Below are 466,835 nucleotides of genomic sequence, written 5' to 3'. Positions count from 1 at the left end.
ATCTGTTTGGGTAAGTCAGGGAAGGTTTCTTGAAGGAAGTAGTACTTCATTTGAGCTGCACCATCAAGTTAATGAATGTGGATGCATATTCCAAACAAAGGGGACAATACAAGAAAAGTCTTGAAGATACACAAGTACATGGAAGACTAAAGTCATGGTTAAAAAACTCCAATTTAGCTGGAACTTAGCAGGGATGGGTAGGAGATGGGTCTGGAAAAATATATGGGGACAGATTGTAAAAACTCATATTGGAATCTAAGGAATTTGAACTTTAACTTGAAAGCTGTGGAGAACTATCTGGAGGAGAGTAAAATGATCAAAACAGCAGGAGTTCTACTTTGTTGGTTTTATAGATTTTGTTGAAGTATGACATAAATAGAATATAGAAGTAGTGTATAGCTTAGTGTATAACTTAATGAATCTCACAAACTCAACACAGCCATATAACACAGTATCAGTAACCACTAACCATCTAACCAAGGACCAGGTCAAGAAACATTACCAGCTCCCCAGAAGACTCTTCATGCTCCCTTCCTGTCATTGATGGCCCTCTGACCCTGCCACTAAAGGTAACCATTATCCTGACTTCCAATGCTATTGATTAGTTTTGTCTGGTTTTGAACTTCATATGAATGGAACACCATGCTATGTGTACTTTTGTGAGTATGTGTATTCAGTATTGTTGAGCATAGTAGAAGTGGATTTGTTGGGTCAAAGGTAAGCTGATGTTCAACTTTAGTGCATATGCTAAACATTCCTGTAGGACCTGTTCCAATCCACATCCCCACCAGCAGATTATGAAGTTTCAGTTACTCCACATCCTTGCCAACCTTGGTATTGTCTCCTTTATTTTAGCCCTTATCCAGGTATATGGTGTTTTAAGTCAGGTTTCAGAGAGTTGACAGGCCATGCAATTCATAGCACCATTTCTCACAGCAGGGTCTGTGGGGTATTAGGAAAGTAGTATGCCCTTGGGTTATACCCTGGGCTCTCAATCCAGAGAGAAGCAGCCCCCACCCCCATCCATTTAGCACTAACCCCTCCCTGTACCTTGAAAGCAAGTCCTGCTGAGGCAGCTCTCTTTACCACCCACATAACCACAATCCTGAGCAGATCTCTGAGACTAAGTGTCCTGCATGGTGGGCTTCTTTGGAAGGTCTCAGAACCTGGTGGGTTGGAATTGGAATTGTGAAGAAAGTTTATAAAAGAGGTCTTTCCTCACCAGACCATCTTACTGAACTAGAGGATGTTCCTTTCTTGATGCAAGAAAGCTCCCCCTCTTCCTCCCTGCCTTTTGTTGTTGTTGTTGTTGTTGTTAACTTCCTCTTTCAAATCTCAGCTCAACAGTGTTTTTAACCTCCCTTATGATTCCTAAGTAATTTGGATTCTGAAATCTGCACCTTAAATTCCCTAAGTGAAGCATTCCCTTTCTCAGACCTACTATTTCTCCTTAGGGCTGCATTTCTTAGCTCTACTAATAGAGTCATTGAGACCACTGGTCATGAATTCAGAAACTTGAGGGCCTCTTTGATTTCGGCTCCTGCCCCCACCCCACCCCCACATATTCTGTCAAAGTCCTATCACTTCCACCTCTCACACCACCCTACATTTTACTTTCCCACTTCTTCCATCTTGGCTCAGGTCCCCCTGGAATCTTACTAGTCCCCAGCCTGGACTGCTCACCTCCAGTGTTGCCATTCTGATGTGTCCCACACTGCACTGAAAAATCAACCTTACTCAAGCATAAATATATATACATATAATAATATACGTATGGCTCTTATTTCCAAATTCTTATATTTTTAAATGTCCAAGGTGGTCCAATGTCTCCAGAATAAAACCGCAAACTTTTTAGATGGGCACTCGAAGCCTTCTGAGTAAATTCCCCAACTCATCCTTCAAACATTCTTCCACTCCTCCTCATCAGTACTTTATAGTCTGGTCCAGTAGATCTCAAATTGTACTTTTGGGAACCCCAGTGTTGATGGAAATGCTACAGAATCCATGTCAGGGACTAATGGTAGGGAAGGAGATGCTGAACAGGTAAGCCTCTGCCCCTAATTTTATTTATTTTATTTAAATTTATAGTAAATATTTATATATTAAATGTATAAATTTACTATATTTTGATTCTTTCATACCAAAGTTCCACAGTTTAAAAGCAGTAGTGGGTTTTAAGCCCTCTGTTCCCATTTAACTGAAAGCTTTTCTGAGCTCTGAACATTTGATCCCATGTCCCTGTCTTTTGCTACTATGTTCTCCAATGTGCTGAACTATCCCTTCATTCTTCCCACCCATTTCCACATTTTCAGATGCAGCATCTCTTTTGAAATTACTTTAGTGTTTGGTGTTGGTTGTGATCTCTCCTCTTTCATTCATGATTTTATTTATGTGGGTCCTTTCTCTTTTTGATAAGTCTTGCTAAGGGTTTATGATCTTAGTAATTCTTTCAAAGAACCAGTTCCTAGTTTTGTTGATCTGTTCTGTTGTTGTTGTTGTTGTTGTTAATTTCTAGATCATTGATTTCTGCTCTAATCTTTATTATTTCTTTTCTCCCGCTGGCTTTAGGCTCTACTTGCTGTTCTTTTTCCAGCACCTTTAGGTGTAAGGTTAGGTTGTATATTTGACACTTTTCTTGCTTCTTGAGAAAGGCCTGTAGTGCTATATACTTCCCTCTTAGGACCGCCTTTTGCTGCATCCCAAAGGTTCTGAACCATCGTGTTTTCATTTTCATTTGTTTCCATATATTTTTCTAACTCTTCTTTAATTTCCTGGTTAACCCATTCATTCTTTTTAGTAGGATGTTCTTTAACCTCCATGTATTTGTGGTCCTTCCAAATTTTTTCTTGTGATTGAGCTCAAGTTTAAAGCATTGTGGTCTGAAAATATGCGTGGTATAATCTCAATCTTTTTATACTGGTTGAGACCTGATTTGTGACCCAGTATGTGATCTATTCTGAAGAATGTTCCATGTGCACTTGAGACGAATGTGTGTTCTGTTTCTTTAGGATGAAATGCTTTGAATATAACTGTTAAGTCCATCTGGTCCAGTGTGTCATTCAAAGTCCTTATTTCCGTGTTGATCTTCTGCTTAGATGATCCGTCCATTGCTGTGAGAGGGGTGTTAAAGCAACAATGTGGATGGAACTAGAATGTATTATGCTAAACAAAGTCAGTCAAAGAAAGACAAATACCACATGATTTCACTCATATGTGGAATTTAAGAAACAAAATAGATGAACATAGGGGAAGGGAAGGAAATATAAAGAAGACAAAAACAGAGAGGAAGACAAGGGAGACAAACCATAAGGCTCTTAACTATAGGAAACAAACTGAGCGTTGCTGGAGAGGATCTCATGGGGGGATGGGGTAACTGGGTGATGGACATTAAGGAGGGCACTTGATGTAATGAGCATTGAGTGTTATATGCAAATGATGAATCACTAAATTCTACCTCTGAAACTGAAAAAAAAAAAAAAAAAGACATATCCCGTCACTAATCTCAGAGCCCCTCTCTCACTCCACCCTGATGGAAAGATCTGCATGTTGGCAGGGCCTTTTTACTAGCAGGCTTCCATTGTGTTGCACATGTGGATCAGGGGCAGGCAGGTCGGAAAACTCTCAAAGTGACAAAAATAAATTAATTAATTAAAAAAGAAGGACTTCTTTGAGGACCTCTGCTTCTCATTTAGCCTTCTCTATCTCATTAGAGGGAAATGCTTATGCTTGCCAAGAAGCAAATCAAGAAACTACAGTGAGAAGACTCACTTGTGTAGCCATTTAAGAGAGAGATTTCCAAGCAATCTCCTTGATTTTCATCCCTCACCCTGCTTCAGCTCCTTATACCCCCCATCACCCCTTTGGGGAAGCCCTCCCTTAAAAAGTGATTCTTGCCTCCATTATACTTTCCCTGTGGGTGCTCTTAACTCTGGCTCCCTCTGCTCATTTACCCAGCAATCTTTCTCACCTACTTTTCATCTTCCAGAAATTTACCAAACCCTTCCTCTCAGTGTCTTGAACTCACATTTAACTGAATTCATATTTGTGGTGGAATAAGTTCAAAGATCTAGGCATTGTTTTGGATTAGAGAAGATATTTGAAGTCCCAATTGGCCAAAAGTTAAGGAAGTTCAACAAGATGAAAAGGATTGAGCAGGAAACTCAATGAAGGGCTAAGAGGAAATGAGCCCAATCTAAAGTGCTGGACGAAACTAAAGACAAAGCAAGTAAAAGGCCTCAAATCCAGGTGTTCTGGTGGCTGAAACAGTAGCATGAAATAGGAAAGACAAAGATCTGACTGTGGTGCTAAAATAGAGGCAGCCTAGGCTCACTCTTTCTTATGGTTTTTCTGAAGATGAGCAGTCCTTATGAACACATGTTAAAAGGAATGTCAGAGCCTTCACCTGTGGTGTGACCCCAAAGGTGGTAGCAGGAGGAAGCTCTACAAGTCTCACACTACTTAAATGAGAAAAAAAAAAATGTTTCCCATAGAGGCAGCATATGAGGTCACGACTTTACTTCACTCAGAAGGATTATGTTCAGATTTTATTGATACTCTTTATACAACCACAAAAACAATAAGAAAGGCAAAGGTATTTTTAACATGCAGCTAAAGTTTTGTCCATACACCCAAGCCAGTATTCTACTGATAGATCAAACAAAGTCAGGGTGTGGGGTGGGGAATGGTCATTTCATTCAGCAAGCAGGCACTGATCAATTTAGTGACCCATTAAGAAATAGTCAATAGGCAATTCAGTGTAAAAAAAAAAAAAAGGTTGAAATTATGTACATATGTGTACATGTATGTACTCAACCAAAAGTAGCAGATATCCATTAAAAAAAATGAGTCTTTGGTTATCGCCCAGAATGCACTTAGATGCTCTTGCTCTATGACCTTTTTCCTAAAGGTTTTATTTATTTATTTGAGAGGCGGGGAGAGAGCATGAGCCGGGAGGGAGGGGAGGCAGACTCCCCACTGAGCAGGGAGCCCAACACGGGCCTTGATCCCAGGACCCTGGGATCATAACCTGAGCCGAAGGCAGACGCTTAATGACTGAGCCACCCAGGCACCCCAAGCTCTATGACTTCTAATGGCCCTTGGCCTTAAAAATAATTGAGCAAAGATTTATTTCCATGTCTACTTTTAGGAACAATAATGAAAACAACACAGTCTGAAAAAGATAAAGCGCTCTGTGTACCATGTGCTTGTCCCACTGGGGGTAGAAAGACACAGAAGCTCAGAAATGAATCATCACCTCCAGAACCAAAGCGCCTGCAGCCTTTGGGTCTAACTTCATTTCTGTGGGAATGAGGCAATTCAGCCATGCACAGAAATTAAAGTGTACGGGGGGGGAATGTGCTAAACAAAATATGAATTGTAATGAAATCTAAAATGCCAGTGGTTCTATTATTATGTGCTTTATGTGATCATGAGGCAAAACAGCTTGGATAATGAGAGGTCATGATGGCTAAAAATCGGAGCACTAATGGCTCTAACCCACTGGTGAGAGGCAGTGATCTCAATAAAATGCAACACTAATGGAAACAGCCCCTTTGGGAAAAGGCTGACATCTGTATTATAGGAAAATGGAGAGAAATAGAGAAGCATTCTCAATCCACCTAAAAATCTATTGTTTCAACAAATAATGTCTTTTTAAAATCAGTTGGGAAATTTCTCCTGCAAGTGCTTGCTTGTAATGCTTCTTCTACCTAGACTCCAATCTTCTCACTTTCCCTTGAGTGGGTGAATCAGCCAGCCGTTATCTGTACTGTTTTAAGGAACATTCTTGGATTTGGAGACTATGATCAGCATGGCCATGATCTGAGAGGCCTGTAGTTAAGCAAAGGGCAAGGGGACTGCCAAGACAGAAAAGACGGCTCACCAAGTGGGACCAAGTATTACTTGAAGCTTAAAAATATTCAATCAGCCCCTAAGCCTCCCACCATCTCCAAAACAAAGTCAGGAAGGACCCTCCCTGCTTCTCTACAGCCTCTGCTGGAAGGTAACCTTTCCTTCAAAACTGCCTTTAAGGGTTTGTTTGGGGGCTGGTTTTTACCTGGTTTTGATTTAAAAAAAAAAAAAAAGTGATAAATCCTTATGATTTGAAAATATCATTCAAACTTACTTCACAACACTCCGTTTTCCCTAGAGATAAATTGGATGTGTTTTCAAATTCTCATGAGGAATGAATGATTAAGAAATGAGCTTAATGCTTGCCTCCCTTCATGATTCCAGAAGACAGAATCCGAGGGGATGGAAGGATCCATTCTCACTTTTTTTTCCTAAAGAAACTTTCTATTTTCTTTAAGATTTTTTTATTTTTAAGCAATCTCTATATCCAACTTGGGGCTCAAACTTACCAACTCCAAGATCAGGAGTCGCATGCTCTACTGACTGAGCCAGCCAGGCATCCTGTTTTCTTCTTCTCTCTTCTCTATGCACCTATATGTGTATTTTACCATCTTTTAAAATTTCCTATTCCCCCTTTGCTTTTCAATTTACCATAATATGAAATTAAAACTACGTATTTCAGCAATTTCAATATATGATGAGGTTTTATATTCAATTTGTAATCTTTCTCCTGTATGGAGAACATTAAAGTGAGAGTTACAAGGGATGATTTTCTTAAAAGTTTGGACTTTTGTAAGCCCTCAGTGTCCTCTGCACGACATAGCTTCCCTTCCCTACTATCATACTGTCCTAGCAACATGCCCACCATTATTCAGGACCTAGCTCAAATTACAAATCTAAAAAATGTCTCTAATTCTTCAAGTCAAAATTAATCTTTTCTTCTCAAAATTTGCATAGCACTCCAGACTTATATTTTTTATTCCCTCTTTCATTCAATCAGTCATCTATTTGCTCACTGTCACGGACTGAATTGTGTCCCATGCCACCTCTTCAAATTCTATGTAGAGGCCTTAACTCTCAGTGTGACTATATTTGGAGATAGGGTCTTTAAGGAGGTAATTAAGGTCATGAAGTATAGGATTAGCATAAGTTTGAATTAGGTAAATTTGAATGATATTTTCACATGAGAATTTCACATCAAGAGAAATTTCATTTATCATTTTAATATTCAAATGGTTATTACTAAATTGGATGAAGAGGCAGAGAGAAGTAAGAGAAAGAGGAGATGAAGAGATGAAGGGATTCCTAAAGAAAAGACTAAAAAGACTCATCAAGTAATAAATCATAAGGATAGGACCCTAATCCAATAGGACTGGTGTCCTCGTAAGAAGAAGAGGAGACACCAGAGGTGTATGCACACAGAGAAAGGGCCATGTGAGCACATAGCAAGAAGGGGTGTATTGGCAAGCCAAGGAGAGAGGCTTCCAGAGAAACCAAACCTGCTGGCACTTTGATCTTGGACTTGTAGCCTCCATAACTATGGAGAAAATAAATTGTGTTGTCTAAGCCATCTAGTATGTGGCATCTTGGGCGCCTGGGTAGCTCAGTTGGTTAAGCGACTGCCTTCGGCTCAGGTCATGATCCTGGAGTCCTGGGATCGAGTCCCACATCGGGCTCCCTGCTCGGCGGGGAGTCTTCTTCTCCCTCTGATCCTCCCCCCTCTCGTGCTCTCTCTCTCATTCTCTCTCTCTCTCAAATAAATAAATAAAATCTTTAAAAAAATAGTATGTGGCATCTTGTTATGGCAATCCTAGTTGACTAATAACACTCACTAAACTTGTACTGCAAGCTTACTATACTGTGGGCATCTTGATCATGGTCCCTCCATAGCACAGCCTCCTCTGTCTCCATTATATGATGCACAAGGCTTCTCTCCTCCACCCATAGGGAAGCTCTTTGTGGACAGATCCAGCTCAGAGCTGAGCACAGGCCTTTGGCAGACGAGAGTCGTACTCATCTGCTGAACTAAAATCAAACTCTGTTCAAGCTACGCCTTCACCCTGGGGAAGGGGAAAGCATTTGCAGCTTGACAGATGGCATTCCCTCTTCTCAGGACATGTTACAGCTCCTTCTCTGAGCAGTGATGCTGCACCCTTTTCTCTCTAATTTTCTGCCTGCACCCTCCTGACACCTGAACTAAGCAGCTTGCCATCTCAGAGAGTACAGTTCATGATGAGGCTTTGGGCCATGGCCACCACAACTGGATGACCCCACCGCCCAGACCAGCATCTGCCTAAGACAGGCAACCGTGTCGGATACCTACTCCTTTCCTCTCATGCGCACCCTGATTTTCTTTGCACTAAAATTCATTTTGTTTTCACATTTAAAAAGAACAAATGAGATGTATAAAACTCCCCTCTCTCTCCACTCCTTTGGCTTTTTTACAGTTGACTGCAAAAGACTGTCCAGGTTCAGGAAAATTGATTTTTGCCATTTAAATAATCTCATCTTCACAAACCTTTTAACACCCAAACAAAAACCATTTAAGGCACAGCAAGATAATTAATATAGAAAATAGGCTCTGCAGGGCATCTGTTTACCTGCCTGCCCACATTTTCCATTTGGAGGAAGTATCTGGTTTATAGTTTATGGAAAGGTTTACCTCACCAAACATGGCTTCTATTTTAATAGGTCTTTCCTTTCACATATTTTACAAATTGATTAACTTAACTGGCCAAATACTAATTAAAAATGCATTAGGAGATGGTTTGTATTCAACAGCTTCGTGTTGATGTTTTTGAAGCCCGTTGAGTCAGAAAGTCAATGCCATGGAGTCTACTTCTCTGCCATAGCCTCAGACACTGTACAGACTCACTGGTGGGGATGGGAACCACACTGGGAGGAGAGCTGCCAGGAGAAGGAGAGAAGTCATTATCTAAAGGCCAAATGCCACTATCAGCATTGCAAGCAAATTCAAGGTGTGTACAAGCATAGCAATATCCCGTCCCCTATTATTCACTTTGACTTCTGTGAATTGAGAGCATGCAATGGAACTGGAGGAAGACTGATAACCCTGCCTCATGAAAACTTCCTGCCTCCCACAATCCTGAAAACACTGCTCATTCTCAACCTCTCTCTCACTGCGAAAACCCTTTCTCCTCCTGAGAGCCGGTTCCAATCATATCTGTCCCTAAGGTAGGATTTCTTACTCTGAAATTCACAAAGAGGCTTCTGGAAATCTGTGAACTTCCTGAACTGGAAACGTATGTGCATGTTTCTGGAGAGAGGATGCATAGCTTTCAACAGATCTTTAAAGATGTTCTTGATCCCCAAAACATCAGCAACAAGTATTATCTTTTCATCCCACTGGATGCCATTCTCCCTGGTAACTATGCTCCAGATACACTGGCTTTCTTGCCTTTCTGCAGCTGGGCAGTGCCTTCTCCACCTCAAGTCTCTGCACATACTATGTTCTCTACCTAGAGTACTTCCCACCTCCACTGCCTAATTCTCTTACTCATCCTTTGGGTGTTTGATTCAGCATCACTCTAACTACCCACTCCTCCAGACAACTCCCCCTAATAATTTCCTTTCAAAGCACTCATCACCATTTATAATTAATATCATGCAATTATGGACTTTTATCTCACATTAGACTGTAAGCTCCATAAGGATACAAACCATGTCTGTCTTCATTGTTTTGTCAGAATCTGAAACATTGTATACAAGTTATTATATTTGCTGTGTGAATGGAAAGTGGATGAATAATAAGTGAATTCATGAGTATCCCAAACACTACTTTCCTTGAAGCCTCCTACAGCTAAACTGGCTTATATAGTCCTCTTAATTTTCTGAAATTCCTAATTCTCAAGCACATACAGAGCACCACCACTCATTTGGGCACTGTTTCTTATTACCTGGCTATTTCACTTAAGTAATTCTTGTGTGCTTAACTGACCAAAGAGCTCTTTGGCACAGGGATGGCTCCCATCTCACTTGGTTCATTCTTGAGTAAATATTATAAAATAATCAGTGCCATCTAATACCCCATAGCACATTAGCCAACTTTAGCTCAGTCTGTTCCACACTAACTTACAATAATTGATAAGGTATTAAGTATGTGGCCTGCCTCCCAGATTAATCATCAGCTCCATAAGAGCCTAGATTTTTCCTTCTCCCCCAGAACAAATAGGGTGGTGCTGGATGCTCGGAGATTCAGTCAGCTTTATGGCTGACCATAACATGCAGCCCAGGGTTACGCAGCATAGCTCAGTCTCCCTTGAGACTTGAAAAAAAAAAAATGTGTAAATGGGAAAAATGTTAAGACTACTCTGAGTTTTCTTATCTCCTTTGCTTTCCGTAAGTTGTAAATTCCCCACTGTAGAGGGCTGAAAACATCAAACTTACCACCCCAGGCACCCTGAGGGGGCATCCATTAGGGCTCCTGCTGTATTTTGATGAGTCACTTTATACCACTCCATCCTGATGTCCCAGAAATATTTTCTTCTCAGTTAGAAACCTGCAATATTAACTACAAGATTGGTCCATATCTGTTTCATTTACTTCCCAACTGCTGTTCACCTTCAGCACAAGTCCATATGCTTAATCAGGCATTAACCTGACTGATGGGTAAATTTTGGACAGGTTAGGAAGAGGAGGATCGAGATGGATGACTGTGTCTGGATGCCCAGAAGCTCAGGCAATGGGCATATTTCATTACTCAATCAACAAAGACCTGAAGCTAGCATTTGTCCTATATCATTATTTATGATCAAGAATGCAGGAACAAAACGCATGGAGCTCATGAACCAGAAGAGAGCCTGTTTAATATCCTGGAAAGAAGCAATATTATAGCAACTATAAAACTGGTATTGTTCTTGTGCCTTAGGAGGCACCATGCTTTCATGGCAATGGTACAACTCCTTTGGGGAGGTCATGAAATTAAGCTGTGTATCTTTATACTGAGGTGAGCCACAACTGTATCTAGAAGAGCAAATAACAGCACATATCAGAACTCTCCAGGCAGAACAGTGTGTGTTGTCACAAAGCTACCCTAGTGTAAATGCCTTGTATGAGTCTGCTGGTGCTACCATAACAAAATACCACAGACTGGGTGATCGAACAAAAGAAATGTATTTTCTTACAGGTCTGGAGAAACTATGGCTAGAAGTCCAAGACCAAGGTGTCAGCAGATTTGGTTTGGTGAGGCCTCTCTTCTAGGGCTGCAGATGGCCACCTTCCTCACATGGTCACCCCTCAGTCTGTGTGTTGTCGGTGTTCTAGTCTCTTCTTCTTTAAGGACACCATTCACATTGGATTAGGGCCCACCCATATGACCTCATTTCACTTTAATTACCTTTTTTAAAGGTCTCATATCCAAATAGTCACATTCTGAGGCCCTGGGGGTTCAAACTTCAACAAATGAATTTGGGAGATACAGAGTTCCGCCCAAAACACCCCTGTTTCTGGACTAACACTATCTCCTCCTAACCAGTCTTTCCACATTCCAGTACTTTTTCCATCTGAATCTTGCCATGGTGAAAAGGCCTTCTTTTTTTTTTTTTTTTTTTTTTTTTTTTTAGGATAGAGCAATCCTTTATTTTTAGACACTTTCACAAAGAGGTTTTCAGTAAATGAACTTTCCAGTGGAGAAGAGAGAACATGAAAATCAGCCTCCAGCCATCAGCAGCAGCTCTGCTCAGGGCCTAGGATCCTCCTTGCCCAAGTGGTGAGGTGGAGGTGTGTACTTCCCTTCCTTTATTAGTTTATCTCGCTGCCTCCTGATGTCACTCAGACGTTTCATCATTTTCCGCCGAAGCAGACATTCTACGAAATCATCAAATTCTATCTTGCACTCTTTCTCTGCACGGGTACCACCGATTCCATGTGCACATTCTATCCATTCTTTTTCAAAAGCATGGCATCGACCTGGAATCTTGTGAGGCTGCTCAGCACTTTGGATTGTCATCCAATGTTCTAAGTTAAGGCCCAGCCTTTTCTGAACATCAAAGAAAGGCATGGCGTCGCGCTGCGGTGCCCGTGTACCCTTGCTGGCCGCCGCTACTGGATGATCCATGAAAAGGCCTTCTTAAACACAGTTCTGACCCTGGGCATCCTCTTGCTTAAAAATGAATTCCCAATTGCCTGTAGATTATAGAATGAAGTCCATGTTCTAGCTGGCCACACAAAGCTCTTTCCAGTTCCAGGATTACGTGTCTCTCCCATTTCCCAACTAATCGAACCCCTCCCTCTGTATAAGTTTCTCACTTTACAGACTGTAAGCCTTTGAGCGCAAGTTTCCTTCTGCCTGGAGGCATGCCCCACCTCCACTTCCATCCCAGAGGTATCTACCTCCACCATCCCCCACCCCCCACCACTCTCCTGGGCCACTGCCATCAGTTCTTTCTAAATCGGAATCCTCTTCATTTTTAGGAGAATTCCCAAATCCTTCTTCCTCTAGTAAATATGCCCAATATCTCTAACAGAAAGCATCTCTCCTTCTTCCAAACTCCTATTCTAATCAAACTTAAGGCAACAATATCATGTAGAAAGAAATATGTTCTCTTTGGAGAGAGGATCTATATGAGTTTCCTGAGGCTACTATAACAAATTACTACAAACATGATAACATAAGCAACATAAATTCATTCTGTCACAGTCCTGGAAATCAGAAGCTTAAAATCAAGGTGTTGGCAGGGCCACACTCCCTCTCGAGGCTCCAGGGTAGAATTTACTTTTTTCCTCTTTTAACATCTGGTAGCTGTCACCATTCCTTGACTTGCAGCCACATCATGCCAATCCCTGCCTCCTCTGTGCTCACACTGTCTCCTCTCCTGTCTGAGTCAAGTCCTCCTCTGCCTTTCTCACATCAAGACACGTACTGGATTGAGGGCCCACCTGAATAACCTGGGATTATTTCCTCATCTTCAGATTCTTACTTTATTTGGAAAAAGGGTTTTTGCAAATACGATTAACATCACAATCACAGGTTTGGGGAGTTAGGACACAGACATTTCTTTTGGCGGGGGGAGGGGCACCATTCAACCTCCTACAGAATTCTCAAGTCTGAGCTCTCTCTATATCCCCGCAGCATCTTACATAGTGGGTGTGCGACAAAACTGTGGAAGGGATGAATAACCAGAAATGTTCATTCAACCCTAACCATTCACAAACTATTCACTGAATGAACAGACCGGTAGTCTGAAATAACACAGTCAGTGGATGCTTCGGTGTTGCCAAGATAAAGCTCTTAAGCATTGCTGGTGCAAAAAGGCAAAGATAACAATTGGTGGATTTCTGGTATAAACCTCTAAGCCAGATAAATTAAGAGTTGGTACTTTTCACATCCTTTTAAATTCTTTATTTAGACACTTTTTGCTTTTCAATCGAAGAGAATTTTTTGTATGTTTCCATGCAGGTTCTTCTCTCAGGTTTAGTGTTCTAAATCCTGCAGTGTCAGGGGGGCTGGAGCGCCTCATGGCATTATTCTAATACAAAATAAAATAAAATGGACTCCTATTAAGTTTTAATTCTATAGCTTTGTGAAAATCTCTGTAAAGCAACATATCTGTATATTTCTGATAGTAAAGTGTAGATCATTAATTATTTAATGTATCACTGGGAAATGGGCAAAATGGCTAAAGGAGAGTGGGAGGAATAGTCTCCAGTTATGGAATGAGTAAGTCATAGGGATGAAAGATATAGCACAGGGAATACAGTCAGTGATATTGTAATAGCATTGTGTAGTGACAGACGGGAGCTACACTTGCAGTGAGCATAGCATAATCTATAGAGATGTTCAATCACTATGTTGTTCACCTGAAATTATGTAACATTGTGTGTCAACTATACTCCAATAAAAAAATAAAATTTTAGGGGCGCCTGGGTGGCTCAGTCGGTTATGTGACTGCCTTCAGCTTGGGTCATGGTCCCAGGGTCCTGAGATTGAGCCCCGCAACGGGCTCCCTGCTCCACGGGAAGCCTGCTTCTCCCTCTCCCACTCCCCCTGCTTGTGTTCCTGCTCCGTCTCCCTCTGCTCCTCCCCCTGCTTGTGTGCTCTCTCTCTCTTTCTCAAATAAATAAAATCTTTAAAAAATAAAATAAAATAAAAATTCAAGTTTAAAAATAAAAAGGAATAAAATATGGCATCATGTGGCATGCAATCATTTATTTTGTAAGCAGAGATTGTAAACAGCATATACTGCAGCATATAGTAGATATTTTTTAAATACTTTTTTCAAATACCTACTTTTATTCTCTCATAGGTACACTTTTGCAAATAGGAAAGGCCTGTTTAAAATAATACCTTAAGAGTGGTCAGCACTTTCTACTCCAAATTGTATTCCCGTGCTGCATTATCTCATTAAACCACATAATAACTCTGAAAGGAAGGTAAAACCCACTTTATTCAAATATCTAATCACTGACAAGGTTCTTTTCAGAATGTGTTCTTGTAATGATCAATAAAATCCCTTTCACAGAGAACAAATATTCATCAGGACCAATAAAGATAAAGAGCACTTTTTTTTTCCTACAGAGCTTGTTAAAATCCAAGGTCTCTCCATTCTGCCCCAAGATAAAAAGACATGTGACCTAGAAAAAAGCCATGGAAAAGACCTATCTTTGAAATAATTGAACAATGACTTTTAGAGTTGGAAAGTCTTAGAAACCCTGCAGGGGTTGGACTTTGTTGAGTCTCAAAGGGGTTAAGTGGGACTTTTCCAAAGTCACAGGTTTCCTGGAAAGTCAGAACGAGGACCCCAGTCTCCTGACTTCCCAGTTCTCTGAGGACATGATGACAGTCAAGGATGCTGAGGGACACTGCCAATATGTACAGAGCAACCCAGGTGGCGGGATCCTCTAGCCGTTGTGTTTTACGTGTGCTCAGGAAGAAGCAAGCCCCAGTGATGGGCTCGAGGCAGCAGTAACAACAGCCAGCAAAGCCATTTACGAGTACCTCTTCTCAGCTCTGTGCTCGCTGCTGTCATATTGGTAGTTGGAGTGGCCAGGCTGGAGAATCTACACCATGGACACCAGCAAATGCTACAGATTAGGCCTTTCAAGGACACGGAGTTGGGGGGGGGGGGGCGCGGCATGGCGGCAGGTAAGGATAGGCAGTTGTTAAACATTCACCAGTATGCCACTGGTAAAACCCTTCCCCTTCCTCCTCAGTAAGAACAATGTTCACCTTTGATTTCCCAGACACACCAGAAAGGAACAGACCTAAAATATTATTTTTCATTCTTTATGACTTGAATATGAAATAAAATAACATGGTCATATGCGCACCATGTGCCAGACACTATTACACTCAGGACCTTACTCTTCACATGCCTTACTACTCTTTAAGTCTGCATAACAGCCCTTTAAGGTAGGTATGTTTGCTATCCCATTTTACAAGTAAAGAATCTAAAGCCCAGAGTGGATACATAATTTATCCATTTTTGCTGCTAATAAGTGGAAGAACCAGAACTGAAAACCAGATCCTGCTCCAAAGCCTCTGTTCTATCCCCAGTATCATGCTGCCTCTGAACCTAGCCCTGTAATCATTAGCTCCCAGAGTGTCTAGTAATACCAGATGTTGTGCTAGGCCATGCAGAAACATACATAATCATTTTGCAGAGTGTGTGTTATTCCCATCTTGCATGGTGCTGATCCCTAAACTGATGATCAGTAAGATTAAGTGATTTGCTCTCAGTCAGAAAGCTAGGAAGTGGTGGGATGGGATACCCACCAGGTCTGCCCATCCCACACTCATCTCTTCCCAAGCTGCCTTACGCAGCCCTGTAAATGGACAGCAACAAAATGGGATGATATTTGGTGAATGGGACTAAGATGCCAGAGTTGTCACCTCTCCCAAAGTGTCACCTTTTGGTTATTGTTTTCCATGTCACAGGCCGTTTTGATGGATTTTAGACGCCTACAAGACTGAGGAAGTTAATAACACATGTAATCCAGAGCTGTTGAAATAAAAGAGCTGAACAGATTGACCATTGACCATGACATTTACAACCCACGGCTCCTAAAAACCATCACTGTCATTGATAGACCTTTATTTTCACCTGGAATTATCATAAAAGAAAACTTTTCCTCTTACTTAGAGGAAACCCTCAGCTACTAGACCAAGAATGAGAATGATTTTTAAATTCTCAGGCTCCCAAATGGCTTTTGAGGTCTGAGTTGCATAACCCAATGGAGCAAATACTTCAAACAAGAAGGGAGAAATAAACTTTTTTCTTGTTACCTGTCAACATTTCCTTCTTTACTCCAAACTTTTTGTTGTTGACAATATTTTTAAAGTAAAATGAAAGCCCCAAACCCACACAAACCATACTAAGGAATGCCAAAAAATGTTTGCGATTGGTTTAAAAAAAATCATGATAAACCATGAAAACTGATATGACTGGCTAGAATGCAAACAAGGCCCTACCACTTTTCAAACTCAATATAAGGCATTAGGTATCCAGTGGAACTCAAACCCACCTCTTTAAACTATCTGAAGCCCCTGCACAATCTGCATGCCTATAGGAGATAAAGCCAACATCTACAAAACCATCACAGGATAAATACACACAAGGATAATCCTGACTGTAAACGACTTGGTAGAAAGTATCAGTGAGTGCAGTAAGTTTGGGCTGGAGTAGACTGGAAATGTTGAGAGAAAAGAAGCAGAGGTTAAGAGTGGGCAAGAAAAGACCCGACTAGGTCTTTCACGATGATTGTCCATTTCATAAATAATGAAGAAGCTATTTCGAGTAGAAGAGAAGACAAAACCAAAATTCTTTTTTTTTTTTTTTAAGATTTTATTTATTTATTTGACAGAGAGAGAGAGAGCGAGAGCAGGAACACAAGCAGGGGGAGTGGGAGAAGGAGAAGCAGGCTTCCTGCCAAGCAGGGAGTCCAATGTGGGGCTCAATCCCAGGACCCTGGGATCATGACCTGAGCCAAAGGCAGACGCTTAATGACTGAGTCACCCAGGTGCCCCCAAAATAAAAATTTCTGAGATTTTTTTTCAGTGATAAGAGTAAAGAGGGAGCATGGGGCCAACTTGTAGGTCCTGGCTGGCCACTCAGGGGAATTTGAGCTTCAAGTGGAAGGCATCTCTAACTCATCTAAGTCTTTGAGAAGGACTAACATGCTGCAAGTGGTGATTTAAGAAAATTCCCCTCTGCCACTGCCACCCCGTGTCTCCACTTGTGGGACTCTCATCACTTCTCTGCAGCTCCTGAGCCAATTCCAGCTGAGCCACTTTATAGGAGTTTCAGCAGAAAGAGCAACTGTACCCTTGACCCAATCTGTGGAACTCAGCAAGATTTTCCTTCACATTTTCAGTACTCCGACACTGAATTTTCAAATTTTTCTCTAACCTCCTAAAGAAAAGATGTGGGTATCTGCCAAGGATTGCTGTGTTCCTATGTGGCTCTCCATCCTCGGGGCACCCCCTACCTAGGATTCCTAAAGGCCACATTCTGCCTTGACATCCCCCCTCTGCAGAAGTAAGATAACGTTTACCTTACAGCTCTTTTGGTGTCCAAGGCCCTGCAGGTTCATGTGCTTCCTCTTGGGTTCAGACCACCTGGATTTACCACCTCTGTAACTCCATCCACCCACTGAACCCCTGGCATTGCACTGCTGATGCCCATCCCACCTAGAGTCAGCCATTTTGTTGTCTGGTGAGCCTGGTAAACATCTATTCATCTCTCCAGTCTCAGTTCAAAAAAGCCTTCTCCCTCTCCCCCTCTCCCCCTCCCTTTCATTCATGTGCCCTCCAGTGCAGACCGCTGTCCTCACTATGCCCTGTAAATATTGCCACCGTGTCAAGAAAGGTTGGACGGCAAACATATTAAATGTCTATCTCCCCCACCAGACCGTGAGCCCTGAGAGGGCAAAGACATGGGAGTCTCCTCCCTGTGGCGTCGGCACCTCACACATGTAATGCCTCAGAAGGAACAAATGAAAAGAGGCCTTCTAGGGCAGTAGGGGACCACGTTTTACAAACTGCACTGCTCCACTCTGGTGTCCAGGGGATAAGAAATGGCATGAAACAGTCTGTGCTTGCTCCTAGGTTTACATTTATCACACCATACGGTAATTTAATTATCTGTCTCCTTGTTATATTGTAATCTTCCTGGGGTTCAGAACTATGTCCTATTCATTTCTGCGTTCCCAGGCCCATCTCAATACCTCGCCTTGGGATGCGTCCTGAGCCATCAGTGGCTCCGTGCAGAGGGCCGGCCACTCTTCACCTCCTGCCACCATCATGCACTTACTCCCACACACCCAGGGAAATAGAGGGAGGAGGATTGGGAGGTTGTGAGGCAGAGAGGGGTAGTATGGATTGACTAAAGTGTCAAATCCCCAGAACGGAGACCTGGGCAACCCCCTGAGGCATAAACTCCAAGGACGGATGACCACTTAACTATAGCCAGCATCTGGAAACTTCGATCTGATTTTAAGAAGAAAACTGCATCTTGGAGAAGGTATCTGCTAACTCCAAAAATCCAGGCTTCCACTGAGCACTGGGACAGGAGGATGGCACAAGAGGAGGGGGCAATCTAAGACATCATCAACAAAGAAGAATATTTGGCTCATCTCCAGACTTCAAGACATACAAAACTCTATCAGCCTAAAGAAACATTAGAAGTTTATGATGCAGAAACAAGTAGCTTGTGCGTGATGCATTTCCAACTTATGGCAAGGCAGCTATTAGAATGGAATGCTCTCCAATGGACGGGACCAGATTAGACTCCGTTGCTACCAGCTAAACACGACTCAGGAAAATTGGCAATTGCATGCAAATGGGAAGTGATTAGTATTACCTCTGCTGTTAGACTCTTCCCAATGGGAAGGTGACAGAGCATTCATTTGCAATTGACTATTACAAAAAGCAGACATGTGTCTGGGTTGTCTTTTAAAGATGTTGCTTTGTCTCTGCCTCTTTCCCTGAATAGTGTTAAATTATTTATGCACTCATTGATTCAGCAACATTGATTGAGCATTTCCTTGTGCCAAACAAAGTGCTCAGTCTTGCAATTCAAAGATAAATAAGACACTTACCCTCAAGGAGTTTGCAGACTAGTAGGGAGAAGGGTAAATAAACAATTAAAATTACAGTAATGGAGATATGCTCAGATACTACAGAGGAAAAAGAAAAAACATAGGGCCAACTAAATAAGACTTCATTTTCTTTGGGAGTGAGAAATAAGGTGCCTGGCAGATTTCCTGGTGGAATCTGTTGTTATGGTGAGTCCTAAGTGTTAAGAGTCAGCCAGGCACTGGTTGGGGCACCAAGGCATGAAGGTGAGACAGAAGGTCATGCTGCTGCAGGAACCACAGCTCTTCAGATAGGATGGTGGAGCAAAGAGGCACGGGGCACGGTGAGACAGGGATGAGCTGGCTCTATAACCCAGTTCAGAGCAGACCTTAAGAGATCCTGTTAAGATTTCTTTTTTACCTAATGACAAAGAAAGTGCTTGATGTATTTGTTAATAACTCACTAGCAATCTAACCATCTGAGTGTAGAATTTCTATGGGGGTTATAGTCTATTTTTGTTTGTTTTTGTTGGGGAGAGGGAAGTGGATAGATAACACTTTTAATCCCTTTAAGTATCAGTGATTCTAATCTCATAGATAGCAGAGCTGCAAGAGACCCTAAAGATTATTTAAAAAAAAAAAAAAAAAAGATTATTTAATTCAATCCCTTTATTTTCCAGATGAGGAAACTGATCTTTACAAAGGTTCAATCACTTGCCCAAGGTCACATAAATAATGAGAGCAATAGAAACTTCTCTTTAATTTCAAGTCCTCTGAGTATGTGAGAGAAATTAGGAACCAGCTTGGCTCTCTCTACGTGTATCATTTCTCAGAAACCTAACCTTTCCCATTAAATCTCAATTTATGAGCTTTCACTTCCTGTGCCACCCTTCCTAACCTCTTCTCCATATTCCAGAGTTATGGACCTTTTGTTGGCCCTGAAACACATCCTTTCTTCCCCCACCCCACCCCACCCTGCCGGACCCCTTTGGCATATGAAAAGCCTAGAAATAAAACCTTGCCCATCCAGACATGGCTCAAAGCTGCACTCTGCAAAGATGTAGGGATGTTACGGCTATATGTGCTTCAGTCCTCATTAAATCATCTTGCTGGGCTTTTGTTTTGTTTTGTTTTTTAGTATTTAGGTAATTATCTCTGACTTACACATTCCCTGGAAATATGTGACTAACAGACCCCAGAACCATCTCCAGCACCAGCCAGGGATCTTACCCTTCACCCTTCTCTTTAGCTCTCACTTCTCTCAAACTAGGAATTCGTCTAGCAAAAATTGCCAGTATTTCTTGATCTGGCTTTCTTCATTTTACAACTTTGGGGACATCTTACTATTCCTTGTAAAATTTGGTACTATACCATGGTCATCATTAAAGGGAAGTCAAAAAAAATTTTTTTTTAATTTAGTAAACTATATTTTAAGGAAGTGAGTCAGATAATGGAAAACTTTAGCCAGGCTGGCTTCCTTTGACAAATCTCCTATCAGAACCATGTTCAGTAATAGAGTCTAGCAGAAACCCTCCTGGAATGATGGGAAAGAGTCCTTGTTACCCTCAAGAAAAATCACCAGAACTTTAGTATGTGCTCACTCTTCAGACAGCAGCTGTGGACTTGACCATCAAAACCTAACCACTGCCTTCTCACTATCTAGGTGAGTCAAGGCTGGAGCAGGTTTAATAGTCATCCAAGTCGACGCAACAACTTGGGTTGTTTCTTCAAGTGTTACCTAAGACACAGTAAGTCATCAAAGATTGTGGAATAAATGAAGAGTAAAAAGGAGACTTGCCAGGCTTGAATTCTTCTGGCACAGAGGTATACTTATAAGCCTAGCATTACAAATGTGTTCCTCTGAGACTATAGTTCTGCAGAACATGACTCTTGAGATCAGGGTATAAAGTTGTTGCCCTGGATTTCTTAGTCAGATTCACATCAGATGCAAGAGTCAAAAATCTGTGATGGAAATTATATAGGTGTTGTTTTCAGGCCTACTGCCTCCAATTGCCCTACAGGAGAAAATGTTTTGCTGGAGTCCATGTGTTCATGTTCTTCACCACTGAGACTTCAATCCCTACTTTTTAGAAAATCCTTCAGGGAAAACATTTGCCAGCAATTTGGATTGGTTAATAAAATGGAGTTCTTTAGGCTTTTCCCTCAGGCACTACACTCAAGAAACCAGGTACTGATTAGACAGTTCTTTAGAGATGTGACTCCCCAAAATTTTCAATGAGGAAGGACTCGCTTGCCTGGAAGATGTTAACCTTTTTTCCACAGATGCCTTGATTTAAGTCTCGGCCAAAATCTAGGCTTCCTACCAAGTTAGAGATACTCTCAGGTCATCATAAAATTCAAATAACTCAACTGTGAAGGGGTGTACAGAAAAATGTAAGTAATACAGGGGAGCAATGAGTACAGTTTAATACACCATGGAGTACAGATGTGTATGTATTATGGGGTGGGGTGGGGAAAATGGTGAAGGATGAGGCAGAAGGATTAGGCTGGTGCAATCACAAAGGGCTTTGAATGCCCCATACAAAATTTGGGATTAACTACTCCTGCCTTCAAACTCTCCCTGGTCCTTAGACAATGCCATCAGAGAGTCTGTAACACCTTATTACTCTCATTTGCCTTTCACTACTAGACAGTAAGCAACAGGAAGGCCAAGCCCATGCCCAAGCTGTCTTTTGTTCTCCTGTGCTAATGAAGTGAGCAAGGTAACCATTTCACAAATACTAGCTGATAATCATTATTGTTGTCAAGACTCGAAACAATGGTTGTTTCTGAATAAAATATAGAGTGAATGAATGAAGAGTCTGGATATCTCATGTGGTGGGACAGGTTTAAGTGTTTCTCATAGCACTGTACATCAATCTGTAAAAGTAAACCAGAAAGGGAAATTTCACTGACCTCAGGATCCCTCTGTCACCATAAGTAGTTGGTTTCAGTCATGGAGGATGTACAGCAAAATTCCATACAGTCAACATCATTTGCTCATCGACTGTTACATAATTAGATTAAAATGGGAGTTAATGGATTTTGCTGTGCTGCTTGTACTAACTGGCTCCAGGATGAGTACTAATGAGGCTGATTAAGTCTATGGGTCGGTATAAATTTAATCCATATAATATTTTAAATCAAATTTCTCTCCATATACTGGTACAGGATTCTCTTTATCTTACGAATTAAAAGCAGACCTTATAGAAGCTCTCCCTACAGGAAATGTTTCATTCCCAACCCAGCCAAAACAGAAACAGCCAAGTTCTATGATTCTCCCTTATTTGGGGTTTTTGCTAATAACAATTAATAATCATAACAACAATAACATAATAAAAATCACAACCACTTATGAGCATCCGCTTTGTATTAGAAACTTCGCTAGGTGCTGTTCAGTAAGATTATTATTCCTATTTTCCAGATGGGAAAGCTGAGTCTCAAAAAAGTTAAAGTATTTGTATAAGACAAGCTAGGAAACGATAGAGCCAAAAGTAAATCCCTTGATCTATCTAGTTCCACCGCTTGAACTCTCTTCTTTATGGCACTTCCTTTTTTGTACACTTTTATGTCTTTTATAACAATGGGCTCTATTCAAGTCAACGAATGTGGCCAGTATTTATTATGGATCAAATCCCAGTGAGGATACATGGAAGTTCACAGGCTCCTGGTAGCAAAGATTTTGGTATGACTGTGAGAAGTGAGCTTGTTTGGGGGTGATATCATTATAACATTACATGAGTCATTTGGCTAAATTAAGTTTAAAGGAGAGCTGTAGTTTGAGAGAAACAAGCACATGGAAACAGAACAGGTGCTTTCTTCTGTCCTGCTTACCATTTACAAAAGATTACAATCTCATCAAAAGGAAAAATAAGCAAGTCTGCCAATAGGTACAAGATAAATGGCAACCTGAGAATATGTGTTTCTTGTGACCAGCTCTAATATAACTCCCCCAACAGAGAAAGAATAGGAACGGGATACAGGATTGGGGGAAAGGGGTGTGTGAGAGAGAGAAAGAATGAATATGAACGGGGAGGGGGTTCTGTATGTGTGTGTGTGTGTGTGCGTTTGTGTGTGTGTGTGTCCCCAGCATGTTTACATGGTTAACAATAAATACAAAGAGCATGTCATCTGTGAAAATCCTATCAGTGGAGGGTTTGAGGCAAGCACCAGATCTTTGTAAATTAAGAAACCCAACCACAATAAAAACTTCTTACATTTGTCCAAAATGTTGCAGTTTTTTAGTATTCCTTCTATTTTATTGCCACTAAAACCATTGCTTCTTATTCATATTTAAATTGTTTATAGGGATTCCTGGGTGAGTCAGTCAGTTAAGCATCTGCCTTCAGCTCAGGTCATGATCTCGATCTCGGGGTCCTGGCATCAAGCCCTGCCTCGGGCTCCCTGCTCAGTGGGGAGTCTGCTTCTTCCTCTCCCTCTGTGCCTCCCCCCTGCTTGTGCACACTCTCTCTCTAATAAATAAAATCTTTAAAAAAATAAAAAGTAAATTGTTTCTAAGTAATTTAACCCAAAAATATAATTTTTGGAAAAAAAAAAAAGCACAGAATGTAGGCTAAAGAGCTTAGAACAGAAGGTCAAGAAACTTAAATCCAAGTTCTTTTCCAGAACATTGTAGAGATGAGACCTTGGGCAGTTAGCCTAGCCCCTGAACCCATAATTTTCTTCTTTTCTAAAATAACATTACTGGGGCGCATGGGAGGCTCAGTCGGTTGAGCATCTGTCTTTGGCTCAGGTCATGATCCTGGGGTCCTGGATTGAGCCCCACATCGGGTTCTCTGCTCAGCAGGGAGTCTGCTCCGTCTCCCTCTGCTCCTCCCCCTGCTTGTGTGCTCTCTCTCTCTTTCTCAATAAAATCTTTAAAAAATAAAAAAACAAAAAATAAAAACTAATAAAATAACGTTATTGTAAAGTGCGATAGGGCTCCTGGTTGATTAAATAAATGAAAAGGTAATCCAATAAAACAAACCTATTAGACCACATTTTTCTATCATAAACTACCAAACAACATTAAGGAACTTTTTTTTAATTTATTATTTTATATGGAAGACTGTAATCATGCCCATTTAGAAATATCTGTCTCTCATTCAATAAAAGGATTTAAATGATGCTATAAATCATTCATGAGGATTTCAACTGGGTTTTCCATACCATTTGAACATTGGCCAAAAAGTCAAAATGAAAATATAAAAGCATGTCTATTTTACTGGCACTTTATATTTTAGAAATTCTCTCAGGGTGCCTGGGTGGCTCAGTCGTGAAGCGTCTGCCTTCGGCTCAGGTCATGATCCCAGGGTCCTGGGATCGAGCCCCGCATTGGGCACCCTGCTCCGCGGGAAACCTGCTTCTCCCTCTCCCACTCCCCCTGCTTGTGTTCTGGCTCTCACTAACTCTCTGTCAAATAAATAAATAAAATCTTAAAAAAAAAAACAGAAATTCTTCTCTCACCCACTACCCCAAAAAAGTGGGGTGGGCTGTAATTATTTCTAATGAGACTCTTAGGATATTTATCAAATAGTGGTCAGAATTTTGATTTAAATAAAAAACATTTTAAATCTTTATTCGATTTCTTTAAAGTAATAGGAAAACTTTTAACTGTAGGTTAGCAACTGAGTTCCTTAGTTTTTTAAATGTCTAAATGGAATGAGCTTTCAGAGACAGTATAGGGTGGTATTTAAGGCATATGATTTGAAGGTTATCAATAAAGTCTCAACCATCCATCTATCCTCATCCAAATTTTCTCTTCTATTCTGCTAACTTTTTATTGTCAGAAAGTCATTATTTATGTCAGAAAGTTTATTATAATCAGTATAATATTTATGTCAGAAAGTTTATTATACTTTATATATTATTATACTCCCCATAGTCTTCTGCATATGTAAAAATCTCTAGAAGGGCTTCACATGATAGCTCATTAAGGGGAGCTGGAAAGAGCCCACCAGTCCTTCCACTAGAGATGACAACCTGCATTTAATTAATCATTTGGAAATACTGCCTAGAGTCCCATATTAAAAAGGACAACAAAACCAGACTTTGGTCCTGTGGGCGCTATAGCCATGCCCGATCCACACCATCCAGTGTAGATGCCAGACAAGGGCGTGGTGATGCACTTGCCAAGTGCCGCTGCCCCTGTTCCAACACACTCATCTCGCAGCTGAGAACACCTTAGCTCAGACTAACAATGGTTTGCCCAATGTCACTCAACCAGTCTAGAAGTCAGACGATGGCATGAGAAGCAAAGAATATCCAGTTTCCTAGGCTGCGAGTATGGTGTGCTTCTCCCCTTAATGTCTTCATCCACATCACAATTTGATTTCATTTTATCAGACCACTTTTCGCTGTAACCACGTGAACGTTGGGGGGGATGTAAAACCCCTGATGTTTTCACCAAAATAGTTTTGTCTAGGGTGGGTTGAACCAATCCATTATCACATACTTTACTTTAAAAAAGAAGACAAGGAAACTCCAAGATACCACACCCTAAGACAGACGTAAAAACTACAGATTCCTATAGAACTTCATATCCTGAAGCAATGGAGCAATTTGTATAAGCACTTTAAGTAAATACAGAGAAACGTCCTTACGGCATTTCCCAGACAACTGATCTATGTGATAAGCCAGAAAATAAGTGAGAAACAGTGCAGACCTCTGGCTGTGTTGTATGTTGTCAAAGGTGGGACATATGGGAGGAAAGTGTTATGAGCAAAAGAAGAGGAACCCTGGTATCTGCCTTTCATAAAAATGACTTATTATTGATGTATACATAAAGGTTTCATATCTAACTTCTGTGCATGATTAGGTATTTTAGCTGATTTTACAAGATAGACTCCTGTATCTCATTGATGGGAATCAATTTGCTGGTCCTATTTATTTAACAATAGCAATCCACTTAATCATTTCAGGCATGATACAGAGCTCTTAAAGGGCACATATTTATTCTGCCTAAGAAAATCACAAGTCCCCAGTTTTCAAACAGTGTTTTATTTGCCTCCCAGAACCATTCCTAAGACTTGCTAGAAAGAAAAACTGTCCCCTGGGGAGATGTTTGATTCGGGTATTATATCAACCCCGAGTAGTAAGTGACACAGGAAGAGGGCCCCCTTGAATGCCCTTCTAGAGGAGGTGCCCTGTGCTCAGCATGTCCAAGTCACCCCAAGGCAAGTGCCACACTTAACTACATGAAGGCAGCCTTTAAAAGGACAAACAATGGATTAACCGGAAGAAAATAAATTCTTATATGCAATGTCACATACAATCTTTCAGCATTTAAGCATAAGCACAGCAAACAGCAGGAGCCCAACACAAATATTTGTTAATTTGAAATGTTAGGTGAAGAACAAATTACAAATAATATCATATTGTAGCTTGGTAAGCTTTTATAGTAAAACATGGATTTAGAGGCGCCTGGGTGGCTCAGCCATTAAGCGGCTGCCTTCGGCTCAGGTCATGATCCCAGGGTCCTGGGATCGAGCCCCACATCAGGCTCCCTGCTCGGCGGGAGGCCTGCTTCTCCCTCTCCCACTCCCCCTGCTTCTCCCTCTCCCACTCCCCCTGCTTGTGTTCCTGCTCTCGCTAACTCTCTGTCAAATAAATAAATAAAATCTTTAAAAAAAATTAAAAAAAAAACATGGATTTGAATCCAGGTTCAGTCACTAACTAGCTGTGTGAGTATAGAGACATGGCTCAACTACCATGAGACTATTTTTGCCTGCTACCTATCACGTGACATAGTTGTAAGTGTAGAAATTGTATATATGTAGTGTGTAGCTCACAGCAGGTGCTAAATGAATGGACAGTATTGTCATTATGATCGCACTAGTTGCCAGCGTTTGTGTCCACTCCTAGAGGGGAGGGGAGGGTCTGTATTGGCCTTGATAGGGCAGGACCCCTTTATTCTTTTCTTTTCCAGCTCCATGCCTCCTTGAGTTGAATGGACTCTTTCTCAGCTTTGATCTGATACTGTTCGTAGTTCAGCCTTTACAGTTAAGCAATGTTTGACTTCAGCTGTAGAACTGCACTTCTATTTTCAAAACCTTTAGCTATAGGTATCTTCTCAAACAAAATCTCAGTCATGTAAAACAGAGCAGAGTACAGCTATTCTGTGGGCGTCTCCACAGCCCCAACTTGCTTTCCTCAGTATTCTCTAAAACACACGCAAGACCCCTAGCACTATTGGAAGTATGCTGTGGTTCTCAGCCAAAATAGTAGTGACCTTCAAGGGACATTTGGAACTATGTGTGGGCTATTATGGCTCAATGAGTGGTGGGCAGGGACGCTATTAGAAGTGGGAGGGTAACAGAGAAGACAAACATCTTACAAAGAGAGGGACACTCCCTCACCTCAGAAGACTATCTCTCCCCAAATGCCACTAACGCCCCAGGGAAAAGCATAGAGCTCTATCTGTTCCTCTTTGTTCTTGCCTGAGGTAGATGAATCACTCCTGTAATGCCTTCCGCGTGATGCCCTCTCCTTAGCTCTGCTTTAGTGTGAGAACTGTTGAATATCTCACTCGCTTTAGCCTGGAACAAAAGTCTATCTCCTGGGTCAAGTACCATCTGTAAGACACTTGTAGCCTCAAAACTGTGACTGCCATACCAGGGCTGAGCAAAAGTCTGAGGCTGAGAGAAATTAGGTCTTTCCCGAGGTGACACACATAAGACAGAGGAGCTGGATCTACTGGACTCCAAAGACCATTTTTCCACATTCCAACAAACTGCCTCTCAAGCAAGTGATAACAAATCTCCATGTCATTAAGAGATACTTCCTGTGAAACACTGTGGAAAATCCAAAATAAAATGAAGGCACAGCCTGTGCTCACACGCTCACAATCTGCTTAGGGCTGTGAGACTAAGATTCTGACAGCAGTTCTGATGTTTGGGTTTTTTTCCTTCCACCAAGCAATCCGCTGACATTAGGCGGGGTGTCCTACGACTCAGTTCTGACACTATCTACCAGGAGATAGCAGCAAATTCCACAGGTTAAGGGAGTCGGTCACAGGAGACGGCTCCCAACCCTGACTCCAGACACCAGTTGCAAATCCAGGCTGTCAACTGTACTTCTGAATAATGGGCTATCATTTGGAGGTTCCAACCCCCTACCCCCAACTCCTTGGGTTTGATTAATTTGCTAGAGTGCCTCACAGAACTCAGAGAAACATTTACTTACTACATTGCCAGTTTATTATAAACGGATATGACTCAGGAACAGCCAGATGGAAGAGATGCTTAGGGCAAGGTATGGGGAAAGGGGACAGAGCTTTCATGTTCTCTGAGTTTGCCACTCTCCCCAAATCTCCACATGTTCACCATCTTGGAAGATCTCCAACCCCATTGTTTGGAGTTTTTATCGAGGCTTCATTACACAGACAAAATTGATTAAATCATTGCCCATTGGGGGTGGGTGGAGGGCTGAAATTCCAACCTTCTAATCACCTGGTTTGTTCCCCCGGCAACCAGCCCCTAGAGAACCTAGGGGCTTTCCAAAGTCAAAACAAAGACATCTTGATTCTTTCATCACTTGGAAACTTCAAAGATTTTAGAAGCTCTGTCCAAGAAATAGATGAAAACCAAAAATATATATACTATATATATATATATATAATATGTGTACACATATATATATATGTTTCTTATTACAAATCACAATTTCACAGGGACATAGACCTTAGAAGCACAAATCCTGACATAGGAAAACCGCTATGTGCCTTATGAGTTTAAAGATTGTAAAGATCAGTCTGAACAGGAACCATCCAGAAAACTTCAAGAGAGTGCAGCGTTGGTGGTGTAGTGGTGAGCATAGCTGCCTTCCAGAAAACTTCAAGAGAAAAGCCATACTTTTTCCACTACAAAAGAAGGGTTGGATAAAAGAGCCAGCAAACTTATTCTGTAAAGGACCAGATAGTCAATATTTTAGGTTTTGTGGGCTACACAGTATCTGAGGCAACTACTCAGTTCTGCAGAATTGAACCATAATAATAGCCACTGACTACATGCAAGAGAAAGGGCATGGCTGTGTTCCAATAAAACTTTATTTACAGTAACAGATGGCAAGCTGGATTTGTTCTGCATGCTATATTTCTTCAATTCTTGGTTTAGACTATAGATTTAATTACAACCCTTTTAGTCTGGCTTCAAGACTTTTCCAATTGGACTGTAATCTACCTTTCTAATATCTCTGTACTTCTCAATAGGTAAAAGATATTAAGGAAGAAGTTGCGCTTGAGTTCCATACCCTACATAGAGAAAAATCAACTTGGCTAGAACAGAGGATTCTGTTGCAGAGTACAGAGACTGAAACACAAATTTGAGTCCAATGGCAGAGTGCCTTAAGTGTTAGATTAGGGGATTTATACCTTAACCTGGCCATGGAGAACATTCAAGGTATTTAAGCAGGAAAGATAGATATTTTTATAAGATTAGCATTTTTTTTTCCAGATCAAGTTTTTGGTGTTTTTATTTTTTTTTAACCGTAAAGAGGTCAGTAATACTTACGTATTTGTGATAGACGTGGAGATGCACCACCAAGATACCCCTTCATAGAAGGATTTGCTGTCCAGATGAGGAGTATAATCTATAGCCAGACTTCAGCTATCAGTTCCTTCAGAGCCTGCCTTTATTCAGAAGATGGCTTACCCAAAGGAAGCCCTTCCCAGGCAACCCATACCTGATGACTGAGAGAGGTAGGGTATAAAGTCCTCTCAGAGGGACTTGCCAATGGGCAATATTTGTCCCGAAGCTTGTTGCCGGATTGTCTCAGGCTTTGTGGGGCCTGCATGGTGGTTTAACCTCTTCCTCTGCCCAGTGGTTTAACCTCTTCCTCTGTTTCTTGTACCTTTCCCTTGGAGGTACACATTTTGTACCCTGGATGGGTTGGATTGAGTACCCTCAAAATTCATATGTTGAAGCCCTAACCCCTAGTACCTCAGAACGTGACTTTATCTGGAAATAGATTCATTGCTGATGTAACTAGATATGATGGGGTCATACTGAAGTAAGGCGGGCTTTAATCCAACATGACTGGAGGACTTATAAAAGGGAAAACTTGGACACAGAGACACGCACAAGGAGAATGGCATGTGAACCTGAAGGCAGACATTGGGGTGATACTGTCACAGCCAGGGAATGCCAACATTGCCAGAAAATTACAAGAAGCTGGGGAGCAGCCTGGAACAGATCCTTCCCTCAGCCTCAGAAGGAACCAACCCTGCCACACCTTAATCTCAGACTCTGAGCCTCCAGAACTGTGAGACAATACATTTCTATTGTTTAAGCCACCCAGTTTGTGGTATTTTGTCATGACAGCCCTAGGAAACAGATACACATCCCAAACTCCATCTCAGCATTTACTGCCAGAGAAGCCAACTTGTAACAGTATTTTAATACAAAAGGAACTTGAAAATATTAAACAGAAATGTGGCACGCCCTGAAATAAAGAGTAAAAAACAATCTTAATCATATATCATATATCAAGTACAAAAAGTTTCAAATTATTTTCATTTATATTATGGAAGGGGTGTGTGTGTGTGTGTGTGTGTTAAAGAAAACAAGTAAAACAAAAACAGAGGCCAGAGCAAAAGAAGCAGAGTCAAGAATTTAGGAGGATAATTAGCAGCATAATAAGAGTATTTTCCTAAAATATCAGAAGTATGGGTTAATCAAGTAACATGAAATTGTTGATCATACTGAGTATCTATAACGTAGAGAGAATATAAATGTTCCAGGTGAGAAAATTTGTGTCGGTCTATCTTTAGATAGAAACCACTGTATTCCTTGGGTGCCTGGGTGGCTCAGTCGGTTAAGCATCTGCCTTCCATTCAGGTCATGATCCCAGGGTCCTGGAAATGAGTCCCGTATCTGGCTTCCCACTCAGTGGGGAGTCTGCTGCTCCCTCTGCCCCTCCCCTGCTTGTGCGCAATTGCACGCGTGTGCGCTCGCTCTCTCGCAAACTATATTCCAAATTGTTTAATATATTTAAATTATGGACTTCCTACTAAGTTTATTCTGCTAGAAGCAATAGTGGAAGATGCCTTCTTTGTTCTAAAAGATACCTAGATTAGACCTAATGTAACAAACTTTTTTCCCTATAACAAGATAATGTCTAAAGGTTTTATTCATGACATGTACTTGCACTTCTATTACATGGCAGGGACAAACTTTGGTATTACCATGACTCCAAAGGCCTGAGTTCACCCTACGGTCACTCAGATCAAGTATTAACATGGATGAAAACGAGGGTTATAGAGTGCAGCAAATTAAATAGGCCTGTCTAGATTCTATCTCAAGTCCATCTTAGATGAGCATGTGGCCTTGAGTAAGTTACTTCCTCTGCCTGAGTGTCCTTTGTCTCATTTGGAAAATTGAAGCTTGAATCAGATAAGCTCTAAATCTGGGTGGTTCTAAGATTCTGAAACAGTGGACAATGAGCAAAAGAAAATCTTTAAAACACCTGTACAGGATTTAAGGTAAATGCTTATAGAGCAGCAGTGTACAGCTGGAAACCGTGCCCCTCTGCAGCCCATCACAAGCACCCACGCTCTGGCTGAGGAGCGCCACAACAGTTAATGCCTTACCGACCTCCCGTGATCATGTTCTCTCCTTTGAAGGGAACATAATGGAAAACACAGTCCTTTTAACAAAATATATTTGGGCTCATGTAGTATTTTTATCGTAAATAAAAGGTTCTTTAGAGCACATAGCAAAAATTCTGTAAGATTTTTTTTATCCATGCTGATAAAAAGAAAGATGATAATGTGAATTATATCTCAATAAAGCTGATTAGAAAAAATAAAAGGCAATGCCTACCTAAAAAGTTCACCATGAAAAGTGGTCATGATAGGTGTGGAGAATCTGTGCTTAGGAGGTACTCAACAAATCAGCAGCTACTAACAGTTTCTTCATGATAACATATGTTGATGTGAGAATTTTAGAGTTTTCAATTCCTTTACTAGCATTTGCTTCTTTAATTTTCTCAACAGAATTAATGAGTCCAGGAAGCAAATAATAAAGCTAGGGAGACTTCCAAGAATATACCCACAGAGCACATAAAACCATGAAAGTATCTTCTCTTTCCCCCTCATGCCTCAGCTGATTGGGGAAATAAACGAATCTTCAGTAAACATTCCTGGCATCAGATGATATTTCCAAGCATTGTCTGTGTAAGTTAATTATCTCCATGAATATTGGTAATTATTTGGGAAGTGTGCTTCTGAATCTACTCGTAGCATGACCAAGGACTCAATCAGGAGGGCAAGAGTCTATTTGTGCTCAAAGAGGATCCAAAATAAGTTATCTGCTGTATGTGTACCCTAACATTTCACATAAAAACAGGGGGGTTGGTAGGGAGTGCAAGTTCATGTTAGTGAAGGATTTTGAGGCCTTTTAAAAAATCATTGAGTAGGGGCACCTGGGTGGCTCAGTCAGTTAAACATCTGCCTTTGGCTAAGGTCATGATCCCAGGGTCCTGGGATCAAGCCCCACATCAGGCTCCCTGCTCAGCGGGGAGCCTGCTTCTCCCTCTCCTCCCTGATTTCGCTCTCTCTCACTATCTCTGTTGCTATCTCTCTCTCTCTCAAATAAATAAAATAAAATAATAAAATATCATTGAGTATTAGATCTGGAAGAAAATTTAGACAAACAGTAATTTAGTCTACTCCTCATTTTTATTGAAGTAACTGGGATCAGGGGGGTTAAATGATTTACCCAGGACCACAGCTTTGTAGTGGTACAACTCAGACTAAAATCTGCATGACCTACCTTCCAGAATAGCGTCCTTTTCACATACCACCCTTCTTTGGCATAGCAAAAAAAAAAAAAAGATAGGAAAAAATAATAGTACATACTTTTTCATGTTTTGGGGCCACATTAAAATCTGGATATATAATCTTATAACTATATATATTTCCTTTCATCCTCACCTTGGTGCTAAAGAAAATGAGAACAAGCCAGAAGACATAGGCATGCCCTAAAGAACCCTGCGATAGCATGAGAAGAACATGGGCTTTGGCTCCAGAAAGATATGAGCTTCAGTGACAGTTCTGTGTAACTTTGATCTAGTTCCTCAGCCACTATGATCCTGTAGTTCCAATGCAATGGAGAAATACCTGTCTTGAGGGCTTAACAAGGGAGCAGAGATTACACAGGTAAGGGTCCTGGCACACAGTAGGTATTCAATAAATGTCAGTTATTATCATCTCTGAGGCCCATTCTTGGTTCAGCCGTTTGGTTCCCTGGTGCCCCCAGAAAACAATGTGGAGAGCACTGGGAGTATAAAATTGAGAAAAAGCTTGGACTCAGGTCTAACTGCCACCAGCTGCCATAGTTAAGAGACCTTGGCCTTGCTCTTACCTTACTCTGGCCTTGGCTTCTGTCTCCACCAGGCTGTGAGCTACACTGGGGATACTTTTGTTTCCCCAGTGCCTTTCCTAGGGGCTTAAAGGAGGCTCAAATCGGTCCATGAGCGATAAAAGGAAAACACACAACAGAGGAGTCTAGAGTAAGGGACACCTGTCTACCCTGTCACTCCATTCTGTCCCTGCAAGTCTCCTCAGGGAGGCATTCTCCTAACTACCCTGCAGACGACTGCTCTGAGACGTCAGGAATTATATTGTCCTCATGTTGCTCCATTTCCAACACATGCACGTCTCACAGAATTCCACAGCCCTCATGTGCCCAATTTCACCTGAAAAAGTCACATTTTCTCAAGAAAACAAAGAAGTTCGTGTGCTTACGCAATAAAAATACCTTACTTGTTCACTCATTTCCTCCCTGTTCCCAAAGCCCAGATTGCATGCCTTGGTATGATCTGAAAAAGCTGTGTTTAAACAGCACCTCCCCCTGCCATCCTTCATTCAAAATACAGCACGACATTACGAACCAAAAAGACATCTGCCATCTGGTGAAGTCCTATTTTTACTGCCAAGAAAACCAAAATATTAATTACCTTAAAATAGTAATACCTTTTTTTCCCACTGATCCTTTCCTCTTTTGTAAATTTCTCCCAAATATTGCTGTTTGTCAGAATCTATGTCTGCAGAGTATTTGAAACTAAATGAAGGTCACCCAAACAAAAATGGCCATGGATACTCCTGCAATTTAATTGTCACCCAAGTATATAAATAAAGGCCCAAGACACGTAGTTAAAGAATCAGAAAATAAATGATAAATGCAGTGTCTAGATTTACATACAATGGGCTTTAAAATGTCAGTGCTGCTATTACAAAGTCTGAACGAAGCTTTCAGCTGTTTTGTGCTTTTCAAGAAATTTGACAACACAGTGAAAACCTTTAAGTCTTTCCTATCCTAGGAGGGGAAGTTTGTTTTTACAAATAAGGATTTGAGTTCTCTGAAACAGGACAAACGCCACCTGCTGAAAAATGGCGTCTTCAAGATTCTCCGTCATCACTATTGCTTATTACCATTTATCAAAAATTCACTATGTATCTCAAATTGTACTAAGAGATTTACATGTAGTAACTTAATTTTTTTTAAGATTTTTTGTTTATTTATTTGAGAGAGAGAGAGTACAGAGGGAGAGTGAGAGAGAGAAGCAGGCTCCCCACTGAGCTGGGAGCCCGATACGGGACTTGATCCCAGGACCCTGAGGTCAGGACCTGAGCTGAAGGTAGAAGCTTAACAGAGTGAGCCACCCAGGCACCCCGGAACTCATTTAATTTTAATGATAACTCTACAAAGGAGATAAAGTCAATCTTATGTCATAAATGAGGAAACTGAGGCACAGAGCAGCTCATTCCCCAGTGACGAAGTTCGGACATGGCAGAGTCATAATTCAGATTCAAGTGAGCCTGGTTCCCAAGCTTATGCTCTCACCCCTACCATATGCCTCACTGAGGTCTTGAGGTCTCTGACTTACAGACTATATAGCGTCTAGACTCTTAAAAATTAAGCTATCAATTAAAATATCCGTAACTCGTTTGTTAATAAAAAAAACTAATAAAATCATGAGGCACTGTGGCAATCATAATATTTTAAAATAGACAATTAAATCATGACATTAATAAACTTATTGAGAGTCTAAGGTTTAAAAAAATTAACAATCAGTGCTTTTTAAACTCACCGCTCAGAGGGGAGTCTTCTCTAACTGTCAGGGGCTGGAGGTTTCCTGCTGTTGACGTTTGCCAACACCCCAGTCAGCCTGCTTAGGAACATGTTGACAACACTGAAGACAGCTGCATGTACTCATGGAAAGATAAATATTAAAAACAGGCGGGAGGAAAGGAGGGAGGTTTTTATTTTTTTTTAAATACATGCCATTAGGCAAACAAATGATGCAGGTTTTGTTGCTTTGTTTATTTCTGAACCAAAAATGCTGGTGGATGGAGGGGATCACGTCTTAGAGACCAGCATCTTTCAGAGAGGAAGAGATCATTAAAATCATCAACAGGCATCCAATGCGTCACTCGAATGACAGAAGCAGAACATTTGGAGACAATGCTATAGTAAAGATCTTTTGTTTCCCTCTGATCAAACTTACTTGAAAAGAGAGACTTACAGACTCAAAAAGACACATTTATGTATTATAGCTTTGAAAACCACAAGTGCTGGCTTCACATGGCTCTTCATTATTAAATGAATATGGGACAATATGAAAATTTCTTCACTCATTAAACTTTTGGATCATTTCAACAGAGGAAGCCCCTAGCAAGTTACCGAAGGTGGAATTGTGCTCTTCACATTGATTCTGTCTCCATCGTGGACCCTCAGGAAACTGGTCCAGGCCAAAGAATAGAAAGTGCTGGAGCATAGCATGAAGTAATCAAGTATCTTAAAATTAAAAGGGACTTAGTCTAGCTCTTCCCCTGTAGGTGAGGAGAGGAAGGGCTCTGGTAGGTGTTACTGGCAAAGACTTCTTCCTTATAGCTCACTGGAAACTCTAAAAATTCAGCTTCAAATATAATTCCCTATAAACCTGTAGGGTACACACTATGCAATGCACAAAGTTAGAGGGTCCTTCTTCAGGCTAAATACCGGGCTTTTTTTTTTTTTTAACGTATTTACTAGATTTTATACTAATATGTTTATCTTCATTCCCTCCTTCATTTTATCATTCAATAAATATTTATTGAGCAGGCACCATGTGCCAGGGACCCTTCTAGGTAATGAAAATACAAAGATGAATTAGATTTTATCCGTACCTTCAAGAAGCTCACATTCTAATTCTATCCGGTGTGATTAATGAGCCTTTAACAAAGAAATGTGCAAGACACAGCAGAGGAAGCACAGAGGATGTAACTCTCCCCAGGAAGGTCACAAAGGGCTTCACACAGCAGTGAGGCTTCAGCTGAGGCCAAAGGATGAGGAGCAGTTGGGCAGGCAGGCAAACGGGAACAGGGCTGTCCAGGAAGGGAGGGAGCTTCGACCAGACAGGCAGGGCAATGCACAGCACCCTTCTGAGTGGGCAACTTATGGAAATACTAATACAAGAGATGATAAGGGCTGAAAGTTAGAGGTCCTCACAAGATTTGAAATATCCCTAAACCACTCACAAATACTCTTTTAATAAAGGGGGTTAAGATAGTTGGAGTTATAGAATTCATGCCTTTCACATAACTGCTGTGTCTAATATGTAAATCATCTCTATGGCTCCCATCTGAAAGAGTAAAGCCGCCTTAACCCTCTGCAAAGGTAATGAGGGTAAGTGTCTAAAATAAATATTTACAGGTGTTTCATCAGAGACAAAATCCTGAGCCAAGTAGTCCACAGAGGTCCCCAGATAAGGCATCCAAATGTGGCCTGTCCACTTGTCCCCGTAAGAAGAGCTGCCCCTGCGGGTTCCGCTCCACGCCACCTTCCTGCCGGGCCCTGCAGCACTCAGCTTGCTTTCTAACTGCAGCCGCATTGCTGACTCACAGGCCATCTGAGAACTACCCAGGACCTCTCACTCTCTTCCTGCGTCCTCACACGCAGCCAGGTCTTTCCGCCAGAACTCTGGGCACATTCCGGCCCTCTCCTCATCCTGCATCTACCTCTGCAACGAGGCAGAACAACTGTATTGTGTCTATTTCTGATCTCCTTTCTAAATCCCCAAGGTCACTTTGAATTCCGAACCTATCTTTTGTGAAAGGAGTAAAACCCAGGTTATACAATCTTGTCATCAGCATAAATAACTTAATAGTCTCATTGGAGTATTTACTCTGTCGTTGATTGAATTGTGACTTACCCTGGTCCCAGTACTTCTTCCTATTGAACATCGCTTATTACGTCCCTGGACTACCATTTATTTTCAAGAATCATTCTCAGATTTTGATTCCGGTCAGATGTTAGAAACATATTGGGGAACTGCACCTGTTCTTAGCCATAATTCCATAAAGGTTGATACTACATTACAAAGATCAATTTAAAAACATTACCAAGGCCAGGGGAAAGAACATCTATGGGAATTAAAACAGGTGTCCTCTTGCCTTAAATGAGATTCGGTTTTTCAGAGAGAGCTTGATTGATAAACAGTAACCGTAATGCTAACTAGCACTTGTGGTTTAGAGTATTAGAAGGACCTTCACATAACTGAACTTTAATGGTAACTCTGTGAGGTCCCATTTGATAGAGGAGAGACCAGAAGTTGAGAGGCTTGCTGTAATTCACAAGAAAGTAAGTGGCAAAACTCAGATTTGAAGGCAGGTATTCCTAGGCTAAATTCTATATCAGCTCTAGGGTTCTGGAAAAATGAATTTTATAATAGTTTCCTCTTAAAAAGTTAGAGTTATATATGCCTGTAATTTCCCATTTTATCTAATTCATGTTCCCAGACTTTTATTAATTCCCATTAATTGGGCTAATATCCCATCAAAAACAGGTGCCTAGAATAACAGGTCCTGGAATATAAGTCAGCACTTTTCAGACAAGAAACATAAGCAGAGAATGATCTTTGAAAATAATGGTAGCCTAAGAATATATCAAGGGATGTTCGGTAGAATGAAGTCTTATGACCAGGGTAAGTAATATTTGAATCAATGACATCCCAAAGGGGTCAGGGAAGAAATGTGTAACATTTTTACAAATCTTTCTTTGGGTCCATCTTTATTCCATTTTTGTTTCTGCCCTTCAGTTGGCTTTCTCTGTTCTTTTCCAAAAAACTGGTCTGTATTTCTTTTTATTATGTTCAGTTTTTAGTATATTGGTTAGAAAACACTAAGTAGTTGTAACTGAAAAAGACAATATGAGAACGAGATGTAAAAATTTTTTTAATTAAATTTTAAATTTGAAAAAATTGTAGGAAAGACTTGAGAAACATTTTAAGATTTTAAGTCTACATTTTGATGATTTTGAAATGAATTCATGGTTTCTCATATTCCCCCCAAAATCGGTTATGATTTTGGGTACAGTCATATAGCAAACATACTTCAGTTGCCTGCTGAAGGTCTTTTTCAAATTTAATCCTTTCGACCTTTTTTCTGAAGCTAGTTTCTGGCTGGTTCCATCAATATCAAGTGTTCCTATATGATGGCTGCTGGGTAATTTTTGTCTAACGGTTCAACTTCCACTTGTTGTCCTACTTTACTTAGCTTTACAGGGACATTAGCAAATGCCAGATGCCTCTGGATGCTGTAACCGTAGCTTCCAGACATCATGTTGCCAAATACCTTGCCATCACTATAATAGACCTTGAATCTTTTTTCAGATTAAAGAAACAAATTAGCTCCAATACTTTGGGGTAAGTACAACTAGTTGACATAAAATTAATTAAAGGTCATAGGCAAAAAAATGCCTGTCCTAGATGATGAAGAAAGCAGTATAGGGTCCCAATAAAGGCCCTGCGCACCAAATTTTCCAGAACACAGGTGAATAATTCAGTCTCTAAGCTGCTTTTGATTACCCCAAAAAAGGAACAGCAGTAATTGCTAATTGAAGGCTTTGGGGAAATTAGTAAAGCAGGTAGTGATTGTGGGACTCCCAAATGGAAGTAGAATTTGAAGTTTTCTAAGTCATTCTAGGCGCCGTCAGAGAGATGGTGCTTAGTCAGTAATCCATCCCCCGACAAATGGAAGGCCAGTAGGCATTCTTTGAAGCCCAGGAGAATATGCAGAAGGTGGGGAAGCCGAAGCAACTTCCTAAAAGCCACATGGGTCTCTTTGAAACCAAGTGAATTCTTTGACCTCATATCAAGAAGGGCAAGAATGTGAGATTTCTTTGGAATTACTCTATAAAATTCTTATATAGACGACCTGATTTGGTCAGATGTGTTCTGCAATATATGAATGCAAGGATTCCCATTTACTTTCAGAACTAAAGAGAGTCAGCAACAAGTTTTGCAAAAGAATGCTCCAATTACTTTCTTGCTTTTCTTTCTTTTTTTGTAACCTGCCATATTTCCATCTTTGAGGGATTACTAAAGCCTTGGTTAGGCGCAGAAGGCAAATCACTTTCATCATCTCTTTTGGAATGCTGAGTATAGCTTATGTGATAAATCATTTTTTCTAATGGTATTTAAGTGTAAAAAATTAATATCATATGACCTATATCAGTACATTGGATATATCAAAATGAGCAGAAGAGACTTCAACAGCTTTCTTCTGCATAGTGCTTCACAGTTTATCAAATGCCCTCTGATTTGGTTCTCACAACACTTTCTGAGGTGGCCATGATATATTAGAACCTCCATATGACAGACAGGAAAGCTGAATGTGCACGACTTTTCCAAGGAGCCAGAGTTCAAAAATGGCAGCCATGCCAATGAAACACAGATTTTCCAACTACAAATCCAGTGCTCTTACCTCTAAACTAGTCTTCTACAGAAACATTACTGAAAATTTCTTATTAGAGTATTCCCTACTGCTGTTTTCCTGCGTTCTTTGAGGACTCACCAGAGTGGTACAAGGAGTTCAAATTATGGTAGCAGATCAGTCAGGCTGTATGTCTCTACTGAGCATCTGCTAATTTCTAAGAACTTGCCAGTTGTATCAATAAATGAGGTTGCACTGTTAAGTGACATATCCAACCCAACTCCACCTCTCAGTAAAAGGGATAGAAACAACTACAGTGAAAAGTGGCACCTAATAAAATACAGATATGAATAGAAGAGGAAATCCTAACTCATTCTGGATAGAGTCAGAGGACACCTGAGAACATGGTACTTGACATGAGCTTTGAAGGTAGAGGACTATGATGTTGATTTCCATGTGGCGCATTTTACACACCCAAATAAACTGGACGACTGAGTATGAATTACATAGATTAAAAATTGTGCAAGTTGACTGAAATTAGAAGAAAGCAATTAAACCTAACCTACTAACTGCCAAGCATATTAGCTATTCTTCATTTCCCTTGGAGAAGTAGTATCTGGAGCAGATGTTTTGAGGAATGATCAAACATCAACCATCTGATAACTAATGACCAGACAAATAAAGGGGATGACAGAGTCATGTTTACAGGAGAATAAGAAAATCCTGCACACCTGGGCTATGCTAGCAGATGGCAGAAGCTAGAATTAAAAAAAACAAAAAACAAAAAACAAAAAGAAGAGGCAATTCTAGCAGCTGCAGAGTCAAGCTCACCGAACGAACTTCCCCGAATCCATTCGGGATTAATTTCCCCCTAGACAATCTCAAGAAATGCAGTTCAAGTACTAAGGTGTATATGCTACAAGGCAATGGTTGTCCAAATGTTCCAGGAGTCGTCAGCCAAGGAAGGCTTCCCAGCAGGACACTAGAAAATTCATATGAAACACCATCTGCAAGGTAAAGACATCTTCTGGGTCACTTAACAGAGCTTCTGGAACATTTCTTCTGCCCCCACTCTAACCCCCCATACTGTCATCATACAATGGCCAGAACAAAGGAACAAATAATCTTGCAGACACGGACACAGTTGTCAGTTCAGGAAGTGGAACGTAAGTGAAATGCATTCACAGCATCATTCAGCAACTATGCGTATGGATCATAAGCAAAAGTCATCTATCTACAAAGGCACAGGTTTTGTCATCATCACGAGTAGGTCTCTGGGCGGGAAGTCACCCCCATCACTGTCACTAGGGAGGGCAAAAGCAAAGGAAGCTAAGCAACAGAATGCACAGTATTCATGGGTTCATCTCTTCATACAGGAGTTAACTTTTATTGCATATGTTCTGTGTGTCAGGCACAGTGCTAGACACTGGATGCACAAAGGAAAACTGGACCACATTTCTGTGTTCATGCAGCATTTCTCAAGAACAGTATTAGAGAAATGCACAGACCTTTATGGGAGGGTAGGAGTTGGGTCTTAAACATGAGGACTTGCTCAGGTGAAAATGAAAGAGGCCTGAGCAGGCACAGAAGGCAAAAAAGACAGCATGGCTTTACTTATTTTTTTGTTTTGTTTTGTATATTCAATCTGTCCAGTTCTTAGAGAGTACTGTCAATCACTTAATATAAGGTCCCCTGTTAAAACATTTGAAAGTGTTCCCCTGAATTTCTATAATTTTTGTTTTATGAATTTGCTGATTTATGTTTTATACTTGATAGGAGAGTAATATAAGTTTATGACAATTACTCCTTCAAAAATTATCATTTTATCATGATATAATGTCTTGTTTTATCCTGTATAGTGTTTTTAAGTTCAAATATACTGACTTTCATTAATATTGCCCTCCCACACACTTTCTTTTAGCTTGTATTTGCTTGGTATCTCTTTTTCTACCTCTTCATTTTCAACCTTTATCACTTTAATTTTATTTTCCTATATATAGTATATACATGAGTTGAATTTGTTTTTAACCCAATCTGATAGTTTCAGTCTTTTAAAGTTCTATTTACAAATAATAAAATAACCAGTCTACTTAATTCCTTGCCACGTTATCTTATTTATTTTATATTGGTGTTTCTTTTTTTTTTTTTCTTTTTCCAATTTTTACTAGTTTAATCATGCTGTCATGGATTTTTGATGATGTTAATTTGGGAGTTTTACTGCACTATTCCATTCCATCAATGGTTATCTTGCCTTCCCACACTCACTATTTTTAAATATTAAATATTTTCCCACCAGAACATTCTGTTTCCACAGCCAAGATGCTATATTACTCATCAATTTGTCTCCTCCCCTGTACTCTGCAATAGGAGATTTAAAATACTTGACTCTCTCTTCCTTTCCCCAAGAAGGAATCCTTCAGAATGCTTCTACTTATCCTCTCCCTCTCCATTCCAGGCTTTTATCAGAATTCCTTTCGGCATGACCATTCTTCTTCACGTGTCCTCACAGGGCACTCTGACAATATATTGCCAGTCAGCCTTTCCCTATCCAGTTGTGTGGGTATGTTTGTGCATCAGGTGTCACTATGTACCATGTCTTCTTTTTCTGCCTCCACTGATTGTTTGGTTCCTTCAATACATACTCATTTATTAAACAAAGATCCACAGGGGTACTACTATTTTAAGACAATCATGAAAAATACTGTAAGTCTTGCCCGCAACAGATTTCAAATCTTTCTTCTGCTGAAGGAAAACAATTTCTTGGTACTTAAAAAAAAAAATCATTGCCTCTTTTTTGACTTTTCCATCTTCTGCCCCTGTAACCCCTGTTTTTACCTCTTTGATTTTCTGGATTAAATCCCCAACTCTTATATATGTATTTTTTTTTCTGTGCTTTGAATATATCTTGCACTTGATCTTTCATTGTAATAGTGACCAGCCAAGCCTCTTCAATATCCAGGAAAATAGTTTAGATGGAAAATCATCTATTTAGTGTGCTCTTGCTCATGTGCTCTCTCTCTCTCTCTCCATATAAATATATTATCATTCGTCTCTTCATCATTATTCAGTTTGTTTGAAATCATCTTTTTCCCTCTAACTGCTAAATTCCCTTAGGGATTTGTTATTTTCTCTGCTGGCTGATTGGGGCTTACATATGATCCTTGGAGAAGCCAAGTAGCAGCACTCCTGGGCAGGTGGTCTCTACTCCCATAGGACTTTGGTGTAGAAGTGGGCAGAGAGTGCCTCCTTGGGCACCTGAAAGAGGCCTCCTTGCTTTCAGATACCTTTGTACTCTCTCCCAGGCTCAGGGCCAGAGACGAGTCAACCCGCATGTTTTGCTTTTTCTTTCCTTGGAATATAAAAGACAAACATTCCAACAAGGACTTTCCTTAGGAATTCATAGGTCCCATGGGTCATGCCTTCCAGGATGTGCAATTTTTCTTGTCCTCACCCCATGACTTCCAGAAGTCAGTTTCCAGGCATTTAACCATTCCTTGGAGTTTTCTCCATAGGACATCCAACAGAACTTAAAGCCATACCTGCATAGAACTATTAGCAGATTGGAGAAAGGAATGGAGAAGTGAGCTGTACTCGGCTTACTATATAGAGTCTTAGAATCTCCTCTTCATCTATACATTTTTGTACTTGCTATTGTTTTTGCTAAAAACATTGCTAACTGTTTGTTCATCATGTATTTTACCATTAAGTAATTTTCAAATCAATATCACAGAAATTAATATCACTAATAATGAAGGATCAAATAAAAATGAGTAATAACATCCAAGTTATCATGAAAATATAAGGAAAAGGGTAACGTTCACCATATACAAAAATTAACTCAAAATGGATTAAAGACTTGAATGTAAAACCTGAAACCATAAAAAAAATAGAAGGAAACATAGATGTAAGCTCCTTGACATTGGTCTTGGCAGTGATTTTTTGGATTTGGCACCAAAGGCAAAGGCAACAAATGCAAAAATAAGCAAGTGGGACTGCATTAAAATATAAAGCTTTTGCACAGGAAAGAAAACCATCAACAAAATGAAAAGGCAACCTACTTAATGGGTGAAGATATCTGTAAATCATATATCTGATAAGGGGTTAATATCCAAAATATATAAAGAACTCTTACAATTCAATAACAAAAATAATCCAATTTAAAAATGGGCAGAGGGCTTGAATAGACATTTTTCCAAAAAAGACAGATGGCCAATAGGCACATGAAAAAATGTTCAACATCACTCATCATCAGGGAAATGCAAATCAAAACCACAATAAAATATCACCTTGTAGCTGTTAGAATAGCTATTATCAAAAAGATAAGAAATAGCAAATGGTGAATATGAAGAGAAAAGGGAACCCTTCTACACTGTTGATGGGAATGTAAATTGGTGCAACCACTGTGAAAGTTCCTCAAAAGACTAAAAATAGAACCATGATACAATCCAGCAATTCCACTTCTGGGTATTTTTCAGAAAAAAATGAAAACACTAACTCAGACAGATACACACACCCCCATGTTCATTGTAGCAGTACTTACAATAGCCAAGATATGGAAACAACCTAAGTGTTCATCAATGGATGAATAGATGAAGAAAATGTGGTATACATAACAATGGGATACTACTCAGCCATAAAAAAGAATGAAATTTTGCCATTTGTGATAACATGGATGAATCTTAAGGGCATTATATGCTAAGTGAATAAGTCAGACAGAGAAAAACAAATACCATATAATTTCACTTATATGTGGAATCTAAAAACAAAAGTAGCCAAGCTTATAGATACAGACTGATGGTTGCTAGAGGTGAGGAGGGGTACAAAAATTGGTAAACAAGTAGAAGGGTACAGACTTCTAGTTATAACATAAATAAGTCATGGGTGTGTAATGTACACATGGCACCTACAGTTATTAATATTGCATTGCATATTTGAAAGTTGCTAAGAAAGTAGATCTTAAAAGTCGTCATCACAAGAAAAAAAATTCTTTATGTATGATGACAACTAAACTAGACTTACTGTGGTAATCATCTTGCAATATATACAAATATTGAATCACGTTGTGCACTTGAAACTAATGTAATGTATGTCAATTACAACTTGATATTTTTTAATAAAAAAAAAACAGTAGGGTTAATCTCATTCTTTTTAAACAAAAATTTTGCAGCATTAAATTTCCTATGCTACCTCTTCTTGGTTCAGATGTACAAAGCCACCATATGTGGTCATGCTGGCTTTCTAGTCTATGATCATGGGGCTATCATTCATTTCATAGAAATCCTAGGTTGTTGTTTTTGTTTTGTTTTTTTCTACTTATCAGTACAGTTTTCTAGTAGGTGGTTCACAAATGTCCTGATGAAGGGGTAGTTTTTTTTTTTTCTAATTTTCACAAACAGCCATCTGGCCATGTCCATAGTTAAAATTTTACCAAATTGTCTTCTCTCCCATGAGCTTCATCCTCCAAAGGAAATGGAAAAGATAATGTTTTGAACTTCAGGATAACATCAAGCACTTTTGAATGGCTTGCTTGATTTTTACAATGCAATGCATTAGAGTAATCTAACCAAGACTTTGTTTTTAAGTGGCAAAATTCTGGGGAGTTTTTCCTTCTAAACTTGTATGATTGGTATTTAAATTTCCCTGCCGAAGTGATGACTTCATGGAATACTTATCCAATGTTGTCTTGAAGAAGAGAAAAGGTCATTTTCCATCTCTATAGTAATAAAACCATGTTTTAAACAAACATTTGGGTACATTCTATACTTCTGTTTTGATTGACTGCAGCTTTTTATTACACATTTACCAGACATAGTTGGGTAATGTTATCAGCCTTGTCGCTATCAAGTGCTTTCTGGTGAGCTTTAGGGATGTTGGCTCTGACACGTGTCTCAATGATTTCAGGTTATTCTGAATTTCCTTCCTTATCTTGCATATTTTCTGATATTTCAGGCTCACTTAAAAAGAGTATATACTCTGTTTAACTACCAGTCAGTGATCCCAGTTGAAAACATAATTTTAGAATTAGTATACTTTTAAAAGATAAATTAGGAATAGCATTAAAATCTATCCCCCCCAACCACAGACACAAACACACACACACACACACACACACACACACACACACACACACACACACACAGTCTGAGTTACTTCACTGGCAGGAATTAAAACATGAAATCCTGTGTAAATTAAGATTTGATTGAATGAAATTTTGGCAGGATGTCGATCTGATTTGTGTGGGAGCCATTTTTGCATGTGTGACATCCAAAAACTACTGAATTCTTAGAAAGGTAACAAACTCCATTTTCATATAACAAGCAACAAAGTTCTCCTCTTACTTACCAAGAAATCATATGCTCCCACCCTTCTGTATTAGCATCATCAGTTCTCACTAAGGGTATGTTCTCTGTTCATTTTGACAAATGCCTCAAGAGTTCCTTAAAGACAAAGAAAGTTCCAGATTTCCACTGATTTCCATTTCATAAAAATACTGTTTGCTGAGCTTATCTAAAAAATTCCAGGTTTAATGATGTTGGGAAAGCCATTCTACTTATTTATACCTGTGCTAAAACTTGACAGAACACGAAAATTCAAAACCCCTGCCTCCAAAATCTTTAAGCGAATGGATTTTCAGAAAGACACACCAGATGTAAATTGTGTATTTGTGACTACAACAGCATCTCCTGGGAGTAGGAATATCCCAGGCTTCAAAGGCCACCGCTGGGGAGAGATTCTGCTCTGAGCAGTAGGAACAACAGGAATGTAAGCCCTAGACGTTGCAGTAGTTCTCCACTTTCCCTCTCCCCACAGTGGGAATAAAAACGGTTCCACTTCAGGAAATTGAAACAAAAATTCTCACATTAATAAACCTCTTCCTTTTCCCTTTTTTTACCTGGCTCCTGACTTCCACTTCAGTCCCACAAGCAAAATGAAAGGGAAATAAACCTCTCCGTGTGAAAGAGAACAAAGCCCCCTCTTCCCACTCCAAGGACTACTCTGCCATGGGGAGGGCATGCCGCAGTGGAACCTTGAAAATGGTACAACCTTTTAAGAGATCAGTTTAGCAATATACACCAAGAGCCTTTGGAATGGTCAGACCTTTCAGGCCAATGATACAGATGTGGCAATCTGTCCTAAATACATATAACTAGAGAACCAGAGATATAGACTAAGATTTATGTAAAAAGACCTTCAGTAAAGCATTACGCTAAAGAAAAAATAAGTAACTTGTGTGTCCAATAACAGGCTTTTTTTTTTCTTTTTTTTTTTTTAGATTCTATTTATTTATTTGACAGAGAGAGCGCCAGAGAACACAAGCAGGGGAACAGTAGAGGGAGCAGGAGAAGCAGGGTCCCCACTGAGCAGGGAGCCCAAGCGGGGCTCGATCCCAGGACCCTGGGATCATGACCGGAGCCGAAGGCAGCTGTCTAACCAACTGAGCCACCCAGGCGCCCCAATAACAGGCTTTTTTAAAATAAGGGAAGATCCATATGACAAAATATTATTCATCCCTTAAAAAAGATTTGAAGATTTCAAAATAACATGGAAAATGTTATAAAGTGAAGGAGAAAATTAACATGTAAATGTACATATGCTATATAATCCTAGTTTTTTAACTATTAATAGAAATCACCTGTGCATTATAGAATCACAGAAGACTTTCGTTTATATTCTCTATATACTCCAATTTTGCAACCACGAGCATATGTCACTTTTTAAATCATCAGAACTAAACAGTGTTTTGTATTTAAGGAGAAAAGTGGGAAATGCCGTGAAGTCACTATCATGTCTAACCTTGATATGACACCCTTGATAAAAGTAACTTCACAAATACATTTCAGTATACAAATGTATTTGTTGACATCCATTTTGCTGACTCTTAGTCTAAGTAAATTATGAAATGTGGAAATATTTAGGAAAAGTTTCCTAGTCTAACATTGAGTAAACACTTAGAAATTCTCCAGCTAATAAAGGCCTAATAGATTTATCAGGATTTTGCTGTAGTTTTGTAAAGTAGGACCTTTTACAATCAATGTTCAAGTGTCTTTGCCAAGTCTTTCTTTCCCCACCCTAAGAATCTAGCCACATAAAGTAAGTCATTAAAATATACAAATGAATATAAACACCAACATACATGTGAATCTTTGTCCTTTGTACCTAATCTTGGAGTCTTCTGCATAAAAGGGATTTGTTTGTCTTGTTTTTAAGACAGAGGTCTTTTAATTAACTTCCATTGAAAGCAGGAGGTATTGCGTCTAATGCTATATGGTGTACACATTACTGCAACACCATAAGTCATAATAATAATAATAATAATAATAACGGTAACTAGCGATCATCTTCTCATTGGTTACACACGGATGCACTGTGCCCTGAGGGTTACCATGCTCTAGTACCTGTTTCCAGTAAGCAGGAAAATTGCAGCGAGGCCCTGGGAAGTAGGAGAATCCAAATGAAATAAAACTCCAACAATTGTCAATGTTCTATTTTACGTTTTATTTTTAAGCTGATTTATGTCCAATACTCTGACAGGCTTCAGAAGGTTGGAAAGGCAGCCCCAATAAGCTGTCTGCCAAATGCAATGGCTCAGCTAAAGAATGATGGCTTCAGAAAGTTGGTTAAACTAGCTGGTACCAGTGCTTTCTCATGGGCATCCGGGCGAGGCTCGGGCATCTCTATCTGTGTTTGCTGGGAGGGGGCATGGTAGAGAGGCAGAGAGGGCATGTTTTTCTACTACTCTGAAAATTCAGATAAATTCATTGAGGTATATATTCTATAATCTTCTACCTCCTTTTCCCATTTCAACTACAAGCATACAGCATGGTCATTTACGGGAACCTACAGAAAGGACTAAGTGCTGACAGAAGGTGGGGCTACGAGTTTCTGCAGGCCTTTCTCTAATTTTTAAGCAGATAGAAATGCAATCAAAGAATTCAGGATGACAATCCAAATCATGGCCTTACTAGGTGGGTTTGTGCTTCTAGGCCCATAGATCAGAGTCCTGTTCTGCTGCTGCCATTAACAGGAAATCATATTCAGTGTCCATTCTGTAGTCAGCAGAATTGTAAAAATTTATTGTTTATCTTTTTAAAAGGTTTACCAACTCTACCTTAAAAACATAAAGGGCTGCAAAACAAAAAAGTGAAAAACCCAGCTTGAATATATGCCAGATGGAAAGAAAAAAAAAAAACATGGCAGTAAGCTCCAATTTATACTTTATAAAGGTTAAAAAGATTCTTCTAGTGCTTATATTTCTGAATGTTTCAGGACAAATATTCGGAGCTAGGTGTAAACTTTCATGAAGTAAAAATTGCACTGGATTGTGCATTAGAAGACCTACTTCCAGGCTATGTGATCTTAGGAAAATCATTTGACCTCCCTCATCCTCAGTCGTCCAGATGGAAATGGGACTATTCATATCTGCCCTGCCTCCCAATAACTTTGTTCTGATGATCAAATATGATGTGTTTGAATATATATACATGTAAAGTTTCAGAAATTATCATATCCTTACTGAACTTTTTTTTAACCTCTAATCAGAAGGAATATCTTCATGAAAAGTGAGGTAGACCAATGAACGGCATTTCATTGTGTCTTGGAAATCAGACACGTGCTTTAAATGTCACATTGTCTTCAACTGTTTTCTTGTCATTATTTTCTAGGGCCAAAATTTCACGTTTATACTAGAGAGTGCCTCTTTCAAGGATCTAAACTTGGACTTCAGAGTGAGTCAGCTTCAGCATTGACAGGAATATAACAGGACGGAAGTGGTTTCTACAGTAACTTTCCTGTTGTTCCTAGAAAAATAGTCACAACAAAGGAAAAGCAGTTACTCAGAGCATAAATTATATACTCCAAAATATAATTAGCTCTTGTATCTGGAACAGATAGCTACACTTTCTGGTTATGTATCTATCATTTTTTTTTATTTTAATAGTGATGACTCATAATGAAATTATGCATTCTTCGTTCCATTCATTAAACGGTTTCACTTGCAGGCTGTGTGTGTAAACTGTAAACTCTCTGCCTATGTGATCACAACACTCTTGCACAGGCTCCAGTTCTCCACCTAATATTTGTTAACATACACAAATTCTTTCCAGAACAAGGTTTTTTTATGTGCATTCAGAGAGCAGATGCTGTTGAAAATGTTGTCAAGTTACAGATGCACAGGGTACTCCGGCTGAATGTGTTTGGCAATATAGCTCTGAAATATCACTCCAGTTCCTGCCTTCTGCTGCCCCAAACTTCATTCTCCAGGGAACCATCCAAAACAACAATGCTAAGAATGATTAAATTCAATCCTCAGATCAGCTGTTTCCGAAATGGTAGAACATGCTTTTCAACAAGTTCAGCATAAGTTTTTCTGTTGTTGAAAAAGGTATGAGCTCCGAACACTTTATTATCTGAAACTTTTTTATAGGGGGAGAACCAAAATGCAACAGCAGTTATTGGCATGTGATCCAGAAAACAAAGCAAACAAGAAATTCTATCTTCTATGAGTCCACCGGAAAACTTCTCTTCTACTCCCCCCACCACTCTCTTCCCCAGCCCCACCTCCTTCTCTCCTTCTCTTCCTACCCTTCCTTCCTTCACTCCTCCTCTTTCCCACTATACGACCTCCTCCTCCTGGCCCCTCCTTCTCGCTGCTCAGGTAGAACTAGCACTTACTTCACCATTCAGTTTACAAAGAGCCGTACTCCTCCCTCGTCATGTCCCTTGTCATGGTCATGGTGGTCTTACAACAGCCATTTTAGCATCCCATTTTACACAAGACCCCAAACGGGCTCACAGAACTGAGGGTCGAAATCAAGCCTCCTTATTTCAAAGCCTGTGTCCTTTTCTGACATTAGGCCACCTCAAGAAATTCCTTCCTTCCTCCCTCATAGATCCCTCTCCCTCTTCTTTCCCTCCCTTGAGCTTCCTTTCCTCATTCTCTGCTCTGCCTCCAGGACCCCCAACAAACCACTTTGCATCTGACCCTACTCCCATCTGATGGGTCCTTTCAGTAATCCCCCTTCATCTTCAGAGAAGTCGTGTAATCTTTGCTCTGCCAGGGACAGAACCTCGCTAAAGCAGCACTAACCATCCCTGCCCTCAGACCAGCCCTCTCCCTCCATCCCAGGATCCAAATCTTACCTATTTGTCTCCTGTAGGAGCAGCAGCTACTTCCTGAATTAACCATACATAGAATTGGAGGGAAATATTCAACTGGGGAGTTTTCTGACACTCTTTTTCCCTCTCCCCCTCTCCCCTCTGTCTCCCTCTCTCTCTCTCTCTCTCTCCCTCCCTCCCCACAAATGATACATGGTGTTGTTAATGGTGTTTAGGTTGTCATATGTTGTCATTAAATACTTTCTGACATTTGAAAAAAATAATTGGGATATTCAATTTATAATACTACCCTCTCATTTTTTAAGAGAATATCATAAATCCTTTCCCCCTGAAATAATCCTTCCATTACAAATTTTTGGATGATATGCCTGCCTATTTAAGAAGAGGATTTGCATAAAATCTTGAAGAATGGCCTCCCAACAATTTTATTTTGGAATGTTTGTGTTCTCCCTTCAGTGCTGTCAGTTACTCCAATCACAAACTGAGGCACTAAAGACGAAAATTTTGTATTCCCCGGACTCCTTACAACCGTGAAATTTTAATTACTCTGGTAAGAAATAGTTTCTTTTGCATGATCACGAGGCTGGTGGAAGGTTTGGGACCCGGAATACAAAAAAAAACCTTTTCCCCCCTATTTGAGGAACTGCAAATGTGAAAAATTAAAAAAAAAAAAAAAATCTCCTCTGTCCTACCAACATAATGGGAGCAGAAATGGTTATTGAAATTCAAATTACAGTATTTTGTGATTTGGGTTTTGCTTCAGAGAAACCACTACAAGGATCTTCATTCAGAATGAAACATGCTTACAGTTTGTGATACAAGGAGATTTTCCCACTAAATCACACTTTATTCCTGAGCAGAAATTGTGACCAGTCAAGAAATAACTAAAATTCACATACAATCAAGGCATATTCAAACTGACAACCAGGAGTTTAAAGAAAAAAAAAAAGAGAGAGAAAAAAAAAGTATCTTTCTTTTATCAGATACTCAGTTCTTACATATAATCTAATAATGGAAGCTGTGATCGTAATAGTACTTCCAGATAACAAAACGACCAGTAATTAAATAATGGTGATTTACAATCATTCCTTCCGGCTTTTGTTTTGTAGTAGTTTTTGTGTGTTCATTAATCACTCCCTATTTTTAATTCTATAGGCCAGCCATAGTACATTTCTGTCCGCTTTCCATCTGCTGCCCTTCCTCAGCCCCTCTGCTGGAGCGACCACTCAGTTTCCATAGCAACTACTACATAACTATTGCTCCTGGGATAGCAGGAGGAGAGAAAGAACAGTAGGAAAAAAAGGACAAAATCTAGGTAGTTGAAGCAGAACACATTCTCTCTGTTACTGTGAACTACCAAGAACTTTTTTCTGTTTCCCTATTGGAAAAGTACTTAGCAACTTTTCTGAGTAGCACTTCCAGCCTCATCTCTGACCAATGGTAAGAAATCCTTCCATCTTCCATGACCACGACTGCCCAGCATGGATCACCCCCTCCCCTTCCACTCACCCTTCGTTCTTTGCACTTTTGCTGTCAAAAGTGAACACACGATTGCTTCAAACAGGAACACAAAGCTCTGTAAGTTAGCCTGAAATAATGAATGTGCCCATTGATCCATTCAGCCCATTTGATACATCATTTGAGATTTTGGCATCTAGGCATACCCTGAATCCTTCCTCAGTAATGATGAGGAACATTTTCCTACAGAGACTGATTCTCTTATCTAACTCCAGAGAACACTTATTTTTTGTAACTGGGGAGAGCAGGAGTCCCTTGCTGGGAGTGAGAGAATTGTCTGGGGAACCCTAAAGTGTTTATTCCCAACTTCACTTTCCACATAAAAATAGCACTTGCACAAGGAATTCTTTCCCCTGTAGTTATAGAGGATCTGGATCCGATCCAGTAGGCAGGGTGGTGTCCGCCTCGGTCTCCTAAGGAAGTCTGAGCCCTCTCTCCCTTTTTAATATGAGAATTCGAAAGCAGTGGGAAGTGATGTTGGACCTATCACAGCATTGCTAACAGACAGCCTATTACAGTATTTAATAAAAACAGAAACAGCATGCCTATCATAGGCTAATAAATCCTACCTCCTGCACGCTTTAAAAACAGTATGAAGCAGCTTTCACGGAGCTTCTGATAACTAATTTCAAGCATGGCTGTCTAGCGTGCCTGTCACTCCTATTGTCCTCCCAAACTCTTTCAGACATTTTGAGCAGAGAGTATTAAAGCTATGAGTTAGCAAGGGTTGTGACATTAATGGTCCAGAAAGGCTTTAGGCACGCGAGGCAATGATGATTACCGGTGGCTCTTTGGAGGACTGCACTGGATCGCTGTCATTAAAAATTAAGCGTGGCTTTTGAGGAAGATGTGACAACTACCGGAGGTAGGATTTGCATGTAAAACAAAGGAATCTGTTGCTGTTTCGGGCTTTTGTTTGCTGTGTGCCTGTGGGTCAAGAATTGCAGCCAGGTGCGGAGTGAGAGCAGGAAGGGGAGAGAGAAGGGAGTGGGGGACGGATCAGCTTAGAGCAAAACACAGTGAATAGTATTAGATTTTATGGCAGAAATGCCTCGAGGACAAACTGGCTCCGGGCTCGTAGCCTGCTGAGTGTGCATTCCACGTTGCTTTTCCCTTGGAGTAGAATGCTTAGAGGTCACGGAAAAAACAGTTCGCTTCTTATCTCTGGTGCCAGCTAGGCTGTCAGTAGGGTTGAGGGAAGACTGTGGTAGGTGGGAGGCATAAAGGTCTAAGAAAAATCAAGAAGAGGAAGTGGTCGTTGAGACTTGAAACCTGTTAGATAAATATTTTATTCCCATGGCCAACGTGCTTTGATAGCCAGCATCTAATTTTTAAAGGGGGAAACTGAAAGATTACAACGGATGTCCCCGATAGAGAACTACTTCAGATTTAATTTATTATCAAAGAAAATTGGGTACCTTCGTCCATTTTGCATATTGAAAGGCTGATCCACACTGTTTGTGTTAACGGTTTTGCAAGAGTTTTAGATTAAAAGAAGGGGCTTTCTCTTCCTGTTCCTGCTTTTAGGCTATTGCCAGGCTGCAGATGGAAATAGTGATTCGTTAGAGGTTATGGACTTGACGTTGTACCTTTTTCTTTTCTTCTCCTTTTTTTAACGAATACCATAAAAGCACAATTCTCCTTGAAAGATGAGAGGGCAGTTGGGTTCCAAAGTCGAGCAGATCGTGAGTGGGTTTGCAGAGGAACTTACACTGTTCTATACTTTATTATGGGATTGGTATAGCTCGATCAGAAAAGGCAATGTCAGGAAATCGTAGGCTGAGATTTTTAAAGCAAAAATGCAATGGTCAGAAACTAATGTTTCCCCAACTTGATCTATGGTGCAAGTTTCAGCATTTGTCATTGCATATGACCCTCAGTGCGAAGTGGCAGAAATGTAGTGAGTGCATTTCTCGGTGCTGTTGCACTATTTCCCCCGATGGACTTCCCAAACGCCAAAATGTAAAGATGTTGCTTTAGATTTTGAAAAACCCTAGATTCTGATGCACTGATTTGATTATAATGAATAATAAAGATACAAAGAATAATGGTATATTTATAAAAGAATGTTAATATTCTTCTAAAACTTTGATATTAATGCAGTATTAACTAGGAAAAAAGTGAGAGACAGTTATGGTATGCTTGTTTTCAGCTAAATATTGGAGTTAAGGCTAAGTAGGGCTTTTTCTCTCGTCTAATGCAGTTGAGTTTGTACATTTGTGAGCGTCTGTGTATATTCTGCCATTCACAAAGTGGAAATCATTGCCCTGTAAGGTATGGCATCTATGCTTAAAGTTGTATGCCTATTTTTCCTAATAGTGTGATTAATATTATTGAGCCAGCCCAACTCTCTTGTCTAGTTGTTTTGTGACCAAGAATACATGGCCATGAAACGACTGTATAAAATTTCTGATGCAATTGATGACTGTGACATAGTTTTCTGCCTCTATGTGGCCAGTGGAATGTGTGACCTTGACCTTGTAAAGTCCCATCCTCTAGCCAATTGTGCTCACCAATCAAGAACCAATAGATAACAAGAGAGCTTGTGATACACAAACAGAAATACACACCCACCCACCCACACACACGCACACACTTTACATACTGCTGTCAGAAGTTTACAACTGAATGTTATTTCTATTGTTTTCATTAATTATATTTATTTGAAAGAGATTTTCACTGGCTCTCGTCTTGCCAATATCTTCTGAATCTAATCTCATCAAGCATTTATTTTAGAATCAGTCTGTGCCATAAAAGTTGTCAATAGGAAAAATCATTTTGCTGTCATCGTGCTCATAACACTTTACTGATAAACTAAAATGACTTTTCACAATTTTCACAGATTTATGGAAAAATTCCCATATTAAATCTTCAAGGTACATGTGTCTAGACTGGACCCACAACATGAAAAACATAGGGGAAATATGGAATTTATTTTCTTTGTAAGATGTGGGGAAAACCAAACTAAGTAATTGAGTCAAAACAACCTACTTTGTATCGCAAATTAATTTCATTACCTCTTTACATTGGTAGATATCAACCAAAGCATTTACACATATTTTTCCCTTTCAGTTTGTGCTGTAGTCTAGTAATGAAAAACCAACAATTCTCCAGCTATCCAGAAAACAAGTCCAGAATCCACCCAGACATAAAAAATAAGCAAAGCTTTAGTCAGCCTTGTTTTCTCAGTCCCTAGGGTAACACAGCCAACGTCTCAGTCACCAAGATACAATTCACCAAGTCCACAATCACCCTAATTCTCTGTCTCTCTCATATACACACACACACACTCATACTCTACTTTATTGGTTGATATTGGACCAGACATTTCTCAAGCTAACACAATCTTCTCTTTGATCAGTTTTCTCCTCTTACCAAAAGATGATAAAAAATGAATCTTCCAAAAATAGTCGTTACTATATCAAATTAAAAAGACTATAATAATGTCTATACAATATAATCCTAATTTTTATACATATGTGTGTATGAAAAAACTAGAAAAAAAGTATACCAAAATGTTAGAAGTTCTCTTAGTGTGTATTAATGGTGCATTTTATTCTCTTTATTTACTTATAGTTACTAATTTTTTTCAAAAAGCAGGTATTATGTTAATAGTCACAAGGAGACTTATGCAGTTTTATCTCCTTTTGCAACCATGTTGCCATCTTTTCCCCATTCTCATACTTCATATCATCCACTTTATCTTCACCCCAAATTCTAAAGTCATTTGTTGGTCTGAGCAAGATTGGGCAGAAGTGCTATTCCCCCATCTGAGCCCCTTTCTCCTTGGGTTTCTTGGTTGTCACATCACAAAAACTTGGCATCATCCTTTCTAGTAAACTGATGCCTCCTACTTCTTAACCCAGGTTTACCAGAAAGAGTGTGTGTGTGTGTGTGTGTGTGTGTGTGTGTGTGTAATTCTCCCTACTTTATAGGTAGAGAATTTTTCAATCTCCTTTGCTGGCTCCTAATTGTCTTCTAAATCTTTAAATGTTGGAGTGGTCCATGGTTCAACTGTAAATCTCTTCTTTATCTACACTTACTTCATAAATGACTCCAACCTCATCTCAAGACCTTAGAAACTAACCATACACAGAGAGTTCACAAATTCTAATCCCTAACCTGGATTTTTCCCCTAACCGCCAAACTTACAAATTCAACTACCTATATAACATTTCTACTTAAATATCTCATAGGCATTTCACACAACATGTTCAAAATCGAATTTCTGAATTTCCACACCAAATGTCCTCCTCTCCTATTTTCCCCTATGTATGGAAATGGAAACTCGATTCTTCCACTTTCTCAGAAGAAAATTTTTGGAATGCTCTTTGAATCTTTTCTTCCCTTCACATGGAACAGAAAATCCCATTGCTTCTACCTTCAAACTGTACCTAGAATTTAATTATTATTCCCACTGCTACCACTCTGGGCAAGTTACCACCAACCATCAGATTATAGCAATACGTTCACCATTCATTGAGCTTTTGCTTCTGTCTCCCCTGCTCCCACACATTCTATTCTGTATCCAACACCAGTGGCTGTTCCCGTGTTGAAGTTAAATCATAGTATCTTCTGCTCGAAAGCCTCCAACATCTTCCCATCTGACTACAGATAAGAGCCAGATCCTCACAGTGGTCCACAGGCTATGTGTGATCAGTCCAGGGTTCTTCACTCACCCCTTGCCTTCCATTCTCCCTTTAGCACTCTACTTCAGCCACACTGGCTTTCTGGTTCTTCCTTGAGCCTGCCATGTACTCTCAAACCTCAGGGCCTATGGCCACTACCTGGAAAACTTTTCCCCTACACAGCCACATGACTCAGTCTCTCACTTTCTTCAGGTCTCTGCCAAATGTCCCTTTATCAAAGAAGACTTCCCTAAAAGTCTTTTAAATCATACCCTCTTGCATGCTTCCTATTCCAAGTCCCTGCTTTTTCTCCATAGCATACCAAATTATCCCCCAACTTACTATATGTTGAGTTGTTATTGTCTGTGTCTCTCCTGCTAGAATGTAAACTCTATGAGAACAGCGACTTTGTTGTGTTCCCAGATGTATCTATAGCATTGATTGTCGAATGAATAAACTGATGAATATAGGAACTGAATATTTGTCCCCATCAAAATCTTGGTAGCATTAGGCTACAAGCATAAGTTTATCAACCTGAGGGTCAGAGCCGTGTCAAAATGCCCTGTTGCTTTTTCCAAAGAGGAAAGATACTGAACACCTTGAGGAAAGTCAAGGAGATTTATCAAGATGATTTTCTTTCTCCTCTCTACACAGGAGGGAAAAAAATATCACATCACTGATTCCAATCTATGTCAAAGCAAATAAAAATTCAATTTGCCTTAACTTCATCTTATCTGAAGATGACTTCTTTTTCAAAAAGACATCTTCACAGATCTGTACAAATAACTATGGACATAAACATGTTCTATATTTTTCTTTGTTCTCTGCTAGTGATGAGAGAAAGGATGGCAAAACCAGGTTGGAAGATAAAATTGGGCTCAATACCCCTTTCTGAGCATACAAGTCCCAGTACTTTATTTAGCAATAGGAATCATTTACATTCCATTTACATTCCATTCATTGCTCTCAGAATCAGCATGGTTAGTCTCACGGTCTTGTTAATAGTGACCTCTCTAGCATTCATAAAGTACATGTCTTCAAATAATTAAAGTATAATCAATAATCTTTTAGTCCAAAGTGGGTACAAATAGTAAAGTCCAATATTTCTAGAGAAGTTGTGTGACGTGAAAAGGACACAGCGTCTAAGACAAGTACAGGCTGTAGGAAGAGATAGGCTTGATCTGACTCTCACCTTCTCTACTTCATAGTTATGTGACTAGGAGCAATTTTTTAAAATCTTACGGAGCCTCAGTTACCTCACTGGTACCTCTTTGGAGTAGAGATTAAATGTGATCATGTGAATCAGTGCCTCGTTAGAGTACTTGGCACAGAGGAGATGTTTAAAAAGTAATAGTGTTCTCATTGTTATTGTCATTTTATCCTCACAGTATGCTCAAATAGTAGATACTATATTTTTCACTGAACAGCCAAGAAAACTAAGGTGTAAAAGTTACTCAAACTGTTCAAGGTCAAAGAACTCATAAGCTATCGAAATTTATTCTCCCTTTAGCCACAGAGACTCCTCACAAATAGAATGACAGATTAACCTTCTTTAATGTATTTAGTGACTAAAGGCTGCCAGTAATTAGGGGAATTTTTTAAAAGGCAGAATCTGAAGAAAAGATTTTTCTTTCCTCTGTGAACAATGTGGGTGCTTCATGTATTCCTTCCCCAAACACAAAGGAGATTTAAACTCCTGTGAAACAAGTTAAATGAACACTAATTTACTTATTAAGAAGACCTCAGTCTTTAGACATGCAGTATAAGGGAATGTTGAAACCCCAGCTTCACAGCCCTGAAGACTTTGGTTTGAATCCCACTTCTGCCCGTTGCCAGTTGTCAAAACCTCCCTGAGCCTCCTTTGCTTCAGCAGAAACATAGGTAGAAATAGCACATCGTTTATGGGGTTGTGAAGATTAAATGGGGAAGTCTGTGCATAGCTCTTAACACCATGCATGTGCATAACACATAGTACCTATCTTCCCTTTATTTATTATCTTAAATGAAACTTTTAAACATTGTATATATATCATGGCACTGAGAGATTTGGTTTCAAGTATGTCCTTTAAGTCTTATTTCTTGGCATCGCATGCTGCTAAAGTCAGCCCGTAGATACCATTTAAGAACCATGTAAGCATTAAGGTATCACGTAAAAGCTCAAGGTGTTTGAGCACCTGGCCAGCACCAGAAACAGAATTTCTGGAAATAATTCACATTTGCTCATTTCTGATTAGATCCAAAATGCAAGAAGCAATTCTGGAAAAATCAAGAAAATACCAGCTTTTCTGAGATACCAAACCCAATTTTATAGATTCATGTTAAAAGAACTTTATCTGGGACACCTGGGTGGCTCAGTTGGTTAAGTGTCTGTCTTCAGCTTGGGTCATGATCCCAGGGTCCTGGGATCCAACCTGGCATCAGGCTCCTTGCTCAGCAGGGAGCCTGCTTCTCCCTCTCCCTCTACCTGCCGCTCTCCCTGTCTGTGCTCTCTCTCTCTGTCAAATAAATAAATAAAATCTTAAAAAAAGAAAGAAAGAAAGAAAGAACTTTATCTGAATGCTTCCCCTCAGCTTTATCAGGCTCCATTTTCAATACTCCTGTCTCCACTCCAACTCTGACTACCCGGGCTTTATTATTTCTAAACCGATCCATCAACACATCACGTAATAGGACTTCAGTGAGAGACATGCCTGAAATTGGCAATTAGCATCATCAGTTATTCTAGATTTAACATTACCAATTTCTTAATACAAAGGAATTCAATTTCCTTTCATTGCTTAATAAAAGTTAGCACCTCCAATTAAACTATTGGAAGACATTCTCAAATACGAATCTACTACATAAGCTAAATTTTTCTTTCATCAGTTCTGAACATCATCTGACACCAAACAATTCCAATTTCAGATTCTTGAAGGTCGGTTTGTATCACTAATGATCACATTTGTGCATTTGCGTTTCCTTTAATATTGTGTCATTTCTCAAACTCACCTCCTTAAGTGCAACTGGTCCCAGTAGTACTGCCTCTCTCCAACAGTGTGGATGTGCCATTGTCATTAAAATGTCACAGATTTTCAAGGTTTGATTTGTGTTTTAAATCTTCACAGGATATTGCTCCTATTTGCTCTAAGAACACTCTGTGCATGGTTCTGCCATGGCCCTTAGCACACTGTGCTGTGATCTTTGGTTCACTAATCTGCTCCCCTCCTCCCCAGTTAAATTTTAAGTCCCTGGAGGTTAAGGACTGGGTCATAGTCATCTCAGTATTTCCAGGGCCTGGTAGAGTTCTTAGCAAGTAGTTAATGCTCTAGAAGTAATTCATGAATGAATGAAGGAAGGAAGGAAGGAATGAATGAATGAGGTCTATGCTAGATTTCTTAGTGTCCAGTTTGACCTAAGAAGGGTAAATGACCAAGTGGACAAATAAACCATGCACCTGGACCTGCCCTGTGCTTACTAACTTCTCATTTACCTGTCCTCTTCATCTCTTCTCTTCATATTCTCTGGCTTCTATTGGCTGACAATTTCCCCATCCCTCCTCTGCTCTTCTGTCTGCCCACAGCCACTACCTTGGCTTTCTAAAGAGTATGGTGGAGCTTTTCATTTGAAGCCAACTTCAAGTGTGACAGCCTCAGACAGCAAACACCTTAACCCCCTCCCTCATCAAAGCCAGGGTGACAGATGAGCCTGGGTGAGATTTTCAGCTCAGGGGGAGGGGAAAAATAAATCAGCTGTCAAAATGTCAAGCCTGCTGACTTCCTAGGAAAGAGAGAGAAGATGCTTATACCACCAGACAGCAGGGCTTTGGTTTACATTTGCCAGCATTTGTACTAAATAGGGAAAATGTCAGATGAATCCCACATGCAGGTTCCTTGTCACTTTGGTGTATTCCTGAGTGTGAAATTAAAACTCCAGAATATTCTGGACATGGAAGCTCATTTTCAGTTTTCAACAAACCCACTCAGTGTGTAAATAAGAATAGTCAGGCAACTAGTAAAATATGTAACTAATTTTTAAAGTATAATTTTTAGCCCAGATAATTAGGTTGCAAACTCCTTGAGAGCAGATACGACATTTTTATAGTTCTTAGGTGAACAGAGCTGTATTAAATATATATGATTTTTTTAAAAATAACTTTTTGATTGATATACTCTCTCTCTTCACCCTATTCCCTGAGGTAGAGCCGTAGTACAGAAATCAGGTAAATGTCTTATCATTATTTACCAGGCTGCTTGACTGGAGATGTAAGGTTCTAGAAACCACACAAATCTTAATTGCACTGAATCCCCTTTGTGCACTGTGGTGCAGACAGGGCTCTCATATAAGGAACAGGAAGGAAAAGGGGGTTTGTGAGTTCTGATGTTGCCTGTTTATCCATAGAATTATATTACTCACAGACATCTCTGTAATTGGAAATAATTTATAAAACCAATCCACGTAGGCTTCTACCGAAGGAGGATTCAATTTGGAACTTTGTCAAAATAAAGCCCTTATGACACTGCATGTGTCTGGGGAATTCCATTGTACTATGTGACATAGTTCAGGACTTTATAAATAATGAGTTTGGTTAGACTTTTTTTTTTTAAGTCTTTTAATTATTAAATTTTTCACTGGAAAGTTAATAAGGTCAAGTATCTGACCTTATTAGTATCCATAACTCTTATCCACAAAAGTAAACTATCTTTCAAAGTGAAACTCTTAGGAAGTTAAAAAAAAAAAAAAAAGGCAAATCTAGAGTCTTTGTTGCTTCTCATAGATGCAGAGGATCCTTCTGGCTGCGCTGCATACAGCACTTCATGAGGTAGAGAGAGAAGCACTTGGTAAATCTTCGTTTTTTAAAGATTTTATTTATTTGACAGAGAGAGAGCATGAGCAGGGGGGGAACAGAGGGAGAGGGAGAGAGAGAATTCTCCAGTAGACTCCCTGCTGAGCAAGGAGCCCAAGGGCGTGGGGTTCCATCCCAGGACCTAGAGATCATGACCTGAGCCAAAGGCAGAGGCTTAACCGACTACTGACTGAGCCACCCAGACACCCCGCACTTGGTAAATCTTGCCCATAAGATAATTCTTGAATGTCTTGAGCTTGGTTTTGTACAATCATTCGAAAATTTCTGACCATCTGAAGGATTGGTAGCTCCATCAAAGTGAACTGGAATTTCCTCAGAGGGACTGTATTTCTGTAGTAAATCTGGAGCCACTGACTTTTTGGATTTTTTTTTCTTCATTTCCTGGTATATTCCAAATGAAGAAATTAAGGCGGGGGGAGAAACAACCTGACATCTGGAAGAAAATAATACCTAACTTTAGAGGCAAAACTCTAACGGGATTGATCCTGTTTCTTCCTCTCTGTGGGAATAACCAATGACTGCTTTAACCTCACTTCCTAGCAGTTTTATTTGATCCTGTGTGGTGCTTGGCAACAGTCATGTGGGGCTTCTGTGTAGACAACTCAAGGTAACTATTTGCTTTAAAAACATAAAAATAGAACAGTACAGGACTCAATTCTCTGTTGGAATGATAAAAAAAAAAAAAAGTTGAGAGAGAGAAAGTTCATATCTAAAGGAGAAGGATGGCTTAGATAATATGTTACCAAATTTGAGAAGATCTCTTTGGGTGTATAAAAGATAACAATAGCCCTGGTACAAAGAAAACTAGCCAAAGATTGTCTATTACAGGGGCACCTGGGTGGCTCAGTTGGTTAAGCGTCTGCCTTTGGCTCAGGTCATGATCCTGGGGTCCTGGGATCCAGCCCCGCATCAGGCTCCCTGCTCAGCAGGAGTCCGCTTCTCCCTCTCCCTCTGCCTGCCACTCCCCCTGCTTTGAGCTTACTCTCTATCAAACAAATAAATAAAATCATAAAAAAATAATGTCTGTTACAACCTGCTTCTCAATATTCTAGGCCAATTTCCCCCCTGACAAGTGGATCTAGTGTCTGCTGAAATGAAACTGTGAAAAAAATGGTATAAAAAATAGGAGATATGCTTTGATTTATATGCCTATATGAAAAGTTGCCTTGCATGTAATTTCGATTTCATATGGTGTTTAGTTCATTTACTGGAAGAAGATTCTTACCCTAGACTGATGTGCTCAGGTGTCCACATTAAAAAATCTATAATCTACTTTCCATTCTGCTAGCCTTTAATTGATCAGTTCTCATTTCATGTCTGCATTCATTCAACTACCCATTCATTTATTCAATGAATATTTACTGAGTATCCACTGTGGACTAGGCGCTATGTCTGGTATTGGGGTTACAATGTTGAGCCAGCTCACAAATGACCTCATCCCCAACCATGGAGGTTATAGTCCTGGATGAGAAAGATATTTTTCTAATAGTCCCAGAAATAAATGTAAAATTATGAATGTAATAAGTGCTAAGAGATTATTTAATTAGAGACATTAGTGTAGTCAAGAATATCCGGGAAAGCTTCTCTGAAAAAGAAAGGACTAAGATACTAAATGAAAAAGCATGAAAGTGGGGGAAAAAAAGAAAAAGCAAGTGTGAAAGCAGCAGGGATTAGAGGAAAAGCTTTCTAGGCAGAGAAAAAGCATGTGCAAGGCTAAAGCATGGCACCCTCATTTATTCAACATTTATCAAGTGTCACACCTGCGTGTGGGAAAGGGTGAGGGGTGGGAGAAGGTGGGAATTTCCTGCTCTTATGGAGCTTGCACTCTAGCGAAAGGCAATCAATTTTTTAAATTAATGAATGAGATAAAAAGGAAGCCTGTCACAGAGAGTAAATGGGGACTATGCTCTGAGGAAGGGCCAGTGTGGCTGGAGAACAGGGATTAAGCAGCATGTGGTTAAAGATGAGATTGAAGAGGGAAAAAAGCATCTGGCTAGGTGAGCCCTTACAGGTCCTGTGAAGAAGTTTGCTCCTTATGCAAAGAGCAATGGAAAGTCATCCAAGGTATTAAGCAGGAAGCTGAGAAGATATTTGTGCTTTGCAAAGCTATCTCGGCCATTGAGTTGCTGCAATGTGGTGATCAAAATGGAGGTGAGCAAGTGGATACAGAGAAGTCAATGGAAAGGCTATTGTAATAATCCAGATGAGGGTGGCTTAGACCAGGTAGCAGTGAAATGGCAGACAAGTGGCCAGAAGGAGCCATGTTCAAGAAGTCTTATCAGAGAGTTGGTGATGGGCTAAATCCGAGAGGACGTGGGTAAAGAAGGAGGTGTCAAGGACAATTTTAGATTTCTGACTTGAGTAACTGGATAGATGGTGAGGTTATGAACCCTGGAACATGACTAGAGCTCTCTTTGATCAAAAAACATCTTGAAATTGTAGTCTATATTTACCACCTCCACTTCCTTGCTCCCCATTCATTTTTTTTTTAAAGCACTGGTGTATGAATTATGACCACATTGGTTTCCTGTGATTGCAGGAAAAGTCACCCAATTTGGCTTTTTCACAGCCCTCATGACCCTCAGTCATTTTATATTTTATATATGTGTGTGTGTATGTGTATTATATATATAATACAGAATGATTGATTTTTTTTTCTTGAAATCCTCTCTTTCCTTGATTTTAATTATGTTTAATTTCCCAGGTCCCTCCTACTTTACAGTTCTTTCCTATATTTCCTCTTTGCTGGATCCTCTTTTTCCTTTCCTTATTTTTTGTTATACTTTTCAGTAATTGAAAATACTGCCTCAGGGCGCCTGGGTGGCTCAGTCAGTTAAGCGTCTGCCTCCAGCTAAGGTGATGATACCAGGGTTCTGGGATGGAATCCCTCATCAGGCTCCCTGCTCAGCATGGAGTCTGCTCCTCCCTCTCCCTCTGCCCCTCCGCCTGCTCGCATGCTCTCTCTCTCAAATAAATAAAATCTTTAAAAAAAAAAAAAGCATGAGACTTAAAAAAAAGAAAGAAAAAGAAAATGCTGTCTCTACTTTCATCCCAAACAATCTCTTCAACTGTGACCTTGCTCCCCAACCCAAGTCCCACATTGCCTGCCACCTGGTAGACATTTCCCTATGGCTGCTGTCTACACTTCCAAACTCACTTGGCAGAACTGAACTCCTAGTAAGACCTAATAAACCTACTCTGCCTCCGGTTTCTATTCATTGTGCTACTGATGGCCCAGCTTCTAAAGCCAACTATTCTTTGAATCCTTCCCCAACTATAGACCCAATTGGCCTAAGTCCTATTGAGTCTTCCTTCAAAAATCTTATGTGTCTGTATCTTTATTCCTCCCTATACGAATAAAGCCCCTTTGTTCTCACACCTTGGTTATTATGATAGTTTGCTCACCAACCTCCTTGCCTTTGGTCTGATTTTTTTTTTTCAAAGTTCTATCCTTAAATCTCTGGCAGAAGAATTACCTGGGGAGCTTTTTAAAAATACCAGTTCATGTGGCCTGTATTCAATCAGAATCTTTTTGGGTAAGGCCTGCAACTTTAATAAACATCCTGGGTAGATCAATCATATATAAATTATCAAGAAAAAGAAAAAACTGTTCTAATCTCTTCCCACCCTGTTTTCTCCCTCTAGCCTTTCCTAATGAGTAGCTCCAAAGCATGACCTTGATCATGGAACTTCTGTCATCACAGCTCTTCAGTGGCTATTGCTTGGCCAAGCAAATCAAGTCTCATCCAACAGGACAAATCATCACAGTCCTCCAAGTTGTCCAGGCTAATCTTTACCTTGCCTTTCTCACCCTATATTACAACTGAACTGTACCACTTGCTACCCCTCAAACATACCTATCACAACATCCTCATGCCTCTGTCCCTTGGCCCAATGCACTTCAAACACCCAGGAAATGTGCCCCCCTTTCCATTTCCACCTGTCAAACTCATACCCACTCTCCAATGTCACCTTCTGGATAGAACCTTCTCTCAACCCTTTCCATTTTCCCTCTCCCTTCCCATTCATTGTCCCCCAAGCTAGAGGGGACCTCTCCAGGATTTGAGCTCTTTCAGCAGGTTTTACATTTTGCTACTTACTTATTACATAGTTATACACATACATCATTTTTCTTTTTTTTTTAATTCTACTTTCAAATTTCATGAAGAGACACATTTATAAAAAGATACTTTTATGGAGTAGAAAGAAAGTTGACCTGAGTTCAAAATTCATCTAGTGCCTGCCCTTGGGAAAACCATTTAACTTCTCTGAGCTTCGTCTCTGTTAAGTGGGATAGTGTCACTTACATTACAGGATTTGAGTCAGTATAAGTTGAGGTATCTTGTAAAAAGCTGAACCATATGAAATTGCTTATATTCAATTATTTTCACTTATAAAAATCGAAATTTCATTATATCTAGCAGTCCTCCTATATTTTAGTACATTTTCCTTTAAAATACCATTGTGTCCCACATTGTGCCTTGCATCTACTTCATATATCAGCCCCTTCGCCTAATATATATGTGTATATTTATATAATATTATGTATATATTATATATATTCATTATATTCATATAATTATAATCTTAGAAAAGAGATCAAGAGAACACTCCACCAAGTAGGCAAACTCTTAATCTACCTCCATGCTTACTCTTGCCTGTTCCTTTTTCAAAGCAGGTGAACAAACAGCAATTTTAAGAATAAGCTAAAGCAAGCTCTTTTCTAATACGAAAGTTCTGTTAAATAAAGGTCAGCAGGAAATGTAACAACACTCATTGTCTCTTGTTTATGGTCCTTCTGGGCATCACACAAACTTGCTCAAATTCCTCTCCTGAGCATTACCTTACCTAGAGTTTATCTAACTCACATTATACCTCCCCTGCCTGGGATCTTTTGTCATCAATCTGAACAGCAATGAGGCTTCCAAATGCAACTTCTAAACAAAGTGTACACATCTGGGCGCTTCAGCTCTGTTTCTCTACCCCTGCAACAGTAAGGAGAAACCTCTTGACCAATTCACCCTAAGGGAACCCTGAGCTGGAGAAAGTCAGTGTTACGTTGTTTATATATGAGCCAGGAAGGAATTGATGTTTTCACGTTCCTACTTAGTGTTCACTCTTCAGATTTATCAGTCCAAGGAAAGAGTCTTTGTCTAATGCTCACTTTGTTAAAAAATAATTTGTCCCAACAAGGCGTTATGCTAAAGGATGTCCTCGAAGAGATTATAGATTATATATCACATTCCAGGGGTTAGGAGTGAGACAGATGCCATAAGAAAGGTACACAGTGCTTTGGGTAATTTTCACAGAGAAAGATTATAAATCAAAGCTAAGAAAAGGATAAAGCTCCAAGAAGAAGCATCAGTATTAACAGGGTTCCAATCTACCTCTCTTTTTTTTTTCTTTTTGATACTTACGTGGCAGTTCTGCGGCATTGAGCAAGTTAATTAACATCTCTGTGCCTCAGTTTCCTCCTAAATAAAGTGAAGCCTTAATACCTGCCACCCAGAGGCAGGTGGCTAGTACAGTGCAGTAGGAAGTAGCCTTTCAAGAAATGTTGCCTGTTGTTATGATTAAGGTGGGAGCGAGTTATCATGTCAAATGTTACAAACAGTTCAAATAGGGAGGGCTTTGTATTTGTGATTTGGATTTTACGAATTCACTGGTGAAATGAGAGCTCACGTTCCAAAACAAGGTTAAGCATCAAAATTAGGTTCAATATCATTAAAAGACCGAGCAGATGGTGAGGAAGCAGGCCATTCTTTAGAAGAATTTTTCCTCAAAAAGTTAAGCAAGAGTGAGGGCAGTTGATAAAGAGCCAGTAAGGATGCAAGAGTGGTTTAGATACCCTTTCTTTTGAAAGGAGGGTCATGAGAGCTTCTTGGTAGTTGGTGAACTTGCGTCTTACTTCATTTTGTACGTTATACATGGAATTCACACAGAATTCATCTGAGTCCTACAACTCAGTATAGGAGGCATCACCATAAAATGGAGGTTTTTAAGACAGGAAAACTAAAGCTCAAAGACACTAAAAGGCCTGTCCCAAGTCCCACAGCAAGTAACGTCAGAGCCAGACTTTGAGCCAGTTCCTCTGACTCCAGACCCCAAGCCACACTGCCTCACTTCACTATGAACACATCACCTCTGCTTCTGGAGACTGCTTCACCAAGACATGGACCTTTCCAGAGAGGATTTGGGGGGCAACAACCATGGAGAAATAGCTGCTCATTTTTGATATGGTCACTGCTAACAAGACCTTTACTGAGCACTTTGTAAGTGATAGGCACTTTACATAATAATGTCACCTGTAGCTTGAGAAACCCCTAGCAAGATTAAGGCATGATGCTAGGCATTTGCTAAGCATTTTCTCATTTTCAGCTCAGAAAGACCCAAGTGCTCCTATTACTCCCATTTTATACTTGAGAAAACTGAGGCTCAGAAAGAGTAATGCGTTTGCCCAAGGTAACACAACTTGTAGGTGGCAAAGCTGGAGTTCAAGCTGACGCCAAGCTGACTCCCAAATTTGACACCTGACGGCCATTTGACATACTTTCTGCTCAGGTGCCAATCTGCACGGGCCCCAGTTGCACAGGCCTGGACTGTGAGGTCCCAAGAGGTCATGCCCAGAGCCCTAGGAAACAGAGGGAAGCACATGACTCATGGACACAGGTCTGACCAGGACAATCTGCTTTCCTGTGGATTAACATCTATCTCTGCTCTCTCCTTACCCACTAAGTAAACCCCTAATGCACAGTGCTGGCCCTTATCCAGATGCTGAGCAACGTTTACAGATATGATTCTAAATGCTAACTGTGGAAGAATGATTTGACACTGTTCCCACTACAAGCTTCCATACTGAGAAGGAGCAAAAGGGAAGGGAGAGTTAAGCAAATGAGCACAATGTTTTGTAACAGACCTCACATATTTTCCTTAACATATCATCAAATTGTTTTTCTATTTTCCTGCAGTCTTAGCTTTTGAATAACAAAGCCTAAAAAGTGATTCCATCCTTCTGCCACCAATCTCTCAGATAATTCAGGTTGACAACCCATTTCTGATAAAATATAAATTATGTCCCAATTCTCTTTGCATAATACTTTCCATAAACTAATATAGAGCAGTGGCATTATAAGCTTTATTTCCTTCCCACCCCATTTTCCCCAAATCAGCCTTGATCTCACCAATGTAGTACATGAGCTGCTTTCCTATAAAATCACCTTTCCTTAGTTTAGGTAGATTTTGGATCACAGGTCCTCCCATTTCTGTAAGTTTTTGTTGTTGCTGCTGTTGTTTTGATGTAGTCTGTAACTGTTTTAACTCAAGCAAAGATAATAATTTTCCTGGCTTTTGCTTCCCTTAAATTGTAGATATTTAAACACTCTATTACCCTGAAATTATTATAATTTGTATTCGGAAGCAATGACCTAATAAGTTACACATTTTATGCCTCAGTAGTCTGCTAGATTTGTGAATAAATACCAGTCAATTCTGACAGCACCTTTAATGGTGTTCAGATTTCTTTCTTCTTTCCTAGGTAGTGCAGTTTGATGTTATCCATGTTTCAAAGGCATAATAAGAGCTAAGGAGTTTCTTACTGGTAGTTCTTCAATAAAGATAAGCAAAACAAAACAAAACTGCCCTATGCCAAAGTGTTATCTTGGCTGGATTTTTATCACTGTTTGTCAAAACGCTTCCACTAAAATGACATTGAATTAATTCAATTTGCAAAAGCAAATCATTTTTAATACAAATTTAAAGTGAAATTCAAACTGAATCTTCACCTAAAAATTGAACTTCTAAATTACTATTCATCTAAATTCAGTTAAGATTTATGACAGAGACAGAAAATATGAGGAAGAAAACAGATTTCCTTTATTATCATAACCTGAGTGCCATCTGGCACCGTGCTAGGGGGAAAAAAAAGAAGAAGAAAAAAAAACAAGAAATCCAGTTTGGGGCTAGTCTTGGTCTAGATGTGCTTATAGGATTTGATGAAAAAATCGTGCAAGATGAACTAGATATTGGCCAGTGCAGACTTTTAGGAAGACCTGTTGAAAACAAAATAAAAAAACAGATGTATGGGCAAGCCACTCAAATGCAAGTAATGATGGGGAGAGTGCCTCAGAGACAGAAAGGGACAGAGTTCTTGGCTGAGGATAGGAATGAGCATTTACTGATAGCTTCAGAGATTCTTTTATTACCAGGCATTGTTCAAATTGGTTTACCCCAAAATGAAAACTTGAGAGGGAGTAAGGGTAGGTGGAGAAAAAGAGTAGATAATTGGAAGAAATCATTGAAAAGGAGTATGCCAGAGCCAAGCTATTTTATCAGAAACTATTACAATTAATAATGGCTAACATCTTCTGATTACTTATTCATGAGTCAAGCACTATGCTCTGTCATCTCATCCTGTTGACAAACTTATGAATAGGTTTTATTATCTCTATTTTTCAGATAAAGAAACTGCGGCACAGAGAGGTCTGGCAACTTGTCCAAAGTTACAGTTAGTAAGTGTTACGACCTTGATTCAACCTCAGATGATCCAATCCTGATTCCAGAATCTATACTCTTAATTACCATTACCAAGAAATTCCAAAGCAGTTTGCTTTTAAAATAACAACTTTCAGAGCATTATGGTCCTAGGTAAATTTGAATGAACTTATAAGATTTCAAACCTGAAATGTTTATCAGAGGCAGATCTTGAAACTACAACTGATACCAAAATACCATACCTTTTCCTCATCTGTTGTTACAGAATAGAACTTGAAATTATAGTAAGATTTTGAGAGTATATAAAAATTTATGTTTAAAGAAAAAACATTTCTTTCTTATCAGGGTCTCACAGAACCTTATTAGAAAAAACAATCCCTTCCTTTTCCTCTGATGTAGAAATGACCCAACCGCAAATCAGTTTAATTCAGTTCTTGTGAACAATCAATTATTGGGCCCCTTTCGAGAGGAAGCACTTATGCTTTTGCTTCTCCTTAAAAATAAAGAACTCAAATTCACACTATTACCATGAAATAAGTATTATTCACATTCAGAGTCAGTAGCCTAGGAAGATATAAAGATTAATAAAAAGACTAGAGGACAGGCTCTTTTGCCCTCAAATTGTTTGCAGACTAATACTTATGACTACTTCAAAGAAAGCACTGCTGAGTTTCCAAAGGCATATGGGGGTTGTGTGAAGGACCCAGGCCCCTGCCCTTTGCAAGTGACCTGATCATGAACAGGAGTTGTCTGGAGAGGACCTCATGAGGCTGTCAAACAAATTCTTTCTCAGGAGTCAGCTGATCAGAACATATGACCAAGTCCAAAGTTCTTGTCATTTTATTTTTTTTAAGATTTTATTTATTTATCTGAGAGAGAGAGAGAGAAAAAGAGCACACAAGCAAGGGGAAGGGGAGAGGGAGAGGGAGAAGCAGACTCCCTGCTAAGCAGGGAGCCTGATGCAGGGCCTGATCTCAATCTCAAGACCCTAAGATCATGACCTGAGTCCAAGGCAAACACTTAACCAACTGAGCCACCCAGGCGCCCCAGTTCTTGTCATTTTAATTGGTATTTGTTAGAGACTGTGCCTTCAGGAAGGAAAGAGATGATGTAAGTGATGGACTGACAGACCAGAGGAGCTGGCAGAGCAAAAGAGTGACTTCCTCCATGCCCTCTGAAAGCCCCCCACACTGCCTGCTGCTCAGGTTCACTCTACAATTGGGAAATTACAAGAGCGATGAGAGTCAAAAGAAAGAACAAGCAGAACATCTTACTATTTTTCAGCAATAAAACAGCTCTTCACTATCCACGTAAATTTCCCTAGCCAAGTCTCTTCTTCCCTGGACCATCATCTCACAGTGTGTGAGCACAGGGTAGGACTGAATCTGAGGGACACACACAGTGTGAAGACTATGAGGTTCTATATCTGATTTGACCCCTGTTCTTCCGTTATTAGCTGTGTTACCTTGGGCAAGTCATTTCATGTTTTCAGTGTGTTTCTGCATCTATAAAATGAATTGTCATAATATTGACCTTGCAAGTTTGTTGGGAGTTTGAATGAAATGGCATATATAAAATATGTGTTGGTATGATGGGTGATCAATTCAAACTGGTCATGGCGATAAAAGTATCACCTATGTTCACAAAGCCTTGTGCCACCATTAAACTTTATGGTGCATAGCCACTTCCATTGTATTGTACGTGTGTGTGTATGTGTGTGTGTCTGGTTTACTCAGATAAATTTTAAGTCTCTAGGTTTAATATTAGTTCCATCCAAAAGGATATGGTCTCTGACATTCAGGAGTTACAATTAAGTAATGAAAACTGTACACACAGTGATGTAGTAAAAAGCAGAATGTGCTAAATTTCATACTAGACCCACAAAGTGCTTTGGGACCACCACAAAAGGAAAGGCTAATTTTGACTGGGAATCTGGGACAGCAAATAAAAGACTGGATATTTGATCTGTAGCTTAAGACAAGGGCTTGGATAAGAATTAGAAGTGAGAAGGAGAAACAGAGGTCTTATAAATGACAGAAGAAAGATTCAATTTGGGGATTTGTGGGATATGGGGATTAAATAAGAGAGAGAAACATGACAGATAACCATACTTTTTAAGCCCAGAAAACTGGGAAGACAGGGTTGGTTGAGGGATCACAGAGAAGGAATAGAATTGGTAGAAGAGGATGAGCTTGGTTTGGAACACGTTGAGTTTGAAATGGAGGAAAGACATCCACGTAAGAATGTCTCCTTGTGAGATATAAATTGCAACTCAGGAGGGGCATGTAGATTTCAGAGCCATTTTCACGACTGTGATCATTTAAACTTAGGCAATCACTTGGGGGAAAGAACAAATCAAGAATTTACAAGTAACTAGGATAAAACTGAGAAACAGCTACACTTTAGGGCCACTCTGAGGTATAATTTTAAAGGAACCTTTGGGGACCTGGGAAAGAAACCAAGAGAATTCAGAATCACAGACACCAAGGGAAGACAGAATTTCACAGGGACAATGATGATCAGGAATGTCAGGCCCTGCAGAGAGCCTGGGGACGGTGAAGACAGAGGGACTATTTTGGCCATTGTGGTGACCTCAAAGAAAGCTATTTCAGGAATGACCCCAGAGCAGAACAAATGAGAGGGTAAAGTGGGAGGAAAGATGATACATGGAATCATTGCTTGAGGGACAAGAGAAGGTGTTTTTATTAAGATAACAGAAGGCTGAGCACATTTGCAGATTGACGAAGGAGCCAGTAAAATGGATTACAACTGAAGAATAAAGGCTAATTAATGTTTTAAGACCCTGGAGCACTGGTTATCAACCCTTTCTGAACACTAAACTCACCTAGGACCCTTATAATAATACTTATGCCTAGTTCTGATCTGCAGAGATTCTGATTAAATTGTTTTGAGGTAGGACGGGCACCTGTATTATTTCTTAGTTCTTCCAGGTGATTCTAATATGTATCCAGATAGAAGAACCACTGACTCAGAAAAATTGGACATTAGATTAAGGCCACAATAAAGGTTGCTTTTGGATGTCAAAGGTGCTCTTCTTCCTCTAAAATGGGTTATGTTTGTATTGGGGTGGAGGAGAAAGGAAAGGATGAATTAAGAATAGAAACATTTTGAAGAAAGAACTTTGAAAGAAATAATGGATGGTTTCAGTCTGATAAAGTAGAATGTGAGACACTTGGAGGAAGGGGCAGGAGTGACGTCATGAAAGAAACCTCAAATCCCAAACAACCATAGCATTCCACCAAGGATAAATAAAGTAACTGTCCATTTACTGCCTTATTCTATCTTTTTTGGTTGGTGACCTCCAGACACACAAAAAAAGGCATTACTGTCTTTCCCATTCCTCTTAGGAAAAGGAGAAGAAAAAAGAAAATTTATAAACAGGAAAGATCTGGAAGAATAGTAAAGTTACAGAGCCTTAAGGAAGACTTGTTTAAGCAGGGGTATCAAACGGGAGAAAATCTAAGCTGTAGACTCCAATGTCTGTGAAATCACTTAGAACCCGCCCATGAAGGCATCTTGGAAATCACCTTGCCCAACTCCTCCTGTTTAAATGATGAGTGGACAGAGATTCAGAGAATTCTGTGACTCAACCAGACCAAATAGCACGTTAGTACCACCAAGGGACCCTGAAACAAAGTCCTCTGTTCCCACACCAGCACTCTGCACTATGCACTCTGCCTCATGACCTCTATGGTTAAGGTCCTCAGTGAGAAAAATGGCTGCAGCTCTTCTGTGAGGATTAATAAGAAAATTGTTTTTAGCTTGTTGCAAGAGAGGGGAAAAAAATGTTCAGTTTCTTCTTTATTGCTATTATTATGTGAACCAGATTGAATTGCTGTGTCTCTTAAGAGTTTCTTACGACTAGTGTGAAGTTTCCCATTTTAACCCAAGCCAATTTTAAATTGCCCATAGAATACAGAGATAACTGTAATAATTCAGTCGCCACACTCAGTACCTTGTTTGAAATACAACCGAAGAGGAGGAGGAAAACTTGCAAGCCTAGAGAAGTAGCAAGAAAGAGCCTGTAAAACTGTAAAAAGACATATTCCAGGTAATTAAGAAGGGGCAGTGTGTGCTAACAAGGTCGGTGGGTCCCCTGCATCGCATGGCCTCAGTACGTGGACAGTGGCCAGAATGCTCAGGGCCTGGGATTGTTCATCTATAAAGTGAGAAGAACAAATTCAGTCACTTCTCAAGTCCCTTCCATCTCTGACTGAATTTTCATTGTCACCGTCATCCTCCACAAAAAATATTCTGAAATAGTTTAAAACAAAATACATAGACTATCTCATGGATCACAGTTCCATGGGGGTTTTTTTATATATATATTTTTTAATTAATCTAATTAAATAAAGGCATGTCTCAACTTCCGGTCTCTTATGTGTAAAGTAGGAAAGCACTGGAGTAAATATGGTTCCCTCTCAGCTCTGTGCATCAGTGGCCTTTTCACTACCTTTGGTCAGCTGTGCCAGGCACTAGGCTAGTTGCTATTTACCCTACACGGCTGAATGCTCTGTTCCCACATCCCGCACAGCCAGGGAGGGCACTGACCAACGAACACAAACATCCCGGAGCACCTTTCTCTTTTCCTCCTTTTCTTTTAACCTATCCGAGTGTGCAGTGTGCTCTTGGGTCATCTCAGGAGCCCTGTGGGCATGTTGGGAAGAACTGACGGAGCAGAGTGACTGGGTGACATGTACTGTAGGTAAGCTAGACTCTCCCAGAGAAGTGTGTTTATTTTGCATTCATCCTCCTGAGTTAGCAGAGGAATTGGTGATGGTTAGAATGCAGAAAGAAGCTACAATTAAAGAGAACAGTATTGGTTGGGATGTGTCAGAGAATGGCTAGAAGATGGAAAAGTGGAAAAGGCAATGCTTCCTGGCTTTGGAATGATCTGTAGGACCAAAAACTCTGGAGTACAGGGAGCTGATAACTGATAACTGGGAAAGGAAGCATTGCTTCCTTTCATAGAGAACTAATTTTTCTTCCCTCTGTTGGATCCATGGTGTTTCTTGATTCTAGTGTATATTTTCTCATATTTTAAAAAATGGTGTGGGGTTCATTCACAAGTTGTAGGTTTCAGCTCTAATGTAATGGAATTGTAGGATTTTTCTCAGCCTTTCAAATGCTCAATTATTTTACTACCAGAATTTTCTTCTGTTTGATCAATTTTCCAAAAAAAGCTCTGTCTAGGCATGCAAACTGAATTGGAGAATGGATACAAACATGTAGAGAACTCTAGAAAAAGTATCCTAATTGATTGTTTTAGGCAACAAGTCTTTGATCTTTACTAGTATTAATTATCCAAGCCTGTGTTGAGATCTCTAATTTTGCATACATACAAATGGTCTCACACAAATATATTTGACAATAGTATTACTTCACAGATTTTCTTCCTCTGCAGACTAGATCATAGTAATTTTAGTGATGAGAAAATATATACAAATTCAAACTGACAGCAATTCACGGATCCCTAATATTCCAATGTGCTCTAATATTTGTCACCAGCTTTGCAAAATTATTATTAATAGCTTGACTGCAAAGTTGTTTGGGAAACATTTCATTTCAAATTAGGCATAATCTTTTTCTTTCAGATTATACAGGTGCATTGTTAAAGCCATTTTCCCTCCCCACATTTGGTTTATTTTCCCTGTTTAAAAAAAAGAAAGAAAGAAAGAAAAGGAGAGGGGTGCCTGGGTGGCTCAGTCGGTTGAGTGCCTGACTCTTGATCTTGGCTCAGGGCATGATCTCAGGGTCATGGGATCGAGCCCCATGTCAGGCTCTGCACTCAGCACAGAGTCTGCTTGTCCCCCTCCTTCTGCTTCTCTCCCCGTTCTCTCATGCTTGTTCTCTCTCTCTCTCTCTCAAATAAATAAATAAATAATCCTTTAAAAAAAAAAAGGAGAAAATATATATAATGATGACCAAAAGAACTTGGAAGGAAGGAAGCAAGCTACAGCAGGTAATTAAGAAGTTCATTGGACTATCTTAGATCACCAAACAGAATGTTTCAAGTCTTTCCAAAGTACTTTGTACCATTTGGTTCAAATGTTTTCCTCTGAGTGGCTAATTTATTAGCAACAACAGAGGGTGTTCAAGATAAGGCAGGGTGGGAACACAGGTAACTGACAACCAGTCGGGAGGCCTTCGTCTGAGAACCTAAAGTGAACAGGAAATGCTGACAGTCAAAGGAAGGGGAGACATCTATCTTGAGGACACTTCTCACAAGATCAAATAATTCAAAATTAAACTGAAGATAATGCCCCAGTGAGATGACTGCTCTTCCCAACTTTACTCTTAGGATTCTTCCTCAAGGCTTGAGATCGCTGTTGTGGGCAAATTGGCTATGCGGACCTGCAGAAATGGAACTCAACCAATCCATCAACCAGTAGTCAATCAACCAATAAAGTCTAAATATTTCAGACCCGTAGCCCAAGTTTCCCTCCCAGAAATGTGTTGAGAGATTTGGTCTTTCTCTCTAACATGCTTTGAAGAAAGTGACTTTATTGGCACAAAATAATAAAAATTTTAAACATCAGCCAATATTTTTCTTTCTTTCTTTTTTAAATTTCCCAACTGAGGAGCCCTGGTTTTAATGGCTATCAAACTCTCTCGTAGTCTGTGGTTTACTCCCACTGGAGAATTGCAAAACCTTTAGTTGCTTGAAAGATACTACCACCCATGGCACCCGTCGTAAAGGCCCCACAGCAATCGTCCACAATTCACCAACGGCAGGGCTCTCCCACTTGTACCCCTCCATCTTGATTCTACCTGTTCAAGTGATGCTCTCTGTAACATTTTTGAGCAATATCTGTCAGGCATGTGCTAAGTGATTTCGGTCTTGTCTTTTAACAGAATCTTGGAAATAACCCTATGAAGTGTTATTTTTGTTCCCAGAGGAGGACACTGAGACTTAACTAAGATACCACAGCTAATACGTAAAAGAACCAAGCTGCAAACCCAATGCTGCCTGATCTCAAGTCCATGCCTTTACCTGATCCACCATCCCACCTCCTTAGAGACAATAGTGCACTATTCTCCAGATGTCTCTGGATACTCAACACCCACAATAGAACATTAGTTCTCTGAGGCTAAAAGTCATGTGATATATTGCCTCTGGACTACCACAAGTATCAAAGGTAATGCTAGGCACACAGTAGGTACTTGAAAAACACCTACTGACTTGAATTCACAAATGAAAACTCTTTGTTCTAATGCTTTATCCTCTCACTGTGCTATGAAATGGAGTATGAATCCATAAAATTTTAGTCATAAGGATAATGTTATTTGAACAGAACAAGATGGCATTATGAATAATAGATTTCAATTTATTAAGCACAGAGCTACAACCAGTTTAACAGGATAATGTAAGGATTATTATAAAATCTTAAGAGATTACTGTAAGTGGCACATGATCCCCTCTACTATCAATCAACACAAAACAATGCTGAGAAGTAGGCTTTCTTGTTTGTTTTTACATGAAAGCAGTATGGACTTACCCAACTAGACTAGTTAGAACAGCCTGGTTCTACTATTGGTTCTGAAAGTAAATGGTTCTATGGCTCTCGGCAAAGGCTGATCCCTTCGGGTCTAAACCTCCTCAGGGTTAAAAGTAGGGGAGGATCAGATTGGATGATAGATAAGGTCTTCCAACTCTAAAATCCCATCATTCTATAATTTTGTTACATTAGATTCCAGTGTTAGTGTAGCCGGAAATGCTCACTTTGTGATTTTTCTTTCACCTTTCTCAAGATGCTCTGTCAGGAAATCCAAAGGCACTTCATGGCAAAACTCAGTAGGGGAAGGAATACAGCAGCCTTTTAGCCACAAGTTGGGATGCAGCAACAATAGTGTGCGTGTAGGGGAGACGAAATTTAATGATCCACTCTGGAGAAGACAAGGTCAAATCTAAAATAATATCACCAAGACTTACTGCACTTAGGATTAGTCACTGCTACTTTATAAATTCAGAGTTTTTAGTAAGATCATATATAGGACAATTTATACAGACCTGCTGGCTTCAGAGATCTACCTTCCTGTTAGCTGTGCTGTCTTAGTTAACGAATGTGACCTTTCCAGATCTGCGTTTCTCCATCTGTAGGAAGAGAGCACAGGATTGGATGTGTTGCCTAGCTCTAAAACAAGTGATCCTCTTGTGGTAGGAAAAAAATATGTTTGGTTACGGCAGTCACTTGCTGCCTTCTTTGGAAAGTAGTTCCTGATAAGCAGAGGCTCTGTTTGTTGGCTGAGAAAACAATAGTTGTGACCACCAGGGTTGGCACAACTGGCGCAGGACTAAGTTGTTCTGTGTTATTAAGGAAAGAGATCAAGAAACCCCTGAAAGAGGACTCTGGGAAAGGATGCAGGGGGCAGTCAAGTTACGTGCTGGTGCTGAAAGAAGGCATGAGGAGATAGGAAACCCCAAGAACTGTCAGGCTACGGGAAGAGACCTAAAGGGAAATGCTGGGTTTTTTAAACTCTCTCCTTGCCTCCATCTCTCAACTGTCAAGAAAGTGTATACTCTTTAATAATGACTTGGTGCAGGTAAATTCTTTATTCTGAAGGAAAAATGATCAAATCCAGCCTCAGAAGCTGTGCGGAGGAATGGCTGATCTATGGGTTAAAGATGCATTGCAAGGAAATATGTTGTGAGAGAGAGAACTCTGCATCTGCAATATTGATAGAAGGAAGGATCCCCTCTACTGCGCTGTGGCCAGACTGCAGCTCAGTTCAGTTCTGGATATTACATTTCAGCAGGGGTCCCAAATGTAGACAGCTTGAGGGGCCAAGTTGAGTGAAGCCAGGACTAAAACAAAGGTGCTAATAGAAACTTGAAGCTGGAGAATGCATATCCGGTGGAAAGGCATTCCATTTTCTCTTGCTTTTTCTGTTTTAGTTAAAAACAAAATAAAGAAAAAAGACATTGTGCCAAGCAAAACACATCTGTGGGCCAGAACCAGACAGCTTGCAATCTCTGAAAGAGTCATTAACAAATCAGAGGACATTCAGAGGAGAGTGGTCAGGATATAAAATAACTCAGAATCGTGCAGTATGTGAACAACTGAGTGAACTGGAATTCTTTAATTTGAAAAAGAGTAGGCCCTGGGGAACCTGGTGATTGTCTTCAAAGTATTTGAAGGCTGTTTTACAGAGAAGGTATTAGAAATATTTTATCTTTCCTTAAGGGTTGGAACCAGAAAAACAGGGGCAGCCAGTAAGGATTAAATAAGTTAATATTTATAAAGCACCCAGAACAGTGTCTGCACAGAGTAAGAAATGCAGAAGTGTCTATTAAGTTAAATAAAATGGACTTGATATTCAGAGCTGTCCAAAACTTAAATGAGCTCTGTGGTGGGTGATTGGACGGTGGGCACCTCGTGGGGATGATTGGGCAGCAGTATTCTGACAGAAAGTCCACCGAGACTTGGAGATTACCAGTGTCCAGGTCTGGATGGTTCTCTAAGGTAACTTGTAAACTTGGATTCAGTTGCATGTGCATAAAAAAAAAAAAACAAAAAAACAAGAAGTGAAAGACACTTCTCCTCTAACCAAATGGTCATGCATCGCATCTCACTTCTCAGACAAGATTCATCCCAGCTTTGAGATAAGAATCAACTGAAGTACATGGGAGGTATATACAATCCTATCAAGTAAAGGAGGGCTCAATGGAAGTGTGGGGACTTAGGAAAGGAACTGCCAGAATGCCCCCAGAGTCCTCTAACAAAAAAGCATCAGAATTTAGGATCTGCAAATCTCTCAAACCCTCCTTTATGATTTTTTGTCAGACCAAATAGATGTGAGCACTTCCATGTTTTATCATTCAAAACAGAAATCCATGTCTCAAAACTCCAAATCACATGGAAACAAAGAGGTATAACAAAAGACTGAGAAGACATTTGCAAAGTACTTTTAAAATACTGAAATTCTGATTACAATAGGCACCATGTATCATAGAAGGTTAATGACCAATGATATAAAGACAACAGTGACCAGAACTAACTCTTACTAAATTAAGAAACTCAGTACTGATGTAGATATGAGTGCCAGAGGGCTGGGAACACTGTGTATAATCCAGGTGGAAAAACTGGATTCATTTAATAATTGTTTCATTATTGCTTTGTGTAACGTGGAGCAGTTGGAGAAAATAAAGATTTATTAAGTAACCATTTTTGGTCAGGCGTAGTGCTAGATGCTTTATCTGTGTTATATCTAATTCTCAGGCTAACCTTAAGAAAAAGGTAATTTAGTCCCATTTTATACAAAAGAAAATCAGAGTTCAATTTAATAAACTCATTCTACTCTTACATATACTTTTGAGGGATTATAAATCAATAAAAACCTTCTGAAGAGTAATTCAGCAGAATCTATCAAAAATTTTAAGGAGCAAACTTATTACCTCAGCAATTCCATTTGTAGCCATTTATTCCCCAGAAAGACTTCACAAGTGCGCAAGGATATTATGTGCAATTGTCTTCACTGTAGCATTATTAGTAATATTGACAATCTGGGGACAATCTAAAGGTTCTTCAGTAAAATAACTTAGGATACCACTATATTCTAGAACACTTTGAATGCAATAAAAAGAATGAAGTAGATGAAGTTAAACTCATTCAGAAAGATATCTCAGAAATATTTTTGAGTGTAAATATCAAGATACAAAATATATGTAGCAAAGTCAACTTTTTATTAATAAAATATACATACATCTGTATGTCCATAGTGGAAGGTCTGGAATAATACATACTGAGTGATTGATAGTAGTTATATCTAGAGAATGAGAATGAGGAGCTAGGGTGGAAGGGACCACTTTCTACTTTCTGCTCTTCTGTATTATTTTAAACAAATATGTGCTGTTCCATTTTTAAGAAGATGGAAAGTCATAGTGGGCCCAAAGTCACACAAGCAGCGGCTGGCAGGCAGAATTCAGCACAATGCTTCCTCCAGAACCTACTTCTAAGTTTGCAATTTGGAGTTTGCAAACTTCTTGATAGGAGTTTACTCTATCTAGGGTGCAAAACGATGCAAAGTAGAATTACCTGAGAGAAAAAGTGAAAACTTTCCAGGGAAAATTGATTCGAGCATGGATGGGGGCCATGGCAGCAACTATAAATGCACTTCCCTGCCAAAGAATACACACTTCTAGACATGGAGGTCTGTACTAGACAGTGTCGTGTCACATCAGCTGGTTTTTCTGAGAGTGCAGCTCTTTACAGCAGTTCCAACTATTCTATGAAGTTACCCCAGCAGACATGGTCAGATACACCTAGCTCTCCCCGATTATACCACTTCCACATACTCCATTCAAGGCATTTATATCTCCAAACTTAAACCTTCAGCATCTCCTCTGGCTTTTCTCAGCAGCATCATGCTGAAAATCAGGATTCTAGTAAATCACATCCTCATAGCATAAATTCCATGGCAGGCAAAAGAATTGAATTTTAAGAAATACCACAATATTTAACAACACTGTTGATTATAAATATTAATGAGGTACAGATCCTTGAAACAATGCAACTAGGACACAGTAGAACAATGAATACAAACACTTAAAAATATTTCTGAAGTTCCAAGGATACTGAGAGTGGACAAATAAAGTGATAATGAATAATCTCTTTAGAGTAGGATGGACTCTTATGAATGGGGAAGTATCATGAGAATAACTCTATTATGAGAATCACTCCGTCATGAGAACCCGTTAGCTACTTATAGATGTAGGTTCAAATATAAACTGAAGTCACATCTGAAAGTTCAATGGTTACAGCATTCAAGTAGGCAGTATCCTGACCCATCACACAAACATACATGCATGCTTGTACACACATACATACCTACGTGGCAATTTCACCTCAGGGAGAAAACTCCTAGAGACTAACATACAAGTCACCTAAAAAAATGTATCCAAACCCAAATGAAAATGAACAGGTCAGCCCATCTGGGTAATATATCCTGCCTCCTTCCAGAAAACTACTGTCTCTCTGTTTTCTATTTTGTTTTTTGTTGTTGTTTTTGTTTTTGTTTTTGTTTTTAAGTAATCTCTATACCCAACATGGGGCTCAAACTCATGACCCTGAGATCAAGAGTCACATGCTCTACCAACTGAGCCAGTCAAGCACCCCTCTATTTTCTATTTTGAACCCAATGTCAGAGAGGAGCAGAGAATTGAATAATTACAAAAAAAAAAAAAAAAAAAGACAAACATCAAAATCCATCCCTTGACTTACATTTAGATAAGAGTGTAAAAATCAAGAAAACTTCATATGAAATTTCCTCAGGTGGGGATATTTCAGCAAAAATCATTTTACTAAAGATCATTTACAATGCAAACTGCAAATGTTATCAAGCAGATTTGTGCTTTAAAATGTACCGCTATATTCTACAGATTAACCACCTGATGGCTCCACACGAAAAATTACACCAAAACACACTGGTGTTAGTACAATTGAGAAGCGTTCATTTAGAGATAAACTTCCTACCTCTTGTAGCTGTAGGTACTGAGGATGCATAATAACAAGTAATCACATGAATTAATAAGATACCTTCAAACCTTTCAGCACTTAACATAAGTAGTTATTTTCCAGCCAGCACATCATGACTATATCAAAAGTGTTCTTGGCATATCACCATTCTGGGTTTTCTCATCCCATCTTTACCCTTGCCAATATTTGACCAGAGGTAAAAAGTTCAATGTAAATAATCAGAGCTTCAGAGTGTGCATATATGTGAATATATATGTCTAAGTAGCTCACTTAAACAAGGTATCATTTACCCATTAGTCAATATTATCTGTTTGAAATTTACCTAAGACCTAGAAAATAAGCAGGAAAAGTCCTGAGCAACCAAAAGAAAGGTCTAAAAGTAAAGATAAAGTAGACCATATATGTAATACATCTAGTGGCTTATAGAAGGTATTCAATAAATGATCACCATATTACTACCATTATCATCATTGTCTCCACATGGCTACAGAGGACCTGGGATCAGTTATCCTAAAAAATGTACTCAAATTTAATGCAGCTAAGAAGCAATCAACTGAAATGGAAGACACATTTTGCTTCTGCCAAACCTACTTAAAATAGTAAAGAGTTACAGTTAGCATTCTGACAATAAGGGAGAAAATACAGAGAAAATTATAAATGTCAGACATAAATCAATAGGAAAGAAGTGTGAGGCCATTTACACCAGGATATATAGTTTAGAGGATCTGAGGCCAGGGACATCATCATGTAATCATTGCAAAGCATACACTTTATGTTCTTAATGATGACACCGTGGTAAGAATAGTAGCCACGGAGTCAGATCTGAGTTCAAGTCCCAGCTCTACCTCCTTATGGTTTTGTGATCTTAGTTAAGTTAGTTAACCATTCTGATCCTCAGTTTACTCTTCTATTAAGTAAGGATTGTATCTCTTCCATGATAACTCTAAATGAGATGTAAATTATAAATGGCTAACAAAGGGATCACCACATGGAATCCACTTATTAAATGGCAGCTATAAGGGCGCCTGGCTGGCTCAGTCAGAAGAGCATGCAACTCTTGATCTCGGGGTCAAGAGTTTGAGCCCCATGGTGGGTGTAGAGCTCTTGATCTCGGAGTCAAGAGTTTGAGCCCCGTGGTGGGTGTAGAGCTCTTGATCTCGGGGTCAAGAGTTTGAGCCCCATGGTGGGTGTAGAGATTACTTAAATATTTTTAAAAATGGTAGCTATATTATTATTACACCTTGCTTTGAAAAAACATTAAAATATATAATTAAAAGATACCTTTCAAATAGTTCAATTCTATAAATCAATTTTGTCATGTAAGGGGATAATTGTCAGTTATCTAAAAAATGAATATATGGAAAGCCTATTCCTACATGATGCTTCCATGAATATGAAAAGTTGGTTTATAATATAATATATAATCAGACACAGGTGAAGGAGAAGATATGTAACCAAAAGGCAGAAAGAAAGAACAATGTCTTTTTTTCCCTTTATCTGGGTGAAAGTAAGTTCACAAATGTCTCAGACTTAAAAGGCTGTTGAAAAATTGTTGAAACTGGACCAATCACTGCACTTCTGTAAGTGCAACTGTCCTAGCTTGGAAGTATATTTCCAGTGTTTCTTCCATGACATTTCTCTGTTTGTCCATTTAAGATCACAGACAAAATGTGAATTCCTCCAAATATACTCTTATAAATGCCAGTGATATCTTGAGCATCTACAATGGCAGAGGAAAGAATTCCTCTTTGAAAGAGTACAAAACCTTCTGATGACATTCATGCTATGACCTTGGACACATTCAATTGGTTTAATAGCCATAGTATTCCACAGCTCTTATGAGGAATGGTAAAAAGAAAGGGAGAGAAGTATGGAATAACCAGTGCCTCTCTAGCACTTGAAAGACACTCAAGAAACCCCTATTGAATTAGTAAATATATCTATCCTAACTGGAATGTGCAGAGAAATCTTTAAGATGATAGATAGATAAAATTAGGACTTGGTTCAAAAGAACTGAGTCTATTATTCAGAATTCTGGATACAAATGACAAAAATACAGCTCAAACACAACCAAACAAATATAAAATGTATTGGTTCATATAAGTAAAAATGTCAAAAGTTGACTACTTTTGGCATAGCTAGATCTGCTGCTCAAAAATGTCCTCTCTTCATTTCTTGGCTTCTTGTCTTTTGGGTTGGCTACATCTTCCAGAAATTTCTCTCCATGTGTTAAGAATAGATAGCCACCAGCAACTTCTGACTTACATAGACTTTGCCCTCAGAAAGACAGAAGGGCTCTCAAACATCCAAGTAATTACCCAGAAAGGGACTCCACATGACCCTGCTTCGATTTGACTGGCCCTGCACGGATCACAGCATTCTGATTTGCCACCTTGGTTCATGTGACCACATCTGGAGTGGGGTGGGGAGCAGTGCTCTGTGATTGATAGCCCTACCAGAAACATATGATGAGAAAAAGGGACAATTTCCAAAAGAAAGATGTAGGAAAGACAAAATGGTAGATGCCAACTAGAGTTCCCTACAATAAATTACTTTAATATCCTCTGTTGGTTCCTTCCTTGAGCCTCTGTAATATTATACTCAGTGGTTTACATGCCCCAGACCTCATCAGGACTTAAGCTCTCTCAGGGTAAAGGATGTGTTTTCCTCAGGATGTGGTTCATTAGACATTGTGAGCACTCACTAATTTAAAGGGATAACTTACAAAAAAATCTTATATTGTAAAGAATTATACAATTGTATATTTGTATACATTTAAACTGCAAATAATCAAGAATTATACAAATGTAAATATTTAGAGCCATGGACTTGTCTTTGACCTTCTCATAGAGTTAAAAACATCAGAACTTCTATCTTAAAATTCAGTGATTTTAGGAGATGATGCAGGACTGCTTCTGACAATGGCTTCTGCATCTATGCTTCCTTCAACTTATATCTTTTTATTGCATGCCATTTTTCCTCATTCACAACAAAAAGAGGCTGAAGATAAAATATCATGTTATACGAGTTATATTTCCAGATAATAGTACCCACTGTAATACTGTTTCCCTGTTCCTGGCATTGAACAAGATACCTGAAATGTAGCCACATCTGTTTTCCTTTGTGTTAGTTATCACATCTAGGCTGGCTTGCATTGGCTCTTTCTCCTGTAAATGATGTTTCCCTTAATGCTCAGAGTGAAGTGGTTTGTGGCCACTCAATATACTTTCAGCCCTTTACAAGTCATCACTATCTTGAAATTTCACTATCTTGAAAGTTAAGTCTCTCACCAATTTTTCTAAAATTACATATCTAAGCTTCTCTCTCAAGGCTTTCTGGTTTTCATGTATTTACAATTATGTTAGGAAGAAAAATCATAACCCTCTAAAGGAAGACCATGTTTTAATCATCATTTTTTAATCACCAAAAAAAAAGCTCCTAAAAGTACATTTGTATTTGGTCTGAAAAAGGAAAAAGTGAGTGGAGAAAATGTGAAAATATTTCAGTAAAGATAAGACTAGAAAGTCAAGTCTCATTAAAATGAACACTGCTGCAATAGAAGTTCACTATAATTAAAATATTTCCAAGCTCTCTCTGGACAGTGACCAATAGTAATGATGTCTTTTTGCTCTTGCTAAAATAAAAGTTTCTTTTGTTAATAACTCAGAATTACAAAGGCTTTATCCCTCAATGCCTAATTGTCACTAGCTATTGTGGAGGGGGAAAAAGCCTGAATACTTGATTCTGGAGCAAAAAGTGGAAAGAAGAGCAGAAAACACCAACTAATACAGCAAAAACCTCCTCACAAAGAAATGACCATCAAAAGAAATATAAAATGCATCAGTGTTATTTTTTTTACAAAAAGAGAAGGAAATGAGTAATAGAATCCATGGACTCTACCAAGAAGAAAAGGAGCTTTGATCAAAAATGTAAGCTATCTTGCATTACAATTTACACAAAAGTTTTACCTATATCACCTCATAGAGTGTAACAATTCAACAAAGTTATGTAGTAAATATTATATTATCACTTTGCAGATTAGGAAACTGCAATTCAGACTTGAAGTGTTTTCCCAAGAGAGAAAGCCAGCCATCTTCTCATTTAAACATTTTGTACTGTTTCCATAACACCACATCTGCCTCGGTTACTTCAATAAATTAACCATATATTTTATAAATACTGAGGCCCTATATGCCCTTTGAATAAAATCTCTAATTCATTATAGTTTCATTCTTTCTACTTTATATATATGTCTAGATTATAGTTTTACTTCTCATTCTTCGATAGCTTCTCTTTTATTTATTTTTTAATTTTATTTTATTTTATTATGTTATGTTAGTCACCATACATCATTAGTTTTTGATGTAGTGATCCATGATTCATTGTTTTCATATAGAACAATCTAAAATGTAGATGACACCTAATAATTTATATATTGAGGATTAGATGGGATATAAATTATGGTTATGCAATAAAACAACTCGTCTTTTCTTATGATAGGCATTTAGTAGTATTGTATAAGAATTGAAAAAAGTATGCTATGCAGTGAAATATGTCAGCATTGCCTACAATTAGATAATATAGATCTAACACAATTTTATCAATTTGCAGCATGGGTGAGAAATAAGTGCAGAAGGAAAAATCTGTGTAAATGTGCATGAAAGGACTCACTGAGCTTACATTCTAATTATAATGACAGGAAGAGAAAGAGCCACTTAAAACACTCAATTCAACAGTTCTCTCCATACAAGTTCACCTAACTACTGAAAAAAAATGGCCTCAAAACATAAGTTCCATTATTTCAGTTATCTTTGTAAGTTATTCTCAACCTATACTAAATTCAGTACATTGGACAGCATCTTGGCTTTAAAAAAAAAAAAAAAAATAGCCATCTACTGGCCAGGAACCTGAGCAATCTTGGTACAGTAAGTTGGAGTTTTCAGATTCTAAGATGAAGAAGAAAAAGAAAACATTTTGTGATCCTTTCTCTGTGGACAGTTTTTTTTTTTCACCATAGTGGGGTCTATGGATACTCATTCCAGTTCCCTCAAACAGGACAGCCAGCTAGTTCCTACAACCCTGAACAGTTAACTGACAGAGCTCAACAGTGCTCTTTCCTTGGACTCTAATCAGGTCTATATTATCCTGCCATAGTAATTACTTTGTGGATAAAGAGAGCATAAAAAATAGCCAAGTTTTTGAGTTTGCCAGAGTTGCAGATGCTTTGAAGTTCCACTGGAAGTGCTTTGAAGTTCCAATTCTAATATTGCTAATCTATCTTCCCAAACAACCTCTAATAATAGTTAAATAAATATTTGGTAATTGAATATTTGTAAGTGAGGTGAACTATGTGAATATATGAATCTATATTTTCCCTATGGATATAATTTCATAGCCTAATTAAGCCAGTTAAATGAACAAGTGAAATGATTCCACTCAAAATTCTCTTTCCTCTGTACTAAACTATTATTCCTTAAAATTTTTAATTAAAAATAAACCATGTGCACTGACCCAACCACACTTCTTTAGTATATATTCCATGAGGCTAGTCCTGGAAAATGTACTATTTGCTTAGAGAAATAATCATCGTGTAACATTCATAATGGTAAAATTTCCAATTCAGACACCATCAGTTCATAAAAATAAATTCTTACATTTGCATTACAGAATGGAAAACAGAACAGAGAGGGGTGAGCCTGGAGATAGTTTCTAGAGTGGATATGTGTAAGCATTTTGAAGAAAGTTTCTCTAATAATGACTTATGATCTCTTGCTATTGGCATTTCTCAGGATTCCTTGTTTGGAAAATACATATAAATTAAGCACTTTTGTACTTACAACATTGTCTCAACAGATTCTCACAGTAACCTTACAAAATAGGTAAGGCACGAATTTGTTACCTCACTTTAAGAATGAGCAAATTGAAGATCCGAGAAATCAATTAACTTTTCAAAGTCATATGACTAACATGTTAGAACTGGGTCTCAAACACAGTTCCTCTGACTCAAGCTCTATTCTACATCACTACTCCTCATGTTCCCTTGGACACATGTATTGGAAACACCTCTTCCATGAAGGTGGATAATAATCCACTTGCCTCTCTTTTCTTGTGTTCATGTATTCTGCAATGTATCTATATTTTCCTTTGAAGTAAAGAATAAAATAGGCAGGTAGACAGCTAGGTATAATGTCCTTTCTGGAATGGTATTTAACCATGTGCTTAAATTTGCTTTAGCCAATAATTTCTGAACTTTAAAATTGCTATTCATGTGAAGAATAGGAATAGCAGTTGATAGCAAGATATTATTTCACTTCTTTCAATTGCTGCTTTCAAATGCTCTAACAATATGTATGTATCAACTTGAGAAATCATTTCACTATCCCAACCTTACTTCCCCCAAATTATATTTCACACAGTTAAACTCCAGCATTGCTATTATATTCTTAATCTCTCCCTACTATGGCTCCCTACTACCCCCACAATAAAGGATAAATTCCTTAGGATGATGTTACAAGCCATCCATTATCTACTTTTCCTTTCCTCTCCAAAATCCTTCCCCAACACTCTACTTTCTCTTTCCAGCTAAACTGAACAACTGTGCAGTTACCCAGTAGAGCCCATTTTTACATTACTGCGTCTTTGCCCATAATCTCCCTTCTTTCTGACAGGTCCTTATATGACTTTTCTATCTGAAAACTCCATTCTTTTTTCAACTTAGTTCAAGCATCAGTCCATAAAACTCCTTGAGCAATCTTTCTAATCCCTTACAAAGCAGGGTTGATGATCCTCTTTTGTTGGGCATATCTCAATTGCAGTAAATTGTCAGGTTCTACCTTGGTACCTACCACAGGATTCTGTAGTCAGTTGTTTGTGTGTCTCCTCCCATGTTTTATCTTATTGCCTCTGTTCCTGGCATGGTACCTAGCAAGATACAGTAGGTGCTCAATAAATGTGTACTGAATGATTAATGAATGTGTAAATATCCCAGTTAACAGAGTAGCTAAGGAAACAGAAATTCACTGATTTTTTTTCAAGGGCAGAATCATCCGAACACCAAATGTTATCTTGTCTGATCTTTCCTATGTCCTATTCTAACTAATATTCATGTAAAAGTACCAAGGATCTCAAACATATGACCTCAGCATATAATAATATAGTTGCCTAGAACCTTATACCCAGTGAGAACAGAAAGGGAGATTTATTTATCTTATGCAAAATTCTAGTGCTATCACGACTGTCCTTGAGCAAAAATTGTAATCTTGTGCATTTCTATTGTTGGTCTGCTTTTATTCTCCCCTCTTCAGTTCTGAATATTTAAAGACAAAATAGCAAAATGAAACAAAAGGAAATTCTAGCATTTTTGAGGCAAATGTGGATCCCATGGATAATAACCTTATTCACTTGAGACTCGATCCTCAAAATGCTACTTGCCTAGTAGGAAAAGCAATCCCCAAATCTGAAGAACCTCATGGAGACATACTATGAAAAGTTATAATCTTGGGCACCTGGGTGGCTCAGTTGGTTAAGCGACTGCCTTCGGCTCAGGTCGTGATCCTGGAGTCCTGGGATCGAGTCCCGCATCGGGCTCCCTGCTCAGCAGGGAGTCTGCTTCTCCCTCTGACCCTCCTCCCTCTCATGCTCTCTGTCTCTCATTCTCTCTCTCTCAGATGAGTAAAAAAAAAAAAAAAAAAAGTTATAATCTTAAAGAATAAAAATCTAAACAAAGGCTTGGATTAACTAAAAGAAATAGATCTGGAACTAAGTTTACTAATTTTATAGTTGGATGCCTATTGTAAATGTTCTTTTTGATCCTTTATTTACAAATCCATACAGCAATTATTGTGGAACATGGTCCAGAAACTGTTGTGGACTCTGTGGATTATAATACAAATATAATCACAAATATAAATATTTTTTATATTTATATACAAATATATTTGAGGAAATAAATATTTTAAATAACCCCAAAATGTATAATTTAAGGTCTAATTCATCAAGATAGATAAGTGCAATCAGAGTTCATGGAATCAAATTGTATTCGGTCTTAAAACCAGTTCAGTATTTGAACAAAGATTTTATTTAGCAACAACATTATAGAAGGCATGATACTAAACACTGTGAGGGAGGAAATAAACAGGACATAGTCTCTGCCTTCTAGATGCTTAGTATTTAGTAGCAAAGGTAAAGCATTTACACAAATAAAGCCTGTGATACATGCTAAAAGAGATTAAAGTGATAACAAAGTACAGAAGAGAGAAATTTCCCACCTAGAGGAAATCAAGAACCACTTCACAGAGAAGAGTTGCTGTCAGGCAAAATGGCAAAATATACATTAAAGCACTCCATAAACTGTAAAATCCTGTTACATCGTTAGATGTTTTTTCTAAGAGCAGAATGGAACATGTTGCACTCTAAATTAGACATCAAGGAGGATATTTGGATTAGGCACTTTTAGATGTAAAAACAGAGGTCTGCTAAGGGTACAGAAACCAAGGAAGTACATTATACCACAGACGAGAAGATGCCAGACAAAGCAGGTCCTCGTGGAGGAAGAGCTGGAAGCTGAAGCTTATTTGGAAATCAAGGTAGCACTGAGGAGCCGATCAGCAGAGCTTGTGCCTTTTCACTCCTTGTCTCCACCACTTTAACTTAGCTCTTCACAGGGATTCTCTTCCTTTTGCTACAGAAACATGTGAGCTTGCTTTCTCCCCTGCCTATCTTTTCTTGCTCTGCTTTGTGAGCATTTCTCCTTCAGATTCCACTTGTCTTTACCCACCTTGGACTCTACCTTAGGGCTGCTCTATATATATTTATCTTTTCCAAACCAGGCCATATCAGATATCCCTGTGCAGCTTAAGGATTGCCACCCCTCCCCCGCCTTGACTCAGGTGCCAACCATTCATTGTCCAGTCAGCTTTGATCAGGGGGAAAGGACTCTGGTTCAAAGTTGATCATTTAGTTGTCTTCTTTCATTCACACCTTCATTCATTCAATCTCCTGTTGTTTTATGTACTAGATGATACAATGTAAACAAGATTTGTGTTAAAGTTTTTGTCCTCATGATGCTTTCCTTCTAGTTGGAGTGATAATAGTAAAAGTAAGAAAATAAACAAGCAAGACCAATTCAATTGGTGATAAATGCTGTAGAAGTATTAGGATGTATAATAAGAATGACCAGGAGTGGGGAGGGGAAGAGATGCTAACTGGCTGGGTGGTTACAGAAGGAAGGGGTGCCCTGTGAGAGGAGGAGTTGAGTCACTAGTGTGGTCAACAGTGAGTTATATCGCATACCATAAGAAAAATATACCAAGATTGCTAAGTTATTATACCAGTCCCCCTCCCAACCAAGCTCAAAATTAACTTATCAAGTTTAAATTATATATACTAGCTATTATGAGCTGTGAAGAATCAACTTATAAGTATGTAGAAGCACAAATCCAAGATAATAAAATGACCATTCAGTGATACATTTCTTACTAGAAATTACGATAAATCAGGTAGGATTCCTACTCCATAAGATTCTTGATAGGGTAAAAGCCAATACAAAATGAAGGATGTAAAGGCAATTTTAGATATAAGGGATCATGATCTTACTATTATCAAATAGAGAGGAAGAAAGGACATTGAATCCCAAGCCAGGTAGGCATCAATCAATCCCACTTTTTGGAAATTGTGAGTAATCCAAAAATGCTTACAATATGTACACATGGTGTTCAATAGAGAGAACATTCCCAAGCCTAAATTTCACTAGGAAAAACACTTTATGTGCATATATTTATGCCATCCCTGTTAGGAACATTATTTAAAATCAAAATCCTTTCACTTTACCATTTATTTAGCTTAAATGCACTATAATTTCCACACCTATATCTCACAAAAATATAATTTTTGTCAGAAGTTTTCCTCAGTTTAAAGGTTACATTCTCAGATCCTGCCATCTTTCTACATCATCCTAAATTCATATAAAAACAGGTAAGTAGCATGACTAAAGTATTTTGTTTGTTTGTTTTTTTATTGTAGGCAGGATCGTGTAATTACCAGTCACGGCTTGTCTAATTTTACAAATACTGGTGGAAATTGTTCAGTAGGTCACTTTTTTTGACTGACCTTTTCCTACATCCATCACTAATTCCCCTTCACCAATTAGTTTACATTGAGCTTTCTTCTGCAGAATGATCTTTTTTTCTACATCCATTCTTTAGACGTTCCAGAAATAGGACTTTTTATATGATTTGGTTTGTATGTACATTTATAAGAATTAAACAATAATTTCTCTTGGGAAACAGCATAGTGCAGAAAAAAGACCTGCATTAAATATTTTTACCATAAATAGTTGAGTGACTATAAGCAAATTATTTAACTTTTCTGAAGCTCAGCTCCTCAATGATAAAATTTATGATTAAGAGAGATGGTGTATGTAAAATTTGGGGCACAAATTAAGAACTTAGTGAACTTAGTCCTCTTTCAGGGTGGCATAATTTTCTAAATGTCCAATTGATTATAGGAGGAAAAATAATGTACTCTGAGTTCAGTATAATACATGGTTTAGAACTTAACATGAACAGTCTTAGAGTGCACATTATTTACTTGGTGGATAAAATGGCTGCCTTAGACATATTAATACATATCAAAATGCATGTTTCAGAAATGTAGAAGTTATTATAAAAATTGCTATAAAATACTTACAGGATACTTGTCTGTTTAAATATGATCCATCTGCTATTTGCATTTCACAAAGTAACATGAGCAATTACATTTTCTTCTTTGGCTAATTTTATACTACTCATTGGCTAAACCTCATTTTCTCATCTAAACTAGAATTAAGTTATATAAAGAGGAAACTCAATAATGCTTAGTTTCAGTCTCTTTTTGGCTGAGAATTTATCAAACACATTATTTAATTCGGTGGAAACAATGTTTTGTGATCATAAATATTCAGTTCAGAAATCTGAACTATTATTTTCCAATATGACTGAGTCACAAAATGTTAAAACAATAATAATTTGCCTTTGATTGGCTCTCTCACCATGATGATCTCAAGAGGCTAGAATTTGGAAGCAGAATATAAATTCCCTTCTCGAGGTTAAAAATTTACTAACTGTGTGATCCTGGAAAGTTACCTAACTTTTCTGAGGCACGGAACTCTCATTTGTAAGACTGGGAATAATGTCTACTCCACTTCCTTCACAGCTATTTTGAGGACCAAATGAAATGATGCACATAAAAGCACTCAGAAAACTCTGAAACACTGAAACAGGTTGGAAGAAACTGGGCGGAGTAGTGGCTCCTTTCTTTTTGTTCCCATAGCTGGCTGTTCACTGCACTCCCCAGTATTATAATTATCTGTTCTCATGCCTGAAACGTAATACAATAGCAGGAGGAGAGTAGAAACCTGAGGTCTGTGAAGCTCCAGACGAAACCATCTGCCATCAGCAGCCAGGAAAACCTGGGTTCAAATCACTTATTTTACCAAAAACAATGTTATCTTTGTGATGTTTTGTGATGTCCAGCTTCTGCAAGGGGACTCACAAAGGAGACGTATGGAAGACAAAAGGCAGCTAGCCAAGAGGTTGTCCTGGCTGGTGGCGTTAGCATCTCCACTTCTAGAAGGTGAGGAAAGGGGTGGATCATGGTACTCACATCCCAACCAACAGACAAGTTTAGTGGCTCCAGAGTAGCCCACTGTCCACCATAAAAATCCCTGAGCAAGAATGAGAAATTGGTCCAAGGTTGGAGTATTAAAGGATTTTTACATTTATAGGCCAAGATAAATTGGTGAGGCTTAATGGGAGACATTGCAGGGTACTTTGCCCCAGGCAATGGTTGTTCTGATGTTACAGGAGAAAGCCTGCTCAATCTCACGAACTTCTCTCTCTCCCCCACCCTCCAAGAGCCAAAGTCTGTACTTAAAAAAAAAAAAAAAATCCCTAATTCCTGATTTTGGACCAAATGGTCAGATTTCTACCAGATTAATATCAGGTAAACGGGACCCACTCAAATGCACTCTCTTGATAGAAAGGCGAATTGATTATTACACCTGCTCTTTCCCACTGTCAAAGACTGCAATCCTCCCCTTCCCCCATCCTCCTCAAAAAACAAACAGAAACCATCTGAGACAGAGCCATTATTTGTATATGGTATTTGTGTGCACCTATCTACAATGTTCTTACTTCTATTAAGGAATGTTTGTCTGCCAACATTTTCGTATTTAGCAGCAAGTCTCTTCTTGACAGACTAAGAAAGGGGCCCACAGAGGAAAATTCATCATCTGATTAAGGCTTTCAGGCCAATTAAAACTCTCTAGACCGTATACACTTTCCTTCACTTAGATTTCAGTGAACAGAAAGTAGATTATCTCTTCAGGCAATTATCAACTCTAAAAGTGCTTGTGGTTTCAAGATTTTGGCAGAACTTGCTGAAAATAGCATCATCATAATACAGTTGTACAAACACTAATTTCAATGGCTCTTTTGTCCCACATGATATATGATCAAATTTAGGAAGGTCTGTTTTCCCCCCTCAGGGTCATTTCTTTTTTTTTTTTTTTTTCCACAGAGCCAATCTGCATCACTTAAGTTCAAACTATTACATTAGCCAACCTTTTCACTAGACTAGAGAACTTCTTTTTAATTGTCCATATCATGGCCACCATGCATCAAAGGTAGGACCATTATTTTCCACTTATTTTATCTTCTAGAGAACCAAATTCTTGTAGGAGGAGTTTTTAGGGTTGGGAAGAGGAGAGTGTCTGAGACCGGGAGCAGATTCTATCATCGGCAGTCTGATCTGGGTCTGTAAATATGCCAAGCCGGGGACACTTCATACAGTTCTGTATTCGGGTTTCAGTTGGACTTGTTTTCCTTACAGACATAGGGTAGACTCACTGGGACTTGATCCAGAGACGGGCATCCGATGGAAGCTGCCTGAATAATTTTGCATCTTTATTATTAGAGCAGTATGATGCTAGTTTTCTGGGGCACTGTAGTCTCGCTTAAAACATGTATAAACTGCTTTATTAGAGATTATAGCACTATTGGGAGAGAAAACAAAAGTGATCATTTATATGATAATGTAAGCTGATAATTTAGGAATGATTCATTCTCATAAATGCTCCAACACCGCCATGTAAGTTTATTGCTTAGTACGTATGGTGGAACAGAAGTTCTATCCAGAAAGTAAAGCCTTTTATAAAATGATCTTTAATTGATTTTTTTTCTCTAAATCGTAGAGTGATATATAAAACTTGGTATGATTTTAGGGTGTAAAGATTGCCACAGCTTCCCTTCCCCCAGTTTCTCTGCTCCATCTCCTCTGCCTCTTCAGACTGGGGCAGCTTCAGGGACCAAGAGGGGATACTGGGAGGGGAACCAAGTTTGGGATGGAGGATTATGACTAGATGAATTCTAAGGTTCCCTCCAACCCTGACTTTCGCCTGCCCTGAGAGATAGAAATAATTTCCAGCTGCAAACACCAGTGGAGATCCCAATTAAAAAGGAATTTTGTGATATTCCAGTGGACAGTGGGGGGGGGCGGAAAGCAGGAATTGTGGTAACAGGTTAAACAGGGAGTCTGAGGAAGGACTATTTTAGTCAACATTTTATTTCAGCTTAAAATAAATCCTGGGTCTTTAGAAGTCAGTTTTTGAAGGCAGTCTCTTCTATTACAATCTTTCCCAGAAGATGAGAAAGGGGTAGGGGGTGGGAGTTTTTCTAGAAGCATGTGGAAAAAAAAAAAAGATGAAAAAAATAATCTCTCCTAATAAAAGAAATAGGATTGATACAATTGTGTGATAAAATTGTGTAGTGATTAAAAACCCTATCATTGGGCGCCTGGGTGGCTCAGTTGGTTAAGCGACTGCCTTCGGCTCAGGTCATGATCCTGGAGTCCCAGGATCGAGTCCCACATCGGGCTCCCGGCTCGGCAGGAAGCCTGCTTCTCCCTTTCCCACTCCTCCTGCTTGTGTTCCCTCTCTCGCTGTCTCTCTGTCAAATAAATAAATAATTAAAAAAAAAAAAAAACCCTATCATTTTTTCAAATAGATCAATAGCTAAATACAAATACATTCTCGCTAAACATTTTTCTTTTCAATGTTTCTCTAGTAGCCCAAGTAATATATGACCACATGCCCTTTGCATTACTTTCACAAAAAGTAACCACTACTAACATGTTTTTTAATATTTTTTTCTACATTTACATATATTTTATGTCACAGTTTTTATTTTTTTACAGGAAATATACCAATCTTTTCCCTTATGGTTTCCAGGTTTGATGTCAAGATTAAAACAATATTCCTTTATACTTTTTCTAGGATAATAGAGTTTTTTGTGTTTAGAATATTAATCAACCTGGAATTTGTTTTGAATGATATCAGAGGAATATTCTTTTTTATTTTTCTCCAAATGGGCCTAACAGTCTCCTCTTCCTTTCCTTTACAATGCCACATTTATCACATAAGCATAGTAGATGGGTTGGAGGTCATGATTTGCACCCTATTCTGCTCCGTTGGTCTATTTATCTATTCCTCTACTAATACCATATGGGTGTTAACTTCTTCAGTTTTTGTACATTTTTCTACGAGGGAAAATCTTCACTTAAAGATTTTTGTTTTAAAGATTTTATGTATTCATTTGAGAGAGAGAAAGAGAGAGAGCACAAGCAGGGGGAGAGGCAGAGGGAGAAAGACTCCCCACTGAGCTGGGAGCCCCACATGGGGCTCAATCCCAGGACCTGGAGATCATGACCTGAGCTGAAGGCAGACACTTAACCATTTGAGCCACCCAGGCACCCCATTCATTTAACCATCTTTAATAAATAATTCCTAATAAATTTTCCAATAGAGATGGATTATCCCGGTCTGAGCTAAGGCCGGGGAAGTGCTGGGAAATCCAGGATGGAAGAAAGAAACCCTGGAATCCGAGGATCTTTCTTCCTCAACAAACAGAATTCTGTGGGTTCACTCCACTTTCCAGTGATCTTTCTGTCTGAGGGTCCAGGTGACTCTGCCACCAGGCCATGGCAAGTAACAGAACACCTAAAGAAGCCAAGGAATATAATCTTCACCAAAATCAGGTCCTGCCTTTCAGTCGGTCAGAGCCTAGCAGGAAAAAAAGGCACCCAGATAGAAGAGGGGCTCATTCTAACTTGGAGTTGAATGAGAGGTTCAAATCCCTGCCACTATCACCTGAAGGAAAAGCAGAAGTTTCCTGTGAGTGAATAATTCATTTCACTGATAGGAGAGAGAAAGGATTTTCAGGAAACTTTGAGCAAGGAGATGATAGAAGGTACCTAAACTGTCCCCTAGGAGTGTGTTAACAAACCAAATGAAAGCTTCTTTGTTCACTTCTCACCACATATCCTCTACAGAAGCAAACTGGTCTTTGTAGAAAGGAGACCTCTGTTAAAATAATGATATTTATTAAATGTTTATTATGTACCAGACACACATATGTATGCGTGTATACATATAATTTTTAATATTTTAATTTATATATAATACAGTTTACATATAATTTATATTTTAATGTGTGTGTGTGTATCTTAATTTCTTCATGACAAGCACCCTCGAAGGTAGCTATTACGATTTTCATTTCACATTTGAAGACACAGAGGCTGAGCTTCCCCCCAACATCATGGCACTCCTTCTAGGACTGTCGTAGGCATTACTATGCCACTCTCAGCCTCGGGCTCCTCGTGGAGAAAACAGGAGGGCCCTGCAATGGACTACCATGAGTAATTTTTGAGCTAATGGCTATAAAACAGGCAGCGGAGGGCCCGGCTCCTAGAAAGTACTCAACAGCTAATAACCGTTCGGGTCACACAACTAAGTGGCCCGATAGGTCTCTGCATAAAGTGATTCCCCTCAGGCTCAAATCAAACACTAAATACTTATTAGGTTGTTTTGTTTTCAGACCATCTTCTACAGCCTTTAAAAAAGGCCCTTTATAAAAATAAAAGCAAGTTTATCTAAAAAGAAAATGATTTAAAATACAAGCTCATTACAAATAAATATAATAGGTTTTTACTCCAACATTCCAACCACTCAGCTCTCACCTTCCAAGCCTGCCAGTCAGGTCAACAGCAGGTTTCTAGACCCCAGATTTCTTTTTTTTTTTTTTTTTAAGATTTTATTTATTCATTTGAGACACAGAGATACAGAGAGAGAGACAGCATGAGCAGGGAGAGAGGCAGAGGGAGAAGGAGAAGCAGGCTCCCCACTGAGCCAGGAGCCTGATGCGGGGCTCAATCCCAAGACCCTGGGATCATGACCTGAGCCGAAGGCAGATGCTTAACCATCTGAGCCACCCAGGCGCCCCTAGACCCCAGATTTCTGATAAAAGCGCTAAAAAGCATTTGGTTTTGCCAGCACACGTGGCTCTGCCTGAGCCCACATTCAAACCCTGAGATTGTGCTGATTCGACTGGAGCCGCTTAAGGAGCCCACAGACAATCCCCGTCCATAATCCCCAGGCAGAAACAGCCTCCACATCACAGGTGGGGACTCAGACCACAGCCTTCATTCAGCGAGCCCAATCAGGGTCCACTCCCATCTGAAAAAGGACGGTGTGAGGCCCTCTGGAAAGGCAGAGACCCATTCAGATCAGTTTTATGACCGCGGCCCAGAGTAGCCATTCCATAGATACCTCCTGGTTAATTGACCGAAATGGCAGGGCAAAGTGAAAGCCTGGTCACTGAACTCCCTTCTGCCATTCTCTAAAGCAAGAGGCCTGAAGAAAGTCCTAACATTTTAAATTGTTCATTATGAGCTAGAAACTTTTTAATGATCTTTTTATCTAAACTTATCAAAAGATGAGATCAAGTCAGATCCGCTTCCATATCCATACACTCAAAACGGCCCACAAGTGTGACAGAGAGGAGGGTTGGCCGGAGATTAAAATGCCATCCCCTTAGATTTAAACCTTGGGAACATTTAACCAGAAAAATTGCATGTCACCTTTCTCATTCTTCCTCTTATTCCCACTTCCCTCCCTTGTTTGGTGCCAAAAAGACAGAGACACAAACGGGCAGTTGAGAGGAAAGAAGGGAGAAGGGATATTTTCAAGAAGAGTGGGTGGGACAATTTTACCTGTCCATTCACCTTATTCCTTTTTTCTCCCCTTCATAAACACTATTACATTTAAAAATTAAACATCGGTTTGGTTGACACTGAATTTGGGAAAGGGAGGAGCTTTCAAATTTTTCAATTTTTCAAAAATGGGTGCTTTTTGTTTTATGTTTGTAACTTCAGTTTCTGTCATACCATAACATGCAATTGCATTAAATTATTTTTGGACAATTAAGGGAGAACATCAGCCATTGTCCCACCACTCAGAACTAATAATAGCTGACCACTTAATTGAAAACTTTCTATGTGACAGACACTTCACCAAGAGCTTTGTACATTACCTTGTTTAATCCTATAAACTATAGGATTGTAGTTTATAAAATAACAACACTATAAAATAAGTACTATTATTATCTTCTCTCTATAGTTGAAATTAAGGCACAGAGTAGTTATTTGCCAGTCACACAGCTTATAATTGGTTAAAACAGTACTCAGAGTCTGATTCCAATGCTCATGCCCTCAACCATCCTCCTTTCATCTAATACTTTAATCACTTTTTAAAATAAAGTTGACCTCTAAACAAACCCCCTGTCCTCATGCAGTTGAACATCCACATATACTAATAGCCTACTACTGTTGATCAGAAGCCTTACCAATAACATAAGCAATTAACACATATTTTGCATGTCATATGTATCTAAACTGTATTCTTACGATAAAGCTAAAGAAAAGAAACTGTTAAGAAAATCATAAGAGAAAATGCGTTTACAGTAGTGTACTGTATTTGTTGAAAAAAAAATCTATGTAGAATTGGACCCATGCAGTTCAAACCCATGTTGTTCAAAGGTCCACTGTAGAGTTAAATCATACTGCACTTATAGTTTTGGAACAGAACTAGTACACTCTTCTTCCCCCAAACAGGGAGATTTCCTGGTCTCTATTTGAAGGGGAAAAAAGGCAAGTCTAGTAACTTCATTTCACTGTGTTGAATGATGTTGCACAAACCACTAAAAAAACCTAAGATTAGTGACTGAAAGCAAATTGCTTCAGGATTTTGCAGAGGAAACTTGTAAAACATGGTATGTTCTAGAATGGAGAGGAGGCTGATGTCTCTCAAATCCCCTTCTAAGGGGTCTTTATTTAAAGTGATTCCCCTCCTCTCTGTCAGTCCCACACACCTGAGAACTGCCAGAGGAAAATCTCAGACTTCCCACATACAATCAAGATGCAATGCTAAAATAATAAAAATTCGTTTGAGGTGTCAACATATATACAAGTCTGCCTAAAGGAAGGGCTGACTGTGATGTTTCATACCCCTTGTCTTCGAATTGCAAAGATCACCAGGTTTTCACTGCTTTTTCCTTTTCCAGAGCTCATTCTTGTTGTAGAACCATAAACTCTACCGAGGGAGCTTCAAGGTATGCATAAACGAGGAGCTTGTGGCTTCTCAGCCTTAGACCTTCCTGGCGGGGAGGTAGCGCTCCTGTCTTCCTTGCTGTAGACCAATTTCCCAGAAGAAACCCAGGGAATTTAGCAGCACTTAGCCAGCCCTTCTTCCAAGTACAAAGAGACTGTCGGGATGAGTTGTTAAAATCTTGCTCCACCCCTTCCTGCTATGGGCAAATCCCTAACTTCTATGGTCAGTTACTGCTCTCAAAAAAAGAAGGCACGGACTCAAACAGTGTTCTTCTGTTGAAGCCCTGGGGCTCTGATGTAGGATATCCAGTCCAACAGTCAGCAGCTTGAGAAGATCAGACCAGCCTCTCCCTGCACCCTGGCTTCATTCAGAGCATCTCTGCCTTTATCTTTTTATATTTGGGGGTTCTATATAAAACTTCGTTTGAAAAAAAAAAGTCTGCAGTTACAATTTTTTTTTTTTGGTAAAAATCACTGGATTGGATGATTCCTAAAGTCTGCTTCAGTTCTATGCAGTCTTTTTTTTTTTTTTATATATAATAACCCAGTTCAAGCTTGTATATTTCATGTGTATATTTCATGTGAAGCCAAAAGAGTACATCCTCCTCACATCTGTAGTATACACTGTTTTCCACAAGCTTTTTTTTTTTTGGCAGTGGGGAGGGCTTATTGCTTTTATTGGCAATATTTATGGAAGGTCTGAATTATCTTAATCACACGGGTCCCTGCAGATCATGTTCAAGCTACATAATGTGTGATCTTTCACTTAGTCTTCACGCAGCATTTTCAAAGGCACAGTTTGACCACATTATTTCAGACTCTGGGAAACCAAGAGTCCTAGGTGGAACACAAAGGTATTACTGATCAGCTTCTGCCTCCCCCAAAGAAGGGATCATATCTAGTTTCCTAAGACACAGGTTCATTGAAGACACTGACATTATTTAATGTTTATCTCACACTCTTAAGGAATGACACATATGTGAAATGCATCAAGAGCTTGATACTCAAATTGCTGGAAAGGGACAGCTGGATTTGCAATTATCATGTTATGTTGGCATCAGCCACAAAGAGTGCTGTGAAGGCCTATATGTATTTTCCGTAAACAGAAGATGTTAGTAGAGAAGAATTTTTTTAGTGTAGTATCGATCAGTCTAGCATCTGGGTAATACTATAATCCTAGAAGGTCTCTATGTTTTGGTAAACTCATTGTTTGTGCCTGCCTATTTTGTTTCATTTAAGCCACTTTCAAACCGTAGTACACAGGCCATCTGCATTCGCATCATGGCGGGGAAAAGTGAAAATTTCATTTTAGAAAAGTAAAAATTTCTACTGAATCAGAATCTTATAAGAAGGGCCTGTATTGTTAGCATGTTTTCCAGGGCTTCTAGTGCACACCAGTTCCTTTTATTTTGTGTGTGTGACCGCTTTACTGTAATAGGGCCTCAGAAAACATCATTTGTGTGTTCCGAATCATTGGCCTCCACAGTTATGAGGTTTGGCAAGTCTCCTTGCTACTGGATTTTTTTCTTTTTAAATGAAGTAGGGACAGCGGAGTCTCTGGGGTGGGGATGTTGTAGATGATCTCTTAAGTTCCCTGCCAACTCGAACATGCTATTCCTGATGTTATTTGGGTTAAGTTAAGCTTAAAGGCCAGAGCAGTTTATCACTTTAGGTACTCTTCAGTTAGAACTAATATCTATTAAATGGCATATATTCAACCTGGAAGAAACAGAAACTTTTAAAATATTTATGTACATATTTATGATGTGTGAAATGGAAAATGATACATCTGGGAACAAGTACCAGAAATGAAAAAACTGTCCAATAAAATAAGCAAACCAGGAAGAAGTTATATATCACCTGACTCAGTTCCTCCTAGAGGGGCAATTGAATGAGCTTTGTCTTGAAATCCACAATTAAATATACTATAGAGTCTAGCCAGAGAACACGGTTTCAAAAAAACATGACTTGGTCCTTTATGAGTCTGCTTTTCTGTTGAATTAAGTTAAGGTTCCTAAACTGATTTCTAAGTAGTTTTTTGAGTCGTTGATCTGATTTTTTTTTCCCATTGAGATCTACTCTGAAAACCAGCTGATGACAAACTTTTATTCTATTGGTTTTTGGACAAGGCTTACTTTTTTTTTTTTTTTTTAAGATTTTATTTATTTATTTGACAGAGAGAGACACAGCAAGAGAGGGAGCACAAGCAGGGGGAGTGGGAGAGGGAGAAGCAGGCCTCCCGCGGAGCAGGGAGCCCGATGCGGGGCTCGATCCCAGGACTCTGGGACCATGACCTGAGCCGAAGGCAGACACTTAACGGCTGAGCCACCCAGGCGCCCCAAGGCTTACTTTTTTTGACCTTTGGCTATTTAATGTCTGTAGTTTGTCAAGTTTTACTTCCTGAAATACTGTTGATCGTCTTCCATACTCTTGGACATCACATACCAGACTACTCATTCCCTGGCTCTAAGCCCATATCTTTGTATGGACTCACCCCCCCCAGAGGCACTGAAATTCCAATCATGCTAAGTTCTTTGAGGACCAAGACCTTGAGGATGCTGTTCTCTTCTTCTGGGATGCTTCCTCCCTCCCTCTTTATGTACCCAATATGTGTGATGTTTGATCCATAGCAGAGAGGCCACTGAGGCAAGAGCAAAGTGATCAGGGAGAAGAATATTAGGAGATATGTAGGAGGCAGAAAATAGGGCAGATCATATAGGACCTTATACTCGAGTTAGATGGAATATAATTGAAAGGATCATAGCAAAGGAGTGGCATGATGTGTTTTGTACCTAACATAGAGCTCACTCTGGCTGCTGTGGTGAGAATGGTCTGTGGGTGCAGGGAAGTGTGAGAAGAATAGAAGCAGAGAGATTAATTAGGAAGAAACTGTCTGAGCAAGAAATTAGTTTGGAAACAGTGGAGATGGTGGAAAGTAGCCAGAGCCTGAATATATTTTGAAACTAGAGTCAATAGGATTTGCTGATGAATTCATGTAGGGTATGACAGAAAGACGAAATCAAGGATGACCTCCAAGTAGGAGGTCAGAGCAATTGGAAAAATGGAGTAGGCATTTATTGAGATATAGCAGAAGAAACACATTTACAGGGGATGGTAGCAAATTAGAAGTTCAGTCTTAGGGATGTTGAATTTGAGATGGTTATTGGACACTAAAGTGGGGATGTACTGTAGGAGGTTGGATTTAGACTTTAAGGGAGAGATTACATCTAGAGAAATTGATTTGTAAGTTGTCAACTGTAGGCATTATTTATAAGTGAATATAAATATAAAAGAGGAATGTTAACATAAAAACACTTTAAAAAGTGAGATAAATGAATAATTGAATTAATTATGCTGATTGAGATACCAATTTGCAGAGTAAAGTAAATAATACAAAAGTCTCATAACAGTATCGTTTAAAAGAAATTTCATTCTTCACTTTATTCTCTTACGGAAAACTTGTTGGCAACTCTCATTTCCAAGAACATACAACTTATGAAGTTATTTATTAGACTATTCATTATAGATATGGTGAATACAATTATCAGCTTAAACATGGAATTACTGAGTCTTCTAATTCTATACCTCAGTGGTCATATATTTGCAAAAAGAAACAAAAATCAATATATCAATATGATGAGGCTGTTGAGTCTTAGATGGATATCACAGCCAAAAGAGGTCTTTGGGCACATTAAAAACTTCTCATATCATCACATGATGGTTTACAGTTTACAATCTTTATCAATTTACAGTTACAACAAATGCACGTGCCACTTCTATTTGTCACCTCCCTGAGGAGCCTGAAGTCCGCCCCAGCTTTAGCTGCAGAACAATAAAACTTTCACAGGATGAGAAGCATGAGTCCTTTTCCATTTCATAGTGAAGACTGAAAAAAATAAATGGTCCTTACTGGCTACCAACCAGCAGGTCAGCAGCACTATGTATGTTTTGGATCTGGGTTAAATCTCCAGAAACATCCTCAGGTATGGAAACCTGGGCCTTCCGAAGCAGCACCATGGAAGAGAAAAATGTGCCTGAGAATGTGTCTGGACTCACCTTCCACTCAATCACCTCACCCTTTTGTCAAACCCTGCCACCTCTGTGCTTGGATTTGTACCTTCAGATGTCAAGGCATATATTTGCTCCCCACTCAGATTTGACATCTCTCCATCATTAGCCTCCCATCTTGGACACCTTCCCTTTATGAACTAAGTTTCTGAGTCCTACTCACAAACTCCCCTGTATCCAGATGCACATGATCTATTTTAATAACCTCTCCTCAACAACAACAATGCAGAATAAGAACAAAGACCATTGATTTTTATACTTGCTACACACTTGGCCTTTCCCCATGTTATCTAAACTATATAATAATTCTAACCAGAAAGACATTCTATTTTACAAATGAGGAAACAAACTCAGAATGACACGACCCAATTCTTATGGTCACATAGCTGCTAGTAACTGGAAAAATTGAGATATGAACCCAAGTCTATATTAATCCAAAGTCCAAGCTCTTTCCTTAATTCTGCACTACCACCTCCCCTCCTCATGACCTTGTCCCACTCTCCATGGGACAACATCAACACAAGTTAAATTATTGTCTGTTTTCTCCCCCCGCTCGGGATGAGGTTAACTGCTTCTTGTTTCTCCCTTAAACGATCCCTCAGAATATTTCATGGTCTTCTCCCGTCCTCTATCCCTTTGCCCACCCCCTGCCCCACTGACGACCACCACCCTGGAGATTGTCAAAACAGTGTTATAACTACTGAACAACAGCCAGATTGAAAAGAACTTCCATGTGTCTAAAAGACAAAAGATCCAATTTTGTATCGGGCTCCAAATCTGTTTCCCAAACAGCTCCCATAAATCTGTACCAAAATCAAAGGATGCAATTTATAAGAGAACTTCTTCCAGTTAACACATCTACTCCATTGTTTGCTTCAAATCAAGGTTTCAATGTGGCTTATGGCTGGAGAGAAGAGAAGAGGGTCAGTGGGGTTTCCATCCTGAGGCTCAGGCTTCACAGGTGTGCCTGCTGTTCTTCTCTACACAGTGCCAGACATCCTGTGGACACTTAACACTCATAAAGGAACAGGGTTAGTCACACAGTCTCGAGCTACCTGCCCTAAACAGGCATCATGGGGAGGAGTTTAGGTCACAAGCTGACATTCTTATGCCTCTTGCCCATAATGGATTTTTATCACATCATAAAGGAGGCTCCTCAGCCAGTTGGAAATCATTGCCTTGCTGAATCAATTATGATTGCAGGGCACTTTGGAATGTTATGTTGATTGTGATGTTAATAGGTACAAAGATACACAATGTGAAGCTCAATAACCATTCCATTAATGTCTAGTTTAAAGTTTGTTTCCAATATCATCATTATGACAGAGAAAATGACCCATAAGGACACAGTACTGGAGAAAGTAAAGCTCACTTATAAGTATTCTAGCATCTAAAAGCCACTTGCCTCTCCCCAGCTTCATTCCTCATGAAATGCACACAACACTGAATTTGCACAGCCAGGCCCACAGAATAACCAAGGGGAAAATTTCGATTGGGATAAAATTGACATGCAAAGCATGAAAGTGGGGACAAAGTCACATGTCATTTCCATTACTAACATAGTGATACAACAAACACAGCATTCACCATGAATTGCATTAAGACTCCTGAAGCAGAAATCTTGGAGGTGCTGGAGTACCACCATGTCAGTAATTTCACATTAATGTATTTGAATAATGGGCCATTCACCCTTCATTTTCCAGACTGCCATGGGTACTGTTTTACATGGTTATGGACAAGACATTTTGGCACTCATTTTCATCTTTCCATCTCTGACCAAGCTACACTAGTAAAAAACTGACCCCATTTATAATCTCCTTGGCTGCAATTCTCTCTTTTGTGTTGGCTCTGCAATATTTCAAATATTAAATTCTGGGAAGAGAAGAAATGGCATGGAAAGCAAATCATGAAGCCTTAATAAGAAATCAGATTCTTAAAATTTTGGAGGAGGTTAGTTTGATGACAAGGAATCTAGAAAAATACAGGACAACAGATGAGGTATACAGACCTTAAGTTTCTCATTAGAGTCTAACACCAGCTCAAAATCTCTACAGAGTACACAGTCATGAGCTCATATTACCCGACCTTTTAGCTATACTCTCTCCATTTGAACCCAGGGAACAGTTCGGTAGGAAAGAGCTTGGTAGGATGAGCTTGGGATTTATAGAGGACTCTGGGTTTGAGTCCAGTCAAGTGATAACTAAACAGCATCACTTTTCTGAGATGCAAATTATAGATAATAAAATTCTGTAAAGCACTACAGAATTTTAATTGGTACATAAAGGTACAGTGATCGGACTTTCTGGGAATCTGTTAGATATTCTATTTATTCATTTGTTCATTCATTCATTCATTCATTCTGGTAAGGAAACTTATCCCAGTGATAAACATCAACAATAAGCCAGACAGTTAGTGAGGGAGAGATTAAAAGAAAAAGCTTTAGTTGCAGTAGAGCTTGTTCATTGATCAGTTGAGGGAGGGAGAGAGGGAAGGGTAATGGAAGGGAGGAACCAACATGAAATTAGTGATACTTGAACTGTTTTCAAGGTAGAATGCCAATCTGTCAGGGGATAGAATGGAAAAGGCTAGAGTCAGAGGGAGCAGCCCAAGCAGGAAGAAGGAATTAGAGTGTGCACATGCCCAGGAACCTCATGTGATCCAAGGTGTGCAGGCCCATGTTGACGTTAAGCATAATTGGGGAAAGATCAGATTATCAGGGTCTTGTGAGGCGTGTTAAGGAGTATATATACTTTCTTCTAAGTCAGTTGTTCTAAATTCTGGTTGCACATTACACTTGAGGAGCTTCTGAAATATACTCAGATCCATCCTAAGAGATTCAATTTATTTGGTTTGGGGAAGGTCCTGAAGTGGCAATTTTCAATGCTATCCAAGTACAGCTGGGGCTGAGCACCACACTACAGGGATGAAGTTATGCCAAGAATGTTTAAGCAGAGAAATGTCAAGGTCACTTCGGTGTTAGAAAGATAAGTCTAGCAGATGTGTGGAGAATTGGAGAGAGGTGGAAACCAGGTAAAAACTAACGGTCTATTGGAGCAATAGTGTTCAAACTGTGGTTCACCAAAACTCTAGGGTTTATGGAGTTTTTGCAAAGGTTATAAAACATTTGCCTTCAATTTGTTTTTAAAAACATTTGTTTAATTACTGTTAAAAGAATAATTGACAAAAATTCCAAAGTGACATAAATCAAATTTTAGCACATCAACAATGGTTGAATTTATGTTTCAAATTTAATTCAATATTCTCCTGAGATCATTAATTGGTGAATAGCCTGGAATTATAAGGCAAGTTGTTTTAAAGGGGGATAGGGAGAGTCACCAGTCCACAGGATTTTTTTTTTAATATCATACAAACAAAACAGAACATATGTTGAATATTAAGAAGGAATAGCCACCTAAGACACAAGATTTCAAATATCTGCATTTCTCAAATTCATTCTCATACATTGACTTTTTCTTGTGCATTTACTTTTTTAAAAATTGTGGCAAAATACACATACAATGAAAATTACTATCTTAACCAATTTTAACTGGGCCGTCCAGTAGTGTTGTCTATTCTTTTGTTGTGCAACCAATCTCAGAACTTTTTCATTTTGCAACTGAAACTCTATTTCCATTAAACAATAACTCCCCATTACCCTCTACCCCCAGCTCCTGGTAGCCACCATTCTTTGTTTCTATGAATTTGACTTCTATAGGTACCTCATGTAAGTAGTATCATATAGTATTTTTCTTCTTGTGACTAGCTTATTTCACTTAACCTAATGTCCTCAAGGTTTATCCATGTTGTAGCATGCGGCCTTTTTAAAGATGAATGATATTCCATTGTATGTACATTCCACATTTTGTTTATCTATTCACCTATTGATGAACATTTGGGTTGCTTCCACCTTGGCTACCGTCAATAGTGCTACTGTCAACATGGGTGTGCAAATATCTCTTCAAGACCCTTTCAGTTCTTTGGGATACATGCTCTGAAGTAGGATTGCTGGATCATATGGTAATTCTATTTTTAATTTTTTGAGGAATACATTGACTTTTAGTAAGTAAAATCTACACACCCTTATAAAAAGCAGCTTCGTTCGTCTAAAAAAACAGAATTCTGCTAAAGAATTTAGAAAAGTTAATTGGGGAGGAATCTGCTGCTTTGGGGGCGGTTGGTGGGCAGACCACAAGGCAGAGATGGTAGGAATAGAGAAGCAAGAGCAGGAAGAGATAAGAGGTGAAGAAGGTGATTGTGTCAAGGTCTCTGGGTGCCCCCCTACTCTTTAATGATTGTGGCCCTGTGGGGAGCCCTGGGTTGAATGAAAATAACACAAAACTCTTTGGATCGCATAAACTTGGGGTCAGCGAATGTCTTTCCACAGCTGACTCAGAAGGAAAGCCGGTATGAAGATTATAGAAAAGCAAAAAACTGCATTATTTTCTTAGCCTCTTCTCAGTAGGCCCTCTATTTAGGTCACAAGGTAAAGAAAATATACATAAAGGGTCCTCATTCTATTTCACCTGGAGGCCTTGTTTCCTCCTCTCATATTCCAAAATTGATAGCACCAATAGTAAATTCTGCACTGTGCTTTGAAAAAGCAAGTTACCTAAATTTTACACATCAGTAGGAAAGGTTCCTATCAGAAGAAGTGGAGAACTAATAGTGGTGCTCTCAATTTGTTGGGGCCAGAAAAGAACAAAGGCAACAAAAGGAAAGCCATTATGCAAATATCTGGTCAGTAATTGCCTGCCCACCTTGAGTAGCCTTGGCAAAAAATGGAGGAGAGTAGCTGAATTGAAGGGTTTCTGCCAGACTGAATTATTAGATGTCTCTATAATTAATAACAGGGTTCTGCATAATTCTTCCTCAACAGGCTTACTGACGGTCTTCATATGGTTGGGAGGAGGGTTATGTAAGAAGGATAGATCCAGGATAATGCCCTGACCACCAGCTCAGATGCCTTGACTGATATGGCAGAGGCCCGGAATACAGGGTGAAGTGCAGGTTCGGGGAGTTTGAAAAGATGGCCAATCTGGAATAGCTATAGGGCAGCATGAAGCCACAGAGATACCGGGCCCAAACCAAAATCATTTGTCCAAAAATCTTTTTTGTGGGTCACCTACTATGTGCCTGGAATAATTCTGGTTGCTGGGAGAGCTTCAGTGAATAGAACAAACATGGTCCAAATCCTCAGGGAGTTCCTAGAGGATGTGCCAGGCAAAAATCAACAATTATGATAAACGGGGCCATGGAAAAATAGATGTTGCCACAGAGTGCTATGGGACGCTTAAGGCAAGCCCCTAATGGAGCTCTGGGGGAAGCTGCATCTAAGTAGGAACACTGAGACATGAGAAGGACTCAGCCAGGTGAAAAGGAGGAGTGAGTTTCAGGCAGAGGAAGCAGCACATACAAAGGCCCTGTGGCAGGAGGAGGCTGACATGGTGATGGGTAAGGAGCTCAGTAGGATGATCATGAAGTCAATCAGGCAATGAGGTTGGTAGAGTTCTCACACTTTAGTGAGCACCACAGCCACCAGGAGGGCTAATTAAAGCACAGATAGCTGGGCCCACTCACAGAGTTTCTGATTTTTTAGCTCTAGAGAATTTGAAGTTCAACTAAATCCCCAGGTGATGCTGATGCCTCTGGTCTGGGGACCACATTTTGAGAACTAGTAATATAAAAAATATTGTGGAGTTGGCAATTGGAGGGGGCTGGAAGCAAATCTCCCTAGAAAGCGGCTGTGACAGTAAGAAATTAGTAGCAGCCTGGACCAGCAGTACAAGTGGTGATAAGCAGGTATGGAAATGGTAGAATTGACAGTTCTCAGTGACGAAGTGTATATCAAGGTCAACAGGGAGTTCAGAGTATAGAGCCGGAGGATCATGTTACTCCCTGAGACACGGGAAAAGGAAGAGCTGATTTGGGGCAGAAAATGGCATTTGTGTCTTGAGAGTATTGCTTTTGAGTTATGTAAGTAGAAAGCAATAATCAAATGGATGTTGTATCAAAGGTTTGTAAAGTAGGTAGTCAAATGTACATTATTTGAGAGCTAGAAGAAATAGCAAAATAGGCTGGAGATATATGCTAAAGTCCTGGGAAGGTATAGCATAAGCACAGAGATAGAGATTGGAGCTGTAGGCATGGCCCAGAGAGAGCAGGTAGATAAAAAGAGAAGCCCTAGAACAAAATCCTGAAAAAAAGAAATAAAAATGGTGATTTCAGGAATGAGCAAGAGGAAAACAAAAAAGAAAACCAAAATGGTCAGAGAGGCAACCAGAACTGCCCAGGAAATGTACCAAATAGAGAGCATTTCCAGGAGGGAGTGATCGACAAATGCAGAGAGGGCAAACAAGAGAGTGTCACCACATCCACTGGCTTTAGAAACACCAAAGTGTGGTGACCTTGGGGAAGGCGCTTTAGTTGAATGATAAGAGAGGGAACTAGATGCAGTGCCAGCATGATGATAGCGTATTCTGTGCAGTGGAAATCCTCTTGTGGATTGGAAACTCTACTGCAGGTTCTCTTGCTTAAGCACCTTAATTCTATGTACAGAGACATTTGAAAATGTCACGTCCATGGCAAAACAAACTCAGAGGCTGGCAAATGAAACTGACATTGCACATATATTGGTCTGAAAGGAAAAGAGTGCCTGCAACACAGCTCAAAGCCTGGGAACAAGAGTTCTCACACCGAGGAGACCCAGCACCATCCCACGGTGACCATGGTAGCCTTTTTCCAGAGTAACCCAGCAGGCTAAACCAACAGCTACAGTTCTGTTCAGTTCTCTCCCTCGTGGGGATCCTGCTTCTGTTCTCTTTCTCTCATCACATCCTCAGCACGCCCTCCTCCCTGCCACCCCTGCCCAACAGTCTCCCCCTTCTGGGGCACCCAACAGGAGTGCTGTTCCTTAAGTGTAAGTGTCATCATCACTGCTGTGTGGGGACAAGAGCGAGAATTAACCACAGGATGGACAAACAGCTAGAACAGGGTGTGAGGTAGCATGGAGACAAGACAGACAGGATCAGATATGATCAAGAGAAATTATGAAATGCATTCCCAAATACAAAGACTATGCCACAAACAGTTAAATGAATAGCATGCTGAGAGGCCATTAAGCCTGGGGAAACACCATGTAAACCAGAACCATGAATCTTTTATAGCATTCGGCCAGCGCTTTGGAGTCTCTGAAATCCCCATTACCTTCTCCTCACAATCTAAGTGTAGCATATTGTTTTAGTTCAAACACTAGAGTATGATTTTAAATGTTTTATGGATTTTTTTAATGAATGAAGTGTAAATGTAATTCACAAGTTTGGGCTGACAAGATTTGATTTTCAAACTCAGAGTAATCCAGAAAATCTCATTTTAACCAATACCAGTTAGCATTCCCTTTACTAAATCATTCCTTTGATTTGTGAGTGACTAATGATATTTATTTTGAAGTTACTTGGCTTATGTAAAAAAGCCCAGAATCTACCCTGTTGTTGTCTAACTTACTGGACACAAACTAAATCTCTTCATCTATCAATTTCCTAGTAAGTAAAATTACTCAATTGGATTAGATGATTAGATGCTATCTAAGATACGGCTTGCCTAAGAATGCTGTCAACAGGACACGGGATCCTGATGACTCTAATAGAAGAGATTATGACCAGCAGAATCACAGCTTGACAAAAGCTTAGACATTATCAAACTCAACCTACTTGTTTTACTTATCTATAAAAAGAGACCCTAAAAGATTTAATACCTTGCCTACTGTCAAGTAGCTTTCTAGGATCAGATCCAGAGTCAGATTTAAGACCAGTACTATTCCCACTGCAGTATATGCCCCTCAGTTTATGCATTAAAGAGGGAAAGGACATTAAGGATTAAACACAGAAACTCAGTGGTGAATCAGGTATAAGGAAAGGGACAGTACAATGTCAAATGGGATGTATCTCCTAGAATAAAGATCTTTGAGTTCTAAAGAACACAAAATGTGTCATCAGCTGAGGGGAAGTGGATAATAAATGGTGAAACCAAAAGACAGGAAGGATTGCAGATTAGGTATGTTGCTGCCTGCTTAAAACCAGTGTGTTTGTTTTTTAAATACCTTTGCATCTCTTCAAACCTCTGCTTACACCAGCCTACTACTTATTCTTCAAGTGTCCAAACTTCGGGACTAAAATTAGAGCTGTGTTTGTTTCTCATTCTCAGCAATGGAGGTATTTTATTATAGTTGAGAATTTATAGATAGGATCACCGGGGTAGAGAATAAAGTAAATGTCATTATTACTTCAGTTCACATTAGTCTTCAGAGTTCATGCAGAAAATGTGTGTGTTCACATGTTTCAGCTTTGCTAATTGATCTATCAGCAAATACTGAAGACAAAGAAATCATTCATAATTTCCAAGGTCAAACTAGTGAATACCTAACACAAGAAATTTCCTTCTGTGCTCTGGTATCTTGTTAACACACTTCTTTAAAACCAGATTTTCTTTAAAAGCTTTAATGAAAGGGTCAATCGATGTGCATGGGACCCATTTTTCTACTCAGCTTGCAGGAATGACATTTCTGTGGTAGCTCTAGGGTTCTCCTTTAAATAAAATTTTAATATGAATATGGTGGGAGACCCAGGGAACACAGAGGGGGTAGGAGAGCTTAAAAATATGGGTCCATATAATGAACCACTTGAAACAAACATGAAAATACACATTGCAGAGAAATAAAATTATAAATAGTCATGGGATATAGAGGATCAGAGAGAGGCAGGAGCAAAATAGAGATAAGAAAATGAAATTCAAACTTCTAAAGGAAAACAACAACATAAATACTTTGGGAAAAAAAACAGGACTTCCCAGAGATTTTTAACCCAAGAAGAAAAGTGAACAAGGATGTATAGGGATTTACAGTTTCACCCACAGGCTGATTAATGTCATTTGACCTGTCCGGACACTTCGTGCAAGTTGAAATGCTCAAATTGCCAATTATTAAATTGTTAAAACAGTCCTAAAATATATGTAGGGTTGGTTTTATCACCCCCGTTTCATAGATGGAAAAATCAGAGTACGCTTTCATGATATGCCTACAGATTCATACCAAACCATTTATGAAAATGGAAAATGGGATCTAGGTATCGCATCTTCCAACCCATTCCTTCCTCCCTAGACCAGGCTAGAATGGATGACCAAAGAAATAATTTTCTTCCCTAGAAAAATTTTAGTACTAGACAGACACCCATCCATCTCACTGGGGAAATGTGGCATAGGGCAGGGGAGGCCGACATGTTTTATTTTTTCTCTTTGCTTAGATATTGGCTCTCTTTAAGGTCATCTTTATTGTGTGTTGTTTCTACGTTCCTTTTAGAATGTAACAATTATCCAAATTCCTATGATGCAATTGTTATTACTAGGATATTAAAATGTTTGCTTCCAATTGTGTTTGTTAGTTTGTATTTAAAAACCATTGTGTTATTCTAAAGAAATGTTATCACCATTTTTTTAAAAAGTTAAATAATTTCAAAAAATACAAGAGTGAAAATTTTAAAGTAACCTGAAAGAAAATAGGTTACTGAGAAGAAAGCATCCTTGACATTAAGAAAACATCATCCTAAGCACATTTCAATGTATACCAATAGAAAAAAAATGATAGATTTTAATAAAATTACAATCGTTTTACAGGTGGTATTTTTAAAGGTAAATTTAGTTTTATTTCTTATAGTTAATATGTAATCAAAAATTACAAAAAAAAACTTTAACCAGCGTCAAATTATGTTTCCACAAGTTCAAATTCTTACTTTCCTACATTTAAAAAGAAATCACCCCAGCAACACGTAGGTGGTTCAGTCGGTTAAATGTCTGACTCTTGGTTTCGGCTCAGATCATGATTTCAGAGTCGTGAGATCGAGCCCTGCATCAGTCTGCCTGCTGTGCATGGAGGCTGCTTAAGATTCTCTCTCTCCCTCTCCTTCTGCCCCTCCTACCCCACCCATCCTAAAAAAATAAAAATAATAAAGTGGCAATAAGGTAAGAGATATACAAAATAAAAAGAAATCACCCCAAACTCAAGTTGTAGATATTAAATACATATAACTTTTTACATGTCAAATATGTTTCAGTAAAATGGTTTAAGAAAATTAGCAAAACTAACACAATTATTTTTTTACCTGTCTTTGTGGGGCTTTCCTTCCAGCCATCATCATTATCATCAATCACCATCATAAATATTGCTATTGTTTAGGGCTCATCATGTTTCTGATACTGTGCTCAAGTTTTCTTTACGTGAATTCTGTTATTTTATCCTCACAACCCATCTGACCATAGATGTGCACTGAACCATCCTCCCAAACGCTTCCCTAACCCTACCTGATTTCAAGAGAAGGACAGACCAAGTATGTCACTACCAGGACAGGCCTAGGGAGCCTCATTCTTGCATTCAGGGGATAAGCATGGAGAGTTTTGACACTTTCTGTACTCCCTTCATGCTTCCTTCTCACTTATGACTCACAAGGGAGAAATAGGAAGGTTAAGAGAAGCTAATCTTTCTGACTGACAAACAAGAACCTATTTTTATAAAATTAAAGTCACTAAAGTAAAAATTGGAAAAAGTGATTGGAAAAAAATCTCAGTGTCCTTGCCATTTTCCAATCTTCCCACTTCTTTTTACAGCCCTTCCCTCACATCTTGCTCTCTCCTAAATTTCCTCTTGGAGAGAGGAGAGGTAAAAAGAATTTAAAATTTAAATTGGGATGTCTCCTAAAGGAAAGCGAGTTCTTTGGCTGTGAGTGTACTAAGTGGTGAGCCTGCTCACACATATTATCTCCTTTAGTCATATGGCAAGACAAGAACTATTTTCCCCACTGTTTAGATGAGAAGTTGGGGCAAGGGAAGATAAATGACCTGTCTGGGAACACACAGCCAGCGATGGGTGGAGCTGTCATTAAAACCTAGCTCTGTTAGATCTTAAAGCCTATGTCCTAGAAAGGTTTCTCTACTAAGAGGAGGAAACAACAGTCATCATTAATTCTCTTGGCTCAGATTCATTGTGCAGCTACCATGTATTAGATACAGTTTAGGTTCTGAGGATACAGGGGAGAGCATGACAGGGCCTCTGGCTTCAGAGTTTGCAGTCTGGTGAAGGAAGAAGAGCAAGGTTCAAGAGCCTCATACATTATCCTCCATCCACTACAGGGATTACCGGTCTACTTAAGATATGGAACTGCTTGTCTCTGCTAAGAATAAAAGGCAGAAATCATATGGATATTGAAATGCAGAAAACAGAAGTATCCTCGAGCAGCCTGCTCAGCTGTGGCTGAAAGAATAGAGACCTAAAGAAACACTCAAAGTACTGAATGTGTAACTTGGTAAAAGATGGCTGCCAGATAGAATTACCAAAGATTCACAGGCTCTAAACACCAGAGGGATGGGATCACTCTTGGACTTGCAATCAAGGGATAAAGTAAGACATTTTATTATAAAGATTTATTAGAGTATCAAACAACTAGGCCCAAAGGTATTTCTGCTTGTAACAATTAAGCTAGAAAAGTCTGAAGTCTAAAATCTACAATTATAGGGACGCCTGATTGGCTCAGTCGGTTAAGCGACTGCCTTCGGCCAGGTCATGATCCCAGGGTCCTGGGATTGAGTCCCACATTGGGCTCCTTGCTCAGCAAGGAGCCTGCTTCTCCCTCTGCCTGCCTCTGTCTCTCTCTCTCTGATAAATAAATAAAATAAAAAAATAAAAAAATAAAATCTACAATTATAGGCAGAAATAAGGGTCACAGAAAACATAAGGAAACTTAGTTAATGATACCATCTTCAAACCACATTTTTACTAAAACTTCCAACCTCCTTCCCTGACCCAACAAATTGCTAAAGATACAAACCCGTGCATTTCCTGGATAATTTTTACTGAGTCTTAGAGTGTTTTTCTTGTGAGGGAATTGGAAGCCTTTTGCTTCTCATAGGCAGAACTATGATTTCTTTCAGGGGCAGAGAGAAGTCCCCTCTACGGGAACACTCCCTCCCTCCCCAATATGTGTTCTTTCCCTCAGCTGAGAGCAGATGAATCATGGGGAGATTTTCTGGCAAAATAAAAGGAACAACAATCATTTATTAAGCATCCACCAAGTACTAGGCACTGTTTGAGGACTTTAATATATGTCTCAATTAATCGTTACTGCAACCTAGGAAATAGGCCTTCTTTTTATGGATAAAGAAACTGAAATTCCCATCAGGGAATGGTTATGTATATTATGATATGTTCCTACACTGGAATATTATGCAGCCCTTTAAATAACATTTTGAAAGAATTTTTATGGATGTGATATTATAATGAAAACTATAGAAGAGTTAAGTTCTCAACCTCCACATGTGCAACTAGAAAAAAAAACATGGCAAAATGCCAACAATAGTTAGACTGGGTAATAGAATTATGGATGACTCTTTGTACTTTTCTACATGTAGGTTTTACGTTTAAAAAAATGAATTTGTATTTCTGTGAACTTTTTAGAGGAAAAATTATAGCCAGGAAATACAACCAAAAAACTATGGCATCTCAAAGACAAGGGCATAACTTCTGACTGGCATGATGTAGGATGGTTTCATGGGAAAAATAACATTTTTTGCAGACCTGAAACTTCTACAAGTCAAGATGGGAAACAAAGGGGCAAGAGAGATGCATTCCAGGCAGGGAAGAGTAGGGCAAGATTGCTAAGAGTTTGAGGCATGCGAAAGGTAGCTGTGAGAGAGAAGACCCAAAACAGGTAGAAACTAGACTGGAGATGCCTCTGCATGCTTGGTGAAGGAGTCTGGAGTTGATCTGATAGGCAATGGCAAACCTCTGAAGGTTTCTTGGTAGGGCAGTGCCATGATCAAAGGAATGCCTTAGGACCTTCAGCTGCCTTGTATATGCACAATGAATGGAAGATGCAAGAGAATAGAGACAGGAAGAATAATTAGAAAGTCACAGAAATAATTTAGGCCTGAGATAATGGGGTTCACATTAGCCTGATGGCAGTGGGAATGACAAGAGAGGAACAGAGAAGTCCCCCCTCCCACCTCTCTAGCCTAACTTCCCACTCTTGCTTTCTCTTGGCTCCATCTCTTTCAGCCACACTGACCTCCACTGTTTTCCTGGAAGGAACTAACAGCCTTCTTTCCCAGGGTCCTTACACAGGATGCTCGCTCCAACCTTGTACTTCCAACACTTTTGTTCTTATTCCATCCTTTAGGTCTCAGCTTCAGCGTTTCTTCCAGGAGTACTGGCCTGCCCCTCTCAGCCAGTCAAAACTAGGTCTTCCTGTTTTACTTCCTGGAGCGCCCTGCACTTTTACTCCATTGCACTTATCATAATCAACAGCTAAAAACTAACATTTATTGTGCATTTGTGATGTCGGTTACTGTGTTGATTCCTTTACAAGTATTATCTTATCCTCAAAATAACCCCAGGAAGAAGGTAGTAGTATTCTCCCCTATTTTCTGACAAAGGAACTAAAGATCACAGAAGTAGTTATCAATGGAATTTGGAAGTGACTGCTCTCACCCACCAGATGTTCCAGATCACATACAGGGGATAGTTTGAAATAGTGATTAGTAGTATCAACATAGAATTTAGGGCCAGACTGAATAAGTTCTTTTCTTGTCTCTAGCACTTACCATCTTCGAGACCCCTACGAATGTTGTTTAATCTCTTGGCCTTGGTTTCCCCATCTGTAAAATGGGATGACATTATTGGCCTCTCTCATAAAGTTGTTAGGAGGATTAAATAAGTTAAAGGCTTAGAACAAGACTGGTAATTTATCTCAAAACTATTAGTTGAGTAACACTTTGTTTAAAATATGCCTCCCCATCTATTCTGTAGGGAAGAATCTGTCCATAAGAAGTAGAGGTTGTAGGTCATCTGGGGGGCTCAGTCAGTTAAGCATCTGACTCTTGATTTCAGCTCAGGTCATGATTTCAGGGTTGTGGGATCGAGCCCTGCATCTGGCTCCATGCTCAGCACAGAGTCTGCTTCTCCCTTTCCCTCTGCTCCTACCCCTGCTGTCTCTCTCTCTCTCTTTCTCTCAAATAAATATATTTTTTTTAAAAAGTAGATTTCGTAGTTACTACTGTATTGTCTAGTGCCTAGCATAGCACCTAGACACAGTATGCATTTGGTAAATATTTGAATGAACAAATGAAAGGCTGACTTCAGAGAGCTTACTACCTAACACCACCATCCTGCACTGAGCACTTTAAAACTTATGATGCATATTTCATTATTATTTTAATTCTAACTACAAATTCAAAAGCAGGGAAGGAACTATTATTCCCTACCTTTGAGAATGTTGTAGCTCAGAAAGTTGTTTGCTCAAGGACGTACAGCTAATAAATGGTAAAGCCAAAAGAAGAACCTAGCCCCCTGACTGCATGAGGCCATGGAGTGTCTTAAAGACAACCCAGGTGAAAATTACCACACGTGGGGTTAAACCAATCACCGTTGACGATGCTCTCCTGGGTTGCCGCAGGTCTGAGCCCCGTCCATGCCATGACTCCAAAAACGTCTTAACTGCTCCCTCAGCTTTGCTCTGTATCCTCTTCTGAGGCACCTGCTGGTCCCTCCTTGTGCAAGCACCCCTTATTGACCCCACTGCTCCCTTCAAATCTGAGCATAGCATCACAGACAAAGCCTGACCCCAAGAGTGCTTTAATTGTTTCATAACAAGGTAGGACATTTTTTTCTTTCTTGGTTGGAGAGAAGAAATAAATTAATGAATCAACTAAAGAATTAACAGGTTATAAGTCTGGTTAACTGGAAGAATGGTGGCCATGTTAACACGGAGAGCCAATGTAAGAGGAACATAAAATCAGCTCAGCATTAGACATGTCAAGTTTGGAATGCCAGTAAGGACCCTATATGAACAATGGATAGCTAGCAACTGGAAGTGAGATTAGCATTTGGGAGAGATGTCAAGACAGAACTGTAGGAATCATCTATGCCAAAGGAATGCTTGAAGCCAAAGAACCCAAATCCTGCACAATATCATTTAGTGCAGGGCTTTTCAAACCATGTCCCATGGTGTGCTGGTATTCCTTAGAGGGGCATCAGAGATCATCCTTCACCTGGGCTTGGGGCCTCAGGGCCTGCTTCAAACAGCACAGAACCACATTTATCTGACTTACATTGACTTTCAGTGTCAGTTTGGGAAGGAAGGGAGGGAGGGAGAAAATCTGTAGCTAAAAGAAAATGTTTGAAGCACTGGTTTAGTAGGTATTCCCTCTCCCCTTTCTACTACCAAGGCATCTCATAGCATCTAGGTCCCCACACAGATAGACACATGGCGGGGAAAAATTGTGAACTTGAATTTTAGTTCTGATAGGATAGTGAACAAGTCCTTGGCACCAGGGACTCTAACTGAATAATATTCAGTGACTCATGTGAAATTTAGATAATATTTTGATGTTCTAATCTGGTTCCAGTTTAATGAATCAGTTACAGGTTCAAACCAGTCCACTGGGGTTTACTAAAAAAAAAAAAATATTTTATCTCTTAGTTCAGTAGAAAATAAAAATAATAATGTTTGGATTTAAGATTCAGCAAGTGTATGTAATTTATTTCAGGTTTTCTCTCATAAGTTTGCCTCTGTGCCAACTCCTATAAAAAAGCCTATAGATGTCTACAAATCAATAATGGTGGACTATATTCAAGACCTCCATTTAAAATGCTATGTCAGAGCCATCCATGATGTCATGGGGGTCAACCCCAGCTAGCCCTTTCCTTGAGTGCTAGGTAAGACATAGGTCTAATCTCATAGGGACAACAGCTGCCCAGAAGCTCTCCTGAGACAAGGTCTCACATCATAGGATACCCAAAGGACAATAGCACCACAGGGATGAGAAATTACATCAGACACAGCTGCTCAATTTAGAGCTTCAAGTTTCATGTAGATTAGTACATACTTGTTATTTCTGTCTGGGCCCAATTCCCAGAGCTGTTAGCTCACCCGAGGCCCCTCATCCATAGGAAACTTGAACCATGCTAGGGCAAATTTAAACTGCCACAAGCATTCAAGTAAAGGCAGATCCCAGCTTTCCCTTAATCAAGCCTCAGAGGAAAAAAAAAAAAAAAAACTATTTCCAGTGTACCTATTTCTTTTTATCCTTGATTGGTTGACACCCAACCCATGAACAGCTCAGTGTTTTTAAAAATGATTCTCATTATTGCCTTGGATTTTTAAAAACACATAAATTCATTTTCACAGCTGCAAAATGTCTGCACTAAAATGTCTGACTAAAGAAAATAGCTGAATTCCACTGTGGAAAATGTGTAATGTTGCCTAGGGTCAATTTCTCCATTTTAAACATACTCATTGAGACAATAGATCATTTATTCGGTGTGATCCATTTGACCTCTATGTTAGTAACTTGCATAATACCTTGAATTTGGGGGCTCTCAGAAGAATCTGAGTAGCTTTCCATCTTCTAACCTATACTAATAGTTCTATCAGGAGAAAAAGAGAACAGAGGTTCCCACAAAAGAGGTTGTGCATTAGGAGGCCTAGAGCAGTGTGCAAGAGGGGAGAGAAGTGGGGGAGCTAGAGTCAGACAGCCTTGGATTCATATCCCAACTCTTTACCTACTTCGTGGTGAACTTGGGCAAGTCATTTAGTTTTTCTGAACCGGCTTCCTCTCTGCAAAATGGACTGTCATGAGGATCAAAGGAGATACTGTGCCTACAAACCTGGCACATAGTATATGCTCAATGCACATCTGTTCACTTTTCCACCTTTCTCAGATAAATCAGGGGTCATCTGTGCATACCCCTCAAAATGTATTAACTGCCAAAGATAAAACCTTGACATGACTTACCCTACAAAGTGAGATTTGATTTTACCCTAGGATACCACTAAGGAAAGTGGGAAATAGTGGGAAATCCTGTAAACTTCTATTCCTGGCAATATTCACTCAATAAAAGATATTGCAAAAAAAAACAACAAAGAAAACCTGGAATCAGAGAGACTTGAATGTGAACACCAGTTCCACCACTGATTAAATGTCAGACCTGAACGAGTTATTTAACATTTCTGAGCATTCGTCCCTCATTTATAAGGTGAAAATTATAATAAAGTCTCCCACAAACAGCTGCAGAAAGGATTAAATAATGTGTCTGGCACATGGTAAGCATTCAACAAATGATCATTATTACTATCACTATGCTACCTTACACTGGCCAATGATAAAATCCAAGATTAGAAAAGCAATTTATAAATGCTTAGGTGTCCATTGTAAATTAAATACTAGTAATATCATCTTATCGATTGCCTCTCTGAGGTTTAGAGCTTGAGTTAGCTAGATTATTTACAAACTTTGAGATTTGTTTCATTCTCTATTAAAAGCCTAAACTTCTGAGGTGACCATCAAGAAAAGTTGAAATTCTTTATGTTCATTATCACCCTATCTTTTGGTTATCAGGCAATGTTTTTCCTTAAATGTACAACTACAAAGAAAATACTATAATCAATTTATGCTATGTCATTTCATTAAGCTTGCCTTTGAAACTAGATTGAAGTCAGATTGTGTGACTTTGAATATCTGTTTAGGGAGTTATAATAGAAAATCCTAGGAGGCTATTATTATGTCTGGTCAGGAGCTTCATCACTAGAGAGATGCAGAAACCCAAAACCTTTAGTCCTTTTTAAGGGAACTTTCACATTTGTTCTAAGAGCATCAGAAAAATGATATCTCATTTTGACTTATTTCACTTTCATAATAACATTCTCCAGGAAACAACTTTCCCCCCAAATGTTCAGATACCTCCTCAACTTTATCCCTGAAAACCTTTTGTTAATTTTCTTTCATCAGGGTGACCATTTGATTTACGGTCACAGGTAGAAAAGAACAGACCCACAGCTGTTGATTATGCTGCGCTGTCTCCACCTGTATTTCACAAGCCATTTCAACCCTGACTATGCTAACCTGATAACATTGTATTTGAATAGGTGGTTGCTTCTCAAAGACCACGAATGATATTATGGGGATAGTACCCCAGTGCAATCAAATATTCTGCTCATATTTCAGTCACTGATTTTCCCAAAGAAAAGCCAGGAATATAAATTTTGACAGAGGAAGAAAAATGAAACTTGAACATCCAGAAAGTGCTAAAGATGCCAGCTATAATTGTGTGGAAGCAGCTAGTGTGAACCTCTGGCCAATGTCCCTGAGTGTAAACTAACCATTTAGCTGGTTTTAATTAAGAAGAAAGCTTAGCCCCACATTAACTATATAAAATCTTCCTCCATACTTGTAATGTTTTCAAAATATATTCGAACTCACACTTCTAGTGTGAGTGATTTTAGACCTAGGCTATTATGTGTCTTATATGGAACTCTCCCCTGGCGCTGCCCCCACCCTTCCTCAAGACCCTCCTTCCTTAATTCTCCTCTCTTGGATTCTGTGCCAATGCATAATGCTGAAAGGATTGAATATGGGAAGTAAAGAGCACTTGGCTTTCCTCTGTTAATACTAGACTCTATTCCCAGTTCATCTCGTAAACAAATATTTCTTGAAAAGGAAACCTGTGAACAAAAAAATGATGATTCTGGTTTCGGTTGATTAAAGTGCATTGATCATTTAACTTTCTATAACAGAACTCAAATCATAAAATAGATGTGGTCAAATGCTGGAGAAGGTACATTAGCCATCATTTCTAAGATTAGAGAATGAGGTTTGATGATTGTGATCTAGCAATATTCTCAGGGAATTACAATTTAAAACTATAGGGAAAACGAGGAGTTTTTTAAGTGCCCAGTTCAGGGTATGGTTCAAATGAACTGAAGCATCATTATTGGGAGATACAACTGCAACAGACCATGTAGGAGCATGTATAATAGACTCTACGAGGGGAGGCTATTTTCTAACTTTTGTATCAAGGAACACCATACGGTCTCCTGGGATCTGGGAAAAAGGAAAAATCATACTAGAGAAAGGCGGATGCTCAAATGCTTAAGTCTTTTGAAGAATTTTAGTTGGGCTTCCCTGGACAGAATACTTCTAACTATGTGTATTTTTTATATTTATATTATATTTATATTTATATCTAAGAAAATACTCCCAGTTTTAAATTGCTCATGGCCCAAAAATAATTATTTCCACCATAAGATCTTAGTCTACTTAAATACCTTCTCTTAATCCTTATCTCAACAATACAATGTTTACTTTATTAACTGAAGTAAATTTAATTCGTTGCTTTTAATGTATGTAAAGAATATTTTCACTCAGATCACTCTTTTTCTCTAATATTTTAAATGACTTCTAATTATCTACATCATAAGCCTAAATTCCTTACTCCGAGCCCCAGTTAACTTTCCAAACTTCTATTCTTTGGCTCTCTTCCTGTATTTTTGGTACCAGCCATATTGAGTTACTCACTGTTCTCTAGAGATAGTTCTAAATTTTCCTACATTTGTACATCTGTTCACACCACTTTCTCCCTCTGAATTTATCATAAATAGTAGGCTCTGTGGTATAGAGCAAGCAAAGGTGAACTGAAAGCAATTCTGTAGGAAAAATTACCATGGGCAAAATGGCTCATCTCTCTTGGGAAGGAAGATGGTAACAAATACTGTATCAAAATTCTGAGAAGCTGCATCAGATTCAAGAGCAACAAAAATGTCAGGCCTGTCTGTAAGGTTTGATTTAGTTGGGATGAGTATGGCAGTTCAGGAAGCATAGGAAACATTGAAATCACACTGGGACTCTCTGTCATAAATCAGAGAAGTCTAGAACCACATAAACAGGGTCCTGCTCTGAGAAATAAGGCTACCAATAATCTGAGCGCATAGTCATCTTTACACTTTGTTATATAACATTTATTAACTTCTACATGAACAGCCTTATGATAGACACTGATAGATATACAAAGATCAATAAGAAACTCCTTGACCTCAAAGAAATATGGAATGAACACAAATAATTCAAGAAGTTGGGCTTGTGGAAATAGCCAACATGGAATTCCAAATTGAACCTCCTCATTAAGTATGGGTCCGTGTAGAGTAAGGCAAAATGCTCTACATACCTCTGTCCTCTACAAGGGCAGTTCTGAGAAATCTAGAATGAGGAGAGAACATTTAATATACACTCAATGTTACCAGGCATTACCAACAGATTCCCATCTATAGTTATGCCAAGTACAGTTCCGAGAAGATCTCACCCTATCCCAGTGTCCACCGTATTGTTTCTCTCCTGCTCTTATTTCCATGTGTGATGACCACATGTCTACTTCTCTGAAGTTGCTTTTAAGAGACTACCTGCTACCATTGAACCATTTGTGTTCATGTGCAGACCATGACAAGAAGGGTGGTATCCCAGGATGGCTTGGGTGGGCTTCAGTTACCCCCATCCCTGACAATTTCCAGCAAAATTCTCCTAGAATTCACTGCCAACTAAATCTACAATCTAAATTTAAATGTGTGTGAACATAAAACTCAATTTCCAAAGAAGTGTCCTAGCACTCCAAACAAGATTACCACCCCTAATCTACCTTGTAAAGCCACTACTAATTCCAAGATCATGGACTATTATTAAGCTATATTGATTCCAATCACAGAAAGAACAACCCTTTCCAAACTCTTTGCTACACTTTGTCACTTGGACCCTAATCAAGCTTAGGTTGGGTCTAGAATATCACAAATTCTTTCTTAAAAACAGTTGTGTCCACTTTGGGGTCCTGATAACTAGACTATGAGCTCCAGATATTCATTTACATGAAATCCAAGGAAATGGCAGGGTAACAGACACTATGTCATTTCTTCCATTCTTCTCCTTCCTATATCTACCTTCCCAGATACACGACAGAAGCTATTATATGTATCAGTAGATGCAAATTGATGTTGTAGATGGGGGCCTGAAATTCAGAATGCCAAGGAGTATGTTCCATAACATCAGTGGGCTCTGCCCCCTAAGGTCAGAAATGCTAGAATAGTTTTTAGAAAAATTTCCCTGAAAGCCTAACTAGATTTAGTGTTTTAAGAAACAAATTACAATTATCTGAAAAAATAAATTCTTCTTGTTTGGTAATGTTTGATGTGAGGCATTATTTACAAGCAAAGAAACAAACCAAAAAAAAAAAAAAAAAAAAAAAAAACTTTATAAAACTACACAGCATCCCTAAGACAGAGGAAGTGTTTCCACTGCCTCCTGATAGAAGCTTAACTCTCAAAAGGCTTCAGATGACGGAACTTCAAGAAAGGTGGAGCCTCTGTCTACTCTTCTTATGATTCCTGGAGGTGAAAATTACTTCTCACTCACTACCCAACCCTCTTGGCCATCTTTCCACTTGAGCTTCACTCCTCTCTGGGGCTGATAAACGTCTTAGTACCTTCTGAGATTTCTGGTACAGATGTCATTCACAGTGATGCTTCCTGTCTAGCCTGGGCCAAAAAGGGACTGATAATTTATTAGTGTTACCAATCACAGCTACACTGGGAGAAAGGGCCTAAGGGACCCAAGCTTCTTAGCCAAAAGAGCCTGTTTGCATTTTATTCCACAACCCACAACAAGCCAACAAAATACCCAGCTTCTGCCTGTCCAGCTGGTGTTCCTTGATTCCCTTTTGTTGCCCATGTTTAGGAACAAATAACACATGGTGGATGCTGGATGGATGAATGGCCCCCTCTGACTGGAGTCAGGGTATTTGAAGAATGAGAAAGGGAAACTCAAATCTCCCGTGTACTATCTGTTGCAATTCAAATTGAAGGGTTTGGTGAGAAAAGGTGGGACCAAAGCCATAGACTAAAATTCGACTTATGGATTTCAGCTTCTCTTGCCACTCCCTTGGTGAACTAATTTGGATTTTACTAAGGCTTTATTGTTTTAATGTAATTTTCAATCCATACAAGCATACCCAACATAATGGATCTAGATGTTAACTCTCCTATGGAGAAAAGAGCAATTCTCTCCACTGCTTCATGTCATGCATGGTTTCCAGCTTTGCCTGGAAACGGTTTTTCTTTAAAATAAAAATATGGCCTATTTAGTTTGCATGCACTACACAGGTTGATAGTGCAACAGGTTTGGGAGCAGTTTAATTGAAATCATAAATTATTCTGCATCATCTGGGAGGCAAGACTCTGTCATTCTAATGCTTTTGTTTCCTTTGGAAACAAAGCAGCAGGATGCTTCGGGAAACGTACACACCTCAAAACAGAGGCTGAAAACACAGGGCCTGCTCTGACTACTGGGTGTGTCCCTCTGCCTTTATCTCCATAATAAACAAGAACGTTGCAGTACAAAAAGAGCGTAGATTGAGGGGAAAGGCAGCACACAGAGTAGCTCTTAAACCCTGGGCGCCAACTAAGACCCAGAGTTCGGTCTAATGCTGTGAAACCCAATGCTAGACTCTTAAGAGGCAAAATGAACAGCTGCCATCTTTCTGATCTGAGGTCCGAGGGAGAAATGTTGAGGCAGGCAGAAGGAGGGGCAATTGAAATTAAATTTATGGAGTGCCTGGGGCTCTGCAAACCTCTCTTTGTCTGATCCGTGAACTGCCTTTGAGGTGGCAGATCTTGGTCTCACCAAGCCTGCGCGAAATTAGAGAGATGGAGGCAGTGGAGGATGCGGTAGCACAGTGGAGAGGAAAAGCTTCCCTTCTCCTGCCCCCCGTAAAACATATTGAGGCTTTTGGACTCGGGGATCAAAGGCAATGTGTCTCTGTTTTGGTGTGTGATTGTTCAGCTTTGGGACCCAGCAGGAGACAGCACTCTACAGAGTCGTGCTCTTCTGCGGGGCAAAGCCTGGAGGAAGGCCAGCAGGGCCCAGTGGACAAAGACTTGATTGAGCAAGTGCTCACCAGCCCGGGAGAGGGACCAAAATACCTGGTTAGAGAGGGTACTTTGCCAGTGTGCTTGAACTGGGGAGAGCTAAGAGCCAGCACTATTTGGATACAAAATACTGATTTGTCTTCTCCCCACCAACAGGCCGGTGAAGACTGGGGACAAACAGGTTACTAAGACAAGTCTCCAACAGACCTGGGATTCTGGTTTTCAATCATTCAAATCTCCCTTACACAGGTGCATACACAACAACATATATAGATGGCACCCGACTTATAATAGTTCGACTTATATATATATATTTTTTTACTTTACTAAGATATTTTCAACTTACGATGGGTTTATCAGGACATAACGCCATCTTTAGTAGAAGGAGATTTATACACACACACACACACACACACACACACACACCCCTTCCTCATCATGAGCTCAGTTTTGATACCAGGCAGAGGGAAAGGCAAAAGACAGCTTTAGATGTAGGTGCAGTGGAATAGATCTGAGGAGTTCCATTTCACAGATTTCTGTAAATTAATAGAGGTATCATTTGGCAACCCACCCAGTCTTCTTTATCAAATTCCTTCTTCACCCGGGCTGTGTGGTCAAGTCAGAGAGCTGGAAAAACTTGACATCCATATAGACATTCTCTATTTCACACGCCAGTCATTCACCCAGAGTCCATATGGCCACATTTAAACATTTATATTTTGGCATAAATTGTTTTTCAGCTTATAATCATTGTAAAGATCCCTGCATGGTAAATAAAGTATTGTAATTATAAAAATTCAATACTTCAATTATTGCTCATGACCTAATTCATAGTCTTTAGCACCACAAATAATTGTTACTGCTAGAGTTTTATAATTTTGCTAACATCATTGTTAATGAAGCACAAAAAGGATATTCTACCTGCATACCTTATAGAGTATGTTCATTTTTACCAAACTAAACTAATTTTGGACTTCGGGTTTAAAATTAGACATAATTAATTCATTGTTTGAGTATTTGATGTGGTTGGAATCCATGACTCTGATATGATAATAAGTATCTTATTTCTTCCTAATTTTTCAACCCCAACCCAGGGATTTACAGCAAATTACTTCCAACACAAAACATCCCTTTGATTTCAATGAATTATGTTTTCCAGAAATACCATTAATAAATGCAGACAGAGGGATCCATGTCCTAAACAGTGAGATTACTTTTGTTGGGGACTTTTAAAAATACATAATCAGAAAGAGAAAGTGCACTCCCTCAGCCTCTTGCTACCTTGAAGCTTCCAGGGTTTTATTCATCTTAATGTGGAACAAATATGCACAACCAGCCTAGTAAGTTGAGCAAGCCACCTGGGGCCTCCTTTTCAAGAACATCTTTCGCTTTCAGTGGAATCTCTTCTGAGCATTGCTTTTTCTTTTCCTGAAGTCAGGAGTTTCTTATGACTCAGAGGTGGGCAGAAGTATCTTAGGATACAGGGCAGCTTTGGAGAGAGGTATCTCCTGAAACAGCAGAACTCCACTGGCAGAGAAGTGAGCAGATCCATCATTAATACCTAATAACCTTCAGAGACTACTTAATTACATTGATCTTTTGTCTCGTCATCTTTACAGTGAAATTATAGAACAAGAACATTTCTGAAGTCTCACACCATCTGATGTTAATATTATATGGGTTGGTGAATGTAAAGGATCTAGCATAAGTAAAATGAAGATCATGCTGGCAGAGACAGTTTATGGAAAAACCACTAACAAACTCATGGAGGGAAGCTGGGGATACTAGTCAGTCACAAGGATGGTAGAAGAAACCCAAGGATCATAATGACCCCTGCATATGGTGTTTATTTTCCATTTCTGATCAACTGGTCCCCATCTCCGGTCTCCAACACCTTACTGGATGTTCCACCTGGAGGTGCGAGAGGTAAACTTCATCCTCATTATGTCCCCCAGTGTTTCTGTCAATTCCACTTCTCCTACTATTTGTTTCTATCCAGGATTCCCAGCATTCTCTTAGCCACACAGCCTTGAAATTTATCAGATTCCTCTCAGTCCCTGGAAACTCATCCAAATATGGCTCAGTGCTGCCAGCTCTACTCCCACAATTTACTGCAGATATGTCCTTTCCACCATGAGCACCTTATTTCAGACTTCCTTGTGGATTTTCACAATACCTCATTCACCTCCTCACCTCTTCTCTCTCTCTTGCAGCCCAGCCTGTAATTGGCCACCAGAGTTACTTCCCAAAGGGCAGGTCAGAGCCTACTATTCTTAAACACATTCAATTGTACCCTTTAGCCTGTGCATAAGATTCAAATTCCCAAGACTGCTTTTGATTCCCACAACTCGATTTCAACCAAACTTTTGTTTGTTTCCTTCTAAGCTCTTCAACATACACTTCTCACTTACTGAACTCCATCGTCCTTCCTTTATATTATCCCTGCTTTTATTCCCCTTCACTATTATATCTACATGTCTGAATCTACTCTTGGGTCAAGGCACCAATCAAATGCTACCTTTTCTCTAAAGCTCTTCCACATCTTCCGGCCAGAAGCAATCTTTTCTACCCCTAGACACCTACAGTATTTAATCTACACTTCTCTTACTGCATTTCTCACTTTTTATGTTAAAATATTTTTTTAAAAACACTCTTGACAAGATTGTAAACTCCTTGTCTAACTAATGTAGTAGCTTGTATATATTATGGCTCCAATTCATATATAGATTTGAGGTATTGAATGCCTCATCAGAGGAGACAGAGATGAATAAATTACATTTCAGCCACAAGTATATTGGAAAGAACATATGGATTAGAGGAGCAGTTTAGATGGGCTGTTCTGGTTTAGACTAACAAATTATGGTGAAACTCCTTCCACATAAGTCTCCTAAAATAGCATCAGTCATTTATTTATGGCCCTTCTAAGATTCAAGTTGCTGGTCAGGTATTTTTTGATATCTGTGAATCCAATAGCATCTTAAAATATAGTTTATGACAGAAGCAAGGGCATGTTGGAATAATTCTAGCTGACCTGTATCAATCCTTTATTATGTACAACGTAATACATTAAAAAGTTGTTATTAGTTATCTCGATTCTCACAGCAATCTGATAGGGGCATAGGATTTTCACTATTTTTCAGATGGGGATATTGAGGCACAGAAATGTTGAATAAATTGTCCAAGATTAAATAGCTAATGGAAATCCCAGAAAATGAGCCAAAGTAACTTGACACTAGAATCTACCCACTTAACCATTACACTAACCACCCCTAAAAGAGAAGAAAGAATATTAGCCTTAGAGTTAAACAAGCATATAACTCCACCTCTGCTATTGCTATTAGTTGTGTGATCTTGAAAAAAATTACTTATCCTGTCAGACTCCCTTCATTATCTATAAAATAGTTAAAATAATACCTACATGGCAGAGTTCTTAATAGAAATAAGTAAAATAGGCGTGCCTGGTGCCTGGTTAGGCATCTGACTCTTGATTTCTTCTCAGATCATGATTTCAGGTTGTGGAATCAAGCCCAGCACCAGGCTCTATGCTGGGCATGGAGTCTGCTTAAGATTCTCTCTCTCCCTCTCCCTCTACTCCTCCTCTCTCCTTCTCAAAAAATAAAAAATAAAATAGAATAAAGAAAATAATATCTCTAACTTGACCCCTGGCTCCTCACCCTCCGGAGTAACTTTCCCCTTTGGGAAAAAGAGGCTCTTCTCAACCTGATCCTAAGTTGTCCATTCTCCTGCTGCATTTCCTTCCTGTATTTCCACTTTCTGTGAGTCCATTAAGGCTTTCTGGAACATTAAAAAAAAAAGGGGGGGGGACCCACGATAGCACATTTACATCTATATCTACCACTTCATCCTATAGAACATCAGAAAGACCTTTGAAATTAAAAGTTTTCTCTATTTTTTGTCAAGTTCTTGATATGTGAACATTCTTCTATTACTTCTGTATGGAATGAGGGATGGAATCAGCGAGTAGCATGAGGATGAGCTAAGAGTGGGAGATTTCCTCTTGCAGTTATGTATGTGTCTAGTACAGTGCCTGACACAGAATAGGTGCTCAATAAATACAAGTTGACTTCCCTTACCTAAGAAAATAGTGCCATGTAATATTGAAATATTAAAAATAAAAAACCCTCACAATCTTATGAACTTTATATATCACCACTTACTACAGTCCAATAAAATGGGCACAAAATGGGACTTCTATTGGTAAGTCTCAAAATCTTGAAAAGTTTCCTCTTTTTGTCTATGCTCAAAAATTCAGTTGGATTAAAAATTTAATATTACAACAAAAAATTGATTGCCAACTCATAGAGCCAAAGTTCTCACTTTTTAATAAAGACAAACATATTTTTTTTTCATGAATGTGCTTTGATTGTCGTAGCTAAAAACTCATCACCAAACCCAAGGTCACCTAGGTTTTCTCCTATGTTTTCTTCTAGAAGTTTTATAGTTTTGTGCATCTAGGTCTATGATCCATTTTCAGTTAATTTTTGTGAAAGATATAAAATCTGTGTCCAGGTTTGTTTGCATATTAATGTCCAATTGGTCCAACACTATTTGTTGTAAAGACTACTGTTTCTCCATTCTTTTCTCCTTTGTCAAAGATCAGTTGACTGTATTTGTTTAGGCCTATTTCTGTGCTCTCAGTTCTGTTCTATTGATCTATGTATCTATTATTTCACCAATGCCACACTGTCTTGATTAACTTTATAGTCAGTCTTAAAGCCAGGTAATATGAATCCTGTTTTTCTTCAGGAAGAACTTTGCCTTTTCAGATAAACTTCAAAATCAGTTGATCAATATCTACACAGTAGCTTTCTGGGATTTTAACTTGGACTGTGTTAAATCTGTAGATCAGGTTGGGAAGAATTGACATCTTAACAATATTGAGTCTTCTAATCCATGAACATGGAATATCTATTTTTTTTTAATTTCATCAGAGTTTTGTGGTTTTGTACATACAGATACTTTACATATTTTGTTAGATTTATACCTAAGTATTTCTTGGGGGGGGGTACAATTTTAAATAGTACCTTTTTCTTTAATTTCAAATTCTATTTGTTCATTGCTGGTATATAAGAAAGCAATCGACTTTTGTATATTAATTTTGTATCTTGTGACCTTGCTATAATCACTTGTTACAGGAAACCTTTTGTCAATTCTTTGGAATTTACTTCATAGACAATCCTATTATCTGTAAACAAAAGACAGTTTTATTTCTTCTTTCCCAAACTGTATACCTTTTATTTATTTTTCTTGTCTTATTACAGTAACTAGGACCTTCAGTATGATATTGATTAGAAGTGATGAAAATTCTTGCCTTGTTCCTGATCTTAGGGAGAAAGCATCCAGTTTCTAACCATTAAGTATGAGGTTAACTGTTGCTTTTCTGTACATGTTCTTTATCAAGTTGAGGAAGTTTCCCTCTATTCCTAGTTTATTGTATTTTTATCATGAATGAAAAGATTTTTAAAGACTCAAATTTTCCTTTTATTTTTCATCACTGTATGTTTCCAAATTGTGCTTGGTTATCCATTTTATTTGTATATGCTTGGTTTTTTAAATGGTATAATTAAGCCATCTGGAGATTTTTATAAGATTTACTAAATAGCTAGGATCTTGCTCCCAGGTAAAATAAATTACTGCAATCATCTGTAATAACATACAGTAGTCTATTCTAAATATCTCTAAGATTTGCTTGGGGAAAATCAAGATAGAGCTTCTGTTTTGGGGGGGGGGTTGTTTGTTTTTTTGTTTTTGTTTTTGTTTTTTTTACAAACATGACTTTCAGCAAGTGAATATTGTAGGAATACATACATGGGATATTTTGACATTGAGATTTTGAGAGACAAATGATGAAAATAGTCTCTGAGTAAAAAAGCAAAGATTTCTTGTTTTCTAAAAAGTGTTTGCTTATCCATGAGAAATGGCAGTCTGATAGGATGCATGTGGAATGACGATCAGAGTTCTAGCCAGGTTCATTCATTAAGTAGCTTTTCAGTCTTAGGCAAATCACCTGACACTTCTGTAGTTTTGTGGTCTCATTTGACAAGTGCAATGACAATAATACTCAGCCCCACCAGTGCTGTGTACTCACCATATACCTCACAATATTAATTCAGGAATAAACAAGATGATGGATGTAGAACTGCCTTTTATAATTTTCAAGCACAATAGAAATGGAAAACATTATTACTATTGGAAGTGTAAGTTAGGGGGAAAAAAGTTCTGACAATCAGATTTTTACACTTAAACTCCATCATCAATGCAATTTCATTCTCTGGGATTTCATGTTTTAGTTGACCTTCACTGACAGGGTAAAAATCACATGAGGTTATCAAGACATGAAAGGCTGAATTCAAACATACCACCAATTTCAAATCTGGCCGGAGCACACCACATGCAAATACAGTTGTTTTGTCAGTTTGTCTTATTTAATCCAGTCCTTCATCAGTCAAATGAAGAGATTGGTCATCTAGAGGGACTCATGGTGGTTAATTTGAATCAGCAGGTCATAAGATTTGGCTCTTCTAAATGGTGTAGAAATAACCAACTTCAGCTTCCCCCACTCATGCAAAATATTTGACACAGTAAGTTATCTGCAGAGTCAATTATCCTTTCACATAGCTCATGCTGAGCTACAACCACGTGCCAGGTGCTATGCAGGAAATAGAGAGAGAAAAAATAAAGTCCCTATGGTACATACATATCATGGAATACAACTCAGTATTAAAAAGAAAAAAAAAACTACTATAAACAGCCTAGATGAACCTCAAGGAAATTCTGCTAAGTGAAAAAAGTTAATCTTCAAAGGATATCTACTACCTTATTTTATGTAACATTCATGAAATAAAATAATTATGGAGATGGAAAATGGACTAGTGGTTGGCAGGGGTTAGAGAGAGGAAAAGAGTGGACAGAAAGGACTATGAAGAGGTCATGTGAGAGTCTTGTGATGATGGATGGTACAGTTGAATGTCTTGACTGGAGGAGTGATTACACAGGCTAAACATGTGATAAAGTTGTATAGTACTACATAAACACACACACGAGTGCATGAATCACTGATGACATCTGAATAAGTTCTAGTGATTATACTAATGTCAACGTCTTGGTTTTTTTATATTGTACTATAGTTGTATAAAATGTTAACATTAGGAGAGACTGGTGAAGGGTGCACAGTATTTCCCTGTACATTTCTTTGCAACTTCCTGTGAGTCTATAATTATTTCAGAATGTAAAGTTCAGAAAAGACAAGGACCCCATAGAATATACAACACCAAGAGTGAACCATAATGTAAACTATGGACTTTGAGTAATTACAGTGTGTTAATCTAAGTTCATCAACTGTAATAAAGGTACCACTCCGGGAGGGGATGTTGATAATGGGGATAGCTGTACACGTGTGGAAGTAGGAGGTGTATAAAAAATCTCTGTATCTTTCCCTCAATTTTGTTGTGCATTGAGCAAGTTCATTTTATCAAGCATTCATTTACCCATCTATAAAAGGGGGATAAGAACATACCACACACAACTCTAAGTGGAGAAATATATGGGAAAATGCCCTTCACAGATCTTCACCCCTAATAGATATGCTCTTGGGTTTTGTCATTTTCTTTTTTCTAATGGTAGTACCCCTCTCTTGTTCAGGATCCAAGATTCTCATGTGCTCTCTCACTGCCATTCATATTTGGAATTCTCCTAAGGCAAACCCTGAAACAATGATTCTAGTGCCAGTCGTTTCTTTGTGAGGAGAAAGAAACACCTACAGGAAGAAGTGAATTAAGACCAGAAATTAAGACCTCCAGCCAGTGAAGGGATGACATAAACCCAGCTACCTCTTCAGGCCACCGATAGGGAATCCCAGCAGGAAAGCCCTAGAAACTAGTGTAGAAGGACATTAGAGAAAGCAGGATTTTTTATTTTTTATCCAGTCTCTAGTTAGGAGTGTTCCCTGGTGGAACACAACCTCATCTCTTAATGGAACTCCTGTCTTGCTGCGCAGACCTGAGAAAACTTGCAGCCAAGATATATAGTTACTTCTGGCAGGCATTTGAGAGTTGCTCACAGAGATGGTGAGGGAGGGAATAAGGCGAAGCACCAAGAATGAAAGGGTCTGGAAACCCATGTGTGTCCACATAACCAATAAGCCTTAGTGTCTATATTTCCCTTTCAACAGAAGGAAAAGTATTAGATATTGAACAACTTTAATAGAATTTCCGGCACCACTTGAGTGGGGAGACAGGTGTTTTACAGGGGTCCTCCCGGAACCACATAAGGAGGACACTTATTTATTCCAGGTAGAAGACAGGCTCTCCATTTCTGGCATCCATCTGCATGCACTTCATTGAATTCAAAGTTATTACTTCCAAAAGAGTTTTTGATATGAACACAAGAAAATGTGGTTTGTATCACAAAAGGTGACCGTATCTAGAGAAGTTAAGTCTGAGAACATTTGTTTCCTAAAGGCATCCGTCTCCCTACCTAGTTCATAGTCCTAGGGAGACAGTTTCAAGATCACAGGGAAATCACACAGCTGTAGGGCAGAGCCCAAGGCACATTACCACCTGTCCTGGGCCGCAGACTCTATTAAGGCTCTGGAAACAGACAGGCGAGGATCTGGCAATGGCTCACTATCTATGACACAGGTTGTAATTATAATCAGGCATGTTAATTTGTTTCCTCCAAATTATAAAGCTTGGTTTAACTCCTGGCTTCATTTTGGCCCAGACTTAGCATAATTTAGCTATGCAGGCCAGAAAAAAGTAGGCTAAATCTCTGAGGGGCAAATGGCATCTGTTCTTCTGACTTAAAGATGGATACAAAGGTAAGAGTTGCGAGCAGTGGATGTCATCAATGCCGTCGCCCAGCAAAGACATGACATTCCCTGGAAAGACGTCAGGATCTACTATTGTGAGCACTGCTGACGCCGTCCATTCCTTTAGGCCAGCAGATCTGAGAATTGGTCAGATGGGACTGCAGGAGAGAGTGTGGTAGAGGGCTCTCTGTAATCAATCTCCAAAACCACAATTCTAGATAGTAAGTTAATAGTGCGTCATGCTGTTAATGAACTTGGTCTGGCCACGGTGACAAAGTTCATTATGGAACATTTATCCTCCACTCAAGAAGGAGAAAAATGACTTCAATTAAAACTATGCCAGCACCACAGATATGTTATCTTTATTAAAAAGGCATTTTCAGGAGTAAAATTTATTACATATTCACATAATTAATCTGGATCCACCTCTTCATATATCTCATTGTTGGATAAATGCTAGTAAGCTCTAAGGAAAACAAATACGATCTTACAGTTATCCTGTAATTGAAAGTAGATATAATAAGGAACTATAACATATGTTTAGATTTTGATCCTGCTGGATTAATTCATAATCTATCCAGACCAACATTAAGGCCTGCCCCGCCTTCTGGTGAATCATTCTGGGTTGCATGTATAATGATGCAGGTGGAAAAATAAGCCAAAGGGAGAATATTCCTCTTGGGCAGTTTAAGTTTGTTACTTGTGTGCTTTTCCCATGTTTCCCTTTTTATTCTAGAAATACACTCAAGGCAAAATTTGGAGACTAAAATGAATGAGAAAAAGAACATAGCTATTTTCTATCAGGATCTGGCCATGTCCTGTAACTAAAAGACATCTGGAATCAAACAACCTGAGTTAAAATCCTAGTGCCGTCACTTATAAACATAGAAAAGTTATCTAAACTCTCTGAACCGAAGTTGTGTCATCTACAAAGCACAAGCAAGAAAGCCTACATCTGAGTGCTCTGAAGATTAAGAATATGCCCTACTTACTATCACATATTAAGTGCTCAAAAACAGATAGCCTGCACTTCATGTTGTTTTTGATAAGCAACTCGGTTTCATTGATTTCTTTTAAAAATCTTTATTGAACATGTATCACGGACCAGTCATAATGTTTTAGGTCCTGGGGATAGAGAAATGAACAATATGCACATTATCTGACTGACTTAAAATGGGGAAGATAGTCATTAAATAAACATTGATTAACAATTAATGAAGAATAAGGTTCTCGTTTTAAGCCAAATGATAAAAGACATAGTGATTTATTATTATTTTCAAACAGGAGGATCAGTAATGCCCCAATATAAATGTAAAAATCACTCATTCCATTTACAAAGTACATATTTTTCCCTTCTCACCCCCCTTTTTCATTGACTTCAGGTGCACAAAATTGAATTAATCCTATTTCTCAGCTCATGACAGACTCTCATCATGAATGCATGCAAGCCTATTTTTTTGCCTGTCCTCTACCAATGCTCCCATTCCCCTCCTCATCATAGGCACTGACTCTAATATTGAATAGATGTCCATTCACCCTGCTTCCACACATCCACTTAGAGAGAAAGGTATTCTTGAAATATATATAGTATTGTTGTTCATATGTAATATACATAAAAATACTAGGTTAAAACTAAGTTGTTTCTTTGTCCTCGTAACACTGTTCTTAAGTGAAGTAGTCCTGTTTTCATGTAAACCTAACTTATGTCCAAGCGCTGCTTAGTATTCCGTGGTATGCATAGATCACCTTTATCTGTTCTCCTAGCAATAGGCACCTAATTGCTTTACATCCCGCTGCTATAAGCAATTTGACAAATAAATCGCACATGTATCCTTAGGAATCTGTTAAGCAGTTTTTTTGGTATATATACATACGGAGGCATCAAGTTTTGCATACTTAATTTCATTGACATATTTCTGTACCATTTTTCAATTACCCATATCTCTGCCAAGGCATGACATTATTTGATGTGCTAATATTTGTCATCTGGTCGCTATAAAATGGTATTTCATTGTTTAAATTTGCATTTCTCTAAATAAATGGTATTGTGATATTCCTCATATCCTGATATGATTATTAGGTTAATTATATCCACATATAGATATCTCATCTTCTAAATAATATTGTCCATTTTTCTATTAGGTTTCCTGCCATTTCTTATTGATTTGTAATTCTATGGTTTAGATGTTATATTCTTTGTTTTATGCTTTGCAAATAACTTTTCTCAGTTTGTAATTTCTGATAGTTTTACCTATGCTCGCCTTCACTGAATATAATCTATATTCTAATGTAATTAAATCTTTCACCTTTACGCTTTATGTTTTAAGCAATCTGGTGTTGTTCAAGAAATTCTTCCCTATCTAAAAATTACAGATATTCTCAAACATAGCCTTCTATTTTCTTTTTATTTGTACTATTCTCATTCAGAACTTATTTCGGTTACAGATATTTTACATATAATGTGAGGTAGGGATCAACTCCCCTCTCCCCCCCCCGCCCCATATAATGAGTAATTCTCCCAATGTCTTCTATAAAATAATCTTTTCTCCACTGGTTTGTGAAGCTATTTATAACATACAACTGCAACCTTGTTAATATGTTTTAAATGTTTAAATTTAATGATGTTATATGTTTAATATTGGGTAGGAAAATTCCCCTTTTCTTTTTTAAAAATTAGCTTATTTCTTGACCTTTAGTTCTCCAGATAGTGTTTAGAGCTAACTTGTCAAGTTTTCTGGTATTTTAATTGAATATACATCAACAGATTAGAGATTAGGCACCTTTACAACAACACCCCATCTATAAACATAGTACTATCACTCCACTTATCCAGGTTTCTTTTATATTTTTAATAGGATTTTACACTTTATCCATAGTAGCTCTATGCATCCTTTTTTACAGTAATTTCTACATTGGTGATTTATATTCACAGCCTTTGATAATACTACATTTTCTACACTTTTCTATTTGATTTTTGCTAATATAAAAAATACTAAGTTATCCTTATACCCAGTAAATTTGCTAAACATTATTAGTTTTCATAGTTTATGTGTGCATTCTTTTTCATTTTTGATATAAATGATGTCATTTTCAAATAATAAGAGTTCTGTCCCTTCCTCTCCAATCCTGCCTCCTCTTACAGCTTTTCTTATCACATAGCTAAGATATCTTTGTGCTGTACTGAACAGTAGTAGAGATAGTGGCCATCCTTATGTTGTGTCTTAAAGCATATCCATGAAGTATGATGTTCGCCATAATCTTCTGGCATATAATTTTTTTATAGAATTAAGTCGGGTTCTCTAAAAGATTTTTAGGTATCATAAATTTTTCACCATTCATTAACGTATTGAATTACATTTATAAATTGTTCATGTCAAATCATCTTTATGGTTCTAGAATTAAACCATGATTATGACTTTTTAATACACAACATTGGATTTGGCTAATATTTCATTTACAGTTTTTACATCAATAATAATCAGTGAAATTGGCCTGTAAGTTTTGTGTGCTGTACGTATCTGTCTTGGGTCTCAGTGCTATTAGCCTCATGAAATGAGTTAGACAATTTTCCCTTTTTCTGTTTTCTAAAAACTCGTAAGATAAAAACTACCTATTTCTTGTAAGTTTGGTTCTCATCTGTGAGACGGGCTGAACCTGGAGGTTTTAGGTTATAGAGCTAAACAATTCCCTTTCTTTTTAAGCCAATTTTAACATTTTATTCATTTCCAGAAATGTATCCATTTCATTTCATTCAAATTTGCTAGCATGCAATGATTTACTATATTTTTGTTTTATTGTGTCTATTTTTCTTATTTCATTCTAGACCTCAAATATACTCATCTTTTATTTTAATTAGTCTTGCCATAGGTTGTTTTTTCCTGTTTGTCTCTTCAAAGAAGCAGCTTTTGGTTTTATTTATGCACACTTAAATACTTCAAGCTGAGGGGCAGTAAAAGCATCTTATGTCAACATGTGAGAGACATCACTAAAATAGTAGTTATAGGAAAACATATAGTCTTGAATATATTTATCACAAAACAAGAAGAACCAAAAATTTCAACTGGGTATTCAACTCAAAGGAGCAATAGAGCAAACCCTCCAAAATAAGAGGAAATAATAAAATTAATGGCAAAAAAAATGAGATAGAGGAAAAAAATAGCCAAAATTGGCAATTTTTTAAAGTGCTTTTACATATAGGACTTTAAACTGTAGACCAAAAAACAGTTGTTTGCTTTCAGTGTTGCTTTTACAATGTTGAGACTTTGGTGAGGAAGATCACAGAAGCAACCTGTTTCAATCCACAAAAGGTAAAGTGGAACTTTATTACTGTACTTATTGAAAGATATTGTGGCGTCCTTGTTGCAAGAGTAGCTCTATATTCAATCTGACCTGTTCAGTGTTCATTCGGCTCTGCCACTTCTTTGCTACATAGTCTCACTCAGGCTCTCTAAACCTCCGTTTCTCATTTACAATGTGGGGAGCATAATGGTCTCTACCTCAGAGAGCAGTCATAAGAACGAAACAGGTAAAATAAAGTCTATCATGTGCTTAACATAATGTTCAGTAAATGTTAGCTCTTGGTGTATGGGTCTTAGTAATCTGTATTATATTTAAATACCCCCTTCCGTGGAAGAGAAAATCTTGGACAAACTAAGAATGCATGCTTGAGTATTAATTTTAATTCTCCCATAAATGTGATAGCACCATGTAAATAAGAAGATACCCAAACTCAGATTTAAAGTGGTATAAGGCAGCATCAGACCACGGGTGAGAAATTCAGTGACAAAGATCTGATGCATAATGATCTCTGGGTTTCATCCACACGAAGTAGAAAGTGGAATGGGGAAGAACAATCACAGCCCTAGTCCAGATGGAGTGCTGAGAAATTGAAAGGGGAAAGCTTTTTAGAGTAACTGTGAAAGAACCACACGCCTAACCAGGGCAGTAAAGCCCCAACCTTGTTGATTTCCCTGGAGATTTTTCAGCCTCTTCTATAGAGTATTCTCAGGAAAACACAAAACAAGACAGAGAAAATGCGGGGAATGAGACAGCTCCACAGAAGCAGTGATGTACTGCTGCTTACTGATCTGAGGAGCGGGGTTTCCAGAGAGGCGGGGAGGGTCCTCCAGGGGTGCCAGCTAAGAATGCCCTGCCAGGCCCTTAGTCCTGGGAGCCACATTTCCAAAGTAGCTGCCTTGGTCCTCCGAGGCTTTCCCCAGAGCCCCACGCTGCAAAGTTATTTTTGTAAAGCATGAGAGCTCCCCAGACTTCCTGAATTTCACAACCTGTCATCAGAATTCACTTTTTCCCCCCAAGGAAAACAGGAGGTCTGTATCCCAGCAGCTGTCAGGCCCCTTTAACAGGAGATGGAATGGTAATGAAACCAAGGGGGACTGGTACATTCTCCATAAAGGAGGTCCACAAAAGGCATGTAGTTACCTTTTTGAAAATGGCAGCAATGGCCTCATATCCAGACATGCAAACATGATAAAAGCAGGCTTACAAGCAAACATGACCTAGTGTTTGCCAACTAAGACCTCAATTATGTTACATTAATATAAATTGGGGATCTGTATTTAATTTCTTCTGAGAGATCTTCACAGTCTACTAAATGCAAATGGAACTCTATTTCTGACAACTAAACTCCAGCAGGAATAAAAGCCAGGAGCTTCAAAAAATGATTCTCTAGGAACAGTCAAGTTCTTTTCTTTAGTAGGTTAATAAGCATTAATGCTATTGAATGCTGAATTGAAATGATATTCCTATAAAGTGGAAATTATCATCTGAGAATTCATCTTGAATAATGGCATTATAGCATATGTCAGGAACGTGTTAATCGGTCTAATAGGAAAGGTGACAGGGTGTTCTTGCAACCATCTCAAGGAACGCTGAACTCGTCTCAGCCCATATTCTAAGTCTCATGTGTGAAGTTTAAATAGCATATATCAAAATGATTAAAACGTGCCTTCCTTGGAGTGAAGGAGACAAGCAGCAGGCTCAGCTGAAGGGAAAAAAAAAAGGTATTTGGTGAAACCCAAATGTAAAGTGGGCCTCTGAGGTTTCGCACCTACAGTGTGCTGGCCCTCTGCCTGCTAACTGTCCTCCGTGTCTCGGTTGTCACTACATCCCTGCAAAATGCAAAAAATAAGGCTCACAGGGTGGAAGCAATTTGTCCAAGGCCACAGAGCCAGGGTATGGCGGAGGCATTTACTGATTCCAGAGCCCATACACCTTCCCTCCTGCTAATGTTGCCCCCAAAGGGGCCTACACCACAGAGGACAGGCCACTGACTTCATCTGTGCAGGCTCTTGAAGTTCACACCTAATTGCTCTGCATCTTTTTAGGATGTAAGGGTTTGTCTTTAGTTGCAGGTTCTCAGTCACTCCAGCTTTGCTTCCAGTCTCTTGCTTTCAGCCTAGGGCTTAGACTTTAGAGATGGACTGACCTGGAAACAAATCCCACCCCTGCTGCTCCGTGTGACTTTGATCAAGTTATGGCATCTCTCTAAGCCTTGGGTTTTTACCTGTGAAATGGGGTATAGTTACACCTACTTCACAGGAGTCCATTTTAAAATGAGGTAACACCTAGCAAGCTTCCCATCGATGACTGAAGCCTGCTGCCATGGCTGTGGCCTGTCATCAGCGAGATCTGTGGCTCCATAATTAATGTTTTGCTCCACACTCTCCCAAGTTCTTGACCTTGGCCCAGCCCCATTTTATCATTACTTCTAACTTGGAACTGGCACTTTAGAACCCCATCATGCATGGAAAGGGTCCAGGAAAGAGAAATAAGGAAAGCAAGAGAGGAAGAAAAACAAGGGGATAGGAGGAGACAGCCACCATTGGCTCCAAAACTTAAAATCTTGCCAAAGGGATGCCATTTTCCCCAGCCCATTTCTCAAACTTCCCAAGTGTACACTTTAAGAAACAGGTTTTCCTCATACTGCCAAAGGGCTGGTCCAGTAAGCTGCTAGGCTGCTCATCACTGAGAAATTTAATCAAGACATCCATTCATGAGTGACAAATAGACCTACATCATTGAATCAGGGCAAAGTTACCTTTTTTATAGCCTTCTCCCCTTTCCTCTGGCACCCAACTGGAAAACCTGCCTTACCAAATACTCCAAGAACACTTTTCTAGCCTCTGTGCTGATCCTTTTCTTCCATTTTTCTTTCGTCTGAACATCTGTGTCACATTCTCTAGCAGTAGTTTAAAAGCTGAACCTCTTCACTGACTACTTGATGTGTGGTTGGTTGCCTCCCAGTCTAGATAGAATACATGCCAACCAATGGGAAAAAAGCCCAGAGGGCCCTTTCTTCTCCTTTTGTTACTTCACCCCCAGCCTCCTGTAGAGTGCCGTGTAGTACACATAGTGAATTACTCAGTAATGATGCCCAAAATGATAAACTTAAAGGACCTCTCAGACAACTACACCAAAGCTTATGATATGTCCAAAATATTATCTTCCTGAATTAGGATACCTTCCCTAGGTCTGGTTGGCATGCACAGTACTGACTGAACAGGAATCACACGTCAGGCAGACAGCTCCCACCCCATCAGACTACATGAACCCCAAATCACTTCTTTAGGCAAATGCCTGAGCTTGGGCCTCAACAGAAATCCCATAGTGAAGTGAAGTGAAGGGGCACTCAAAAGACACACATTTCCTTCCAGCCCCTCCTGCTAAGGGAGCTTTGCAAAGCAATAGACTAAGGATGTTTTTAACATTTCAAATGGCAAAGTCAGTTCATGTGTGAAGCACTCACTCTGGAATTCTGTGCATGTTTCCAGAATGGAGGCCAGATCTGATGTGACAACTGCCAGGTGAAAATCACAGAAGCATAATATTATGCAATTTGATTTCAAGGCAGAATGTTCTAAATCCTCAGTTGCCAGCCAGACAAAACATCTGCGAAGAACAAACCCACATTTAGACATGGTCCTTCACCTTTAAATATTTAAATGAATGTTATGAACTCTGAAAGTTAAAACTCTCAGCATGTTCCTGAAAACTCTAATTCTTAAAAGTTCAAATATCTACAAATAATATTAGTCAAGTTTATTGTAAATTTCATAGAACCTTAAAATGTTAGAGCTCAGATATCCACAAAATATTATTTGGTGAAATTCCCTCTGTTTATAGTAAAGAAATTGAGACTTAGAGGGATACATGATATGTCCAAGCTTACCCCATTAGGTAGTATCAGAACCAAATGTGGCCCCAGAGTTGGTCAATCCCTATGCTCCATGGCTCAGTTTATCTGTCCACTCAGATGCATAATGAAAATCACACAGGCTTTGTGAACAAGCTACTCAACTTCTCTTGAAATGAGTAATTCCTAATTCATAGCGAGTTATCTTGATTAAATTAGACATGTGTATGGAGCACATGGCCCATCATAGTACTTAATAAATGGAGCCATTGCTAGGATCATTATTATTACTGTTATTATTATCCAACCTGCTCTCTAAGCTCCACACAATTTCCCACCCTATTAGTCAGGGTGTCTGTGCTTTTAGGAGACCCCTTCTGAGCAGTGAATGAAGCCTAGAACTGCTGTTCCCACAATTAACTAGAATTCCAACAGGTCTAAGGTGAGCCCCTGAGCACTAATCTTTTACCACGCTGCAGCCTTCCCCTCTAGCTTACAGTATGGAAGCTTCATGGCCAAGTAGAAAGAGCTTTGATATTGAATCAGACAGTTCTGGGTCTTAATGCAGTTCTGCCACTTACTACGTGGTTGGCCTCGGATTAATTACTTAATTACTTCAGTTTTCTACTTTCTTAGGAGAATAGCATCTACATTGCAGAGTTTGTAGAGAAGATTAAATAATGTAGTGATGTCATCAAGATGGCAAAATAGGTCATTCCTGACTTCCCTCTCCCTCACAAGAATAACTAACAACTATTCAAGAACAAGACACCTCTGAGAGAATCCTAGAACATGAGGGTGAGGATGAAGCAAGCCCCACCTCACATATCACAAAGACGAAGAAAGACTGCATTAGAAGGGTAAGAGAAGCAGCTACACATTGACAACATGGCCCCTCCCCCAGGCCAGCACAGCACCAGATGTCTCCCTTGAGCCTCCAGCTCTTCTAGTGAGAAAAAAAGAACCAGGGGAGACTAACAGTTCCCAAGCATTGGGATCTTTTTGTGGGAGCCTCTATTTTGATCTTGCACTACTGGGATTGCAGAGGAATCTGCAAGATGCAACCACTGGGAATCAGACTGTGAGGGAAGTGGGAAGGGCTTGCAACAACCAGTTTAGGGATCTTGGCAGACCAAGCACAAACCAGCAGAGCCCAAGTAATGATCCCAACCAGCAGCTCTGCTCATTTGAAGAACCAAGTTGGGGAACCTATCAGGGTACAGATCTACCTAATTTGTATCCTCAAATGGGGAGTCTTGCTGGCCCTAGACCAGGTTTGCCCATGCCCAGGGAAGGAGCAGAGTCACAGCCTCACCTGCTGTGGAGAGTATTTTCCAGCCCCATCTGACAAGGAGAACTGGCAACAACTCCTGGAAGCTGTGTGGCCCAGCAACACTGGAGCCAAAAAGTAGGTGGGCAGAGCTGATCACCCCAGAGAAAGCCAGTTATGGGTATGGAGGGTTCCAGTGTTATGCATAAGCAGAGGGATTAATTCATAGCCAAGGCTGAGGGTATCTCCTGCCCCCCATCCCCACACAATTGGAGAGCCAGTTTGGGAAACAGAGTAGTCTGGAGTGGCCCCTCCCCTTCTTGCCCAGGCCTGGAGCTGAAGCCTAGCCTCAACTGCTATGGAAAGTGCCTTCTGGCCCCATCACCAGCCAAGAAGCTTTGCAACTCAGCAATGCTCAACCTTAGAAAAGGGCAGCAGAGCCAATAGTTGGCAGAGCAAAGCCAGTGGCCCTGTTTGGCCAGGGAACTTGGGGTACAGGAACTTGAGTTAAGACAACAAAGAGCTTTACTGGCTTTAGAGCTGCTTCTCCTACTGTGCCCACACAGAGAGTCTAATTCATAGACCTGCTCATTGCTGAATACAGCCTTTAGGGAACCTAACCAGAGCACATGAGAAACCACATAGCCCATCCAATAGCTTTGCTTACAGTGGCACTTGAACAGAGAGCACAGCCCATGGTTCCCCCCATCTACAGAGCAAAACCAATTGCCTCATCTGACCAGGAAATTTAGTACACACTCTGGCCTCAGTTGAGCTTCCAAACAACAAGCTGTGCAGGTCCTGGGTCTAAGCCTGCTACCCTGCCAGGGTAGGAAGCCAATTATAGCCCCATCTACTACTAAATATAGTACCCAGTCCCAACCATCTAGTAAGACTGACCAGCAAATCCAGGCAACTGTGGAACCTATAGCCTCACTTGGGTAGGGAACCAAGTGAGCAGTCCTGTCCAACTGTTCTCCCCACCCCAACCCCCATCCCTATCCTCAGAGCTCAAACAGTTCCCTTGCCCAAATAGCACATCCACCTACCCAAAGACATTACCAGCAGACACACCCTGAATGGCATAAACCCTATTATGGTAATTGTTTCACAATATTTGTTGATCAAACCATCATGCTGTAGGTCTTAAACTTACACAGAGACGTATGTCAATTATTTCTCAATAAAACTGGGGGTAAAAAAGAAAATAATGTGTGCAAAATACTTAGTACACCAACTGACAATGGGAAGTACTCAATAAAATCACCATTGTTTCCTTATCCCTGTCATAAGACTTTGGTCTTGGGTTCTAAACTATTACCACCAGGACTGGAGTGCTGACATGAAACCCAGCCCAACCACCTGGGGACCAAGCTCTCACCAGGACCCTTTCTCAAAGAGGACTGTGTGGAACCCAGAAATAGCTACCCACTTGACTCTGAGCATCACAAAAGCTTTGAAATTCTGGCAGCCAGTCTCTCACAACCAACAAGACTCTCTCTTCCTGGCCAATGCCATAGGAACAGTGTGTCTTAGTCTCTTCATGCTGCTATAACAAAATAGCACAGACTGGGTAGCTTATCAACAATAGAAAGTTATTTCTCACAGCTCTGGAAACTGGAAGTCTGAGTTCAAGGTGACATAGCATGGTCAGATGAGGATACTTTTCCAGGATTCAGGCTTCTTTTTGTGTTCTCAACATGGTAGAAGGGGCTAGGGAGCACTCTGGAGCCTCATTTATAAGGGCACTAATTCCTAATCACCTTCCAAAGGCCCCACCTTCCTAATATTATCACTTAGGGGTTAGGTTTCAACATAAGAATTTAGGAGGACACATCGACCATAATACAGTTATTACCTACTCGAAAGCAGGTTAAATGTTAAATATCTTTTATATATGATCACTAATTCTCTAATAGAACCCATGAATTGGTTTGATGAATCTCATTCTACAGTTGAGCAAACCAAGGCAAAGAGAGGTTAAAATGACTTGCTCAATTTAGGTAGTAACTGGCAGCACCAAGACTCCAGAGCCTGTTCATCTGTCATCCAGCCCTGTTGCATCTTATACACAGTGCCTGACACTCACAGATCAAGTCCCACCTATTCCCAGCGTCTGAGGACCCCATGAGACCCATTATAATAACCTGATTCCCCAGACAGATCCTTCCATCTCCCTCAACAGCATTACATTGCCCCCTCAAGGTGTTAGGAACTTACAGTGCTCTATATTAAGGATTGACCATCTTTTTCTGTAAAGTGCCAGATACTGAATATTTTAGGCTTTGTGGGCCATACAGCCTCTGTTGCAACCACCCAACTTTGCCACTGTAGTGTACAAGCAGACATACGCAGTACATAGACAAATGAACATGGCTGTGTTCCAGTAAAACTTCATTTATAAAAACAGGCAACTGCTGGATTGGGCCTATGAGCCATAATTTACCAACTCCAGCTTTCTATGCTTGCTACTTAAAGTAAGGTCATGGACCATAAGCACCAGCACCATCTGGGAGCTTACTGAAAAGCAGAATTTCAGATCTCACTCCAAATCTGCTGACTTAGAATCTGATTTTTCAGATGATCTGTAGATGATTCATGTATGCATTAAAGTGTGAGAAGCTCTGCTCTATATGTCTTCAACTCATTGAACACATCCGATAATCTAAGCACTATTCCAGGCACAAAGCCCATCTATAATCTTTACAACATGGTAAGATGGCTACTATCATTCCATGTTGCAGATGAGGAAACTGACGTTCAGATATATTAATCAAGAATATAACAGATGGCACTAGATTTAGCCATAAGTTTAAAAAAATCTATTGTTGATATTCATCTCAGAAATGGTATGACCAAAGCCACACAGAATATTTCAGAGGCACTAACTCTGAATTTGAATAAATATTGTTTTCATCATTATAAGCATAGGTTTTTATTCTAAAGGACTGAAAGTACTGCATGGTCATAGAAATAAATTTCTACTCTCCTAGATAGTCCTAAAAATAGAAAACCCTTTGCCAAACTGTTTCTTTCACCTACTGCCCTTTACTCAACTTTATCTAACATTGTAAATTCTTCAAAGGACTACATCATTACTCAGATAGTATTTTTATATTCCTTTTTTAATTCCTCTTCAAAATTTTTTTAAATATTTATTTATTTATTTTTGAGAGAGACAGAGAGAGAGAGAGAGAGTACACAGGGGGGAGGGACAGAGGGAGAGAGAAACTTAAGCAAACTCTGCACTGAACACGGACACCAGGAAGGGCTCAATCCCACAATCCTGAGCAGAAACCAAGAGTTGGACATTCAATTGACTGCGTCACGCAGGTGCCCCCTCTTCGAAATTTTTAAAAAGAATTTGAGGTAACTTAGAAACACATAAAATACAAGATAAAAAAAGAAATAAACACTGAAGTAGATTATTGAGGGCTATAAAATATGCCCAAGGATGAGGACCATATACAAAATGTACATCATAAAGTCTTATACCTTTTCTGTGGCATTTTACTCAAAAAGTGAAACCAGAGATTTATCATCTGTTACATAATGAAGAGAGGCCAAACTTGGAAAACACTTGCTTGTCAAGTGTGTCATTTAATTTCTATTTGTTCACATATGAAAAGTAGGTATATCTCAGAAATTGTATCAAATAAGAAATATGAAAACATTGTATTTCATTCCAAACTTTAGTGAAATAAAATTTTAATAGTTTAATTGCTATAATAGTTCTGAAATACAATATTGTCATAACTAATATTTATTAACCACTTATTATAAGTGATTATAAGCTAAGATCTCTGAATGGATTCTCTCATTTGATCTACACAACAACCCTAAGTTACTAAAATTAGCCCCATTTAGAAATGACAAAATGGGTCTAAGAGAATTTAGGTAACTTGGCTTTCCAGTGTATCAGTAGCTACTGCTCCGTACGCTACCCCAAAACATAATGATTTAAGAAAACAATCATTTATTTGTTCCCAATTTTTTTGGTCAGCAATTTGGGCTGTTTAGCTGGGATGATTCATCTCTGCTCCATGTGGTGCTGATTGAGCTCACTTGCATATCTAGAGGGGTTGGGACAGCAGGAATTCTCTGTGTGGTCTCTCATCTTCAAGGAGGCTAGCCCAGATGTCTTCACTTGGTGGCAAAAGGGTTCTTAGTGAGAAGCAACAAAGGGAAAGCCCCAGGGAAGATGTACTCTTCAAGGTTGTTTGTGTCACATTGCTAATGTCCCAAACCTAGGGTGAATGTGGGAGAGAACTCCACAAGGATTTGCATATAAGAGGCAAGATTCCTTGAGAGTCATCAATGATAAGCTATCTTACCCAGCACATAAATGAGTGCTCCATGTGTAAACTAAGACATCATGAATTCAGGTCACATTCAGGCCTTAACCACTCCACCACACTTGCCTTCAAGAAAACTCCCCCTAATATTTTCTAGGTGGTGTCAGTTTCTCTTTTAATTCTTAAACTGCCACCTCCTGATACAGTGAGGACATTGCTAATCTCATCTCCAGATGATTCCTTTTTGACTTAGAGCTACCGTGGACCTCATTAGAAGGTTAACAAAATACAAATTAAAGACAGATTATTTTTCATTTCTAAAGTCACTCATATTACAAGACTGGACTTTACATAATTGCTCTCTAGGGACCTAGCTGATACCTAAAGTGTCTTCAATGCATAAAAAGAGAACACTTATTACCTTACTTTGTATCACACTGGACTTTCCAAAGTGGAAGAGTATTTGGGCTCCCCCTACAGGCATCTGGGAATGCTAGTGATGGGGGAAGAGGGTCAACATTGGAAAGCCACTCTGGAGACAGGGTATGTAGAGCTTCATATACCATACTAAGGAGTTAGGGAACTTTAGTGAGGCTAGAGAATGGATAACATGATCCAATTGGCATTTTAGGAAGATCTCTCAGGCCACAGACGGAAGGTGGATTAGAGGAGCAGAGACAGGTAGGGAGACCAATTGAGAGGCTTTTGCACCAGTCCGGGTGAAATGCTGTAAAAATCCAAGTCCAAGTGACAGACGGGATGGTTCTAAGTCAAACAACCTAGCGATACACTCACATTTCCTACAGGAGGTTTTTCCCTTTCATCAAGAATGGCTGAATAATAGAATCATGGTAGTGGGGGCAGGGAAGTAAGATATAAAGATTGGTCTATTTGCTCAACTATCAGGGATCCTTTGTACCCAGAGGATTGAGAAAGGGCTTGACATACCCTGAGATTTATTTCCTCTACTGTCCCTAATATAAATCTCCCATGATTAAAAAAAACAAAAAGAAATTGCATTGTCATGTAAACAATAGTGGCTTCCTTCTTGGAGAAAATAATGGAAGAAAATTAATGTAGCATTAGATTAAGCTCTATTAGTATAATTATACAATGGCTGTCCTAAAGAGATATGTCATGCAGACAATCTTCATTGTCACAAAGAACAGTCTATACAAAAGAACAAAGGAAATGATTTTAATAAAACATTTTGCCCTGAGCAAGAAATGTGCTCATGTATCATATATGAGAAAGGATAGCTATTTGATATAAAATGGAACTGTGACCTTGCTATAACAGTGTTCATTACTTAATGCCACTGAAAGTAAATTAATGGACTCCTAAAAGGTATAAAATTCGTTCTGCTTTGTGGCATTTGTTTGCTTACAGAAAAGTTTAAGAGGGATCTTCTCATGTGATTATTTAAACAAATTGCTTCAAGGAATTCTCAGCCACCTTTCAGGTTTTGCCAAAGGACATTTCTCATAAAAAGGATTCATCTAAGAGGAAAAGCATACCTTGAAAGGAATTTATTAACAAGGGAAGTGAGGTTCATGTGTCACCCACAAATTCAACAATTTGTGCCTTCAACTGTAGCTATAGCTGTTTTACTTTGGATTTTTCTAATCAAATTCAACACTTTTTTTTTTTTTAAGCTGAGTTGTGAGTTGACAACCCAGCAAATGAACAGATTCCTTTAAAGGTTTGATTTGTACTTCATCAAGTCTGAACTCCTTACGTGACAGTAAAGCTCTTTATTATATAGTGTCTCCTTAATCTTGTTTCTTGTCATTCAAAACCACATACCTTATAGCTGCTTATCTTTACAAGCCACTTTATAGTTTATAAATTGCCTTTACATCTCATTAAGATGTTCTCAATGAACTTGAGGTTAGGTAGAACAAGTATTTTTATTAGACATAGGAGCAATTTTAGCTTCGGAGTATCCAAGTAACTTGCTTAATATCAGAAATGTATCCAATTGCTAGCAGGAGAGCAGCAAACAAAACAGGCAAAGTTCTTACCCTCAGGGAGTCTGTCTCCTAGAGTGAGACTATACATCAAGGTATGAATAAATATGTAATCTAATGTCAAGAGAATAATGGTGAAACTGAGACCACACAAGTCATCTGTCTCAGATCTGAGCTTTTCTTAGCACTTTCCATCAGTACAAGTACTATAGAGTAGTTGTCCTAGGACAGTATTCCCCATTAAGCCTTTCAAGTATGACTCCAGCTAATCCTAATGTCCCATGGAGCAGCTGTGTAGATCTCTATACTTTAGCCCTACTTCCTCTATTCAAGGTAAATGTTCATGTGTCATTGGGGAGCTGCAGACCAGGGAAGTAGATGCCAGTGTTCCAGAAAGGTTACTTAAAAACATGGTTTGTGGACACGAGAGAATGGCAATTACTAGGCACCAGCATGGTTCACTGAGAACAAGTCACACAGATCAGATCGACGTTACTGGCAACTGCAACAAGGTCATAAAAGGGAGAAGTGAAGATGATGCTGGAGACATACTGTGTCTACATTTTAAGAGCCAACTCGAGTCTTTTTTATTATTATTATTTTAGGAATCAGGTGGTGAAAACCCACCAATAAAAATTTCACAAAGACCCTTAGTGAAATAAACTATAAACAAAATATCTTTGTGGAGAAATGTGGCCGGCATGGCAATCTAGTTAGGTGGAATTTACATTAGCTAAATAAACCTACCTAAAAATCATGATCCATTGTTCAAGTCACAGGAAGGCTGCACAAGGGAAGGCCTCAATCTTTGATCATGGCTTTGTTTTTCCTTAAGATATTTATTTATTGGGGCGCCTGGGTGGCTCAGTTGTTAAGCGTCTGCCTTTGGCTCAGGTCGTGATCCCAGGGTGCTGGGATCAAGCCCCACATCGGGCTCCCTGCTCCGCGGGAAGCCTGCCTCTCCCTCTCCCATTCCGCCTGCTTGTGTTCCCTCGCTCGCTGTGACTCTCTCTGTCAAATAAATAAATAAAATCTTTAAAAAAAAAAAAGATATTTATTTATTTATTTGATAGAGAGAGTGCACAAGCAGGGGGAGCAGCAGAGAGAGAGGAAGAAGCAGGCTCTCACTGAGCAGGGAGCCCAAAGCAGAGCTCAATCCCAGGACCCTGGGATCCTGCCCTGAGCCAAAGGCAGACACTTAACCAACTAAGCCACCCAGGCGCCCTTTGATCATGGATCATGGTATTTTCAATGATGATTTAAATGGGAAGGTTAAAAAAAAAAAAATGAGGTCAACAAAATGCTAATAAAATTCATACATGAAAAAGAGGTTGAGAGGAAAAGCTCACGTATGTATTGGAGAGACATAATCTGAATCTTATTGCACTTCCAAGTGGAAGCTAGAACTCAGCTCCAAAACCTGTACTGAATGCCCACCATGACAATGAAGGCACCGTGACAAATGCCAAGGCAGGGCATCATCCCTGCCTTCCAAGGGTTCCTCTGAAGAGCCACTGATGCCCCCATTACCATCCTCTCATGGGCTGAATTGTATCCCCCCAAAATTCATAGGCCCAAGTTCTAACCTCCAGTACTTCAGAATGTGATGGCATTTGTAGACTAGATAATTAATGAGGTGATTAAGTTAAAATAGGTCATTAGGGTGGGCCTTAATTCAAGTTGATGGGTGTCCTTATAATAAGAGGAAATTAACACACCTACACACACAGAGGGAAGACCAAAATGAAGACGCGGGGACGAGACGGCCATTTACAAGCCAAGGAGAGAGGCCTCAGAAGAAACCAGCCCTGCTGGCATCTTGATTTCTGACTTCTAGCCTCAAAAGCTGTGAGAAAATTTCTGTTGTTTAAGCCACTCAGTCTGTGGTACTTTGTTAGGGCAGCTCTAGCAAATTAATATAAACCTCCCTCAGAACCTCTACTATCCCAGGCCTTGGGCTCCCAAAGCCCCACTCCTGAGTATCAGCCTTCCCGCCCAACCACCCCTTTCCTGCCCCCTAGGACTGCTGCTCCCCCAGCATGATACAGCAGGAGCCTCAGGGCAATAATTACTGTGAACATTATTGAGAAGGAGAGTCCTCTTTGGCCACTGAGAGCTTTCAAGGAAGGAAAGCATGTATATTTTCATATAAAGACAATATTATACATGAATCAGTCATGCTGAGTTAAACTGACTTCTAAATATCCAGAACATAACCCATTCATAAGATACAGATCTTCCTTTGAATTTGCCAACTCAGTTGTCTATTCATTCACTGAAAATTTATTTACTGAGCCCTTGCTCTGACCCTGCCCTCTGCTAGTCCTTTTCACATTTATCACTTCATATAAGGAAGAATAGGGGCATGTCAAGAGGAGATGGGGGTGTAGGGACAAGCAGAGCCTTCCAGGAATTGGGAAGCTGTTGTTGAGAGGGTCAAAGGCACAGAAGGGTCCACAGTGTCTTCAAAGAAAGGACAGCAGCTTGCTTTGGCTAGAATAAAATGTGTATTGAATACAGGAGTGGGAGAGGAGGTAATGAGATATATAGGAGTGGAGTAAAAGACCCTTTCTGCCACACTAGGGAGTTCTGGACCCCATGCTATACATAGTGGAGAACCGACAGGTGTTTTTAAGGAAACAAGACATGTGATTATCTTTAAAATTATAACCCTGGCAGAAGCAAGGTTAGATGGGGGTAGGGAAGGAGAATTGTCAGGGGACTGAGTTCAGAAGTTCTTTAAAGACCTGAAATAACGAATCTCATAAGATCCTGAAGTTATAAATCTGTGCGATCAATAGCGTTGCTCCAGTGTGTATATCTGAATCACCATTCCTACACACGTGTGTGTGAACACTACGTACTTATGAGCTGACCCAAATTTAATTCATCAGTGCTAAAAATAAAGCTACTATTACCATGTCTTCCAGTCTTCAATAGCAAGTGATTAGAACATTAAATGGTTTATATATTACCACGATAAAAAAGAAATGCTTAAGACTTTATAAAACACCGTATTTCCATTACCAAATCACAGGAGCAGAGGTTCATTTTTCCTTTAGTAATGAAGTTCTCATCTTGAGGTCCAATTCATAAAAAGACATTTCCATGGCTTAGTGGGGTTTTTCTCTCTTGCTTCTGCTTTTTTATGAGAAGAGAGAAGGAACCGGGAAGAAATCCAAATCGAATGGAAAATTAAAGCCAAGGCAAAAATAAAGTTAAAATCCTCAATGATTGGAGTAGTGAGTAGGGTAGGTGGTGTGATAGGAAAAAAAGGAAATCCCAAGAGCTTGTAGGAAACACCTCTTTCAAACATAAATGAAGATGGATAGACACGTGACCCACAGGGGACTACAGACCACTTCCTGCTTTATAAATAGCAGCTGCCGCTTTGTGCCGCATTCCTAAAATAGCTTGCACATCGCTAAGGAAAGGAGGGAAGGAGGGGTAACTGTGGAGGTTGTGAAAGGACTCACTAGGAACATTAAAAGAGGAATCCTGTGCAGGCTGAGGGACGTCATGGGCACTTGCAGTGACCAGTGGGAGTGGAGCTTAGTCATGGGGTTGACACTATAATTCAACAACCTTTGGTTGAGCCCTTACTGTGTACAACATAGTGTGCTAAATTCTACACGATTCAGAGAAGAACTAGAAGCAATTCCTGCCTTTGAGGGACTTAACATTTAAGAGACGTGACTAGCAGGAACAGCAACACTTGTAATACCGGGCAGGATAGGAGATGGGTCATGAGAAGTAAATCCCTGGGCTCTGGGAGTCAGAGGGACAAAAGAAAACACTTGGAGGATTTAGAAAACCATCATGGAAAAAAAATCACTTTTGAGTCCTTTCCTCCTTAAAGGATGAGTAGGATTTTAATAGGTGTGAAAGATGAGGGGACATGCAGTAGAGGGGCCATGTCCCAAGTGAAGGGTAAAGAGGCAACAAACCATAGAGATAAGGGCAAGAGAGCTCAAGTGGATACAGCTGAGAGTTTTGTTTGAGGGTAGACAGAGTAGGTTTTTGCTATTCTTCTAGACTTTTTGAGCTTCCCCCCTAGAAAGTTAAGGACATAAAATGGGTATTACTCCTTCTCCACTCACAAAGAGCCAGAAGCATCACCACGGCCAATATATACACGTATTTGGCAAAGAAAAAGAAAATGCATCTCCAAGAGATTCTCAAAGCAGCCTTTAAACTCCTTCCTGCTCCAGCAACCCTCAAAGGCAGGGTAATTCTTTGTTGGTGGGGAAAAGATATGTCCTGTGCATTATAGGAAGTCTAGCAACATCTCTGGGCTCTACTCATTAGATAAAGGAAATGGGGACTAAAGAAGCAAGGGATGTTAAATAAAAGATAATTTTAAGGTGGAAGTCACCTTAGAGGTATAACAACTAACAACTTAATGCTACATGCCAGTGTCTAAGGGCTTTACAATACTGATGTTGGGTAGGTTTAAAATTAGCTGAATAAACCTACCTAAAGATCATGGCCCATTGATTGACTCATGGGAGGGCTGCACCACAGAAGACCTCAATCCTTATAAACTAAGTACAACTATTATCCCCATTTTACAGGTGATAAAATTAAGGACCAAAGTCACATAGTTCTTACATTTTGAATACAAGATTTGAACCAGGTTATCTGACTCCTAGCCGGAAAGTATAACCACTCTGCTGTATTGCTTCTACTGTAAGGCAGCTAATTTGCTAATTCTGCTAAGAAGGAAGTGAGGCTTGAGGAGGTGATGTAATTTTCCCAAAGTCACCCACTCATTGGGTAACTACTCTGTGGCTAAAATCTAGGTCTTCTGACTCACCCTTCAGGTGTTTTTCTGCCTAGGGATGTGCGCAAAGGAATAGCTTCCTCCTCCGAGGAGAACTGTATGTAGAAGCAAGTAACAGGTGACAATAGAATCACCTCTGGAATAGAAATCTGTTTAAGATTCAATCTGATGCTTGCATTAAAAGAATAGACCCTGAAAGTCACCTCCCTGCCACATCCCACTCTCTCTCACATACCATAAATGCATAGGCTACAAAAAAAAAAAAAAAAGGAACACTTAGTGGGTGTTGGCTTGAACCTGTAGAAATCTAAAGAGATCTAGAGAGTATGTAAAAATATCCATATTGTTTCCCCAAAACTTCTAGGTCCACTGAATGAAAACTTTCTTAGAATTCAAGTTTCCAATTCAGGGTAATTCTACTCAAATTCTAACCTCAAAGACAAGAAGAGACACTTTTCAGTTGCTCTGAGGATTGACATGAGATGTTTGGACTCTCCCTTAATTGTGCATCCTTGTGGCATTCAGAAAGAGAGAGGGTCCAAATACACCACCACTGCCCAACCTCTAGAGAGGCAGTCTGCGCACACATGACAGGTGCTCCCATCTGCTAGACAGAGAAAATGAGCAGTCTAGACTCATTATCTCAGCCCCCAGTGTCTCAGAGCAGCAAGATCTGAGCTTAGGGAGAAAGAACAGAATACAGACAGAAGGTGAAATTGATGATCCACAGCACAGTTTTCTGGTCAATCAAAAGGATGGGAGGCTTAATGAGGAGCAGAAGAAAGGCTACCCTGGCATGAGAAAACATGCATTTTAGCCCATTCACCTTGCTCTGGGTCTGTCCTTGTTTCCCAGAAAACAAAGAGTACAGGAACGTTTCTTTGAGTGTGCCTTTGTGAAATAGTAGTTTCTTTGCTTAAATATGAGCATTTATCATATGTGTGTGCTCTATTTTAGTCAACATGTGATAAAATAATGTAACCACTGACAACACAGAAGCAGGACCCGCAACACCACTCAGTTCATTGAGTAGCTATGGAAACAGAGCCACTGCATTTCTTGGGTTGTATGTATGGAGAGGTGCACACCTTTGCCAAGAGATCATGAAGTCTGCTCTACTAATAATAAAAAAAAAATTATTCTTTCATCATTTCTCACTAGGCATGTTATCAGATCACTGGACACCAGTCAGCCAGCTTGCTCCCAATACCTTTTTTCTCTGAAGGACTGTAGCTCAGGCTGGCTGATGTGGAAGTGTGCCATTCTGGAAATAACCCAGTCAAACATAAAGTTTTATTGCCTTCATGCATCAGTAGTGAAAGTTCACGAAGCGTATTCTATGCACCAGGACTAGACTGAGCACTTTACACATAAAGCCTCATCTGATCGACTCTTTACCGCATTCCCTATAAGAGGGTGTTACTGTTGCCCCCATTTTCAGATGAGGAAATGGGCTTAAGTGTCTCTTCCAGGGGTATGTGGCTAATAAGAGGCAACTGGGATTAGAACCCAGTCATGTCAGACTTCAGAATTCTTGTTCTTAACCACCCTATGCTACATAGAATAAATACCTATTGTACACCCCTTGAGCCACTATGCCGGCCTGAGTCTACTACGAGAACTAATATCATCTTTGTCCTTAAGGCGCTTATGGTTGGGCTAGGAAAACCGATATGTAAAAGAATGATTGCAATGTAACTGCTAGCCTAGAGCAACATAAAGATTGCTTAGGGAAATGCAGAAGAGAGCCACCTAACATTCACAAGGGTCTGTGCTAATGTTAGTTGATTTCATATCCCCATAGTGAAATGCCATAGTGAGCAACATAAGATTTGTGCATGCTAAGGAAGAGAATAGTGTGTCTTAAATTAATGCTTTCAGTATCTTTAACCTAGATTTGGGGAATTCTTTAAATTCTTAGCAACTTTAATATTCACATTGATGAGGCTTCCCTTTCAGTTTCTGAAACTCTTTCCCTCCCACAATATGATCCACCTTCCTATCTCAGTCACTGATGCCGAGGGTCACACCTACAGGCTTGTCCTTCCCCAAACCTCCAACATGCCTATTATCTAAATTTGAAGCATCCAACTCTCTGACCACCACCTCCCATCTCCCCAGCTCATTTCCTCTTGTACATTGCCAAAAAACACTGATGACCCCGAGATCAACAAGGCACTGATCATTCTACCCTTTTGTTGTCTCTTGCCTCCTTCATGTCCTTATTTTACCTTCTCTCTTAACCCAGCTTCAAGTCCATAACCAATTATGTTTTTTCTTTTAATCATTCCTTCACATGCTTCCTCAATTCCATGGCCCATCTCATCACACTTGACAAAACCTCAACCTCAGTTTAACCTTGGTTAAATTTAGCTTTCCACTTACTCTGCACTTCTACCCATGCAGTTGGAAATAGCTGAATACAAACATACAACAACAGAAGATAGTCTCACTTATTCATGACCATAAACCTCAAGTGGGTGTTACGGCAAGCATATTATGTCTCCCTAGTCAATAGTCAAGTGTGATCTTCTTCTATTGCATCTTATTTCTCAAATCTCCAGTCCCTATGGCTGCATCTTCACTCTCTGCTGATGATCTTAATTCCTACTCACTAAAAAAACAGAAGCAACCATAAGAGAACTTCTTCAAGCTCCCACCACCGTACTTCCCCATCTCCAGCATCTGTGCTCCTAAGTCCTGCCTTCCCTCTTCTTGCTACAGATGAGCTGTTTAGGCTTCTATGAGAGGCTAACCCCTACCCTTGGGCACAAGATTCCATGCCCACCCAGGACAGTGCTCCACCACTGTACCATCAAGTTTTCTTCTCCATGAATCTTTACCATCAGCCTAAAAGCAGGCTACTCTTCTCCAATCCTTCAAGAACCTTTCTTCGATTCCACTTCTCTGTAGGAACTGCCTCATTTTTCTACCTTCCTTTACTGTAAAATTCCTTTAAAAGTCTGTATTCCCTCTCTCCAATTCTTTCCTTTCCTTTCTTAAATTGATTTTATTTAGACTTTGCCCACATAACTCCACCAATTGACCCTTGATCTATTTGTTTGATCAAAATATCAGTTCTCAGGCTTCACTTTACCTATGTGTCAGAAGTATTTGACTGTTGATTTCATCTCTCCCTCCTCCTTTCTTTGCTTACTGAAGAATACCATTCTCTCCTTTTACTCCTCATCTCTCCTCTCTCTCCTTCACTCTTTCTCCATCCACTCCCTGGATGACTTAACCTAATATTGTGGCTTTACACATCTTTCATAAACTCACAGCTCCTTATATTTCTACTGTGGACTCCAGACTCCTAGATCATACTGCTGACTCAGCATCTCCACTTGGTATCTGATATGCATCTTAAACTTAACATTTTAAGATGAATGCCTGATCTTCTCCAAACCTATTCCACCCACACTCATTTCTTCTCAATAACTTCTCAGTTGCTCAAGCCAAAAGTCTAGGAGACATTCTTGACTCTTTTCTCAGTCCCTACATCAAATCCATCAGCAAGTCTGGTTGATCTTACCTAAAAGAAGAGCCAGAATTTGACACCACCATTTCTACCACACTAACCCAAACTGCCTGCATCTCTCACCTCTGTTATTGCAGGGCTCCCAGCTTCTGCCCCACTACAGTCTATTCCCAACAAGATAGTCAGAGTGACCCAGTTAAAAGGCAAGTCAGCTCATGACACTCCTCTTCTCAAAACCCACCTCTCCCAGACTAGAAGCCCAAGTCCCTACATGGTCTCCCAAGCCCTTCACAATCTGTCTGCCACAGCCTAACCTCATCTACTGCTCTCTCCTTACTCGGTCCAGTATAGCCACCATGGCTTCCTTGCTATTCCTGGAATAAAGTGGCATGCTCTGGCCTCAGGGCCTTTCTCACCTTCTGCTCTCCTTGTCAAGAGTGCTCTTCTCCCAGAATTCCACGTGGCTCACCTGTTCTTGGCGAGACCACCACAATTATGACTGCAGATCCTGCACTTTCTATCCTCCTTTCCTACCTAATGTGTGCCTTGAACAATTATCTTCCAATAATACACATTTCTAATTGTACTAATTATTACAGTAGGAGAGAATCTCCACAAGGGCAGAGATTTTTATTGTTTTGAATCCTCAGCCCCATGGGTCTGGCATGTGGTAGGTATTCAGCAAATATTTATTAAATGTTGAATGAAGGATAATATAATTTTAAAATGTGATTTTGATAGATTTTTAATTCATTCATCATGTCCAATTATAAAAGCTATTATTATTTAAAAGCCTAATGAGCCTTTTAATAAGCACTGGTGTATTTAATTTAAATTACTGAGCAGTAAACACCAACCACCATGTTTCTGAGGGCACTCCAAGGAGATCAAGGTGAAGTTAAGTTTAGAAGGATGAACTGCCAGTTTCCCACAGGGATTGATTTCTGTAGATGTCAGAACTTCTACCACACCTGCTCAGGGTAGACTCAGGACAAAACCTGAGTAAGGGCAAGCGTGGGTAAGTATAGACTGCAAGTTAGCATCTAAGCATTTTTTCCTTAGGTTTTTCTTTTTTAAAGTGTTTGCTTTGATAAATATAAGTAATCTTAGATTAGTGCTCACACATTTTCTTAGAAAAGTATATCTAAAAGTGGAACTGTCTGCTCTAGACCACTCCTGGAGACAAGAGAATGGACTCAGTTTCAGGCATACCATGAATAATAGAGGCCAGAGTATAAATTAGAGAGTCCACAGCACTATTACAAAATGAAGACTGATATTGAAAATTTCAGATCCAGTGGTTAGAGAGTCTCTGGCCTCCTGTCAGGCAGGTAGGAGCATGCTGGCTCTCAGAGGCTTCTCTATGTGGAATAACCATAATATTGACCATTTAGTGAACACATATTTTGTGTCAAGTCTATTAGGTTGTGAATTAGCTCACAAATGTTCAAAATACATATATTATCCCCATTCTAAAGATAAGAATACTGAGGCTCAGAAAGGATATTCAGCTGCCTAAACTCACCCAGCTACTATGTGATAAGATGAGTATTCAAATTCAAATCTTTTAGGGGTGCCTGGGTGGCTCAGTCGGTTAAGCGGCTGCCTTTGGCTCAGGCCATGATTCCAGGGTCCTGGGATCAAGTCCTGCATCAGGCTCCCCGCTCAGCAGAGAGCCTGCTTCTCCCTCTCCCTCTACTGCCCCCATGCTCGTGTTCTCTCTTTCTCTCTCTGTCTCTGTCAAATATATAAATAAAATATTTTTTAAAAAACCTCAAATCTTTTGACCCCAGACTCATGTTAATGCTCCTATACTAGGCTGAAGCAGAGGTTTAGGGAAAGTACTTAGGCCTGGAAAGGGAGGAGGGTAGGGTAAGCAGGCTGGCATCATGGCAGCACTCAGGCCGCAATACAGAACTGGAAGCCATTCAGGGCATAAGGCCAGCCCAAGAGCCCAGACATACTCAGTGACATGAGTGACAAGACTAGCCCAGTGGGCACATAGGACAAGGACTTCACACCAGGCTTAGGGCTGCAGTCCAATTTTGGGCAGACAGAGAGGTGGACAGACCATGGAGACAGACACACACAGAGAGGGGTAAAGTTAGGGCTGAGACTGATAGCAGGACTACTTCATTGCTCTCCTTTCTCCTGAACATCCAAATTCTGCCTTCACATCCTCCTCACCCTCCCATTTTTTTTCCTCTAACCCCCACCATTCTCTCCAAGCTCACCGTTTTGTCTCTTCAAAAGGAAGGTCCTGGCATATTGTTCTTGATTGCACCAACTCCCTCCTCCTAAGACCCCTTCCCCTGATCCCATCTTGTATCCTACCCTAGGCCCCAAGTTTTTCATTGGCGCCCAGGTAACAATAACCTATAAAGAGACAGAACATAACCCACTTGAGAGTAAAGTAACCTCTCACGGCAAATGCCCTTAAGGCAGTCTGTGAGGCCTGACACAGATGCTGGGTAGCACAGTCAATATGCTTACACTCTGGTCACTATTCTCGTGGTTTGCCTGACACTCTTATTCCTGACCTTCCCATGCCAGGGAAAAATAATGCCTCCCATTTGTTTGGCATGTTACAAAACATTCCAGCTGCATTACCTCACTGAATTCTCCCAAGAGTGATGGAGGCATTTCCTCCCACATCAGATGAAGAAATGGAGGTTCAGAGAAGGTAAGTGGCCTGCCCTGGGCCACAGAGCTGGTCAGCATCAGGCAATGGCCAGAATCAACCGCCCCCTTCACTACAGCCAAAAGAGAATGACTCAGCCTGTCAGAGGAGAGTAGGCTTCTTTAGCCTAATTTTCATTTCCTCATGATAGAAACTTTGCTCCCATTAATATAAGTAAAACCAAATTAAACAAAAACCATTTATTTCCCACTCCCTGAGTTCTGGCAAACTCTCCATGCTGACATCAATTCACAGAGGGCCCCTTGGCTCAGAGATTTCTTTCCATCCTCCATTTATTTGTAGTTTTATAAATGATAGCACTTTTCTTATGAAAAACACTGGAAGACATTAAGAAAAACATTTACATAAAGGACAACTTTAGACTTTGAACAATGAAGGAAATCGGAAGAATGTGGACAATGGGATGGACAGGGGACAAGGAATGGGAAGGGGCTCCCACACAGAAACCCTGGCCCTGCAGGGAAGCTGGGCCATGACTTGGCCTGCTCTTTGTAGGCAGCCTCTTTGTTAGCCCAGATGAAGCACCACAGCCCCCAGTCTTCTCCCCAGCCCATGGCCCCATGTGTTTGGTCTTCCCACCAGCATCTCCGTGCTTCACTTCCCAGCCTCTTCCTGACAATCCTAGCCTATAATCTGTACACCATGTAGAGAGAACCAGAGTTTGTAAGAAATTAGCCAAAAAGGCAAAAGAAAGAGGAAGAAGGTAGGAGAGAGGAAAACCTGGCAATACTACTTAAGAAAACAAATAGACTTTGTTTTGTTTATCTTCATGGAATGTAGCAGCCTAATGGGAATGGCTGAGCAAAATAGGGTTGCCTTGGGAAACAGTTTATGCAGGCTGATCAACTCATTTCTGACATATACACAAACATGCAGAGCCACCAGTACATGAGGACTCAGAAGACTGCCCCACTGAAGATTCTTCTGACTGCCTGCATCAGAAGGAGAAAAGGAACATATGCAAATGCTTTCTGTATTCTATGTGTCAGGCACTTGAGTGATTGAGGAAGAGGAAATGGACATGTCCTGGAAATAACGTGGGGACATGCAATGACCTGTTGCCACAGGATTCCCTTAGTCACTGGCATGATTGTGACTTTCTCATCACCTTACAGGACTCAATTTAAATGGGACCTAGAGAACTTTCCTGACACCCTTCCATTTCTCTACCATTCTCTACCAATCACAGCACTGTTTATGCCCATCTTAACGCTTAATAAGCTGTAATTGTTTTGTTCACTCATCAATTTGTTTGTCTGATGGCTGCCTCCCCCAAAAGATACAAGATACATTAGCATGTCTACTTTCATTACTACTATGAGATATTATTGAGTAAGGGCTCAATTTTTACCAGTGGAATGAATGAACAAGTATTAAAATCTCCAGCATAGCCCCTGATTTTCAGTAGATATTCCATAAACCCAACTTCTGTTCTCAGAGCCTACAGTCTATCTGGGTATAAGGACACATGAAAATATAATTTTATACAAGGAAGTCTGAGCAGCATGCTGATTTAGATACACCCCCCCCCCAAAAAAAAAAAAAAGAAAAAGAAAAAGAGCTGGTGGTGAAGACTATGTTCAAGGAACTCTCAGGGATTGGCAGGAGAGACCACAGCACATTTCAGGATCTCTGGAAATAAGGGAGTTATACCCAAGTTCATGCCCACCTAATCTGTCCCCTTGGATCTCTGGGGTTGATAGTTAAAATAAAGATGACCAAACAGTTTCTTTTCAACAAGGAACTGAGGCAGGCCTGCTTAAAATGTCCCCATTCACAAGATGATCTGTCCTTAGAAATGTCATCTAAAGACATTTAGAGGGAGCTGGAGATGGAAGAAGGGTTGTGCCTTTTCTTTTAATCTGACTCTGCCAGTGCCTGCCTAGTGAGGCCCCAGAGGTCTCTTTAAGGCCTGTCTGGCTAGAAGCACACTTATTCCAGGACTGCCCATGTCCTCCAGCTGTGTTGACAGCTTCTACACCTCCTAGCTGGGCTGTCTGGAGGCTAGCTGTCACTCACTTTGGCTGTTCTTTACCCAAATCTTTTTTTTTCCCTTTCTTTATTTTTGAGGAGTTTTTGTTTTGTTTTATCACTTGGGAAATCTAAAAGGCAGGAAAACAGAAACATAGCTAAAATACTTAATATTAAATTTAACTGAAAAAATATTCGAATCCAATTCAAAAATACCAGGAATTTCTAATTTCTCCTTTTGGCTCCTGAAACTACTGAGCTTATGTCTCTGACATCTCCCCCTAGGGCTCTCTACTGGCATTTATACGTACCCAGTCTAGGCATCCAGAGAAGACCCACACTCTCCTCATCTAACTACCTTGCCTTTAATTCTCACCCCTATTCTCCCAGCAAAAAGTGTCCCAGTAAAGAAAAAATACCAGACTTGGAGCCTGAAAACTTTGTTAGACTATCTATTAGGCCCCAGATACCTTCAACATATGACCCCAAAGAACACCTGAAGTGTCTAAAGGGCTTTCATTGAAAGATTTTCAGGCTACTTGTGTGTTCCTGCTGGATGGAATTAGGACAATCAGTAGAAGCTCCAGGAATAAGATTGAAACTGTTCTAACAGTCCAAGCTCCCAGCTGCCTCACAATACACTTGTCCCAAAGAGCTTGCCAGAGCGGTGATTCCTAAGCCTCAATACCTATTGCAATCTCTAGAAGTTTTTCAAAATATGCATACCTGGGTCCTACTCCAAATAAAAAAAGGATCCGACTCTGGGAATTGGAGGCTAGGGCCCAGAAACTTGTGTGAGAGAACCTAGATTTAAGGCCATCATGTCACACATACTAATAGAGTTGCTAAAACTCAGAGCTTTGGTTTTCCCATTAGTAAAATGAGGCTAACAATACCAACTTTACAGAGTTGCTGTAGGAAGTAAAAATTAGTTATATTTGCTTAATAAATGTTACTTCTTAAAATAGCTGACAGCGTCCATGGAATTCACTACTACCAGGTGTTACTAGGAATGAGTCAGGTGTTACTAGGAATGAGTCAGAAGCCTGACAACATCTGTAGATTTAACAAGGATCCCCAAAAAACAGTGGTCCTATATCTGTCTAACCCATTACTACCTAATGAATGGATTTTCAAGTCAGTTATAGCACTTTACAATTCATAAGGTGTATGCATATGGATATTGGTTCTCACTCATTTGGATTTTGGTCCTCTTAACAGCCATGAAAAGATAATGTTATGCCAACTTTACAGATAAGAAAGCTGACCATTAGAAGGATTAAGTAATTTACACAAGGCCACATTACTAGTTCTCCAAAAATCTAGGGTGAGAACCAAGTTATACCTTCTACCTCCTAGACAGGTGCCATTATTTGCACTACCTTGAGATTTGTTACCAGTTTCAGAGGCTTATTTCTTGCCTTCGCAAGTAGACAAGACTAGAGACTATTTTGTGGTTCCTTTTGCCTCTCATCCAGCTAGACAGTGTCTTACTACAGTGAGAGCCCAATTCATGTATGTTACTGCAATTAATTCATGTATGTTACTGCAATTAATTCATGTATATTACTGCAATTAATTCATGTAATGGATTTTGCAGAGATCAGCACTTTTTCCATCATCATAATCCCCAAGTTGGGACTTCGATCTTTATTTTACTTCACTCTACATTTCCAGGGCTCTTGATCCTAAGGTTTGTTTATATCTCCTTTTTCCTAGCCATTTACACTGGTCTCTTCTCAAGGCCTGCTAAGTTTTCTGTTGCTCTGTTTTCTTCATGTTCCCCATCTCCATAGTCATGACCCAGTAGCTCCGGCCGTTCTTCTCCATCTGCCTGGTCAAGTGGAAGGACATGGAATGAGTCTGAGTTTGGATCCTCAGTCTTCTCTCATTAAGTTAGATAATTTGGGGCAAATTGCTTAGCAGTTCTACCCTTCAATCTTCTCATCTTAAAACAGAAATAATTACATACCAAGGTTGTTGTGAGGAATAAGAAAGATAATGGACCAGTATGACTGGCACATAGTGCTTGCACAATGATGGTATCGGCCATCTCTTCCTCTCCTCTAAGGTCTTCTCCCTGCAAGTTTTTCTATTCTGCAACAACTATAAGAATACAACCTTCAAGTATAATTTTCATTTTATCACTTACCTAGTCAGATCTTCCCTTCAACATCTCCTAAGCAATATTCCCCTCAAATTCAAACTCGAAATCAACACTGTCCAGTAGAAATATAGTGCAGTCCCCAGAAGTGAGCCATATATATAATTTTAAGTTTCCTAATGGCCGCATTAAAGCAAAGTAAAAAGAATAGCTAAAATCAATTTTGATGATTTTAATATATCTAAAATATTATCATTTTAACATGTTACCATGTAAATGTTATTAATGTAATATATTACAATCTGTTCTATGCTAAGTATTAAAATTCAGGTGTGTATTTTACACTTACAGGGCATCTTAATTTGGACTAGCCATATTTCAAGTACTTGATGGTCATATGTGGCTAGTGACTATCATGCACAGCCTCGATCTCAGTTTAACCCTTACCCATCAACTACTTATCTTTGCTAAGGACCCCAATTTTATAGGCTTATCAAACACTGGTCAAAAACACTCATCTGCCATATTCTCCCTTTCTTACCTAAACAAATATCTAAATCCTTCATCCATCTTGAAGGCTTGCTCCTTCCTCTTATATTTCTTCAGAACTTTGAATGCTGGACAGCTTCTCCAAGGACACTGCCTCTGCCTAATGCCACCTGAGTAGAGGTTACAGACAATTGAAGAGAGGTCTATGGAGTAAAAGGTAGAGCAATCTTGGTGAAGAGCAAAGATTGTGACATGAGGCAGGTCTGGGTTTATATTCATGCCCAGGCTCTGCCACTAACCACCCTTGACAGATGGGAGTGTGGATGGGCCTAAGACCAGTAGCTGTCAGTATTTTAAAAGCTCATTAAACAGGCCACAATTAGCAATAATGATATTCTAGCCCAAGAAATCTACACTTGAGAATGCTTGTTTTAGTGGCTCTTTCAGACACCCCATGGAGTGACTATTGTCTTACGACGTTGAGGCATAGGGTTAGCGCCACAATATTAGCCTGTCAGTGGTTAGTACCAGCTAAAGGCAGTCAGAGATCAAGGCAGCGATTGCTCATCCTTGCCAAATCAGCTAGCCATATCAACATTGACTCTACTTTTAAATTAAGAAATTAATATTTAATACTTTAGCAACCTCATTTTGCATAACATCATCACACTGCCTTGCAGAGCTATTGGCATGCAGGTGAGAAGATTTTTGTCATTGTTATCGACTCCAAACTAGGCAATTTTTATCTCCTTACTATGAAGTTCATCAATAATGTTCCCATAGTCTGCCAAGTGCTGCCTCCTTTAAACAGTATCAGTCTGAAGGAACAAGCAATGATAGGTAGAAACTGAAAGAAGAAAACTTAATTAAGCATTTAATAGTCCAGTCAATATTTTCTGAGTAAATTATCCTTTACCCTTTTAAATTAGAGATAAGTGCCACTCAAGTTGCAAATTCTGGGTAAAGTGAAAACTTCCCCCAAGCTTCGTGAAAAAACACTGACTACCAGAACCACAGGTTCTTGTGAATTTATGATATATGGTTTAAAACACCATTTTTAAAATCTATAACCCTAATTAGTGTTCTATAACCCATTCCCATTTCATTATGTCAGAGAAAGAGAGAAACCTTGCTACTCCCACACTTTCACAAATAGGAAACTATCACCTTCTGGTAATACCTTTTTATATATGTCCCTAGGTTCATATTTGTATATGCTATACAATTTTTAATTTGTTCATTTTTAATTGAAAGAACTTTCCCAAAACACAAAATGAAAAAGCTAGTTACCAAGGAGACTCCCTGATGAATCAGAGTGATAGCAAGACATAGTCTATCTGCTTAGTTCAGAAAACCTTTTATTTAAAAGAGGAGCAAATCACATCCCAAGCTATTCTGGATCATGAATATCTACTGGCAAGAAGTACAGACAGCTTTTATTATTTTTTTTAAACTCGGAAGCAAATTAGCAAGTGCCTCTTATAGGAAATCTGAACAGATTTAGATAGACGGGGAATATCTCTTGAGCATGCTTGACTTAGGAAAACAAATACCATCCAAGGACAAAATGGCCCAGTGGAGGAGACTAACAATAACACACAGAGCTCTGCATTTCCATCCAGGAATCTGCACAAAGATGCTCTTGGAAATAGGAACTAAGGAAACCTTTACATCTTTGCAGCAGTGACATTTTCCAAAACAATTGCAGTGCCACTAAAAAAGGGTTGACTCCTGATTTACCTCTCATGAAGAGAGTGAACTACACGGATAATTTGGAAAGTCAGATCAGATTTTTTGGTTCATGGCTTGATAAAAGGAAGATTAATGTTCACATCCAAAAGTTTCTTCATTGATTCTCTTCATATTTTTGTAATAAGCCTCGGTTTGTGAGTCTGGAGTTTCTACGTGGCTGCACAATGGGAATCCAGTAGCTATTGCTAAAGGAAGACTTCTACAAAGAGAACATGAAAGACAAGACACGTATCCAGTGGAATGCTCAATGCTGCCTGTGGAAATTAGAATAATGCCCAGGAATCATGTGAGTAAAACAATTACAGGAAATACAAATAGCGCTGCAAGTCAGGGACGAAGTTTCAAAAACTGTGAAAGTCACCACGGGTTTGTAACATAAAGTTTGATGCAGAACCACAATTTTTATTATTCAGTTTATTTGTTATTTTTTATTTTTATGACTGCTATCTCTGTTCCTGTGCAACCAACAGAATTTTGGGACAATGCTACAATTTTGAAAATTTCAGTATTTACATTATTTGTCTTCTCTGAAAATCTAAATGAAGATAAAGGGAAAAATCCAAAAATTCTTGGAAACAGAAGATTTCTAATAAACTACCTATTTTTAAATAGGCTTTCTTCCTAAAGGTGAAACTACAAATGAATGTAATTGGAAGGAAAAATAACTTTGCCTGAAGCAATTGAAATCTTACTGAAAACTTCGGGTCTACTATTGCTAAGGTAACTATCAATTAAAGTCTGGGTAATATTCCTGAACTTATTAATGAAATAGGAGGGGAGAAAAGAGATTAGGTTTAAGGTGAGCAAAATTGGGAACCAAGAATGAGGTGGGCTATAACAACTCTCTCCTTTGTTTTTGACATTTCAGATAAGAATTCTCAAAGTTTAGCAGTTTTGAAATAAAAGAAACTAATGAGATTTTGAGTGCTCAGGTGAAAGATATTTTATGGGACAATAGTTTGAGGTTTAGTCTTACGACATAAATTTTGCTACTTCATCTCCAGAATAAAGCTAGTGGCTAGCCGCTAGAGCATGGATTTTTAAAATTCAAGCATATGATATTTTTTCTGACAACTTTATAAGATTTGTCATCAAATCTTATTGATATCTGTCACCTCAGGTTTCAAGTGAAAATACACTAATTATTTTAACAACACAAAAGATGATGAATTTATAATGAGTACTCACAGAAATAGAACTCATGCAGCACAAAAACAACTCTGAGGCTGAAAACTCCCTAAGAATGCTTTTTCATTCATAACTTGCTACATTATACCCGGAGAATACCTGTCTCAGAGGTAATGCAATTATCCTATCTGCCATTCCAGGGACAATAAAAGGAGAAGACAAAAAAAAAAAATTACTTAAATGTGAAATTTGGAATGTTAATTTTTTTAACTACCAAACTTCCAGCTCAAATTTCATGTCTTTGTAGATTTTTTTTTTTGTTTATACTTGTATATTCTTTCATTCTTGTGAAAGGAAAAAAAAGGAAGTTGGCAAAAATGAAAAAAAAAGAGAAACAGAGTAAGACTTCAATAAATATGGTGAACTCCCTTCATATTCCCATCAAAAAATGTGAATAGCAAGGTCTATCAGCTTTGCTATCAGTGCATATTCCTATTTGAACAAATGTTTCCATGTCTTTCATGTGTTAAAAAAACTACTCCAAGTATTAAAAATACAAGAAACAGAGAAATTAACTTTGAACTTATCAGTTTGGGCTTAAACCAAACAAAAATCTTCAGAGCATTAGTATGTATCACAAAATTTTAAATGAAGTAACATTCAGAAAATCCTAATATAAAGAAAATACTCAGGGCGCCTGGGTGGCTCAGTCGTTAAGCGTCTGCCTTCGGCTCAGGTCATGGTCCCAGAGTCCTGGGATCGAGTCCCACATGGGGCTCCCTGCTCCGTGGGAAGCCTGCTTCTCCCTCTCCCACTCTCCCTGCTTGTGTTCCTGCTCTCACTATCTCTCTCTGTCAAATAAATAAAATCTTTTAAAAAAAAAAAGAAAATACTAAGTGCTACATGGTATAGTGTAAATTTGTTGTTACAGTGAATCTGTGACATTCTCTCCTCTAAAAGGGTAGTAAAAAATATAGATTGACTTGGTAACGCAAGCTTCTTGGTAATCAGATTTTTTAAGATTATTTTTCTCCCATTTTATTGTGCTTGGAGTAGTTTTCAAAGATGAGATGTTTTACCAGTAATAACATACTGCATTTGTATAATACTTTAGAAGCTCTAGAACACAATCATCTAAATGATCTCAATGGACACCCAAATACTCTGAGAAATACTTCTTTCCCCCTTCCTTTGTCTAAAGAAAGAAATATAGACTGAATGGTTAGTTGTCTATCCAAGGTCTTAAAGTTAGTTGAGTCGTGGGACCAGGACTTGAACTTGAGTCTTCTCCAGTCATACACTTACCATCACTTCACAATATGTCCATTGAAAAGATGAAATATTACTAAATATTACTAGGGAAACCTCACCAAAGGGAAAGGGGATATATCAGGGACTCCAGCAGTGGTTAGCTGTGTGTAGCTGGACTTCATAAAGAAAACTCACATGTTGAAATAGGTTGGAAACATTCAAGGGTTTTCATTCTTTATTGCTTTCTTATAGGCTGTTGCACTTGCCATCTTTGAAGTATTAAACTTAGCTAAACTGAGTTTCCATGAATGGAAATGGAAATATGTAGCACTCACTGTTATGATTATATACTCCTTTTTAAATACTATAACAGTGGTGCCTGGGTGGCTCAGTCATTAAGCGTCTGCCTTGGGCTCAGGTCATGATCCCAGGGTCCTGGGATCGAGCCCCACGTCCGGCTCCTTGCTCAGCGGGAAGCCTGCTTCTACCTCTCCCACTCCTGCTTCTACCTCTCCCACTCCCCCTGCTTGTGTTCCCTCTCTCACTGTGTCTCTCCCTGTCAAATAAATAAATAAAATCTTTAAAAATAAATAAATAAATACTGTAACAGTTTCTAATCATTAATCAAATCATGTTGCCAGTGCAAAAAACAAACTCCCAAAATAAATAACTTTGGAAGAAAGATTAGATAAGCTAAAATACTTTAAAGAAGGCCAAACAAGTACTAAGAAACAATGAGCTGCTGATTTTGGAGATAAATCTCTATAAATAGTAGGTAATTCTGTATCTAGATCTATAAAGCATCTCTGGAGGACAGAGAGAAGAGAAAAAGGAGGAAAAGAGAAGAAAAAGAAGAAGGCATAATGGCTGTAGATTTCTGTGTTCCAGAAATGCACTCTCTTTTACATTTACTGATTTGGGAAAATTAGCCTTCAGTTATTCAAATTATATACTATGCAAAGTTTTAAGAACATACCATTGACATAAAATAGGTTTCCCATTAGAAAAAAAATGTGGTATATTCAATACTGGGGATAGTTCGCCCACAGGAAGATCTTCATGTGGTAGACAAAGGGTTGGAATGAAGCTTAAAGGTCACTGCTTCAACCAACTTAAGGGCAGTATATGGAATTTCTGCAACATATGCCAAAAGCGAACAAGTGATCCAGAGATCTAAACATCTATTAAAGCCTTTGAGTTTGCAAAGTACTTTCATGTGCATAATCACATTCAATCTTCATAATAATTCTATGCAGACGCAATTACATTAATTTTACAGTGGGAAAACTAAAGCCCGAAGAATTCATATTGATTGCTTATGGATGCCAAACTAGGTAAAAAAATCACTAGGTCTTCTGGTACACAATTCAGTACTTCTCTCCTATCAACTAAGGAATCCCGCTTCAGGGACACCTGGGTGGTTCCAGTAGGTTAAGTGTCTGCCTTCGGCTCAGGTCATGATCCCAGGGACCTGGGATCCAGCCCCGCATCAGGCTCCCTGCCCAGCGGGGAGCCTGCTTCTCCCTTTCCCACTCCCCCTGCTTGTGCTCTCTCTCTCTCTCTGTCAAATAAATAAATAAAATCTTTAAAAAAAAAAAAAAAGGAATCCCACTTCACTGTCTAAAACATTTATCAAATTTCTTTAAAATTCTATTTTGTGCCTAACTCCTTAAGAAGTAGACAAATATTTTGGAAAGTGTATGGCAAGCTCTCTTCCAGCTTACCATCCCTTAACCAGAGTGGTGCGTTAAATCACCTGAGCCCCAGAACTCCAATTCCTTAAAAGGAATTCAAACCATACAGTGCCAGCCCAATGCCCTTCTTTCTCGAAAGAGGAAACACGGATCAAAAGATGTGAAGAAATTTTCTGTGTCATTGCATGGCTATTTCCTTCAAGAACATAAGAATTCTCAATATTCTTCCAATTCTAATGTAGCAGATTTAAAAAGACACAGAGGAAATACTTCAGCCAACAGCACTAAGAGAAACAAGAGCTCATCTTTTTCCAACTCATCCTCAGTCACAAGACCCTCTTGAAGAGTAATTTTTAAAAAGGAACCCAAGAAATTGTTCATTTTTAAAATATTCTTAAAATAGAGTCCTAAAACTTAGAGATTCTGCCTGGGTGAATGTGAAACTGAGCTCCACTGATGTAAAAGAGCCAAAGGTCCTCCCCTTCTAAGATTTTACTATAATAGCCAATCTAAACTCAAAGCTGCTTACATGCTAGGGGATTTTTTTTTGAAGCAAAAATAAATCAAGTCTGGTGATTTTCTTTAAAATTCTAATAGCATCCACTTCTATGTAACTACCAGTGCTGAAAACTGTTAATGAAGGGATAGGAACCAAGTCTGAGCCCATCACTGTCCAATCTCTGCTCACAGAAGCAAATGGAGTGAGGGTACACATTCCTTCCTTACTGCAGGTGTCTATCCCCGGTGTCTGATATAAAGTGGATACTTAATATACTTTTTCCTGTAGTCTTAAGTATCTTCATCCTTCCTCAACTTCACCATCTTTTTAAAATATATAATATAGAAATATAGAGATGGGCTAGTTAGCAGGGAGGACTATGAGCAGACTAAAGAAGGAAATTTAAACAAAGAAAGGGATGAAGATTACTTAATTATTCATATAGCCTTATTCTTTTAAAATTTTAAGATAGCTGAGAGGAATATGAAAAGGATGATTAACATTAACAGAAAAGAAATAAGGGGGAGGGGCGCCCGGGTGGCTCAGTCATTAAGCATCTGCCTTTGGCTCAGGTCATGATCTCAGGGTCCTCGGATTGAGCCCCGCATTGGGCTCCCTGCTCAGCGGGAAGCCTGCTTCTCCCTCTCCCACTCCCCCTGCTTATGTTCCCTCTCTTGCTGTCTCTCTCTCTGTCAAATAAATAAATAAAATCTTTTAAAAAAAAAAAAAGAAAGAAGGAAGAGGGGAAAAAAGGAGGAAAGCAAAAATGAACAGAGGATCAGAAAATAAAGAGAATAACCATGAAGTCTTACCAATAATATTGATAACCATTTATTAAGGGGCTCCCATTTGCTAGGTATTGAATCCTTGACATTTTCTTCTCTAACAGAAACTCATATTCTTGTTTTGTAGGAGAGGAAGCTGGAATTGAGCACAGGGCCACAGAGCTAGAATGCCTTTGACATTGGGATTTCCCTACATGCTTTCCACCATTCCACTATTCCTAAAGCTTTCAGGAAAACAAAGAGGATGTGGCTGGGGAGGAAGAAAAACAAAAAAACAAAAACAAAAAAAAGAGAGAAAAAGAACAGGGAGATATTTTAGTTCTCCATTTGTGCCCCTTTGGCTTCCAGCTGGTCATTTCGGTCAGATGGTCATGTAGAGACCCCAGTAAGTCCCTTTCAGATGCCCAGAAAAAAAAAAAAAAAAAAAAAAACAGTAGCTATTCAAGTCCATCATTCAGGTTGAAAATTATGAAGACTACAAGTGTTTTAATCACGGGGCGGGGGGGGGGGTGCCGGGAAGGGGACGCTTATTCTTTAATTAATGGTACTCAGTTAACTTTGGGCCAAAAGTCATGGGAAAATATATACATAGCCTAAATGCATCATGAAAGCTTTGAGTCATGCGAATGGTATAAATGCTCTCCATAGGCCTTGTCCCTGTGAACATGTATCTGCTTACGTGAATGGGTAGATCTTGGCTCCTCCATGTGGACCACTACTGGCCGTAGACCCAAGCTCTTTCTAAATACTGAATAATTCAAAAGGAGTTAATCTGAGCAATTTCAAGCGTTTATTATAAGATGTTAAAGTGAGAAATAGCGTGGTTTGAAGGATGGCATAAATCAACACAATTCCCAGAGTTTTAAAAGCTCAAGGAATATTCAGGAGGAAAATCTAAGGTATATTTCTTAAGCAATAAAAGAAATGCTTTTCTTTATAGACCAATGAATGTCATGCCCTGGAGAAGAGGATCCTCTCAAATTATAATGCTGGAATTTGAGAAATACAGCTTTAGTAGTTGATGAAGTGCTTTTATGTTTAGATAATTTTATTTAAAATCTCCATCCTCCATGGAAAACAATTAAGTTTCAAGTACCATGGTAAAAAATGGCATGCCCTATGTTTAATTTTCTATATAAATTACACTCAAACAATTATCTCCGATGGTTCCAAACAGGGGTGGCAGTCCCCAGGGAGAAAGTTCACATAATAAGAGATCATCTCTTCCCTGTTTTCTGCCATTTGCAAAATGTTTTGGGCATCACCCAAAGGTGAAGCTAAATGAATTTCGTTACATTTAAAATTCTGTAGCCTAGACTCACTAGCCATATCTCAGGTGCTCAATTTGAGCCTTTTGTGGCTAGTGGCTACATATCGATCAGTGCAGGGTTATAGAACATCTCCATCATTTTAGAAAAAAAAAAAATTCTCCTGGACAGAGCTGCTCTAAACAAATATTCTCCTCTCACAAAGGTGAAAACTTTTACTTAAAAAACACCTTGTCAGATGGGAGAACAAGAGAGCAATCACTTTTCCTCTCCTGCAATTTAAGAACATGAGACTCAAAAGTGTAACTGACTTCTCAGTCGTAATACCAGTTAATGAGAGAATCAGGACTCAGCTCTGCCTCCTTTGCATGTGCTCAGTACCAGCCCACTCCCAGGGGCTTTTCAGTTAAGGCTAGGAATAAAGGGGACATTTGAGTGGCCGCAGTATTTTCCAACCATAATCAGTTCCTGACTTCTAGAAAATGCAACTTCCGCAAGTCTCCAGCCTCTTCCGCTTCTGTTCTCCCCTCTGAGGACCGACCACCACCACCCTTTCCCTTTCTTCAAATTCAAATCCAAGTTAGCACAAACCCTCCTTTGGCCACCTCTCCAAAGTCCTCTAAACCAAAACCCAGGTCCTTTCCCATAAATCCATGGTCCCAGTTCTCAGAGAACACCATGTTCCCAATCTCAGCCCTCAAGCTGGGATCCCAATCCAACCATTTCAGGGGAAATGGTCCACTGACTATATCCCTATGCCACCCCTCTAGCAACTTGATCTGACTGGAGCAGAGACCTACCCTGAGTCTCTGGCCCTATCCCCTCAGTGGTGTCCATGTAGGGATGTTTCCTTGGCCACAGTCCCAGGTGGTTACTTCTGAGTCACAGGCCCCTGACAACCATGCTGTCACTGTGCAGCAGCAGGTGGAGTGGGAGAGATTATTTAGGCATTGCAGAGACCTCTCAATAATCAGGCCTGACTTGCCCCACAAGCCATCCCATAGGTGGGACTAGCCTAGAGGAGAACCCATTTGAGATACTATGAATTGTGGATTCATATTTCATTGGCTACTTTCAAGTAATAGAAATGAGGTTTTATTTCCATAAAATTTATGATCACCGGAATGTTCAAATTAGAGTTTAATCACACAGAAAACGTCTGAAAATGAGTTCCAGATACACACACCCACATAACATACGTACACACCCCAGAAGGGTTGATGTTTGTATTTGGGGAAAGACCAAAAAAAAAAAAAAAAAAAAAGAATGCCTTTTATAGCTGTCTGTAATATTTTTTTCTAACTTTTTAAAATTACTCATTCCTAGGTCTTTTGAACTGTTATTTAGATATAGCATATCTGAAATAATTATTGTTAAAAGGAAACACCAAACTTAGAGTCAAAACCATCTCCTCCAGGAAATAGAATGCCAAGTATCCCAGAATCAATGTTAAGAGGAATAAAACCCCATCCCCTTCTTCTAAAAAGGGTTTGCATAGAAAAATAAACCCAGAAGCAGAAGGAGAAAAGTACCAACATGGAACACACACTTTGGCCTTAGTCCTAGCAGGTCTCCATTTCCACCACCCCCATGTCAGGCCACAGGAGACACCTTTAAGCGTTCAGGGAGGTAGGGGAAAACCTTGGCCCATCAGATCTCGTGACCAGTTGTTGAAAGTTCGATGTGCACATCCACTCTAAGACACACACTGGTTAACTCCATATTTCACGGCCCCCCACCTCCCTGCCTTTGGTGTCAGTAGCCACAGACAGGAGGCATTTGCCTCGCTCTCAAATCACCAGCTGTTTGATCTTCAGCAAAAAGCTTAGTATTAGAGATTCGATATTATTACCTGATATATATATATATATATTCTATATGTATTATATGATAATTCTAAATTCATAGGATTTTTTAGTAATTAAATGAGATAATGTATGCAAAGTGTCCAGCACAGAGTAGACCTCCCCCAAACAACAGTTAGCGTTCTTTTTGTGATTATACACTGCCCTTTCTATGTGTAAGGCCACGTTAGTCACCCTCACTGACCTGTCCTCTTCAGTGTGTAGAACCACCACATTTAGGTCTACACTATTTCCAAGTGGGTGAAGATGAAATTTGACTAGACACAGCTCTGGTCTTGTCTCCCCTATCTTGCTAACCTCACAGCCTTCCACTCCCAATCCAGGCCAGTGCTACTGTAATCTCAGGAACTTCAAGAAAGGAGAAAGTTGTGTCCCCACCCTCCCTGGCTTCTGGTCTCTATGCCAGGCCCAGATGTCTTCCGTGATAAACAAGAACAGAGCTTTCTGTGGCCACACCCCCACCCCGCTCTAATGCCTAACTTATTCTCCCTACCTCCCCGACCCCCTGTCCTCTACAGGTCCACGCTGCAGTCCAAACCAAGGCCCTGTGCCCCCAGGGCAACCCCAGGCTCCTCCCCACGGGAGGCCTCACAGCTAGCGTATTTAACATTTCAACACAAAACACAGCCAATGGAATATCACAGAGCAAGCATGCTTCAATTTTCTTTTATTATTATTTGCAAGTGGAAATTCAAGTAGAAAGGCCCGGGAGAGCATGTGAGTGGACAGTGGTATTGATTTCCAGGGTCTAGTTTCAAGGTCTCTTATGGAGACCTCAGCCTGTGGCTGAGTTGGGGGATGGGGGGCAGAGACATCTGCCACTTACTAACCTTGAGACTCTGGGTAAACGAGTTAAATTTTTGATCATCAGTTTTCTCATCTGTGCAAAGGAGATAAAAGTCCCCTAAGTTTTAGGGTTGTTGGGATGATTAAATGAGATACATGAGAAGTCCCTGGCACAGTGCCTGGCCCATAGGAAGTTCCAAATAAATGATAGCAGTTACTGTATTAGTTTTACTGCTAATACTACCACCTGGAAGATCAAAGAGATTGCTATTTGCCATTATTCCACTTGCTCCCCCAATATGCTTGAGGCAGAGCAGACATAACAAGGGTAAGAAGCTCATGGCACCTCGCAGATACTTGTGCCAATTTTGCAGTAAATATGATCGGTATCAACACTAGGCTGTACGTTAAAATCATTCCAGAGTTGCAAAAACTCCTGAGGCCCAGGTTCTATGGCCCATACCGATTGCCACAATCTCTGGCAGGGGAACGCAGACATCAGTCATTTTTAAAGGTGATTCTAATGTGTAGCCAAGTGTGAGAACCAGTTCCAATAGCTGCCTTAGGAGCATAACACCCTTCCTGGGGCTTCTATAGCTTTCTGTTTATACCTTTATTATCAATGTCCCCTTCTAGGTAATTACTTTTAAGTGTGCTCCAGCAAATGCCTGGACCCCCAGGAGACTACTCAACACCAAGGACCATGACTTATTCATCTTTGTAAGTCCACTGCCAAGGATATAGAAGGATGAAGATGGTAGCCAGCTTTCGTAGAGTGCTAACCCTATGTGCCTGGCATTGGGCTACACTCTTTACATGTAGTCTCGCATTCCATTCTCACAACATGTGAAGTAAAATGCTATTGTTAGCCTCCTTTTATACCTGGGAAAATCAAGGCATTGAGAGGTTAAGAAACTTGCTTGATCAGGTAGTCTGACTCCAGAGCCTATACTCGCTTCCATTAAGTTACAGACACCTCTGTTTCACAGCGTAGACTTAGAGAACTTACCAACAAAAATGAAGTAGCAATAGTATCACCCATAATTTCTTGAGCACTCCCTCTCTACCATGACCTATGTTGATCCCTCTACCTACTTTATTTCAGTATATTCTCAAAAAAAAAAAAAAAACCTATAAGGCAGGTCCTATTATTCCCTTTTATGAAGAGGAAATTGAAATTTGGTAAGAGGTTAAATAATTTCAAATGAGATAATTCAGAGTGAGGTAGGAATTTGAACTCAAATGTGTCTGATTTCTCGCTATTTACTAAACAATACTGCATTTATTTGTTAATTCACCATAGGATGAATGAAAGAACAAATAAATGAATCAGTGAGCGATCTTTTCAAGTCTTTTCCTATTCTTGCCTTCTTTATCAATATTCTGGGTAAGCATCCCCAGTTTATAAGCAGCTTAACTCTTCTTACAGGTTAAAAGGGGGGAAAAAGGCAGTGTACCAGTTCTGTTTGGAGGAGGAGGAAGGGGAAATCAACATGAAGGAAGGGAGTCTCTACAAATTCCCCAAGATTTGAAGTTGAAGCCAATGTGTTAGTTTGCAAATGAAAGCGTGGTCCCTGCTTTTCACTATGGTGTTTCATGCCTTAAAAATTTAAACGGGAGGCTTGACATCTGCTTCGTGAATTGGAAAAACAGGACGGCTGAGAACACTGAACAGGAGATGTACTGGATATTGTCAAATGTTTCTGGTTGCTAGGCAACATACTTCCTGCTTTCCAGGCACCTTAGCTAAGTCACCTGCACTTCAGCTCTGAGGATGTCTTGAATTTAACTTCCAGCCATAGGCTGTGACACACAAAGTATTGAAACGGAACCACAGAAGAGGGCATTTGATTTTATACAGGTTTTCTGAGACTTGTCACTAGCAGCTATCACAGTGCTAGATCAATAGCAAAAGACAAGGTAACACAATGTGGGGCTTTTTTTTTTTTTTTAGAAACTCATTTTTTTATACAGTCAGACTCTATGCCAATTAAACATCAGAAAGGGCACGTATGTAGGAAAAAGTATAAATTATGGGTTATTTCTAAATAATAGAATTCTGTTCATCCAGTTAAGTTTAGTAATTTCAAATGAACTAACAGAATTGTCAAGTAGAAATTCTGTTTTAGGGGAAGTTGAGAATTTTTTTTAAAGATTTTATTTATTTATTCGAGAGAGAGCAAGAAAGAGATAGCGAGAAGGAGCAAGCGAGCATGGGCAGGGGGGAGAGAGAGAACAGGCTCCCCACTGAGCAGGGAGCCTGATGTGGGCTCGATCCCAGGACCCTGGGATCATGACCTGAGCCAAAGGCAGACAGATGCTTAACCGACTGAGCCACCCAGGTGTCCCGAGAATTTTTTTTTAATTAATACATCAGTTTAATGAAGTTCTGCTATTTGTTTACCAGTCTTCCCAGGATTTTGTTTGTACTGTTCATCTAAGCAATTCTGTGTAGATCTTATTTCATCTCACTACAATTCTGGGAGAAAAATATTTCCACCATTTTTATAGATAATGTAACAGATTATATGGATAAGATGCTTGTTTGGAATTCATAGTTGGGTTTTAAAGACTTTCAGAGGACCCAGGGGAAAAAAAAAAAAACAGCCGATGCCCTAGAAATGCATCTTCACCCTTTCTGATCCCTGAAGCCCACCTACACCAGGCTGCCCAAACCAGCCACTGGGGCCCTGGTCTGTGCCTTGCACTCAGATCCCCTGTCCTGGCAGGTGCCCCCAGGTACCTGAAGTAATACAGTTAAAAATGCTACTGAATTTCATGGAGCCCTCAGGCCATAGGAATCAAGCAGGGCCCCAGCTCTAGCTCCTTCACAGAGCAAGGGGTTCCCAGAGCCCTAGATTTCAAATTACAATCATTTCTAAACTTCTCATTTCTTCCTATCACAGTCTCTTAATTAAGCACATCCATTGGAGGAGGAGATGCACCACAATCAGGGACTCTGGAGAGAACCTTCTTGGGACACAATTCTTAGGTGTCTCATTCCAAACCTTAATAATCCTAGATTCTAGATTTGTGTGCCAGCTAGAAGAAAGCAGATTTGTGTTTCCCCCTTGCTTGTAGAGGTTTATAACTGGACCCAAGTCCTACAGACAAGGTTGTTTTCAGAGGGTTCCTAATTATGAGAGAGGGAGGGATGGAGGAAGGGAGAGAGGGAGGGAAGAAGACCAAAGAGAAACCATTTTGCATACAAAAGGTATTCAAAACACTCAAATTCTTCTTGGTATTAAATGGGTAGGGAGCAAAGCTTGGAAAGATTTCAGTCTTCCCTGAGGATCTTGTTAATTTTATTTTAATATTAAACCATTTTATAAAAATAGAGCTCCCCTATGACCCAGCAATTGCACTACTGGGTATTTACCCCAAAGACACAGATGTAGTGAAAAGAAGGGTCATATGCACTGCAATGTTCATAGCAGCAATGTCCACAATAGCCAAACTGTGGAAAGAGCCGAGATGCCCTTCAACAGATGAATGGATAAAGAAGATGTGATCCATTTATACAATGGAATATTACTCAGCCATCAGCAAGGATGAATACCCAACTTTTACATCAACATGGATGGGACTGGAGGAGATTATGCTAAGTGAAATAAGTCAAGCAGAGAAAGTCGATTATCATATGGTTTCACTTATTTGTGGAACATAAGGAATAGCGTGGAGGACATTAGAAGAAGGAAGGGAAAAATGAAGGGGGCGAAATTGGAGGGGGAGACGAACCATGACAGACTATGGACTCTGAGAAACAAACTGAGGGTTTTAGAGGGGTGGAGAGTAGGGGGATGGGTTAGCCCAGTGATGGGTATTAAGGAAGGCACGCACATATTGCATGGAGCACTGGGTGTTATACGCAAACGATGAATCATGGAACACTACATCAAAAATTAATGATGTACTATATGGTGACTAACATAACAAAAATAATAATAATAATAATAATATCCCAAAATGTTTCACCTTAAGTTTATTAAAAGCTCTTTACTTGATGACAAAAAAGAAAAAATAAAAAAAAAAAACTCCTACTAAAAAAATAAATAAATAAACCATTTTATAGTATCAATATTATAATTCCCTAGGTTTCTAATGAGGCCCTGGCCTTCAAATGCCTCCTGTTACTTCCATTATGCACTCATTTATTCAACCCATATTTAATGTTTGTTGAATGCCTAGTATGTACAAAGAACTGGGGACACAGTGATGAACTGAGTGGGCTTCAGCCCTGCCCTTACGGAAACTGCTGGCAAGGGGGTGTTAATTGAGAACCTACTATATCCTGTGAACTATGCTAATCCCTTTACATCATTAGCTTATTTTCATTGCATTTCATTCTCACAACCACCACATGAAGTAGATATTATCATTAATTTCTTTTCACACAGGGAAAAGGGAGTCTCTGAGGGGTAAGGATATGGCACTTGCCAATATGGAGTCAAAATTAAACCCGGTCTTCCAGGACACACACACTTCACCACCATGCCATAATGCCTCTACTTTAATTGTGCACATTTGCATAGATTTTCACTGTGAGGGTTAAAAACCACAATACAAACAAAGCCCTTGACATCATCAGCCCTTAACCTGGCATCCAGCCTGCAATAGTTATTTTATTCTCATTTCACACAGAGAGAACCTACCTAATCCTAAATTCCCAAAACTTCTTTCATAGCCTGGTCCCCTTGGTAAGTGCCAGACAGTCTTCTCCTTGGCCTGGCCCCCTACCTCTTCCCTGAAAACGGATTCCCCACTATCTTCTCAGAACCAAGAGGCCATACTTTGTCATTCCTCATAGGAGCAGGAAGCCTGGTGCCTAGACACTGGAAGACCTTGTCCTCATCCTTAGAAGCCCAGAGGCCGTCCCCCACTCCCCAGCCTCTCTAGATTCAGTGTGTAAGGCCGGTCCCTGGGGTCCACCAGGTACAGTGTCCTCCAAAGTCCTAGAATTTGTTCATAAAATTTTAATATGCACCAGAATCACCTAGAGGTTTTTTAAATGCAGACCTCCAGACCTAACCCGTTAAGAATCTATTTTGGTAAACTGGTGGTAGGGGTGGGACAGGATACTAGTTTTCCATCAGGCATCCCATGGGCTTCTTGTGCACGTTGTGGAAGACCACAGAATACAGCCCACCTGCACCATTAGCTTCACTTGGTGCTTGCAAGAAATCTCTCAGCCAAGAAAGCCCCTTCTTCCAAGGAACCCAGTTTCACCCCGAAAGCCAGAGAAGACTGAATCCTCAGAAAAGGTTCAAAGTTCCACTTAAAATTAAGAATAGGCCCAGCATCACATCCAGTATCATCTCTGGCCAGGCAGAAGAAATAAAGTTACTATTTTTTTTTTTTAATATTTGCCATTTACTGAAAATTTTCCATGTGCCAGGCTTGATTTAACAGAGAAAGCACTGGTTTTGGGATAAGAGGCCCTTCTTTCAAATCATGTTATGTTTCCTTAGGCAAATTATGTAACTTCCCTGAACCTCTAATTCCACATCTGGAAAGTGGGAAATGTAAAATGCAGTGTAGTTAGGAGGACTGACGAAGATGCATTTCCTGGTCTAGGGCGACCTACAACAAATGTTGGCTCCTCACTTCCACCCTCTCCATCAGACAGAACGCTTGCTGAGGTCACTGTGACCAGGAGGTATTCAAATAGTCTGTGTTTCCCACCTTGATGTTGCAAGTGTAATTCTTCTATTGTGCCCCTAAGTTTGAAAGTGCTCCTACCTCAGCATCCGTATTCAAACCAGGAGATTAATAGTATACCCTAGCTCCAGGCCACTCTTCCCCAATAGGAAATAATAAGATTAGCATATTTATGAGGGGGCCTAACCTCCCAGGTGCTGTAATCTGTAGACCTTGTGTATAATGGATGGAACTTGGGACTGATGAAAAATTCACCTGTTATTTTGGAAACCTAGCCCAAGAGACTGTCTGAGTATTAATTAATAACATGTACAGTCTTGGAGGAGGAGGCTGCAGTAATGTGAATGCCTGTGGGTGTTACATTGACTCAACAAATATTTATTAACAGTTTCTCAGGTGCCGGTCACTGGTCTGGGTGCGGAAGACGCTATGTGGAAAAGGCAGACACTTTGCTCTCGTGGCACTTCGACCTAGAGAGAAAATCCTCTGATAGCAGACCTTTATACCATGCATACTATAGGGGAGGCGCTGCCAGGTTAAGCGTTTTACATACATGTCCTTTTCTTAGGAATCCATAAGCATGAGCTGCTCTTTCCACTTTACAGAAGGGGTATCTCAAGCACAGGGAGGTTAAGTAACTTACTCAAGGTCACATGCATGAAAAAGATCCGAGCCAGGATTCAGATTCACACGTGGTAACTATCAGAGGCAGAGATTGCTGCCTTAACCACTGCACAGACTGCCTCCTTAACCTGGAGTTTTAAGTGGTATTTTATATTATTCAAGGAAATTTTATGTTTTATTCTGTGAGCTTCAACACATCTAGGAATTGGGAATAGCAAGTGGTAAAAAAAAATAAAAATAAAAAATCACCATGTTTGAAATTAAAACCAAACAGAGGGAGAGGCAGCTATAGACTAGGAGGGGGTAGACACAAGAATTCATTTTTGTATATTTTTTTGTCTTTAGTATTCCTTTTACTATATATACATACATTCCGTTGGAAAAAGAGGGAAGAGGTTATTCAAATATGAATTGAGCCCATTGGTCTTAGACAATGCTTAGTGTCCTCACTGTAAAATCAGGGAAAATTGGAGCCTTGGGATGATCATTGTAAGGACAGATTCACATGGAGCAGATAGAGTGATCAGCATGTAACGATTACTCTGCAAATGTTAGAGCCTCTTCATCTTGCGGTCACAAGCTTTTATTATTCTCCTTTCGTGTTCGATATAGGCAAATACTCAAGAGAAACTGCATCTCATTCCTGGAAAGTTTCTGAAGTCAAGTCACTGTTAATTATAAAATTACAATACAAAATCAGCTCCTACTATAAAGCGGGTCCACGTGAATGTTTAAAGAGCATCCAAAATAAGAAAAATAACATCGTAGCTAAAAATGAAGAAAAGGACTTAACTGCTCCTGAAGTCACCTTCTCTTGGAGCAAAAATGGTCCTTAGAGATCACTTTAGAGATCTGGTCCAACAAATCTAGAAACCAAACCGCAGACAGAAATTGCCTTATACAAAGTTCCGCATCCTGTTGGGGGCAAACTGCTTGGGACCAGACTCCTGCTGTGCCACCCTCCCACCCCCCGCCCTCAGGCACATGATCTCTGCCGCATGGAATGACTTCCCTAGGGCTCTCAGCAGTGCCTCATAATGCCACCTGCGGAGCCATGCTGAGAGCACCCTCCTACAAACCTGTCTTTAGGTGGGCTCCCTGGGTACAACTTAAAGGAAGGAGGCTTTTCGTGTGTGTTGGTTTGCAAACTGGCCCCTGTATACAGAGGGCAAGAAGAGACAAAGAAAGCGGAAAGCCACTCCATATTGCTGGTGACAGATTTCACAGGCAAGGGAACTTACAAGACTCATCCTGAGTGGCCACAAGACAAATAGCCCTCTACACCCACCCACAGCCCTCTTAAAAGCTTATATGGAGGCCTTAACTGAGTGCATTCACGAATACCATCCAGTTGGTCTCAATAACACATCAGTATCTCAGAGCAGCGTCCTTAAAATGCCTCCAGCTGTAGAAGTGGTGGGCAAGAACAAGGGCAGGTGAGGAGCTTCCAACTGCCCAGGTGGGCTTTGGGTCAACCGGAGGTCACGTCCTGTCCGTGACCTCCTCCAACAATGTGGTCTGAGATTGGCCACCATTAGAAAAATTTCAGCCCCATAGGCCAAACCTATATAGAAGTTCCCAAGTAATAGAGCCCCCCCAATGCACAAACCTCTGATCGCTAACCTTGTAGAAGTATTTGTCTGTATTGTCTTAGTCTGCTTTTTTAAAGGAATGTAGAAATTCCCTTTACATGTGAAAATCTTAAAATTATTTTGTTTAACTCTCAAGGTCTCCACACATTTTTCTATTATCCATGAGGAAATGGAACCCTTCAGAAGAGCTACTAGCCAGAAAAACTTGGTATTAATTTTCTAAGGAAGGGATTCCTGATTATGATTAAATTGCAGTGTCCCTTCCTTCAGTGACACACACACATGAAAATATCAGATATGACCTTCCTTCTTCGCTTTTCTAGAGTTACCCCAAAACATTTCATTTCAATATTTATTCAACAAATATTCCTTCAGACTTGCTAGTATTTGGTCCTATGCTGGACATAAGTTACAGTCCCTGCCTGGAAGGATTCACTGCAGAGAAAGACCCTCAAACAGGTATATTACAAGTGTTCCTCTAGATTCTAGAGGATAGACGCAATGTACTGAGGTCAGGGAAAGGTGCAGCTTTCTCTTCCAGAGACAACCGGGGAAGGCATCACAGAGGAAGTAACTTTGAACTAGGTCTTGGGGGACTACTGGGAATTTGCCAAGTGGAGTCGGGGAGGGCACCTGGGACAGAGGGAAGAGCGTGCGTAAGCATGAAGACTCTGGTGAAAGCATGAGGTGCTTATGAATGACGAAGAGGAACGATGAGCAGGAGTGAGTGAGCTATGTTTAGAAAGGTAGTTGGCAATGATATCGAGAAGGCTCTTTTGGGTCAGCTGAAAGAGTTTGTGCCTGTTAATCTGCAGGTGGACAGTTTTGCTCCAGTGGAGGCTTTGAAGCAGCAGTGACCAGATAAGGTCCACTTGAGTCACACCTAATGTTTGTCAGCATGAGATGAAGCTTTTGCACTTGAGGCTGGGCCCCTCTCTCTTTGGAAGATTGAGGAGAGACTGACCATGGAAAGCACAGCTGAACCAGAGTCTTTTACCTAGAAATAACACATTTGCTGCTTTCTGAAGCTCTTCTTCCCTGATGCTGAAATTCGGTATGTCTGCCCTGGCATTTCTATAGACTGAAGAGAAAAAAAAAAATATGTGACCACTTTGTTTATTTTGGAGGTAATTACAGAGAGATTTTAAAGGTTCCAGCCTACGTTTTCAGTTGGAGGATTTTAAAAAGAGAGTTTGGGGCTGATTTGAATAATGGCTTGTGTTCCCAAGAGCTTTGTGCTTTGGTAAGCAATGTTGGCTGATTATTGCCTCATGCTTTTCTGAAACTGCTGCCTATCTCCTTTTAGAGCTCTATTCTAGGGGGATTGCAAGAACCACAGAGAGAATTTAACTCCTGAATATTCAGTTCACTTGGGGAGAAGAGAGATGAAGAGCAATGGTGCAGTTTTGTGTGCTTGTTTGTTTCAGAAAGTTGGTGGTTATTTGAGGCAAATAGTGAAAGTTTCTTTCTATGGACTCAAATGGAAGTTTTGTGTGATCTGTTCCTCTGAAGTCTACTTTCCCAATATTTGATGTAGGGTCTGCCTGTGTCTTTGAGCTAATGTGGTTTTCAGCAAGGATGCAGTATTTATTTCAAGAAGGGACAAGTTAGGACCTGCATCACTGGACTGTCTTTCTGTTTTTGAAGGCCTACTATAAATCTAGTGTATTTGGAAACCATACCATGCTACTGTGGTTGGATTTATTGCCATACCCAATAAGGAATTGCCTTTGATTCACTTAGAGATTATGAAACACTCTGTGCACTTGGCATTTTTTAGATACTTGTGTATTTAATCAGTGGAGTTTGGTTTCCTACCCACCTCTAGTTTTAATCACATGATTTAACAAAGGGCCCTTGGCTTAGTGAACTTCCCTTTCGTAGTAGGATGACAACTAAACAGAACTGACCAGGATCCTGGATGAACAGGGCTTGAATTTTCAGGAAGCAAGTCAGAGGTCTGCAGTGGTCCCTCAGCCCTGCTTGAGGTTTGGGTAGAGATGCTGAAATTACCTGAGATTTTCCCATGCTGTCTGGCCATTCCCTGGCAGTGCCCTCTTCCTGTGAGGGGTGTCTGTCCTACTATCAATTGTTTCCAACTGAATGCACACATTCCTCTTACCAAAGTCTACAATTCCTCCAACTCCCAATGGTTCTTTCAAATTAACCATGGACTGCTCATTCCCAAGGGACAGAGCAGACTTCTGTAGTTTGATCTCCTATATTCCAGCTGTGGTCTAGGCTTCTCTTCTACATGTGATATTTCTGACATTTCTGAATGCCTAGATAATGTACATAAAAACAATAATATCAAATATTTATTAAGCACTTATGTCAGAGACATGCTAACCATTCATATGCTATCTCATTTATCTTCCTCATGATAATCTTATGAGCTAAATACTAGTATTCCCCCATTTTGTCAGAGAGAAAATTTACCCTTAGAAAGGTAATTCAGTAGAGGTCACAGAGCAGGTAAGACCTAGAACCAGAATTAGAACTTACATTGCTTAATACCATACCCCTTAGGAACATCCCAGGGGCAGAGGTTTTCCAACACTGGCTCGTTGGTTACTACAGGGGGCCCAGTACTCTGTGGACCAGGTCATATTTGACCCCCAGCCAGAGACCAAAGAGCTTCTAGGCACATCCCCTGTCCCTTCAGGATTTGGCTCACTTAAAAAGAGGAGCTCGGGGGCGCCTGGGTGGCTCAGTTGGTTAAGCGACTGCCTTCGGCTCAGGTCATGATCCTGGAATGTCTGGATCGAGTCCCGCATCGGGTTCTCTGCTCGGTGGGGAGTCTGCTTCTCCCTCTGACCCTCCCCCCTCTCATGTGCTCTCTCTCATTCTCTCTCTCTCATTCTCTCTCTCTCAAATAAATAAATAAAATCTTAAAAAATAAATAAAAATAAATAAAAATTAAAAAATAAAAATAAAAAAAAAGAGGAGCTCAGGGGTGCCTGGGTGGCTCAGTCATTAAGCGTCTGCCTTCAGCTCAGGTAATGATCCCAGGGTCCTGGGATCGAACCCTGCATCGGGCTCCCCACTCCGCAGGAAGCCTGATTCTCCCTCTCCCATTCCCCCTGTTCTGTTCCTGCTCTCACTATCTCTCTCTCTCTGCCAAATAAATAAATAAAACCTTTAAAAAAAAAAAAAAAAGAGGAGCTCGTACTCACAGTAATAGTAGCGTCAGTCTTTCTCTTTAGGCATTGCTTTTAAAAACATAAAACACTATTTTTTAGAGTAAGTTAAATGATCAGCTTGTCAGGCTCATGTTGGGGTTTTACATTTGGGCAAATTTCAGCAATTTGAGAAAGAAAAAAGATGAGCTATTCAAGTTCCAACATGTCTAACCTAAAATATATCTGTGTCAACATCAAGATGTATCCGGATATAAATAGAAAACTGAAGGGAAGAAAACCAGTGTTTCTATTATGTTTTTTTTTCTTGTATCTAATATGACTTGGGTTTTTAGACTAGGCACCTGCTCCCAAAGCATGGCCTCCAGCACCCCTGTGTTCAGGAACCATCCACCTGCATGCTGCCTTGCACGGCATGTTTCCACCTTTTTCTAAGCCCTCAGAACCAGCCTGGGCCTTCCTACTCATACCTTGCATCCTTTGCCTGATCACGTCTCTCGCAAGCTGTCATTGGTTTTTTCCTTGGCTATGCCTGCAGGAAGTTTACTCCCAGGCCCTCCAAATATTGACAGAGACTAGTACAACCTTGATGTAGGAAACTTGCCCCAATTCCAGACTACAGGGTCCACACTCCCCATGTGTTTGCTTCAACTAACTCCTCCAGAGAGAATTGGACAGTTGAAGTTAAAAACCCCCCTCTGCTCACATCAAACGTGATAACCAACTTCTATACTTGGGAGATAATGGAGCTTCAGGGAGGCATCTCCTCAACAAATACAGTAATCTCTTATACTTATGTGGCTCTTTGAAGTGTACGAAGTTATCATTATCAACTTCTTCGGCAAGCATTTATTGAGTACCTGCTGTATGTCAGGCACCTTCCTAGACTATTCATGCAAAGATGAAAAAGACAGCCTCAGAAGACTGTGGAGAGTATGAGATCTGTCCCTTCTGGAGATAGCCAGGTGGTGGGGAGATGGGGTTCATCTCAGGCTATGGACCCCCAAAGGCAGGATGGGTCCCTGAACTATTAGCTCTCATAGCCTCCAGCCAAGCCTTGTGAATCTTCCCTGAGCATCCTATACCAGGCAGGCAGGGCCTAATCAGTTCTCTTCGCATTAGGGTTGCTTACGGAGCACAGTGTGTGACATTTTAGCCCAGTTTCTTGCATTTTCAGCACTTGCTTTATCCTTTCCCTTATAATTATGGAGTAGTCAACACTCTCCTTCCAGCAGACTGAATCCTGCATGGGGAGGCTGACATTGTTCCAAGCCGGCCAGAGTCCTGGGCTTTCCTCTTACTAGTGTCTTTTCACCACAAGGGAGTGGTAGGATCTTTGAACATTCCAGTGAGCTCTCTTTCAAGATCCTTCTCCTCAGGCTATGGTAATGCCTCATTGACCTTCGTCCCCCATGAACAGGTAGGGAGGGCCTTGCTTTATGACTCCTAGGTGACAGCCGGTGTGACTCTGCTCTGGGCCTCTGAGCCACTTCAGAAGCGATTAACCCTGCTCTCAGTGGGCAGCTGACAGCATTTGGCTTCATTGTATTCCTTCTCAAAGTTTGATTTATTTTTCTTTTTGATTTTTTTAGCTTCCCAAGCTTGTTTTCTTCCAGTGGCTTGGGAATGTGTATGATTTTCAAGTGGAACAAGCTCACAGTTTTTATGTTTTCTCCTGTTCAACATCAAAAAAAAACGATCATAAACTGGGACATGCAGCAGATTTGTCAGCTTCTACCATCTTATGTCCAAATATTTCTTTTTTTCTCATGTTTTAAAATTATCATACAGTGAATATGACTGTTTGGTGTTTGGTTGTCTGAATTTTAACACATGTATAGATTCACGTAACCACCCACCACAATAAAAACAGAGTTCCCTCAACCTACTGTACCTTTGTACTCAAATCCTTGCCCCACTTCTGGCCCCTGGCAACCACTGTTTTATAGCTTTGTCGTTTCTAGAATGACATATAAATGGAATCATGCAGTTTGTCGTCTTTTGAGTCTAGCTTATTTCAATTAGTACAATGCATTTGAGATTCATTCATGTTGTGATATGCATAGTCTGTTCCTTTTTATTGCTGAATAGTATTCCATTGTCTGGACGTACAATAGTTGTTTATCCATTCATCACTTGAAGGATATTTGGGTAGTTTCCAATTTATGGGGATTATACACAATCTGCTATACACACTTGTGTATAGGTTTTTGTGGGAACATAAGTTTTCATTTTTCTGAGATAAATGACCTAGAACATAATTACTAGGTCATATACTAAGTGCATATTTAACTTTATAAGGAACTGTCATGCTGTGGAAGAGTGCCTGTACCATTTTTCATTCCCACCAACAATGTATGAAAATTCCAGTTTTTCCACATCCTGTTAAGCACTAAGTATGAATTGTCAGTGTGTTTCAATTTTAACCATTTTATAGATGTGTAATGTTCTCTTATCTTACTTTTAACTCAAATTCCACAAATGGCTAATGATGTTGAATATCTTTTCAACATATGTTCATTTTCCATCTTTAGATCTACTTTGGTTGTATACCAAGACTTTTGCTCATTTTAAAAATTAAGTTCTTGATTTTCTTACTGTTGAATTTTGAAAGTTCTGTTATATCTTCTGGATACAAGTCCTTTGTCAGATATGTAATTTGCAAATACTTTTTCCTAGTCTATAGCTTGTATTTTCATTCTTGTAACAGAGTCTTTTGCAAAGCAAAAATAATGAATTTTGATGAATTTTGGTGTCATGTCCAAGATCTCTTTGCTTAACTCTAGGTAACAAAGATTTATTCATGTGTTTTCCTAAAATTTTATTAGTTTAATGCTGAAAGTTCAGGCTTATCGTTCATTTTATGTTAATTTTTGTATAAGGTAGTATGAGGTTCAAGTGAGATTCTTTTTTTCATATATATGTCTAAATGTTTCAACACCTTGGTTGAAAAGACTGTCCTTTCTCCATTGAATTGTCTGTACTTTTGTAAAAAAAAAAAAAAAATACGTTGACTGTATTTGTGTGGATCAATTTCTGAACTCTATTTAGTTCCATTTATCTATGTGTCTATGCTTTCACTAATACCACAGTGGATTGACTACTATAGTTTTATAGTAAGTCTTAAAATCAGTAGTATAACTGACTTTGTTTTTCATTTTCGTAAATGTTCTGGCTATTCTAATTCCTTTGCCTTTCCATATAACACTTAGAAGCAGATTGCCTGTATCTTTAAGATACTCTGCCAAGATTTTAACTGGAATTGCACTAAATCTCTGGATAAATCTAGGGATAATTGATATTTTTACTATATTGATTCTTCTAATTCATAAGCTCAGTATGTCTCTCCATTTATTTCTATCTTCTTTGATTTCTTTCATCAGTATTTTTGTTGTTTTTAACATACAGAATAGGTATGTGTTATTTAGAAGAGAAAATTTAAAGAATTTAAAAATTTAGATATTAAAATTTCCAAGTATTTGGAGATTTTCCTGGTATTGTTCTGATATTAATTTCTAGTTTAATTTTATTATGGTCAGATAACATACTTTGTATCATTTCAATTTCTTCCAGTTTGTTAAGGTTTGTTTTGGCCCAGAATATGATCTGTCTGGGTGAATCTCCCCTATGCACTTAAAAAAGAACATTTTGTGTGCTGCTGTTAGATGGAATGTTCTATAAACATCAATTGGATTGAGCTGGTTGATAATATTGTTTAGATCTTTTATGTCCTTATTGATTTCAGGTCTACTCTTTCTGTGGATCACTGAGAGAGAAATTTTGAAATTTCTAACTATAATTGTGAATTTATCCATTTCTTCTTTTGGTTATGCAAGTTATTGCCTCACGTATTTTGAACTTTGTAGTTAAGTACGTAACTTTTAGAACTGTTATTTCTTCTTAGTGAATTGACTCTTTTATTATGATGTAATATGCTACTTTTTATGCCTGGTAATTTATTTTCCTCAAAGGTCTACATTTTCAGATATTAATATAGCCACCCCAGTTTTCTTTTGATTAATAATTGCATAGTATATCATTTCCTACTCTTTTACTTTTAACCTACCTATATCATTTGTCTACTATATCTACCATTTCTGTTGCTCTTTCCTCATTCCTGATGTTCCAAGTTTCCTTCTGGTATTTCTCTTTTCTCTGAATAATTTCCTTTTCTGATTCTTTTAGAACAGGCCATTCTTTTGGTTTTTCTTTGTCTGAGATTTTTTTTATTTCACCTTAATTCCTGAAGGATATTTTCACTGGCTATAGAATTCTGGGCTCACAGGTTTTTTTTCTTCAAATATTTCTTTAGATGTTTTCTAACATACACTGAATCTGAAGAACATTGAAATTATTTTAATGTATGAGAGTCTGTTCCATTTTGTCTTCTTATGAAATAGACTTTCAAATATATTATTTGTTTGCACTTCTATAGTTGTCCTCAAGTAGAAAAGCTGTTATAGCAAACATAAAATGTACACTTAAGATAATATGAGATATTGAGCCAACATAACACAAGATTATAGCCTGTCACTATTTTTAATAATTGGTCTTTCTCCCACAATTAACTGAAAAAGCATATTGTCTCTCATATTACAGTTCTAGTTCTCCTTTCATTTGATTTTCTCATCCTGTCGTGATTATCCCTTCATCATTGCCCTGACTAGGCACCACTGGTTTGCAAGTTAAAACCAATCTTCATTAATAATATCTAGCATCTGCCTCCCTCATTGGGCTGCTAATTAAATAAGAATTAGTAAGCTAATAATAGCAAAATCCTTGAATTTTAGGTATTTATTGAAGTAATAGGAAATAGTCATACACCTTTTTGAAAGACCAAGGAAATATCAATTCTAGCTTTCATTATACCTTGAATCCATGTACTAGTGAGGACATATTTCCCCCACCTAAGCTGAGGTTCCCATCCAGCCTAGAATCCTTTCTTCATGTCTCCCTCCTTTTCCTCACGTCTCCTCTCCTTTCCCTCACGTCTCCTCTCCTTTCCCTCCCTCTCCTTGCCACCCTCCTCTCCCTCATGTTCACCTTGAGAATTTCAGTTTGGCCTTTAGAACCCAAATCAAATGTCACCTCTTTCAGGAGGCTTTCCTTCACTTTCTCTTTTTTCACTGCGATAGCTCCCCAAAGATGTCTATGTTCTAATCCCTGGAACCTGAACATATGTTACCCTATATAAGGTAAAAACAACTTTGCAGATGTGATTAAGTTAATTGATATGGGGGAGATTATCCTGAATTATTCAAGTTGGCCCAATGCAATCACATGACTTTTTAAAAGTAGAGAACCTTTACTGGCTATGGTCAGAGGGAGATGTGACTACGGAAGGAGGGTCAGAGAAATGCACCATTGCTGGCTTTGAAGATGGAGGAAGGGAGCCATGAGCCAAGAAATATGGACAACCTCATAGAAGCTGGAAAAGACAAACAGTTCTCCCCTAGAGCCTCCAGAAAGCCCTACTGACACACCTTAAACTTGGCTCAATGACACCTGTGTCAGACTTTGAACCTACCTATAAGATAATAAATTTGTGTTGTTTTAAGCCACTAAGTTAGTGGTAATATGTTATAGCAGCAATGGGAACTAATACAGCCCCCTCCAGTTTGTGTTAAATGTCCCTTCTATAAGCTCTTGTTACATTCCACACATAGTGCTAACAATATGTACATCACACTTCTGAAAAGCAGTGATACCATCTGCTTACTTGTCTGTTTCTTGCAATAGACTGTGAGTGCCTTGAACGTTATGATTCTTTTGTGAGAATGTGGTTATTGGTGAATTCACTCATTCATCACACAAAACAATTATTGAGCCATCACTTCACACCTGGCTCTGGAACAGGCTTTGATAATGACAATGCATATTAACATTGCTCTTTCATTCCAATAGGTCTCCTGCCCGTGATTTTTCATTAAAGAAATGGGACAAGAATCAGGCATAATAAAGATGGGTGACTTCACACATCCGGTAACAGCATTCATATCTTTAGATCCAGCAGTCAAAGGACATTAAAGACATATTTGTATCCACAAAATCTTTCCAGTGAATCAGTGAGGTTATTTTGGGATATATGATAGGCCAAGGAGAAGGGGAGAAACTGCAGAAAGGAAATGTAATTGCTTATTTTTCACATAAAGAGTGTCGGGGAGAAGGCATCAACCAATGTTACCCACGACACCATCAGATGAATGACTATTTCTCAGCCAAGTTATGAATCATGTTAGCGCTGTCTGTTTAAGAAGCAAAAGAGATGAGATTGACTTGGGGATGAATTTGTGTGCTTGTGAGCTCTTTACAAGAGGCACCTACCAGTAACCTCTGTCAGCATCAGGTCTAGGAAGGTTCGGCTTTCTCTCATCCGCATTCTCCCTCTGTATCTACTGTACTTTTACAGCAGAAGGATGCCTGCCTCCACCCACAGGTGCAATTATGCTCCTTGAAATGACATTTTCTATAGGGACACACTCTACCTTAAAAAAAAAAAAAATGGTAAATGTACTTCAGACTTGGTATCTCACCTTCTATTAAACTGAGAACTTCTCCACCTCTGGAAAGTTACCAGGGCATGCGATTCCTATTTCATCATTTGCACCTATCTCAATCTCCTGCAAGCTTACCCAACCTCCTGCCCTCAGGGCTGAGAATCAGGGGATCAAGTGTTAGTATGTAAATGCATATTTAAGCCTGGTTAACTCTTTAGAAGAGAGGCTTGTGTATTTCTCCAGCCTATCACATTATTTCCCAGAAATGAAATGTAGGAAAAACAAACAGGCAAAGAAGTTATTTAGTTGGTGCTAGATTAGCAAATCTTGAACAAACACTGCAAACAAAACAAAACAAACAAACAACAACAACAAAAAAAACAACCCACATTCTAGTCAGCTTTGTTAACCAAGGGGACACTAGGACATGAGGAAAAGAAAAACGAAAATTCCTTAGTACTGTATTTTTATCAAAGCTGACCAAAATGCAGCATGGAGTAAGTGAGTGAGTCAGGCCAAATATATCATGGTGTCTAGGTCTCATCAGCTTCTCCTAGACTGTGTTTCATGTACTGTACAATCAATTTGGCCCCAGCTCATAGTATTGATTAGGAAGATGGCTGAAATAATTGTTTCTTCCAGAGTCAGGTTCAGCAGTTGCAAGCAGACCAAAATCCAGTCAGGTATTTCATTAATTCTCCACCGCTTCTTCTACTGTATTTGTTTGTTTAATCTCCAGTACCACCCATGATCTTAAAATCCCGTATCTCTTTAAGTCATTTTCTTTTGGATTCCTGCTATCCTGACTTTTACATTTCATGTGGTAAGATTTTCAATTAGCCCAGTGCTGGGCTGAACTCAGCCAGGTCAAAGGTTCTTTCAGAAAGTTCTTTTCCTGTTAAATAGACTGATAAAATGGTCACTCAGCAGAATATTACATTTTTTTAGATCCCATTTCCAGGCATATGTTATACTTTTCTTCATCCCAGCTTATAATACATATTTCAACAGGCTGTAGAGATTGTCTTTAAATAGTGGTCCTTCCCAGACACTTCCTGGAAGATGCTTTGGTTTTTCTGTCTTTAAGACTTTTGCCTTTTATGCCATGTATTAGTCATAGAAGGCTAAATTATGCTGCAATTAAAACAAAAACAAAATAAAATCTCAGTGGCTTAAAACAACAGAGGTTTATTCGTCACTCATGCTACCTATCCTTTGCCTGTTGGGGGGGGTCTCATTATAGTCACTGGGAGGGGGGCACCCAGGCTGACAAAGTAGCCATAATCTTGCCATCCCAGTGGAAAAGAGTCCTCTAGACAGTCTTACACTGACACATATGTAAATGCTCTAGCCCAGTGTGACACACACCACTTCTATTCACTACTTATTGGCCCAACCAACCACAAGGAAATGAGGAAGTACAATCCAACCATTTATAGTAAGTTAGAGATTGTAAAATATTTGAAAACACTAATGACAATCATGTGCTGCTATAAAAATATGTGTTTTGATGTGTCATTTGATCCACAAATTATCAAGTTGCATACCTTGCCCATTGTGCAGTTGCTTATTATTATAACAGCCTACTAGACATTTTAGGTAATTGCATTTATTAAGTCAGTTTCAGTTTTTTTATATTTGAACTGCTTCTCTCTCTTCCATTGTCACTACCACCCCCCACCCCCCACTCCCAGCACATACACATACACCTTCGCCCTCCCTGGCTCATCTAGTTCTCAAGGACTCCAACAGCTTCCTAACTGGTCTCCTTGTTTCCACTCTTTCCCCTCAAAGGCCATTTCTTCACATAGCACCGAGACTGTTTCTTTTCAAAAGGTAAATCAAATCAAGGCTTCTCCTACTTAAGACCTTCCAATTTCTTCTCATCAAACAACAAAATACAAACTCTTCACCATGGCCTATAAAAATCTTCACCCTGCCTACCTCTTCAACTTTGGCTGGCACCATTTCTCCTTACCCACTCTGTTCTAGCCATAATGGTATTCTTTTCAAACCTCAGATAAGTCAAGCTAATGCGTGCATCAGAACCTTTGTGTTAAGCCTTGCCTCTGCCTGGAACACTCTTCCCAATTCTTCATATGGCTGGCATCTCTTGTCATTCAGATCTTATATTAACGCATCCTCCAGAGAGACTAACCCTGATCACACAATCTAAAATAGTACCCCCTCCTATCACTCAATGTTCTTTATTCATTTAACACATATTTAAGTGTCAACTATGTACCAGAGACTATTTTAAATATACTCACAAGCAAAAGAAATAAATATGCCTGCTCCAATAGGGGGATATATAATATATAATAAATATATTAAATAAGTAAGTTATATATTTTATTAAAAGGAGGGAGGGAAAGAAAACAGAAGGCAAGAAGGAAGGAAGAGAAAGAAAACAGAGCAAAACAGGTACTTATTTGAGTAAGCTCCTAATGGCCAAAAATGGGACAATATTGAGCACCACTGTGTTTAAATCCTACCACTTCTATATGATTTGTATCTCAGCATAAATGAAGTCCACGATTAAACTTTGAGGGCAAGTTTCTCTCTATAAAAGTATTTCAGCTAATCAACAAAGCAGAAATGATAGAATTAGAGTATCACCATTTTCTAAAATTTTGGTCTGGATAATTCTTTGTTGTGGGGGACTGTCCTGTGCTTTATGCAATATTTAGCAGCATCCCCAGCTCTACCCACCAGATGCTGGTAATTGTCTCTAGACATTGCCAAATATCCCTTGGGAGGAAAAATCACTTAAGAACCATTGCTTAAGCTGTGAATTGTGTAAGACTGATGAATCACAGACCTGTACCCCTGAAACAAATAATACATTATGTGTTAATAAAAAAAAAAAAAAAGAACCACTGCTTAAGAACTACTGATCTAAGAAATGAGCACCAATGGCTATTTTCATGACAAAATGAGGGAGAGACATTATGTGCTCTCTGATGGAAGTACAAAACACAACACATAAAATAATCTCTCCAAAAAAGAAAAACAAACAAAACCTGAAACTGATTAAGCCTATACATCTAACTACCAATATGTGGGAAGTACAGGGGACAAAGTACCATATTAAACAACACTAGAATGACAATCAGCAAAATCCAGACTATGGGAAACAATCTGTTCTTCAACAAAGGATTGCAAATAAAAAAAGAAAGAAAAAGGGAGAGAAGTAGAGAAGGAATCTATAGATTAAAAGAGACTTAGCAAAAATTGGGGAAGTGCAACAAGGACTAGATATTTGGTGATTAAGCGATTGTTAAAATTTTGGTGAAATAATAATACCGTGATATGTGTTTTAAAAGAAGCTCTTTCTGTTAGGTAAATATTAAAACATAATCTTCATTATTTGCAAATTCCATATTTGCAATTTCTCCTACTTGCTACAATTTATTTGGAACCCCAAAATCAATACTCATAATGTTTTCACAATCACGCATGGACATGCACAAGCTTTTAACTGAAGTCAAACAAGGCAATGATCTGCTTTCTTATTTCAGCTTTCATAACTATAAACAAGTGTCCTTTTCATGATCTATTTAGTGCTACATTTTTCACATTTTTGTACCTTTTGTGAGTGATTTTACAGTTTAAAATGGCCCCCAAGCATAATGCTGAAGTCCTGTGTAGTGTTCCTAAACACAAGAAGGCTGTGATGTACCATATGAAGAAAATACGTGTATCAGATAAGTTTCATTCAGGCACAAGTGATAGTGCTATGGGCCATGAGTTCAATGTTAATGAACCAATAACATATATTAAATAAGGTGTCTTTAAATAGAAACACAGATAAACAAATTTATGCATTGATTGCTTGACAAAAATGTGACCAAGTGCTCATAGAACCCTAACCCTGTATTTCCCTTAGAAGCAATGGTTCAGTATATGCTACTTCAGTGTTTGTAGCAACTTTATAGAACATAACTACCACAACAAATGAGAATTGACTGTATAACAAATGTAATTATATGATTTTTGGATTTCTATACTTCAGTAATTTTCTAGTAGACACTTTATGTTGTCCTTAAACACCCACCTAATCCATGTACATAAAATATGTCATATGTGCACTTATAAATATATATATAGTGCTTAAAAATAAAATTCTGAGTAATAAAAAATGACAATGGACTATATAACAAATATTATATATAACAAATGTATAACAAATTAATAAATGAAATTATAGGATTTTGGATTTGCTTTAAAATAATCTAGGGTAAGAAGTAGCGGGTGAGGGTAGATGAAACCAGATTGGTCATAGTTACTCATTATTGAAATTGGGTGATAATATTTGGGGCTTCATTGTACTCTATTCTTATATATGTTTGAAATTTTCTATAACAAAAAGTTATAAAAATAGAGCAAGAGTAAAATAGGGATTTGAGGAGGCATGCATCAGAAGTTTATAATTTCAGTTAAGATGGTCAGGATAGGTCTTGCTGAGAAGGTGACATTTTAGAAACAGATAACAAAGTTGGCCATATAAAGAGCTGGAACAAAAGCAACCTAGGCAGAAGAAACAGTCAGTGCAAAAGCCCTGAGACAAGGCATATCTTTTATATTCAAGGCACTTGAATGGAAACCAGTGCGGCTAGAGTACAGTAAACAAGAGGAGATGATGTCAGAGAGGTAATGAGAAGCCAAATCACATTGGACCTTATCAGTCCTTATAAGTGCTTTGACCTCTATTCTGGATTATATAGGTGGTCAATGGAGGGTTTTGAGAAGAGGGATGATATGATCCAACTTCAATTTTTAAGTGATCATCTAGCTTCTGTTGAGTGTAGACTTTAGTGTAAGGAATCTGGAATGAAGGCAAGAGACCCAGAACACTGTGGTAATCCAAGTAAGAAATGATGGTAGTTGGGGTCAGAGTGGTAGCAGCAGAGGCAGTAATAAGTGATCAATTCTAGATGTATTTTGAACATAGAGCTAGTAGGATGTCCTGAGCAATTGAGTGTGGGATATGAGAGAAGGGAAGGATCAGGATTGTGGACCTCAGCAACTACAAGGAAGGAGTTTTTAATAACTCATATGGGGAAGAAAATATTTGCAAAATACTGGTGTATCCACCATTAAAGATGATCCAGTTATGACCAATAAAATGTTTATATAAGTACAAATAAAATCTGCTACACATTTCACATACCCCTTTTAATATTCATGGTGTACCTGACTGAGGACGCAAGACTAGTGAATAACAGAGCTTGGCTGCAAACCCAATATCTCTCTGGACACCACACAATGCCTTTTCCAGAAGAGCACAGTAACTTGAACATCAGTATTTTAAGTATGGCAAAGAAGATAACTTTCAATTAATCAAGACACTCGATTAAATAGAAATATCCATTTCATGCCACAAAAGAAAACTCAATGTTACTTAAAAGATAACCTATCTAAAAGGACCCACCATTTAAAATGCCACAGGGCCACAGTGAATGTTTATAGCTTAAAAGGGGTTGCTTCTAAATTCTGCACTTGTTTTGCTAGGCGGAGACTCCCTTGTTCACGCCCACTTGGGCTTACTTGTCTTTCTCATCAAAGAACAGCCTGTACTCTCCTTTCTGGACCTTGCTGTTCTGCGGCTAAAGACGAACGTCTAAGACCAGGCCCCGTGAGCGGTAAAAGCACCTGACCCAACCCCAGAGGCTCATTTACCTCTGCCCATTGGTAACGAGTTTGATAGATGGCTCTGGATGACATTCATAATGCTCACTGGCTCTCGAATATACAGACTCTGCAAGTTCCCTGTGGACTTACATCAAGAATATTGTCAAGAATAAGTTGGAAAGTCAGGGAGAGGAATAATACTAACAAAGTATTTTTTAAAAAACAAACTAATCAAGAATGTTTAATCTTTTAAATTAATTGAGGTGCTGGTGCCAAACAATGATCTCTGATGCATGAATGACCCTACCCAGGTAATTTACAAGAAGTCTGTAGAATAATCACGGAAAGGCTGTCTACCAGCTTCACTAAAGAACAGTAGAAGCTGAGGTAAGACCAGATCCCAGTTTATTCCCCTCCCAAACTCTGTAACCAAACAAAGTCCCATGTGATCTGGCAGCTTCAGGTTGTAACACCCTCCCCTTCATTGTTTGAGCTCTAACCCACTAGTATTCTCCAACTTCTCCCAGAAGACAAACTTCCTCCTGTCTCAGGGCCTTTTCACATCCTCTTTCCTTTGCTTAGAACTCTCCTACACAACCTCCAGACCCACTTTAGACCTCAAGTTAAATTTCACTTGCTAAGAAAAGCTTTCTCTCACTCTCCATAGTAGATCTACCCTACTACCCCCTCCACTGTGCCCTCTTACCACTCCCAGTCCTTTTCCTTCACTGGAATGCAAAATCCTCTAAGGGCAGAGACTGTCCATATTTCCACCAGTTACAACTTCTAATTACATATTTTGTGATTATTTGACTAATGTCGGTTTCCCCTTCTCACCAGACTGTGTCATGAATCAGGGACCATATCTAGCCCATGGTATGCCTACAATAAATATTTACTTGAATCACTCTAGCTCTCAACAAGCAGAGGATAATGAAAGTCCATGGCAAGGTCACATATTTTTATAAAAGTATACAATTTCCAGTGATCAATTGATATGTAATCAGGAAAAAGTTATAAGATAAATGGTGTGTGTATGAGGGGCCTCTAGATTAATGTCCTTAGATAACAGAAAAAGAATGTGTACATGCATGCATATTGTGGCAAGGGGAATGCAGAAGTACAGGATTTGTTAGAACTTAAGACCCGACCCACTTCTGTAACCTATGGACTATGTGACTTTAGGCTATGTTGCTTAAACTCTTAGCTTCTTTATCTATAAACTAGAAATAAAAACACTTTTCTTCCCATCTCAAGTGACATGTTGAAGGAGAGACTTCTATGTCAAAGGAAAGGAGCTCTATAAAAGTAACAGGCCATGGGGCGCCTGGGTGGCTCAGTTAGTTAAGCATCTGCCTTTGGCTCAGGTCATGATCCTGGGGTCCCAGGATTGAGCCCTATGTCAGGCTCCCACTCGGTGAGGAGTCTGTTCTCCCTTTCCCTCTGCCCTTCCCCCCTGCTCGTTCTCTCTCTCTCTCTCTCTCTTTCTCTCTCTATCAAATAAATAAATAAAATCTTTTTTTAAAAAGTAATAGGCCATTATTGGATAGGCATGGAAATAATATCTTATTTCCACTGTTTAAATGTTTCAATGAATTTGCCTCTGGGGGACAACTCCAGATATTTTTTTCCTTGCAGAGCTAAATGAATGGTCTAGTTGGACAGTCTAGGTCTGACCAAATTTTCCAGTGAATTACCAAGGCTGGTGGAAGCTCTCCGTAGGCCAGGTGCCACTTCACAGGACATTACGTTTTCCTTGCATTCAAAAGTGATTGGTGAATATAGTTTCTAAAGGTAGAGAAGCTAAATCTTCCTGACCTCCAAACGGATGCATCCTTTGGAAAGCAGTGTGCTATTGAAACAAAGTAAAGAGGAATAAGATGCCCTTAAAAAAGGTCACAAATTCAAATGCCTACAGGGGCAGGCAGATAACATAAAGGTGATAACAGGCAGTCGAGGTGAGTGGTCAATATTGCACACTAGAGATGTGGGGAACACCTAAAATATTGTCCAAACCAAAAAGAAAAGGCATGCTACCATTAATTATCCTAAGGAAATAGGCACAAACCAGGCTATCCCAGGCAAACCAGGACATGGGGTCACTGCTTGGCTCCAGTTAATGTGGGAATACCAACCTACACTTGACAGGTCTTCCCACTTTTCAAGAGAATCAAAAAATTGTGATTTTTATATGAAGTTTTCTCATTTTAAATATGGGCAACTACTTTTTTTTAACATTGAGTGTACCACACAAAACACCTATTTAGGCAGGTAGCCTGTGACCTCTATCTTTAAGGATTTTCTTCATCATTATTCACCATCATTACCATCAGCAGGACTATTGTTCTCCAGAAATGTGTCTGTATCACCTTCCGTTACACAGAAAGACTCTTTTGTGAACACATTAATGAGCATGCATATGCTAAGCACCTACCATCTGCCCAACATATGTTCTCAGATGTATTACCTCATTTAAACTACCCACCATCATGAGGTAGGGATTCTTACTATTCTCCACTTTATAGGAGAAAAATCAGAGGCTCAGTGCAACAAAATGATTTAACTACCAAACAGTAGACCAGGGATGCAAAATCATCAATCCTTCACAAGTAACAAGTTTAGAGGACCTTAAAAGGGTATGAAGCAAAAGGCAAGGAAAGAGAGTAGCATGAAAGCCAAAAAGAAAATGAGAGAGAAATAATCTTGACTGTGTGACATATCTTAGGGTCTCAATATTCGCTGAAAGAATGAATGAACATGCTTGTGAATTTGCAATCAAGGCATTGAGATCTGTTGCATGGAAGAGAATGTATTTGGAGTTAGACACACCTGTATTTGAACGTCATCTTCACTGTATACTAGAATGTGAATTTTGGTAGCTATTTAACCTTTCTAGCCTCAAGCCCTTCCCTAAAAAATGGACATAACATTCTACTTAGAGGGCTGTGTTAAGAAATCATTGGAACACCATATATGCAACAACTAGCACAGTGTATGGCACCTAGTAAAAACTCAACGGATGCTTCCTTCCTCTCCCAGCCCTCTTGGGAGGAAGAGGAGACAATTCTTATTTTTCTTTTCCCATTGATTGTATTAGTTTTCTATAAAGACCTCTTACCCCTCATCAATCCATTCTTCCTGTTTTCCTTTCCCTCCTTAATTGAGCCTGGTTTGCCCCTAAAAACAGGGCTTTCTTTCCTATTTCTCCCATGAAGGTTCTTCTCACTACGGTGCTTTGCTTCTGGGCTGGGGTTGAAAAGGGAAGGTGTTTATATCCTCTGGGCTTGCTGTTTCTGATTTCAGAGAATGCAAGACCTTTAAGAGCCAACCTGTATCCTCCTCTTGTTGGCAAGACCTCCAGTCTAGCTTGGGTTGGGCTGATAGCAGACCATCAGTACATGCCTGCTGAATGAATGAACTTGCCTTACAAATGATTTAAATCTCTCTCTTGTAAATCCCAACTCCACATCTAACCAAGACTCATAGGCTAGATTTAGAGTTGTCCAGTGACTGTAGAGAATTCAACATTACTGGGTAATTAATAAGCACTAAAGATTATTATGTGAAAGAATAAACCTAAGTTTTAACAAATTCATCTTTCTTAAATACTGCAGATGCACTGATTTATGGATATAATGGGCTGGTAAGAAGAATCTAACCAACTGTTAATATCCATCATAAAAATACATTTCACTAAGGAATCATAGCATTGAAAGTCATAGACTACCTTATAATGGCAATTTCACTGTCAGTATATATTTCATGGGGTTCAACCATTAAAATTACTCTGCAATAAATGATTAGGAAAATTAAGTACATTCATTTAGGAAGATTCAAATGCTACTCACATTCATAAAACCTCCAGTGGAATAGCACACTCTTCCAACAAGGCAGGGGCCTTTGTCAGATGGGTTCTGCACCTGCACACCCAGGTCTCAGCTATAGTAAAATCTCCCTGATCGGATGCTCATTCTATGCTTGTGGAATCATGACTGTGGCAAAGCAAATAACTCTAATGACATTGGATGCTCCTCAAAATTTACTCCCGTCTGGCCCCAATGCATCATTACTCAACTCATAGGAATAATGATTTTTCTTTGGTCAAGGTGAAAACACAAGTAAAATTGTAAATGTCTGCTTTGTTTAAAATTTCTGAGATTGGGGCAAAGATGCCAATAAAGCCCCATTAAGGCAAGTCTGTCACCAACATAATTAACATCTTCTTGGTTGAAACCTGAGGCTCTTCTCTCTGCCTCCCTGAACAGCAACAAGGCATTCATGGAAAGCCCTTGTGGAGGGAACAAATCAGGGTATAATGGAGGAACTGTCAAAAAATGCCCTAAGTGATACAGGAAGACAAACATACCTGTAGTACCAAGCATATGGCTGGGGATGGGGAAATCCCTGAAAAGGTTTTAAGCTGATGGCCTCATACGCTTTGCAATATTGTTTCAATATGGCTGTGAGGCACCACCATCTCCCATCACTGTGCTCTGGCATATGTTGGCCGAAAAGTAGTCCGCCCCCTGCCCTGCCGGACGGGGACTGGGTGATTGAGGCAAAGATACCTAGCCTTGTCCAGGCACGTCTCCCGGGCCTGTGTGGGGTTCAGGGCAGAGGAAACCACATGATTTTTGGAGTGGGATCTTGAGGAAATACTAGGACAAAGCCTGGTCTGTAAGTGAGATTGCTCAGGGAAAAGGTAAAGAGAAGAAAAGCCTGAAGATAGGACCACTGTGTGCTACATAGCAGTAAAGCAGAGTGGGCAGAGAGGGGCCCAGGGGGGCTGTGGCCATAACTGGACACAATGTTCTCCGTTCTCAGAATGAGCCCTCTCCTCAAAGTTTCAGCCCCTACTAAGAAGTTATACTTATAAGTGTCTAAATATGTTAGAATTGGGGCGCCAGGGTGGCTCAGTCAGTTAAGCATCTGCCTTCAGCTCAGGTCATGATCCCAGAGTCCCCGGATCAAGCCCAACATTGGGCTCCCTGCTCAGCCAGAAGTCTGCTTCTCCCTCTACCCCTCACCCCACTCATGCTCTCTCTCTCTCTCTCTCTCTCTCACTCTCTCTCCCTCAAATAAATAAATAAAATCTAAAAAAAAACCACATTGATAAAAATGTTAGAATAATAAATCAACTCTAGACATGAAAAACATATATTTAATTTCTAAGTTTTTATCAAGACAAAAACAAAAAAATAGATTATGGTGGTAACCTGTCTCAGCCATATCGGATAGCAGATTATATTCGCCCCCCACTTCCACCCCAATACCCCCTCCCCATCTCCTCTTTATAGCTCCATCCTCCAAGGCTACAGAGGCTCAGAAATTCTCAGAACAGCTGAGCTTTCTTAACTTCTGAATTTTCCCCAAGAAAAACAAACATAGACTCTCAAGTGCTACTACAAATGACACGAACCCCCAGGCCCCTGCTGTGTTGACAAAATTCTGCAGGCGCAAATGGACTTGGTCGGAAAGAGCCCTGCTTACTGTAATTCTTTAATAGTGACATTTTCCAATCTCTGCATTGTGTCAGCCACAAAGTTCTGACGGGAGAGTGTTCTGACAGCAAACTGTTTCAGCAGCCGTGGGAGGAAGGGGGGAACACAAACACAAAAGCTTGCACAGGGATACAGCCCAAAAGGTTGGCTTTTCATTTACTTCTCTCTGGAGCTCATGGTGCTCTAAGCTCCAGCATTAAATTTTAAGCATTTAATGCAGGGGGATCAAGGGGAAGCTGGAGAAGTGTTCAGATTCATCGACCACTAGTCATGCTATGAATTTTCAGCCAGATAAAGAAGGGCATTGCTTGAAGAGAATGCAACATTAGTCAGAATGGAAAACATCTATTTCTGGGGATTGGTGACATGATATCATTAACAGATTCTAATTTAGAGTGTACAGACATGTGACCCTCAAGAAGGTCAATATTCACTAGCATATGATGTGCTGTGGTGATAGAAGTTAAATCTTATTTTAACTACTACCAGAGATGGGAAGAGACGGTGATCTCTGAAATTACTATGGTTAGGATGAAATACACTTAATATAGCAAGTTAATAACACAGTATTTCACATTAAATGAAGCTATAATGGGCCTTTTATAGTTAGGCATGCCTGATAAATTGTTGACATGATAAATATGGAATAATAACTTGAAATGACTTTTTGCTCTCTTAGTCCTTCAAGTAAAAGAAATCTGAACCACTTAGTTTTATGACTATAATACGAATTCTCAGTTTTCTAACAGAAGGTCCTTTTCTGTAACTATATAGCCTGGTACATGAGGAATTAGTCTTTGAAAGAAAGAGAATAGTGACATCAATCATCGGAAGGAAGTAATGATACTCTACATTTGTTTAATGCATCATAGGTTTTTACTCTTTCATTCAGTGAGTTTTTCAGGAACCCCTACTATGTGCTACGCTAAATGTCAAGTAGATGGTGAAGACCAAAACAAAGCAACCCCTGTTTCATTAGAACAAAAAACCTTTCATCCATCCTAGAGAACAAGGCAGAGCAAGGGTTGGTACCCACTGGCTCAGCTCATCAATTCCTCTTTGTTGCTCCTGTGATGCTCAGAGCAGAGGCTCATGGGAGCCCTTTCATGAAAAGGGATACCTTCTGGAAGGATATAGGAGGATCCTGTGGGACTCCAAGACCAGGAACAAGCATGATCAGGCTTCCTTGGATTTGTAATTGAACCCAGGGCAGCCGTAAGTCTCCTTGGGCTTATTTTACTCTTCTTAAAACCAGTTGTCAGCCATCTCTAGTATTTGGCCACTCTCTGCTCTGCTCTGCTCTCCTCTTACTGGGACACATCAATTACAGAGAGACAGCAGAAAGTAATGGTCAACAAGCAGGCTCTGGAGCCAAAGAAGCCACGTTTAAATGACAGCTCTGCTACTTAGTAGTTGTGTGACCATGAAGATGTTAATTAATCTCTCAGTGCCTTATTTCCCACATCTTTAACATGGAGCTATTAATAGAGCCTACCTCACAAAGTTGTTGAAGGATTCACTGACATAAATCTATACACAGCACATGGCATGGTGCTTCTCAGGCAATAACAGTTATCACAACACTGACAAAGGATTCATTTAAGTGCCAAGTAGTGTTCTAAGGGTTTTCAGTGTATTAATTCATGCAATCCTCACAACAATCCTATGATGAAAGTACTATTATTTTCTTCATTTCACTGAAAGGAAACCAGAGTCTTAGAGAAGTTAAATAAATTGCTGATAATTATACAGCTGTTAAGAGTCCACAAACTCTAAAACCTATGGTCTTAATGATTGTGCTACCATAATAACTGACTTAGTCTTGTCCTTGAATCTGTAAATCTTTTCTCGATCTCAATGTTGCTTGATTGAAGTACTCCTAACTTCTACTCACCATGATCTCTCTTGGCCCCACTTCTATTTCAAATCCCAGCTCACCTTTTCATGACAAATCGCCTCAAAGTTTGCTGGCCCGCCTTCTGTCAGCATCCACCCAGGGTCAGTTTGCTGGGGCTATAGGCAGTGAGTTTACTTGTTTCAAGTAGGGCCAGATAAAAGGGGCTATAGGCATGGCAGGAAATATGACTGACATTTCTAATGTACTCGTTCTACATGTACAATGATTGAGGTTTTAAAAAGTCTGGTGACTAACCAAAGCTCATTCTGTTAATTGTTGCCAGAGGTAGGACTCCCATCTGGATTTTTGACTTGGAGATTAATGAACCTTTCTTATTTCCTCTGGGATATTTCTGTGTATATGGAGGCCAAAGTCTGCCCAGCTTAGGGCCATCACTTTACTCAAAAGTAACTACTGCCAAAACTATATTCAACAATAGCAAGTAAAAAGCAAAGAATGAAAAACATTTCAGCTATGTCCATACCATGGAGCTTAGTCTACTATAAAAGTACTTTGCTCACCTGATACAATAAATCGTCTCTAGTAAACATTTGCTTTTTTTCCCTTTTCATTCCTATATCAAGATTTCCTGCTATGTACTAAGGAGTGACAAACCTTTCACAGTTCTGTCAACACACAGTTCTTACCGGTTCAAATGTTGCCAGATGCCATTTTGGGGAGCAAAGGGGAGCTCGGGGGAAACTAAGACTACCAGAATAATCTGCAAAAATTCAATGTTTAGAAAAAAAATGATGATGTATGAGTGGGGGTAGAAAATTAGGCAGCATCCAATAAAATCCTTTTTTCTAGTGCTCAGTAGAAAGTTTATTTATACTAATTGGTTCTCCATTAAGAGTTTGGGCTTTTGTCTATATCCTTTCTCCCAGGCCCACAGGAAATACTGTGAGCTTTACGCTTTTAACAGTTTTGGATTAATGTCTACAAATGGAAACTAGCTATTGAAAACTGAGATTGGAGCATTACATTTGAAGTTACCTTGGAACACAAAACTATTCCTTAGCTATCCTGAGGCCTTGTGTCTTGGTGACACCATGTCCATTATGTTGAAATATTCACAGAGACTTGTCCTCTACTAGGAGAGGCAAGACAAGTACTTATATTTAAGAAACTGAAGAAACCTATCTCTTACTGACAAGTGGTAGTGATTGCAACAAACCAGGATCTCAATTTAACAAACAAATGGTTCCCAGTGATCTCAGGGGGAGCAAGAAAAACTTTTGTAATGACTTTCCTGCTGGTTGAATGGTGTTTATCAAATTACCCACAGAAACAGTGTGGTCTAATGGAGAAATTATGGCCCCCAGAGTCTGACAAACCTGAGTTCAAATCCTTCAACTATCTTTAATTTAGTTTATTTTTCTGAGCTTTAGTTTCTTTATCTATAACAATGGGGATATTAATACCTATCACACAGTTATGAGGAATGCATATGATGTATTAGAATGCCTACAGAGAAGAAGAAAATAAAGATTATTTCTTTCCTTTCTTCCCTCCTGAGAAACTCCTTATAAAACAAATTTCCACCAAAACAGGACACTTTGGCATCCATGATCATTACCTGACCTCAAATTTTAACACCTAGCACCGGGCAATAAGCAACTTATCCTAAGAAAATGTATACAGTAACAATTCTAATCCAGTTTACTCAAAAGCAGATTACAACTTTCCTTTGAAACTTCCCACTTTTTCAATAAAGTGAGGGTGTTTCTAAAAACAACTATCTGCTAGTTGATAGTGAAAATTTCATCTAGATACTGTTCTGTGCCATCTGGTCATTTTGAACCCAGCACACCTACCTCTTGCTCCTCAGAACAGGCTTTGAAGATTGGGTGCTGGCACTCGCTAAGAATTTTCATCGCTTGCATCTAGGAAATGCTTAAAGCCATAAACTTGGGTAATTAACTCACTTGGCATTGCTCAAAGTTCTGAGTGCAGAGAATTAATTAAAGGCAGCATTTCAAGGGTTTGCAATGGGTAAATTGGGGTGAAATTGTGACAGCCGAATTGAACAGATTGGAATATAGATGTGTCAGGGCATAGGTGTCTGAGAAATGTTTCTAACCTCTGGGAGAGCTGATTAAATTTATCATCTCAGCATTTTGTTCTGCCTTTAATCTGGTGATGGCATTCAGAGTAACTATGTAAGACTGTAGACACGGGCTCTATCCCAAGGGCATGGATGTGAAAATCACAGAAGAACTATATCAGAGATTCCTCTGAATATGACATGTGTCTTGAGGGCCAATGGATCTTGGATAGTCCCAGGACATGTGTTTTAAGAAGTGTCCAAATAAATATTAGCTGTTAAACTCTCAAATGTTAGTCAGTCAACAAATGTTGATGCAGGGACACAAAGAACAGATTAGAAATTTTCTTATGAAAAAATAAGTAGGAAGACACAATCTGCACTAAACTGGTAGTGAGAGATACATCCATTAACCACTTTTAGAGTGCAGAGATTGGAACACACTCATTGCTGAGGAAATCACCTAGAAAAGAGGTCAAATGAAAATTGAAATAATCTGTTCTGCCATTAAGATCTCATGGGCTTATTAGTCAATGACCTTGACCAAAAAAGTGGTTTGGAAAAATAGGACATGGGGACTTAGGGATATTGAGAAGGAGGGGGAAAGGAGATAAACTTTGGTGCTGTTTTTTCTTTAAAAAAAAAGAATATAAGGTAGCTAATGTTATAAAAAGGTAGCTAATGTTATAATCTGATGGTATTATTCCAATCTGTGGCAGCCATCTACAAAAGACCCACTTCTCAGTCAACTCAGCTTCTAAACATTCTCCACTGATGAGGGCAATAGAATGGCCAGTCAGCCATTCCAATCTGAAGGGAAAACCGAACAGCACCTTATCCCAGGGTCTGATAGATGAAGGAGTGTCCTCTTAAACTTTGTCCCCCACCCCACCCTCATCTAATCCCATTTGGGTTTTAGGAATCACTATGGAGCTTTGCCTTGTCATTCAGCACACACTGCCCAGAAGGACTCAGACAGATTTCCACACCCACAGACCTTAGAGTGAGGTTTTCCTGTAAGAACCCTGATTCCACACTGTTCTTCAGACTGCAGAGAGTTTATGGGTTTCCTGCTTGACAGAGCCTCATTAGATAATGAGAGAGGGAGAGATCCTACAAAGATTAATAGTCATTGATTTCCCACTGTAACTTCCTCATCGACTCCAGCAGACAAATTAATTTTCTGCCTCATGTAATGTTCATGTTCTTTTCAATTCTGCCTGCATCCACCATGGCACTGTTCTTTCAATGGATCTACTTGTTATTTGAGGGAGGAGTAGATCCATCTGCCCCAAGGTAGAAAACCATTCCCAGCTGCCTAAAAGCCCGAGTGAGTTGTGCATGACTGATTTAGACAAGTCATGTAAATAAATAGTTTGTCCTTTTTGCCTAAGGAGCATGGAGGTCATTCACTTATTCTCCATTCATTGAGTCAACAAATATTTGTTGCCTACTATGCTTCAGGCATGGTAATCTGCAAAAGTGGGGCTTTCTTCTATATTGCACAAAGACCAAAACAAGGGGATACAAAGAAATAGTTTAGAAACAAACAAATAAAATAAAAATAATAACAATAATGATAATAAAACTCTTCAAAATTAAAAGCATTTACGAGATAGTATTAAATAGATTATTTGTTCTAGAGCAACTGGCTTCATGGTAAAAGTGCCTAAGTTACAATGGGGAAGAAAGGAAGAGAAATGTTCTTTTGGAGAATATTCTAGAATTAAACTGCACATGTGTTTTATTACGGGAGACTATCAGTCCTGAGAATATAAGGTAGCTAATGTTATAAAACATTATGTAAACATTACAATAATGATGGCTCACATCATTCACATTAAATGACATGCCAAGGAGTTCAACCATAAAGCTAACCAATCATTACCTCTACTGACCTTCTATTATGCATCCAATGCTTTGCAGGTGTTACTTCTCTTAGCAGCAATCACTGGAAGTAGGAACAGAATTAATAGCTTCCTTTTGATCCCCTACACATGCATGTTAACGGCTAAAAGCTAATGTAAAGTCAACAAAAGCCCCAAATACAGAAGCCATCTCATATTGTTAATGGTCACTGCCTGCCAAAAGCCTACATTCTATACGGGGAGTAGAACTCTACACATTCAGAAAGCTAAAATTACAGGACTAGGTGTACAGGCCTAGCTAAAATTACATGCTACGTAGTATGTAACTACAAAGATGACTTAATTTTTTCTAAATTCAAGGATCTTCCAATCTATTATGGAAAAGGCATATTAACCACCCTATAACAAAAAGAATGTCTGAAGATAACTATAAACACAGAGTTGTTAGAAATAACAATGAATTCTATCTTGAGGTAATCAGGAAGTGACACTTGAGCTTGCCTTGAAGAAGATCAAATATTTTAACAGGTGGAGAAGGAAAGGAATTTTTTAAGAAGGTAGGGTATATGTCCTGGAGACATGGGAGCATATGATCCATTTCAAGAACAGTAAATAGTCCAGTGTAGCTACAGTGTACTGGATTAATAAGGAAGTATGATGGGAGGTGCCTAGCTGGCTCAGTTGGAAGGGTATGCAACTCTTGATCTCGGGGTCGTGAGTTCAAGCCCCATGTTGGGTGTAGAGATTACTTAAATAAATAAAAATTTTAAAAACCTAAGGAAGTACAATGGGAGATGATATCCAAAAAGCAGGTTGGGACCCAATTGAGGAATGCCTTGACCACAATGCTAAGAAGCTCATGGTCTATCTTAGAGGCAACTAGGTGTCATTAATGACTTTTAACAGAGAGGGATATTATCAGATGTGACTTTGATCAACATAAATTAGAGAATGTTAAGCCAGAGTAAATACTGGAGAAAATACAGATCAGAGCCTGGGATGCTACTTGGGAACATTTTGCAGTGGTATAATCTGAGATACTGAAATTAACAGCAGTCAGAGTAGAAGGGAGAGGGAGATCTTTGAGAAAGACTTAATGGGCAAGATATAACCACAAAGTAAAAGAGAAGGCAAACTGAAGATGGGGCTACATTATCTAGCTCAGGTACTAAAGAGGGTATATTGGGGGTAAAAATAATGTCAGCAAAGAATCAGTTTGGGGTACAAAAGACAAACTCATGCAGAGTCTTTTGGGGAAGACATCATTGTGGGCTAAGCCTATAATCAGAAGTCACCCAGCCTAAATGTCATGGCCCCAAGGTAAGGTTAAGAAATTAGGGACATTTTTTTTTCTAGTTCTCCTACAGCTGCATTTATCTTTTATACTAAGTTTGCTCCACTGTGGTCAGGTGCTCTCTATCTGTACTTGCGCTCCAAAATCAAAAGTAGAATGCTGAGATTTCTTTCCCCCAAAATGCTATACAATGTCAAGTAAAATCCTATAGTAATAGTTACATATAGAGCAAAAGCAGCAGTAATGACTTAAACTTAACAAGTGCTTTACACTCTTTAAAACAGTCACATTCCTCACTCATTCACATACTACCATGAAAAGTAACCATGGTAATTAAGAGTGTGTACTAGGGAGTCAGGGCTGCCTGTGACAGGCTCTGCCACATACCCGCTGTGCGACCTTAGACCGGTTACTTAACTGCTCTATGCCATTTTCTGATCTCATCTGCAAAATGTGTATGATAATAGTTTTGTGGTGATGACTGAATGAGTTAATTCATGTAAAGCATTTGGAAAAACATTTGGCATTAGTAAGTGTCCAATATGTGGTCATTACTTTCCACAGGGTATGTTGCTGGATACTTTGAGGTAGTCAAGGTTTTTTTATAGGCAAGAGGCTCCATCATCACAGTTTAGAAGTTGTTGGGAAAGAATCATACGGAATATAGTTAATTTGCATCATTTTTAAAGTAAATCCTCAAGAACTCAGTTACTTATCTTTGTACCTGATTCCACTACTCCCCCTTCTACCCCATCACCCATAACCACTGAATTATTTAGAGTAACACTTGGAATAAAGTGGGCACATCGAATAAATGTTTGCTAATATATTTATTATGTGTCTAAAGAGAGATGCTAATAAAATGTCCGTAGAAATCAAAAAGAATGATTATCCTTTTGATGAGTACAAAGGCGGCAGCATTTGTGCTGTGCTCAGATGAATAAATGAGATTTGATGTTATGTCCTCACAACAGGCAGGGAACATAGGTAGAGTACATTCTATAATCTGCAGTTTACAGATGACACATTGTTATGACAAAGCATGAAGGTGAAGGGACTTGCCCAAGGTCATATCACTACATAGCAACATCACTGGGTTAGAAACAATGCGTGCTCAGCTTCCCATCCAGTTCAATCTATTTGAGACTGCACAGACCTCCAAGCTTCAGAGACAGCCTGTTTAGTATGTTTGGCCCTCTTTCTGAGTTATGGGCTATAAACAGCCTAACTAAAGTTCCTCTACCATGGCCTCTGAGTAAATGGCCATTGAGTACCCCGTATTCAGGCATCTGCTTTGCAGCCATCACTGGTGATGAAATTAAAGCCCAGCACAGAGCAGATGGACCATTTCCCCATTCTGGCTGGCACACATTAGGCTCCCCCTGCATCCCAGAGATGCTAATGCCAGCAGGAGAGGAAGGGAAGCATGACCAACAGCTCAGAGAACACCATTGCTGTGGCAGGCAATGTCAGCAACTCTTCCATCTGGGGTGGCAATGACAGGAGACATGCCTAGGCACCTGCAAAGCAGGGGTGCCCAATAAATGCTCCATAAAGAACCTGATATTTAAAAAATAAAAATCTTTCATAACAGTCATTATGACAAATGTCATTTTGTGAACTTTCTCATACTTATTTTGCAGTTTAGCATTATTTTTCTTCTCCATTACATACTAGGGGTGGGAAGTACCATCATCTCTTCAGGTTTGGAAACTCTAAAAGTTATAATTTTGAATTTTTGTTTAAAGCTTAGTGTGGAATGGAAAAATGCATATTAGTATCTTAGAAATATTCTGTCTTTTGGTTGAGGTCATTTTAATAACAAAAAAAAAAATCAAAAATCTTAACCCCAGTTGGATTACCACCACATTTTTGTATCAAGCAGGTAAAGCAAAATGTCAATGTTATTGCTGTGCTATTTTTGGATTTGCCCAGACTATTTCAAAAATTAATTTACATCTACGACACAACCTTCTTCCAACTTTTCACCCAACACTGTTGTCAAAACTAGCCTCAAAATTAGCCTCATGCCTATAGTATCATATTTCAAAATTTAACTACAGTTGATTCTGGCTGGTAATTTTCCCTTCTTCCTTTGCTTTTCTTTGTACCTATCAGCATTGTCTTCTATAAGAATGAAATAAACTTAAGGGAAAAAGAGAAGCAAAGATACTGGCAGAAAAGTGTAGAGGAGCTAAGCAAGGGTGGCTATAGGGAGGCAAGGCTTTGAAATGGGATATTGTGCTATGCTGATTTAAATAACAAATATGACCTCTAAATAGAAATGTTTATAAACCAAACAATTCCTCAGAGATATGTATCAAGTGGAAAAGGATGCAAATATGGGCCATGAAATGAAAGGGTGTTTATAAAAAAGGTATTTAAGGTTTACTTTTTTACTTACTTATACCATTTTTAGATCAACATATCTAATAATTTGACTTGCCATTAAGGATGTGTACAGGTTGAAATTCTGAGTTTTAGAGCCTTGACATCAAGATATTGGATGATTTCTTTGATCTCTTGAATTCAATGAAAATGGAAAGGTGTGAGACCTTCAAAGTAGCATACCTGTAATTACAAAGATACTTAACTTGAGATATGGGCAGTTTCTCTGGGTCTGCATTAACTCTCAGTCTGAATAAGCTTTAACTTACTTTTTAAAATCCTTCAAGCTTGGACAAAGAAGCTAGGAATGAATCATGGTGAGGATACTCTTGGATTCCCATCTCTTACCTCTATAATATCAGTGTTTTAAGACTATTTCCTGTGGTGTCTGAGTACTACTGCGTATTCTTCTCAGACCTTCATATAGAATAAGCAATAGAAGCTCAATGTTGTTTTTTTCAAAACATAGAAGAAATAAAATTATATTCATCCTATGCAATCCCATTTCCCCATAAACTTTTCTTAATAGATATTATTTACCTGAGTCAACATTTCCTTACAGTCTATCCATAGACTGTATATCCATTAGTCTAGTTTTGATTCTACAAAACAAAAGATAGCTTTTCATATGGGAAAGAGAGCTGTTGTGTGGCAAATATAGCCAATATGGCCTATGATTTTTACGTTTTAGTGCCCAATACAGACCACTTGTGTTACTGATCTGCTAAAGCAATCTAGCTCATCTGTGAAAAATAGAATGTGTTACACCAGTATAGCACAATGAACAAGCAGTTTCACATCCCTTATGCACATGCATTCATTCAACAAATACTCTTGGTGAGAGCCTACTAGGTGATAGGAAACATACCAAGCACTGGAGAAAATTTGAAAAACTATAAACAAGATTCCTAATGTCACGCATTCACCCTGTGGTTGAGAGAGACACATAATAAACAAATAAACAAATACACAAACTAATTTCAGTTGTGAGAATGATTATAAAGAAAAACTTTGAATGGTACAAAGTAATTGGGGGAAAAAAAAGAAAAGAAAGTGGGACTCTTAGAAAGAGTGGGGATTCAAAGCCTCCCTGGACACATGATCTTGAGCTGAACACAAAAAGATCAGAAGGATCTAGCCAAGCCAAGAGCTGGGAGCAAAGCATTCTAGGAAGAGAGAACAGTATGTGCAAAGGCCCTGAGGAGAATTATCATGTCCAGTGTGGATGGATGGAAAGAATAGGACATAATAATGTCAGTGAGAGCACACAGGGCCCACCAAGAGTTCAAATATCAAAAGCAATGGAAATCCATTAGCAGATTTAGAGCAAGGAAAAGTCCAGTCTAGTTTCCTCCTTTAAAATACCTCTCTAACTGCTGTAAGGTATCGACAATAAGAGGAAAATCAAAGAAGCAGAGACATCAGAAATGAGGCTATTACTGAGGTGCAGACAGGAGAAATGTTGGTAGCTTAAACCAGGGTTGTAGTAGTAGTAGCAAAGAAAAGAAAACTGGTTTGAGAGGTATATTGGAGATATAAACAACAAAGCATGGAGATTATCTGGATGTGGGAAAGCACGGTGAAGTAGAGAAAGCAATCAAAAGTTATTCTTAAGTTTATGACTTGAGAAATTGGAGTCTGGAGTGCAAGAGGTAAGTCTGGAGATACAAATTTGGGAGATACTTAGCCATAGATGGTATTTAAAGTGATGGAACTGGGTGAGGGCATCTAGGAAGCACAGACAAAGAAGAGAAGTCACTTCAACATTTGGAGAACAGGTAGAAACTGAGAAACCACTCAAGGAGACCAAGAAGAAACAATTAGAGAGATGGAAGGAAAAAGCAAGACAGCGTGGTTTATGGAATCCAAAAGAGGAGGTTGCTCAGGACTATATCGCATTCAATATAGTCAACTATATTGAATGCGATAAGAGTTCAGGTAAATTTAGAATAAAGATCTGTCCATTGGTTCTGGCACCTTAGAAATCATTATTGACCTTGAAAAGAGGTTTCAGTGAGAGATGGGGATTAACATCCTATTGGAATGTATGAGGACTGAATGGAGAATGAGGAAGAGAAGACAGTAGGTATCCCCAACTCATTCGAAAAGTTTTGCTGTAAAGATGAGCAGAAAAACAAGGAGGCAATGAATGGGAAATGTAAGATCACTGAAAATTTTTTGGTTTTTTTAATATGGAATATTCTAGAATCCTGCTAATTGGATGATCATAATCACTAAATCAATAAAGAGGAAGAGAGGTGGAGAACTGAAGGAGAGAAAACTTTGCAGAAATAGGAGAGAACAGGATCCTAAGTTGAGAATAAAGGGAAAGATCTTGGATGGGTACATGGGGAGGGCATTCCATGAGGAAAAACAGGAAAGGTAAAAACAGATACTAGCAGATGTGCAGTAGTACCCCCATCCACAGTTTTCTTTCTGCAGTGTCAGTTACCCATGGTCCACCACAGTCCAAAGGCAGATGATCCTCCTCCTGACATTGTCAGGAAGTCAATAGTAGCTTAAACCTATGTCCATTGGGCCTATGTCATTCACCTCACTTCATCTAATCATAGGCATTTTATCATCTCACATCATCACAAGAAGAGTGAGTGTAGTATAAGAAGATATTTTAAGGGGCATCTGGGTAGCTCAGATGGCTAAGCATCTGCCTTCAGCTCAGGTCATGATCCCAGGGTCCTGGGATCGAGCCCCACATCAAGCTCCCTGCTCAGTGGGGAGCCTGCTTCTCCCTCTCTTCTTGCTCCCCCTGCTTGTGCTCTCTCATTCTCTCTGTCAAATAAATAAATAAAATCTTAAAAAAAAAAAAAAAAGAAGATATTTTGAGAGAGAGAGAGCACAGTCACATAACTTTTATTACAGTATTTTGTTATAATTATTATAATTATTCTATTTTATTAGTTTTTGTTGTTAATCTCTTACTGTGACTAATTTATAAGTTAAACTTTACATAGGCATGTATGTACAGGTATACCCCATTTTACTGGACTTCACAATACTGCTTTTTTACAAATGGAAGGTTCATGGCAACCCTGCATTGAGCAAGTCTATTGGCACCATTTTTCCAAGAGCATTTGCTCACTTTGTGTCTCTGAATCACATTTTGGTAATTCTTACAATATTTCAAATTTTTTCATTATTATTATATTTCTTGTGGTGTTCTGTGATCAGGGATTATGACTCACTGAAAGCTCAGATGATAGTTAAGCATTTTTCAGCAATAAAGTATTTTTAAATTAAGGTATTTACTTTTTTAACATAATGTTATTGCATACTTAATAAACTATAGTATAGTGTAAACATAACTTTTATGTGCACTGGGAAATCAGAAAATTCATTTGACTCGCTTTATTATGATATTCATTTTATGGTGGTGGTCTAGAAGCAGACCCGCAATATCTCTAAAGTATGCCTATATAGGAAAAAACCTAGTATATATGGGGTTCAGTACTACCCATGGTTTCAGGCATCCACTGGGGGTCCTGTGACGTATCCCCCACAGAATAAGGGGGACTATCATATAGATCTGTGGTGGTAACGGCAAGGTCATCAGTTAGGGAATTGGAAACTGTGGGACGTTTGACAGGAAAGGTGAAGAGATGAATTAATTGTTTCAAAGAGAGAGAGAGAGAACTCACTAGAGAACTGTAGGTGATGGCTGAATGCCATGTGAAATTTACAGCCATTATTTAATGTAAAACCAGTAAGTCAGGCTTTGTGATTTTCTTCAGTAAAGTTTGGCTGCCACTGTATAGGAACAGCGAAGATGGATAGTTGTTTTTACCCAAGGTTGGGGTTTAGTCCAACAAAAACAAGACAGAAAAGTGAGGCAAAGGAGTTAAGGGTATCTGCAAGGGAGAGATAAAGTGAAAGACCATGAAATCAATTCAGGTAAAGACAGAAGTAAAAAGAGGAGGTGACAAGTTGATGGATAATGAGAAGAAGCAGTGACATTGGGTTGGGGGACTCAGTAAGATCAAAAAATTGGAGCAGAGAGAATCTTAGAACAAACAAACTTTGAAACAGTGCTTGTTGATCAGGGAATAGGATCCTGAGATGATACAGTTACTGATGATGATAAAAATTTAGGGTGAGACCATGGGAGTCAATGGCTGAGGTGGAGAGGAAGATTAGATGGTATGTTTTGATCCTCAGCAATTTCTTGTAAAGGAATCAAGCCAAAAACACCACCGTGGAGTGGTGGGACAAATCTTCAACTCAGAAGTAGAAAACAGAGGGTCATGTCCTACTTCCACCATTTTCTAGTGGCATGACTTCGAAAATACCTTAGTGCCTCAGTTTCATCATCTGAAGAATGGGACTGAAAATAACTAAGTCAACACTTACAAAGTTATTGTCATTTTTAAATAGAGTGACATTTTGAACCAGGAAACCACTTTAGAGTCAAGTCATGATTTGGATTATTTTATAGGAAAGGAAACCAAGGCTCAGGGAAATTAAATGATCAAGGTTAGACAGTAAATGAAGGAGCCAGAATTAAACTCCCATGATTTGATTCATAGTCCAGTGTTCTTTCCGTCACCCATTTGCCATTTTGCCAATCAAACACAAAATCTAACTCCCATTTGTTGAAAACAAATGCTATTGTATATTTTGATCTTTGTGCGAATAAACTCATTATAACAAGAAACATGGTAGTACACTGAATTATAAACTGATTTTTCATAAATTGTCACCCAAAAAACAGACATCCTTAGTACCCTACCATTACAACATATTACCTCCTGGGGTCAAGGAGTAAGAATCAGAACAACTGATTATTTTTGAGCATTGATGCCCTATGCAGACTGTCATAAAACTGATGTGAATGCAGAGAGTTTGTCTGGGTTTGTATTACCCAGAATGATACGCAATAACTGAACCAGTATAAGTAAAACGTAATACTTCGTGTGACACTATGAAAACCAATCACTGAGAACAATGAAGTAGATTTAGATCAGCAAGAAAAAGAAATAGTATATTGTTCTTCTTTCGTGTCTGCAATGAATAATGTAGTACAGCAATCCTGACAGTGTGAGCACATCCAACTAAAATTGTACCCTCCTGCTCACAAATATGGTGGTTGTGCCCTCTTGTAAAGTAGGCACCAAAGAAATAATCATCCCAGAGTGTGAGACTGGACATGGACTCCTAGAGTCCATTCTTTCTTTCCTAAAGGGCACTGTTGTGGCTTCTACACCCCACACATGCTAGAGAAAGAAGCCTGCCACCTGCCAACTACTCTAGCCCTCTCCTTAAGAGAGGAGAGAGGAGACTTGTCACAGCCTTGCTCATTTTCTGTTTTATAAAATAAAACCACCTCCCATTTCTTGTTGACGTTTCATTGTACCTTTTTTTTATTTTTCTAAAGGGAGCATGAGAGGAGATAAGAAAAGGACATTTTCCTTAGTAAACATGCTTTAGTTTGCGTCCTGCACAACCTGTCACCAATTCTCTTCTTACAACACCCACCTACTTCCTCTTCAGCACATGCCAGTCAGGCTTCTAGATCAGCTCTGCTAGAATCTGTTTGGCTATGTGTTTATATGTGTGTATATGTGTGAGTATGTGTGTGTATTTGGGGGGGGGGGGCTCTATCCTCTCTGGTTTTGTACAAGGCAATGCTTTTATTAGCCACTTGTCTGTTCCCCAGTCCCCAGAACCCCTCAAAAATTGATATTCTAGACCTTCTCCTTATTTATCATACCCTCAAGCTTATCTCTGCTTCCCTCACATTTAATTAAATGCCCTTTCTCCTACTTCTACTAAGAAGATGGCAATTGTAAGACACAAACTATCCCATCTTTCCTACTCCATATATTCTATTCTATTCTCAACCTTCCTCTGTCCCCTTCTCCCTCCTTTATTCTTGATCTAAGACTTTCTTTGTTCTCCAACACACCATCCCTGCAATACACCTAATGCTTTTCTTCCTCTCCACATCTACTTCTGTACATTTCCATTCCTCTCTGCCTCTCCAAATTTCATTGAAACATAAAAATTCATCTCCAATCCCACCTCATATGTAAAATCTTCCCTCACCTCCCCAGAAAGATATCTCCTTCTTCCAGACTCCTATGAAAAATATCATTTATATAAGTGATCTGGTGATTAATTTCACCACCTTGTGACAACTACACTATTATTTTGAATTGCTTTATTTTCATATTTTCTTATTTTTGTTATTTTATTTTCATATTTTGTTATTTTATTTCTGCCATGTCTCTTCATGTGTTGCAAACAGAAACACAAACCAAACTCTTAAAAAGTAATTATTTGTGTAAAATTCTTGAATAAATGCCAAAGGTAGGAACTTATTATTGTACAAGGAGCCAGTCCTTCAAAACATCCTCTTCACCCATCTACAACCCCTGTGAGTAGAACTAGGGATTAGCTTTTATTTTCAGATTTAGGATGAGGTGCCACAGTTATGACCACTGTTCTCCTATTCACCCTCTCTCTCTCCTCACCCACAAAATCTCAGTCAAGACCCACCTGACATCTACAGCCCAATGCCTGAAGTTGTGTGTGCGTCCTTAGCCCTGAGATGGAGTGCTCCTTATCCACACACACACTCTACATTGGGCCAATCCATTGGACAGGACTTTTGTCCAGACACTTTCTCCTTTGATCTAATCATTTGCATTACCAGGGACTGCGGTGTCCGTGTTCAATTTGACTGGCTCTTGAAAAGTCTCTTCCCATAGAAGATCTTCCTCCATTATCCACTCCATGCAGATAGGAATTTAAATATAGATTCCCCCAGAACAATTTATTCAAAGATTCCTTCAGCAACACTTTATTAAGAACCTGCTCTCCCCTGGACCTCAAACCTTGATGCCTGGACCATCTGCCTCCCCAGTAGTGCAACAGTCTCTCTCCTAAAGCCAGTTTCCCCCAGTCGTTGTGCTGCCTTGGTTGAGATTTTCTGCCTAACCCTATCTCTTGGACCCTATTTCCGTGTGTGAGTGTGTGTGTGTGTGTGTTGGGGAGGGTATGGAATGACTCCCACACTCCCACACAATATCAATCATTTCTCAGACACCAGCAGGATATCCTACAACTCAACTCAATTCTGATACTATCTACCTGGAGACAGCATCAGATTCCAGAGGTTAAGGGTTCAGTCCTACAAGATTGCCCTCTGCCTCCACTATGTCAATCACAAGCTCCAGGCTGTTACTTGTGCTTTTTACTGACTGGCTATAAATCAGAGGTTCCTGAAACCCACCCGCCTTGGATTCAATTAATTTGCTAGAGTAGCTAGAACACAGAACTCAGGGAAACATTTTACTTACTAGATCACCCATTTATTGTAAAAAGATGTAACTCAGGAACAGCCAGATGGAAGAGATGCATAGGCAAGGTGTGGGGAAAGGGCTCAGAGCTTCCGCGCACTTCCCAGGCACACCACCCTCCCCAAACCTCTGTGTGTTCACCAACCCAAAAGCTCTCCTAACCCTGTCCTTGTGGGGTTTTGGGGAGGCTGCATTACATAAGCAGGCTTGATTAAATCATTGGCCATTGGTGATTGATGGAAGCTGCAGCCCCTTCCTCCTCCCCAGAGCCTAGGGGTACAAAAGTTCCAACCCTCTAACCCACAAGATCTATTCTCCTGGCAACCAGCCCCCAACCAAAGGTGCTTTCCCAAAGTCACCTCATTAACATAACAAAAGACACCTTTGCTGCTTTCCTTAGGAAATTCCAAGGGTTTTAGGAGCTCTGTGCCAGAAACAGGAAGAAGACCAAATATGTATTTCATATTATAAATCACAATATCACACAAGACTAGTCAGAAAACAGAATGAAAAGCACTGTGGGAGGCATGAATTTTAAAAGGTCAAGAAGCATTGCTCTCAGGATCCCTGCTTTGCCATTTCACTTCTCTGGAGGAGCCCTCCGTTTACTGGAAACAGTCAATGAGCATTTACTTTTCAGGCTGCAGATCTGCATTTTCTCCTCATTTATCCCACTGACCTGTGTCGTAATTCCCTTCACATAAACAAAGAGAATAATAAAAGAGCCCCATCTCTAGCTTACAGAGCAAACAAAAAACTAAGCCAGACTCATCAATTCAGTGTTTCTAATTTTCACACATTTATTTTTGCACAAGTGAAGCCTGAAAGAGAAGTACGCCCAAGTGATGTACTAACATTGAACAGCAACATGACAGCAATTTCCAACTTACCCAGAGGGGACTGTCTAATGTTCAAAGTAAAACAAACCCTAAAACACCACCCGCTCCCTCCCCCAAGGAAGAAACCATTATATTTACAGATCTGGGAGCATTAAACAGCCCAGCAGGATGATGTTGAAAGGTAGCCTGCCACTTGCAATGCAAAGACTCCTTCAGTTTTCAAAATGTGCCTTCCTTAATTGACCTCATCGATTTAGCTTTTCACCCCTGATATGTACAGTCTCTAATATACCTTGAATTCCCTGGAACCATTTAATTTTTTTAATCATTATATTCCCATTACAGTGTGCACCATGTAAATGCATTTTCAAGTTCTCTAAGAGTACAGAATGCTTGTACTGCTTAATGAAAGTACATTTATCATGTCTTATGGTTTGCCCTTGCATGACCAGTTCTCACACCAGTCAGGGTGAAATGAGAAACAGTGCCTTCCTGCTGGGGTGGGATAGACGTAAGGTCTGACACAGTAGAAGACCCTGAAAAATGGTACTGTCTGTGTAAGGCATTAGACCCACTGTGTAGCATAAAAAATAACTGTGGAGACAGGCAACAAATCCAACCAGTGGGCTATCCCAAAAGGTGAATAGAGCATAAGAATTGCAAATCCACAGTCAGCAATGATATTCAGAAGTCCAAGCACAAAGGCAGGAAATACAGAAACACTTAATTTGGTGAAAAATGTAGATTCTCTCCAAATTCACCCAAAAATTCAGAGTAATTCCAATCCAAATCCTAAGACTTTTAAAAGAAAACTTGACAGACTACATCTAAAATTCATCTGGAAGAATAAATGCTAAAGAATAGCCAAGAAATTTTTGGCAGGAAAAAGAAAATGATGGACTAGTTCTCTCCTGTATTAAAATGTACCATGAAGTTATAGTATTCAAAATTTTATTGATGCCAGAATAAGAAGATTATATAAATGAACCAGAGTACAATTTAGAAAGAGATCCATGTATTACATAGGAATTCAGTCTCTGATAAAGTTACCATTTAACAGAAAAAGATCTGCTCCCAGTAGGTTTCTATAACTCAGTTGGTGGGTTATACAGTTTATTGTCCAAATCAAGACAATTCAAGAGTAAAAAAATACCAATGGGACGCTGAAACAACAGGCAAGAACTGGACTGTCTTATGCAAATCCAGACCTATAGTTATATAGTTATAAATAGGATTGTCCTTGCATAATTGTTAATAGCTCTATGTTTCACTCTCCAAAGTGTTCCAGTTTTGGCATTAAATTCTGTGGTTACCCTGATAATAGGGTTGTGGTCACCAGGCAGGTATTTAAGAACCAAGCTCCAGGGGCGCCTGGGTGGCTCAGTTGGTTACGCGACTGCCTTCGGCTCAGGTCATGATCCTGGAGTCGCAGGATCGAGTCCCGCATTGGGCTCCCTGCTTAGCAGGGAGTCTGCTTCTCCCTCTGACCTTCCCCCCTCTCATGCTCTCTCTCTCTCTAATAAATAAATAAATAAATAAATAAATAAATCTTAAAAAAAAAAGAACCAAGCTCCAGGTTCTGAGAGAGGCTGCAGCAAGAAGTCAGTTCCCCCATTCTCAGACAGGATCAAAGGATACTATTTAGGTTACATCTATAGGAATTTAGGGATAGCAATCAAGGCAGAAATCTAGTTTTAATGACTTAGAAATGCAAGAGACAGGAGCATCAGGGTTACCTTGACATTGAGTGTCCAAGTCTGATCAAGAGGGGCTGCCTCAAGTCAGTATGGCCAGAAGGTGGAGACCAAGTGTGACATTGGGCAGGGGCCAGGCAGGGCCTAGCACAGTTTTCACTTAATTACTTTTATTAATTTACAAGTGTCACAAAATTTCAGTGAAGTTTTTGAGATAGAATGACTATTATTTTTACCAATATAAAAACAAAACAAACCATCATAAAAAAAATGATTCTCAGTATAAAAGCTCCTAGAGGTTAAAATAAGATAAAACATGCAAAAGTGTTGCAGAGGGCTGCCAAGCACTCCAATAGTGTCCATACACATTTTATTATCACCGACCTTATATAAAATAGCCTTGCTGTTTTTTAGAGCCATGCATTATCTTTTACATGTATTACATGCATTATCTCATTTAACCACAACCACCACTCCAAGTAGGTTTTACTCACCTCATCTAACAGAGGTGTCTGAGGCTTCCAGGAAAGATACCTCATACCTTTGCTAAGTGGCAGAGTCAGAAGCCAGTTCTGTTTGGCTCTTAGCCTTTATGTCTTGTTGGTACCAGGATTACTCCTCCAGTGAATGAATAGAAATGCCTATAAACACAGGGTAAATCCAACAGACACTTACTCTTGGGAAAAACAATTGCACAAAATCTTGTTAGAGATTTTAAGCGCATACGTGCTCATTAAATTTTAATTATCTGTTTGTGTGATAATTTATCTGTGTATACCTGACAATAGCAAAATCGCATATTAAACTCAGAATCACCCTCACCTCCTCTTTTTCTCACACATCCTACCATCAACTCTCAGCAAATCCGATCAGGCTTTACCTTCACAATATATTCAAGACCCCCACTGCTACCACAGCACTCCACAAGCCCATTCTCTTGTGCCTTGACTAGTTCTACAACCTCAAAAAATGATTCCTTCCATGCTTCAACCCTCGCCCTCAACGCACCAGACACAGTGATTACAGGGAAATCTACATTGATCATGCCCTTCCAATGCTCAAAGTCCTACAATGACTGCTCATGTCACCCTGGGCAAAAGACAGTCCTGATCTAGCCTCCAGCTCCTGGGAGACTTGGCTGCCTGCCTCCTAAGTCTCTAACTCACCTCCAGCCATCGCCACCCAACAGCTTGGCTACAGCCACACTGGCCTCCTTGCTGTTCCTCAGGAACAAGAGGCACATGGCCATCTCAACGTCTTTACACTTGCTATTGTCCTGCCTCGCATGAGAAATCTCTTACCTCCATACCACTGGCTCAATCCTTTACTTCTTTACCAAAATGTAAGTTTATCAGTGAGGCTTCCCTGAGTGCTGTATATAAATGATCAGCCCCTCCTACAGAAGCATCACCCTCCTTACCCTGGGTAACATTCCCCAAAGCACCTGTCACCAACTGACATGATAAATGTACAGTCTCGTTTATTTTTCATCTCTTTATCCCCACTTGAATGTGTTAGGTGAAACCATATAGAATTGCCATTTGCATGGGTCAAAAATGGCCAAATATCCACAATTTTATATGGTTTAATTTAGTAGCTTTATGAGGATCGGTTTTATCCTCTGTTAACTTTTCCTATGCAGGTAACAATGCCTTGCGTGTAACAGTGCTCAATAAATACATGTTGAAAAAGTGACTTGTTTGAGGCAAGTTTTAAAGAACTAGAGCCTGTGGGGCGTCTTATGTAACTGGGAGCAATCGCTCTCTGACTTAGCTCAGCTTGGTCACCCGTTACCATCTCCTGAACACTTTCAGGTATGTAGCCTGACCCGAACGCCCCTGGTGGTTTCCTTAGATCTCAGAGCCAGTGGCACCACAGCACTTGCCTCCATCACTTCAAAGACTTCAAAGCTCTGAGCTCCGCTGACAGTTTCAGAAGAAGAAGGTATCCATTACTTTTTGCTGCTGATATCCCTTACAACTTCCTTACTTGCAAAGGGAAACCTGGCATAGTCCAGGGCATCTTATGGCCCCAGGCAGGCTTCCAGATCATCCGGCCATATATTTGCATAGTGATTACTTCTTTATAGCAGTAAATGCTTAATAATCTCAGGCCAGCTTGTTCCCCTTCTTGAATCTGAGTCCAGAATAATCAAATAGGCTTTACCCTTTTGTTCAGACAAATGTATTTTTAACACAACAGGACACTCTTATACTCAGAACATTATCTTTACTGGAATATAGTGAGGAGAATGCACACATCTTAGAAATGACCACATACGCATGTTCATCACCCCCTCCTCCTCACCCTCCTCACTAACCCACACTCCAGATCAATGTCCCTCTTCGGGACTCTAGAAATTTACCAGGCATATTCCTCTGAAAGTTTATGACACCTCATCTTCTCTTACCGAAACGATTGCCAAACTGCATGAGGTAAGGAGTTCTCCATTTGCCGGTTCTCATTTATAAACAAAAAGCCATTATATTTTCATTTCGGCCACCGAGCTGAAAATATTCGGTGTACCCCTATTCAAGCATATTAACTCAGGGTTTTATAGGACAAGGTTTTCTGCTTCAATTACAATCCTAGCCTTCAGTGCTACCCCTTTCTTCAGACTGGAACTTGGAAAGATAGAGGGTAAAAGAAATAAGGATGAGCGAGATAAGAGATCTACAGAGCATTTACTACATCTGTCTTAGTCCATGCAGTCCACTAGCTATAACAGAATACCACAGATTGGGTGGCTTATAAACAACAGAAATGTATTTCTCACAGTTCTGGAGTCTGAGAAGACCAAGATCAGGCAGGTTCCATGTCTGGTGAAGATTCACTTCCTTATTCATAGATGGGCCATCTTATCACTGTGTCCTCACATGGCAGAGGGTGGAGGGCGCTCCCTGGGGTCCCTTTTATATGGGCAGTAATCCCATTCACAAGGGCTCCACCTTATGAACTAATCCACTCCCGAAGACCCCACCTCCTAATATCATCACCTTGGGGGTTAGGAATTACAAACATTCAGTCCATTACAGTGTCCTAGGGCCCTCTGTTCCATAGACCCCCTTGCTTCCATCTCAGTCTTGAGGAAGTGGTTAGATCTGAAGGGGTTGAGCAAGAAAACACTTGGAGTTCAGTGAGTCATCTGCTCTCATTCCTATACCAGGACAGGTGCGGGCACGTGGGGCCAGACCTGTGTCACATACACTGGGGAAAGCACACACTGAGAGGACCCAGCTCTGGACTGGAAAGGACACACATGTAATAGGCTTCCCAAGAACTACTTCTAAAAGTACAGGAACTTCCTTTTCTCCACTCAAACTGAGAACAATTTTACCATCTTTCTCTTCCCTACTCTCCGAGCAGATGGTAGGGACAACTGCTTAAGACTATACCAACATTTTAGATGGCATTTGGAAACCTAGGGCAGTTTTAAAGGTCAGGTGTGTGTTCCCTCCATCTAACACCTAAGTATTTTCCTTGTCTCTTTGACCTTAATTTTGACTAGAAGCTCTTCTGTAAGGTAGCAAAGGATTTCAACTTCCAGAGGCTAACAGTCCTCCCAGAACCATCCTCATACAAATGCAGGTTACAGAACTGCTTTCTGAACCAGGATCACTTTTCTCTATTTCATGTAATATTTGCAGCCTGATTCCAGAAAATGCATCAAAGTTCAGACACATACTGTTTCATCTTTGATACTCTGGAGCAGGAATTAATATTTGATTCAGACAAGAATAAACAGGCTATTAAAAATGGTCAGCAGTTCACAAATTAATATTTGTTGCCAATTCACCATGTTCACTGTTGTGCTTAAACATTTGATTTAAGAATTCCCATATTTCTGATAATGGCCAAAAACAGGGAATTGATCCCTCACATCCTGTATGGTATCTGACCTAGTACATTTCTAACAAATATTGCATAAATGAATGCATCAGTAAATGAGAAGCTCACAAAAATTGTTTAAAAGATTTAAAATTTTAAAAGGAGAATACTTTTTTTAAAGAGGAAATTGAAGAAGAATGACTTAACATTTGTATTCTAGACAAAGTAGACTCTTAATTCTTATTTTCTTGGGACCTAAATTTCCTGTTTTTTCACACTAAAAATATTAGATTCTTACAATAGGAATTCCTTTTCTTGAGAGAGAACCACTTACAGTCATCAGACATGCCATTTATACCAAATGGTCACCCTGCTAGAGTATTCGGGGAATATTTTGAAGTGATGAATATGGCTCTTGTCAAACATCATTCTTTATGTAAAAGTAAATTCATTTACAACTGACAAGGCAATAAAGAAGGCCTTTTGCTTGAGTTTTGACACAGGAAGACATCAAGGGCAGCTCAGAGACTTCATCCTCTGGGGCTCCCAAGAACAAAAGCCAAATTGTAGCACACTGATTACAGCTGGGCCTCCCGTCTGGTTTCCTGCACACGTCCACTGCCCGCAGCCCTCTCTCCTGGATGTTTTGCCAGGCATTTTCTTTATCCTACCTGATCACCCCCTGCCCTCCCCCAAACTCCATCCACCCTGCCCCAAAACACCGCTCTTTTTACTACATTGCCTGATGTGATAAGTGATGCCACCATCTACACAGTCCTCAAGGGAAACCTGAAAATCCTTTTTAATCTTCTTCCCATCACCTTGTCTCCCTTTAATCTGCTCAGTCACCGAGTTCTGACCTCAAAACCTTCCAAACATTGCCTGGATCTCTTCATCCTTTACCATCTCCACTTCCTCTGGATCTTGCCTGGATTATTGCCCTCACCATCATCTAATTCCCTGCTTATCATTTCATCCTGCTCTAATTGATCCTCAATACTAGCTTCAGAGTAATTTTCAAATATGTAGATAGGATCGTATGGTTTGCCCCTTTGTTCAAAAATATGTGACAGATATCAAAAAATACAAAATGGGACGCCATCATCTTAAATGCAAAGTAGGGCTCCATCATCTTCAAGATAAGGACCTCTGCATAGCCTTTGCAAGGCAGGTGTGGAATTTCAGGATCTGACTCTTGACTTAATCCCCTGTATGTATCATGGTCAATCATACCAGCCAAAAGTATGAATGTGGTCTCTCAGGACACATACATAGAAGGAGGTGATAGTTTTGTCATTCTCAACACTAATCAGATGACACTAGAAGTACTATATTCAGAAAAATACAATTGTGCCGTGTTTAAGAGTGTAGATTTTTAATGTAGGCAGCTAGAGTTCATTTTCTAGCTCTCTACTTATCAGCTCCGTGACTTTGGGCAGGTTATTTAAAGTCTCTATGCTTCTGTTTCCTCATCAGTAAGATAGGAATAATAAGAGTACCTATCTTATAGAAGTTCTGTGACAACTAAATTAATCTAAAATACATAGCACTGTTAAATAATAAATTTTAGTACTGTTCTGCTCATGATACTTGGCAAAGACATTAACCGATGGAGTATGGCCCGAGGAGGGGACTAAAATAAGAAAAGTAACTGAGATCATGTTATGTGAAAAACAGTTGGATAACATTCAGTTTATAGTGAAGAAGTATTGGCAGGATATTACAGCTGAATGAAACATCTGGAAAGCAATCCAGACTGTGGAACCAGGAGCAATAGTGAAACTCTAGGAAGGCAGATTCCAGCTCAAATTATAGAAACACTTTCCAACAAATATAAATGTCCAACAATGGGTTGGGAGGGAAGGGGGACATTGTCTCCAGAGAAAGTAGATTCCTCTCCACTAAAATCTTTTCATCAATAGCCAGATAACTCCTCATTTAGAACATTCCAAAGGGTTAAAGCATCAGATACAAAGGGAAGAATGACCTCTAAGGATCTTATGAGTCTCAGATGACAAAGGGCTTACCATGTCAGATAGCAGTGAATAGGTGTTTATAGTAATTGATTCTTTTTGGTAAATTCCATAAAACATAAATATTTATATCACTAACACTAGTTTAGGTTGGTTTGTCATCTAGTTTCCCTCAATAACCCTGCTTATCCAGTGCTGTGTAAACTCTAGATCTATGTATGCCACAGCAACTGAAACAATCTCCCTGGCCCAACAATTCATGATGGACTATTCTAGCCAAATGTACTCAAGTGGCAGCTATCCTTGGCTACTGCAGCTGCATTTCTTTTTGTTTCTTACAGAATTCTGTTCCTTGAAAGAAACAATGACCATCTTTTTCCTCTACAATTTGTTTGAAGTGTTTTGAAAGCAATGTGGAAAACATGAATTTGAGAAGAGCTTTATTTTGATTTTATATATCAGTTTATATAAGGTGAGAATGTTCCGGAAAAAGAAATGGGTCATCTTTTGACCTTGACATAACTGAAGCTTTGAGATAAATCCATTAAAAAGAACTACCTGATTGATTTCCTTCCATTTGCCAATAATAATTCCATTTTAAAAATAAGGAAACAAGCTAAGGTATGCTTAATTGTCAACTCAAAGCCACACAGTCAATAAGGGGGAAAGCAGAGAGTCACACACAAATAAAGATGGAAAGCACTTGCCTCCAAGTCTGCCTCACTTGTGCCAGGATCCTTTCCCCCACTTGTTCCAGGCTGACTCCCTGCATTCTGGAGCCAAGCTTGTCTCAAATCCTGAGAGGACAGGAAGCCAGTGTGTCATTCCCCATGGTCCTGAACCACCTTTCTCTCTTGGGAACACACTGTGGCCAGTCTTTAAATCTGAATATAATCCTTGGTGTTTGTATTTGCACTTCATTCTTTGACCTGGATTTGTCTGCTGGCTCTATTAGCCAGTCAGAAGAACATTCCTCCCTGTAGCTCCAGCACTCTTGACCCCAACTCCTGCTACCAGCTGTTGGACTCTACCTTACCACCACCACCAACAAGAGGGGTTTTCAGCTGGCGTAACAAGACACACTGCACTGTGATTGGTTATAAAGGCCACGGCATTAAAGCTGGTGCATAACTGGGGACCTATGCTGCAGCCTGACTTTCAGAACTTGATAATGCTCATGGAGTAAAGTGATGTGAATGTGTGTCACGAAGGGGAAAAGATTAAGAATCATTGCTTTCAAGAAGAGCTTCATCTTATATTGATACTTAGGGAGCAAAAAGAAAATACAATGATGAATCCCAATGCAACAAGTATCAACTCCTCCCAGACTTGGTTTTCATAGCTCTTCACTCTCCAGCTACACAACATCAACCCTACACTTCAAGAAGTTCCAACCTCCCACCCAATCTCCACATACTATGCTCACATCAGTGAGCTTATTTGATTGTCCTTCCCAGAAACTCTGCCTAATACTCTTCCCCTTCTTATCCTATCAATTCCCCTTCTTCTAGGAAACCTTCCTTAAAGTTCACACATAACATCTTCCTTAAAGTAGAGCACATAGAGCCTGTGAAATCTTCCTTGGGTTTACCTACAGATAATAGAAAGCCATTGATGGATGTTAAGCAAAAGTAACCTGACTAAAAGTATGCTTAGAAAAAATACTTCAAGAGGAACTGGACTGCAATAAAGATTAAAAACAGAAGAGAACATGACTTTTTTTTCACAGTCTATAAATCAGAATCCAAATAAAATTCACACACTACAACTGGTAAATAATGTTTTTTAAGTCTCATTTAATCTACAAGTTCCTTCTCTATCTTATCTTAGCAATTATTTATTAAAGACTCCAGGTTGTCTGTCCTCAAAGTCTCAATTTCAATGATTGCATTCCCACTATATTTTATAACATTTCTTCTGTTCTCTTTGTTTTCCATAAATTGTTCATTGGCTCCAGAGGATTGATCAGATTCAAGTTTGGGGGTTTCTTGACAAGACTAATTCATAATTGATATTGTGACTGGCTTTCTTTTTTGATGACAACAGTCATTGATGATCAAAGTCTAGGAACTTTGGCTTCTTAGGAGTTGAAAAATGATAATAGTTTAATTCTAATATCCCATCCTCTTTAATTAGATGAAAGGCTTCTATAAAGAGAAACTTTACTTTGCCTACTATTTGGCTTCCCAATGCTTTAGTTAATATTGAAAATGTAGGATAAATGATTATTTCCCTATACTGAACAATTTTCAAAGTAATAAGTTTGTTTCCTAGCATCTTCTAATGGTAACCAGTTAGTTTTTTAAAATAATACTGTGAAATCACAAATGAAACATATTTGCTATATTTCCATCTATTTTATTATTATTCTGATTGACAGTCAGATTGTTCTTTCTTTGCATCTTTAAGTCAGTTCCTAAATCTTTTTGAAATGATCCTGATAGTCTTTGATAGATGCCTTGTTACTTGGTATGATTCTTCTTGCATAGCACCTGCTCTAGATCTGGAATCAGCTAAGGAAACTTCAACCCTTTTTTAGGGACAATGCTGGCATTTTCACCAGCAATCTTGGTCCACTCTGAACACTGATTACATCCCTGCACCTCACCCCAGCCCTACACCTCTAAGTGACTTGGGAATGAAATGAGGGTCTGGCTGGTCCTCATGAATGTGAGGACAGATAGGTTTAGGCTCAAAGATGGCTGAAGGTCGGGAATGTCTATGACAAAAATTACTTGGTAATAATAATAAAATAATGGTTAAACAATCTGAAGTGCCTATTTTGACATACTGTGTCAAAATGTCCTGCTGGAAGGCTACTAACCAGTTAGGAGGCTATTCGAGGAATCTAGACAGATAGCATGATAGACACTAGAATCAAACTGACCTGGATGTGAATACCAGATCTGCCATTTAAAAAAGTTGTATGACCTTCAGATTATTTACTCTCTCTAAGCCTCAGTTTCCTCTTCCATAAAATAGGGTAGTTGTCAATGTGATGCACATAAAACACAGGACTCATCACATGGCAAGTACTCAATAAATGAAAATAATTATTGTTCTTGATGATGTATTATTGTGGCAAAAATTGATGTAGTGACAGAAGATAGATTTGGAAATAGTTAAAAACACTAGCCACTAGACACATGTGCCTATTGAGCATTTCAAATGTGGTTAGTCCATATTGCCATGTGTTACAAATATAAAATAAGCACTGAATCTTAAAGCCTTAGTTTTTGTAAAAAGTGTAAATTATTCCATTAATCATTTTTATTTTATTACATGTCAACAATATTTGGGGTATATTAGGTTAAATAACATTTATTATTATAATTAATCTCTATTGTTTCTTTTTATTCTTTTCATTGTGACTTTTAGAAAACTTAAAATCACATCTGTGGTTCATATTATACATTTATTGGACAGTGGTTCTCTAGAGACAGTAAGAAATTATATACAAGAATTTGGAGACTGAGTGATGAGGTATGAGGGACAGGAAAATCACTTCTTTCATTCATCCCTATATATTTAACATCTTCTAATATGAAGCAACTTTCAATCAATGCTTCTAAATGGTTTGGTGTCTATTTTTTCAAGAAACCAACCATATGCATTGGCTGTTTTTCCCTACTTGAAAAGGGACCGTTCGTCTAGGTCTTGATAACAGATGTTGGACAAGGTAAACAAATCAGTTCCTTCTGGGGAGAGATTTACGTTGATTAGTACCCATGATGTCCCAGAAATTTGACATGTCTTCTCACTTAATACTGAAAATACTGAAACAATTTTTGGAGGCATTACAACCTTCATTTTTACAGATAAGGAAATTGAGATTTAGAGAGGTTAATTAACTCATCCCATGTCAGAGAGCAAGGAAGAAATGAAAGTAAGAGGTAAAAGTGATTCCCATCTGCCTCCTTGATCCATGCTGCCTCTTTCCAATTTGTGTAGTCATTTAGAGGTAAATGTGTGGGTTGAAGAATAACTAGGATTCTAATTTCTGACCCTCACTCATCTTCTTAGGTGGTTTCTCTTAGTCTCCTAGGTTCTTAGTCCCTAATATGGAACCCAAAATCATATAGGGAACAAACAGAAGATTCAAGTTCTTTAAGCAAACTATCCCAAGGTATTTATATTATTTATATTGTAATTATCCCCCCAGCAACTGAGTTATCATATCAGGTATTTTCCAGACAATAGTAAAATCATAGATTTTAAAAAGGACTATCTAATTTCATATTTATTCACCATAAAGTCTAAATAGTTTGAATGGGTTTTTCTTCAACTTGTAGCCATCAAAAAGGAATCACTATTTCTGCTGCTGATTTTTTTTTTTTCTTGTATCTTTAAGTACAGTTCCTTCCACTGGATCAAAGTATGATTTAGAATTTTAAAAATATTTTCCTTTGCCAGCTTAGTGCCTTTGCATTGTAAAAACCTACTTTTGTAATTAGACACATTTGCCTTTTATCTAAGTCTTAAAAAACTTTAACTATCCAAGAAAACCCAAAACCACCAAGCCTCAATATTGGCATATGCCCTAGAATATTTCTGATACCTCTTCCAGCTAGTATTCAATGATTTTTTTGGAATTCTATTTCAAATCCCTTCATTAGGATAATGGTCTTAATTTGGCATATTAGGTATATTAGGATATATAAATAAACATTTATTTATGTACACATAAATAAATAGCTACATATAAATAAATAGCTGCCAATAATGTCAGGTTCGTTATTTTAATTAATCCTCACAACAAATATTGAGGGGTGCATCATATTTCCATTTCATAGGTAAGGAAATTGAGACTCAGAGAAGTTAATTAGCTTGTATCCAATGTAATATTGATAGCAAAAGGGCAGAAATGGAGCTTGAACTCAAGTTTTCTCTGCTTTCAGAGCTCATGGTTTCTATTCCATTTAGCAGTTAAAGACAAGGATAAATCAAAGGAATGGTCCTGTTGGCAAAAAGAAAGAGCTGGGATACTCAATTTGGGGCTGAGAACAGCAAGTTCAGCAAGTAGAATTTTACATGTATTATCAGTAGTCAGTTCAGAGAGCCTACTGGGAGAGGCCATGGACAAATAGAATTCATTCAGTGACCACCACAGCTGGACCTATGAACCATATGTTTTTGCCCCCAAAATATCTCTCTCACCAGTCTGCTAGAGCATCTAAAATTTCAACTATCATAGCTCCCCCTTGGGATAGAGTGATGATTTAACAATTGGGTTAGAGATGGGCTGTATGGGGAGGCAGCCTAGGGAGTAGGAGAAATTAGTAGAAGAGTCTGTTGGAATCCTAACATCAAAACAAGGTTTGTACCCAAGATGTCCAACTCTACAGCAATGCCTGGGTCTACAGAAAACCTTTTCAAGGATCACTGGGGGGCTTTCATTTTGCCATCTTACTTGGCGCTTAATCTCTCCTCCGTCTACTTTACTAGTTTTCCCATGAGTATTACTGAAGACTTCATTTAAGAAATTAATAGAATGTAAAATAGAAATTATATCTCACCAAAGACAAATTAGAAGTCAAGTCGTAGGAACAGACCTTGGCTGCAATTCTCCAAAGCGGAACGAAATAAAATTTCTCAGATGAAAGGAAACTTAGACTCATCTCTTTCAATTCCCTCATGTTATATATGAGGAATTAGAGGCCAGGAGGCAAAAGGGCTCTCAAAACTTCAAAAGAGGTTGAGAGAGCATGGGTTTCGGGGTTAGACAGGCTCGGATTGAAAATCGGACATCATCACTTAATAACTCTGTGACTTAAGCCTAATAACTTACTTTTCTGATTATCACTTTCCTTCTTTGGTAAATATTGAGAGCTCTCCTACGGGTTACAGAATTAAATGAAACAATGCCTATAAATGCATTATTTATATAGGTCTGGAGAAGAACCTCATACCTTTATGTTTATTATTGGCATTTCTAGCTCTTCTCTGTAAAAAAGCTATTATAGTTTGGCATCCTTGATTTTCAACTGAAATAGAAGAATTAAACCACATTCACCGAGAAGAGATGGATGGTCTCAGCATAAATCTGTCATTTGTACCAATCTGAGGCACACGTGAGTTATGAGCAGGTTTTCTTACACCAGCTGTGTATATGTGATGCCCAACAGAGTGAATGTTTAACAATTAAACCAGTTTTAAATATGTAGCATAGAAGGAATCAAACTGAACATCAGTTGTGATTATCCGCTTGAAAAGCTCATTAAGAAATGAATTATGGAATACTGGACTAATTAAGCCCATGTAGAAATGTGTATTCCATTTCTACATAAGACTTTTTTTTAAATGACTCAAGCAGAAGGGCTTGATGTATTGGTATGGCAATTTGGGGAAAAAAATTTCTACTATTTCCTCCAAATGAAAAACACTAACATTTACCGAGTGCCTACTCAATGCCATACATTATTTCAAATTATCTGCATGGTGAATCTTTATGATATCTGTTATTACTCTGATTTTCTTGATGAGGAAAATGAGGCTCAGGGAAGTCTAACAATGTATTTAGGTTACATAATTACTGCGTTGTAGAACTGGGATTTCAACCTGAAACTAATTTCAAAGCTTTTTCAACTAAGCCCTGAGATAGTCATTTTTGATGTAGATATAATGCAAAACTTACTTCATTACACACATGCATAACAATCTTATATTAAAGGCCCCCATGCACACCTGTCTGACCAGTCTGTCCCCTCCTCTAGACCATAAGGTCCACAAAAAAAGGGTCATACGTGCTGTGTTCACCAACATATCCCTAATACCTAGCTCGGTGCCTGCCGTATGTTACATCTTCAATAATAAGTTTTTGTTAATGAAGAAATGAATACTGAATTAACTAAAAGAATAGAGTTCAGTTCCACAGTCATCTTTTCACGGGTGGCAACACTGAGGAAAAAGGAGTGTTTTGCCTTTATTCATACAATTACTCAGCTACAGAGTGAAGATTAGAAGCCCAGAGCCTCTGAAGTGCTAAGTTCAATGAGCCAAGTCAGCAGCAGGCTAAAGGACAGGTCCATTATTTAACTGGGGCTACGTCCTCCTGAAGCAGAAGTCAAACACATCCTGATTACATGAACAACAGTTGCCCCACATATGTGACAGAGGTCGCAGGTAACTCCCACACCCATCTCTAGCCAGAGGAGTCTGTACATTGTCAACCCAACTGTTGAAAAGTAGTCTGAAATAATAATTCACAGAACCCATTATCTTTTATTTGATTCTTCTCAAAAAGGCCATTAGTGTTCAGCAATACACTTCTTTACCTCTACCACTGAGCCGCAAACAGAGCCATTCACTCAGTCTTTCAGGCATCAAACTGGGAAAGAAAGGTCTTTCACATTCCTGTTAGGAGGCATTGTCCAGAGACTTTTCTTTTCTTTTCTTTTCTTTTTTAATTTTATTTTATTATGTTATGTTAGTCACCATACAATACATGAGGAAATGATCCACGATTCATTGTTTTCGTATAACACAGTGCTCCATGCAGTACATGCCCTCCTTAATACCCATCACTGGGCTAACCCATCCCCCCTCCCCCCTCCCCTCTAAAACCCTCAGTTTGTTTCTCAGAGTCCATAGTCTCTCATGGTTCGTCTCCCCCTCCAATTCTCCCCCTTCATTTTTCCCTTCCTTCTTCCTTCTTTTAATGTCCTCCACGCTATTCCTTATGTTCCACAAATAAGTGAAACCATATGATAATTGATTTTCTCTGCTTGACTTATTCCACTTAGCATAATCTCCTCCAGTCCCATCCATGTTGATGTAAAAGTTGGGTATTCATCCTTTCTGATAGCTGAGTAATATTCCATTGTATATATGGACCACATCTTCTTTATCCATTCATCTGTTGAAGGACATCTTGGCTCTTTCCACAGTTTGGCTACTGCGGACATTGCTGCTATGAACATTGGGGTGCATATGGCCCTTCTTTTCACTACATCTGTGTCTTTGGGGTAAATACCCAGTAGTGCAATTGCTGGGTCATAGGGTAGCTCATTTTTAATTTTTTTTGAGGAACCTCCACACTGTTTTCCAAAGTGGCTGTACCAACTTGCATTCCCACCAACAGTGTAAGAGCGTTCCCCTTTCTCCACAACATCTCCAACATTTGTTGTTTCTTGCCTTGTCAATTTTTGCCATTCTAACTGGTGTAAGGTGGTATCTCAATGTGGTTTTCATTTGAATTTCCCTGATAGCTAATGATGATGAACATTTTTTCATGTGTCTGTTAGCCATTTGTATGTCTTCTTTGGAGAAGTGTCTGTTCACGTCTTCTGCCCATTTTTTGACTTGATTATTTGTTTTTTGGGTGTTGAGTTTGAGAAACAGTCAACAAAACAAAGAGGCAACCCACAGAATGGGAGAAGATATTTGCAAATGACACTACAGATAAATGGCTGGTATCCAAGATCTATAAAACTTCTCAAAGTCAAGAGACTTTTCAAGAGTACTTGCTAGTCCCCCAAATGATACTAACATTTAGGGGGCAGATAGAGAAACAGGAACCCAACAAAGAAATGGAAGGAGCAGCTAGAGAGTGAGAAAGAGAAACAAGAGAGCATTATCCTATGCATCAAGTTTGTAAAGCATTTTTAGAAGTGGAAAATGACCAACAATATTAGGATCAAATTCAGTAAGCTGAGCAAGTTAAGTAAGATGTGAAGAGACAAGTAACTATTAGATATGCCCACTGGGAAGTCACAGCACCCTTTAGAAAGAGCAGTTGTGGTAGAGTGAATGTTGATTTATTTCCTGACTTCTCCATAGATGGTGCACTCCTTAGAAGCAGATATGGTGGCTTGGTGCCCCCATCACCCAGTACAGTGCCTGGCACCTACAAGACATGTAAGAAATGCCATCAAATGGACACCCAAATGAATTAAAACAAGACGAAGTAGTTTATTTTGAGAAAAAAACATCCCCAAGACATTTAAAACTGCTCTTAAGATGGACCAGTGTTTTCTAAATTCAATCACTAGGTCTAAAATTATCACCATACATTTGGCTTCTCCCTCCAAAGGCCCTGAAGCCAAAACAACTCAGTTCCTATGGAGAACATGTAATTTGCCGTCTGCAAAGATAAAGTCTCACAGATTAGAAGCATTCCTAAATTTCTGTGCTCAGAGTGACCTTTTAAGTTGCTGCTGTGATGTCATTAGTGTTACAATTTTACGCAAGATTAGACATGTAATTATGTGTTAAATAGTTCTGCTGGCTCCTGCTTGCTGTTTAATAAAGCAGAGTGCACTAAGAGCATCCCATATGCATAGCTCAAGGCCACTGACACCAGAAAACTGCATCCACATGCTCTTTCCCTGCCTCATATGCCACTTGTCCTTGCGGCTGTCACCTCAAGGCCTCGACATGGGTACCAGTGGAGAAGCCACTGCACAGAGTAGGACTCAGAACTGTTACCCCCCTGCTGAAGCTTCTAGAGACAGGAGGAGTCTCCATAAAGGATTCAACTGAAATGAAATCAGAACCTGAGCATTTGTAACAATTGTTTCTCACCCTGGCTGCAACCCCGATGCAGGATCCCCGAACAGCTTTTTCCAAAACTCCAAAGCCAGGGCCCCACCCCAAAGGTTCTACTGGTCTGGCTAGAGACCCAGTATTTTTTAGACATTTCCCCAGATGATTGTAAGGTGTGGCCAGGGTTCAGGGACACTCTCTTTCTGCTCTTCTTGCTCAGGATAGGTATCAGAACTTAATATGAATGAGGAAGTACTTCAGATTTTATTATCTCAGTATCTGAGAAAACTGTTTTTCCTCTATTGAGAGTGCCACTGACCCATAGAAAAAAAAAAAAATCAATAATCTCGATGTACAAGTACAAAGCAAGTTAATTGGATTTTTTTTTTAAAGAAAAAGATAAAATCCAGTCCATTTGCTATCAAAACTAACAACAGAGGAAAAAAGAAAGAAACTGATGTTTAGTATGTTCCTACCATGTGCCTCGATCCTACTTTAGGTATTTTGCGTCTGTTATTTCATCAATTCTCCAAGCAACCCAGAAAAACAAATGTCACCATTCCCATTTTTGCAGCTGAGGAAACAAGGATGTAGTGGTGTTCAACGGACTTGTCCTAAGTCACATAGTCGGTAGGCGGTGATGCCCGGAGGCAAACAAACGCATAGGCCCCTCTGCTCTCCCGGGACCACGCTGCCTTTCTAAAGAAAACCTTACTGCATGATAATCTAGCGAGCAATAGAACTTTCTGCCCAAGTCACTGAAAAAAGACAGAGGGAGCAGGAGAGTCAGGAGAAGGAAGTGGGAGTGGGAAGAGGGAAGGACATCTGGAGCTCAGGGAAGTGTCAGGAAGGAGCCACAGCTGCACCCAGGAGCAGTGAGCCCAGCGCAGGAGGCCAAAGTCATATCGACAATCATGTTTTCAAATGGATAGGGAGATGGTCGGGCAGCAAACATAACCAGGGTGGCATTGTGTGAACTGCATTGTGCCATAAAGGTGCGTAAGGTGCAGCCCTGCCCTGCATTACCCACAGCCTAGCAGGGGAGGCAGATTTGTGTACAAGCAGGGTAGAGCATGCTTTGCTCTAACAGAGGTTGAATACCAAGAATTGAGAGCAGAGCAGAGGAAGCTGCCAACCTGGGTCAAAGAAAGGCTTCACAGAAGAGATGACATCCGAGCCGGCCCTGGAAACAAAGGCTCTCATTCACCAGGTGGGGAAGGGAGGCAGAGAGAAGGCGCAAACTGAGTCAAGGAAGTAGAAACCCCCGAGGGGTGTGTTTGAGCAATGCAAAGAGGCCCTTTATAGGTTCCTGACCCAAAGAAATTGTTACAGTCTCGCGGATAACCTGCTTTCATCCAAGGCTGAGATGGCGTCTTTTAGGGTTGCTGGTTTTCAGACTTCATTCGTCTGCAGTCATACGGTCATGGCTCTGCCAGGTTCACTGAAAGTCCTAAGTCACTTCATGATGGAATTGGATCCAGGCTGCCTCCCGCTGCCCATAGCCCGTGCCTCTGCTAATGCAGGTCTCTGCTGATGCTAGGATTCCAAATTACAAAGTTGTAGAAAGTGCTTTTTTGTCTCTTTATCACTTTCCTAATCACAACTCAAATGAGATGTTCCTTGTCTTAGAAAGTGAGCGGAGTTGAGGTAATTATTTAACAGTTCAGGAGGACTGCCTTTGAGCCGAGAAAACCTCCAAACCAGCTTCCATTAACATATCCTGGGTGTTTCTTTGAAGCCTGGAAATTTTTTCACCTTCCACAGAACCTTTATACTGTTGTCCTTAAAGCAGCTACTCCCTTTCATTTTAATTAACAACAAACCTAGCAGGGTTTAAATAATAGTTTGTCTTTATGAAAGAAAACTGGGCTGGAGAAACTCCAAATCCACTTATTGGACTAACCCGAGGAGTCATTAAGTCCTTTCCAACAAGCTTTAGACAGTTAATTAGAATGAATACATCTTTCGTCTTCCCCTTTCCATATCATCTTAAAACAACAGAGCAAGGGTGCCACGCTAGAATAATGACACATAGCCTGAAAGTATCCTAAGTATATTAAAATCATTGCAGCTCCTTTCCCTTGGAATGATTTCAAAGCATTTATAATATGGATGGTGTGTCTATGAAATGCTGGTTAATAACCAGTAACAAGGCAGGACCTCAGTAATTTATTGCTTTACTTTAACTCAAGACTGTGTCACTTTTCCATCTACTCCACATCCCTAGTCCTTTAGGAGTGACAAGGTGAGCAGAAGATTCCGCCAGAGTCAGTGTTGAAATAACTTCCTGGAAGTTTAAGTCAATCATTCTTATGGAGTAGGTCATTCAACATGGATTCAAATCATTCTTATTTCCTGAAGGCTAACTGGCTTTAATAATGGATTTAATCTCTATCTTATTTTATATGTTTTAAAGATCTTCAAAAAGGAACGTAACCAACTTTAAATATCTCATATCCAAGTCATTTAAAGAGCTAGCAGATTCAACTTCTAAGCCCTTCTAAAACTGGTGAGGGCATCCATTTAGGTGTATCCTTTAATTCCCACCATTTATCCTAGGAGACTGGGGATGGGAGGATGACTTCTTGCGTCTATACGGGTTACCAAGCCCCTGCTATCCCCTTGGCCTCTGTTCCTTCTATCTCCGATGCTGACCCCAGGGTTGCAGAAGGAGATCTATTCCTAGACCTAGTCCCAGAAAGGCAGTACACAATGCCTTGAATATGCCTAGATTCATTCTACCATTTACTGAATCACAAAATGTTGGAGCTGAGAGCAATCGTAAAGGTTCTCTGTTTCACACTTTCTATGTTACAGATTAAAAACAGCCAAGCCCTAGTAAAGTTAAATGACTTTCTTAAGGCCACACAGCTAGGTAGTGACAAAATTGGCCTCTAGCCAACCACTCACTCTAAGACCATTGCTCTGGCCCTTGCTGCTCAGTGTTTTCTGCAGACCTTCAACATCAGCATCACCTGAGAGCTGTTAGAAATGCAGAAACTCAGGCCCCACCCCAGGCCCCACTGAAGCAGAATCCCCCAGGTAATTCATATGCATGTTACAGTTTGAGAATCACTGGGCTAAGACCATAATATATCTTTCTACAGAGAGCATGAAAATTGGAAGCAGGCAGACATTGGTTTTGGAGCATGGCTTCACTTTTTCTAAATCTGAGCAAATATCTCAATCTCCTGGAATCATCATTTGTAATCTGGAAATAATAGCACCATCCACCTTGCAGTTTTCATAATATCAGCACAACATAATTGTATGCATATACATCTCATGATATATGCATAAATAATATATGCAAAGTGCCTGACATGTAGTAGCTAATATATCATATAATAGCTAATATTTCCAGTCTCATGCCTCCCGTTAATATAGTGTTCAACCAAAAGGAAAGCCACAAGTGATTGTGAATCATGAAGAAATCACTTTCCTTCCTTCCTTCGTTCCATTAGCTCAATATTATTTTAACTTTCAGATGTGATTACGGTTCTATGATATTTCATGTTTCTAAATCCCTAAAAAATGATTATTATGTAGAAAATAAATTATAATAGCTAACTACTTTTAGTGCTATGCTTGGAGATGAAAAAATTAAACCCATAAGCCAAATCCTAACCAAGAGAACACAACATTCCTCCAAGAGCTTGACTCTGGATCCTATAAACCTGGCCTCCGGGAGCCAGAGAGTATCTGCTTCGTCTTCTGCTTCTGTGACTTCCTCAGAGACTCGGCCACCATGGAACAAACCCACAGCTTTGGCAACAGCAGAGCATATTTAAAAGATGATGTTCCGTCACCAATATGTCACATCTGTCAGCATCAAGGAAAACAGTTTGAATAGGAAAGGAGAAAGAGAATTTTAGTATCTAAATCTGAACCAAAATTTTGGAAAAATACAGTGTAGTACAGGGTGTGAAACCATACCAAAATTAGATTTGTGGGGAAGGAATATGATGTTAACACCAATTAGAAAGCCGTGTTTCCCTACGGCGGTGGCTCTCAACCCTGGCAGTGCGTTAGAAACAACGAGGAACCTTTGGAAAAACTTGATTTTAATGTGCAGCCAGGTTTGAGAAGCACTGCTCTGTAGCAACAGAAACCTTATTTAAGAGAGTCAGTCCACTAAAGCTATCGGTTGCTGTTGTTACAGAGTTCCCAAACTTAAGGTAATGGATTTAACTTCAGTGTGTTCCCGTCTAGGTCTTTCCGCCACTCCTCCAGGACTTCCACCATAAGGAAAGGAGCCCCTGGACCAACATCCTCTAAGATGTTTATATGGACCAGTGGCCGGACCTCTTCATCTTACAGACATGATGAGAAAAGGTAAATCACGGGGATTCGGGGGGCTTTTCAGAATCATTTAACCTGACTACACAGACAGCATGCCAGTAGAAAAGCATGAGGCAACTGAGCTTTGTGTTTCACAAGTGTTAACATGGGATGGGCTCTACACCGAGGGAGTAGGCTTTCTGAAACTTTGGCCTTTCCCCTTGCACTCTCTGTGCAGTTTTGCAAAGGCTGTTCCTTGTCAGAAATGCGCTTCGCCCATGCACATCCACACCCACTCATCACTTGGCTAGTTCCAGTCCTGCTTTCAGATATCCATTCACTCACAGCCTCCCACCATCATCTTGACCAGCACAGACTTTGTGGTTTACTCGCCTTTGAATTTCCAGCCCCCACCACTGCACCCGGCACACAGTAAATGCTCAGTAAATACTGAACCAAAATGATGAAAGTTGCATTTCAAGGACATATGGCAGGGAAGGAAAGCAGAAACTATGTGAGGATGAAAAGAGGATGGACAAGTCCATGGAGCCCTCAAAGTCCTTAGAAGAATAGTCTCGGGTAAGGGAGGAATGGAGGATTGAGAAGAAAGATTGAAAGGCAAAGGCAATGTTCACAAAAGACAAAATGACAATTACACAGCTCAGTCCAGGCCACCCCCCACCCCCACCTGGGTTTAGGGAATAAATCCATTCATAAAATTCTCTGGCCATTTTTAAATATTCGTTTTTTTCTCCGTTTGTTTTCTTCTCCTTCTCTCTTTTCTCATTGACCTTACACTATTTCTTGGGTTTGGTGAAGTTTAAAACACCACTATCTATACCAGCATATTGCAACTTTGCAGAATCCGATAGAAACCAGGCTTGATAAATGATGCTGGACACAAGAAGGGACCTGAGGGAGGTTTACTTGAATGCAGTTTTGAGAACTGGTACTTTTATTTTTCCTTTTAAAGTATTACCCTACAGAGGAAATCCTTTGAAAAATTCTGAAACCAAATTGTTCTTTGCATTAACTATATATTACAGCAAAAAAACTTGGAAGCAACTTTAGTATTTATAATAGAAAATCTGTTAAATAAATCATGGAATGTAATATATCACTTAGCACTTAAAAATGCTCTGACATAATAGTAACTGAAAAATCAAGTTGAAAAATTACATACAAACTATGATTGCAGCAACAAAAATATGTATACATAGGAAAAAGCCGGGAAGGAAAAACATGTTTTTCACTTCTCCATTTTCCAAGTCCTTTGTAATGTGTTATACTATCTTAATTATGGGAAAAATAATGATATGATGTTTAAGTAAAATTACAGCCCAGAAGGCAACTAGCATTTGAACAAAGTCCTAGTGCTCATCACAACACAAGATCAACTGAAAATTCCCTATCTTTGTTCATCTCAAGGTTTCCACATGCTTTTTCTCAATGCTTAATCAAGTTATTTTTCATTTGCTTTCAAGCCGAGTAAGTGAATCCTCTTTCAGCAAGATCTTTACTATAAGACTAAAACTTGGTGTGTCATTTGAAAATTCCATATTTTGCATGTCATCTCATTTCCTAAATAAAAGAAAAAAGCCCACCAACGTGTGATGGTGAAAAATGGCAGAGGTTTTGTTTCCCTACAGCAATATTGTGACTTTCAGTGGCTAGCCTGTCTGAGGTTTTGAAGACTTCATCAGAGCAGGTGAAGTGTGATTTATTTCACCTTCTATTTATTCTCATTGAATAATTTAATTAAGTATATTTTGATATATATATACAATTTCTTTACAAAAAGATTAACACCTAAGAAGCAATTACTGTATATTACATGTTTTACACAAACTGCTCTCTTAATTTATAAGATAGAGATTATTGTGTCCATTTTACAGGTGGGGAAACTGAGGCACAGAGATTTTAAATAACTTCCCAGGGTCCGACAACTAGCCAGTGATGGAATCAGAATTTGAACTCAAGGTCATATTCTCTCCCCTGCATCCATCCCACAGCTTACATAGGCTCTTTCAAACATGAGAAACTTGGAGCAGCAGTCAAGGTCCAAGCCTGCAGGGGAGAGACTGTGTTAAATTACAGCTGAAAATTGCATATCAAAGGAGAGATAGTAAACATGTGGATATGATATATGGGCAATGTTTGTGGAGTTAAAGGTAGCCAATAATTAGCTTCATATTCTATACCATTAAAATTATATGAAACTCTTAAATTACTTTCATTTTTTTATTTTCAAATTATGATTCCAATAACTATGAGATTTAAAATAATTACATATTGACTATAAGAAATAATTTTCAGCAAGCTTTATTTATGGGGTAGAAATGCCAAGGCCTGTGAAATCAATCTGCATGGTTTTAGCCTTGAAAGTCAAAGACAAGTGGAAAAACAGCCGATGGATACAGCAACAGAATCTGCTACTAAGCCAGTATCCTTAGTTTGATGTTGGTTCATTCGTCTGTGCCTCTCGCTTGACCACACCTTCACCTTCACTGCCTAAGTCAAGACTCTTGTAGGATAGGACTCAGATTCTAAAAGTGATTTGGAACAGCGTCTATTGCTCTCTTAAGATGCTCTTAGTGGCAATGATCACGGTGATAATGAAGGTGATGATGGCTGATAATGAGTCTAGATAATTAAGGTCCTCAAGTTAATTACTTGGAAATAAATTACCTACGTGGTCTGGCAGCACTGCCCAGAACTGCGGGTAATTGCTCCACCTTCACTTTCTTATTCTGCAAACCTGGCCTCTGTGGGTCTGGCTTTTGCAGCTGGGTTCCTACAGCAATCCCGGAGGCCAGGCAACCAGAAGTCCTCAGCTCCACTCCACGCCACCTCTTCGCGAGACCACAGCCAAGCTGGTCAGGATATTGGCTTCCCTGGGATTCCTCAAAAGCTGGAACATCAGGAAATAGCTTACAGACAGGCAGAGCAACCAAGTGGAAGGAAAAGTTCACCGGAAATTCTGAAACCAAATGTCTTATGGCTCAAGGGAAGTTGAAGTCAATTTCGCATTTTTTTCATTTGTTGAATTCAAAGACAGTCCTTGTTCTGATCATCTGTATATGCAAAACCCTGATTTCTATCCTTATCCTCCATTCCACACACGAGCAGTATGAAGGAATTCTTTTTCATCTCTGAGCAAATTTCTTTGTTAGGTGAGCTTAGTTTAATCCCTAAATTGCAGGCGGCAAAATAAAACAGCAGCAACAGTAACTCATTCAGAATTTAAAGAAGGGAGAGTTTATCGGCTAAGGACATTACAGCTGAGTTTTTATCAAATATTCTTTGGATTGTTTTTATTGAATAGTGAGCTGATATAAAGGAATTTTTATCATGTTAACACACAAAGGATGGTGAAATAATAAGCATCTGAGTACCCTTCATTAAGGTTAAAAAATAAAACAATCAGAATTTTTTAAGCCCTTGAGGATACTTCCCTAATAGCACCCTTCTCCCTTTCCCAGCCCCTATCCAGAGATAACCACCTTCCTGAATTTTCTGTTTATCATTCCCTTGCTTTTTCTTCTTGAGTTTATCACATTTGAATCTTTAAACAATATATTGTTTACTTCTGAACGTTTGGAGAATTTATATAAATGGAATCATGGCTTATGAATTATTCTGCAACTGACTTTTTTCACCAAACATTATGTTTCTATGATCTATCAGGGCTGATGTGAGTAGCTATAACTCCTTTTCTCTGGTGTGTAGTATGCTATTATATGAATATACCACCATTTAGTCATCCAGTCTATTGCTAATAGACATTTGCATTATTTCTAGTTCTTTTTGTACCAACAATGCTGCTAGAATCCCTCTTGTCCGTATCTCCTTGTACACTTTGTACAAATATTTCTTAGGATATGTACCTAATTTAGGAATATTTGGTTCAAAAGTATGCACAGCTTCCACTCTACCAGGTAATGCCATTGCTTTCCGAAGCAGCCATTAATGTGATTTCAATGCTCTACAACCTCGCCTAGGGTTTTCAGATTTTTAACTTTCATTAATCAAGAGGGCACTGTGCTTTCAATTCCCATTTCTCAGATTACTAATAAGACTTAGCCTATTTCCCTTGTTCTTTTCTGTGAAGTACCTATTCAAATATGTAGTCAATTTTTCTACTGGATTTTTTTGTCTTTTTCTTATTGATTTGTAGAAATTCTTTGTAAAAATTTATATTAACCCTTTGTCTGTTTATTGTGCACAAATAGCTTCTCCCAGTTTGATACTTGCTTGCACTTTCTTTATGGTGACTTTTCATAAACATATGTTCTTACTTTAATGTGTTCTAAGTTAGCAATTTTTTGAACATTTTGAAATCCCTTCCTACTCCAAGTTCACAGTCTCTTTAACATTTTGTAGGTTTGCCTTTCACAATTAGATCTTTAATCATCTGAAGTTGACTTTTGAGTTTTGTGAAGTAGGCATCCAATTTTTTTTTTTCTCTGTGGGTAACCAATTGGCCCAGCACCTTTGATTAGATAGGATATCCTTTCCCCAGTGATCTAAAAGCCCACAGGCATCATATATTAGGTTTCCACATACACATGGATGTTTCTGGATCTCCATTTTGTTTCACTGGTCAACTTTGTCTACCTCAGACAGACACCACCCTTGAGCTTACAAATTTTATCATTGTAATAATCTTGACACCTGACAGGACAAGTCACCCACCTGTTCTTTTGTACTCAGGAGTGTATTTGCTATCCTTAGATGTTTATACTTCCATATAAATCTTAGAACCAGCTTGTCAAGTCATACCTACCCTGCTTGAAATTTTTATTGAATTTCCTGAAATTTTACTGGAATTTTATGAAATCTATTAATCAACTTATTGAAAATTTGCATCCTTATGTATCAAGTCTTTCTCTGAATATAATTAATCTCTACATTGATTTGTCTTCCCTAATGTCTCCCAATAAAGTTTTATAATTTCTCTAAAGAGAACTTGCACATAGTTCATTAGATTTATTCCTAAGTACTCCTAAGTACTGATTTTTTAATGTTTAAATTGCATTTTCTACTTTTACAGGCACATGGGAAGGGAAATGATATATCAACTTTTATTTCAACTATGCTAATTTTCTAATTAATTGTAACAATTTATCTATAAATTGTTTTTTGTATTTTCTTCATAGTCATATCATTAGTGAATAATACAATTTTGCTTCTTTTTATCAGTAAATAAACCATTTATTTATTTTCTTTCCATATTATGCTATGCCATATGTTAAATAAAACAGACAATAGTGTAACATCTTTGCTTTGTTCCTGCTCATAAAGAGGGTCCTTTAAACATTTCACCATTAACTATCAGGTTTACTATAGGTATTTCCTCTATACTGTTCACCACATTAAGAATGTTCCTATCTATTTCTAATTCAGTAAGAGTTTTCATCATGAATGGATGTTAAGTATTATCAAATATGTTTCTCTTCGTATAATGGTAACCCTTTAATATGTTTATATAATATGTAACATTAATAGATACTCAAATGATGACCAACATTATATTCCTGGGATAGCCCCAAATTGATCACGATGTGTTTTCACTTTTATGTATTGCTAGATTTAGTAAGCCAACTTGTTTTTTAAATTTTTGCATTTATGTTTATGAATGAAATTGGTCCATAATTCTCCTTTTTGTGCTGTCTGATTTGCTTTGGGCATCAAAATTTGCTAACCTCATAAATAGGTTGTATAACATTCCATCTTCTTCTATACTGCAGAATGATTTGTATGATATGGGTAGAACTCACCTATAAAACATCAGAGCCTGGTATTTCCATTATGAGGATATTTTAAATTTATGATTCTATTTTTTAATAATTTAGAACTGTTTAGATTTTCTACTTATTTCTGAATCAATTTCAGTAAGCTATATATTCGTAAGAATTTGCTGTATATTTCAATAAATTATGTATTTCAGAGTTTTCAATGTCTTGCTCTAAAGTTGCTTTAAATATCCTCTATTATCTTTCTAATCCATGCTGTATGTATCTAGGTTTTTTAATTCTTAATATTTTTTGTCCCTTCTCTATTTTATTCTTGATCAGTCTTGTCAGAGATTTGTCTATTTCATTAGTCTTTTCAAAAAATTAATTTTGAATTCATTGATCCTCTAATATAATTTATCTTCTATTACTTATTATCTCCCTCTTATATTTTCTTTTAATATATTCTCTTAATCTTTTTATAACTCCCTAAGTTAGATGCCTAGCATATTAATTTTCAGGCCCCTTTATTATCTAATACAAGCATTTAATGTTATACATTTCTAACCATGTATTGGTTTAGTCACATCCCATTAGTCACTCTACAGTGTTTTTATTATCATTAAGTCCTTAATAGATTAAATTATCACATTTTATTCTATGACCCATGAGTTCTTTGGAACTTGATTTTTATTTCCATATATAGAGCCATTCTAGTTATTTTTTGTTGTTGTTGTTATTTATTTTTATAACATTATTGCAATAGAGCCAAATGATGTGGTCAACATAAAGGTAATACTTCTCAAAGGTGCTTTAGGTTATAAGGATACCTTAACTTATCTAAATGATTCACATAATTTTCTCTTTCCTTCTATATTTTTCACTACGGACTTTTTATCCATTCCAATATGCTAGTAGATCAGGTAAAAAATAAATAAGAATTAAAAATTAAGATACCACTGGGAAATTGTGTGATCTGGGAAGTTAAAGGCAGGACTAAAAAGAAATAACTCCTACTTTTGTTTCTATAATTTTGCTCTCATCTTTTGTCTATTATTCATAAAATAATCTTACAAGACTTCCTGGGAAGTCCTGTGGATTAATAAGCTCACAATAACATTAGGTTCATGGACAAAACCTTTCGTATTAATGACTATATTAAAAGTGACTGTCATTTGTTCCCAAAACTCAAAGCACATTTCACTCAATGGAATGTGTACTTTAAAAGATTGGAAACAGAATAATAATTCAATTAATCAAAATGGACTGCATAAAAATACACCTCCTAGCTCAAGGGGAAAAAACATGAAATCTGGAACTAATAGAAGAGGACATGCATATGAAGAAGCACAACTCAAAAAGTCTTTGGAAGTCTTTCGTGGACAAAAGGCAGACAATGGCTGTTTTAATCAATGCCACTCCCAGTCTGCCATGTGAGATAGCAGGTTTAGTGTTCCTGGAACAGAAATATATAGCAACTCTGCTCATTTCAGCTCAGGTGGCACTCAGCAATCCACTGCCCCACAGATTCACCCCCATAATCTCTAACAGAAGACACTTTTCCCTGAAGTCTAGAAATGAGAGCTAGTAGTGCCTGGAAAGCTTGAACTTTTTCTGGAAAGAATATTAAATTTGTTGATGGTAGAGTCCAATGGGCACTGATAGGAAAAAAAAAAAGCCAAGAGCCTGTTCTAGCCATGGTTCTCTGATTTATTCGGTTTCAATTGGCCATTTAGCCTCCTTATGCTGGCTACCTCACAACCTAAGCATATTGTAGTCATTTCTAGCCCACATAAAAGGAACATATTTTGTGACCCTAATAAATGCAAGAGACTGAGCCTACAAAGATTAATGTGGTCTGGCTCTAATTCTTAAGCAGCTCAGTATTCATTAGGCCAAAATGACGTAAATATAAATATTCAATATGTTAATTATTATGTATGAGTTTCTGAAGCATCTCCCCCAAGTAACTTCAGATATACAGAATTCTTTATTTTTATTCATATCCTCTCTACTTCTCTTTTCCACACCCTCCCCAGGTCCTCTCACAGCTCTGGACCTATCCTCCTGCCCTCTCTGTGTTCTAGCACTCTTGGTGTCTTTTGTTTCTCTGAGGAGAGAATCTCATTAAAACACACAGTGTTACTTATTCCGGACACAAATGATGCTTGGATCTAAACTTTCATCTCCTCTGCTACTCCTTTTTTTCCACTCCTTTTTATCAAACACCTGAAACATGGGAAGAGTTTCGGAATCAGCCTCTCCCTACCACCAGACATAAACTTTTTTAAACAACCAGCCACACTAACATGAGTGATCTTTCTAAAATACAAATGTAATTATATCATTTCATTCCTTAAATTCTTCTAATGGTTCTTCTAACTTCAGAAGACACACAAGGTCCCTTACCTCTGGCCCCTGCGTATGTAACCAGCTTGTTGCCTGCCTCCCCCGCCCACCAGATCCTAGAATCCAACCACACTCAACTACTAATCTCTCACATTCTGCCTGGATACCCTTCTCTTTCTCAATTGTTTGCTCATCAAAAACTCACTTCAGTCTGTTATAGGACCCTTAATCATTGCTGCTGAAATCAAGTTATAGCCTTCATTGGCACACTTCTACACCACCTTCCTGATTATAAAGCATAGCCCTGGGACAGTTTACTACCACCAATCTGTTGAATGCCCAGTTCAAGGAATACCCAACACAGTGATAGTCAATTTGCCTGAAGCCACTATACAAAAAAAAAAAAAAAAAAGCCAATTATTTCAATGAATTTCTCAAATTTAGCTATGTGCCAGAAACCCAATATGATCATTGTAACCGTACATAGTTCTATGGGTTAGCATGTTGCCAAACTGCATATTACGCACAGTTCAACTTCTTCAACTTTCCCCCAGCAGAGGGTCCCACCATTCTTACCCAGACCTCTCCTGTTGTAATAGCAGGACCAGAGCAGAGACAACTTAAACATTTTGTAAGATGATGTTATAAGGACAAAAAAAAAAAAAAAAAAAAACTTTTCAAATGAAACTTCACAGAATCTTCAAAAAGCTGTTAAAATTCCTGTCCAAAATTAATTACCATAACCTTATGAATAGTTAAAAGAAACAAATTTTGGTTAATTGATAAAATTGACAAATCTATCAAATTAGTCAGTATGAAATTTTCCATAAGAATCTCAATGATGCTAAAATGTTAGGAAAACAGCAAATGATTCTAAAAAAGTTTTGAAAAAAATAGGTGTAAACTGAGATTCTCCCAAATGAAACACTAAATTTTTGTTATAACTATTAGAAGAATATATTCGCACACATAGTCAAGAAAGATATATCTGTGAATGTATTCATAAGAATATATTTAAAAAGAGACTCAGTCTCCCTAGGAAGCTTAGCTTTGAAAAAAAGTCAAATCTTACAATGCTGCTAAAAAGAATATATTCATAAGAAAAATTTACTTTTTGATTGAATGTGTTCTTACAATATCCATAACAAAGAGGCATGCATATTCATTTACTATACTTAAGACAATACTCCTTAAAATAAGTCTATGTTAAGTGTAATAAAGTAGGCAAACTATTCATTTAGCAAAGTGATCCTTCAGCAAACTGGCTCTTGGTGAATTAGCTATTCAGTAACTGATCTTTTGGCAAATGGCCCCAGAACATTGATTTGCTTCCCTTTTCTTCTCTCAAATCAATTTCACTGGTCTCTCACCCAGCCCCCTCAGGACATGTCTTACTCATTTTGTATCCCCAGAACTCAGCATGGTGTGTTTCATCTTATGAGGATTTTAAAATATTGACAAATAAACAAATGAATTAATAAATAACCTTTACCCTGCCTTAACCTCGAATATTTTTTTTTTTTCCCAGCAGGCTAACTACCAGGGGAATCTTGAATTAATAAATAACCCTTAACCCTGCCTTAATCTGAATATTTTTTTCCCAGCAGGCTAACTACCAGGGGAATCCGAATTTAAATAGGGAAGGCTAAGGAGAAAAATCTTACACACTTTACTCTTTCTAGCCATGTTTGTTATCACATAATCTCATAAATAATTGGTTTAGGAACTATAGACCGAGTCCTAATATCAAACTTTAAGAAGCTATCCAGATATGGAGTTCGAAATAAAATTGTATTGTGCCAAATTTGCTTGGGAAAAAAAGCTTTATTGGACAATTGAAAATCCGTTTCTGTGCAAGATATTTTGTTATACTTGGATTTGCCTTGTGGATTTATTACCAGACTTTTGTTGGATTTGGCTTGTACATTTATTAATAACTCCCATTCACCAAAAAGATTTGGACAGAATGCTTCCTGTACATGTAGTAAAGACTGTCCATATCTACTGTTTGTTGCTGTCACTATCTATAAATGTTGACTTATATCCACCATATTGATTCAGAGTTCACCATGAAGCCAAGACTGCCTCGACAGAGCTCAAACATACTGCTTTTCTGGAACATACCAAGGCTAGATCTGCATCAAACTTATAAATCCAAATTCATGCTCTTTACCTATTGTTGGACATCTCTCATATTCAAAACCAAATTTATAGCCATGCCTCAAACTTTTCCTCCCGAGACCTCTACTTCATTGAACCATACTGGCCTTCATTCCCTTATGTCTTCCCCTGCCCCCTTTCAGGTAGATTCATAGAGAATAAATGCAAAGAACCAAAGAGAGATAAAAAACCAGCCGTGTTAGTAGTGGCACAGTAACTCCCAAAGTACAAGCTTTCCTAGTATAAAGCCTGAAATATAGCACTGAAGACAGCTTGGCATGAAAGGGCCCACCTAACTAACCATGAGCCTCAGGCTGTGAATACTGCCTTCCCCAACTGGGGCTTACTACCTGGAGAAAGGAAGGCCAAGGCATACCAGGCCTGAACAAAGACAAGTCCAAAAGGATTTTTTAAAAATTGTGCCATACATGAATGATGATATTCAAACTCACCCAAAAGATAGACCTGGCCCCTTGACTGTCAGGCTCTGGCCCATCTCACCAATCAAATCAGTCACTCCTCCACCTGAGCTTAGGACACTATGCTTGTGAGGGCAAGAATGTATAAAGGCACCATCAGCCTCTCCCTTCTTAGCCAGAGCAGCAAAAGTCCTTTCTTGGAAACCCTGAAGAGTAAGGACATAAGAATCCCAGTTTTAACACTTTCTACCATTTCCCCAGTGATCCAAGCCAAGTACTTGGGCATAAATTTAAACTACATCCTTCTGACTTCCTCATCATCCTCTACATTCTATCAATCACCAAACCCTAAAGTTTTATCTCCACATATTTCTCCATATATCCCTTTCTCTCCATCTATCCTACCTCAATCCTATATCCAGGTCTCATCATCCTCTGCCAACACTACAGTAAAAATTTCCTAATTCTTTCTGATTTGTCTTGCTCCATTTCTAATCTAATCTCCACACTGCAGCCAGAGTGATCATTCTGAAACTCAGTTCTGATTATGTCACTCTGACAGCTTTCTGTTAACTACAGGATAAAAGCCAAGCTCTTTAGAATGACTTCCAAAATCCTTCATGACCTACCACTTTTCCAAACTCATCTGTCCCATTTCCCTGGCCCCACACTCATCCCAGTAATATGAAAATGTCTGTAGTTTCTGACAGTCACCAAACAGTTGCAAATCTTCATCCCTTTGTTCATGTGATTCCTTCTGTCTGAAATCCCCTTGAGTCCCCGTCTCATTTGGTTAACTCTGATTCAATCTTGAAGATTCTGCTTAAGGCATTACCTCCAGGAAGCCTTCCCTAACCTTAATGCCTCATTGCTTCCTGTCCTGCTCTCTCAGGCTAGAGGAAAATTACTCCTCTTTTGTACTCACTCTGTGAATTGCTCCATCATTGAATTCACTACCCTATGTTGATATTTATTTTCATGTTTGTCTTGGGCAGGGGCCATATCCCCAGGAACTAGAGGCTATCAGCACTCAAGATAAGTGTGTGGACTTAAACTGAGCTCTTTGTTCTCCCAAATCATTCATTCCTTAATTTATCCATGAATTCAATAATAATTTATTGATGAATTTCATGGGTATGGCCCACCCAACTCATCTACTTTATTTTTGCTGAGTAATATTCTGATTTCCTTGATACATTTTGGCCTGTGTGGAAACCAATCATTTTCCTTCTTCTCTACAATTTCAGAGCATATAAAGAACATTTGTTAACCATTTCCAGATTGTGATTTGTTTTTAAATTGCTCATTTGAATCATTTTTATATGCTTCTTGTCCTGGTGACATAACTGACTGATTACACTGCATCTTTCATGGGTATGGACTGACCTAAGTGATGTGGAGTGACAGGCTAATCCTCTGGAACTATGAGACTGCTGTTTTCCTTTGCTGGATTCCATCTGCAGGAAATGCAAATCTCAGAGGCAGCCATCAGAATTAAATACATTTTGATAAATAATAGCCTAGTGACATCACATTACAACAGCTCTTTGAAGTCACTCAGAGACTGAGCCCGTCTCTTCCTGCCTACTACTGGCTTTGGCAGCTAATGGGCACAGATTTTTTTTTAATTCAAGTTAATAAGGAGTCAAGTTTAAAGAGCTTTGATATAAATCTTTCATTTTCCAAAGGAAATCTCAGGAAACAAATAGAAAAACTTAGCGGGTGGGTGGTGGCCAGTCTATGGAAGTCAAAAACAGAGCAGAGCAGCAAGTCTGGAGGAATTGGGCTTGGGAGCTGGAGAATAGTGGAAGATACGGACTCTCAGGACTTCTGGCATTGAAGATAATGAGCATAGAGAGTGAGAAGAGGGGGGAAGTAGGAAGAACATGACCACAGAAAGATGGCTTCTATTTAGCTATGATTCTCCTACTACAATGGGCCCACTCTTCAAGGAAACAGTAGATTTGTATAAACTACCTCATGAAGAGAACTTTAAATAATAATAAGCTAATTGGTTAATTTTACACTCTAATAACTAGATTAATAAATACCCTATAACCTTTCGGAAATAAATATTAAGTCCATACATGTTCTCACACTTCTACAGGGAATCAAAATATCTAACAACCAGCCCAGAATGAACTAGCCAACCAGAATGGCATGCAAACCATAAATATCAGTAAGGCCAGCCTGGAGCACAAAGCAAAATAGAAGCCCTGAATATACACATAATTGTACAAATAACAGGCATCTCTTCCCTCCCCTGCAAAGTTCCTTTCTGGATTTTACTCTGGTTTCTTTTCCAAGCAACAAGAATGACTAGTGATAAAAATTTTAAAGGAAAATCTGGTTATTCTTGTGTATATTGGGGTATAAGAGTTTCTTCCTCTATTTTCAGCTTTCTATTTGTCTTTCTCTCTGTTCCCAGGCCCTAAATAAGGCCAGCAACTCCCCTACTCCTGAACCCCTGTACTCCAAAGCTCCCTTCTCAAAATAGAAACTAGAGGAGCCTGAGCTGCTCCTTCCCTGGTCATCTGTTTTACTGAATCCCACACTTCTCACTTATCTCTCCAAGCATCCAGCACCCCAGCAACTTCTTCTTTTCTGTCTTCTCCTCCAGATCTTGTTTCAGATCCAGTCTTGCACTCATAAGCTTTCTACATTATTCATTTCCCTGCCATTCTGTCCTTTAGAAATTCTTTGGAAGATTGTAGCAATTTTAGGATATTTTGATGCTCCTGTAGCTGTAGCCTCCCACCCCATTTTCCAGCGGGAGCACTCGTTAAACGCTTCATGTCAGTCATTCTTCTGGATAATTTACTTAGGTCATCTCATTTAACCATTACTATGCAGTTAAACATTATTCCCACTTTGCAGGAAACTGGGAATCAGAAAGACTGAGGAGCTTGCATTGATCACACAGGTAGTAAGTGGGAAGTCGGGTTTTGAACTCAGGAGCCAGTTTGGTCCAATCTCATGTTCTTTCTTACCCTAAGTTTCTGCTCTAAAATAAAAAACAAAAGTACTAATAAAACTATCCAAAGTTATGGAGTCTGGCCCTGACTGGCATTTTTCGAAACTCAACCAAGTGTTTTATATCTATAAAAAAAAAAGACTGGGTCACCACTCCACATTTTCACATTGCTTATAAATCTCAAGTCAACAGAGCCCTAAGCAACCTTAAGCTTGAGAAAAATATTAACCAAAATAACTTCTGTCTATTACTACTGAAGGGAAATAAGGTATTAAGTTGATAGATTTCTGATGTCTACTGCCATTTATTTGAATTAATGCTCCATTAGGTATTCAGAGGGTATAAAAAGATCAATGATGACCAGCTGGAGGTTAAATGGCAAATCCAAAGCAGTATTTTAAGAGTTGAAGGGAGTGCTTTCTTTCTTTAGATTTAAGAGAAGGAAAAAGCATTTCCAATTAGACATGGGCCCCAAGTAAAGAAGGGTGATTTTTTCTGCTCAAGGTTGCTGCGTACACGTGTGTGTTGGGAGGCAATTGTCAGTCACATGCTGGGATCTGATTGCATTCAGGTAGGTTTGGAGGGCTCCTCTAGGCCCCTCTACCCTAGGAAGGCATGGGCAGAGACTTACCCACTCTTTAGGGGTGTGCTGATTAACTGTGAACTTCATGTAAGACTGTATTATTTTCAACCTCAGAAATATTTACCAAAAAATCAGGGACCATGACCTCCTGGACAAAAGGAAAACTGTCACAGCACTGAAGGCAGGAGAGGACCGGGCCATTCTCCTGGGACTGGCCATGATGGTCTGCTCCATCATGATGTACTTTCTGCTGGGAATCACACTCCTGCGCTCATACATGCAGAGGTAATGCCGTTGGGTTGGTGGGACACGGTCGTTGGTCTTCCCCTTCTCCTTCCTCTCCCATAGCTTATCAGCCCTAACGTCCTCTTCCTCACCTTCTTTCCCAATAAGTACTTTGAACAGTGCCTGGCACGTAATATTTTTAATAATGTTATTAAATAATAATGATAAGAATAGTTCTGTGTATAAGAATAGGCTGCCTACTATGTGCAGGGACTTTCCAGACATGACTTGCTTAATGCTCATGAATACTTTATAAGGGAAGTTCAATATGAATACACTCATTGTAAAAATGGCCAAACTGAGGCTCAAGATAGTTATAATTTGCCTGATATCACACAACGATAGCATATGGCAGAGATAAGATTCAAACCCACATCCCACTCATTCCAGAGTCCCTATTCTTGCCTCTTCACACCTTTGCTCTCCACCATCGTTCCTTTTCTAGCCCACGCCCCTCTTCATCACCCCACACTTTGGTGGTTCTCAACTGCACATTTATATTTTCTGAGAAACTTTAAAAAACACTGATGCCCAGCACCCCCACCATCGCCCCCAGAAGGTCAGATTTAATGGTCTGTAGTGGGACCCAGTTACCAGTAGCTTTCAAAGTTCCCCCCAGTGATCCTAATGTGCTGTCAAGGCTGAGAAACACTGCTATGCATCAACTTTTAACAATAACAGAGTTTGAACCCTTTTTATTTTAATATTTGCCCTAGGTTTACTGAATAGATAGGGAGGCCATTAAATACTGAAACAGCAAGTGTACTTCCCCCTGAGTAAGGCGCGTGATAAATCCCCACAGCCTCTCTAGCTAACTGTTGTCCATAAATTGGATGCTTTGAGCACAGGGCAGCCCGGCATTGCTGTAACTAATGGGGAAAGTCTCACAGCGGCTCAGCTTAAAGAAACCAGGCCCTTTCCAATGAAAAATTGAGATTTCGCTCTGAAAGAGAATCAAGCGATTTTGTGGCATTCATTTCTCCACCTAAATTAATACTTTCGTTTTAGAAGCAAAATGTAGCAGAAATACAGTAATTTGCTAAAATTAAGGCGTCATCTTCCCTGTTTGTGGCTGCTCCGTGCTGTGGCTCTGATGTCTTCAGCTGTGCTCCTTCTCAGTGAAAGCGCTGACGCCTCAGGCCTGAGTGCTCACTGATCCCCAAACCGCCTTCAGATCGTCACACCTGCTTAGAACCATCTGAGACTTTGTTCCCCTTTGTATAAGCAAAATCTGACCATCCATGCCCTAGGAAAATACAACTTGCCACACCGGAGGGGGCAAGGGCTAGTATCCTGGCCTGGCATAAAGTCGGACGTGAAAAGGGAAGTCAACACATGTCCAGCCAAAGGAAGGGGTATTAATCTGCAAAGAAAATGTGCCATTTTCTGATCATTATGGTAATCAGCTTATACCCAGAAGTAAAACTTTGATTGCCAGTGTGTCACTTCTTAATCACAAATATTATCCTTGATCATAAAATTATAAGTATTTTGGAATGAAAAACTAACCAACGGGCAGCTGGAGGGTTTTTTTCCTTTTTTTTGATCTTTCTAATAGAGGTTCCTAGGACACTGACATGAACCCGTTATCTCCATAGAAGGGTCTCTTTGCCACTGTGTTCAAAGGGAGGCAACACAGAGCCATGGAATGAGCCCGGGTCTTCGAGAAATACAGGAGTGGGTAGAATCACCGTTTCCATCACTTACTAGCTGTGTGCCCTTACCTGTTTCCTGATTTCTCTGACCTTCACCTTTTAAAAAAATTAACCCACCTTACAAAGTTTTGGAAATGTATATAAAGCACCGAGTAGGGTGAAGACAGGTGCCACAAGTGATTGCTTTTGGTACAATAAAAGGGTGGAGTTATCTTTTCTCCCTTATTAGAAAGACCGTAAAGAAATATATCACAGTCCTTCTGTCTGTCAAGTTATATGTCAAGCCCCTCCCCCCTCTGTCATCTCCCCTTCCCTTTCTCCCTCACACCTTCACTGCCTACCAACTGGGCAGACATAACAAGTGAGGCCTGGTGTGTGGCAGGAAGCTGCTTACAAGGTAGAACTCAGGGTGAATACAGGTTGCGATATAAAAGATGCCTTATGCTTACCAGTGAATGTGAGAAGGAAGTAAGAACCTAACTTAAACCAAGCACTGGATATTATAGTACGTCTGACAGAAGTCACTGGAAACGCTTTCAAGTGCCAGGCAAAGTTTATTCATGTTTATATTGCAGTTGGCCTAAAGCTACTCTATTCAAAGGCATAAACTTTAACAAATAGATTGCATGATAGATCTGGAAAAGATTCTTCAGGTTAGGGAGTCGACAGACGATCCCCTCTGATGACACCTTCCTCGTTCTTAGTATCCAGGCCTGTGTTTGTTCCCTCTCCCCTTTCTCTGTAGCGTGTGGACCGAGGAGTCTCAATGCACCTTGGTGAATGCGTCCATCACAGAAACATTTAATTGCTCCTTCAGCTGTGGTCCGGACTGCTGGAAACTCTCTCAGTACCCCTGCCTCCAGGTATACGTTAACCTGACTTCTTCCGGTGAAAAGTTCCTTCTCTACCACACCGAAGAGACCATGAAAATCAATCAGAAGGTAAGAGCGTGGCGCACACACACCACATTTCGGTCACCTCCCACAGAGCTCCCACGCTAAGCCCATCTCCCTCTGAAGTTCCTCTGTGCCAGCATTTCAAAGGAAAATACCACTGAGAAGCAGGCTCTGCCTCATCCCTTCACAGAACTATTTGACTCTTGCCTGGGAGACATTTATTTTCTGTGCATGTTGCAGACAAATCATTCCCCCACTTTGTGGTAGTGCAGATTTACCCTTTACTTTCATCTAGAAGAGTAAACATCCTATCATTTATACACAAATAGACTGAGTCTTTCAAAGCAAATGTGCAGCTTAGTCCAAGTCATACAAGCCAGAAAAAAAAAAAAAAAAAAAAAACAGGTATTCATCATATGTCTGAGAGCACCGGAGTGAAACAGTATTTTCCTTTCCCACAGTCATTGTCACTTTGTGCTGTGGCCATAGGGATGTAACTTCATCTCTCTGAGCTTCAACTTCCTTTTCTCTAACATCTTTCAAGGTCATTTTGAGGATCAGGGCTACGTATGTAAGGTATGGAGCAGACCACAGCGCCTGCACAGGGGAGCCCTTCAATCCATGGTCATAGTGTGTGTGTTTGTGTTTCTTTCTTTTTATATATTATGTTCATAGAGGCTGAATTTTCCAGCACTGATATATTCAAATCTATGGGGTAGATGCTCAACAAAGGTGTATTGTATGAAAGCTCTACATAACACTCGCATTTATAAGGTCTGGGATCACCAGTAAAGTGTCAACAGAACCCACCTGCCATTATCAATTTTAAGTTAAATATATTGAGCTTTGGATTTCTGGTAGCAATTTAGATATGCCAAGAGAACCTGATGCTACTCTCCAGTAGGACAGTTGGCCCTCATTACTAGGATACAACCCTCATGAACCCCACTCTTTCTTGTAAAAACTTATTTTCATCACAATTATCAGCACCTAAATGATACATATGTATGGAAAAAAATGCAGTGGTTTGTAAATTAGATGCTAGAACATAGGATTTGCTTTGTGATATATTGACACAAAGTAAGAAAATCCACCTTGCCTTTTGGTCACAGTAACTTTAAAAAATCCTTGCCGGTATCTCTGAGGACTGAACATAATGAATATTTCAGAGACCGTCTTTTGAAAATGTCTGCTCTGATTTCCTTTGGTTTGTGGCAGCCACAAATAATACCAATCCTAACCCTGTTCTGCAAATATATAAAGCTTAGCTCTCCCACAAGTGTTTGTTTTTCAAGATCTTCCCTCAAGTCAGATCTTTAAATCAAAGCTGACCTGTAATGGTGAATGCCTATAAAGCTCTCAGATCTCTGTGGAACTGGAAATTGGCCAAAGGTGAAGAGGCATCCAAAAGTAGGACAAATTTCCATTTCCTCGTTTTGACATTTTATCACTACAGCCCTGTGAATGCATTATTTAGGCTATAAACAGGGAGTGAACCTACCATAGGAAGGCTCAGTTAAAAATTTATCTGTCTGCTGTCAGCATGATACTAGTTCATCATTTGGTTTATTTGCCACATTACCTTGCTTTTAACCATGAATTATAACACACATACTGAAACATGCAAGAAATGAAAGGGTGTGCAGCTCAAGCATGTATTATAGAGACCACCACGAGGGTAAAGAAGTAAAACATTTCCTCCACCACAAAAATATCCCTCATGCCCCCTCCCAGTAACTACAGGCTCTGTCCCATGCCAAAGATAACAACTGTCCTGACAATATGGCAATTACTTTTTTTTGTATTTTTCTTTGTAGTGTCGTCCCCTAAGCATGTATCCTTAAACATCATCTTTTAGGTTTGTCTGGTTTTTAAATATTATATAAATGGAATTACACAGAATATTTCCCTTTGTGTCTGGCTTCTTTCACATAACACTTAACGTTTGCTAGAGCCCTTCCACTTGGTGTTAGCACATTCATTTTCATTACTGTATCATGTCCCATTGTACGAATGTGCCAATTTATTTATTCATTCTACTGTTGATGGACATTTTCAGTCATGTACATTTTGGGGCTACTGCAAATAATTGTGCCATGAATATTCTTGTATATGTCTCTTGATGCACAAGCATACACATTTCTGTCTGGTATAAACCTGGGAATGAAATATCTAGATCACAGGGTACACCTATCTGAGAAAGTTTAGTAGATAATACCAAATGGTTTTCCAAATTCCCACCAACCCTAAAGATAAGAGAGTTTTTATTGTTTCAAATCCTTACCAACACTTGGTATCACCTGTAATTTTAATTTTAGCTAATGTAGTGATATCTCCTTGGGATTCTGATGACTAATGTTGCCAACTGCCTTTTCATTTATTTATTGGCCATTTGGATATCTCTTTTGTGCAATCTCTGTTCCAGTCCCTTGTCCATTTTTCTATCAGATTGTTTCTTCTTCATATTCATTGTAGGAATTTTTATATCTAGTTATGAGCCTCTGTTGGTTATATGTGTTGCAAATATCTTCTCTCATTCTGTGGCCTTTTCACTCCCTTAATGATGTCTTTGAATGAAAGAACTTTCTAATTTTAATATAGTCAAATTTTGTCAATCTATTTTTGCTGTTGTGGAGGTGGTGGTGGTTGTTTTGATGTTTGGGTTTGGGGGAGGGAGCTTTTTTGTTGTTGATTTTTGGGGGTTTTTTTGTTTGGTTGGTTGGTTTTTGGTTTTGGGGTTTTTTGTTCGGTTGGTTGGTTGGTTTTTCTGGCATTTTGTTGTCTTGTTTAAAAAGTCTTTACCCGTCCTGAGTTCACAAAGTTGCTCTCCTAAATTATCTTCTAGAAACGTTATTATTTCTCCTTCCACATTTAGAGTACGATCTCCTTTCACATTTAGAGTACATTTAGAGTGGAACTGATTTTTATGCAGGAGTCTAGTTTCTGGGTTTCTTTTTTCTCTTGTGGACAGCCATTTGCCCACGTCCACTTATGAAAAGACCACCCTTTCCTCACTAGATTATTTTTATAATCCCATTCCCCCTTTTTTTTTTCTTGGAAGTTATCTGTTGTATTACCATTCTTTTAGGGTTTAGCCTAGAGATTACAACTTGCAATCTTGACTACTTAAGGACATTAAAACACCTTCACTCCTACTTATTATCTTCTCAACTTACATATTATTGCCATTTTATCCAATAGATACTCTAAGTTCATGCAGACATTATTACTTGAAGGATACATCTACTGAACATAAAATTCTAACTTGGCTGGTACTTTGTTTCTGCACCTCAGATACATTCCATTATCTTCTGGCAAGCTTTATTACTATTTAGAAATCGGCTCTCAGCTAATTGCTGCTTCTTCAAAGGTAATCTTGGTTTATTTTAAAGATCATTTGATTTGGTTTTCCATGGTTTAACTGTTATGTGGCAGAGTATACATTTATTTTTATTTGCCTCCTTAGTGTTCCCAGGGCTTCCTTTGGTGTTCCTTGATGTTCTTCATCAATTTTGGAAAGTTCTCAGTCAGTATTCGGACAAATATGATCTCTGCTCCGATTCACTTCTGTTTCTCCTTTTTGCACTCCAACTGGCCATATGCCAAGCTTTCTCTTTGTATCTCCTGTGTACTTACTCTCTCTCTTTTTAATTTCTCTGTGCTTCATTCTGCATTCTAACCTAGCTTCTAATTTGTAATTCATTCCTCAGCTCTGACAAATCTACTTTTAACCCCCGCCATTGCATTCTTAATTTCTCGTACTGTATTTTTCATTTTGAGAATATCCATTGGAGTCTGTTTTGCCATTTCTGGTTTTCTGAAATAGCCTCATTTTTGTCTCTTAAGTCCTTCAACATAAAAAGTAAAATTATAGTTATTTTAAAGTTTATCTTGAGGACTTCAATATCCAAGGCTGCTATGTACTTATGCTATTTGATGTTCTTCTCCTGTTCATTTTCATGTTTGTCTTGTAATGTCTGGTTATTTTTTATTAGGTATCATATTTGCAAAATCATTTATAAAAATAATTTTAAGCCTAGGATGAGGTCATCATGTCATCTTTTCCAAAAAGTACTCCCATTTGCTTCTGCCAGGTTCCTGAGTGTATGAGCCACATGTGATCACCTCATTCTGACTTCATAAACTTGAGATATACAAGTCTGAACTCAAGTCCCTTTGAGGATCTGTCTACTTCAGGTTGCCATTATTCCTAGGATGCAGTCCTTAGGGTCCCAACACAAAGTGAATGGGGGGTCATCAGGCTCCCTATCTGATAGGCCCTCAATGATGGTTCCTGCCCCCAGCTCTGCATGGCTGTCCAAAATGCCATTCAGTTTTCTAGACTCTCAGCCCCCTTCTAGAATCAGCATATACTCCCAAGGAAAAGGTGGCACCAAAGGTGGCTCACCTTCCTGGCCCCACAGTTCTTCATACCTGGATAGCTGTCCTCTGTCTTTAATCAGAAATATATGTAGTAAGTCAATCAGAGAAAGACAATTATCATATGGATTCACTCATATGTGGAATATAAGAAACAAGGCAGAGGACCGTAGGGAAAAGGAGGGAAAACTGAATGGGAAGTCATCAGAGAGGCAGACAAACCATGAGAGACTCTTAACTATAGGAAACAAACTGAGGGTTGTTAGAGGGGAGGTAGGTGGGGGGATGGGGTAACTGGGTGATGGGCATTAAGGAGGGCACATGATGCAATGAGTACAGGGTGTTATATACAACTGACAGACTGTTGAATGCTACATCTAAAACAAGGGATGTACTATAGGTTGGCTAATTGAATTTAAATTTTAAAAAATAAAAAATAAAAGAAAGAAACATATGTATTAAAAATACAGTTACTTCCACATCTGAAGGTCATTAAAGCATAGTCTTCATGCAATATGAGGAATATTCAGGATATTCCTGAGGAAAACATAAAAATAATCTCTATGTGGATCCCTCCTTCCTGTTACCCTCCTCCCAGCTCACTAAAAATAACAGTCTTCCCCAGAGTTACCAAGAAATGGGCAGAGTTTTACTGAGATACATAAGGCATTACTGACCAAGTTTGATCTGAGAAAACAGGAGGCAAAAGAAACAGTCGAGCTGTCTGTATCTTTGTAGAAAATATCCAAAAGAATTTTATTTTTAATTTTTCACACTCTCTCATATACTCTTTCTTTTTCAACCTTTAAACCCAGTGCCCAGCCTCTTGTCGACATTACAACTGGAGCTGCTTAAGCTGATAAGCGGGCATGCTCTTGTAGAGCAATTGGCTGAGTGTTCCAGGGAGCTGCAAGTGGGCTCAAGGGCCCCTGCCTCTCAGGGCCGCAAGGATTATGATTCCTCCATCAGAGGAATCATAAACAGTGGCTGAGAATTAATTCACTATGGTTGTTAAATTCTTCAATGCTGATCTCCCTTGGGAGTTTAAAACCTATTCTGCCTACCAGGGATTCTCAAAACATGACTATCTGGTCTGAGAGTGGATTTAAAATGAAGTTTGGTATACGACAAGAAAATATATCCATTAAAGGGGTTCTGAACGCAATTCCAATGTGTGTGGGGCAGGAAGAGGGGGTGTTTCTCACACCATCAAGCTGGGTGTCCTACAATTCAACTCAAATCTGATACTATCTACCCAGAGATAGCATTACACTGTACATGTTAAGAGCTCTGTCCCACAAGACTACCCCCACCTGGAGTTCAGATGCCAGTCTTATCAGAGCTTATCAGAGTTCCAGCAGCCCCCTCCTTAAGCTCTATTAATTTGCTAGAGTCGGTCACAGACTCAGAGACACATTTTGCTTATTAGAGCCCCAGCTTATTTTAAAATGGTACAACTCAGGAACAGCCAGATGGAAGAGCCATATAGGGCTAAATACAGGGAGGAGCACAGAGCCCCCTCCAAGCATGCCACTCTCTCCAGGTCTCGCCGCGCTCTCCAACCTGGAAGCTCTCCTAACCCTGTCCTATCAGTCTTTATGGAGGCTACATTATATAGGCATGAGTGATTAAACCATTAGCCATTGGCAAGCGATTCAATCTCCATCCCTTCTCCCAGGAGGTCAGGGGATTAAGACTGAGAGTTCTAACCCTCTAATCACATGGGGGGTTCTCCTGGTAGCCAGCCCCATCCTTAAGTGTCGTCCCAAAGTAACCTTATTAACCTAACAAAAGACACCTTTATAGCTCTTATCACTTAGGAAATTTCAAGGGTTTTAGGACCTCTGTTCCAGAAACAGGGACAAAGAACAAATAATCACATCCATTCTTTGGTATGCGGGATAGTACCATATTCTATTCTATTCTATTCTATTCTATTTTATAGATAATTGTCATGGGGAAGATAGCTATTTTTGGTGGAGAATAAGTTCTATAAATTAGCCAAGTATTTGCAACTCCAAACTCACCACTGTCCCTCTCTTCGTCACCCATTCTGGAAGCCTTCTGGGTTTCCTAAATGCAGAGAATATGCACATCTAGACCAGGGTTTCTCAACCTTGGCACTACCAATATCTTGGGTGGGATAATTCTTTGTTGTTCTATGGGGTGGGTTCTGCCCTATACAACGTAGGATATCTAATGGCATCCCTGGCCTCTACCCACTAGATGTCTAGCATCATCCTCCCTCCAACTGTGACAACTAAAAATGTCTCCAGACAGTGGCAGAACCACTGCTCTAGATTTCATTTAGCTTTGAGTTTGGATGTTGTGAGATCCCAAAATCCTAAGCAAAGCTTGGAAGTGCTTAATTCCTCTGCATTGCATTGATAGGGTAAGGGTTAAAGGAAAGAAATGGACGGAAGTTGAAAATCTAGGTAAGAAATAAAAGGATCAAACATTTATCAAGTGTCTTCTATATACTGTGTCCCCAGCACTTGGGTAAAAACTTTATAAAAATCATCTCATTTAATCCTGACTAAAACCACACTCCTAAAATAATAGTCAAATTTTATCAAGAGTTTACAACATGCCAGGCATTGTATCATATTAAATATTTTACATGAACTCACTTAGTTAATTACAGTAGCAATCCCACATATTGGGTACCACTATTATCTCCACTTTTTGCAATAATGTAGCTAAGCTCAGAAAATGAAATAATTTTCCCAAAGTCACACATTCACTAACTAATTAGGTCTGAATAAAAATCTAAGTCTCTTCATCTCATCCTGCTATCTCTTAAAGAGAAAAACATTAGAGCATGCTCTTGAAAAGATGAAAAATCTAATTCTATGAAATATTTATCCTTGGATGGCATATTTTAGTGAACAGGTGAGAATCCATGCCATTCCATCATATCCCAAGAGCTGCTTAGGATCAAAAGGCCATTGCACAAGGAATAGAATTATCTGTGATCCATAGGGAAGGCAGGGATGTGTATTCAGCACGAGTTTACACAGAATAGATACTAAACAGATAGAAGTGCACCCTTAAAGGGGAAGGGGGTGGGGGGGAAACATGCCCGAAAATGTGATATATGAAATTCCCATAATTAGCATTTCAAATTGAAGGATATCTATTAGACATTTGCTGAAACTACCTATGGGCCAGAGATTCGGAAATACTTTTATGATTGACAAAGTTTAGTCATTGCTCCCAAAACTAAATTCTGGGACAGCCCAGGGCACCTTTGTGCAGAAATGAAAGGAAGAGTGTGGCCCAAAGAAGCCTGCACTAAGCATCAAGAAGAAAAGCATGGAGAAGGAATCTGCTCCTTTCCAATTGCTGAGAAAGAGGACCATGGCAAAGGGCAAGGTCAGAAGAGGTATGTGACTTACTTTAGGCCTAATTGGATACATCATGACCCGGGAGGGGTTGGCCTCCATGGTTTAGCCATCTGGGTATTAAGTAATCTCAAGGCTCCAGGTGGCTTTTATTTAGTTAGTAGATTTCCTAGGTCCTTTTAACTTCTTCTCTACTCTAAATCAAGCAGAAATGTCGTAACAAAGGTGAAAGCTCTGGGAAACACAGAAAAGGAACGCGTCTCTTGGGAGGGATCTGTGTCTCAATACTGAAAGAAATGTTTGTGCATAGCAGAGTGTGAATTCTGTTTTCCTCTCCCAAACATTTCAGAGTCCCACTTGCCAAAGTCAAACAGACACTAGAAGTGCAAACTAAACAAATCTAAACCAAATTTTGTGGGATTCGCTGTTTTAGAAGTGATGATAAGAAACAAGAAGTCTCAAAATGGAAAGAAAGGAACATCTGAATTTACTCTCTCACCTCTTCTGCCCATTACTGATACCCAAAAAAAAAAAAACTCGAAAGTTCAAAATACACGTGGGGACCAGAGTAACCCAAGGCTTCCAGCTGCTGATCTCTACACTAGAAAGAGGTCCATCTGACTTTAGAACCAAGAATATGTCTGTTTCACATGAGCAATTTTTTTGTTTTTACCCCATGGTCATGGTGGGCTTAGGATGCTCGGGCTACTAACAAGTTCTGAGCCCACCTCTGCGAACGGTATATCTTTACTCAAAACCTTTTTAGCTTCATTCCTGGTCCCATTGTGTCACCCTATCCTTGTTTTGTAATATCTTCCTGTTTCTTTCTAATGACCTGTCTTGTATTGTTTCTGTTTTTGATGGCTCTGTCTAGTACACTACCTGACACATTAGAGACAATCAACATTGATTAAATTTCATTAAATTTCTAACCCCTCTCTGAAAATAAACCCCTTCTCTTTTTATAAAAGAACAAGTGAAAAATAAACCCTTCCCTTGAGATGATGCTGAGAATTGATAGTTCATTTTCTACCATCATAAAAAAAAAGGCTGACCCATGAGGTTATTCAGCCAAACCATCCCCATTCCCCTGCCCCCACTTCTCCACACATCTTTTATTTTTAGGGTGAAGGCCTGTCACTATTTGCTTCACATGCGCAGCAAAGCATGTCTAAGCAAAGCCCAACAGGTAGTTTCTCAAAATTTCTGTCCATCATCAGAATAAAAATAACTCTATTGATGTGTAAGATTCTGGAAGTTAGACTAAGAAAAGTTTCAGGAACTTTTTCAAAGAATTGTAGAAAAGATGCAATTGCTGGACCTTCATTGCCCTGGAGGGGAACAAAAGAAGTTGCCACGAGCTGGGTTTCTTCAGCTGGGAGAGGAAAGGTCATACCTGTGGGCGAGCTCTATGGTTTTTAATACTAAGGAGAATTTAAGGGATTTGGGAAAGCAATAAGGTTTATTAACAAAACTCTGGATTAAGAAGAGAGATGTGAAACTAAATCTTCCATTGAATGGCTGCCTCAGAGGTTTGCAAGGTTTCTATTTCCATATGTTAAAGCACAAAAGAAAGAATAACCCAAGGTCATGGAAAAAAAATATGTATATATTAACATACTTTGATTAGTACTTAAGTGTCTTGTGTATATAAAATGATTACTCTTATGTTCCTTTATGTTATATATCACTCAGAATCTAAAAGTTAAATCTTTCCTATCCCACACCTCCCACCAAAAAAAGTATGATCTAAAATGCTGGGATTTTTATCTTTTCAGTCTACATTACATTTTCCAAGTAAGCATAGAGAGTAAAGTTTCCATTTGTTGAAATGCATTCTGTGTATTCTAAATCAATCACATAAAATTATCTGCCAAGCGTGTGATAAAATCATGAGATCATTAAATCTTCACCCCAAATTCATACCAGCCTCAAGAACATACACATGGCTATAGTTTGAGCCATAGAGAAAGAAACCTAGAATCCTAGTATAGGATTCAGCAAAATGTCAAATCTCCTGGGACACAAAAGCTAGGAACATAAGATAAGAGCCATTGAACAGGACTGCCCCTGTGAACACCACATAACTAATAATTTTGCCCTCCTTAGAGGTTTCAGAGTTTAATATGTGGCACTTGGTCAAAGGCTTTAGAAGATCATATGGACAATGTGATACTCCAGTAAGAAAATACGTAAGTGAAAATTTATTGAGGCTTTATGCATAGTCATCATTTAATCTTCACACAAACCCTGTCTGGAAGTCTCTGTTAACCCCTTTATGTAGATAAAGAAGTTGATTCTGAGGAGCAAAGTAAATTGCCTACAGAAACGTAGTAACCAGATCTATATAACACAACTTGGGCTCATTATACTATCTCATGCATTAGTAATGACAAGAGAAGGACCCATCAATAATAAAAGTAAATGAATGATTGACATACGGTAGAGTCAGTCCGATCATGTATGGAACGTGCTTTATCTGGCCATTCCAAATACACACATTTGAGACCCTGAAGGCTTGAAACTTTAATAAGCAGTATTAAACCTGTACTGCAACCTTGCTAGACGGTCTCAAAAGGACTTTATATCTCATTTTACTTGGAAGAATCTTACTTAGTGACAGAATTATTGTCATTTGACTGACAAACATTTCTTTAAAAAAAAAAAAATTTAAAAGCCAGACCAATTCACAAGAGCATAAGAAAAGAAAAAACTCCATTTTTAATGGAATGCCATTTTTACTGAGATCACTTCAATAACTTAGTACTGTTAGCCCTGGGAACTACTACTATAAACTGTCTTGGCACAAAAATATACAGAAGCCTAAGCATTTGTAATCTAAATTGGTTCTGTTCAGATTCAACCACAAATGGGTTATCTGTGATTTTTTTTTTAATGCTTTGCTTCAGATAACATTTTTAAAAACTGTAAAGACATGAGGCAGCTTTGAAGAAGGAAAAAAATGATCAAGGTAGATATCTCCATCCTGCCTTAAACCCTTTTGATCCAAAGACATCCAACTGGTAGAAAATTTGTTTCATGGAGTCATAGGCTAATTTTATACTAGGTTGTAACTCACTGAGAAATTCTGCTTTTTTGGAAATAATTTCAGACCCTTAATGTCGTGCTAGCACCAGCTCTCTGCTGTACTCATATTTATGAGTGTACTCACATTTCTTCTTAGCTGATTAAATTTGAAGGTGTCAACCAGCCCTGCTATGAGAACATTACTTTAAGCCTGGTTTACCATAAATACCAGCATGCTCAACTTCCATTCTTAACTAAGTAAGAATCTTCCTGCTGTTTAGAGTCAAAGAATCCAATGATTACAGCACTATAAACAAAGCTAGGTGCCTGCGTGCCCACTAATAAAGTGAGAGAAAAGAGTAATCCAAACATACTCCATTAGCAAAACTCATTCCATTTCTTTTATATTTTCTACCTGTGAAATCTATAGATCTTCCAGGATCCTACCCCCAAAGCTTCCATCAATGTACCTCAAAGTTCAACATTAGCCCACCTCATTTGTGTCTCCACATACAGTTGTGGGAGCTGTGCACTGCACAACCTTGGGGGTACCAGTCACATGGTAAAAGTCATAGATGTGAATATTTGTAAGCATGACTTATAAATTGGCAACAGCAGTAAAAAAAGTGGGTTTTTTTTCATAAAATCAGTGTATTATGACAATTTTCAACAGAAAATAATAGTGTTCTAAAGAGGGGGCATAGTTTTCTAATTTACACCAAAACATTATATAGATTAGCTGTGATCTTGTCACAAACCAATTCGGGTAAATCAGTTAAATTAACCATTTGATAATGTGTATAATAATAGGCAGGGATTTTTTTTTTTTTTTCCTGTTAGGAGGCAATTATAAAGAGAGGTAAGAGTTAGTTTAGGACTCACACATCTCCCTGAAAAGTGACTTAAATCACTTTCTTCCTAACTTTTTCAAAAAATCAGTTTTGTCACTGCCCATTTACAGACCAAGGGAAAAGGGTCATAGAGATTTCATATACTTAAAGACTGCTTTTTAAATTAGGAAAAAAGTGTGTTCAAAAGTATATGCATTTTTCCCTCCCTTCCCCTACGAAACCAGAGAGGGAGACAAACCATAAGAGACTCTTAATCTCAGGAAACAAACTGAGGGTTGCTGGAGTGGAGGGGGGTGGGAGGGATGGGATGGCTGGGTGATGGACATTGGGGAGGGTATGTGCTATGGGGAGCACTCGGAATTGTGTAAGACTGATGAATCACAGACCTGTACCCGTGAAACAAATATGTAAATAAATAAATAAATAAATATTGTAAAAAGTATATGCAATAAATAATAAAAACTCAAAATTCTTTACTTCCATCTGTAGCTAGAAAAGAGAGGGCAGGGGAAGGAGAAAGGATAGGAAGAAGGAACAGAGGGGAAAATATAAAGTGAGGTGAGGAGTCAGGGCAGGGCAAGGAAGGAAATGAGATACAAAGAAAGAAATCCAAGGACATAAGTATGTAGGAAGAAAGGAGAGACATGTAGAAAAGCTATAACAAGAAAGATAAGAGAGGGAAAAGATCAAAGAAAAGATAGTGTAAATTTTCAGATGAGTGATGGTTGAAAAGTAAATTCATTTGGTTCTGTTTTATTTTTCCTTGGTTTATGGAAAAAGTTACTTTGCCACGCTAACTGGGCACCAACAATTCATCACAGCTCTTTAACTATTCAATATTTCTGTACTTTCCAGGATTCTTTTTCAGCAACTCACTGGAGGTATAGCTATTTCCTTCCCTACAGTAGCAAGGTGACCAAGCTGCCTTGGCTGAATAAATTAAGCCAAGCCAAAAAGAGAAGAATAAACTACTTTCCCTGAGAGACCTGGTAGCTTCTGATATTACATGGACTGCTGCGGATAGATAAAAGACAGAAAGATTGACACTCTGATTCCATGTTAAAGTAGGTTCAATAGGGAATAATTAAAACTCACCATGCTCAGCTATGGTAAAAAGAATCCACTGGAGTCATCCAATTCTAATCAACAATTAAACTATACATGAGTGAACTATTTAGGTACATCTGGGTCAGACAGCTACAAACATTGTTTTTATTACTATGTGAGGTCTTGGGGTTTCTGGAGACACTGGTTTGAATATGAAAAGAATAACCATCATGGTTATTTCACAGATCATTAAGTTGACCTCAATATCCCATCTCCTCCTAGTATCAGATATGCACAAAGAAAGTATCTTCTGGTGACAGTTTATCTCGTTTTCCACAGTGCTCCTATATACCTAAGTGTGGAAAAAGTTTTGAAGAATCCATGTCCCTGGTGAATGTCGTCATGGAAAACTTCAGGAAGTATCAACACTTCTCCTGCTATTCTGACCCAGAAGGAAACCAGAAGAGTGTCATCCTAACCAAACTCTACAGTTCCAACGTGCTGTTCCATTCACTGTTCTGGCCAACTTGTATGATGGCTGGGGGCGTGGTGATCGTTGCCATGGTGAAACTCACACAGTACCTCTCCCTTCTCTGTGAGAGGATCCAACGGATCAATAGATAAAAGCAAAATGGATGAGATCATTTTCTTTAAAGCTCAAATACTGTTTTCTTTCATTCTTCACCAAAGAACCTTAAGTTTGTAATGTGCGGTCTGTTATGAGTTCCTCAGTATATTCTTATACATAGAGCAATAATGCAAAAGCTGTCCTATATGCAAACATGATGTCTTTATTATTCAGGAGAAGAAATAACTGTTTTGTGTTGGTTGGTTGTTTTCATAATCTTGTTTTGATGCTGGAACTAGTACTTCCTTGTCTCGTTCCGCCAAAATAGGGCTCAGTTATTCATTTGCCAAGCTTTGTGGAGGAATGTAGACAATATCAAAGTGATAAAGTCTGGGTTCTCAATTGTCTGATCTCTTGAAGACATTTCTGCAATATTTTTCATCATTCATTGTTTACTAAAGCTGCAGCCAAAAATATTCTTTCTTTTCTTACTCAAAACTGAGCCCTGTAAGCAAGTAAAGGGACCAGATTTCCTAACTAAAGGATGTCAAGCATTTTCCTTATATTTCTACCATATCACTGTAAAGAAGGGGGGAAATCCAGACAGTTATTTCTCTTTTATTATTTTCTATTCATAACTTCAGATTTTTTAACTGATTTCCAAAAAATAAGCTGTTTTCATTATCCAATTCTATAATCTCTTCCTGTGATTTAAATAGAAAATGAACAGAACCCTTTTCCATTTAAGACCCTGTTACTGTGTGAGGAGATAACACTTAACAAAGAGTTTCATTACCTGTGAATTGACTGAACGTTGAGTAAATGTACCATTGCCAACCAGGAAAGTCTATGTCACTAAGATATTTATGTGAAAATCTTTATTCTATTTCAATTGAACTGTTAGATGGTAAAATTAAGATCCTACTTGCTGGTCAAGACTGGTGGACTGATTTCAATGGATAAATCTATTGTGGCAAATTAACATATTGGAATGTTACTCTTTGGGAACTTATTTTTAAATTAATGAGTGTGTAGTCTCTCTTTCTGACAAGTGTTCCCCATTGGGATTTTAAATCTGTGTGCACAGAATATTTGTCTCCTCTACATGTTTTATTTTTCTATTTACAATTCTCTTTTTTGTTGCTAGATTTTACACCCAGAGTAGACCTTTTTCCTAACACACACTTAAAATGAATAACAGATCTAAAGGAAGACTTTGTTCACATTGCCCTTTACTTATTGTGTTGGATGTGGGGGTGGGGAGGTGGGTGCAGAATGAGGGATTGGTTTTAAACAAAAACATTCCATCTTTTATTTAACATCAATATCAAAAGGAGAAGACAAACATCTATCTTTCTCATCTATATTTAAGTACCCTTTTATAACATAGTATCAAAGTTTTCTAGATATTGGGAAATTTTACAAAACGTATTTGTGGAATGCATGGTGATACTAATCTGATGAAGTGGAAAGTTTCCTGCAATACTGTAATTCATAGTTTGAGTTTCCATAAGCACTTAAATCCTTAGGGTGCAATTGGGGCTTCAAATGTGTAATTAAAATTTTAAAAAACAAAATCCATTACATCAGCAAGATTTGAATACCTCTTGCATTCTAAGCTGACAAGCCCACGGTAGTCCAAAAATGTAGGATTCACTATCATTAAAGGTATTTAAAGAGATTATAAAGAAAGTTCCTTTAACACACAAACACACACAACTTTCAAACAATATTAGGAATATTGCTTGAAAATATGATGGAAAACTCAATTCCTACCCTACCTGAAAAACATAATTCTGAAGATAATAGGAAAATCTTTGTGACTATGGAGCTGAAAATTTATAATCTTTAATGTTCCTTGAGCTTCCCTTCAAGTAATCCAAGGATGAATTATTTTTTTTTTCGGACTTGTAATTAAAAATTCCCAATTGATGTTTCAGATAAGATTTAAGAAATCTCAAAATAATTACACCAAAAAAACATTAACATTAATTCAGTGTCTTTCTGAATTCCCATAAAAAACAGCCCTTTAAGTAATTTAAATGTACACACAATTAAATGCTCATTATTAAAGACAAATAAACTGTGATTAATAATAATGTTTTAAATACATTGCATATGTTAAATAATTTAATCTTTATTATAACCCTATTGGAGGAAGCACTATTATTTTCCCATTCTATAGAGGAGAATGTTGAAGCCTAGAGATGTTAAGTAACTTCCCCAAGGATACACAGAAACTAAGATGGCAGAGAGCTGAGAAAATACCCAATTTGTAGCTGTTCCATTATAGTAACCATTTCCATGGCTTTGGGGTATTTTAGATAAGACCGAGGAAAGCTAGGGTTTAGAAAGAATTATAGGGGTGAGGGGTAAAGAAGAAAGACCACTGAACTAGAAGTCAAAGATGTCATTCAAGACATGGTGACTGGGTGACTTCTGCTTCTTGATTAGTCTCTAGACTTCTTTGACTGTAGGATTAGAATGTGAGGCCAGTTGACCACTGAGTTCCCTTTTAACACTAGCATTTCATCCTAGGTGTGTGGAAGGAAGAATGAATACCATTCCCCAACCTGCATAGCACAGATCTGATCCTCAAATAGAATCTACTAGTATTAATCCATGGATTAAAAAGCAGCCTCCCTGCTAATATTCCCCATAAGCCACATGCCCCTTCTTTAGGGCCCAAACTTTATTTACACCTGTCAGAAGCAGAACTCTGAGCCTTCACATTACTCAACAAAGATGATATCCCCCACAGAGTATCTGTGCTTCCAAATCACTTTCATTATCCAATTGGCATATCCCATCTAAAACTTTATGGATTTCAAATTCCCTGAGTTACAATTATATTAAAACCTGGAAAATGGTAAATACACCAATGATTGCTTGCAAATAGCCATAATAAAAAATATGATTCTATAGAAAGCTGACTGATCGTAATGATGGTGTAGGCAACCATAAAATATGTAGGCCTTATGTAGGCCATGTGACATTTAGGGTTCCAGCATGTTACTCTTCTCATTGCTGTAAATGACCAAAAGAGTGATCATGCCTGGCATTTATATAACAAATGTTATTTTCAATATGTCAAACCATAAACATCTTATCACATTTCAGTGGGCGAAACATCTCGACACTGTAATCATTCCATTGACATTAACAGAGAGATCTGTAGGACAACAAAATAATATGAGCAATTGATTCCAGTGAGTTAAAACAATAATTTTAATGCAGTGATTTGTCATTCACAGGCATAATTAAATTTCCTCCCCTGCCTTGCCAAAATACTGAAATGAACACTGTTCAAGCAAGTAAGGGAATTTTTGTCCTGGTGGGGAAGAGGAGGTGATTACAGGTTGGATATTGTTCCTTCTCTTCCCAACTTCTACTTCTTTCCCTTTCCCTTTGTAAAACATTCGGTAAGAATGATCTCAGAGTTCTGCAGGAACCATTCCAATGTATGTACCACTTGGGAAGTTTGACTCAAGGAAAAAAGCTTCAGGACTCTTCTGAAAAACCTGTCAGGATGACGTGCACAACAGAACTGAGCACACAACTTTTTAAGCTGCATCTGTTCCACCCTTCCATATTTGCAGCAACTGTAAGGAATAATACAAAGTATATGACACTACTTCTCTCCTAAGAATGAGTTTGTAGTCCACTAGACAGGTCAAGACAACACACATGAAGAAAAAAATAGAGAACAATTAGGTCTCTAATCCACACCAGTGAGCATAATATCTACAGAGGGTCGATACGAGGCTTACCTGGGATGTATATGTAAAATGTCTAGCACTGTATATAGCATATAATACATGCTTACAACTGGTAATTATAACTATTAATAGCAAAATGTAGAAGTAGTATTAATAGTATTAGTATAACTACTAGTAGTATATAGTCTCTTAGAGCTAGAATAGAATAGCTCTAAAATGTCATTTTTGCCCAGAATCTACATCAATGCGTAAATCCTTTCTACAACATCCTTAGCAGGGATAATCTAGTGATAGGGACAGTTACTACTTGAATCCTGCCAGCGATGGGATAGGTTACCAGTTAATAAGACAATGCCAGAAAGTTTTCCTGATATCAGGCTGAAATCTGCCTCCCTATAATATCTACCCACTAAATTCACACAAAATCAGATCAGTACTCCTGTGTCACTAACTTATTCTATTAGTGCTATTTTATTTAAAAATGGAGGAGGGAATGGGGAAAGAGCAACTTCATTTTTTAGAATATAAAATCATGGAAAATCACACATTCAGCCAGGGTTATGACATAAATGAAAATTTATAAATGACATCAACTTTAAAAGGTTAATAATAACCTATTAGAACCTAAACATTCATGAATGAATTAAATTGATGAACTAGCTTAACCCTCTGATGCCCATGTGAATTTTAATCCTGTACCACCTCTCAAGTATGAATGGTAACACTGTCTGAAGTTCTACATTATGTTCTTATTCAACTCTGTGACACCAGACTAACTTGTCTAAGTAACCAGATTACTTAGGAGCATAGATATGTTCCTAACAGAAAGTTGCAACAATTATGCCACGAGTTTGTCTTGGCTAAGGTACCATTCTCCAGTGCAAGGCCAAGGAACTGGAAGGAAATGTCAATCTGTGAACTCCAGTAGTGACTCTTTGAATTAAGTGCTTCATTTAGGTAGGAAGAGAAGTTGTTTTCTCAATATAATCCCTTAACTAGAGCTTCCAGAACTGTTCTTTAGTCTGGTTCTTCCAAAACAAATATAATCGCCAAGCCTTTGCAAGCTGTAATATGACTTGTTACCAACATAGTGTAAGATCAGGACATGGAGAAGGCTCAAGATCCTCTACACAATCTCACCCCCTATTGGCACTATTAGCAGTACCAGAAATTGCTTTGGGTAGAAATCACAACCTCTCTTCATAAAAATCTCCTCTCTCTCTCTGTCTTTCTCTCTGTTTCTGTCTGTGTGTGTGTCTCTCAATCTGTCACACTCTCTCTCTGTGTCTCAATCTCTGTCACTCTCTCTCAGCTGTTTTTTCTGTTGGTTTGTATTCTTAATCTTCATACACCAGCAAAGATGGCCCCATGTGCACAAAAATCCCTTGTGTCTATAATTACAGAAGGAGAATAACCCAGCATTTCTCTCAGTCCTCAAAAATGCCAACTCTCTCTGTATCACCTGTCATGACAGAAGCAGGGCATGTAATTTGCAGCCCCATTGAGTGGGAGCCAAGTAATTCTCCAAAGGAAAATGGGCGTGTGTTAAAGAAGAGAAGAAGGGGTGCTGGGCAAGCAAAAACAACAGATGTCCACTACCTACAGCTTGGATAGACTCTTACCAAGTGCTTCTACCAACAGAGATTTTGGCTGAAGGAGAAAAAGTACTGCAGATATAAGAAGAAAAACTCATGGGACTAAGAGGGAAAAGGAGAGAAAGAACTAGTGCTCAGAATTTACTTTGCAATTTTTCTATTAGTTCTTAATAAAGTTTAAAAGAAAAAGAAATTTCTGATTTTCATTCAATGAGAGACGTGGGGATATTTTGGTTTCAGCAAAGGACAAGAGGTTCCCTTAGAAACAACTGATATTGCAAGAAGAGGAAAGAGTTGATGGGAAATAAACTAATTTAAAAGAAGGGAGAGGGATCATAAACCACAGGAAAAGGAGAGTGGGAATTAGAAAATCTAATTAAAGAAACTATTGCTACTCCCTCAGATATTAGAATTTCTCCATGCTTTTCTTAAGGGCCTTGTTCTTTGGGCTGATAAATACCTATCTGGATTAGCACAGAGTCAGTTGCCCCATTTTCTTCTGATTTGGGAGTAAATTCATTTAAGGAGCACATGAAGAGACGAAGGCCTGGATTCTTTCTACCCACTAACACTTTCACACATCATAACATTTAAGAAAATGATTCCTAACCAAAAAAAAAAAGGAGGAGGAGGAAGAGAAAATTATTCCTTCTTGGACCATGCAATGAGAGATCTTGTCACAGAGACATCAACAGGAAGCATTACTCACCACCTGCAAACTGACCTACCATCTGCAAAGCCATGGTGCCTTCAACATCTAGACATCCATATAATACCCTCAACTTAGGTCTGTCCAAATTCATTAGCCTCCTCCAGCTGGACAGTCACCACAGCTCAGCCCTTTTATTCGCTGCATTAAAAATCCAGCGGTTTGTGAGGCAGCTGCAAACCCCGACACTTAGCTCCTTCCGGTGGCACGCAAACACAACAGCCATCCCTGCATCATCCTTGACAGGACCGCAGTATCATTCTGGAACAATTAACAGTGTTTGTATCTAACCGGAAGTATCCAGCTGCTGTAGCTAACATCTAGCGATCCTGGGAAGAAAGTACGGGGTTCAGACTGGGGGATTCATACTGCATATAAAATATATCCCTTCCCTTCAACGGTTGTGGCAAATATGGAATTCGGTGCCAATGCTACACTTAGGCCCATTTCTAGAAAGTCAGAATCAGCTGAGAAGTTTCAGCTTTCCCAGAGAAAGGGAGTGCTTTCAATGCAGCTCAGGCATCTGTCAACAGAAATCTCAGGAGCCAGGTCAAGCCCAGCCAGGACAGGCCACTTGCCACAAACTGGTTTTGAGCTAACACCATCAAAGAGGCTTTTCCAATTCTCAGTTTCTTTAAAAATGCCACACTGTCTGGCTGAATAAACAACTCTTTAAATGCTAACCACCTTCAAGTTAGCCCGGCAAACACCCAAGACTGTTCAGGAGATTCTACTTGGTATGGTTGAAAAGCCACATGCCCAAATTATCCAGTAGTGGAAATCAGCAACTGTCTCTGCTTTAAAGAATGAGGCATTTTAATAGTTGAGTAGCCTCAGAAACTGTGAGGATTTACCGTCAAAAAAAAAAAAAAAAAAAATGCAGAACCGGAACAAAGGGGCCCTTCGGAAGACCAGTTAAAGCCAGCAGTTTACTTTACCGCGGGTATCAGTGTAGCCTGTGATCCCCAAAGAGCACCCACTGGGAAAACTACACGCCACCTTCCTGTGGTCATTCCCCCCATTTCCACTCTTATTCAGCTCTGTGTATGTAAAGCAGTAAGTTGAGCCCAGCCCAACGCGGGCACCAGCAGGCATCTCAGGCCTGCTAGAAGGAGGAAGTTTTCATTCAACTGACTATAGGCCAGCCTGCTGTTCGGCCTTTAACTTAGAAAGATGTATATCCCAAGAACAGCTGCTGTCCATGACTTGGATCATGGAGTGAACTGGCCCTTCTAGGCTCCCTCCCATCTTCACCCCCACACCCCCTACACTTAAGCCATCTAATCAGTGGCCATCCCCAGTCTTCCAAATTCGTTCTCACCTCTGGGCCTTGGTGATTACCATTTCCTCTGCCTGAGACTCCCTTCACTAATCTCCCTTCTATCCACCTGGCTAACTTATGCTCATCCTCTAAGATTTAGCTCAAACTTCATCTGTACCAGTTGGCTGTTCCTGAGCTCCCCAGGCCCAGGCCAGGTGCCTGCCTTCTCTGCTTCCGCTTCCGTAACACCCCACTGCACCCCTCTATAAAGACACTTATTACCCACATTTTTGTCTGGTGCTGCTATAAGATTCCAGAAGGCATGGATTTATTTTATTCATCTCTGTTTTGTTTTGTTATATTCTTATCATCTGGTCCAATACAATTCCTGGCCCAGAGAAGGGGCTCAATAAATGTTACTTATATCAATAAATGAATAATAGAATTATTAATAAAAAGTAGGCAAATTAAGTTGATTTCTCTGTATAGGAAGATCTTCCCAAATGACAAAATACCTGAAAAGCAACCATTAGAGATCTGTTCCTTTTACTGTAGATTCCAGTGGCCTAGCAGGAAAACTGCGGATGACCCCAGGCAATGCTGTCTTTCTCTGCCAATAAGTCCTCAGCACCCTCAGAACCATCCATGACACCAGAAACCTAAGAGTAGGCCTACAGGGAAACATAGAAGGTAAATTCTGATGGGAGACAGCTAGAGTCTTAAACTTGTAGGCCGAAATAATGCCCAAGAAGGGGAAGGTAGTGTAAACAAGTGATTAGCACACAGGACTTGGCATCATTCAGACCTGAGTTTGAATCTTGGTTCTGCCACTCACCAGCTGTGAGACTTGGGGAAATATACTTAACTCACTCATGCATCAGTTTCTTCATCTGGAAAATGGGAATAATAATATCTAAATCATAAGATCAAATGAGATATGAGATATATGAGATTACATATTAAAATGCTGAGCAAAATGTCTAGCCCATAATAAATGTAAAATTGAAGAGAAAAATTACCCAGAGCAGGCCCCAGAAGATGGAAAGTTACTAGCTCAGTCCGTAGGAAGCGATAACCAGAAGCCCCGCTGGGAACAAGAGATAACCAGCCCTTTCTGCTTCTGTAAACAGGCTTCCCACCACAAGCTTCCGAACCACAGCTGTTCCCGCCTAAAGCAGCCCCCTGCCCCACTCCCCCAGTTTAAACCCACCTACCAGCAGTCAGCATAGCCCTTGGAACCGGACTGCCCACACTCCCCTATAAAAGCCCTATAACCCCGCTTCCCCGGGGGCCCGGAATTTCCAGCACGAGCTCATCCGGGTCCGCCGGCGTAAAAATAAACCCGAGTTCTCCTACTTCTCCGAGTGTCACTTGTTCTCTCGCCGGTCTGATTTTTATTTTTCCGCAACAAAATAACAATCACTTTATGGCAATTAATAATAAAAGACAAAGACTATTATTATTTTTAGTACTAAGCACTAAGCGTTTGGAGGCAAAAGTACAAAGATGGATGCAGCACAGGCAATAAAAGATGAGTAAGATGAGCTTCATCGATTCTACAGTTGTTTCTAGGACTGGCCCCAGCCTTCACACTGCCAAACATCTCATAACTATCGTCAGATCTGGGGAGATTTGAAAGCATCCCTATCAACAGAGGAAGGTGGATAGGGAGTCAAGAGACTGATTTGAGATACTCTATCACAGGCTCCCCAATTTCTTTGCAGGAGAAACCTCTGAAGGCAATTTCTGCCCACTGCCCCAGCCAAGCGGTAAGAAAAGGGACTCAGTCCCTATATCAAACCTCATCTAGCCAGTGCATGAAACTCCAGAAATCTTTTTTAAAATAGAAGCACAAGAGGCCAAGAAAAGAAGCAACTGAGTTTAGGGGCTCCAGAGAACCACCAGTAAAAGAAACAAGGGAGCAGGGAGAGACACAGCAGAGGAGTAGAAAGTGAATGTATACACTTGAACCGGAGTCGTTAACACCAGGGCTCCATTCAAGAGAGCCAGACCCTGGATCCAAGTTCTTGTCTCTTCTGAGAAAAGTCAAGAAACTGGCTGTGATTAACCACACACTTTATCCAAGTACATTGACATTTTTATGCACAGGATTACAGGGCACTTACTTTCGCTTGAAAGTAAGAACATAAACATAAGCTATCCACACAGAAATGGAAATGCTGTTTATCCCCTGCTTTCTGTCTCCAATTTCCAGCAAACTGGAAAGAGTAAGAAGAAAATGACCCAATATATGGCTAAATATCCTCACACTGGAAACAGTTTTATTCTCCCAAAAAGGAAAGGACAGCTAGAGGTGGAATATTTTCTGCCCTCACAAAAATACTTTGGATAATCAGGAGGTCTGATGCTGGGAAAAGGGCCACAGTGCTTAAGAAATCGACACACACTCACACACGTGCACACATACACAGACACACACGTTTCTGGGGAAAGAAGTAGCTTATTCAAGTTTTTTTATCAGTCAGGGCTTCTGACATCTGCTTCCTGAGTGAGTCATTAGCATATAGTAGCTCTGTTCTGGCCATTTGAAAGGGGGATGGAGAGGAGACGGTAAGGGACAGAAGTTCTAGAAACTGTCCCTTGTAAGTTATAAATAAGTTATAACTTGATTTCTATCACAATTAAAACAAAAGAAGCAAATTCTGGTGATAAAAGAAAAAGATCAGGATGGTGATGTTTTTCTGCCAAAGACAAAATCAGTAAAATTGCCTGGAAATTAGTTAAAACAGCAGAAAACTGAAAAAACACAACAGAGGGTGTCCTGCCATAATCCGGGATCATTTTTTCTCACCGTCACCATATGCTCAAAGAGGTGGCAAAGCAAATTGTCAACCACAGCAAGAACATGACAAGTCCCCTTCTGCTCTCTGCGTCCGTGAACTGCTCCTTCAGTCCGCTCAACTGAGTTCGTACTGTGGCTGCCCCAGGAATGTTGCGAGGGCTTGATTCACTTATATGTACGTGACATTGTCAGGGTTTTTTTCCCAAATAGATAAAATATGACACAAATACTGCAATAAAATACGTCACAATGTGTTGCATATAAAACCTCTCCTGCAATGTTTTCCAAAGCTCAGTATCATCTCCCTGGCAAATAAGAGAAGGAAATAGGTTTTTTAAAATCTTGGTGAAAAATGGCTGGTTGTGTTCTATGTATTCAGAGGTGGCTCTATGTCAGCGTTCTATCTTTATCTGCTTCTGGATATCTCTACGTGGGAAGCCTTTCTGACATGACTTATGGTACTATTTGGAGAGTGCTTTCCCCAGAGCATAAAAGGAGGACGAGAAAAAAACCTCCAGAAGATTTGCTGTAGGCATTTAGGATGTCCACTGAATAGATGTGAGTTATTACAGCCTAAAACTTAATTCTACAGAGTTGGTTGGATGTTTAGCACATGACCAAAAATAATGAAAAGGGAAGATAACCACAGTGACAGGTGATGCAGGAATGAATGGACCGAGAAAAACGACCAAGCGTAAGCTGAGCCTCCCAGAATGCACCTGCAAAGCTAGCACTGCCTTGAAAACTGGGATTTGGTGTCATATATGCGGGTATCCGACCATTATGTTAAGTGTCTGTCCAACTATCAGCAAACAAGTAAAAATGCAGAAAAGAACATTATACACCATGCTTAGACATATGCTAGATTTCTACAATACAATAGAGACATGTATAACATGAGGAAAGATATGATACTTTCTTTTTTAAAAAGCTTTTCTGGAGAGAGCCTGTGTCACTCAGTATAGGCATGCAAACATATTTTGGGAGGGACAGTGCAGTGTGAGAGAGGAGCGCTGGACATGGACCAGTGGATGTATTCCTGGCCTCAGCTCTTCCCCTTTCCAGCTAAGGGAAAAGCCACCTAACCTCTTTCTATCCTGATTTTCTCCTTTACAAGATGATGGTGAAAATTGTCTTTCCTCCCTATCTCAGATGGTTATTGTGGAGAGCAAACAAGATCATGTGCACAACCTTTTTTTTTCCCTTTTCCCAAGGAACTCCATCCATGCCTAGGGCTTTAAGATCTTCAAATATCAACTGATATTCCAAAATTTGTGTATCTAATTGTGGGCTTTTTCTGAAATCTCAGTGTTCTATCTTTGTCCGCTTCTGGATATCTCTACCTGGGAAGCCTCCAGCCACCTACAACTCAATATGTCTGGTTGAAATTGTCCCCTTTCTAAACCCACATAAACACATGCACTCACACATGCCCCAGTTCTCCCTGCCTCCCACCCAATACCTCTCGATCTCGGCATGTGCCCACAACCACACCCATCACCAAGTGGCATTGACCCTATGCCCTAAGCATCTGTCATGTCAGCTCCTTCCTTTCTATCCACACTGTCACTCTCCTAGTAGCTACAGCTCAGAACCAGTCTTCTCTCCAGTCTCTACTGCCTCTCACCCCCAATTCATTCTTTACACCAAAAGGAACTTTTGCAAAGGATATCTGATCATATAACACCCTGAACAGAACTATGCCATCACTTCCCATTGTCCTTGTAAAAGAGCTCAAATGCCTTCGCTTGACCATGAATTCACCCCAGGTTGCATTTCCAGCCTCATCTCCCCCCACCCACATCCTGGCCCCCTAGATGTTCTGTTCTAGCCATACTAAACTATTTCTTCAAATCCACCAGACTTCCTCAAGTCTCTGTGTCTACCCTGCTCTTTGCCCGACCTGCCTCCTAGTGCCAGTGGAGGAACTGGTAAGAGCATGGGCTCAGGGTTTAAATGCCTGGGTTCAAATCCTGCCTCTACTCTGGGCATGTTATTTGTCCTCGTTCAGGTTCACTGAGAAGCAGACCCTGAGACAAGGATTCAAGTGCCAGCAGTTTATCTGGAGGTTCAGAAAATGCCAGTAGGGGAGTAGGAAAGTGAAAAAGGGAAGAGAGATCTCTCCAATAAGGAGAACGTTATCAACCCAGCTACCTCTGTGGGTGGTGGACATGTCATCCCACAGGGAAACTCTGAGAAATAGTGAACAACTATTACTTGAAGTCATCCCACCAGAGAGATAGCCATCTGCAGGGTCAGTTTCCTGGGTTACTAATACACAGTTCTTTTTTTCCAGCTTTACTGAGATATAACTAACATAACACTGTGTAAGTTTAAGGTGTTCAACCTGTATATAGTGAGAAATGATTATCACAATAGGGTTAGTTAACACTTTCTCTTTTTTTTTTTTTAAGATTTTATTTATTTATTTGACAGAGAGAGACACAGTGAGAGAGGGAACACAAGCAGGGGGAGTGGGAGAGGGAGAAGCAGGCTTCCCACCGAGCAAGGAGCCCGATGCGGGGCTCGATCCCAGGACCCTGGGATCATGACCTGAGCTGAAGGCACCCCTAGTTAACACTTTCTTCACCTCACATAATTACCCTTTTTTGTGTGTGTGGTGAGAATATTTAAGATCTACTCTCTTAACAACTGTCAACAATACAATACTATATTGTTAACTGTAGTCACCATGCTGTACATTAGATCCCTAGAACTTATTCATCTTATAACTAGAAGTTTGTACCCTTTGGCCAGTATCTCTCTATTCCCCCCATGTCCTGAAAACCACCATTCTACTCTCTCTTTCTCTAAGTTTGGCTTTAGAGTCCACATATAAGTGATGTCATACAATATTTGTCTTTCTCTGTCTGATTTATATCACAGCATGATGCCCTCAAGGCCCATCCCTGTTGTCACAGATGGCAGGATTTCCTCTTTTCTCATGGCTAAATTTTATTTCTTTATTTTATATATATATACCTACATATATACACATTTATGTATATGTATATACACACACATACATATATCTTTATCCATTCATCAATAGACAGATACTTAGGTTGTATCAATTTCTTGGCCATTGTAAGTAATGCTGCAATGAACATGGGAGTGCAGATATCTCTTGGAGATCCTCATTTCATTTCCTTTGTATATATACTCAGAAGTGGGATTGCTGGATTATATGGTAGTTCTATTTTTTAATTTTTTGAGGAACCTCCATAATGTTTTCCATAGTGGCTATAAGATACTCTCCTAGCTCCAAAAGTGTATTTCTACCATAACATTTACCATATTACTTTTGATTATATTTAATCATATTTTTATGTTGTTGTTGTTGTTGTTGTTTTACTAAGCAGTTCCTCGAGGGAAAGTCTTCTCAAATTTTGGGCCCAGCACAAAGTAAGCATTCAGTAAATGTTTGTAGAATTGAGCTGAACTAAGTTATCTTTCAATAAGACTTGTTTTCCTTTTATGCCAAATAAGGAAAGAAAGTGGGAAAAAGTAACAGCCAGAAAAAAATAAGGAAAAGAGGAAGGAGGAGTGTCCATTCAAGATGCATTAATAATAGGGACTCAGTTAATATTTGTTGAATAAAGTAGTAAGTGATTATGAAATGAGTACCTACTATGTATCAGGCATTATGCAAAGCACTTAAAATACAACAGTGATTAAAACAAGGTCCCTGCTTACAAAAAGACTGCAGAGGGGATACACAAATTAATGAATAAAAGGAATAGACATTATTGAGTTAAAGAACTTGGGGAAGAGACAAGGATAGCCAAAAAATAGTGACTGGTTTAGGTTAATGCTCTTTAACCACTATGCAAGGGCTAAACAGTCATGACGAAAACTGGCCTAGTCACTGAAGCTCTGAGAACTTCCCTGGCATCTTGCTGGCACAGCTTCCTGCTGAGAACTGAGTATTTCTAGTTCTATGAGGTCAACTCAACACATCAGATATACTACACAATTTGGGTCCAGAAAGGAGCTTGCTCTTCATTGTTCACTTCCACTAAATCACATTGCTATAAATCCAGTCTGGCCACATAAAACAAAAGAAAAAAAAAAACAATCTCTTAGAAAGATGCCTATTCTTGAAACTCCTCATGTACTGATATGGAATATCTGTTAAGGACTGATTTAGTGAAATGGACTAAGGGAGAGGCCAGTATGTGGGGCGTGCTTCAAGCAGACAAGATGACCTGTTCTCATGAGAGACTATGGACTCTGAAAAACAAACTGAGGGTTCTAGAGGGGAGGGGGGTGGGAGGATGGGTTAGCCTGGTGATGGATATTAAAGAGGGCACGTTCTGCATGGAGCACTGAGTGTTATATGCAAACAATGAATCATGGAACACTACATCAAAAACCAATGATGTAATGTATGGTGATTAACATAACATAATAAAAAAAAAAGTAAACTGGAAAAAAAAAAAAAAGATGACCTGTTCTGTGGATACCATCAGCATATTTCCCAGCCACCCCTGTCATCATCCAATGGGCTCGTGAACAAAGTGGCCATAGTGGCAAGGATGGAAGTTACATATGGGCTCAGCAACATGAACTCCCATTCACTAAGGCTGATCTGGCTATAGCCACTGTTTGAGTATCCAATCTGCCAGCAGCAGAGACCAACAATGAATCCCTGAAAAGGCACCATTCCCCAGAATGATCAGCCATCTAGTGCCCGAATGATTACATTGAACCTTACATCAGACCACTTCCATAATGGAAGGGGCAGCTCTTTGTTCTTACTGAAACAGACACTTATTCTAGATATGGATTTGCCATCCCTGCATGCAATGCTTCTGCCAAAACTCCAATCCTTGGACTTATAGAATGCCTTATCCACTATCATGGTATTCCACACAGTATAGCTTCTCATGAAGGAACTCGCTTCTCAGGAAAAGAAGTTGAGCAGTTGAGCAATGGGCCTATGATCGGAGTTCACTGGTCTTACCACATTGCCACCATCCTAGGGACCTGGTTTGATAGATCAGTGGAACTGCCTATTGAAGACTCAGTTACAATGATGCAATACCTTGCAGGGCTGGGGCAAGTTTCACCAGGAGGCTATATATGCTCTAATTTAGCATCCAGTATATGGTTCTATTTCTACCAGAGCCAGGATTCATGGGTCCAGGAATTGAGAAGCGGAAATGGGAGTGGCGTCACTCACTATTAGCCCTAATCATCCACTAGCAAAATTTTTGCTTCTTATTCCCATTACCTCCCATCCCCAGCAGACCTTGGCTCTGCTAGTTGTAAGGTCCAAGTTTCACAAGTAGCGATGCTCTCACCAGTAAACACAACAATGATTTCTTTGAACTGGAAGATAAGACTGACACTCGGCTACTTACTCCTTATGGCTCTGGGGAGATTGATCCTAATTACCAAGGGGAAATTGAGTTGCTACTACACAATGAGGGTAAGGAACAATATGTCTGGAATATAGGTGATCTCTGAGGGTGTCTCTTAGTACTATCATGCCCTCTGATTAGAGTCAATGAAAAGATACAATAATTCAGGCAGGAATGCTAATGGTCCAGACCCTTCAGCAATGAAATTTGGGTCACCAAAGAGATAAAATAAGCTGAAGTTCTTGCTGAGGGCAAAGAGAATATGAAATGGGTAGTGGAAGAAGGTAGCTATAAATACCAGCTACAACCACCTTAACCAGTTGCAAAAATGAGGACTATAATAATTATAGGTATTTCTTCCTTATTTTGTTATGAATGTTTATATACATTTTAAACAAATATATTTGTTTTCTCCCCTTTCTTATCCCCTTATCATCTAACATAAGATATACTAATAATAGGTAACTTGACATCATAATAGTTAAGTTACAGAATATCAAGAATAAGAGTGAACATCAGCCAAGGAATTTGTATCCTCTTCTGGGAAAGGGTCAGTGTGTTTTCAGGGTATTCAGCATAGTTATGTCATGTTAGGTAGAAGTATGATTTGGCTATCACCTTCATTTGGCAAGTAAGTATGGTTTAGGGTGACGTGTATGAGTGCCAAGATGAAAAGATGTAGATTGTGAGTTTCAGTTTTATGTGCTGACTTGGCTAGGACATAGTCTCAGTTATCCAAACAAATCTAGGTGTTATGGCTCAAGTATTTTGTAGGTGTGATTAGTGTCTATAATCAATTGACTCCAAGTAATGGAGATTATCCTAGATAATCTGAGTGGGCCTGATTCTGTAGCTGAATGGCCTTCAGAGCAGAACCAAGGTTTTCCTGAAGAATAAGAAATGGTGTCATGGCCTGCACCTTCAGCTCATGTCTGAGAGTTCCAGCTGGACCCTCCTGACAGTCTGCCCCACATATATTTATCTTGTTTACACATGACTATCTTTGCAAAATGCACAAAAAATTGGTATTATTATATGCCTTCTGGGAAGAAATTTAGTAGCTGGAAGATAGGGAAGGGAAAGACATTTTTTTTTTTTAAAGATTTTATTTATTTGACAGAGAGAGACACAGCGAGAGAGGGGACACAAGCAGGAGCAGAGGGAGAGGGAGAAGCAGGCTCCCCGCTGAGCAGGGAGCCCAATGCGGGACTCGATCCCAGAACCCTGGGATCATGACCCGAGCGGAAGGCAGACGCTTAATGACTGAGCCACCCAGGCACCCGGGAAAGACATTTTTAACCATGTACCATTTAGTAACTGAGTATTGAGCCACTTGAATTCATTAACTGTTAAAAACTTCTTTTACTTTATGCTCAACATCACTCGGCATCAGGGAAATCAAAATCAAAATCTCAATGAGATATCACCTCACACCAGTCAGAATGGCTAAAATTAACAAGTCAGGAAACAACAGATATTGGTGAGGATGCGGAGAAAGGGGAACCCTCCTACGCTGTTGGTGGGAATGCAAGCTGGTGCAGCCACTCTGGAAAACAGTATGGAGATTCCTCAAGAAGTTGAAAATTGAGCTACTGTATGACCCAGCAATTGCACTACTGGGTATTTACCCCAAAGATACAAATGTAGGGATCCGAAGGGGTACATGCACCCCAATGTTTATAGCAGCAATGTCCACAATAGCCAAACTATGGAAAGAGTCAAGATGTCCATCAAGAGATGAATGGATAAAGAAGATGTGGTATATATATACAATGGAATATTATGTAGCCATAAAAAAAAAAAAAAAACGAAATCTTGCCATTTGCAACAATGTGGATGGAACTAGAGGGTATTATGCTAAGCGAGATAAGTCAATCAGAGAAAGACATGTATCATATGATCTCACTGATATGAGGAATTCTTAATCTCAGGAAACAAACTGAGGGTTGCTGGAGGGTTGGGGGTTGGGAGGGATGGGGTGGCTGGGTGATAGACATTGGGGAGGGTATGTGCTATGGTGAGCACTGTGAATTGTGTAAGACTGTTGAATCACAGACCTGTACCTCTGAAACAAATAATACATTATATGTTAAAAAAAAAAAAAAAAGAAGATAGCAGGAAGGGAAAAATGAAGGGGGGGAAATCGGAGGGGGAGATGAACCATGAGAGACGATGGACTCTGAAAAACAAACTGAGGGTTCTAGAGAGGAGGGGGGTGGAGGGATGGGTTAGCCTGGTGATGGGTATTAAAGAGGGCACATATTGAATGGAGCACTGGGTGTTATACGCAATGAATCATGGAACACTGCATCAAAAACTAATGATGTAATGTATGGTGATTAACATAACACAATAAAATAAAATTAAAAAAAAAAAAAACTAAAACACTGTCATTGTACACCTGAAAGTAATATGACACTGTCTGTTAGCTAACTGGAATTTAAATAAAAACTTAAAAAAATAATAGTAAAATAAAATTTAAAAAAACTTCTTTTACTTTAAAGAGATATAATTCCAAGATCAGCAAGAACATCCAGCCAAGACCAAGTTTACCGATCAATGAGAACTGCAAAACTCCAGCACTAGGGGAATACAGCACACAGAATTCATGGCTTTTTTCCCATGATTCTTTAGTCTTTCAAAGTTAATTTTTTTTAATTTTCTTTATTTTTTCTCTTTTTCTATTTTTTTTAATTTTTCTTGTTTCCTTTTTCAACCAACATCTTATCTTACCAATTCCTTTATTAAAATTTTTTAATTTTCATTTCTACAGTCATATTCTATCCTTTCATTGTATTTAATGCTATTTTTTGTATATATATAAGTTTTTCTTTCTTTAAAGTTTTGGGATACAGTTTCTTCTAACAGACCAAAATATACCCTAAATCTAGTGTATGGCTTTGTTCTAATCTCCTGCCTGATCACGTTCTCTCCTTTTTTTTTTTTTTTAATTTTTTTTCTTTCTTTTTTCAGCCAACTTCTTATCTTATCAATTCCTTTTTAAAAATCTTTTTTAGGGCGCCTGGGTGGCTCAGTCATTAAGCGTCTGCCTTCAGCTCAGGTCATGATCCCAAGGTCCTGGGATCGAGTCCCGCATCGGGCTCCCTGCTACATGGGAAGCCTGCTTCTCCCTCTCCCACTCCCCCTGCTTGTGTTCCTGTTCTCGCTATGTCTCTCTCTGTCAAATAAATAAATAAAATCTTTAAAATAAATAAATAAATAAATAAATAAAAATAAAAATCTTTTTTAATTTTCATCTTCATAGTCATATTCCATCCCTTCATTGTATTTACCCTTATTTTTGTATATATATGTTTTTCTTTCTTTAAAATTTTGGGAGAAGATTTCTTCTAACAGACCAAAATACACCCAAAATCTAGTGTGTGGCTATGTTCTATTCACCAGCCTGATCATATTCTTTTTTTTTTTTCTTTCTCCCTCCCCACCCCGCCCCCCATTTCAGGTCTCTTCTGATTTGTTTAGTGTATATTTTTCTGGGGTCATTGTTGCCCTATAAGCATTTTGTTCTCATTCATCTATTCTTCTCTGGACAAAATGACAAAACGGAAAAACTCACCTCAAAAAAAAAGAACAAGAGGAAGTACTGACTGCAAGGGACCTAATCAATATGGACGTTAGTAAGATGTCAGAACTAGAGTTCAGAATGACTATTATAAAGATACTATCTGGGCTTGAAAAAAGCATAGAAGACATGAGAGAATCCCTTTCTGGAGAAATAAAAGAACTATAATCTAACCAGTCAAAATCAAAAAGGTTATTAATGAGGTGCAATCAAAAATGGAGTCTCTAACTGCTAGGATAAATGAGGCAGAAGAGAGAATTAGTGATACAGAAGACCAAATGATGGAGAACAAAGAAGCTAAGAAAAAGAGAGATAAACAACTACTGGATCACGAGGGAAGAATTCGAGAGATAATTGATACAATAAGATGAAGCAATATTAGAATAATTGGGATCCCAGAAGAAGAAGAAAGAGAGAGAGGGGCAGAAGGTATATTGGAGCAAATTATAGCAGAGAACTTCCCTAATTTGGGAAAGGAAACAGGCATCAAAATCCAGGAGGCACAGAGAACCCCCCCTCAAAATCAACAAAAATAGGTCAATACCCCGACCTCTAATAGCAAAACTTACAAGTCTCAGAGACAAAAAGAAAATCCAGAAAAGCAGCTCAGGACAAGAGGTCTGTAACCTACAATGGTAGAAATATTAGATTGGCAGCAGACCTACCCACAGAGACCTGGCAGGCCAGAAAGGACTGGCATGATATAGTCAGAGCACTAAATGAGAAAAATATGCAGCCAAGAATACTATATCCAGCTAGGCTGTCATTGAAAATAGAAGGAGAGATAAAAAGTTTCCAGGACAAACAAAAACTAAAAGAATTTGTGAACACCAAACCAGCCCTACATGAAATATTGAAAGGGGTCCTCTAAGCAAAGAGAGAGCCTAAAAGTAACATAGACCAGAAAGGAACAGAGACAATATACAGTAACAGTCACCTTACAGGCAATACAATGGCACTAAATTCATATCTTTCAATGGTTACCCTGAATGTAAATGGGCTAAATGCCCAATCAAAAGACACAGGGTATCAGATTGGATAAAAGAAAAAACAAGATCCACTGATATGCTGTCTGCAAGAGACTCATTTTAGAACCAAAGACACCTCCAGATTGAAAGTGAGGGGGTGGAAAACCATTTACCATGCTAATAGACATCAAAAGAAAGCTGGGGTGACAATCTTTATATCAGACAAATTAGGAAGACTATAATAAGAGATGAGGAAGGACACTATATCCTACTTAAAGGGTCTATCCAACAAGAAGATCTAACAATTGTAAATATCTATGCCCCTAATATGGGAGCAGCCAATTATATAAGCCAATTAATAACAAAAATCAAAGAAACACATCGACAGTAATACAATAATAGTAGCAACTATAACATCCCCCTCACTGAAATGGACAGATCATCTAAGCAAAAGATCAACAAGGAAATAAAGGCTTTAAATGACACACTGGACCAGACGGACTTCACAGATACATTCAGAACACTCCATCCCAAAACAACAGAATACACATTCTTCTCTAGTGCACATGGAACATTCTCCAGAATAGATCACATCCTGGATCACAAATCAGGTCTCAACTGGTACCAAAAGATTGGGATCATTTCCTGCATATTTTCGGACCACAATGTTTTGAAACTAGAACTCAATCACAAGAGGAAAGTCGGAAAGAACTCAAATACACGGAGGCTAAAGAGCATCCTACTAAAGAATGAATGGGTCAACCAGGAAATTAAAGAAGAATTAAAAAAATTCATGGAAACCAATGAAAATGAAAACACAACTGTTCAAAATCTCTGGGATGCAGCAAAGGCGGTCCTAAGAGGAAAGTATATAGCAATACAAGCCTTTCTCAAGAAACAAGAAAGGTTTCAAATACACAACCTAACCCTACACCTAAAGGACTTGGAGAAAGAACAGCAAATAAAGCCTAGACGCAGCAGGAGAAGAGAAATAATAAAGATCAGAGCAGAAATCAATGAAATAGAAACCAAAAGAACAGTAGAACAGATCAATGAAACTAGGAACTGGTTCTTTGAAAGAATTAACAAGATTGATAAACCCCTGGCCAGACTTATCAAAAAGAAAAGAGAAAGGACCCAAATAAATAAAATCATGAATGAAAGAGGAGAGATCACAACCAACACCAAAGAAATACAAACAATTATAAGAACATATTATGAGCAACTCTATGCCAGCAAATTAGATAACCTGGAAGAAATGGATGCATTCCTAGAGATGTATCAACTACCAAAACTGAACCAGGAAGAAATAGAAAACCTGAACAGACCCATAACCACTAAGGAAATTGAAGCAGTAATCCACAATCTCCCAACAAACGAGAGCCAAGGGCCAGATGGCTTCCCAGGGGAATTCTACCAAACATTTAAAGAAGAATTAATACCTATTCTTCTGAAACTGTTCCAAAAAATAGAAATGGAAGGAAAACTTCCAAACTCATTTTATGAGGCCAGCATTACCTTGATCCCAAAATGAGACAAAGACCCCATCAAAAAGGAGAATTACAGACCAATATCCTTGATGAACATGGATGCAAAACTTCTCACCAAGATACTAGCCAACAGTACATGAAAAGGATTATTCACCACAACCAAGTGGGATTTATTCCTGGGCTGCAAGGTTGGTTCAACATCCACAAATCAATCAATGTGATACAATACATTAATCAAAGAAAGAACAAGGACCATATGATCCTCTCAATAGATGCAGAAAAAGCATTTGACAAAGTACAGCATCCTCTCTTGATTAAAACTCTTCACAGTGTAGGGATAGAGGGTACATACCTCAATATCATAAAAGCCATCTATGAAAAACCCACAGCAAATATCCTTCTCAATGGGGATAAACTGAGAGCTTTTCCCCGAAGGTCAGGAATACAGCAGGGATGTCCACTATCACCACTGCTATTCAACATAATACTAGAAGTCCTAGCCTCAGCAATCAGACAACAAAAAGAAATAAAAGGCATCCAAATCGGCAAAGAAGAAGTCAAACTCTCACTCTTTGCAGATGATATGATCCTTTATGTGGAAAACCCAAAAGACTCCACCCCAAAACTGCTAGAACTCATACAGGAATACAGTAAAGTGGCAGGATATAAAATCAATGCACAGAAATCGGTTACATTTCTATACACTAACAACCAGACAGAAGAAAGAGAAATTAAGGAGTCGATCCCATTTACAATCGCACCCAAAACCATAAGATACCTAGGAATAAATCTAACCAAAGAGGCAAAGAATCTGTACTCAGAAAACTATAAAATACTCATGAAAGAAATTGAGGAAGACACAAAGAAATGGAAAACGTTCCATGCTCATGGACTGGAAGAACAAATATTGTGAAAATGTCAAGGCTACCTAGAGCAATCTATACATTTAAAGCAATCCCTATCAAAATACCACCAACTTTTTTCAAAGAAATGGAACAAATAACCCTAAAATTTCTATGGAACCAGAAAAGACCCCAAATAGTCAGAAAAATGTTGAAAAAGAAAAGCAAAACTGGTGGTATCACAATTCCAGACTTCAAGCTCTATTACAAAGCTGTCATCATTAAGACAGTATGGTACTGGCACAAAAACAGACACATAGATCAATGGAACAGAATAGAGAGCCCAGAAATGGACCCTCAACTCTATGGTCAACTAATCTTTGACAAAGCAGGAAAGAATGTCCAATGGAAAAAAGACAGTCTCTTCAACAAATGGTGTTGGGAAAATTGGACAGCCACATGCAGAAGAATGAAACTGGACCATTTCCTTGCACCACACACAAAAACAGACTCAAAATGGATGAAAGACCTAAATGTGAGACAGGAGTCCATCAAAATCCTTGAGGAGAACACAGGCAGCAACCTCTTTGACCTCAGTCACAGCAACTTCTTCCTAGAAAGGCAAGGCAAGGGAAGCAAGGGCAAAAATGAACTATTGGGACTTCATCAAGATAAAAAGCTTTTGCACAGCAAAGGAAACAGTCAACAAAACCAAAAGACCACTGACAGAATAGAAGAAGATATTTGCAAATGACATATCAGATAAAGGGCTAGTATCCAAAATCTATAAAGAACTTACCAAATTCAACATCCAAAGAACAAATAATCCAATCAAGAAATGGGCAGAAGTCATGAACAGACATTTCTGCAAAGAAGACATCCAAATGGCCAACAGACACGTGAAAAAGTGCTCAACATCACTTGGCATCAGGGAAATCCAAATCAAAACCTCAATGAGACACCACCTCACACCAGTCAGAATGGCTAAAATTAACAAGCCAGGAAACGACAGATGTTGGTGAGGATGCAGAGAAAGGGAAACCCTCCTACACTGTTAGTGGGAATGCAAGCTGGTGCAGCCACTCTGGAAAACAGTATGGAGATTTCTCAAAAAGTTGAAAATAGAGCTACCCTACGACCCATCAATTGCACAACTGGGTATTTACCCCAAAGATACAAATGTAGTGATCTGAAGGGGTATGTGCACCCCAATGTTTATAGCAGCAATGTGCACAATAGCCAAACTATGGAAAGAGCTTAGATGTCCATTGACAGATGAATGGATAAAGAAGATATATATATATATATGTATACACACACACACACACACACACACACACACACACACACACACAATGGAATATTATGCAGCCATCAAAAAATGAAATCTTGCCATTTGCAATGAGGTGGATGGAACTAGAGGGTATTATGCTAAGCAAAAGAAGTCAATCAGAGAAAGACAATTATCATATGATCTCACTCATATGAAGAATTTGAGAAACAAGACAGAGAGAGGATCATAGGGGAAGGAGGGAAAAATGAAACAAGACGATACCAGAGAGGGAGACAAACCATAAGAGACTCTTAATCTCAGGAAACAAACTGAGAGTTGCTGGCGTGGGAGGGATGGGGTGGCTGGGTGTTGGACATTGCGGAGGGTATGTGCTATGGTGAGTGCTGTGAATTGTGTAAGACTGATGAATCACAGACCTGTACCCCTGAAGCAAATAATACATTAGATGTTAATAAAAAAAAACTTAAAAATATAAAAAAATAAAACACCTTATTGAAAAAAATTAAAAATAAAGAGATATAATTCCTTTAAAGAGTATAATTCTAATTCTCACTGACTTTCTCTCCTCTTTTCCACTTATTCGGGTCTTATCTATGTCCACCTAGATAGATTGACCTGGAACACAATCACTTCTTAACATACAACTTTCAAAGTGTGACTCAAAAACACCTACGCCTTGAAAGGTTCAATAGACAGCACAATTTTAAAAGACTTTGAAATTGTTAAGGAGAGTCTACATATTTGCCAAACTTTGAGGCCATGAGCAGGATAAAGGAATTCATGAAAATAAACATCTGTAGAGAGAATTTTTAGTTAATTCAGTATTGTACATAAAAATATTGAGATTCACTTTGAAATGGGCAAAACATCAAAGAAACTAGTGAGTACTGAATTGCAGCCCAACAGGGAGTCCCATTACACTATGTTACAGGGTAATCATTCATATTTAGTATTTCCTGGGATTTGGGGATGTCATTTGAAGCCATGTAATGTGATGGTGATGCGTTGACCAGGACCAATTATTGCAGTATGAATGGCAGATGTTTTTATTAAAAAAAAATACACAATATTCATACCAGACACCATTTCTAGTTCAGATCCTTACTATAATAGATGAAACTCCAGGGAACTAACTCTCCATCAATACAATAGTAGGGAGGGGCGCCTGGGTGGCTCAGCCGTTAAGCATCTGCCTTCGGCTCAGGTCATGATCCCAGGGTCCTGGGATCGAGCCCCGCATCGGGCTCCCTGCTCCGCGGGAAGCCTGCTTCTCCCTCTCCCACTCCCCCTGCTTGTGTTCCCTCTCTCGCTCGCTCTCTCTCTGTCAAATAAATAAATAAAATCTTTAAAAAAAAAAAAAATACAATAGTAGGGAATAAAAAGCTAACATACAAATAATACAGAGGGAAACTAAGAAACAGCCCCACCACTGGCATGACACTGGGGTATCAGACTGTGAGTTTCTCCACTGACTTCTTCCTTTGTTATTGATTTTATTGTAAGAAAAATGCTATATCTGTGAATTACAGGGTGTGAAATACGGAACTGAATAAACTAGCTTCTGGTGCTTCCAGAAAATAAAATTAATTAAAATAAAATGCCATCACCAGAGTCCTTGTAAGAGAGGCAAAGGGAATCTTGATACTGTACACAGAGAAGGCCACGTGAGACAGGCAGAGATTGGAGTTGTGTGGCCACCAATCCAAGACTGCCTACAGTCACCAGAAGCTGGAAGAGGCAAGAAATGGGTTAAGCCCAGAAATCTCCAGAGGGATTATGGCCCTGCTGGCACTTTTATTCTGTCCCAGTGACACTGAATTTGAACTTTTGGCCTCCAGAGCTGTGAGAGAATATATTTCTGTTGTTTTAAGCCATCAAGTTTTTGGTCGTGTGTCACAACGGGAAACTAATAAGCATGCACATATTCATGTGGCACTTGTATAAAAAAATACAAAAATCAAAGGCTTCTTTTATGACTAGAGAAGTAGCCATGGTGTCATGGAAAGAATGGGGTCTTCAAGTTCAGAGACTTGAGCTCTAATTCATGCAGCATCACTAGCTACATGGCTTTGGGAAAACCTCTTAAATGCTGAGTCTGTTTCCTTATCCATGAAACGGGGTAACAATACCTGCTGTGGTAGGCAAAGCAATGGCCCCAAAATGTCCACGTCCTAATTCCTGAAAGCTCTGCATATGTTACCATACGTGGCAAAGGGGATTTTGCAGAGGTGAGTAAATTGAGGGTCTAGAAATGGAATGATTATTCTAGATTTTCCTGGTTGGTCCAATATAATCACAGGGTCTCTTAGAAGAGGAAGGCAGTAGAGTCAGAGTGAGATAATATGTGGCAATGGAAACAGAGGTCAGAGAGAGAGATTCAGATTTGAAGATGCTGTGTTACTGGCTGTAAAAATGGAAGAATGAGCCCCCAGCCAAGGAAGGCAGGCAGCCTCTACATAGGAGCCGGAAAAGGCCAGGAAGTGGATTCTCCCGGAGAGTGTCGCAAAGGAGGGCAGCCCCCACCGAAACCTTGATTTTAGCCCAGTGAAACCCATTTCAGACTTCTGACCTCCGAAGTTGTAAGATATTTATGTTGTTTCAGGCCGCTGAATGTAGGAATTTGTTACAGCAGCAGTAGGAAATTAATATACCAACCTATCAGAGTTGTTGTGAGAGTTAAAAGTATTCTTTTCATTATGGTAATATTTATGATTAGAAGAGGCTGTTTTTTTTAAATATTCTGAGAAGTGACTCATCTATACATAAACTGTCTCTGTAGGCCAAAAATACTTCTATTCAACTGTTCAGATTATCAAAAAGTCTTAAGTACGAAGTTCATTTTTGTGCATTCAGTTCTCCACATGTGGAGAATGCTTCCCATATGTCCCCATAGGATTAAATATGTTTAAGAGAAATCTTCTTCAATTTCCTGGCATCCTGACCTTGAAGTCCTTATTCAGGGAGTGCATTTAGCCAAGAAAACTGAACGACCTCTATGGTTTTTTTTGTTTGTTTGTTTGTTTGTTTTTAGTTTTTATCAAAAGGAGACAGACCCAAAGTTTGTTTCTTTTTCTAGTGAAGGTTTGACAAGTTTTCTCTGATTGTAAAAATTACCTTAGTTTTGTTCCAGAAGTCAATGTCTCTCAAACCCCATGCAAGTTAATGTGAACTCTAAAAAGATGCAGTAAAATATCCAATTGACCTCTGCCTATGCCTCTGCTTCCATTCCCCAGTCTCTTTGGCCAGCAGCTCATTTCAAGCATCACTTGGCTTGTTTTCCACCTGGACCTCACAGTCGGTCATCAACTATGCCCTCACCTGCCTTCCAGAAGCGCTCTTCTCTAGAACCTCCCCTGTACCTTATTGCCAGTCCCAACTCTGGCTCAGCTCTCCCACCCACCCTCCCTGCACCTTCTCTCTGCCCAGGGAGCTTTGCCAATGTTAGTCTCCTAACTGGCCTTTTGGATGCATGGTCCACTATGGAATCATCCTGTCATCAGCCAGGCCTAAAGGGCTCAGCTCTTTATCTTGTGCTCATTTTTCATCAGCTTGCCATAGCATGCACCACAGATCTGTTCCAACCCTTTTCCCTCTATGAAGCTGTTAAGCATTCACTACATCTCCATTCTCTCAGCAAATAAATTTACCTGTGAGCTTTACTCTAGGGTAATCTAGCAAGCTCTTTAGCATCCTTTTACTCTGCCCGAAAAGGGCTGCTTGGCCAACGCCTTCTGCCTTCATTGTGTTGTCTTCACTCTCCCCTCACACCTGCATCGACCATCCTTTATTCCAGCACCAGTATTTTCCTTTACACTTACTGTTTTCCGTGGCCAATAAATATTCTCAAGTTTTCCTGTTCTTCAATCACTTTTTCCTCCAGCTTCCTCAAGAATATTAAAATGTACTTCCTAACAACTCATATTTATGGAATGCTTCTTGTGGACCCAATGCTAAGTGCTTATATGCATTATCCCATTTATTTATCCTGAGGTAGGTACTACCATTAGTTCATCTGCACCAACAAGGAAACTGTCTTGGAAAGTTGAAGTAATTCCTCAGAAACACTGCGCTAGTGAAAAGAGAATGCGTATTTGAACCCGGACTAGCTAACTGCAAATGTCTGTGCTTAACCACATAGCGGTATTGCCTCCCCGATTGCCCTTTCCCTTTCCCTTTTCAACCTCTTTCGGTCTGACCCCGCTCGGCCCACTCTGCTCAGATTGCTCCCTGAGGACCATTAATTCTTGATTCCAAAATCCAGTGGCTTTTTCCTGGTTCCCCTCAAAATAGCCATCTTACTCTCTCCTGCCTTCAGGGATGCCACACTCCACGTTTTCCTTCTCTGATTTCACTTACTCTGCCTCTACTGGATTCCTTGGCTGCTCAGGCCTGCCTGCTCCTGATTCTCTTCTCGAGTCTTTTTTTTTCTTAAGATTTTATTTATTTTTGAGAGAGAGAGAGAGAGAGATTGAGAGAGCACAAGCAGGGGGAGTGGGAGAGGGAGAACCAGGCTCTCCGCTGAGCAGGGAGCCCCTGATCGATCCCAGGACCCTGGGATCATGACCTGAGCCGAAGGCAGACGTATAACCGGCTGAGCCATCCAGGTGCCCATCTTCTTGAGTCTTTATACTCTTACCTTTTGCTGGCAGCCAGTTCCAAAGATTAACAAATCAGCCATATTTATAGGACTCCTCTCAGTAATTTGACAATTTTTTGAGGCTTTCCCCTTCTAGTCCTAAAATTTTTATCCTGAGAGACGTGGACGCTCTTCCAGGACGAGGCTGCAGTGCGCCAACTACCACCTGCTGAAGGTCCGCTAGCTTAATGCACTGTGACAGGCTTGATGGTCCTGAAAAGAAGATTTACGAAACATAGGCTCTGGGAAGGCTACTCACTTTTACACTGTCGATTGAGGAAGACACACTCTAAAACCTCTTCATTTGTAAAATGGAAGTAAGACCATCAGCCCATTTCAGCAGCATGTGGGAAGACTACAGCATGATTTATAAATAGCAACTACATAAATCATAAAGGAAACAAACAAAGGACCACTAATGTTCAAACAGCAAGCAAAAAGCACCTTTGCAAGCTAATTAGTCTTTGTTAATCATGAGGTGACTTGTACAGTATATGTTCTTTTCTATCTGGCTCCCCTTTTCCGTTTGTGTTTCTGCTGAATGTGGTGGGTATTCTGCATGTTTTCTCAGCTGAAGCAAGCCTAGTTGAAACTTTTTTTTGGCACATATTTCTGATAACACCCAATGGACTGACTCCAAGGAATTGTATTAAGCCAAACTATAATGAGGTGACATTTATTTATTAAGTTGGTGAGCAGTTTTATCTGCTCATTTTTTACCAAGGGGCTTAATTCTCCTCTTCTGGTTCAAGAGAAAACAGAACATCCTCTTCTGAGGCACAGACAGGAAGGGAACCCCTCTGCCCATTATCTAACAATGTTTTCAAAACTATCCAGGCTTTTTTTCCCCTGGAGCCTACCTCAACTGTCAATGGGATGCCCACAGCTGTGATGCTGGTATCGGCCATGGAAAGGAAACTGGGCGAAGATCACAGGTATGCACATTCAAACTTTATCCATCCCATCCTTCCCCATCTTTGGCAATGTCCCCTTTGCCATCAAAATGTATTTTTTTAACTTTACCTTTGTGTATTAGTAACCTTAATTTGCACAAAAAGAATTACAGAAACCAACATGGCCACCAAACCTTCTGCTTTTTCACTATGGCTATGGGAATCATGGGGTGGAGGGATTAATAGTTAGATAATTTTCCCACATACTCGCTAAATTGGAAATCAGAAAATTAAGACCACCTTCTGAAAGTTAATCTAATTAAATTGACACATAATGGTAAGAGACAAAGTCTCTTTGATCCCATAGACTCGCTCTTCTAAAAACAGCAACTTTCTGGGGCGCCTGGGTGGCTCAGTCAGCTAAGCCTCGGACTCTTGGTTTAAGCTCAGGTCATGATCTCAGGGTCACTCAGCCGGAATCTGCTTGATATTCTCTCCCTCTGCCCCTTCCCCCACTCACGCAAGCATTCTCTCACACGCACTCTCTCTCTCAAATAAATAAATAAAAATTTAAAAATAAAAATAAAAAAAGCAACTTTCTTGGTAGTAAGAACACATCTAAACAAAGAATGTACTAATAGAAGTCAGTGGCCAAAAGAAAAATGCAGGGTCCAGAAGGCAAACCTAGGAGCATACACCCAGGACTAGCCAGGAGAATAAAAATGGCTCAGGCAGAATTCTAATATTCTAGACCTTGAAGAAATGTTTACTATCTGCTTAGGATTTGAGGAAATTCAATTCCAGTATTACCTAACTGAAATGAACTCCAAGACCATTGATCTGCCTGCTCCCCAAGCAAACATTTCATTCTTCAGTTTATTTCCAAGCTACCTCGTAATATCTTTATTATTATGAGAGTGCCTTGCATTGAAGCATAAGATCATTCCCATTCCTACAATAAGTTACCATTCTGGTTTATCCATTTAGTCCCCTACTAATGTGGTTTTTACCTTTTGGGGGTGGGGGAGATTGGTAGAAGTCCAGTTTCTGTAACTTCAAGACTGAGGTTCACAATCTGTGAGGCCTCTAAGATGACCAGTTACCTGCCCCTCCCCAGATCCCAGGCCACCTGTTTTCCTCTTAAAAACACCAGCAATGGTCTCACCTATAAGAAACAATAAGCAAGTTTAGTAGGTGGCCATTACCTAATAAATGTAACAAAAAGCTATGGCTTTTTTTATACCGGCGATATCTAGTTATAAAATATGATGGGAAAAAAAATACTTCTCTTTGCGGCAAAAAAAGAAAAGCATACCATTTCTAAGAAGAAAATAACAAAATTTAACCAAAGGACATAGAAGATTTTATTAGAGAGAGACCACATCCCTGAATGAAAAGACTTAATATTGTAAAGAAGTCTCAGTAAAATAATCTATATATTTAATATAATTCCCATCAAACTTTTAAAAAATCTTTTGGAGAACCTGACAATATAATTCTGAGCTTCCTCTGAAAGAATAACCTAAAAATCTACTCAAGAGAAATTTGAAAAGAAATAATAGAGGATGGCTGGCCCTCCCAGATAATAAAGATAAGGCAATTAACCAGCATAGCGCCAGTGCAGAAATAGGAAAAAATAATAACTGAAATAATATAAAGTCGAGACACATCAAATCTTTGACAAAGATTGGATTTCAAATTAATGGAAAAATAATGGCTATAACAAATAGCACTGGGATGACTATCAATTTTTGGAAAGGTAATATAGTTAAATCACTATTTCAAAACTTAAATCTAAATAAATTTTAAGTGAATAAGTGGTTTAAATGGAACCATAAAAGTATCTGAAGAAAATTAGTTTCTTTTTCTATTTTATTGATGTAAAAACACTTAACATGTTATACTTTTAACAAAATTTTAAGGGTATAATTCATTATTGCAGACTATGGGTACAATAGACCTCTAGAGTTTATTCATCTTGCTTAACAGAAACTTTATGCCCGTTGATTAGTAACTCTTTTTTTCCTTTACCTCTAGCCCCTTTCAACCACCATTTTACGCTTCAATTCTATGAATTTGGCTATTTTAGATACCTCATATAAGTAGAATCATGCAGTGTTTGTCTTTCTGTGAGTGGCTCACTTCCCTTAGCATAATGTCTTCAAGGTTCATCCATGTTGTTGCATATTACAGAATGTCCTTTAAGGTTGAATAGTATTCTATTGTATGTATGTACCACATTTTCTTTTTTTTTTTAATGGAGATTTTTTATTTATTTTTTTTATTATGTTATGTTAATCACCATACATTACATCATTAGTTTTTGATGTAGTGTTCCATGATTCATTGTTTGCGTATAACACCCAGTGCTCCATGCAGAACATGCCCTCTTTAATACCCATCACCAGGCTAACCCATTCCCCCAACCCCCTCCCCTCTAGAACCCTCAGTTTGTTTTTCAGAGTCCATCGTCTCTCATGGTTCATCTCCCCCTCCAATTTCCCCCCTTCATTCTTCCCCTCCTGCTATCTTCTTCTTCTTTTTTTTTTTTAACATATATTATTTGTTTCAGAGGTACAGGTCTGTGATTCAACAGTCTTACACAATTCACAGTGCTCACCATAGCACATACCCTCCCCAGTGTCTATCACCCAGCCACCCCATCCCTCCCAACCCCCACCACTCCAGCAACCCTCAGTTTGTTTCCTGAGATTAAAAATTCCTCGTATCAGTGAGGTCATATGATACATGTCTTTCTCTGATTGACTTATTTCGCTCAGCATAATACCCTCCAGTTCCATCCACGTCGTTGCAAATGGCAAGATTTCATTCCTTTTGATGGCTGCATAATATTCCATTGTATATATACACCACATCTTCTTTATCCATTCATCTGTCAATGGATATCTTGGCTCTTTCCACAGTTTGGCTATTGTGGACATTGCTGCTATAAACATTGGGGTGCACGTACCCCTTCAGATCCCTACATTTGTATCTTTGTGGTAAATACCCAGTAGTGTACCACATTTTCTTTATCTACTCATCTATCAACGCACATTTAGGTTTTTTCCACATCTTGGTCATTAGGAGTAACACTACAGTGAACATGTAATGCTATTTCTTCAAGATCCTGATTGCAATTCTTTTGGATAAATACCCAGAAATGAGATTGTTGGACCACATGGCCATGGCATTTTTAATTTCTTCGTGAACCTCCACATTGTTTCCCATGGTACTGTACCATTTTGCATTTCCACCAACACTGTGCAATATTTTCAATTTTTGCATATCATCTCCAACATTTGTTGTCTTTTGTTTTTTTTGATAATAGCTGTCTTGACAGATGTGAAGTGATATCTCATTGTGGTTTTGATTTGCATTTCCCTGAAATGGTTAGTTACATTGAGCATCTTTTCATACAGCCATTAGTCATTCCTATGCCTTCTTTGGAGAAATGAGTCTATTCAAGTCTTTACCCTATTTCTTTAATTGGGTTTTTAGGTTTTTTGCTATTGAATTGTAGGAGTTCCTTGCATATTTTGGATATTAATCCCTTATCAGATATATGGTTTGTAAGTATTTTCACTCATTCCATAGGTTGCCTTTACCCTTTGTTGGTTCCTTCCTTTGCTGTACAGAAGTTTTTTGGTTTGATTTAGTCCCACTTGCTTATCTTTGTTATTGTTGCCTGTGCTGTCAATGTCATGTCCATTAGATCATTGCCACAACCAACATCATGAACTTTTTCTCCTGTTTTATTCTGGGAGTTTTACAATTTCAGGTCTCAAGTCTTTTAACCACTTGGGTTGACTTTGTGTATGGTGTAAGATAAGGGCCCAATTTCATTCCTTTCATGTGGATACCCAGTTTTTCCAGCACCATTTGTTGAATAGACTGTCCTTTCCCCACTGTGTATTCTTGGCACCCTTGTCAAAGTTAAGTTGACTACACACATGTGAATTTATTTCTGGGCTCTCAGTTCTGTTCCACTGGTCTGTATGTCTCTCTTTCAACCAGTACCATACTGTTTTGGCTAGTGTACTACATTGTAATATATATATTGCAAGATATTTTGCAATGTATTTTAAAATCGGGTGTGATGCCTCCAACTTTATTCTTCTTTCTCAGGATTTTTGACTATCCATGATCTTTTGTGGTTCCATATAAATTATAAAATTCTTTTTTCTATTTCTGTAAAGAATGTCATTGGAACTTTGATAGGGATTGCATTCAATCTATAGATCACTTTAGGTAGTATGGACATTTTGACAATAATAAGTCTTCCAATCCCTAAATACAGGATGTCTTTCCATTTGTTTGTGCCTTCTTTAATTTCTTTAATCAACATTGTGCAGTTTTCAGTATACACATCTATCATCCTAGTTTATTCCTAAATATTTTTAGGAATTTATTCCTAAATTTTTTTTGGTATTATTATAAATGGGATTGTTTTCTAATTTCTTTTTCAGATAGTTCATTGTTAGTATACAGAAATGCAACTGATTTTCACATGTTGGTTTTGTATCCTGCAACTTTACTGAGTTTGTTTATTAATTCTAACAGTTTTTTGGTAGAATCTTTAGGGTTTTCTACATATAAGATCATATTGTATCCAAACAGACAATTTTACTTCTTCCTTTCTGATTTGGGTAACTTTTTTTTTCTTGTCCAATTGTTCTGGCTAGGACTATGGACTATTGATATTAAGTTGAATAGAAGTGATGACAATGGGCAACTTTGCCTTTTCTAATCCTAGAAGAAAAACTTTCAGTTTTCATCATTGAGTATGATGTCAGCTCTAAGTTTTTCATACATGCCCTTATTTTGTTAAGGCACTTTCTTTCTATTTCTAATTTATTTAAAGTTTATATCATGAAAAGTGTTGAATTTTGACAAATGCTTTTCCTGTATCTTTTGAGATGTTCATGGATTTTTTTTAAAAAGATTTTATTTACTTATTTGAGAGAGAGAAAGTGAGAGAGAGAGAAAGAGCACAAGCAGAGTGCGGGGGGGAGGAGCAGGAGGGGGAGGAGAAACAAACTCTGCACTGAGCAGGGAGTCCAATGCAGGCTGGATCCCAGGACCCTGGGATCTTGACCTGAGCCAAAGGCAGACGCTTAACCTACTGAGCCACCCAGGTGCCCCGAGATGACCATGTGATTTTTATCCTTTATTCTGTTAATGCAGCATATCACATTGATTGATTTTCCATAAGTTGAAACATCCTTGGTCCCAGAGATAAAATCCCACTTGGTAATGGTGTATTATCTTTTTAATGTGCCACTGGATTAAATTTTCTAGCATTTTGTTGAGGATTTTGCATCTATATTCATCAAGAATATTGGCCTGTGTTATTTTGTGGTGTCCTTCTCTAGTTGGGTATCAGAAGTAATGCTAGCCTTATAAAATGAGTTTGGGAGTGTTCCCTCCTCCTCAATTTTTTTGGAAAAGTTTCAGAAGGATTGTTGTTAATTCTTCCTTAAGCCTTTGGAAGAAATCATCGGGTCTGGGCTTTTCTATGTTGAGAGGTTTTTGATTACTGATTTAATCTCCATACTAGTTATAGGGCTGCTCAGACTTTCTATTTTTTCATGATTTAGTATTGGTAGTTGGTATATTTCTAGGAATTTATCCATTTCCCCTAGATTATCCATTTTGTTGGCATGTAATTGTTCATTTAGTCTCATGATTTCTGTGGCAAATTTGTAACATCTCTTCTTTCATCTTTTTTTAATTTTTTTTATTTCTGTGGCGAAATTTGTAACATCTCTTCTTTAATTTCTGGTTTTATTTATTTGAGTCTTTTTTTCTTAGTCCAAGAGTTTGTCAATTTTGTGTCTTTTAAAAAAATCTTTTTAAAATACCAACCCTTAAGTTTCATTGAGTTTTCTTGATTGTTTCTCCATTTTCTATTTATTTCTGCTCTAACCTTTGTTATTTCCTTCCTTGTACTAACTTTGGTCTTAGTTTATTCTTTTCTTTCTAGCTCTTTGAAGTGTAAAGTTAGGTTGTTTATCTGAGATCTTTCTCCCTTTTTTGTAGTTGTTTATTGCTATGAACTGTCCTCTTAGTACTGCTTCTTTTTTTTTTTTTTTAGTCCATAAATTTTGGTATGTTGTGTTTTCATTTTCATTTATCTCAAGGTATTTTCTAATTTCATTTTTTATTTCTTCTTTGATCCAATAGTTACTCAAGAGTGTGTTTTTAATTTCTACATATTTGTGAATTTTCCAGTTTTCCTTCTGCTATTGATTTCTAGTTCCATTTTGGTCAGAAAAGATATTTGGTAAAGTTTCAGTCTTCTTAAACTTGTTAAGACCTCTTTTTTGGACTTCTGGGGAAGATGGCAGAGTAGTAGGAGGATCCTAAGCTCACCCCCTTTCATGGATACAACTAGATAACACCCACATCAGTGTAAATAACCTATAAAATGATCTAGACTGGCAGAACAGACTCCACAGCTAAATGTAGAGAAGAAGCCACATCGAAGAGGGTAGGAAGGGCAGAGATGGATTCAAAGCTAAACAAACTTCTGAGACTGTCCATGGGAAAGGGGGACACTGTGGATGTGGAGAGAGGAAAGAAACAGACACTCACACCAGGCACCCTGGGCACAGGGGAAACCACACAGTGAGGACAAATCCCTATAACATTTGGCTTTGTAAATCAGAAGGGCCTAATTTTGCAAGGTCTTACAATCCATGGAGCTTAACACCTGGAACTTTAAAAATCAGCAGGCTTGGCTCAGAGTCAGGAGGACAATAGGAAACTGAGTCCTCACCCTTAGAGACAGCACAACAAACAGCCCCACTGAGATATAGCATAGAAACAGCACTTTGAAAAATGCCTGGGGTACAGGGAAGATTTATTTACTAATCTCAGAGAAAGTGCTAGAGGGGAAGGGATCATTGGGAGACTTCTCCAAGAACAAAAGAACTGGCAGGCACTGTTTCCCTCCCTGATCCCCCAGCCTAGATATACAGTCACCTGTGGGAACCAGTACAGTACTAAAACTCTCCCTCTAGTTTGATAACAGCACACCCTGCCCCTGTGCATTTCTGCAAATCTGTTCCCTCCAAACTGGCCAGCCTCAGCAGGAGTTTTGGGTAGCTGCAAGTCCCCTCCCACAGCATACTGGCATGGACCTTGCTGGCACTGGGCACCCCACACCCGCATTCTGTGGACCTGCCCCTCCAATACACCCTTGGCCAGAGCCCATCTGAAGTGGTGTCACAAGATGGGAAATGTGCAAACAGCACCAAGAGGGGCCAGCACCCCTAGAAAGCAATTCATGCCCCAGGGATATAGAAAGATAATGACACACACCAGTCTAACTACAGCCTGAGCAATGGGTTGGGGACAAACATCTGGTCTGACTGCAGGCCCTGACCACCAATGAAAGCTTTTCAGGGGAAAACACTGGGAAAGCACCCTACAGTTCAGTGCTACTGCATCTCTGGCAAATGCCATCTCTGACTCAACTCAAGCCCAAGGCAGCCCCAGACTAGCCCACTAACAACACAAAACCAAGCCCTGCCCACAATGGGCAAAGAGAGCCATTGTAGACAACTGGACTGACAAGGCAAACATACCTCAGCTACAATAGTAGGGTGCATACAAGAAACACAGGAGACACCCTTGAAGCACCAGGTTATGGTGAGCAGGGGACATTGCACTGCAGGGCACTACAGGACCTCTTCTTCATAAGACCACTACTTTCAAGAGCAGAAGACATAGCTAACTTTCCAAACACACAGAAACAGACACAGAGAGGTAGACAAAATGAGGAAATAGAGAAATATGTCCCAAATGAAAGAACAGGACTAATCACAACAAGAGAGATAAATGAAATGGAGATAAGCAATATGCCTGATAGAGAATTTAAAGTAACAGTCATAAAGATACTCCCTGGACTTGAGAAAAGAGTGGGAGACCTCAATGAGACCCTTAACAAAAAGACAGAAAACAAAAAAAAGAACCCATAGTTATTTTCTGAACCAAGAGTTCAATAACTAAAATTAAAAATGTACTAGCTGGAATAAATAGTAGACTACAGGAAACAGAAGAATGGGTCAGTGACCTGGAGAGTAGAGTAATGGAAAACAACCAAGCTGAACATGAGAAAGAAACAAACATTTAAAACTGAAAATAGAATTAGGGAAATCAGCGTTATCAGCAAGTATAACAACATTTGCTTTATAAGGATCCTAGAAGTAGAAGAGAAAAAAGGGGACAGGAAATTTTATTTGAAAAAATAATAGCAAAAACCTTTCCAAATCTGGGGAAGAAATCGGAAATGCAAGTGGAAGTGAAAAGATATAAGTATTGCTACCCTGTAGCAATCAGACAAAATAGACTTAAAAAAAAAAAAAGACTATAAGAAGAGACAAAGAAAGACACTATAGAATCATAAAGAGAGCAGCCCAACAAGAAAACATAACAATTGTAAATATTTATATACCCAAAATGGGAGCACCCAAATAACATAAAGCAGCTAATAAAAACATAAAGAAAGTAATCGGTAGTAATACAATAATTATAGGGGACTTTAATACCCCACTTACATTAATGGATAGATCATCTAAACAGAAAATCAACAAGGAAACAGTGACTTTGAATGACACATTGGACCAGATGGATCTAACAGATATATTCAGAACATTCCATCCTAAAATAGCAGAATATACGTTGTTTTCAAGTGCACATGGAACATTCTCCAAAATAGATAACATGTCAGGCCACAAAACAAGACTCAACACATTCAAAAAGACTGAAGTCATACCATGCATCTTTTCTGACCACAATGCTATGAAACTAGAAGTCAACCACAAGAAAAATCTGGAAAGAACACAAATAGATGGAGATTAAATCACATGCTACTAAACGAGGAATGGGTCAACCAAGAAACCAAAGAGGAAATAAAAAAATACATGAAGACAAATGAAAATGAACACTACGGTCCAAAATCTTTGGGATGCAGCAAAAGCTGTTGTAAGAGGGAAGTTTAGAGCACTAGAGGCCTACTTCAAAAGGCAAGAAAAAAATCAAATAAACAACCTAATCTTACACCTAAAGGAGCTAGTAAAAGAAGAACAAACAAAACCCAAAACCAGCAGAAGGAAGGAAATGATAAAGATTAGAGCAGAAATAAATGAAATACAAACTTAAAAAATTGGTAGAACAAATCAATGAAACCAGGAGCTGGTTCTTTGAAAAGATCAACAGAATTAATAAACCTCAGCCAGATTCATCAAGAAAAGGAGATTGAGTCCTCTCAAAGGGGACTAGCAATCAAACAAGAAAAAAATAATAAAAGGCATCCAAATTGGTAAGGAAGAAGTAAAACTTCCACTATTTGTAGATGACATGATACTATATACTGAAAACCCTAAAGACTTCACCAAAAAAACTATTAGAACTGATAAATGAATTCAGTAAGGTCACAGGATACAAAATCAATATAGAGAAATCTATATTGCATTTCTATACACTAATAATGAAGTAGCAAAAAGAGAAATTAAGAAAGCAATCCCATTTACAATGCACCAAAAATAATAAAATACCTAGGAATAAACTTAACCAAGGAGGTGAAAGACCTGTACCTGAACACCATAAAACGATGATGAAAGAATGAAGATCCAGTAATTCTATTGGGTATTTACCCAAGGAATATGAAACACTAATTGAAAGGGATATATGCACCCTATGTTTATTGCAGCATTATCTACAATAGCCAAATTATGGAAGCAGCCCCAAGTGTTCATCAATAGATGAATGGATAATGAAGAAGTGGTATATATGTACAATGGAATATTACTCAGCCATCAAAAGGAATGAACTCTTGCCATCTGTAACAACATGGATGGATCTAGAGAGTATAATGCTAAGTAAATAAGTCAATCAGAGAAAGACATATACCAAATAATTTCACTCATATGTAGCACTTAAGGAACAAAACAAAGAAAGAAAGAAAAAAGAGACAATCCAAAAAACAGATTCTTAACTATAGAGAACAAAGTGATGGTTACCAGAGGAGGGGCAGGTGGGGGGATGGATGAAATAGTTAAAAGGAATTAAAAGTGTACTTATCATGATGAGCACTGAGTAGTGTATAGAATTGCTGAATCACTGTATTGTATACCTGAACCTAATGTAACACTGTATATTAACTATACTTGAATTTAAAAAAAATTTTAAAGACTTTTTTTTTACCTAGCATGTGATCTATCCTAGAGAAAGATTCATGTTCATTTAAACAGAATGTATACTATGATGCTGTTGGGTGGAATGTTCTGTATATGTCTGTTAGGGCCATTTAGTCTACAGTGTTGTTAAAGTCCTCTGTTTCATTATTGATCTTCTGTCTGGATGCTTTATCCTTTATTGAAAGTGAGGTATTGAATTCTACTATTTTTGTATTGTTATTTCTCCCTTTGTTTCTGTCAATATTTACTTTATATATTTAGGTGTTCTGATATTGAGTGCATATATATTTATAATTATTATATCTTCCTGGTAGACTGACCCTTTCATCATTATATTGTCTCTGGTGACAAAAATGGACAATTATTTGTTTAAACTTCTTCAGGAAAGAATATACCACAAGCCCCTTAAGGAGCTCACTCCATCTTTCATCACACTGACAGTCAATTCCTTCACTTTGTTTAACTCACGTGTCTCTTCTTTTAATTTGAGCCCTTCTCCCTGCTTCTGTCTTCTGGTGACATGAAATTCAACTGACCAGCATCTTCATAAATACCCCTATTGAAGCCAGGGACCAAATCACCTCCTTGGACCCACTTGATACACCTCTCAAAAATAAAGCTTCAAGGTCAAATAAAAGGGGAACAATGAAAGGCATTCTTCATTAACAATATGTAGAGACTAAATCTATTTAACATTTACAATGCACCCACTATACATGAGCAGGTCACTATGCTCCTAATTTTAGAGTTCCAAGCCAGAGTTTATGAACTATGTTCATGAATAAACTATGTAAGGTACACAGCAAAAATAGGCACTAAATGGCATCTACTGATTATTATTAACGTCATAATATTACTTTTATTAATTCTCATTCCCAAGAATATCATCCTGAAGACCTGGCTTTATACAAACTAAGATTTCATTAAATATTTGAAGATAAAATTTTGGGAAAGGAGAAAAATGAGGGAAAAGGGAACAAGGGTTTTTCTTGTCTTAGATGTAAGCTTCCCAGGAAAAAAGTACTACCAAACACCACTTTGAGACCTCAATCTTTAAAAGAAAGGGAATATGACCATCCAATCCAGAGTCCCTACACTACATCCAAAAATATAAGTCTCAGTGAAGGAGAAGTCAAACTTTAAGATGGTTGTACTCAGGGAAAATCATTTAAATAGAGTATCAGAAATCAAGTTTATGTAATTTAAAGGATAATTTGTCTCACTTTTTTAGGGAAAGGGAAAATTAAGTATGAAAAAGGAAAATGGTTTTCCACACAAATTAGCCCCTCTCCTGATAGCATTTGAGTGTATTCTTAGCTAAGTTTATTCAGTTTGTATTGGTAGGTATAGTTCAGCAGATTCAAAAAGAACTATTCACTTCCGCTGAATTGTTTTAAACTTGCTGGGCTTTTCCCATTCATAAATGCTAGATGTATGTAAAATGGATCTCACTGAGAGCTTTCTCTTCTGCTAATTTGTTAACATATGGTCTGAGAGTTGGACAGATCGTGCTTAGGAATTCAAATATATGTTAAGCATAAGAAAAACAGAATGGCTGTGATCTTGATGCAGAACATGTTGCTGTCTATTGTTTGTCAGAGCAAAAGGGATGCAAATTTCAGAATCTAAATGAATAAGATGAATTCGTATCTGGGTGGCATTTGTCTCATAAACGTTCCAATAGAAATAGGGAAACAGGACAACCCATCAAGGTTAATAAAAAAAAAAAAAGAAAAAAGTAAAAATAACAATTTTCATTTTTAATAAATGACTTATAACCACAGAAGATTCTAGATGGGCTCACCTAAATGGGAGATTTAAGGATAGAGATATTGAAGGCATTGACCGTAACAGCAATCTTAAGGTCAAGTATCCCAAACTTTAGGTAATGGGCCATCTGGAATTCATTAAATAGGTGGAAATGGCTTTTTAATGTGTGCTGAAAACCAGAGAAACTGAATTCTCCTTTACACTTTATGACAAATCCTCCAAAATGCTTCCAGAGGACCCCTGACAGATCTGGAAATTATTTCAAGAATGTAAGCTCCATGAAGTCAGAAATTTATATACCTTTTTCATCCACTGTATCCCTAGTGCCTAGGACTATGTCTGGAACAGAGGAGTATTTAGTAAATACTGTTTAAGTGATTCCATAGATTTAATATTACATAGAAGTAGAAAAACTAGAGACTCCTTGTGCCCATCAGTAAAGAGGAAGGAATGAACTAAGGGAGAAAGAGATGGAAGAAAGGAAAGGGGGTGAAGGAAGGAAAGAAAGAAGAGCGGCGGAAGGAAAGTTCATTTCTCTTAACGAATAAAAGAAATAACAAGTTAAATGCTGTGAAGTCCATAAAAATACTGTCATATTACCCTATCAACTCAGTCAACTGTTCGGGAACTAATTCTACCCCAGACATCATGGTTATTCACAAGGTCAGAAAGCTCAGATCTAAAATGTCTTGAATTAAGGAGTAAGTCGCTACACAGAAAAAACAAATAAGACAGTGGCATATAAATCTCTTTCAATAGCAACAGTTCACATATGTTTTTCAAACTTAAAATACATGGAAAAACACAGTTAAAGTAATTTATTTGGTAGAACCAATTACATTTAGTTCAGTTTGGGAGAAAGTTGGACATGGTTTTTGTGTCATTAAACGAAGAACTTCTGTTTTCAGCACTATTTGTCTTACATCTATAACTCCTAAGAGCCACATTCTTTTTGTCAGTGACAACCTTCAACAACAGGTAACCCTCTTAAAAAACAAATTTTGTTCTTATACAAAAGGAATATTCTCCTCAAAAGTAAAGCATTCCTTTAAATGCTAAAATCCTGAATCAGCTTCTTCATGCTGGAATCAGAAGTCCACATTCCAACTATTTTCCTTCTGGAGTTGCTTTCTATTAATTGAGAATTATAAAAATCCATTAAAAGCATAATTTAAAAAATAAACTTGTCTCTCCAGTACCAAGGGCTTCACTAAACACTCTAACACTGATAGTCAATCATCACCTTGTCCTATTATCCCATGTCCCTAGCATGTAGTCAGTCTGCTGACATTGAGGTTACTGGGCCAACCTAGTATGGATTTCTCCCAGAGGCAGAGGTGCATAGCTAATCCCAGTGAATGCCATCTGCTAGTGGGTCAAATCCACTGCTTGTTCTCTCTCGAAATAACACTGAACCTTTTCCCGGAACTTCCAGAAGTCACTTTTAAAAAAATGTGAGGCTTCTGTCCATGATGAAGAGCCTTAGAATACTGTAAGAGAAATTAGATTTAAAAAAAACATACCGGGCGCCTGGGTGGCTCAGTTGGTTAAGCGACCGCCTTCGGCTCAGGTCATGATCCTGGAGTCCCGGGATCGAGTCCCACATCGGGCTCCCTGCTCGGCAGGGAGTCCGCTTCTCCCTCTGACCCTCTCATGCTCTCTCTGTCTCATTCTCTCTCTCAAATAAATAAATAAAATCTTAAAAAAAAAAAAAAAAAAAAAACCATACCGCCTGCAGAAAAAGAAACCCAGGAGGCCAAACAATGCTTCACCTTTTGTGCCTCTTCCCAGGCTCAGATGAATCATTAGGCAAAATACAGGGCTGGTCCTGGGAATATTTGTCAGGAGCTCTTCCAATATACCGCCACACCCCCAAAAAAGCTTCTTGCCAATAATCAAAAAATTTTGAGAGACAAAAAGTATGAAAGAAAGCTAACATTTAGTATGTGTATACTGTGGTAGGTGTTATACACCCTCCTATGTCAATTCTTACAACCATATGAAGTAGACATATTGTCCTCAATGTACAACACAGGAAACAGAAACTCCAAAGGAACAGAATACTTTCTCACATAACTGGTAGGGAGAGAATCAAATTTCTTAATCCCAGATTTACTATTTCATCCTACATTGTAGGACAAGGTAATATGATAAATCCATGCTAAGGAAGAAATGACTAATAATACTATATATCATTTTTCCCTAAGATTGGGTCGAAATAGGAAAAAAGAAGAAATAATATTTGTTGACTATAAAGTGTAGACTGTAGCTTAGTCTCAGGATATAAAAGAAACTTGGAGGACCTATAACAGCCTTCACTTGTATCCCATGTTTGCCCTGAACACGTCTATAGATTTGGATATAGATATGAATAGAATTGTGTTTAAAGAGTTTATTCTGTTACCAAGTAGCACTAGGGTGTAAAGAGCGACTGTGAGTCATACCCAAGGACCATAGTAAAACAGGTAAATTCTGGGGTCAAGGTTTTATTTGCTTCAGGAAAGCCAAAAACTATTACTTCAGTACACCTGGGATTGCCCTCAGGCTAAATAAAAGGGTCAGGGTAGAGGCAGAAGAAGCAAACGCAGACCAAGCTGGCCTTTTGGGGTCTCACAGAGCTGTCCAATAGACCTTTCGGCAATACTGGAAATGGACTATATCTGTGCTGTTCAATACAGTAGCCACTAGCCACATGTGGCTACAGAGCACTTGAAATGTAATTAGTACAACTGAGGAACTGAATTTTTAACTTTATTTAATTTTAAATTATTTAAATTTATGTAACATTATATAGCTAGTGGCTACCATATTAAGCAGATGACCTCTTATGACTACGTGGACCCTCACCTTCTCATGGCATCTGTTCTGATGTGTTGACCCAGATGGGTGGCCTGCATTGGACCAGGCCTGGCAAGTGTCATTAAAGAGGAGAGAGGTGGAAATGGGGGGGAAAACAGAAAATGTCAGTAACATTTCCATTTCATTTCCTTTTTTGAGCCCCTAAATTGTCAATTCAGATTGATATTTGTTGAGCGTGATTTTAATCAGCCCTATAGATCAAGCCTAGCAGTGACAAAGGTATGCTCGAGCCAAGTAGGCACTGGCCAGACAAGAAGTATGGAAAGGACCCGTATGTGTACAGTCAAGAAGTGAGAGCAAGCAAGGCCTAGAGGACTTTAGTATGACTGGAGCATAGGTGTTGTCATGGGCTGGATTGTGTCCCCCCCAAAATTCATAAGTTAAAGTTCTAACCCCCAGTATCTCAGAATGTGACTGTATTTAGGGATAAGGCCTTTAAAGAAATAGTTAAGTCAAAATGAGGTCATTAAGTTGGGCCTTCATCCAATACAACCTTCCTCATAAGAAGAGGAAATTTGGATACACAGAGGGAAGACCATGTGAAGATACAGGCATCTACAAGCCAAAGAGAGAGGCCTCAGAAGAAACCAACCTTGCTGTTACTTCATTCTTAAACTTCTGGCCTCCGGAATTGTAAGAAAATAAATTTCTCTTGTTTAAGCCACCCAGCCTGTGGTGCTTTGTTACGGCAACCCTAGCGAACTAACACAGTATACACACAAGAAGTGAGCCTAGAGAATCAGGCTAGAACCAGTTCGTGAAGGATCTTGATGTCATGCTGAGGAATTGACAATTTATCCTGAAACCACTGAAGGGTTTTAAGTGGGGAAGTGGCATGATCAGTTTGCATTTTTAAAGTTTATTTTGTGTATTGGGTTTAAACCTGCCTTAACCCTTGTTACTTGCTTATATTTGGCTTGCTCATCACCAGCCTTGGTTCTGATTTGACTTTAAATATTCCATGATGGCAAGTACAGCTGTGATAAAATACACAGTTATTCTTTAACTCTCCGATATTTGTCATAGGTCAGTAGACAACCCTGTCTTAACATGTTTTAAAAGCTTATACTCGCTGCACCTGGGTCAGACATGATTATTTCACGTTCACTGAATAAAATTCCCTCAGTGCCTAAGTGATTCTAAGGTAGAAGTTCAGCAAAAGGGGAGGTGCATTAACTCTTTCAGGTCATCAGGCTACCATTTAATGCATTATTGCAAAATGCACTTTCGAATAAATAACAGGTTGTAAGAGACATTGAGACAATTAGCTTCCTTAAGCTGACTAAAATAAAAGCATGACAGGCAGCTCTGAGCCATATGCAGGATGACTATGATGTAAGGAGGCTTTAAAATAAAAATAGACCAGAAAATTAAATGCAAATGAGTGCTGTCATCTTAGGAGTCAATTTGCTTTTTCTAAAAATCCTTCTAGTTACTTAGAATATTTTAGAAACACTCCTTCTGGACATGCCTTCAGAGCTGGATGAGAAGATTCCAGTCTTCAGGCCTCAGAAGGGATCAGGTCTATAGTCAATATAAGGGAGAATTTGCTCCATCTGGGGAGCAGAGGGCTCACTGCTGGGCTCCCTGGAAGCAGAGCCTCCCTGGGCTATAACAGCCATGGTTTGATAGGATGCAGACCTCTCCTTAAGTGTACTCCTTATCATCCACACCTGGGAACTGGGCAGAGATCTCTTAAAGAATAAAGAACCCCAGTAATTTATTTGGCATCTTCCATGACAAGTTGCTTTCTTAATCCTCACAATAACCATGTCTTAGGAAAGGCCAGTGCTGAGGAAGAGATAGAAGGATATGAGGAGGTTTTCTGAGCAACAGAATCATGGATAAACACCATGGCACATCTATGCCTGATGAGAGAACAAATGCTACTCCTTCTGAATCCCTTACTGCCAGCCAAGAACAGAACCCACTGTTCCCAACTCATGCTTCTCCAGTTCCTTGACTTTCCTCCAGTTTCTTCCAAATGTGATTGTCCTCCTTTCTATGCATAATTAAACCCTGCTTCTTCTCTCAGGTCAGTTCAAATGCTACTTCTTTTATCAAGTCTTCTTTAAACCCCCCAGCAAGAAATAATCCAGCCTTTCTCTAAATTCCCCTATCCTCTCTTTGGCCCTTATAATATGGTCATTTATGGTCTTCTCCTAAAGAATGAGCTTCCTAAAGTCAGGGTCTGTGCACTGCTAATTTGGTATCTCCTAATTGCTAAAGCAATGCTTGGAACAGAGTATAAAACCGTTGAAGCAATCAATTAAGAGAGAATTCACAGTAGTGTCAGTGTCTTAGTTCGGGCTGCCGTAACAAATACCATAGACTGTGTGGCTTAAACAATAGAAATTTATTTCTCACAACTCCGAAGGCTGGAAAATCTGAGATCAGCATGCCAGTATGGTCGGGCTTTGGTGAAATCTCTCTTCCTGGTGTGCAGACAGCCATCTTCTTGCTGAGTCCTCATGTGGCAGAAAAAGAGATCGCCTCTCTTGTCTCTTCTTAGAAGGACACTAATCCCATTTAGGAGGGCTCCACCCTCATGACCTAATTACTTGCCAAAAGCCCTATCTCCTAATACTATCACATTAAAAATTATGTCTCAATATACAAATTTGAGGGACACATACATTCAGTCAATGTAATTTTCTCCAATTATCAGTAAGAAGGGTATGAACAGACTATGGTAGCATAAGATCAAGACCAGGAAGTACAGAAGCAAAGGGGAAGATCAACAAAAAGGCCATGAACCAATGAGGAAATAGCATGACACAGATTCTGAATCAGAGAGGCAGCCATAGAAAAAGATATGCCCAAACCAAAACCAAGAGTAGAGTACAGAACATGGAAATAGAGGAAACTTTCATGACAAAGCAAATTTCTACTTCAGGCTCCAAGCTCTTTTGTCATCTGGAAGACATGAGAGGAACAGGTTGTGTGCCAAATATCATTTTCATATGATGACTATTTGGAATTTAGAATATATTTTCCTGCAGAAATAATGCTAATGTGGAAATAAGTTACTCAGATAGCCTGCAATTCTATTTCATTCATAACATATCTGAAGGACAAACAAATAGAAAACTATTTCAACTACATTTGGGCACTATTTCAATAAATGCTTTGAAAAATAAGAGGCAGCTTCCAGTTTGAACCAACAAAGTCCACTATCTCTCCCACAAATTATAAGTAAAAATTCTGGAAAGACTATATAAAGGAACTTCCTGAAGATTCTGGAAGGTTATTAATGTCATGTGAAATGAGTAGGGAAATTAAAACTTGAGAAATTATCAATATGATAGTGAGTTTCCTAGAGTTTCCTTTTCCCCTTCTCTATCTCCTTACCTAGATACTAAAGCAGCCTGAATCACAGACCTGCATAGTAAGTTTATACAGAAAAATCTCCAAGAAAATCTTTTCTTTCTCGCTAGAGGACAGGGAATAAAGGTAGGAACCTATGTGACAGAGAGTATAGGGAAAATCCCCAGTTTTTTTCTGGTTTTACTCTCCTGGCCCTTCCCTGAAGAAAACTCAGACACAGGCAGCATCCTGTAGCTGGAGCAGTATTCAGGCACCTAAAACTCTGAGAGAAAAATCTTCTCTTTGACTGGAGAAACTAGGAAATGGGGCTGATGTGCTCTGAACAGTTTAGGGCGAAGTCCCCATTATTTTTCTTTCTTTTTTCTCTTGCTATTTCATCTCTGAGGCTGACTTGATGAAGGGAAATGTGTGACAGTTCAGGGAAGATAAAGCTCCAGCTCTGCAGCCAGGATCTAGGAAAGGGCGTCTCTTAGAATTGGAGACTGTGGGAGGTATCACAGAGAAAGAGAGGAAGAGAGGAGGACCCCCTAAATCTATACATAATGTCCTGGGCTCATGCATGAGCTGTGCATGTGTGGAACTGATCCAAAGCAGAATGGCAAAGGTTTTGAGAGTACACATACAGAACAGACCACTGCTTAAGTCCCAGACTGGCCCCTGGATAGACCAATAGACCATAGGCAGAGCTCCCACAAGAAACTCAGGGCTCCTTTCTTCTCATCTGTTGCAGGTCTTGGATGGCAATGGGTCACTGGAAAGTCTTTGAAAACTAAATTGACATCAGATCCCCAGTCCACAGAGGGTAGATTGGGACTTGCAACCTAAATTGAACCAGGTTTACTACTGACTTTCTCCAGAGGATTTTAATAGGACCCAAAGACCTAGACTCTCAAAACATAATGTTCAAAATGTCCAGGACACAATACAACATTAATCAAAAGACCCAGTAAAATCTCAACAACTCTCAAGGCAAAGACAATCAATAGATGCCAATCCCATAATGACTAGATGTTAGATTATCAAAGACTTTAAAGCAGATATTGTAACTGTGCTCCCTTAAGGAAAGGCAAACTCTATGGAATGAATGGAAAGACAGACGTGCTCACCAAAGAAATAGAAACTGTAAAAAAAGAAATGGAAATTTTGAAACTAAAAATACATTAACTAAAATATTAATGAGATGGACTCAAGAGCAAAACAGAAATAACAGAGTAAAGAGTGAGGGAACTTAAATATAGATCAATAGAAATTACCCAATCTAAACAACAGAGATTAAGAAAAAGAGAAGGGGGGGGTGGTAATGAACAGAGCTTCGGAATCTGTGAAATAGCCTCAAAATTCTAGCATTCAGGTCACTAAAGTTCCAAAAGGAGAAAAGAAGGAGATTGGTGCAGAAAAATATTTGAAGAAATAATGACTAAAATTCTCCCAAATTTGGTAGAGGATATAAATGCATATATTCAAGAAGTTCAGACAATCCCAACAGCTTAAATTCAAAGAAGAACACTCCTAGATACATAATAAAATTGTTTTAAACTACTTTTTTGTTTTCAAGAAAAAAATTATGAAAAAGTAAAACAACACAGGAAATATAGGGGGAAAACAATTTAAATAACTAAGGATTTCGCATCAGAAATTATGGAGAACAAAATACAATGGAATATTTTTAAAGTAAAAGAACTACCAACCAAGATTCCTATATCAAGAGAAAATATCCTTCACAAGTGAAGAGGGGCAACAAGACATTCTCAGATGAAAGAAACTAAGAAAATTCATCAGCAACCAATCTGCTCTAAAAGAAATACTAAAAGAAACTTTCCCGGTGGCAAGGAGATTATAACAAAAAGAAACTTGGAATTTCAGGAATAAAGAAGGAAAACTATAAGTGCTAAATATCTAGGTAAAAAAATATACTACACTTCTCTCTTTTTTAAGATTTTATTTATGAGAGAGAGAGAGAGAGAGAGAGTAGGGGGAGGAGCAGAGGGAGAAGGACAAGCAGACTCCTTGCTGAGAACGGAGCCCGACGCAGGGCTCGATCTCAGGACCCCAAGATCATGACCAGAGCTGAAACCAAGAGTCAGACAGCCAACTGACTGAGCCACCCAGGCACCCTACTTCTCTACTTATGTTCTCTAAAATATCTATGACTGTTGAAAACAAAAATGGTAACATTGCCTGATGTGGTTTAAAATTATGTAGATGTTATACATATGTCATCTACAACATAAAAAAGAGACAACAGTATCTGTATAATTGTGAGGTTTCTATATTTCATTTCACATGGCAAAATATTAATTATAAGTAGACTGTGAAAAGTTAAGCCTGTTTATTGTAATCTCTGGAGAAAGCACTGAAAAAAATAAAATAATCCAAAACAAGTCAGGAAAGGAAAAATAGAAAAATAAAAAATAGAAGGGACAGACAGTAAACAAATTAAAAATTGGTCCACCTAAATCCAACCACATCAATATTGCATTGAAAACAAGTGAGCAAATGGTTAAATATACTAATTAAAATACAGAGATGGTCAGAGTGGATAAAACATAAAATTGATGGGGTAAAAGTAAAATGATAGAAAAAGATCTACCACAGAAACACAATTCAAAAGAAAGCCAGAGAGGCTATGTTAATATCAGACAAAAAAAGATTTTAGAGCACAGAAAGTTACCAGGATAAAAAAGAACATTACACAATGATAAAAGTCAATTCATACCAAGAAGACACAGCAATCCTAAATATATATATACCTGAATATAGACCTTGAAGATAACCAAAACAGAAACTGACAGAACTGAAAGGAAAAAGAGAAAATCCACAATTATATTTGGAGCCTTCAACATTTCTCTCTCGACAGTCATTAGAACAATAATAAAATAAAATAAATAATAATTCTTGATAATAAAAACAAAAAATATGAAAGAATTAAACAACACCATCAAACAACTGGACCTGGTTGACATTTATCAAGCACTCCACCCAACAATAGCAAAATACATATTCTTTACAAATGTGCACGGAACATTCACCAACATACACCATGTTCTACCTTGTCCCATGAACTTCAACAAATACTGAAGACATGATGCTAAGTGAAAAAAGTCAGACAGAGAAAGACAAATACTGAATGATCTCACTTATATGTGGGAACACATATAACAAAAAAAACAAAACAAAACAAAAAACCCACCAAACTCCTAAGAAAAGAGATCAGATTTGTGGTTACCAAAGGCAGGAGGTGGCAGAATTGGGAGAGGGGAAACTGGAAGGTGATCAAAAGGGATAAACTTGAAGTTAGAAGATAAATAAGTTCTAGGAATGGAACGTACAGCATGACACAGGTAACATCACTGTATAATATATAGGAAAGCTCTTAGGAGAGTAGATCCTAAGAATTCTCATCAAAAGAATTTTTTTCTCTTCTTTTTATTGTATCTATGTGAGATGATGGATGTTATTTTACTACATATGTAAATCAAACTATCATGCTGTAACCTTAAACATATACAGTGATGGATGTCAATTATTTCTCAATAAAACTGGAAAAAAATAAAAGAATTGAAGTCAGGGCGCCTGGGTGGCTCAGTCTTTAAGCGTCTGCCTTCGGCTCAGGTCATGATCCCAGGGTCCTGGGATCGAGCCCCGCATTGGGCTCCCTGCTCTGCAGGAAGCCTGCTTCTCCCTCTCCCACTCCCCCTGCTTGTGTTCCCTCTCTCACTGTGTCTCTCTCTGTCAAATAACTAAATAAGATCTTTAAAAAGAAAATAAAAAAATAAAAGAATTGAAGTCATACAAAATATGTTCTCTTAGCATAAAGGAATTAGACTAGAAATCAATAACATAGATATCTGGAAAGATCCCCCAATATCTGAAAATTAAACTACACCCTTCTAAATAATCCATGGGTCAAATAAAAAGTCTCAAGAGAAATTAGAAAATATTTTGAACTAAAAGACAATACTACTCATCAGAATTTGTAGGGTACAGTTAAAGCCATGCTTGGAGGGGAAATTTGTGGTATTAAATATTAGAAAAGAAGAAAGATCTCGAATAAATACATTTCAACTTAGGAAATTAGAAAATAAGAGCAAACTAAACCCCAAGCAAGTAGAGGAAAAGAAATAATAATTATATATCAGAAATCAATGAAAATGAAAAAAGAAATTGAGAAAATTAGTGAAACCAAAATTTGGTCTATAAAGAAACCAATGAAGTTGGTATCTAGCCAGATAGATCAATAAAAAAATAGAAAAAACATACAAATTATTAATACCATGACTAAAAGAGGATATACCAGCATAAACCTCAGTGACATTAAAAAGATAGTAAGGGAATACTAAAAACAACGCCATAGCTATAAATTCAACCAACATGAATAAAATAGAGCAATTCCTTGAAAGTCTAATGACCCAAAACCTATTCAAAAAGAAATAAATAACCTGAATATCCTTATATCTATTAAAGAAATTGAATTTGTAATTAAAATCCTCCTGACAAAGGAAATGCCAGATCCAAATGCTTTCACTAGTGAATTCTACCAATTGATTTTTGACAGCGATGCAGAAGAAAATTCAATGGGGAAAGAATAATCTTCACAACAAATGGTGCTGGGACAATTATACATATTCAAAAATAAAACGTTGACCTATAGCTGCAAAAATTAACTCAAAATACATCATAAATCTAAGTGCAAACATAAAACTATAAAGCTTTTGAAGAAAATATGGAAAAAAACTTCACGACCTTGGGTAATGTAAAGAGTTTTGGGATACAACACCAAAAGCATGAGCCATTAAAAAAAAAAAAAAAAAGGCTGATAAAACAGTCTGCATCAAAACTTAAAACTTTTGTTTGGTGGAAGACACTATTAAGAGAATAAAAATACAAGGTACACACTGGGAGAAAATATTTGCATACACATACCTAACAATAGACTTGTATTGGGAATATGCAGAGAACATCTGAAACTCAGCAAGACAACAAAAAATAGGCAAAAGATTTGAATAGACATTTCACAAAAGAGGAACAAATGACAAAAAGCAAATGAAAAGATGTTCAACACCATTAGACATCAGGGAAATGCAAAACCATAGTAAAAATAACTACATTTCTACGAGAATGATTTTTTTTTTTTTTTTTTTTGAGCAACTGGAATTCTCATACATTGCTGCTGGGAATGTAAAATGGTACAGCCACTTCGGAAAACAATTTGGCAGTTTCTCATAAAGTTAAACATACACTTACCATATGACTCTAAGTCAAAAATTCCACTCCTGGTATTTACACAAGAGAAATGAAAACTTCTGAACATAAGAACACGTACAGAAAACAAAAAACCAATTTTGACACAAATGTTTAGAGCAGCATGTTTGTTATAGTCACCACAAGGTGGAAACTACCCAAATGTCTTTCAACAGCTGAATGGATAAACAAACTATGGAACGTCCATATGATGAAATGAAATAACTCAGCAATAAAAATGAATTAACTATTTATACATAAAACAACATAGATGAATCTTAAATGCATTATCCCAAGTGAAAAAAGCTAAATTCAAAAGATGACATGCTGTGTGATTCCATTTATTTATTTGACAATCTGGGAAAATCAAGACTAAAGGGAGAGAGAACGGATCAGGAGGAGATTTCTGTGGGGAGAAGTTTTAATACACAGCACAGCAGGAGGGGATTTGGCAGGACAAGGGAAAGTTTCTGTATCCAGCTGGTGATCGTGGGTACATGATTTTTGCATTTGTCTAAATTTTTTAATTAAAATACATATGAGATAAAAATAAAGGGAAAGAAACTTCAGCTGGAACAGACCCTCTTCTCTGTTCCTCACTTACTTCTGCATCAGCAATTCCCAGAAACAGAGCTGAGCCCCATTTTGGTGGGAGAGACAGAGCAGGGATGGACAGGGCTAGCCTATGTGGACCCTACACCCCTGTATTTTTATAATAAAAGATCCTTCCAGTGCAGTTATTCTTTTTCATAGTAGTCTTTAAAACAGGGACCAGCTGGCAACTATCCCTAGAAGAGAATGAAGAGAAACAGCGGACTTCGTTTACATGGGCAAACCCTTCCTAAATTAACTAATCTTTTTTTTTATTGAAGTATAGTTGACACAATGTTACATTAGTTTCAGGTATACAACAGTGATTGGACAGGTTTTTACCTTATGCTCTGCTCACCACACGTGTGGCTACCATCTGTCACCAAACAACACGATTACAACCCACTGACTATATCCCCTTTGCTGTACCTTTTATCCCTGTGACTTGTTCATTTCCTAACTAGAAGCCTGTACCTTCCACTCTCCTTCACCCATTTTGCCCGTCCGCCACCTACTCCCCTCTGGCAACCGTCAGTTTGTTCTCTGTATTTATGGGTCTATTTCTGCTTATTTGTTTGTGTGTGTTTGTTCATCTGTTTTTTGTATTTCATATGTAAGTAAAATCATATGGTATTATGTCTTTCTCTGTCTGACTTATTTCACTTAACACAATACCCTCTAGATCCATCTATGTTGTGGCAAATGACAAGATTTCATTCTTTCCATGGCTCAGTAATAGTTCAGTGTGTGTGTGTGTGTGTGTGTGTGTGTGTGTGTGTGTGTGTGTGTTTATTACCACATCTTCTTTATCCATTCATCTATTGATGGACACTTGGGTGACTTCCATATCTTGGCTATTGTACATAATGCTGCAATAAACATAGGAGTGCATATATCTCTTTGAATTAGTGCTTGCATTTTCTTTGTGTGAAAACCCAGTAGTGGAATTACAGGATCATATGGTATTTCTATTTTTAATAATTTGTCTATTTGTACAACAGGGTCTTCCTATATTTCTTTCACTGCACCTGGAAAAGCCTGACACCGTCTCAGTAAAAACTTAGTTTTGCTATTTAAAAATAAAAAATCTGTTGCTACTCAAACAACTTTACAAAAACAAAAGCTTCTCCTCTCATGTTGGTCCTAAGTTGAATAGAAACTCTTCTGTTTATTTTTTATCCTATCATATTTTATGTATTTCTGCAAGTTGCCTAATTTTTTCTTTGAATGAGTAGGATAATTGTTTTTTAGCTTTAATTACTTGCGTTTTGTGTTTAACAGTCATTTGTGTGTCTGCCTGTCTTATTATATATTTGACTACTTCAGTCTTACGTGTTTAGAACCATAATTTCCTATTATACAAAAAAAGAAACTGTTTCTGCTGTCTTTTCACAATCTTAAATAAGTTTGGTACAGTAAAATCAGATTTCCTTGGTTAAAAATTTTTGCTGTATTGTTACAGTGTTGCATTTGCTGGACACAATCTTCTTGAATGAATTAAAAACACTGCTAAATGGTTGTTTTAGCTAGCCCGAAAGCTCTAAAAACTGACGTTCTTAATATCTCTGCAGTATGAAACTTCAATCTACAAATCAGACTGATCAATCAGAGGCCAGCCTGGGTCATATTATATTATCTTTGGCTAAGATATTGCAAAAGCTGCAGCATAGATATACTATGAAACAGACCTGAAAGAAATACAATAGAAGCTGTCTCACATGACTGAGTAAGCAGCAAAACCTAAAGGAAAAAATGAAATCTCTCTCTGAACTTCACACAGATATGAAAGAGAATGCTTCAAGCTTATAAGACACAAAGATAATTGGCTCAAAAATAAATTGTGCTTACGAATGTAGAAAGCCATAACTAGCACTGAAAAACAATGGGGGAAACTGGAAAATATTTGGGGGAAGAAAACTATATAACTGAATTGCCTCGAGAACTTTCTTTATTAACACACTAAAGCTTAGAGATGAACCAATTCTTTCCTTTGAATAAAAGCCACCGGTTGAAAGGCTGTTCTTTTTTCTGAAGTTCTTGAGAAGGGACTGGCAGGTAGGTCAAGGCAAAGCATGTGCTAACTTGCTCTCCCCTCTTGCTGTCTCCTGTGTCCATTTTGAACATGTCTTTCTTGTGCCATCACCTCAACCTCAGGCCGTGTTCAGAAATCACTAACCCTGGCATTGCTTTTGTAACAGGTTCATCAATTTTCCCATTGATATCTATATAAAGCACTCTATCCAATTATCAAAAATAGCGAATATAACACAAGAGCTACCACTCATAAAGTGCTAGTCATTCCTTCACTTACTTAAGAATTAGGGTTTGAGTTGCTTTTAGGTATGCAGCCTCTGCCAAAAGCTAGAGTTATGATGATGAGCAAGACTAGAGATGATTTCCATTCACAGGGACTATAAAGTCTGGTATGGAAAAGACACATTACATGGGGCACCTGGGTGGCTCAGTCGTTAAGCGTCTGCCTTCAGCTCGGGTCATGGTCCCAGGGTCCTGGGATCAAGCCCCACATCGGGCTCCCTGCTTGGCCGGGAAGCCTGCTTCTCCCTCTCCCACTCCCCCTGCTTGTGTTCCCTCTCTAGCTGTGTCTCTTTCTGTCAAATAAATAAAATCTTTTTTAAAAAAAAGAGAGAGAGACATTACAAAATAATTGCACAAAGAATGATTGGTTGTGATATACACTCTGAAAGAGAAGTGCCAATTGCATGGAAAGCATTTATCAGAGGGACTCCTTTGTCTGGGAGATCTGAGAATTCCCTAAAGAAATAACATTCAACAAAAGTGCTAACTATTCCAACTGAAGGTAACCTGAAGATGGAGACAGGTAGACAAAGCACTGGAGAGAGGAATAGGGGAGGAACAGAGGGGACTAAGTATCAAGAAGTTGCCCTATGTTATCTTACTGACTATGCAAAATGAGAATTTGACATGTAGTCAGAGGAAATAGGTTTCTGACCTGGCTTTGCCACTTAGTTACCATGTGACCGTGGGTAATTCACTTAATCTTTCTTATCCTTAGTATAGTTACCCATAAAATAAGGATAATAACTGTCCTATAAATTCCACAATGTTGTAAATACCATCACTTAGCACAGCAACCAGCACCGAAAATACCTTCCACAATTTTGAACGGTTTCAGTCATAATTTCTGCCAAGTTTTGTATGGGCATGAGGGCAAATGGCATAAAAAAGCCAGACATATAGCTTCTACTTTCTGCATCCCATTGGTTCCAGGCATCCATATAGAGTATCCCTCCACTGGGAGCTTGCTCATCCCCAAACCTATCTCTCTGTCCTTCCTTCTTAGGAAGTGGCAAATAGTTTCAAGATGAAACAGGACCAAAGAAGTGTCGTGAAGTAGAGACACTTAGAGAAAGGAGAGAGAGTAGACTTTCTTCCTAGAGAAATTCCAAGTGTAATTTTACATGGACCCATGGCCAATAAGCCTAATGTGTCTAATAAGCTACTCTGAATCTTGAATTTTAGAAGCTACCTGCAAAGAGAAGAAGCATATCCTATATAATTCATCATCTTTTCTAGGGTTAAGCTGATGGTGCAAATCAAGGGATGCCAGGTAGGTGCTAAACAGCCGATCAGGGATAGTGATAAGCCTTATGAAATTTAACTGAGGCTTTGATGTGAAAAGATAAACTTGATGGATTGCTATCCCTGCATCCAAATGGTGATTGAAAAAAATCACAATAATAATGACAGGACTAAAGAGCACATTTACCTGCCCATGGGTCAAGCTTCCAAAAGACCACAGAACCTAGCCAGCAACTCAGAGTAACCTCCATTACAAGAATGAGGCAATGAAAAAGCTACTCGTTTGATAGCAGATGTATCCCCTTTACGTCACCTCGGTAACAGTGTTATTTTTTCTGCTTTGTGTAAAAGATTCAAAATTGCTTTCTGAGTGACTGGCTCTTTCACAAGGATTCCAGAGAGATAAAGCCTTTCACCTCTAGCTGCCCAGCCTGAATCAGTAGTGCCTGAAATGTACTATCAGTTAAGAGCCAAGTGTTGACCTACGTGAAATGAGAGGTTATGGAATATAATGCCTCACAGGCAGGTTTCAACAGCTCAGGGTGACATTTGAGTCAATGATGCAAATGGAACAGCTGGAAAGGATGCAAAGGGTTAAATTGCTCTGGCTGGGTATTTATTTTTAAAATAAATACCAAAAGGAAATTTGGCAGGCCGTAATTACGAAGTAGATGAACAGAAAAAGATTATTTGATGCTTCAGAGATCACATGACTCACTGTCCGGGCACCAGCTGTGCCTACACTTTCTAAGATGTTTAATGCATGAGGCGCTCTATGCACACCCAAGTGTAAGTGCTCTCTCTCTTTCTCTGCCCCCCCCCGCCACACACACACACACACACACACACACACACACACACACACACACACACTTGAACAACTGGTTACTGTTTTCCTCCTAGTGAGTCTGTACTCTTTTTCTTAAGATCCTCTATCACTCGTAACATTCTGACTCTTCTGAACTCCAAGGGTGACCTTTCAGTTATTATTAAGAAGAATGGTTCAGGAATAAAAGAAAACTAAATGCCCGTTGGATCCTTTCATCCTCCTCTTGAAAGGGGGTTCCTACATCCCCATTGTTCCTCTGCATCAAAGGACCCTGGTGCTTATCTCAGTAGGTGGTGGTGCTAGAAAGACCAGGTGGAACGTTGGCCAATGGGAAAGCATTGAACTAGCACTGTATTCAGACTCACTCCTATTTCACTGAAACAGCTTTTTGAACTGAAACAATAACTTAGAGTGTCATTTAAAGGATCACATGCTGTTTTTTTAATAGACCTCTAAAGGCTAAATAAAGCTTTAAAGAGGAATAATTTACTTATTCTGACAACAGAAATATCTTCATCACATACGCTGTGATTGTGTGATCCTTGCTAAACAAAGATAGATCAGGTAGATGATAGACACAGGATAGATGATAGATGACAGAGAGAGAGAGAGAGAAGAAGGGGAAGAAAGAGAGAAAGGGAGAGGGGGAAGAGGGGCAAGAAGGAGAGATACCTCCAATATTCCTGCTGGCTGATGGTTTTCCCTGTTTGACAAATGGAATTCATAAAATAGGTGGAGGCAATCCTGGTGACCTTGGGCAACTCCACCTACCAAAACCCAAGTGATAACTTTGAACATGACCTAAATAACTCCCCAGACTTATTTGGTGTCTAATGCCCAAACCTTTCCACAAATCAATAATCACAGTACTAAGTGTACCTTATTACAACAGATAAGGCCAAAGTAAGGCATCTCTAGAAATCATGGGTCTGCTTCCCTATCCCTAACACAAAATCTACTCAGGAGGAAAACTTTCACGTTACAGTGACCCTGGCAAAAATTAAATTCTGTCATACTCCACACCCAACAGCTGCAGGTCCCAGAACCATGGAATAAAAGGCAACTGATTCGGCACACCTAAAAAACGTTAAGCAAGGATTTCCCAAGGGGCAGAAGTCAACCTAATTCCCACTTAGACCCTGTAAGGAAAGGCTCTAGTACACAGAACGCCCAGCTTTTCCTGAGAAAACAACCCACACCCAGAGTGACTCACAAAATAAGGAAAAGAATAAACAAGGAGAGCACCTCTCTCTCTCTCTCTCTCTCAATCTCACATACACACACATACACACCCGCCCTCACATACACACATAGGGCACCAGAGTCTGGATGGTCCACATCCAGTACAGTTGGCACAAACCCCGGAAAAGTCATGCTCTGAACTGAAGTTTCCCCCCCAATCTTGGGACGTGTGATGAGGTCCAGATCACTTGTCTTGTCAGCCTGTGCTCTACCCACTAACCAATGAGAAAAGATCACCTGGAAATAAAAGCAATTGCCTAGCCTACGTCTAAGAAACCCTGTAAGCTTCATAACCTCCAGGAGAAGATGCCCCTTTGGATGACATCCTTGGGCCTAGTCATCTCACTGCTTTTATTGTAATTTGACATAGAGTCCCTGGTAGAGTCCAGTGAGTTTCTCTCCCAGCCTCTTCCCCACCCCTATATTCTAGGACCTCTGAAACCTCCACAATCCTCAGAGCTTGGCCAGCTCTAACACCCTGGCCCTGGGTATCCAGCTCTGCCGACTATAATTCAACCTTTCCACTTTCCATTTATTGCACTACTTCTATACTCAAAAAAGTTCAAAGGTCATGGTTGATTTTTACTAGATCAAGCTTACTTTCCCTGATGTTCAGGCCTTTCATAAATGGCATCGTCCCACCCAGTTTGGTTTATCACAATTTGGAAGGCTCTAGTCAGCTACCCTTATTCCTAAAGTTCTCCAAATGTGTTTCCCAGAGCAATGTTGAAAAATTTTCTCCTGGAGAGCAAGATGGTGGAGGAGTAGGAGATCTGGATTTCGTCTGGTCTCAGGAATTCAGCTGGATAGGGATCAAACCATTCTGAACACCTACAAACTCAACAGGAGATCAAAGAAAAGAATAGCAACAACTCTCTGAACAGAAAAATTTTCTCCTGAACTGGTATACCCCAGGTGGAAAATTTGTAGTGGTTTCTCAGTGATGAAAGTGATAATTATAAATAAATCACTTTAAAGTAATTGTTTGAATTATGAATTGAGCAGAATAGTTTGACTATTTAACTGTAAGTAGTTTAATTAGTTACAAGAGGATGTTTCTCTTTAGACAGTGTAATAACCACCAGATTGAATTTGCTATTTAAAATGTGTGCTGGTGGGAATTAATTTAAAAACCACAAGTAATCTTTAACACAGTGGCTGTCAAACTTTAGTCAACATCAGAATCTTTTGGAAGGTTAAAACAGAAATTGCTGCCCCACCCTCACCCCCCAGAGTTTTTGAATCAGTAAGTCTCAGTAAGTCTGTGGTGGGCACAGAGAATCTCCATTTCCGACAAGTCCCCAGGTGACCCTAATGCTTCTGGTCTAAGAATGACACTTGGACACCCACTGACCTGGTGTTAACTATAGCCCAGGCCATCTTCTGCACTGTTTACCTACATTATATTATCTCATGCTTACAATAAAAACCTAAGAAGTTGGCATTATTAACATATGCATTCTACACATAAGGGCGTTAAGGAACTAGCCCAGAGTCACAATGCTAGTAAGAGGTGGAGAAAGCATTCCCAACGAGGCAGTCAACTTCAGGTCCTGCATACTTCACCACAAGCATTTCATATGTATTGATTATGAAGTGTCATTTGAAATAAGCAAACAGATGATTTCTTTCTGTGGACACAGTCTCTGTCCCTGAAGAATAAGGCAGAGGTTACATTAAAGCCAGCATTAAAGGGGCCACATTATCCAAACAAAAATAGAATAGTTCCCTACCACAGAACCATGAGGACTACTCACCAGTGTCTTTCTAAAGAAAAAAAATCCCAGCTTCCTTCCCATCCTAACCCCTATGGAAGGCACCCCCACATCCTCCAAAGGCTAGTAATGGTATAGACGGTTATGCTGCAGGAAAAAAAGCCCTTGACCCCCCCAAAAAAAATCTGTACCACACTGACCTTGCCACTCTTCCAGGGTTCAGTAATTTCTAAAGCTTCCCAGATGATTCCAATGCATAGCCAAATTTGATAACCAGCCCTCCAAGCATCTGCTAGATGTTCCCACCCTACTGATGACTTCTCTGGCATTAGAGCTTCTACCAGGTACATCCCATCAACTCTCTCTAGACCACTTCTGCTGCTGCACCCCCTGAGCCGGGCCCATGTGCTCTCCATAGACATCAACCTTCCATGTGCCCCTCTCCAACAGCTCTAGCCCTGTCTAGGATGTAGTAGCTTTCTAAATTTGAAGATCTATATACAATTATATAATTATTTCTGCTTATCATGGGAGACGGGGAAATTGGCAAAGAGAATCAAAGGATTTTTTTTGGAAAAACTCTCCAAGTAGTGGAAAGTTCTACTTAATATGAAAACACTAAGCAGATGGCACCCATCCTTGTCTTAACTCATGTTTAATATTTTCATACAAGATGGTTCCTTATGATAGAGCCTGATTCTCTGGTGTGAAATGCAAAGCTTAAGACATCCAAAGCTACTAGTGCAATGCAAACAATTTCATCTATTAATAGCACTTTTTCTGCCTGCATTTTTTAAATGTATGTATCATGTAGATTCTGCTCGTTTCTAAAAATAAATTTGAAGGAATATATAATATAAAGATGTATATAAAACAAAATAGCTGAAATAGACCTACAATCATGATCATTAAAAAGATGAGAGAACAGTCAACTAGGAATTATGAATGAGTGACTTTCCATAACTGAATACTAAATTTAGTTCCCAGCTTGGTGGCAGACATGAAAACATGAAGAAAAATTGGATGACACCAATTTTATTATAGAGAGGAAGAGAAGGAGGAAGGGAGAGAAGAAGGAAAGAAAACATATTTGGAAAAACAATATTATCCTGGAATTAAATTCTGAATAAATTAATAAATTAAATTAAATTATCACACTAATCCTACCCAGGAGACACTTGATCCTATAACAGTCAACATGTTTTTCAACTTGAGCTCCAACCTCTTTGGAGTGTCATTCATGGCCTATGATGAATATGCAAACCATGCCTATCTAAAGCATAAAGAGAGAATGATTAATTAGCTTCCATGCTGCCAACATTAACAAATATTATAGCTTTCAACTGCAATATTTATTATATATGATTATAAATTCATGCAGCCAGTTCAATAAAAATTAGTCTCATCTCAATGTTCCCAACTAGGAACTAGATAGATGTTTTCCTGGCCTCATTCCTTCACAAATTGTTCACAAAAGAGACATTTCTGAAGTACATCAGGGCACTGTGAAATTTCTCAGCTCCAGGAACAAAACCCTTAGTTTTAGAATGATCAGTGAATAGAAATCTTTGGTATATTGAATTGAAAATTGGTTCCAATGAAATAATGATTGAAAATTGTTCTCTCTTATAACTGTGAAACATGGCCAGCTTCAGTATAGTTCCTAGCTGGGGCAAAATAGATGCTTCATATGTACTTGCTTTAAAAACAAAACGAAGGTCTCATTGAGTTATTCCAGGTTGTGATATCTTGACAAAATATGCAGAACATACAAGAATGCCTAGACATACGGCTGGATGGCAGAGCAGTCCTGTAACTGGCACTTCCAGACCCTGGCTTCTATGCCTCAAAAGGTTTTTTTGTTGTTGTTGTTGTTTTTATTTTATTTTATTATGTTAGTCACCATACAATACATCATACTGCATGATTCCAACTATATGACATTCTGAAAAAAGCAGAACTATGAGAAAAATAAAAAGATCAGGAACCGACAGGTCAGGGTGAGGGAGATGAATAGACAGAATACAGAGACTTTTTAGGACAGTGAAAATACTCTGCATGATATTATAACGGTGGATATATATCATTCATTCAAACTCATAGAATGTACAACACCAAGAGTAAACTACAATGTAAACTATGGACTTTGGGTGATTATGATGTGTCAATATAGGTTCATCCTTGGCAAAAAATGTACCACTGTGGGACACCTGCGTGGTTCAGTCAGTTGAGCATCCAACTCTTGGTTTCAGCTCAGGTCATGATCTCAGGGTCATGAGATCAAGCCCTGTGTCAGGCTCCATGCCCAGCTTAAGATTCTCTCTCTCCTCCCTCTGCTCCTCCCCACCCTCTCTCTTAAAAAAAAAAAGAAAGCACCACTCTGGCAGGGGATATGGATAGTGGGGAGGCTATGCATATGTGGGGGCAGGACATACGAGGGGTATAAATCTCCGTACCTCCCTTTCAATTTTATCATAAACCTAAAACTACGCTTTAAAAAAAATAGTAATAGCCAAGAGAGGGTCCAAACTGCTCAGTGTCGGGTTGAACACAACTGTCATCTCTCTGTCTCACATATCAGACAATCTAGGAGCATATTCATTCCGCTTACAGACACAGGACATTTATGGTACTCGTTGCTGATTAAAATGATCTCCCCCAACAGTTATTGGGGCAGAGTTAAGAAGCACTTTATGTTAGATTTACCTACAGGAAGAGATAAAATGTCTTTGTTGCAAAACATCAACTTCCCATGTTCTTTCCCCCATTCTAAATGTCCCTTATACATGGCTGGAAAGAACCTAGTTTTAAATAATACCATGATACTTACTTTCAACCACTATGGATGTTAACAATACAAACTCTTCTAGTCTTTAAATTCCAAACTAAAATGAGTCACCTTTTATAATATCATAATCATAATATCATTACCATATTCTAGCAGAATAATATATATCTTTGAACCAATCTTTAATCACTTATTAAATAAAGTAAACCCCAAATATCTAACAGTGAAATCAACACTATCGTTAACTTCATTTTGCAGTTAATTGTAGTAATATTGGCAATGCATTTATGCGCAACTTCAGAAGAGACACATCTGAAAGATAAGGCTCTGGAAGTGAGTGGTATGCTGGTAAATGCGTTTAACAACCAGCATGAACGCCCTGTGCAAATGCCCATCTGTGGGGTCCGATCCAGATGTGAACACCTCAACAGATGGGAGGGTCTGTATGTCCCGATGTCATACATAGCAATTTGAAGCCAGTAGGGACCTCTGGGATATTCAGTTCTACTTCCTGTTTTATAAATAAACTGAATCCCCAGGTGTTTATATTTATGTTCGGGGTCCCACAGCATTTGATTGCATCTATAACTCACATCTAAGGCTTCTAACTTAAAATAGTAAAATGTATCCTCATGGTAGGCAACAAATCAACTTTCTCAGTGCTTAACTCAGGAGTACTTATCCTTTAATCTGCTCCATGAAACATTCCATGGTCAAATAAGCATATATCATATGCTCCTTTTAGATACTTACAACATCCATTGGCTTTGATAAAGAAATCCGTTTAACCACTTTAATGCAGTATTTCCTAATTTATTTAACCCTGAAACCCTCCACACTCTAACCCTAGTACCCATTAACATTCTGCGGACCTGCAGATCATACACTGGGGAAAACGCTTGCCTCCTGACATTTTCACCTACATATCCTGGTACTATCACTCAGAGCTGTATATCAAAACCTTAAATCCTCCTCCATTTAATGGACTTTCATATATCTGAAGACAGCTCTCATATTCCTCCAGAGGCTGGCTGCACAGAAACTGAGAGATGGTTTCTCAATGAAGATGGTAATGTAGGTGTGAAGAAAAGAAAAATTAAGGGGGACCTCTAGTGGCTTTGGAAGCACAGATGGTCTGTAATTCCTTGGATCTTTCCAGCACACCCAGAGTCACAAAAGATGCTAATAACAAAGAAGAGTCTTCAGTGTCAGCTGGAGGTCTCCCCCAAAAAGCCCACTGAAAAACCCAAAATCCTCCAAGGGAAGGGGGGGATACTTCCTACAGCGATTTCACTACATTAATTAATTGCCTCTGGGGGAACCCCTTTGGGAGGCAGCACCAGTTACCTTCTACTCTGAAGACCCGAGCAAAAAGAGAAAGGGAAGAGGAACCTGATTACTATTCAGGTTGGACCAAACATTTCTAAGGGTTGTTTAATGAAGAGGAATGTTTCAAAGAGTGGTGAATGGGGTGACTCTAAAAACCTTTTATTCAGTATTAATGAAAAGGAACACTGCATTGCATGGCATGTGTATAGTTTTCCCGAGCTAAACAGAAACATGTTTGAAAAAAAAGATCTCTGCCAGGGCGCCTGGGTGGCTCAGTCGTTAAGCATCTGCCTTCGGCTCAGGTCATGATCCCAGGGTCCTGGGATCGAGTCCCACATCGGGCTCCCTGCTCTGCAGGAAGCCTGCTTCTCCCTCTCCCACTCCCCCTGCTTGTGTTCCTGCTCTCGTTATCTCTCTCTCTGTCAAATAAATTTAAAAAAAAAAATCTTAAAAAAATTAAAAAAAAAAAAAGATCTCTGCCAGAGTTTTCTTCTATCTTTGTAGATTTTTGCTCTAGCTGCCCTGAGAAAAGGAATTTCTAAAACCATAGGTAGGTTTGCTACTTTTTCAGGAGGTGCCAAGCAAGGGCGGGGGGACGTGAGTTTTATAAATGAAGGGAAGGTTTGAACAGGAAATATGGCTTAGAATTCCAATTGGACACACTCTCCAAAACTTTGTAGGGCTTTTACAAAGCTCTTGATGGATTAGTTCTATAGGTAACATAATTCAAAACACTTGAAGTAATGCATGTTAGTAAAATTCTTGAAATAACTTTGCGTCTGAAAGCAAGATCCTTTCATTTAAGAGTAACAAGAAGTGCAGGTAAAATGTAAAAATAAAAGACCATTTGGAGTTCTTCTAGACTTTACCTTGCAGCAACCAAATAAAATTAAATATTTAATGAAATCTCAGTCTAAGTCCAACCAATGCAAGCAGAAAAATGCCAAGATGGTTTTTAAACTTAATCCTTAACCTTAGGTCACTCACCCAGGGATATTGCTAATAGTGTGACAAGTGAAGCAGAGGAAGGGCTAAATGCTGGGCCACTGAAGCTCACACATACTAAAAGCTACGGTATTGCATCAAATACATTTTAACCCATCACAGGCTGCACTGGCCATAGGAAGGTTTTCAAGTTGACTAAATGGGTGAGTGGAGAGAAAGAAGTGTATTAGATTTATACTGTGAACTTTTTCTATAAGGACTGACTTTTTTCATATTATGCTTTTGGGACAAAACATAAATATACAGTAACAGAAAAAAACAACAAGCAAAAAAATCTCATGCACCATCCAAAAATCCAATAGGAAGAAGGAAGGGGGAGGGTAGTCATTACTAATGTTCCATTATATAAAGCTCTCACATGATTTCTCCATCCGGATTAATGAAACAGCCTCCTCAGTTGGACTTCTTGCTAACCCTCCAGTTCGCTATAATCCGTCCTCCACACCACAGCCAGTGCGATCTTACAAACCTGACCGTAATCACCTCCCTGCCTGAAGATCTCCATTGGCTTCCTGCTGCCTAGGAGTAAAGTACTAACTCACTGCTTTAGCCTTCAAGTCCTAATTTCCCTTTTTCCTACCTGTCCAGCCTTGACACTTGTCATGCCTCTTCCTCTCCGGCCCTCTCCATTCATCCAGTGCTCCATGAGTTGGATGAACTTCCATTTTATGTCTCAGACCTGAGCTTTGTGCATCAGTCTTTCTCTCTTCTTAGATTATCCTCACTCAAAGTCCTCCTCTGTGAAATCACTCATCGATCCAGGTCCTGTCCAAGTATCATTATTTCTGTGGAGCTTTTCTAGCTTCTCTTAGGCCACATTAATGGCTTCCTTCCTTGTGCTCCCAGGGCACCCTTGCTCTAAATAATACCAGATGGAAATAATTAAGCACTTACTACAGGCCAGGCACTCAATTTAATCCTCACTTAATCTTCACAACAACCCATGAAGCCAGTCCTATTATTATTATCATCCCCATTTTCTAAGTGAGAAAACTGAGGCACAAAGAGATTGAGTGTCTTGACTCAGATCATTAGGCCAGTAAGTGGCAGACACAGGATTCTAGACACAGGTGGCCTGCCTCCGGGGCATTCACTCTTGACACCACCAGTACAAAAGCAACAAACTGGGTTTCCTAGGATTGAGCTGGTAGAGAGTCCTGGCTCAGCCAGGCCAAAGGGGCTTTCTGAGGCATGGACCAACTAAGATTGATACCAAAAGTTGTGAGGAGCCCCCAAAATTGGGCAAATAAGCAGGGTCAAGAATTGAGGGGAAAGGCAAGTCAAGCAAACCCGAGAGTTTCTACTTTACAAGTCCTCCAAATCAAGGGAGAAATGTGAAGTTCGCAAGGTGAGCTCTGAAATCAAAGATCAGAGAGCCAGGGACCAGGCTGGTTCCAGAAGCAAGGAAATACCTTATTCACCATTTTTTTAATTATTTTTTTAATTGAAGTAGAGTTGACATACAATGTTATATTATTTTCGAGTGTACAACATAGTGATTTGACAGTTCTATACAGTACGCAATACTCACCACAATCAGTGTAGTTACCATGTCGTCATACAATGTTATTACAATATTATTGACTGTATTCCCTCTGCTAGGTTTTTCATCCCCACGACTTAGTCATTCCATGACTGGAAGTCTGTACCTCCCTCTCTCCTTTACCCATTTTGCCTATTTCCCCCATGTGGCAGCCATCAGTTTGTTCTTTGTATTTATGGATCTGTTTCTGCTTTTGTTCATTTGTTTTTTTAGACTCCACATATAAGTGAAACCATATGGTATTTGTCTTTCTCTGACGTTTCACTGAGCATAATACCTTCCAGGGTTGTTAGAAATACCGTATGAGCTTTATTCACCCTTCATCCCCGTAATTAAGCTCAGTAAATTTCTTTTGTTTGAAAAGGTATTTTTTTTTTAAATCTAGCTATCAGTGTGCTTCAAACTTCTTGTGGGAGAACCAGGCTCCTCCTTATAGGGTTGTTTTATCCCCTAGCTCGGAATTTTGGAGATCAAATCCTGTGGTTATCCTAACTCAGAGGGACATGATTTCTACCCAGATTCATAGCAGACCCCAAAATAATGTAACCAGGATTGAAGTCTTTTGTTTATAAAGCACAGACTACTGACTCATAACTAATACCAGCTTACTAGTCATTTACTCATAATTTGTTTTTCATTTCAGGTCAGAACACACTGAAATCTCCTCAGCACTAATTTAATTCCCCCTAATGCCTCAGTCTCTACAACACTGCTTTTTCCTCCAGGGATTTAAAGGAGGAGGAGCAAATTTTTCAGAACCCAACTCAAATGCTTTCTCCACTATGAGGCTTTCCTTTGTCAACCTTACTGGGAGTAAACTCTCGCCACTCTGATCTCTTAGTACACATTCTTTATAACAATTCAAGCCATGATCAGTTGTAATTATATTCATTTCCCAGGGTGGCTCCCACTAGTACTAGAAGCTATTATTTCTTTTCTTGAGAACTTACTGTGTGTCTTTACGCATATTATCTCATTCAACACCACGTGAAAGAGGTATTCTGCCCCCCCATTTTACAAGTGAGGAAACTGAGGCACAGAAATGATAACAAACTTGCCCAGGTTCACAAATCAGCAAGAAGCAGAACTATGAATTTATACCAGGTCTGCCGGCACCTGACAGAGTGCTCACCAATTAGTCGGCATGCTGCACTGAATTTCCAGGCCTCCATGTGGTTCAGCTGCGGTCATGCGGCCAATGCAGAACAAATTATGTGCAAATGGCATTGACGTGTGTCCCTTCTGAACTGAGGCATGGAAGAGGGCAACCCCAGAAGCCATGAGTTGAGATGAGATGGCAGAATCTCGAAACAGAGAAAAAGCCTGGATCCAGGTGACACCACGTGGAGGAGAGTTGCTGTGGGAATTTTGCGATGTGCATCAGACTTTCTGAAATCGCAAAACAAACTTGTGATGTGCTAATCCCTTAAGACTTCAGATGTTTTGTGGGTTTGTTGTTGTTACCATAGCCTTGACTAATACAGACTACAGATCCTGTGGTCTCAACCCTAAAACTCCAACCTCTTCCAACTTGGCCTTTTCAGAGTACTTATCTAATGCGAGCAGTGGAAAGAGATGAGGAAATAAAGACAGCAGATGCCTCTTCTTCAGCAGAGGTGTGGGAATGAAGCAGCTACATGGAAACCTCCAGGAGCTCATGGATGACTTCACCACACACCACAAGTGAACTGTGTCACAGGGGATTCCACAGATGGCTGGGAGCAAGAGAAGAAGCAGGTGAACTGCAAATGATGTGTGGCATTACTCTACTCCAACAAAATCCCTCCCCTTCTTGCCACCCATATGAAATTCACATCTTGGCTTCAACTTTGATAAATTGCCTGATACACCAAAGATTGTTGCATATTGCAATACAAACCTCCATAACAAAAAAAGAGTTTAAAGACCTACAGGATGGTGTTTAGAAGCAGCCCAGGCTCTCATATATCTCAGGTGGTTTTGACTGGCTCCTGGTAGACTGGAAGAGGGAATCACCTACTCTCAGGCCCTGGAAATTTAGTCATCCTTCTTCTCTCCACTATCTTGCCAATGCATTAGCCAAAATGACAAATATGCTCTCCTTCCAGCAATATTAAACTTGGGAATATCAAATCCTCCCAGCACTTTCACCCTCATAATTTATACTACTCACACAAATTCAAAGATATATACACATAAGTTCATGGCACCATTCTTTATAATTTTTTTGTACCATATAATAGTGAAAAACTGAAAACAACCTGAATATCCATCAACAGAAGACTTGTTATATTATTTTATTTTCCTACAAGGGAATTTATAGTTCTTAAGATGATTTTGTACCTCTAGATTTATTGATAGGTAAACACATCCATGTCAGATTTGTGAGTAAAAATTTAAATTAAAAAATATCTGTAGTGCAATTCTATTTATGTAAAACTGTCTGACTTCGAGTGTATGTGTGTTTTTGTTTGTGAATAAAGAAGGCTGAAGGGATATACCCCAAAATATTCCTAGCAATTCTCTCTTCTTTCTAGGTTTTGGGGTATTCCTCTCTTTGTTCTCATGTTCTCTATACTGCTCCAATTTTTAAATGTTCACATAGGGTATTTATAATCATAGAGATAATACAACTGCTTTTTCTTTAAAGATTTATTTATTTATTTGTGAGAGAGAGAGAGCGTGCATGCACAAGTGGAGAGAGTGGCAGAGGGAGAGAGAGAATCCCAAGCAGACTCCCCAGTGAGTGCAGAGCTCCACAGGAGGGGCTCCATCCCAAGACCCATGAGACTGCGACCTGAGCCGAAATCACTAGTCAGACGCTCAACCAACTGAGCCACCCAGGCACCCCACTATAACTGCTTTTATTTAGGGAAAAATGTCAAATCTGTGTATTAGCTATCACATTCCAAACCACCTACAACTTCATTTCAGTGAAAGTATGAAGTGACACCATTTAAGAACAACAGTCTGTTTTCCAGAGATTAGGTCTACCTACAGTTTCCATACAAAGAATGGTATCTGGTTATTACTCAGCACTGTTCAATGAAAATAATGATGAGGATTTAAAAATACATTGGAAGCTAATTTATTCTTAGATGGGTGTTCACATCAGACTCCCACATTCAAATGTGAAGTTGGATCTGACAGAGAGAAGACATATATATCCATTTCAATAAAAATTTAGGTTTTTTTAACTTCTTGCAGCAGAACCAGAATTCCCAAGGTGATCAAGGTTTTTAATCTCTGCTCAGATCTCCAGTTCATGTGGGCGGATGTTTTGGCATCATTAAGTCAATGAGTGTCAGATAAAGGATAAATAAAAGAAACTCTACACTGTATCTGTCAACACCCCCAAAACTATCTTAGACAAGATATTGTAAGATAAGTTTTTCTTATTTTAAGCCTCCCTCATCTGTTTAGTGGAAATTTTGTCAAAAAGGAATTTAATAAAAGGCAAGGTCAAAATACACAGTCAACTCTCCTATTTAAAAAAACTGACACAAGTGTTAGAATTTAATAACTAAGATCAAAAAGAATGGGAGGTTGAGAGTAAACAGGAGGTGCATAACTTCAAAATTTTAATGAATTTCTAGATTATAAAAACCTGTTGGAACAGTACTGTCATGGAAATATTTCACCAGGCGATATTATGAATAAAGTTTGACTTTAGGCTAGCCTATTCTTTGAACATATTAGATGCTCAATAAAAGTTTGCTGAATGACTGAGTAAGTGTTAAGTGTAATTCAGAAAGAGATTAGCTATGCTGCTATAATTAATACGCCCTAAAATCTCAGAAGTTAAAACAATAAAGATTTCATTTCTCTCTCAAGTCATGGTCCAATGTGGTTAGGTATCAATTTTGGAAAGCCCTCATCCAAGTGATAACTCAGGGATCCAGGATTCTTCCAGATGGCAGCTCATTATTTGGAACAGGTAGCTTCCAAGCCTGCCACAGAAGGAGAAGAGAGGCTGGGAAATCAAGCACAGTTTTATGGATAGAGCTAGAAATGGCATACACCATCTACATCCATATTCCTTTGGCTAGAACTCAGCCACATTCATCTTGCTGCAGGGAAGGCTGGGAAATGTAGTCTTTCTGTGTGCCCAGAAAGATAAAATAGATTTGTGAGAATGCCATATACTGACATTTTTGTATGTTAACTACCGTAACAGTAATCTTTCTAGAATATGTTATATACTATCTTGCTTTCCTAAGGACAGCAATAAACTTTACACTCTTATTTTATATCCCAAGTTCATACTTGGAAGCATTACTCACTCTTCTGAGCTAACATACAGAAGTGGAAGTCACATTCCTTCCTTCCTCTCTCAGTGCTCCCACAGTTAGTCAGGCACACTCATACTTAACACCACCTCACTCATTCAGCTCTGATCCCCTCCCCCACCAATCACCCAATCCAGGTGCTCACTCAGTCTTCTAGAAGGCCTCTCTAGCTCCACTCTGACATCTCCAATAACCAATCGATTCCATATATTGCCACCAGATGAATTTTCCCAGAACATGCTTCAACCAGCACTGAATGAACAAACCTTTATTATCCTAAGGTATAATAGTGTATTTCTTTACCTTTTCAATTGTCACCTCAGCAGTAAAATCAGGTCTAGACCCTTTAATCTCTACAAGCTGAGGTAGCTACCTGACTCTGTGACCTCCTTCTTTAATATTCCATTCTGACCACTTGTGTTGAGTTCCCTTCCCCATGACACTGCTCAGTCCACCCGTTCTGTCTGAGATACCCTCAGTATCTTCTGTCATTGTCTATATCCTACATATCCTTTAACGTTCTTCAACATTCTGTTCCAGTCTCACTTTCCATATTAGTTAGATAATGTCAGCTGCTATAATGGAAAAACACCAAAATATCAATGGTTTAGCACAATGGAAGTTTATTTCTTGCTCTCATAAGGTCTTAAGTGGGTGTGACTGGTTGTCACTGGCTGTCCTCCAAGCAATGATTAGGAACCAAGGAACCCAGGCTCCTTCCATCTGATGGCTCTCCCATCTTTAACACTTGGCTTCCAGTGTTGTTGCTGCAGATAAAGTGTATGGAGGATCACGTGTAGGAGGACTTTATGAAGTAGGCCTAACAATGGCCCACATCTTGACTATTAATATTCCATTGGCTAGAACTCCTTTACTTGGTCACACCTAAAATTGTAAAGGAGGCTGTGGGCCCAGGTAAGAGAAAATGGATTTGATAAATAGCTGAGTATCTGTTGTACTTGCTTGTGACTCCTTTCCTGACAAATCCAACTCCATAATTCCTCCTTTCTCTGAACTCTTCTATTACTTTCTGCTATCATGTAGGCTATGGTGACTTGGATAGGGCTTTACCAAACTTGTCAATAGCATCACTTGTTTTCCCCACAGAAATTCTCTATCCCAAGTAGCTCACAAAGCCTATTCTTCATGAAATGCCACATGAACACGAAGACATAACTGCTTCATAATGTCATCATAGAGAAATAATATGACTAGTCATAAATGTTCATTCAAACAGCCTTCAATAGAAGTGCAAACATTTCTTTCTAAAAGGAATTTAGAATGATTGAGTCATATATTTTTAAGCAAAAAGATAATATTTTACACTTTAAAAGGTATAGGAATTAGCTCAATTATTTACAAATACATTAAGATCTATCGGTTCAGTGAAAAGTTCCATGTGTCAAAATCAGTATTATACATATTAGTGTTTATAGGATTTGTTATTTTGAATTAATTTAAGTTTCTCTGGGCCACTATTTTATAGTCACCTTTGATTAAAGTGCCTTGAATTAAATGTTAACTCAATATAGTTTGAAACAAAGTTTCTTTAAGCCACATTGACCTCTAGAGACATAGAGGGATTACAAGGATGCTCAGTAAAACCAAAATCTGCCTTCACAAAATCAGTGTGAATATAGTAAAAGGATTTATTTTTAGGTATAAGGATGAACTATCCTCTGAACTTCATGCTATACTCCATTGATTAGGCACACTGCATTGCATGTTATTAAATTTTCACTGCAAAGATAAAAAGAAGGAGGCAAAGAGAAAGACTATAGAGCTAAAAGGAACTTGAAAATAATTGGAATTGTTCAAATGTATATAATGGAAAAGGCATTGAACTACACATTCTGAGATCTGGGTTCTGGTTCTGTTTTGTCTACACAATACCTGTGTGACCTTGGGCAAATCACTTTTCTCCTGGAGGCTTCCTTTTCCCCATCAATTCAATGAGGGTTTGAGCCACTCTGTGCTAAGTGCAAACTAAGAAATGCTACAATTTCTTTTCTAATCTTGAAAACATCCACGTTTTTGAAAAAACACCTTCTACTATTGACTCAATAATTCAATACGTAGACTGGTCAGGGCAGTACATTATTGCTGAAGATGATTATATGAGTTTCCCAGGGCTGCTGTAGCAAAATACTACAAACTGGGTGGCTTAAAACAACAGAAAGGTATTCTCTCACAGTTCTAGAAGCTAGAAGTCCAAAACCAAGGTGTCAGCAGGGCTACGCTCCCTCTGAGGCTCTGGATTGAATCTTCCTTTGCCTCTTCTTAGCTTCTGAAGGTAGCCATCAGCTGTCTGCATTCCCTGGCTTGCAGCCACATCACTCCAACCTCGTCCTTCATTGTTGCATCCTGTTCTCCCTGTGTCTCTCTTCACATCATCTTCCCTCTTCTTACATGAACACCAGTCATATTTGATTAAGGGCCCGCCTGACTCCGGTATGACCCCCACTTAACTAATTACATGCACAATGATCCTATTTCCAAATAAGGTCACATTCTGAGGTATCAGGGTTAGTTAGTACTTCAATATATCTTTTGAGGGAACATAAGTCCTTACAGTGATGAGAGGAGAAATATATAAGTCAGAGAAACTTGACAGTTTTAAAAGAGAAGTGAGTCATTTGCAATTCAGGACAAGATATGTGTAATGAATCGCTTCCTCTTGAATGATGACATCTTTGCTGGAGAATCCCCTGGCATGGCAGTATTTATTCTGTGAAGAAACAACATGACCTAAGGCTGGCAAAAGTGGCTCAGACAAGAACTCGGCACAGTGCCAGTGAGGGTAAGCATGGTCCAAGATTGCTATGCTTCTGTGTAGCACAGACTCACATTCGAAACCGGTGCCTCGGAGGGTTTGTCCTGTGAAGGTTAATACCATGAAGAACCACTGAAACTCGACCTTGCCATTCTGGATCAGGAACATTTTTGAGAAATGTTTGTGTTTTCCTCTTAACTTTTGATAAATGGGAAGGAAATATAGAAGCTAACCTGGAAAATCTTGTTATGCCAGATAGCAAGGCAGCTATGACTATCATAGATGACTGAGGCCATGTCAGAAGGACTCAGCAGGCCACGTGAAGGGATTTGCACTGACCAAAGATGGGAAAATTTGTGCATCAATAGGAATAATAAGAGCAGTTGATTAAAACACATCAAATTTATTTAAATCCCATGAGTTCCCAGTAATACCTAGAGGGGGGGAAAAAAACCCTTATTTGTCCCCTTGGAGAATGATAGGAAACCAAGTCTTATACATAAAGGAAAAAAATCAAATACTGATTCTGCCTTTACTACTCAAACTGCACCACTGTTCTAACCAAACAATGGACAAGGGAATGTTTCTCTTTAGAGAAGTATTCCAGCCAGTAAATGAAAAGAAATGATATGATATCATCATTACGCAAATCCTGAAGAACTAGAGGACACTGAGAGATACACTAAGGACACTACTAAAGTGATACTTCTAAATATCAATGTGACACATTTTTAATGTGCCTGCCTACTAAAAGGTAAGAAAACACTAAGATACTAAGAATGCAAACCAAATGTAAACACTTCATTGGCCAAATGCGGCTAAGCGATTGAATGGGTGTTTGTTCTCTGCATATTCTATGAATGAGTAACTAAATGACAATCTCTGACCCATAACTACTAGTTACACAATTGTGAACGTGTGTTCCTTATACCCAAATGAAAATAAAAATTCACCAGTGCTTCCAGTTTAGGAAGGGATTCTCATACTCTCATACGCACACACACACACACACACACACACACACAAACACTTCTTGTACTTTCTGAAATCTCACTGGAAAAAAGTACTGCAAAAGTAGCCTCAGGGGATGGGGGCAATTAAATGGCAGGGAATCATACAGATTTCACAAACCTTTGAAAAACATTTAGCAGAGGAAAGGAAGTTAGGAGGATACAGGGTACACCGGAGCCTACGGGGTGCAAAACCATCAAACACAGCAGGAAGTATTGATGAGAAGCCAGATAATCACTGCCCTCTCAATCCCACTCCCCTGAAGTGAAGTCTATCAAAGTAAATGTGCCACCGATTTATAGGGAGATGCCAGTCAGGATCCCTACTCCAGGGTGAGATCCTCATACCACAGCAGAGAAACCTACTCTAGCCACAGAGTCATCAATCACTGAGGGAACGAGAAATAGGGGTTTAAAGATATTATTTACAGGGACAAGAGTAGCCAGTAAAAGAACTAAATAATGTAACTGAGGGAAAAAAGAAAGGTGGTGACAAAGGGAAAAAGAGAACATGCTAGGTAGAGGGACAAATGAAGGAGAGAGAAAATGATTCACGTTTGGGAATTGCAAGTATTTCAGCAAAGCCAGTCTTTGGAGCGTAAAGAAGGAGTTGATGAGAGATGATGAGTCTAGGGAAGAAACTAGGGGCCAGAGCATCACATCATACTAAGGAGAGCTTGAGCTTTATTGTGAAAATCCCAAGGACTTCTAAACACACATAATGTGGTCAGATTTGCATTTCAGAAACATGACTCTGGCTTCTGTGTGGAGATTTCTGGTGAATAAGTCTGGAGACAAGGAAACCACCTATGTGGCTGCTAAAGTCATCCAGAAACAAAAGAGAACCAATTGCTAAACTAAGAAATTGGGCCTGGAGGAATGCTTTTCAAACTTCAGCACACATCCAAATCACATGGAGTACTTGTTAAACCACTGGACCCTACGAGCCATAGAGTCTCTTATTCAGTATGTTTGAGGAGGCGACTCAAGAATTTGCATTTCTAGTAAGTTCCCAGGTGATGCTAATGCTGCTGGTCAAGGGACCACACTTTGAGAACCACAGGACTGTAGGAACATAAAAGATATGTGAAAGTATACAAGAAGAGAAATCAAAATACTTGATGACCGACTGCACGAAGATGTTGAAGAGAAGGGAGGCTTTGAGGTTCTTTTCAACTTTCTACCTTGAGCCACTGGGAGTTTGTGGCGTCAGTCATCAAGGTAGGGAATACTGAGGAAGAACATATTTGATGGGGGCAGGGAAGTGGTGCATATCAAGAGAGCCAGTGAAGTACACATCACAAACTTGACATTCGTGCCGAACATCCCAATGGAATTATACCACAGGCAATTCACATATAGTTCTGGACAGGAGAGGGCAAATCGGGGTTAGAAATACGGATGTAAGAATCATCAGCATATAGATGATAAAGTCAAGAGAATGAAGATTTCCCAGGGTCAGTGAGTATACTGTGAGAAGTGAAGAGGGTAAATCTTGAGGAACATCAAATTGAAGAAGAAAAGGAACTGGTACCACTACAGTCAACTGAGATTGACAAAGAGGTAGAGGATATTCCATGGCTACGTTGTTTGTCGTAGCAAAAGATTTAAAATAATCAATGCCCGTCATTATGGGACTGGTTAAATAAATCATGACACCGTCTACAGTAGAATTCTTTGCAGCTGTTAAAAAAGAACATAATGAGTAAGTACTTTACTAATAGGAAAAATGTCCTCAATATATATTGTTAAGCGGAAAAAAAACAAGTTGCATGATAGTGTGTTTAGCCATCATTTAAACGAAATATATATGTGTGTATGTATGTATATATATACACACATATATATTTGCTATGATATACACAGAGTATCTCTGGGAAGATACACAAGAAATTTATACCCTCAGGGAGAACAGAGTGGGGAATATGGTAATTAGGAGACAGAAAATCCAAGACAGAATTTTTACCCAAAGGTCCAAATATCCTATCAACCACCAAGTATAGGCCTAATGTTAAGATGGCAGCATTAGAGCCTGATGCTATTAAATATTTAAATCACAAAAATAATTCTTCTTATTCTGATTTCATGATCACCCAACAACATTCTGAAACTTTCTCCAGACAGAGAATTCATTCTGCAGACTATCCACTTGACAATGATATATATATTTTTTTTAAGATTTTATTTATTTATTTGACAGAGAGACACAGCAAGAGAGGGAACACAAGCAGGGGAAGTGGGAGAGGGAGAAGCAGGCTTCCTGCCAAGCAGGGAGCCCAATGCGGGGCTCGATCCCAGGACCCTGGGATCATGACCTGAGCCGAAGGCAGACGCTTAACGACTGAGCCACCCAGGCGCCCCAACAATGATATATTTTTATAGCAAATTAATCATTGTCATTCCACTACAGCTTTAAATATCAATCTCTTGCAAGCTTTGCAAAGTTGAGGCAATATCCCCGGGTTTCATCAGGTCTGGGAGATCACATAGAGATTCTGAGTCTACAGAGCTAAGGGCTAAATCTTGGATTTGAATAAATTAACCAAGGTAAATTCTACCCTGTTAGATTTCTTGACGGCCAATCAGCTGGTCTCTCCCAGCCACACTCCAATAGCACTGGGGTGTAAAATTCAAGTGTCTAGCAGCCTGCTTCTCCCTCTCCTTCTCCTGCTCCCCCTGCTTGTGCTCTCTCGCTCCCTCTGTCAAATAAATAAATAAAATCTTTAAAAAAAAAAAAAGTTTGTTTATAATATTCCTTACCTTATCTTTATGACATAGATTTCATTGACTGATATCAAATTCAATAATTTACCCGTGAATTCCAAAGAACTGTGACCTCCACCCTCTCTCAGCAGCATGGCCTCCCTTAAGTGCACCAGTATCCTTCCACCAAAATAGTTCTTCTTGCCACGAACAAGAATTATATCATATAAGTAAGTGTATACTTGCCAGGATCCACTACCAAACCATAAACTTTCTGAGGAAAAGAAATGCCTACTCACCTTTGTATTCCAGAAAGATAGTACAGTACCTCACACATCATAGACATTCAACACATTCCCCTCACATTTATTGAATTCCCTGCTAATATATTACCTACCCAGATAAGGTAATTACTTAAGCCACTTAAATCAAGGGTCTTAAATCAAATTCAGGTGTGGCTTCTAATCTTATAAAAGGGAGATATTTTTGCCCACAGGCTTTTTGACACCTTCAAATGTAATCATAAATGAAGCCACTTACTGAAACCACTTATACAATCTACTTAGATAATATACTGTTATCTGGCAAGGTCTGAAAATGGGTTTTCTATTTTAGTTCATAGAGAATCTCAACATACATGAAATATATAGATTGGTATTTTCCAAATCAGAATTGGATTTTTTAAATATGCTACATTAAAATGATGCCAAATGAGGTGGATATTTTCGTTGAAATTATAAAGGGGTGTTTGCAAACACTGTGCAGGGAATCCAGGCCTGGGGTGAGCAGATACAGGGGGCCAAATAAGCCAGGCTCAGCCCCTCCACTCCTACAAACCCTAGAAGCAGCAAAGAGCGCTGCTTCTTCTGTTTATTGTGTAGGTTTCATACACGATTTCATTTTTGAAAGATTTCCACTAATTTTTTTTTTAATTCTGAAAACCCAGTTTTTTAAAAGGACTTAATCTCACAGTGCCTCTGGTTATTATTATTATCGTTGTTGTTGTTGTTATTATTCTCTGCCCAGTAATGGAGCGATTGAATTACTAGCATGTTAGATAACAGAATGTTTGTTGAAAATACAATGTGATCTTCCTTTGGCAGTTACACATTCCACTTCCTTTCAGCTTCTTTCATGGCGGTGACTATAGATCCAAGGTCATTTCTGCTCCTCTCCCATCTGCTAGCTAACATCAATGTATAGATAATGTTCACAGCACTATGTAGAACACAGAACCCAGGAAAGGTCCCTGCCACAGTCTGAACTCCATGAAGGGGGAATCCCTCCATGAAAGATCTCAGAGCAGAGTTCTTTCCCTGGAGTATCCAACGCCACTTGTCTTTTACCAGAAAATATCCCTAATATGAAAACTCTGGATCCATAAGTATTGAAGAATATACTTTTTTTTTCATTGTACCTTATTCAAATAGACCTCAAACTGCAGAGAACTAACTGCAAACCTTAAGATATAAAAGACTACTTCTTTATGTATGAAAAGAGGTCCAATCCCTTCTTGCTGGAAAAGAAGAAACTGTCAGCACACTAAAGCAGAAAATGAAAGAGGAGCCTTAAACTGGGAAGAGATGACAGTGAAGTATGGAAGGAGGCAGAGGAGATCTAAGAAATCAGATCAGCTGTGTCATAATCACCAAGATTCCAAAATTAACCTAGACACATACTTCTGAATTTATCCTCGGTGGGTTTGATCTCTGCTCCCCTTTAACTTGATTGGAGTATTATTGTCAGAACCTATCAATCTCATCTGATAAATTATATTTTAACAAGCATCAGACACTGTTGGAGAAGATTTGCTATTCTGCTTTAGTCACATTCAAATAAGTGTCAGCGCTATTTAATACACCATAAGTATTTCAGATCAAAACCTAAGCAAATAATCCTTCCCCAGCCAGGATAAGAACACCATCACTGAGCCATGCTGTGCGTTTGTCAGATACCTTGATGGAGTACTAATGGCCTATTAATCAGAGCACCGGTTAAATGGCCCCAACACCTGCTCGACATCAACATTAATATTCTGATAAACTAAAGAGACAAGCAATGTCACCACCGTCCTACACCAACTCGAGCTTTCAGAAAGAAAGACATTGGTCAGTTAGCATCTATTTCTGTATAGGATTAACAGTCACAGACTTGAGCAGCTTGAATCTAAACCTAAGTACTAAAATAAATCACTGTCTCCCAGAATTAAAATATTCAGTCCTAGTTTTAAAAACGTAAATCTTTGAATATTTTTCAGATTCCTCAATATACATGTCACAGCAAAAATTATACTGTGCTGGAATTGATTGATAGTCAACATTTAGTGATTGAGTGCCTGCTATGTACAAGTCTCTGGGCTCCAACAGCAACCTGGAGAAACTTGGTCTCAGCCATCACACTATTTAAGGTATAAGTTCTGGGTTCCAGTCTCCAATCTACCACTAAACCTGAGTAATTATATGACCTGTATGACCTTAGATAAGTCACTTATTCTCCCAGCCTCTTTATTCTCATCTCTAAAGTACAGAAGTTGAACAAGATCCTTTCTAGCATGAAAATACTATGAATATTCATGCTTCTGCCAACCTCAAGTTTTGCAACACAGGAAGCAGACGAATACTCATTCTCCAAACATGAACGGGACACTGTAAAGTTGACTGCCTGTGCCCGACTAGGAACACACAGGTCAACTATGGCCAGTTTTAATCTTCAGGGTTTCACCTGAGGTAAGATTTTGGGGGTCCTTGAGGTGCTCTTGGGAAGGACATACTTAACACACACAGTATTAACAGCATTTAAGAACTTTCTTTTATAAGTTGAGAAGCTACAATACAGGAAACTAATAACTTACTATTGTGAAAGACTAATTTATGTCTTTAGCAATGAACAGGACACACAGTGCTCCTTTGTCCATATAAATTATTCCATCTGGATATCTGTGCAGTTACTGATTCACCAAAAGATCAAATGAGCTCAAACTTTCAAAAGAAGGATGTAGATTTACTCCCTGTATGCCTCCTTGATGTTTTAATTATTATTTATACTTACTCGGCATTATGTAATTACTGGGACTGAGAATTCAGAATTAGGAGCTATGGTCTGAAGTCTAACATTTCCGGATCTGCTTAAAAGTCATAGAATTCCAAATCTGAAAGAAATTCAAGTCTGACTCCGTCACTTTAGAGGTCATTTACATACACACATACACATACATATTTACCCGGGAATTCCCCGATTTTCCTAATATCCTGCAGCTAGCAGGTGACAGGCCTTCTAGCTCTCTTTGCTGCAGACCAATAAATACCCTCAGTATATGCACATGACAAGACCATCTCCAAAGCTCTTTCTAGTCTACATTTCTAGCCTCCCTGAAGATGGTTAAAGTTTAGATGGCTCACTATCTTCCAAAACACAGGTAGGCCTTCCACTTTCTGGGTGGAACGGAGAGGGGCGCTCCATCAATCCGAGCTCTTCGTTCCAAGTAACGAAAGACTGGCTGATGTACAAAGGAAAAGGATTTTATAAACGATTTCCGGGTAGTTTCCAGAATCACCAGAAACTATAGAGAAACGGGCTAGGAAAACAGACAGGAACAAGGGAAGTGAGGTAGCAGCCGAGACCACAACGGAAATGAAGCGACAGGCTGGACTCACGGCGTCACCACCACAGCAGCCAGTGCTCTCTGGAGCCTGCGCAGTTCCGCCCGCCGCCATCGCCCCAGACTGGATTCTCTACCAGCCCTGGCTATTGCTTCAGGGTTCAAAGAATGGTCCAAGAGAGGCCCTGCGCCCAAGCCCTAGCTGCAAGGGCAGGTTGAGGAACATGCATCCGGGCTTTTCAGCTTCTACCATGGAAGGCGAGCTCGGCCACAGCACTGCCCCAGACGTCGGAAGGGGTCCAGATCCAGGAAAGCTAGCCAACTATCCAGACAGGCAGATAAATAAACCCTCGTCCACAGCAAGTAAGGTATTTGAGCAACGTAAAGAAATACATGCATGTCTACCTAAATTAAACCCCTCTGACCAGGACTGAAAATGATCACTGTACAATATTCAAACAAATCTCAAGCATTTAATAAGAGTGTGGAAGTCCATTTAGCATGATACGTATAATTATCTAGGAGGATCCACATGAAAACATGTATGCTGCTACCTTTGGGTGGCGGGAAATGAGTAATTTTGAAAAAAATGTATGCTTAGCTAGAGCTTTAAATTTTTCTGCCACTTAGATGCACTTATATGTGTATTACATGTATAATAATTTTTTACCAAAATAACAATTAAGTAGCTTTCTAATTCTACCGATAATTTTTATGATTCCAGAAAGTTAAACAACATATGATGCTTTCTTAAAGAAAAAAAAAGCACATTAAGGTTGTTATGACATGTACACACACACAAAAAAACCTTTTACATGCTAGCTTTATTTTCGTACTTGTTTTTTTATTATGTTCAGTCAGCCAGCATATAGTACATCATAAGTTTTTGTTGTAGTGTTCTTGTTTTATAAACTTAACTCACATTTTTCCACAAATAATTTCCTTAAAAAGTGACATTTTTTTAATTTTTTTTTTTTGAAGATTTATTTATTTGAGAGAGAGAGCGCAAGAGAGCGAGTGTGGTAGCGGGGGGGGAGGGGCAGAGGGAGAGAAAGAATCTTAAGCAGACTCCGTGCTGGGCTGATATCATGACCTGAGCCAAAATCAAGAGGCAGATGCTTAACCAACTATGCCACCCAGGCACCCGCTTTTAAATTATTTTTTAAAGGAAGGGGCACAGCTCTGATTCAGAGGGGTGTTTGCTTGTCAAAACAGGCTCTTTCCTGTATTTTCCTCGTTACCATTTCATACATTTCCTTTCAGACCAAATTTATTGCCATCAATTGCAGTTGCCTACAGCGTTCCACTGCTCTTGTTCCTGGAGGGTTAATTTGTAGCACTTGGGTTTCTTGGCACTCTTTCCTTCTTTTCCTCAAATACCCAAGCCCTCTACCCCTTAATTTTGCTAGTTGATTCTGTGCCCAGTCACTATCTATAACTGGACATAATCCCAGATTCAGACAGCTGGTCTCTTTCTGAGATCTGTGATCCCATTTGGTTTTACCACATACGACCCTAGACCACAAACACATGAAGGGCAGGTGTATGAACTAAGAAGTTTAATAAGCATAAAGCATATGTGCAGAAATGTGGGCCCTATTTTGTAAAGTTTGCACACCACGCTTTAAGAAAGAAGGGATTTACAGTACAGCTAGGAGTACCTTGGGCATTTTTTTAGGCAAGGTTTCAGCTTCCCCTCCAAGCAGGTAGGCTCCTAGCAACCTGTGAGCAGACCTTGATGGGTCCTATTATTTCTTTCACCTGGAGCATCCTCCCTGAAACTCTCCACCAGCCTAAGGCCTACACATTGCTCAAAGAACAGTTCAAATGCTGCCTTTTTCCTGAGGGATGTACACAGGTGTAGCTAAAAATAAAAAGGGGGAATACAAACCTTAAAGACAAACATAAATAATAATCATAGGTACCATTGCTACAAAGTACCAGACTTACTCCTCATATCAACCTTACAAGCATGGATTGATTACACCTACCTACTAAGTTACAGATACTGTGACCACCAAGGTAAATATAGTCTCTGCCCTTAGAGAATTTTCAGTCTAATAGAATCAAATACAGATTTCCCCCGCTATCTGGAAAGCAAAGTATTCCTATAAAATCTTTCACTAAGCCAAAATGGTTGTAAAGCAAAGAAGCACTTACCATTAATTTATAAGGAAATTTTTTTAGTATTTCCAGACCCAAAAAAATAACTCTCTTAGGCTTTTCTGATACCTTCGAGCGCATCTTGCTACCAGGTGCACACAATACATCCAGATAAAGCACAGATGGTCACAGGCACAGGTCAAAGCCAGGGCAGCTTGAGGCCGAGACACAGAGTGCAGTTCCTGGGGCAGGAGAGGGGCAGGGCAACTCTCACTGCTCGCGATGTGCTGCCTCTAGGACAGCTCGGCTCCGTTGCAAAGTAACGCTGAATAACGCATTTCACCTTTTGTCGTAAAATCAAAAATCCTTTTGAGATTTCAGTTAGAAAACAGGCACCAATGTAGGTCTTTCGTCAAAGTGAAATGGCATAATGGGAATTTTGAAACGCAGGAAATAGCTTATGTACAAAAATAGTTCAACATAAGGAGCTGAGTAGAGAGAGAAAGGGAAAGTTTGCCTGGAGAACCAGAGTTTATTACCGGCTGGATTTAGAGGAAGGCTTCTGTAAGGAGGCCCATTTTACAGATAAGGAAACTGAGGTTTACAGAAGTTCAAAGTCAGGATCACAAACTAGTATTTGGTGGATCCAGAAACCAGACAAGACAGGTCTCTCTGAGCCTAACTTTCCCCCCCTTTCCATCATGGGAAATGGACATTTTCATTTGTGCATTTCCAACACCAAGTGTATTCATTTCCTAGGGCTACTGTAACAAATTTCCACAAATTTGGTGGCCTATAACAATAGAAATGTATTCTCTCACAGTTCTGGAGACCAGATACCTGAAATTGAGATGTCAGCAGGGCTGGGCCCTTCTGGAGGCTGAGAGGAGGGTCTGTTCCATGTCTCTCTCCTGGCTTGTGGTAGATGCTAACAATCCTTGTGCTCCTGGGTTTGTAGATCCAGCCTTCCATTCTCTGCTTCCACCTTCTCCTGGCCTTCTCCTCCGTGTTTCTCCTTTGTGTCTATGTGTCTTAAACTCCCCCTCTCCTTTCTCTTAAAAAGAAACATTCATATCAGATAAAGGGTTACTATCCAAAATCTATAAAGAATTTATCAAACTCAACACCCAAAGAACAAATAATCCAATCAAGAAATGGACAGAAGACGTGAAGAGACATTTCTGCAAAGAAGACATCCAAATGGCCAACAGACACATGAAAAAGTGCTCAACATCACTCGGCATCAGGGAAATACAAATCAAAACCTCAATGAGATACCACCTCACACCAGTCAGAATGGCTAAAATTAACAAGTCAGGAAACAACAGATATTGGCGAGGATGCGGAGAAAGGGGAACCCTCCTACACTGTTGGTGGGAATGCAAGCTTGTGCAGCCACTCTGGAAAACAGTATGGAGGTTCCTCAGAAAGTTGAAAATAGAGCTACCCTATGACCCAGCAATTGCACTACTGGGTATTTACCCCAAAGATACAAATGTAGTGATCCGAAGGGGCACATGCACCCCAATGTTTATAGCAGCAATATCTGCAATAGCCAAACTATGGAAAGAGCCTAGATGTCCATCAATAGATTAATGGATAAAGAACATGTGGTGTATGTGTGTGTGTGTGTGTGTGTGTGTGTGTGTGTGTGTGTGTATATATATATATATATATATATATATATTCAATGGAATATTATGCAGCCATCAAAAAAATGAAATCTTGCCATTTGCAATGACGTGGATGGAACTAGAGGGCATTATGCTAAGTGAAATAAGTCAATCAGAGAAAGACAAGTATCATATCATCTCACTGATATGTGGAATTTGAGAAACAAGGCAGAGGATCACAGGGCAAGGGAGGGAAAAATGAAACAAGATGAAACCAGAGAGGGAGACAAACCATAAGAGACTCTTAATCTCAGGAAAGAAACTGAGGGTTGCTGGAGTGGAGGGGGGTGGGAGGGATGGGATGGCTGGGTGATGGACACTGGGGAGGGTATGTGCTATGGTGAGTGCTGTGAATTGTATAAGACTGATGAATCACAGATCTGTACCCCTGAAACAAATAATATATGTTAATAAAAAATTTTTAAAAAAAGAAACAGTCATTGATTTAGGGTCTACTCTAAATTCAGGAGTATCTCAAGAACCTTCACATAATTACATCTGCAAAGACTCTATTTCCAAATAAGGTCACATTCACAGGTGCCTGGGGTTAGGACTTGGACTTAACCTTTGGGTGGATACTATTCAACCCAGTACACAAGGCAGATTGTTTTTCAAGCCTGTTCCAACTTTTACCTCTTGGCTAAAGGCCTCAAATTCACCCAGGGATTTGTGGAGAACTCCTTGGCATGAGCACAGCTTTGGGCACGCAGGCCTTCTTCCAGAGCATCAGGGACAAGGGGGAGCTTACCAAGTTGTGCTATGGCTATTTCATTCCCTTCATCTCCCTGTTACATTTCTTTTTTTTTTTTTTTTTTTTTTTTTTTAAGATTTTATTTATTTATTTGAGACAGAGAGAATGAGAGAGAGAGAGCACATGAGAGGGGGGAGGGTCAGAGGGAGAAGCAGGCTCCTTGCTGAGCAGGGAGCCCGATGCGGGACTCGATCCAGGGACTCCAGGATCATGACCTGAGCCGAAGGCAGTCACTTAACCAACTGAGCCACCCAGGCGCCCTCCCTGTTACATTTCTTGCCAGTCCCTTGGTTCCTTGCTTATCCCACCTAGGAGCACCACTTAAGCTAGCTGCATCATGAGCCTTCCTTGTTTATTTCTTGACTATTTCTGACAATAATTGAGAGCATGGGGTTTTGCACTCCCCTCTCCAAATCAAATCAGGCCCCTCCGGCAGCTAAGCTCCCCTTGTTCATGGCTCACCACCCCGGCCAAATTATCACGTGATAGAACTACAGACGACAGAAGAGGAGCATCCCAGACTCCATCGCTTATACTGGAGGCTCAGCAGTTCTCATTAAATAAACACTTATCAATTTGTTGTATGCCATTAGCCAATTTCCGGGTTTCTAACAAGGTTGTTTTTGGTAGTATTATCCAGGTTTACCACTGTTTTGGGGGAAGAGGATTTGCTATGCCTGTCCCTGTACCATTGCAAAAGCCTCACTCCCCAGTCTCTAATATTCACTTTAAAAGGAGCCATTGCCACATTGCAATTGTACTCTCATTAGTGGAAGGAAAGAGAAGTCTCCAGAAATGCGCACTCTGCACAGTTAGGATGGGACTGGATGGAACAGGAATTGATAACAATTTCATTTCTCTTTTCCTTCAAGCATGTTTATTGTCTACACATCTCAATATCTCAATAGTAAAAGAAAAGGGTAGAATCGCCTAAACCTATATTTTACAGAATAAAAGGAAGAGTTCAAAATCTACATAGAATAATCCATCCATCAAGATGCAAATTGCTACAGCAATTGCAGATCACTCTGTATGCACAGAGAAAAATATTTGCCTGTTATTATTATCCATGGACCATATTGATTCACTTTAAATATTTATGAAGTTTTGTTTTTTTTTTTACTTTATAAATCTATAAACCTGTTATTACGAAGTTTCCGTAGCTCTTCTTTCTCTGACTAGGAAGCCAAGTCATTGAAAACCACTCCTATTTATAATACAGTCCAGCTCCAAGGTGATAAATGTAATCAGTTATTATTGACTTCAGGGCTATTAAGGTACAAAGGAAGTCTATTTTCTCATCTATTCTTTTACCTGCACATATCCATAAACACAACCACAAGATATTCCTTCTTCAGATGCTACAAGTTGGTAGCCTCTGGATGAAAAATAGCTTTATTTAGCTCTTATTATAACTTTTTAAATATGGAGCTAACAATTAAAAATGTACATATTTCATATAAAAATATGAGTACCTGCCTTTCCTTTTTTTTTTTTTTTTTGAGAAAAGATTTGGTGATATCAGACCTAAAATGTCCACCCTTTCTATTATTTTTTTAAAGATTTTATTTATTTATTTGCTAGAGAGAGAGAGCACATACATGCACAAGCAGGGGGAGTGGCAGGGAGAGGGAGAGGGAGAAGCAAACTCCCCGCTGAGCAGGGAGCCCAATGCGGGGCTCGATCCCAGGACCTTGGGATCATGACCTGAGCTGAAGGCGGACGCTTAACCAACTGAGCCACCCAGGCATCCCTGTCTGCCCTTTTTAAACAAGGCAAGCAACCTTCCATATGGAATCCCCACCTGTCCCGGTAGTCTCCCTAACACTAAGAACCAACATCAGCTACCACTAATCATTTCACTTGCATTATTTTCCTTTCCATGGCAGAGAAATATTGCCTCTAAAAATATCTATTTTAAATGGGAAGAAAAAATAGAAACTAAGAGGGGATGTTTGATTATCCTTTGCCCAGTCCTGCTTACTTAATAATGCTCCCTGTCTGGCCCTGTCTAGACATTTGAGTTTGTGATCACCACTTTTTATTCCTAGATGAGAACCAAATAATCTCTTGAAATAAAAATAATTCAAGATTGCGGGGTTCTTGCTTGTCAGGATGGCCTATGCCAGAAGGGAATCAAGAAGCTGTCCAAAGGTAAATTGATTATATAGTCTAATAGTCACATGCCCAGATTCTAGAGCAAGATACTTAAGCTCAAATCCTGACTTTGCCATTATGTATTTTGTGGTCTTGGGCAAATTATTTAAGTCTCTGAGATTCAGCTGTCCTTTTGCTAAAATGAGGATAATAATAGCATCTACCTCGTAGGGTCATTTGAGGGTAAAATTAAGTGCTCAGAATGGTGCCTGGTAAGTAGTAAACATTATATACATTATAGACCAAACTAAAATGGAGTCCCTTATGTCAAAGACAAAACAAAGATGCTCAACGCAGGTGCATAAAAGAAACCTATTCCTTTAGATACTTACAGCTCTTCTCAGAAATCATCAGAGGACACCAGCCAATCCTCAAACACCAAATCTGTTCTTGCCATCTCTGAACTTCCTTATCCTCCTGACTCAGCTACCCTGATCCAAATAAGCAAGAAGACCACTAGGCAACCAGTTAGCTGACAAAGTCAAATAACTTCCATGTTTATCCTATGAAAATCCCATAGTCTGTGAGCAACTCAGAACTCATTGCTCCCATAGCCTTGAGTTTCCAAGCTTGCAGGTCAAAAGTTTTGCAATAAACTCATCGTTCTGCTTTGTTGTATTCAGTAAGCAGAGTTTGATTTTTGACAGTGTGTTCGCTATTATTATTATAAGAAAGTAACTGTCCCTGTAAACATTCCCACCTTGTCCAGTGTCAGTGTAATTGGTAATCGTACTCTGTAAAATTATCAACCCCCAGAATACATATAAACACTTTGATGAAATTATGTCTACACAATTAAAATTAAATAGCAAAGCAATTACTGAAGAAATTGAACTAATGTAGACAGTTAATTTGCCTTGATAATTCAGGTCCTAATTTTTTTTAACCTTATAAAGCAGGTAATAGAGCTCAGGTCCCGAAATGTCTAAATATCTACATCAACTCTCCAAATTCCTCACTTTGCCTACATAGTCCTAATTTAAAAATAAACAAATAACTTGTTAAAAACAGTAACAATTATTTATTTTATTTATTTACTTGACAGAGAGAGAGAGCACAGGCAGGGGGAGTGGCAGGCAGAGGGAGAGGGAGAGGCGGGTTCTCTGCTGGGCAAGGAGCTTGATGCAGGGCTCAATCCCAGGACCCTGGGATCATGACCTGAGCTGAAAGCAGATGCTTAACCAACTGAGTCACCCAAGCGCCCCTAAAAACAATAACAATTATGAAGTTCCCCCATGGCACTACAAATACTGATGCCCCATCTAACTAGAAGTCCCTTGAGCTCATGTTTCTACCTCTGACTTTTCCCTTCCAAAAGGAAGTGCTTACAACAAACTTCCTTCTCATTGCCCCAAAACCTCTACTTGGATGGTCAGGGGCTTATGGATGGCAGGGTGGAGGTGTGATATGGGGCAAGGAAAGGAAAGAAAATAAATCATGGACCTAATATAAAGGAAAACACCGATTGTAATTTTATAAAGAAGAGAACCTAAGCAACTATTATATTGTCTCATATGCATTCCATAAATGCACTAAGGGGAAATACATGGACATGAATATCATTGAAAAAAGCATAATGAGTCTTAATGATCTCTCCTGGAAGCAACCTATATGCTGAAACATTGCCCAGCAGGACAGGGAGATCCTTGTACTTTAGTCCTAACCCACACATGAAGAACACTTCCTAGGCCATTCTGGTTCCCAAAGGCTCTACTTTCAACTCCAGGGCAATTTATAAGGTCTACTGGAGACTCCCAGAGCAAAGCAAGATATTATATTGACTGATTTGACCAATCAAGTCAAAATAGCCACATCAAAATGTAAAAGTATTTTTTTTAATTATCTACTAATGTAACCTACAAATATTCCTCATCTTTACCCTAGTCCTGGGGCTCAGGGATTAAGGGTAAGCTTCAGGAATGAGACATCTCATATAACAATGAATTTTTTTTCTCCTGAAAGTTTAATGGTTCTTAGAAAATTACCAACTTGGATGTTCTAGATGCTTCCATGGAAATAGAGAGGGTGCTACAACAGGCAGTTGTGAGTTTCAAATGTGGCCACTAAAGAAGACATTAATAAAACAATGAACATTAAGTTCCTGCCATATAACAAGTATTATAAAAAGTCCAGGGGTCAAATCAAGAACCAACTTTTCCTACCCTACTCTGTCCAACAAACCCTCCCTGCTTCCAAACTCACCTTGCCCACATTAAATTCACCTTTTCATAAAACTAAATTAAGCCCTGCTGGATTAAATAATTTAGGACAACTGGAAAAGAAACAAAATATATTTTTCTGCTCTTATGCACTTAGAAAATAAAATATACCCACAAAACTATAAAACACACACACAAAAACCAACACATACGCATGAGCAGTGCAAAAAAGGGTCCCATGTGTTTCTGGACCAATGCAAGCTCTGGACCAAGCAAGACCGAGGGAAATAAAGGGCAGAGCAAAAGGTCAAAGACTGGAATCTAATCCTGAACGCTGACACCCTGCCTGGGTAACCCTGCACAGAACACTGCTCCTCTCTTAGACCAGTAAGTGAAGTGGCTAGATTAGATTAAAAAATAGTTTGTTTCGGCTCTGACAAGAACTTAATACCAAGAATACCAAAGACTTTCAAAAGGCTTGTTGCTATATTCCACAATGGTTGTTTAAAATTATTAAGCAAATTCTGAGATTTTTCAGTTCAGTGGTGTTTATTATAACAGACTTCATCCAGGGTATCCCAAACTGAACCTTTAAATATATGCAGTATATAGAGTAAAGAACCAACTAGTACAAGGTAGAATTAAACATGGAAACTTCTAGGGGTTTAACCTGAGAAAGAGGGAAGATGGTATGTTTACAACTACAAACCTCCTCTAGAAAAATACACAAACACACATTTTGCATACAATTTTAGAAGATTCACAAACCCTTAGAAAGATTAAATTTTGAGAAAAACTAGAATTTGAAGACGGGAAGTAAGGGGGTGGGGAGTTACATAATGGGAGCTTCCTAGCCAGTGAGGGGAGAAGGGTATCCATGTGGTATTTTGCTTAAAATCTAAAGGCATCATATTTGACAGCCACTTTATGATATAATAAACCTTAATACAGCTAGTCTCCAGCTAAAATTCAGATCTCTTGAAACTAGAAGACAAATCCAGCATTTTAGTCATAATTAAGCTTTTGAAAACATTAACAGAATATTTTCATTCATTCATTCTGAAAAGGAAACGCTGCTCGTTTTCAAAGACCAGCTTCCTTTTCATTCTTAAAACACACACACACACACACACACACACACACACACACACGCCTGAAATAAGGCATGATGAGATGCCCTCTTCTGTTTCTAAACAGTTAATGCAAGGGTGTTTTGAATCCCAGCAGTTTGGAGGATTTCATATTAAACTGTGAACACAGCAGGATTTTAAAATCCTAAAGCACTTCTATTGACCTCCACCAACCGGCATATTTCCTTATGCAGCAGAAGTTCCTCTTTGCCAATTAAAAAGTCCTCATTCCTCTCTCTGTGTAATAGCACACCCTGTTCCTGGCTGAAAAGAAAATAAAATTAACCTTGGGCGGGCGGCTGTGCGCCTGATTTCCCTGGGCGAATGAATGAGCTCACCAAATGTATAAATAATGTGCCCAAGTCTCCTTGCTGCTCAGGCTTTTTTTTTTTTTTTTTATTCATTGCCCAGAAGCCTAGAGCACAATTCCAAACTGCTAATATGTTAATACTTTCACCAGGGCTTGATTCCAGTTGCTGAAAAACCAATAAGATAACAGTCAACCCAGAAGGATGGCCCAAACTTTCTGTTCTTTGTTGGCAGGCTTTGGGTGTGCAGCTTGCAAAGTTTCACAAATTGTGCAAAGAAACAAACGTAAAAGGACAGTTCGGAGATCTAAATTGAGGTGCTGGAGCTCAGTTGTTTTAGTGGAACTGCCGCTGGGCTGCAGCCAGTTGCATCTGGGCAGGAAGGAAATGCAAATTAAAAGGAAAAATTAGGCCATTTTAGAGCAAAGCGATTTTTCAGCAAAAGCTCAGTGCTGACACTAACGAATAAAGAAGGTATTATTTAGTGTTAAATTGGATTGATTGATTCTTTCCTTGGTCATTCTAAACTGCTTCTTTGCCTCTTCCCTGGAGTCACTGAGGTGTTTTGATAAGGGCTCATTATTTCTGCAGACTACCAGTTCTCATCTTTGTTACTTCATACAACCTCTTTTTTTAAAGCTGTATTTATTTTAGAGATGGGCAGGGGAAAGGGAGAGGGAGAGAGAGAGAATCCCAAGCAGACTCTGCGCTGAGTGCAGAGCCCAATGCGGGGCTCGATCTCACAACCTGAGATCATGACCTGAGCCAAAAGCAAGAATCGAAGCTTACCAGACTGAGCCACCCAGGCACCCCCATACAAACTCTTTTCATCTCATTTGACTACAGAAAGTGATTTTGTCCTCATGTAAGACCTGTACACTTAACTGAAGTCAAAGCTAATTGCTTTTTTTGTCTTTTTATTATCTTCAAAACTAAACAAACAACTCTGATCTAGAAGATTAAACTTTGGAATCGGAGCAGAATTTTAGACACCTCTCTAGTACTTACCAATCCCGAGAACTTGAGATCCCTCCACTGTAAGAGTCAGAAATACCTGTTTCAGTTAGATCATCAGGTGGCTGTTAGGATAAAATGAGATACATATGGAAATGCACTTTGATAGTATTCTTCACACTTATTATTTATTGACTCATTTAATCCTCACGACTTTATAAAGATAGTTTTATCCCTATTTTACAGATAGAAAACTGAGGCAGAGAGATTAAGTCACTTGCCAGGTCTCCCAGCTACTACGTGGAACCTCTGAGATTCAGACCCAGTTAGTGTGGGTCCAAAGCTCACACCACCACCTTTACATACACTGCCTTCCAGTATGGATGGCAAGTATTGTTATGCATTCATTTATTCATCACCTCCGTATTGGCCATCTACCATATGCCTCACACTCTCTGGTTACAACTGGAAAACGTTACCAAATCAATGAGATTTTTATTGCTTTTCATTTCACCCTCTTTATTCTTTACCCTCCAGGAAATAAAGAAAACAGGGCATAGGAAGAAGAAAGAAGACTCAAAACCCATCGTTGAGACCCTTTTGGAAAATAATCATGCAGAATCTTAAGTTGTTGTTCAGTTGAGAAGACCTCTCTGTGGCATAGACTCACCTACCATTGATAGGAAGAGTTGGGGGTAAGCAAGGCAATGATGCATAGCCCAGTGTCCCCTCCACAGGCAGGTGTGGAGGGGAAGCCTGCAAAAGCACAAAGTAAGTCTGGACCAGGGTGTTCAGCACACTGAACAGCAGAATCACATTATGGCAAACCTCAAAGCCCCAGCCACCCAAGCCTCAGCGTTCTTCACTAGGTCACCACAGGGTCCAGGGGGACAACGTCCGTGAACACGCTTGCTGGACTGTGAAGGGCTTCTACAGTGTTAGAGGTAAAGACCAGGTGACTAACAGCAAGTGACCTCCAGCTTCAACAAAGACTCCAGAATTGGCAGCTCTATACAGAAGACATAGATATGATATTTAATTTTTTAAATGGGGGGATGGGGGGTGAAAATCTCAGAATTTGTTTATAATTATTTAGAAAAAAGTAACCATTTCAAAAAAGGTAAATAACACTTTTAACACCAATAAGGCTTTCTCTTCCAAAGCAGTCTTCTCCAAGAACTTCAAATAAGTTTAACCTCATTAGTTAATCACCTTCTCCCATAGGAAGTGGTCATTGTGATTAGTTACCTACTTTTAAGAAAGGGAAAATTTAAACAAAACAAGAATAAATGGAACCGAAATATAATAACAAATTTATATTTTATTTTCATGCCCAGTTCTCGCACAGGACTCCAAAAACCCTAGTAATTTCCTGAGTGATAGGGGTGAGAGAAGTGTCTTGTTATTCAAAATAAGCCCCTTCCAACCCTACCTGAGTTTGTGCTAAAGTGCTGGCTGCTGGATAGCTTTGGATGAGAGTTAGTTGCCAGGGGAGCCAATCATGTGATTAGAAGGTTGGAATTTTCAGTACCCATTCCTGACCTTTAAGGAGGGGAGAAGGGCTGGAAATTCAGTTAATCATCAACGGCCAATGATTTAATCATTTGTGCCTACATAATGAAACCTTCATAAAAAACCTAGATAGTAGGATTCCAAGACCCTCCAGGTTGGTGAATGTATTCATGTGCCAGGAAAGTGGCACACCCCAAACTCCACTGGGACAGAAGCTCCTGCACTCAGGACTTGTCTGGATCTCACCTTATGTACCTCTTCATCAAGCTGTATATTTGTATCCTTTATAATAAACTGGTCATGGTAAGTAAAGTGTTTTCCTGAGTCCTGTGAGCCCTTACAATGAATTACTAAACCTGGGGAGGGGGTCATGGGAACCCCCGATTTGTAGTCAAGTCAGATCAAAGTGTGGGTTACCTGGGGACCCACTACTTGCAATTGGCATGTTAAGTTGGGGGCAGGCTTATGGGACTATGAGTTCTCTTAACTCTGGGTAGTTAGTACCAGAGTTGAATTAAAGTATAGGACATCCAGTTGGTGTTGAGAGAGAACTGGAGAATTGCTTGGTGTTGAAAACCCACACATGTGGTGTCAGAACTGTTGACAATAGAAGGGATATTTAGGCATTTCTACACAAAGCCAGGGAAAAGAGTCCTCTATCAGGAAGCATGCACGTTCTCTTTACTTGGAAGTACCAATTCCTTTTTGAAATGCTGGCTACATAGGGACTCGGCCTTCTCCTATAATTTGCCCTTGTGATAAATAGTAATAGTATTATTACAGCCATTGCAGTACATTGAGCTCCACAGAGACAGCACTGGGACAAGTGAGAGCCAGATGGGTACTGGGCAACTCTGTGCCTCGCTGAGGAAAATAATTAAACATGGGCAAAGGAGATCCTAAGAAGCCGAGAGGCAAAATGTCATCATATGTATTCTTTGTGCAAACTTGCCGAGAGGAGCACAAGAAGAAGCACCCAGATGCTTCAGTCAACTTCTCAGAGTTTTCTAAGAAGTGCTCAGAAAGGTGGAAGACCACATCTGCTAAAGAGAAAGGAAAATTTGAAGACGTGGCAAAAGCGGACAAGGCCCGTTATGAAAGAGAAATGAAAACTTATATCCCCCCTAAAGGGGAAACACAAAAGAAGTTCAAGGATCCCAATGCACCCAAGAGGCCTCCTTCGGCCTTTTTCTTTTTCTTTTTTTTTTTTTTTAAAGATTTTATTTATTTATTTGAGACAGAGAGAATGAGAGAGAGAGAGAGCACATGAGAGGGGGGAGGGTCAGAGGGAGAAGCAGGCTCCCTGCCGAGCAGGGAGCCCGATGCGGGACTCGATCCAGGGACTCCAGGATCATGACCTGAGCCGAAGGCAGTCGCTTAACCAACTAAGCCACCCAGGCGCCCTCCTTTGGCCTTTTTCTTGTTTTGTTCTGAGTATCACCCAAAAATCAAAGGAGAACATCCCAGCCTATCCATTGGTGATGTTGCAAAGAAACTGGGAGAGATGTGGAATAACACTGCTGCAGATGACAAGCAGCCTTATGAAAAGAAGGCTGCTAAGCTGAAGGAAAAATATGAAAAGGATATTGCTGCATATCAAGTGAAAGGAAAGCCTGATGCGGCAAAAAAGGGAGTTGTCAAGGCTGAAAAGAGCAAGAAAAAGAAGGAAGATGAGGAAGATGAAGAGGATGAGGAGGAGGAGGAAGATGAAGAAGATGAAGATGAAGAAGAAGATGATGATGATGAGTAAGATGAATACTGAACATCTGAGTCCTGGATGATACTAATAAACTAATAATTGCAGAGGTTTTTAAAATAAATAAATAAATAAATAAAAAATAGTGATAGTATTAACATGGAAAATGTAACATTCCTCTCTCATCATACCCTTCTCCCCATCTTCTAGGACACCTAGCAAGATGAGGATCATGGGGCCTATTGCTGTCAATCAGTTCTCATCACGCACCACATCACACACACACATGCGCACGCACACACACACATGCACACACACAGTGTATGAGAGCATACACACAGTTCTGACCCTGAACTTGCTGATAGTAAGCTTCATGGACATAGATGGAATGGATAAGAGAATCCCTAAATTCACAGTAGCCACTCAAGGCCCAAGAGTAATCCCAGGCCCCTGAGTTCAGACATTTACTCAAAGCAACAAATCCAAAATCATCTCAGAAAAGTGAAAGAGTAGACAGAAATAACTCCAGATATTTTTTCAAAAGTAAAGTTGAGGGGTAAAAGGGGTTGTAATTACAAAATGGATAAGAAACAGGAGGCTTCATTGTCAGTGACATTTTCTTACCAAGCAGGGCTGCCATTTAAGAAGCAGAAAGATAGTGGAAGGCATCAATAACACAGTGGTGCCTAGAAACTTTTCTTTAGATAGACCTATGGGGTCTAGAAAGAGGCACAACATATCAAGAGGGATAAGTCTCATCTAAAAAAGTACCTCAAAACAGAAAGTAGTTAACACATAGGTTTTCCAAGGCTTAACAAGGGAAGATGTAAATGCTGTAGATTTGGGGGACATATATCCTGAGGGCAGAAGAACCAATTAAGTGACAAGGAATCACAGATTCTTGGAAAATGTTTTAGAGATGTAGACACTGATTCTACTCAACATGGCTCCATACCCTTTGACTGAAAATTTCCAATGTCCAGAAGGTTACTAGCAAGGCAATCTTACATTTTTAAATGCTAATTTAAAATATTTCTTTTCTTTTTACATTGGGCTGAAATCTGCCACCGTATAACTCACATCTACGGAAGCTAGGACTTCTGCAATAATGAGAATAAGTGTCCGTGACAGGTCTTGAAAAATAAAAATAGTTATCAGTCCCTCTACAAGCCTGCTTTTCTCCAAACCAGTTACAGTTCTCTTTGAAACTCAGATGGTATGGTTTCTAGATCTCTCAAAAACCCTAGAGGCTATGTTTTGACATAAGATTTCAGTGTGCTTAAGAATACCTGAAATGCTTGTTAAAGATGAAGACTGCCAGTCACCCAATCCCCCACCATGTTCTGATGCAGTTGGGATATCTGGAATGGGTCCTCAACCAGAATATGTAGGTCTCCCTTCCTGATGCAGGTAGCCTAAGGCCATACTTGAGAAAGTGCACTAGTATATCCTTGCCACATTAAAGAAAGATACCACAAACTGGACATGGTATTCCAAACTCCCTCCTACTAATTCAGGGTCCAATGAGACCATTACCTTCTCTTATCTCAACACACATGTCTCTTGCCAAAGCCTCACCTCTTTTGTATAAAATATTTTGTCAGTTCTGTCCTTAGAGAATATAACTGCAAGGCACATTAACTTTGATATCTAACTGAGTATGCTTTATGTATGACCCAAATCAGAATGATGAAAGTTGTATTAAGATGTATATTATGATAGATGCAGACATATTTCAAAAGCAAACTTTCAAGTCCTGACTCTGGTCCTGCCTGACAGGGAAAAATCCTGACAGCCTAGGAATATTTTTATATGCTGATCTATTTCTAGTAGAAATTTTTCTTTACTATTATTTTAGTTTCAGAAAGCTATTTACTATTTTAAAAGTTAATCATTTTATATGGCTGTTCTTACTTTTGATCAGAGACCACCCTGTCAAAATTCTTCATAACCTCCCAATGTCACAAGTTCTGTTGAAAATTACAAGATCCTCTTCTGGGAAAAACAAAGGACAGAACAGACTATTTTTGGCTGGGGTTAAATGGCAAGAGATACAGTGTCCTACCCAGCAGAATAGTGAAGTGGAAAGTAGAAACTCCGGGTTCAAGTATGAGTCAGGAACAAGGTATGATGCACTGTCCGGGCCAGATATCTGATATGCCCCACAGGAGTGAGGCCTCCCCATGAGCAAGGACAAGTGTCCATATCAGATTCAGGTGTGTTGACTAGAATAGAGACTTTTCCTGACTCTGATCTAAGCAGAGAAACTTTGGAAGAAACTTGTTCAAGAGCAAGGCTGGTTCAGACACTCCAAAAGAATAATGTTTATGGAAATAAGACAGAAGATACTGATTATCAACATTCATAAAATAGTTCAGAGAGGTCCCATGTACGCATCAAGCAGTTTCCTCCAAAGGTTAGAATTTATACAACTATAATATAATATCAAAATGAAGAAATTAACATTGGTACAAGTCACAGATCTTACACAGATTTCACCTGGGTTTTTTTTTTCCTTTTAAAAATACCTGAATTTTTAGGGGTTACCTGGGTGGCTCATTCTGTTAAGCATCTATCTTCAGCTCAGGTCAAGATCCTGAGGTCACAGGATGGTGCCCCAAGTTGGGCTCCCTGCTCGGTGGGGAGCCTGCTTCTACCTCTCCCTCTGCCCTGCCCCCGCCCCCTCCCCCTCATGTTCTCTCTCTCAAAAAATTAAATATAATTTTCAAATAAATAAATAAATCTGGATTTTTTTTAAGTTTTTATTCAAATTCCAATTAGTTAACATACAGTGTACTATTAGTTTCAGGTATACAATATAGTGATTCAACACTTCCATACATTACCCAGTACTCATAACAAGTGTATGATTTCATTTGTTTTATATGCACTCGTTTGTATGTGTTTGTGTGTGTGTAGTTTTATGTAATTTTATCATATATATAGATTCATGTAATACTATATCGTGATACATTATCATGATACATTATGATACATAAGATCATATCATGATAATATTATCAAGCTTTAAATTTCCTAAATATGGTGATTTATTCTTTATACTTCCATATTTTTGGTAAAGTTATTGAATTAGCATTGTAGTGATGTTCAACCTCACTATTAATCAAAGAAATCCTATTTAAAATCCTCTTTTTTCCCTTTAAATCAGCGAAGTTTTTAACTGATAGTATTTAACTTCAGAGTATAGTAAGTCAGGCATTCTCTCTTAGAAGAATGCTGCTCTTAGAAGTCAAATCAGTACAAGTGTTCTGGGAACAAATGTGATCAAGGACCTTTTAATGTTTCATACCCTCTCTTCTAGCAACTCCCCTTCCAGAAATATATACTAAGAAAATAATTAGAAAATCAGGCACTTATTATGAAAAAAGCACGTTTACTTAGTGTTATCTAAATGAGTGAAAAATTGAAAATAGCCTAAATATTTTTAAAAATAAGAGATTAGTTTAATAAACTGAGATCCAACAAAGCAATGCTCTTTATACAACAATTAAAAGTGACATTTTTCAGGCATTATAGCCTAAAGAGGATCCCTATAATAAAATGTTAAGTATAAAGAGCAACTATAGTTCATAGCTCACTTTTTTTTTTTTTTTTTGTGGAGATATATTTACAGAGCTCTGAACTTCTGCTCCTGGGAAGATGGAGTAGGTGTATTTTTCCCTATTCTTCCTGCTCAGTACAACAAAAAGCTCTGAACATTTTATGAAAAACAAACACAAGAATAATCAGAAAGGTGGAGAAAAGAAAGCAGAATGGCAAGGGATCCCAAGACCCAAGGAATAATATGGTCATGAGTTCTCTGGATTTTCTGTTTACCTCATATATCTCAGACTTGCAGCTAAGGAAGTCAGGTGCCAAGTAAACACCAACAAATGCAGATTTTTTAAACGCCTGATGTCTTGCTAAAAGACTAGGAAAGGGGGAGCCAAGCAAGATAGAAAACTTTTAGACAATAACTGCTCTACTCCATCCTACACCAGAGAAAAACACTGTAGTCCCCACCCTACCTATGCCAACAAAGGCTGAGTAGGAAGCCCAGACTTCTAGCCTCACCAGGGTGCAATATCCCTGCCAGAATTGTGTCCAAAAAGGTCAAATAAGAGCCTTGAATTTCATCCCCTCAGCCAGTAATGAGCCTCCTCTCCAACAGTGTCAGGAGAAATCCCATGGGAGCCTGGACTTTCCCCACCCTCCCCACTGGTGTGGTGTCAGAGGTGGCCTACAGATGAGGTAGGATCTTCACCACTGCCCTGGAGAAGGAAAATGACAAAGGAAAGAATCAGTGAAATAGAAAATATAGCAGTAGAAATTATCAAATCTGAACAACCAAAAATAAACAGATTTTTTAAGAAATGAACATAGCCTCAGGGACATGTGGGACTATAAAAAGAACTCAAACATTTGTATCATCAGAATTGTAAAAAGAGGAGAAAGAAGATGGGGCTGAAAAAGGCCTAAAGGTGGTAATGGCTGAAAACTTCCCAAATTTGGCAAAAGACATAAACCTACTGATTCAAGAAGCATTAAAATCCTAAAGAGGAAAATCCAAAGAAATCCACACCAAGACACATCATGTCAAATTTCTGAAAAAAAAAAAAAAACTTTTGAAAATAGTAAGAGAAAAAAATGCATGTTATCTATTGCAGTGGACAATTTGGATGATAGTGTATTTTTCATCAGAAACCTTAGAGACCAGAGGAAATGACATAACATTTTGCAAATGCTGAAAGAAAGAAATGTCAACCCCAAATCCTATACCCAGCAAAAATAACCTGTAGGAAGGAAAAGAAAATCAGGTCATTCCCAGGTGGAAGAAAACTAAGAGAATGGGTCACCAGCAAACCTACCTTAAATAAACAGCTACAGGAAGTTCTTGAAACAAAAAGGAAATGATAAAAATCAGAATGTTGGAACATCAGGAGAAAAGAAAAAACACAATAACCAAAAATATGGGTAAATACGATAGACTCCTCTGCTCTTCCATTTTCTAAATTATGTTTGAGGGTTGAAGCAAAAATTATAACACTATTTGTTGTGGTTCTAAATGTATAGGAGGAAACCATCAAGACAATTATAAATGGTGGAGGGCAAAAGAACATAACAGTGGGTAAAGTTTCTATACTTCACTTGAACTAGTAAAAAGATAACACCAGTAAACTGTGGTAACTAAGGTGTATATAATGTAATAGCTAAAGCAAACACCAGAAGGTTATATAAAGAAGATAGTACCAGAACACTATAGATAAATCAAATTTATCTAAACAACATTCAAGCAACACACAGGAAGGTAGGAAAAGGAAAACAGAGAAAGAAAAAGCAGAGAAAATAACAGAAAACAAAATAAAATGGAAGATTTAAGCCCTACCATACCAATAATTACATTTAATGGAGCTGGTCTAAATACAACAATTAAAAGACAAAGATTGACAGAGTGGATTAAAAATCATGACTTAACTATATGTTGTCAACAAAAAACTCACTTTAACTATAGCAATATAAGCATGTTGAAAGTAAAAGGATAGAAAAAAATTTTACCATGAAAATACTCATCAAAAAAAAAAAGCAGTAGTAGCTATATGAATATCAGATAAAGAAGACTTTGGAACAAAGAAACATACTGGAGACAAAGAGAGGCATTACATAATGATAAAGGGATCAATCCACCAAGAAGATATAGCTGTCCTAAATATAGATACACCAAACAATAAAGCTGCAAAAACTGATCAAACTAAAAAGAGAAATAGACAAATCCACAATCACAGATGGAGATCTCAACATTCCTCTTTCCACAATTACCAGAACAACTGGAGAGAAAATCAGCAAGGATTTGGAACTCAAAAACACATCGATCAACATGATCTAAATCAACATTTATAAAATATTCCACTCAATAACATAATACACATTCTTTTCATGTTACCACAGAACATATACCAAGATAGACCATATTCCAGGCCGTGAAACAAAACTCAGCAAATTTTCATTTTTTTTATTATGTTATGTTAATCACCATACATTACATCATTAGTTTTTGATGTAGTGTTCCATGATTCATTCTTTGCTTATAACACCCAGTGCTCCATGCAGTATGTGCCCTCTTTAATACCCATCACCAGGCTAACCCATTCCCCCACCCCCCTCCCTTCTAGAACCCTCAGTTTGTTTCTCAGAGTCCATAGTCTCTCATGGTTCATCTCCCCCTCCGATTCCCCCCCTTCATTCTTCCCTTCCTGCTATCTTCTTTTTTTTTTTTTTTTAACATATAATGTATTATTTGTTTCAGAGGTACAGGTCTGTGATTCAACAGTCTTACACAATTCACAGTGCTCACCATAGCACATTCCCTTCCCAATGTCTATCATCCAGCCACCCCATCCCTCCCACCCCCCACCACTCCAGCAACCCTTAGTTTGTTTCCTGAGATTAAGAATTCCTCATATCAGTGAGGTCATATGATACATGTCTTTCTCTGATTGACTTATTTCGTTCAGCATAATACCCTCCAGTTCCATCCACATCATTGCAAATGGCAAGATTTCATGCCTTTTGATGGCTGCATAATATTCCACTGTATATATATAACACATCTTCTTTAGCCATTCATCTGTCGATGGACATCTTGGCTCTTTCCACAGTTTGGCTATTGTGGACATTGCTGCTATAAACGTCAGGGTGCACGTACCCCTTCAGATCCCTACATTTGTATCTTTGGGGCAAATACCCAGTAGTGCAATTGCTGGGTCATATGGTAGCTCTATTTTCAGCTTTTTGAGGAACCTCCATACTGTTTTCCACAGTGGTTGCACCAGCTTGCATTCCCACCAACAGTGTAGGAGGGTTCCGCTTTCTCCGCATCCCTGCCAACATCTGTCATTTCCTGACTTGTTAATTTTAGCCATTCTGACTGATGTGAGGTGGTTTCTCATTGAGGTTTTGATTTGGATTTCCCTGATGCTGAGTGATGTTGAGCACTTTTTCATGTGTCTGTTGGCCATTTGGATATCTTCCTTGGAAAAATGTCTCTTCATGTCTTCTGCCCATTTCTTGATTGGATCATTTGTTCTTTGGGTGTTGAGTTTAAGAAGTTCTTTATAGATTTTGGATACTAGTCCTTTATCTGATATGTCATTTGCAAATATCTTCTCCCGTTCTGTCAGTTGTCTTTTGGTTTTGTTGACTGTTTCTTTTGCTGTGCAAAAGCTTTTTATCTTGATGAAGTCCCAATAGTTCATTTTTGCCCTTGCTTCCCTTGCCTCTGGCGATGTTTCTAGGAAGAAGTTGCTGTGGCTGAGGTCGAAGAAGCTGCTGCCTTTGCTCTCCTTTAGGATTTTGATGGACTCCTGCCTCACATTGAGGTCTTTCATCCATTTTGAGGCTATTTTTGTGTGTGGTGCAAAGAAATGGTCCAGTTTCATTCTTCTGCATGTGGCTGTCCAATTTTCCCAACACCATTTGTTGAAGAGACTGTCTTTTTTCCATTGGACATTCTTTCCTGCTTTGTCGAAGACTAGTTGACCATAGAGTTGAGGGTCCATTTCTGGGCTCTCTATTCTGTGCCATTGGTCTATGTGTCTGTTTTTGTGCCAGTACCATACTGTCTTGATGATAACAGCTTTGTAATAGAGCTTGAAGTCCGGAATTGTGATGCCACCAGCTTTGCTTTTCTTTTTCAACATTTTTCTGGCTATTCGGGGTCTTTTCTGGTTCCATAGAAATTTTAGGATTATTTGTTCCATTTCTTTGAAAAAAGTTGATGGTACTTTGGTAGGGATTGCTTTGAATGTGTAGATTGCTCTAGGTAGCATTGACATCTTCACAATATTTGTTCTTCTAATCCATGAGCATGGAACGTTTTTCCATTTCTTTGTGTCTTCTTCAATTTCTTTCATGAGTATTTTATAGTTTTCTGAGTACAGATTCTTTGCCTCTTTGGTTAGATTTATTTCTAGGTATCTTATGGTTTTGGGTGCAATTGTAAATGGGATCAACTCCTTAATTTCTCTTTCTTCTGTCTTCTTGTTGGTGTATAGGAATGCCACTGATTTCTGTGCATTGATTTTATATCCTGCCACTTTACTGAATTCCTGTATGAGTTCTAGCAGTTTTGGGGTGGAGTCTTTTGGGTTTTCCACATAAAGTATCCTATCATCTGCAAAGAGTGAGAGTTTGACTTCTTCTTTGCCGATTCGGATGCATTTTATTCCTTTTTGTTGTCTGATTGCTGAAGCTAGGACTTCTAATACTATATTGAATAGCAGTGGTGATAGTGGACATCCCTGCCGTATTCCTGACCTTAGGGGGAAAGCTCTCAGTTTGTCCCCATTGAGAATGATATTCGCTGTGTGTTTTTCATAGATATCTTTTATAACATTAAGGTATGTACCCTCTATCCCTACACTGTGACGAGTTTTAATCAAGAGAGGATGCTGTACTTTGTCAAATGCTTTTTCTGCATCTATTGAGAGGATCATATGGTCCTTGTTCTTTCTTTTATTAATGTATTGTATCACATTGATTGATTTGCGGATGTTGAACCAACCTTGCACCCAGGGATAAATCCCACTTGGTCATGGTGAATAATCCTTTTACTGTACTGTTGGATCCTATTGGCTAGTATTTTGGTGAGAATTTTTGCATCCATGTTCATCAAGGATATTGGTCTGTAATTCTCCTTTTTGATGGGGTCTTTGTCTCATTTTGGGATCAAGGTAATGCTGGCCTCATAAAATGAGTTTGGAAGTTTTCCTTCCATTTCTATTTTTTGGAACAGTTTCAGAAGAATAGGTATTAATTCTTCTTTAAATGTTTGGTAGAATTCCCCTGGGAAGCCATCTGGCCCTCGGCTCTTGTTTGTTGGGAGATTGTGGATTACTGCTTCAATTTCCTTAGTGGTTATAGGTCTGTTCAGGTTTTCTATTTCTTCCTGGTTCGGTTTTGGTAGTTGATACATCTCTAGGAATGCATCCATTTCTTCAGGGTTATCTAATTTGCTGGCGTAGAGTTGCTCATAATATGTTCTTATAATTGTTTGTATTTCTTTGGTGTTGGTTGTGATCTCTCCTCTTTCATTCATGATTTTATTTATTTGGGTCCTTTCTCTTTTCTTTTTGATAAGTCTGGCCAGGGGTTTATCTATCTTGTTAATTCTTTCAAAGAACCAGCTCCTAGTTTTGTTGATCTGTTCTACTGTTCTTTTGGTTTCTATTTCATTGATTTCTGCTCTCATCTTTATTATTTCTCTTCTTCTGCTGGGTTTAGACTTTATTTGCTGTTCTTTCTCCAAGTCCTTTAGGTGTAAGGTTAGGTTGTGTATTTGAAACCTTTCTTGTTTCTTGAGAAAGGCTTGTATTGCTATATACTTTCCTCTTAGGACTGACTTTGCTGAATCCCAAAGATTTTGAACAGTTGTGTTTTCATTTTCATTGGTTTCCATGAATTTTTTTAATTCTTCTTTAATTTCCTGGTTGACCCATTCATTCTTTAGTAGGATGCTCTTTAGCCTCCATGTATTTGAGTTCTTTCTGACTTTCCTCTTGTGATTGAGTTCTAGTTTCAAAACATTGTGGTCCAAAAATATCAGGGAATGATCCCAATCTTATGGTACCAGTTGAGACTTGATTTGTGACCTAGGATGTGATCTATTCTGGAGAATGTTCCATGGGCACTAGAGAAGAATGTGTATTCTGTTGCTTTGGGATGGAATGTTCTGAATATATCTGTGAAGTCCGTTTGGTCCAGTGTGTCATTTAAAGCCTTTATTTCTTTGTTGATCTTTTGCTTAGATGATCTGTCCATTTCAGTGAGGGGGATGTTATAGTCCCCCACTATTATTGTATTGTTGTCAATGTGTTTCTTTGCTTTTGTTATTAATTGGCTTATATAATTGGCTGCTCCCATGTTAGGGGCATAGATATTTACAGTTGTTAGATCTTCTTGTTGGATAGACCCTTTAAGTATGATATAATGTCCTTCCTCATCTCTTATTATAGTCTTTGGCTTAAAATCTAATTTGTCTGATATAAGGATTGCCACCCCAGCTTTCTTTTGGTGTCCATTAGCATGGTAAATGGTTTTCCACCCCCTCACTTTCAATCTGAGGGTGTCTTTGGGTCTAAAATGAGTCTCTTGCAGACAGCATATCGATGGGTCTTGTTTTTTTATCCAATCTGATACCCTGTGTCTTTTGATTGGGGCATTTAGCCCATTTACATTCAGGGTAACTATTTAGAGATATGAATTTAGTGCCATTGTTTGCCTATAAGGTGACTGTTACTGTATATTGTCTGTGTTCCTTTCTGGTCTATGTTAGGCTCCCTCTTTGCTTAGAGGACCCCTTTCAAAATTTCTTGTAGGGCTCGTTTCATGTTTGCAAATTCCTTTAGTTTTTGTTTGTCCTGGAAGCTTTTTATCTCTCCTTTTATTTTCAATGACAGCCTAGCTGGATATAGTATTCTTGGCTGCATATTTTTCTCATTTAGTGCCCTGCTATATCCTGCCAGTCCTTTCTGGCCTGCCAGGTCTCTCTGGGTAGGTCTGTTGCCAATCTAATGTTTCTACCATTGTAGTTACAGATCTCTCCTCCCGAGCTGCTTTCAGTATTTTCTCCTTGTCTCTGAGACTCGTGAGTTTTACTATTAGATGTCGGGGTGTTGACCTATTTTTATTGATTTTGAGGGGGGTTCTCTGTGCCTCCTGGATTTTGATGCCTGTTTCCTTCCCCAAATTAAGGACGTTCTCTGCTATAATTTGCTCCAATATACCTTCTGCCCCTCTCTCTCTTTCTTCTTCTGGGATCCCAATTATTCTAATATTGTTTCATCTTATGGTATCACTTATCTCCTGAATTCTGCTCTCATGATCCTGTAGTTGTTTATCTCTCTTTTTCTCAGCTTCTTTATTCTCCATCATCTGGTCTTCTATATCACTAATTCTCTCCTCCCTCTGTCTCATTTATCCTAGCAGTTAGAGCCTCCATTTTTTATTGCATCTCATTAATAGCCTTTTTGATTTTGACTTGGTTAGATTTTAGTTCTTTTATTTCTCCAGAAAGGGTTTCTCTAATATCTTCCATGCTTTTTTCAAACCCAGCTAGTATCTTTAAAATCATCATTCTGAACTCTAGTTCCAACATCTTACTAATGTCTGTATTGATTAGGTCCCTGGCAGTCGGTACTGCCTCTTGTTCTTTTTTTGAGGTGATTTTTTCCATCTTGTTATTTTGTCCAGAGGAGAATAGATGAATGAGAGAACAAAATGCTAACAGGGTAACAACGTCCCCAGAAAAATATACACTAAACAAATCAGAAGAGACCTGAAACCGGGGGGAAAGAAAGGGAAAGAAAGAAAAAAGAAAAAAGAAAAAGAAAAAGATAAAAACAAACAAACAAACAAAAAACCAGAATATGATCAAATCTGATCAGGCTAGTGCATAGATCAGTGCCACACACTAGATTTTGGGCATATTTTGGTCTGTTAGAAGAAAGTGCCTCCCAAAATTTTAAAGAAAGAAAAACTTATATAGGTACAAAAGTAAGGGTAAATGCAATGAAGGGATGGAATATGACTGTAAAGATGAAAATTATAAAAGATTTTATAAAAGGAATTGATAAGATAAGAAGTTGGTTGAAAAAAGAAAGAATAGGGGCGCCTGGGTGGCTCAGTCATTAAGCATCTGCCTTCGGCTCAGGTCATGATCCCAGGGTCCTGGGATCGAGCCCCGCATCGGGCTCCCTGCTCGGCGGGAAGCCTGCTTCTCCCTCTCCCACTCCCCCTGCTTGTGTTCCTGCTCTCGCTGTGTCTCTCTGTCAAATAAATAAATAAAATCTTTAAAAGAAAAATAAAAAGAAAGAAGAGAATTTAAAAAAAAAAAAGGAGAGAATGTGGTCAGGCAGGAGACTAGAACAAAGCCATACACTAGAGATTTAGGGTATATTTTGATCTGTTAGAAGAAACTATCTCAAAATTTTAAAAAGAGAACAACTTATATATATATATGCCAAAAATAAGGGTATCTACTCTGAACGGATAGAATATGACTCTAAAAATGAAAAATAAAAATGTTTTTTAAAAAAGGGACTGATAAGATGTTGGTTGAAAAAGGGAAAAAGAAAAATTCAAAAAAAAAAAGTTAAAAAAAAATAACTTTGGAAGACTAAAGAATCATGGTAAAAAAGCCATGGATTCTATGTGCATTATTCCCCTAGCGCTGGAGTTCTGCCGTTCTCATTGATTGGTAAACTTGGTCTTGGCTGGCTGTTCTTGCTGATCTTCTGGGGGAGGGGCCTGTTGCCATGGTTCCCAAATGTCTTTGTGGGAGGCGGAATTGCCCTGCCCTTGCCGGTCCGGGCTAAGTAATCTGCTGGGGTTTGCTCTCAGGAGCTTTTGTTCCCTGCAAGCTTTCCGTACAGCTTTGGAGGAAGAGAGTGAAAATGGCGGCTTCCCAGTCTCTGCCCGGAGGAGCCAAGAACTCGGGGCCCCACTCCTCAGTGCGCCCCCAGAGAAAAGCAGTCAATCACTCCCGTCTCCCCAGTCTCCTGCCGCACTCCGTGCTCACCCGGCCTGTGACCTAGCGTTTCTATCTCTGGCACCCGACTTGGTGTGGAGTCTCCAAACCCAGCAGATCCCTGCAGTGCACTCCCACACCACTCCTCCCGGGGGTGGAAGGGGAGTCTTCCCGGATCTGCTGCTTGTTGGGTCCCTGCTGGAGGAGCAGTAGCCCGACTGTGCTGCGGATCAAGGTTTATGGCAACCCGAGCTGAGAGCCCGCTCCTCGGCTCCGTCTCTGCAGCCGGCTTCCCCGCTCCGATACCTGGGAGCTCTGCCACACTCAGGCACCCCCGGTCTTCCTGTGACCCCGAGGGTCCTGAGACCACACTGTCCCGCGAGGGCTCCACCCCCCGCTTAGCCACCGGAGTGACGTCCCTCAGCGGAGCAGACTTCTAAAAGTTCTGATTTTGTGCTCCGCAGCTCTATCACTTGCCAGAAGCTGCCCATGGAGGTCCCCTCCCCCGCCATCTATCCTCCCGAATATCGCCTCGGATTCACTTCGCACATCCTACCTTCCAGAAAGTGGTCACTTTTCTGTTCAGAGAGTTGCTGCTATTTTCTTCGATCTCCTGTTGAGTTTGTAGCTGTGAATTCCTGGGACCAGATGAAATTTAGGTCTCCTACTCCTCTGCCATCTTGCTCCTCCCCCCCAACTCAGCAAATTTTTAAAAAGTGAAATCAGGGGCACCTGGGTGGCACAGTCGGTTAAGTGCCGACTCTTGGTTTCGGCTCAGGTCATGATCTCCGGCTTGTGAGATTGAGCCCCGTGTTGAACTCTGCGCTGGGCCTGCTTCAGATTCTCCCTCTGCCCCTCCCGCTTATGTGCGCTCTTGCTCTCTATCAAAATAAATAAATCTTTCAAAAAAAAAAGTGAAATCAGACAGAGTTATTCTTTGACCAAAGTGTTACCAAACTAGAAATCAACAATAGAAAAATAACAAAATCTCCAAACCCTTGGAACTTAATACATTCTTCACTCTTAAATAATCCATGAGTCAAAGAGGAAGTCTCGAGTGAAATATATATATATTAAATATATATATATTAAACTGACCAAAGAATACAAAAACACTAATTCAAAGGAATGTTTATTGTAGCATTATTTACAATAGCCAAATTATGGAAGCAGCCCAAGTGTCCATCAATAGATGAATGGATAAAGATGTGGTATATGTATATATACACAATGAATATTATTCATCCATAAAAAAGAATGAAATCTTGCCATTTTCAATGTCATAGATGGAGCTAGAGAGTATAATGCTAAGCGAAAAGAGTCAGAGAAAGACAAATACCATATGATTTCACTCATATGCTCATATGGGGAATTTAAGAAACAAAACAAATGAGCAAAGGGAAAGAAAGAGAGTGAAACCAAGAAACAAACTCTTAACTATAGAGAACAAATGGGTGAAATAGATGATGGGGATTAAGGAGTGCACTTGCTGTGATGAGCACCAGGTGATGTACGGAAGTGCTGAATCACTATATTGTACACCTGAAACTAATATTACACTGTATATTAACTAACTGGAATTAAAATAAAAACTTTAAAAAATTGACAAACCTCTAACAAGATAGACAAAAATAAAAAAAGAGAAGACACAAGTTACCAATATCAAGAATAAAAATGGGGATATCACTACAGACTCTGCAGTCAGCAAAAGGATAATAAGGGAATATTATGAATGACTCAACACACATAACAAACATTGACAACTAAGACAAAGAAAACCATATCTTCAAAAACACAAACTTTTACAACTCACCTGAGGTATCAATATAGTGCCAGTCTACTCATTTTAATAATCCCAGCAATGGGTTAATTGAAGCATTAAAGCAATGCCTTCTTTTTATTTATTTTCTTATCTTTTTTTTTAAAGATTTTATTTATTTATTTGACACAGAGAGATAGCGAGAGAGAGAGCACAAGCAGGGGAAGCAGCAAAGGGAGAGGGAGAAAAAGACTTCCCAATGAGCAAGGAGTCCAATGCGGGGCTCAATCCCAGGACCCTGGGATCATGACCTGAGCTGAAGGCAGATGCTTAACCGACTGAGCCACCAGATGCCCCTATTTTCTTATCCTTTAAAACAAAACATAAATATTCCCTCTAAACCAGTGTGGGCCTCCCTCCATCAGGTTCACCTTAAGTACGTGTTCAAAATGCAGAATCATGGACTCAAGCCCTGGTCTACTTAATCCATATCATGGAAGGTGGGGCTAAAGAACAAGCACTCGGGGTTCTACTGCACCCTGAAGCTTGAGAACTACAGTCTCCATCCCAAGAAGCCTCCAAGGGCAAAGAGCCCTCTGGTTGTTTTCAGAATGTTGCCTTGTTTTAATTAACTTTCTCACTTTAATTCCAGTATAGTTAACATACAGTGTTATATTAGTTTCAGGTGCATGATATAGCGATTGAATGCATCACCTGGTGCTCATCACGACAAGTGCACTCCTTAATCCCCTTCACATAGTTCACCCAATTCCTCACCCTCCTTCCCCTTGGTAACGATCAATTTGTTCTCTATAATTAAGAGTCTGTTTCTTGGTTTCTCTCTCTTCCCCCTCCCCCTCTCCCCTTCTCTCCCTCTCTCCCTCTCTTCCTCTTCTACTCTCCCTGGCCCCTCTTTCTCTTTCCCTTTGCCCATTTGTTTTGTTTCTTAAATTCCACATACAAGTGAAATCATATGGTATTTGTCTTTCTCTGACTCTTTTCAATTAGCATTATGACTCTCTAGTTCTATCCATGTTGTTACAAATGGTGAGATTTCATGGCTGAATTATATTCCATTGTAGATATATGCCACGTCTTCTTTACCCATTCATCTATTGATGGACACTTGGGCTGCTTCCATAATTTGGCTATTGTAAATAATGCTGCAATAAACACAGGGGATAAACATAGGGGTTCATGTATCCCTTTGAATTAGTGTTTTTGTATTCTTTGGGTAAATACCCAGCAGTGTGATTGCTGGATCATAAGGTAATTCTATTTTTAACTTTTTGAGGAACCTCCATACTGTTTCCCACAGTGGCTTCCCCAGTTTGCATTCCCATCAACAGTGCACAAGGGCTCCTTTTCTCCACATCCTCACCAACAGTTGTTTCTTATGTTTTTTATTTTAGCCATTCTGACAGATGCGAGGTGATATCTCATTGTAGTTTTGATTTGCAGTTCCCTGATGATGATTGATGTTGAGCAACTTTTCACGTGTCTGTTGATGAACATAGATGTGAAAAATCCTCAACAAAATACTAGCAAACCGAATCCAACAACACATTAAAAAAATCATTCCCATGATCAAGTGGGATTTATTCCTTGGATGCAAACATGGTTCAGTATTCTCAAATCAGTCAATGTGATACCTCACATCCGTAACAGAAAAGATAAAAACCATATGATCATTTCAATAGATGCAGAAAAATCATTTGACAAAGTACAACATCCATTCATGATAAAAACTCTCAACAAAGTAGGTTTAGAGAGAACATACCTCAACATGATAAAGGCCTTATATGAAAAATCCACAGCTAACATCATCCTCAGTGGGGAAAAACTAGCGCTTTTCCCCTAAGGTCAGGAACAAGACAAGGATGTCCATTCTTACCACTTTTATTCAACATAGTACTGCAAGCCCTAGCCACAGCAATCAGACAACATAAAGAAATAAAAGACATCCAAATTGGTAAGGAAGGAGTAAAATTTCTACTATTTGCAAATGACATGATACTCTATATAGAAAACCCTAAAGACTCCATCAAAAAAAATCTGCTAGAACTGATAAATGAATTCAGTAAGGTCACAGGATACAAAACCACCATACAGATGTCAGTTGCATTTCTACGCACTACTAATGGAGCAGCAGAAAGAGAAATTAAGAAAACAATCCTATTTACAATTGCACCAAAAAAGTACCTAGGAATACATCTAACAAAAGACGTGAAAGACCTGTACTCTGAAAACCATAAAACATTGATGAAAGAAATTGACAGTGACACAGAATGTTGCCTTTTATCCCTCATTCTTATCCTCCCTTCTGTTACCATCACATGAGTGAAAGGTAAGTGCCACACTGAAGGGCTTTTAGGCTTCTCAATAAGGCAAGGATGACACAACACCATGACAGACCAAGTGTTTCACAAAAATAAATGTGGGAAAAAAACAGCCATAATGGGGAAATGGGAAAATGCCATTTCCCTCTCCCACATTTTCTTTTCCATTACTTTACCCACATATGCATCCACACACTGGTTTGTTCACTTCGGCTTAAGCTCTAGGTTAAATTGGTAAAATGTCTTAAGTTTGAGTATTACATCCCCAAATCAGGCACACTATCCTACCATGGCTCCACACAACTATATTCCTGCCTGTGTAAATCGGTTGTGTGTCCCCACAGGATGGTGATCCGATGGTGGCAAGATTCCCACAGACACCAAGGATATTAAGTTTCTTTAATGGCGGAGGATATGAAAACCTCAAAGGGGGTTGTATAAAGCTGGCAATAGTACAAATAGAAGCAAAACTTTCCAGGTCTCCACCACATTCCACAGGGAGATGCACTGCTGTGGTTAAACCACCCTCCCGAGGATGAGAATTTGCTAGGTATGGGATGTCTTTTCCATTCTCGTGGAGATCTGATGCCTATCTGTTCTGGAAACCACCCAGCCTATGCCTGACTACAAAATACCACCAAATCCTTCCTAGGTGTTCACAGCAATGCTGGGAAAAGCAAAGGTCCTTTCTCCAGAAGCATGCTCCTCCTGGACTGAGGCTTCTGAACAGTGTGAGGTGCAATCCTGTAACTATCATTTCCAAAACATACCAGAGCCTCAAGTACTGTGCTTTCTGGAAGTGCCACAGGGAACACCAACAAAAGAGGAATGATGCCATTTGGTAAAAGTAGTTTAGTTGCCAAATACTTGGCAATGCGCTAAGAGGCAGGTAAAGTATTACTGGTGGTTCAGGATCTTTTGCAAAATAAGACAAAGGCCAATTTACTCTTCCTGCTTCTTTTTTTTTTTTTTTTCTGCCTAGTCAAATTCAAACAGGGTCACCGCCTCCTACGGTCACATTAGCTGGCCTTGTCTCCTGTTTCACTGAGAAAATGTAGGCCAACAGACATAAACCACCTCGGCTCTCTTTTCCCCATGTATTTATTTTCTACGTTAGCTTCCCTTAAGAAGTGATAAGACATAGTGGTCAAGAGCATGAACTCTGAAACCAAACTACCTGGCATCCTGACTACCCATCAGCTGTGTGATCTTGGGCAGTTACTCAACCTTTCTGTGCCTCTGTTTCCTAATCTGAAAAATGGGGACAATAATTACACACATACATAGCTCAGAAAGTCCTTGGAAGAGAGGCTAACATTGACTAAATATTTTGAAAGCACTTGGAACAGAGGTTGGCACAGAGTAGGTATATGTCAGTGTTTGCCATCGCTGTTCCAGTCCCGGAGAATGAAGGATCCTTCTTCTTTGGAGGTAGGCTGCGCCCCTGATGCCATTCTCTTCTCCAACAAGAGCTGCCCCATGAGCGTCTTCTTCCCGTTTGCAGATCTCTCCCTCTCCTTTAGCAACCTCTCCTTAGCCTTTAAAGATGCTTGTAGTGGACGAGTTAGAGAAGGGTCCACAGAGGAAGTTAAACTGAAGCTGGCCTTGAAGATCAAGTAGGAATCTGCTTCATGAAAAGGAGGGTAGCAGGAAATTTGAGGGGGGGCGGGCAGCAAGAGTGGGCCTCCCACAGAGGAAACCGCGCCAGCCACGAGCCTTGCTACTGCATGCAGTGCTTGAGGAGTTAGCTGCTCAGGGCAGTCATGGTGTTGAACACAGGGGATGGGTTCCTCGAGGGGTCGCTAAGGCAGGGTCGTAGCCACAAGTGCCTCCAGAGCCAGGAAGGTGAACTGAATGCGTCAAGTAAGCTGGGTTAGGAAATTTGGGGATGGAGGAGGTCTTAGCCTCGGTTCCCACCTAAAAGCAGAGCCTGCAATGGGGGCCCAAGTGTGGAGCGTTTATTTTAGGAGGTGTTCCCAAGGAATGAGAGTGAGGAATCAGGAAGAGTGAAACAAGGAGAGGAAGCCAATATTGTTGCGGAAAACAGGCTCCTGTCCACCGGGGACTCTTGAAGAGCTATGTAGAATTACTAATATAGAACACACCTCCGCATTCCCCACCTGAGACGTAAAAGTGGGGCGCACCGATCAACTAGCTCTTGATCCTTTTTACTCAAAATTTGCCCATAGGGCATTAACACTTTCACACTTACAGGCACCTGTACCACAAAGATTAGTGACCTCCTTCCTGCCTCCCAGCTCACAGCAGAAGGGAAGTTGTAAAGCAGCCTCTTATTTAACCATGTGCTATTCTAGCTGTGAATTCGTTCACCCAGGATACAGCTTAAAAACCTACTCTAGACAGAGATGCCTGGGTGGCTCAGTTGGTTAAGCGTATGCCTTCGGCTCAGGTCATGATCCCAGGGTCCTGCGTTAGGCTCCCTGCTCCCTGGGCAGTCTGCTTCTCGCTCTGCCCCTCCGCCTGCTCATTCTCTCTCTCTCTTTCAAATAAATAAAACCCTTAAAAAAAATTAAAAACATTTAAAAAAGTTTTTTTAAACATACTCCAGAGAATTAAGACAACCAATGTTGAAGAGTTCATTGTTGTTGCAGAATTATATTTTAAAAGACATGTCTTGTTTTAGGTGGACAAAACTGTAGGGCCACAGCCTTTCCTGGGGATGAGAGATGTGCCTCTATTTTTGCTTCCAAACTCCCTTGTTCTCTAGTGCCAGAGGCTCACTTAACCAGCAGCTTGGGAGATTTTCATTTGCTGAGCATGAGACTGTTCTTCCTCTGCTCCCTTCTTCCACCTCTGCAGGAGTGATGAATTTAGTTTCGTAGGAATACTCTTTGATTGCTGACAGGATAGCACCCAGCCAATGGGTTTGTGTTTCCAGCAGGGGCCATAGGAAATAGTCATTGTGTTCTGCAATTGAGCATTCCACCAACATACCCTCCTGCCAAGTCCCTCTTAGTGGACCAAAGAACAGGAATGAGCGGCTTCATATTTCTTTGCATGTGATCACCATTTTATCACTTGGTAGCTGGCAAGCAAAACAGGATTTCGTCTCTGGGCTCAAGGACTTTGCAAAGTCACTATCAGGAAAACTGGGGCCTGTGCCGGATTTTAGGACAGATCTGCATGCTCCCTCCTAACTGCCCTATTGCAGGTGGTCGCCACTTGGGAATTTATGGGCTGATGGGCCAAAGAACAATAGCGAAGCATGTGAAGAAGGGGCACATTTCCAAATAAAATCTCATCATAACATCATTTGGCTTTAAAACTTTCACTGGTGAGCCAGTGCCAAAAATTTTACTTCTATTACAGAATTAAATCAAAGCCTTCTTAAAGCAGAGGCCACAAAGCAGCACGGAGTTTGTCTTGCAGATATGTTTTGTTTGGCCCCAACGTGTTTTAGAGGAAAGAGAATTACCAAAAGACCAAGGTCAAGAGACTTAACATAAAAATTTGGATTTCTGCCCATCTTGGCCAGCATTATTGTATAAGGTTAAATAAGATGCACTATAATAAATATTACAAGTAGAGGGCATAGAAATTCTTCTCCATAAAGTGTGAAACAATATATTTAGAAATACACAGAAAAAGGCTTGGAAGGATAAGCATTCTGCTAATAATACCAGTTACCTCTAGGAAGGAAAAAGTGGGATTGGGAAAATGGGGAGTTTAAGGAGTATTTCCCCTTTACAAAAGTGTTGAATATTAGACAGCGAAAATGTATGTATGTCTCCTTATGTGCTTGAACATGAATTTGAGTAATGGAAAAAAAGAATTTCCTGTCTCCGAGAAAGTTCCTTCAGGTCACATAAATATACTCTGAAATCCAGTTGTGACTCAAGAACTCTGTTGTACAACTATTCACAAAAATGCAGAGTGATGGGATAGATGAATAATTAGCCCCAAGCCTCCCCAGGAGTTTTCCCAGTTTTGACTACAATGATACACTGTTGGGGAGAAAAGCTCACACCACTAAACGACAAAGTACTGAGTTATCTTCCTTCTGGAAGCAGGAGCTCTGTGTGCTCCCTGAACATGCCCTGTGGGATGAGCGGAGGGCAGCTTCGCTCTGCAGGTGTCCCAGGCTGGAGGTTGAGTCACGGGTGCCGCAGGGCCTCTCTGGGCACAGAGCAGAGGGATTCACCATCCTGGAGTGCGTTCTTCCTCCTTCTTAACAGGTTCTTCTGACTTTCTGATAAACTGCACTATCCCACGCAAAATTTCAAGGTTTTCTAAAGTGGAAAGGAAATTTTCCAACAAATATTAAGAGAAATAGTATTAAGAAAGTGCTTTCTAGGAGATTATCTGATACATAGTTAGTGCCTTCCAAGTGTTTGTTAAGTAAATTAGACTCTGTTGACTAAAAACGAATTGTACTTAAAATAGGATGAAGCATTTGCTCGAGTGTTTTGATAATTTCCTGGATTAAAGTTCCATTATAGTCTCTACCTGCCTGACATAGGCCATTATGGGTAAAACTCTCCTTTCTGGAGTGGCATCCCAGCAAAAGCCAAGCGACACGTACAATGCAGTCACAGTTCTATTGGTCCAAGCAGTCATTCTAAATCTTCGCTACATATTAGAATCATCTAAGGAGCTTTTAAAAATCCCTAGAGACCTGGGCACACCCTAGAGCAATTAAGTCAGAACCTCTGGGGATATGACCCAGGCATAAGGCTGTTTTTGCTTTTTTTTTTTTTTAACTTCCCAGATGATTCCAATGTGCCACTAAGTTTGAGACCAACTGCTCAAACTTCAATATGCCTATGAGCACCTTACGTAAAGGAAGATCTTACTAAAGATAAGGTCTAATTCAGTAGGTGTGGAGTGGGGCCTGGGATGGTGTATCTCTAATGAGCTCCAAGGTGATGTAGCAAGGATCTGGTTTCTAGAGCCTTTCACACAGATGCCTATGAAGATATGTAAAAAACTTGCATTCACTGCAGTATTGCTTGTAATAAGGAAATATTTAAAGCCACCTAAATGTCCATCAACAGGACGATGAATTAATTGTGGTATATGCAGACAATGGAACACTATATAGCATTTAAAATGGATAAATTATGGCTATCATCATAGATAAATCTCAAAATGTTGAGAAAAAAACACAAAGGCATTTGCACATTGTGATGCCATTTACATTAGTTTTGAAAGCATAAACAACACTATGGATTGTTTATGGGTACATATGGTATTAATATAATAATATACATGAAAATAATAAATACCAGATTCAAGACTGTGTTTTATCTGGGGAGGGAGAAATATTAGAACTGGGGAGAGGTACACAGCGGGCTTCAGCTGATACCATGTTTTATTTCTCCTAAAAATAACACATACAGCAAAATGCTAGGATTTGATGGTGCTGGAGAGTTTGGTGATGAGCACCTGAGTGTCTATTTCATTATCTTCTATACTTTGCATCTTTGAAATAATTGCTAAATTTTTAAAAGTTTTTAATTTATGTATACTTGTGTTCAGAGCAACATTATCCACAATAGCCAAAAGGTGAAGCAGCCCAAATGTCCATCAACAGATGAATGAATAAACAAAATGTGGTATGTACATACACTGGAATATTACTCAGCCTTAAAAGGAAGAAAATTTTGACATATGCTACCATATGAACCTTGGAAATATTATGCTAAATAAAATAAACCAGCCACAAGACAACAAATACTGTACGATCCCACTTGGATGAGGTACCTAGAGTAGTTAAACTCATAGAGAGTAGAATGATGGTTGCCATGGGGCTGGAGAGAGGGAGAAATGGGTGCTATTGCTTAATGGATTATGGGGTTTCAGTATGAGAAGATGAGAAAAGTTCTGGAAATGGTTGGTGGTGACAATGCCCAACAGTATGAGTGTACTTAATGCCACTGAACTGCAGACTTGAAAATGGTTAAAATGATAAAGTTTATATTATGTTCATTTCACCACAATTTTTTAAAGCTTTCAGTTTAAAAAAAAATCAAGGAGGACAATCAAAGAAGGACCAGTAAAAGATATTTTGGAAATCATATGAGGGAATACCATACAGTCAAAAAGAATAAAGTCCACATGTGCTGGTATGGAATGATTGCCCAGGCACACTGGTCACTAGAAATTAAAGTGTGTATGCAATGCCACCTTCCATATTGCATAGAATATCTCTCGAAAATACCTAAGAAACTGGTAACTGCCATCATTTCTGGGGAGGAAAACATGGGAGCGTGAGTTCAGAGGTAAGCTCTGGACCTAACTATTCAAAAAAACGCAACCAATTTTTAAAGATCAATTCTCTAAGTCATCATTCTCCTAGAGGGATGAAAAGAAATAACTGAAATTCACACTTAATACCCCAATTTGGAATAACTGAAGAGTTAAGTGGTATGTCCAGGAGCACACGGGTGACAGAATAGGCCCAAAGTTATCCTAGTGCACACTATTTCTAAATGTTCGAAATATTTTACAAAAGACTTAAAAATATGTCTACTTCTATATTGCCAACTTATTGAAACAGAAAACATTGTTTTCCCCAAAATGAATTATGTTTGGGAAAACTTTTTGTATTTTTCATTTTGTAGTTTAGTTTTTGTATTGTCAGCATCATTTCCACATATATGGTAACATTTGCCCCATACGTAATTTTTTATTTTTAACAATCTCCTTTGATAAGAGATTTTTCTAGTCCTTTGCTTCCAATTTGAGGCTTTCGTTGACAATTATTCCTATTTAGTTTCCATGTTTGCTGTTCACATGCCCAAAAGTGCATGGATAATGGATTCTTTTAAAGCAAAATAGACATTTTTAAAAATCAAAAAAATCGGGGCGCCTGGGTGGCTCAGTCGTTGAGCGTCTGCCTTCAGCTCAGGTCATGATCCCAGAGTCCTGGGATTGAGCCCCGCGTTGGGCTCTCTGCTTGGCGGAGAGCCTGCTTCTCCCTCTGCCTGCCACTCTGCCTATCTGTGCTATCTCTCTGTCAAATAAATAAATAAAATCTTAAAAAAAAAAATAAAAATCACAAAAAATCATACACACACACACACACACACACGTATGTATGTATTCTGATTCCCAATCCACTGCTTTTCCCATTCTGCATACTTTAGTAGCCAATGGTGTAAAAGAATACACTCCTTGTTATCCTAAAGACATGATGTCTGCCCTTGCTTTATGGATTAAAAACTCCTCTCCTCCACTAGGTGGTTTTTAGCCAAAGAGCCTGCTGCCGAGGTAGCGTACCAACCACATTTGAACTGCTAACTGTAAGATTTAAAGAGTCCACATGGTGGCACTAGATACCTTTGGTCAAAGTCTATAACCCAGTAAGCTATTTCTAAAAAACAGGAAGAGAGAAGAGCCTCTGGCATTAGCAAAGATTAAAAATTAAAGCTAGTATGAAAGACATCTTGTTTCTATCTGGAAGGATGGCTGCCAGCCAAAGCATATTTGAAGCTCTAATTACATACTTAAAGACATCCAAAATGCCAAGCGGATATTACAGACTCCTATGACGAAGCCTATTTCTTCCAGTGGCAAACATACCTCTGTTCCTTCGGACATACTTCATTACAACATACATACAACATATTTCCACACATTTCCTCCTAATACACATTTCTCTCTCTGTCCATCTATCTCCATCTCTCTTTCTCTCACACATAGGTACACATATGCATCTACACCATGGAGTGTATTTTTAGGTGATGGGGGGGGCAAGATTCATAATCACATCCCTATTAAATAATTTTTAAAGTGCACAATTGTTGCCTGTCTTCATCTTTTTCTAAGTTCCCAAATTTCAACAGTTCATGAATATCCCACAAGAAGGTATAAAATTTGATGGGTTAAGTCTCAACTCAGATGATAAATATCTTAAAACTCATCACAAAAAGATCTATTTCTGATCTCTTTACAATCTTATCAATTTATAACAGACTGGGAAATTTCACTGCTAGTCTTCTACATACAGACAATTTTAAAGGGTAACACCCAGCGATTGATCTTGAATAGATTTTCAGCAAATAATCCTCAGAAATGCCTGAAGAAAAGAAAAGCTAGTGGTTTAAGGCTCTATTTTTTGATGCCCATTATCATAGCTTTCTTTTAAGCTAAAAATCTCTTAGAGATGATTTAATAAAATGTGCTGCCTTGAGTGTTTTTACAACACACAGATTCAATGTGATCTATTCACTTCATTCAGAAACATTTTTTTGTGCAGACACAAGAATTTTTCCCACGACAGTAAGTGTATGTGTCTTGCATCCTGATTAAACAAACCATAACAGCACCTTCCCAGGCCTATAATCTACTTTTTAAAATGAGCATTTAAAATCAAAAGCACATTGCACTGAGTAAACCAGAGTTCTTAAATGACCATAGCCCAATAATATATTGTATATATAAGCTAATTATAAGATTATTTTTATATGTGAAACACCCAAAAGATTAATGGGTAGATGCCTTTTCATATGTGTTTATTTTCAGAAGCAGTGATTATGGTCCTGCTAAGCCCAAAATTTCTCAGAATTTGAAGGGAAGATAAATTTTAAAACATATCAATAAAATTGAGAACTCGCTCCAGTCTCAGGCTAACTCCAGTGATGCAGGGAAGAAGAAGTGGGACCAGTTAGGTCAAGTCTACTGTAAGCCCAAGAGCTGACAATACTCTGCACAAGTTCAAGAAGTCCACAGCAGATCACGTGCAGACTGATGAACGGTGAACCTACAGCCACTGACCATTGGCACTGAAAATAACACATCAGTGCGGACAGTGTATCTTTTTCCCTTGATCTCCAACTCAGAACAAAACAATGTGCAGACAAGACTCAGAAACTGTTTTATTAAATTGAACACAAAATACCTGTTATAATAATGTCAAGCTTTTATCAGAAATCAGTACATAAGTGAGGATACACAGCCAAAATGAGCCATCAACATAAGCACTGTAAATTTTAAATAACTTTTGGATTTCTATATTCAATATGCGGAAGAAAATAAAACCAAAAAAGCAATTTCAATTTCACAATTCACAGCTGATTGGTTTTAATCCCATGATACTTTTGCCATTTTATAGCCCCAGAATGCAAACAGATTTCCAAATTGGTGACTGGCACTTAGCCCCAACAACATACACAGATGTTAAACCCCTGTATGACATTTAGAAAAAATTTTAGGAAACAACCCCAATTTCATACAGTTCTGGCTGGCGGTTTTTAGCCATATCCTTTACTAGATATTTTTCTAGTGAAATAGCAAAAGCAGTTTTAAAAGTTTGCCATGCCATTAAATGAAGGGTTCTAAAGTCTCCCTTGTTTGTTTTTTTATGATTTTATTCTCTAATTTAAAACAATAACTACACTAAAATGCAACCTTAACAGTGAAAGCAAAATCAGTTTTGCTTCTGGATCTAGAGCATACATCCAAGAGAGGCAACTTATTGCCCTAGCAGATACATGGAATGCTTTAGAGCAGAATCTGACATGCTCTAGTAAGGCATTTCAAAGCAGATACACCATACCCAAACTAAATTATTATGGTCAGCTGAGGATACCACAAGGTGAACACCAATTAACACAGAATCAACATGAAATTCTTACAAAATGACACACTGATTTACAAAACCACAGAAGGGTGCTCAAGTACCAAAGGAAGGCAAAACAATGACCAGCCACTCTAAAAGAGTTTTGTTCCCGTAAATGCCAGATTTGCAGAGTAGAAATAAACTTTATATGTGCTTTGCCCTAGGATATCACTCATCCTGACACGTGGGGTTACTTTTCCTTAAAAAAATATATCATGTAGAGAATATACATTGAATCAGTGATATAGAACATTTATTTTCACTAGTGACGGGGTCACTTAAGCACTTACATAGAAAAAGTTATGAGTAATCATGAAGGTTATTTAAATGCAAAAAGAAATCTGATAAAACCTGCATTATTAGTTGGTATTCAACAGTGAAGTGAGGTTTTTAGCAATTACATTGGCTTAATGAGGAACATGACCATGAAAAAAATCTTTAAGTTCAAAGAATCATGAAATGCCTAAAAACTAAATAATCAGTAAAAAATACATACTTTCATTTTAAGGTCCCCAAAGGAATGTTCAGTTATCTTGGAAGCCATGATGCTTATCACACAAGCACAAGAATATGAATCAGGAACAGTGAAGTTCCGATTCTGACTTATCCATTGAATCTTCATGACCTGGAGCAAGTGACTTAAATTCTTCAGATTTTGTCCAAAAAAAAAAAAATTGGCATAAAAATAAAGGCATGTGTCAAAAAAATTTTTTTTTCTAAACAGTACTAGAGTAAAGCTAAAGATGGTTACTAAGGCTCACAATTTCAACAACTCATTGTACAGTACAATCATTTTTGATCCTGCTAATTATGGCTAGAGGCAGCATGGGCAATGACAATTCTCAGGGAATTCAAAGGCTTTAGAGAAGTTAATGGTTTCAACTTTCAAAACTACAAAATCTTCTTGAGTTGTTTAAAACAGCTAATCATCTATGGGTTTGACTTTCTCCACCTCTCTATGTGCTGGTAGAGCAAGTGAAAGTAATGACAGAGACATGGTTTCATGGAGAAAAGCATCCATAGAATGAAATGAGGTATAAGCTGATTTAATAAACCCCAATCCATAACTTACAGTTATTTTAAAGAAGCTGCATAGTTCAGCAAAAATATATCATAGAAGAGGGATAAAGAAAAAAATTCTTAATGGAACTTTAAAAGGTGTGACAACCAAGCATTTAAAATGACCAACACCAGAAAACTTGAGGTTGGAAAGGAGTGGTCTTCCTTCACGCTAAGCACACATAAAAACAGAAACCAGAAGGCTAAAGTCCACAAGAGAAAATAATGTATGTTATTTGGTTCCAGTTATCAACTTCATACACTGCTTTTTAAAAGATAGTCATATTAAACAGATAATAAACTCTAGTTAATGACACCTATGCTGAAGTATTTAAGGGAAATGTATTGTCTGAAATTCACACTGAAATATATATTTTTAAAAACTCCATGGATGGATGGATAGAGGGATGGACAGATATGTGGTAATACAAGCCTAGTAAAGTGTTGATGTTAGAATTTACTGGTGGATATATTGTAAAAAAAAATTTGACTCCAATGTATGTTTAAAATTTTTCATAATAAAATGTTGAGGGAAATGTTACTCTTTCTACAATAAAATTAATTTAGCAGTGTGTTTTAAAGACTCAGGCAATTTAGAATTGTAAATTAACTGAAGTGGGAATTTTTGCTTAAGGCCTCAAACCCAATTTCTGAAGATCCTTTCTTTAACATAGAGATGAACTAACACAGTAAGTATTGTGGAAAAGACAGTCTCTTCTTCACACACCTCATTTGCAAGTAAATAATTCTCTCCTCCCTACAGAATAGACAAGTTTTGAAAAGACCACTGGAATAAAGTTTTTCCAAATATCAGCGTCAAGCCCTTCCCAATCCACCATACTACTATTCACTAAATATAAAGGCAACACAGATCAAGGTGAAAAATAATCTATGACTATTGTCAGCCTGGGACAACTGGATTTATTTTCAGGGTGTATGGTTCCTGATCAATAATGTTAACAGTTTTACTCAGTTTCAAATTGAAATCGCATTAGGCCAAAAAAAAAAAAAAAAAAATGCAGAATGCAGAATTTACACAGACCTTTGCTATTCCAAGCTTCTGTTTTATGAATTCTGATTAATGGCAATAATTCTATCATCTCTTCTCTCTGTGAAATGCTAAAACCTGCTAAAGGCACTCATATTCTGGGCTTAATGGGGACAGGGTCACATGGGACCATAAGCCAGTATTTTTTTTTTTTTTGGTAGCTACCCAGAAAGGGAATTTACAAATGATCCTCCCATTCATAATGGGAAGAAAAAGTCAAACAGCTATCAGCAGAAACGTCATATGAGAAGCTATTTACACAGCTATTTGTCCATTCAGCTAGACTGCCAGTAACAGCTTCCGATGAGAGAGGTCTACAGCCAAGAAAAACCCCCAAAAAACAAAAGCAACAACAAAACACTATTATGTACGAAACTCCTGAACAATAATTTGGCTGGTTAAAAAAAAAAAAATAGTTGGTAAGGTGGAATATTTCTTAAGCATTTGTTCAAAAGCCTGCACTAAACTTTTGCCTATATTGACAAAATATTTCTATTTCTAAAGTTCTATTGTCTTATATATGCCTCACCAAGTTCTTTAGAGAGCACTTTCAGCCTACGTTCCAATATCAGGGAAACAAAACAGGTTTCACACCATCCCTAGGCCTCTCTGTAGAGGATACCATGCCCAACAGTTATGTCTCCCCTGACACAAGCAAGACTCATTTTACACAGGTCACTGGACAGTCCTCAAACTGTCGTTGCTCACAGTCCCAGCCAACTCAGGAGTGAAGGAGTCATAAATCCCACCGCTAATCCTTAGAATCTATCTACAGAGGAAGATTTAAGCAAATATATGTTTGCTCAAACATATTTCTCCCATTCCCCTCATTGAAAGTGTAGACAGTAACTATAAGATATCAGTTCTATAAAATAAGGTGGAAGGAAGATCTCATGCTTCCCCTCAGCTGTGTAAGTCAGAGGAACGTAAGAATGGTCTCAGACAGCCATGATTCTTCATTCAATCTTAGAGTTTCAAAAAATCCTAAATGGTTTTCTAAGACTCATTAGGAGGGGAAATAATGAGGAAGAGTTGGAGAAGGAACTTTTTCTAAATGAACAGTATAAAATATTATGCATCTTGCAGAATTCAGTGCAATAAGAGACAAGCAGACAAATGTAATAAAAAACATGCACATATTTACAAGTTGTAGTACATGATATACAAAGACAAGACCAACAAAGTATTTTCTGTTCAGTGTGGAGCCAAAAGGATTTACATGGTACACTCCGTTTTGTAGCTTAACTTGTTGAAAAAAACACTTCAAACGCTGCATAGGCAGTCCAATCTTTTAATTGGAACATGGAATTTTTCCTTTACAACTTCTTGGCCCTCAATATCTTAAGAAGAGTTTCTAATTGTTATCTTCTAACATGGACTTCAAATGACAACTTACACAGAGATATTCACAGAGAAAAGAGACTTGGATGCTATGAGTTCTTGCGGATGATTACTAAAATCTATTGACTTGACTAAAGGTCTTCCATTGTTTAGGCCTCTGTCCGTCCTTGTATACAGCATATAAAAAGATACTAACGTGACTCCTGGGCAGCACAGGGTGCAGATTCTAGAGCACATTACAAAGCAGGACTGGACTGCACAAAAGGAAACCAACGGAGATCACGTATCACTGACTATGGTGGTAATAATGGCCTTCTTCAACAGGGAAAAAACACTGTCTAATAGGAATGCATGAAGATGAGAAACTGTACCATGCAGACATGTATTTATTTAGGTATTTCCTTTCTGACAACCTCTGTCACCTTTGTATCACCTATGGAGCACAGGAGAATACTGCAAGGTAACAAGCTCAAAATAACCCACTGTCATAGAGATTTGCGATTTTTTTTTTGGGGGGGGGATGTGTATGTAACCTCTATAAATGATCATGGAAGTTATCAACTTCCTACAGTTTGGGAATTAAGGAACAAACCGAGTTATTGTAGGCAATATGGTATCTAAAGTGTCATATAAAACAAACACAGCTCTTTTTTAGTGCAAAGAAATAGAACAAGTAAGAAATAACACTATAAATCTAACTTTTTTCTTTAAAGAAAATGCATTTATGCATTCATAACATCCATTAAGGGCACTGGGAGATTGGAAACCTGAATATGCAAGGCCAGGAAAAATATCAAGGCCTTTAAGTCCACTGCTTTTTGTATATATGTAACAAAATTGTTAAGTGGGGAGAGTGGGGGAAATCCTTCAATTTTGTTTGCAAAGGAAAAACTGAAAGTGGAAAAATGCCACTTTTACAAACTGTAAATTCTTATCCACGATCTTTTACTATTACCTGAAATAAGGATCCAATGAAATCTTCTCTATGGTATCACATAAATATACATGTATGTGTGTATATATGTGTGTATATATACATACATATATGCGTATATATATATACACACACACACAGACTACAAAGGGGAAAAATAAGATTTTTAAATAATTATAGAACCAAGTGGCCAGCACTGTAATATTAAATTCTACCCACAAGTTATACTTAGCAGCAAAATGAGTAACCTACTGACCAATAAAATAAGTTCTAAATTGCCCTAAATTAATCGATTGTATAAAAGGATTATTATACTCAGAGTCACAGTTCTAGATAGAATCTCAATAATGTTATTTCATTCTCCTGTTTCTGGGAGGGAAAAAAAAAATGTAGGTTCTATTTTTCAAAAAACCACCACTTCAACAGAAGAGCAACTTGATATTTTACCAGTGGTTATCCCAAAACTGAATTTTAAATATGGATCTAGGTTGCTCAAAAACTGTTCATAAAGATTAAAGGAAAGGAATGATGATTATAATTTCCTTCTCCCCATCTCTTTGCCTATAGAATTCTCAAAGAATAATAGGAGTTTCATTTTTAATTAGTAATAAAAGCAATCAAATGTGAGTTGACCATAGTGCAAAGATACTACTCATTATAAACTTCCTGGTGGATGTGGCCTTTCAAAAAAAGTATGGATGAGCACCAGTCTTATCCATGTAAATATAGTACGTAGATAAAATACAACTAATGAAAGTTCATAGGGTACTCCATTCGTTTATCTAGCCATACACTAGAGCTTATTTAAAAAAATAATAATAATAATAATAATACTGTTATAATTATCAGATACCAAAGTAATCCATAATGTATTTCTATGACCTTTCAAGGAAGCTGAATTATAAAGAAGGAAACCAAAGTTCATGTATTTTACTATGGAAATGATGATACTAAAATCTGGTTAACTTTTTTTTTTTTTTTAAACTCCTCTCTATCTATGAAACAGGAAGGGGGTAGTATTTTTCAGGGCAACCAACCAACTGGCAAGACAGGAAAGAATGTAAATAAACCCTAAGGATCAGTTCATTCAAAAAGTCTGCCAAAACAAATATCAAGAGATCTGAACTTAAAATCGAGACCATCATATAAGTACATTATTATCAATGAATAACTCTAAATTGAAAAATCAAACACATCTTTACATTTCCCAAAACCACCTGAAAAATATTTTTTAAAAAAATAGCATATCTATCTTAAACACATTGGATATTGGAACAGGGGGCTTGGAAAGCTCACAACATAGCTGGGGCATGAAAATGAGCCTATTAAACAAGCTAATTCAACTGGGGCAGGGTGGGGGAAGGGGGGAGGAAGGAAGAAGCCCACATTTAAATGTGTGAAATCCACAAATGAAAATGAAATTTCACCATTTGGAAGTCTACAAGCACACTGGAAGTGTATGAATCCAAGAAAATCTGCATTTCAATCAATAATGGGAAGACAAGGGGAAAACACGTACTGGGAAAGACCCTAATGCTGCTTATAATCGTATATCCTACTGGCAAGGCATTGCGTTGAGGTGGTTCCAAAGAAAACTTGGGAAACCAAAATCTCTGCTTACCAGTTTTTACCGTTATCTGAAGGAATCAATAAAATTCTTTACTTAACAGTACATAAAACTAAAACTGCAAAAGAAGGTGAAGTTTTTAAATAGTTAAAGCTCTAAGTGATCAGGCTACTAGTTGACCAGAACTTGGTCAAGATAAAAAGTTATTTCTCGTGGGGTAGGTAGGTCACATGCTCTAAGTAACTCAACACAACTGACCTGAAAACGCATCATGACCTAAGAAGCACATTCTTTTCCTTCCCCAGTTTTGACATCTCATGGTACCACTGCAGGTTACACGTATTAACATTAAGCAGAGGAATGGACTCAGATCAAAAGGACCACAAAAGCAGGGCATATTGACAGAAGGCAAACAACAGGCAGGAAAAGCTGCTCTATCTGAATACAACGACCACTATACATATCCTAGATTCTCCATCTCGTTTCTGTACCGCTGTTCAGACACCTTGCTTTTATGTTGCTTGCTCTCTAAATGCTGCCGGAACTCCATCTCTTCACCAGCCCCAACATTACACATGGAGCAGTAAAACTGGCCGCTGGGAGTAACACACATGGCCAGATCACGCGGGATTCTCTGCCGAGAGCGGGGATTGAAGTAAGGACCTGCTAAAGCAAGAGATAAAAATGATGTATCCACTTCAAAACATTCACTAAACAAATGACAACAGTCTGATTATCACTGTAATTTGCCATGCTGAGCTCAGATTATAAAATTCACGGACTCTCAGCTTTAAATGAATGCAAAATTAATAGATTTTTTTAAATTACAATTTTAGGGCACCTGGGTGGCTCAGTTGGTTGGGCGACTGCCTTCGGCTCAGGTCGTGATCCTGGAGTCCCTGGATCGAGTCCCGAATCGGGCTCCCTGCTCAGCGGGGAGTCTGCTTCTCCCTCTGACCCTCCTGACCCTCCCCCCTCTCATGTGCTCTCTCTCTCAGTCTCTCTCTCTCTCAAATAAATAAATAAAATCTTTAAAAAAAATAAAATAAAATAAATTACAATTTTATACAGGTTCCATCTAAGAAGTGAAAATGATTCCTCCAACCACTGTCAGAAAGGTTACTGTAGAGCCAAACCCCAGCCCCAGCTCCAAATGACAATGTCTCTAAAAAGTAAATAAAATTTTAAAAATTGTTTAACTTCTAGACATTATATGAAAAGTTTTATAATTATGCTAACTCTTTAATCCAAAAATTCTACTTCTAAGAATTATCCTAAGAAAACACCAAGAATTTTTGCATGGAGATTTATCAACAAGGACATTATTTCATCAGTGTGCATACAAGTTTTTATGGGAGGATGTGGGAAAGGGAGAGATCAAATACATGATTTGAAAAATTATGGTAATGAATGCAACGGAAAACCATGCAGTCACTGTAAGTAATGAAAACTCTTTGATTTTCTTTGATTACATGAAAATGTGATTATGCTATTAAGTGAAACAAGAATATCACAAAATATAATCACATTTCTACTTCAAAGAAGTAATATACAGAGAGATGGGAATGACATATACAAAAATGTTGGTGGAATTATTGGTAATTTTTTTTCTTTTTACATAACTGACTTCTTTTTAACTATGTTAAGCTGAATTTACTGGCCTGTTGCATTAAAAAAAAAAAAAGCTAATCTATAATTACCTGAATAAATTCTCCTTCAGCATTGAAAATACTCAATGTGACTTATTTGTAGGTAAACCAAATTAAAACTAATGTATTTTAGGTTTGGGGGGTTTTGTTTGTTTGTTTTTATTGAAGTATAGCTGACACACACTGTTACATTAGTTTCAGGTGAACAACATAGTGATTCAACAACTCTATACATTATGCTATGTTCACACAGTATAGCCCATCTGTCACCATACAACACTATTACAGTACCACTGACTATATGCCCTATGCTGTATCTTTATCCCCTGACTTATTCACTCAATAACTGGAAGCCTGTATCTCCCACTCCCCTTCACTGTTTTGCCAAAGCTACCCTCCCCTCCCCTGGCAACCATTTGTTCTCTGTATTTACTTAGCATAATACCCTCTAGGTCCATCCATGTTGTTGCAAATAGCAAGATCTCATCCATTGTTATGACTCCGTGTGTGTCTGTGTGTGTGTGTGTGTGTGTGTGTGTGTGTACACACCACATCTTTATCCATTCATCTATCAAGGGATACTTGGATTGCTTCCATATCTTGGCTATTGTAAATAACACTGCAATGAACACAGGAGTGCATGTATCTTTTCAAAACAGTGTTTTTGTTTTCTTTGGGTAAATACCCAGTTATATAACTGAATTCTTAAGTTGGACCATTGCTTATTAATTCTCTGCTTTCTTTTCTACTATAATAAATATTTAAGACTTTTCTCAAAATATTACTTTCATTGTATCCTACAAAGTTTAATATATTTTTATTACTGTTTGATTTTAAGAATTTTAAATTTCCGGGTGCCTGGGTGGCTCAGTCAGTTAACCATCTGCCTTCAGCTCAGGTCATGATCCCAAGGTCCTGGGATCAAGTCCCGCATAGCCTCAGGCTGTCTGCTTAGCTAGGAGTCTGCTTCTCCCTCTTCCTCTGACCCTCCCCCCTGTTCATGCACAAGTGCTCTCTCTCTCTCAAATAAATAAATAAAATCTTTTAAAAAAAGAATTTTTAATTTCCAGTATGATTTCTTCTTTGATCCAGGAGTTATTTAGAAGTGTTTTAAAATTTCCAAACAAATGGAAATTTTGTAGGGTTTTTTAAATATATTTTTTGTTGTTGACCTCTCATTTAATTGTACTCCAGCCAGAAAATGTAGTCTAAACTGCCCTCTGTCCTGAAGTTTATTTTATCTAATATTAACACAGCTGTCTCAGCTTCCTTCATGTTAGCTAATTTTTTTATTTTATTTTTTATTTTTTCGTTTTTTAAATTTTTTAATTTAAATTCAATTAATTAACATATGGAGTATTATTAGTTTTAGAGGTAGAGTTCAGTGATTCATCAGTCTTATGTAACACCCAGTGTTCATTACATCTAAGTGGAACCTTTTTTTTAAAGATTTTATTTATTAATTTGTCAGAGAGAGAAAGAGAGAGCACAAGCAGGGGGAGCAGCAGAGGGAGAAGGAGAAGCAGGCTCCCCGCTGAGCAAGGAACCCTGGATCATGACCTGAGCCAAAGGCAGAAGCTTAACCAACTGAGCCACCCAGGCATCCCTCAGCTGAATTTTTTAATCCAGTCTTATAATCTTTGTCTTTTAACTGGGACTTCAATAAATTTACACTTATACATGTTTCAACTTTTATCAATCATATTACATTATGCTTTCTATAAGTCCCTTTTTCTATGTTTCTCTTGCCTTTCCAATTAACTTTTTTGTTTTTCATTTGACTTACTGTTCACATGAGTTACCCCTGCTGGTGTATGTGTGCGTTGGAGGCTGTGGCAGGGGGAGGATGAAGTACTATTCAGTTCAACTCTCCCTACTGGAGATAATCAGAAAATGCAGAAAACATTCCTATACCGCAGCAGTTCTGAACTGAAGGTGTATATCAGAATCACTGAGCAAGCATTTTCAAAACACACATATGCTTGGGTCCCACTCCGAATTTACTGACTGAAAATCTCTAAGTCATGGTTCAGGCATGTGTATTTTGTAAAAACTCCCCCAGTAATTCTGATTCACTACCTCAGTTTAAAGCCACTGCTCAATCTTTTTATTTTCCCCAACAAATGGAGATTTAACATGGTGCAACTTTAAACCAAACAGCCCATTTTTATAATGAATTTTACATTTCTCAGCTGGCAAACATCAGAAGCAGTATAAAGGGACTATGATCAAAGACCTTAAAACATAAACTATGATTTAAAATCAAAACAAATAATATATTAAACCGAAAATAAATAAATAAATAAATAAGAAATAAGACCTGAAATAAACACCAGCTTGAAAAGCCACTAGACAAATGGAAGAAAACAATTAGCTAACCCCAAATTCTCAGGGCTATCTATTACCGTTAAAGGAAATAAAAATAAAGAAGACCATTTGCAGAATGTAGCCAAGGTACATGGAAATCCACAGGATACCTGAATTATTCTGTACTGTATACATATTCCTCCTATTAGGCATCATCTTATACTCATTCCCTTCTTTCCGGGTCCGCCGCTGACCGGCCTCTGAGGATTCCCTGGAGAAAAGAGATTTTAAAAGCGTGAGACTTCTAAACAAGGATCCCTTTGGACTCTTTTTCTCTAAAGACAGTCAGTCTTACATAGCACTTTGGCCTGAGAGAAAATGGCAATACCTACGAGAATGAGTTACTCTGAGCTTCCGCCAGCCGCAGCCTCTTGGCATGATTCTTCCCTTGATAGTGAGCCTGAGCCACAGCCGGAGAACTAAAGGAGGCATCACAGAGCTTACAGTAATCGTTCTCTGTGGCCAGGATCACTCTGCCTCCCGGCTTAAAGGAGCCCATCTGACATCAAAGACACAAGAGACAAAGTTAAAAAAATGTGGAGCTTATGCCCTCCCTGCCCTCAAAATTCCTTCTAAGAGTTGAAAGATAACCAAAGGTGACAGTATGACCACAAGCACTCAGCTTTATAAGGAGAGGATGTAATTCATTCCAGAAAAAAAACAACAACAAAGAGAAAAAGAAAAAAAGGCTGGGAGACAATCATGGTTTTGTATTACAATCACCTTTGTACCAAACCGGTTAATGGCTTGTTGCTATCTCCATGGAGAAATATTTTAAAAAGAAGCATAGAAGATTCAGGGCAGTATAGGGAAAGCCTAAAATCACATTACCAGAAAGGCAAAGTCCTTCTAGAATCCATCAACGAGAATTTAATGAATGCCTACTGTTTATAGGGCTTGCTACCTAATGCAGAAGAGATACGTAGACATATATTTACAAATGAGCCTCTGTCCCCCAAAAAGTCTACAAAATAGCTGTGGATATAATATAACTAGGGAAAAATAACCAGCAGATTCAGGCAACTGTATTCAGGCTGAGAAACGAGTTCAGAGAAACCTAACACAGGCCTGGAAGATAGTATATACTCAATAAATACTGATGGGCTAACAAAAAAAGACAAACTAGATTTTGGCTAGAGGAGAATAAAATACATAATAAAGAGTCTGAGAGCATATCCTAGCAGGACCAGCTGAAGGAAACAGCACTGTTTCACCAGGATGGGAAGACTTCCTGGGGGACAGAAAAGCAGTCTCCAAAAACCACAAAGGGCTATGCTAGGAAAGGCTATTTGCTCAGGGAGGGGGCTGGGGAAAACAGTTGGGAGCGGCTGTCCTGTCCAGAGCAGGAATCGGGGCTCTGAAAACAGCTCAGCCTGAAGATCTGTCTGGGTATTTTCCTGTTCTCTGATTCTGTTTTTATCCTCTCTCATTTACCCCACAAATTCGTGAGGATGGAGGAACAGCTGGTATTGCCATCCACGTTTTAAAGACTGGAAAATTGATGTTCGGAAAAGTAAACTTACACCCTGGTGGTTAGGAGGAGAGGTTCAAGGTCAAAGAAATTCTTCTTCCACTATTTCACAAAATGCATAACACCATGGACAAGTTTCTTAGCTTCTCTGAGCTTCTAATAAACTTCCAGGTGAGACAAATGCTGCTGGCCCATGAATTACACTCCAAGTAACAAGGCCAATACCTCTAAGCTCTCGGAAGCATGAAATGAAGTTTAGGGCCCAGGACTAGAAGGAGGCAAGGCAAGCATTTACCATGGGCATGAAATTTAAGAGTGCATCAAAAATTTCAGCAATCAAGATAAATAATATGTTAATGGACCATTTATACAAATCAAACCTAATACAAGAAATCATTGTAAACAAAATATCAAGATTTTAAATAAAGACAGGATCAGTCACAGTGCCATCCCAAGCCATACTGCAGCCTGAAGCAAAAGGAAAATCAGTAATACTTACCCCAGCTTTAAGTTTTTGACATTTTGTTTACCACTGATTTTTTCATATTAATTTGATTTTTAAAATATTACATTAAAATATTTATCTTCATTACTGAGTGTTTTGGCTCCCTCTTAAATTTTGTGCCTCAGTCAAGTGCATCCTTCACCTCACCTTAGTCCCAGCCCTAAATGAAGCAATGTATGAAAAGCGCTTAGCAGAGCGCTCAGCATAGTAAGTACTCAATTAGAGTTATTATTATTTATGACCACATATTGTTCTATGGACAAAGACTGATTAAGGAATACAATCCATATTTCAGAGGCTATTAAAGTACAGCATTATCTTGCCTAAAAACGTACTTTATCTACCAAACAGTGAAAGGAACTTGGATCTCAAGTGTGTGTCATTATACTGAAGTCCAGAAAAAGTTTATACAGTCTATCTCCGTAGAGGTAAGAAAGGGGCAATCTCAAAAAACTGACCTTGCTGGAAGGCAAATATAAAGTAAATGGGATTAACTACAACAAAGAAATAAATGTTGAAAAACCGCTCTTTTCATTCAGGGCATAGCCTAGACATTCAGGGTCTTTTAACCCAGAATTCTGAGACATGCCAAGAAAAAGACACACGTAACAATATTTCTTCCTTCATTTCATGCATCACAACCAAAGCCAATGAGAAATCTCAAGGTCACGGATGTTGGCATGCTTTAAACCTGGCACTACAGTTTGAGGAGTTAAAAGTGCCAAGTAGAACCCTGCAGGAGTATCTGCCCATCTGTACCTTGATGGGCTCCTTGGATGACAAACTTCATCCATGAGCATGTGTGCAGAGGACAACTCCCACCCTGATACATGTGTCTCACCTGCGGGGGGACGGGAACAGCTGGAGTAGGCACAGGTTCTACCACATTGCTCATTCTGGCAGGAGGAGGACAGCTGTTAGCTGCATAGTAATTTCGGAGTTTCTTACCATGATTTTTACCCTAGAAGTAAAATGAAATGAGTAATCAACATGAAAAAAATGTGCCGCGCGCCTGGGTGGCTCAGTCGTTAAGCGTCTGCCTTCAGCTCAGGTCATGATCCCAGGGTCCTGGGATCCAGCCCCACATCGGGCTCCCTGCTCAGTGGGGAGCCTGCTTCTCCCTCTCCCTCTGCCTGCCCTTCCCCCATGCTTGTACTCTCTCTCTGACAAATAAATAAAATCTTTTAAAAAAAAGTGTCAATTCAAGTTCACGTATTCATTTAAAAAAATAGAAAAAATGGAGGAAAAAAGCCCAAGCAATATTAACTACATTTTATTCTTGCAAATATACGCAACACTGGGGCAAAGAGCCCACTAGATCTTAAAGTAAAAGAGTCTACGCTTTGGTTCTAACAGAATGATTTATCTGGGAAAGATAAGAGAACAAAGCCAAAAGAAGTTAATTTCCTATATATTTCTGGAAAAGTATCACACTTTCCAGTGATCTACTTCCTCCCCCAACTTGTTGCCATTCATATGCCACTGCCTAAATACAAATTTTATTACACTATGATCTAATCTATTTTATAAGTCAGTAATGAAATGGATAATCCAATTATTTTTACAAAAATAGCACTTACAGAGTATCTTTTTACTTGCAAAGGGCTCTCGTGTGCATTAGCTCATTTGCTGCTCACAAAAAAATTCCTGTAAGAGGAAGTTGTTAATATTATCCACATATGACAGCTGAGGAGCTGCAATCCACAGAGTGTGGAGGACTTGCCCTGGCACCTTCCTTCAGCTGGGCTAGGTAATGGAGCCAGAGACTCAGGCAGGCCCTCTGAATCCAAAGCAAGACCCTTTGGTGCTACTTCAGGATGGCTTCAGGAGGCACTGTGAACCTCTATTAAAATGCACTTGCCTCTCTCAGCACGTTTTGTTTAAGTAGTTATTCACATTATTATATTCCTTGAACTGACAGAAACTTGCGGGAAGGGGCAGTGGTCTGAAAGCATTCTAAATGAGGGTGAAACAATATGTTACTCTTCAGACTGCACTGTAAACTTCAAACCTGTATGCAAACTTTCTTCCACCATCTAGTATATGCTAAGCCCTAGAAATAAAAAGGACTAGCACACGCTCAAGAGGAGAAGACAGATACGTAAGCAGTTAATTAAAGTAAGGAGATGAGTTCTATCTTCTGATCACTGGAATGCCCTACAGGTGCTCTTGCCATGGTCGCGGTGACCTCCAGGGAGTCAAATCCAGGGGTCACATCTGTGGCTTCACTGTGTTCTAACTCTAGGCAGCACAACACCATGGATACTCCCTCCTATTGTCTCCTAGGATGCCCTCTTACCCCACCACTTCTCATTCTCTCACCCTGCAACATCCAAAGCTCCACCCTTGGCTCTCTTCTCCATCTACATTATTTTCCCCTGTCTCATAGCATTAAAATATAATTGACAAATTAGTAGCTCCCAAATTATCTACCTCCACCTCTGTTACGGACTGAATACTATGTCCCACCAAAATTCCTATGTGGACATCTAATCCCAATGTGATGGTATCTGGACATGGGGCCTTTGGGAGGGGATTAGGTCATGAGGGTAATTAGTGCCCTTCTAAAAAGAAGCCCAAGAGCTCCCTCTCCCTCATTCTGCCATGTGAGGATCCAAGGAGAACTTGGCTGTCTACAGTGTGGAAGAGAACCTTACTGGAACCCAACCATGCTATTATTCTGATCTCAGACTTTAGAGATCAGAATATACACTGTGAGACATAAAACTCATTCTAGCTCCAGGTCCTTTGTACTTGCTGTTCCTTTTGCCTAGAAGCTTCTTCTCTCAGATCTCTGCTTGGCTGGCTCCTTCTTACCTTTCAGATCTTAACTCAAATGGCATCTCTCTGAATCTGAAGTGTCCCGCCATTCTCCCCTACTCTACACAACACGCTCTCTATCACACAGTCTGGTTTATCCTACTGCAACTTAGAACAATCTAAAATATTGTTTACTTGTTTGTTTCTGTTTTGTACTCTCTGGAATGTAGACTCCTTGAAAATAAGGACCTGTCTTGTTTACTCTTCTATCCCCGATATCTAGAACACTTTCTAGCATACAGTGGGCCATCAGTAAGATTTGTTGAGTAAATGAACCAAGTATTATAATGGAGATAATGAATAAACTGCCAGGAAAACAGAGAGAAGGAATTTCTTACTTCTGCCTAAATGTGTCAGAGAAGGCTTCCCTGAAAAGGAGAAAATCAAGTCATCTTTTAAAATGAGCAAAAGTTTACCAGGCAGGTAAGGAGTAAGGGGAAAGAAAATTGTGAACAGAGAAAATACTATGATCAAAAGTCCAGCCTGCTATGGTGAGAAGCCACAAGGAGAGATGGTCTTCTGGATCCTTTGGAGAAGAGTAGGAGTTGAGATACTTAGGGAGCTTAATGGTGAAACAGAAGGGAGCCTCTGAAGGACTTTAAGCAAAGTAGTTATATGATTAGATTGCATTTGATAAAAATCAACCTGGCATTAGCATGGGGGATAAATGAGGGTAGATCAAGCTAGAGCTGGGTAGACAGAAGACAGCTAAGGACAAAGCCCCAGGACAGTATAATATAGAGAATGAGGATCCAGAAAATGAGATTGAGAATGTCTGGCCTATCAAATAAATGAAAACCGGACAAGTGGGGGGTATGATGGAAGCCTAGAATAAGGTGTTTCAAAAGAAGAATCTAGTTAGATACATTATGACCCAGGAACTATACTTCTAGGTATCACCAAACAGAAACTCACATACAAGGAGGTATCTATAAGAATGCTCCTAGGAGGACTAGTAGTTACACTGAAAAGTAAAAATAATTGAAGTGTCAGGGCACCTGGGTAGCTCAGTCCGTTAAGAGTCCAACTCTTGATTTCGGCCCAGGTCATGATCTCAGGGTCATGGGATCAAGCCCTGCATCAGGCTCCATGCTCAGTAGGGAGTCTACTTCTCTCTCTCTCTCGCTCTTTCTCCCTCTCAAACTCTCCCCCTCCCCCTCAAACTCTCTCTGTCTCTAAAATAAACAAATAAATCTTTAAAAAATAAAAAAATAACTGAAGTATCCACTACAGGATAACGCATAAATTATAGTCTATTCATACAATGGAACACTATACAGTAGTGAAAATAAACATTCCAGGGCCATGCATGGCAACATTAATGATTCTCCTAACAAAATGCTAAATGAAAAGAACAAGTTGCAAAAAAAGATATGTGAGAATAATTTTTTTAATATGGGACTTAAAAACATGAAAACCACCACATATTACATAAGAAAACACATATGTAACAAAAGTGCAAAAGAAGTAGCGGAACAATAAATATCAATTCAGTATAGTAGCTACATCTAGGAGTACAGGAAAGGATACAATTGGGAAGGGATGCTTGGGAGCTTCAGTTGAATGAACAGTTTTCACTCTTTCAGCTAGATGGCAATATATATGTTCATTATATTATTTTTGTACTTTTTTATGTCTTTAGTATTTCATAATAATTTAAAATAACACTAACAAAAAAAAAGGAGTTGTTCACCAGGTCGAATGCTACTGAGCGGTTAGTAACATCGGGACAGAGAAGTAATGCTTGGATTTAAAATGAGAGGTCAAGAATAACTTAGAACCATTAGAGTATTAGGGATTAAAAAGTCACACAGAGTGGCTTGGGGAGACAATGGGAGATGTGAAAGTAGAAAGAACCAGTATAGGCAACTATTTACTTATTTATTTATTTATTTATTTATTTTTTAGAAGAGTTCTGTGACAGGGAGCAGAGAGATAGGGTTGAGAGTTAGAAGGGGGAAATGGGTAAATGGAAGATTGGTCTTAAAGATGGGTTTTACTTAGGCTCATTTGCATGACAACAGAAGAAGTCAGTAAGAACCAAAGAACAGATGGTGCAGGCACTAAAGCATGTCCGTGAAAAGGCAGAAGATCGGGTACACAGCACTGCAGGAAGGGTCAACTTTAGATAGTATCAAGTATTTTATTTCCAAAGCAGTATTCACAGTTTTCAAGCCAATATTACATCTATAACATAATGATAATAATGGCAACTAACAATTTTTGAGCACTTATATGACAGGCAGTGTTCTAAATACTTCGTAAATACTATCTCGTGCAATCTTCATGAAATCTCTATCAGGTAGGTAAAATTATTATCCCCACTTTACATATGAGGAAACTAAACTCGGAGAGTTAAAAACTTGCCCAAGAGTTTCCAGCAAGCTTGGTAGCAGGTGCCTGGGTTTGTGTGTCCCCATCTGCCCTCTACAAACAATGCAGGATAGTAAGAAAAACAAATAAAATACAGAGAAGCCATGCCCTCCACAGAACCAGAAGCCACAGAATGCCCAGACTTCAAAATAATTGTAAGTAAAAAAGGGAAAAACATCAAATCCCAGTGAGCAATCGCTCATGCTCCTGCCACAAGCATTCACAGCAAGCGAGACCAGTCTGACCAAAACTGCAGGAAAGAGAGAAGGGAGCTAGCAACAGGCCTAGAATTGCTTTCAAGCCACCACCAGGAAAAATAAACCCACCCTGTCTGTAAATACTAAACCATGATCTGGTGGAGCAGAGCACTGACTGCTGGACAGGGGATTAAATGTACACATGACCTGAAGTGGCAAAGTGGCTTCTGGAGGAGAAAGAGAAAAAAAGAAGGAAGAGGCCCCTTTTGGCAACTGGGAGGTGAAGGGGGGTAAAAAGCAAAACAGGAAAAGCTAGCATCCTACAAAACAAAAAAGAGCAAAAAAACAAAAACAAAAACTGGAGGACATACAAACCCTCCCCTGACCACCACAAAACCAAAAAACAAAACAAAACAAAACAAAAAATTATTGAACAAGTGAACTTTACTACAGTTATAAAAGAGATTGCCATTGAATTAAGACTCTCATAAACCACCCAAAATCAGATTTTAGATACCATTTTCCAAAAAAAGAAACCTGGCTCCTTGAAGAAATGGCTGGCCTGGGGAAAATACAAGAAAATCCTGGAATCTTTGGTATTCAGGAATTAAGGAAGTATGACAAAAATTACAGGGACCTGTCAAAAGGACACAAGCACCAACCAGAAGGGGCTCACACTGGTCAAATCTGGAAAAAAATAAACATCAGGATAAATAATGATAGTAATAGATTATATCCCAGAATAAAACAAGAATCCATAATCCATGGTGATTGAATGAATGATGAATGAATGAAAGCAGAAAGTTCTTCCTTAAAGTAAAATTCCAACCAATAAATGTAGAAAGAATAATTAAAACAGAAAAATCACCATTTGGCAGACATCATAGTAATAATCACTGTAGGGAAGAATCATCAATGAATACTAAAATTACTGAATGAAAACACCATAAGAAATAAAATATTTACATAGTCTCAAAGTATCTCCCCACATGATACTTACTAAACACAAGAAGAAAAACAGTAACTTTACAAAGAAGAACCCTAGCAGACACCATCTTAACCAGTGACCAAAGTAATAGATAGTACCAGTGATGCAAAATATTCACATCCTTCCTAATATGATGCACTGGGAAAGACACAACATCACTTCTGTGGTATTCTTGCCAAAAAAAAATAAAATAAAATAACCTGAATTCAATCATGAGAAAACATCAATCAAACCCAAATTGGGATATTCTACAAAACAACTCTTCAAAAATTGCAAGACTGGAAAAAAAACAAACTGAGGGTTCTAGAGGGGAGGGGGATGGGAGGATGGGTTAGCCTGGTGATGGGTATTAAAGAGGGCACGTTCTGCATGGAGCGCTGGGTGTTATGCAGAAACAATGAATCATGTAACACTACATCAAAAACTAATGATGTAATGTATGGTGATTAACATAACAATAAAAAATTTTTTTAAAAAGAAGAGGGGAAAAAAAAAAAGCAAAGAAAAACTAAACCTGTCCAAATTAAAGGAGACAAAACAGCCACATGCAAAATTTCATCATGGATCAGATCCTGGAACCAGAAAAAAGGACACCATTAGATAATTGATGAAATGCAGTCTGTAGATTAGATAATATTATTGTTATCAGGGTTAATTTCCTGATTTTGATAACCCTAGGGCAGTTACGTAAATATTAACATTTCAGGAATCTGGATGAGGTACATGCAGGAATTTTTTGTAATGCTTTTGGAACTGGTTTGTAAGTTAAATGTTATTCAAACTGAAAAGTTAATAAAATAAAATAAAACTTGCCCAAAGCCACAAGTAAATGGCAGAGCTGGGGACAATCTCATTCCAGAGCCCATGCCACCATGTTCCACTGCACCCTAGGAAAACCCAACAGTATTAGAGACCATCTCAGATACCAGGAACTGTTCTAAATGTCTTATACATACTAGTGAGCAGGTATCATTAGTATCATCATCAAATTCCTCTTCATGAGACACAGAGAAGTTAGGAAATATTTCTTCCAATGACCTACATCTAGTAAGTAGTAAGACTACAATCTGAAGACTAGTCTGACCCGACAGTCCATGATTTCATAGCCTATAAAACAGATGCTAGCAAAGGGAATAATAAGAAACAAAAAACCCTTAAAAATTAAGGACATAAATGTCAAAATTTAAAAAAAAATCAATATAGGGTTAGAATTCAAGAATACCTCTCAGGAACAAATAATACATTATATGTTAAAAAAAAAGAAGAAGAAGAAGAAGATAATAGGAAGGGAAAAATGAAGGGGGGGAAATCGGAGGGGGAGACGAACCATGAGAGACTATGGACTCTGAGAAACAAACTGAGGGTTCTAGAGGGGAGGGGGGTGGGGGGATGGGTCAGCCTGGTGATGGGTATTAAAGAGGGCACGTACTGAATGGAGCACTGGGTGTTATAATGCAAACAATGAATCATGGAACACTACATCAAAAACTAATGATGTACTGTGTGGTGATTAACATAACATAATAAAATTTAAAAAAAAAAGAACACCTCTCAGGAATAAAGGAATGATAAAAGAGAGAAGAGATAAGCAATATAAAGAATCAAGCCAGCTAGTCCAGGCTAGCACTAATAGAATTACCAGGAAAAAAGACAGAGAAAATACAGAGAAGAATATTATCAAGGAAACAGTATCAAAGAAAACTCCCCAGAGCTCAAGAGAAACAGGAATATTCAAACTGAAAGGAATTACCAGTGCTGACCAAGACAAATGAAAGAAAGATGCACAACTAAACACAGCTATCATTGTAAAATTTCAGATACCAAGGATCAAAAGGAGAGCCTAAGAGCTTTCAGGAGGAAAAAAGCCCAAAATTAAAGTAGGTCACCCACAAAAGAATAAGAATTAGAGTAAGATTTCTCTTCAGCAATACTAGATTAAAAAAAAAAAAAAAAAACAAGCAAACACACACATGCACACACAATTAAGTAAGCCTTTAATATTCTTAGGAAAAGTAATTTTCAACCAGAAAATGAATGGTCACATATGAAGACATAATACACACATTTTTAGACATACGAGGGCTCAGAAAAATTTATTTCTTATTACTCTCTCGCTTATTTTAAAGACAGAGATGTGTTGTAACATACATTTATATTTAAAATTCTTCTTCCTTTGGGGCGCCTGCGTGGCTCAGTCGTTAAGCGTCTGCCTTCGGCTCAGGTCATGATCCCAGGGTCCTGGGATCAAGCCCCACATTGGGCTCCCTGCTCGGCAGGAAGCCTGCTTCTCCCTCTCCCACTCCCCCTGCTTGTGTTCCCTCTCTTGCTGTATCTCTCTAGGTCAAATAAATAAATAAAATCTTTTAAAAAAATAAAATAAAATAAAATAAAATTCTTCTTCCTTCAAGTAATGTGAAGATGTACTCCAACAAAACAAGATTGAAAAATAAAAAGAAAGCATGCATATTTAGAAAATTATAGCCCAAGCCAGAGGGCAATGAAGAGAAATCCAAATTTGACAGCTGTGTAGCAAACCCAGGTGGCAATCAGTTGCAAATGGAACAGGAAGTTGGGGGGATCTAGGATAAAGCAGGGATTCCACACAATGGAAAGTGTGAGAGTTTAGAGGGGGGAATGGGGTTATGATAAAGATACATTATGAGAGAAAAAGAAGAAAAAGAAGAAAAGCAATTAAAAACTCTAGGATATACAATAAGCTACACAATGAAGTCATGATCCAGTTACGAAACAACTAGCCCAAATTAGAACAGGAAATCAGTGGGTTTAATGAAGATAAATGAAATGGATTTTAAGCAATAAAAAGAAAGATTCAGAAGCTAGTAGTTGTTTCTTATAAATGCATAAGATTCTTCTCCCTGTTTTTTAAAGTGTCAGAAACTCAAGGAAAAACAAAAGGTTATTTCTAAGTTACAATCCACATATGAAACAAACTAAAAAGGGCATGATTTTGAGCAATTGGTAGCATTCAAGAAAGGGTCATCCTGGGGCACCCGGGTGGCTCAGATGGTTAAGCGTCTGCCTTCAGCTCAGGTCATGATCCCAGGGTCCTGGGATGGAGCCCCGCATGGAGCCCCGCATGGAGCCCCACATCGGGCTTCCTGCTCGGCGGGGAGCCTGTTTCTCCCTCTCCTTCTACTGCTCCCCCTGCTTGTGCTCTCTCACTCTCTCTGTCAAATAACTAAATAAAATCTTTTTTTAAAAAAAAGGGTCATCCAGGGGCTCCTGGGTGGCTCAGTCGTAAAGCACCTGACTTCAGCTCAGGTCATGATCCCAGGGTCCTGGGATCGAGCCCCGCATCGGGCTCCTTGCTTGGTGGGAAGCCTGCTTCTCCCTCTCCCACTCCCCCTGCTTGTGTTCCCTCTCTCAGTGTGTCTCTCTCTGTCAAATAAATAAAATCTTAAAAAAAAAAAAAAGGGTCATCCATTTGAACATCCCTCTTGAGTAGCATGGGTTCATGACATTGGAAACACAGAGAAGAAAACAGCTCTTCAGTGAACAATATTTCCCCACCTATAGCAATGCAAATGCTGAATGTCAATTTCCAACCATTAGAATCAACCTACAAATAGAGCATGGAAAACTTAATTTGACTATTGAGTAAACAAAAATGTGATCAACCTTAACAGTGTCAAAGGAAAACTATAGCCAAGGCAAGATGAGAGGTGGAAGGGAGAATGGAGAAGAAAAGGTGGGGATGGAAGAGGAAGGGAGCACAGGTGATTACTGCTTTTCATTATACGCCCTTTGTTCCATAGGCATTGTTTTTTTTTTTAAAGATTTTTTTTATTTATTTATGTGACAGAGAGAGACAGAGTGAGAGAGGGAACACAAGCAGGGGGAGTGGGAGAGGGAGAAGCAGGCTTCCCGCGGAGCAGGGAGCCCGATGTGGGGCTCGATCCCAGGACCCTGGGATCATGACCTGAGCCGAAGGCAGATGCTTAACAACTGAGCCACTCAGGCGCCCCCATAGGCATTGTTCTGAGTTAAAATTTCTTTAGATGTTTTGAGGAAGCTGCTACCAGTGGCAAATGCTACAAAAGGTCAAGTGAGAAAGAGCTAGATTTGGCCTGTAAGGTCATAGGAGACCATGGAGAGGACCCTCCCAGTAGAATATTGGAATGAAACCAGAACGCAGTGGTGGGCTGGGGAATGGATGGGAAATGAAGACCAGGAGAGGACAATTATACCTGTCAGAACTCTAAGGAGAGGAGAAAAGTTGCCAACGAGAGGGATTAAAAGCAAAGGGAAGGCGGCTGTTGCTATTTTTATTTACATAGAAAAAACTTGAGCAGGTTTTTAATTTGATCGAAGTAAAGAAGTGATGACAGGTGATGAAATCCACACTTAGGGTGAGGAATCAGCCTGTCAGAAGAAGAGATATGTACTCTTTGGAACTAAGAAGAAACGAGGTAGGGGCACTGGGATGGGGAGGCAGAGAGCTGCCGAGACGCAGCTACCAGCAGCGTCATGGAGAACTTCTGCTCCCTAATGAAGTGCATTTGACTATTCTCCATTGCAAGTTCATCTGGAAAACAACCAGGTGGGAGAATTTTGAAAACATAAAATTAGCTGAGATTAGAGTTGCTGATCATGCCATCCAAACCTGAGTGACCAATGTTAAAATATAAGTGCTAAAACCAGTATTCTAAATTTTGGGATAACATCAATTGCATTCTCTGCATGATGAATTAAGATCACTACAATCAGCATCATAACTCTAGAACTACTTTTTTTTTTAACCTGCATTCTGTCTCCCTTTCAAATTAATCTAATTAATACAGTACATTGCTATTTGGCTGCTAAGTATTACAAACAGAAATCTATGTTTATGACAAACTTTAGAAATGTACTTTGAATAACTGAGTAGTTATTTTTCAAATGGACACACAAATTAGCAGATACATGGGTTGACGTTATTTTACACTGTGGGTGCCCTAGCAAAATTTATCCATTTTTGTTTTTTGCTTGTTTTATTTCTGTTAACGACCTTCCATCCGAAGTAGTTCTTCCTCTGGGCGTGTATGCTGCTAAAACAGTGTTGTGTTACTCCATGCCAGGCTTGCCCTAAGTAACCTGAAGCCTGTGGACAGATTTTAATAAAATGAAGACATGATTTTTTCTTCCAAAGGTTTTATTTTAAGATATAACTAAAGCCATAATTTTGAGACTGTAAAAATAAGTAATCTCATTAAAAACAAAACAACAATTCAGGGTGACAAGTCCCGGGAATAAAACTAAATCTGTGGTGACCACAGATATACATGGGTCATTACTAAGGCAGCCCCAACTTAGGAACGGCAGGACATCAGAGAAAGAAGGTAGTAAGTTTAAAGGGAAGCATTTATTGAGCAGCTTCCAATGTGTGTCCTGGATTTCTGGAATATGATACAGTTAGACTCCAGTATAACACTGCTCACATCAGACTGAAGGTTGTTTACAATACCATGGGCATCTGAAACTTTGCGATTTCAACAACGGTACCAACTCACTCAACCGTTCGGAGAAATGTAATCAACAGTGATTTATCACTTCACACAAATGTGTTTCTAGCTTATAAACAGGCTACCACTGACCCCCTTTATCTCACACATAACTGAAATAGTGAATTTGTGGTCTTGGTATCACTCTGTATTAAAAATTATAAAGCAGGTTTTCAGAAATAAAACTTTCCATCATCTCATCTACCACTTTGTTGTATTAGTCTACTTAGAATCATTGCCAATCTACCTATTCCTGGCTCTTGGTAAGCCTTACTCGCTGGTCCTACCCTTGTCTTCAGTAGCCTTTTTTAATCACTGCCTATTTATATACCGTGAATGGCGCCTTTGCCGCATCTTTCGGGCTGATATTTCTATGTTTCCCTTATGGTGGTTTCACCCACCTCTAAGTTATGTTCATGCTCTGATTGTTTATTATTCTGATCTGCTCTTTGATCCACACTCTCTCATCTTGACCATATCTTTCTTGAAATCCAGATTTTACCTCTAAAGTTAACTTTCTTCTATACTATCCCAGTGAAATTGTTCCATACTTTTTTTTTTTAAGATTCTACTTATTTGACAGAGAGAGACGCAGCGAGAGAGGGAACACAAGCAGGGGGAGTGGGAGAGGGAGAAGCAGGCTTCCCACCGAGCAAGGAGCCCGATGCGGGGCTCGATCCCAGGACCCTGGGATCATGACCTGAGCCGAAGGCATAGATGCTTAACGACTGAGCCACCCAGGCGCCCCTCCGTACTTTCATATACTAACTGCTTTGGCTTGTTTCTCTGTAAAGAAAAAAAAAAAACTCCTTCTTCAAGAATAACATTGATTTCATTCAAATCTTTGCTTCTAAGCTCTTAGAAACAAGCTCTTAGGAAAAAAACCCAAACTTTTAATTTTCCATTAGGTTCTACTTTCTTAATACCCACTAACTTCTTCTTTACTCTATCTTTACCCTAGTTTTTGGCTGCTTAAATTATCCACTATGACAGGCTGTCCTTCTCCTCTAACTTTTCCACTTAAAAATTCTGATTATTGGGGCTCCTGGGTGGCTCAGTCGTTAAGCGTCTGCCTTCGGCTCAGGTCATGATCCCAGGGTTCTGGGATTGAGCCCCACATTGGGCTCCCTGCTCGGCGGGAAGCCTGCTTCTCCCTCTCCCACTCCCCCTGCTTGTGTTCCCTCTCTCGCTGTGTCTCTCTCTGTCAAATAAATAAAAAATCTTAAAAAAAAAAAAATTCTGATTATTGAGACATTTACCTAAATTTCACTTCCCTATTCTCATATTTTCTAATTCCTATATTTACCATATCTTGGACAGAGCTGAAATTAAGTATAATTACTAATCTTGTCAACTAAAAAGTTCACAGCGCACGTGTGCACATGAAAACGTAGAATCAAAGAAAAAAACCCAAATAAATGCAGATTCTGTTTCTTATCTAGTTTAAGCCTTATAATCCAATGACCCTGCTCAAATTGAATCCTCTCTATGCATAACCAGAAGCATCCATCACTGTCTATAGAGACAGAAAGTGATATTAGGAGGAAAAAAAGGCAGGAGATACAGGTAACACACATATTAAAATTACACATTGCCCAAGAGTTTTACCTCATAAAAGTAAACAACTCTTCTTTAAAGGGCAAAAAGGTGGGTTTCCTCTCAAGTTAATGTCTTACGAGGGGCTTTATACAGCTAAAAATCAAAACTTTAGAACTCAAGCTTGATTTTTCAAAGTGAGTCTTAGGCTATAACACTGAATATTTCACAGGAATAAATGAAGAGGAAAGGTAGCACTGTGTCTTGGGTTTGAGAAGCATCATCCTAACCAGCTCCCCTCAAATAGCAAAATAGGCAAAGGAAGACCCTGTACCAAACCACTGTGATTTGGAGACTGATACACAGAGGGAATGAGAGTGAGGTTGAAGGAGGGGGGAAAATGTAAAAATAAAACCAGAAGATGCCTTTATGCACCACTGAGGACATGTGCCAGGATCTGAGTTATAATTAACTCAATGCTCTGCACCTGAGGGCAAAACAAACCCAAATAAAGGGAACTCCAGGGAAGCAACACATTATATCTTCCCCTCAATCCCAGGGAAAACGATATACCCTCAAAATATTTCTGAGGTACAATCCCAAAGTGACACAATCATCAGTCTTTAGGATCCAAACAAAACAGAAACAGATTTCCACCTAGAGTAAATAACAACTTTACGTTAGAGACAGAGCATCACGATAGAAGAAATACCTGTGTTAAGTCATCTTTCTACCATATGTCTTATGATTGCAGCTATTCATGCAGAGAATAAAGAGTCAAATCAATGCTGACCCAGAAGACATCCTTTCATTCAGTGGCATTTGGCCTCAATTGCTTCTCAGGTCCCCTTTCTCCAAAAAAAGGAAACTATATAATTGTATACGGATAGCAATCTAGAATAAAAAGAAATACTGTACTCTCTCTTTCTAGCCAAAGGTTAGCTTTCTATTTGTTCTTAGGTAATAACACCCTTTAAAATTGTCCTTCCCACTAGATATTCTACATGGAGGTGAAAGCTTTAAATCTTAGAAACGATTATCAGGTCAGAGTATGCTTCCTATGAAGGGTAAGGTTCAATATTCCAATGTCATTTTATTCCAACTACAGAAAAATACCTGTGTTTTCCTTAGCAGCAATAGGTTATATAAGAAGAGTCAGAGGTCCAAGAGAAAAAGCATAACATTCATAGACAGATTACCTTGAACTGATGCAAACTGTATTAGCTGGAAGAGAATATTCATAAGGCTAATTCTCCTAAACAATTTGACACTGAATTGAGTTTGGTACATCGTGTTTCAAAAACTGTTCACCTTAGGATCACAGGTTTGTACACAAGCATAGATAATGTACATTAGCCTACAACGACTAGTAAGCTATCAAAAGCCACACAGTTAGGTTGAGACCTCATTCTGTGAAAAGTGATGCATTCTTTTAATGTAGGAACATTATGCTTTTAATCAAACAAACTAATGTCTAAGTTGTTCACTAAGCCATCTTGATTATTCCAGGCACAACTGGTCATATCTGGAGAGAAGACTGAAATGGGCAAAGCCCTAAAAGTTTCTCTCACTAAATGCCTGGCCTTCTTTTCTCCGCTTACCTGATAATGAGCCTGGGCCTGCTGTGCGGAGTTCAAGGTGACATTGCAGAGTTTGCAGTACAGGGGCTTACATAGCTCCTCCAGGGCAGAGTCTTGCTCCCCTCCCTTCGGTAACTCTTCTTCCCCTGCCAGAGGCAAGGAAGCCTCCTGCCCAAAAGGCTTCTGTGGCGGAAGCTGCAAGGTTCCTGTAGACCGGGGGGCCACTGACATAGGAGGAGAGGATGAGGGCCGCTTAGGCAGAGGAAGCCCGGCGTGTTGCAAGAGGATCATTGGGTAGGAAAGTCTTGGGCATAATCCAATGTGTGAGGAGAACTCAGGTCTTCAAATCTGAATCAACAGCAAAAAAAAAAAAAAAAATGCTCACTTAAAAATGCGACCTCAGCAATACAATATGTAAATGACCACACACCACCTGACCCCTTCCTCTACTTCTCCAAACCACCTTTGGATTTCTTTTTGCCTCATCTAGCAGACTTCCCCTATCTGTTAATCCACGCTGACACTATGCTCTTCCACGGAGAACAGCTTTATAGATTTTGCTTTATTTTGCTTGGCACAGTTCCAACTGTGGCCCCTCTGACCCAGGAACATTAATAGCATTGCATCCATGGCTAATTAAATCTACAAGTCACACGGCTGAAATGGACATCAAAGGTCACCTAGTCCAGACCCCGTCCCTCAGGCACACTTACACTTAACTACAATCAATGAAAATTATGCATAGACAAAAACACCACCAGTTATGAACCTCAGCAAATGTCTCCTTTCCATCCAAACTAGTCTCTCCATCCAGATGAATCAAAAAGAGCGAAATAAAGACTTCCATGCCTCAGAACCCTTAAAACACCTCTAGAGCTAGCTAAAATATCAAGGAAACCTAGGAATAACTCAGTTACTATGTAACAAAAGTAAATAAAAGAGTTCCTTCCCATCAACCAGTAATTTTTTTTTTTTTTTTAAGATTTTATTTACTTATTTGACAGAGACAGACACAGCAAGAAAGGGAACACAAGCAGGGGGAGTGGGAGAGGGAGAAGCAGGTTTCCCGCCGAGCAGGGAGCTGGATGCGGGGATTCGATGTGGGGGCTCAATGCGGGGATGGATGCAGGGCTCGATGTGGGGCTCGATGCAGCGCTCGATCCCAGGACCCTGGGATCATGACCTGAGCCGAAGGCAGACGCTTAACGACTGAGCCACCCAGGCGCCCCATCAACCAGTAATATTTAAATAGGTAAGCCAGTGATTCCTCACAGCAGAGCCACAGGCAACGTGTAGGCCACATGCAGCCTCAGATGTGCTCTGTTTGGAACATAGAGTGTTGTGTTTTGCTTTCACTTTTTAAATTGAATTAGTCATCAACATTTTAAAATCAAGAGATTCATGGCTCCTCCTGATAAAAGGATGATCTGGCAACATTTGACACATGGTCCTACATGGACAATTACCTAGATAGGGTGGAGAGGCACTGTCCCCAGTAGCCAGGTCTGTCTTCTCCAGGCCACCTGCTTCCCACTTAGCCTGCTATCTGTATTTGTGTTACTTACCTGCTTCCTGTAGGCCTTTGAGTTCAGGACCCCACCTCATATGGCCTTAAACTATATTCATGAGTCTGCTATAAAATCAGAGTATCTTCTCTCCCTCTAGCCATAAATTACCTGCATAAAACAATGTATCAAGCAAATGTCCTCTGAGGTAATGGATCACACTGCCAGAAGCCCCCATTAAATTCTAATTCCTCAGTCTTTCAGCAATTTCCTTTTCCCTTTTTATTAAGTAACTGTTACTCCGTTTCACTCAGAAAAGATCCAATATGTTCCAATACCTCTTCGATTTTATACATGATTTCTTCTGCCTCCCACCCAGATGGTGCCTTCTAGCCCTGAGTATCTCAAAATGAACCACAGTACACGTTCTGAGTTCCCATGATTCTAATTAACCCAAATTAAAATCCCTATTCCAAAATACACAATTCCTTCCACTCTCTCAATACTATTAAAACCTCTTTCCTTGGTCAATAAAATATGGCTATTTTAAACGGCTGAAATTTTCCATCTGCAAGAGAAATATGTATATTTTCTGACGATAATACATTTACTAAAATTAACCACAATTTTAAAAAGTTAAAACTCTCTTTTACCACATTTAATAAGTATACACATGGAAACTGCAATCAAGTAACAACTTTTATACTCAATTCAGGGTCTGGGGGCAGCAGAGGATATCAGTGTGATGGGAAAATAAAGTAGTTAAAGGCAAAGTACAAAAATTAGTCATAATATTCAATGATACTTCTCATTCATTATAACACTTAAAAGAACAGTATTTTTTATTCTTAAGCAGAAGTATGCTGTCCATATCTCTGGTAACATAAAGAAAAGCAATACAGACTGAGGACCTTTAAAAAGTCAGATTCTCTGTAATCATATTATTCCTCTCAATTAAATCAAGCCAAGACAGGCATGGACATTTTAAAAAGGAAAACTAAGGAGACAAAAGGGTGGAGAGGCACTGTCCCCAGTAGCCAGGTCTGTCTTCTCCAGGCCTTATTCAAAAAGTTAACTACCTAATTATAATAATTCATAATATTAAAAGACTACACATACCACCTGTACAGAGACATACTGATACCAAACTGCCACAAACAAGCTTCCAGTTCAGAAGAGAAAATGGAGGAGGGTGTTGAAACATCTGTATAAAGGAAATCAACAATATAAACAAAATCAAATACTACCGATTGCCTAGACATGTCTGGACTTGTTTTATGAAAGCTCACTCCCACTTGAGGAAATTCCAGCACGCATCTCTCCCAGTGTGGTCTACAGGTTTCCATCAAAATAAAGGCCAGTCTCAAAGCCCAGAGGTACGAGAGGCCCCCTTCCAGAAGTGATAAAATCCCCTGCATTACAGAAAAAATTCTTGCCCAGTACAGACGTACCCATTATCACATTTTATCTTTATAATTTTTAAAGAATAGCTAGATATTCCAAAATTATTTCTTGTAATATTCAACAATCGAAATGATAATGTAACTCCCAAAAAGGCTCTGTGCATGACAACTACATCAGGTCTTACTATGCTAGCAAACAAAAACTGGCTAAATCTAAAAGAAATAAAACCAAGCCTTTAGTGAAAGCCTGAATGGTGGAATAGAGAGAGACCCAAAGCATAGGCGACTACAAGGATCCGTTCAACTACTGCATTAGATGAAAAGAAACTAACTCGATAGCTGATGTAAATAAAATATTCCTCAGATCTTAAAAACCATTCAATTTGATGCTTGAAGTGACATAAATGAAGGATTTATGGTGGTGAATGTCCTGGTTTGGAAGGGGTTTTTGAGGAGACAATAAAGAATGCCAAAGCTTCATGGTGTACCCTGTTTAAAGAAAACGGATGATTATAGCATAGTTTTCAGGATCGGACTGGGGCCTACTCTTCACATACTGTATTAAAGACAATCACTTTCTCATTTGGAGAAATCTACAGAGGAAAGAGAACAGTGTAAAGGAACAGGTTATTGGCACCTCAGCAAACTAGGGAAGTCTGTACAGTAATTGGGAATTCTGGAAACGAGGGGAAAACAGTGAGCATTATTCAGAGGTCATCAGAACGCATCGGGAAGGAATGAGAGAGAGAGAAATATGAAAAATAATCAGCTGAGGCAAGGTATATCATGTAAGGAAGACTCAAAAGAACGCAGGGATCTGGGGGAGAAGAGGCCTTGGTGAATTGGCGAATGTTTTCCAGTCTCCGCTATGACGGTTCCTAATCCAAGGGAATCGTTTATACATTTGGATCTAAGCTACAGACACTTCAGCATCGCCCACATATACCTTACATTCCTAATATGTGCCTGCATACACACGAGCGCGCACACACACGCACCTCAATCCCGTAAGGATGCCATCACGGAAGATGGAATCCCCCGTCTCCCACCGGGCGGGGGGAGCGCGAGGGCCAAGGCAGCAGCACGCCTAGACGATCCAAACGGTACACGTGAAAAGCTCAAAAACAAACAGATAGATAAAAGCAGCGCAAGTCTGTCACGTGGAGGGCAGGTGGGAAGCCCGCACCCGAAAGGAACCGCTAGTCGCCTTCGCTCCCGGGCTCGTCCTAAATGCCCCAGGCTGGCGATCTCCCGCACTTACCGGAACCCTCCGGACGCGCCGGGAGTCTGGGCGCCGCGTCCAGCCGGCGACCCCTCCGCCGTCTGCCCCGCGCGCCCGGCTCGGCCCGGCTCAACTCCGCCTCCCTCGGCGCAACTTTCCCGGCTGGCCCCCGCCAAGCCCCCGCCGCAGCTAAAGGCTGACTGTCAAAAGTCAGTCCAGCCGGACCCACAGGGAAACAGCTGCAGGAAGTGACTGCGGAACCGGGAGGCGGCGGAGGAGGAGACTGAAGGCGCCGGCCCGGCGTCGCCACTGCGCATGTGCCAGGCAGGGCAGGCCAGGCGGTGGCGACGGCGACGGCGGCGGCGGCGGCAGCAGCAGCAACAGTGTCGGCGGCGGTCGCGCGGGTGGCTCCAGCATCCCTGACAGGCCAAGTGCGCGCCGGACAGGTGCGGGCACCGGGAGCGCAGGGGCGCTGGGGCGGGATGGGAAACAAGCACAAGGCAGAAGGAGGGTGCACCACCCAGCGGACAGGTCCTAAGAGCTAGCTGTTCCTCACGTACACCCTGGAAAGTTGATCCAGAGCAGACGCTTGGGTAGAGCTTTTGCAACTTTCATCTCCTGTCATTGAGATCCAAACCTTCTTCACTCCAGCCGCGCCCTCAGTCCGCTGGTTGCCGCGTAAGGTCCTGCCAAATTGTCCGGGATCCTTTAAAGTGCCGTGACAGAACCTTTAAACGGCACCTCTTCCCAGGATGGAGAAAGAGGAGCGTGACTGCGGTTAAGTGGTCTCCAATCACACGAGAGCGCGTGTGTGCGCGCACGTGTGTACACACACACACACACACACACACACAGACTCCTATACTACAGTGGGCAAGAGATAGAGAAGACTTTCTCCTGACCCCTGGATCCTTACCTGCAGGACAGAAAAGACCAGGAAGAGATTGGCTGATGCTAGAATGTCACATCTTCTCCTAGTCAACCCCGACACCTGTAGGGTTGGCATTGAGAGATGAACTGAGGAATTTCCAGCTCCAAATTTCTATTAATTTGTAAACTATTCCATAGGAAGATTTGCGGGGGGGGGGGGGGGCAAAATATACATAAATTTACTGTTTTCACCATTTTAAGTGTATAGTTCAGTGCCATTAAGTATATTCATATGGCCATGTGCTTATTTTTTAATCATTAATTAAAATGTCAAGGAGATCTAAGTACAGCAAGATGTGCCCTGGTAGTAGGCAACTACTGCAGGAAATTAAGGCTGTTTCTTTGACGGAAACACACCATCCAGTACCACCACCAACAAACCAGATTGGACTGTTTTCCAGAAATGACTTAATAAACACAATGATTATTTAGGAATCATGCACACACAGCTAGTGTACACAGGCCATTTGGGGAGTGATCTATCATGCCTAGGTAGAAAACAGAATTTTTCTGAATTGATTCTCTGTTTATGTATACATACTGTATGTGTCAAAACCTTAAAGGGACACATTGTTTTTATAATAAATGCTGCTGAAATCCACTTTCCAGCCCTTTTTCTGCACGGTCTTTAGTCATGTCACAGTCTACACTCTTTAGCTAGGACTGCAACTGGACCTCTACTAGCCTTTCTGACCTGCCCCTCCCACTAGTCTCCTAATAATGAACAAAATAGAGTCACTCATATTTACTCGTTTACTCATGGATAGGCCCCATCCATGGCACTCACTTCTCTGCCTCTGTAACTTAGCTCTATCTGTATCTTGAATGCAAAGTGCTTTTTGTCCCCATCCCTGTATTTCTAAATCCTACCTATCCTTCAAGGCCTCTTCTTCAATGAGCTCCATAGCACTTCTCTGCACACCTTGATGACACACTTAATATTTATTGCTCCGTATTATAGTTACTTAAAGAAATCACTAATCTGCCCTACAAATTCCTTAAGCACAGAAAGGATACATATCTTGGGAGTTTTCAAATTGTGTATTTCATTCTTTCATTCAGTGCTGTATGTCAGGATAAAAATCTGAAATATTAACTGAGGTACCTCACCATCCAGCTCTGTACATACACATACATTTCCATGTCCTCTGCCTCTGGTGTTCTACTCTTCCCAGACAGGGCATTTCCTCCTGCCTCAGGGAGAAAGAAGAAGGCAAGTCTCAGATGTTTGTTTAATAGATATTTGAAGCTCATGATGTGACAATAGTCTTATAAGTCAAAGGTTTGGATTTGGAATAGCTCTTTAGGAGCTGAAAGAAAAAAAGAAATTAGACCACAATGTATAAGTCAGCTCTGTTGTAAAAGCAAACAACTCCCAAATCCCAATGGATAATTGCCACAAAGGTTTATTTCTTGCTTATATTAGTAACGTGCTGTAGATCAGCTCTGTAGGTCTTCTTGTTTCAGGCCCCAGGCTGAAAAAACAGCCCCTGTATGGGACTTGGCAATTCTCATGACATATGGGAAGGACCAGAGAGCTGACAGAAACACATGAGGCCTCTTATAGCTGTTTTTTCAGTGTGTCATATGTCCACTCAAATCCTATTGGCCAAAACCTTTCATACGGTCAAACCCCAAGTCAGTGGAGAAGTCTATAGCTTCCATAGGCAAATCACATGTCAATGGACATGGATTATAATCTTACAGAGCGGTGGTGGGTGGTGGTTAATTATAAACAATCATGCAATCTGCCACAAACTCAGGGAAGCATTTTTCTCATCCTAGAGGTTTTGGTGTATATCTTCAAGAAGGGGTTTATACCTCCCCCTCATAGTCAAGATTAGCTTGAAAGAAACTATGGAGTCAGAAAAAACAGAACCCCCCAGATACCTTTCTAAGATCTGAAGACAACGGAGATCTGAGTTCTATTGCTAGGGTGGAGATCAGAAAAACAACCAAGGTCCTGGGGCTTCTCTTTAATAAGCCAACAGAGAGCAGCGTGTTAGCATGAAGTATTTGAGTATGAAGAGCCAGAGGAATGCCCCAACACCTGTTCTTTAGTATCTATGGCATTAAAGACCATTCAAAGGGGCTGAGAGAGGACTATAAAGGGTGGAATGACTTAGAGGTCAAAACGAAGAAGGACAGAGCTAAGTGCATAAAGCAATGGAAAAGTAGACATCAGTTTCTGAGGTAAAGCCAAGGGCGTTTGCATCTGTGAACCAGGTATCTCCCCTTGCCACCTGCCTCCACACCCCACCCCAAAGAATTTAGTGGCTACCCTGAGAAGAACAAGGGGGAGTCAGATCATTATAAAGGGATTACATTTTAACCAGAATTGATTTGGGGACAGGAGAGATTTGTGGGTAACAGAAGTACATGTGGAATTGGCCAAGTTAAGTTTTCTAGCTTTAGGAAGAGTTAGATCTTGACATTGAGACTAATTTCAATTATTTTTTTAAAATATTTTGCACTCTTGAGTTTTATGACCTGATTTAACATAACTAGTATATTTTGTATCACCATGCTTGATTGGATAAATGGATGAATGAATAAATGAATGAATGAGATATTTCTGTTTCCTCCCCTCTATAATAGGGATTATAGTGCCTACAATTATACTTCATAGGAATGTTGTCTCCTTGGTGAAACTATTATGTGGAAAACTCTCTGAACTTATCAGAAGGAAACTCCCATATTGAAATAAGGATAGTTATTTTTCATTACGTTAGATCCCTTACTGAGAAAATCTACATTTTGCATGAGTTTATTTACCAAGAAGATGGTTCCAACATACTTTTGGTGTCATGGCTTGAGCCTATGGGGAATCTAAACCAGGAGGCTTCATGCTATTCCCAAAATCAGAAAAAAAGGGAAATACTCATTCCTCTCCATGGACTGATGTAATTTGTCAAGTCAGATCCCTTTGGAATGTAAATTTCCGTCATTCTTTGAGACTACATCCTTTACTCTCATGCCCAGGCTGTGACACATTATATCTTCCAGATCTCCTTCATTCTTTAAATTGTAGAGAAAACCTCTAAAATTATTTGTCTCTCACACTAACCCCTGCTTTTCAACACAATCCTTCCTTTCTAATCAAAGCAGTACAACAAAAATCAAACAAAATAATCTCTCAGGCATTTTAATAGCATTTTAACATTTTTTACTTAAAAATAAAGTGTGAAGAAATAGTGGGAAAATGGTGATAGCCCTGACATGAGTTTTTAACCTCCCTAAATTACCCTGATTAAAAAACTAGACAAAGTAGCAAAACCCAAAACTCTGTAGACAACAACTACCATAAAGTATCCCCACAACCCAAAATACAAGTGATGATACGGCAAACCACCAAGAGCTACAGAGCTGTGTGGTTTCAGCAAGAGAAAGCAGAGAGAAACAGCAGGGACATCGGACAGACTGAGAAACTAGCTGACTGGGACTCACTGGAAAGCTCAGTGGGCCGATCTGAGGACAGCAGCTGAAACTGAAAGGAGCCCCGCCCAGTCCAGGAGCAGATGCATGCAATGGGTACTGAGTTCTGAAAGGAATGGAGCACTTTGAGGCCCATCAACTCTCAGAGTTCACTAACCCTAACTCCATTCCCAAACTGAGGAGAAAGTGCTGGGAATAGAATGCAAATAGTGCAGATTAGAGAAATAGGAAAGAGATGATCCAGAATTGAAGAGAGGAAGGAGCCAGGAGATCTCAGAAAGTAAGCCAGGAGCTGGTGAACATAACATGAGGAAAAGAGAAGAATGAGCTCTAAAGCCTGAAGTTGAAAATGTATCTTAAACCACCTATCCTTCAGCTCCTGATCAAACCTGTAGATTCAATGCCAAACTAGCAAGGCATAACAGAGGGCAGAGAAACATGTTAAATTGCATTATGGGGATGCACTCAACAAAATCCAGACATAGGACAAATGACCTGATTTCTTTAAGATTAAATTACACAGCAAAATGGGGACGGAAAGAAGGGGGGTGGAATATTTGTTAAAGTCTTTAACCTGCAGATTAACATTTCCCTCCAGGAGGAAGAAATCTCTATAGAGCTAGGAGCACCAAGGGCAAGAGAAGACTAATATTCAGCTCAAGCAGTCAGGAAGAGAGAAAGCAAATTCTTCTTCCTCCATCTTTTTGTTATAGTCAGTCCTCAATATATTGGATAATGCCCACCCACATTTCAGGGGTTGGGAGGAATTCACTTTGCTCAGTCTACTGACTCGAATGCCAATCTCTTACAGAAACACCCTTGAGACACCCTGAAATAATGTTTTAAACAGATATGTAGACATCTCGTGATCCAGCCAAGTTGACACATAAAATTAATAATCACACCATGTGATATAATGAATGCTGTTTTAAGCTGCTAAAATTGGTTAATTTGTTAAGCAAAGATAACCAATATAAGCCTGCCCCTTTTAAAAATTTTGTAAACTATATATAGTTTATATATATAAAAATATATATCTCACTACTCTTTTTTGGTGTTGTTTTCTTGCTTATTATTCTTTGCTGTTTATACTTTCCGATTAATGTTAGAATCACATTGTCAAATTCCCAAAAAAACAAACCCCATTGGGCTTTTAATCCAAACTGCATCAACCAATTAATTAATTAATTAATTATTAATTTGGGGAGAAGTTAAAATTTTACAGCATTCTCTTCCTAGCCGTTCTACAATGATTCAAGACTTGTATGTCCTTCACTAAGATCTTGTGATATTTTTTTATCAATAGGTACATTATTTTATGTATTATTACAATTATTGAAATAAGTGAAATACACATTTTGTTTTACTGAATGAAACCTATTTTCTTTTAGTAATTATTGCTGGCATATAGAAAAATTAGCAAAAAAAAAAGAAAAATTAGCAAAGCCTTGTATTATACTCAAGCATTTAAGTAACTTTATTATCTGCTTGTGCTATCACTAGAGTTGTACATTCTGCCTTGTGGGTAGATTTATCAATATACAAGAGAGAAAATGAATACTTTAAATATCATGGCAATCATATTTCTTTTCTGTATCCTGTGAGTTTTAAGATTATCCAATTTAGGTCTTAAAATCTACAAGCAGCAGAAATAATTGGCTACTTTCCTAAAAACTCCATATTTCTGCCCTCGCCTAATATCCTTCTCCTTTCACAATCTATATAACTTACTCTGTCAATTCTAAAAAATACTAGAGTTAACTTTTGCTTCAAAAATGCCTTTCTTGGGGTGCCTGGGTGGCTCAGTTGGTTAAGCGACTGCCTTCGGCTCAGGTTATGATCCTGGAGTCCCAGGATCGAGTCCCGCATGGGGCTCCCTGCTCAGCAGGGAGTCTGCTTCTCCCTCTGACCCTCCCCCCCTCATGCTCTCTCTCTTTATCTCATTCTCTCTCTCAAATAAATAAAATCTTTAAAAATACATGAATACATAAATACATAAATAAATAAGTAAAAATGCCTTTCTTACTCTGACCAGTTAGTTTCCATCTGTTTCTTATCACTGACATCACTAATGTGATCTCAATTTTGCACACCCATTATAAAAAAGCCAAACCATACTTTTTCCTGACCCTTCACCCTTGCAGTCACTATTCTGTTTGGGAGAAATCATTGTGCATCCACATATTCTTATCTGTACCATTTTGTGTATGTGCTTATGAGTGATATCTAATAATGGCAAGAATGGTACATTTATTTAACATTGAAAAGGAAGGACACTAATGGGAAATACAAGCGTACTATGTCAGCCCCTGTACGGGTGGCTTTATGATCCTTACAACAACTCCAATGAGGTAGGTATTCATTTATCCATTTCATAGATGAGGGAAATGATTCTGAAACCCTAGATTCTAGTTCAAGGTTGTTCAATTTAGATCTCTTGGACCCCAAAGTCTTGATTTCCACTCAATCAGAGCTTCTCAAACTCTAAATATGCACACAAGTCACCTGAAGATCTTGTTAAAATGCAGGTAACGTTTCTGTAGGTCTGAGATAAGGACTGAGATTCTACATTTCCAACAAGCTCCCGGGTGGTAGTCTCTATACCACACTTTGAGTAGCAAAACAGACTGCACGGAATTTAAGACAATCTGACTCATTGGAAGGAGCATAGGCTTTGGAATTTGATCATCTGAACTCAAATTCTAGTGCAGTTACTTAACAGCCTAATCTAACTAACCTAGCATAGATTCTTTCTGAACCTTAGTTCCTTAGTTTGAAATATGGAGAAAATAAGACCAGCTTCACAGGATTGTTAGGATAAAAAGATAATGTATGTCCAGTATGTGACAAATAACAGAGGCCTCTCCTTGATTTGCCTCTTCTTGAGAACTTAGAATATTGCTATAAAATTTATAGCTGTTCAATAGGTGTACTTCTTGGTGTCAATGACAGAAACAACTAAAACTGATTTAGGCAGAAGGAATGGAAGGATCTTGGGGATTTCCTGGTAGTCCAACTATAAGAAAGGCAGCTGGGCTCCTGGAACCAAGGACTCAGTTGCTGCTGGGAATCTCTCTCTAGGATCCGTTTCTCTCCTAGGGCAAATGGGATTCACACTGTTTCACTGCAGTCTTGTGTCCCACGGGTAGGAGACTTGGATGCCAATAGTTCCCAAACATTACAGTTTAAGATTTCCACCATCAGAGAAGGCTGAGTCTAGGCTCTATCTTTCGGGTTCAAATTTTAAAACCCTTGAAACAGAATTTCCTTGGATCAGAGTGGGTCAGATGTCCACCCTTGAATCCAACACCACCGGTCAGAAGGGCAGGGGCTCAGAGAAGATGGTATTGCTAGTGAAGTACCAGCTACTTCATTGAGTCAATTGGTGATGACTACAGTGAAAGACATTAGTGCCAAAGGAAAGAAGTGGAAGAAACCTAGGTACTCGTCCCAGTTGTGACACTAGTTTTCTAAGTGACTGTGGGTAAATCACTTAATAGCTTGGAGCATCGTCTTCCTTATTTGCATAATAAGTGCTTTGGATTAGAGATCTGAGCTCATATCCAAATATAAGATTTTATGAGTCTATACATATATGTGATAAAAAATGTAGAATTCGTTCCAGTTTAACTGTTAGCTTTTTGGGAAAAAAAAAATCTCTCAAATGGCACCATCTTCCATTAGTATTTTCCAAGCGATTAAAGAATGGCAGGCACACCTGATGAGGTCCCAATGATCCATTCCAGGGCTAGTGTTCTTTAACATCGGTCAGTGTGGCTCACAAGTCGCCTTTGAAAGGAGAGTGCACTCAAAGTTGACAACTATTTGTGGTTTGTTGTCACCTGTCCCTGGCTTATACTGTCAAATTAGTTTTTATTTTTGAGCAGGACAACCCCACCCTCCCTTTGCTTTATAAGCAGGGGCCTATAAACAATCACCACAAGTAAGAAAAACATATCCACGGTTGAAGTTTTAGCTGGAAAGGTATGAATAGAAAAGACCCTGCCAACTAGCTTCCAAGAAGTTTGCTATTACTTTAAAGGATTCTGTCACCTCATTCATTTAACAAACATCAAAGTCTGCTATGTTTCAGACATTGTTCTAGGTGCTGGGGATACAGCAGAGAATGAAGGCAAACAAGATCCCGGAGTTCTTGGTACTTACATGCTAATTAAGAAGATAAATAATAAATGCAAAATAAAGACATGGATAAAATAATATCAAAAGGCTATGGTGCTATGAAGAAAATGTGTCTTTTTAAAAAAGTGACTAGAGAATGCATAACAGAAGAAACCTGAGAGAAGGGTCAGTAGGGAAGATATTTCTAAGAAGGTAATAGTTGAACAGAAGCCTGAATAAGCGGAAGAGGTCTGTCACTTGAAGATTTAAAAGAAAAACATTACAGTCAGAAGGCAAGAAGCCTAAGGCAGGAATTAGTATGATGTGGTGGAGAAATAGAAAAAAGTTCAATACGAATTAAAAGGGAATGATAGAAGATGATGTTGGAAAAAGAGACAAGGCCAGATCATGGAAGCCACGGAAAGAATTTGAGTTTTATGCTAAGTGCAATGAGAAGGTTGAATTCTTTTGAACAGAGAATAACACGATCTGATTCTTACTTTTATGATCACTTTATTAACTGTGTGAAAAATGGCCTGGAGGTGCCTGGCTGGCTCATTTGGTAGAACAAGTGACTCTTGATCTTGACGTGGTGAGTTCAAGCCCCATGTCGAGTGTCGAGTGTAGAGATCACTTAAAAATTTTTTTTAAAAAATGGCCTGCCACATTGGATTGATTCCAAAAATATATTAGCTTAACATTAGAAAACCAATTATGTAATTAAGCATGTTAGCAAACTAAAAGAGGAAATCCGTGATAATTTCAATAGATGCAGGAAAAGCGTTTGATTAAAAATGCAAGATCTGTTTATGATTTTAAAAATTAGCACTTCCGGTTTCCAGTCTGGCATGTAAGAAGCTGGGAAGTCACCACTTCACCCTAACAACAAGTAAAAAACTGAATAAACTGAAAAATCAACAACTCTCCTCAGAGTTGAAGATAAATGAGGTCAAGGGTAAATCACTGTCCCTAAAATTAGAGAGACCAACAAGAGAATACAAAGAATCACAACTTAGTGGAGCAAAAACCCATAATCAAAAACCTCCTTGGATGCTAGTGGCTGGAGTAGGCAAAGCTAAACTGTAATTGACAAATTACCGGAAGTTTGCTATAGACCATTCTGAGAGTTAAAAACTCCAGGAGGACCCAGTGAAGGGGTGACGGGGAGGGGCACACTTTTGTAAGTTTTAGCTCTTGGGAGTTCTACCAGGTTCTCAAAGTGAGAAAAATCCTCTTGCTCTTCCAGCAGCGGGGAGGTAAAAGGAACTGTTTTTGAAATATGCAAGAGCATTCTGTCCTTAATAAGATCTGCCCTCAGGAGATACTATTTAACCAGAGACTAACCTGCCAGGGTCTTAACAAAGCCTAACTGACCTGGGAGAAGAGAAGAACCCAACTCCAGTCCACTCTAGCCAAGTTGTCCCACCTAAGGGGTGCAAGGAAGTGGGGGTGACTAAGAAGCATGTGTGAAGTTCACAGTCTAGAGGCACAGGCTCACTAAAAGACTAAGACAGACTCAGAGGACTATAGAACACTTCCCCCACCTCCTCACCTACCACCACATCATTAAAGCCTATTTATAGCAGTTCATTCTGCCCAGGATATCATGTCCAGATACCAAGACAAAAAAATTACAAGGCATACTAAAAGGCAAAATAATAATAATAATAATAATAATAATTTGGAGAGAAAGAACAAGCATCAGAACCAGACTCAGATATGGCAGGATGTTGGAATTATCAGAATGGGAATTTAAAACAACTATGATTAATATTTTAAGGGCTCTAACAGATCAAAACCACTGTAACAGAAATGAAGAATGCCTTTATGTGTTTATTAGGAAACTGGACATGCCAAAGAAAAGAATGTCTGAGCTTGAGGATATCTCAACTGAAACCTCTAAAACTGAAAAGCAAAGAGAAAAAAGACTGTGGGGGGGGGAAAACAAACAAAACAGAATGTCCAAGGGCTGTGGAACAACTACAAAAGATGTAACATTCTCTTAAAACAATGCAGATCTAATAAGTCTCATCATCCAACCCAAGGAGAAACTTGAAGGCAGAGATTGCCCAACAGAAGCAGGCAACGAAAAAATCCGACCAGTATCCCCACACACCTAGTCATAGGCTAAAGAGTGTGCCTATGTCTCAAATGCTGCAGTAGATTCCATAGCTGCTACAGTGGAGGCTGCCAGCCAACTGCACACCTCACTGTTGAATGGCAAGTTCTTTCTGAAACGAAGATCTGAGTAGCCCAACTTCAAGTCTGCCACAGTCCCTCCCTTGCACCCAGTAGATCCACTATTTCACACTCATTTAGGAAGCAGCTTCTCCTCTCTTGCTAATGGAGAAAATTAGTAGAAGGATGTTAGTAGAACAAACTACAGCCCCTTTCTTATAGGTAATCTCCAGACTGCAACTGATCTTCATCCTCTAACGTCCTCCATTCTCCCTCATCCTCACCTGTCATCCCTGCAGGTCTTGATGGCTTACCTTTAGGTGTGAACTACACCTTCATTCCTGAGGGGTCTGAGCCCTGGGTAACCATTCACTTTTCAGGCTATAGTTGCTGTACTTCTCCAGTCACAGCTCCAATTGGGCTTGAGTTCCACATTGTTCTTCCCATATTGTTTCCCATGATATAACAGTATCCTACTGATCAGAGATAATTACCCCTGTCAAGACGGTGACTGCTCTTCTCACCTGCAGATTCCTAGGTAAACAATATCCAAAGTGCCTAGGCAATAGCCATATCTTGTAGTTCAATGAGATTATAGCTGTGTGCCCTGGATAGTGCATCCCTTTTAGGGACCAGGACCTCTACCTCACAGTTGCAGGAGGATTTCAGGGATAGGAAGCACTATTTCCTCCAATGGATCATTATGAATAATGTTAAGTGAGGCTTGGTCCTATCTCAATCCCTTGGATCCTGGGTGCATGTGTACTTCCTATTGGGAACGCAGTGCCCTATGGAGGTCTCTAAATCATATGCATCAAGCAAGATGATGTTTCAATCTCACAAAATATTACATTTGTCCCTAGGGATATCATGCTCTATTAACCATCTCCTCAATTCTCTGTAGCTCAAGCCTGCTACTATGAATTGAATGTTTGTGTCCGCCCAAAAGCTGTGTGTTGAAAGCCTTAAAACCCAATGTGATGGTATTTGGTAGAGTTTTTGAGAGGTAATTAGGTTTAGATGAAGTCGTGAGAGAAAGCCTCCATGTTGGGATTAGTGTCCTTGCAAGAAGAGGAGACCAGAGCTTCCTCCCTCTACCATGTGAGGATACAGCAAGAAAAAGGCTGTCTGCAAACCAAAGAGAGGGCCTTCACCAGAAACCACGACCCATACTGACACCCTGATTGCTGACTTCTAGCCTCCAGGAGTGTGAGAAATAAATTTCTGTTGTGTAAGCCAGTCAGTGTATGGTATTTGTTTTAGTAACCCAAACTGAGCAAGACAGCTGCCACTCCAGCCTCTCTGGACATTACAATAATTGGAACTCCTCAGCTTCTGGCATATAAGCATTACCCCCTGGGCTCTATAGCTTTGAGGCCCCATTGTCCCCATTTCTACCATGAGCCAAGCTATGCGATAGCCTCTCCTACCACTGATCATAGACCGCAAAGGAGAACCACCGCTGACCTAGTTGGTGATGCCCCTCTCACTTGTGCATTCATGATGGCCTTGGTAAATAGTGTGTCCTCTGGGTCTTAGACCTTAATTCCCTGGTGGGTTTTCTGGCAGCATATAATGTGAACATTTTGGCATGCCCCGTCTCTAAGCCTTTTAATCCCTTCCTCCACCATTAGCCACGGTAATTCAGGCATCTCAATTTCATTCAGCATGGGCCCTTGTCTTCTTCAAGCTTCTTACAGTCACCCTAGCAATGACTTTACATCATGCTCTGGGGTCCTTGTCATGATGTTAAATCTCATATCCCAAGACAGTGGTCCCAGGTCAATAACCTCTTCCGTATCCAGTCTTAAATTTTAGCCATTTTGATCAAGAACTTTCCCTGGGTCCTGCCAGTACCTGCTGGCCAATTCTTGCAGCTCCTTTGTGGTATGATCTTCCTTCCCCTTTTTGGTCAAGTCTAGTATGTCCCTGGACTGGCTATGCTGTGATTCAGTCTTAGTTATTGGCCTGAAAGCCAGGAGAGTAAGCAAGGGCAGAGCTTGAGGGAGCCTCTGCTGCCCCTCGCAGAGGAGGGGCCATGAGAATAAGAGATGGGAGTGCTATAGTTCTTAATAGGGAGGGCAACCTGTGCTGGCTCTGAGAGTTCAGAGGAATCTGGGGATTCAAAATCTTTGGGGTTATCCGCACAAATGTTCCCATCCCATGTGTCAGGGACCCACGCTTCCCAACCACAGCCCCGACTGTAGCGTAGCAGTCCTGCCCTTAGCTGAGTACTCAATTGTCTCTGTAGCTTGGTGATCAAAATGTTAAATCCCTCCAGTATGGTTTTCAGCAATCTCTGCTCTCTCAGTTCAAGGAATAAAGGCCTTTAGGAGTTACCAAAGAGGCCCTATGACCGGCACACCTAGTTTTCAATTGTTTGTTAATTGCCCTCAACATTCCATTATCCCTCTGTTGTCAGGGCAGCAATGCAACTTAGTAACAGTCAACCAGTTTCAGTAGGCCTGTCTACCCACCGCCAGCCACTTTTCAAAAGCCTGAATTACTGCACCATTGAAGGTGCTCACCTCCAAAAGAACGTTTTCCCAGATCACCACTAGTGGAAGTTGTTGCAATTTGGCTGCCATTTTGTATATAAACTCTCTTGGCCTCATATACCACCTAGAATGGGGCTGTCATTGCCAGCCAATTGGTGAATGATCTAATCCCCAGGCTTCACAGCTGGTGCCTCACTGCATCACTTCAGGTGCTTGAGTAGACAGGCACTAAGGTAATATTAGGAGGGCAAGAGATTTATTGGAGGTTAATGTCTGAAATTTAAAGGGAATGAAGCAGGACTAGGCAGGAAAGTCTTCAAGAAACAATGCAGATCTGAAAGTCTTAATCAGCCCAATGGGCAGGATAAAAACCTCTATTAGAACTCTTGCATCCTATCTTATAATATGTCTGTTTGAATATAGAAACAATGTTTTAAATTAGTTACTGCCGGGGGGGGGGGGGGGGGGGGGCGGGGATGAGTAACAGCATGTCCTGTGGTAAGTGGACAAAATGTTATAGCAGTGAATGCATCGATTTTATAAAATTGGATTGAAGCAAGCTCCTACCAAACATGTTTTCAATTTCTTGTCAATTTCTCTTCTCTCTTGAGGTAACAATATTTTGGAGACCCTAGAATCCCATAAATCTGTGGACAGAGCCTGACAAAATGTTTATTTGTATGTTTGTTTTTACTACATCACAAGCTATGAAGGGAAATCATCAAGAGGAGACACTCAGAACGCAGCTACCAAGATAATAGGATGCAAGCAGAAATCCAGGCTAATGTCAAGCATCCTATGAGAACATGTTCCTAGTGACATAAGAAAGACTTAATCCAGGGTCAGTACCTTTTACAATTTTGGGATTAATTGTCAAAAGATATTTTCAATGAAGAAAGTGAGCTTTTACCATTAAATCTATAATTTTTATCACATGTAAATTTAAGTCTCAAATGGTTCATGATCCTCAAGATCAACTTTCTTCACATACTCTCAAAAATCATTTTTCATTGAAGCAATGCTACTGTTTTTGATAAAAATGTTCACAGCCTGTCATTTCTGCCATCCTGTTAAACATGCTAAGTAGAGAGGCAAATTTTTTCAGATGAAATGTTCTCAGTAAATAATGCAGGATTAGTTAATAAATTCAGGAAATAAGCACTCCTACAGCTTTATGTGTGATATCCATTTATTCATTTTTTTCAGTTCCCCCTCTATTCACTTAAAATTCACATATCTTGTTGAAAATATTTGTTTGCCCTTGGCAAATAAAGATGATTTCACAAATATTCTCATGGCAAACAATAGTAAAGAAAAATCAATGAAAAGTAGATCAATAACTTGTCTTCAACATAATAGTGTTATGTTTGTTGGACTACATGTTTTAAGCATATCAAAGTCTGTCTTTTGATGGTATAGTTAAAAAAATTCCATTGTTTCAGCTTGGATACCAATTTTTGAAGCAAAACATTTTGACCAAATCTTCACCAAATTTTCTCCTATTTGGCAGCTTCATTGCCAACAAGAATTCTGAAACTGATTTTATATTTTGTTTTTGTTTAACTTTTTTAGTGATTTTTTTCTTCATGATTAATGCAGTTTGTTTTTAAAAGCCCCTGAAAGATGGGTGGCTTTATGTACTCAAAAAAAAAAAAAAAAAAAAAAAAATTATCCCTGTAAGTCATACTAAGGTTCAAGCTATTTTGTATCTCCATAATAGTAATACTCATGCATAGAGATGCATCCATGACAGAGACATATACTGCTCACCAAATATACATGTTCTCATCCACATTTCCTGATACATTTGCAGGTAGGTAAGCCTGTGTGACTAGTTTTGGGCTGGGATCAAGTGATAAATAGCCACTGTTAAGTCTGTTAAGTCCATAAGATTTTGAGGTTAATTTGCTACCACATATAACCTAGCTTCCGAATATATTCTACATTTTTTATTAACTGCTGCTTCTTACTGCAGCTGACTCACTACTATGATTGGAATAATGCTTTATTTTTTCTGCCAATGAGGGAGTCTTTAAGGAAAATGCCACTTGCTCACAAGCTTTGATCATTTCCATTACTTTCTTTGTTTGAGTATAAACAGTTTACATATCCATAGGTTTTAAGCTTAATCATCAAAATTTTCATTTGCCACCACGAATAGTTTCAATTCAATTGGAAATTGAATTGAAATTGAATACAGTTTTAAATATTACATTTTTAAGAAGACAAAGAGAGGCATTACAGTCATTTTAAAGCAGAATTTCAGGTATATTTGTATTACAAAGTAACTTACTCCCATGGGAAGTAACATTAAGTGAAGTTTTATATTTGTAAACAAAGACTTGATTACGGGAAATTGTGTAAGGAAGTTGAGCTGATTTGTAAGAAAATTATTTTCTATGATTAAAATCAAAAATAAATAAATACACAAATACATGTAGGGGTTTAAAAAGAGGCCACCTTGTTCTTCAAAATACTTAATGTGTGGGGGCCCCTGGATGTCTCAGTCTATTATCGTCCAACTCTTGATTTTGGCTCAGGTCATGATCTCAGGGTGGTGGGATGGATCCCAGGATTGGGCTTCACGCTTAGCATGGAGTCTACTTGTCCCTCTCCCTCTGCTCCTCCCCCCACCCTCGTACTCTCTCTCTCTCTCTCAAATAAATAAATAAAATCTTAAAAAAAAAAAACAAAAACCCTTAATGTGTGAACCTTCACAGGCTGAAAAAGCACATGGTCCTGTTCTAAGCACTACTTTGGAGGAAGAGCCAGAGGGTGGATAACAGGGAGGAGGTGGGCTCACAGTCATAATGCACCCAACTGGGAGGAGGGAAGGAACAAATAAACCAGATTTCTTTAATGACACAAAAGTCCAAATTTCCCAGTAATTCCTGGTACGTAAATATATTAAAACACACAAAAATTGAATACATGTAAAACAATATTGATAAAATACACACACGTAAAAACATAAAACAAGATAAACTGCTGATCTTTCTTGTAGATTTATGTGACAAAATGTTTTAATAAAAAAAATAGGGGCGCCTGGGTGGCTCAGTTGGTTAAGCAACTGCCTTCGGCTCAGGTCATGATCCTGGAGTCCCAGGATCGAGTCCCACATCGGGCTCCCGGCTCGGCAGGAAGCCTGCTTCTCCCTTTCCCACTCCCCCTGCTTGTGTTCCCTCTCTCGCTGTCTCTCTCTCTGTCAAATAAATAAATAAAATCTTTAAAAAAAAAAAAAAAAATATTCACAATTTTTCTCTGTAATATTTATGTAAATTTAATACTTCAGAAAGACGGGACATGTTAATTCTTTGGTTTCAAGTATCCTCAACACACTGGTATGTATGATTTTCAGGATAAAATTACCCCAATTTGAGAAGCATCACTCTAGTTTACCTAAAGATTGTCCTTGTATTATGTGTTTGAACACTTTGAGTCTTGACTGATTGTATAGATTTCTCATATCAGTGCTTTCACTTAGTGATACTTTGTTTACACTAAGGGCTGTCTTAGTTCAGGCTGCTTTAACAGAATACCGTAGATTGGGTGACTTAAACAACAGAAATTTATTTCTTACAGTTCTAGAGGCTGAGAAATCCAAGATCCAGATTCCAGCAGACTCAATGTGTGGTGAGAGCCCCTTTCCCAGTTGGCAGATAGCCATCTTCTTGCTGTATCCTCACTTGGCTGATAGAGAGTGCTCTCTGGTCTCTTCTCATGAGGGCACAATTCCCATTATGAGGAGCCCATCCCTATGATCTCCTCTAAACCTAGTTACCTCCTCAAAGCCCCACCTCCTAATATCATCACACTGGGGGTTAGAATTTTAACATATGCATTTTGGGAGGACGAAATCTTTCAGTTCCCATAAAAAACATTCATATGCAACTCACACTAGAGCTCTTTTAGATTGTTGAGACCATCTTTTATAATTTCACATAACGTCCCCTTTATGTAGTTCCATGAAATAAATTTCTTTTATATCTCAGGGGACAACTTTTTCCCACAAAACTGCTTTGTTTCTTAAATTAGTAACATTGAATCCTTTAATTTGATAACTGTGGAGCCATCCACCAAGATAACTCCAATGATCCCCATCTCCTGATACATTCTCATGCAGTTGCATCCCACAATGTAATAGAGTTGGTCTGTGTCACCAAACAGAATACCATAGAAGTAATAGTATGTCATTTCCAATACTAAATCATTAAAGGCAATATGTCTCCTGACTTCTTTCTTGAATCACTCACTCTGGAAAATCCAGTTCCATGTTGTAAAGGCACCTAGGCAACCCTGTGGAGAGAGATGTGGTGAGGAATTAATGCCTTCTGCTAGCAGCCATTGAGCAACTGAGGCCATCAATCTCAGCCAACAGCCATGTGATGAGCTATCTTGGAAGTAGATCCTGCAGCCCCAGTCAAGCCTTCAAACAATTGCAGCCCCATCTCTCATCTTAACTTCAGCTTCATGAAAAACCTGAGCCAGAACCCTCCAGCTATACCACTCCTGGATTTCAGAGGTAACAAAAAAATTTTTTTAAGCAGATAAATTTTGAGGTAATCTGTTATACAATAATAGTTTATCAATCTGCTTCTCTTTTTGTCTGTTAGGAATCCTAAATTCAAATATGAGGCTCACTTCTGAAATTTCTACAGGACTCTCAACATATATTTTTGTGTTTTGATATTATTTCCTTATTTTCATTTTTCACTTATTTCAATTTCCTCTTCTATTTATTTAATTGTATTACAATATATGATATAAGCCACTTCAAATAGTATTTTAGGAATTAAGCAAAGTATTTTTTATGATGAAATGAAGAACTATAACCAGGGGAAGTTAACAGAATAAGGAAAAATAAATAAATAAATACATAAACAAACAAATAAATAAACATTGCAGCTAGACCCAAGCTTGAAGCTTTTTTCAACATGGAAGCAACAAAGTTATTATCTGAGTCTTTCTTAAAGGATTTGAATATAAGTTCTAGGAAAAAATAAAAATATTCACAAATTATAAGTTATTTGAAACAAAGATTATATTTTTATCCTCTGCATAATGATTCCAAATAACCAGTCTATAAGAGATATTTTCACCAGTCCGCTAGAAAACAAGAAAAATGAGGGCAATACAGTCATTTTCCATTAAATTAAATTTATTCAATTTAAATTTGTTTATGTTGATAAACAGACATTTTTCCAAAGAAGACATCCAGATGGCCAACAGATACATGAAAACACGCTCAACATCACTCATCATCAGGGAAATACAATTCAAAACTACAGTGAGATATCACCTTACACCTGTCAGAAGGGCTAAAATTAACAACACAGGAAACAACAGGTATTGGCGAGGATGCAGAGAAAGGGGAGCCCTCTTACACTGTTGGTGGGAATGCAAACTGGGGCAGCCACTCTGGAAAATAGTATGGAGTTTCCTCAAAAAGTTAAAAATAGAACTACCCTACAATCCAGCTATTGCACTACTAGGTATTTACCCAAAGGATACAAAAATACTGACTCGAAGGGGCACATGCACCCCAACGTTTATAACAGCATTATCAACAATAGCTAAATTATGGAAAGAGCCCAAATGTCCATCGACTGATGAATGGATAAAGAAGAGGTGTATATATATATATGGAATATTATTTGGCCATAAAAAGAATGAAATCTTGCCATTTACAGTGATGTGGATTGAGCTAGAGAGTATTATGCTAAGCAAAATAAGTCAGCCAGAGAAAGACAAATACTATATTATTTCACTCATATGTGGAATTTAAGAAACAAAACAGATGAACATAGGGAAAAAGAGAGAGCGCAAACCAGAAAACAGACTCTTAACTATAGACAATAAACTGATGGTTACTGGAGGTTAAGTGAGTAGGGGAATGGGTTAAATGGGTGATGGGGATTAAGGAGGGCACTTGTGATGATCACTGGGTATTGTATGTAAGTGATAAATCACTAAGTTCTACACCTGAAATTAATATTACACTGTTGGTTACTAGGTGGAATTTAAATAAAAACTTGAAAAAAATAAACTTGTTTATGTTGAGATTATGTTCTTTTTTTTAAGATTTTATTTATTTATTTGAGAGAGAGAGACAGCGATAGCGACAGAGATATCAAAAGAGAGCATGAGCAGGGAGAAGAGGGAGAAACAGGCTCCCCGCTGAGCAGGGAGCCCGATGTGGGACTCAATCCCAGGACTCTGGGATCATGACCTGAGTGGAAGGCAGAAGCTTAATCCACTGAGCCACCTCGGCGCCCCAAGATTATGTTCTTTATAATCTTGATGCATCTTCTTTTAAAATATAATGATAGTGTATTGTGGTATGGGTTGTTTTTTTTTTTTTTTTAATATTCTTAATCATACCATTTTCTCATTTCTCCTAGCACTTATGTGGTTTTGTTTGGTTTTGTCTTATTAAATGTTCCCAGTGTATGAAACCGCTCTGCAGGAACCTGGGTTCCTAGAGAAGTATTGAGGGATGGTGAGGGAGTTGGAAAAGCAGTGCACAAATCTCAAGGCAGGGGAAGGAATGTCTGAGGGGGAAGAACATACATACTTTCAATACAACCTTTGTTTTCATAACACAAACTACAGAAGCAAAATCTCAACCAACTTGCAACTCAGGGCTTCCCCTCCCCAACCTGGTTGAGTTTCATTGTTTCAAAGCAGTAGACAGGTTCCTAACTTTGGACCTTAGAAACAATACAAGAGATTATCGAATCCTTCTGCTCACTTAACATGATCTATAGTCTGAAGAGTATCTCCAGGAAACATATACACTATGTTTCAAATGTGTAGAATCGGAAGGCATAATTAATCAAATTCCATTAAAGTGGTCTAAATTCATGGCAGGTTTTTACATATTGTGTCATCTTCTAATTACTAGATACAAAAATATCATTACTATGAGAGGAACATCTCATAATTGTTTTAGAGGCTTTTTTAAATATTTTATTTATTTGAGAGAGAGAGAGCACAGAGGGAGGGGAAGAAGCAGACTCCCTGCTGAGCAGAGAGCCCGACTCAGGGCTCTGTCCCAGGACCCTGAGATCATGACCTGAGCTGAAGGTAGACACTTAACCAACTGAGCCACTCAGGCGCCCTCATCTTATAATTGTTTTAATGGTTTTAATTTATTTTATTTTTTTTTTAAGATTTTATTTATTTATTTGACAGAGAGAGAGACAGCGAGAGAGGGAACACAAGCAGGGGGAGTGGGAGAGGGAGAAGCAGGCTTCCCACCGAGCAGGGAGCCCGATGTGGGGCTCAATGCGGGGCTCAATCCCAGGACCCTGGGTCATGACCTGAGCCGAAAGCAGCCGCTTAACCAACTGAGCCACCCAGGCGCCCCTGTTTTAATGGTTTTTAAAAGGGGCCCTTGAAATAATGGGGAACCACTTGTGCTAAATAAATGTTTTTGGATAGATTATAGAAGCCAAAAAGAAGAAAATAGAAAAGAAACAGTGAAGGGCTTGAATCTTCTTTTCCATAATACAAGCTCCTAGGAAAGGTTCTTAACGGTGATAGACTCTCAGTCTGACACATAATTCTTTATTTTCTTTATAAGGTCAAGTGGTTCCATGCTGCTATCTCCAAATGAAGTAAAATTGCCTCACTTTTAAAGGTGAAATTCTTTCTGTTCTCAGATAATCTGAAGAATGTGTTCATTAAGTCTAATATCCTATTTATGAGCCGATAATAAGACCAATTTTCATAAACCACTCCAGAAAATCAGTAATTACTTCATAAAAAAGAGCTCCAGTTTCCACAAGTAATACAAGTAGATGGTTACAGCCTGCAACTTATCAGTGAGGAGTCAGGATATTCTCCGTCTCCTATGGAGTTTTGAATGTTTCAGCATGCCTCCAGGACTGTCCTGTGCCTTCCATTCCATTTTATCTCACTTGAGCGCTAGGCTCTCTGTGATAAACTGCATAGTGTGAACTCACACCTTTCCCAACACTGCATATTGTATCCTTCTACTAACAGAAATGCATGTTCAGACTTCATCCAACCAGGCTTTTAAATCGTGAGAGGATGTCTAAAACTCTTCTGCTACCTTTTAACAGATGGACCTAAGGGAGGAATGACAACCAGTTAACGTTCCTTATTTCTCCAGCAGCTCTTCCACTGCTGATCCCTCCTCTTCAGGAATTGTTTTCTAATCACGGTTTGCATTCCTTTCAAGTCTGGAAAATAAATAAAGTTTAGTAAATGGTAAGAAAAATCACTGCATCTTGAAGATGGAAAGGACCAAAAAAAAAAAGTCTAAACTAATTACTTGAATTTCTAAAAGAGGAAAGTGGGGCCCAGAGTAGCCCATGTGTCTTAACTAATGTCTTACCACCACTCACTACAGGAGCCAGGATTAGAATTCCAGGTCTCCTGGCATCAACTTAAGAGTTTCTCCTGTGTAGGAATCCATGAGGTTAATGGTACAACTGAAGAGAGAATTGGGAAAAAGAAGGAAGATGAAATATTCGAATAAAGCATTCCCATTCTAATTTGGTACCTCTGAGAGGAAACTCTGAGGGGCCCTAAGTCTGGAAGGGCAGGAAGTCCTCCTTCCTGAGTCTCTTCCATCAGAGCAAGTGATGGCTTCAAAACAACTTAATTTTACACTTGTCTTGAAAGTCTAATAATGATGTCATGGCAGACCTACCCAGCCAACATTTCCTTCAGGGCCACAAGTTTTCTAAAAGTGAGATAAAAACCAAAACAGTATTTTCCTTCGCACAGAATGCAAAAGGAAAGGAGAGGGGATGGAGGGAGAAATAGAAAATAACAGTGTGATAGATATATAACAATTAAAGCCAGGGAATAAATTAAATGGTCTTTTCTGACCTTAATTTACTTAGGATTTTCAATTATCAAAAAAATTACATGATCTACCTAATTTTTAAACATTAAAAATGATCAGGGCACCTGGGTGACTCAGTCGGTTCAGCATCCAACTCTCGATTACGGCTCATGTCCTGATCTCAGTGTCGTGAGATTGAGCCCTGCCTCAGGCTCTGGACTGAGTGTGGAGCCTGCTTGGGATTCTCTCTCCTTTTCCTTCTGCCCCTCCCTGCTCATGTTCTCTCTCTCTCTAAAAACATTAAAAATTATCATTAGGAAAACATTAACAAACTTTGAACAGACAGAGTACAGGAACCAAGGGGACAGCAACACAGGACAGAAGGTTACTCCAAATTGCATCAAATTCCATTATATTACTTTAGAGTGTTCTTAATTTTTTTAATTATATTAGTTTTTCTGTATCTACCATCCCTTGAATTTTATATCAAATTCTTCTACTGACTTAGCTTTAATACATAGCCTCCAATCTGAAAACTCATCATTACACACTATCAAAAAACACCATCATTTATGACACTTTCCTACTTTTTTAAAAATTTTAATTAGGGCTTAAATTTTAAAATGAGTTATGAAGGGCAGTACTTCTCAAAAACCAACAGAGAATCATGTTGATTAAAAACAACATTACAAACAAGATATACAAAAGGCCAACAAGTACATGAAAAGATGTTCAACATCACCAGTCATTAGAGAAATGCAAATTAAAACAACAATGAGATATCAGCTCACACCTGTTAGAATGATCATCATCAAAAAGACAAGAAAGTGTTGGCGTGGATATGGAGAAAAGAAAACCCTTGTGCACTCTTGGTGGGATTGTAAATTAGTGCAGCCATAATGGAAAACAGTATAGAAGATACTCAAAAAATTAAAAATAGAACTACCATATAAGCCAGCAATTCCACTTCTGAGAATATACCCAAAGGAAACAAAAACACTAAAAAAGATGTTTGCACCCCTATGTTCTTAGCAATATTATTTATAATAACCAAGACAAGGAAATAACCTAAAGTGTCCACTGATGGATTAATGAAGAAATTGTACACACACACACACACACACACACACACACAGTGAAATACTATTCAGCCATAAAAAATAAGGAGGAAATCCTAATATTGGGGACATCATGGGTGGAACTTGAAGGCATCATTCTAAGGGAAATAAATCAGAGAAAGACAAATACTGTATAATCTCACTTATGTGTGGAACCTAAAAAAAAAAAAAAAGAAAGAAATTCATAGAAAAAAATCAGACTTGTAGTTCCCAGAGGCAGAGTGGGGGAGGGGAATAAAGGAAGGTGGTCAAAAGGTACAAACTTGTGGTTATATGATAAATAAGTACCAGGGATGTAATGTACAACATGATGACTATAGTGAACACTGATGTATGATACATAGAAAAGTTGTTAAAAGAGCAAGTCCTATGAGTTCTCACCAAAAGGAGAACATTTTTTCCCTTTTTTCTTTTCTTTTTATTGCATCTATATGGGAAGATGGATGTTAGCTGAACCAATGGTAATCATTTCACTATATATGTAAATCAAGCCATCTTGCTGTATGCCTTAAACTTATACAATGATGTATGTCAATTATTTTTCAGTAAAACTGGAAAAAAATGACAACATCAATTTTATTACACTAGGTGGCAGCAAGTAATTAGAAGGACCAAATAAAAGAAAACATTTGAGTATCACATAAATGTTGAAGCATGGGAGTAAATAAAGAAATAATGATAATATTTGAGAAAGAAAAATAAAACTTCTACTTGACTCCTGAACATTCTCTAGGATTTACCATTTATTTATTCCTTCACTCAAAAAAAACACTAACAAATACTTTGACTATTACAAAGGGCAATGGGAGTACTTCATGCTGATTTTATAATCCTCAAACAGCATATGAGGACTACTTGTTGCTCTTTACAAGCGAGAACAATGTTTTGGTCTTTGAATACTCCCTGTTTACTAGATAACTGATATATAGTAGGTCCTCAGATTTCACACTCAGTTACTTGCTAGTTTCCAATCACAACACGAGAGTTCATACCTCTGTAGTTTGTATATGATGTTCTATATCTGGAATTATGTCCAATGCCCCACATACACACTCCACTATCACCCCTTTCGAGTGCTTTCTCTTTGCCAAGGCTTCAATGACCATCACAAGCAAAGCAGAGGTCCCTCTTCCATGTTGTCACAGAATTCTGAGAATGCCTGTAATCGTGGAGAGTTCTGTGTTATAGCTGACTGTCTCCTCCACTAGACTATGAGCAGTGTTTTTATATAGCCGCTATCCAGCACAGTCTCTTTCACAGAGTAGGCCTTCTGTAAAATTTTGTTAAGAGATTTGGGTGTGTTACAGGAAATCAAGTTTCTATGTTAGAGGTCTGATTATAACTTACAAATAGGTACCAATATTTTATAATGTGATGTGGTAACATATGGATAAGACTTGTGAAAGTGGCCAAAAAGCCAGAAGTGCCTGCAAGACAGATTCAAGTTTCATAAGAATACGTTGTTTTATAATATTAATACTGAAGAGAGATATGAGGTCAAGGAAGAAAAGCAGAAACAGAGAAGAAGAATGAGAATAGGAGGAAAAGAAAGAAGAGAGTCAGGGGAAGCAAAAGGAGAAGAGGGAAACAGACAGGCCCAGAACACTGTGCCAGACGCTATTCTAAGGATCTTACTTGATTAAATCTTTATAACACCCCTAAGGTAGATACCATTAATATTCCCATATTACAAAAGAGTCTCTTAAAATTTGGGAAACTTACTCAAACTCATAGACAGTGATGGGGTCTCCAGTGATTCCACTGACCTTTAGCTTTGTCTGGAAACCACTGTCATACTAATTCAACACCCGATCTATTATACAAATAACATGTAGGTTTTCTTAACAGAGCCATGTAACTTCTTGGTTTTTCAATCATACAGCTTTAGGAACAGGGAAATTCAAGTAAAATAGTGTAAAATCACCATTAAGTACTTCTAACTTACACTATAATAAAAATCTTTGCCAAAGATGGTGTGGATTATGGAATTTGAATGCAGTGATAGGTGATGAAATTATGAGCAAAACAAACAGACAAAAAAGCTTCTAGAATATATTCATATATCTCTTTCTCTTATAGGATATTCAATCTTTTCCTCCAACTTTACTTTTCTTGATTCCTGTAGAAGACACTTGCCATTTGTTTGCCTCCTCTCCACCCCCCACCCCCCACCTACTTCACTCCCAGAATCTGTATCCCCTTCCATTTCTTTGGCTTTTTGTCAACTATCCTGAATTTAAAAAAAAATAAATCTCAAAGGAATTAGAGACATTGCAGTTTTCTATACCCCAGTAAGGAAGCAGCAGAAAGAGAAATCAAGGGATCGATCCCATTTACAGTTGCACCAAAAAATATAAGTTACCTAGGAATAAACCTAACCAAATAGGTAAAAGATCTGTACTCTGAAAACTATAAAACACTGATGAAGGAAATTGAAGATGACACAAAGAAATGGAAAAACATTCATGCTGACGGATTTTAAGAACAAATATTGTTAAAATGTCTATCCTACCCAAAGCAATCTACACATTTAATGCAATCCCTATCAAAATACCACCAGCATTTTTCACAGAGCTAGAATAAACAATCCTAAAATTTGTAGGGAACCACAAAAGACCCTGAATAGACAAAGCAGTCTTGAAAAAGAAAAGCAAGGCTGGAGGCATCACAATTCCAGACTTACGGCTATATTACAAAACTGCAGTGATCAAGGCAGTATGGTACTGGCACAAAAACAGACACATAGATCAATGGAACAGAATAGAAAACCCAAAAATGGCCCTTCAAGTATATGGTCAACTAATCTTCAACAAAGCAGGAAAGAATATCCAATGGGAAAAAGACAGTCTCTTCAACAAATGGTGTTGGGAAAACTGGACAGCAACATGCAGAAGAATGAAACTGAACCACTTTCTTACACCATACACAAAAATAAATTCAAAATGGATTAAGGACCTAAATGTGAGATAGAAAACCATTAAAATCCTAGAGGAGAACACAGGCAAGTAACCTCTTTGACACCAGCTGGAACAACTTCTTACTAGATATGTCTCCTGAGGCAAGGAAAACAAAAGCAAAGATTGGGACTTCATCCAGATAAAAAGCGTCTGCACAGCAAAGGAAACGATCAACAGAACTAAAAGGCAATCTACGGAATGGGAGAGGACATAGTATCCAAAATCCATAAAGAACTTATCAACTCAGCACCCAAACAAATAATCCAGTTAAAAAATGGGCAGAAGACATGAATAGACATTTCTCCAAAGAAGATATCCAGATGGCCAATAGATACACAAAAAGATGCTCAACATCACTCATCTCAGGGAAATACAAATCAAAACTCCAATGAGATATCGCCTCACACCTGTCAGATGGCTAAAATGAACAACACAGGAGGGGCACTAGGGTGGTTCAGTCAGTTGAGTGTCAGACTCTTGATTTCGGTTCAGGTCACAATCTTGGGGTCTTGGGATAGAGCCCTGCCTCGGGGTCTGTGCTCAGTGTGGAATCTGCTTGAGATTCTCTCTCCCTCTGCCCCTCCCCCTGCACTTGCTCTCTCTTAAATGAATAAAATCTTTTAAAAATAAATAATAAAATTAACAACACAGGAAAAAAACAGGTGTTGGCGAGGATGCAGAGAAAGGGGAACCCTCTTACACTGTTGGTGGGAATGCAAACTGGGGCAGCCACTCTGGAAAACGGTATGGCGTTTCCTCAAAAAGTTAAAAATAGTATTACCCTACAACCCAGCAATTGCACTACTAGGTAGTTACCCAAAGGATACAAAAATACTAATTTGAACAGATATATGCACCTCAATGTTTATAGCAGCTTTATCAACAATAGCCAAATTATGGAAAGACTCCAAATGTCCATCGATCGATGAATGGATAAAGAAGAGGTGGTGTGTGTGTGTGTATGTGTGTATATATATATACATATATATATGTATATATATATATATATGTATATATATATGTGCACAGTGGAATAGTACTCAGCCTTAAAAAAGAATGAAATCTTGCCATTTGCAACAACATGGATGGAGCTAGAGAATATTATGCTAAGTGAAATAAGTCAGTCAGAGAAAGCCAAATACCATAGATTTCACTCACATGTGGAATTTAAGAAACAAAACAAGTGAGCAAAGAGAAAAAGAGGAGAAAGAGAGAGAGAGAGAAACCAAGAAACAGGCTCTTAATTATAGAGAACAAATTAATGGTTACCAGAGGGGAGGTGGTAGGGGGATGGGTTAAATGGGTGATGGATATTAATGAGTGCACTTGCCATGATGAGCACTGGGTGATGTATGTAAGTGTTGAATCAGTAAATTCTACACCTGAAACTAATATTACACTGTATGTTAACTAACTGGAATTTAAACAAAAACTTGGAGGAAAAAAGAGACAATGAAGTGAGGAAAAGAAATTTAAAATAAACAAATAAAAATTATTAATGTGCTGCAAAATTATAGAAGATAAGCATTTACGAAACAAGAATAGGATGCTATAAAAAGGAACACTTAGAGGCAAGATATGTTACTTATCTATTGCTGCATGACAAATTACTCCAAAACTTAGCAACTTGCAACAAACATTTACTATCTCACAGTTTCTGTGGATCAAAAATCTGGAAGCAATTTAGCAGATGGTTCTGGCTCAGGGTCCCTCGTGAGATTGTAGTCAAGCTGTCAACTGGGACTGCAATTCTCTGAGACCTTGACAGGGGCTAGAGGATCCTCTTTAAGATGGCTCACTATATGGCTGTTGGCAGAATACCTCAGTTCCTCACTACATGAAACTTTCCACAACACCATGTGTGTTCTTACAACATAGCAACTGGATTCCCCCAGAGAAAGTAATCCAGAAAAGAACAATAAGAAAGCCATAGTGTCCTTATGACCTGGTATCCAAAAGTCACACACTATCACTTGTACTTTTTTTCTACTCACTAGAAGCAGGTCACTAAGTCCAGCCCACATTCACAGGTAGTATTATTTGGCTCTATTTTCTGAGGGGAGCATCAAAGAATTTGTGGACATACTTTAAATCACCACACAAGAAGAAGAATAGCTCCAGGAAATTAAATATGACCAAAGTATGACCATCAAAATAAAAATTCAATAGAAGCATTAAAAGGTAAAGTTGAGAAAAATTGACAAAAATCAGAGATGGCTACCATATGAAAAATGGGATGAAAAATAGAGCTTTAATCCAGAAGCTCAAATTCCCAACTAGTTGGAATTTCAGAAAGAGAAAACAAAGAAAACAAAAGGGGGAAAATAATTAAAGACAAAATTTTCCCAGACTCAAAAGATACAAATCTCCAACTTTATAAAAGGGCTTCCTTACTGCCAGTACAAAGTATAAAAAATGACCCAAACGAAAACATGGTAACACTAGAAATAAAGAAGAGATACTGAAAGCTTCTAGAATAGATTTTTTTTTTTTTAATTACAAGTTTCCAAGCACCACCCATCTGGTATTCAAATTCAGTATGTTTGCAAAGGGGACTAAAAATCTTTATATCTATTAAGTTCCTCAGGCATTTTTAAAGATTAGCCAAGCTTAGAATCATTGATTTAAAGAGTTTTGAGGAGAATGAGATAAACATCTTCATATTTAAGTATCTCCTTTCTCTAAAATTGTTGGACATATTTTTCTAATATTCTGCTATAAATTAATCCACTTTTTAAAATATATGGCAGAATTTTCCTCATTTTATAGAGTCATGGTGGAGGGAGGAGAAAAGAATTTTTAAAGCACATCTTAAACTAAATTTTAGTTCCATGTAACATTCTTCTGAGATTTATACACAAGGATTGGTAACCTGTTCTCTAACAGCACTAAAGGAAGAATAAAAGGAAATGACTTAAACTACAGCAAAATAGACCTAGGGTAAGGAAGTTTCCTGACATTGAGGTTTGTTAAACACTAACATAGGATCTAGGGATGTTATAAAATTTTCACCTTGGAGAGTTTTTAGAAAACATATCCCATCTGTCTGAGTTTGGAGAATAAGCCTGAAGGAAAGATGGTTAGGAGTCTGAATACATTCATTTATACAATAAGTTCTTATTGAGCTACTGCTAAGTGCCTGGCACTGTATTAGGTGTTGAGTATTTCAAGACAGCATTTTTCAAATTTATTTGATTACAGAATATTTCTCAAATGAAGGTATGTGAATATATCTCCATCAAGAGGAACTTCCAATGTATAATGCTTACTTTCATAAAAGGGAAATAGAAAAAAAATTTTCACAGAATAATTGCTCCAAGAAAACAAAGAAATAATATTTATTAACAAAATTTATCAAGCTTAGTAAAATAGCTTTCATCTCAAATTTTTATTATAAAACATGATACACATTTACAAATTAGGTTTATACATATTTAAATAAAACAATCAACTATATTTTTTAGAACTTGCAGTAGTTTATTAAGGTGATCAGATAAAAAATAAATATATAAATCTTTTCTATAATCAGTTTAAAAAATGTAATGGGGAGGTTTGAGTAAGGTTCTATCCCCTAGAGCAAAAAAAAAAAAGATGAAATATCTATCAAGATTACAGGACATATACAAGCTCTATATGAGGAAGCTGGTGGTAATTTACTGAACTAAATCAAAAAACATTTGAATAAATAAATAATGCCAGAACAAAAGACTTAGTATTATAAAGATATCAGTTCCTCTCAAATTAACCTATAGATTTAATGCAATTCTAAATAAAATCCCGTGTCTGTAGATGGGTAGGTCAGTTAGAATAACATAGAAAACTGATTATAAGTTCCTATCAAGAAGAATAATACATTGAAATAGAAGCAGATGGCACATTGACTATAGAAGTTTAATTCCTCTCCCTCCAAATTCCCATCTAAAAATGACTTTAAATCGGGGCACCTGGGTGACTCAGTTAAGCGTCTGTCTTTGGCTCAGGTCATGATCCTGGAGTCCTGACATGGGGCCAGCCGCTGCCATAGTGTCTGGCTCCCTGATGAGCGAGGAGCCCGCTTCTCCCCCTGCCCCTCCTTCCGCTTGTACTTTCTCGCTCGCTCGCGCGCTCTCTCTCTCTAATAAATAAAATCTTTTTTAAAAAACATTAAAAAAAATTAAAATGACATTAAATGGATTCTTGAAAAATATAAATAAACTCCTCTCTTGGAAGACTCACCTAATTAGGTAGACTCAACCAGGATAATCTCTCAACTGATTAGCAACTTATTCATGGAATAATATCCCATTATATGTACTAGTATCACCCACACTCAATTGAAGGGTATTATGCAAGTCATGTACATCAAGGAGAAGAAATCTTTTTTTTTTTTTTCTTAAGATTTTATTATTTATTTGACAGAGAGAGACACAGCGAGAGGGAACACAAGCAGGGGGAGTGGGAGAGGGAGAAGCAGGCTTCCCGCGGAGCAGGGAGTCCAACGTCGGGGTTCGATCCCACATGACCCAAGCCAAAGGCAGGCGCTTAACGACTGGGCCACCCAGGCGCCCCAAGGAGAAGAAATCTTGAGGGCCATCTTAGAATTCTGCTTATCACATCCAACCAAACCTTCATTTCAAGTTTGAGGCAATCTGTTTCTCAACTCTGGTATCATATTAGAGTCTCCTCAAAAACTATTAGATCCTAATATCAGACTCCTCATTTAGTTGGTCTGAGGCAGAGCCTGAGAAGGTTTTTTTGTTTTTGTTTTTAAGGCTCTCCCTTGTAATTCTAATATTCACCAGTGTTGAAAACCACTGGAATAGAATAAAAACCTTTTCAGATATCCAAAGTCTCAAAGAATTTACTTCCAATTCACCCTTTCTCAAGAAGCTACTAGAGGAGTACTCCTCTGAAATGAGGAAGTAGTGAGAAAGAGGAAAACACAGGACTCAGGAAACAAAGACAGTAAAATAGGAAATAGCAAAGGGCAGTCCCAGATGACAGCAGGAGCTTAGGAAGTAACCAGTCCAGACTGGAGCGAGAGGATGAAGGGCTCCAGGAAGAGGTCTCGGACCAAGTGGAATTGATGTATTATCTGATATATCTGAGCAATGAGGAAGAGAACTAGTACTAGGCATATGACATAATTGTTGTGTAAGTGGGGGGAAAAAACATAAGAATAGCTATATAGAAAAGTTATACATATGATAAATGATGCAATTATGTCCTTCAAGAAAATTAAAGGCGTATCAAGACAGAAAAACATGTACTACTTAGCTATGAAGTTAACAATATTAATATAGTCATAGTGTAAATATTAATTTTTAACTGAAAATTATAATTATACTGAGAGTATAGGATAAGGGAAGAGTATATTTGTGTCTACTCAAAGGAGCTAAAACAAGAAATTGCAAAATAGTTCTATAATATGAATTTCTGGAATAACTGAAAAGTTTAATGGATTTGTCTTCAAAAATAAAATAGAAGTTATGGGGAACTACTGTTTTTTTATATAATCTTTTTTGTATTATATTCTTTTCAACTATGTGCATGTGTAACTGCATTAAAAGTTTTTTTAAAAAAAGAACAGAAGGAAACTCAACAGCAATAATGTTAAAAGAAAACAAATTGGTGATGGGATGTCAGTTTTTACTCAATAATTAGCAAAAGTTTAAAACTCTAACATTATCAATAGTTAGGAAAGATAAGGGGAAATTCACAACTGATAGAATAGTAAATTTGTGTAGTGACTATGGAAAGCAATTTAGCAATCTAGTAAAATTGAAAATGTGCACACACTACCACCTAGAAATTTACATTCATACATGAGACATAGAAGGATAGCTACCTAGCATTGCTTGTAATATGGAAATTTTTAAATAATATGGAAATTGAAAATAACTTAATTGTCTACTGATTGGCATATCACTAAAATTCATTTGTTCATTCAACAAATATTTACAGAACGGCTGCTATGCGTCAAGCACTGTTCTGAAAACTGGAAACAGCAGTTAATAATACAGACAAAAATCCTTGCCTTTATGCAGCTTACATGCTCATGGGAGACATGATAAATTAAGAAGTAAATAATATTTTAGATGGTAATATGAGCGATAGAGCAAGGCTGGGAAGGGATAACAGGAGCCCTGGGAAAGAGTGTGTGTATAATGTTTCAAAGGATGGACAGGGAAATCCATACTGACATTTGGAATAAAGACTTGAAAAAAATAAGTGAGCAAGCCAAGAGAATATAGGAGTTGAGGGTGAGGAGATAAGTGTACCAGGCCTTTAAAATAGGTAAACTAGATCAACATATATGTCAAAAAGATAATGTTGAGGGGTGCCTGGGTGGCTCAGTGGTTAAGCATCTGCCTTCGGCTCAGGTCATGATCCCAGGGTCCTGGGATCGAGCCCCGCATTGGGCTCCCGCTCGGCGGGAAGCCTGCTTCTCCCTCTCCCACTCCCCCTGCTTGTGTTCCCTCTCTCACTGTGTCTCTCTCTGTCAAATAAATAAATAAAATCTTTAAAAAAAAAGATAATGTTGAGTAAAAAAAGCTGTAAAAGTACCACATGATAATACTATTTCTTGTTCCTAGATATAAGTAGGCAAAAGTATGAAAAATACAGGTAAAACTAAGAAGGAAAAATACCAAATTAAAAATAGTGTTTGGTTCTGGGGAAGAGAAATTGGAATGGAACTTGGGTAGGGGTCAAATGATACTTCAGCTTTATTGCAATGTTTTATTTCTTGGATGTAAAACAATTAATTTCACTCAAGTATAACAGACTGTTAAACAATTGTTAATTCTGGGTAGCAGGAAAATGGGTGTTGTTATATTATTTTTTTTGTAGTTTACTGAATTTAAAATTTCTCAAAAAGGTTAGTCAATACATTTTTTAAGAGAATAGTGAGAACCGAATTGACCTATCAGATATCAAAATGAATAATAAAGCTACCATAATTCAAATACTGCCATGCTAGCATAGACAGAGATTAATGGAACACAGTAAATCCAGAAACAGATTCAGATACATATAGGAATTTATTACATGAAAAATACAGCACTTCAAATAAATGAAGAGACCAGGAAAATGGCAAAGAGGCACAATAAATCATTTACAAAAGGTGAATCTCTGGAGATCCATCCAAATTGTTGTATGTATCAGTAGTTTGCTCCTTTTTACTGCTGATTACTATTTAAGTTGGTTGTAATTTTTGGTTACTTATTTTGCAAAATAATTTTCGTGGGTATACATTGGGAAAAAAAGACTAGGAAGATGCACACAGAAGTAAAAATAACCATCTTTTATCTTTTAGGAATACCTTTTTTCTCTTTAAACATTTCTTTATTGTTATGTATTATTTTTAAAGAAATAAAAATAACATTTGAGTGAGGAAGCTCTTATAAAACTACATTTGTCAAAACCCAACATTTTAATAAGAATAGAGGTTTCTGCCTTATTATCATATAACCTACTAACTGCCAGGAATGATGTTTGTTGAAGTGGACACTCTTACTCATTGCAATCTCGAGTTCATCTCTACAATTTGCTTTTATTGTCACATAATGTAAAAATTCTGTTTCACATGAGAATGTTTCACCAAAGGGAAGAAGAAAATAAACTGCTGGTTTTTCAATATTCAGGTATGTATGAGTTAAGGAACACTAAAAATTACTTGGTTAAATTAAAAGATTTGTTTTACCTGACATTGAAATGGCCCTTCTATCAGAACCTCACAATCCTATCCTTCCTACACAACTGGTTTGACTAACTACAAGGGTAGCATAAATACACATATTCTTGTTGTTTCCTAGGTAAAAATATTTTAGCAGAGTGGTGTGCAAATCCTTAGACTATACAATGGCATTGAAAATATCTTTAGCAACTACAGAATTAATTTTAACCATAGCTATTGAGTATAAGAAAATTGTTCTCTGTTGTGGTCAAGGTGCAAAATTTGTTTTCTTAGCAATGTTGGATTTTTTTAAAGACAGTAAAATTGGCTATTCTTCCCTTAAGGGCTATTTCTCCCACTGACCTCATAAAAATATCTGCAAGGTATTACTAACTATGCTCCCTGAGGTAAGGACAAACAAATTTATGAATGGAAAAATACAGGTTCTTAGCAGAGATATAGAAACCATAGCCAGTTAGAAAATTAAGAATTGAAAAATATAATATCTGAAATTTTAAAATTTCCTGGGTGGGCTCAAGAGCAGAAATGGATATAACAGAGACAAAAGTAAGTGAACTAGAAGACAGATCAATAGAAATTATCCAATATGAGAGATAGATAAGATTGAAAACAATGCACAGAGCCTTAAAGACAGGTAGGACAATATCAAAATGTCTGACATTCTTGTCTTTGGATTCCCAGAAGAGGAGAAAGAAATTGGGGTAGGAAAATATTTGAAGAAATAATTGTTGAAAACTTCCCAAATTTAGCAAAATATATAAATTTTCAAATTCAAGAACTCAGCAAACCCAGGTAGAATAAACTCAGAAAAAAACACCTAGACACATCATAAATCACTGAAAGAAAAAATGTTAAATATGGAAATAATCTAGAGAAAAATGAAAAATTACATATGGGGGAAAACTATTTGAACAACTGCAGGTGGAGCCAAAGGAGAGTAGAAAAGCATCTCTAAAATCATAGGGGGAAAAAAACCTGTTAACCCAGAATTCTATAACCAGCTAACATATCCCTTAGGAACAAAAACAAAATAAACATATCCTCAAAGGAAGGGAAGCTAAGAGAATTTGTCACCGGTAGACCTATTCTAAGGGAAACACTAAAGGAAGATCTTCAGGCTAAAGGGAAATGATACCAGAAGGAAACATGGAATTTTAGGAATGAAAGAAAAGAAATAGAAATGGGTGAGTAAATATAAAAGACTGCTTTTCTGCTTAAATTCTCTAAAATATGTATAACTGTTGAAAGCAAATATTATAAAATTATCTGGAGGGGTTTCCATATATATAAATATAATTGATATACCAACTATAACATAAAAGTCAATGATTCAGGGGAGAGGACCTATATGGCTACAAAGTATCTTTCTACAATTTACTTGAAGTGATGGAATACTAACACTCAGTAGACTGTGAAAGTTTATGCACATATATGGTAAGCCACAGAGCAAATACAAAAGAGAGAATGATGTCCAAAAAGACACCATATAAATTAAAATATAAAATTAAAAATATTCAAATAATTCAGAAGAATGCAGCAAAGTAGAAACAGAAAAAACATAAGGAACAAACAGAAAACAAACAATAAAATGGTAGGCCAAAATCCAACCATATCAACAATTATATTAAATGTAAATCATCTAACCATAGCAATTGTAAAAAGATATTTTCAGATTGGAATAAATAAAAAAAAAAAGCCCCAACTATGTGTTGTCTACAAGTTACCCATTTTAAATATAACAACATAGATGAATAAAAAGAGAGACCAACATATATCATGGGAACACTAATCAAAAGAAAGCTGGAGTGACTATATTAATATCAGACAAAATAGATTTCAGAACAAGGCTATTATGAGGGACAAAGAGATACAGTACATAATGTTAAAAAGAGTCAATTCATCAAAAACACATAATTCTAAATGTGTGTGCACCTAACAGCAGAGCTTCAAAATATACAATATATAGCAAAAATACATAGAAGTGAAAGGAGAAATAGACAAATCCACAATTATGGCTGGAGACATAATGCTCCTCTCCCAGAAATTGATAGAACTGGTAGAGAAAACCAGTAAGCATATAGAAGACCTAACAGCATTATAAACCAACCTGATATAATTGACATTTATAGAACATTCCACCCAACAATGCACATAAAATGATCTTTTGTAAGTGCAAATGGCACATTCAGTAAGATATTTTGGGGCAAAACAAACTTAACAAATTGAAAAGAACTTAAATTTTATGTTTTCTGACCATAACTGAATCAAAAAGTGCTATACAGTAGCTCACTTTGTAATCCCTTGGTGCGTTTTCACTGTTGAACTTGGCAATTTTATACATCCAGAGTACATTGCTACACAACCAAACTGATTCTTGTTTTCAAGTGACTTCAAAGCTCAGCAATGACTTAAGCGCTGTTAGAGAATGTTTTGGTGCACTTCTGAGTATCAGTTATCTTTATTTTCAATGGAAATAAATCCAAAAGGCAAGTAGCTGTTATCATATTTTCTATATGTTAGAATAAAATAATTGTTTCATCTTGGACATTTCACCTTCTAACTTTGAAAAACTTAGAATGGAATTCTTAAATTCTGAAGTATTCCATTTTTCGTTTGATTGACAGTCTGAGAATTGCTACTTCAACTTTTCCTTTAAAACATTCTTCCTACAGGGGCGCCTGGGTGGCTCAATGTTAAGCGTCTGCCTTGGGCTCAGGTCATGGTCCCAGGGTTCTGGGATGGAGCCGGCATTGGGCTCCCTGTTCCGCGGGAAGCCTGCTTTCCCTCTCCCACTCCCCTTGCTTGTGTTCCCTCTCTCGCTGTGTTTCTTTCTGTCAAATCAATCAATCCAATCTTTTTAAAAAAAAATCTTCCTATAGCTACAGGACACATGAGCAATGAGTTTTGTCATATAGATGTCTAACATACTGTATACCTGCATAATAGTGCAAACACCTTTGAAAGCAAGATAAAACACATGATAGATCAA

The 466,835-nt window shown here is 39.0% G+C and overlaps 3 protein-coding genes and 1 pseudogene across 7 annotated transcripts; 2 read left to right on the top strand and 2 right to left on the bottom strand.

The window, feature by feature from the left end:
* Positions 1 to 11,403: 11,403 nt before the first annotated feature.
* LOC118532753 (NADH dehydrogenase [ubiquinone] iron-sulfur protein 5 pseudogene) lies at positions 11,404 to 11,922 on the bottom strand (annotated as a pseudogene).
* Positions 11,923 to 52,722: 40,800 nt separating this feature from the next.
* On the top strand, positions 52,723 to 277,872 carry KCNMB2 (potassium calcium-activated channel subfamily M regulatory beta subunit 2). Of its 3 annotated transcripts, XM_078068996.1 has the most exons (6): positions 52,723 to 53,072; positions 95,221 to 95,326; positions 246,545 to 246,667; positions 260,948 to 261,118; positions 263,519 to 263,714; positions 276,658 to 277,872. In XM_078068996.1, exons 2-6 carry the CDS (start codon positions 95,307 to 95,309, stop codon positions 276,940 to 276,942), a joined length of 795 nt encoding a protein of 264 aa, XP_077925122.1. In that variant the 5' UTR covers positions 52,723 to 53,072; positions 95,221 to 95,306; the 3' UTR covers positions 276,943 to 277,872. The 3 variants fall into 3 exon arrangements, with proteins under 3 accessions (XP_077925122.1, XP_035943406.1, XP_077925133.1); XM_036087513.2 differs by lacking the exon at positions 95,221 to 95,326 and having other exon boundaries at positions 52,724 to 53,072; XM_078069007.1 differs by lacking the exons at positions 52,723 to 53,072; positions 95,221 to 95,326 and adding an exon at positions 169,331 to 170,503.
* Positions 277,873 to 371,998: 94,126 nt separating this feature from the next.
* LOC118532754 (high mobility group protein B1-like) lies at positions 371,999 to 372,950 on the top strand. The gene is made up of 2 exons (XM_036087516.2): positions 371,999 to 372,311; positions 372,540 to 372,950. The coding sequence occupies exons 1-2, from the start codon at positions 372,033 to 372,035 to the stop codon at positions 372,897 to 372,899; spliced, it is 639 nt and encodes a 212-aa protein (XP_035943409.1). The 5' UTR covers positions 371,999 to 372,032; the 3' UTR covers positions 372,900 to 372,950.
* A 25,336-nt stretch (positions 372,951 to 398,286) lies between these two features.
* Positions 398,287 to 430,416, bottom strand: ZMAT3 (zinc finger matrin-type 3). Of its 3 annotated transcripts, none has more exons than XM_036087507.2 (6): positions 430,155 to 430,416; positions 426,007 to 426,333; positions 411,832 to 411,951; positions 409,347 to 409,513; positions 409,125 to 409,225; positions 398,287 to 405,664 (listed from the first exon to the last, which is right to left on the bottom strand). In XM_036087507.2, exons 2-6 carry the CDS (start codon positions 426,274 to 426,276, stop codon positions 405,453 to 405,455), a joined length of 870 nt encoding a protein of 289 aa, XP_035943400.1. In that variant the 5' UTR covers positions 426,277 to 426,333; positions 430,155 to 430,416; the 3' UTR covers positions 398,287 to 405,452. The 3 variants fall into 3 exon arrangements, with proteins under 3 accessions (XP_035943400.1, XP_035943404.1, XP_035943403.1); XM_036087511.2 differs by having other exon boundaries at positions 398,287 to 405,661; positions 430,155 to 430,414; XM_036087510.2 differs by lacking the exon at positions 430,155 to 430,416 and adding an exon at positions 429,892 to 429,914.
* Positions 430,417 to 466,835: the final 36,419 nt, after the last annotated feature.

Source organism: Halichoerus grypus, chromosome 1 (assembly GCF_964656455.1).
Source record: "Halichoerus grypus chromosome 1, mHalGry1.hap1.1, whole genome shotgun sequence".
NCBI lineage: Eukaryota > Metazoa > Chordata > Mammalia > Carnivora > Phocidae > Halichoerus > Halichoerus grypus.
Note: the sequence above shows the minus strand (reverse complement) of the source record. Positions and strands in the feature narration are given on the sequence as shown.

Excerpts from the sequence above, each read along its gene's own strand:
- KCNMB2 (XM_078068996.1), top strand. The coding sequence starts at position 95,307 with ATGGCCACCATGCATCAAAG. Across the intron at positions 95,327-246,544 it reads ATGGCCACCATGCATCAAAG|GTCTTTCCGCCACTCCTCCA; the intron begins GTAGGACCATTA and ends GTTCCCGTCTAG. Across the intron at positions 246,668-260,947 it reads TACAGACATGATGAGAAAAG|AAATATTTACCAAAAAATCA; the intron begins GTAAATCACGGG and ends TTTCAACCTCAG.
- LOC118532754 (XM_036087516.2), top strand. The coding sequence starts at position 372,033 with ATGGGCAAAGGAGATCCTAAGAAGCCGAGAGGCAAAATGTCATCATAT. Across the intron at positions 372,312-372,539 it reads AGAAGTTCAAGGATCCCAAT|CCACCCAGGCGCCCTCCTTT; the intron begins GCACCCAAGAGG and ends TAACCAACTAAG.
- ZMAT3 (XM_036087507.2), bottom strand. The coding sequence starts at position 426,276 with ATGATCCTCTTGCAACACGCCGGGCTTCCTCTGCCTAAGCGGCCCTCA. Across the intron at positions 409,514-411,831 it reads CTGTTCCCGTCCCCCCGCAG|ATGGGCTCCTTTAAGCCGGG; the intron begins GTGAGACACATG and ends CTTTGATGTCAG. Across the intron at positions 405,665-409,124 it reads TACAGTACAGAATAATTCAG|CAGGTCCTTACTTCAATCCC; the intron begins GTATCCTGTGGA and ends CTCTTGCTTTAG.